General features: G+C 41.7%; 7 protein-coding genes and 2 long non-coding RNA genes across 25 annotated transcripts; 3 read left to right on the forward strand and 6 right to left on the reverse strand.

Annotated features, from left to right (window-relative positions):
- The first annotated feature begins 2,557 nt into the window (after nt 1-2,557).
- Nucleotides 2,558-64,337, forward strand: Reps1 (RALBP1 associated Eps domain containing 1). 10 transcript variants are annotated; one of them, XM_090338030.1, is made up of 20 exons: nt 2,558-3,069; nt 18,130-18,253; nt 21,266-21,462; nt 21,555-21,708; nt 22,957-23,081; nt 23,577-23,739; nt 24,028-24,091; nt 26,459-26,613; nt 40,490-40,611; nt 44,594-44,674; nt 49,126-49,213; nt 50,510-50,611; nt 53,523-53,595; nt 55,538-55,656; nt 57,164-57,228; nt 58,554-58,739; nt 59,611-59,706; nt 61,358-61,506; nt 62,213-62,318; nt 64,071-64,337. In XM_090338030.1, exons 1-20 carry the CDS (start codon nt 2,917-2,919, stop codon nt 64,137-64,139), a joined length of 2,391 nt encoding a protein of 796 aa, XP_090194156.1. In that variant the 5' UTR covers nt 2,558-2,916; the 3' UTR covers nt 64,140-64,337. The 10 variants fall into 10 exon arrangements, with proteins under 10 accessions (XP_090194156.1, XP_090194157.1, XP_090194158.1 ...); XM_090338031.1 differs by having other exon boundaries at nt 53,526-53,595; XM_090338032.1 differs by having other exon boundaries at nt 44,597-44,674.
- A 2,559-nt stretch (nt 64,338-66,896) lies between these two features.
- On the reverse strand, nt 66,897-108,935 carry Ect2l (epithelial cell transforming 2 like). The gene is made up of 21 exons (XM_090338041.1): nt 108,803-108,935; nt 107,142-107,254; nt 96,713-96,875; nt 91,990-92,242; nt 90,736-90,904; nt 89,773-89,911; nt 87,720-87,888; nt 86,723-86,851; nt 85,381-85,473; nt 84,071-84,253; nt 80,766-80,869; nt 78,737-78,859; nt 78,045-78,131; nt 76,992-77,206; nt 75,506-75,653; nt 74,139-74,212; nt 73,880-74,036; nt 73,191-73,256; nt 70,939-71,027; nt 69,746-69,918; nt 66,897-68,037 (listed from the first exon to the last, which is right to left on the reverse strand). The coding sequence occupies exons 1-21, from the start codon at nt 108,902-108,904 to the stop codon at nt 67,913-67,915; spliced, it is 2,874 nt and encodes a 957-aa protein (XP_090194167.1). The 5' UTR covers nt 108,905-108,935; the 3' UTR covers nt 66,897-67,912.
- A 10,519-nt stretch (nt 108,936-119,454) lies between these two features.
- On the reverse strand, nt 119,455-134,545 carry Ccdc28a (coiled-coil domain containing 28A). Of its 2 annotated transcripts, none has more exons than XM_090338042.1 (6): nt 134,273-134,545; nt 132,066-132,262; nt 126,486-126,649; nt 125,683-125,837; nt 123,380-123,402; nt 119,455-119,645 (listed from the first exon to the last, which is right to left on the reverse strand). In XM_090338042.1, the coding sequence occupies exons 2-6, from the start codon at nt 132,218-132,220 to the stop codon at nt 119,591-119,593; spliced, it is 552 nt and encodes a 183-aa protein (XP_090194168.1). In that variant the 5' UTR covers nt 132,221-132,262; nt 134,273-134,545; the 3' UTR covers nt 119,455-119,590. The 2 variants fall into 2 exon arrangements, with proteins under 2 accessions (XP_090194168.1, XP_090194169.1); XM_090338043.1 differs by lacking the exon at nt 134,273-134,545 and adding an exon at nt 134,111-134,260.
- Nucleotides 134,546-176,773: 42,228 nt separating this feature from the next.
- LOC150059601 (uncharacterized) lies at nt 176,774-178,385 on the reverse strand. The gene is made up of 3 exons (XR_016536464.1): nt 178,260-178,385; nt 176,897-176,944; nt 176,774-176,815 (listed from the first exon to the last, which is right to left on the reverse strand). It is a non-coding gene; the product is annotated as an uncharacterized LOC150059601 (long non-coding RNA).
- On the forward strand, nt 178,029-390,873 carry Nhsl1 (NHS like 1). Of its 7 annotated transcripts, none has more exons than XM_090338044.1 (8): nt 178,029-178,401; nt 337,976-338,128; nt 358,037-358,161; nt 371,281-371,473; nt 377,668-377,799; nt 382,296-385,580; nt 385,963-386,236; nt 389,391-390,873. In XM_090338044.1, the coding sequence occupies exons 1-8, from the start codon at nt 178,116-178,118 to the stop codon at nt 390,022-390,024; spliced, it is 5,082 nt and encodes a 1,693-aa protein (XP_090194170.1). In that variant the 5' UTR covers nt 178,029-178,115; the 3' UTR covers nt 390,025-390,873. The 7 variants fall into 7 exon arrangements, with proteins under 7 accessions (XP_090194170.1, XP_090194172.1, XP_090194175.1 ...); XM_090338046.1 differs by having other exon boundaries at nt 386,107-386,236; XM_090338045.1 differs by lacking the exon at nt 178,029-178,401 and adding an exon at nt 268,034-268,883.
- Nucleotides 390,874-395,155: 4,282 nt separating this feature from the next.
- Nucleotides 395,156-399,800, reverse strand: Hebp2 (heme binding protein 2). Its single transcript, XM_090338052.1, has 4 exons — nt 399,614-399,800; nt 399,089-399,224; nt 397,965-398,145; nt 395,156-395,773 (listed from the first exon to the last, which is right to left on the reverse strand). Exons 1-4 carry the CDS (start codon nt 399,713-399,715, stop codon nt 395,575-395,577), a joined length of 618 nt encoding a protein of 205 aa, XP_090194178.1. The 5' UTR covers nt 399,716-399,800; the 3' UTR covers nt 395,156-395,574.
- Nucleotides 399,801-406,962: 7,162 nt separating this feature from the next.
- Nucleotides 406,963-411,223, reverse strand: Smim28 (small integral membrane protein 28). The gene is made up of 2 exons (XM_090337635.1): nt 410,958-411,223; nt 406,963-407,611 (listed from the first exon to the last, which is right to left on the reverse strand). Exons 1-2 carry the CDS (start codon nt 411,093-411,095, stop codon nt 407,240-407,242), a joined length of 510 nt encoding a protein of 169 aa, XP_090193761.1. The 5' UTR covers nt 411,096-411,223; the 3' UTR covers nt 406,963-407,239.
- Nucleotides 411,224-412,178: 955 nt separating this feature from the next.
- LOC150059605 (uncharacterized) lies at nt 412,179-415,920 on the forward strand. Its single transcript, XR_016536390.1, has 3 exons — nt 412,179-412,288; nt 413,916-414,023; nt 415,802-415,920. It is a non-coding gene; the product is annotated as an uncharacterized LOC150059605 (long non-coding RNA).
- Nucleotides 415,921-444,092: 28,172 nt separating this feature from the next.
- Arfgef3 (ARFGEF family member 3) lies at nt 444,093-553,872 on the reverse strand. The gene is made up of 34 exons (XM_090338053.1): nt 553,777-553,872; nt 545,574-545,625; nt 526,601-526,682; nt 525,432-525,563; nt 513,189-513,257; nt 505,502-505,624; nt 501,484-501,526; nt 498,370-498,448; nt 492,897-493,001; nt 491,745-492,078; nt 485,712-485,824; nt 483,904-484,802; nt 480,964-481,130; nt 480,136-480,301; nt 478,184-478,291; nt 477,764-477,979; nt 477,558-477,668; nt 475,313-475,463; nt 472,916-473,236; nt 471,278-471,411; nt 468,846-468,991; nt 467,289-467,468; nt 466,735-466,879; nt 465,286-465,408; nt 462,344-462,447; nt 461,067-461,211; nt 458,349-458,477; nt 455,616-455,792; nt 453,444-453,558; nt 452,080-452,182; nt 451,753-451,884; nt 450,415-450,536; nt 447,693-448,935; nt 444,093-445,420 (listed from the first exon to the last, which is right to left on the reverse strand). Exons 1-34 carry the CDS (start codon nt 553,859-553,861, stop codon nt 445,229-445,231), a joined length of 6,546 nt encoding a protein of 2,181 aa, XP_090194179.1. The 5' UTR covers nt 553,862-553,872; the 3' UTR covers nt 444,093-445,228.
- Nucleotides 553,873-569,864: the final 15,992 nt, after the last annotated feature.

The raw sequence follows: 569,864 nt of genomic DNA on the forward strand, positions 1-569,864 counted from the left end.
TTAATGACATCATTTCTGAGATATTAACTCATATTTACTTCAATTCCCCACAATGTGAAAAACAGTAATAGTAGTACCTATGGTTGGTATGAATGTTCCAATTACTATAAAGTTTTAGAATAATACTTGGTATATAGTAACTACTTGATAATTATTAGCTATTTAAGATATAAAGATACCTATCTTAGTGCTAGAGAGATTGCTCTAAAGAGTAGGGTTAAGCAGGGTGCCAGTGGCTCCTGCATGTAATTCTAGCTATGCAGGAGGCTGAGATCTGAGGATTGAGGTTCAATGCCAGTCCAGGCAGGGAAATCGGTGAGACTCATATCCACTTAACTACCAGAAAACTGGAAGTCTGGAAGTAGAACTGTTGCTCAAAGTTAGAGAGTGCTAGCCTTGAGGAGAAAAGCTGAGGGACAGGACCCAGACCCTAAATTCAAGCATTGTGACAGACAAAAAAAAAAAGTAAAACATAGTGGATCTATTTACTAATTTAGATCAGGGTCCAAAGAAGAAAGTCCTCTCTCTAAGTGGGTGAAATCTGTACAAGGACCTGATCTATGTGAGAGAAAAAAACCATGTGGAGAAGTCTGTGCAAAGAGTAGGTAAAGGGGGCTTGGAGTTGGGCCTAGTGGTAGAGTGCTTGTGTGAGGCCTAAATTAATTTTGAAGTTTGATGAACTTCAGTAAAGAGTTATTTCTAAGCAGTCTCCATTTTGTGAAGTTCTGAGAAATCTCCTAACTGCCTCTTGTCAGGAGAACTGTGAGATGCTCCCTCAGATGTTTACTCAGACAGCTAGCAAGGACTTTCAAAGGTAAGCTCTAGGACTGCAGCTGTGTCCCACAGCTAGCAAGGACATAAGACTAAAACGTCTGTGGGAAACCATAACATAAGAAATTGTAAAATGTCTCTATGTAAAAGTTAACCAAAACATGAGGCTGTGAGAATGAAAACTAAAACTTGTTTATTCTGTACTATAAAAGCTGTGCTAATTCTGTACTCCAGGCGTCACTGGTTTCTAAGGTGTGGAGGACCAAGCTCGAGCTTGCTAATAAACTGCTTTTTGTTGCTTGCATTGGTTGTAGACTCTGTTGGTCTTTCGGGGGATTGTGAACTTTGGGCACAACACTTGCCTAGCAACCATGAAGACCTTGGTTCCATCCCTTGGTACCACGTACATAGAAAAAGGGGAAAGTGGAAAGTGGTACTGTAGCTCAAGTGGTAGGGTTCTAGTCTTGAGAAAGCCCAAGGACAGTGCTCAGGCTCTGAGTTCAAGCCAAGACTGGCCAAAAAGAAAAAAAAGAGGTAAGGTAGCAAGAACAAAGGTCCTAGGGCAGAACAGAACAGAGCTGCACGGTCTGCAAGAAAGACAGAGCAAAAGATTAATCAAGCTGCTTCTTATTGGGCCTATGTTTTAAAAGCAAGAAGATAGTATCTACAACTGTAAATATATTAGCACTATATAGAAAGTCAATTAAAAAAATGAAAAGGACATTGAGTGGCATCCATAAAGATGATAAATATAGGTTTAGACAAGTTTGGTCAGGATATTGTGTCCAAACCCGGCACAGTAAATTTGCAGTTATAGTTTGCTGTTTGGGGCCATGGGTTTTCAGTGCTCTTTGAACGTTCGAATGAACAAATACAATGATTGTGAACCTGTAATAATGACCTTTTATAGGACATGTGTAGCATCAGCTCTTGGGGGAACAATACATAGTAAAACAAAATAGAAGGTCTGGGTCTGTTCAAGGCCTAGGCAGGTTTATAGAGAAGAAGATACAAATATGTAGGCTTCAGTTCCCAGTGACCAGATGACCTTGGAGAAAAGGAAACTGTTGTTCTCCTCCTCCCTCTTCCTCTCCCTTTCCTTCCCCCCTTCTCTCCCCCCCTCCCTTCAGCAAATTTTGTCTTTTCAGGTAAACACAGCTTGGAGCAAGGGTTCATTCTCCCCGTCCGTGCCTACAGGAAGAACGTTTCCAGGGCCTTTATTGTCCTGTAGAGCAGATACAATTTATTCTCAGCAACGTCTGGCAAGGGAAGGAATAAAAAAACCCACAAAAACAGCAAAGCTAGCATTGTAACCCGTGCAGAACTGCACTTGCAGAACCCGTGCAGAACTTGCTAATGCACTGGCATTAGCTCCAGAGGCCGCACGCAGTCCCCTTCGAGTGCGGCGGCTCTCCGCGCGGGGACCCCAGGTCCCCCCTTTTCCGGGGGGCGGGGAGGGAGCCCCGGGCTCCGGCCGCCAGGGGGCGCTGCGGCCCCGTCTCCCGGGAGCGGCCGAGCCGCCCGGTGGGTGTTTCTCTCTCCCTCTCGCGCTCTCTCTTCTCCCGGCCCCACATCCGGGTCTGGAGCGCGGCCGCCGCTGTCAGTGTCGGTGCGGGCGCGTCCGGGCCGGGCCCCGGGCTGCAGTAAATGGCGGCGGCAGGAGGCGGAGCGGCGGCCACGTTCTCCCGCGAGCCCCCGAAACTTTGCTAAGACTCGCCACCCGGACAACTTTCCGGGAAGTGCTGCCGCTTCGGGGTGGTGGTGTGGTGGCGGGGGGGCGTGGACGGAAGGGGAAGCCGAGGCGGGAAGCTCGGGGGCGGGAGGGCGGCGAGCGGCGGCGGCGCGCCGGGGCTCCCTCGAACCCGCGGCGGGGGCGGAGTCCGCCGGTGCCTCGCGGCCGCCGCGGCCCGCGTTCTCCTTCCCCGCGCGCCGCGCCACGCCGGGGCCGAGCGGGGCCCTGTCGGAGCCGGGGCCTTGCGGCGCTCGTGAGGCCGGGGCTCCGGGCAGTCGCGGGGGCAGCAGCGGCGGGGGGAGCGCGGACGGAGGAGGCCGGGTCGCACGGCCGGCCACGCGTCGTCCCCGCCGGGCCCCCCAGGCCGCGGGCCCCGGGTGTCGCGTGCGGGGCGGGGCGGCGCGGCGGCGAAGATGGAAGGCTTAACGCTGAGCGACGCGGAGCAGAAATACTACTCGGACCTCTTCTCCTACTGCGACATCGAGAGCACCAAGAAGGTGGTGGTCAACGGGCGGGTGCTCGAGCTGTTCCGGGCCGCGCAGCTGCCCAACGACGTGGTCCTGCAGGTAACTCCCGGGGTCGGCGGCGCGGGAGCGGCCGCGGGGATCCCGCCGGGGCCCGCAGGTGCCGGGGCGCCCGCCGGGGGGCGCACGGCCAGGGGAGGGGGGATTCGGCGAGGGCCGGGGTCGGGCCCCCTGCGGCGGTGGAGCGAGCCGGGGGGTGGGGGTCAGGGGTGGGGAGCGCTCAGGAACCGCAGCCCGAACCTCGATTCCCCACCCCCCTTCTGTATTTTTATTTTTATATTTTATTTTTTCAGCACTGGAAGAACAACTTCCCAGGAAGGGATCTTGGGTTCGTGTGTGTGTGTGTGTGTGTGTGTTTGAATTCAGATAGTGTATAAACTGTACCTAGCTCTTAGGTTCTTGTGTGTGTGTGTGTGTTTGAATCCAGATCGTATATATACTGTACCTAGCTCTTAGGGCTTCTGGGTGGGTAGTAAAGTTTAACTGATCTAGGATTATTTTTAATCCCTCAGTGAAGCAAGGAGACTCCATGAAGTGAGTTTTATAGATTTAGGATTCAAAGAAACAGGTTATGTTTATTTCTTTAAACTGTATTGTTATTTTAATGGAAGTTAAATTCTTAGGGAGATTAAGGAATTTGAGCTCCTGGCTCATTCCAGGTAGATAAGGACATAATTTGTAAGTAACTCAGCATGGGACAGCCTTTGAATGGACATCCAGTAAACTTGTGGAACTCGTGGATTAGGGTTGAGAGCAGGTGGTGATGAAATGTGCACTGTAGCTTCCATCTGGAGCCTTGGAAGGGCTAGCAGAGTAACTTCTGGCCTTCTTTATCATATCTTCTTACAGAGGCTTCCAAGCAGTTCATATCTGTTGTATGTGGTGAGCATTATTGTTACTGTAATGATTCAAAGCTACTATGAAACGCCTGTCTAAACTGCCTGTTGGGAGCACATTTAAACTTAGATCCTTATACTGATCCAAGCCAGGTATCTACGTTTCTCCAGAACATCATGCTCGTGCAAAGCATGATGGAAGCATTTTGGCACTTGGGTCTTTGACTCCAGTCTACTGTTGACTAGTGTCAGCAGGGACTGACTAGTCACTGATTAGCAGCATGACTTCTTCATTCATGAGTTCTGCATAGTCATCTGTAGATTCAAAGTCGGGGTCAGTGGCCCAGGAGGCTGAGATCTAAGGAACTGAGGAGTAGAAAGCACTTGAGACTCTCTTAAGTTACTGCCAAAATGCCAGAAGTGGTAGAATATTTAGTCTTGAGCACAAAAGCTTAGGGACAGCACTCAGACCCTGAGTTCAAGCTATAGGAGGAGCATCAAAGAAAAAGAAAGAAAGGAAGAAAGGAAAGAGTCAGTGTCTTTCGAACAGATGTTTTGTCAAGTAGAAAATTTCCATACACATTTCTGATGTAGTTACTTCACTTCAAGTATGACTAAACTGAGTAACAGCTATCTTGTATAGCTTTGTTTATTTTCTGTTGAACTCAGGGCATAGCACTCTTACTTGGCTTTTTCCACTCAAGGTGATGTTGTTACTTGAGCCCCGCCTACACCTTTTTGGGGGGGAAGAGTTAATTGGAGCTAAGAATCTTGCAAACTTTTCTGCCAGGCTGGCTTTTAACCTTAGTCCTCAGACTTCAGTCTCCTGAGTAGCTAGGATAACAGGTGTGAGCCACCACTGCATGGCTTTACACTGCATTTTTCAAATCATGGGAGGAAACCGTGAGTGTCTTAGGTACCAGTAAAGGACAAGTAGGAGGCCCAAATTTATGATGCCAAAAAAGGGACAAATAATATATGTTTTAGGCTTTTGGTCACATATAATCTCTGTTGTATATTTGTTGTTTTTATGACCCTTTAAAAATAGGAAATCCAACAACCTGGCCCCAGCTGGTGGTTCATGCCTGTAACCTTACTGTAGAGCTTGAGATAGTTTGAAGCCAGTCGGGGCAGGAAAGTCCATGAGACTTAGTTCCTCTTAAACCAACCAACAACAAAAAGGCAGAAGTAGAGATGTGGTTCTAATGGTTGAACACCAGCCTTGAGCAAAAAAAGGTTCTGAGTTCAAGCCCCTAGTACTGGAATGGGGCGGGGAGGAGGAAAACCATTTTTAGCTCTCCTAGGATCATATAAAACATTATAATTTTTTAATTTGCAGACTTTGTTAAATATGAAATGGTGGAACTGTGGTTACCACCTTCATGATGTTGAAATACAACTTAAAAATATGTTTGGGAATGATTCTGCTTTTTTTTTTTGTGGGAATGACAAAATATACCTTTAGGTCAGCAAGGCAGGAAGAGTTGAAATTAACTTGTTTTTAATGGTACAGGAAGACTTTAGTATATTACATATTACTAATGAAGACATTAGCATTCGTTACTCTTTACTTGAAATATGTTTATTCAAATTGAAGTTTTTATGTTTTGCTTGGTTTTTTTTAACATTCAAAATAAATATTGTGTGTGTATATGAAGAGCTGCAAGTTAGAAACTGTAGGAAGTCCCTGAAGCAGGATGCAGAATGTGAATGACAGAGGAAGTGCTGAGTATTGTGTGGGAGACCAACAGAGGGATGAGCAGGGAAGGCTTTGTCACTGAGTTCTGGTAGACTTTAAGTTGGAGTGGAGATAAGAGAGGGCAGGGGAGGGATGAAAAAGGCTTCTAGGCTAGACGAAGGAGAAATAACATGGCCAAAGAGTAGTAGATAATAGGTTTAACCGGGGCTAAAAAGTGTTGTTTGGGAAAGAGCAGAACATAACTCTGGAGGGAGGTCATGTTACAGGAGACTAAACAACAGGAAGATTTCCTGTGTCTTTCAAAAGGCAGTAGAGACTCATGGAAAATTTTTGATTTTGGGTAGAGGAGAGAGTAGAGCCAAGGAAAGAAGGCTCTTACACAGGTCTGGAATGGGTGCACGTGATTGGCACCTAAACCAGTGGTGGCAGTAGAATAGAAAAGGACTAGAGAGGTATATTTGAAGGACTGCTGTGTAGCCACTTCATGAAGTGCCTTTCTGGATAATGTTTAATTGGGGCCAATTCTCAAGGCTCGGTGGGAGCTTTGATCTGATTGTGAAGGGAACTTAAGAGAAATGACTCACAAAGGCAGAGGAGGCCTATGTGAGGGCCACAGCAGTGAAGGAGAATGTAACTGGAGGCTAATTAAAGATGGGGATGTTTTTTTTTCCGAAGGTGTGAGAAAGTGGGTCAGTGACACACACAAAAAAACAGGAGGTGAGAAGGACAATAGACAACATGATTTTTGTACCCCTAGGGACATTTGACAGAATCTAAGACACTTTTGGTGTAGAATGCTGTTGAGAAGTGATAGAATTAATAGGTACTGCTGAGCATTCTGTAGAATACAGGACAGCTCCTCATGATTAACAATTATCTAACCTGAATGTTAATATTGACAGGATTGAGAAACCCCCTCCAGGATTCTGGTGGTGGCAGTGGCAATAAACAAGTCTAGAGCTACAAGAATAATGTGAGAGTAAACTTGCGGGGTTTGGATTACTTGGCAGTGTCTTAAGAGTTGGGTAAAGACTACTTACTATTAGTTCCACTCACAACTGGAAAAGAAGACCTGAATTTTCTTTTTCTTTTTTTTAAAAAAAAGGCTATGATAAGTTTGATTTCAGGCATTTTGGGTGGCAGTGCACATTCTAGGAGACGATTGCACACATAATGGAATTGTGTCCCATGAAGGTTCAGCAAAGTTTAGTTATTGGAGTCTCTTCCTATGAGTTTCTCACCTAATATTGGAGGCAGGGCCAGATGGCATCTCACACAGTGTGACATGAGTGATCTAAGTTTTCAGCATTTGTGAACAAAACTCAGGAGACAGTTGAATCATTTGGAGAAACAAGACTCAGAGATGTAGGAGGAAGGAGCTCGCTGGCATTTACTGAGCACCTAGTATGTTTCTTTTTACCAAGGAAATAATTTTCATGCAAGACTGCATTTGATCCCTGCAACAGCCCTGTGAAGTGGGCATTATTCTTATTAAGCAGAAACTTGATAGAGAAGTTAAATAACTTGTTTATGAGCAGTGAATAACCCTTCCTTGCCACTTCCTTGCTCTTTCTTCACTCCACTGTTTACATCAGTCATTTATTTATATTTCCTTTGTAGAGTAGGGATTTTCGGTTGATTTTGAGCTATATATGGATTTTCTTTTTTGCAATATTAGAGTTCTTTTCCTAATGACATCTTGAAAGATAGCCAGTTCAGACTGAGGTAGATTCTTATACTGGTTTCAGACACAAACACTTTTAAATTACTAGAATTATCAGGCTTTGTTTTTTTGGTTTTTTTGGTATTCAGGTGTGAACTCACCGAGTCAGTCACTGGGCATTTGAGTCCTTTTTGGTTATTTTTTGAGATAAGGTCTCACCTTTTGCTGTGGTTGGGATGACAGTGGGGGTCATCTTGCCCATTCTTTTCTACTGAGATGTCTCACAAACTTGCTTTTTTTTCTTGGGGGGGCGGAGGGTGTCGGGTGCAGGTAGAGAGGTGGGTCAGTCTGACCTGAAATCACAATCCTGATTGCTGCCTTTTGAGTAGCTAGAATTGCAGGCATGTCTGGCTTAGACATCATAAAATACATTCATTATGTATTTCTTATTTTCGGGGGGAGGGGAGACAGGGTCTAACTAGCCGAGGTTTGAAATTTATGTGAATTACACTTGTTTGGAATAACAGAGTAAAACCTATCTTGAGTTTGCGTGTTTTTAAAAACAGCATGAGTACACAAAATGCTTGTCCAGTCCACATAGGACTGGACTAAGGGAGAAAAATCTGGCTCATGGAATTTAATCGTGCTAAAGTTTACTGTTAATGGCTGAGCAAGAAAATATTGTAGGTTACAAATCAACTTTTTCAGAAGTAATTTTAAAGGTGTGGAAGGTGTATTATTTGCCATATTAGCTAGTATGGCAGCTTTCACTCCCCCTCAAACCTCCCCCTAATCAGTTCTGGGGCTTGAATTCCGGGCCTGGGTGTTGTCCCTGAGCTCTTTAGCTCAAGGAGAGTGCTCTACCACTTGAGCCACAGTGCCACTTCTGGTTTTCTAATGGTTAATCAGAATCTCACAGACTTGAGTGCCCGGGCTAGCTTTGAGCCTTGATCCTCAGATCTCAACCTCCTGAGTAGCTGGGATTGCAGGCATGAGCCTTCAGCACTGGCTAGCTTTCACTTTTTAAAAGACCTCTATTTTAAGAAATGCCTTACAACTTACAGACTTTGAATGTGTCACGGCTGGATGAAAGGTCCTAGTACTACCTGTTCTTTCAGTGAAGTTCACAAGCAATGTACCCTGTTAATGAGGCTGGAAATCTTTAGGTCATTGTGTTGAGCAGTATCTTGGTAAAATATTTGAGATACAAACATAAATTTAATGGGGGAGAAGTAACAGCAATAAAATAGAAACCATTTTGTATTTCTCTGGAAATTTGTTCAAGTCAATTACAAGATTTGTTTACCAGTGATAACTTTGTTGTTGTTATTGTTAGACTTGAACTCTGGATCTGATCCCTAAGTTCAACTTTTTAGCAAATGGCCAAAGACTTTTTCCAAAATGGTATGCTATGTAAAGTGTGTAAGGATTTCAGTTTTTCTACAATACAAAGACCAGGTATCATCAGTCTTTTTCATTGTAGCCATTGCAGCGCATGTGTGGCAGTTTAATTTGTGTTACTATGGTTTAATTTGTATTTCCCTCATGACTAATGATATGAAACTTCTTTTCCTGTTCTTATTAGTCATTCATATTGTCATCTTTGATGAAAAAATTGACTTTGCCCATTTTGTTTTGTTCCTTTAAAATTAGAGTAAAATTTATTTATATCGTCTACATTAACCAACTTTATTAGGTTTATAAAAGGTAAAATCTCTGCGTCCCTTTTACTTTTTCAATTCACTAAGCAAAGGAGTTATACTAGTCCATGTAAAAGCAGACCCCAAATGGTCACATCACACACGCTGTGAGGTTTTTAAATTTCTGACAAGGGATAGGGGGAAATTCTACTCTCTGCAAGGAAATCCTCTTAAGCTTCAGTGAACCACCAGCATGTAAAACCCATAAAACTTCAGCCAACCATCTCTAGCCAGTCTGGTCTCCCTCCAGAAGAGTTCTTTGCTGGTTTACCCTGTAGTTGATTTATGTCTTCATATTCTAGATGCCTGACTATAGCAACAACAGTGCAGAGAAATTTCTGCTTAAACACCTTTACTACTTTCTTTTTATCATAATCATTAGCAATCCCTTGGATAGTAGTGGAAAGGATTTCCTTGCCATTCCTCTGTTGCTTTCTTATATAAATACAATATTTAGTGCCAGCAGAAAGCAGTTCACCATCCTTACTTGCATCAGCAAAGTGGCTGAAGAATGGAGGTTTTCCAAACTGGACATACTATATGATTTCTTTCATAGAATTTCTTATATAGAAGGGGTAAATAGGTGCTGGTGACTCACATCTGTAATTTTAGCTACTCAGTGAGATCTGAGAATCATAGTGTAAAGCCAGCCCCTTCTATGAGATACTCTAACTACCTGAAAGCCAGAAGTAGAGCTGTGGCTCTACTTGAGTACAAAAGCCCCAGGACGGTCACACACTCACGCACACAAAAATAAAAAGAAAAGAGGAAAGCTGGGCGTCGTGGCTGATGCCTGTAATCCTAGCTACTCAGGAAGCTGAGATCTGAGGATCAAGGTTCAAAGCTAGCCAGAACACAAAAGGACCTGAGACTCTTATCTCTAATCTCTAGAAAACAGGAAGTGGAGTTTGGCTCCAGGGTAGGGCGGTAGCCTTGAGCTAAAGAGCTCAGTGACTGCACCCCGGTGGAGTTCAAGCCACATGACCCACAGTAAATAAATAAATAAGGAAGAACTGAATGAAGCCGCATCTACTACATAAAAGAAAATGAAACCCCTTGGTTATCTCATATTGTTACACTATCTCACTTTGTTACCTGATATATCAGATATATTTGTATTTGGTTATCTGAAATTGGATAGGGAATGGGGAAAACAAGATGAGGGGTGGGGGAGGGGGGAAGGGAAATGGGGACCATGACATGTGAAAGGGTATCAATGTGTGGAAATTAAGACACCATTTATCTGGCAAATATCATGTAACCCTTCTATGAATTACAATAAAAAATATATATATAAAAATTCACAAATAAAAAAAGAAAATGAAACCTATATGAAAGGAAACATCAGAAGCACCAAAGTTCATCACCTACTTTTAATTCTCACTGGCCATATGTCTTAAAGAACTAACTTGATCATTTTCCTCTTGTGCTAGTTATTATAGCATTATGGGCTTAGATTTTTCTCTTTAAATCCCTCAAAGAATATAAAGAAACCAACTCACATGTAAAAATAGTAAGCCACTAATCACATGTTGTGGGCTACTTTCTTAGGGGAGCTGCCACCCTACACAAGAACACCCATTTAAGTAAAAAATCCTAACAATTCGATCCGATAACTACTTGTGCTAAAGTGATCTGTTTAAGGCCACAAAACAACCTAAAGTCAGGACATACATTTGGTTTTCCTCATACCAACCTCTTTTTTTCCCCCTAGCCTTGTCAAAATATTTAGTAAAAATTCTCCAAATACTAAAACTAATTTTGAAATAACCTTGTAAGGGAGAAAGGGAATAAAAAGGAACCATAGGAAGAAGGACTCCAATTATCGTGACATAAATTTTGAAGAAAAACAAAATTTAACAGAACATGACATTACCTGAAGCATTAACTAAGCCTTCTATCATGAACATACAGATTTCAACCATCTACAAGGAAATGTCTGATTAAGACGTGTTTATTTATTTATTGGGGGAGGATGGGAGCATGGCCTAGTGGTACAGTGCTTGCCTAGCATGTCTGAAGACCCAGGTTAGATTCCTCAGTACCACATACACAGAAAAAGCCAGAAGTGGTGTTGTGCTCAAGTGGTAGTGATAGATGTTCTGTCTTTGAGAAAGCCCAAGAATAGGGCTCAGGCCCTGAGTTCAAGCCCAAGGACTAGCAAAAAATAAAAATAAAAAGATTTTTTTTGTAGCTTCTTACAATCCAAGAAATTAAAATAATACACCTATTATATTAAACCTAACATTTTTATCAAGTTTATAACTGTTGGTGCATAAACGAGGTTTTGTTCTTCTACTTAAAAGTCATCACTGGTAGGTACTGGTGGCTCATGCCACCCTAATCCTAGCTACTCAGGAGTCTGAGATCTGAGGATTGCAGTTCAAAACCAGCCAGGGCACTAAAGCTCTAAAGAGTGTGAGACCCTTATCTCTAGTTAACCACCAGAAAACCGGAAGTGATGCTGTGGCTCAAGGACTAGGACAGTAGCCTTGAGCTGAAGAGCTCAGGGACAGGGCCCAGGCCCAGAGTCCAAACCCCATGACCAACGGAAAAAAAAATGTTGAACCTAAATTACTTAGAAAGCAGCAGAGCCACTCTTTGAAATCTACCCAAAAGAAATGAAAAAACATGTAATGAAGGGTTGTTTTTTTTTTTTTTTTTGTAAATATGTGTACTAGCATTATATTCACAATAGTAAGAATTGGAAAATAGTCCATGCAACCAGCAAGAATAAATAAAACATGGTTCACCCATCGATTAGAATATTTGCAACAAAAAGGGACAAATTGCTACAGACAGGGATGAATGTCTCTGGTGCCTGTTATAGTGCATTCATAGGAAGTGTTTGGCAAAGGCAATTGTGTAGAGAGAGTAGATTCAGTAGGCATAACTGAGGCTAAGGCAAAGGCAGGAGAAAGCATCTAGAAGAAAATATCTAAGGACCTTCCTGCCTTGGCTGACTTGGAATCACTATTCTTAGATCTCAGCCTCCTGAGTAGCTGAGACTATGGGCATGTATAAGTTTCTCTGTAGACAGGTAATATAGTTAAGGAAACAGTCTGTAGCGTTTCCCATAATTTAGTTAACTTGCAAAGGAAAAACATAGTGTTTTCATTAAATGAGAAGCGGAACTTTTCAACTCTTGAGTAATCATGCCTGTCCAGCCTTATAAGCTCCTGCCAACTCACCCCCACATCTCAGTCTTGGTTCTGATTTTTCTCCTAACATGGACTTTGTATTCCAACCCAGAAAATCTGTGTTGTTTGTTGCATACAGCTTACTTGTTCTTCATTAGTTCTTTTTCATCCTGTTGCTTTACTCATCTATTTATTCCACCCTACTTTTTTTGTGTGTTATGTGCATGTGCTGGGGCTGGGGCTTGAATTTTGTACCTGAGCTCTTCTCAAGCTTTTTCACTCAAGGCTAATGGTCTACCATTGGAGCCACTGCTCCACTTCCAGCCTTTTGATGATTAATTGGAGATAAAAGTCCCATAGACTTGGAAGTAGCCCTATGGCTTAAGTGATCCAGCACTAGCCTTAAGCTGAAGAAGAGCTCAGGGATAGAGCCTAGGTCCAGAGTTCAAGTCCCAGCAATGGGGGAAAAAATTAGTCCTATAGACTTTCCTACCTAGTCAGGCTTCAAACCTCAGTCCTCAGATCTGAGCCTCTTGAGTAACTGACTGGAGTTACAACTACTGTGAGCTACTGGCACCCAACTCCTCCCAACTTTTAAAGAAGTTTGAACTTTTGTAGGCTTTGGCAATATGCCCTATAGAACTCTGTTCTCACTCTGAAACTTGGTTTGGTCTCTTACTCAGTCTTACTTTGTATATATATGCTTTGTGTATATATGCTTAAACTCCTAAAGCCTAGCTGCTACCACAGAATTTTTTTGTTTTTCTTTTCTCGAGGCTAGAGCTCTACTACTTGAGCCAGAGCTCTGCTTCTGGCTTTTTGGTAGTTATCTGGGGTTGAGAGTTTCATGGATTTGTCTGCACAGACTAGGTTCAAGCTGTCACCTTCAGATCTCCACCTGCTGAGTAGCTAGGATTGATAGGTGTGACACTCCAGTGTCTAGCTCTACTCATTTTTTTCTCCATTTATACTGATATATGCTGCTGCTTATGCCATTGCTCAGCTGCTTCTCCCCCATATTTACATCCCAGCAATATGGGAAACACGATGAATAAAAATTCAGATTATTTCATTTTGTTAGGCAGGAACACATTTGTAGTCTAGGAACTCATTCTTTGGACTAAACTGCCTTGAACTCACCATCCTCCTGCCTCAGCTTCCCTATTGGGAAATTCCAGGCTCTAAAAATCAGATATCTTACATGACCTCAGGAAGCAAAAGTGCAAAGTAGGTGTTTAAGAAACAATTTTGGAAAAGCCAGTTGCTTAGTCTGACAATTGCTGTTTATCCACAGACATGACTGGGGTGACTGACGAGTTTAGGCAATTCTGGGCTCCTTACCGAGAAATGGAAATGGGGATGTGTTGAACTTTGCAGCCTTAGATGTCCTACAACCCAGCAGCACCGTGTGCTCTTCCCCCACCCCAATCAACATTCTAAGCATGAGGAGAGAAAGAGGCAGTAGGAACAAGAACAAATAGCACTGCATTCTCTCAACTTGCTGACACACATTGCCAGTTTTTTCTTGACTCTTTCATAATTTTTTTTTTAAATAGCAGAATGACCTTAAGAAGTTTTAAAGAAAGCAAAACTACGAATTGTGACAATTAAAAAAAAAAATGAACTGTGGGTGAATCTGGTTATCTATCTCAGTAGCACAAACTTTGATTTGTAAAATATAATGAAGTACACACCTGTTGTAGAGTTCAGAATACACTTGGAAGTGAGAGTGCAGTCACATGGTTGGTATGGCACAGCTCAGGGAGTTGTGGACCACCACAATCTGAGACTTAACTATTTGTCCTGTTTCACAGGAAGCCTCACATGAATAGCAGAAATTTCAGTTGTTCAAGCTTTGAAATTTGAGATCCATTGTGCATTCTGCTTGCTTTCAGAAAGCTAATGGTATAATGGCTGGAGGAAGGGGCTTTATGGTTAGATTTTCTCTTTACTAACTAGTTTTGATAAGAGATAGACTTCTTTTGCCCCCAGTCATATAACACTTGATTCTGGAATGAATCTAGACCTAGTGTTTCTCACCTAACAAATGACAAAAATAGAATTGTCATAGTTACTAATTGTATTGTGTCCTGGTTATTTTCAACAGTGTTCCTTTTTGTTTTCAGTGTTACTCATTTGACCCTGCACTTCCATCTGCCTTCTTATTTCTCTGTTTCTAGTTTACTGCTGAATAACAAATGACACATATTTCTTCTGGCCTACCCTGAACCTTGCAACCCTGCAGAAGCATTAGGCACGAGTAATTTAACTTTTGTATACTGTTCTCTACCTCCCCCCCAACCCCTTTTATTCTTAAAAATTCACATTTATCCTGTTATCAAAATCTGAGAAATGTTTTTCCTAGGTCCCACTCTGTTTCACCACTTGCCTTCAAGTAAAGACTAGAAAACATTTGAGTGGATGTTATCTTTCCTTTGTGTTCATCCTGGTGGTAAAGAAATATATTTACTAAGTTAATATAGTGTTCATAAACTGCTTTGTTAACTGACAACTCCTTTGTAAACTACTTGAAGATAATTTAAAAAATAAATTAGATACAAAAAACAGTAAAAAAAAATTTAGCGTTCAAATTGTCTTTGTGCTCTGTTGTTCTGGGTCAGTTTTGATTCCTATTTTTCTTTTCTTTTTTTTTTTTTGCCAGTCCTGGGCTTGAGCTCAGGGCCTGAGCACTGTCCTTGGACTTTCTCAAGGCTAGAGCTCTACCACTTGAGCCTCAGCACCACTTCCGGCTTTTTTCTATGTATGTGGTACCGAGGAATCGAACCCGGGTCTTCGTGCATGCTAGGCAAGCACTTTAACCACTAGGCCAAACTCCCGGCCAGATTCCTATTTTTCTTGATCCAGCCTACAGAGTTTTTGAGATTCTTCTTAGGAAAGTCTCAGCTGATCATTCTTCTCTTATTGTTCCCCGTTTGATCAATTTTTTGCCAAACTGCTGTAGCAGACTCCTAAATCTTAGTGGCTTCTGTTATTACTGAAGAATAGATAAGTGGTTTAAAATTATGTGACACTAGAAATGTTCAGCTAACATATGATTGGCATTCAGAGCTCTCACTAGCTAGCTCCAGTTTACTTCCTAGTAAGCAAGTACTAAGTACTTGGGGCCTTAACTTTTTTAGAAGATTATACTTCTTGGGATTGAAGACCATCTTAATTTTTTTAATGGGTCATGGGGCTTGAATTTGGTCTGGGTGCTGTCCCTGAACTCTTCAGCTCAAGGCTACCACCCTACCCTTGAGCCAAGCCCCACTTCCCATTTTTTGGAGGTTAATTGGAGATGAGTGCTTTTTGCTGGGCTGGCATAGAGAAGCTCAGGGACAGAGCTTAGGCCCAGAGTTCAAGGCCCAGGATTGACAAAGATAAAAAATTTTAAAATCCCTTACGCTGGGGCCGGGAGTTTGGCCTAGTGGTAAAGTGCTTGCCTATCATGCACGAAGATCTGGGTTCGATTCCTGGGTACCACATACGTAGAAAAAAGCCAGAAGTGGTGCTGAGGCTCAAGTGGTAGAGCTCTAGCCTTGAGAAAATCCAAGGACAGTGCTCAGGCCCTGAGCTCAAGCCCAGGACTGGCACCACCACCCCCCCCCCAAAAAAAAAAATCTTCAGTTTGTTATCATGTAGCATATCTATACTCCTAGCTCTTAGAAAGTAGAGGCAGGATGGCTGTAATGTTAAGGCACTGTCAGCCTGGACTGCATAGCAGGCCCTGTGTCAATGGAATTGATAATTCACAAACTTAATTTAAAAAGGAATGAGAAAGGTCTTAAGATGGGTCAGATGGAAAGATGTAACTTTAATAGTCAAATATAGATTAGACTGATGTTGTAAGAGAAGAATGCAAAAAAAAAAAAACCCAAACAAAAACAAAAACACTGTGGAGGTAGGGCCTAGTCGTAGAGTGCTTGACTAGCATTCATGAAGACCAGGGTTCGATTCCTTGGTATCATGTACATAAAAAGCCAGAAGTAAGGGCTAGGAGTTTGGCCTAGTAATAGAGTGCTTGCCTAGCATGTACAAAGACCTGGGTTCGATTCCTTGGTACCACATACTTAGAAAAAAGCCAGAAGTGTTACTGTGCTAAAGTGCTAAAGAGGTAGAGCGCAAACCCAGGAATAGCCAAAAAAAAAAAAAAAAAAAAAAGCCAGAAGTGGTGCTGTGGCTCAAGTAGTAGAGCTCCAGCCTTGAGAATGCCCAAGGATAGTGCTCAGGCCCTGAGTTCAAGGCCCAAGACTGGCCAAAAAAAAAAAAAAAAAAAGCCTGCATAGCCTGCAAGGCATTCATGCCTTTGTCAACTACTTTCTCTTTCTATAATTCTCTTAATGACTGAACTGGCCACTTTAAATTCCTTTGCTCTTTTTAGAAGTACAGGCCCTTTAGTGGAAGAATCAGGAATTTTTTCCACCAGTGCTGATCAGTCAACAAACATGGTTTTTGTTGGGGTTATATTGTTTATTTGAGAGGTGCTTTTTTTTTTTTTTTAAATAGCAGTTCTGTAAATACTTTTCTTGAGGCTTACTACCACATATTAAATGTACCTTACCTTTTTTGAATGTTAGAAATAATAAACAGGCTGGGCGCTGTGGTTCACGCCTATAATCACACTTGATCAAACCTCGATCACGCCTGGATCAAGGTTCAAAACTAGCCCTGGTACAAAAGGAAGGACCTGAGACTCTTATCTCCAATAACCTCTAGAAAATGGGAAGTGAGGCTTGGCTCAAGAGTAGGCTGGTAGCCTTGAGGCTAAATTGCTCAGAGACAATGCCCAGGCCCTCGGATAGGGCAGTAGCCTTGATCTAAACAGCTAATGGACAGTGACCAGGCCGAGTTCAAGCCCCATTACTGAAAGAAAGAGAGAGAGAGAGAGAATTTTGCATTATTGGAAAAGAAGTGACAAAGATAGAGAGTGTATAATATGGAAATGGTTTAATATGGAAATGGTTTAATGGTTTAATATGGAATGGTTTAATATGGAAATGGTATAATATAGAAATGGGTGCCAATGCTCATGACTATAACACTAGCTTTCGTCACAGCCCACCCTGGCAGGAAAGTCCATGAGGCTTACCTTCAATTAACCACCAGAAAACACAGAAGTGACACTGTGGTTCAAAGTGGTAGAGCACTAGCCTGGAGCAAAAGAACTCAGGGATAGTGCCCAGGCCCTGAGTTCAAACCCCACAACTGACCCTCCTCCTCAAAAAAAGAGATGAATATGAAATGACTGTATGGTATAAATCTGTTCACATTTTAAAGTTATTATTTAATCTCATCTGAAGTCCTCTTTTTTGAAAGTAGCCAGTATATTGGTACTTAGAGAATTAGAAGGATTGTTGCATACTGTTGAAAGTATACATGCCTAAAACAAAAAATTTTGATGTTTTAAAGAAAAATAGTACAGGCATATTAAATGCAATTAGGAAAATGCTCTATAACAAAACAGCAAGGTAGAATTTTGAAAGTGCCCAACTTTGAGTTTTTATGCTTAAGATTATATATCCACTTACTGTATCTTCATCATTTTCTCATATTGTATCATTTAACTACTATTGATTTATAGAGTAAGATGGCACAGCTATATACATAAAGATTATGAAAAAGAATATGGTTTATTCCTAAGGAAAAAGTTTTTTTAAATGAAATTAGTTGGTACAGCATGGCATTGGTGGCTCCCTTGTGTCATCCTAGCTAACCAGTAGGTTGAGACTCACTGATCACAATTTGAAGACTCCTGTCTCCAGCTAACCATTTCAAAGCTAGAAGTGAGCTGTGGCTTAAGTGGTAGAATGCTGGCCTTGAGCAAGAACAGCTCAGGGATAGTTTCTAGGCCCAGGATTGTGTGCATTTTTATAGAGAATGATAATCTTATGAAATCAATGCCTTTTCATTTTCAAACATACGAACATGAAGCTTGAAGAATTGGTTGAGAGTGTTATATTTTAGGTATGCATTAGTTGCAGTTAAAAACAATCCAATAACAGCTTATCTTTTAACAGAAAGTTTTTGTCATAAATCTTAACATTAACATTGTGTTCTTCTGTAGATAATGGAGCTTTGTGGTGCAACAAGACTTGGTTATTTTGGAAGAAGTCAGTTCTATATTGCTTTGAAACTTGTAGCTGTTGCCCAATCTGGTTTCCCATTAAGAGTGGAAAGTATAAATACAGGTAAATATATAATAGATTAGTAGTAAATAAAAATAGTACTCTTATTACACATAAAGACAATCAAACTTTGTAGTCTGATACTGTAATGGCATATGTAATATTGAAATGTCATGACTTTATTCTTATTTGTGTTTCACATTTGAGATTAGAAAATTGTGTATTTTATGCCTCTTATGGCATAGAATATATACATCATACCTATTTGATGATACAATATATGGCAGTTTTTAAGAATTCAATAAAAATTGTCTAAAGGGAATTGAGAAGAATGATTTATCAAGGTAAGTAGTAAATTATAGTAACCACCATCATGTATAGCTTTCTTGTTTTCTTTTCTAATGGGATAACTTTTTTTTTTTTTTTTTTTTTGCCAGTCCTGGGCTTGGGCTCAGGGCTTGAGCACTGTCCTTGGACTTTCTCAAGGCTAGCACTTGAGCCTCAGCACCACTTCCAGCTTTTAGCTATGTATGTGGGGTACCAAGGAATCGAACCCGGGTCTTCGTGCATGCTAGGCAAGTACTCTACCACTAGGCCAAACTCCCGGCCCCTCTAATAGGATAACTTTATACTTTGCAATCTTCTGTTTAGGAAAATATGAAGGCTCTGTTTTATATTAGAAAGTAGTAGCAAAAACCTTCTGGCTTTTAACCTCAGTCCTCAGATCTCAGCCTCCTGAGTAGCTAGGATTACAGGCATGAGGCACCATGCCCAGCTTTAGCAAACACTTTCTTATTGATAAGGATGATATTAAAATAATGGGAGATATAGAAACAAAAGCCATATAATGAGTGATTGTTGTCCTTAATGTACTATGTTATCTCTCATCTCTTTTACTGTCCCTTGGTTATCTCATATTGTTACAGTATTTCACCTTGTTATTTGATATATTGTATATGTGCTTGATGGGTTATTTGAAATTGGATAGGGAAAGGGGGGGAAACAATATGAGCGGCGGGGGGGTGGGGGTAGGGAGGGAAATGGGGACCATGACATGAGAAAGGGTATCAATGTATATGAAGTAATGTAATGCACCTTCTATCTGGTGAATATAATGTAACCCTTCTATTAATTACAATAAAAATATATGAAAAAAATAAAATATTGGGAGATTGAGATATAGGAGCTGATGCCTCACACCTGAAAGAGGCTGAGAGATCTGAGGATTACTGTTCACAGTGCCCAGGCAGTGAAGTCCAGGAGACTTGTATTTCCAATTAACTAGCAAAAGTAATAGAGTCCCAGCCTTGATCAAAAAAGCCAAGCAAGCCAGATGCTGGTAGATGACTATAATCCTAGATATTCAGGAGGCAGAGATCTGAGGATCATGGTTCAAAGCCAGCCCAGGCAGGAACGTCTGTGAGACTTATCTCCAATAACCTACTCAGAAAAAGTCTGAAGTGGTGCAGTGGCTCGAGTGGAAACATACTAGCCTTGAACAAAATAAGCCCAGAGATTATACCTAGGCCCAAAGTTGAAGCCCCAGGACTGGCACCAAAAAAAGTGTTAAGTGAGAATGTAAGACCTTGAGTTCAAGCCCCAGTACCAGCATGATTGATAGATAGATAGATAGATAGGAAAATATTGGGAGATTGAAACCTAGCTACAGATATCTGATCACTTTACAAGTGTCACCTCAGATAATTTTCAGTTATTGGAAGGTTTGATATGAAAGAAGGCAAATACTTAAAGGCTTAAATTTCTAGTATTCAACTGCTTTCACAGAGAAAAGGAGAAAGAGAAAGCCTAGGTTTTCTGTAGTACCAGAATGTTTATATTGTTAAATCTTGCTCACTTTTTTTTCTGTATCAGCTAGGTTTAAATTAGGTACCCCTGGATTATTATTATTGTTTTAGTACTAAGAGTTTGCATTCTTTTTAAATAATTGTCTACTAAGGTTGTCCTTCTGTACCATTATGTATTTATTTATATAGAAGTTCATTATGTAATCATGTGGTGGATGAAAGTGCACGTCCTCTGAAAATAATTGTCAGCTTTATTCTAGTCTAAAAATATGAGCTGTGTTGGGGCCGGGAGTATGGCCTAATGGTAGTCTAGCATGCACAAAGCCCTGGGTTCGATTCCTAGGTCCCACATATACAGAAAAAAAGCTAGAAGTAGTGCGATGGTTCAAGTGGTAGAGTGCTAGCCTTGAGGAAAGCCCAAGAACAGTGCTTAGGCCCTGAGTTCAAGCCCCGGACTGGCAAAAAATGTGTGTGTGTGTGTGTGTGTGTGTGTGTGTGTGTGTGTGTGTGTGTATGTAACCCAGCTCAAACCCAGGACTGGCAAAAACAAAAACAAAAAAACCTACATTAAGGTAGTCTCAAACTTCGTGATATAATCTGTTATGGCATCATTTCATGCCTATTAATTTGAAATAGGTAACATGGTGCTGTACGTGAATGAGAGTATAGACAAGTTTATTGATTCTATTGGAAAAAACAACTGCTTTAATAAAATTGTACGTGGATTTTGACCGAGAATGATAACCTAATGATAAAGTCAATGCCATTTTTTTCAAATGTATAGAAACATGAAACTTGAGAAAGAAACTGGTTATCATTTGAGTGTGTCATACATTAAATAGGCAGAAGTTTACAAACTAACAGCTTTTTTTTCTTAGCAGAAAATTCTTGCCATAAACCTTAGTGTTAACACTGTGTTCTATACCTAGAAATACAGAATCAAAATCTAGCCTTTAGGCACGTGATACTAGTAGCAGTCTGGGCTGTGGTGTCTGATCCGTCTGGGCTTAGGTCCGGTTGCTGCCAGTGTGACCTTGGCAGTCGGTCCCAGGCTCAGTTTATCCATCTATAAGTAAGATTTTTGCAGGACTAATGTGATTATGAGATGAATATGAAGCAATAGGTAATAGGGCCTAATAGTTTAGTTCTTAACAGTTAAAAAAAAAATTGAACATCTTCAACTCAAAAATCTGACAAACTCTTAAGATCCAAACAAGTTTCCATGTATTTTGAATAAGAAATACTCAACCTGTAATTATCTTTGTAATAGTAAAGGATCTTCCTCTGCCAAGATTTGTTGCTTCGAAAAATGAACAAGAATCTCGCCATGCCACTTCACATTCTTCAGATTCTGAAAATCCAGGGTCTTATTCTGGTGTGATTCCCCCTCCACCTGGCAGGGGGCAGGTGAAAAAGGGGTCCACAAGCCATGATACGGTTCAGCCTCGCACAGCTGCAGATCAGCAGGTAATCACGTCCCTATGAACGCTACCTGCTGATGTCAAACACTTACTGGACTTAATGATTAAGATGTCTCTTTGAAATAATATTCTTTCTAGGAGCCTGTGTCTCCAGTGGTGTCCCCACAGGAGTCCCCACCCACTTCTCCACACACATGGAGGAAGCACAGCCGCCATCCAAGTGGAGGGAACAGCGAGAGGCCTTTTACAGCACCTGGGCCATTTTGGTCTCCTTTTGCTGAAGCACAGTCAGGTGTGTAGAGATCCTGTAGAAGTACCAGTTCTTTAAGTTTGTGAATTGAAGAAAAGTTGACAGCCCTTTACATTGCTTCTAAGACAGTTCAGATGCCAGTTTTGAACTTTTTTAAGATTCATTACTTTGACAAGTAATAATGCATCTTGTGTTTTTATGACATTTGGACAAAGGTTTACAGATACCATATTGCCTGATGGTAGAACAAATAATTTCTCCCTAGAACATTGAACATATATATGTTTTAGTATTAGCAAAAAAAAGTGTAAAATATACCTAAAAAGAGTTAAATGAAGTATAGTTTTGTTTTTCGTTTGTTGTTGGGGGTTTTTTTTTTTTTTTGAGAGTCTTGAGACTCTCAATGCTAGTGCTCTACAACTTGAGCCACAGCACCACTTCTGGCCTTTTCTGTGCATGTGATACCAAGGAATTGAACCCAGGGCTTGTGCGTGCAAGGCAAGCACTGTACCACTAGGCTACACTCCTGGCCCTGAAGTATAGTTTTAGCTGAACAGAAAAGACTCCATTTTGGAGATAGCTTGCTTCCTTTTCTTTTCTTTCCTTCCCCTCCCCTCCCCTCCCCTCCCCTCCCCTCCCCTCCCCTCCCTCCCTCCCTCCCTCCCTCCCTTCCTCCCTTCCTTCCTTCCTTCGATTCATCAGTCGGTGGGACTTGGAACTCTGGGCCTGGACGTTGGCCCTGAGCTCTTCAGCTCAAGGCTGCCACCCTGCCCCTTGAGCCACACCACCACTTCTGGTTTTCAGTCTTTAGTGCTTGGGCTCGTTTTGAACTGAGATCCTTAGATTTCAGCCTCCTGAGTAGCTAGGATTACAGGCATGAGCCACCATGCCCAGCTGATGACTATTTCTTGAGAGTTCAAATTTGGGGAAAACTCCAGAAGTATTTCAAAATATGTGTTTGATAATTTATTGCATTCTTAAATAAAAACTGTTAACTAGACTAGGCGTGAGATCTCAGGAGGCTGAGATCTGAGGATCAAGGTTCAAAACCCGCCTGAGCACTAAAGACTTTGAGACTCTTATCCCCAATTAACTACCAGAAAACTGGAAGAGACCCTGTGGATCCAGGGGTAAGGCAATAGCCTTGAGCTGAGAGCCCAGGGATGGTACCCAGACCCAGAGTTAAGCCCCATGACCAGAAAAAAAAAAACAAACCACCACCAACAACAAAAAATTGGTAACCTTATTTTTCTCCTAAAATTTGGGTGTGCTCATTCATTCTTTTTGTAGGGTCTTCTACTGGTGATACGGTATGGTCCGGGCATTCTCCACCTCCACCTCAAGAAAACTGGGTCAGTTTTGCAGATACTCCACCAACCAGTGCTCTTTTAACCATGCATCCTGCTTCTGTCCAGGTGTGACATTTTATTGGTATTGCATTTTTATTTGCTTCATTCAGTGTATTGCTGCAGTCATTGTTTCTATATTTTGCTGTTGCATATTTTAGTTCATTATTTAAAAAAAAAATCCAGAACCTCTGCTCTATTTTATTTTCAAGACTTTTATCACTAAAATGCTTTATTGCATTTTTTAGCTGATTTTATTTCTTTCTAATCCCCTAGTGAAGTTTGAAAGGTTTCTGCATCAGGGAATGTATTTGCTTGGCTTTCTTAGCACACTTTTTCATAACTTTCTGTTGCTTACATAATTGCTATCATTCTACATGTTTATATAATCATTGTGCAAAAACATATTCAATAGCCTGACTGGAACAAATATGTGGTTTGTTAATGACTTCTTACATTTTAAATGTCCACACAAAAGTAAATTTTACTTGCAAGGAAAAATATAGCAATCGTGGTCCTTATAATCATATAGATAGATACTGAGGAAAAAATGTTTCATTGCAGGACCAGACAACAGTTCGAACTGTAGCCTCAGCTACAACTGCCAATGAAATACGTAGGCAATCCAGTAGTTATGATGATCCCTGGAAAATAACAGATGAACAAAGACAGTATTATGTAAATCAGTTTAAAACCATTCAGCCTGATCTAAACGGATTTATTCCAGGTGAGTTGTTGAAAACAGAAATTCTTCTAGCTGGGACAGGACTAAGTCTCAACTTCATAATATCAAAGACATTGATTGTTTTATTGGTCCTAAATTTTAACTGTAAAAGGTTATAAATTCTTAAATTATTTGTCCAAAAAAAGTTGAAAATCACTGGGGAACAAAACTGATGATATGATAAGGTTACTCTTCACAGTGAAAAAAAGAAAGCAAGCCTCTTATCTTGTAATCTGTTCTTGGATCTGTGTTTTCAGAGTAATATTAAACAATACTGTTTTAATATTTCAGGATCTGCAGCTAAGGAATTTTTTACAAAATCAAAACTTCCTATTCTTGAACTTTCTCATATTTGGTAAGTGTGGTATAAATCATTAGTTGGTTAATATGCATTGCTTCAAGGCATTTCCAACATGTATATTTTAAATCCTTAAAGAATAAACTACAGGTGAACAAATGTAGCAGTGGTACTCACTAGACACTATGTTGAAAATGCATCATACAACTTGTAGGGAAAATCATACAACGAGGGAAAAACTGAAAGGGAGTGAGGAGTCCAAAATAAATATACTTCATGTGGGCCTGGTAGCTCACACCTATAATCCTAGCTACTCAGGAGGCTGAGATGTGAGGATCTCAGTTCAAAGCCAGCTGGTACACTAAAGAACCTGGTACTCATCTCCAGTCAATCACTAGAAAACACAGTAGTGCTGTGACTCAAATGGTAGGGTGGTAGCCTTGAGCTGTAGACCTCAGGGACAGCGCCCATGCCCCAGAGTTCAATCCCCATGACCCACAAAATAAATTCTCAAAATACCTTATAGCCTTTTTTTTTTTGGCGGGGGTGGGGTGAGGGGGTGGGTTGGGGGGAGCCTGAGGACTGTCCCTTTTGCTCAGTGTTAGTACTCTTACCATTTTGAGCCATAGCACCACTTTTAGTTCTCTAGTAGAGTCTCATACACTTCTCTACCCAGGCTGGCTTTGAACTGCAGTTCTTAGATCTCAGCCTCTTGAGCAGCTAAGATGGCAGGCACATGCTATTAACACCAGCAGCTTAGCCTTTAAACTACTAATACACTTTGTAGAGAAGTACTCTGTAAACTAAAATTCAGCAAAAACAGCTGATGTAGCTGTTTCTGTTTGCTAGTATATTGCAAACATTTTTTGTTTATTTCTTGGTCTTTATCAAGTTTAGTAAGTTCTATAAGTAGCCATACATGTAAGAACAATAATTACCATCTCTGTTAGTTATAGACTAAGACTCTCAAGGTAGTTGGCACACTGTTGAAATAGACTGTTGGAACACAAATAATGGTCTCAAACTACTTTGTGTTTATGTGTATGCAGAAACGTGTGCATGTGTATGTGTTTATGTGCACACATACACCAGTACTGAGGTTTGACCTCTGGTCTGGCTACTATTCGTGAGCTCTTTTGGTCAAGGCCAGCATTGATCCACAGCTGCGCTTTTTTTTTTTTTTTTTTTCTTTCCATTCACAGGCTGGCTTTAAACCACCATCCTCCAGTCTGAGCCTCCTGAATAGCTAGAATCATAGGCATAAATCATCAGTATCCAGCACAAACTACTTTTAAAGAGAAATTATATAAACATTTCGACTTTATATCAATATACTTCTCTATATTCTAAGTTATTTTGCGAATAGGTTTTTAGAACCATAGAGTACTATAACAGGAGGTAGGTAGATAATGTGGAAAAATGAAGGGCTAGCAATAAAGTGGCATGTGTTAAACTTTGATAATAATGAAGGCAAAATTTTAACTAATTTTTATGATTATATTACAAAGCTTAGATCAAAACTAAACTGAAATACATAGAGACTATAGGTCATATATATGATGAGTTTAGTTTGAGGGGCAGTTATTCAGTATTTTGTTGTGAGAATTTCAGTTTATCAGTGTTGAAATGTGCCATGAACCATACAGGTACTCATTATCTAGATTGTATTGTTAACGTTTTGACGTGTGTGTGTGTGTGTGTGTGTGTGTGTGTGTGTGTGTGTGTGTATTTTTTTATTTTTTATTTTTTGCTAGTCCCAGGGCTTGAACTCAATGCTAGAGCACTGTCCTTGGGCTTTCTCCAGGCTAGCACCCTACCATTTAAGCCACAAGACTATTTCTGGCTTTTTCTATGTATGTGGAACCAAGGAATCAAACCCGGGTCTTCATATATGTAGGCAAGCGCTCTGTGTCAGGGCCCCCGGCCCTGACATGTTTTTTTTTGTTGTTGTTGTTGATGTTGTTGGTTGGTGGTGGTGGTGGTGGTTTTTTGGGTTTTTTTGGGGGGGGGGGTGGTCAAGGGACTTGAGCTCTGGCCTAGGCTCTATCCCTGAGCTCTTCAGCTCAAGGCTACCACCCTACCCCTGGGCCTGGGTGTTGTCCTTGAGCTCTTCAGCTCTAGGCTACACCGAGACTCCACTTCCCATTTTCTAGAGGTTAGTTGGAGATTAGAATCTCAGGTCCTTTTGTGCCTGGGCTGGCTTTGAATCTTGATCCTCAGATCTCAGCCTCCTGAGTAGATAGAATTACAGGTATGAGCAACTGCACCTGGCAGCATGTATGTTTTATTACACCTCTTTCCATCTGTGGAATTAAAAAAAATACTTTATATTTTCTTGGGAAAAGCATTTCTTTATTCTCTTTTTGAAAAGTAAAGGAATCTAATGCAGAATGAAGTTATATTTATAATGAGTTTATCTTCTAGGGAACTCTCAGACTTTGATAAAGATGGTGCATTGACACTGGATGAGTTCTGTGCTGCTTTCCATCTGGTGGTTGCTAGGAAGAATGGCTATGACTTACCAGAAAAGCTTCCTGAAAGCTTAATGCCTAAACTGATTGATTTGGAAGATTCAGCAGGTAAGATTCAGAGCCAAAAGGAACTGATTGCATATGTTGATAAACTTAATTCTTGATTCTGAAAAAGAAAATCAAGATAGACATTAAAACAGCCTAAAACTGTGGTCTGATGTTTCATGCCTATAATACATCTCCAGAAAAATCTACATCTACCAAAAAATTCCAGAAGTGGAGTATGGGTCAAGTGATAGAGCAATACTCTAGATAGAAAAAGCTCATGGATAGTAGCCAGGCCTGGAGTTAAAGCCCTGCTTCCCCTCCCCCCCCCAAAAAATATTGGTTTAATAGCTTAGACATTTCATCAAGAACACGTAGATTTGCTTTTAGAAAGGTAAGTGGAAAGAGTCTGAGCTAATAGTATGCTTTTAAAAAGAGATAAAGAGGCCCGCAGACTAACCTAGTTAGTTACTCAGGAGGCTGAGATTTGAGGTCACAGTTCAGATCCAGCCCAGACAGGAAAGTCTGTGAGACTCTTACCTCCAATTAACCCCCAAAAGGCCAAAACTGGATTGTGGCGCAAGTAGTTGAGGGCTTGAGCAAAAAAGGCCCAGGACAGTACTCAGGCTCTGATTTCAAGCCTTAGGACCAATAGAAAAGGGATAGGATAAAGGATATATATTTTTTGTTTTACTCTTGTGACATGCTAATATTTGAGCATTCCACAGGGTATTTTTCTGCCTTATCGACTGAAATAATGTAACTATTAAAACATCTTTCTGTGTAATACATTATAGTTGGTTGGAAGACATCTGATTAATCACTAGACCTGTGTAATCACAGTTTAATTTTAGCTAATATTAGTTGGTTAACGTAGATGTTTGTAGCTTTCTTTAAAAGGCAAAAAACTTACCACAATAAAAAAAATACATAGCAGGGGGCCCGGGAGTTTGGCCTAGCGGTTAAAGTTCTTGCCTAGCATGCACAAAGACCCGGGTTCGATTCCTCGGTATCCCACATACACAACCAAGCCGGAAGTGGCAGAGACGAGACACAACCAAAACCGGAAAAGTGGCAGAGACAAGACTGTGACGGCGACAGAGAGCGAAAGAAGCGAGCTGAGCTGAAGTGAACAGAGCCCAACCGAGTGGTGGCCGGAGCGAGCGGGGCCGGAGCCAGCGAGGCCGGAGCGAGCGGGGCCAGAGCGAGAAGGGGCCGCAGCGAGCAGAGCCAGGAGCAAGCGAGAGCTGGCCGGGCCGGAGCGAGTGGGGCCAGAGCAAGCCAGGGCCGGAGCGACCCGGGCCGGAGCGAGCGGGGCCAGGAGCAGGGCCGGAGCGAGCGGGGCCAGAGCGAGCGGGCCGGAGCGAGCGGGGCCGGAGCGAGCAGTGCCGGAGCGAGCGGGGCTGGAGCGAGCAGTGCCGGAGCGAGTGGGGCCAGAGCAAGCCAGGGCCGGAGCGAGTGGGGCCAGAGCAAGCCAGGGCCGGAGCGAGTGGGGCCAGGAGCGTGCGGGAGCGACCCGGGCCGGAGCGAGCGGGGCCGGAGCGAGCGGGCCGGAGCGAGCGGGGCCGGAGCGAGCGGGGCTGGAGCGAGCGGGGCCTGAGCTAGAAAGAGGGCCTAGCCGGGCCGGAGCGAGCGGGGCCGGAGCGAGCGGGGCCAGAAAGAGAAAGGGGCCAAAAAAAAAAAAAAATACATAGCATATCTTTCTTAATTTGGAGGTCAGTAAGGGTAGACAAAATGTTATATCCTTGCTAAGCCTAATTAAAGCCTTTTATTTTTGGCCAGTCCTGGGCTTAAACTCAGGGCCTGAGCGTATTCCTTGACTTTCTCAAGGCTAGAACTCTACCACTTGAGCCCACTGCACCATTTCTGACTTTTTTCTATGTATGTGGTACCAAGGAATCAAACCTGGGTCTTCATGCATGCTAGGCAAGCACTCTACCACTAGGCCAAACTCCCGGCCCCCAAATTTTTATATTCAGTGTTTCTATCTGAATTCTCTTTTGTATAATAATGGGAGAAATTTTATATCTGTAGTCAGTCCTGGGACTTGAACCTGGGCATTGTCCCTGAGCTTCTTTTGCTCAAGGCTAGCAACTCTACCACTAGAGCCACAGCACCACTTCTGGCTTTTTCTGTTCATATGGTACTGAGGAATCAAACCCAGGGATTCATACATGGTAAGCAAGCACTCTACCACTACGTTACTCTCCCAGTCCAGATTTTATATTTTTTAAAGGAAATTGACACAAAATTTGGCTCTTACATAGTCATTTTATCTGTAAGGTAGTATTTTTTAGCCCAGAAAACATATATGATCTGATTTCATTATCTAAGCTATACAGAGGTAATTGTATGCCTGCAATTACTGTCATGAGGATGACTGTCTAGTTTAAGAGTTTCGCTTCTAGTTTGCTAATCCATCGACCTATAACTTGGGAAAGTTCTGTTACTCTATTTGTCCCTTTTATTTATCCATCTGAGATACAGAATTGATGTCATTCATATTTCAGGCCCTCAGTTTTGACCAGATGGGTTGATTAAAAAGTTTATTGTTCATTTTAGATTTTTATTGTTTGTTATTTTGGTTTTGGGAGATAGTGTTGGGTTGTGGGGTATTTTGTTTTCTTTTTTGATCCTGAGGTTTATACTCAGGTCCTCAAGCGTTGCCAGATTTGCTTATTGAGCTGCACTCTATTATTTGATCCATATACTTCTAGCCCTGCTTTACACACCTTCTTTTGGAGGTGGAGTCTTAGCAGACTTCCACGTGGGCTGGCTTCAAACTTCCCTTCTCCAGATCTCAGTCTCTTGAGTAGATAGGATTAAATATGTGAGCCACTGGTACCTGGCTTCATTTTTCTGTATCAATCCTAGGATTTTCCTGATCATTTTAACCTCTAGCTTTAGCTAAATACTGTAGCTACTATATCCCTACTAGGTAGTTTTGTTTCAGAGTACTTTTATGTCATTTTTTAAGAAATCACACACAAGTAGTGAAGTGCCTAATGCAAGTTTTTGAGTTTATACACTGCAAAGTACAAACAAACATCTTCTTCATTTAGATTAACTGGTATTAGCCAAGAGAAGAAACTGTGTAGTTTAAAACTTTTCGTATCTGGCTTAGAACTGGACTTTGGAAGTGGACATTTTAGGCTGGACACAAAAAGAGTCCTTAAGAAAAGAAAAAAGAAAAAGCACAAAAGTGGGCCTTGTATCTGTTCTTTTTTTATTTTTTGCCAGCCATGGGCTTGAGCTCAGGGACTGGGCACTGTCCTTGAGCTTGCTCAAGGCTAGAGCTCTACCACTTGAGCCACAGCACCATTTTGGCTTTTTCTGTGTATGTGATACTGAGGAATCGAACAACAGGGCTTCATGCATGCTAGGCGAGCACTCTATCACTAGGCCATACCCCCAGCCCAACTCTGATTTTTTTTATTTTTTGGCCTGAACTGTTGATTTAACTAATTTTAAAGACACCCTAAATTCAGGTAATTGTGGTTTTTTGATTAGTTTCATGCTCTGTAATTCAGATCAGGAAGCTGAGATTTGAAAATCACAATTCAAAGCCAGTCCAGGCAGAAAGTCCATGGGACTCTTATGTCCAATTTACCATCAGAAAAGCCAGAAGTGGAGCTGTGGCCCAAGTGTTAGAGTGCTCACTTTGAGCAAAAAAGCCGAGATAGCACCCTAGGCCCTGTGATCAAGCTCCAGGACTGGCACACGGGAAAAAACAAAAAAGAACTATTTTGGTAACATGAAAGTAAATTCAAGCCGGGTGCCAGTGGCTTAATGCTTGTAATCCTAGCTACTCAGGTGGCTGAGATCTGAGAATCAAGGTTCAAAGCCAGCACAAACATGAAAGTCTGTGAGACTCTTATGTCTAATTAACCATCAGAAAACCGGATGTGGTGCTGTGGCTCAAAGTGGTAGAATACCAGTGTTGAGCTGAAATACTCAGGGATAGCGCCCAGGCCAAGCTCGAGCCCCATGACCAATCAATCAATAAAAAAGTAAATTCTGTTTTTTTCTATTTATACATGATGAACTTTGGGAATTCTGTTAGTTTGTGGGTGTGGGAGATAAGTATAGATAACCTTTTTCTTCCATGTACCATAAACCTGATATTCATATGACAAAGTTCTTTGATTAATAGAAATTTTTCTGTGATACTGTGGGTCTGTCAATTATCTCTAAAAATCATCTTATAGAGCTTAGTTTTTAGAAGTTCCCAATTAAGGGATACATTCCCAAATATTTTATTTTGACTGCTATTAGAATTTTTTACCATGAGTAAATCTCCTTGTTGGATCTTCCCAACTATAGACAAAGGTAATGTGTATCTTTGATGCCATACTACTTTCGGTGCAGTACACATATTGAGTCCTATTGCTCTGGATTTTTTTCACTCTTTGTACCACTCTGAGCTCCTTGGGGGGGAAAAATAGTGAAATCTCTCTCTCTCCCCCTCTTTCTCTCCCTCTCTCTTCAGTCCTGGGGCTAGAACTCAGGGCCTGGGCACTGTCCTTGGGCTTTGTCAAGGGTGTAACTCTGCCACTTCACTCACAGCACCACTTTTGACTTTTCTGTGTATGTGGTACCAAGAAATTGAAACCAGGGCTTTGTACATGCTAGTCAAGCACTCTACCACTAAGCCACGCTCCTGGCCCAGAAACTTGTTTTTTTTTTCATAAAAGAAAGCATGTAAAGATTCAGCTACAGAAAGTTTCTTAAGCTGAATTCAAGAAATTATTTATCTTTTAAGAACATTTGTCTTCTTAAGAAAGTCTTAAACTACCAGTTCTGTACAACTTAATCTCTTCAATGAGGCTTCTCCTTTGTAGCAGTTACAATTTTACATATACTTTATTATTATGTAACACCTCTTCTTCCCTCCCTGGCTCCTTGACTCAGGCTTTCTCTATATATTATTCATCCATCCATTCATCCACCTATCTGTACTAGGCACTCCTGGAACACAGTGAGTAGATAAGTTTTGTTATATGTCAGTGCCTAGCAGAGCACAAATAGAATGCATAAGTAGATATTGACATTTTTTAAATGATTGGTAAAATGGGTTTTGGGCCAGAAGTTTGGCATAGTGGTAGAGTGCTTGCCTTGCATGCATGAAGACCTGAGTTTGATTCCTTGGTACTACATACATAGAAGCAAAGCTGGAAATGGTGCTATGGCTCAAGTGGTAGAGCTTTACCCTTGAGAAAAAGCCCACGGACAGTGCTCAGGTCCTGAGTTTAAGGCCCAGGACTGGGAAAAAAAGAAAATGGGTTTTAACTGCTTTCTGTTTCCACACCATACTACTCATTTGAGCAACTCAGCATGTGAGTATTTGAGACGTCAGAAAAGGGAAAGGATACATTCCTGGCCTTTGTTTCCTTCTCTACAATCGCTGTTAATAATGATCACAGTAAATGTGTGTGAGTGTTTAGGGAATGTACTGTAGAGGATCTAAATTCTAAGCAATACTTCTAACTTTTGTGTGTTTGCCAGTTCTGCAGCTTGAATTCAGGGCCTGGTACTGTCTCTGAGCTTTTTCACTCAAGACTGGCACTTTGCTATTTGAGTCACAGCCTGCTGCTGGCTTTTTGGTAGTTGATTGGAGGTAAGAGTCTCACAGACTTTTCCTGCCCAAGCTGTTTTTGAGCTGTGATACTCAAATTTCAGACTCTTGAGTATCTATAGGATTAAAAGGATGAACCACAGTAGCATCCAGCTCAGCTTGGAAAGTCAAGAAAGAGAAAGTACATAAAACTTTGTCAAATAGTTGACTAGAAATTCATGATATGATATAGGTTTAAGGTAATTACTGTTAACAACTAATCATATTCATCTAAATTTTTGACATAATAGCCTGCATTATAAGTATATATACTTATATATATACATTATTACTATACTTATATGTAGATACTTATATTATTGCACTTGTGTGATACAAATTTAACAGGTAGCCCAGCGCAGTGGCATGTGCCTGTAATCCTAGCTACTCAGGAGGCTGAGATCTGAAGATCACGGTTCAGAGCTAGCCTAGGCACTAAAAAATATGATTCTTATCTCCAATTAATCATTAGGAAAGGGGAGTTAGGGCTGTGGCTCCAGGGTGGTAGCCTTGAGTGACAATGCCCAGGCCCAGAGTTCAAGCCCCATGACCATCCATCCATAAATAAATAAATAAATTAATTAATTCAACAGGCATTTCTGCACTTTATTGCATACTAGCTGTCACATCTACATTCTATTTCATTTATATTATGCATGTAACTCATTTTAACCAGCTCCTTACTAATGATTTGAGGGTTTTTTTTGGTGGGTCAGGGGGGTGGAGTTCATGGGGCTTGAAGTCTGGGCCTGGGCACTGTCCCTTAGCTCTTCAGCTCAAGGCTACCACCCTATCCCTGGAGCCACAGTCTCAATTCCCCCTTTTCTAGTGATTAATTAGAGATAAGAATCTCACAGTCTTTAGTGCCCAGGCTGTCTTTGAACCGCTATCCTTCGATCTCAGCCTCCTGAGTAGCCTGAGCCACCGGGCCTGGCTTCATTTTATTTTTAAAACAGTATTGTAGTGAACATACTTAGACATGAATATTTGTTTTATACAAATGACCTGCTAGAATGTTTATTTTGGAAAATTTATTATCCAAGTCAGCTTAGTTGCAGAGAAAAGCATAATGAAAATATGAATTCGTGTCATTAATAGTCCATGCAAGGATTTTTTTCTCAAACCACCTCTCATCCTACACACGCATATACATACTATTAACAAATGTTTGATTTCTTTGTAGATAAGAATTCTGACAGTTCAATTACAGATATTGATAGTGTTGTAATGGTTGGTTTGAGTAATTAGAATTCCTCATCCTGGCAAAGATGTTAACCAAAAGAATATATAGTGAATCTATGAGGATGATGACAGTTGGGCTTTAAAAGATTCTGGTTCATGCATTAGAAAGGGGAAATCAAAATAATTACTGATATTCTTCATTATTTTTTGCAAAAATGACTTTTTTTAAGCTGTGAAAGTTAAAAGTGAATGATTTCTGTCTTCTCTGCTGGGAAGAGAGCTCCATAAGAATAAAATACTTGTCTTCTAACACAAGTATTTCAAGAGCCTAAAACCTTATGGGCTTTCATTAAATGGTTGCACCCCTTCTTAATTTTGCCCCCAAATTACTGTCGTAATTAACATTTTCCATTCTTTGTTTTTATATTCATTCTCACAGTTTTCTGGGTTTTAAGGCAAATCTCTAAATTACTTCTTTTTTAAAGTTGTCTACCATAATATGTTTAATTGTGTATTTGAAAATGGGAAGATAAGGGAAAAATGAGATGAGTGGGATGGGGTCAGGGGGAGGAAAAATGGGAGAAAAACATGGGAAAGAGTAACAATGTTCAAGAAGTAATGTACCCACTATAGTTAAATTACTTTTTATCCCTATAAAATTCTACTCTTTATTTTAAATGGTTTAATTAGATGGACTTTTTATGTTTAGTTATCTTTGAATAAAGGTAACATCTATTTCTATATGTAATAGTCTTTGACGTATGATAGCTGAGTCAAATAGAAGTGCTATCAAATGTTGCTCAATATTAAGAAAAAAGTCAACAGGCACAGTTTAGTTGGATTTTTGAGTGTTAATATCTTTTTTTAAGAGAACATTGTGAAATGTATTTTACTTCCATTTTTAAATCTTTGATTTTCAGTTAAAATAGACTTCTATATAGGCTTTAAGATCTACTTTCTGATAAATTTCCAAAAGTAGAGTTCATCTTTGAAAGAGCTTAATTTTTTATGCTGATATCATTCAAGAAAAAAAATGGTAAATTCAGTGTTCATGTCCCCCTATATGCATTGTTTACCTTTGTCTTTTAATTGAGTGAAAAAGACACTATTGGATACTTTCCCTTAAAAACTTAAAAATAGTCTCAATTTACTTTTTTTTTTTTTTTTTGAATGGGTCATAGGGCTTGAAAACTTGGCCTTGGTGCTGCCCTGAGCTCTTCAGCTTAAGACTATCACCTTACTTGGGGGCATGGGCATTGTCTCTGAGATCTTCAGCTCAAGGCTACACCTACCCTTGAGCCACGCCCCCCATTTCCCGTTTTCTAGAGGTTAATTGGAGTTAAGAGTCTCAGGTCCTTTGTGCTGGGCTGGCTTTGAACCTTAATCCTCAGATCTCAGCCTCCTGAGTAGCTAGGATTACAGGCATAAACCACCATGCCTGGCTTTCTTTTTTTCGTTTTTTTCTTTTTTGGCCAGTCCTGGGGCTTGAAATCAGAGCCTGGCACTGTCCTTGGACTTTCTCAAGGCTAGCGCTCTACCACTTAACCCACTTCTGCTTTTTTCTGTGCATGTGATACCAAGGAATCGAACCCAGGGCTTCATGCATGCTTAATGAGTACTCTGCAACTAGGCCAAACTCAATTTTAATAAATAGTTGATATGGTTAATTATGCCTTGACAAAGCTAATAAATTTGGCCTTGAAGCTTTATAACTAAAAGACTTTGCAGATTTGTTTTCTCATTGAAAGTAAGGTAAATCCCATAAGGTTAATAGTAACCGGTAATAATCTTTGAGATAGGTTTTTAGTGAATTAAGCATAACAAAAAATAGGGGCCTGGAGTTTGGCCTAGTGGTAGAGTGCTTGCCTAGCATGCATGAAGACCTGGGTTCAACTCCTCGGTAACACATACATAGAAAAAAACTCGAAGTGGTGCTGAGGCTCAAGTGGTAGAGCTCTAGCCTTGAGAAAGTCCAAGGACAGTGCTCAGGCCCTGAGCTCAAGCCCAGGACTGGCAAAAAAAAAAAAGGGAATTTATAACCGGGCGGTGGTTCATACCTGTTATCGTAGCTACTCAGGAGGCTGAGATGTGAGGATCGCAGTTCAAAGCCAAGCCCGGGCACTAAAGTCGGATAGACTCTTATCGCCAGTTAACCACCAGAAAACCAGAAGGAGTTGAGCAGTAGCCTGGAGCTGAAGAACTCAGGGGCAACACACCCCAGCCCAGAATTCTCAAGCCCCATGACTGAGAAAAAAAAAATAGGAATTTATATAGAATGTATTAGTTACAAACGGAAACATCTGAAATTGTTTGAGAAAGAGACTGTTCAGCTGGTTCATTTATTATACTAAATTGAACCCATGAACTTTCCATACTTTTTGAAGGATAGAAGGATGTAATCATTCATACAATCCTAGGATACCATCATCCTTAAGTGTGATCATAATAGGTTTTCTTTTCTGGACACACTTTTATACATGGAAAGATTTTTTGCATAATAGCCCTTTGAGGGTTAACTTTAACCAATAATTCAGGCTCATACTCTTCTTTTTCAGCCCTGATGCTCTGATGATGTCAGGGGCAGAGCAGAACCCTCAGAGGGAGGCAGGGTTGACACAGTGTTCCAGCAGGAGGCTAGGTTGGAACACTGCTCAGGTAAGAGTAAAACTACATCCCTGCCTCCAGAAGGATATAGTTCTGAAGCCTGATATTTTGTGGGTGGGCAGAAGGCTCTTTATTGAAGTATTTACAGGGACAGAGTTGAAGGAAGTGGTCTTATTTCCAGATCTAGTGCTGCTCTTCCTCATACTCCTAATTGTTGGTTTCTAGAACACAGAAAATTAGCTTTGTTCCTACTACCATTTTTGTTCGGTGTATGAAATAGAAAAGAAGTAATGTACAGTCTTGCTAATTTATCCCAGAAATCATTGGATTTTCTTAAACTGTGATTTAAGGAAATAACTATTCTCTAAAATAAAACAGCCATGAAAAACTGGCATTGTTTTACATCTGTCTATAGACTCATAAACTTGTTCTATATTCACTCTATTGGATATATTATATTTGACATAAACAAGAGGTTCTAAAACTAAAGCCATATTCAGTTTGCTTCCTGTTTTCTTAATATTTCACGAACTAAAAGTTTTTAGTCACTAAAAAATATTAAAGGCTCGGGCCGGGAGTTTGGCCTAGTGGTTAAAGTGCTTGCCTACCATGCACGAAGACCCGGGTTCGATTCCTCGGTACCACATACATAGAAAAAAGCCGGAAGTGGTGCTGAGGCTCAAGTGGTAGAGCTCTAGCCTTGAGAAAGTCCAAGGACAGTGCTCAGGCCCTGAGCTCAAGCCCAGGACTGGAAAAAAAAAAAAAATTAAAGGCTGAAGGTATAGCTCAAATGGTACAAGCAAGCTAAGCAACTGTGAAGCCCTGAGTTCAAATTCCTGTACTAGCAAGGAAAGAAATGGGGGGATAGAAGGGAAGGAAGAGGAGGAAGGAAGGAAACTAACTTTCTAGTTAAAACAGTTGGTCATGCACCAGTGGCTCATGCCTGTTATCCTAACTATTCAAGAGGCTGAAATCTGGAAAATTATGATTCAAAGCCAGCCTGGGCAGAAAAGTCCTAGAGACTCTGTATAACTAATCAGCCAAAAAAAAAAAAAAAAAAAAAAGAGCCAGTTGAGCAATCAGGCCAAATAAGTACAAGGCCTTTGGATATTGGCAGAAGAGAGGGGAAGGAAAGAAAATCAAAAGAAGGATATTTTATTAGGCACAATAAATGTTATAAAATTCGCATTTTGGTTCCCATAAATAAAACTTCATAACTAGAGGAGTGGCTTAAATGGCTCAGCCAAGAGCAAGAAGCAGCAGCTAAACCATAGCCATGTTCTTCATTATCTGGCTGCCTTTATACTGTTGTGGCGTAGGTGAATAATAGAAACAATATAGCCTACAAAGCCAAAATACTTTGTCCTTTTTAAAATAAAACAAATGAAGGTTGCCTACTAATAAAGTACCTAAAGAAAAAGTAGCCTAATGTAGAAGAAAAGATTAATTTGTACCTTTTTCAGATATTATGGCTTCATCACTACTCTTAAAAATACAGTAGTGTTTAAAAATATTCTTTATGGGTAATTTCTTAGAGGTTAGTTACAGTGTGTTATAACTATAACTAATGAACTTATTGTACTGTTAAAATTGTTCATCTGTCTTGTACTTTGAATAAATCCTTTGCCATATATGGTTTTGTATCATAATGTATTGAATGTTTGTAGAATACCAGTTCATTGAGTTAGTCAATTTTTTTAGCTGCTGGAATATATCCTTATGGAATATTAACAGAATGTACTTATCAGTGTCACGAACTCTTTTTAGAGAAGTCTTCAGATACTTGAAGATTTTGGACTTATGGACATGTACACACATCTTTCAAAATCGTAACTTTTCTTTGAAAGTTCAAACTTTGTCATTAGTAACAAAGATTAAAAACAATTGCTTTCATTAAAGTGGCAGGCTCCATGTTCTAAGTCTGAATAGTAGTTTATTAACTATTTGAAGAAAAAATAATGTTCCGTGAAAAAGACATCTATTAATTCACAACTGAATCACATGCCTTTTTTTTGAGACCACTGTTGTATTTAGATGTGCCAAGGAGAAATACGTAGTTCCCTTTTTGTTATTAAAATACTAAAAAGATGTGAGACAGATTTTTTCCATATTTTCCTACTTCATTGTGAGTATTTTTTCAGTAAGATCAATATGTGTTTATTCTTAGTTAATAGTGTGATAAGGTAAAAAAAAATTAACGTGAAGTAAGTAGTACACTGACTATTAGTGTGTTTTCTGGTCACTGCCTTGATTCTTTCTGATGAGCTAGCGCTACTTTTCTCCTAGTTATCAGTGTCAATGCAAGGAGAAATCATTAATGTAATCACATTTCCCAGGTCTTGAAAACTCCCAAGAAGGAGTTCATGGTCCGCAGTTTGAAACAGCTATGGTAGAAAAATTATTAATGAATTAATTATAATGTGTAATTATTTGAATAAAAGACATTTCAGTTTTCACCTTTAAGAGGCTACACGGTAACTGCACCAGGGAAATGAGAGGCTCTCTCAAAATCTGTCTCAAATTATAATTGCCCTTAAGTAAGGGTGAGGTGCAGTGTGTCTCTAAACTTGTCAAGAGTTATCATAAGTACTGAGGTCATGAAAACCAAATTAAAGCTCTTAGGTTGTCCTAGGGTGATGTTCAAGACTGAAATAATTCTGCTTTGAATTGGCTTTTTTGAAAATTAAGTTTTTATTTACTCCTAGTAAGTCCATTTAGTGTAATACTCACTGCTTTGGGGAAATCACTTCAAAAACACTTTTCGATGCCTTTATCTTCTGGTAGTCTTTCACATTTGGAAAACTGTCCCGTCTATAATTTCTTCCTCTTCTAGTCATGGTCTTAAGATGTTTGCTCCCACAGAAATCCCAAACTGCCCAATGAGGAATTTTCTGCTACTGTTTATATAGACAGAATTTCCATTAGGAAATTCAAGTCAGGTGTGAGATTTTCATACGGTAGTACCTGAAGTCTTCCTACAGTTCATAGTTCTGCACTGCCTCGGCACTGTTACTACACATACATAGAACTATAAAAGAGAAACAGCTCCTGATCTTAGCAATAGCAAGTCCAAATGTGATGCTGAACTATAAACAAGTATCAGCAAGTGTGGTATGATTTTAAAGATGTAACATCAGGATAAATGATGGAAATAGTACAAGAAAGTCCTAACAGAATAAGCAACAGGAAAGTCTTGAAAAAATTTATCAGTACAGAAGAATACAAATAACTTGTTATGAATATCAGAATGCTAGAATGTTTTTATGAATGCACCAAAAGGTTAAGGAGGTATGCATTGCTAGGCTATGGTAAGTAAATATCTGTTTAGAATTCATAAGTACACCCTGGTAGCTCACACTCATAATCCGAGCCATGCAGGATCTGAGGATGAAGATTCAAAGCCACCCTAGACAGGGAAGTCTGTGACAGACTCTGTCTTCTGTTAATCACTCAAAAGCTGGAAATGGCGCTGCAGCTCAAGCATTGAGCACAGAAGTTTAGAGACTGCACTCCAGCCTAGAGTTCAAGCCCCAGGGACTGGCGCACACACTCAAGCAAGAGAGAGAGAAAAAAAAATGGAGGGGAAGATCCTAAATACAAGGCTAACATTTAATGTCAAATGTCCTTGTTTCTGATAGAGAAATTCAAATGCAGTCTTTATCCAAGTTGCTTGTGGCCAAATAGAGAAAAGTAAAATGAAAAGTCATTTACCATTGAAATGCTTTGGTTTTAAGTACAATTTTAAAACTATTAATTAAGGCATATATAATATTTTAAACACCATTCTGAAATAGCATGAATCTGTAGTTTATAAATGTCAGCAATAGTGATAATGATAAAAGGTTAAGCTTCAAGGCTAGACTGCAACTTAGACCATTCAGTGCTTTTAGCAGATCTAAAGCTCTGCAGTCAGTCCCATCACTCAAAACAAAAGTTTATGTTTTATGTGAAGTCATTGACTTGGTTTTTCCCTATTAATAACATTTTGGCAGCAAGGAAGATTTTTAGGAAAATATGAATGAATTAGCCAAACTATCAGTAATTCTTAAACTGTGTCTCAAGGGAACATGGAGGGAAAAATTGATTTAAGTTTATTTACTCTGGGATATCACAAGGTTTGATATACAAATGCATAAGAGGATGCTTCCAGCAGGAAATTATAATATCCCCATGCTTATCTAAGAAGAAAACCAACTTTTCAAAGTCACCTTACTAATGAGTATTCCATGGAATATACATCAGAAAGCCACTACAAATCCAGCTGTAGTAGCAGAAAATGATTCATAGCACGTATCCTCTTGTACTGTTGTTATCTATATAACATACTATTTCTTACTAATCCTTTCTTGTGGTGAAAATTTAGGAAGTTACAATTTCATTCAGGTGGACCATTAGCAGTATCAGCAAGTATTGCTTGATTGTTTAATAGTGTTTTATTTTAGGCATACAAGGAAAAGAAATTTAGGTTGTAAATAGTACATATGACATACTCCAAACTAAAATACTTTAATAGAGACTTTCTCTTTTTTTAAATTGTAGATGTCGGGGAGCAGCCAAGTGAGGTAGGTTATTCTGGATCTCCTGCTGAAGCACCCCCAAGCAAGTCGCCCTCAATGCCGTCTTTAAACCAGACGTGGCCTGAACTGAATCAGAGCAGTGAGGTTAGCAAATCTTTCCTTTTCTTTGCTTAAAAATTAACTTTTTTAAGGTAAGAAGTTCCAAACAGGAACATTTCTATATAGAGCTCTTTCAACTCACATGCACCGTTAATCACTAATAATACTGTGAAAGATAACTCTGTGTTTATGTGATTTCTTGAGACTTGCAAAGTACATAAGTTGTCACTGGTTTTCATACTTCATCCCCACTGAAATTTCACCTTTGGGAATTACTTAGATGGAACAGATGAGCAAAGTTAAAACATCAGAAAGTCAGTGATGTGGCTGAGATCCCATGTCTAGGGAGGCTGGAGAGATTAGGTGTGGATACCTAAGATAAGTCCAGTGATACCCAGTTAGCTGCCGTACTCAATACAGAATGGAGTAGATTTACTATATAAATATAACTAGACACAATATGCAAAACAGCTTAGAACATATGTACTGATCCCCAGTTTCTTTGGAATTTTTGTATACAAATCAATAGAAGGGACACTCTTGATCAAAACACAGCAAAAGGGCCTCTCTTTAAGTAATGTTCATATTACCTGCACTGCTCTAGCCTGTTGAGCAGTTTTCTGTTTGAGGGTTGTTTGTTATTGTTTGGTCTTGCCGCTTGAACTCTGGGCCTGGGTGCTGTCCCTGAGCTCCGCAGTTCAAGGCTACCACCCGACCTCTTGAGCACCACTTCCGGTTTTCTGGTGGTTAATTGGAGAAAAGAGTCTCACAGTCTTTAGTGCCTGGGCTGGTTTTGAACCGTGATCATCAGATCTCAGCCTCTTAAGTAGCTAGGATTACAGGCGTGAGCCACTGTGCCTGGCTCTCACATGTTTTTTAAAGCCAGAAATGTACTGAATTCAAGAGGCTAGTGGGGAATGGGAGAAGTTGGAATCATGCATTATTTGTACCTACTTTAACCTAATAGTCATGATACTGACATATGAAACAGTACAACATTGAACCATCCATCCAACCACGTATACTACTAGTTTAGTACACATGTTGTTCCTAGACAAAGGAATTAAGCTTTGGAAGAATTGGGTAGGACAGGGGCTTATGGAAAGAATGGTCAGTGTTCTTTTTACTTTTTTGTTTGTTTTTTTGTCCTGAGTGGCCCAGGGCCTGTCCATTATCCTGAGCCTCTTTGCTCAAGGCTAGCACTCTATCACTTGAGCCATAATACCACTTCTGGCTTTATTTTGAGTAGTTTATTGGAGATAAGAGTTTCATAGGGACTTTTCTGCTTTTCTGCCTGGGCTGGCTTTGAATCACAATTTCACAGACTGCTGAGTAGCTAGGATTACCGGCATAAGCCACCGGTGCCAAGCTTGTTTTTACACTTATTTTTTATTGTCAGGGTAATGTATAGAGGGGTTACAGGTATATTTGTCAAGTAGTAGGTGCATTACTTCTCATACATTGATACCCCTTCTCATGTTTTTGCTTTTACATTTTTTAAAAGTGGTGTTAGAATAAAAATGTTTGTTAGTCTGTTATCAGTTTAAAAGTAAAAGCACTCAAAGCATCTCACTTCTAAAGCCCACGTTCATCCTATATGAAAGAGCATGTCCTCATTGAAGACTAGGTATAGATGCCTCGATTCTCACTCCAGAGGTTGTGTTCTCTCTAATACATAGTTCTACAAGGTTTTACTTGATAGTATTTGGTAATATAGTCATAAATGACACCATTTTTTGTATATGAAAGATCAAAATGCTAATTAAATGTTGATTTTATATTTTGGTGCTATCAAATATGTACTTAGGAAATAGAATTTAGATTACATTTTTTTGTCTTTCACAAGCACTGATATTCTTTCAGTGTATGCTTTTTTTTTTTTTTTCCAGCTGTGGGGCTTGAACTCAGGGCCTGAGCACTGTCCTTGGACTTTTCTCAAGGCTAGGGCTCTACCACTTAAGCCACAGCACCACTTTCAGCTCTTTTCTATGTATGTGGTACTGAGGAATCGAACCCGGGCCTTTGTGCATGCTAGGCAAACACTACCACTAAGCCAAATTCCCAGCCCCTCAGTGTATGCTTCTTTAGCACCTGTGGAATGGATGAGGCAGTTATTGTAACACACTTATAAAGTTTAGTAGTAGGAAATTCATGTTACAGTTAGTAAAACCAAAGCACCAGTTATATAACTAACCCTAGTTTATAATACCCAACTTGGGTATTAGTAGTCTTATTCCAGAGCCTATTGCTCCTAACATTACAAAATCATGAAGATTGAGGCTGACCTCTACATAGTTTGTATATAGTACTTTTTTTGAGGGGTGGGGGTGGAGGTATAAGGCTTGAACTCTGCCAGGGCTCTGTCCCTGAGCTCTACAGCTCAAGGCTACCACCCTACCCTTGAGCCAAGCCCCACTTCCCATTTTCTAGAGGTAAATTGGAGATGAGTCTCAGGTCCTTTTGTGTCCTGGCTGGCTTTGAATCTTGATCCTTAGATCTCAGCTTCCTGAGTAGCTAGGATTGTAGGTGTGAACCAGCGGGTCTGGCTTATATACAGGCATTTTAAACTGAGACAAGCTTCATGCATTCGAAGTACATAGGTGAATGCCTTCTTTTTGGCAGTCTCCTACTCTATACTTTTTTCTTTAGAGAACTTTGCACTTGTTAGTCAGGTCTCTACCATTTGAGCCATACTTCCAGCCCAATAGTTAGAATTTCAAAAATTCCTTTGTGTTCTTATAATAATAACTACTGAAGAATGAACTATATTACTAAATATTGGTGAATCACTCCATGAAATATCCCCTAATAATGAATTCTTATGGGCCTTTATTTACAGAACACTAAGTGCATGTGTGTGTCTCCCTATATTTTATATTAAACTAAACTGTAGGAAAAGTTGTTGAGTGATTGCAGTGACCATTTTTTGTAGATAATTACTAATACCTAAATTTCTGCATCCTCTCAAATTGACTATATCACTATTTTAAATAGTAAGCTGAACTTGGAAGCATAAAATATATACCTTCTTAAATGAATTGTAAAAAGGATTTTGATTGAGTAATATGTCTGTGTGTAATCATTTGTATGTATATATATGTATATGTGTAGATGTTTTCCTCTTAAAGGAACAGCTTATTTTTAAGAATCAATTTAAATCACAATTTTGATACAAGTTGTTGTAAAAATTCTCTATTACCTTGTTACTGAAATCTCTAATAAATGAAAGTCACTCTCCTTATTTTAAGAGGTATATTCCCTCATGTGCCTATTTTAGAAAAATAATATTTCATACGCATCTTCTACACATAACACATACCCAAATGCTTGGTTTGCTCTCATGTGGCCGTGTTCTGTTTTTTTAGCATGGGGAGGTGGGTGTGCCTGATTGGCAGTTCTGTCCTATGGTCTGGCATGGCCGTTAGTAGTGCTGATTGGAGGGTTTGACTTGCTACAGATTGACATAAGCTCAAATATATTCCAGAATTTCTTGCATCTTTTTTTCAATTATATTATCAGTTATCTATGCATATGTATAAATGTGCACGTCCATAATAAAATCGTCTTTCAGGGGTCGCACTGGCAAGTCACACTGACTTACCTTGTTTTGATCAAAACTTCAATTCATTGGCATCACATATGCTATAAATTTTGTGTTTTTAAAGAACATTTGAAGTTATTCTTCAATTTGAGACAAATCTCTTTATTGTTTTACTTGGTGGCACTTGGCCATTTATTTAACTTACCCTGTGTTTCTGTGTAGTGTTTTCAATTTTCTGTAAAGCCTAGAATATCTTCCATAGAGACTGCAATAAATTTGCATTGCTTGTGAAGCTATGCCCCTTACATTACAAGTTAAGACCCTAGATAAGTGTAAAGTAGTTGTGAAACTTAGAAATTACAGAATTTTGTTAGACCTGTGCAATACTACTTGCAGTGCAACCTCTGAATGACTTTGCTAAATCTTCTCCAGTGATCTTCTACTCCATCTTTCTCATCATGCTGACTTGTCTCTCTGTCTGTTCAGCAGTGGGAGACATTTAGTGAACGCTCTTCAAGCTCACAAACTCTGACCCAATTTGATTCTAACATTGCACCAGCTGATCCTGTAAGTCAATCACTTAGCTTGCTTGTTTGAAATTAATTTTATTAACCCAATTTCCATTCATTGTGGTTTTTAGCTGTTATGCATGTTCAGTAGTGTAGTGCTTACAGGGTCCTGTTGGCAGGCTTTTCAATTTTTTATTTATTTATTTATTTATTTATTTATTTATTTATTTATTTATTTATTTATTGGCCAGTCCTGGGCTTTTAGCTCAGGGCCTGAGCCCTGTCCTTGGACTTTCTCAAAGCTAGAGCTCTACCATTTGAGCCTCAGCACCACTTCCAGCTTTTTTCTATGCATGTGGTACCAAGGAATCGAACCTGGGTCTTCGTGCATGCTAGGCAAGCACTCTACCACTAGGCCAAACTCCCGGCCCCAGGATTTTCAATTTTTGTGTTTAATGATGGAAAGAAAATTTTTTTGCTATTCCTCATATTTTCAAGTTATTTTGGTGACAGAAAATTATCTGAAGTCTGATATATCTAAAGATGCATTTTGTGACAATTGATTTGCTTAGTAACTGTGTTATCATTTGCTAATTAAATGTGTGTTTTATTGAAATATACTGCTTATTTCAATGTAGTGACATGTAAATATTTATTTGTATGTTTACTCGTGTAATTTTGTAATATGTACTCTGATATTTAGGCAGTGCCGTCTTTAAAAAAATATTCTATGACAATAAGCCGCTAGTATGTTGAATTTTGTTAGCAAAGATGAAACTTAGCAACACAGCATAGCTGTTGGTTAGCCTCTCCGACATGGGAGTCTGCTTGTCTTCCTGTGACTTGTATTGCTTTGAAAACGCTACAAAGTTCATATCCCGATTTAAAAAATAAATTCTTGCTCCAAAGAGTTAGTTTCATATGCTGTACAACCTGTCCCTCTAGTTATTAGAAAGCTTCAAGACCTCAGCTATACATTATTCTTCTCACTGTTCACTTCTCTGCTGTCTGAGCACCCCTTTTTCTGTTGATGCAGTGACATGCCCAAAGCACTTTCCATAAACCAAAGTGGAAATAAGAGGAAGGGAGGGACCGGGAGTTTGGCCTAGTGGTAGAATGCTTGCCTAGCATGCACGATGACCTGGGTTCGATTCCTCAGTACCACATACTTAGAAAAAGCCAGAAGTGGTGCTGAGGCTCAAGTGGTTGAGTTCTAGCCTTGAGAAAAATCCAAGGACAGTGCTCAGGCCCTGAGCTTAAGCCTAGGACTGGCAAAAAAAAAAAAGGAAGGGAGGGACATTATAGGGTGTTTTAAAATATAATGCATGGGCATTTTTAAATGCCCATAATAAACTACAAACCTGTACTTTATTAAGTATTTATGGGCCAGAAAATGTATAGATTGTCTGTGCCTTTGCTTTTTTCTTACTGCAATTAAGACATTTATCTTAATCTCAAAAAAATGAAAATAATTAAAAAGCAAACATATAAAACCTGCTTATTAAAAGCTCTGTTTAAGATTAAGATCTATTGGGAGTGGTAAGTTCTATAATCTAAAAGTTTATATTTTAAGTTTTCTTAAACTTTCATTTCTGTTTCTATTTCATTCTCCTAGTTATTATACAGTTCAGTTAATTTTACTTTTTATGGTTGGAAAGGTTTGAGTTAACAATACATGATTTTAATTTTTCTAACCCTTACAAAACAAAGAAAATAATTATTCATAGTAATATGAGTATCTAAATAAGCCAAGAGCACTGTGTATCAAAATCTTGCCTTTGTGCTGGGCATGGTGGCTCACACCTGTAATCCTAGCTACTCTGGAGGCTTAGATCAGAGGATCACAGTTCAAAGCCAGCCCAGGCACAAAAGACCAAGAGACTCTTATCTCTAGTTAGTCACTAGAAAATGGGAAGTGGGGTTGTGGCTCCAGGGATAAGGCAGTAGCCTTGAGCTGAAGAGCTCAGGGACAGTGCCAGGCCCAAGAGTTCAAGCCCCATGACCCCCAAAAAAATTAACCTTGGTGTTAGTGGCTCATATCTATAATCCTAGCTCTTCTGGAGCCTAAGATTTGAGATTTGAAGTCCACACAGGCAGATAAATCCAAGAGAGTCTTACCTCCAACTAACCAGCAAAAAGCTGAGCTGGAAGTGTGGCTCAGGTGGTAGAACACTGTCCATACATAAAGTCAAGAGACTCAAAAGACCAAATTTCAAGCCCTATTACCCGCACGCCCCCCCCCAAAAAAAAAATTCATTAAGACTTACCGAGGCAAAATAAATGGAGTCATGAGGAAATATAGATATAAATATTTAGCTTAATAATGATGATGTTCTCACTTCTTAGGGAAAAAAAATCACAGATTTACTAGTATCAGTTCTAGTGTTTAAACTTATATGATCAGTCTTACTTCTGTGGCAAACGCTCTAGGAAAATAAAGAATAATTAATTTAGGGGCTGGGAGTTTGGACTAGTGGTAGAGTGCTTGCCTAGCATGCACGAATCCTCGGTACCACATACATAAAAAAAGCCGGAAGTGGTACAGTGGCTCAGGTGGTAAAGTTCTAGCTTTGAGAAAGCCCAAGGACAGTGCTCAGGCCCTGAGTTCAAGCCAGGACTGTCCGGAAAAAAAAAGAATAGTTAATTGTTATTTTGATATTTTAAGCTTGAATTTAGACTTTAGAATTTGATAGTCATCAGCAGAAAATACAACTGAATGAGAAATCACTAATTCCTACCTGATTAACAAAAATTGTTTGTATATAAACATTATAAATCAAGAAAATAGAACTCAAACATAAAAACATGTTTCTATAACCATAAATATACTTGTGTGTCTTACATGTATTTTTACAAATAAGTGCTTGTGAATCACTCGTTATTTTATGAGAAATCTAAACTTTTTTCTACATGTACTGATCTTTGTGATTATAGTTTTAGTGTTATAGGAGAAATGTTTACTGATTAAACAAACCTTTGCCAGGCACCCATGGCTCATGCTTCCCAGGAGGCTAAGACTTGAGGATTGTGGTTCAAATCCAACTCAGACAGCAAAGTTCATAAGACTTTCTCTCCAATTAATCAGCAAATAGCTGAAAGTAGAGCTGTGGCTCAAGTAGTAGAGTACCAGCCTTGAGTAGAAAAAGCTAAGGAGGACCCTGGAGTTTAAGCCCTAGTACAGGTAAATACTTAAACTAAGAATGAACTTTGTTCAGATTCTCATGGGTTATGGCAAGAGGTTGCTGTGAATGATTTTATCAAGAGAGTAACTGTAAAGAATTTACAAGAGGGCTATGAATGTGGCTTAATGGCCGAGTGCTTGCCTACTATGCACAAAGCCCTAAGTTGGATTCCTAGTACCACATAAGCAGAAAAAGCCAGAAGTGGCGCTGTGACTCAAGTGGTAGAGTACTAGCCTTGAGCAAAAAGAAGCTCAGGAAGAGTGCCCAGGCCCTGAGTTCAAGCTCCAGGACTGGCCAAGAATTACTATAAGTATGACACACATACATACAATATGTATATATACATATTAATAAATTGTTTGAATGTAGGGATGATGAAGTAAGCCAAGGTGATCTGTTAAATAAGAGGCCATGTGCAGAAATATAATTCTCCCTGTCAGGAGGCTGACTTTAGTTAATTCAGAGTTATTACCAAAACAATGTCCAGTGAAAAATGAAAGTCAGTATCTTCCACACTACATTATAATATAAACTCAGCTGATTACCGTGTACTTGACATTAAAGGATCTCAAGTTCAGTTTTTAACTACAGAGCATAAAAAGTGTAGAATGAGAGCAGGGTGCCAGTGGCTCATGCCTATAATCCTAGCTATTCAGGAGGCTGAGATCTGAGGATCAAGGTTCAAAGCCAACCTGACACGAGAATCCATGAGGTACTTTTTTTTTTTTTGGTCCGTCGTGGGCTTGAACTCTGGGCCTAGGTGCTGTCCCTAAGCATTTCGGATCAAGGCTAGCGCTCTACCACTTGAGCCACAATGCCACCTCTGTTTTCTGGTGGTTAATTAGAGATAAGCGTCTCAAGGACTTGTGTGCCCCGGCCGGCTTTGAACCTTGAACCTCAGTCCTCAGAGTCTCATGTTCTTTAGTTTCTGAGCTGTGGTCCTCAGATCTCAGCTTCCTGAGTAGGAAAGATTACAGCTATAAGCCACTGTGCCTGGCTTCCATGAGACTCTTACCTCCAGTTAACCACCAGAGAACTGGAAGTGACGCTGTGGCTCAAATGGTAGAGAGTACTAGTCTTGAGCTAAAGAGCTCAGAGACAGCACCCAGGCTGACTTCAAGCTCTATGACCATTCCCCCACCACCACCCAAAATAATCGGATTATTTAGCATATGTAGTGACTTGATTTTACAATAAAATTCTAGAACTTTTAATTTAAAATTTTTTTCTCATTAATGATGTCTCCACTACCTTTCAGTTTTTGTTAGTCTGATGGTTTCATGGTGTTAGCTTGGCATTTTAATACAATTTGTGCATTTGTCTCTAGGATACTGCTATTGTTCATCCAGTTCCCATTCGAATGACTCCGAGCAAAATCCACATGCAGGAAATGGAACTTAAAAGAACTGGCAGTGGTAAGGAGGTTATCATTAAGTTGTATTTCAGTTTCGTCTCTAACTAAAATAGCTAATTGTTCTGTGAAGTTCACATTTTTTCTTCATATTTGCTTTTTTTTTTTGCCAGTCCCAAGGCTTGAACTTTGGACTTTCTAGCACTCTACTTGAGCCACAGCACCACTTCCAGCTTTTTCTGTGTATGTGATACCAAGGAATCGAACTTGGGTCTTTGTGCATGCTCAGCAAGCACTCTACCACTAGGCCAAACTCTTAGCCCCTGCCTTTAAAAAAAAAACTCAAAAAACTCAATAGTAATGTAGTTGTATGAGTGTACATATTTGTTTATATTATAGTTTTAAAATCACTAACTAGTAACTTTAAATGATAAGACTTTAACATGAGATTACTTGAAATTTACCATTGTAATTTTATATTTAATATATGTCAGTTTTTAAGATATATATATTAAAATAAATTTGGCTTCTGAATAAATTTTTGTAAATTGTATGCTTTGTTTGTACTTTTGGAATTTCTTCTCATTTTAGAATAAGTGTTGAAGTGTTGTAGGGCCAGGAGTTGACCTAGTGGTAGAGTGCTTGCCTAGCATGCACGCAGACCGGGGTTCGATTCCTTGGTACCACATACACAGAAAAAGCCAGAAGTGGTGCTGTGACTCAGGTGGTAGAGAAAGCCCAAGAATAGGGCTCAGTCCCTGAGTTCAAGCCCCAGGACTGGCAAAATAAATGAATGAATGAAATATATATATATATGAAATATATATATATATATAAAATAAGTGTTGTATAGTTAAGGTTTCTCTAAGGTAAATATGTTTTCTTTTCCATATAAAGCAGCATAAATTATTTTTATGGTCTGTGTAGGTAATTAAAGGGATGAGAGGATGAAAACTAATTTTTCCACTACAAGATATTTTCTTTATGGCAGATAACAGATTGGCTTAATTTGTTTATTAAAAAATGTTATGCAACCAGGCACCGATGGCTCTTGCCTATAATCCTAGCTACTCAAGAGACTGAGATCTGAGGATCACAATTTGAAAAGTCCCCATGAGACTCTTATCTCCAGTTAACCACTCAAAAATCTGACTCTGTGGTTCAAGCAGTAGAGTACTAGCCTTTAGCACAAAGCGGCTCAGGGACATCATCTAAGCCCTGAGTTCAAGCCCCACAACTGACCAAAAAAAAAAAATTTATGTTGCCTGATATCTCATAAAGTCTTGTGTGCAGAGCTTTTATGACTTGTTGATTCAAATGCCTAAATTTTGTATATTTTTACCTGTTAACTCTCTACTAGATCATACCAATCCCACTAGTCCCTTACTTGTGAAACCATCTGATCTTTCAGAAGAAAACAAAGTCAATTCATCCGTGAAATTTGCTTCTGGAAATACTGTAGGTAAGTTAAAGATGTGTCACATCTCCCATTTGATTTTTGTAAAGTCTGGATTTAGATTTTGAATAAGTGTTATAGCCATTTAGTACTAACTTCATTGAGTAAAGTGGATTAAAGTCAAGTCTATGAAACACACTACCAAATTTTTATTAAATGGCCATCCATCATTGTCACCTGCTTTAGGCAGGCTATCTGTGTGTCCTCTTCCTCAGTTTAGTCTCATGGCTCTTTCCTGTGAGTTCTTTTCTATCTTTTCTCATAAAACATTGGGAATGTTCATACATTGAGCCAGTATTAAAGCTGTGGGCCAGGTTCTGCTTGATGGAGGAAACAAAACAAAAACATCTTTGGGGCTAGAAGTGTGGCCTATCGGTAGAGTGTTCGCCTAGCATGCATGAAGCCCTGCGTTTGATTCCTTGGTACTACACATACAGAAAAAGCCAGAAGTGCTGCTATGGCTCTAGTGGCAGAGCATTAGCCTTGAACAAAAAGTGTCCATGGGCAGTGCCCAGGCCCTGAGTTCAAGCCCCAGGACTGGCAAAAAAAAAAAAAAAAAAATCTTTGCCCAAATAGAGTTTGAGTTCTATAAGGAATACAAAAGACTGGAAGGAAAAGTAACTTGTTAATCAGCAGGTAATTAATTCTACAGATAAAACTAAATCTGGTTGGGCATGGTAGCTCACACCTATAATCCTAGCTACTCCGGAGGCTGAGGATCTGAGAATCATGGTTCAAAGCCAGCCTATGCAGGAAAGTCCATGAGACTTTTATCTCAAATAAACTATTCAGGAAAAGCTGGAAGTGGTGTTGTGGCTTAAGTAGTCAAGCACTAGCCTTGAACACAAAGAGGCTCAAGGACAGTGCTAAGGTCAAGCCCCATGACCCACCAAAAAAAAAAAGATGAGTTTCAAAAATTAAAACTTGAAGGAACTAAGGGATTTAGATGAGTGAATTTTAAGTAAAGAAGACTAAACTCTAGGAACAATAAATATAAAGCCTTGAGGTATGACATTTGCTTCTACTGGGATAGCAAGTAGATCCTGGAATAATAGGATTAGTTAGCAAATTTGATAGCAGAAATACTGGGTGACAGAATAGTAGCGAGAAGGTAGGTACAGTGACTTGCTCCGAGTAAGATGAAAAGCAGAAGTTTCAAAGGGAGGAATGGTAGCATCTGACCTTCCTTTTTCAGGTACCTGTCCTAGTAATCTGACCAAAAGCAAATACTGAACCCAGGAGAGACAGCTCAGGCGATAGTCTAGGAAAAGAGGAAAGGTGGTTCACTTGTAATGGAAACTGTAGAAAGGCTGTAGAAAGGGTTTGCTTACTTGTGCGGTGTCAGATATAAGAGAGGAGTCTCAGATATAAGAGAGGAGTTGGGGGTGACAACAGAGAACTGAATCTCTGTAACTCAGAGATGAGAAAAGGCTGTGATAACCCAGATTTGTAGGAAAGGATAGAGTTCTGCCTTCGTCATATACAATTTGAGATCCTGTTAGTACATCCAAGAGATTGGATGTGATTTTACATAAAATGAGAAAAGGCTAAAATTTTACTTGGAGGAGAATTGGGAGCCTCTGATTTCATAAGTTCTATTTTTGTTCAAGAAATTTTATTCTTTGTCAGTTTGTGGGAGGGTGTTTTTGTTTGTTTGTTTGTTTTATTTTGTGTCAGTTATAGTGATTGAACTCAGGGCTTGGGAGCTGTCCCTGAACCTCTTTGTGCTCAAGACTAGCACTCTACTACTTGAGCCACAGTGCCACTTCTAGTTTTTGAGTGACTATAAGAATCTCATGAGGGGCCAGGAGTTTGGCCTAGTGGTAAGAGTGCTTGCCTAGCATGCATGAAGGCCCGGGTTTGATTCCTCGGTACCACCTACATAGAAAAAAAGCCGGAAGTACTGCTGAGGCTCAAGTGGTAGAGCTCTAGCCTTGAGAAAGTCCAAGGACAGTGCTCAGGCCCTCAGCTCAAGCCCAGGACTGGCCAAAAAAAAAAAAAAATCTCATGGATACTTTTCTACCCAGATTGGCTTTGAACCATGATCTTCAGATCTCAGCATCTTGGGTATCTTAGGATTGCAGACAGGAGCCACCAGTATCTGATGACAACCTCTTCCTCCTTTTCTTCCCTTCCTCCCCCCTCCTCCTCTTTTTCTCTTCCTCCTCATTGATTTTTTTTTCCGTGAAGTGACTTTTCCCATTATAAAATAATTCACATTTATAAAGAAAATAATTACTCATATTCTCAGTGTTTCACAAATGTAATTTGCCACATGGTTATTGTCAGTTTTTTATCCTTGTTCTATACACTTAATAATATAAAGTTGAACAATTCTAATCTGAAAATACAAAATGTGACATGCTGATTTCACAGGACAGATAAGAATACAGACATTGTAAAAATACTGAGTGAAATTACTTTCAAACTGTGAAATTATTTTCAGAAAGTGTATTTGAAGCACAAGGACGTGGGCGGCCCTCCCCGGTGCGTGGGGACTGTGTGCGGGGAGCGTTCTCCCCGAGCTGCTGGGGCTGGCCATACTCCTGTCTCTGCTTCCCAAGTTCAAGCATTCTAAAACGGGAAAGAACCTGAAACCTGGTGGCCCCAAGAATTCCTCATAAGAGATACTCAGCCTATTACTACATTTTTCTATAGCAAAGCATTATACCACATGTATTATTTTGTGATTTCTTTCTAATATTTCTATAGTTACACTTTCAAGAGCCTAATTTTATTTTCTGCTGTATGAATATGCATGATTTATTTGGTTACTATTTTTATAGTTAGTAACTGTTAGCCTGTTAGTGATCTTTGGATATCTGTGAGTTAAAGCAATATCACGTATTTGTTGGGGGTAGATAGAACAAAAAGTAAAGAATGATTATTATTAAATAGGACATATCCCATTTGTCAGCAGATGGTTACAGTAGTTCAGACTCTTTTACCTCTGACCCAGAACAGATCGGGAGCAATGTAACTCGTCAAAGGTCAGTATTTCTGCCAATAAAAAGTATAAAATATTGATGCATTTTAACTTTCAAGTTATTTAGAACAAGAAACAAATTATTTTGTTTTCTGGAAGTTTTTAGCTTACTTACCTCTTGATTTATATATAAGATGAGTAATTTTGTTCATTCCAAACTAGAATACAAAAAGGGATCCTTGTTTTTTTCTCATGTGCTTTATAGAAGATCTAAAAAGAGTAAATCCTCCTGTCTGTAACAGTATACTGGAATATGAACTCAGGACCTTGTATTCTTGGAAATTTTTAGTTTTTTCTGCTCAAGGCTGATGCTCTACCACTTGAGCCACACTCCCACTGCCTAAAAAGAGTAACTTGTTATCAATAGATGATTAACAGATTAACAGTGTCTTTTTTCTTAGCTAAACAGTAAGAGCATTGAGAGTCTGTTTAAGTGATAAATATGTAGTCAAAGGAATTGTCTGTATTACAGTGTCCAGAAGCCCAGCCCAGTGCTGGCCTACCTCTGAAGATCTGTATTATACCAAACCTTATAGGCACAAACAAATGAGTGTGATCCAGAAAAGGGTGACAAGAGATTTGTCTCCAGGCCTTAAACACCCACTAAAAGCTATGAGCAGGACAGAAGCCTCTTTCTTCCTCACTTTGGCATGTGGCAAATATCTTTTTGCCACAGTGCCTGGGGGTAAGAATGTAGAGAGACTGTAATATACACTTTCTATAAAGAACTCAGAATCTGAAAAGTTGTGTGCTTCCTGTCATATTTTCCGTGTAGTTCTTAGGTTTCTCGAGTTCTCAAATGTTTGGATTTCGATCTTTTTATCCCTAAATGTGAAGATCAGACTGCTAGAGTCAATGAAGACCCTTTTCAGAGTTACAAGAAGTGAGCCTCAGGCCAGGAGCTATAATGTAGTCACCTCTGCAGTGAAATGGCCCGCCGTGCATGCCTCAGTGGCATCCTCAGATAGGTTAGCTAAGCCGCATTCCACCACAACCACCATTTCTGAATTTTCATGACTTGAAAAGTAACCCTATAAATATTTTCTCTTCAGACATCAGGAAGCTGAGATCTGAGGATCAAGGTTCAAAGCCAGCCCAGGCACTAAAGTCCCAGAGACTCTTATCTCCAATTAACCACCAGAAAACCAAAAGTGGTACTGTAGCTCAAGGGGTAGAGAGGTAGCTTTGAACTGAAGCTCTCAAGTATAGCACCCAGGCCCAAAGTTCAAGTTCTACAACTGACCTCTCCCCCTCCCCCCAAAAAAAATATTATCTTCAGAACTTTGGAATTTTTGTATATAACATTACAAGAACAAATTTTGGCCACACTAACCATTTGTTTCAGACACAGAATAAATAGCACTGCCTTTATTTATTTATTTGTTTGTTTTATCTACTTATTTTTGTCCGTTGTGGGTCTTGAATTCTGGGGCCTGGGCTCTGTCCCTGAACTCTTCAGTCTCAAGGCTATCACCCTGTTCCTTGAGCCACAACACCGCGTCCTGTTTTCTAGTGGTTAATTGGAGATAAGAGTCTCACGGTCTTTAGGGCCTGGGCTGGCTTTGAACTTTGATCCTCGGATATCAGCCTCCTGAGAGGCATGAGCCACTGGCTGCACCCCTTTTATTTAATACTTATACTAATTTAAAACAATCATTCTAATAAGTTCCTTTGCTGCTAAGCAGAATGTGAATGCCTAAATTATCCAAGAGGCAGAGAGAGATCTTAGGATCGCAGTTCAAAGCCATCCATAAGACTCTTATCTCCAATTAACCACTCAAAAGCCAGAAGTGAAGCTGTGGCTTGCAGTGGTAAAGTGCTAGCATTGAGCAAAAGAGCTCGGGGACTGTGCCCACGCCCAGAGTTCAAGCTCTATAACTGGGGGGTGTGGGGGGAGCTCCAGATGTGGCACCCCCAGATGTGACAAGGTGAATTTTGCAATGCAGGTCTCATTCAGGAACGTCACCTGATAACACTGCACCACCACCTCCCCCTCCACGGCCTCAGCCCTCCCACTCCAGATCGTCATCCCTAGATATGAATCGGACCTTTGCAGTCACCACAGGTAAGAGATGTTGTATGTTTGTTTGATTTTTGGCATCTGATCTAGGGCTCAATCTCGGGGCCTAATTGCTTATGCTCATATATTTTTGGAAAGAGAGTCTCAATATATAGGATCATTCATGATCCTTCAGTCTGAGTGTCAAGAACTGAGATAACAAGCTAATGTGGTGGCTCACACCCGTAATCCTAGCAACTCAGAAGGCTGAGATCTGAGGATCGAGTTCAAAGTATGCCAGGGCCCTAAGGACTGTGAGATTCTTATCTCCAATTAACCACTAAAAAACTGGAAGTGGTGTTGTGGCTCTAGGGACAAGGTGGTAGCCTTGAGACTGAAGAGTTCAGGGACAGAGCCAGCCCAGGCACAAAAGGACCTAAGACTTTTATCTCCTATTAACCCCTAGAAAAGGGGAAGTAGGGCTTGGCTCAAGGGTAGGACGGTAGCCTTCAGCTGAAGAGCTCAGGGACAGCCTCGCCCAGGCCTAGTTCAAGCCCCATGACCCACCAAAAACAAAACTGAAATAACAGGTGTTATGATTGAATTTGAAAGTTTATCCAAGTTCCATCATTTTCTTTATGTCTTAATTTCTTTGGATTCTTAATTTCTGTGTGTTTGAATACAAATAAAAAAGATAATCTGAAAGATGACACAGGAATTTTCTTTTTCTTTTTGGGTTGGTCATAGGGCTGAAACTTGGCCTGGGCTGTCCCTGAGCTCTTCAGCTCAATGCTCCCTCTACCCTTGAGCCAAGCCTCACTTCCCGTTTTTTTTCTAGAGGTTAATAGGAGGTAAGAGTCTCAGGTCCTTTTGTGCCCGAGCTGGCTTTGAACCGTGATTCTCAGATCTCAGCCTCCTGAGTAACCAGGATTATAGACATGAGCCACCGCGCCAGCAACACAGGAAATGTTTTTAAAGCCTGTGTGGTAATGTTGGGCCAGGCCAGGCCTTAAGTTTGCTAATGGACAGGGAAGAATCATGACTGAAAGATTTCAGTGTTGATACAACTGACAGCATTGTTTCAGTCTTGACCAAAACAGAAACATTAGAGCAAGAGGGTGATGCAGTCGGTTTGGGATGGTGAGGATCTACAGGCTACAGGCAGGCCACCAGACATTTGAGCTAAGGTTGATGTACTGCTACTTGAGCTTTTTCCCTAGATAGGAATGGTGAAATGCTAGGTAAAAGGAAAAACTTGACCGTGTTGTAGCTGATTCCTAAGAAGCAAGCGAAAACATAGAAGGCGAAAATGCAAGAATATATACTAGCGTGGAAACAGGCAAGACAAGCCAAGAGACTCATGTAGTAGAAGTGACAGGAAATGAAGTTGAGTAAGATATGTGTGATGTGGCCACTTATGTCACATGTAGACCATTTGACAAGATGGTATCTGCTGTCTAGTATTACCAAGTAGTCTCAGAAGTGTTTCCATGAAGTCACATTTATTTGCCTATTTTTCTGTTGGCAAAGAGATTGTATAGTTGTTTTTTAAAAATCTTACATATTCACACAGGACAACAACAGGCTGGAGTTGTTACCCACCCTCCTGCAGTACCTCCCAGACCTCAGCCCTCACAGGTAATTCTCCAAGGTACTCATTATAAATTGGTCAGCTATCACAGTTATTGGAGAGGTTAGAGATTACCTAGCCCTTTTTAAGCACTAAGTTTTTTTGAGGCTAAATATTATTATTTTGAGAGATGAAAATTTCAGTAATTACCTGGGATTTTTTTTTAAGCCTTAAAAATGGAGCAGACGACTAACACCTTGATAAAAGAGGGTTTTGGGGAAAAAACATTGGTGTAGGACATGGGAGGTGTCTAGTGGTGTCCTGGATTAAGCAGTAGTGCTTCACAGTGACCCACTTTGCCTCTAAGTTTTGTTGTTTTTGTTTGTTTGTTTTGTGGGTCATGGGGCTTGAACTTGGCCTAGGCACTGCCCTCGAGCTCTTCAGCTCAGGGATACCACCCTATTCCTGGGCCTGGGTGGTGTCCCCTGTGCTCTTCAGCTCAAGACTACCACCCTACCCTTGAGCCCGGCCCACTTCTCATTTTCTAGAGGTTTATTGGAGACAAGAGTCTCAGGTCTGGGCCGGGAGTTTGGCCTAGTGGTTAAAGTGCTTGCCTAGCATGCATGAAGACCCGGGTTCGATTCCTTGGTACCATATACATAGAAAAAAGCCGGAAGTGGTGCTGAGGCTCAAGTGGTAGAGCTCTAGCCTTGAGAAAGTCCAAGGACAGTGCTCAGGCCCTGAGCTCAAGCCCACAACTGGCAAAAAAAAAAAAAGAGTCTCAGGTCCTTTTGTGCCTGGGCTGGTTTAGAGGCACTTAGCGCCTCTAAGTTATTATACATCCGTGAAATAAGCATTAAGTAGCCCCTGGTCTGCATCCCTTTAGGTCAGATATATTTGTAGAATAAGTAAGATGTAGGAAGGAAAACTTCAGTACCAACTGGTACTTAATGGAGTGAGGACATTTTAAACAGAGGGGCGGGGGTGTATGTGGTGGGTAGGTATGTGTTCCTCTCCAGTCCTGGGGCTTGAACTCTGGGCCTGAACGCTATCCCTGAGCTCTTCAGTTCAAGGATAGTATTCTACCACTTTGAGCCATTTCCAGTTTTCTGATGGTTAATTGGGCATTAAGTCTCATGGACTTTTGAGCCGGGCTGGCTTTGAACTGTGATCCTCAGATCTCAGCCTCCTGAGTAGCTAAGATGATAGGTGTGAGCCACTGGTGTCCAGCTACGAATGTCATTTTTATATATTTTCAAAGACAAGGCTCTTAGGCCAGCGCTGGTGGCTTGGGTTCAAGTTCCACAACTGACAAACAAACAAAGACAAGGCTCCTTTGCAGTACAGCTAATGCATTATGACGTCTGTGGCTCTGTTGTACACGATTGTCCAGGCACCTGGTCCCGTTGTGCATCGCCCAGTGGATGCCGACAGCCTCATCACTCACACTAGTACCTCACCTCAGCAGATACCAGAACAACCAAATTTTGCAGATTTCAGCCAGTTTGAAGTGTTTGCTGCATCAAATGTAACTGAAGAAGAAGATGATGATGCTGAGAAACATCCAGAGGCTTTGCCGGTCAGTTCTCAAGGGCTTAGCTAGTTTGTGGCAGGTCCTTCCCATATCACACTTGTAAGGCCTGGCTCTAAATAGGACTCCTCAAAAGATAGATTGAATTGAACAGGACTTAACTGCTACTGCCTCTTTTGAAGATTTTATATTCCCAAGGCCAGGGAATATAACTTCCTTACGGGTCTTCAACACTTGTCTGCCATTTTATGCTTACTAAGAAACTAAATCCACCCCAGATAGGTAAGATGTGAAGGACATGTACAACTACATGGCCCAGCTGAAACATTGCTCTGAAGACTGTGCTAAGCATCTAAACAGTGACTTTAAGAGACTGTGATTGCTATAAATACACTCTGTTTGTATAAGTCATCTTAGTTTAGCAAGATTTTCACAATGCCAAAATTTAATTTTTGTAGTCAGCATTCCAGGAGACTAGCAACAAGGAATGTCTCTAAGAATATAAATCACCAAACATTAATATATGGAGTCAGAGAGACCAGAGAATGAACTTTACTTGACCCTTCAGGAAATGAACTAATGCACCTGGGAAGGGAGGGATGAGCCAGAGGGCAAGTACGGCTGTGTCCAAGACTAGCACTTATACCCCAGGACTGTTCTCCCTTCTCAACACCCAAAGAGGCTGTGGTGATGCATCCTCACTCTGCTGTTGCTCATAGCTGTTATCTCACGCCTTCTCTTCCTTTTCCTAGTTGAGAAAGTCATTTACCTAGAATTTTAAAAGTTCCTTTTTATCCCCAGATTTCATGTGAGAACATGAAATTGATATTTTACTCTGATCTGTTATTCTGTATATTCTATATTTATATATAATTATAGGTTATACACAGTTAATGATATGATGATTTTTCATCTTTAGGTTGAAAAGGCCTCCGATCCTGCAAGTTCTCTTCGAGTTGCCAAAACAGATAGTAAAATTGAAGAAAAGACAGCTGCTAGTACCCCCGCCAACATGGTATGCAGAAGAAGGTCTTAAGATACAGATAGTGTCCATGCATACAAACTTAAGTAAGATCATTTTCAGAAACAAAGTCGGCTAAGTGACACATTAGCAGCACATACCTGTGATTCTACCACTCTTGGCAGGTTGAGGCAAAAGACTGAAGAGTTCAAAGGGCAGTCTGGATTACACAGTGAATGCAAGACCAAATCTGCTCTATTGAGGGACCCTGTATCAGAAAAACAAAACAGAAACAGGTGCCAATGACTCGCTGCTGTAATCCTAGAGCCTGGCCTGCTGGCTCACACCTATAATCCTAGGTACTCCAGAGGCTAAGATCTAAAGTTACGATGGCTGAAAAGTCTGTGAGACTGTTATCTCCAAGTAATCACCGTAGCTAGGATTGCAGGCGTGAGCCACCACACCCAAGCTTTTTTTTTTTTTTTTTTTTTTAATTTATATTTGTGATGTTGTTTTTTGGTGGAACTAGAAATTGAACTCAGGGCCGTATTCTTGCTAAGCAGGTACTCTGAATCTGATACTCACCTCCAGGCCCTTTGTTGTTTTCAGGACTGATCTAGATAGCAGGCTTCAGTCATTGAACCCACAGCCATTCACTGAGATGGAGTCTCATATACTTTTATACCTAGGCTAGCCTCAAGCCATAATCCCCTAATCTCTGCCTCCGGAGTGGTTAGGGTAATAGGCTTGAGCCTTGCTGGGCTGTGATCTTAATTTTAACTATTTTAAAGGGAAAGCATTTCCCCCAACATTTTTTTATGAAAAAAATTTAAATATATAGAAAAGTTGAGCTAATTTTAAAGCATATACCAGCTATCCCACTGCCAGTATTATTTTTTTTTTAATATTCTTTTTATTAGATTGTTGTATCTTGCCAGTCCTGGGCTTGAGCTCAGGGCCTGAGCACTGTCCTTGGACTTTCTCAAGGCTAGAGCTCTACCACTTGAGCCTCAGCACCACTTCCGGCTTTTTGCTATGTATGTGGTACCCAGGAATTGAACCCGGGTCTTCATGCATGCTAGGCAAGCACTTTAACCACTAGGCCAAACTCCCGGCCCCTGCCAGTATTATTTTACTGTACTTACTTTGCCAAAGTTTTTTCCTTCCCTTCTGCCAATTCTTACCCCTTTTATGAATTTTACATATGTCCATTATGGAACAGGTTTGATAGCCTTTTTTTTCTATGATCTTCCACATATAGCTAATACAGCAACGTGTGTTTCTGGAATGGCCTAAGTCATGCTTTCTTTCCAGAAACTTGTTCTCACTGTGCTAGTACAGACTTTGGTTTGAAGGGGGGATTGTTGGTGTAGAAATTCCTTAGATAATAATGAATGTGTATGGCTGGAGACTTGTTACTTTAAGGAATCTTGATTCATGTTTATGTTGAAACTGACTCTTGTAGTCCAGAATTAGATTTGTACCTCAAGGAGCTTAGGCATATGTTTTTGATCGGGGTGTCAGCTGGAATCATCTTTCCTATCGTACTGTTGTTTCCTCATGGTAACAAATGAAAGAATTATTTTAAAGTAAATGCGTTTTTTTCAGAGTAAGTGGCTTAAAGAGAACAAATGGTGTTGTAGAGTGCTAACCAACCATGCATATCTTCACAACTGATCATTTTTAATGGTATCCTGTCTTCTAGAGCAAAGGCACAACACCTCTTGCTCCACCACCCAAACCTGTTCGGAGAAGATTAAAATCAGAAGATGAATTAAGGCCAGATGTCGATGAACATACACAAAAGACAGGTGTCTTACCCGCTGTTCTTGCACCACAGCCTTCTATTCCCAGGTAATGTGATTGAGTCGTGCTAATAAGTAAAAAGCTAATTCTCTCCCTTCATGCTTAGAAATAAGTCAGAAAGTACTGGGGCTGTAGCTCAGTGGGTGAGTTCTGGCCTAGCATGTGCAAACCTTGAGTTTGATCCCCAGCATCACAAGAAAGAAGCAAAACTAAAAAGAAAAAGGGAAGGCATAGTGGCACACACTAGTAATCTCAGCTTCCCAGGAGGCAGAGATGGAGGGTTGAGGCCAACCCTAAGCAAAAAGAATTTAGCAAGACCCCATTTGAAGCAATAAACTATGCTACCTCAGAGGCAAAAGTATGAAGATTGTACAGAGATTCAATAGGTCTGAAGGCATGGCTCAAATGGACAAACACTTGAGGCTCTGAATTCAAACTTTGTGCTGCCCAAAAGAAAGCAAGAAAGTGACTTCTGGGAGGTTATTATTTTAAAGAAATGAAGATATGGAGCCGGGAGTTTGGCCTAGTGGTAGAGTGCCTGCCTAGCATGCACGAAGACCCAGGTTCAATTCCTCGGTACCACATACATAGAAAAAGCCAGAAGTGGTGCAGTGGCTCAGGGTAGAACACTAGCCTTGAGGAAAGTCCAAGGACAGTGCTCAGGCCCTAAACTCAAGCCCAGGACTGGCAAAAAAAAAAGAAAAAAGAAAGAAAGAAATGAAGATTGTGACTTTTGCTCCCTTTATCTCCACAGATCTGTTGGGAAAGATAAAAAGGCTATCCAGGCATCCATTAGACGCAATAAGGAAACCAACACAGTTTTGGCCAGATTGAATAGTGAATTGCAGCAACAATTAAAGGTAATAGGATTTCTGAATCTATTTGGGAAGTTTCATGGGATCACGACTCAATTTCAGGGGAAGTTGAAAAGTGATCCAACGGTACTTATGCTTATTTTGAAATTATTCAAACAAGCCAGAGCTGGACACTGGTAGCTCACATTTGTAAGCCTAGCTACTCAGGAGGCTGAGATCTGAGGATCGAGGTTTAAAGCCATCTTGGACAGGAAGTATAACTGTGGCTCAAGAGGTAGAGCACTAGCCTTGAGCAGATAAAGCTCAAGAACAGTACCCAAGCCCTGAATTCAAGCCCAAGGACTGGCACCAGAAAAGAAAATGTACAAGCCATTTGAGTCTTAGGAATTTTTAACTCAATTTTATTAAATATTGCCTTATTCTGCGTATATATAAGGTATTACTATTTTAAAAAGGAAAACTTGCCAGGTGGAGTGGCTCATGTCTGTAATCCTAGCTACTCAAGTGGCTGAGATCTGAGGATCAAGGTTCAAAGCCTGCAGGGGCTCAAAAGGAATGAGAAGTGGGGTTGAGGCTCATGGGTAGGGTGGTAGCTCAGGGACAAGCCTTGAGCTAAAGAGCTCTCACCAGAAACTGGAAGTGGTGCTGTGGCTCAAAGTGGTAGAGCACTAGCTTGGAGCAAAAGAGCACAGTTCTGAAGACAGCAACAACCAAAAAACTTTTTTTTTGTGGGTCATGGGGCTTGAACTCGGCCGGGGCATTCTCCCTGAGCCCTTCAGCTCAAGGCTACCACCTTACCCTTGAGCCAAGCCCCACTTCCCAGTTTTCTAGAGGTTAATTGGAGGTAAGAGTCTCAGGTCCTTTTGTGCCTGGGCTGGCTTTGAAACTTGATCCTCAGATCTCAGCCTCCTGAGTAGCTAGGATTACAGGTGTGAGCCACTATGCCTGGCAACAACCGAAAACTTAAGAGAAGAAATGAGTTTTTTGTTTTCTTCTTTGGAACTAAAACAATTAGATTCAGAAATAGCTGTAATTAGATGTCATCACTGGTTAAAAGTCTGTGTTAACAAATCTACTATTAAATTAGGGGACAAGCTTTATGCAAAATTCATGCATTAATACCAATCTGTTACCAATTAGTTTTTATGATAATGGCTGTTTTATTACATAATTACTAGGAACATATTTTATTTTATTTATTTTTGGTCAGTCATCGGCTTGAACTCGGCCTGGGCATGTCCCTGAGCCCTTCGACTCAAGGCTACCATTCTACCTCTTTGGCCATAGCACCACTTCCAGTTTTCTAGTGCTTCATTGAAGATAAAAGTCTCACTGGACTTTTGTGCCCAGGCTGGCTTTGAACCACCATCTTCAAATCTCAGCCTTCTGAATAGCTGGGATTATAGGCAAAAGCCACTGGTGCCCGGCAGGATCATATTTTAATATCACAAATGTACAAAGAAACTGACTTTGTACAGTGACATACACTTGAAAATAGGAATCAGTAGCTGGGTACTAGTGTTCCTGCTAGTTCCAATTAGTTCCCTGTGGCTCATGAGGCTGAGATATGATGATTGAGGTTCCAGTCTAGCCTTCACAAATAAATCTGTGAGACTCTTAAATTCCAACTAACCAGCAAAAATCTGGAACTGGAGAATACTATTCAGACCTTGTACCAACATCCCTCCGCAAAAAACAACTCTACTATGAAATCTCAGTCCCTTAGTCTTCTTGACGCAGAGTCCAGACGTGCTCATTTTTATGTACTTTGCAATGTAACCTTGCATGTTTTTACAGGATGTTCTTGAGGAGAGAATTTCCCTGGAAGTTCAACTGGAACAGCTTCGACCGTTCTCTCACTTATAAACCAATCGCCGTTAACTGTGAACATCCCCATTTTGAAGTGGTTTGGGGCTCGAAGCCACCTCGGAGACCCAACCATTCAGTTTAGCTCATTGCTTAATTCAACATTGAATTTTATGATTCTGTTTTGCCCTATATGTTCACCATTGTATTTAAGTATCTTTTATTTTTTAATTTCAACAATAAAAAGGGTTAGGATGACTTTTCTGGAGGGTGTGGTGTGTTTGCTGGCATCCCGCTTCCATTTCTATTCCATCCCAGCAGGAATGTGGTATATTATTCGTTATATATGACCAGAACACAGTCCTTAAATTTCAGAGTGGGCTTCTAATTTGTATCTCAAGCACAGACTTATTTTTGCACAAGAAAAACAAAAACTGTCATCTTGTTGCACCCATATTTTCTAAACAACATTATGAGGTGTTTTGTTTGTGGCTGTACTAGGGGTTGAACTCAGGGCCTGCTGCTTGCTAGGTACTGTCACTTGAGCCTCACCTCCAGCCCTACAATACTTTAGATTTACCTTAAAGAACTGGAATGGAATGAATAACACAGATTCCACTAGTCGCTAATTTATTAGAAAAATTTTCCTGTCTTTGTTAGCGAGCGTTCTTCAGAAGTCACCATACCTCTTTTGCACATAAGCTTGGGGTCAAGTTGTACATTTTCCTTGTCAGAATTTGATCAGAGCTGGGAATATGGCCTAGTGGTAGACTGCTTGCCTAGTGCGCATGAAGCCCTGGGTTCGATTCCTCAGTACTACATGTACAGAAAAAGGTAAAGGTGATTCTGTGGCTCAAGTAGTAGAGTGCTAGCTTTGAGCAAAAGAAGCTCAAGGACAGTGCCCAGGTCCTGTGAACTGGCTCCAGGACTGACAAAAAAGAAAAAGAAGAATCTGATCATTTATATTACCAGTGACTTAGAAAAGTTTTTGTGTGAGGTTTTAATTTAGCAACAGTCATGTAAACTTATGAACAAATTTATGAAGATGGGTATATAATTATCCTCACAGGTGAGGGAAAGTGTGCAATGCTTATATAAGCTTTGTCTTCTTGGAGACATCACCAGTTATGATTAGTGTGCTTAGCAACTGTGAGAGGGTTCTACAGAGAGTATTTTCAAGTAAGATCTTTTGAAACTCCTGAGTTTATCAAGTACTCATAGAAGAAAGCAGTGAAAATTCTTTATGATTGAAATTTGCCTTCATCATGTTGTCTTTGTTTTCTATGTAAGGAGATTCCCCTATTAACACTTTCTGGAATGTGTTCTGTGTAGAATAATATGCTGTCTGAGAATTTGTTTTCTATTATGTCATAGGTACATTTGGACCATTATGTAAGCTTGCGTTCATCACTGACTATAGAAGATAGTGCCTTAAAGTAAAGTCTGTCGGTGCTGACATAACAATCAGAAATCCAGAATTTAATTTTATTTATTCATTTATTTTTGCCAGTCCTGGGGACTGAACTCAGGGCCTATAGCACTGTCCTTGGGCTTTCTCAAGGCTAGAACCTACCACTTGAGCCACATTACCACTTCCGGCTTTTTCTATATATGTGGTGCCAGGGAATGGAACGTGGGTCTTCCTTTATGCTAGGCAAGCACTCTACCACTAGGCCAAACTCCCAGCCCCAGAATTAATTAATTAACTTATTTTTACCAGTTCTGGGGCTTGAACTCAGGGCTTGAGCACTGTCTGTGGACACTTTTGCTCAAGGCTAGTGTTACGCCACTTGAGCCACAGTGCCATTTCCGGCTTTTTCGGAGAATGTGGAATCGAACCTAGGACTCTGTGCGTGCTAGGTGAGCACTGTACCACTAGGCTACACTTCGGGCATAGAGAGCATGTATAAACTTTCATTATTAAAAGGTATATTCCCCCATGGCTCACAGTCCTAGACTATAGTGGTAGTTTGAATGGATTACAAAGCAAAATGTCTGTTGACAACCAAAAACTTTCAAGATTAATGCATGAAACTTCATCCATCAGTGAGGAATTGAAGTATTACTGCTTTGTACATCAGCTGAAAGTTTTCAAGTAACTAACAAGTTGTAGCTACAGTTAAAAACACAAACAATGGGGCTAGGCTTGTGGCTTAGTTAGTGGTAGAGTGCTTGCCTCGTAGGCATGAAGCCGTGGGTTCCATCCCTCAGTACCACATACACAGAAAGAGGTGGGAATGGTGCTATGGCTCAAGTGGTAGAGCACTAGCCTTGAGAAAGCTCAAGGACAGTACCCGGGGCTTTAAAGCCCCTAGCTAACTACTGTCTTTCTGTTTGTTTTAAATGTAACTGTCTAAGCTAGGCACTGAGAGCTCACAATTTATAATCCTCGCTACTCATATGGCTGACATCTTTAGGATCATGATTTGAACCTAGCCCTGACAGGAAGATCCATGAAACTCCTGTTTCCACTAAACCACGAAAAACTGAAAGTGGAGCTGTAGCACAAGTCATAGAGTGCAGGTCTTGCGCACAAATGCTCAAGGATAGCATTCAGGTCCTGGGTTTTAAAGTAACAAACAAATAAATATAACAATTTTATTTCATTACAAGCAAGTGTTCCTAGATTTCTATTTATTTGTATTTTTCGAAGATTGTACTTTTTCCAGTAGTCTCCTAATTTATTATTGTCAAAATAATGGTAAAGCTTACTGAGAAGGTCTAAGGAGTTTAGTTTTACGCAAAACAATACTTAAGAAAAATTCAAAAAAAAAACAAAACCTTTTTATCACTTTCTACTGGTATCTCAAGAATTCATTTTCGAGCCAAGCGCACTGGCTCACACTTGTAATCCTAGCTACTCAGGAGGCTGAGATATGAGGATCTCAGTTCAAAGCCAGCATGGGCACTAAAGGCCATGAGACATCTTGCACTAACCACTAGAAAACCGGAAGTGGTGCTGTGGTGTGACTCCAGGGGTAGGTCGGTAGCCATGAGCTGAAACAGGGACACTGTCCAGGCCCAGAGTTCAAGTCCCATGACCAACAAAAATAAATACATTTTCGTAAAAGGCATGTTTTTGGCAAGTACTTGAAAAAACTATATGTCTTAGAAATATTTTAATATTAGCCTTTGTTGCATAAAATTTTTAAAATGATAGTTACCAACAAATTAAAATATTTTTCTAGAATGATCTTTTGTAAAACACTTTTTTTTTTTTAACTTTTTTTTTTCCAGTCCTGGAGCATGAACTCAGGGCCTGAGCAGTGTCTGAGCCACACTTTTGGCTTTTTCTGTAGTGGTACCAAGGAACTGAACCCAGGTCTTTGTGCATGCTAGGCAAGCACTCTACCACTAGGCCATGTTCTCTGCTCTGATTTTATTTTATTTATTTATTTTGCCAGTCCTGGGCTTGGGCTCAGGGCCTGAACACTGGATTTTCTCAAGGCTAGGGCTCTACCACTTGAGCCACAGCACCACTCTGGCTTTTTTCTATGTATGTGGCACCGAGGAATCAAACCTGGGTCTTCGTGCATGCTAGGCAAGCACTCTACCACTGGGCCAAACTCCCAGCCCCTCTGATTTTTTTTTTAATTAAGCTTTATTTTTTTTTTTAATCACACAATAGGCTCGCTCTCTTAGAATTCTTCATAGCAAGCATCAGATTGCAATTTGCTGTGGAAACATTCCACATGACTATTACAGGTGATACAGTGCAATTGGAAGGAACTTCCTGGGTCCTCTGGGTTCTTCTGCTCATCGCCCCTGACACATGTGGTCATCCTCCTTCCTGTCCTTGCCAGGGCGCCTCGATGTGTTCTTCCAGTCACGTCTCACTTCATGCCTCTCCTGATGGCGTCCTGCAGTGCTGAGAGCCACAGGAACTTCTCTGCTTCTCCCTCAGTAACACAAATCCATTCATGTGTTGGACCTTGAAGAATAAATGCATTCTTGACATCTGTAAAAATCATTTAAGTATACTAATTATTAATCTTTGCAGGTAAAAAGAAAAAATTTAATTCAAAACATCTTTTTGAAACCTAAAAACAATTTTTAAAGGTCCAGTTTAGAATGTCATGCCCTAATATGACTAAAAATTAGAATAATCTAATATAGTCAGATTGAGTGTATCATAACCTAATAATATTCCAGTATGGTCTATATTAGCATTTATTTTGAAATCAGATGATGTGCCATTTAATTTCTTGTCACAGTCCAGAGGAACTAAAAATCAGTGAACATCTTTTTTCTTTATTTTTTGGTCAGTCAGTCCTGGGGCTTGAACTCAGGATTTGAGTACTACCCTTGGGCTTTCCTCAAGACTTGAGCTCTACCACTTGAGCCACAGCACCACTTCTGGCTTTTTCTATATATGTGGTACCAAGGAATCGAACCCAGGTCTTCATGCATGCTATACAAGCACTCTACTACTAGGCCAAACTCCTGGCCCTTGGTGAACATCTTTATGTTAAGTGTCAGTGGTTATATATGCTACGAGCTAGACACAGTCTTCCTTGATAGAAGAGCTAGTGACGAAGCACTACTAGTTTAGATGTGAACATTATGGGCATTGGACAAGTTAAGTGATTATCGTAGTGGGAAAAGGACTAAATACGTTTCATACAATAGACACGATTATTGCTGACTTACTCATTTTACTTAAATTGCCCTTGGACAAAATACATATCCTCACAGTTGGCACTCATGTTTTCTCAAGCTCAGATTGGGAAAGGAGCTCAGGCAATTGAGAAGTCATCCTTTTATTTAGGTTCCTTCATCAGTGATTTTGGTTCCCACGCTAACCTAAGTACTATCTGTGCTGGGAAAAATGTCGTAGGTGGCACACTTGGATTTGGCCCAACAAGTACAGGAAAGCTTGAGAGATGGAACACAGGATAAAATTAAAATAGACACAATAAGGGAGTCTTTCTGTAATGGTATCTCTAGTTATTTCATAAATAAAATGGTTTAGGTTACAAAGCAATTTTGTAAATCCATTGATTCTTTAATCCCAACCTTAATGCCAATATAAGGAAGAAAGGTACAACAATTTGTAATAGCCACTTGGTCCTAGAAGCATGGAAGAGCAATGGATAATTAAATACTACAGCTGAACACCAGTGGCTTACTCCTAGCTACTGGGGAAGCTAGAGATCTGTCCAGCAGGAAGCCAGCTCAGGTAGAAAAGTTCTATACGGTTCTTAGTGCCAGTTAGCTGCTAAAACAGGAAGTGGTGCTGCAGCTGAGGGGGAGCTCAAGAAGGGCACTCGCCCTGGTTTCAAGCCCCAGAACTGGCCTACACACACAAAACCCTAGTGCTTCAGGCCTAGAACCTGTTCAAACAGCATAGCTGGTGAAGGGCTCCAGTTGTCAGGTGTCAGAGAGTTCATGAAGACGCAGGTGCCGTTTTATTTGTCTTTGCAGTTTTGAAAGCAGCTATCCTAATGTCTGGGATGGGTATCTACCTGATCATGCTAATGTACCACTTTCATTTGCTATTCAGAAGTAGATGAAAGTTGAATGAAATCCCAATTGGATAATTATTTGCAAACTAAGGGAAAAAATGCAATTCTAATCTACATTTAAGTGTTACTAGTTCATGAGTATGGTGGACTATGGAGAGCTTTTGAAGCTATTTGTGTCTTAAAGGAAAACCCAGCACATACACTTGGAGTCTGGAATGTCTTCCACTAGTAGCCTGTGAAGGGCAACTGATGCAAGGAAGTGGTAGGTGGTTTTTGGAGTCCGCTCAAATGGCCTATGAGATGTGGCCCGACGAGAAACAAGCAGCAGATCACTGAAGAGAAAGAGGCTGAGATCGTGGATTTGTTCGTAGAGCCTGTGTTGGAGTGAAAAAACAGGCATTTGTATGTGTGACTCAAACTAGCATAAAGCCTTGGGTTCAATACCTGATACCACTAAGAGAAGCAAAGTTGGTACCAGCCAGTCAGCACACTTGTAATCCTAGCTACTCGGGAGGCTGAGATCTGAGGATTATTGGCAACAAATCAAAGTTCAGGAAGGTCAGAGAACAGAAGCACAGCAAAAACATCTAAACCTAGGCAATTCCAAAAATCAAAGAGCATTTTGTTGAATCCATAGAACAATGACTTCATCTGTGGAGAGATAAAGCTTACAACTACACTGGGTTCTCTGCAGAACCATTCCAGCAAGGAAAGCATAGAGACAAGCAAAGAATGGCAAGGAAAAAAAAAATCCAGCACTTGTATTTGGTTACTATGTGTTTAATCTTTACCTTACCCTTAATATTGAAAACAACTTGGCAACTTTCTAAAGCAGCCATCAGCAGGCGAGGACCTGTATTAGAAATACAGCCAGCATTGTGCATTTATGTTTGTTTTATTGCAAGTAGAGGATTATTTGCTAAAGAAATAATATGATCAGTAAATCCCAAATATTAACTCAGAACCTTTATAGAAAAGTGTGTCCATCGTTATTCTAAAAGGAAGATGAGAGCTCTTCATTTATGGACACACTTTACACTTCTCTGAGCATTTGCAAACAGGACGCATTGGGGTTAGCAAACTGGTCTCGTTCTTATGACTGATCTCACTGGGATGATTCCACACCACTACCAGGAAAGAAGTTCACCCTTTATAGAGTTTGTCGTCTTGGAAAAGATAAAATTTTTCCTTCCAGGAGCTTCCTGGAATGAAGATGATAAAGTACCTGGCAAAAATCTCCAAGTGTTGTGTTTGTGTGACTTCTTGTTCAGTGTAAAGGTTTTCCTTCAACCTGCAAGGTGTCAGGGGCAGTACGAAAAGCCAGGGATACAAGATGAGTAAGACAGCCACTTTTTCAGGAATTCCCAACCCCGAGACAGTTGACCACTACTTACCTTAAAGAAAAGCTGACTCCCTTGTCACAGCAGTGGACCTGTGCTACGTCTTGGACTCTAATCAGATATCTGTTTACATCTGACAGAACCTATAAAAGGTTTTAAAAAGAAAATACATAAAAATTTTAAATACGGGGCCGGGAGTTTGGCCTAGTGGTTAAAGTGCTTGCCTAGCATGCATGAAGACCCGGGTTCGATTCCTCGGTACCACATATAGAAAAAAAAGCCAGAAGTGGTGCTGAGGCTCAAGTGGTAGAGCTCTAGCCTTGAGAAAGTCCAAGGACAGTGCTCAGGCCCTGAGCTCAAGCCCAGGACTGGTAAAAAAAAAAAAAAAAATTTTAAATACTACTGCTGAGATATTTTACATACTATAGTATGCAAATACTGACAAGAACTTTGGTTATTTAGAATGTATTTTCACTATAAAACATAATTTCTTAGCTGGGCATGGTGGCTCATACCTGTAATCCTAGCTACTCAGGAGGCTGAGATCTGAGGATCAAGGTTCAAAGCCAGCCTGGGCGCAAAAGGATCTGAGACTCTTATGTCCAATTAACCTCTAGAAAACTGGGAAGTGGGGCTTGGCTCAAGGGTAGGGTGGTAGCCTTGAGCTGAAGAGCTCAGGGACAGTGCACAGACCTAGTTCAAGCCCCATGACCCACAAAATAATAATAAAAAAAAACATAATTGCTTTACAAAGACCATAGCATTGACCATAAAGGGCTTTTTTGAGGATATTCAATTTTCAGCTACTGGAATTAATGTTTTGTTAGTAAATGCTTTCCTACCATTGAAAACCTAAGTGAAGAAGGATCAAAAGGGAGGTAGCCAAGAAAAAAAGCATACAAGGCCAGGAATGTAGCCTAGTGGTAAGAGTGCTTGCGGAGCATGCATGAAGCCCTGGGTTCGATTCCTTGGTAACACACAGAAAAAGCCACAAGTGGTGGTGTGGCTCAAGAGGTAGAACGCTAGCCTTGAGAATGCACGAAGATGGTAGGACTTCCCAGGACTGGCAAAAAATTCTGACCACAAGCTCAGACTGTGATCCTCCTAACTCTTCCCCTTAAAACTGGGACCACAGGGCGGGGAATACTTAGTGGTGGAGTGTTTCTAGCATGCACAAAGCCCTGGGTTCAATTCCTCAGTACCACATAAACAAAAGGCTGGAAGTGGCGCCATGGCTAAAATGGTAGAGTGCTAGCTTTGAGCAAAAGCAGCTCAGGGATAGTGCCCATTCCTGAGTAAGCCCCAAGACTGTCAAACAACAACAAAAACCCTGGGATCACAGACATGTACTACCATACCCAGTGTGAGGGTCTTTTGTTTTGGTTTTAGTTAAGCCTCACTAACTAGTTCAGGCTGGCTTCAGACTCTTGATCCTCCTACATTCAACTCTTAAATAACAGAATTACAGATGTGAGCCACTATACCCTATTTTTCAAGGATGAACAGTATTTTTCTAGCTAAGTAAGAAAGGAAAGCAGTTTCAGACAAGGACATGTATATGTAAAAAGCATATAGAGCTGGGCACTGGTGTTTCATGCCTGTAATCCTAGGAGCTCAGGAGGCTGAGATCTGAGGATCATGGTTCTAAGCCAGACCTGGTAGAAAAGGACCAGAGACTCTTACTTCCAGTTAGCCAGCAGAAAATTGGAAGCGGATCTTAGGATCAAGTGATAGAGCAGCAGCCTGGAGTGCAAAAGTTAAGGGACAGTGCCCAAGCCCTTAGTTCAAGTCCCATTACCTGCACCAAAAAATCATGTAAAAATCATTATTAGAGAATGGAGAGGAGATCCATGCAGCACGATCTTTGGATGGTAGGGGAAGCTGTCAAGCAGAGAAGAGGGCAGGCAGATGGTATTCTAGAGGCAAACTCTGGTTAGCAGAGGACTCCTGAGTAGTTTTTAGGCACCGCCCCCCACATGTTGAATCTTGCACATGAATGTGTGCAGGGTGATTGGAAACAAGTGGGACTCAGAGCTGCTTGTCCCAGCGGGGTCAGGTCAGAATCACAGGACCTCTGAGCAAGGAGCCAAGACCACAGAAGAGCACCAGGACAGGTCAAAGGCCAAGTGTGCCTCCTTCAGGGCACCCCCTTGCAGACAAGGATGATGGGAAATGCAAGCTCGCTTACAGCACCTGACAGTGGCAGGCTTGTCACTGGAGTTACTACCTGAGATCCTCATGTCTCTTTTTGCCAGTTATCTGAGGTGACACGCAAAACATAAGGCACAAAACTTCAGAATACGTACCGGACAGCCCCAGATGATTTTCTGTAAATCTGACAGCTGATCTTTTGTTTTAATATTTTCTTTCATCTAGGAAACAGAAGTAAAGGAAAATCATGGCACTTTTTTAATTCACAGAAGTGAAAATACTTTATGGGACTTGGTATGCAACTTAATACTTCCACAGTAAATTCTCAGTTATCTGAATCCAATAGGTTTCTTTTTTGTTTGTTGTTGTTGTTGTCATTTTAAAGACAAGATAACTCTGCAAAAAGGCATCTTGCAGGCCTGACAACAGCTTTTCTTCCACCCAGATGCCTGCATGGCATGCATAATGCTGTGTGGCATTTCAGAATGAATGCAAGGATGCCAGGAGCTTGGGACTGCTGTGCTTACGAAGTCAGGAAAGCTATGGCTGCATTTGAATGTGCTTTCAGAATCAAAGGGATTTACCTTTTGGTTTTGTCTTTTTGTTAGCTGCAAAGATCAATCCAATATTGAAAACCTTTACCTTCTTGCAATGAGATATGGAACAGAAAGCATCGTCCAGCTTAGAATAGATGCTATTACTGTTCAAACATCCCTGCACCTCATTGCTATAGCACTGAAAGGATGAAAGATGGAAGTGAAGAGCAACAGGAGAGAGCATGCCTCATGGTAGCACAAAAGCACCAGAACATTTCTAAAGGGCACAGGTGTTGTGGACAGCCCACCTGATCTAGGAAACCTTGATAGTTGTTGAGTTGGTTAATTGCAGCGGTCAGGTCCTCCCGGTCAATGTGACCTGCAGGTGTATGGAGCCGTAGAGCGTAGAGAAGATTAATATATTCCTCAAATCTCCGGGATGGGCATAAAAGTAGCTCTGGCAGGCTGGCAGAGGCAGAGAGAAGGGGCACATCTCCATCTGAAGGTCTGGAGTCCCTGTTCCTGGGGGCCGTTGTGATCCCCCCCCCACTCCCGCCAGGAACACACCTCAGCATTTTGGTGGCAATGCTCTTATCTCGTCTCTTCAAGAAAGCTCGGAAGGCTGGGAGCATGTCCCTGCACTTGAAGACGAGAATTAGATTGTCAAAACTTTGCTCTAGCTTGTTTCAGCCTATAATCCTAGCTACTTAGAAGGCAGAGATCAGAAGACTGCAGTTTGAAGTCAGCCTGAAGAGAAAGTTCTAAGAGACCTCATCTCCAATTAGCCAGTAAAAAGCCAGACTGACAATGTGCTTTGAATGGTATAGCACCAGCTGTAAACAAGCTGAAAATATCCTTAGTTCAAAACCCCAGTGCCTGGCACAAGAACAGGCCTGAGGACCCACGGAATAGAATTGAAGGCCCAGAAATGAACCCACATAGCTACACCCACCAAATCTTTGATAAGGGAGCCAAAAAACAAACAAACAGGATGGAAGAAAGACACCCTCTTCAACAAATGGTATTGGCAAAAGTGGCTATATATGTGAAGACAACTGAATGATCCTATACCACCCTGTACCAGAATCAATCTGAAATGTATCAAATACCTCAAAGTAAAAGCTGATACCCTAAAAATAGGGGAAACATGAAGGCTCCTTGACACAGATCAAAATTTTCTTAATAAAGACCCAGAAACACAACAAACCATGAATCACCTCTTTCTGCTCTGTTAGGACAGGTAAAAGACGTCAGTAACACTGATTTCTAAAAATCAGTCACTCACTGCAAACATATCAATAGCTAATGTGCCAAATACATATGCACATTATGCTAGTGAACTAACCATCATAGTATCATTCTTAATCATAGATATAAACATTTTGCCACCCATTTGTTTCTTTTTTTTCTTTGCCAGTCGTAGGGCTTGAACTCAAGGCCTGGACATTGCCCTTGGGCTTTCTCAAGGCTAGAGCTCTACCACTTGAGCCACAGCTTTTTCTGTGTATGTGAAACTAAGGAATCAAACCCAGGGCTTCCTGCATGCTAGGCAAGCATTCTACCACTAGGCCACACTCCCAGCCCCACCCATTTTTTTCTGATAACGTCTCTTTGCCCCAGTCCTTGTCCTCTAGGTCAGTTCTGTGAAACTGCCTTATTCATGCAACTTGTGCACAATCAAGTTGTTCATAGATTTGAACTTGTCAACAGTCTATATAAGAATTAGTCCAAGACACCAGCCAGTAGGTCTTGGGCATCACTTTGTGAAGCACTGCACTGGCCCCTATGTCAGAGTCCTTTCCTCCCAGAGCTCATGGTACGCAAGAAGAAACCTGGAAGCACAGAGCCCAGAAGCAGCCTTTCTGGCCATGTGGACTTGTACACAGCATAAGCTCAGGAGATCTAATACAATGTCCAAGGGTGATTCCACCTACCTTCTCAATGGTCTTCAAGACAACAGGGTAGTTGTTGAAGAAATTGGTGTGTATGTTCAGCTGGCTCCCAAACCTTGTGAATATTTCTCCCACACAGTGAGCTGGGCCCCAGTCTTGTACTCTGTCTCTCAGATTATCTAGAAACTGCCTGCAACACCAGGAGACCACAGTGTGACATGACAGCCTGTGAAGGTCCACACGTGTAAGCGAATTAGTGTGTCACGAATGGCAGCTTCAGTCCAGTCCTTCAGGGGAGAACTTAATTTCTTGTTTGCTTTACACAGAGCAGGGCAGACTCGACAGAACCAGATTGCTGGGCTGCAAGGATGTGACAGGCGGTGGTGAACCCTAGCTTCCCTTCACTTCTTGTGTGGGACCCAGGCAGCCACTCCTGCCCGGCCCACCATGGACTGGCCAGCAAGGAACAGAACTTCTCCTCAGAGGAGAGGGACAGCTCCAACAACTGCCACACCCAGTGTCACCACGGCCTGAGTCCCCATGGCCTCAGTGACCCCTCCAGTTATGGAAGCTCTTGAAAACTTCCAAGAGGCCTTGTCAACCTTTCCCTGAATAAGGAACGGATCCGAAATTGCCTAGAGTCCTTATCAGAGTCGCACATGCTCAGGGTACTTCCTTTTACTGTGGGTAGAAACAACCACGCTGACTCCTCTCGCACACACGAACCACGTGCCGTTTGTTTCTCATGGGAAGCCAACCGTAGGCTCTAGGCATTGCATGCTAGTGGATCCCATGGATCCTTCTGCCCCTTCCCATGGCTGGTTAAGAACAGTTCCAAGACCAGGTATCCTATATCCCTGTAACCCCACCTCATGGCATGTAGCCGTGGACAGATCATAACCTGAAGTATTCTGTGGGAATCCCGCAACCCAGAGGAGCGCCTTCCTGCCACTTGTGACTTCAAAGCCCAGCCCGACACAATCGGGTCAGCTGAGGGGATGGGTAGCTTTGGGAGAGATGGCAGGCAGGGGGGAAGAAATGATGGAAGGGGTGAGGTAACTCAAGATGCCCTGTTCTTAGAAACTGGCTTGTTCAAGTGAGACCTCTGCAGACAACTACTTAAGACAGCTCTTTTCTTTTTTCTTTTTTTAGAAAAAGTAAGAATTAAGATCCCTTCTTAAAACTACTTAAGATATATTGTTTTAAAGATTTCATGACTCCATACAGCTCTCCATTTTTTTCTGCATGAACAGCTCACAGACTATAGAAGGCCCAGAGGCTGAACTCCAAGGCTGGGCTTGTGGCTGCAGTCTGGGGAGGGGGGGGGTTGGGGAAGAAGAGGAGGAGGAAGTGAAGAAGGAGGAGGAGGAGGAGGAGGAGGAGGAGGAGGAGGAGGAGGAGGAGGAGGTGGCCGCTGCCCCTGGATGACTGCCAATTGCAACGGATCGTCGAAAAGCGCAGGCCACTGTCAGCCTGAGGTGAGGGTGGGTTTGGGGACTATGTATAAAAATACAGATTGGGCTTTGACCTGTGGACCCTTAAAACCCGCAGGATGTCGGTGAAGATGATGCGGACGTTGGCGGCGCTCAGAATGGCCCTGTTGGCCGCCAGCGCGGCTCTCAGGGGCCTCGCGTAGACCTCGCTCACCGCCTCCAGCGTGTGCACGTAGTGCCTCTCGCTCCGCAGCAGTTCCAGGACAACTGGAGCTCTGGGGTCCCCGGATCCCCACTGAAGCTTCCTCTCCTGCAGAGAAGCACGCAGAGCCCACTCCCAGGAAGGCACCAAGGCCCACAGCCCAAAGCCCCCAGGGTCACATTGACAGAAGTGGTGGTGGTGGGAGCGATGAGGGGGGATGGACCACAGAAGCCCTCGGTGAACTCAGGGCGCCTCGCTGGGCGCAGGGCCCGTCCTGTCCCTGGAGGCTGAGGGGACAGTTGGTGGTCTTGAAGGGCCCCTGGCTGGGTCATGATAACAAATGGAGGGGGAAGGTGGAGGCCAGCAAACCACTGGGCTCTCCCTGATTGAATGAAACACAGCACTAAAATTTCACATTTCTTTGGTTCTACTGGGCAATTTCCAGTGAACAATGTGGTTCTTTTTGTATTACTGTAAAAATAAAGACAACCATAGTATTTTTTTTTTCTTTTTGCCAGTCCTGGGGCTTGAATTCAGGGCCTGAACGCTGTCCTTGGGCTTTCTCAAGGCTAGAGCTCTGCCAATTGAGCCACAGAACGATTTCTGCTTTTTCTATGTATGTGGTACGGAGGAATCGAACCCTACATAGCCCTCATATGTAGGGAAATGGGTACATATATCAGAAACACAAAAAAAGTCACTCTAAAAACTAGTCTTAGCCAGGACGTAGAGGTATATGCTTCTAATCCCTGCACGGAATAGCAGAGGCTTAAATAAACTTGTTTAAAGTGAAAACAACTATGGAAACACAAAACTTCATCAATGTAATCTTTGCAAAATAAGTCAATTATGAAAAATTCTCAGAGAAAACAAAGGATGAAAATGAAGCTTCATGATCAGCAGAGAAACAAATGAGCAATGGTAAATTATGCAACAAATGGCTTACCAGCTTAGCCAGCACTTCCACATTTAGACTGCTTTTGCTGAGGCTTGATTGTGGATCCTGAGCACTGTCTTCTGTGATATTTTTTCCCTGAAAGTCAAATTGGACTCAATTACCTGGAAGTGGTCTTGGTTTTTAAGAATAGTTTAGCCAGGCGCCAGTGCTTCATACTTGTAATCAGAAAAGGCCAGAAGCAGTGCTATGGCACAAGTGGTAGAGCAGTAGCCTTGAGCAAAAGAAGCTCAGGACAGAGCTCAGGCTCAAGCACCAGGACAGGCAAGAAGAAGGAGGAAGAAGAGGAGGAGGAGGAGGAGGAGGAGGAGGAGGAGGAGGAGGAGGAGAGAACAGTTCCTCACTGCTTTAATGACATTCTACCATAACCCTTTAGTTATTCTCTTCTGCAGGGTGACCCAAAGAACCTATGGTTGTCTTCCCAGATTTTTTCAACTGTTCCTTTTGTTCTCTCCAAATGTGGTGTCCCATGCTAGTCTGGTATGCATTCGTATTTGGAGCTGGAAAAAAAAGATCTACCTTGAGGGGCCTTTTCAAATAATAGTCATGGAAATGAAAATGTTAAGAGAAATGACAAGTTTCAAGGTTCCCAGGAGAAGAGTCACACATAAACTTTGCCACACAAGGCATAACCAGTGAAGCCATGGCCTAAACACATGATGGATGGATAATGGTCCCTTTACCTTCACCAGTGAATCAAAGGTCCCTTCAGGGTCACATTCCATCAGCGTCACATTTCCTTCAGAGCTGCTGCTCCTCTTACATTTCTTCAGCAGAAAATGTGACAAAAATTCCAAAGGTTTGTCCTGAAAAGTTATTACCCCCCCCCCAAAAAAAAGGTAAGCCTGAAATACAGGGCATCAAAAGTATAACAGCAAAGAGAACATTATGAGCAGTTTTCAGCTTAGTTCTAATGAACTGCCTAATTCTTGATCACGTAAGTACACACAGAGTCAGCTGATGGGACTTCCCACCCATACCCTGGTTACCATACTTAAGCTTGGTTTTTTTTTTGCTTTGTTTTGTTTTGTTTTGCCAGTCCTGGGCTTGGGCTGAGGGCCTGAGAACTGTCCTTGGGTTTTCTCAAGGCTAACACTCTACCACTTGAGCCATAGCACCACTTCTGGCTTTTTTCTATGTCTGTGGTTCTGAAGAATTGAACCCGGATCTTTGTGCATGCTAGGCAAGCACTCTACCACTAGAAGCTTGTTTTTTGTTTGTTTTTTTCTTGTTGTAGTCTTGTGGAAGGGTATCAAGGCCTGAAAGAAAAGCCTCAGTAGCAGAACAGCTAGCAAACCAGCCCCTCTCTCTCCCACCAGAGCTTCCTCTCCCAGACTACACATCAAAATTACATCACTGAGTGTCCTTCCTACACCAAGCAAGGTTAGCCATTCTGTGGGGTTTGGGAAAAAGGTCAAGATCTCTCTAGGCCTCAGGGTGCTCTCTGAATGTCCCACCGTGCAGCTCAGCAGGGTTTTTCTTGCTCATCGGGCTTCCTGGACATTGCTGCAGGGACACTGAGTCAAGACAAACCACAGCTGACTGCAACTCCATACGGGAAACCAGAGCCAGGGGGAGGCAGTGTGCTTGAGGAACATTAATTCACTCACCACGGAAGCTTCACTGCAGTGGAAGACAAGAACTAGAGAATCTTTCTTGGAAAAACTTGAGGCTTTGTCCAGCATTGAGAGTACAACATCAGCACTGTTTTTATCGTTTCCAAGTTTCCCCAAAGAACATGCAGCAGTTTTATTTTCTATCCCCAGTCTGTCATTCTATGGTTTCCTGGAATGTGACTGACTTTTCCTCGAGTATCTCTCTAATTTGTGGCTAAGGAATGTTTCTTTAAGTCCCTCCCCTCCTGACTGCAACCAAATGGCTAGCTTTTTTTTTTCTGTCCTGTTTTTTCTCTTGTCTAGTTTCCCTTTCCTTCATCATTTTAGATGGGGTTCGTATATTTTTACTTCTTTCTTATACTAATAACTATTCTCATTGAATAATACATATGGGAACTGTAAAGCCATGGATATGTGTTTGTGGAGCAGTCAATTCTGACTGAAATTAAATATAAGACACAAAACAGCACACACAATGTTAAAAACTTCAATACAGGCCGGGAGTTTGGCCTAGTGGTTAAAGTGCTTGCCTAGCATGCATGAAGACCTGGGTTCGATTCCTCAGTACCACATACATAGAAAAAAGCCGGAAGTGGTGCTGAGGCTCAAGTGGTAGAGCTCTAGCCTTGAGAAAGTCCAGGGACAGTGCTCAGGCCCTGAGCTCAAGCCCAGGACTGGCAAAAAAAGAACAAAAACAAAAACAAAAAACTTGAATACAGAAGAGTTTTCTGCTTGTCTGGTTTATGCATTTAATACCATCTTGAATACAGAAGCTCTCTTATAAAGTCATGTAATTTCTCTGAACACTTGTGCCTCCAATAAAGTGAACTGCTACAATAAGAAAAGATAGAAGGCGGGGCCGGGAGTTTGGCCTAGCACGCACGAAGACCTGGGTTCGATTCCTCGTACCACATACATAGAAAAAAAGCCAGAAGTGGTGCTGAGGCTCAAGTGGTAGAGAAATCCCAAGGACAGAGCTCAGTCCCTGAGCTCAAGCCCAGGACTGGCAAAAAAGAAAAAAAGAAAACATAAAGATAAAAGGCAAACTAAGGACTAACATGCTAGCTAACAACTTCTCTAGCAATGAAACACTTACAGAATCTTCTTTTGACAGCTCCACCAATCCATCTGCCAGAGCTTGTGCAGTTTCTTGGTTACTCAAAATGTTGGCTAAATTCATAGCATCAAACAGAAATTGTCCTATAAAATATAAGGTCACATGACCTATAATTAATTTATGGAAGAAATGTGATTTTTTAAAAAAGAAAGCAACTTGACTGTTACATCTGCTCTTCTGTAGACAAAAATTTCAATGAATAAGAGTAAACATTTTAGGGGCTGGGAGTTTGGCCTAGTGGTAGAGTGCTTGCCTAGCATGCATGAAGACCGGGGTTCGATTCCTCAGTACCATATACATACAAAAAAAGCCGGAGTGGTGTTGAGGCTCAAGTGGTAGAGCTCTAGCCTTGAGAAAGTCCAAGGACAGTGCTCAGGCCCTCAGCTCAAGCCCAGGACTGGCAAAAAAAAAAAAAAAAGAGTAAACATTTTATTAGTCCACAAAGAGTTCTATATGATAAAATAGAAAATGGCAACAATGATTTAAATGTGTAACATTATAATAGTATCCACCTGGATACACAGACTGAAAGCTATAAGCAGAACAAAATGAGCACATGAAAAGAAACCCCAGGGGCCAGGAGTTTGGCCTAGGGGTAGTGCTTGCCTATCATACAGAAAGACCTGGGTCTGATTCCTCAGTATCACATACATAGAAAAGTCAAAAATGGTTCTTTGGCTCAAGTGGTAGAGTGCTATCCTTGAGGAAAGCCCAACGGCAGTGCTCAGGCTCTAGTTCAAGCTCCAGAACTGGCAAAAAAAAGAAAGAAAGAAAGAAAGAAAGAAAGAAAGAAAGAAAGAAAGAAAGAAAGAAAGAAAGAAAGAAAGAAAAGAAAACCTATAAACTCAAAATGTTAGATTCTCAGTCCCACCAAAACCCAAAACTCCTCCCCACTCCCTTTATCTTTGTGCTCAAGATAGAAATACTTTTACGACTACAGGAATAGTATACAAATAGACATTTTTATTAAAGAATTTATTAACATTGATTTTTACATCATATTTTAAATGTCATGTTTAACAAACAAGTGTTCAAGAAGAGAATCTCTATATACAATCACTGGCACATAGATTTTAGAACATAATTAAAATCAAGCTGAGGGTTTATATGTCATAGATACATATTAATTTATGTTATAAAACATTATGTCAGCTAGGCATGGTGGCTCACCCCTGTAATCTCAGCTACTCAGGAGGCTGAGATCTGAAGATCAAGGTTCGAAGCCAGCCCGTGCACAAAAGGGCCTGAGACTCTTATCTCCAATTAATCTCTAGAAAATGGGAAGTGGAGAAGTGGGGTTTGGCTCCAGGGTAAGGCGGTAGCCTTGAGCTGAAGAACTCAGGGACAGCGCCCAGGCCAAGTTCAAGCCCTATGACCCACAAAATAAATAAATAAAATAAATAAAAATAACAACAAAAACATTATGTTTATAGAGTATAAAGCCCATCATGGATTTTTATGTCTATGTAGTTATGTTTAGATCTTCAAGACCATGTCTATAACCTTGGGTACCCAAATACAAATAGATATTTTTAAGTGTGTGAAGGTTTTTTTATTTTTGTTTTTGGCAGTCATGGGGCTTGAACTCTGGGCCTGGGTACTGTCTCTGAGCATTATAGCTCAAGGCTATCACCTTACCTATGGGCCTGGGTGTTATCTCTGAGCTCTTCAGCTCAAGGCTACCACTCTACCCCTTGAGCCTCAGCACCATTTCTGGTTTTCTAGTGGTTAATTGGAGATAAGTCTCATGGACTTTAGTGCCTGGGCTGGCTTTGAACCCTGATCCTCAGATCTCAGATCTACCACTTTGCCTGGTTGTTTTCTTTCTTTCTTATTTATTTATTATTATTTGTTGCCAGTCCTGGGGCTTGAACTCATGGCCTAAGTACTTTCCTTGGGCTTTTTTTCAAGACTGGTGCTCTACCACTTGAGCCCATAGTATCACTTCCAGCTTTTTCTGTGTGGGTAGTATTGAATCAAACCCAGGGCTTTGTGTATGCTAGGCAAGCACTCTTACCACTAGGCAGCACTCCCAGCTAAATGATAATAAAAGTCTCATGGTCTTTAGTGCCCAGGCTGGCTTTGAACTGGGATCCTCAGACTTTAGCCTCTTGAATAGCTAGAATTACAAGAGTGAGCCACCTTAAATTTCTAATGACTCCAGGGATATGGTCATATTGTTGGACTTAAAGTATTAGGAGAAAAGCAGAATAGATAGTTCTAACTGGAGGAGGGAGGGATGGAACCTAATTACCAAGATGATTAAAAAAATTATTTTTGAAGAACAGATGAACTTAGTTGAAGATTTGGAGCTGAGATATTAAGTTGTTCCCAGCGACCATGGTGATGATTGAATCATGAGATTGTGTGAGGAGGTGAAATTTGTGCAATGATGGTCAAGTAGGCTCCACGAAGGAACAAAGGCCAGTCAACAATGTATTGTGGAGAATTTAAGCAAGGAGAATTTAAACTGTAGAGCTATGGTGTTACAGGTGCCAAGGAGAAGACGTGGATAATTGAGGTGTTGAGGCTTAACTTTTAGAATAAATAGGAATGAGAAAAGAACAGAGAGAGATCCCTCCTTACTAGGCAAATAGCAAATTTTGTCTAAGCCACACTGACTGACATAGAAGTTAATGATTATAATTTGAAACAGAAATTTAGCTTCAGGATTTGTTTTTTCCAGTACTAGGGCTTGAACTCAGGGCATTCTGCTCTCACATGACTTTTTCACTCAAAACTAGTACTCTACTACTTGAGACACACTTCCATTTCTGGCTTTCTGCTGATTCACTGAAGAAAAGAGTCTCAGATTTGTGTGCCTGATCTGGCTTTGAACCTTGAACTTCAGGTCACAGCCTCCTGAGTAGCTAAGATTAGAAGCATGCCTCACCCATAAGAACAAACATAAGTTTGTTCTTCATTTGTTTCAGGTTAAAGAAAATAATAGCAGGCATGTGGCTCGTGCCTATAAACTTAGCTACTCAGGAGCCTGAGACTTGAGGATCATGGTTCAAAGCCTGCCAGGGCAATAAAGTCTGTGAGATTCTTATCTCCAATTAATCAGGGTGGTAGCCTTGAGCTGAAAAGCTCAGGGACAACATCTAGGCCCAGAGTTCAAGTCCCATGACCAATCAAAAAAAAAAAAAAAGAAAGAAAATATGAAAAACCAAGGCGATAAAGCTTCCTAAAGTTTTGTAAGTTGCATTGTTTTTGCACACTCCTAACCTTGATTAGCTATAGATACAAAACCAACCTGCAGCAGCAGTATCCAGAACTCTTACCTATCATCTTGCCACTGATGCTCTTCTGCAGGTCCTTGAAGAGAGGATCGAACTCTTTCCTCACGGATGTCAAGATGTCTTCCAGGGAGTCCGTGAGGCTGGACCACACGTGAAGCTTGGATTCATTGAAGTAGATGGTGGGAGGGGCTTGGATCTGTGGCAGTCCCAGCCAGTCACTGAAAACTGACACAGTTTTGCACTGTGATTTCTGGAGACCTGAGCTCAGATGGAAAAGCTCTATTTCTTGTTTATAGTATGACAGACTCAGTGGTCTTTAGGCCAGGTGGTTTTTTTTTTTTTAAATCATCTGAAGAATAAGATGAACCAGGTATTTGTGGCTTATACTTGTAATTCTCCTGACTCAAGAAGGCTGAGATCTAAGGGTCACAGTTCAAAGCCAGCCTGGGCAGGAAGGTCCATGAGCCTCATTTCCAATTAACTAGCATAAAGTCAAGCTGTGGTATGAGTGGTAAAATGTTAACCTTGAGGGACACACACACACACACGCCAAAATTGAATAGCCACAGTCTGCTTTCAAGAAAAAATAAACTCTAAAAAGACACAATAAATATTTTTTTTCTTTTCTTTTTTTTTTTCCCCTTTTTTTGTGAGTCATGGGGCTTGAACTCAGCCTGGGAGTTGTCCCTGAGCTTATCTGCTCAAGGCTATGGCCCTACCCTTGAGCCAAGCCCCACTTCCTGTTTTCTAGAGGTTAATTGGAGTAAGAGTCTCAGGTCCTTTTGTGCCAGGGCTGGCTTTGAACCTTGATCCTCAGATCTCAGCCTTTTTTTTTTGGCCAGTCCTGGGCCTTGAACTCAGGGCCTGAGCACTGTCCTTGGGCTTTCTCAAGGCTAAAGTTCTACCACTTGAACCACAGCACCACTTCTGGCTTGTTCTATGTATATGTGGTAACAAGGAATCAAACCCCGGTCTTCTTGCATGCTAGGCAAGCACTCTACCACTAGGTCCAATGCCTGGACTCTCATTTTCATTTTATATTACCAAGGAAAACTATATTTCATAGTTGCTACCGTATTTTTCTAGATCAACCACAGCATATCTTGACTTAACTATTAAAGATGGTGTTTTCAACAAGGTTTTGGCAAATGATGCTTTACAGGGAAATATGTCAAATAAATAATCTTCTAAGAAAAATGAGTCAATGATGTGAAGTTGCTGCATTCAGAGAAGAGTCCTTGCTATTGCTCTCATTAGCTTTACGAACTGCATCCACCCTGTAATGATGCTGGGTTTGGTGTGTTATTGGGCTCAGAGGGCCATGTTTCCCCATTCCCAACCCATATACTTACTGTGTTGGTAAGAGCCTGTTGCGATTCCAGTGGGGGCAGTAAAGAATGTGCCAGTTAGTTGAGACACCTGGGAAAGCACTTCTATGCCTTCTTCTATGCAAAAAAAAAATATTTGCATTAGTTTACTATTGGTCTTCAGAGGAACAGTTAACTATTAGTTGCAAGCATTAAAGAACCTACAGGAAAAAAAAAATCCAGTAGCAGTTTTCAGCTTCCATTCAATTTTTCCATCAATCCATAGATAGCTTACAATTGAAAGCACTGCTAAAAGCTTCATGCTGGTGGCTCACACCTGTAATCCTAGCTACATGGGAGGTTCAGATCTGAGGATCTCCATTCAAAGCCAGCATAGGTAGGAAAGTCCATGAGACAGTTATCGCCAATTAACCACCAGAAAACCAGAAGTGACACTTTGGCTCCAAAGGGCAGAGTGCTAGCCCTGAAAGAAAAAGCTCAGGGGCCAGGTATGGTAGCTCACACCTATAATCCTAGCTACTCAGGAGGCTGAGATCTGAGGATCACAGTTCAAATCAAGCCCAGGCACTAAAAAGTCCATGAGACTCTTAACTCCAATTAACCACCAGAAAATGGGAAGTGGCACTGTGGCTCAAGGGGTAGGGCAGTAGCCATGAGCTGAAGAGCTCAGGGACAGTGCCCAGGCCCAGAGTTCAACCAAAAAGAAAAAAAAAAAAAAGCTCAGGGAGAGTGCCCAAACCTTCAGTTCAAGCCCTGTGACTGATAAAAACAAACAAACAAAAACCCCAATAAATCCAGAAGCTGACAAATTCTATTTAGGACAACTAAACAATAGGATGAGAAAAGATGACACAGAGTTAGAACTAGTGTTTTGTTTTTCAAATGTGGAATATTATTTAGCCCAAAGACAATTGTGTCTATTTTCTAAAATAGTTGGACCCGAAAGGAGAATTCTCCTTGTCAGGGGACAGAATTACAATGGCTAAACACAGGATGGGTTCCAATGGCTGAAATGCAGTATGACATCAATTTCGCCATCTCTTTGATGACATAAAACATAAAATTCAATGTGCCGATTGAATTACTTGGGCTAAAACTAGTGTAGTGTGTAATGTAGTAAGTAATGTGTTTTCATGTCAGTGAGTCTCACCACTAGTGACTCGATTACTGCAGAAATCATTTCCTTTGGTCACTATCCCTGTTCCCCACTTCCCTCAGAAACTGGAAACAGGCTACACGAGGCGCAAATAGACAATGGAAGAACAAGGAAACTGTGAGAAATCTTTGACCCAAATGCATTCACATGATCACCAAGCATCACTGTCAAATGAGCATGCCCCATCCCTTTCTGTGCCCTGGGACTGACCAGATGCGCCAAGTGGCACAAAGATGTCCACGTGTCCCCCTTCTTCTTCAGTGGCTACGTAGCTTCCTAATTTCTCCCAGAAGTCTCTCACTTCAGGCCTCAGTACATTTTTAATAGCAATTTTATAACCTGAGGGGAGGCAAGAAATAGAAACATCACAGTCATTTTTTAAAAAACTCTTAGTTTGTAAAAATACAACTACAAATTCTAACATCAACCATCTTTCCATAAGACTAAGAGCTGCACACACCTATGCGCCAGGCTGGAGGTGCAAAGATGATACGGTCACTGTGTCCCCACACTCTGGGTTGCTGGCGCACAGTGTTCCTGTGTATAGAATACAGCAATTCCACCTTCACCATACAGCGGAGAACTCACTGGAGATTCACCTTCCGAGGTTTAATAATGCTTTATAGCAACTCTCCAGCATTGTTTCATCTGCTTAAGACTTTTATCTCTTTTATCTTGCATAATACTACTGAATCTTACACTTAATAATGGTTGAGCTGGGTGTCCATGGCTCACACCTGTAATCCCAGCTACTCAGGAGGCTAAGACCTGAGGACTGAGGTTTAAAGCCAGCCTGAGCAGGAAAGTCTGTGAGACTCTTATCTCCAATTAACCACCACAAAACCAGAAGTGGCACTGTGGCTCGAAGTGGTAGAGCATTAGCCTTGAGACAAAAAGCTCAGGAACAGCACCTGGGCCCTGAATTCAACCAAAACAAAAACAAAAACAAAACAAAACAAAAAAACCCAGAGTAACTTTTTAATCATAGCTTCACATTTTTTATCATAAAATTATTCCATATACAGATTTCCTTCTTGAATACTTGTTTGTTAAACATGTCAAGTGAAATATGATGTAAAAATCAGTTAATAAATTCTTTAAAAAAATTATTCCATTGCTTTCCTAGAGCCAAAGTGAACACTCTTTTACAAAGTCAACACCAGATAAACAAGAGTCCTTCAGTGTTCTTTGCCAATGGCCAGCCTACCTTTGAGTAAGTTGATTTCTCTGCTGTTTCCATCACTAAATATCCCCACACTGAGTGCCTTCTGGCCGTGCAGAGCTCTGTCTACGAGACAAAGCAGGCTCTCCAAGGTCATGCCGCTGTGTTCGTACACCACAGCAGTGACCCCTGCCCTGGTCGTGTCCACCACCATCTGGAAAATAAAGCCCAACTGTGGGAATCAATACCCACTATTTGAACATCTTTATTAATGAAAGAAACACAGGAGATACAGAATATGCTGTTATTTCTAGAGAAGATGACCTTTCTCTTCATTGGTTTCTTCTTAATTTACTTTTTCCCTAGTTGTAAAAAGAAGCCGGGCAAAGTGGCTCATGCCTGAAATCCTAGCTCCTCAGGAGGTTGAGATCTGAGTATTGAGGTTCAAAGCCAGCCTGGGCACTAAAGTTTGTGAGACTTAAACCACCAGAAAACCAGAAGTGGCACTGTGGCTCAACTGATAGAGTGATAGCCTTGAGTCAGGGACAGTGCCCAGGCCTAGAGTTCAAGTCCCAGAACTGAAGAGAGAGAGAAAGAAAGAGAGAGAGAGAGAGAGAGAGAGAGAGAGAGAGAGAGAGAGAGAGAGAGAGTTTTTAACTTCATCACTCACAGATAAATACTGTTAATGATTTGGATTATTTTCTTCTAGGAATCTTATCTTTGTATATACCATATGTAGATACATATACCAAATTTTAAAAAATAATATACTTGAGATGATACAATTCTACCATAGATTTTTACATTGATTTAAGGTCTGTACATAATTAATAATATTAAAATATACAACCTCATCATATAGTGAACATATCTTATTATAATACTTCTTCCTTAAATAGATCATAAAATGGGACTACTAACATTCTTCAGAGCTGGTAGTTACATAATATTAAACACTTTGGGAACTCCAAAAAATTGGAATATAGTTTTTGTTTGAGAAAAGACCTTATAGCCCAGTCTAGCTTTGAACTAAAAAATCTGTCAGTCGAAGCCTCAGAAGTACTGGGATTAGTGGCCAGGAGTTTGGCCTAGTGGTAGAGTGCTTGCCTAGCATGTAGGAAGACTGGGGTTCGATTCCTCAGTACCAAATACATAGGAAAAGCAGGAAGTGATGCTGTGGCTCAAGTGTAAAACTCTACCCTTGAGGAAGTCCAAGGATAGTGCTCAGGCCCTGAACAAAAACCTAGGACTGGCAAAAAAAAAGAAAAGAAAAGAAAAGAAAAAAATTTAAAAAAAGGACTGGATTACAGATGTACATTGTCATACGATTTCCTGCTCCTCCTCCTCTTCTGTTTTGTTTTCCTTTTAGGCATTATCTTATAAAATAATTTTCAATAGATGTACTTTCACACTAGGTATATAATTTGTGCCTCTAATCTTTTTTCAAAATACATCTGTCTATAGTTGTCTTTATTGCTTCTATTTTTTTTTTTTTTTGTCAGTCATGGGGTTTGGACTCTGGGCCTGGGCGTTGTTTCTGAGCTCTTCAGCTCAAGGCTACCACCCTACCCCTTGAGCTACAGCACCACTTCCTGTTTTCTAGTGGTTAATTGGGGATAAGAGTCTCACATTCTTTAGTGCCTGGGCTAGCTTTGGACCTCGATCCTCAGATCTCAGCCTCTTGAGTAGCTAGGATTACAGGTGTGAACCAGCACACCTGGTTCTGCTTCTCTTTTTTTTAAGGAGATGGATTATTTTCTCTTTTTCTTTTCATTTTTTCTTTTTATTGGTCCAGGGGCTTGAACCCAAGGCCTGGGCTCTGCTCTGTTTCTGAGCCTCACTGTGCTCAAGGCTAGCACTATACCACTTGAGCCACAGTGCCAATGCCAGCTTTTTCTGATTATTTTATTGGAGATCAGAGTCTCACTGGGACATTACTGCCCAGGCTGGCTTTGACTCTAGATCCTCAGATCTCAGCCTCCTGAATAGCTAGGATTACAAGCATGAACCACTAGCATGAGGCTTTGAGACAGACATATATCTTCTAGTGTAGATGGAAAACCCACCCAGGAAGGGCCAGCCTGTAACCAGTGTGTACCTCATATGCAGGAATACGAGATGATATTAGTATGACATGCCGCTGAGAAGTATGTGAAGAGTTAGTCTCATTTTCATAAACTCCATGATGAGTTTTCTTGGATAATAAAGGATAGGAATGACTTCCAGAAACATTGCTCCTATAGGGACCAAAGGGGAATCAGTGAGATTCTCATTTCCTGCTAATTTTTACAAGTAAGCACCCATATCCTCCAGATGTCAGCCATACTGAGCAAGGCCTTGGGGTCTTAGACTCTCCCTGCAATTTGGGGAAATGGAGCCACATCTTCCCTGGAGATTCCCCTTTCCATATAAAGAGAAGGATCTCCTGGAACTTTCTTAGCTCAAAACTAATGTTATGATATACAGAGTAAATCTTGTTCACCAATGAAGCCAAAATTTCTCTGACTTAGAGAATTATATTTGGATGTACATATAAATGAGGACTTTATTTGGATCTGTTTGGATACTGCTTGAATCTAAAGCGATCCTGAAAGTCTTATATACAGTCTTGGTCCTCAGCCTGGCAATGTTGGTAGATGGTGGAAGGTAACTGTGCAACTGGGTGTTTAGTGCTTCCACCAGGATGTACTGCCCTGCCACAGGCCCAAAGCACTAAACATGACCATGGAATGAGGCCTCTGCAATCACGGGCAAAGCAAGCTTTGTTTTTTCTAAACTGGCCTGCCATAGGATGGCTTCTGGAAAATATTACCTTTGTTCCCATAACGTCAAACAGAAAATATACTTCCCAGGACAGTCTGTTGGCAAGTCCAAGAATATACCAGATGGAGGTTTGAATGTCCCTTGTTTTCCTCTTCAGAAAGTATTTTAAAGAGTGCTGTTCTTGAAAATTAATTATTTCATAGACTTGAAATCACACTACTACACAAGCCCTTACTACTGGCTAAACTCTTCTAGAATGGAGATACTTCAGAGCTCCAAAAGGTGGAGGTTTGCTTACCGCTTGGGCAAAGCATCTAAAGATGCCAAAACCAGCTGTTTCTCCAGAGCTTCACAAAGTCCTGCTCGCTCCTGCCCCACCTGGGGGAGCTGTGGCTGGTGAATGGAGCTCGCCAGTCTGGGGCAGCATGTCCCACTCCCCCAGGGGGGACGAGCTTTGAATAACTGCTCTGAAAAACAAACATGAGCAAGCTTACTGCTTCTCCCAGCCATGCCAACACAGATAAAAGCATCAGAAATAAAGCGGTACCAGGGCAATGTTCCAATGACAATAATTCGAGCCACTTGTACCCTCCGTGTTAGTGTGTCTTCCCTCAGACCACTGGGGCAGGGAGATAACAGTCATTGCAGGCCAAGAAGCAAAGCCCAGAGAACCAGCAACTCTTCTTCTGGCCCAGGCCATTGGTATCTACACTTCTTATCCATTTCTGCCCTTCTTGGCTCCAGGTAATCTCTCATTGGAATATTCTCCCTGGAGGGAGAACTCAAATCTGCTTCTTGCTTACTCTTATACACTGTGCAAACTAAAAGGCTTGGTGGGCAGCACTCCTTGTCCTCATGTTCTTCATCTTTTTAAAAAATGCTATCACTCCATCTATTCCTCTTTTCATAATTAATTCTGTTCCCACCACTCTCAGGCTGTCTATTCTGTATCTCTGACATACCTTTTCCTTGAACTTCTCTTTTGATAACACTGGGATTTGAACTCAGAATCTCACATTTGCTAGGCAAGTGCTCTACCACATGAGCTACACCTCAGTCCTTATTTAGACTTTCCTCCTCCCTGCTTTGGTCTTACAAACCCAGGAGGAACTTGGACTGATACTTGATCTCGTACATCTCATCTGAAATCTTTTTATTTATTACAAATAAAATAATAGAATAAAATAGAACAGGGGCCGGGAGTATGGGCTAGTGGTTAAAGTGCTTGGCTACATGCATGAAGACCCGGGTTCGATTCCTTGGTACCACATACATAGAAAAAAGCTGGAAGTGGTGCTGAGGCTCAAGTGGTAGAGCCTTGAGAAAGTCCAAGGACAGTGCTCAGGCCCTGAGTTCAAGCCCAGGACTGGCAAAAAAAAAAAAAAAAAAGAATAAAATAGAACAATAAAGAAAAACAAGTGGCCATGAAGAGGTATCAAAGTAAGGCCCATAGTGACAACAGCACCCTCCACAATGAAAATGTGTGCAGAAATTCATTTGTTATTTTTACAAAATACTTGACAAAAATATAAAGTCTTTAAATGCTACTCACTCTTACGTAGTGCAATTTTCTCCCAGATTTTTTTCCTTAGATACTTTTCTCTTTGCCTCTCCTGAAGCTCCTCATCCTCCGTTTTGGGTTCATTTAGTGTCCCATACACAGCAGCAGCTTCCCTGGGGGTTAGCCAGTCCAAGTTGGACACACAAGCAATATAATGGTGCTTCCAAGCACCATACTCATGATCTGTTGGAGTATAGGGTAGAAACCATCCAAACCGAACACATTTGGGCATCCATAAGCAGTCCTTCAGGAAACAAACAATGAGGAGGAGAGTTGACAATGGATAATTTTCTAGCAATAATCTCTTCAGGTGCATATTTGTTACATTAAGATTTTTAGGGTAGCCAGGCACCGTAGCTCACTCCTGTAATACTGGCTACTCGGGAGACTGAGATCTGAGGATCTCAATTCAAAGCCAGCCCAGGCACTAATGTCCATGACTCTCCAATTAACCACCAGAAAACAGGAAGTGGCACTATGGCTCAAGAGGTAGCCTTGAGCTGAAGAGCTCAGGGACAGAGCCCAGGCCCAGAGTTCAAGTCCTACAATCAACAACAACAAAAAAATGTTTAGGATAAGCTGGGGAGCTGGTGGTTCACTCCTGTAATCCTAGCTCCTCAGAAGGCTGAGATTTGAGGATTGAGGTTCATAAGCCAGCCCAGGAAGGAAAGTCCATGAGACCCTTATCTCCAATTAACCACCACAAAACCAGAAGTGGTGCTGTGGCTCCATGTAGTAGAGTGCTAGACTTGGAGCAAAATAGCTCAGGGACAGTGCCTAGGCCTTGAGTTCAAGCCCCATACCGGCCCCCCCCCAAAAAAAAGGAAGTGCAGCTATGGCTCAAGTTGTGGAGTGATAGCCTTGAGCTGAAGAGCTCAGGGACAGCACCCAGACCCAGAGTTCAAGTCCCACAACCCACAAAAAAAAAAAAAAGGGAAAAGAAAGAAAAAAAGATTTTCTGGATTAATTTACATCTAAACTTGAGAAATATGAATTCTATCTTATTTTATTTCTTATTACACACACACACTAGTCATCTTTATGACACTTATCCATGTACTCTTAGCATTTGGTTACTTTAACCCTGTATTATGAGAATTAGCTTTTAACAATGGTATGATAGTTTGTTTCAGAACAAGAATTTTTACTGAGCCTATTTTATCATTTTTTTCTTATTGGCCCTGGGGCTTGAACTCTGGGCCTGGGCACTGTCCTGGAGCTTCAGCTCAACGCTATCACCCTACCCCTGGAGCCACGGCTCCACTTCTGGTTTTCTAACGGTTAACTGGAGATACGACTCTCACAGACTTTAGTGTCCAGGCTAGCTTTGAACCATGATCCTCATATCTCAGCCCTGTAAGTAGGATTACAGGGGTGAGCCAACATGCCTAGCTATAATACTTTTTAAGGCAATTATTTAAGCAAAGATGGTGGCATATGTTCATAGTCTTAGCTGCTCAGCAGGCTGAGTTAGGTATATTGTTCAAGCCCCGAAATGTAAAACTAGCCTGGAAAACATAGAAAAATCTTATTTTTAAAAGAAAATATTGAAAGCACTAGAGAAGTGCACACACAGTGAAGGAATCGTGCCTCAGAAAAGGGAAAACTGGAGATAGGAAGCCTGATCATACTTTTGCCTCAGAGTATTTACCGATTGCAAAATAGAGCTTAGTAGAATGTGGAGCTAAGCAGAAGGTTAGAGCTGTTAGACTTGGACGCTACAAAGAATTGCAGGAATTCTCATATATGATTGAAGGATCACAAACTGACATTCAGCACCTAGTAAAGGAAAGAGTTCTAGTAATCACATCAGGCTTTCATTTGAGATCTTTTCCAGGACCCAAGGACTGAAGCCAGCTTTGAAATAGCTCCTTCTGATTCAATTTATGTCCTCTGTTCCTAGCTGAACCAAATGCCAGAGGCTAAGTTCTCTTTAGAGGCAGATGGCATAAGCAAAATACTCAAATGGTCAAATCAATGTTTTATACGCATATTTGGTTGTCAACCAAACCCAAGAATAACACACAATTAAGAATTTTTTTTCCGGGCTGGGAGTGTTTCCTAGTGGTAGAATGCTTGCCTAGCATGCACAAAGCTCTGGGTTCGATTCCTAGGTAACACATACACAGATAAAGCTGGAAGTGGTGTTATGGCTCAAGTGGCAGAGTGCTAGCCTTGAGCAAAAAGTGTCCAAGGATAGTGCTCAGGCCTTGAGTTCAAGCCTGAGGACTGGCAAAAAAAATAAAACCAGAAAAAAAGGGGAAAAATAATTGTTTTTTTCTTCTTTGGTTTTTTAGTAACCATGTAGAGACTCTTAAGAAACAGATAAATGCAATTTTGAGACATAAACTTAAATATGTATGTATATGCACACATATATAATTTATTTGCCTAAAAATATAAATGGCCAAAAGGGAAATTGCAAAAGAAGCCATCAACATTCTAGAACTGAAAATTAAAAAAAAAAAACAGACAAACACCGAAAGCCAAAAGAATGGGGAAAAAATGCTCATAAGAGCACATGGAATATAATGACACACAATGAAATCAGTCTAACACATAACTACTGGAATACCAGGAGATAAGAGATGGCGTAGAAGTAATATGTGAACAGATAACATCTCAAATTTTCCCAAGGTGATGAAAGACATTAAATTCTAGATTTAAAAAACACTACAGTTTGGGGGCAGGGAGTTTGGCCTAGTGGTTAAAGTGCTTGCCTAGCATGCATGAAGACCTGGGTTCGATTCCTCGGTACCACATATATAGAAAAAAGCCGGAAGTGGTGCTGAGGCTCAAGTGGTAGAGCTCTAGCCTTGAGAAAGTCCAAGAACAGTGCTCAGGCCCTGAGCTCAAGCCTAGGACTGGCAAAAAAAAAAAAAAATAAAGTGCTTGCCTAGCATGCATGAAGACCCGGGTTCGATTCCTTGGTACCACATACATAGAAAAAAGCCGGAAGTGGTGCTGAGGCTCAAGTGGTAGAGCTCTAGCCTTGAGAAAGTCCAAGGACAGTGCTCAGGCCCTGAGCTCAAGCCCAGGACTGGCAAAAAAAAAAAACCAAAAAAAAAAAAACAAAAAACACTACAGTTTGGGTGTGATGGTGCATGCCCACAATCCTAGTACTCGGGAGGCTGAAAGCAAGAAGATCATAAACTTGAGGCCAGCCTGAGTTGCAGCAGTGAGGCCTTCATCTCAAAACGAATAGCAAACTACAAAATAGGATAAATACACACATATAAGTATACCTATATTTCTAAGTAGATAATGATAAAAATTGCTGAAAACAAAAGAAGTCTGAAAAAGCAGTTAGAGATAAGAAATTTTGCCTTTAAAGACATATGACTTACCAAGAAAAATTTATGGAAGACAGTAGACAATGGAATATTTTCAAAGTTGTTTAACTTCAAACCTACAATTCAAATTCCCAGTGAAAATTCTTCAAATTCAGGGATAAAGGTATTTTCAGCTGACTCATAGTAAAAGAAATATTAAGAATAATTCTGAGGAAAAAATGATCTCCAAGGGAAACTCAGAGATGCAGGGAGGTATAAAGAAAAACTAAATAGCTGTGTACCAATGGCTCATGCATGTAATTCTAACTACTCAGAAGGCTGAGATCTAAGGATCATGGTTTGAAGTCAGAAAAGTTCATGAGACTCTAATCTCCTATTGACTAACAAACCAACCAACCAATCAACAACAAAAACCTCAGAAGTGCTGGGCTCACACCTATAATCCTAGCTACTCAGGAGACTGAGATCTGAGAAATGTAGTTCAGAGCCAGCCAAGGCACCAAGGTCTGTGAGACTCTTATCTCCAATTAACTACCAGAAAATCAAAAGTGGTGCTGTGGCTTCAGTGGTAGAGTACTAGCCTTGAGCTAGAGAGCTCAGTACAGCGCCCAGACCCAGAATTCGAGCCCTATGACCAACCAAAAAAAAAAAGTCTGCATTTTTGTAATAGTATATATCTCCTATGTACAATATAAATGATTACATTTTACTTGTCTCCTCCCTTCTATTCTTTTTTTTAATGTATAGAGGGGTTACAGTTATATTTGCCAGATAGAACGTACATTACTTCTCACACATTGATACCCCTTCTCATGTTTTTGTCCCCATTTCCCTTCTCCCACCCCCTTCCCTCATCTTTTTTCCCCTCCTATTTCAAATAAACAAATAAATGTATATGTAATATATGAGGTAACAAAGTCAGATACTGTAACAATATGAGATTAACCAAAGGGCAATATAAGGAAAGAGAAAAAAACATAGTACATTAATAACAACAGTCACTCATAATTAAGCTTTGTTTCCATGTTCTGGTGGTCCATTAATTTGGCCTCATCCTATATGGCCTTATTTGAGCTATTGTAATCTTCTGCTAGGAGAGTCCTAGGTTTATACTAATTATTACAAATGAGGGAAACCATTGAGCCTATGTTCCTTTGGGTCTGACTTACTTCACTTAATATGATTTTTTCCAAGTCTTTCCATTTCCTTAAAAATGGGTGATATTGTTCTTTCTGATGGCAACACAGAATTTCATTGTGTATAAATACCACACCTTTGTGATCCAGTCATCTATTGATCCTCCCTTCTATTTTTAAGGGTATGTACGTTGACTACAGTTTGGGCACCCTCAGCATTGTCTTCCAAGAAGATAGATCACAATTGTACTGTGTACTATCATTAGGAAGAGACAAACAGCAAACCTGTTCTGTCAGGAACTTCCAGGGCCAGCTGACTTGAGCAGCTGCACACAAGTCTTTCGGATTCAGAAAGGAAAAGATGTGCAGAGCAAGGCAGCGCGGAAGTACTGTACAGAAGTCCACTCTCGCCACCTGCTTCCTTTCTGAAAACCAGTCTTGGACAAACCTAAGGGGAAAGAGAGAACGTTAGTTCAAAACGCTAGCCTATCACACCTCTACTTCACCAAACTGCGGGCTGAAACTGCAGCCTCACCTTCAAGGCTCAAATCCTGGAAACAGAGGAATTCACCAGTGAAACACTCCACATTCACAGGGACATTTTAATCCAGCAAAATGGCAAAAACAAAAGCAGAATCGAGAGAGAGAGAGAGAGAGAGAGAGAGAGAGAGAGAGAGAGAGAGAGAGAGAGAGAGAGAGAGAGAGAGAGCGCGTGTGTATGCGCGCATGAGTATGCCTGTCCTGGGACTTAAACTCTAGGCTTGGGTGTTGTTCCTGAGCTTTTGTGTTCAAGATTAGCACTCTATTTGCTTGTGGCTCATGCCTGTTCAGGAGACTAAGATCTGAGGATTGCAGTTCAAAGCCAGATCAGGCAAGAAAGTCTGTGAGACTCTTATCTCCAATAAACTACTCAAAAAAGCCAGAAGTGGCACTGTGGCTCAAGTGAAAGAGTGCTAGCCTTGAGCAAAAGAAGCTCAAGGACAATACCCAGGCTCAGAGTTCAAGTCCCAGGACGGTAGGGGTGGAAGGCTGGGGGAAAGTAGAAGGGATGGAAGCGTTTCCTCCCTGGGCTGGCTTTAACTGCACTCCTCATAACTCAGCCTCCGAAGTTGTTAGGATTATAGGTGTAAGCCACTAATGCCTAGCTCAATAAGCTACTTTTTTTTTCCTCTTTCTTTCTTTTTTTTTTTTTTTTGCCAGTCCTGGGGCTTGAACTCAGAGCCTGAGCACTGTCCTTGGGCTTCGTATCACTTGAGCCACAGTACCACTTCCAGCTTTTTCTATGTAGGTGATATTGAGGAATCAAATCCTGGTCTTCATGCATGCTAGGCAAGCACTAGGCCAAACTCCTGACCCCTGAGCTACTTTTGTTTTAAAGAATTTATTAACGTTGATTTTTACAGCATATTTTAAATGACAAGTTTAACAAACAAGTCTGAGCTACTTTTTAAAGTAAACCTAAATATAAACATGTTTTATACTTGTTTCTTGTCTGTACTGCTAGCCAGACACATTTCAATTATAATGAATTTAAGCAGGAAGAATAAAAAACATCTCAGTTACAACTGAAAAGAGTGCATGAGCAGCAGAGCCAGGTGGTTTATAGCAAGCACACTGTGGCTCATTGCACTGTACTTAATGTTGCAAAGTAAGAAACCCATGAAAAGAAACAGCATGGAAGAAGCAAATGAACAAAATGTGCTTTGCTCATTTCTTGTGACAAGGATCGTTTCATGCAAATAACTCATGGCAATGCTTTGTGGTGTACTACTGAATGTACAATGTGTACCTTCAAAAGTAACAAAGCTCAGTAATAAGGGACTTGAGTCTACTTCCCTGTTCTTCAATTTCTGATAAGAAGTAAAAGACCTGCCAACACTGGAAGCAAGAGGCTGGGTGAACAGCTTGGAGAGCTGGTCTGGGAGGGGGGCAGTGGACTTGGCACAGGTCCCTCACTGTTCCCTAATTGGATGGGTAGCACCTCTTCATCGCCTCCTGGGGCTTCTTTCTGGACAGGATCAGGTCTAAAGCGCAGCTTGTGTCCCAGTTTCAGTCCCTGGTGTATGTTTCGAGGTCACTTCAAGGAGATGATACCGGAGCTAGCACTGTGAACCAGCAAATCCAGAGTCATGTAACTCCAGGCGGCATGGAACAGTGAGACACAACTAATGCTCATGTGCGTTTGGAACTAATAATCATCCTCTAAAACAATAAGAATACATCTGGGGCCAGGAGTTTGGCCTAGTGGTAGTGCTTGCCTAGCATGCACGAAGACCTGGGTTCGATTCCTTGGTACCACATACATAGAAAAAAGCCAGAAGTGGTACTGTGATTCAAGTTGTAGAGCTCTAGTTTTGATGAAAGCCCAAGGACAGTGCTCAAGCCCTGAGTAAAAACCCCAGGACTGGCAAAAATAAATAAATAAGAAGATATCTAGCCAGAAGACAGTGGCTCATACTTGTAATCCTAGCTACTCAAGAAGCTGAGATCTAAGGATTACAGTTCGAAGCCAGTCTGGGCAGGAAAGTCCATGAGACTCTTGTCTCTAATTAAAAACCAAAACTGGAAGTGGAGCTGTGGCTCAAAGTGATAGAGCACTAGCTTTGAGCACAAAATCTCAGGGACAGTACCTAGGCCCTGAGTTCAAGCCTCATGACTGAAAAAAAAAAGAGCTGGGCTCTGGTGGCTCATGTCTGTAATCCTAGCTAATCAGGAGGCTGAGATCTGAGGATCTCGATTGAAAGCCAGCTCAGGCTGGAAAGTCTGTGAGATTCTTATCTCTACTTAACCACCAGAAAACTGGAAGTGTGTGTAGCCTTGAGTTGAAGAGCTCAGGGACATCACCCAGGCCTAGAGTTCAAGCCCACAACCTAAGGAGAAATAAAGACTATTTTTAAGGCCAGTCAGGATCCCATGCTTTATACCTATAATCCTTACCAGTCAGGTTGATGACACTCAGAGGACTGCAGTTTGAAACCAGCCAGGGAAGGAAAGCTGTTTGTTTTATGAGATTTCATCTCCAATTAATCAGCAGAACTCCAGGCTAGAGGGGTGGTTCAAGTGGGAGAGTACCAGCTGAGCACCACTTAGTAAATACAAACCCCTGAGTTCAAATCCTGGTACTGTCAAACTTTTTAAAAGTGTGCCAAATGGGGCTTACTGCATTGTGTATATGGCTTTTATTAAGCTTGAAATTTTCTAAAATAAAGTTAAACAAAAAAACTAACAGATAATTTTCACTGCTAGGAGCTTAATCCACTAACTGTCAGTGATGAGTGTCCACAGGAGAGAGATAAAGACATTGAGTTGACCAAGAGTAGGGTTTGGAGATGAAATCTTGAGGAGGGATTGAGAGAACTAGAATGTGAACTGTGAGTGGGCAGCCATAGCCTCTAAGTGGGGCTGTCAGCAAGTATTGGGGAAATCCAATTGAATGGGAAAAAAAATAAAACAGAGGAGACAAATGAACTGGATGAGCACTGGGTCAGACAGTGGCACTAGTGGGGAGTGCTGAGCAGGTAGCTAGAATATGAGCCTCAGGAATCATGTCCTCTGTTAACTATTGAACCCAGGCCACATTTATTTCATAGTGGATATTCCTCTAAAATTTGTTGCATTCTAAATGAAGAAACTTTAATTGCTCTTTGTTTTGCTGGAACAAGGGTTTGAACTCAGGGCCTCCAAAACTCTACCATGTCAGCCATACTGCCAATTCTTTTCACTTTCCGTTATTTTTCAGATAAGTTCTCACATTTTTGCCTGGGGCTAGCCTTGGACCAGAATCCCCTCACCTTTGCCTTCTTCATGGCTGAAATTATACACATGCATACCTAATTTCTTCTCTGTGATAGTCTTGCTTTTTGTCTAGGCTGCTATTACACATGATTCTTTTATGTCCACCACCCAAGTAGCAGATATTACAGGCATGAGCCACCACACTCAGCCCAGGAGAAACTGTAATTCTGACTACCCCTCACTTACATCCCTTTGCTTTAGATGAAGTTACCCTCTGTGTCTATGCGGTGATCCAGGTGTTTCCCTAGCTTGGAAAAGCACAGGATCACAGATAAGAAAATGGCCACAGCAATTTGCCAGAAGTTGGAACACGCCTAAACTAGTCCAATCTGAATGAGGCCTAAAGAAGCTTTCTTCTGAACACACACACACACACACACACACACACACACACACACACACGCACAAATGAAAAATATGGCTGGGCACTGGTGGCTCATGCCTGTAATCTTAGCTACTCAGGAGGCTGAGACCTGAGGAGCATGGTTTGAAGCCAGCCTGGGCAGGAAAGCCTGTGAGACTCATTTCTTGAATTAGCCATCAGAAAACTGGAAGTGGTATTGTGACTCAAAGCGGTAGATTGCTAACCTTGAACAAAAAGCATTCAGGGATAGTGACTAGGCCCAAAGTTCAAAGCCCACAATTGATTATAAAGAAAAAGAAAGCATGATTGCCAAAGAGAGCAAGAGAGAGCACTTTGTGCCTGGGGTCACTCATTCATGTCCTGCCTTTGGCTTCACACTGACTCATCAGAAAAATAGAATGTGGTAACAATGCTTTCCTCAGCCCCATTCCAGAAATCCCAAGCCAGATCTATGACTGAGACACACACTGCAGGTGACTCTGACCAGCCCTGCTTTGTTGGTCTGTGTGAACTTTACTTCCTGTTGGCAGAAGGAAGAGGCAACCATGTGGATAAGTTTGAAGCAGGGGAACACATGCATGGTCTGATTGGAGTAGTTAATACCTGTTTAACTCACTTAGAGAGGCCTCAAGTTAGCAACTTAGACTAAGCCTGAGAGTAGGAAGGGAGATCTTACATGTTTGATAGATGAACACTTTACCATTTTTCTTCCTTGTTCACAGGGGGATCCTAGACCTGAAATGACCAGAGAAGTCACTTCTAGAATGAGACCACTTTAGTCCATCTTAAACCTACTTATCATAAAAACAATATGGTAGGTTGGCATGGGGTGATTGAAGACTGTAATCCTAGCTACTCAGGCAGCTGAGATCTGAAAATCTTGGTTGGAAGCCTAGGTAGGAAGCCTATAAGACTCTAATCTCCAAAAAGACAGAAATGGAGTTGTGGCTTAAGTGCTAGAGCACCAGCCTTGAGTAATTAAAAAAAAAAAAAGAAAGCTAAGAAACAACAGTTTATAGGCTCTGAATCCAAATCCCTAGTACCATCATAAAAATAACAATGACAAAAAATTTTTAAATTTTTTTAGGGGCCAGGAATTTGGCCTAGTGCCCAGAAAAAGCCAGAAGTGTTGCTGTGGTTCAAGTGGCAGGGCACTAGACTTGAGTAAAAAATGTCCAAGGGCAGTGCCCAGGCCCTGAGTTCAAGCCCCAGGGCTGGGGCTTGAATAAAAATAAGGAGGGCCAGGAGTTTGGCTTGGTGGTAGAGTGCTTGCCTAGCATGCACAAAACCCTGGGTTTGATTTCTTGATACCACATACATTCAAAAAGCCGGAAGTATTGCTGTGGCTCAAGTGGTAGAGCTCTAGTCTTGAGAAAGCCCAAGGACAGTGCTCAGGCCCTGAGTTCAAGCTCCAGGACTGGAAAAAAAAAAGAATAAAAATAAGGAAAAACAGGGTAGCCTCAGGATTGATGAACCAGAGACTCGGGAATATCAACAAAATGCTAAGGATTTCTTTGGCTTTTCACTTCACCATTTTCAGGCTTTGTCTGACCCCCACCTTGGACTCCAATGTCTGACTCAGTCCTCACACAGCCTCAGCCTCACCTCAGGGGGAAGAGGATGGGCTCCTCCTTCAACTGCCTTTTAAAGGTCTGTAAGACTGGAGAAATCCCTGCAGCTCTCTAGCACCCTCCTCCCTGTGTGGTCTGGGCCAGAATGCATATCTAGTTCTCCAACTCCAGATGCCATTCAGTCCACAGCCTCCCGGTGGTGATTTGCTACCAGAGGCATATCATGTCTGGGAGAGCAGCAAGGTTATCAGCAAGAGAAGAATGTGGATGGGCTGGGGTAGGCAGCTCATCAGTGTTTGCTACTGGGCAAGAACTGAGGAGACAGGAGAGGAAAGTGCTCTCCCTCAGCTTTCCTCCATTCCCTTTTATTTTATTTTTTGCCAACCCTGAGGCTTAAGCTCAGGGCTGGGACATTATCCTTCAGCTTCTTTTTTGCTTAAGGCTAGCACTCTACCACTTAAGTCACAATGCCACTTCCGGCTTTTTCTGTTTATGTGGTATTGAAATGGAACCCAGGGCTTCATGCATGCTAGGCAAGCACTCTACCACTAAGCCACATTCTTAGGCCTCCATTTCCTTTCTGAAAGGTACAAAATAATTTCATATCTGATTGTAAAACTCGTAGTCTTTTTTTCTTGTATTTAACTTTTTCTACTCTTTTTTCCATATTAGATTTAGGAATTTATTTTTATTTATTTATGTATTCTTTTTTTTTTTTTTGGTTGTGGAGCTTGAATTCTGGACCTGGATGCTGTCCCTGAGCTCTTCAGTTCAAGGCTATTGTCCTACCCCTTGAGCCACAGTGCCACTTCCAGTTTTCTAGTGGTTAATTGGAGATGAATCTCACAGACTTTAGTGTCTGGGCTAGCTTTGAGCCTCGATCCTCAGATCTCAGCCTTCTGAGTAGCTAGGATTACAGGCGTGAGCCACTGTGCCCCGCTAATGTATTCATTTATTATGTACAGATCCTGGGGCTTGATCTCAGTCCAGGCTGACTGAACCATGATCCTCACATTTCAGCCTTCAGCATAGCTAAGATTACAGGGGTGAGTCACCAGCCTCAATTGCACTTATCTTTTTTAGTTTTAAGTAATATAACACAGGGAAACATGAACTAGAAAGGGATAATCCTGGTCTCCTGGTAACATTATTTAAATCTAAGGGCCCTGTCCAGCCTGAAGCTAGACAAAGTATAAACCAGTGAAGTCCTTCTTTCATCTTCCTCTTCTCTTTTTCCTCCCTCCTCCTCCATCATGCTGGGGGTCTACTGAAGAGCATCAAATTCTAGGCAAGTGCTCTACCACTGAGTTACTCTCCCCACCCCCATCCCATGCCCATTTCCTCTTGAGCTGTTTGAGTTCCATTTCTATAATTGATGCTTGCAAGCATTCTGACCATAACACCAGAGAATATAGACTAGGTAGAGACTGGGCATAGGGAAGGTAGCCAGCTCTGCTGACAGCTCACCCTCTGCTACACATGTGACTGCTGTTTCTATGACTTGCTGAGTCCAGCTGAGCTCCTGGGTGCCACTTCCTCTATTATCCTGCAGTTACTCCTCTGAGCATTTCCAAAAGAGATTCTTGACAAGTAATAGCCTGTTAAAATTACCTCAAGTTGGATTCCAGTGACTCAAAGCTGTAATCCTAGCTACTCTGGAGCCTGAGATCTGAGACTTCATTATGTCCGATGATCCACCAAAAAGCCAGAAGTGAAGCTATGGCCCCACTTCTAGAGCACAGAGCTCTCATCTTGAGCTGGGGAACAGCACCCAGGCCTTGAGTTCAAACCCTAGGACGGACGGACACACACACACTGCCTATCTCGTCAATTTCCCAGATTCTCTGGGACTCTGACATGCATGCATCTGGAGGCTAGCACAATAAGCTATGTGAAAGGCTGAGGGCATTTTCAAGAATCGTGTAATGAAACTTGTACAGTGATCAACTCCAGCTGACCCTCCTGGGCTGAGTGTGTTAAGACACAGTTCAGGATTTGTGTCCCATAACACTTTTGTGTATCAGCACTATTCATACTTCCTAGTGGAATGGCTTTGTCATTAAGGAAATAATGGAAACTATTGAATGAATCAAATGGCTTCATGCACACTAGGACAGAATTCTACCACTAGGGCACATTCACGGCCTTTCTCTTTATCATTCCTTGTGTCTGTCTGTCTCGTTCTCTGTGTCCACACCTATCTCTCTGTTTTTGTCTTTTTGTGTCTTTGTGTCTGTATCTCTGTTTTTCTGTCAGGCTTTGACTCAGGCTATCTCCGCCCCTCCCTCCCTTTCTCTCTCCTTCCCCACCTGTCTCCCTCCTCCCTTTGCCTTAAGGTTGCCCCACCCACCCAGAAGTGCTGCAAGTTCAAACAGCTTGTGCCTGGAATGGGAACTCTGTAGAAGGAAGGCTGTGCTGGCAGCTGAGCAGAAGCAGTTTAAAACCGGTCCCACCAGTGTGGCCAGGAGAGCAACAAAAACTGCCCAGATCTTTCCACGTCTGACACAAACAACCCAGTTTCCTTTAAGGAGTAAAGGAAAGGTCAATGAAATCTGGAGGCAGAGGGAAGACAGCAATGGGAGCAGCTGCCCCTGTGGACACAATGCAAGCAAATGCCAGGATGAAGATGTAAAATTACAGGTGGTGTCAGTAAATAATAGAGGTTCAATTCCTCGTTGAGAAGGTCTCACAAGTGGTGGTGGGGAAACGGTGACATATTAAAACAAAAGGTCAGTGTGTAGGCTGAGATTGCATGATGATTATGCAACTTCGTGAATTACTAAAACCACCAAATCTAGCCTTAAATTGGCAAATTTTATTGTATGTGAATTGGGTCTCAATAAAGATGGGACAGGAATTTGGCCTAGTGGAAAAGTGCTTGCTTAACATACACAAAGGCATTCCTTGGTACCACATACATAGAAAAATCCAGAAGTGGCTCTGTGGCTCAAGTGGTAGAACTCTAGCCTTGAGAAAGTCCAAGGACAGTGCTCAGGCCCTGTGTACAAGCCCCAGGACTGGCAAAAAAAAAAAAAAAAAAAGATGTTTAAAGGAAAGGTGGTGGCTGTATTAACTTATTTTTTCATTTATTTGTTTGTCTGTGCCAGTCCTGGGGCTTAAACTCAGGGCCCACGTACTGTTCCTGAACTCCTTTTGCTAAAGGTTAGCACTCTACCACTTGAGCCACAATGCCACTTCTGAGGAATTGAACCCAGGGCTTCTCACATGCTAGGCAAGCACTCTACCACTGAGCCGTATACTCAGCCCACACTACAGGCTTTTTGTTGGTTAATAAGAGATAAGAATCTCCTTGGCTTTCCTATCTGTGCTGACTTTGAACCACCATGTTTAGATCTCAGCCTACTGCATAGCAAGGTGTGAGCCACCAAAGCCTGGCTCTCTATTAACTTGAGGTTGTTGTTAAATGCATTGGGCTTTGAGGTTTAACTACAACGGAGCCCAGCTCTAACTACAGCAGATCACTAACACTTTGTACTATTGAAAACTGCCAACAGATGTGTGAAATTTTGCCTTCCTGGGAATGGAGGAAGAAGTGTAAGGAAAGACCTAACCAAACTGTGGAAAATGAACTGATTGATACTGAACAACAAAAACCATTAAAGATGCATTCAGGATGCCAAACCATAGAAGCCATAAGTTCATACACAACTTTCTCATGAATCAGCAGTGACACAAAACTAGGAGACGCATATGGCTCTCTTCAGAAACAGCTGATAGCAAACAAAACAAAGAAATTCCCCTTTGTGAGTTAGTGTCCTCTTCTGATAGGGAACAGAGGATAAAGTTTCCAGTATCAGACCTGCTGCCTCACAATATACCACACAATCTCTACTGACCTCTAGTGATCACCATTAAAATTACATGGTTTATCTCTTTAAAATCCTTGAGATTAAGAGATTATGACCTGAGGTTTGATCTTTTATTTTTTCTATTCTGAAAGCTGTAAAATTGGAGTTCATTCATTTGAGACAGAGCTATATTTTAGAAAATTCTATTATGGTCAGTTGGGCGCAGTGGCTCATGCCTACAATCCTAGCTACTCAGAAGGCTGAGATCTGAGGATCAAGGTTCAAAGCCAGTCTGGGCACAAAAGGACTTGAGACTCTTATCTCTAAGTAACCCCTAGAAAATGAGAAGTAGGGCTTGGCTCAAAAGCAGGGTGGTAGCCTTGAGCTGAAGAGCTCAGGGACAGTGCCCAGGACAACTTCAAGCCCCATGACCCATCCCCCCCCACAGGCCACCAGAAATCCCCCAGACTAACCCTCCAAAAGCCATTATTTTGGGAAACCAGCCTTATAGTATCTGCTAATGACCTAATGGGGTTCTTTAGTCTGGTCTAGGGCACACTGAAGAATTCTCTACAATATTCCAAGCATCTTGAAGCCCCTGACAGGATTTTTGTTTGTTTGTAAAAAAAAGAGGGGCGTTATGCATATTTATCCCAAATAAATTGACTAAAGGATGATATACTTAGGAGAAGAATCCAATGGTTTATCTCCTCTGAATAACTAATAACTGTTTAACAAAAGGAATACCAGGAAGCGGAAACATGTTGGTGGGGGGGGGCAATGAGAGAAAGGTCACACAAATGGAGGAAGGAAGAACAAATGCAGTCCTTACGTTCAGTGTACATTATATAAAAATAGACCATGTAACTTGAGGATAGGGAAGGGAGGGAAAGAATGGGGGAGAATAATAAAATAGATAACACTGATTGAGATACATTGCATTCAAAACCTGATTTATGGAACTGAAATCCCTTGTATAACTACATAATAATAATAACAGCCTCTCAATGGTAAGAAAATGATCAGATTCCATTCCCTCTCTCTTGGGCTCCAATTCAGCCTCAAGAAGACTTAAAAAAAACTAGGAAAAAGAAAAACTTTTAAAGGTTATATAAACATTTAACTATATTTTGTTTTAAGAACCAAGGATAATTACATTACTAGGCTATACTTACTGTAACTGTGATTTAGTGCATTGTGAAAGCATTGTGAACAAGAATTCCTGACGTTGTTTGTTGGTCCACAGGTCAAACCAATGACTTATCAAAGTGACTCTTTCCTGGAAGAGCTGGAAGAGAGGAGACAGATGTCTGTTACTCTGCCTGTTCCATACGTTTTTAGTTGCTAAGCAATCTTTAGACAACCTGCTAACAACCTCCAGCTAATATTTGTACAGCATATTACAGTTCACAAAGTGCTCTAACATATGTCAGAGGGTGGCTGTGCCTTCATTTCACACTGCTCCCATCCAAGGACTGGGCAAGCCAGGGCTTGTGAGGTGGGCCAGTGTCAGTGACTGGCAGAGATGTAATTACAGCAAGGAAAACAAAGAGGTTATTACTCTCTGCTCTCCTTTTAACTTTGGCTAATGTGGCCTAGGGAAAAAGATTCCATCTTGAAAACACATAAAAGCTCACTCTTTTAGCTAATCACCAGTGGCTCATGCCTGGAATCCTAGCTACTCAAAGGTTGACAGCTGAGGATCAGGGTTCAAAGCCAATAAGGGCAATATTGTTCATAAGATCTCTTCCTTTCCTTTTTTTTCTTCTGGTCTCGAGGCTTAACGATGGGCCTGGGTGCTGTTCCTGAGCTCTTCAGATTAAGGCTATCACTCTACCCCAGTGCCACTTCTGGTTTTCTGGTGATTAACTGGAGATAAGAGTCTCTTGGACTTGGACTTTCATGCCTGGGCTGATTTTGAAATTGGATTCTCAGATCTCATCCTCCTGAGTGGCTAGGATTACAGGTGTGAGCCACCAGTGCCCAGCCATAGGATTCTTATCTCCAGTGAAGCATCCAAAATCTGGAAGTGGAGCTGTGGCTCCAGTGGTAGAGTGCTAACCTTGAGCAAAATAGCTGAAGGATCATGCCCAGAACCTGAGTCCAAGCCCCAGAGTTGGCACAAAAACAAAGCAAAAACATGAGATTCAACATCTAATAGCCACATGCAGGGAACTCAGACCTGCAATCCTTGCTGTTCAGGTGGAGGTTCAGAGTTTGAAGCCAGACTCTAGGCACCAAAGTCTGTGAGACTCTTATTTCCAATCAATCCTCAAAAAATTAGAGTAAAGATGTGGTTCAAGTGGTTGAACACAAGCCTTGACCAAAAAAGCTCAGAGTAAGTACCCTAGCCCTGAGTTCTTCAAGCCCCTAAACACACATATAAAAAGTATCATAGGGCCGGGAGTTTGGCCTAGTGGTAGAGTGCTTGCCTGGCATGCACGAAGACCTGGGTTCAATTCCTCCGTACCACATGCATAGAAAAAAGCCAGAAATGGTGCTGAGGCTAAAGTAGTAGAGTTCTACCTTGAGAAAGTCCAAGGACAGTGCTCAGGCCCTGAGCTCAATTGGAAAAAAAAAAAAAGTATCATAGGGGACCCAGAGTTTGTCATAGAGTGCTTGCCTAGCATTCACAAAGACCCAGGTTTGATTCCTTGGTACCACATATATAGAGGAGCTGGAAGTGGTGCTGTAGCTTAAGTGGTAGAGCACTAGTCTTGAGGAAGAAAGCCCAAGGACAGTGCTCAGGCCCTGACTTCAAGCCCCAGGACTGGCCAAAAAAAGTGTCTGGTAATATTAACTTTACAAATTAAACTTAATAGAGTACATAACTTACCTGTCTATTTAAAGACTTGTTGCGAAAAGGTGTCCAAGCACTGAACCTGGTGTGGAAGCTCTCCATTTCCAGAATTTTCTGGGATGTCTCCCCAATTGACATCACAGCAATTTATTTCCTTACACTTCTAAGAATTACAGATTCCTAGATCACCTAGAAACATCTAATATATTAACATTGTGCCTACAGGCATTATAAAATTACAGTAATTCAGATAGATATATAGATAGATACAATATATATATATATACTATAATTAGAATTATGGCCCATGTATGAGTCTATATTCACAGGTATGTACAAATATATTGAACCATGTTAATATATACAAATCCATCCATGCCAAATCATTGCAATTATTCTATCCTCACATACTTGTATCCAAATTGGAATGTAAACACAAGTTATTTTAATTTTTTTATTTTTAAATAGAAGGCAACTAAGGAAAATATTTCAGGACGATTTACTAAGCATTCAGAAATGGGCATGTATGCTGCATACCAGATCACTCCAAAATTCATCAGGTCAAAACAACAAACATTTATTGTCTCAATAGTTTATGAAGGTCAAAAATCCAGACACAAAGCTGGGCACCAGTGGCTCACACTTGTAATGCTAGCTACCTCGGAGGCTGAGATCTGAGGATTACAGTGCAAAGAAAGTCCATGTGACTCTATGGCCAATTAACCATTAAAAAGCTAAAAGCAGAGCTGTGGCTCAAGTGGTAAAGTGCTAGCCTTGAGTGGAAAAAGTTGAGAGCTAGCCCAAGCCTTCAGTTCCAAACCCAGTTGCCAGCACTAAGATAGACAGATGTGTGTGTATTACTTCCTAATGTTGAACATATGAATATACTTACCCCAACAAGAAAAAGAACTACCCATTTGGAATAAAATATTTCTACCAAGATATTCACTGCCGCTCTTGATTTGAAACAACCAAAGCATCAGCAACAGTTGAATGGATAAATATGTTGTCATATATTTATGTAATGTAGTACAATTCACCAGTGACACGAAAGATCTGAACTATACACCCATTATGGATCAATGGCACACATATCACATTATCAAAAAAGCTAAGAAAATAGCCTAGTTTATATGGTTTCTGTCACTCCAGTGTTAAAAGTCTATAGCAGTTCCCTTTGCAGAACACAGGGAGATCTATATTTAGGAGAGGACAGGAGAGGAGCTAGATGGAATGCAGGTCATTATGGTCACTTTCTAATTCATCCACCTCTATACTCATTATTTGCCTATTTTCTAGCTATCCTATTTTGATGAAGAAATTTGTAAAATATGTCATTCACAAAAGCACCAGACACTATTATGTTCCTAAAAGTGGATACAAATTTTATGAAGAAAATGATGAAAAGACCTAAGGAAGTAGATTAGAGGAGTCAGTGGAGTGAGATTTAATTCTATCAAGTTGATCTACAGACTCAATGTAATCTCAGTAATAAAAAAAAAATCTCAGTAAGTATGTGGGGTGGGAGAGGAGAGGGAGGGACATAGAGCACAGGTGTAACTTCACAAGCTGTTCCTAACATTTATGGAACTTTATACAGCCAAGAACAGTCAAGACATGCTGGAAAATGGAATTGAAAGACATATTTCTAGATATCAAAATTCACTATAAAGCCATTGGATCAGATGCATTAGACTCATAATGTGACATGTGGGATTGAAATCCCTCTGTACAGATGCTATAAAGATAAACACTTTTTAAAAAGCTTTTAAAATAAATATTTTAAAACTACTTTTCTTAGGGCCTGAAGTTTTGCCTAGTGGTAGAGGGCTTGCCTAGCATGCATAAAGACCTGGGTTTGATTCCTTGGCATCACATACGTAGAAAAAGCCAGAAGTGGTGTTGTGGCTCAAGTGGTAGAGTTCTACCCCTGAGAAAGCCCAAGGATTGAGCTCAGGCACTGAGTTCAAATGCCAGGACTGGCAATAAAATATATTTTTTTCTTAGAATCTGGAAAAATGATCTGTGCATCTTGTAGGCAGAGATGGAAAGGTGAAACTGGGGAAGAGCAAAGGAAGGGGTGACATTGTCCAGAAAGAAATGTATCTATTACTTGACTTATAAAATGATAACCTGTCTGTACAACACCTTAATAACAACAATAAAAAATTTAAAAAGCCATTAAAGTCCCAGCACTTGTGGCTCATACTTATAATTCTAGCTACTCAGGAGGCTGAGAACTGAGGATTGTGGTTCAAAGCCAGCTGAGGAGGTAAGGTCTATGAGACTCATATCAAATTAACCAGCAAAAAGTCAGAAGTGGAGCTATGGCTCAAGTGTTAGAATGCCTGTCTTGGGCACAAACAAAGCTAAGGGACAGTATGTAAATCTCATTTTCCTCATGTGTAAGTCAAAGTGCTGATATATTTTTAGCAAACCACGTTATGGTAATGTGTTGTTCATAAACAAAAATTTTATGGTAATGTGGGAAACTCTAGGCCTCCTGAATCAACATTAAGTCACAGAAAATCCTTAGTTTCCTAAGATATGCAGCTATTGTTTTATGAAATTCCTCCAAAAGCCAGCATAAGGGATTTTTTTTGTTTTTTGTTTTTGGTTTTATTTGCCAGTCCTGGGCTTGGGCTCAGGGCCTGAGCACTGTCTTTGGACTTTCTCAAGGCTAGAACACTACCACTTGAGCCTCAGCACCACTTCTGGCTTTTTTCTATGTATGTGGTACCTAGGAATCGAACTCGGATCTTCATGCATGGTAGGCAAGCACTTTACTACTAGGCCAAACTCCCGGCCCCAGCATAAAGGATTTTTAAAATTATTTTTATCTTTGCCAGTCCTGGGCCTTGAACTCTGGGCCTGTGCTCTGTCCCTGAGCTTCTCTATGCTCAAGGCTAGAGCTCTTATCACTTGGATCACAGTGTCACTTCTGACTTTTTCTGTTGATGTATACTGAGGATTGAACCAGGACTTCATGCATGCTAGGCAAGCATACTACCACTAAGCCACATTCCCAGCCCACAAGATACTCAAAATGGCTACGATTGTCTGTGTTAAGGGTTACTTAGTGTACTGATCATGACAAAAAGAGCATGCTGGGGGGGAACATTCCCAGCTCTATTAATAGGAAATGAGAGTTAAAGATCCACACTACTGGGCTAAGAATTTGACCTAGTGGTAGACTGCTTGCCTAGCATGCGTGAAGACCTGGGTTCAATTCTTTGGGGAGATACATAGAAAAAGCCAGAAATGGTGCTGTGACTTAAGTGGTAGAGCTCTAGCCTTGAGAAAGTCCAAGGACAGAGCTCAGGCCCTGAGTTCAAGCCCTGGGACTGGTTAAAAAAAATCCTTATTACTTTTCTAGTATGATTTTTTTTCTCATTTCAGCATTTGATTTTCCTTTAAAAGGTAGTTCCAGGAGATATTAACCAGAATCTGTGACTCAGTATGATTGGGAAAGGATTGAACAAAGTTAAACATGTTAGCCAGGGCTTGGCAATTCATGCCTGTAATCCTAGCTCTTCAGGAGACTGAGATCTGAAGATCATGGTTGGAAGCCAGCCCAGGCAGAAAAGTCCTAGAGAGACTCTTGCCTCCAATAAGTTACTCAAAAAAGCCAGAAGTGGGGCTATGGTTCAAGTAGTAGAGCATTAGCCTTGAGCATAAAGAGGCCCAGGGACACGGCCCAGGATCTGAGTTCAAACCCCAGGATCAGAAAAATAAATAAGTAAACAAGTTCCTTTTTCATAGGAAGTTTTAATATGCTAATAATATTCGCAGTGACTCTATAAACAGAGGAAATAAAGTAGTTAGTATTTTCTCTCCCACACTAGTACCTAAAACCTGCCATGGTGTGTATTAATAACCTACTGCCATTATCATAGTATTTATTGAAAGCTGTGTAACAAATTGTACCCTAACTCAGTGGCTTAAAAGAACAAACACTCGGGCCGGGAGTTTGGCCTAGTGGTTAAAGTGCTTGCCTAGCATGCATGAAGACCCGGGTTCGATTCCTCGGTACCACATACATAGCAAAAAGCCGGAAGTGGTGCTGAGGCTCAAGTGGTAGAGCTCTAGCCTTGAGAAAGTCCAAGGACAGTGCTCAGGCCCTGAGCTCAAGCCCAGGACTGGCAAAAAAAAAAAAAAAAAAAAAAAAAAGAACAAACACTGGGGGGCGGGAAAGGGGGACAAAAACATGAGAAGGGTAACAAGTTTTGAGAAGTAATGCACCCATTATCTGACAAATGCAACTGTAACCCCTCTATACATTATCCCAACAAAATACAAAAAATAAAGAGAGAACACTGTCTCACAGTTTCATGAGTCAAGGATCTAGACACAGCTTAGAGTACCTTCCTCCTCAGTGGGGCTCCTGGTCCAAATGTCACATGGAACTATAGTCACTCCAAAATTGGTCTGGGGAAGATTCCCTTCCAAGCTCATTCAAATGTCTGCTGGCAGGATCCAGTCCTCCTAAAAGCCTGGAACAAGGGCCTAAAGCTGGAATGAGGGGCGCTGTTTTTTACTGGCTATTGGCCAGAGCCTCCCTTTCTGTAGCCTGGCTCAGCTCTGGAGATGGCTCAGACCACAAAATGGCAGCTTAGTTCCTCAAGTGAGCCATGGAAAGAGCACCAGCCAGCAGGCAAGTGAATTGCTATCAGTTTTTGATAAGTCAAAATAAAGGTTAGTAAAAGTTGGACTGTCTCAGGTCCACTTCCTGACTTGTAAATAAAGTATAATTGGAATATAGCTAATTCCATGTATTTAAGCATTGTCTACGGTTGCTTTTATGCTATAGCAACAAAAATGAGTAATGAGAAGATGGCTCACAAAGCCCAAAGTATTTATTGTCTGGATCTTTCCAGTATAAGCTGCCAACCCTGTGATAAAAATAAAGTCCAGCTGGTCACTGGTGGCTCACACCTGTAATACTAGTTACTCAGGAGGCAGAGATCTAAGGATCAGAGTTTAAAGTCAGCCCCAGCAGTAACATCTGTGGAGACTCATTTCCAATGAACTACCAGAAAACTGGCTCAAAAGTGGTAGAGTAATTGCCTTGAGCAAAAAGAACTCAGGCACAGTGCCTAATAATAATAATAAACAAATAAAGAACCTGGGCACTATTCTTTTTTTTTTTCTTTTGCTCAAGGCTAATCCTCTCTCACTTGACTTGCAGCTCTATTTCCTGAGTGCTGCTGGTTAATTGGCAATAAGAGTCTCACACACTTTCCTGTCTAGGCTGGATTTGAACTGTAATCCTTAGATGTCAGCCTTGTGAGTAGCTAGGATTTCAAACGTGGGTCATCTGTATTGGATTAGGTCCATGTGTTTTAACAGGATTGAACCTTAGAATGGCACTATTGGTGGTGCTTAGAAGTTGTGACACCTGGGCCAGGCACAATGGCTCATGACTGTAATCCCAGCTACTCAGGAGGCTGAGATCTGAGGATCAAGATTCAAAGCCAGCCCGGGTACAAAGGGACCTCTAGAAAATGGGAAGTGGTTTGAGGGTAGGGTGGTAGTCTTGAGCTGAAGAGCTTAGGGACAGTGCCCCGCTGAGTTTAAGCCCCATGACAGACAGACAGACAGACAGACAGACAGACACACACACACACACACACACACACACGCAGGCACGCACACACGCACGCACGCACACACAAAAAGAAGTTGTGACACCTTTAGAGATGGGACCTAATGGAAGGTCTTAAAGTCACTGGGGGCTACAAAAGGAGCTGTTTTGTGCTATCATGTACTGGTGCCATGATAAGCTCCCTTGCTACAGACCCTAACCATTTATGGACTACTGTAACATATGAACCTTGTCTCTTGGGGTATCTCATGTCAGAAAGCCAAGCGGAGGGCATCAAGCTGTGGGATCTGCTCATTCCAGACAGCGTCAGAATTGAATTAAACAGTAAAGACTCCACTTGGGGAGAGGCAACTGCTATTCACAGAGGGAGTTATATCATCACTGGGATAAATCAGAGAAGCCAGGCTCTCAGTTAACTAGTGTTCTACAGATGATTTGTTACACAGCTGGAGAAATTGTTAAGTAAGGCTGATCCTCCTCTGCCACTGTAGACAAAGGGGCTTAGAAAAGGAAATCATAATTCTGGTCCTTGGCAGAGAGGTACTTGAGCATCGATTCATTTATTTTCTAAAATTAAATTCCTTAAAATTATACCTAAGAGATTCTCTGGCTCTCAATATTGCAGAACTGGGGTACATGAAAACTGAATGGAATCAGAGATAAAATAAGCAAGGAAAGACAACTTCAGTCACACTAAATGTCCTATAAGCAGCGTATGTGAGATATGACCTTTTTTTAGCTAGGTACAGGTTTCTCATGCCTGTAATCCTAGCTACTCAGGAGGCTGAGATCTGAGCCTCAATATTTGAAGCCAGCCTGGGCAAGAAAGCCCATTGCCTTCTGAGCTCCAATTAGCCACCTAAGAATTGAAATGCAGCTATGGCTCAAAGTGGTAGGGAACTAGCCTTTACCTAAAAAGCTCAGGGACATTGCCCAAGCCCTGCGTTCAAGCCCCATAATGAGAAAAAATTAAGGGAGGGGTAGAGGTAGAAGCAAAAGCATCCAAGGCCCTAAGTTCAAGCCACAGGACTGGCAACAATAAAAATAAAGAATTTATCCAGGAAACAAAACAGTATTGTTACACTAAAACTTTCTGCTCCACAGCCCCTACTCTCAAATTATTTTTTTTTTGCCAGTCCTGTGCTTGAGTTTGGGGTCTGAGCACTGTCCTTGGACTTTCCTCAAGGCTAGTGTTCTACCCTGTGCCACCGCACCACTTCTGGCTTTTTCTATGTATGTGGTACAGAGGAATTGAACCTGGGTCTTCGTGCATGCTAGGCAAGCACTCTACCACTAGGCCAAACTCCCGGCCCTCTCAAATTCTTTTATTAGCATAGATGAACTGTACAAGAGGTTGCATGGTGACATTTTAGCATATGATTTTTTTTGTTGTTGTTTGTTCAAATTTACCCACTATGACTCTTTGTTTCCTTTCTTTTTTTGTGGGTCATGGGGCTTGAACTCTGGCCCTGGACACTGCCCCTGAGCTCTTCAGCTCAAGGCTACCACCCTACCCTTGAGCCAAGCCCCACTTCCCTTTTTCAGTTGGAGTCTCAGATCCTTTTGTGCCCTGCTGGCTTTGAATCTTGATCCTTAGATCTCAGCCTTCTGAGTAGCTAGGATTACAGGCATGAGCCACTGCGCAGGCTTGCTATGACTCTTATTCAAATTACTGTATTTGGGGTGGGGGCAGTCCTGGGGCTTGAATTCAGGGCTTGAGCCCTGTCCTTGGGCTTTTTCAAGGGTAGCACTCTACACTTGAGCCACAGCACCACTTCTGGCCTTTTCTGTGTATGTGGTACCAAAGAATCAAACCCAGGGCTTCCTGCATGCTAGGCAAGCACTCTACCACGAGCCTCACTCCCAGCCCCAAAACACAACTTCTGAGGTTGCTTAGAAACAGAAAATGGCAAGATTCTGAGAAGGGGCTGGATGGACTGGGAATCCAGCTGCATGGTCATCACTGAACTTCAGTACAGCAAATGTCAGCAAAGTCCATTCTGAGTGACGCTTACTAACAAGCACTCAAGATAAATGTTTGTCCTATCCATTAAATATTACATTTTTAACTCTTAAAGATAGTTATTATAAAAACAAAACTCCATTGATATCTCCTTCACTATCCCTAATTCCCAGTTCTACATTGTTGTATCCCATGGTAAGAAAGATGGAGAGACTGAGCAGGGGGGGCGGGGGGAGCAAGTGTGAGCCAATCTGGAAACTCATGGGTGAAAGTGTGTTCCAGAGTTCAGAAATTTCACTCCATTCCCATTCTGGAGAAACAGCCTGCAGGAGCTGACTTCAACTGTCACCACCCAATTCCCAGAGCCTGCGAGCTAGGGAGGAGGCCCAGGTCCTGTGCTGCTCAGCAGCTTCCCAGGCTGCACAGGGGAACCCTGAGTGCCCCAGTCCCTGGGGTGGTGGGGAGGCAAAGAAGCCAAGGGCTTTACCTCGGGGAAGTGGCCCAGAAGCCGGCAAGACGGTTTCTGTCTCCTCTTGGGACTTGGCTGACAGCACCTAAGCTCTGGGAACTATGACAGCTCATTTCCATGGGGACCAGAACATACAACCCGCCCCTCGAGGCTCCCTACCCCGCCCTGCACCCTGTAATGTGCCCTGCACTGCATGCTCAGACCACGACAGCCTTAAGCTTACTGACAACCTCTTCTTTCTCCATAGAGGCCCACATGCTGTTGGTGGGCCCTTTCTTGGGGCTTGGATGCAAGCAAAGTTTACCCGCTCTCCAAGCCAGCTTTATAATTGAGGGGAAGAATGGATTTTCTTACTTTTCTGTCATGTCAGCAAATCTTCAGGAAAATTTAATACTTGTTATTGCCAGTTTAGCATTACATAGAGGAAACAGAAACCCTTTCTAACTAGTTACTAATGGTCCTTCCTAGTTGCTAATGGACCCTTCCTAACTAGTTACTAGTGCCTTTGTGTGTATATAACACTGGTCTCCATGGAGCAATGTTTACAATACACTGACTACAAAAAGCAGATTAGATGGGGTGGGGAGTTTGGCCTAGTAGTAGAGTGCTTGCCTAGCATGTATGACCACCCAGGTTCAGTTCCTTAGTACCACAACCATAGAAAAAGCCAGAAGGGGTGCTGTGTCTCAAGTGGTAGAGTTAAGGACAGTGCTCAGACCTTGAGTTCAAGCCCCAGGATTGGCAAAAAAAACCCCAAAAAACCCAATAGCAGGAAATTGTGGCATCACACCTATAGTCCCAGCACTTGAGATGCTGAGGCAAGGGGATCACTAATTCTAAGTTAGCTCGGCTTTGGAGAATATTAAAGGAAAACTGTAGACCGTTTTTCATCCCAGTTTCAACTTGGTTCTGTCATTTTCATTTCCCCAACAAATTTTTATTGTGGAAAAACAAAACAAAATAAAACCACCAACAACAACAAAAAAACAAAGTCAGCTTGGGCTACATGGCAAGTCCTTATCTTAAAAATAAATACAAAATAGTGGAGATGTGAGGAGGGACTGCAAGAGAATGAGGGAACAGAAGACACTTAAGTAAATGCAATCGCTCTGTAAATCACGTCTATAGTAACAATAATCATTCAGTAAGACCTGGGGATGCAGCTCAGTTACAGAGCACTTCCTTTGCATGCATGTGGCTCTAAGTTTGAAGGCCAGCACTGGGAAATAAAGTGTGTAAAATGTAAGGAAATTATGTATTGACCTTTACTGGTATCAGCTACTAATTTGACATATCAGCCACACATAATTTACGCACTTCTGCCATTACTCATACAACCCCATCAGCCTTATTTCTAGATTTAAGCCACAAATCCGTATGCATATAATCCTAGCTACTCAGAAGGCTGAGATCTGAGGATCTTGCTTTAAATCCTACTTGAAGTCCATGGGACTCCTACTTTCAAATTAGCCAGTAGAAAGCTGGAAGTGGAGGTGTGAACCAAGTAGTAGAGCACCAGAGTTGAACAAAAAAGAGGCCCTGACAACAGGGCACTGGAGACTCATACATAATCCTAATTACTCTGGAGGCTGAGACCTGAGGATAATGGTTCAAAGCCACCCAGCTCATGAAACTCTTTTTTCTTTTCTTTTCTGCCAGTCCTGGGCTTGAGCTGAGGGCCTGAGCACTGACCTTAGACTTTCTCAAGGCTAGAGTTCTACCACTTGAGCCTTAGCACCACTTCTGGCTTTTTTCTATGTATGTGGTACCGAGGAATCTAACCTGGGTTTTCATGCATGCTACGCAAGCACTCTACCACTAGGCCAAACTCCCAGCCCCAAGTTAATGAAACATCTCCAATTAACCAAGAAAAATCAGAAATGGTGCTATGGCTCAAAATGGTAGAGTGCTAGCCTTGAGTAAAAAAGCACAGAGATAGCACCCAGGCCTGGAGTTCAAGTCCTGGAACCGAAAAAAAAACAAAAACAAAAACAGAGGTCCTGACAACATGTATGCGTGTGTGTGTGTGTATGCACACGCGTGTGTGTGTGTGTGTACACATATATGAATTCATCTCATCTGGGTTAACATACATGTACAGGAAAGTCAAGGGCCAGAGATCCAAAAGCACATCCAAATAACCTCCACAAGTACTCATCCATTACTCAGCATTTACCTTTGCAAAAGGCACAGAAACTGCAGGGAACTTCCAAAACCTCAATTCTGACCACACATTCCCATTGGAGGATTAAACCCAGGTTGAAGATAATACAGTCTTCCAGACAGACAACACAGACTAATTTAAAACAATCATTTTATTAAAAATAGCAAATCTCACAATATTTACTTAACATCTGTCATCACTGGCCATTGGCAAACACACATGTGTGTGTACAGATTGTCGTAAACTGAAGTATCGGGCTAGGCACCACCTACCTCTGCTCCCCAGGGGTGGGGGTGGTGCTCTCAGTGGGTCCTCAAGCCCCATCAAGAACATTTAGCACAATGCATTTCAAGTATAATCCTGTAAGGCAACAGTATAAATCCCAGCAGCACGAACTCTCAGACCTGCCCACATCCCAATCAAGCCTTCCCCAAGGCCTTGACCTCCAGTTACACTGAATTACAACAAGCAGGTGTACTAAAAGCAGTAGGGGGAGGGGACAATCAGTGCACTTTAATGATTTTAATTCCTGGTGTAGAAGATGATTCTGTAACTGGATTTAGCTGGGAAAGTAATGAATGCTGCTTCTCTGAAAGTCCCAAGAAAGCAAATTGCATTTCACTTTAGCTAGTAGAAGTATTTGGAACATCTTGTGCATCTGCCAAGTGTAGTTTTTGTCTGAATTCATCAGTTAAGGAGATTTCATTCTGTAATGAGTACTTCTTTTAAATTTCTGGAAATTACACTCAGGAGAAGTTAAATAAAAGGGAGCAGAGAGGGCAAGTAAAAAGAGAGGGAAAAGAGAAAGAAGAGAAGGGAAGATGCTTAGAGGGAAAGCTGCTCTGTTGCTATGGAGACACAGATGAAGTCAACTATATTATACTTTGCTTTGTCTATACTACACTATATCTAAAGCTTAATGCTTTATAAATAATTTTTTTAAACTGGGCTGAGAGTTTGGCCTAGTGGTAGAGTGCTTGCCTAGCATGCACAAAGACCCAGGTTCACTGGGGTGGTAGCTCACACCTGTAATCCTCATTACTCAGGAGGCTGAGATCTGAGGATCAAGGTTCAAAGACAGCTCAGCACTACTAAAGAACTTGAGACTCTTATCTCCAATTAATCACTAGAAAAGGAAAGTGGGGCTGTGGCTCAAGGGTAGGGAGAAAGCCTTGAGCTGAAGAGTTCAGGGATAGCACCTGGGCCCAGAGTTTAAGCCCCATGACCCACATCAAAAAAAAAAAAAAGGTTAGCCCCTCTCTTTGTCTTTCTTGACAATATCTTAAGGCAAGCTCTTCTCACAAAACCTTATTATCCTCATCTACAAAATGCAAAGTAAGGCCAGGCGCCAGCTAGCGTGGTGGCTCATGCCTATAATCCTAGCTACTCAAGAGGCTAACATCAGAGGATCTTGTTCAAAGCCAGACCAGGCACTACAAAGTACAAAGCCATGAGACTCTTATCTCCAATTAATCACTAGAAAATAGGAGGTGAGGCTGTGGCTCAATGGGTAGCCTTGAGCTGAAGAGCTCAAGGATAATGTGCCGGCCCAAAGTTCAAGCCCCATGACCCCCCTCTCCCAAATGCAAAATATTATAATACCTATTCATATAGTATTTATTATTATTGTTTTGCTAGTCCTGGACCTTGGACTCAGGGCCTGAGCACTGTTCTTGGGCTTTCTTCCTCAAAAGGCTAGGGCTTTACCACTTGAGCCACAGCACCACTTCCAGCTTTTTTTTTTAAATGTATGTGGGACTGAAGAATCTAACCTGGGTCTTCATGCATGCTAGGCAAGCACTCTACCATTAGGCCAAACTCCTGGCCTCATATAAGACTGGCTATATATAGTTTGGAAATTTTCATATACCTATCATTGAATGTAGCAATTACCTAATTACCCTCTAAGATAGTTAACAATTTGTTCAAAATTATATTATCAGAGTGTAGAACCCCCCCAAAATTTTTTTGCCAGTCCTAGGACTTGAACTCAAGGCTTGGGCACTGTCCCTGAGTGTCTTTTGCTCAAGATTAGCACTCAACCACTTGAGCCACAGTGCATTTCTGGCTTTTTCTGTTTATGTGGTACTGAGCAATCAAACCCATGATTTTGTGCATGCTAGGCAAGCACTCTATCCTCTACCACTAAGCCACATTGTCAACCTGGTCCTGGGGCTTGAACTCAGCACCTATGCACTGTCCCTGATCTCTGTGCTCAAGGCTAGCACTCTGCCACTTGAGCCACAGAGCCACTACCAACTTTTCCTGTTTATGTAGTACTGAGGAATTGAACCCACGGCTTCATGCAAGCTAGGCCACACTCTACCACTAAGACACATTCCCAACCCTTACACCCCAATTTTGTTTTGTTTTGTTTTAGAATTTTTAAAATTGTAATTAAGAGAGGGGTTACAGTTATATTTGCCAGATAGAAGGTGCATTACGTCATACACATTGATACTCCTTCTCTTAGACTCAAATTTTTAAAGACATCTTTTTATATAACAAGAACAATAGAGAGGGTTATTTGGGTCAAAATACTACATATACATGTGAAACACCTAGGTGAAACACTTGGAATAATGAATACACTTTAAAAATGACAGGAAGGTAAAACTGGCTCTGTTGAGGACTGGGCATTAGCAGAAATGGGGAGGGCTAATAGAAAGAGTAAATGAGGATGATTCATTACATGTATGAAAATGAAACCTGTTCATTTTTCTAAGATGTGTGGAAGGGAGAGAAAGGGAGAGTGATAAAGGGCTGTAAGTGCATGTATGGAAAGATCATACTAACCCCTCCCAGGGCTGGGCATGTCACTTATTGGTAGTGTGTTCAGCATGTCTAGCATGCATGGAGCCTTGGGTTCAATTCCTTAGTACTCCATGCACAGAAAAAGCCAGAAGTGGTCTAGCATGCATGGAACCTTGGGTTCAATTCCTTAGTACTCCATGCACATAAAAAGCCAGAAGTGGTGCGGTGGCTTAAGTGGTAGAGAGTCTGCCTTGAGCAAAAGAAGTTTAGGGGCAGTGCCCAGACCCCGAGTTTAAGCCCCAGGACTGGAAAGAAGAAATAAATCCTCCCACAGGCAACTAGTGTATGGCGAATAAAAATAAAATTAAAGAGTATCCAGACTCTAGCGGGTGTGGGGGCTCACGCCTATAATCCTAGCTACTCAGGAGGCTGAGATCTGAGGATAACTATTCAAAGCCAGCCTGGGCACAGCATGGACACAGCATGAAAAGTTCCTGAGACTCTTATCTCAAACCAGAAGTGGTGCTGTAGCTCAAAAGGTAGGACAGTAGCCTTGAGCTGAAGAGCTCAGACACAGTGAGTACCCAGGCCCAGAGTTCAAGCCCCAAGACCAAAAAAGAAAAAAATGTATCTAGACTCTAAAACACAATTATTTTCCAGCTCATTATTTGGTTTCATGGGGATATTTTCCTTTTAAAACAAATTACTTTATACAGGAGTCATTGTTTTTAGGTTCCTAGCAATCCTATCATTATATTCAAAAACACATTTTGGGAAGTAGTTTTATGGCTCAAATGGTAGAGCACTAGTCTTGGCTGAAGAACTCAAGGACAGCACCTAGGCCCACATATCAAGCCCCAAAGATGAATAAAAAAATACCACACACACATTTTTACGTTTCTGAAATCAATGTTTTGCCTCGAAACATCAACACCTGACTGTTCTACCATGGCTTGGTGCTTTCTTGTATGCTAGTCTTGTTTCTTTTCTTTTCTTTTTTTGCCAGTCGTGGAGATTGAACTCAGGGTCTGGGCACGGTCCTTGGACACATTTTGCTCAAGGCTCGTGCTCGGCCACTTGAGCCTTAGCACCACTTCAAGCTTTTCCTATGTACGTGTTATCAAGGAATTGAACTCAGGGCTTTGTGCATACGAGGCAAGCACTCTACTACGAGGCTATGCTCCCAGCCCCTTGTATACTAGTCTTTTAAAACTCTCAGAACACTTAATTATGTCATTTCAGAAATCAATTATTTATAACTTTCATTTTCATGCACTTATAATATCCCATATAATGGTATTAAATTTAGTGTATTTTCTCTGAATATCCATGTCAGTTAGGATCAAAATCTAAGCCTAATCTATAATTCATATGATTTTAAAAGTAAAACGTAATAATTAAAGTGGAGAGGGTGCTGTGGCTCAAGTGGTAGAGCTCTAGCCTTGAGAAAGCCCAAGGACAGTGCTCAGGCCCTGAGTTCAATCCCTGGAACTGGCAAAAAAAAAAGTAATATAAAAAATATAAAACAAAGAGTAAACAAGAAACAAAGTTTCAAAGAAACAAGAAAATTCTATAGGGAAACTAAAGAAGTGAAAGGGCCCTAGTTAGCAAAATATGGTAGGGATCACTCATCACTGTTGATAGGAGACAAAGGATACATAGAAGAATTCAGTTCTTCTAACTGAAACACAAAGAAACAAAGTTAACTTTTATGTTTATTAGAAAACAAGTATGTCTATGTTACTATATATTTTAAACTAATTTCTCTTTTTTTTTTTTTTTTTTTTTTTGCCAGTCCTGGGCTTGGGCTCAGGGCTTGAGCACTGTCCTTGGACTTTCTCAAGGCTAGCACTCTTCCACTTGAGCCTCAGCACCACTTCAGGCTTTTTGCTATGTATGTGGTACCGAGGAATTGAACCCGGGTCTTCGTGCATGCTAGGCAAGCACTCTACCACTAGGCCAAACTCCCGGCCCCAAACTAATTTCTCTTTTAAGAGCTCTTTAAAGAAGTAGAAAAGTCAAAGTTAGTGCCAGTGACTCACACCTATAATCCTAGCTACTCAAGAGGCTGAGATCTGAGGATCATGGTTCAAAGCCAGCCCGGGTACAAAAGAAGCAAAAGACAGTGAGAATCTTTCTGGACCTGGTAATTCATACCAATAATCCTAGCTACTCAAGAAGCTGAGATCTGAGGATCAAGGTTCAAAGCCAGCCTGGGCACAAAAGGACTTGAGACTCTTATCTCCAATTAACCTGTAGAAAACTGGAAGTGGGGCTTGGCTCAAGGGAGGGCCGTAGACTTGAGCTGAATTGCTCAGGGACAGCACCTAGGCTGAGTTCAAGCCCCAAGATCCACCCACAAAAAAACAAAGAATGTAAGAATCTTATCTCCAATTAACCACCAGAAAACCAGAAGTGGCACTGTGGCTCAAGTGGTACAGCAAGCACTGCCTGAGCTTGTTAACATCTTCCATGTCAGGGAAGGATCTTTTGATCAGTGTCTTCTATAACTTCTGTGCACATATATACTTGCCTATAATATCTATATACATAATATCTGTACATATAAAATATGTACAGAAACACATATTTCCTTCTCAATTTGACAGAGTGTTTTTGGTATTACTGAGGGTCTCACATTTGCTAGGCAGGCACTCTACCACTTAAGCCATGTTCTTGTCCTTTTTCCTTTTTTTATTTTTCAGACAATGTGTCAGGTTTTGCCCAGGGTGGACCTCAGACTACAATTCTCCTGCCTACAGCCTCCTTCATAGCTGTGATTATAGACACATTTTGTCATGCCTGATTTACTGGTTGAGATTAGGGTCTAACTAGTTTTCACCCGGGCTGACCTCAAATCAAGAACTTTCTGGTCTCTCTCTGTTGAGTAGCTCCAAATATAAGCTGAGATATTTTACCTTGCCTTAGATTTACCAGTATTTTGAGAATACATGCTTGGATGTAAGTAGGATAATTTCTTCAGAATATATATCTTTAAAAAAAAAGTACAACAGGGAAGAAACCTAAAATACTACCCTAAGAAAATGAATTCACTTAGGGCATATACAGCAGAAATCCATGTACATAAGTATGCACAACAGGCAAATCCATAAAGGGAGAAGGTAGATTAGGGGTAGAGAGGTAGAAGAGGAAACTAACCAAGAAATGTTCAGGAATTAAAGATTATATGATGTCGGGCCAGGAATGTGGTCTAGTAGTACAGTGCTTGCCTAGCTTGCACAAAGCCCTGGGTTATTCTTTGGTACCACATATACAGAAAAAGCTGGAAATGGTGCTGTGGCTCAAGTGGTAGAATGCTAGCCTTGAGCAAAAAAAAGTTCAAGGACAGTGCTCAGGCCCTGAGTTTAAGCCCCAGGACAGAGGAAAAAAAAAAAAGACTACATGATGTCCATAAAGCATTGTGACTATATTAAAAACTACTGCATCATATGATCAAAATGAACCTTTGCTATGTGGGGTTTGTTGTCATGAACATGTTTTTTAAAGAACAGACTAGGGACTGGGAGTTTGGTGGAGTGGTAGAGTGCTCGCCTAGCATGCATAAAAACCCGGCTATAATTCCTTGGTACCACATACACAGAAAAAGCTGGAAATGCTTCTATGGCTCAAGTAGTAGAGCCTTGAGAAAGCTCAAGAACAGTGTTCAGGCCCTGAGTTCAAGCTCCAGGACTGACAAAAAAAAAAAAAAAAAGAAAAAAGACAGTCTGCCGGGCATGGTGGCTCACACCTGAGGATTGAGGTTCAAAGCCAGCTCAGGCACAAAAGGACCTGAGACACTTATCTCCAATTAACCTCCAGAAAATGGGAAGTGGGGCTTGGCTCAAGGGTAGGGTGGTAGCCTTGAGCTGAAGAGCTCAGGCTGAGTTCAAGCCCCATGAACCATCCCCCCCCCCGCCCCCCCCAGCAAAAAAAAAAAACTGAGTAAAACAACTCTACTCACATCAGACAGCAGCCTGTCCAGATTGGCGTCACTGGCTGCTTTCCTCTTGTCCTCAGGAAGTTCCTCTAACTCTCCATAGAGATCCAAATTCAAGCGAGCCAATTTCTCCTGCATTCCTCGAACATGCTCCATTTGTTCTATGGAACACTCATTTCCTGGGGAACGTTCATCACAGTAATAAAACTTACTCATCATTAGCTTTTAAACTCTATGTACTTTGAAAGAAAAGCATTTTCTTTCTTATGTAAATTGGATTGTTAATGACTATATTTTTCTGGAGATAGATACGAATCAATTTTTTTTTTTTTGGTGGGTCATGGGGCTTGAACTTGGCCTGGGCTTGAACTTGGCCTTAGCTCTTCAGATCAAGGCTGCTGCGAGAAGTAATGCACCTACTGCATGTTGAATGTAAGTGTAACTCCTTTATACGTTATCCCAACAATTAAAAAAAAAAAGGAAGAGGAGGAAAAGAAGGGGAGGAGGAAGAGGAAGAGGAGGAAGCTGGTGACTCACACCTATAATCCTCCCTACTCTGAAATTTGAGGATTATGGTTCAAAGCCAGTCCGGGCAGGAAAATCCATGAGACTCATCTCCAATTAACCACTGAAAAGCCAGAAGTAGAGCTGTGGCTCAGGTAGTAGAGCATTAGTCTCGAGCAAAAGTATCTCAGAACAGCACCCAGGCCCTGAGTTCAAACCCCAGAACTGGCAAAAAGAAAAAAAATCACACAAGAAAATAGGACACCGTTAAAAATAAAACAAAACAAAAAGCAAAACAGTAAAGAGAAACACTTCTTGCTTACCAAATGCTTGCAGTTTACCAGAGTGGAAATCATTGAGGAGACTGAGAAGTCCTCGCTCCATCTCCTGCACATCTGAGACATCAGTAAGGAAGGAGTGCTGGATCGGGGTAGCCTGGGCACCCTTTCCTTCTCCACCCTGAGGTTTGCTCTTCTCTTTCAGAACTCTGCAAAGATGATGCAATTGGCTTTATTTACATCTTTCCAGAAGGTTCCAGGTGATACTTCTGCTTATTCCCTATGTGAATTAATGAACTTGCTCTTAAAAACAAAACAAAACAAAACAAAACAAAACAAAAAAACCCACCAAGATACCAGCTAGGCACTGATGGCTCACACCTATAATCCTAGCTATTCAGGAGGCTGAGATCTGAGGATCATGATTCAAATCCAGCCTGGGCACCAAAATCTGTGAGACTCCTATCTTCAATTAACCACCAGAAAACTAGAAAAGGTGCTGTGGCTCAAGTGGTAAGCACTAGCCTTGAGCTGAAGAGCTCAGGGACAGTGCCAGGCCTAGAGTTCAAGCACCATAACTGACAAAAACAAATAAGCAAGAATAAAGTCAAAACTGAATAAAAACTGTTTTTTTTGGCATTGTTCGTTCTTTATTTCTGACCTGAGGTCAGAAATAAAGAACGAACAATGCCAAAAAAAATCTATGATTTCACATCATACATTTGTAGCCACTGTATTCACTAGGACATGGGGAGGTCATTAGCATATTTATAAATATGGTAATTTTCTAGACTTCAAAAAATTGAAATGGAAATTGTTAAGTCTTTTTACTAGTCTATGTTCCATATTTTATTTCACATTAAAACATCTTACAACCTTTTCCTTTTAAATGTTACCCTGCACTAGCAGTAATTCACTGTAATGATGGGGTTTCTGCTCTAAGCAGACATTATGCAAGGAGTATCTGTTTAAAGAATTTTTAATTCATAATCACCATATGACAGGGTACAGAAAATCTCTGATCATCCCTGACTCCTCCATCTTCTTCAGGCCCCCACATGTAATCATGAAGTTCTAATTATTCATAAATTACCCATCTCTCTAGTTCTTGTCTGTCACTGCCACCACCCTAGCGACCTAGACTCCAACACTTACCTTCCCAAACGGCCTTCCTGCCTCTATGTATTATCCCCCTTTCCTGTTCACAAGGCAGCCAACCTCATTTCTAAAAAGTAAAATCAGATCATATAATTTATATGACTTAAACCTTTCAGTAGCCTGCTGGATAAAGTCCAATATACTTAAGAAGCCCTGTCTTCTCCTCTGAATCTTTAGTCATTCTTCCCTGCTTCCTAGAGATCTATTCTCCACCTTACATGTTGATCCTATGCTTGCATCTGAATCCTCACACTCCTCCTCCATATCCATTAAGTTTTGGCTTAAATGCTATTGCACAAGGAAGGACTTTTTTCCCCAACACATTTTTTTGGCCAGTTGTGGGGCTTGAACTCGGGGCTTGAGCACTGTCCTTGGACTTTTCTCAAGGCTAGAGCTCTACCCTTGAGCCACAGCACCACTTACAGCTTTTTTCTATGTATGTGGTACAGAGGAATAGAACCAAGGTCTTCGTGCATGCTAGGCAAGCATTCTACCACTAGGCCAAATTCCTGGCCCACCAGGAAGGACTTTTTAGAACACTTTTATGACCATTTGGTTGGTTGTTTTTGCCAGTTTTCAGGGCCTAGGCTGTCCCCGAGTCTCCTTGTTCTCAAGGCTAGCACTCTACCACTTGTGCCACTGTACCATTTGAGTTTATTGGAGATAAGTGGCTCATACCTGTAATTCTAGATTCTTGCCAACCTGGGCAGGAAAGTCTAAGACACTTATATCCAATTAATCACCAGAAAACTAGAAGTGGTGCTGTGGCTCAAAGTGGCAGAGAACTAGCCTTGAGTTGAAGAGTTCAGGGACTGAACCCAGGCCCTGAGGTGGGCCCTGAGGTGAAGCCCCACCACTGACAAAAAAAAAAGTCTCATTGAGTTCCCTGCCTAGGCTAATTTCAAATCACAATTCTCAGTTCTCAGCCTCCTGAGAAGCTAGGATTACAGACATGAGCCACTGGCACCCAGATTCAAATTCATTTTTGTTAACCATGTCTGGCATATACTAAGCTTTAAAAAACTTAGTGATGGCACTACAACCAGAGAGAGGTTTATGAAGCCCAAGCCCAACAAGGCTTGCTGTAGGTGTTAAGTGAAGGGTTAACACCTAATGTTTAAAAAGCAAGAGTAGTTGTGTTTCATATTTATAATCTGCATAGTACAGATCTTGAGTTGATTAATTGGGAGTCTCACGGTCTTTTGTGCCTGGGCTGGCTTTGATCCTTGAGCCTCAGATCTCAGCCTCCTGAGTAGCTAGGATTATAGGCATGAGGCACCATGCCAAGCTCCCTTGGTACAATTTTAATACACAGTAAAAGATGACAGCAGAGTTAAACAGGCTGTTTTGTGGAGGTGCAAACCAGTGAGAGGGCTGGACTAAAGGGTTGATGAATAAGGATGGATTATGATCCAACTTATTGGTGTGAAAATAAACCTGGTGAAATTGTTTCCAGAAGTAGTTAAGGGTCTGGAGCCACTCATGCCTGCAATCTTAGCTGCTTACAAGCCTGAGCAGGAAAGTCTGGGAGACTCTTATCTCCAATTAAGAACCAAAAAGCTAGAAATGGAGTTGTGGCTCAAATGGTAGGATACCAGCATTATCAAAATGCTAAAGGACAGATTCTAGGCCTTGAGTTTGAGCCTCAGTATTGGCACATAGGTGCTATCAAATCTACACTCACACACGCACACCCACAAATTGAGTAAGGTAGTGAGACTGGGATAAGATAGGATGAGACTGATTGGAATATGTTTATAGATATGTGAAATGTCACAATGAGTTCCCCTACCCTCGTACAACTAACATATATAATAAAAAAGACAGAAATTTAGAACAGGCTATTGAACAGTTCTTCACAAAGTATGGTCTATACCTTGCTATACAAGGTGTATCTGAGACCTGTATAGCAAGTTCACTAGTGGTCTCTTTAGAAATGTTCCTCTAGGGGCCAGGAACTTGGCCTAGCGGTAGAGTGCTTGCTTAGCATGCATGAAGACCTGGATTCAATTCCTTGGTACTACATACATAGAAAAGTTGGAAATGGTGCAGTGACTCAAGCGGTAGAGTACTAGGCCTTGAGAAAGCCCAAGGACAGTGCTCAGACTCTGAGGTCAAGCCCCAGCACTGGCAAAAAAAAAAAAAAGAAAGAAATGTTCCTCTTAAGCCCTGTCCCAGACTGACTGAATCTGCATTCTAGAAAGATCCTGCTCTATTAAAACTTGAGATTTTATAGATTGTAAAGTTTCAGTATAGCAAACTTATTTTTCTTTTCAAATAGAAAGTTTTACCCAAGTACAGATTTTATATTAGTTCAGCACTTAACATCTCTCTCAAAAAAAGGAAACAAATTCAAAAGATAAAACCAAGTCCTGTTTATTCTTACTTTCATGTTTATTATGTCCCATTGTCTCACTTCACATCAAAGTAAGTCAGTAACAATATTAAAAAGTATAGAAATCACAATGTGTGCAAACTTCATTTTAAATGCTGTCAACCACAGAGTCGTAATCAACATAAATCCAGCACTCAGGACGCCTACATTCACAACAAGTATGGTGCTATACCACACTATAATCTCAGCTCTTGGGAGGCAAAGGCAGAAGGATAGTAAAAGACTCTCTCTTAAAATTCAAAGGCATTCATAATCCAAGAAAAAAATAACTATTTAAAATTTTTAAAATCTCTGGGCTTTGTGGGCTGGGAGTTTGGCCTTGTGGTAGAGTGCTCATCTAGCATGCACGAAGACCCAGATTCGATTCCTTGGTACCAAACATAGAAAAAAGTTGGAAGTGGTGCTGAGGCTCAAGTGGTAGAGTTCTGACCTTGAGAAAGTCCAAGGACAGTGCTCATGCCCTGAGTTCAAGCCCAGGACTTGCAATAAAAATAAATAAATAAATAAATAAATGTAAATAAAATAAATAAAAAGTAAAAAATAATACATAAAAAATAAAATAAAATAAACATCTCTTGGTTTTGGAGGGGCAGGGTACAAAGGGTTGTGGGCTTGAACTCAGGGCCTGGGCACTATCCTCGAGTTTTTTTGCTCAAGGCTAGCACTCTACCACTTTGCGACACAGTTCCAAATCCAGTTTTTAAGTAGTTAATTGGATATGAGAGTCTAAAAGGGACTTTTCTGCCTAGGCTGGCTGTGAGCCACTGGAGACTGGCTGGCTTTTTTTTTTTGCCAGTCCTGGGCTTGAGCTCAGGGCCTGAGCACTGTCCTCGGACTTTCTCAAGGCTAGAGCTCTACCACTTGAGCCTCAGCACCACTTCCGGCTTTTTTCTATATGTGGTACCGAGAAATCGAACCCGGGTCTTCATGCATGCTAGGCAAGCACTTTAATCACTAGGCCAAACTCCCGGCCCTGGCTGGCTTTTTTTAAAAAAATATTTAGACAGGGCTTTGAATTCTCAATTCTTCTCTGTTAGTCTCCCAAGCAGATGGGGTAACAGGTATGCACCATCATTCCCTCTTGGATTTTTTTCCTACCAACAATAACCTGATTCAAAATCTGATTCTATAGTAAACTCTTCCAGAAAAATCCCTCTCTAATAATTTACTCAAAGGAAACCCATGCATATATTGCTTTAAAAGTCAAGCTAGGGCCGGGAGTTTGGCCTAGTGGTAGAGTGCTTGCCTAGCATGCACAAAGACCGGGGTTCGATTCCTCGGTACCACATACGTAGCAAAAAGCCAGAAGTGGTGCTATGGCTCAAGTGGTAGAGCCCTAGTCTTGAGAAAAAAAATCCAGGGACAGTGGTCAGGCCCTGAGCCCAAGCCCAGGACTGGCAAAAAAAAAAAAAGTCAAGCTAGCTGGCCAATGGCTCTTGCCTATAATCCTAGCTACTCAGGAGGCTGAGATCTGAGGATCAAGGTTCAAAGCCAGCCCGGACACAAAAGGACCAGAGGCTCTTATCTCCAATTAGTCTCTAAAAAATGGGAAGTGGCTCAAAGGTAGGGCAGTAAACTTGAGATGAAGAGCTCAGGGACAGTACCTAGGCCAACTTCAAGCCCCACGACCCACAAAAAAAAAAGAAAGTTAAGCTAAGGGAGGAGTTTGGCCTAGTGTTAGAGTGCTTTCCTAGCATGCACTAAGACCCAAGCTCAGATCCTGCGTTCAAGCTCTGGGACTGGCAAAAAAAAAAAAAAGGTAAGAGCTGAGCACTGGTGGCTCCTGCCTGTAATCTTAGCTGCTCAGGAAGCTGCCATCTGAGGATTGTAGTTCAAAGCGAGCCCAGGCAGAAAAGTCCATGAGATTCTTATCTCCAATAACTATCAAAAAAGCAGGAGGCTCAAGTAGTAAGAGACATAGCCCTAAGCAAAATTTGAAGAAAAAAAACCTTAGGGACAGCACTCAGGCTCTGAGTTCAAGTCCCAGAATTGGCAGTCTTCCTTAAAAAAAAAAAAAAGAGAGGATTATTAGAAGATGGTTTGTCAATAAATGCATTTTATTGCGAATTCACCTTTTTAACTTTGGTCGCTGGGAAGTTGACTGTGAGGCGGGATTTGAAAACCCTGTGCTTTTGCTCACTGGAATGGCATTTTTTTTGGCATTAACCTGGGTAGAATGGGCACTAAAAGACTTAGGACTCCTCCTCTTCACCTTCCGTTCTTCCATTATTTCAAGTTCCTTGCTGAACCAAGGCCAGTTTCTTAACACCTAAATAAGGAAATACAGTTATTACATGTGTATACTATAATACACAACAATGTAATTGACCTGCAAACCCATTTCACAGAGTCAAAGAGAATTCAGAATTTCAGAGACTACTATGGGAGGTGGCACATACCTCTAATCCAAATATCTGGGAGACAGAGGAAAGAGGATTCAAAATTTAAAGACAACCTAAGACACAATGAGACCCTGTCTCAAAAAAAGGGAGAGGAGAAAACAGAAAAGAAAAAAAATAGCACTATGAAGTTACAAATAGCCAGTCCACTGAGATACTATTTATCATAGTATCTTCTCTTATTTCATGTATTTACCATGGCTGTTAATATCTTTTTTCCATTTCTTATCAGTTTCTCATTGGGTTAAATCCTTTGTGTCACGGTATCTGGCTCTTCCCCATTCCCCCTTTTTTTGTTTGTTGTTGTGGAACTTCAACTTAGGACCTGGACACTGTCCCTGAACCTCTCTGTGCTCAAGCTCTATCACTTGAGCCACAGAGATACTTTGTTTTTGAATGATACCAGTCTTTTTTTTTTTTTAACCAGTCCTGAGGCTTGAACTCAGGGCCTGAGCACTGTCCTTGGGCTTTCTTCAGGGTTAGCACTTTACCACTTGAGACAAAGCACCCTTCGGGCTTTTTCTGTGTATGTAGTGCTGAGGAACCGAATCCAGGACTTTATGCATGCTAGGCAAGCATTCTATCACTAGGCTACACTCCCAGCCTGGAGATAAAGAGTCTTATAGAGACTGCCTGGGCTGGGTTCCTGAGATCCTTAGATCTCAGTCTCCTGTGTGACTTGCAGCTACTTATTTTTCTCTTGACAGCATGACTCAAGTATCAAAAGATGGGAAATTTACATGGTCATTCAACTCATTGGATTGTAAATTGCCTTAGGAACATAATAAGTTCCTCTAAAAAATACCGTGCATTTAATCATACCACTTTTCAAAAAGATCCAAACCATTGCTATCACTCTGAAATATTTAAGGGCTGTAATGCAAATACATTTTTTTTCTCTCTGGACTTGGCACATAAGCAAGAAAATTTAAGCCACGGGGCTCAGATTGGCTCAGTCACAGCCAAACTCATGATACCTGCAAAAAATAAAAAAGGCTTTCTGGGAAAGAATCCAATGCCCAGTCTCCAATTCCAGATACCAATCATCTTAAGCTAACAATATTTCCTTTAAGAAGCATTTTTTTAAACAAATCATTTGTGGCTTTTCCAACACGCAATAGAAATCAAATGGAATTTTAAAAGGCAAAGGGGTGCTGGAGGCATGACTCAAGTGGTAGAGGACCTGTACTGAAAGTTTAAGACCCTAAGTTCTCATTCCAGTGTCATCATCGCAAAATAATAATAACAATAATAATACAGTGTGAATTCATGATGCATCTGGCCTGCCAATTTATTTATTTTTATTTTTACTTTTTGCCAGTCCTGGGCTTGAGCTCAGGGCCTGAGCACTGTCCTTGGACTTTCTCAAGGCTAGAGCTCTACCACTTGAGCCTCTGCACCATTCCGGCTTTTTTCTATGTATATGGTACCGAGGAATCGAACCCGGGCCTTTGTGCATGCTAGGCAAGCACTTTACCATTAGGCCAAACTTCCGGCCCCTGACCTGCCAATTTAAAGATGGTAACACACATCTGGTGATATAAGGGGGGGGGGGGAAATGTCTAAGCAAAGCAATGCAAAAAAAAAACCAAAAACAAAAACAAGAAAACCCAAAGAGCCACAGCCTCGTTTTGGAAAGGTATCGCCGAAATCGTTCCTGTATACCAAGGGCCCAGGACCGCTCGAGAAAAGGTAAGACCCGGCCCGCGGCTACTTACTCATTCCCGGACTCTGAAGCAGGTCGGTCCCCGGAGCAGGGCAGGGCCTCGGCCTCCTCTCCGCAGCCGGCTCGCCGCCGAAGCCACGACCCCACACCACCCGGCTCCCCGCAGTGGCTGGTGGACGGGCTAAAGGGCTAAAGATCCACTTTCACTACATACCCGAAGAAGAAGGGGGTTCGTGGCCCTCTCCTCGACCTGCAAATTTCCCTCAGTCTCGGAAGCCACGGCCGCGGCTGAAACTTGACTCCCGCTCACGTTCCTGGACTAGCGCCTCCACAGCGCCCTTTGTTTACGGAAGTGATGAGGTAGGAGGCGCCTCTATGACGTAAATATCCCCGCCCCTTCCGGCTCCTGGAACGTCGCTCCCACCTCCCGCCTTCGGCTCTGCATTGCGTCACCTGTGCTGCCTTCAGCTCTCGCTGCTGAAGTGGAAGTGGAAAGGAAGACTCGTGTCTGAGGGTTTTCTCTTTAGGCTTTATGACGCAGAAGACGGGCATCATAAAGGGAGGCCGCGGCAATAAGGACTCTATGTATGATCCTCTTTCCGGAAGCGACCCCGCCCCCTTGCTGTCGTCAGCCAACCTACTACAATCCCCAGCATGCCGTTCGAACAAACTGGGAGGCGGAGCGAAAGTGTCGCCTAGCAACAGTTCCTTGTTGGTTTCTGATTGGTTGTTTTCACTTCGCGAAACCAACGGGTTAGAAGAGAGCGAGAAAAGCGCGAGTCTCTTCGCGGTGGTGGAGGCTGGAGTCCCGCTATGAGATTCTCTTATCCTTATTCTTAATTAACACCTCGTCTGTCAGACACCCGTTATCTGTCAACCTCACTACACCTCTGTGAGGTAGGTGTCACCACCCTCGTTTTGGAAATAGGGACACCGAGACTCAGAAAAGTGGATCCATTCCAGGTATCTCTGTAGCCAGACAATGGTACTACACTTCTCAGGAGAAGAAATTGTGAGGATCTATCCTGAATGGGGAGGGGGGAGTGGGAGAGCGAGGAGAGAGAGAACATGCTTCATTCCGATTAACTTGAAATTTTAAGATTCGGGATTTAAACAAAGGCTCAGAGCATACACTCCTGTACCCATTGTCCAAATTAATTTTGTTATTAAAAAAAATTTTTTTTTGCCAGTCCTGGGCTTGAGCTCAGGGCCTGAGCACTGTCCTTGGACTTTCCCAAGGCTAGAGCTCTACCACTTGAGCCTCAGCACCGATTCCAGCGCTTTCCTATGTATGTATGCGGTACCGAAGAATCAAACCCAAGCCTTCCTGCATGCTAGGCAAGCACTCTACCACCAGGCCAAACTCCCGGCCCATTTGAAAAATTTTAAGCAAAAAATAGACCATTACCAAAAAGACAACTGCACTAGTGGCACGGTGGCTCAAATGGTGGAGCACTAGGCTTGAGCAAAAGGAGCTCGGGGACAGTTGTCAGGCCCAGAGTTCAAGCCCCACGACTGGAAGAAAAAAAAAAGGAAGGAAGAAAGAAAAGAAAAGAAAAAGACAGCAGCCTCACATTCTAGTCACACACTCCTATGCCCCAAGACATAACTGAGTTCATGAATTGGTATCTTGCTAAATTATTACTGTTATAAATATATAGAAAGGCTTTAGACTTGTAATTCATGTTGATGCTATCTTGTAAATTGATCTGCAATTTGATTCTTTTCACTCAAATCTTTGTTTATACTATAGGCTCATATTGGTAAACAGAAGGGCTGGGGCACAGCCTTGAGTTTAATTCCTAGTATCACATTGTTTTTCTTATGGAAATTGGCAAACACATATCAAAGAAGATAAAAGATAGCTTATTCCTCAGTGCAACCTTATATATTTTAAAAGGTCATTCCATAAAGAATGAAAATAGGGCCAGGAGTTTGACCTAGTAGTACAGTGTTTGCCTAGCATGCATGAAGACCCAGGTTCAATTCCTCAGTAACACATACAGAGACAAAGCCAGAAGTGGTGCTGTGGCTTAAGAGGTAGAGCTCTAGCCTTGAGAAAGCCCAAGGACAGTGCTCCGGCTCTGAGTTCAAGCCTGAGACTGGCAAAAAAAAGGATGAAAATAGGGAAGCCAGAGCCATGAGCTGAAGACACATACCTGTAATCCTAGCTACTCAGGAGACTGAGATCTTACAAAGCCAATCAAGGCAGGAGGGTCTGTGATATTCTTATCTCATTTTAACCACCAAAAATCCAGAAGGTGGAGCTGTGGCTCTAGTGGTAGAGTTCTAGCCTGTAATTGTTCAGGTTGCTGAAACATATACACATTAAACAACATAAGCGTGCATACCCCACCACATCTATCCTCCATGCACCCAGACATCAAGATAAATCCCATACAAACTCAAATCATTCCATGAATCAATCATAACAGAAGTCAAGCGAGATTTGGTGGAGAACAAGGGTCACATGTATCGATAAAGTAGTCTGCATACTTAACTATGTGCTGTGAAGAAGGAGCTTAGCTTCCAAAATGAATGGAAAATTACACCTTCTCCCCTAAATCATAGGAAGGAGACATGTGTTTTCTACTTTATAATGGTAAGCTTAAATTGCATTTTAATTGTGTGCCCGTGCGTGTGCTTGTGTGTGTGAATACTGGGGATTGAGCTCAAAGCCTGGATACAGCCTCTTCACTCTAGGCTGATGCTCTACCACTTGAACCACACCTCCACTAACACACTTCTGGCTTTTTGGTGGTTATTTGGAGATAAGTCTCATGGACTTTCCTACCCAGGCTGGCTTCAAACTGATTGTCTAGGTCTCAGTCGCCTGAGTAGCTAGGATTACAGGTATGAGGGTCATGGGGCTTGAGCCTCCTGAGTAGCTAGGATTACAGGTGTGAGCCAAGGTGCCCAGCTTTGGCCCATTTTTTAAAAATCTTAATCTGAGAAGATATATGCTAATCTACTTGTCTTTTCCACTGATCTGTTTCCTATTGAAGGAAGAAACTGCACATGTTTATATTTTCAGAGTCTGCTACTTACTTGTTGTCAAGCGACAGAGTGACATAATTAAATCTAGTGTCAAGGTAACTTGGATTTCTTAGTCTAGAATTCAGAATTAGCTAGCCTGTGGTCATACCTGCCTCTTATCTCCAGGTGGCAGTATATTCTCATGTTAAGTGTTTTCTTTTTATTGACACTAAGTTTCATTAAATTTTCAAAAACCTTGAAGTAGATACAAATTAGTGTATGTACTATTTTTGTTTCAAAATACTTGCATTCCTTCAAAGTACGAAACTGTACATGGAGATAAAGGGGTAAGCATGAGGGAGAGAAGTCAGTAATGTGATCAGAAAGAATTTTTCTCCCATCAGAAAGAATGATCCGATTAAATACAGAGTGGCCAGCTAAATTTGAATTTCATATAAATACCATTTTTCCCCAAATATTGAATGGGACATTCTTAAAGGGTTCCTATTAACTTGAAATTCAAATTCACTGGGGAAACCTGTATTTTCTTTGCTAAATCTGTGAACCTAACGAACAAATGCTTTGTAATTGTTTTTAATTCCAAAATAAACAAGTATACAAGGCAAAAAATGGTGCTTTCTTATTTGGAAAATTAAGAAGGAAATGCTAATAGGGCTTCCTAATCTATGAAGCCTGACTTTAGTGCTGTGTGTGGTCTCCCCATACAGATTTGCCCTCTCAGTTAGTGACTTATCTGCAGGAAATTAAGTCCTCTGGCAAGTGCAAAAGGTAAATCCTGAAGTAGGCATTTTACATCAACACAGTTTTTATTTTTTATTTTTATTTTATTGCCAGTCCTGGACTTGAGCTCAGGGCCTGAGCACTGTCCTTGGACTTTCTCAAGGCTAGAGCTCTACCTCTTGAGCCTCAGCACCACCTCTGGCTCTTTTCTGTGTATGTGGTAACAAGGAATTGAACCCGGGTCTTTGTGCATGCTAGGCAAGCACTCTACTACTAGGCCAGATTTCCGGCCCCTATTTTAATTTTTTTGTTGATGGCGTTTTTTAGTTTCTGAAAGAGTCTCCCTATGTAGGCCTAATTTGCCATTGTTCTGGGTCAGCGTTCCTGAGTACTGGAATTATAGGTATGTCCCACTATACTCAAAAAACACACTTTTCTTTTTTTTTGCCCATCCTGGGCTTAGGCTCAAGGCCTGAGCATTGTCTGTGGGCTTTTCCTCAAGGCTAACCCTCTACCACTAGATCCACAGCACCACTTCTGGCTTTTTTCTATGTGTGTGGTACCGAGGAATCCAACCTGGGTCTTTGTGCATGCTAGGCAAGCACTCTACCACTAGGCTGGCCAAACTCCTGGCCCCAACAAACACACTTAGTTGTTGTTTTATTGGTTTTGGGGCTTGAACTCTGGGCCTTGGGCTTGAACTCTGGGCCTGGGCACTGTCCTTGGACACTTTTTTGCTCAAGGCCCACCACTTAAGCCACAGTATAACTTCTGGCTTTTTCTGTGTATGTGGTACCAAGAAATCAAACCCAGGGCTTTTTGTGCATGCTAGCTAGGTGAGCACTCTACCATTAGGCCAAACTCTTGGTCCTCAGTGGTTATTCTTGAGTATGTATTTATTTTTATTGTTACTATAAAATTGATGTACAGGTGGGTTATAGGTACATAAATCAGGTAAAGAGTACATTTCTTTTTAAATAATATCATTCATCCCTTCTATCCCACTCGAGTCCACTGTAGTCATGTGATTAAAACAGTGTTTTGTTTGGGGAAATATCAATCATTCATCTTTATTTTGCCCTTGTCCTATCTCAAATGACATTTCAATTGCTTGACATGAAGTAACCCGTTTAGTCCTTATGGTACCTCTAGAGATAGCTTCCATTATGATCCCCCTTTTCAGATGAGAAAACTAACAGTGGTTACAAAGCTGCTCCAAGTCACACAGCTACTCAGAAATGGCACTGGGACTTAAAATAACTGAGGGCTCCTAACTACACAGTGAACTATGTGAGGAGATCCTAAAGGGGACATCCGATCACCTACAATAGAACTTTTCAGAGTGAATGAGTGGCCTTTAATTTCAGTGTTTTGTGAATGCTACTTTACAACTTTCCCTGGGGTAACTGGAGAATAGGTAGAAGGGGATTAAAGATCATGTGTGGGAGGTTTGAGGAATTTCTGGGGTGGAAATAATGGGGTGAGGCATGAAAAGAAAAATAGAAAAGAGAATTTTTGCATAATTATCTACATGGGAAGGAAAGAGGAAGTGGGAGGGACCTGGCCTCAAACCATTGTTAAGTCTATCTTGTCTAGGTTTGTGATAAACGAGGTTGCTTTCCACAATCTTGACCTCAGTGGGCTTTCCAAAGATCCTTCTATGTACATTGAGGGGAGTCATACTTCCACTGCGAATTAGTTATCTTTGGACACTCCTTCTCCCCCTGGAATTAAAGATGACTAGGAAGGGGATTGGATTTACTGTTGGGGACAGAGCTCTGACCCTGCCAACTAATGATCCCTCTGGCCATTGGGAGTTACTGTCTCTGGCTATGAGAATAGCCACTGGCTCATTCCTCTAACCCTGACTACTCTGAGCACAAGGGTTCAAAGCCAGCCTGGACAAGAAATTTCATGAAACTCTTATATTCAATTAATGTAATATTATGTATTTTTCTACTACAATTGACAAAAGTGTAATATAAATAAGGTGTCTTATCCTGACACAGGTGGCTTATGCCTGTAATCCTAACTATTCAGGAGACTGAGAACTAAAGATTGTGGGTCAAAGAAGGGGAGGAAGGGAGGAAGGGAAAATGAAAGGAATCAGGCACCATGGCTCACACCCTTAATCCTAGCTCTCAGGAAGCTGAGATCTGTGGATCAGGATTTGAAGCCAGCCTGGATAAGAAAGTCCATGAGACTATTCTCCAGGTAGTCAATAAAAGGCCAGAAGTGGAGCTTCTAGAAAAATTACATTTTATCTAGTTGTTTCCATACCAGACAGTACTCTCCTTAAGGAAAACAACTATTATAGTTTCCATATACTCAAAGTCAACATTAATGATAGGAAAACAAGCAAACAACAACAACAAATGAACACTCAGCAGAAGGGCAGAGGGAGAGAAGTGGGGCTTGATGTGACGGGTGCATCCATCTAAAGTATGATTCAGCTCCTGAGAACTTTAGACCATCTAGAACAGAAATCAACAATGGATCGAGTGTAAACAGGATCATGCCATTTTTCTCAAATAACAAGAACAATTACTGGGATTTACTTTTACCAACTGAAACAAAAAATGATCACCTTATATCTCTCATAAAGTGAAATGCCATTTATATTTTTCCACATTTCATAACAATTAAGTATATTTGTGACTTCTACATCTTTTTCCACTAGCCAATACTATCACGTATTTGGGCGTTGATTATATTGGTCAATCATAGTAGCCAAAATGCTATTCTTTTTCCTGCATACTTTTCCAATATTTTTTTTTGCCGGTCTTGGCTTGAACTCAGGGCCTGAGCACTGTCCTTGGGCTTTCTCAAGGCTAGAGCTCTACCACTTGAGCCACAGAATCACTTCCAGTTTTTTTCTATGTATGTGGTACTGAGGAATCAAACCTGGGTCTTCATGCATGCTTGGCAAGCACTCTTCCACTAGGCCAAACTCCCACCCCACTTTTCCAATATTTTATTTTAATGTCTTTTTTTCAGGAAATGCATACTATTTATTTATTTTATTGTCATCAGATAGTAGGTGCATTACTTCTCCCATATTGATACCCCTTCTCATGTTTTTGTCCCTGTTTCTCTCTCCCCACCCCTTCCCAATCATCTTGTTTTCCCCTCTTCCCTTTCCTATTTCAAATAAACAAATAAATGTATATACAGTATACCAGGCAACAAAGTCAGATACAGTAACAACATGAGATCAACCAAAAGGGCAAAAAAAAAAGATATAACATAGTACATTAAGAACAACAATCACTCAAGATAAACCTCTTATTTCCATATCCTAGAGTTCATTTCATTTAGTCTCATTTTCTTTTCTTTTTTTTTTTGCCAATTCTGGGACTTGATCTAAGGGCCTGTCTTTGGGCTTTCTCAGGCTAGTGCTCTACCACTTGAGTAATAATACCACTTCCAGCTTTTTCTGTGTATGTAGTATAGAGGACTCAAACCCAGGGCTTTATGCATGCTAGGCAAGCACTCTACCACTAAGCCATGCTCCCAGCCCAGAAACCTGTTTTTTGTTTTTTGTTTTTTTTTTTTAATTAAAGAAATCATGGCTTTTCCTTCTCCATACCATACTTGTCTATTTCCAAGTCTTTATACCATGTTAGAAAGTATTATAGAATCATAGTAATAAATATTACTGTTCTAATCTACCACCAGAAGAGGTCAGTACAGAAAATGAATGTGCATTCTTTTACTTCCTTTTAAAAGTTTTGTTTTCCAATTTTGCAAGGGTGACCTGTTGAGTAGGGTCTGGAAAAGGAGGGAAAAATGTTCTTGGAGTGTTGAGGGCAATTTAGTAGACGTTTATATTTGTTAAATTTTTCAATTTTCAGTGGGACATGTTCTGGAGGTGATATTATTTAGAACATACCTCTGAATAAGGCTTTCCATATGTGCTTCATGGAGACCCCTCATCCTTGCCAGCTGTGGCTTACCTCTCTGGTGGGGGGGACTGCCCTAACTCTCCTGCCAACCTCGCCTGACAAAGATCAGGCCCCAAGCTGTAAGGAAGGGTTTGAGTCCTGCCAAGTAAAACAACATTTCCCATGAGTTTAGCAGTGTAATAAAAAAGAAAGAGATTGTAACATAAACTAGGACATGATAAAAGAAAAATTCAAAGAGCCAGACATGTTTCTGGAGTTATAAGTGCTGCAGTGTTAAAGATTCATTTTATAATGTGAATTTTTAATGATCTGCAACCAATCTCCTTTTTGAAATAGTAAATATTAGTTTTGTTAGTTAGCACATGTTTTACAAAGTAAGATGTTCATTGTATTTCCATACATGTATACTCTGATCATATTCCTACCCTCTCTGTTAGTCTTTTATCACCCTTTTCAAGAGTTCTTAAATGGGTTTAATGATTACATTTCTTAAAAAAAAATTTTAAACTTCATATTTTTAAAAAAAAATTAGCGTTCAGACTCTGTACTATATCTTTTTTTTTTTTTTTTTTTTTTTGCCAGTCCTGGGCTTGAGCTCAGGGCCTGAGCACTGTCCTTGGACTTTCTCAAGGCTAGAGCTCTACCACTTGAGCCTCAGCACCACTTCCGGCTTTTTTGTATGTATGTGGTACCAAGGAATCGAACCCGGGTCTTTGTGCATGCTAGGCAAGCACTTTAACCACTAGGCCAAACTCCCAGCCCCATCTGTACTATATCTTCAACACTTTTTTTTTTTATGCCAGTCCTAGGCTTGAACTCAGGGATTGAGCACTGTCCTTGGACCTTCTCAAGGCTAGAGCTCTACCACTTGAGCCTCAGCACCATTTCCAGCTTTTTTTTTTTTTTTCTATGTATATGGTAATGAAGAATCAAACCTGGGTATTTGCGCATGTTATGCAAACACTCTACCACTAGGCCAAACTTCCGGCCTACATTTTCATTATAATGAATCTCTTCATAGCAGAAGGAAATATTGATGCTATTTCTATTACCTAAAAGAAGTTTACAGAATAGTGATAAAATAGCAAAGCAAGTGTTTAATAAAGTGAAACAAACAATATCTGCTGATAGTTTATCAGTCAGTTTATCAGAGAATTAGTTTTCCTGTATTAGTTTTTCATATGAGCTGAATATTTTAAAGTAAAATTTCAGTTTTTATTTATGCTTTTAGTCATTTGTTTTATTAGTTCAATTCCGTGGGACTATTTAATAATCCCAATTTGAAGCCAGCTCTGGCAGAAAAGTCAAAAGATTCCATCTTTAACCAGAAAAAAAGCCTGTCTGGAGGAATAGCTCAAGTAGTAGTGTGCCAGCTTACGAGTAAGCCAGCCAATGAGAAGCACTGGCCGGGCACCATGGCTCACGCCTGTAATCCTAGCTACTCAGGAGGCTGAGATCTGAGGATTGAGATTCAAAGCCAGCTTGGACACTAAAGTCTGTGACTTTTATCTCTAATTAACTACCAGAAAACCGAAAGTGGTGCTGTGGCTCAAAGGGTAGGGCTGAAGAGCTCAGGGATGACAATGTCCAGGCCGAGTTCAAGTCCCATGACTGACCTAAAAAAGAGGAAAAATAGTCAAGTGAAAAGGAATCTGAAATGGGTACTGGTAACTCACTGCCTGTACTCCTAGCTACTTAAGGAGGCTGAGTTGAGATCTAAAGATCATGATTTGAAACCAGCCCTGGTAGGATAGTCCTTGAGACTCAAGTTCACCATCAGAAAGCTGGTAGTAGAGCTGTAGCTCAAGTAGTTTAGCACCAGTCTTGAGCAATGAGGCCCTGAGTTCAAGCCCTCATACTGGCACCAAATAAAAGAATTTGTTAAGGGCCGGGAGTTTGACCTAGTGGTAGAGTGCTTGCCTAGCATGCATGAAGACCCGGGTTCGATTCCTTGATATCACATACATAGAAAAAAGCTGAAAGTGGTGCTAAGGCTCAAGTGGTAGAGCTCTAGCCTTGAGAAAGTCCAAGGACAGTGCTCAGGCCCTGAGCTCAAGCCCAGGACTGGCAAAAAAAAAAAGTTAAATACCTATGTAAACTCAACAATTTGAAATATAAATGCCTATGTGAAACAAGTGATTAAAAGTATTCTCTGAAAGTGGAACTATGACTCCCATGGTATAGCACTAGCTTTGAGGAAAAAAAAAAAACTTCAGGATGGGCATAGCCCCAGCATACAAAAAAAAGGAATTCTATGATACTATATGCTGTTTCCATTATGTTTCTACCTATCTCAAAAGCCTCCTATTTTTCTGTTCTTTCCTATTTCTAAAAGAAGTGTTGATCCAAATATGTTCATATGACACTAATATCCTATAAGAAAGCTTGTAATCATCCTTAATAATTAACGTGAAATGATTTGCTTTTAAGAAATGAAGGGCTGGGTATGTGGCTCAGTGTTAGAGTACTTGCATGCATGAAGCCCTGGGTTTAATTCCTCAATACCACATAAACAGAAAAAGCTGGAAGTGGTATGCTGTGATTCAAAGTGGTAGAATGCTAGCCTTGAGCAAAAAAAAAAAGCTTAGGCACAGTGCCCAGGCCCTGAGTTCAAGTCCTAAGACTTGCGAAAAAGAGCATGGGAAGGGGGGAGAGCGGGAGGAAGGAAGGAAGGAGAAAGAAAAGAAAGGTGGAAAGAAAGTATAGCGTGGTATTTGGTACCTTAACACCTGTAATCATAGTTATTCAGAAATCTGAGATCTGGTGGTTTGAGGCCAGCCCAGACAGACAGGTCCAAGAGACTCTTATCTCCCATTAGAATTAGCTACTAGGGCGCTATCTTTTGCTTGGTTCCCAGGCTATACCACAGGTCACCTACTGGTGTAGTCCACTATTGTCACCTTGAATTTGGGTCCTGCCTCTGGAATGTGGGGAGAGATGCAATGAGAATGTTCCTCTTGTCCCTGGCTGCGCATCCTTCTGTTGCTGCAACAGTAGAAGAGCAGGCAGTACAGGTCTGCAGACATCCTTGCTGAGCTGGTGGGAGGATTGCACAAGGGTATTTTGCAAACAGGACTTTATCTTCAAAGGAGAAGGGGAATGAAGATGTGGGCCTTACACCACAAGGGTCCCTCCTGGCTTCTCCTTCCCTGGGAGGAGGAGAACATTCCTGTCATGGGGGAAAGAGGAGGAACTTGCCTCAGCTTCCACACAAGTCGCTGGCTGTTGAAATCACTTGTGAAAAGAATTTCAAAGAATTTCTGATCTACAGGAGTATCTCGTATGGTCCAAACTGTAGCCAAGTAGGGAGAAATGATGGAGAAAGAGAAATATTTCATGTTCCTAAAGCAGGAATGGAATAAAGGATACAAGATTGTAGCTCTAACCTGTGGCCTGGGTTCTTGCTCAGTTATGAGAATCCACCCTAATCCAGAGGCAATGAGTAGAATGGGGTGAGATGGGTGCTGTTTGCTCTTCCAAACCTGGAGAAGCCACCTGGGCCTACCCAGAATACAGGCTAATTGGTGATTTTAGGGTTTCTTTTAGCCAGTGTTTTCCTGTTTCCTGCTTTTTTAACATTTCAAAGGAGAAGGCCTAGGTAGAGTTCCTTTATGACTCCTACTTTAGAACCAGGTGGGGTACAGGGGGAGCTAGTTTGAGTCTTACTAGTTTTACTTCCTAGTTTTAATGTCTGACTGATAATATTTTTTAATTTCCCTGTCTATTTTTTTTGCCAGTCCTCGGCCTTGAACTCAGGGCCTGGGCACTGTCCTTGAGTTTTCTCAAGGCTAGAGCTCTACCCTTTGAGCCACAGCACCACTTCCAGCTTTTTTCTATGTATATGGTACCGAGGAATTGAACCCTGGTCTTTGTGCATGCTAGGCAAATACTCTATTGCTTGGCCAAACTCCCGGCCTCCCTGTCTAATTTATCCTGTTTCTTTAAAAAAATATATTTTAAATTAATTATTTAAAAATTTTAAATTCTATTATAGAGGTGATGTACAGAACAGTTACCATTACAGATGTCAGATAATGAGCACATTTTTTTGTATTGTCAGAGTTTTTCCTTTCCAGTCCTGACTCACAAGTATAATTCATTTTCAACATTGTGTCTAATGAGTACTACTGCTGCACTTGTTTACCCTTTGTACCTTCATTTCTGTGCTTCCATTACCTTCCCAAAGACAGGTAAATAAGACAAAAAAATAGCAAAGAAAAAGACTTGTTTGTATTTCCTGGAGTCTGTCCTGCTTTTTTAGGATCTCTCTTCAGTGGTTTCAATTGTGGGCCTTGAACTTTCTTTTATACCCATGCTCTACCACTTGGGTCACACCCTTGCATATTTAGGTATTTTTCAGTTAGGATCTCACTTTGTGTGTGTGTGTGTGTGTGTGTGTGTGTGTGTGTGTATGGGGAGGGAGTGTGGGGAGGTTAGTCCTCAGGCTTGAACTCCGAGCTTGGGTAACGACCCAAGCTCAAGGCTACCAGTCTACTTTTCTGAGCCACAGTTCTATTTTTGGCCTTTTGGTGGTTAACCAAAGATAAGACTGTTGTGGACTTTCCTGCCTGGGTTTACTTTGAACTGCTGTTCTAAGATCACAACCTCCTGAGTAGTTAAGGATTACATGCCAGAGCTACCTGTCTCCCTCCCTCCTTCCTTCCCTCCCTCCCTCCCTCCTCTCTCTCCTTCCCTCTCTCCTCCCCTCCCCTCCCCTTCCCTTCTTCCCTCCCTCCTTTCCTCTCTCTCTCTCTCTCTGCCAGTACTGGGGCATGGTCTCAGGACCTGGGCACTGTTCTTGAGCTTTCTCAAGGTTACTGCTCTACCACCTGAGCCAAGGTACCATTTCCAGCTTGTTCTGTGTATGTGGTACTGAGGAGTTGTGGTATTCAGGGCTTCATGTATGCTCCACTCCTGCTCTCCCCTTACTCCCCCCCCCTTTTTTTAACCCCAGGATCCTGTTTATGTTTCCCAAGTAGCTGAGATTACAGCTATGAGCCATTTTACTTGGGTGATTAAATGTTTGTAATCCACTCCTTTTCTTCTGATTTGATGATGTGTTTTTCCTCTTTTTTGGCCACATTTTTGATATTTGTGTTACTAACTACACCCATTCTTTATGATTTAAAGGAGAATTTTTTTTAGTTATCTTGGATTTGTCCCACTGTACCTGTGTACTTCAAAGGGAGTTTGGACAATGGCACCAACAGTTTTGAAAACAAATAGGGTACAGTGACAAAAACAAGGAGTGTTTGAGTATAACCAGAGTCTCCAGCTAGATACCTAATACCTAAAGCAGTCATCTCTAAGTAATGAGCCAAGGGGTTCTGGCTCCAGCAGGAGGAAGAAAAACTTGCTTTGTACTTTGACCTTTGGTCCAGTGAAGACATTTCTCTGTCTCTCTCCCTCCCTCTGTCTCTCCCCCCCCCCCCTCTCGGGGCTTGGACTTGGGCTGGGCACTGTCTCTGAAAAGTTTAGGGACACTGCACGCTGCTGCAGCTGCTGCTTCTCCTTCTCCTTATTCTTCTGGAGTTTGAATTCAGCTTTGGTAGGTAGGCACTCTGCCTCTCAAACCTACTTTGAATACTGTAAAATAGACACTACTCTATACTACAGTATACCTCATGGTAGAGGGAGTTTTGTGAAGTGGTGGTGGTGGTTTTAATTTTAGGCAGAGTCTTCCTGCCTGTCCTTGAATTCATGATCCTCCTGGCTTAGCATCCTGAGTACTGCAATTACTGGTAGTGTGGAATGGAAATCTCAGCCTCCGGTAGGATTACATGGGTGACACCAGAAAACCAGAAGTGGTACTATGGCTCGAAGTAGGAGAGCACTAGCCGTGAGCAGAAAAAGCTCAGGGACAGCGACCAGGCCCCAGATTCAAGTCTCATGACCACTATCAACAATGACAAAAAATAACAACATGGACTGATTTTTTTATGTCCCATTTACACAGATGAGCTGTCTTTAGCAGAGCAGTCGTTGTCAGCTTAAATAGTTCGGATAGAGACTATGAAGTGGTGCACTAGTTCAACGTTTTCTGAATGCATTGAAAGGGAGGAATGGATGTGAGCTTCACCTGGAGCCCCTGTGAAGGGCTTCAGGTTGCTGTGGGCCAGTGTGGTGCTGATGTTCACGAAGGAATATAACTCATGTTTGCAGCCTGCCTATTGAGGGTCAGGTTCTATCATTTTATCTTACAACCTAAAAGATGGGTCTTGTTGGGGCCAGGAGTTGGGCCTCATGGTAGAGTACTTGCCTAGTTATGCATGAAGACCCGGGTTTGATTCCTATGGTACCACATACATAGAAAAAAGTTGGAAGTGGTGCTGTGGCTCAAGTGGTAGAGCTCTAGCCTTGAGAAAAGTCCAAGGACAGTGCTCAGGCCTTGAGTTCAAGCCCCACAAAAACAAACAAACAAAAGATGGGTCTTGTTATTGTCCCTGTTCTGGGAAATGGGAAGAAGTTGCCTGTGAGACTTGCTATGAAAGATAGATTTGCCTCCAGGCTCATCTCCAGACCCAGGCTGTAGATCCAATCTTGGTGTTTTATCAGAAATCCCTTCATGCTGCCGGCCTTTGGTGTTTAAGTAAAAGCTCAACAAATATTAAGTTTAGAAGCTCTTGCTCCATTTTCCAGCCTCTTTCTACTCAGATTTGTTTCCTGGCCAGATTTTTAGAAAATGTACACAGCTTGTCTCTCTATGGTTTTCTTGGTAATTTCCTTCTTAAAAAAATAATAATAAGCTTCACCCAGGTGCTGTGGCTCACACCTGTAATTCTAGGTACTCAGGCTGAGATCTGAGGATTGAGGTTCAAAGCCAGCCTGGGTACTAAAGACCCTGACATTGTTATCTCCAATTAACCACTAGAAAATGGGAAGTGGGGCTGAGGCTCAAGTGTAGGGTGGTAGCCTTGGGCTGAAGAGCTCAAGGATGGTGCCCAGGCCCAGAGTTCAAGCTCTATGACCTAAATAAATAAATAAGCTCCAAAACCGGACGCGGTGGCTCACACCTGCAATCCTAGCTACTCAGGAGGCTGAGATCTGAGGATTGAGGCTCAAAGCCAGCCTGGGTACTAAAGACTCTGACATTGTTAGCTCCAATTAATCTCCAGAAATCAGAAAGTGGCACTGTGGCTCAAGGGGTAGGGCGTCAGCCCTGAGCTGACGAGCTCAGGGACAAGGCCCAGGTCCAGAGTTCAAGTCTCACAACAACAGTAACAGCAACAAATTTAGCTCTGAGCTGGGAATGTGGCTTAATGGTAGAGTGCTTGCCTAGCATGATGAGGCCTGTGTTTGATTCCTGAGAACCACATAAGCAGAAAAAGCCAGAAGTGGTGCTGTGGCTCAAGTGGTAGACTGCTAGACCTGAGCACAATGAAGCTCAGGTCCTTGAATTCAAGCTCCAGGACTGGCCAAAAAAAAGAAAAGAAAAGAAATGTACTTATTACCTGTCTTATGTAATTGTAGCCCTCCTTTTTTTTGGTGGAGGGGCATGTGGCTGGGTGCTCTCCCTGAGTTCTACAGTTCAAGGCTACCACCCTACCCCTGGGCCTGGGCATTGTCCTTGAGCTCTTCAGTTCAAGGCTATCACACTACCCTTGAGCCAATTCCTACTTCCCATTTTCTAGAGGTTAATTGGAGATAGGAATCTCAGGTTCTTTTGGGCCCTGGCTGGCATTGAACCTTGATCCTCAGATCTCAGCCTCCTGAGTACCTAGGATTACAGGCTTGAGCCACGGTACCCGGCTATGGTAGCCCCTTTGTACAACATGTATTAAGGTGTTGTATTATTAACAATAAAATTATCTTTAAAAAATTGACATTTATGGGGCTGGGAGTTCGGTCTAGCAGTAGAGTGCTTGCCTAGCATGCACTAAGAACCTGGTTTGATTCCTTGGTACCGAATACATAAAAAAGCTGGAAATGGTGCTGTGGCTCAAGTGGTAGAGCGCTAGCCTTGAGGAAAGCCCAAGGACAGTGCTCAGGCCCTGAGATAAAGCCCAGGACTGGCAAAAAAATATTTATGGTATATGTGCAATGTAATTCTACTCTTCCATCAAAAAGACTGATATTACACCATTTGTAAAGAAATGGAAAGACTTGGAAAAAATTATATTAACCAAAGAAACACAGGTTGTATGGTTTCCCTCATTTGTGGTACCTAGAATGTGCCTATAAAGCTACTATAAGTAAACACATTAAATGGTAAAATATAAAGTTACACTGGGACATGATAAATTATACAAGTGTCTAGACATTCACACAGGGTATGCTTAGGAGAGGATCCCAAAAGCTCAATAGCTATGTGCATATGATTGTATAAATATTTATTGAAATTAACTCCAAAAAATGGAAACAAAAGTTTTTTTTTTTCCTTTGTTGTTGTTTTTGTCTTCTTTACCTTTTGTTGGTCTTTGGGAAGTTAAGAAAGGATGGATCAAAGGGTAAACAAATGCAGCAGGAATGGGAAGGAAAAACTGGGAAAGAAAGATTTTCAGAAAGCATTTAGCATGCATTCTGCTTTTACATCTTTCCTTTCTTCTTTTTTTTTTCCTTTCTTTATTTGTGCTTGTCCTGTGGTTTGAACTCAGAGCCTGGGCTCTGCCCTGAGCTTTTTTGTTCAAGGCTAGTGTTTTACCACTTGAGCCAAATCTCCTGTTTGGGGCTAGCTTTGAACTGCAATCCTTGGATCTCAGCCTCCTAAGAAGCTAGAATTATAGGCAGAAGCCACCAGTGGTGATTGTTGTAGATTTTTATAGGCCAAGGCATTCTGGTTGCCATTCTGACTTTGTAGTTTGCCATAGAAATTGCACGTCATTCTTCTGTCAGGATAGTGATTCTCTGACATGAGAATTGTATTGTTGCCTCTCATGCTAGAAGGCTTATCTTCAACCTGTAGAGGAAATGTGTCATGAGTTTGCTCAAATGCAACACTAGGTATGCTTCTTTTAACCAAACAAATGTCTCCTAGGGCTTACAACTCAGTAAGTTGTCTTATCATATGGAATACAGGTAATATATGTATTATAATGTTTTTAGCTTCCAGAGGCTTAATACTTCTTCCTCCATATTTTCCATACTTTCTATACTCTGGTCTCTTTGCATGAATTAGATCAGTATTGCTGGGCCTGGGAGTTTGGTCTACTGGTAGAGTGCTCGCCTAGCATGCACACAGACCCTGGTTCAATTCCTCGGTACCACATATAGAAAAAGCCAGAAATGGTGCTGTGGCTCAAGTTGTAGAGCTCTAGCCTTGAGAAAGCCCAAGGACAGTGCTCACAACCTGTCTGGGACTGGCAAACAAAAAGGAAGGAGAAGAAGGAGGAGGAGGAGGAAGAGAAGAAGGAGGAGGAGGAGGAGGAGGAGGAGGAGAAGGAGAAGGAGAAGGAGGAGAAGGAGAAGGAGGAGAAGGAGAAGGAGAAGAAGAAGAAGAAGAAGAAGAAGAAGAAGAAGAAGAAGAAGAAGAAGAGGAGGAGGAGGAGGAGGAGGAGGAGGAGGAGGAGGAGGAGGAGGAGGAGGAGGAGATCAATATGGCAAGAAGGAGAAGGAGAAGGAGAAGAAGAAGAAGAAAAGATCAGTATGGCCAAGCTTTCAGAGTCCATCTCAGCACCATGGTAGAATGACTCCAGATTTGCTTTCCTAAGAAAACTCATGTTCTAGAATACTGTTCCAGTATCTATGGTCTCCACCATACATCCATGTGATTTGTCCCTCACCAAGCTTGCTTCCATACCTGAGACTATCACTCTTACAAATTCTCCCTTTCTTGTCAGTGTTTCACATTCCTCTCCTGTAGGATACGTCCTCCCAGAGCAGGAAATGTGTATTTCCTTCATACCTTTGTTATTCTGTGGCAATGAGGATGTAGAATCAGATGTTGGACATAAAAAAAGCATTGTCTTACAAGACACCTGGTCAGGTGAGTGTGTCCTCCCCCCCCCTTCGAAGTTTCAAACTGTTGTGGGCATTTCTTCTTTAGCAAGGGAGAAAGGACTGCTCCCTCTTAGGACAAAACTCGGGAGAATCTGAGAATTTAAAAAGCATAGACCTTATTTAAAAACTAACCTTAAAAAAAAAACTAACCTAAAGCACAAAGGACTCAAGGCATGGTTCCAGTGGTACAATTAGGAGAGTAATGATTTTTCTTTCCCATCAAAGAAAGTATACATTGGAATTTGTGTCACTCATAATAGATTACTAACCAGGGAAAAGCTTCTTAAATCTTCAAACTTACTACAACTATAAAGGAAAAAAAGATTTAAAATTAGAATCTAGGGCTGATAGTGTGGCTGTGTTGTAGAATGCTTGCCCAAACATGCATGAGGCCCTGTTTTCTATTCCTCAGTACTACATAAGCAAAAAAATTAAATTTTAAGAAAACTTAAAGAAGAATGTGCTGGGTGAGGTGACTTATACCTGTATTCCTAGCTACTCAGGAGGCTGAGATCTGAGGATCATGATTTAAAGCCAGCCCAGGCACTAAACAGGAAAGAGCTCAGGGACAGTGCTCAGCCTGAGACCATGCCCCACAATCAACAGAGAGAGAGAGGGCAGGGGGAGAGGGAGAAATGTTTTCATTGGACCAAAAAAAAAATAGAATGTAGTATACCTACACTATGAGGAAAGTTGAAGTCAGTAATGATACAGGTAATTTTTTAAATTTTCACCAGAGCTGTTTATTCTGTTGATAGGGAGAGCACAGGTGAATCGAATGGGGTAAACATGCTGTGGGTTGTTTGGAGTTAGGCACGTACAAGGTATGTGATGTGTAATGGATTTCTTCATTTCTTGCGTTTGAACAATTGCACAATCTTCATTCACAGAACTCGTGGTGACAACATTCAGCCTTCTCCTGCTGTATTCTTTGCTTCTATATATACTTTCCTGAGGAGCTAAAATAAAGCAAATCACTACCTTTTATAATTCCAAATCAGACAGACATTGATATCAAATTAAAGTCTCACTTTATTAAAATGTGTTAAGCCATAGTCCTTGACCCATGAAAACATGTTTTGATTGTGAATGTTAAAAGAAGCTTTTGTTTGTTTTTTGTTGTTCATGAGATTTGAACTCTAGGCCTGGGCATTGTCCCTGCACTCTTCAACTCAAGGCTAAGGCTCTACCACTTGAGCCACCATTCCACTTTAAGTTTTCTGGTGGTTTATTAGAGATAAGAGTCTTGGGCTGGGAGTTTGGCCTAGTGGTAAGAGTGCTTGCCTAGCTCCGGGTATGATTCCTTGGTACCACATTCATAGAAAAACTCAGAAGTGGTGCTGTGGCTCAAGTGGTGGAGCTCTAGCCTTGAGAAAGCCCAAGGACAGTGCTCAGGCCCTGAGTTCAAGCCCTAGGACTGGCAAAAAAGAGTCTCATGGACTTTCATGCTTGGGACTTGCTTTGAATTGTGATCCTCAGATCTTAGTCTCCTGAGTAGCTAGGATTACAGGTGTGAGGTACCAGCACCTGGATAGCTTAGTGCTTTTAACAGAAAAATTCCAGTGTGATGATATCACTTTGCCATTGGGACATGGGAGTATATGCAATATTTAGTATAAGTATGGGATGTATATATAGTATGCCTGGTTTTTCAAGCCCCAATTTTAGTGGTTGAAATCCAGAGCTTCTCTGCCCCCCACCCCCCGCCCGGCTCTTTAATACTTAACCTATGTCTCCAGTTCTGGCTTTTTATTGGCTATTTGGATACAAGAAACTCACCTATTTGTCTGCTGGGCTGGTTCTAATCACAATCATCACATCTTAACCTCCAAAGATAGGTTGAACCACTAATGCCTGGCCACCAGAACTGTTTTGTTCATTTGTAGCCTTTCTTTGTACTTTCTTCTGAGTTCTACCTTTGTCACATAATTCTTTATATTGGTATGGTTCATTATTATACTAGAATTTTAAATGATTGCACAATTTGTTAGTCTGTCTACAGTTGCAAAAAGTCATACTATTTCGGTGCTGGCTGCTGGTATATCATAAGCTGTGGCTGCCAATGTGAACAAACATGTGCTGTTTATTTTATCCATGATGTGTTAGTCACCTATCGACCCACCCCAAATCTGCATGGAGATTCTTTAAAAATACTTGCGACATGAAGCATTCCCCCAAGCTCCCCACCCCACAGGTCTGTGGTCAGCTGAAACAACTTTTTCCCAGTCTAGAAGTCATCTTGATGTAGATCTAGCCTTCAGGTCAAATGTAAGACTGTCCCTATGTCTCACTCTGAGGTCCAGACTGAAGGGAGAGCTGCGACCTCAGAGTGAGACATAGGGACAGTCTTACATTTGACCTGCAAGGCTGATCCTACATCAAGATGACCTTCTAGACCTTGGGCAAACACAGCTCCTGCCTTTCCAGTGACCACAGCACCTGTGGGGTGAGGGAGTACTCCACACCCAGCCTACTGTGTTGTAGGTTTTCATGGCTGCAGGACGGAGAGAACAGTTGTGGGCAAGAATCATCTGGTACATATGACTTCACTTGTGTGAACTGTCTTTGCTCCTCCAAGCCTTTGATCTCATGTTCTATTGCTAATAGAGCTCTTTGTGGGAGCTAGAGAGCTTCCCATAACTCCTTTGAACTTTAAAGGAAGAGATAGCATCCATCTAGATTAATGCCCTTAAATCTAGAAACTGTTGGAGTTGATTTTCCATTTCAGTATAACCTCAGGTTCATTTCTGTATTTTTATTTTTTTGTTGGTCATGGGACTTGAACCTGGGTTTGGGCACTGTCCCTGAGCTATTCATCTCAAAGCTACTGCCCTATCTCTTAAGCCACAGCACCACTTACGGTTTTCTGTTGGTTTATTGGACTTTAGTGTCCACACTAGGTTTGAACCTTGATCCTCAAATCTCAGCCTCCTGAGAAGCTAGGATGAGGCATGAGCCACTGCACTTGCCTTCTTTATTAATTTTTAAGATAAATCTAATGTTTTAAGATGTTTTATTAAGTTTTTTTCTCCCTTTCAGTGCTGAGAATTGAACCCAAGGCCTTATCACATAATGGGCAAGTACTCTACCACTAAACTATAGTCCAAAACCTAAATATAAAGCTTACATTTGTGTATTTGGTTATATATTTATTTATTTGTAGGTAAAGGAGCTTGAAACCTGGGCTGGGCCAGGCCATCAGTGCCTGGCTGGTTAATTTTTTAAATAGTATGTATGTATTTTTATGGTGCTGGTGATCAAACCCAAGGTTTTATTTTTTATTTTTTTGCCAGTCCTGGGCTTGAGCTCAGGGCCTGAGCACTATCCTTGGACTTTCTCAAGGCTAGAGCTCTACCACTTGAGCCTCAGCACCACTTCCAGCTTTTTTCTATATGTGGTACCGAGGAATCGAACCCGGGTCTTCATGCATGCTAGCCAAGCACTTTAACCACTAGGCCAAACTCCCGGCCCTAAACCCAAGGTTTTATGCATGCTAGGCAAATGCTTTACTCTATTGAGCAATAACATCCTGGCCCAAATTTTGTGGGCATTTTGCTTTGCTTGCAGTGCTGAGGATTAAACGCTGGGGTCCTGTTTGTTAGGCAAGCCTCTACCCTGGAGTTTTGGGTTTTTTGTTTTTGTTTTTGTTTTTGTTTTTGCCAGCCCTAGGGCTTGAACTCAGGGCCTGAGCACTGTCCTTGGGCTTTTTCCTCAAGGCTAGCACTCTGCCACTTGAGCCACAGCACCATTTCTGGCTTTTTCTATATATATGGTACCGAGGAATTGAACCCTGGTCTTTGTGCATGCTAGGCAAGCACTCTACCACTAGGCCAAACACCAGGCCCCTACCCTGGAGTTTTATCAGTCATAGACTATGTTTTGCTGCAATGTATAGATAATCCTGTTATTGGAAATATGTGTAAATGTATAGTATATATAGTAGAGATAAGGAGTTCTATCTAAGGACAGATTTATAGGGCCAAGCATAGTACTGGGCCTATATGCTCATGAAGTTTTTGTTGTTGTTGTTGGTCATGGGGCTTAAACTCAGGGCCTGGGTGCTGTCCCTGAGCTCTTTTGTTCAAAGCTAGTACTCTACCACTTTTAGCCACAGCACCACTTGCATTTTTCTGGTATTTAATTGGGGATAGGAGTCTCATGGACTTTTTCTGCCTGGGCTAGCTTTGAACTGGGATCCTCAAATGTCAGCCTCCTGAGTAGTTAGGATTATAGGTATGAGCCACCAGTGCCTAGCAAGAAGTATTTGTTAAGCCACTGGCATACAGCAAGAAGTATTTGTACACAGCTGAATAAACTTCTTAAAAGATACAATGAAGTATATAGAATGAATATTTTATGACTTCACTAATATCTATTACCCATACCAGAAAGATATTTATGATGTCATATATAGAAAAAATGCGACATTTGTCTTTGCTCTTTTCAAGACTAATAAAAATAGTTGGCTATCTCTTATCTCTCTTCTCTTCTCTTTCTTTCTTTCTTTCTTTCTTTCTTTCTTTCTTTCTTTCTTTCTTTCTGTCTTTCTTTCTGTGATGAGATGTAACTAAAGTAATGTTGGCTGCTTAGACCTCTCTAGAACTCAGTCTTAGGTGATATCCTGATTTCCATGTCTTTTTTTTTTCCTCCAGTCCTGGGGCTGAAACTCAGGGCCTGGGCACTGTCCCTGAGCTTCTTTTTGCTCAAAGTTAGCAATCTACCACTTGAGCCACAGGGCCACTTCTGTTTTTTATCTCTTTATATGGTACTGAGGAATTAAACCCAGGGCTTCATGCATACCAGACAAATGCCATATCACTACCCACATTCCCAGACCAATCTTCTAATGTTCAAGATGTTCAATGTCAGCCAGTGAAAATATTATTTCATTTCATTGTTTTATTTATTTATCTATTTTTCTAGTCCTGAGACTTGAAATCAGGGCCTGAGCACCGTCCTTGGGCTTTTTGAAGGCTAGAGATCTACTACTTGAGCAATAGCACCACATCCAGCTTTTTCTATATATGTGGTACCGAGGAATTGAACCCTGGTCTTTGTGCATGCTAGGCAAGCACTCAACCACTAGACTATACTCCTAGCCCAACTATTTCATTTGAAATTGCATTTAAAATTAAAATTATCATTTGATGTAACTATAAAAGAGATAACAATCTATGGATAATAAAGAGTCCCTCTTGAAAGATGAATGAAGTGACTGAATTCCTAGAGTTGATTCCATGAACACATATAAAACAAGAAGATTTTAGTTGGGATGCAGTTTACTTGCTATTTTAAGTCATCTCCTGTTTAGGAGAAGGGCAAGACTAAGTACTACATATCTTTCTGGGCTTTCCCCACTAATTCTGGAGTTCAGGCTACTTCCTTTGCTCCCCTAACAGGAAACATTTATTATAGCTTAAACACGTACTAATGTCTCAAGTGATAATCATCCTACCAGATATACTTAGGATGTTAAAAAAAAAAAGGAAGGAAACTAATACTCATGAAGTGTGTACTATGTGCCTGGCAAGGCACTAAAAACAAAGCTTTGTTAACATGAGAGAGAGTCTCATTCCAGAAAAAGAGAAAACGAGGCTCACAAAATGTAGACAACGGAGGATTAAAAAAATGTTTTTCAGCATGAGCCAAAACCCAAGAAAACTGTCTATAGAGTAGAGTTGTAGGCTGATATGAACTCTTTTTGGAAGTTCAATAATTACAGCCTATTAAAAAACCAAGCTTTATTTGGAGATAAATAAGCAACGAGGGATGTAAGTTTTGCAACAGATAAATCATTATGGTCTAAAGTCTTACAGTGGGCATCCCCCCATGCCACATGAGAGGCCCCAAAGACCCAACCGATCAAGTTGCCATGAACCCACTAAGCACTCGTAGGCATGAGTGGTGTTGATATGTAAGACTCCTCCTGTCTGGAACTGGTTGGTCATTTTTCCTGCATGGTCAGCCACAGTTACCAACTCCTGGCATTCTAAACCACTCCCTGCTGTATGGATGGATGTCTTTTCTCTGGCTTCTAGACCCACTTCCTAATCTAGAAAAACCTCTAGCCTTTTTGTTTGTTTATAAGAAGGCTGAGTGCACAAATACAAATATTTAGCAAATGGTTCTTATCTTTTACTGAGTGCTTTTAATCTGCCCATTTTGTCCTCAAGGAGTTTATAATCTACCTGAGAAGAAAAGCTGTGGCCATAAAATTAGGAGAGCTGTGGATAAGAATAGTGAAGTGTTAGAGGGAAAGATAAGCATAGGCTCACAGGATTCTTAGAGGGATGCAGTGGAGTTGAGCACTTGTGTCAGCCAGCATTAGGGAAGTTAAAGGACACCTTAGGCAGTGAGGGGCATGCAGTGGCTGTCATTTTGGAGGAATAAAGTTATCAGTGTGCTCTCCTCTGCTGTATGCTTGTCCTTTCTTTGCAGATTTTAAGGGGGTTTGTTTTCCTGGACTGTGTTTTAACTCTGTACAATCCTGTGTTTATGAGAAAAGGCACCCTGACCTTGCTAGGAGTCTAACAGGGAGACTTGTTGTTGTTCCAGGGCTTGAGCTCAGGGCTGGGCACTGTACTTGAGCTTTCTCAAGGCTAGAGCTCTACCACTTGAGCCACAGCTCCACTTCTGGCTTTTTCTGTGTATGTGGTACCAAGCAATCAAATCCAAGGCAAGAACTCTACCACTAGGCCACATTCTCAGCCCCCAGGGAGACATCCTTGTGGTTTCTACATGGCATATCCTAGGGTAGGAAATAAATGTCAGATAGAAACTCTGGCCAGAGGAATAACACATACATTTTACTGGGACAGGCTCTGTGTCTTAACTCTCTAGAGACCTTTATATTCTGTCAAGGTAGAATGGCAAGGGGAAATAGCTAAGGATTGTTTTGTAAAAATAAGCAGATCTGTTAAGTCTTCCTAAGATAGTTGCTCTAACAGTGACACAGAGTCAGGAGAGCTGCAGAAGGCTTAGCACAGTGAATAGCAGAAGTTGAGGATATATCAGATTACTCCATTGCTGTAGGTATCATTGCTCAGGATATCTGGAGTCCGAGGCTTTCTGTGCTGCCAGGTGCCTCATCTGTGATCTCAAGAATAACTGCTCAGGGAAACAGGAACTTACTTCTTACAGGACAGCTGCCCACATTTATGAAGCTGTTGAAGGACTGAGTCAAGATTTGTTGGGATATGAATAGAAGCTCATGGATCGTAGTAACTTTTATTTCATTCACTGGAAGAATGCACAGCTGGAGAGTCAAATTGGTCCAGACTGTTCTACTGCTGTAATATATTAATGACCATGCAAATTTCAATGTGTATTGAGATGTTCATAAATTAATATGTTAACCACTATTCCAGTTAACTAGAAGTGTTTGCATTTATGACTGGCACTGGGAGACTTCATAATGTAGCTACCATTTAAATAATTTCATTTTTCTTTTTTCTTTTTTTGTCAGTCATGAGGCTTGACCTCTGGGCCTGGGCATTGTCCCTGAGCTCTTCAGTTCAAGGCTATCACCCTACTCCTGGAACCACAGTGCCACTTCTGGTTTTCTAGTGGTTAATTGGAGATAAGTGTCTCACAGACTTTGGTGCCTGGGCTGGCTTTAAACAGTGATCTTCAGACCTCAGCTTCCTGAGTAGCTAGGATTATAGGCGTGAGCCACCACACCCAGCCTTAAATAATTTCTTTAAAATAGTGTAAACTTGCAAATATAATCTTCAGTGCCTCTTAGCTGTAACTTAAGTGATGATGTGGGATGGGGCTGGAGGAGGTGATGGTCATTTCTTAATTTCTGTTTTTTTCTACAGAGTTAGCTCCTGAGTGACTCCAGAGAAAATCTTTGCCCTAAATGATACATGATTAACTTCCAAGAAGATTAGAACCTTGGCATATCTACAGAAGAATTAAAGTACTCACTGCCTTGCTGGGTGCTGAGCCCTTTCATGATTGGTGGGCTTTGCTGGTACCTCTCTGGAGGAAATCAACTTCATTTAGATAACAAGGATTTTAAGATTCAATTAAGTCACTTTGATTATTAAAATTAGGGATAACAAGAGCTCTCTCCAATATGAATGTGTCAGGGGCCAAGGAAAGGGAAAAGGGAGTGGCTGAGCATGGAAAACTTCTATATTTGGTTCTATATTAGGCTCCCATTTACTTCATCTACTCCACCTCACCCTACCACACCCTTGAAATGAAAAGCATTATGTAATCATGCTGTGTGCTGTTTTAACTAATTAATGAAGACTACTTTGAAGTTGGAAAAAGAACTGAAAAAATTTAATTATATATTTATATTACTGTTTCATTGAGAATTTTCAGACGATATTACTAAAACTCAAGACAATAACATTGATAGCCAGGTGTGGTGGCTCATGCCTGTAATCCTAGTTACTCTGGAGGCTGAGATGTGAGGATCAAGGTTCAAAGCCAGCCTGGGCACAAAAGGACCTGAGACTCTTATCTCCAACCAATCTCTAGAAAATGGGAAGTGGGGCTTGGCTCAAGGGTAGGGTGATAGCCTTGAGCTGAAGGGCTCAGGGACAGCGCCCAGGCCGTGTTCAAGCCCCATGCCCCCCCCCCCAAAAAGAAAATAACATTTATTTTATTAGAGTTGATAATAAGCATAGGAAAGAACAATTCATCTTGCATCTCAAGCAAATCAAATTTCTCTGGTATTTAGTGTGTAATTTGATAAACAAAAATACCTTAAGTGTTTTAGAGTTGTAGAAAAACGAATTACTAGAAATTACAAAAAAACAAAAACAAACAAACAAAAAAACCCAAGGGGCCGGGAGTTTGGCCTAGCGGTTAAAGTGCTTGCCTAGCATGCACAAAGACCTGGGTTCGATTCCTCGGTACCACATACATACAAAAAAAAAAAAAAGCCGGAAGTGGTGCGGAGGCTCAAGTGGTAGAGCTCTAGCCTTGAGAAAGTCCAAGGACAGTGCTCAGGCCCTGAGCTCAAGCCCGGGACTGGCAAAAAAAAAAAAAAAAAAAGAAAAAAGAAAAACAAAAAACAAGAAAAATCAGTTCCTATTGTCAGAGCCATCTATTTTTCCTTCTGATTTCAGTTGCTTAAAAGCAACTAAATAGCTGGGTGTGGTGGTTCACACAGGGACAACACCCAGGCCCAGAGTTCAAGTCTCACGACCAACCAAAAAAAAAAGGCAACTAAATATCCAAGAAAGACAGGCTTTATATAAAGAAGGGTTTATTTGCCTCAAGCCACATATTATTTGGAGAAAGCTTCCAGCACTGAGATGGTGGCTCAACTTTGTTTCAGATGGCACACGTTCTCTCTCTTTTTTTTAATTTTGTAGGTCCTGGGGCTTGAACTCTGGGCCTGGGAACTGTCCCTGAGCTCTTCAGCTCAAGGCTACTGCCCTGGGCCTTGAGCTCAGGACCTGAGCACTGTCCTTGGGCTTTCTCAAAACTAGAGCTCTACCACTTGAGCCACAGCCCCACTTCTGGCTTTTTTCTGTTTGTGGTACTGAGGAATCAAACCCTGGACTTTATGCATGCAGGGCAGGCACTCTACCACTAGGTCAACCTCTTCACCCAATCCTTGAGTTCTTCAGCTTAAGGATACTCCCTTAGCCCTTAAGCTACAGAGCCACTTCCAATTTTCTAGTGGTTAATTGGAGATAAAGAGTTTCACAGTCTTTAATGCCTGGGCTGGCTTTGAACCCAGATTCTCAGATCTCAGTCTTCTGAAGTAACTAGGATTACAGGCATGAGCCACTGTGCCTGGTTCAATTTTTTTTCTTTTTTCTTTTCTGCCTGTCCTGGGGCTTGAATTTAGGGTCTGCGCACTGTCCTTGGACACATTTACTCAAGGCTAGCACTCTGAGTACCACTTGAGCTACAGCAATACTTCCAGCTTTTGCTGTGTATGTGGTACCAAGGAATTGAGCCAGGGCTTCATGCATGCTGGGTGAGAACTCTACCACTAGGCTATGCTCTTGGCCCTCATTTTTTTTTTTTGGACAGTCCTGGGCCTGGGCACAGAACCTGTCCCTGAGCTTCTTTTTGCTCAAGGCTGGCACTCTACACTTGAGCCACATCTCTACTTACGGCTTTTTCTGTTTATGTGATATTGAGGAATAAAACCTGAGGTCTCATACATGCTAGGCAAGCACTCTACCGCCAAGCACAATCCCCAGGCTTATGGCTGTCATTTTTGAGGCTGAAGATAGCTTTACTTTAGGAGCTATGTTAGTATTCCCTGTAGGAAGAAACAAGGAAATATCAAGTAGAATGAAAGTGGCAAGTCCAGTCTTTCAAAATCATTCCTGGTAGCCTCAGTTTGACATTTCTGTTCATGCTTCATTGGACAGAACCAGGTCAGATGGCTATCCTCCTTCCAATGCACTGAGTCCAGAAAAGCAAACAACTTACATCTCAACCTATGTATGAATATAGGGTTGTGGCTATAAAAGGTTGTAAGGGCTGGGAGTGTGGCCTAGTGGTATAGTGCTTGCCTAGCATGCATAAAGTCCTGGGTTTGATTCCTCAGTACCATACATAAACAGAAAAGCCATAAGTGGAGGTATAGCTCAAGCAGTAGAGTGCTAGTCTTGAACAAAAGAAGTACAGAGACAGTGCCCCAGGCCGATATAAAGATATAAACCCCAAGACTGGCATGTACACACACACACACACACATGAGTGGGGGTAGTAAAATGCTCACAGAGGGAGCCAGCTTTTAGTATCTGCCACCACAGATGTGGCACTTTCTTACTGAGTCCTTATCATGTGGAATGACTTTAAACAAACAAAATGTTTTCAGTTTAGAAGTTCTACTTCAAGAATGCAATGTCCTCAAATGCTTATTTCCTCTTTGAAATGATAGATTTGGGTTGTCTTGTCTGTAAATAGCTACTTATTGTAGCTTGTGTTTGGAGAACAGCATATCTGAGATCAAATGACAAAGTGAAGGGAAACATCTTGTGACCTCTTTGGTTTGGTCATTTGGGATGGATTTCATGCCAGGACAGACAGCAGAGTATTTTGAAATATTTTGGTTGTTTATTTGTTCAATACTAACATAGAACCATCATGAATAATGAACATGTGAAAATGTGAGCAATAAGATATATAGTTTTGAAATTCAGTTGAGTCTATTGCCCTAAGGCAGTTTCAATTTAAGAACTATATTTGAAGGTAAAATTTTAGTTAATTAACATGGGAAAATTTTCACATTATTTATAAACTATAACAAAGACATTTAAACATTTTAGATCATGAAAATACCTAATTTAAGTACAAGATCCTACCTTAACTCTATTCATCAGGTTTTTCTAACTCAGAGCTTTAAAAAATATTTCTAGCCGGGGGCAAGAAATGTGGTAACAGAGGAATCAAACTCAGGGCTTTGAGCATGCTATGCATTCACTCTACCACTAGGCCATACTTTCAGCCCCACAAATTATTTATCTTTCGAATTATAATATACAGCCAGGAGCTAGTGGCTCACACCTGTATCCTCGCTACTCAGGAGGCTGAGATTTGAGGATCATGGTTCAAAGCTGGCCTGGGCATGAAAGTCCTTAAGACTCTTTTTTTTTTTTTTTTTGCCAGTCCTGGGGCTTAAACTCAGGGTCTGAACACTGTCTTTGGACACTTCTTGCCCAAGACTAGTGCTCTGTCACTTGAGCCACAAAGACATTTCCAGCCTTTTCTGAGTATGTGGTACTGTGGAATCGAATCCAGGGCTTTGTGCATGCTAGGCGAGCACTCTACCACTATGCTACGCTCTTGGCCATGAGACTCTTATCTCCAGTTAACCACTAGAAAATTGGAAGTGGCTCTGTAGCTTAAGGGGTAAGGGAATTGGCTCTGGCTCAAGTGGCAGAGCGCTAGCCATGAGCTGGGACAGGGTCCAGGCCCAGAGTTCAAGTCCCATGACCTACTAAAAAATAATAAATTGTAATCGCATATATTATCAATGAACAATTATAAATATATGTGTATATATATGTGTGTGTATATATATATATATTTTTTTTTTGGTCGGTCTTGGGCCTTGAACTCTGGGCCTGGGCATTGTCTCTGGGTTCTTCAGCTCAAGGCTAGGGCTCTATCACTTACCCACAGTGCCACTTCTGGTTTTCTGGTGGTCAATTGGAGATAAGAGTCTCAAGGACTTTAGTGCCCAGGCTGGCTTTGAACCATGATCCTCAGATCTCAGCCTCCTGGGTAGCAAGGATTACAGGCGTGCGCCACCAGTAACCAGCTTGCCTACAACTTATTTTTTTATGTTGATTTCATCAGTTTTCTCTGTTATTTTCATTTCTTTTCCCTTTTGGTAGTACTAGGGTTTGAACTCAGGGCCTCAAATTTTCTAGACAAGAGCTCTAGTCGAATCATACCTCCAGTTGTTTTTGCTTTTTGGGTTGTTTTTCCGATAGGGTCTAAGGCTTTTTGTCTGGACCATCCTTTCATCCCAATCCTACTCATGCTTTCCACTAGGCTAAGATTACCAGCATGAACTATTGCACCTGACCAGTTATTCTTCTTTTCCCTAATTAAAGTAGAAGCTGGGTCACAAAGATCTCTTTTTTTCCTTCTATATATCTAGTATTACAAACTTTCTCATATATTACATTTAATTTTCTTTCTGTTCCCAACTTCCGTTCTTATTTATTCTTTGACCCATGCATACTTAAAAGTGTGCTATTTTGTTTCTAAATATTTGAGGATTTTCCAGGGATCATTGTTAACAAATTCTAATTTAATTGTGTTGTGGTCTGATGTATGATTTGAATTTATTAAGGCTTTTGCTGTGGCCAAGAATCAATGTTCCATGTGTAATCAAAAAAGTATGTATTGTGCTGTGGGATGTATTCTCTGTAAATGTCAGGCCAAGGTGATAGTGGTGTTCAAATATTCTACTTCCTTTTTGAATTTCTATTTGTTGTAGTAGAATTGAAGAAGGGAGTTGGGCATTGGTGGCTCACACCTGTCATACCACTCAGGAGGCTGAGATCTAAGAATCATGGTTCAAAGCCACCCTGGGTAGAAATGTCCCCACGAGACTTTTATCTCCAATTAACCAATCAAAAACTCTTAAGTGGTGCTGCGGCTCAGAGGTAGAGTGCTATCCTTCAGCAAAATTGCTTAGAACAGTGGTCAGACCCTGAGTTCAAGTTCCACAATCAAAACTACAGCAACAACAACAAAATAATTGAAGAAGGGATATGGTTATTAGAAACCACTGTCATGTCCATTTCACCATGTAGTTCTGTCATTTTTGTTCACTGTGTGTGTGTGTGTGTGTGTGTGTGTGTGTGTGTGTGTGTACTGGTTCTAGGGTTTGAACCCAGTGCCTGTGCTTTTGTGCTCATGACGCTGGATTTATGATGGTTAACTAGATATGAGTCTCACAGACTTTCCTGCCTAGGGTGGGTTTGAACCATGATTCTCAGAGCTCAGTCTGAGTAGCTAAGGAATACAGGCTTGAGCCACCAGTGCCCAGCTGGCTTAGGTCATCTTGAACTGACCTTTTCTTTTTTTCTTTTTTGTTTTGTTTTTGTTTGTTTTGAGTCCTGGGGCTTAACCTCTGGGCCTAGGGACAGTCCTTGAGCTCTTCAGCTCAAGGCTACCAACCTACTCTTGAGCCACAGCTCCACTTCCCGTTTTCTAGTGGTTAATTGGAGATAAGAGTCTCACAGCTTTGTGGTGCCCGGGCTGGCTTTGAACTGTGATTCTCAGATCTCAGCCTCCTGAGTAGCTAAGATTACAGGCGTGAGCCACTGCACCTGGCTTTTCTTCCTTCCTTCCTTCCTTTCCTTCCCTTTCCCTTTCCTTCCCTTCCTTCCCCCCCTCCTCCCTCTCTCTCTCTTTTTCTTTCTGCCAGTCCTGGAGCTTGAACCTGTCCTTGGGCTTCCTCAAGGCTAGCACTCTACCACTTGCGCTACAACACCATTTCTGGCTTTTTTTTTTTTTCTGTGTATGTAGTGCCGAGGAATCGAACCTGGGTCTTTATGCATGCTAGGTAAGCACTTTACCACTAGGCCAAACTCCTGGCCCCTTCTTTTTGTTCTTAACCATTATGAAGTGACTTTTTTTCCCCTTTAATATTTAAAGTATGGGCTGATCAGTTCTGCCTGGTATTTGAGATGTTTGGCTCATTTACATTTATATAGTTAGTGACCTTATTAGGTTTAAGTATATCTTCATGCTTTTGTTTTGAAATTTGTTTGTTTCTTGTTTCCTTTTCCTCTTTTCCTGCCATCTTTTGGTTTTAAGTATTAGCTTTATGAATTCATTTTATTCCTGTTGTTTTGTTGCAACAAATTCATTATATTAGTGGTTGCTTTGGGGTTTTAATATATAACAATGGTTGGGGAGAGCATCAAAAGGCCTGAAAATTGCTATCTGCCAAAGGTTCATTTGGTAACAGCAGATCTGCAATAATAAACCCGTTCCCTTAGCTGGGAATGTGGCTTTTGGTAGACTGCTTGCTTAGCATGCATGAAGCCCTGGGTTCACCACTACATGAACAGAAAAATATGTGAGTGGTGCAATGGCTCAAGAGGTAGAGTGCTAGCCTTGAACAAAGGAAGTTCAGGGACAATGCCCAGGCCCTGAGTTCAAATCCCAGAACTGGAAAATAAATAAATTCATGAACCCTAGGAGTGACTCAGGCCACCTTTCTGTGTCTCTTTTTTTTTTTTCCTTTTTGTTGGTTGTGGGGCTTGAACTCTGGGCCTGGGCACTCTCCCTGAGCTCTTCAGGTCAAGGCTACCACCCTCCCTCTGGAGGCACAGCCCCACTTCCCCTCTGCGAGTGGTTAATTGGAGATAAGAGTCTCAAGGTCTTTAGTGACTGGGCTGGCTTTGAACTGTGATCCTCAGGTCTCAGCCTCCTGGGTAGCTAGGATTACAGGCAGGCATGAGCCACTGTACCCAACAACCTTTCTATTTTTTTTTTTTTTTTGCCAGTCCTGGGCTTGAGCTCAGGGCCTGAGCACTGTCCTTGGACTTTCTCAAGGCTAGAGCTCTACCACTTGAGCCTCAGCACCACTTCCGGCTTTTTTCTATGTATGTGGTACGGAGGAATCGAACCCGGGTCTTCATGCATGCTAGGCAAGCACTTTAACCACTAGGCCAAACTCCCGGTCCCCTTTCTATTTTTCTTGTTGAGACAAGAGGTCATTCTCACATGGCGAACACAAGCCTGGAGGAGAGCAAGCCCCAAACCATGTTTGAAGGAAACCATTTCGGGGCCGGGAGTTTGGCCTAGTGGTTAAAGTGCTTGCCTAGCATGCATGAAGACCCGGGTTCGATTCCTCAGTACACATATATGTAGAAAAAAGCCAGAAGTAGTGCTGAGGCTCAAGTGGTAGACCTCTAGCCTTGAGAAAAAAAAAAGAAACCATTTCTTTCCATCTCCCTCCGTCACCCCTCATGATTCACCTACTTTCTGAGCACCTGCAGTTCACTAATACAATGCATGTGTGTGTTTATGTGCATGCATATGTGTGCGCATAAACACTGTTCCTGGGGCTTAAACTCATGATGTAGGTGCTGTCCCTAAGCTTTTTGTGCTCAAGGCTAGTGCTCTACCACTTGAGCTACAGTTCCAGTTCTGGCTTATTTTGGTAATTACTTGGAGATAATGGTTTCGCAGACATTTCTGTCTGGGCTGGTTTTCAACTATGATCCTCAGATCTCAGCCTCATGAGTAGCTAATATAGTTCTGTATTGGCTCATTAATACCATTTTTTTTTTTGGTGGGTCATGGGGCTTGAATTTGGCCTGGGCACTGTCCCTGTGCTCTTCAGCTCAAGGCTACTGCCCTACCCCTGGGCCTAGGCGCAGTCTCTGAGCTCTTCAGCTCAAGGCTACCACACTACCCTTGAGCCAATTCCCACTTCCCATTTTCTAGAGGTTAACTGGAGATAGGAGTATCAGGCCCTTTTGTGCCCGGGCTAGCATTGAACCTCGATCCTCAGATCTCAGCCCCTGGAGTAGCTAGGATTACAGGCATGAGCCACCATGTGCGGTTTGAATACCATTTTAGCAGGCATCATCCACCATATTCCAAAACTTATCACGGTGTTCTCTCAAATTGCCTAGTAAGCAGTTCTGCTCTAGGACAAATATTAAAGTTCCACCAGGCTTCCTCTGTCATTGTAGCTTGATGAAAGTCATGAACTCATTTATTAGTTTCCTGTTGCTGCTGTAACAGATTAGAAGTTGGTGGTTTAGAAGAACACAAATATATTCTCTTACATTTCTGAGGTCAGAAATCCAGTCAGCTTGGATGGACTGAAATTAAGGTGGTGATTAGGCTATGTTTCTTCAGAAAGCTCTCAGGAGACTCTAGTCTCTCATCTTTTGGCTATTGGCCGACTACGTTCCTTCATTTGTGTCTGTGTCACTCTGACTTATGTTTGAGTTGTCATTTTTTTTTCCTGACTCTTAATTTTCTTCCCTCTCCTTGTAAGTATCCTTATGATAACCTTGGGTCTCCTTGGATAACCTAGGACAGTCTCCCTTACTTGAACCCAGATGAGTAGGTATAGTGGTTCGTATGTGTAGTCACAGGCCACTCAGGAGATGAGGCAGGAAGATCACTTGAGCACAGGAGTTTGAGGCCACCCTTAGAAACATAGTGAGACCATTTCCAACAAAACAAAACACACAAAAGATGAAATGATTACAGGCTTTAATCATTCAAAATATCTTCATGAAAACAGAGATTATTATTATCATAAAGCTGGTCCTGGGGCTGGGAGCGTGGCCTAGTGGTAGAGTGTCATCTAGCAAGCACGAAGACTTGTGTTTGATTCCTCAGCACCACATACATAGAAAAAGCCAGAAATGGTACTGTGGCTCAAGTTGTAGAGCTCTAGCCTTGAGAAAGCCCACAGACAGTGCTCAGGCCCTGAGTTCAATCCCAGGACTGGCAAAAAAAAAATTAATAAAATAATTGTTCAATTCATACTCCATACCACTGCTTGCCAAATGCTGGTCCCTGTATGACCTCATAGATAGGTTTTGATGATTCACTACCAAACTGTGCATCAATCCTCCCTGGGAGGAAATGACTTTCTTGGACTGGGAACACACACACACACACACACACACACACACACACACACACTGAATAAAAAGTAGGTGATTTCCTCATGCATAAGGCTGAATCTGTGTTCTAAATACTGTTAGATAACAGAGCTTCTGCTTCAAACTTTGGGAAAGTTGGACTGGTGCTTCCACATCCACTCTTAAGTTTTCCAGATTGAGTCGATGAGACCCCGTATGTCTTCTGCACAGATTAGCTGTTTACTCTTATACCTTTCCTTAGAGTCCAGTTTCTTTTTTTTTTATTGTAATTAGTAAAAGGGTTACATGATATTTGCCAGATAGAAGGTGCATTAATTCTTCACATACATTGATACCCTTTCACATGTCTTGGTACCCATTTCCCTCCCCCAGAGTCCGGTTTCTTTACCTGTAAACTAACAGTAAAAATAAAGCCTCCCTTACAGGCCAGTCTGTAGATAATAAGTGAGATAGGGTATTACAATCATTGGTATCATACCCAGTGTACAGTCTTGAAAAATACCAATCTGGTTTTTTTTTTTTTGTAATACAAGTCAGTCATAATTCCAGCATCAAGATACTCTCTGGCATTGTCAACTTTGTATTGTTTTGGTGCTGGCCCCGGGGCTTGGCCACTGTCCCTGAGCTTTTGTGTTCAAGGCTAGTGCCCTATCACTTGAGCCACAACTCTACTTGTGGCTTTTTGGTAGCCTCCTGGAGAAAAAAGTCTCATAGATTTTCCTTCCTGGGCTGGCTTTGAACTGCAACCCTCAGATCTCAGCCTCCTGAGTAACTAGGATTATAGCACCTAGCAATATTATTCTTTATTTTTGTTGTAACAGTTTTTTCTCTTCCTTTCTTTCTTCCTTCCTTTCTTTCTTTCTTTCTTTTTCTTTCTTTCTTTCTTTCTTTCTTTCTTTCTTTCTTTCTTTCTTTCTTTCTTTCTTTCTTTGTCAATCATGGGTGTTGAACTTAGGGGCTTGATGCTGTCCCTGAGCTTTTCTTTTTTTTTTTTTTGGCAGTCCTGGGCCTTGAACTCAGGGCCTGAGCACTGTCCTTGGGCTTTCTCAAGGCTAGAGCTCTACCACTTGAGTCACAGCACTATTTCTGGCTTTTTCTATGTATATGTGGTACTGAGGAATTGAAGCCAGGTTTTCGTGTATGCTAGGCAAGCAGTCTACCACAGAGCAAAACTCCCGGCCCCTCCCTGAACTTTTTTACTCAGGGCTAGCACTCTACTACTATGAGCCACAGCACCACTTCTGGTTTTAGGGTGGTTAATTGGAAATAAAAGTATCATGGATTTTTTTTTCTCAGGCTGGTTTTGAACTGAGACCCTCAGATCTCCGACTCTCGAGTAGCTAGGATTACAGGCATGAGCCACTGGTGACCATCTATATTATAGTTGTAGATTCCTACCCACAGTGAAGCCATTTTGAAATCAGACTCCATTTTACTAAAAGACCTGTTTACCAGAAATATAAGTTCCTGGAAAAACCATGGAGTGTCTTAATAATGTTTTTCCTGAAACTGCCTCATCAGCAACTAATCACCAGGCGACAAACACCAGAGCCCCGACGTAAGAGAGCATTGTAAATCTTTTCTATTTTTCACTCCTTTATTGTTTAAACTTGCGCCCTTAGTCAATAATATCGTGATTTGATGAGCTTAACTGTTAACCAATCATGTAGTAACTCAGCTGGAAAACCCCCAAGACCTGACTTCGTATAAAAACCCTGCTAACTGGAGGGTTGGGGCTCTCAACTCAGACGTGCTGTGCGGGTGTCAGTTATGAATCCAGGCTCGAGTTTGCAATAAAGACTCTTGTGCTCTTACATCGGATTCAGCTCCTTGGTGTCTTTGGGGACCCCGAATTTTGGGCACAACATAGGATTTTAAACTCAGGGCCTCTGCTGTCTATTTCTCTCCCTAGCCTTAAGTTTGAGAATAGTCTTTCTTTTTTGGTACAGGACATTGCACTTACTCAGCGAGAGCTTTGCCACTGAGCTACATCCCAGCCCAGTGAACAATGATTTTTTGTTTTGTTTTTGGCTGGTCCTACGGCTGGAACTCAGGCTGTTTTGGCTGTCCCTGAGCTTCAGAGCCACAGTGCCATTTCTGACACTTGACTTTAGTCTCTTCACTTTCAAGAAGCAGAAACATTTCACTTTTTTTTTTTTTGGTGGGTCATGTTTCTTGAACTAGGCCTAGATGCTGTCCCTGAGCTCTTTAGCTCAAGGCTACTGTCCTACCCTTGAGCCAAGCCCTACTTCCCATTTTTTTTCCTAGAGGTTAATTGGAGATAAGAGTCTCAGGTCCTTTTGTGCCCGGGCTAGCCTTGAACCTTGATCCTCAGATCTCAGCCTCTGGAGTAGCTAGTATTATAGTCATGAGCCATCATCTGGCACATCTCACTTTTATTTCAGCTCTGGAATGAATCTAATTCAAGTCAAAGCAACTTAGTAGAAGAGGCATAGAAGCTGATCCAGATGGGATTGTGGGTAAGGTCATCCAGGAGTTCAGGTTTGTACTGTTGCCATATCTGAGTATTCAGGGGTGGGTAGGACTCTGGGAGCACTGTGCTAGATGGTCCCCATGTGTCTGTGACACACTCAAAGGGGTCAGTCAGCAGCTGTGACTGTGTCAACTAAAGCCACTTTACAGTGGAGAGGCACAAACTACAAGGAATAAAATTACAGCTTGCTCAGAATTTTACACTACATTTCCTTTTGGCTTCCCAGTTGTTTTACAGTCTAGTTTGAAGTATTGACTATGGACCACAAAAATGTAGGTGGTTGGGCCAGGATTGTGGCATTTAGTCAGAATCTAAGATTCTCTTAGATTATCTGGCTGTGTTGGCTTTTGTGATCCTTAGTAGATATACTAAGTCTGCATGGGAAAAAATGCTTTGAAAAATGGCTCAAGTGGTAGCAGGCCAGCAGTGAGCAAAAAAGCCAAGCAAGAGTGGAAGACCCTGAATTCAAGCCCCAGTATCATCCTATAAAAAGATCTCCCTCTCTATCGCAGAACAGGCTCCTATTCGTAGTCTCAGGCTTCAGCCTCCTGAATGCTGGGACTAGAGATGTGAACCACACACAGGAGCTCCTTTTGCCACTGTCTGTCCTGGGCAGATTACCAAGGGATCTGGTTGTTGCCACTAAGATGATGGAAAATTTGTCCTTAGGACTCAGATCTTGTAGGAGTGAAGGTTTGGTTCATAGCAACAAGCGCTGATGGAGGATAAAAAGAATAGGGAGTCAGTGGTAGAAGTTAGGATGATTGACCTTGACACCGTGACTAATGGTAAAGCTGGTTGTTATAGTAACTCATGTCAATTTTTTTTTTGGTGGGTCATGGGGCTTGAACTTGGCCTGGGTGCTGTCCCTAAGCTACCCCTGGAGCCACAGTACCACTTCCAGTTTTCTAGAGGTTAACTGGAGATAAGAGTCTCAGGTTCTTTTGTGCCTGGGCTGGCTTTGAACCTTGATCCTCAGATCTCAGCCTCCTGAGTAGCTAGGATTACAGGAGTGAGCCACAGCGCCCGGCATGCCAATGGATTTTTTTGTAATTTTTTTAAAACATATATTGACTATATAAGGTGTTTTTTATTTTATTTTATTTTTGCCAGTCCTGGGCTTGAGCTCAGGGCCTGAGCACTGTCCTTGGACTTTCTCAAGGCTAGAGCTCTACCACTTGAGCCTCAGCACCACTTCCAGCTTTTTTCTATGTATGTGGTACAGAGAAATCGAACCTGGGTCTTCATGCATGCTAGGCAAGCTCTCTACCACTAGGCCAAACTCCCTGCCCCAAGGGGTGTTTTCTTTTTTATGACAATTCCACACACATATACAATATCTCCCAATCAATCTCCCCTTTCTCACCACTGACTTATTTATCTATTTTTCTGATACTTTGTATAAAGTGCTACAGGTAGTTAACAACACACTTTAGGTCCTGCTCACAATATGAATTGACTTCACTGTACCTAATAACTAAGATTGCAACTGGGAATGTGGCTTAGTGGTAGAGTGCTTGTATAGCATGCACGAAGCCCTGGGTTCAATTACTCAGTAGCACATAAACAGAAAAAGTTGGAAGTGGTGTTGTGGCCCAAGTGGTAGGCCATTTAGCCTTGAGTACAGAGAGGCTCAGGGACGGTTCCCAGGCCATGAGTTCAAGCCCCAGGACTGGCAAAAAAAAACCCCAAAAAACCCCCAACAAAACAAGGTGTATCTGCTCTATTCTACTCCAGAATGCTTTCCCTTTCAATGCCATGGTCAAGTGGCTTCTACTAATGTAAAACAGTCCCCTAAACCATAGCAGGAGATGGGAAGGCAGAAGAGAGGCTGGTTTATTCCTCTCATACACTCCCCCCCCCCATCTGTGTTTCTTTCTTTTTGGTGTTAGGCCTGGGGCTTGAACTCTGTGCCTGGGTGTTGTCCCTTAGCTCTAGGCTATCATTATAATTCTGGAGCCACAGCTCTACTTTGTATGTTTGTTTTTTTGGTGCATAACAGGAGATAAGGAGGACTGGAGATTCTTATCTCCAGTTAAGAAGGACTTTTTCCTGTCTGGGCTGGCTTTAAACCCTGGATCTTCAATCTCAGCCTCCTGAATAGATAGGTTCATAGGTGAGAGCCACAGGTACCTAGCTCAAAGTGCTCATCTTAACTGGGCTCAGGTGACACTTTCTTCCCCTTTGGTTTTCTCTAGATAATTCTGCAGGGTGCAGTTTTTGGGAATCCTAAGTAATCTACCAACGGAAATAGGTTTGTGGGGAGGGAAGCTAGGGAGGGCAGGAAGGGGGTCTTAGGAGGAGTATGTAGGGAAGCAGAACGGGGAAGAATGGGCCAGATGGCCTTGTGGGTAGTCAGGACTTGGAGAAAGTGGGAGTAGGGTCCTCCTGCTTTCTGTTCTGTAGCAGTCTTTGCATGTAGTTGCACTCCCCCCCTTCCCCCAGGGGAAGCATGCCTTCTCTGGGTTCCTTCAGTGGAGGGCTGGTTTTGACCTACTGTCTCCAGTACTACTAACTCCCAGCAGATGGAGTTTGTAGACCAAGGTGGGTGGGGTTGGAGGGGGTGGAATCTAGGTGGTACTCTGTTCAAATGCAGGGGTTGTAGAGCTGGCTATTCTAGTCACTGATATCTGGCATCTATCATCTCTTCCTTAAATTCTCATAACTGTAGATATTAAAGAAAATTCATGGGCCAAGAGTTTGGCCTTGTAGTAGAGTGCTTGCCTAGCATGCACGAAGACTGAGATTTGATTCCTCGGTACCACATACTTTGAAAAAGCTCAAAATGGTGCGGTGGCTTAAGAGGTAGAGCTCTAGCCTTGAGAAGGCCCAAGAACAGTGCTCAGGCCCCGATTCAAGCCCTGGGACTGGCAAAAAAAAAAAAAAGCACACAAACATATAAATTCAAAGTCTCCCATGTTCAGAACCTCAGTATTCTGTGATGGGGAGACCTGATCCAGACTGGGAGGGGAAGGCAAGTTTTGTCAAGGGAGTAATAGTGGAGCTCAGATCTGAAGAGCCAACTGATCCAAGGAGGGTGAGAGAAAGAATGATGTTCCACGTAAAGTAAACATGGTGTCTACAGGGCCTAAGTCACAAGGTGGCAGAGGAAGAGGAAGAGAGGAGAGAGAAGGCTGGGGAGGTGCTGGGACTACCCTCCTCTACTCTTTGTGACCATCATTAGGGATTATCCTAAAGGTAATTACAAAAAAATAGCATAAGGTTTAAAAGCTCTAGAGGCTTTGAACTGGGGCGACACACAAGCAGATTTCCATTTTGAGATCTCTCTGGCTAACCAAAGATGAGTGTTAGTTTTAATCTCCAGGAAAATTACCACTTGTCCATCAGTGTCTGTTAATACTAGGAAAGCATATGATGTCTGGTGGCATCTCCACATGGACAGAGGATTTTTTCATATATTTTTATTGTAATTAATAGAAGTGTTACATTATATTCACCAGATAGAAGGTACATTACTTCACAAATATTGATACCCTTTCTCATGTCATGATCCCCATTTCCCTCCCCCATCTTATCTTGATTTCCCCTCTGAACAGAGGATTTTATTCCTTAGCTAACTCAATACAAGGTCAGTATTTCATGGACAGCAAGATGTCCTATCACAATGCCTGATGCAGCTTTTTTATACCAGGATAATTTCTCATAGAAGGTAAGAAGATAACACTAAAAATGCATCAACTGGTAGACTACTAAAATACTATTTTTGTACTTAATGTCAAAGATGTACAATCTATTTGTACTTTACTTTGTATTTGCTTTTGGAATAAAAATATATATATATATTCCCTAAGTATGTATTTATGCTTCTTCAGTGTTGGTCTTAGGGACTTCAGGGCTCCTTCCTTGCTTTCTCAGTTCCTGATGAGTATTGGGGCTGAGATGATCATTGTCAGAGAACACAGCCCAGACACTGAACTTGGTGGCATTATATTCTACTTGGGATAAACTGGTATATGGTTTTTGTTCTGTTATATATATATATATTACTTAATAGACGGTAAGTGGGAGATGGTTACTCATGCATAAGAAGACAAATAATTGATGCCAAATCAATTATAATGACTAGATGCAGAAATTGAGGGTCAGAATACAAATATGCCATGACTAAAGATGGAGGAGGTTTTCTTGTTTTGGGTGATGCTGGGATTTCAGAGCCTCCACATTACTAAACAAGTACTCCACCACTGAGCTACACCCCTGCTAGAATGGAAATTGTTGTTCTGAGACAGTATCTTGTGTGTGTGTGTGGGGGGGGTGGTCAAGGGGCTGGAACTCGGCCTGGGCTCTGCCCCTGAGCTCTTCAGTCTTTCTAGAGGTTAACTGGAGATAAGAGTGTCAGGTCCTTTTGTGCCGGGCTGGCTTTGAACCTTGATCCTCAGATCTCAGCCTCCTGAGTAGCGGATTACAGGTGTGAGCCACTGTGCCCGGCTTTTGAGACAATATTTTATAATGTATCCCCAAGCTGCTTTTGCCTCTGGAGTGCTGAGATCATCAAACTTGGTTCCATACCCTGCTTTGAAACAGAAGTTTTGTGGGGTTTTTTGTGGGTCACGGGGCTTGAACTCTGGGCTTGGGCACTGTCCCCGAGCTTCTTCAGCTCAAGGCTACCACCCTACCCTCAGCCCCACTTCCCTTTTTCTAGTGATTAATTGGAGATAAGAGCTTGAGCCTCCATGACCTACTGAAACAGAAGATTTGATAAAATGATTTCACTGCTCCAGAAATTGATTATAGGTTCCATACACAACTAGAATATGTAATAAAGAGAACTCGTGGTATGCATGTAAAAAGCAACCTAATTTATCTACTAGTATTTAAGAATTTGAGGGCTGGAGTATAACTCAGTGGTAGAACAATTGAGTTTGATTTGATCTCTAGTGCTACCAAAACAAATTCTGTTCATTGTGCCCCAATATTACAAATTTATAAAATATCATTGCCAGACTTTAATAATATCATGCCTGTAATCCGAGCTACTTAGGATGATGAGATCTGAGGATTTCTGTTGGAAGTCAGCCCCAGGCAGACAAATCAGAGATTCTTTCCTCCATTTAACCAGCAAGAAAAAAGAGAAATAGAGGACTGGCTCAAGTGGTAGAGCACTAGCCTTCAGTAAAAATGCTAAGGGAGAGCGCCAGGCCCTGAGTTTAAAGACCCAGAACCAGTCTTCATATGCATACATACACACTGGCACAAAACAACTAGTATGTAGGAATCCAATGTCCATCAACTGAGTGCATCAAACAAAATTTGTCATCTCCACACACGTGTGTGTGTGTGTGTGTGTGTGTGTGTGTGTGTGGTGTGTGATGTGATAAAATGCTCTAGAATAGTTTGTAGTAATCTAACAGTGAACAAGTACTGAATTATACACTTCAAACAGGCAACCTATGTTGCCTGGAACTTTGAAATATGCATGTTGTATTTCGGATGGCAGGGAGGAGGCCATGCTGGTTAGTAGCATCACACATAACCTTTCTCTAGCCGGTGTTTAAGATCCACAAACATTTCTCATCCACAAGAAACAAACTCGTTGACAAGTTTATTTCTAGGCATTTTGTTTGGACATCAGCAGTTCATTTTGCCTCCCAGGTAGTCTGAGTAGGAGAGATGAGATTAGTGGCACATACTGTAGTAAGTGAAGAACACCGAAAGGACGGAAAAAGTTGGTTCAGTACCTTAAATGCAGAGCTTCTGTGTTCGTGCTGGTTTCCTTGGCTTTGTTCCTATTGGGCAGAGAAGGAAGACAGGAAGACACGAGTATATCAAGCTCTGCTCTGGAAGACTGGTTCCAAGGACCTGGGTCTCCCTCTCCCCCGCCCTCCCCCGCCCCTCCGCAGCAATGAGGGTCAAGACACCAAAGATTTGTGAGCAAATAGGCCAGTGTGATTTCTGGCTTGGGGATATTGGAATCAATCTCCTTCCCTGAAGGTTCGAGTTAGTGGGTGTCCCCAGACCGTGATCTCCCGGGCCTTTGGCTCAGAGGTCAGGGTTCAAGGCTTCTGGTCCCGGGCTGGCTGTCACCGGCCGCTGGCACGGCTCGGGTGGAGAGGGTGGGACGCGCGGGTGTGACGACTCTCCAAGCCTTTTCTGATGGGGGGGGCCCACCGGACCGAATGATGGCATCCTCAAGGTCCGCTCCAGGGACCCAGAAGTTGTGACAGCCTTGGCGAGGTCGGGGCGGGGTGGGGGACCCCGCAGGGATTCCGAGGCGTTCCCGAGGGGCGGGGCCGCTGACTCACCGCGAGCCGGGGCGCAGGTGAGCGCGGGCCGAGCGCGCTCCGCCGCGGCCGTCCCGGCGTCTCCGCCCCCGCGGCGCTCGCCCCGCGCCCCGCCCGGGCCGGGGGCGTGGAGGGGGGGCGGAGGCGGCCCGGCGGGGCCGCGGGGCTGTGCGGCCGCGCTCGCCCCGGCAGGGTGCGCTGAGGCGCGGGGCGCGGCGGGCGCGGAGCCGCAGGTGGCTCCCGGGCCGGCCCTTTTCTCCTCCCCCTTTCCTTTCTCCCGCCGGCCTCCCTCCCTCCCTCCCTCGCCAGTGGCGGCCGCACTTCCCCCGCTTCCTCCTCCTCTCCAGTCCGGAGGGAGGGAAGGGGCCGCCGGCTCTTTCCTGCCTGCTGCAAAGTTCGGCGGGACTCGCGAGCGCCCGCCGCCCGGCCCGCCCGGAGCCGCTCCGCGTCCCGCAGCCCGGGAACCCCGCGAGTGGAAGCCGCCGCCGCCGCTGCGCGCCCGCCTCGCCCGCTCGCCCGTCGGGCGGTCCGTCCAGCCGGCCCGGCCTCTCCCGCTCGGCGCCCCGCCGCCGCCGGGACTTCTCTTTGTGTTGGATGCGGCCGACTCGCGCCCCGCGCCGACGGGGGGCGGATTGAGGGCCGCTCCCGCCCCGGGCCCCGCGCCCCCCTCCTCGCCATGCCGTTCCACCAGAGGACCGTGGAGCCCGCGCGGCTGCGGCGGCCCGAGGCGGCGGCCGGGGCTGCGGACGCGCCGCTCTTCCGCTCGCTGGAGCAGGTCAGCTCGCACACCCTGGTCTGCCTGCTGGCGCAGCTGGCCGACCTGTCGCGCTGTGCCGGGGACATCTTCGGCGAGCTCGAGGGCCAGGCGGCCGCTCTGGGACAGCGCACCGCCCGGCTGCACCGGCGCCTCGACGCCCTGCACGCCGCCGCCGCGCGCCTGGACCACCGCCGAGTGAAAATCCGTGAGTGGCCGGCGGGTCGGGGGAGGGGAGGACGGCGGGGAGGGTCGGGGCGACGACGGCTCCCTCCCGCCCCCTGGCGGCCGCCGAGGGACTCCTAGAGTCCCGCGAGTGGTCGGGCCTCGGGTGGGGGGCCGACCTGGCCGGAGGGAGGCCGCGCAAGGTGCTGCGCCCTGGGCGCCTTCCACACGGGGCGTCCGCGAGCGCTCCCGGGGACGGGCGCGTCCCGCGGTACCTGTCTAGTCATGCCATGTCTTGTCTGTTGGTCTGTCTGTCGGTCTGTCTGGCACCCGGAGGGGGTCCCGTGGATGCTACAGACAGGAGCAGCCATGGCCGTGGGAAGATTACCTGTTTGAGAAGACATGGGTGTGGGATGGTTACGGTGCTTTAGGCTTCAGCCAGATGGGTTTGGACAAGTCCCTGGGGATCTCGGGGAGTGTTGTCGTCGCTTTGCCCCTGCGCCGAGTCTTCACCTGCCTTCTCCTCTACAAAGTATGCTGACCTTTGGTTCAAGGTTCCCCCACCCCTTGGGGCGCTGGGTTTTGTTTGCTCCCCCAGGCCCCTCAGCTGGGTATTGTTCAGAGGACCTCGACCTTGAGCCGGGGTCTCAGAATCCATTCTTCCCTTGGCTTCCACCAGCCCTGAAAATCAAGTCTGTGTCTTGACATTAGTAATAATCTCTCTCCAAGCACTCGTTTCATTTCAGCAGCTTAACTGGCTTTGGCGATTGAAGCAACTGGAATTTCCTGCTGGCCCCAAAGCAGGGAGACTTCTAGTGTGATGTACTTAAGTACACGGACATGCTGATCATACGTGTAAAGAGTGAACCAGGACGATTGATGGGTTGTAGGGTGGGAGGGGAGATATAGGTGTGACACTGGCCTAGCTTTCAATAGTTGTGAATGAAACCTGCCTCATTTAAAATCACATCACAGACAACCTCCAATTTCGTATTTTCCAGATTGCTAGACAAAAAATCTAGTTAGATTTTTAACTATCATCCAACCCAAGAGTTCAGATTTTCCACAGTTTAATCCTACTATTTCTGTGTTAGTTGAATGCATCTTTCTTCAAGTTGTACAATTGTGATGTGATGGTTTTACATTTTCACAGTTAATGTCAGATTGTTCTGTCAACACACCCTTATGAGCTGTGGACAGCTCTTAACCTGGGAGAGAGGGATGGGATCAGAGGGGTGGAAAGTCAAAGGGATCTCATAAAATTGTCGGGACACAATATATCTACTTAATATGAGTAATGACTTCTAATGACCTCCTCCATAAGTGAATATTGTCTTAGGGGACTCAGCATGAGGATTACTAGTTGCTTCTGTGTGTGTGTGTGTGTGTGTGTGTGTGTGTGTGATGTCTACATGGGTGACTGAGAGTTTCACTCTTGACAGTGTGATGAGATAGATCTGACTTCTGGGTGAATAATCTGTTGTGGGAACTTAAAAAAATAAAAAAGAGGAAACACATTCTGTTGTATGGAATGAAGTGTTGCCAGATTGTAGAATCACAAAGAAGAGCGAAGTTAGAATCTTGAAACTAAAATAGAAAAATAAGAGGGCAGCACAGGATTGTGACCTAGTGGGTAGAGTGCTTGCCTAGCATGCACAAAGTCCTGAGTTCAATCCCTTGGTACTACATATACAGAAAAAGTATATATGTCCAAGTAGGCTACATTATGTATAAAGAGATCCCTCAAATTCTGTTAGCTAAAGTTGTTAATACTTGGGTGATTGAAATAATTCCTTTCTCATGAGTTTGTCTGATTCTTAGATAACTTTGATTTAATACCAGAAATCATGGCTAATCATTTTTTTATGATCACAAAAGAAGGCATTCTATTCAGTATAATTACACCTGAGAACACAGTTATGCCTCCAGAGATGAAAGCTGAAGTATAAAGACATGATTAGTTTTTGTGTTTCTACCCTTTCAAACAGGCAACTTATATTTTATATGCAACTTATATTTTATATGTTAAAAGTAATGAATTGTTTTCTTTCTATTCATCATACGTTAAGGTCTTTTAAAAAACACCTTAAGCCTTGTTCCTGTCCAGATGCTACATTGGTGTTTTGTCCTGTTTCAGGTCTTCAGAGGAATGTCTTTCATTAGGGTGTGTAGAGTCCTAGATTTGTAGACTTTGAATTGACCTTAAAGGCCATCTATTTCATTAACTTATAACCAGAGGGCCAACGAGATGAAGTGATTCACTCTTGCCAGGTCCCCATCCCCCACCAAGAGGGGGTTAATAGCATTCCATGGGAACTCACACCTTCCAGTTGGCTTGCATACTTTCTCAGGAAGTATGTAGCCTTCCCTTTGGAGTATGTCAAATGGAGAACAGTTTAGATACTTCCCATACGAATCCTATGATAGTTAACTTAATCCTGTGTGTGTGTGTGTGTGTGTGTGTGTGTGTGTGTGTGTGTGTGTCAGTGTGTCAGTGTGCGCCAGTTCTGAGGCTTGAACTCAGGGCCTAGGTACTGTCTGTGAGTGTTATTTGGTCAAGGCTAGTGCTCTATCACTTGAGCCAGCTCCTCTGCTGGTGGTTAATTGGAGGTAAGAGTCTCATGAACTTTGCTGTCTGGGCTAGCTCTCAGTTGGGATCCTTAGATCTCAGCCTTCTAAATAGCTAGAATTATTCTTACCAGGTGGATCTGTTAACCACTTTTCCAAGAAGCACAGGAAGTGACAACACCATCATTGGCTGATAGGTCTTTACCACACTAGGTCAGTGAACAGTTTTTTTTTTTTGCCAGTCCTTGGCTTGGGCTCAGGGCCTGAGCTTTGTCCTTGAGTTTTCTCAAGGCTACAGCTCTACCACTTGAGCCACAGAACCACTTCTGGCATTTTTTTCTTTGTATGTGGTACCGAGGAATCGAACCCAGGTCTTTGTGCGTGCTAGGCAAGCACTCTACCACTAGGCCAAACTCCCGGCCTGACAGTTTGACTAGTTTGACCTTTGTCTGACTGGTCTTTGCAAAACAACCAGCGTTTTAATTCTGTAAACCAGACCTGCTGACAGGTATATTGTCAGGCTTGCTGTTCTTCATGTGTCTTGTGAAGAAAATCTCTCTCTTTTGTCATAAGCTGAGGATGCACACATTCCTGTATTCCTTGAAACCTTGTCTGATGATTGCACTGGGATAAAAATGTTCCCATGTATCCATTATAGGATCAGGGTGTACTGGCATTTACTAGGACCGAAGTTGTGTGTTACATCTGTGCTTTCCTCAGTTAACTCCTTAAGATCAAAGATGGCCACATTTTCTTTTTCTAGACCGTAGAGTGGTACCTAGATTGTGATAACTCAGTAGATACTTGAAATGAACAAATACTTATTTCTTGTGGTGTTTTTTGGACAGGAAGAATAACTGAAAATATTAAGGAATGGCCTAGGACTATGGCTTAGTGGTAGAATGCTTGCCTAACATGCATGAAACCCTGGGTTTACTTCCTCAGTACCACAGAAACAGAAATGGTGCTGTGGCTCAAGTGGTAGAGAGCTAGGCTGGAACAAAAGAAGCGCAGGGACAGCACCCAGGCTCTGAGTTCAAGCTCTAGGACTTGCACAAAAACAAAACAAAACCAAAAAATAAAAACAAGACAAAAAACAAAAACATTAAGGAAGAAGTACAATATTGTCTGTTACAAATCTAAGTGAGTAAGACACTTAAACAATGTAAACTTATGGGCCAGGAGTTTAGCCTAGTGATAGAGTGCTTGCCTAGCATGAATGAAGACTTAGGATCAATTCCTTGGTACCACATACCACATAGAAAAAGCCAGAAATGATGCTGTGGCTCAAGTGGTAGAGCTCTAGCCTTGAGAAAGCCCAAGAACAGTGCCCAGGCCCTGAGTTCAAGGCCCAAGACTAGCCCCCCCCAAATGTAAACTTACTACTGTTTTAAGCACTTATGCTTCACTATATCTAGTCCTTTTTGTAAAGTTTAATTCTCATTAATTTTGCTGACCCAAAAAATAAGGCATCATTGAAAATAATGTCAACAGTCTGAAATAGGAATTACATATAACTGGCACTCTAAAAATTTTACTGTGTGGAAATCAATAGATATGCAACCTAATAGTCTTGTCTTATTTTTAAGCCCTGTGTGATTTTATTCTAAAAGAAGAGCTGTATTGAGACAAAAATTCTCACTGTATACTTTACCTATAAACAGCTTTATTGAGATAAATTTTCTCCCTCTACAACTCATTTAAAGTACACAGTTCAGTGGTTTTTAGTATAATTGGAGTTAGCAACATCATTACAACGAATTTTAGACCATTTCCAGATCTCCAAAGAAATCTCCCTATTCATTAACAGTTTTTCTCTGTTTCCTTTTTAATAAACTTCCCATTTTGGGCAACCAGTTCTCTGTTTTCCGTCTCTACAGATTTGACTGTTCTAAATGTTACTTACAAGCAGAATCATACAATATGTGGTTATTTTACTGGCTTTCTTTACTTAGATACTTTCTATAAGATTCCTATTACCTCTTTTCAGAGTTCATGCTTTATTTATTTATTTTTTTGCTAATTAATCGTAACTTCTACACATATATTACTTCTGTGTGAAAAATGTTTCTTTCATCCTGGTGCCAGAAGCTCATGTCTGTAATCTCAGCTACTCAGGGGTCTGAGAAAAAGCCAGAAGTGGCACCGTAGCTCAAGTGGTAGAGCTAGCTTTGAGCAAATAAAAGCTCAGGACAGCACCCAGGCCCTGAGTTAGTTCAAGTCCCAGGACCAGTATACACATGAAAACGAGCGAGAGTCCCAGACTCTTCTGAAACCCTTCAGACCAGTTTCCAGCATGTCTAAGAAGTGCTTCTCTGAGCAGACAGTTTGGGTGTATGGCATGGCGGGAGAGCACCTTGAGCTGGGAATTGAGAGACTGAACTGGCTTCATCATCTGTGCCATGGTCTAGTGCAGAGGAATGTATACATGTCTGCAGGCCTGGTTTTCCTTAACTGTAAAATAGACATGTTGACTAAGTAATCCTTGTCTGTCTTTATACTTTCAGCATTTTGTGACTTGTTTGTTTATTGTTTGCTTGCTTGGATTCCAGATTGTCCAGAAACTCTTCATCTTCCTGTCTGAGTCTGTGGAGTGGTGGGATTACAAGCATGTACCTGCCTTATTTTACTGGTACTGAGGGTTGAACTCAGGGCCTGGGCACTGTCCCTTAGCTTTTCTGCCTAGGGATGACACTCTACCTTTGAACCATAGGTTCACTTCCAGCTTTATGCTAGTTAAAGATAAGTCTCATGGGCTTTCTTGCCTGGGCTAGCTTTGAACTGCAATCCTCAGATCTTAGCTTCCTGATGACAGACATGAGCCACCAGAGCCTGGCTTATTCTGCCTTTTTAAACAGAAGTTTTGAATCCTTTGATGAACATCTCCCTAATGCTTACCTTTTGTAGCTCCTGGTAACTTGGCTTCTGTGAGTTAGACTTTTCCTATTGGATAATTCTAACTTTTACTATTTGAAAAGATGAGATGTGGATCTAACCTTGATCAATAATTCCTTTGATATTTTTTTTCTCCCAAAGGGAAAAGGTCTGAGCTTGATAGATAGGCGTTTACCACTTGAGTCACTCTTGTAGCCCTTTTTAGTTTTAATTTCAATTTTTTAAATTTAAATTTAAAATCTTTTTTATTTTCTCAGTCCTGGAACTTGAACTCAGGGCTTGAGCACTGTCTTAGGCTGTCTAAGCCAAGTTCTCTACCACTTGAGCCATGACAGCACTTCTGGCTTTTTCTATGTATTTGGTACCAAGGAATCAAACCAAGGGCTTCCTTCGTTCATGCTAGGCAAGCATTCTACCTCTAGGCCCATTATTGTCTTTGTTTCTACTAGGGTCTTATTTTTGCTTCCTTTTGAATAGGGTCATCCTGTTGCATTGCTAGGATGACAGATAGGCACCATTATTATGCCTATTTTTCCATTGAGATGAGACCTTGCAAACCTTTTGCTTGAGCAGACTTCAAACTGCAGTTCTCCTGATCTCAGCTTCTCAGCTAGGATTAGGTTTGAGGTTCTTTGCCTGGCTTATTCTGATTCTTATTTGAAGCTTTTAAATAAAATCTTTGTGTCTGAAATGAACTTTTAATGACCACAGGGACTCTTTCAAGTAATATTTTATTCACGAGATAGCGTGTGGATTAAAGGGTTAGTCATTTTCCAAAACAGATCAGGCAGGTACTTGTTTTAGATTTGTGTGTTCTTCCCATAGTACAATCATACCTTCCTTCACAGCTTTAAAAATGCTAATGTCCTTGCAGAACAAATATTGTGTTTAAATGTATTTCAGTTACGTACGGATTGCTGAAAAAGCTTATTTTTTGAATTATGATTGTATGCATTTTTAAGTCAAAACATCAGTTTGTTCATGGACTCTTGGGTATCCAATATTAAAAAAAACTACCAACATTTGTAGTAATTTGTTTTCCTCTACTGTAGAGAAAAATCCCATATTAAAATGCCAACTGTATATGTTGTTTCAGAATTGAGACTAGCAAATTAAAACATTGAAGGAACAAAATGGAATTATTTGAGTTCCTTAGCATTTTGAACAAAAATTTGAAAGCAGAAAAATAGTGCAACATTTTCACATTTTCTTCTTATAGTAAGTTTGTTTGTTTGTTTGTTTGTTTCTTTTTTTTGGTTAGCTGTGGAGTTTGAACTCTGGGCCTGAGTACTGTCCCTGAGCTCTTCAGCTGAAGGCTAGTGCTCTACTATTTGAGCCACTCCTTCTAGTTTTCTTGGAAATAAGAGTCTGACAGACTTTTGTGTCTGGGCTGGCTTTGAACTGTGATCCTGAGATCTCAGCCTCATGAGTAGCTAGGATTACAGGTGTCAGCCACTGGTGCCTGGCTTCCCATTGTAAGTTTTATTTTATTTATTTATTTATTTTTGCCAGTCCTGGGCTTGAGCTCAGGGCCTGAGCACTATCCTTGGACTTTCTCAAGGTTAGAGCTCCACCACTTGATCCTCAGCACCACTTCTGACTTTTTTCCTTGTATGTGGTAATGAGGAATCGAACCCAGGTCTTTGTGCATGCTAGGCAAGCACTCTACCACTAGGCCAACCTCCCAGCCCCTCATTGTAAGTTTTAAAAGTGTAAAATAAAATGACTTATACCTAACTTAAGCAACTAGTAACCTATTTAATTATGCTTTCCCTCAAATTGGTTTATATGTTGGAACGAATGAATCTTGGGGAAAGTAAAGTTCAAGCTGGACACTGGTGATTCATTTCTGTCATTTGAGCTACTCAGGAGATCTGCCCTTGGCAGTTGAAAGCTAGCCTGGGCAAGAAAGTGCCTGAGACTCTTCTCTCCAAAAACTAGCCAAAAGCCAGAAGGAGAACATAATCCTTGAGTGGTAAAAGCTAAGTTACAGCACCCAGGTCCTGAGTTCAAGCTCTAGTACTGATACACAAGCACCACCTCCCTCCCACCCACCCCACTCTGTACCAAGAATGTAATGCTACCAGATTCAATCTGTGTTTCTGATTATGAGGACCTCTCCAGACAGGTGGCTGGCTCTTTGCCACCACAGATGCAGGGTTTAGGGAAACTGAATCATAGAAACTAGAAGATAAAGGCAGACAAAGCAAGAGGAGTTAGTATACCAGATAAACAGAAGAGCATTTGGATTGGAAATCCCAGATGTTCTGCATGGTACTCTTCAAGCTCTGGGGCTTGAACTCAGGGCCTGGGCACTGTCCCTGAGCTGCTTCTGCTCAAGGCTAGCACTCTACTACTCTAGCCACAGCACTACTTTCCTTCTTTTGTTTATATGGTACTGAAGAATCAAACCCAGGTGTTCATGCATGCTAGGCATGCTAAGCACTCTACCACCAAGCCACATTCTGTGCCCCTGCATGGGACTCTTAAGCATCTCTGGCTCCAGAGAGGAATGTGTGCCTTGCCTGGATTTTCTCAGCCTCCTAGGGACTCAGCATGGGGTTTAGGCACACTGCCTTCCCCTGGGGAAGATAGATGTTCTCTATCTCTCTCCTCACCCTTTCACCCCTCATTTCTTCCCTTTGTGGGAACTGGAGAGCAGCTCCCACTTAGCTTCCTCACATGGAAGAGCTGTCTGAAATGCTTCTGAAACATGTCCCACAGGATAACCTGAGGCTCCACCCAAGCTTGATCTCACTGGCTCATGCAGCATTTGATGGGTTCAACTTAAACCTAGTCTTTTGGAACTGTGGGCAGGGTTTCATTCATCTCCCTGTTTCCCACACTTTCTGAGTCATCACATTCCCAGAACCTCCCTTGGAAATTCTGAATCAGTGGCTGGTATAAGGCCAGGAATGGGCCTCCCTTGCTAACAAGTATCCCCAGGTAATTTGATAAACCAAGTCTTGGAAGTTGCCAGACTCTGTTGTATGCTGTGAATCTGCCCTTTCGGGCTGTAGGGAATGCAGATACTCATACCCTAGTGCATTTTGCCTTATTCTGCTAGTGCCTGAGGGTGAGATCACAAACCCAGATCTTGTCCTTCAGCACTGACCTACCTACCTTCCTTCCTTCCTTCCTTCCTTCCTTCCTTCCTTCCTTCCTTCCTTCCTTCCTTCCTTCCTTCCTTCCTTATTTATTTATTTATTTTTGTGCCAGTCCTGGGGCTTGAACTCAGGGCCCTGAACACTGTGCCTGAGTTTCTTTTGCCTAAGGCTAACACTCTTATCACTTGAGCCACATTGCTACTTGTGGCGTTTTCTGTTTATGTGGTGCTGAGTAATTGAACCTAGGGCTTCATGCATGCTAGGCAAGCACTCTACAACTAAGTTATATTCCCAGCCCTCATTTTATTTTTTTCGTGTTGTTTGTGAGACAGAGTTTCTCTGTGGTCCAGGCTGGCTTTGCACTTGTGATCTTCCAGCCTCAGTTTTCTGAATACTTGAACCATTCTTTATCACATTTCTAGGAGGAAAAAAAATGTGTTTTGAACCTAAATTGTCAATTTTTATGACATCTAACTTAAAGGACTTATCTGTACTTTTGTGGGATGGTGGCACAGCATAAAATAGTGATTTTAAATGCTGATAGCATATTTTGTTCTAAAAAACAAATAAAAACTTCTGTAAGGAGAGGTTCCCCCCCCACCTATGGGATGATGACAATTTTGTGTTAGTGCTTCTTTATCTTCACTTACTTCTTTGATTTCTTTCACAGCAAAAATCAGCTCAGATTATTCCTATAGGGAAATCTTTTATTATGCTTTTCTCCCAATGCCTCTTTGATTAAAAATTGGTACAGGCCTTAACAGACTTCAGAGGATAGTGTATAGTAACTAATGGATTCACATTGCAGGATCACAAGGTGAAATTTCAGGGCTTCCTATCTGACCATATTTGGCAACTGATAAAATGTTTGAAGGGACCATAATATGTAGTAAAGGAAATTAAATAAAACAGAGCTGGGCTGCATAATCATATTATGTGTGATTATGCTGGCATCTGAGCTACTGTTGAGTTGAACTACAGTTTCCCAGCTGATGATGTGTTGCTTGGATCACTATGGAGACAGGCAAGCTAGTCTCTAATTTGTAAGATATCCCATTTGTATTAATTAACTAGCTGGTAGACCCGACAGAGAGTTCCAGGCAGCCTGTGTTCTTTACATCTATATGAGTGCTTTGGTTAGTGGACAATCATTCTGTAGCTCAAGTAATCTCAGCATGAATTTTCATTTACCTTATTGAATAGGTAACACATTTACATTATTTTAGATACAGGTATAAAAATATATACATACACACATATTCAAAGATTATGGCTCCTTTTCTGCCAGTCACTGCCCGAACTCTACCAGAAACCCCTTTTATCAGTTCCTTCTTATTCTTCTAGGACTTTATTATACAAACAATTGTTATTTTCCCACACATGAAATTTCTGTATATCTTATGGGTCCTCATCATTCATATACGTAATCACAGTATTACTATATTCGTTATTGCAACAGGTATCATTTAGCTAGTATCTGAAAGGGAACCGTATTTGTGAAATCTCAGTTACTTCTATTGCTATTTTTTTTTTTTTGCCAGTCCATGGCTGGAACTCAGGACCTGAGCACTGTCCTTGTGCTTTCTCAAAGCTAGAGCTCTAACAGTTGAGCCATAGCACCACTTCTGGCTTTTTCTATATGTGATATCGAGGAATAAACCTGGATCTTTGTGCATGCTAGGCATGCACTCCACCACTAGGCCAAACTCCCTGCCCCAAGTGCATACATTTTTAAGGTATATTTTCTATATGAGTTTCCTAAGAGATTAAGCTTTTCCTATATTAAAAAAGGGAAAGAGAGAAAGGACTTCTATTAAATGTGTTTGTAACAACAGATTGAGTTTATTTGAAAGTAGAGGTTTTCTGCCTTTTATCTGGGTACATGAATGTTGAATGTGAATTACTTTCTGGCTTGAGATGGAAATAATAATGATCCTAGGATTGCATTGTTTTGGTATAGAGTGTTTGGTTTTGAGATACTGGCATAGAGTTGCCTAATAAATCCAGCACTAAATTGTACTGGATTGGCCTATTTGGTTTTGCTGGGTTTGTTACAATTCTGACTGCAGTACTAGGTAGTGCTATGGTGTGCAGAATAACAGTGTAGAATGATAGTCATTCTACAACATAGTCATTGGAATAATGTTTTTCTCTGGTTGTTAACTGAGATCCAACAGAAGAGCAAAGGTTGTGCTAAATTAAATACAGAAATAACAAATTAAAGCATTATTAATGAGCATAGACTTGTATACAGCCATTGTTTTATTCAATCTAATAAGTTTTCTGTAAACATTGTGTAAGCCATTACAGGTATGTTGTCATATATCTCTAAGGCAAGGGGATCATGAGTTTGGAGTTATCTTGGGCTACATAGTGATATTTTGATTGAAAAACTCAAGAGTTTTCACTCTTATATGCCATAAAGTGTTTCTGATTGTAAAATTAATATGCATTTATTTTAAATTCCAAACTTTTTTTTTTTTTTTTTTTTTTTGCTAGTCCTGGGCTTGGGCTCAGAATCTGAGCACTGTCCTTGGGATTTTCTCAAGGCCAGAGCTCTACCACTTGAGCCTCAGCACCACTTCCATTTTTTTCTATGTATGTGGTACCGAGGAATTGAACCTGGGTCTTTGTGCATGCTAGGCAAGCACTCTACCATTATACCATTAGGCCAAACTCCTGGCCCCTAAACATTTTTTTTTAAATCAGTCTGGGGCTTGAACTCAGGGCCTGAGCACTGTCCTTGCACTTTTTCAAGGCTGGAGCACTGCCACTCGAGCCATAGCACCACTTATGGCTTTTTCTATATGTGATATCGAGGAATGAACCGGGGTCTTTGTGCATGTTAGGGAAGCACTCTACCACTAGGCCAAACTCCCGGCCCTAAATTCCTGTCCTTGAGAGTGTAGAAAACATTTAAAGTACAGAAAATATAAAGAAGGGGGGAAAAAAAAGACTACTAGAGGGTATATCACTCCAATTCTGTGTGTATGTGTGTGTGTGTACACATGTGTGCACATGTGCCGGAGTCTTGAACTCAGGGCCTGCATATTGTTCCTCAGCTTTTTTGTTCAAGTTTAGGATTCTCCTGTTGATCCACAACACCACTTTTGGCTTTTTTGGTGATTCTTTGGAGATAAGAGTCTCATGGATTTTCCTGCCTGGGATGGCTTTAAGCAGTGATTCTTAGATATCAGACTCCTGAGTAGCTCGGATTACAGAAGTGAGTCATCTGCTTCTGGTTTGCCCATAGCTTTTTGCTCATGCCTGTTGCTCTACCACTTGAGCTACAGCTCTACTTTTGGCTTCTTTGGTGGTCAGTTAGAGATAAGAGTCTTGGTTTTCCTATCTGGGCTGGCTTTGAAGCTTGATCCTCCCATCTCAGCCTCCCTAGTAGCTAGGATTACAGCGTGTGCCATTGGTACCTGTCTTACTCTGTTCTCTTACTCAGTGGTGGTACTGGATAATAGAATTGTGATCCTTAGCCATTACCTTAAAGTAGCTGTCCTCCTAGAGTGGACAGCTTCTGGTAGGAACTTGTTAGCAGTGTAAGATTGTGGCTGGTACCTCAAATTACTAAATCAGAATCCTGGGGGCTGGGTCCATCAGCTTCTGCATAACTGAGTTCCAGGTGGTTTTAAACACCTTGGAGTTGGAGAACAAATGTCTCTATGTCCAGGCCCTGCTGGCCCGAGACCAGAGGAGTGAATCTGCTCAGAGATGTTAGCCTATGCCCTGTTTGGTGTGCAGTGATGACATCTGCCGAAATTGCTGGCATATTCTCTAAAAGCTTCTTTCTGCTGCTGGTCAGAATTGTAGAGGCTTAAGAGTGAATGCTTGTAGGGCTGGAGTGGTAGAGCACTTGCCTAGGGATGGCCCTGGGTTCCAGCCCCAGCTCCATCAAACTACCTCAACACTTCAAATAAGAGTGCTTTTTACAGCTGTCTTGCTTCAGAGGCCCTCTTGATAGAAGCCTTCACTCTTTGGACATTCATAATCTGGCTGCTGGGCTTGTTCTTCATTCCAGAGGTCAAGGGCCACCTCTCTGATTTCCCTTTTCCCAGGAACTTTCAACAGCAGCATCCAGAGGGTAGGGAGGTGACTCAACATGATCACAGGGTAGGAAGGACATCCTTTCTAACCAGAACCTGATCGGAGATGATTATTCTAAATACTGATCAACTTAAAGCTCCTATCTCAGTATTTTAGTGAGGATGCATTCTCAAAGATGTTACTAGGAAAACTTGAGGCAGTCATTTGAAATTTTACTTGTAGATGAAACAAGAATTTAAATACACACACACATGCATACATACACAAACCCAACAAACCTAATTGGTGTTTTCTTGCTTGTAGTGGATTTGTTTTACTTCATCCCAGTATAATTTCATTTGTTCAATTTGTGACTTCCTATTTATGTAATTTACTCTTAACTTAGCTGTTAGTGTGCTATAACTCATTATAGTCTTGGGAGGCAGAAGAAAATTGAAACTGATTAAAAGCAGTAGAGCATAGTGGTTAAGAAAAGAGGGTTGCTAGATGGTAGCAAATAAACACCCAACTTCTCTATGCTTAAGTTTTCTCTTCTGTGAAATGGGCATTGCACTAATACCTTAAATGGTTGCTGCTGGCCGGGAGTTTAGCCTAGTGGTAGAGTGCTTGCCTAGCATGCATGAAGACCCGGGTTCGATTCCTCGGTACCACATACATAGAAAAAAGCGGGAAGTGGTGCTGAGGCTCAAGTGGTAGAGTGCTAGCCTTGAGAAAGTCCAAGGACAGTGCTCAGGCCATGAGCCCAAGCCCAGGACTGGCCAAAAAAAAAAAAAAGAAAAAAAATGGTTGCTGCTAGGATAGAATCAGATAGTGGAAACCAATAAATAAATGATATACAGGTCTCCTTCTGCCCTTTTGGACTGTGTTGGGATGGTAGTAGTGAGGGAGTGGAAGCTTTATGACAGCAGGACATGTTGGATTAGGCTAGTTCCTGAGATGTTTGGGCTTCGGGGGCTGCATCTTGATGGTGGATTCCTGCAGTATTTCTGGTCAGGGGAGGTAAGGTGAGGCACCACAGCTGTGGCGTTACTGTGCAGTGATTGGCAGCTCTATGTAGAACATTTAGATCCAATTGTTTGTTAGCTGGGGCTGCTGGTAGTGCCTTTTTTTTTTTTTCTTTTCATTTCCTAGGGAACTTTAAATGGATGAGGGCCAGCAGTTTTAATAGTCATTTGAGCCAGATACAGCAGTACCCTGATGCAGTTTAGCTTTGGGGAAGCCGGGACAGGATTACAAATTTGAGTAGATATATGAAAAAGAGCCTACCTAAAATAGATTTGTTTTCTTCATTTCTTTTGTTAGAAACACTTTTCATGTGCATCTAGTTTTATCCTTATCTTGAAGACATACCTCATAATTTATAGCTAATATCTATAAATCTCTTGTATCCACTCAGACTACAAGATTATTCACTCATTTTGTATGGGCCTATATTTATATTTTATTTCTGTTCAAAGATTGGGTTGTGTCTGTGTGCATGTTCACAAACAACATGCAAAACATGAAAAATCTTTTCCACTTCCACTGTGAATTTTTTGTAAAAGGATGAGAGTTGTTTATAGACTCCAACAAGCTTTTGGGGAAGTACTTGTTTTTAAATCATGTTGAGCTTGTTGAAAAATATTCCTGTCAAGTCCCATGTAGTTTCACGTGTCAAACATGACTTGAAAATGTTTTCCCCAAGTGGCCATGTCTTGACAATTTATGTGCTTGAGGGAGTTTCTGGGAAGGAATTAAATTCTGGGAGGTCACAGGATTCTTTCAAGTTTGATTTCCAATGTGAAAATGAACTTATGCTTTTTTTGACTTGAACTTGAAAAAAATTCAATGAAGAGCTTTTTGAACTGTACAGTGATTGTATTAAAGGGGACTGGGTTTCCCCAGCTTGGTAGCTAGAAATGAAACCTGACAGTTAAAAATGAAGAGAGAAAGGAAAAAGAAGCAAAAATGCTGAGTCTGGGAAACTGTTCTAGGCACTCAAGTCATCACTATATCAATGTCTCTTTATGTTAATGGGGCAGGACAAAATAAGAAGATTTTTTTTTTCTGTAGTTAAATATTCCCCCTCTCGGAGTATCACTTTGCAGGTTTCTCAGACTTCCTCACTGAAAACATAAGAATAACAAAATTAGAATAATTAGGAAAATCACGGGTTTTACAGTGACATTACAACCAAGTTGTTGGACTCCAAATGTAAATTTCGAATTTCCCTCCCCCTCCCTCCTTCACCCCTATACCTTTGTTTTCTTTCTATTTTCTTTTTTGGCAGTCCTGGGGCTTAAATTCAGAGCTTGACCACTGTCCTTGGGTGTTCTCAAGGCTAGAGCTCTACCATTTGAGCTACAGCACCACTGCCAGCTTTTTCTGTTCATGTGGTACTGAGGATTCCAACCCAGGGCTTCATGCATGCTAGGCAAGAACTCTACCACTAAACCACATTTTTCTTTTCTTTCATTCCTTGAGGCTAGGACTCAAACTTTGTTTCTGAAGATTTCATGCTTTTACTCATTGGTTAATGTTCTATCCACTGAGTTATGTCTGCAACTTCCTATATGAAGTTATTATGAAAGTATATCTCAATAATTGAGAAATGTTTTGAATTATCTGTAAAGTCTCTTTTACTTGGACATTTTTTCTTTTTTTTTTTTTTTTTTTTTTGGCCAGTCCTGGGCTTGAGCTCAGGGCCTGAGCAATGTCCTTGGACTTTCTCAAGGCTAGAGCTCTACCACTTGAGCCTCAGCACCACTTCTGGCTTTTTTCTATGTATGTGGTACCAAGGAATCGAACCTGGGTCTATCATGCATGCTAGGCAAGCACTTTAACCACTAGGACAAACTCCCAGCCCCTGGACATTTTTTCTTTTACATATTAGAACTAGGCCTTCAGGTGGCTCTTCTTTTTGTGTGTGCACGCGTGGGTGTGTGAATATATTAGTTTTTCACCAATCTGGTAGAATGCATCAGAAAAACATATTAATGAAGGAAAGATTAATTTTGGCTCTGGATTTCAGTCCATATTCACTTGATTCTTTTGTGATGGAACTAATGCAAGGCTGAAATGTCATGATGGAATGGTGTGGTGGAATAAAAGCTATTCAATTCTGAGCGATTGGGATTCCAGGAAATGGAGAGGAATGAAGGAGCAGTCAACAAAATATCATATTCAAAGTCATGCCCCAGTGGCTGATTTTCTTCAATCAGGCTCCACCTGCCAGTTTTCACCACTTCCTAATGGTTAATTTAAGTATGGAATCATCAATGGAGATTAATTAATCCATGGATAAGGTAAGATTCCTTCATGATCCAGTTATCTAAAAACCCCAATTCTAAACATTACTCTGGGGACCTAATCTTCAACACAAAGTCCTTCCTCTCCCCTTCCCCCCCTCTTTCTCTCTCTCTTTCTTCTTTGTGATACTGAGGAATTGAATACAGTGTTTTGGGCATGCTAGGCAAGCACTCTACCACTAAGCCACATTCCCAGCCCTAAAACAAACCACAACAGTGGAACTCTCTGGAAGATTCCTATGAAAGATTAGACCAAATATTATTATGACTGGGTGATGGTGACTCATGCCTGAAGTATTTGCTACTGAGATGGCTGAGATCTGAGGATCCTGGTTTGAGGCCAGACAGGATAGAAAAGTCTAGTGGTTTGTTGTTTTTTTTTTTGCCAGTGCTGGGTTTGAACTTAGGGCCTGGGCACTGTCCTTGAACTTTCTCAAAGCTAGCACTCTACCATTGGAGCCACAGCACCACTTCTGCTTTTTTCTGTTTATGTGGTACCAAGGAGTCCAACCTAGGGTTCCCTGCATGCTAGGCAAGCACTCTCCCACTAGGCTACACTGCTGGTCCCAGGAAAGTCTAATCTTTGCTTAACTTTCAAAAAACTGGAAAAGGAGCTGTGGCTCAAATGGTAGAGCACTAACTTTGAATGGAGAAGCTCAGGGACGGCACTTAGATACTTTCAAGCCCAGGGCTAGCACAAAACAGCAGGAACAACAGCAGCAAAATATGTGCTGAAAGTCTTAAAGAGGTACTTTTTTATTTGTAAGGATACTTGTCTCTTTCCATTTTTCTATAGCATGAACTCTTCCTTCCCTAGTTTCATGGCCAATGATCGTTTGCCACTGTTTTCTAAATACATACTTGCTCATTTTTATTCCCACATCCTTTAATCCCAGTTTTAGAGTTGTTAAGCAACAAGTGATTGGTTGTTCAGGATTGACACCTGTACTGATTGGTCAAGGCTCCATTCTGAGTGCTTAATGTGTGTGCCAAGCATATTGTTGGATGTGTTGTAGCATTCCTAGCTGTATTCTGTCCTAGCGTGATTGCCTTTTCCTTTCTGTGCATCTAAAATGGTACCCATATTTCTGGGCTCAGTTTAAAACTAATTTCCAGATGTCTTTCTGGATGGCTGAAGCCCACAGTACTTAACTGCTCATTTTCTATTTGAATAGAAGTAAAAATCAGAAAATGTTTTGCTCTCATGATATATGTATCTTTTAAAGTTCAGATAAATGTCAGTTTCTTAAGGACCAGAAGTTTCTGTGCTTCTTAAAATTCTATAGATGGGCTAGGGGTGGGTGAGGGATGGGGGAGTAAACTATTTGTTTAGCATTCATGAAGCCTTCTGGCATGCAGGAGGCCTTGGGTTCCATTTATAGAAGCAAGGCTGTTTTTCTTTAAGTAATGGTATTTGAACTCAGGGTCTAATGCTTATTCTGTTGTTCAGCAGGAGATAGTATCTTAGGATGCCTTGGTTGGCTTTGAACTTTAGTCCTCTGGATTTTAGCCACTTGAGTAGTTAGAACTATAGAGTATGAGCCATGGGTGCCTGGCTAAGAATTTTTATTTTTATTATTATTATTATTATTTGCCAATTATTGAGCTTGAACTCTGTGCTTGGAACTCTGTTCCTGAGCTCCTTAGCTCAAGGCTAGTGCTCTACCTTTTAAGCTACAGTACCACTTCTGGTTTTCTGTTGGTTAATTGTAAATAAGAGTCTCACAAGACCTCCATGCCCAGGCTGGCTTTGATCCATGATCCTCAGATCTCATCCTCCTGAGTAACTAGGATTGCAGGTATGAGCCACCAGCACCCGGCAAGACTTGTATTTTCTATATCCTAAATGATACTTGTAATGTACATATTCACATATGCTTATACCTAGAGAACTACATGTAGTGTCAGTGTTGAGTGTTTCAAAAGTTGATTGTTAGGATTTTGAAGGTTTTGGTAGTATGGTACTTGGATGGGATATGTTACCTTACTAGCCATTGGTTTGCTCATTCTACACGTAGGTGAGTTAGATTATATTATCTCTAGAATCCAACGTAAAAATTTCAAAGTTAAAGAAAATATTCAAGATGAGGGTAGTGTAATGGCTTATGCTATCAGTACTAGAGAGGCTAAGATGGGGAGGATGGCGAGTCAAGGACAACCTGGAGAAAAATAAGAAGAGCATGAAGAAAGAGCTGGGACCATGGCTGTCGTGGTTAAGAGTGCCTGCCTAAACATAACCCCCTGAATTCTAATGCCATTACTACTAAAAAAAAAAAAAATCTGAAGCAGGTACACAGATTGTGATAATATAAGCAACAGAAAGAATGATGTGAGAATTGAGTTCAGAAACTTTTAGTCCTAAAGGACTTCGGTCATGGGACACAGCAGGAATCTTTCCACTTAGTGATGAAGTTCCTGGAGTTGGCCTCCTAAGTTATGACTGCCCATGCCGCTGTAACATTTAGCATAGATGTCCATTTTGAGTTACATGTGTCCATTGAAAATAAGTTCTTTCTGCCTGGGCTTAAGTTTATCATATACTCTGAAACTAAAATAGTAGATTTCTTTTTCTGATTTCAAATGAAGAGTCAAATATTAATTTAAAATCATAGAACTTCATAAGACAAATAATGAACTTTTGTCACAGTTCAAAACCATATAGTTACTGTTAGTGATGAAATAGGCATTTTAAAGTCAAGGAAGTTTCCTAAGTTTCAGTACTTTATACTTTCCTTTATAAATTCATGTTAGTGAGTATACAAAGAGTAAGAAAGGAGAGGAGTTAATGAACAAAACAAAGGTAGGTTCTTTGAACAGGCAATTAAAGGGTCTGAAATCCTTTCTTTTGGCTGGTCTACATTTTGACTTGCTTGGAATTTGGTGAGTGAATGAAATCCTAGAAGAGAACTGAAAACATTGCGGTTGAACCAACATTGACATTTTATCCTCCCTTTCTTTCCCTCTTCAGAATAATGTCTCAAGTCTATCTACTTCCCTGCAGTCCTCTCTAAAAGAAATTATATTGTGCTGAGTGATGGTCATGCTATCTTCCTCTGTTTCTAATATACAGCTGAACAAGTTTCATTCTGTAGCATTTTTGCATTGCTTAGATTGGTGACATGAAAATCCAAAATTTTTGTGTAGACTAGAAAGCATTTATTGTTTTCTGTTATTTCAAGTTTTTAACAATACTAGAATTTCTCCAGTAAAAAAAAATAGATGGGCACTGTTGGTTTATACCTGTAATCTCAGCTACTTAGGAGGCTGATCTCTGAGGATTCTGGTTCAAAGCTAGCCCAGGCAGGAAAGGGTGTTATCTCCAATTAACCACCAAAACAACAACAACAAAAACAGAAATAGAACGATGACTCAAGTGTTAGAGCACACTAATCTTGATCAAAATGACTTAGGGACAGCACTCAAGCCCTGACTTCAAGTATCAGAATTGGCGCAGGAATAATAACTATAATAATCCTCCTGGCTAATGGTAAGGCCCTAGAAGAAGATTCCTTATTTGGTCCTAGAAAAAAGACCTGTAGTTTGAGAGTTTATGTAAATGGTTCTTGGACTTTGAACGTTGCTTAGTTATTTAAAAATTCTAATTGTTGTTGTTATGCTTATGCTATTAGTGAAATTTGAAAGTGGGGTTCCTCTTGCTTTTCCCCTTATTTAGAGCTCCAGTTGGGGTTATAGTCCTAGCTTTTTGCCTTTGCTATGGAATTACTGTGTTAAAGGGGATGCTTGTAGCAGTGTATTGAGCATCCTAGGTTATTTCATGGAATACAGGTCTATTGAATGCTACTTAGGCATTAAAAAACCCAGAAGGAAGTATTATTCTGTACTTTCCAGTTAAAATGTTCTTAGACATCACACGGACAGCAGAGTATGTATTTATTCTCTTGATGGTGTTGCTAAGAACATGGTTAAATTTTTTTTTAAAGAAATTGAATCTGGAATCTGTTAGTTTGCATGTAAGCTGTACTTTTAGTTTGTACTCTTTTTAATTGTATGATTCAATTCCCATTGGGGAGATTCCAGTGTTTAGAATTTTATTCCACACTTAGAATTGAGGTTCCCACAGTTAATCACCAGCACATTATGGTGTCCATCTTCAGTTCTGTGGATCATCTCCTGTATCTCAACACACATTTCTCTCTACAAAATGATGGGGACTATATGACATGTGAACTGCAACTTGCTTTCCCCTCTGTTTAAATTTACTAGATTGTCTTTCCATTGTGTGAGTAGCAGTTTGTTTCATTACCACCCTCCTTGTAAACATTTGGGTTGTTTTTTTAATTTTGACTAATTCAAATCATGTCACAGAAAACATACTTAAATACACCTCATTATGTAGGACACTCTATAAAATTTACCATTACTGTAAAACTGTTCTTTGAAGTGGTTGGATTTATAACTTGGAGCAGCCAAAAGTTATATGGTAACAAATCCAGTGGCAGGTATTGTAATTTTGGCACATAGAGTGAGAGTTCCTAGATTTATTACTATACCAAATAGTAAAAGATTCTTAATTTGAAGGGTGGGATTTATCCTCATATATTGGTTTGTGGTATGTGTGAATGTTTTGATTTTCATTCATTTTCCCCTAAGTAATAATTGCTGTTTTTTTTAACTTAAAAAAAAAAAACAACAGATTGTCCTTTTTTCAGTTGTCCTCCACTGTACCGTGTTTTCCTCAAGGAAGTGAAATGTGAGCTGTGTTGTGAAGTAGTCTCACATTCCTTGGTTCCAAATTATTCTCTTGTACCTCCTCAGGGCACCTTGTGCACTAGTACTAGAGTGTCTGAGTGGTATGTTGTGGTTTTTAGTTTACTGTGTGTCTTTGCAATTTAGGTGTCTGGATAGCTGGCATTATCTAGGGCTCATTTCTTTCTTTGTCAGACCCAATGTGTGTCAAACATAAGACTGACTGCAGTAATAGGGGTAACAGGAATAGAATTCTGGGGTTGCACTTGTGGGAGGAGCTTGATGTTCACTTCAATGTGGTGGGGGCTGAAGGTATAGCTCAGTAGTAGAATACTTGCCTAGCATGCACAAAAACCATAGATTTCATCATCAGCACTGTACAAAGCAAATGGAACAAACCCAACCACACACACACGCGCGCGCGCAAATGGAGCCAGGCAACGGTGGCTCACACTTGTAACCCTAGCTACTCAGGAGGCTGAGATCTGAGGATCAAGGTTCAAAGTTAGCCTGGGCACTAAAATCACTTGAAGGTCTAAGCGGAATACAAAGAAACTTGTTAACTTAAATCTTTAAGTTATAGATCACTGACACATTAGCTTTTATAAGGTAGCAGCATAATTAAAAGACAGGGGAAGTATAACCCAAATGAATCAATGAATTAGAAACTCTGCTGTAAATGTGCTACTATAGAAAAGAAAGTGGGTAGGGCTACCTTCTACTGGTAGTTGGAGTAAAAAGTTCTAGTCTCTTGGGTCTTCAGTTGTACAAAACTTTTGTACATATATGCAATGTTGGGTTCCCCAAAGGAATAAGAAAGTGAGGTGATACCTGAGGAATAAGTAATTCTACAAGATGCATATTTTAGCAAGGGTGTGGTGGGGAAAGTAATTCTTCTTAATTGCCTTATTATGTTCGTTTTCTGACTTACTATTATGTACAATTATTGTAATAGGTAAAAATGTCATAAAGCATTTTATCACTGTGCCAAGTTACCAGTTGTTAGATGTTATGTCTACCATTACCTTGGCTTTTCTTTAGTTGTTTAAAAATGTTCTTCTTTATGGCTGGGAGTTTGGCCTAGTGGTAGACTGCTTGCCTAGCATGCCTGAAGACCTGGGTTTGATTCCTTGGTACCACATACACAGAAAAAAGCCGAAAATGGTGCTGAAGCTCAAGTGGTAGAGTTCTAGCCTTGAGAAAGTCCAAAGACAGTGCTCAGGCTCAAGCCCAGGGGGGGAAAAAGTTCTTCTTTATGGCTACCACTCAGAATTGCCTCCTTTTATTTCTACTTTCATTGGTAACCAAGAGAAATATGAGGGTGATATTATGCATTTATTTAATTTTATTTGTTTATGTGGTACTGAGGAATTGAACCCAGGGCCTCACGCATACTTGGCAAGCACCCTTACCACTAAGACACACATTCCTAGCCCATGAGGGTGATATTATAAAGTTAAGAATCATAGTCAAAGCCAGGCATTGGTGCCTCACATCTGTAGTTCTAACCACTCAAGAGGCTGAGATCTGACGATTTCTATTTCAAGTCAGCCTGCACAGGAAAGTCTGTGAGACTTTTTTTTCCTCCACCAGTCCTGGCCCTTGAACTCAGGGACTGAGCACTGTTCTTGGGCCTTCTCAGGCTAGCGCTCTATCACTTGAGCCACGGCACCACTTTCGGCTTTTTTCGATGTAGGTGGTACTGAGGAATTGAACACGGGTCTTGGTGCATGCTAGGCCACCACTCTTGCCACTAGGCCAAATTCCCAGCCCTGTGAGACTTTTATCTCCAGTTAACCAGCAAAAGGTCAGAAGTGAAGTTGTGGTTCAAAGAGTAAGAACTCCAGCCTTTGGGAAGAAAGTTTGTTGGGAAGAAAATCCCAACAAACTAACAGCACCTAAGCCCTGAGTTCAAACCCCAGTACAGACATAAATAAGGAAGCAAACAGTTATAGCTAATATCACACACACGTTATGTATATGCCTCTTCTTGTTCTATCAGTCTTTACTAGTGTGCATCCATGCCAAGTAGGTGTCCCAACCCTGTTTTGTAGGAGGTTAGGTTACCAGGTTGTAGACACAGTAAATATGAGAACAAGGGGACAGCTTTAAAAGAAAAACAATGTCAGAATCCTCTTACTTCCTGCTAGCTCCAAGAAATTCTAGCATGTATTTTGTCAAATTAATCTCAAATTAGAACGAATTGACAGACTTACTTGTGAACCCAGCATTCCACTTTTTGGATGTATCTCCAAAGGAGAAGCTGCTTGTGTTTAGGGAGACATGTTTTTGGGCCAGGAGCGAGACCTAGTGGTAGCGTGCTCACCTAGCATACAAAGCCCTGGTTCAAATCCATAATCAGAAAAAGCTGGAAGTGATGCTATGGCTTAAGTGGCAGGGTACTAATCTTGAGAAAAAGGTGTCTGAAGGTGACGGGAGTTTGGCCTAGTGGTAGAGCGCTTGCCTAGCATGCACGAAGACCCAGGGTTTGAGTCCTTGGTACCACATACACAGAAAGAAAAAACCAACAACTGCCGGAAATGGTGCTGAGGCTCAAGAGGTAGCTTTCTAGCCTTGAGAAAGTCCAAGGACAGTGCTCAGGCCTTGGGTTCAAGCCCCAGGACTGACCCCCCCCCCCAAAAAAAAGTAAAGGATATATTTCACACAAAAGGAAATGTCACCCAGCCTTTAGAGGAAGGAAATCATGCTAGTTATAGTATGAATGAACCCAGGTATGACATGGCCAGTGAAATCCACTAGATATAGAAAGTCAACTGAGTTATATCACTTATACATGGAATTTGGTGATAAACTGGCACAGAGGATGCGGGAAATAAGGTAATTTTGGTCTAAGAATGAGTACATAGTTTTGAGTAAGTTATGGAGATCTCCTGTTCTCATGGTGACAATAAATAGGGAATTTGCTAAGAGGGTAAGATCTTAGATATTTTCCTCACATACTCCTAGAGAGGACAGTCCTAGATGACCACGTGAGGTGCTTTATTGTTCACTGTCTGCTAGATGGTCTAAAATGCTTGAACGTTGATTCTTCTAGAGTTTGGTGATTTTCTAACCTTTTCTCTGTCTGTCTTTGGAAGAGTCTCGCTGTAGCTCAAACTTTCAGTCCTCTCACGCTTAGCCTTGTTAGTGTTGGGATGAAAGCCTGAGCTACCATGCTCTGCTTGGAATGACTTCACTTCCTGTTTTTATTTTTTGTTGTTGTGGTTTGTTTGTTTTTTTAATGGTAAATCTTTGGCCCTTAGTTTCTACTCCTCATCCTAGATGGATCTTTGATACTTTGTTTATAAAACTTTTCAGAGTATATATTGCTTTTTAAAATTTGGAAGGCTAAGAAAAATCAATAATCCCAATTCCATCGAAGTTTTTTTCAGCAGCAACTTTCTGTTGATTTTTTTCTGTGAGTATGTGAAACACCAAAGTGCAAATACTTTTCTGTCAGAGGTATTTGTTGGCTGTCTGTCATGTAGACTTTTCAGAGGGGTGCATTTATGAGCTTGGTCAGGGCAGAAATCTAGTTTATTCTGGGTGCAGTGGCTCACGCCTGTAATCCTACCTACTCGGGAGGCTGTGATCTAAGGATCGCGGTTCAAAGCCAGTCTGGGCACTAAAGAATGTGAGACTCTTATCTCCAGTTAATCACTAGAAAAAGGGAAGTTGAGGCTGTGGCAGCCCTGAGCTAAAGAGCTCAGGGACAGCACCCAGGCCTAGAGTTCAAGCCCCATGATCTACAAAGAAAAATCCAGTTCAAACAGAAGATTGTCATCTGCAAGTTGCCTCTGTGTGTGTGTGTGTGTGTGTGTGTGTGTGTGTGTGTGTGTTACAGTCAGAAAACAGTAAAGACAATTCAAGAATGTCAGTTAGTGCTGGGCATGGTGGCTCATGCCTGTAATTGTAGCTATTCAGGAGGCAGACATCTGAAGATCTCCGTTTAAAGCCAGCCTGGACACTGAAGTCTGGGAGACTCCTATTTCCAATTAGCCATCAGTAAACCAGAAGTGGTGCTGTGGCTTGGGGTAGGGCGGTAGCCTTGAGCTGAAGAGCTCAGGGACAGTGCCCAGGCCCAGAGTTTAAGCGCCATGACCAACCAAAAGAAAAAAAAAAAAAAAAAAGAAAATCAGAAGGTTAGTTTCTTAATCTTGTAAAAGTGACAGTTGTTGATTATATCTGATAATTGTAAAAATGGGGTTATTAAAGCATGGTATGTAAGGAATGGTAAGTTTTATATTTTCCACCCATAACTGTCCTGTTAGGATAATTTATGGCATTAAGACCTTACCTGATCTGGAGTTTAGCCTAGTGGTAGAGTGCTTGCCTAGCATGCACAAGGACCCGGGTTCAATTCCTTGGTACCACATATACAGAAAAAAGCCAGAAGTGGTGCTGTGGCTCAAGTGGTAGAGCTCTAGCCTTGAGAAAGTCCAAGGACAGTGCTCAGGCCCTGAGTTCATGGCCCAGGACTGGCAAAAAAAAAAAAAAAGACCTTACCTGAGGTTTCTTAATAATGTTTTCTTAGCTGGGTAATTAGGATGTGCTACTGATGTGATTAAAAAGTGTTCAGCTTCAAAAGAAGTTTCAGAAGAAAGGGAGCTTAGTATTCAAGCCTGGAGATGAAGAAACAGCCAGTTTTTATTTCAGGGTGAAATAAACCTGTGTATTTTTCACATTGTGTACAAACAGCTTGTATGTCTTCCTTCTTGTTCATGTGTACCTGTGGGTTTTTGGACCAGACCTTCAATCTCCTACGTTATATTCTAGGTCCTTCCTTCCCCCACCACTCCCCCTTGTACCTTTTGTATTCTTCTGTAACATTTTATATTCTCAGCCACAGACTGAGTGCTGCATGTGGTTCTCATTTTGCCTCTATCAGTACTGTACACTGAGGATGCTAAATTGAGCTGCCACAGAAAGCCCCTGCTTTGGGGAAGACAGGGCTTTTTCTCACGATACAGAAGATTATCAGGTATCAAGGCACAGGGCCCTAACTAACTTCAGACCAGGTTCTTAGATTGCATGCAGGGGCATCCTTGTCAATGTGTCCCTGCTTAAAATGCTGCATCCTTAGGATGCATTTCTGCAGAAAATTAGGAAAGAGAGGGGGGCTTTCTCCTAATAAGGTGTTTTTTTTTTTCAGAGGGAGTGATACCAGGGCTTGAATTCAGAGCCTCAAACTTGCATACCCTGCAGTCTTCCAGTTGAGCCACACCTCCATCTCTGTTTTTTGCTCATTATGTTGGAGATGGAGTCTTGAGGATTTTCCTGCTCAGGTTGGCTTTGGATTGCAATTCTCATGTTTATTTCAGTTTATTTTATTTTTTTCAGAGGAGGTAAGCTCCTTTGGTGACTTATTCTGCCCTTGTCATAAGGGCCTGAACTGTGTAAGTCCACTACAAGTCTCAAGGGGATATTGTGTTTCAGTCTGGGCACATAATTGCCATCCTGGGACAGCTTTTTAGAGTGCAGTAGCTTTTCTCCCTTGAATGTAAAGTGATCAGTACATAAACACAAGAAAAAGTATTATTCCTGGCCTCACAGAGCTTCTGATCTACTAGAGCCAGCAAGTAGACCAAGTGGTCACTGGCAGAGAAGGAAACTTGGAATATGAGCTAGATAGGAAGCTCAGAGGTTCTTCAAGTGTTTTGGGAAGAGGGTAGCAGTAGAGTCTTCAGAGGTAGTAGTATGACCTTAATATTCATATCATTGTCATGTATTGTAATGATTCTATGATGTTTAGTTTGTGATCTTTTATAACTTAAATGAGGAAGAAGGACTTGATCACTGAAGAAGATCTTTGGAAATATATTTTTCCTTTATCTCTTTCCTTCATGCCTTCACTTGTTTATACTGAGGCTTGAAACCAGAGCTGAAACATTCACAGTATGCATTCACTTACCACTGAGCTATATTCCCAAACTACTCTTCATTTAATTGCTCTGTCATAAGCTCCACAAAAGTCTCAGTTTTTGAAATAGCCATTTAGGATTTATATCTATATTAGGGATTAGGATTTCCCTAAAATGAATACTTTAAACTCATTATTATAACTGTTAATATTATTTTGATCCTTACTAGAGTTTAAACGCTGGCCTGGCTTGCTTGATGGATACTCTACCAATTGAACAATTGAACTGTTTTTTCAGCCTTTTTTTTTTTTTCCTGGTTGTTTGGAGAGGGGAGTTTGTTTTCTGTCTGGCCTCAAATTGTGATTCTCCAGAAATCAGTCTAATGGGATAACCTGAGCCATTCATGCTGGGAAGAAAGAAATTCAAGGCCTGAGCACCTTTCTTAGGCTTTTTCAAGGCTCTACCGTTTGAGCTACAGTACCACTTCCAGCTTTTTCTATGTATGTGGTACTGAGGACTTGAACTCCGGTCTTCTTGCATGCTAGGCAAGCACTCTACCAATAGGCCAAATTCCAGGCCCAAGAAAGAAATTTTTAAAAGTCAAATAGGCTGGGATTATAGCTAAGTCATGGAGTCAGTAGAAGAAAAGCATTCCTAAGGTTTTGGCTTCAATGCCTAGCACCAATAGACATAGACAGACAGACAGACAGACAGACAGACAGACAGACAGACACACACACACACACACACACACACACACACACACACAGTCTCTAAACTCTGGCTGTTACCTAATCAGTGGGTTGATGAAATCAAATTAGGAATCATACAACATAATAAAGAAATTGAGCCAGGCAGTGGTGGCTCAAGTTTGTAATCTTAGCTACTCTGGAAGTGGAGATGGAAGATTGGGATTTCAGAGCATTTTGGGCCCAAAGCTTAGGAGACCTTATCTCAGTAAAAGTTGGGTGTGGTACTTGTCATCTCACCCTCCAGCAGGAAGCATAAATAGGAGGATCAGTGACCAGGCTGGTCCAGGCAAGACCCTACCTAAAATTAACCCATCTGAAAGGGAGAGTAAACAGGACTGGAGGCGTGTCTCAAGCAGTAGAACACTTGCCTAGCAAACATAAAACCATAAGTTCAAACCCCAGTGCTGCCAAGAGAAAAAAGAGGAATAGAAAACATTACAGGATATTATGCATGTTTCAAGAAGCTTATGTTTTTGTGTTTGTGTGTTTTGAGTATATGTGTTTATAGATATGGATGTGTGCATATGTTATGCTCAAGTGGATAATCCACAGTAAACACATCTGTAGGTTAAGGAATGTTGACACAAATGTTGCTTTAAAAGTTTACAGAAAGCATACTTTCTTCCTCTCTCTCTCTTTTCGTATTTCACTTTAATTTTGCGCTTACTGAAATGGCAGTTTGATATTTGTGTTATTTTAAAGTAATATTGACAGCATCAATACTTAGCAACAGGCTTAGGGATAAAGTTTTAATTACAGATGTTACCTAGTTGGACTTGGACATATGAGAGGTGAGGAAAGCCGAATTGTCTTGAGTGCAGAATGAAGAAATGAAGATCACACCCTACTAAATGTGATTTCAGTGAGCAGTGGAAGTTTTCTGTGCGTAGTTACAGTTGCTAAAGCTGACTATGGCTGCTCTATTGCTGTGTAGGCAAATGATTGCCAGGAGAGCCCTGGCATTTCAAATGTGTCTTCCTATGAACCACACAAGGGCAATTGAGCATCTGGGAGAAGATGTTTAGGTTAAGTTTAGAATATTTAGTTCATTGCAGTTCTAATGCTGACCCTATACTGGCTTAGAAAATTACCAGTTGGTGATTATAATAAATGATAGTAATTAACTTTTTTTCTTTTTAAAGTGATGGAACATTTTACATGTGGGTGTGTTTAATTACCTGGCAGCTGCTGGTGTTTCTGGAGTGTGAAACTTAGAGGTAAACAATGGCCTTTTTGTTAGAAATTCTGCCTGCACTTTTGTTCCTCTCTTCTCTTACAGGTAGGTATTTTCCATCACTTGTAGAGCAATAGTGATGATCTGATTAGTTTGTATGTCCTCCATGTTTCTATATTTTGTTCGTTTTTTTCAGCAATCTAGCTTTCTTACCTGGATTAATTTTGTTCAATAATTATATCTTCACCCCCCAAAAAAGTCTTAGGGAAAAGTTCTATTTTCTAGTCAATTATGTTAGAAAAATTTTTCTCCCCTCATTCAAAGACAGCATCTCACTGATATAGTCCAGGAGGTGTAGAAGTTAAGATCTACTCTAAGCCTTCCAAGTGCCTGAATTAGAAGCATGCAGTACAATGCTTGTCACTTTTTGTTTTTAAGGTTATAAGGCATTTCTCTTTCTTTCTTTTGTTCATTCGGTCGGTCGGTCGGTCGGTCGGTCGGTCTGTCTGTCTGTCTGTCTTTGTCATTCATGGGGTTTGAACCTGGGCCCAGGGCTTTGTCCCTGAGCTCTTCAGCTCAAGGCTACTGCCCTACCTACCACTTGAGCCACAGCGCCACTTCCACTTTTCTAGTGGTTAGTTGGAGAGAAGAGTCTCAAAATTTTTAGTGCTCAGGCTGGCTTTGATCCAAGATCTTCAGATCTCAGCTTCCCGAGTAGCTAGGGTTACAGGCGTGCTGACAGCATTTCATTTCTTTTAATTTAATTTAAATTTTTTCTTTTTTGCCAGTCCTGGGGCTTGAACTCAGGGCCTGGGCACTATCCTTGGACAATTTTTGCTCAAAGCTAGAGCTCTACCACTTGAGCCACAGCACCACTTCCAGCTTTTTCTATGTACATGATACTGAGGAATCGAACCCAGGTCTTTGTGCATGCTAGGCAAGCACTCTACCACTAGGCCAAACTCCTGACTCGTCATAACTGGAATTTTTGTCAGGTAGTACCTGAAACTTTTTATTATGCCTTCCTGATAGACTATAGATGGTATACATCCTTGTTATAATCCCTCTCCCTCCTCCTCACTTTTCCTTTCAGCCAAGAAGCTAAGCTGCTGGGTCTGGAAAGATTTAGGTAATTTCTGAGTGTTGAAGTTGCATTGTTTTTCCATCAACTGCTCCATTTTGTTAGCTTGTGTCATAGCTTAAAATGTTGCAAGTGCTAATTAAGAACAATTGACTTGATGAAAGAAGCTTGCATATGTCAAAAGATAGTTTTATTATATATTTAGAAACAGAAAAGAAAGCCAATGTCATAATACAATTCATGCTCTAAAATTATTTTGAGTTTTTTTTCAACAGAATTTTTTGTATTCAACTTAATATTGCATTAAGCTGGCTGGCACTTATGGTAGCATATAAGTTTTATGTCATGTTACATATAGGAATTCAAAACAGTTTGGTTGCAAATAGCTACAATTGCTGTAATTGAGGAAGACCTACCCTAAACCTGTCAGAAATAGAATGTTCATAGTTCTTTCCAATGGCATATAGACAGACTATATACAATTATACAGACATATCCAGTTTATTGGAGCTTCATAAAATATCAAGTTTCAGAATGGCTTCATTGACTTGAAGTAATTCTGCTTTCTGAAGGATGAGTGAAATGTATTTTCTGACCTTTTCCTTGGAATACTAGAAATTTCTAGAATCCCTATCTTCCTCTGCTACCAGTGCGCATTAACTAGCTCTCTGCTTGCTAGTGTCCTTATGTTAATTTTGTCTGTTAGCCTGACAGTCACCTTAGAGCTTGATGAAATATGACAGATAGATATCAGTCCTATAATAAGCTGCTATATCATTCCTGCTTTTCTACTCCTTGAAGACTATGTGATAATAAATGAATAAGTCTCCATTCAACTAGTTCTTAATTTTACCAGTACACAAATTACATTTTCAAATGACCAGTATACTAAGATCTGTATTGCACACCAGCTCTGTTTTGTGGTAAGGCCTCTCCCTCTCCCATTCCCTCTTTACTATCACTATTACCTCCCTTTGAAATACTTTGCCTGATATTTTGTGCTGGTGTTGGGGCTTAACCTCTGGGCCTGGATGCCATGCCATCCCTGAGCAACTTTTTTTTTTTTTTTTTTTTTTGTCAGTCCTGGGCTTGGGCTCAGGGCCTGAACACTGTCCTTGGATTTCCTCAAGGCTAGGGCCACAGCACCACTTCTGGCTTTTTTCTATGTATGTGGTACTGAGGAATCGAACCCGGGTCTTCATTCATGCTAGGCAAGCACTCTACCACTAGGCCAAACTTCCAGCCCCTGAGCAACTTTTGTTGAAGGCTAGCACTCTACCACTGGAGCTACTGCTTCTGGCTTTTTCTGAGTAGTTTTTTAGAGACAAGAGTCATGGACTTTCCTGCCTGGGCCAGCTTTGAACTGCAGTTCTCAGATCTCAGCCTCCTGAGTAGGTAGAATTGCAGGTGTGAGCCACTGGAACCCAGATGATTTTTGTTTGTTTTTGGTTGGTTGTGGGGCTTGAACTCTGGGCAGGGGCATTGTCAGTGCTTTTCAGCTCAAGGCTATTGCCTTACCTTAAGCCACAGTACCACTTCCAATTTTCTGGCAGTTAATTGGAGATAAGAATCTCACAGACTTTAGTGCTAGGACTGGCTTTGAACCCTGATCCTCAGATCTCAGCCTCCTCAGTAGCTAGGATTGCAGGCATGAGTCATTGTGCCCAGTTGGCAATTTATATTCTATTTTAAGAATATACAGTATATTACTTAGGGTTTGTTTGAAGGTAGAGGCAAAAACAAAACAAAACAAAAAAACAGCTGGGCATGGTGGCTCACCCCTGTAATCCTAGCTACTCCGGAGGCTGAGATATGAGGATCGCAGTTCAAAGCCAGCCCAGGCACTAAAGACCAAGAGACACTTGTCTCCAATTAATCACTAAAAAATGGAAAGTGGGGCTATGGCTCAAGAGGTAGGATGGTAGCCTTGAGCTGAAGAGCTCAGGGACAGGTAGCTCCCAGGCCCAGAGTTGAAGCCCCACGACCCACCAAAAGAAAAAAAAAAAGAAAAACCAAAAACAATATAAATTGCCTTATGGTTTGTCATATTAGGTACTTCAGTGAGTTACAGTTCTCAGTGTCTATTGTGCAGACTATTTCTGAATATGGGTTGGATTGGACACTTTAACTGATTAAACCAGTAGAATTGATATTTGAGAAGCAAATAGAGGGGTCACAAAGGATCAAGAGAGAGACCTTCAGACCACTGAGGTGCGGGGGAGAGACCTGGCCACCCACCTGTCTATCCTTGCTGGCCCCTGACCGGTGAAGGCAGCTTGTGGTAATGACTGGGATTATAGGCAGAAAAGAGCTGCCCATTTGAGCCTGACCTGGATTGCAGAAGTTTGTACTAACAATTGTTTTCTTGAGCCATTAGGCTAGGGTGGTTTGTTATGTAGTGATAGATAAATGAAGACACTAGGGCATTGCTGATCATTTTAACACTTAGCAATGTTTGTGTTTACATGCTAAAACTGTAAAACATATAATTACTAGTCACTTATTAAACTAAATTTGTCAATGTGTTTATGTGTATATTATACAGTAATTATAGCCGGAAGGAAGGAAACAAATGAAATAGTTATTGAAAGAGGATGTTATAATGAGATACAAGCTTTCCCACCATAACACTACGAAGTAATGATGGCTTACAAATAGTACTTGAGGTTCTAACATAAAGGTGATGACTCTGGAAACAATTTAAACCATAAAATTAGAAGAGGTATATGTTAAAAAATATAAAAATATTGTGTTTTGTACTGGAGTCGAGGCTCAAGTATAGCACAACAGCTTGGAATGAAAAAGCAGAGAGGCCACAAGACCCTGAGTTCAAGTCCAGGGACTCACATTGCCTCCTTCCAGCCTTCCCCCCAATAAAAAAAGCTGTGAGTAAATCAATACTATTCTTTAATTGGATGAGTTTTCAAGTTCTTTCCTCCTCAAATCATCTTAAATTGATATTTTTGAAGCAAAATGCCTATTTAGGTTGACAGATTACAAATGCTTTCACTCAAACACATCAGCTTCCAGATTTGTGTGTAAGCTCTTAAAAAATGTGAATAAGCATGGGAAAAATTATTCTTCAAAGTACACACAACTCCCGAGCAAGCTTTTGTTCTGGAGACAGATCTGATTCATCAAGAAGCATCAAGATAATTGTCACGATTTAAAAATTTAAAAAGAAACCCAGGAGTCCTTGGCTTAAGCATAAAACTTTCTGTTGTGTTTTTGGCATGATGCCAACTTGATTATTTTGTGCTGTACATTGCTCCATTTTTTTTTTTTTTTTTGGTTTGTTTTCTGTTTTTTGCCCCTGGGACAGGAAACTCCAACACAGAATATATTCCTCTTGGGAACCAGTGCTGGTCCTGTGGTGACTCACAAAGGCTTTGGAAACAGGGAATCACCATTTTGATATCAGAACAATCTTCACATCAAATACACCGCTGTTGGGTAATTTAAATCTTGGGTGATGCAGTAGTATGCTCCATTTTAATTCAAATACTTGAAGGGCTCAGGCAATTTGTATCTAAACACAGTAGTGTTTTCACCATCAGGAATAATCTGTGATTGTGAAAACATAATTTTGTAGAGGTATCTTTTCTTAGATTGTAAGTCCAGGAGGGAGGAATCCTGTTTTACTTGCTCATGACTGTAAGCCCAGGGCAGGGGAGATTAGAGCACATGGAAGTCTGCTAAATAAAATTATAAGGTAAACTGTGAAGTTTAACGTTGGAATCAGGCTCTCCTGTAGGGATTGGTTTATACAGAATGTCAGCAATTTTATATTAGTAAGGAGGTTTTTTTACCTTTTTTTTTTTTTGCCAGTGTCGAGGCTTGAATTGGGACCTGGGCATTGTCCTTGGACACTTTTTGCTGAGGGCTTAGCGCACTGCCAGTTGAGCCACAGCACCACTTCCATCTTTTTCTTTTTCTGACTATGTGGTACTAAGAACCCAGGGCTTCATGCACGCTAGGTGAGTACTCTACCACTAGGTTATGCTCCAGGGCCCAAGTATTTTACTTTTTATTTTTTGGTGCTGATAGTGGGGCTTGATCTTTGGGCCTGGGTACTGTACCTTACCTTTTTTCCTCAGTTTTGTTGTTTATAACACTTGTGTCAAAGCTTCACTTTTGGCTCTTTGCTGGTTAATTGGAGACAAGAGTCTTAAGGACTTTTCTACCTGGGCGGGCTTCAAGCTGTGTTCTTTAGATCTCAGCCTCCTGAGTAGCTAGGATTACAGGCAGGTGTCAGCCACTAGAACCCATCAGAGGGACTCATTCTTCTTCCTCTTTCATGGAATCTCCAGTTGTTAATCGCCAGTTTTTCAATAGAGGCTTTTTTTTTTTTTTTAATGTATTACTTGATCCTTTGGGAGTAGTTGCTTCTTAGTGACTATTAGAACTTGAAAATAATTTTTTTTTTCTCTGCCAGTCGTGGGGCTTGAACTCAGGGCATGAGCACTGTCCTTGGATTTTCTCAAGGCTAGTGCTCTACCACTTGAGCCATAGCACCACTTCCAGCTTTTTTCTTAGTGTGGTACCAAGGAATCGAACCCGGGTCTTCGTGCATACTAGACAAGCACTCAACCACTAGGCCAAACTCCCAGCCGAAAATAATTGTTTTTGAGACAATTTTTGTAGCTTTCTTCTTCTGTAGTTTTCTTTTCTTTCTTTCTTTCTTTCTTTCTTTCTTTCTTTCTTTCTTTCTTTCTTTCTTTCTTTCTTTCTTTCTTTCTTTCTTTTTTTTGTTCAGTTGTGGAGCTTTGAACTCTGGGCCTGGGCAGTGCCCCTGAGCTCTTCAGCTCAAGGCTAGTGCTCTACTCCTTGAGCCGCAGCACTCCTTCCAGTTTTCTGGTGGTTAATTGGAGATAAGAGTCTCACGGACTTGCCTTTGAACGGCAATCCTCAGATCTCAGCCTCTTAAGTAGCTAGGATTACAGGCATGAGCCACAGTGCTGGGCTTGTTGTTTCCTTTTTTAAGGTGATCAATAATTGGCTCTCATTGAAAGTAAATCTTTGATTCTGTTAAAATAGTACCTGATTGGGCCGTAATTTCTGAGACATATTTATTTAGGAGATGTTCTCTAAAAGTGGTAGTTCCCTTACTCAGATTAATTCCTTCACTCTGAAAAGACTTGGTTTTCCTGTTCAGAAAAAAAAAAAAATTGTAGCTACACACCACTTTATATTTATCTAAACCACAACATGCCCAACACTGAGAGTGAACCCTAGTGTAATTCTGGGTGGTGAGGCTGCGTCACTGTAGGTCACCCAGTGGACAAATGTACTCCTCTGCTGAGGGAGGCTGGGGGAGAGCATAGGGCATGTGTGGGAAATCTCTGTACCTTCCTCTCAACTTTGCTATGAATCTAAAATTGCTCTAAAATACGGTTCTAATATAGCTGGGCACTGGTGGCTCTTGCCTCTTCCTAGCTACCCAGGAAGATCTGGGAAACTCATATCCCCAACTGAACACCAAAAAGCTGGAAGTGGAGCTGTGGCTCAGAGTGATAAAGCACAGTAATATTGAGCACAGTGCCAAGAACCCGAGTTCAAGCCCCAGGACTGGCACACACAAAAAGACTTAGAAGCACTTATAAATACTAATGGTACTTTTATCTTGTACAGAATTGTGAGGGGTAAAGATGATGCTGGCACAGGGCCTAGCCTAATGCTGGACACATAGTAATAGACCTTCAACAAGTGGTACTGGCTGTTTACAAAGTTATCTTATATATCTGCTGCTGTTTGGGCTGGGTTTTCTTTGTCTTTGAAATCCCTTCTTTGTGATATTTTAAGCTTACCCAGCTCTGTGCTGCTCTTCACCCTTTTAGAAATAACTGCTTTTGTACTTGATGAGTAGTACATTTATGAAGCAGATTTAATATTTAAAGGAATCTTAGAGTCAAACACTTTGGGAGTGATTACCCTTTAATTATAGTATCTTCCTTTGAACTCTTGGATTTCCTTTTTCTATTTCCTTCAGCAGCCCACAGTCCTTATCTTTTTGCACCTGGATAGCTGCCTAAGCCTCCCTCTGAGTCTCCTAATTACCACCTCTTTTCCCACCTCCCTCCACACTGCATTTCACTCTCCACTGTTGCCAGCCTACGTCTCCTAAAACACTCTTTAAAAATACCCTTTTATGTCCCCAGATCTAATGTTTGTGCATTGTTACCAAGTCTGAATTCTTTTGACTAAACTTGGTAGTTCACTACACTCTGGCTCCTTAGTATTTGTTAGTCTCAGACTGCAAAAAAAACAAGCAAAACCCCCATTGTTTATGATATAGACAAAACTGGCATATCTTTTCTTTTCTTTTTTATTTTGAGACTGGTCTCTCTATGTAGCCCATGTTGGCCTTTTAATATCATCAGACTCCTTTGTCAACTTCACAAGTGCTTAGAGAATTTAGTATACTAATGTATCTGCCAGTATGCTTTGGTGTGCTGAAGATTAGAGGTGGCTTCAGTTCATCAACCAATAAATGATTTTTGAAATGCCTTCCATGCTTGTAGGCATGTTGCTACTAAGAGATGCTAAGAGATACAGAGTAAGTCTGTTTGCTTTTGTGTACTGACTGTGCCACTTGTAAAGGCAAGGGATTGTCAAGCCTCAGGATTTCCACACCTTCCGTGGAGGGGGCAGACAAGATGAGTACCAGAGTGCTGAGACTGAGAAAAAGGAATGGATGCTTAGTGTAGACATGAGGCCTGTTTTAGAAAGGAGGAAACTTCAACACTGCACCATACTTCATCCAAACATAAAAGCAAAAGAAAATGATAGGCTGCTTTCATTTTCCCAAGAGATTATAGTATGGGCAACCTATAGATGCTAAATAGTTATGAGGTCTTTTAAGTGCTCCCACAATTGTACCAGGTATTATTATTTATGAAATATAGCATTTCAGACAAAAAGCTGAGTTTTAAAAAACAAAAAACTAGCTTGTTTGTTTATAGCAAGTTTTTTATTAGCATATGCTATATTAGTTATACAAGGGGACTTTTCGTGGTGATTTTTCCTCATCTAATCTCCTGTCACCCCCCCCCCCCCCCAGTACTAGTCCTGGGGCTTGAATTCAGGATCTAGGGGCACTGTCTCTTAGCTCTTTTGCTCAAGACTAGTGCTCTACTACTTAAAGCATGGACTTTGCTGCCTGTGCTGTCTTCAAACTAAGATCGTCACACCTGGGTAGCGAGCGTTACAGGTGTAAGCTACCAGCAACTAGCCCATTCGCTCTTTAATTTTTTTATTTTTTGGTATTCCTGGGCCTTGAACTCAGGGCCCGAGCACTGTCCTTGGGCTTTCTCAAGGCTAGAGCTCTACCACTTGAGCCACAGCACCACTTCCATCTTTTTCTATGTATGTAGTACCAAGGAATGGAACCCAGGTCTTCACGCATGCTGCCAAACTCCTGGCCTCCTAGCTGAGCTTCTTGTATTTACTTTTAGGTTTCAATCAGTATTCAAAGTTCATTTGTTTGTTTTGCTATCTCTGAGCTCTTCAGCTCAAGGCTATTGCCCTACTCTTGAGTCAAGCCCCAGTTTCTGTTTTCTGGAGGTTAATTGGAGATAAGAGTCTCAGGTCCTTTTGTGCCTGGGCTGGCTTTGAACTTTGATCCTCAGATCTCAGCCTCCAGAGTAGCTAGGATTACAGGTGTGAGCCACCGTACCTGGCCAAAGTTTTTATTTCAAATTAAAAAAAAATTTTTTGCCAGTCCTGGGGCTTTTGAACTCAGGGCCTTGACCTTGGGTTTTGTCAAGGCTACAACTCTACCATTTGTACCACAGCACCACTCGTGGCTTTTTCTATGTTTGTGGTACCAAGGAATTGAACCTAGGTCTTTATGCATGCTAGGCAAGCACTCCACCAGAAGTCCAAACTCCTGGCCCAGTAATCAGAGTTTTTATATGAGTATTGAACATTTTTATGGTGAATGAAGTATAGTTTATGCCAGATTCTCAGGTGTTTTAGTGTTTTTTAAAAAAATATATGTATATATTATTAGATAATTTATTAATATTGATTTTTACATCATATTTCAAATGTCATGTTTAACAAACAAGTATTCAAGAGGGACTCTCTATATACAATCATAGATAGTGTGTTTTATCTTTAAGATATTTCCAAGGAGTATCTCAATTACTCCCACTAGAAGATGGGGAAAAGAAGCGATTTGACAGTTTCCAGATGTATGAAAGAAAAAAATAAAATACATTTCCTTCAAGTTCTTGATTGCTAACACTGAATTTTGTTGTACCCCCAGACAAATCAAGTAATGCTGGTACAAGTATGAATGCACTTTAACCCAGATTTAACTTTTTGAAAACAGATGGCACAAAAGAAGAAGAGAAGCCTTTTACCAGCCCTATGGGCAAAGCTCAGACTTATTTATCCTCATCCAAAGGCAGTTTCTTTCTGTTTTGGCTTGACTTCTGGGAGCCCAGAACTTTTTTAAAAGATGTTTTCTTGAAAATAGTGAGCTCTTTTCTTGTCTGTCCTTGTATTCTTGGCTGAATTTCTTGTGTTCCGGTTGCTTTTACTCATTACTATTCAGCTTGGTCCACTGTAGCTGACAAGGCAGCATTGGTGGAGGTTAGATCAGTGCAAGCAAGCTTCTGAGTGAAGAAGCTGCTTCCTGGGATAGTGGAACCAAATCTCCCCCACCCCCTCTCTTTTCAAGTAGATTCAGTTAGGGTTTAACTTTCCCACCTCCTTGACTATAGGCCTGCGTTTCTCATTTAAAATAAAATGATTAATCAAGTTAAGATAAGATTTCACATTTCTTAGCTGGAAAGTATTTACCAGATGGACAAATGCTAAGTTGTTTTAAGAACTGTTGTCAGCAGTGTGTGTGGCTGGAGTAAAATTAATTATGAAAATAAAAACTGTTATAACTTCAGAAATTGTTTCCTTTTTTAGCGTTTTGCAGTGTTGAAAAAAACATTTAGGTAGTCATTTAAGTATGTAATTATTTCTGTGAAAGATGACTTTGAAAGAATCAACAGGTAATTTACAAGGTTTCACAGTATCAAATCTTTTAAGAGAAACTTTTGTTTTCTTTGGCAGTAAGGGATGGTGTGTGTGTGTTCTACTGAAGAAAATCTGGAAAAAAGCATAATGAGATGTCATATTCATTCTTTCTCCCTGCCATGCTATTTATGAAACCTAGGTTCATGCAGATCATTTTCTTATTACTGTCTACTTGCCTGTTAGGGCTTGGGGTTTTATAGACTGTCATTCAGAAGTCTTTGTACCACAAATGTTATTGGACAGTTGCTGTGCCAACTAAATTTGTGTATAAAAATGCTTCTTAATATTTTTTTTCTTTTTGGTTGTGGGGTTTGAACTCAGGGTCTAGGTCCTATTCCTTAGCGTTTGTGCTCATGACTAGTGCTTTACTACTCTGAGCCCCAACTTCACTTCTGGTTTTCTGGTGGTTAATTAGAAATAAGAGACGTACAGAGTCAGGCACTTGTTGCCTCATGTCTATAATCACAGCTACTCAGATGGCTGAGATCAGAAGATTGCATTTTAAAGCCAGTGAGGCAGGAAAGGCACCGAGCTCAAGCCCTAGGACTGACAAAACAAAATAATCAGAAAGAGTCTCACAGACTTTTCTGCCTGGGCTGGCTTTGAACTGTGATCCTCAGATCTCACCCTCCTGAGTAGCAAGGATTACAGGAGTGAGCCACCACACCCAGCTCGCCCCTCCCTCCCTCCCTCCCTCCCTCCCTCCCTCCCTCCCTCCCTTCCTTCCTTCCTTCCTTCCTTCCTTCCTTCCTTCACAGTCTTGGGGCTTGAACTCAGAGCCTGGGTGCTGTCCTTGGGTTTTCTCAAGGCTAGTTAGTGTTCTACCACTTGAGCCACACCACCACTCTGTCGTCTTCTATGTATGTGGTACAGAGGAATTGAACCCGAGTTTTTTGTGCATGCTAGACAAGCATTTTACCACCAGGCCAAACTTCTAGCTTCCTTTTAATTTTAAGTAATGCTGATATAAAAATTTGGTGACACAGGAAGTTTGGAACTTTCAGGTCATGACAGGTCTAGAGGTGAAGCTTTCTTGCTACTTCATTTATGATCAGTTAAAACACAGCAGTGGTTTGCTGTGAAGGGCTGATGAAGGCAGGTGGGATTTTTTTTTCTTTTTTGGGGGGGTCGGTCATGGGAACTCTAGGGCTGGGCACTGTCCCTGGCTTTTCACCTCAAGGCTACCAACCCTACCCCTTGAGCCACAGTGCCACTTCCAGTTTTCTGGTGGTTAATTGGAGATAAGAGTCTCTGGATTTTACTGCCTCGAACCTCACTCAGATCTCAGCCTCCTGAGTAGCTAGGATTATAGGCCTGAGCCACCGCACCCAGCAGGTGGGAGTTGTTGACAGCCACCTTTACGCAATCATGTTGTAAAGAGAATATCCTAGGTGTACAAACTGTCAGTGGAGGTTCTTAAGATTTTTGTTATTAAGTGATTGTACAAAGAGGTTTATAATCCCATAATTCAGGTTATGAGTACAATGCTTCTTGGTCAGTCACCCCTCCCCTTGTTCTCCTGCATTTTGTTGAACATTTCTTTCGGTAATTCCCAAATTATTCCTATGGAACACAACTGTGCTTAGTCAGGAATTCTGTCCTTGCCTCTCACAGGGACATTGCTATGAAAGTAGTTGAGCTCTATGATCACTTGTCTAATGCTTTCTTCTCCATCCTCTTGGTGTTTTGATAAAAAATGTTGAGTTTATTCAGCATTCATTTACCCTACAAATAAAAATGTGTATCAGGCCCCAAAACTTGTGGAGTTAGCTAGTCTTTTCAGTACATGTTTCTGCTAACAACTAGTTTAGACTTTTGTCTTGGTCATGTGCTACCATGAAAGAAAGAACATCAAACAATTAAAAATCAGTATTAGCCATATATTTGAATAATACCCAGGATTATTCCGGAGAAATTAGAATATTGGAACTGAGACTGTCTTATTGAAGTAAGAAACAGTGTTATAAAGCCTGAGGATAAAGCTGTGACAGTCACTGTGTTGTAATGTGGCTTCGTAGTAGAGTGCTTGCCTAGCTAGCATTCATGAAGCCCTGGGTTTGATTCCTCGTTGCCATATAAGCAGAAAAGCCAGAAGTGGCACTATGGCTGAAATAGTAGAGTGTTGGCCTTGAGCAAAAGAAGCTCAGGGACAGTGCCCAGGCACTGAGTTCCAGCCACAGGAGTGGTAAAAACAACAACAACAACAGCAACACACACACACACACACACACACACACACACACACACACACAATGTTGAAGGGTTACAGGGTAAATACATGAAATGTACATCACTTATTTTCTAATTAATGGAGTGGCTCCAAGCCACTGACCCACATCTGGACTTTTTCATGTTTAATTTGGAGCTAAGAGTCTCATGGACTTTCCTTCTCTGGCTGGCATTGAACTGTAGTCCTCAGACCTCAGTCTCCTGATTAGCTAGGATTGCAGTTGTGAGCCACCAGCACCCAGCAGCTTTATTTGTTTATCTTTAGCACTTAGTTAAAGCTTTGCCTTCATGAAGAAAACTCAGGTGTGGTTGGTAACTTGGCAAAATCACTGGTTTATATAATCAACTGGTCTACTGGCAAGTGAGAAAATGCTCTCTTAAAAGGGGAGAGATCCTTGCATTGACTGAATTTGTTCCCAAAATTTGAGTAAGAGATTCAAAATTAAGCTGACCATCAGGCAGGACTGGTTGGCGGGTCCCAGTTGTTTTCCTTCCCACATCGGCATTGATTTGTTGGCTGAGAAGTCAGATGGAATGATGTGGACACTTCTGTGCCAGGGATCACTTGATCAATCCAAACTAGAGAAGACAGCCTTCTGCTGTCTGCAGCTCTCAGTGCAGTGTTGTAGCCACTGGTGCTGCTTGCACAGGTGCCACAATCTGGGCTGATGCTGAAGATAGGAGCAAAACACCTTTGACACTGCTTTTCCATCAGACACCCCATTCCTTCAGCAATACTGTGAGCCACTATCAAATTCATGGCACAGAATCTTACTCTCTTCGTTTACTGTCTAGAAAGGCGACTGAATAGGTACAATGTAAGATGTGTGTAAGATTGTGTGCATGCACACGCACACATGCATAGTGCTCTTCCCCCATTGATTCTGGACTCGAAGTGGGGGAAAAGATAGGAATTTTGGAAGTGAACTGCCCTCCCAAACCTGGACATACAGATGTTAACAGTTCATTCTTCTAGCCATGTTCTAACATGTTTAACTGACAGAACTCCAGCAAAGCCTGTGAACAAAGTAGAGGCATGGACACCTATTTTGGGAATTTGGTTTAGAAGATGAATCCTCCCAAGGACCTCTAAAGGTTTTACAAACACTGTCTCTGCTACAAATTAGAGCCCTAGAAACATCACTTTCTTCAGAAGAGATGAATTTAGTGCAGGTGGGAGAAAGACGGGAAGAGGAGGAAGAGGAGGAAAAAGGAGGTGGAGGAGGAAGGCGAAGGGGGAGGAGACCCTTTCTGCATGACCTCTTGGAAAAACAGGAGACCATTTGGTCTGCCTTGCTGTTACTTGATTTCCTTAGGCCATCTAATTTCATCAGTCTAGTTCTGTCCGAATGAATTACTCTCAATTTAGTAGCACCTGGCAGAGCACTGGACTCATTATTCAGCTTCTGCAACCTCCAGCTGACCTGGGTCATTTAGTCACCTCTCACCCTTTATCATCTTGTTTTCCCTTTTCTGATTCCTAGTGCATTTCTGACTCTGCTTCTTCAGTGAGACAACATTGTTATCTGTGCTTCCAGAAATGTTGAGATATGGCCTGACCCCAGGTCTAAAGCTTCAGAATCTTCATTTAAAATTTTTTTGTTGGGCTGGGAGTTTGGCCTAGTGGTAGAGTGCTTGCCTAGCATGTACGATTCCTTGGTACCACATACATAGAAAAAAGCTGGAAGTGGTGCTGAGGCTCAAGTGGTAGAGCTGTAGCCTTGAGAAAGTCCAAGGACAGTGTTCAGGCCCTGAGCTCAAGCGCAGGACTGGCAAAAAAATAAAATAAAATAAAAATTTGTTGGCTGTAGGGCTTGAACTCAGGACTTAGACCTTGGTCCCAGAGGTTTTTCACTCAAGGCTAGTGTTCTGCTGCTTTGAGCCACATACCACTTCCAGTTTTCTGGTGGTTAAGAGTCTCAGTGACTTTCCTGTTTAGACTAGCTTTGAACTCCGATCCTCAGATTTTTAGCTTCCTGAGTAGCTAGGATTATAGGTGTGAGCCCTAGGTGCCCAGCTTAGAATCTTCATTTGAACAAGGCTTTATTTTCTAGGCAAATCTTTGCATGTTCAAATTGGGATGGTTGGTCTTAGACTCCACCGTCTCTTGTACTTCCTCATGTTCAAGCTGAAATGTATTCCTTGTTTTATTTCCTTGTCCCTCTGTGCTGTGAGGTCATTTTAAGCTACTTTCTTTATCTGTTTGTGCTGGCATTGTCCCCCACACATTTTCAAACCCTGTTACTTTTACTGTTCAGTCTCTTATATATCATCTCACCCTACCAGCATTTGGGTACACTGCTACAAGCTTTTTTCCTTTTGTATTTACTTATTTGTTCAAGAGTAGAAGCATTTTAAATGAATTTGCTTTCAAACACTTTGAAGTTCTTTGAGTCCACAGTCCAGGGTGTTTTCTGAACACACACCTTCACTCCAGTAGTCCATGGTCACTTTTACCTTCACGTGCTTTATTTCACTGGATCTTAACTGGTTCATGGCAGGTTAGATGGTATGTTCTCACCAGCAGAAGAAGGTGAACCAACTCAGAGGCTGGACCTGGACTCCTAAGCCACATAGCATGCAGCAGAAGGATGCAGACCTGGAGCTGACTCTGAAGGGTGGCCTCACTGTGACAACAATGACATTATATATAGTTGCTCCATTCTAGGGTATCCTATGCTCAGTTTGGGGTGTCCTCTTACTTTCTAGAGTCTGTGTGTATTTTTTTGTGATAGATAATCATATACACCTTGAATAATTACATGGTACATTTATTTATGTAATTTTCTGATGCTGGTATTGATCTCATTACCTTACCCATGCTACTTTAAAAGTTGTATTTACGGGCTGGGAGTTTGGCCTAGTGGTAGAGTGCTTGCCTGGCATGCACAAAGACCCGGGTTCGATTTCTTGGTACCACATACATAGAAAAAAGCTGGAAATGGTGCTGAGGCTGGAGTGGTAGAGCTCTAGCCTTGAGAAAGCCCAAGGACAGGGCCCAGGCCCTGAGCTCAAGCCCAGGACTGGCAAAAAAAAAAAAAAAAAAAAAAGAAAGAAAGAAAAAAAAAGTTGTATTTACATTTTCTTTTATGTTTAAGATACTTTGCAATATATACTGTTAGATATAATTTATGTTATTTCCTTCTATTAGTTCAGCATTTGCATTTTTCTTGTTTCTTTTGCCTTTATAGGATAGAGTTGAAGCTTTTACCTCTCCCTACCCCCACCCCTTAGTACCAGAGCTTAAACTGAGGGCTTGCCCAAACTTGTCTGGCTTATTCATAGCTAATACTGTACCACTTGAACCACACTTCCAATCTAGCATTTTGCTGGTTAATAGGAGAGAAAATTTGGTTCCCTTTTCTTCTCTAGCTCATTTCAAATCTCAGTCTTTCAGCTCTTAGCCTCCTGAATAGTTAAGATTATTGACATGAGCCATTGGTACCTGGTTTGATATATATATATATATATTATTTTTTTTAACCAGTCCTGGGATTTGGACTCAAAGCCTGAGCATTGCCCTTGGGCATTCCTCAAAGCTAGTGCTCTACCACTTAAGCAACAGCGTCACTTCTTTCTGGCTTTTTTTTTCCTGTGTATATGGTACCTAGGATTTGAACTCAGGTCTTCATGCATGCTAGGCAAGCACTCTACCACTAGGCCATGCTCCTGGTCCTGATTTTTTTTTTAAATGGAACTGAATTAGAATAAATGACATTTGTTGCTTCTTTACAAGGTATCAGTATGTATAAAAAAGTCTGACCTTGAATTTACACCTTGTGTTACCAGCAAACCCTACAGATAGATGCTTAAAAAAAAAAAGAAAAAGCTATTTTGAATGTTTTTACAGTACTTGCTTACATGCCATTTTGTAGGCATTGTCACAACAGTCTTGAGATGTGGATGTAGCATCAGTGACTATGAGGGAGGCTGGCAGAGAGACAGAAGTCATTCACAGAGGTACCTATCTTTCCCTTATGTTGTTCCTCTCAGCATTGTCTACACGCTCAACCTGTCTCTCCTCCTCACTTGTGGCTTGCTTGTAGCTTGCTTTGGGCACTAGGGGTGTGTGTGTGTGTGTTTCCTCAGCTCCTTCCTCTACTCCAGCATGGTATTTGAAGACTGGAGGCTGGCTCAGAGGATGATGGAGGGGCAGTGAGAGGAGAGTTCCAGCTACTGTGATTCAGGATTCTCTTTCCTGCCCAGAGAGCAGTGTCCTACTGTGTGTTTCTAGCGCTAAAGAGCTGTGCTTCTTGAAGCAACCAGAAATATTACTCTGTTTTTTTTCAGGTTTTTTTTGTTGTTGTTGTTGTTGTTTTTGGTCCTGGGGCTTGAACTCTAGACCTGAGCTCTGTCCCTGAGCTTTTCAGCTCAAGGGTAGTGTTCTCCCTCTTGAGCCACAGTGCCACTTCTGGTGGTTAACTGGAGATAACGTGGACGTTTTGTGCCCAGGCTGGCTTTGAACCGTGATACTCAGATCTCAACCTCCTGAGTAGCTAGGATTGGAGGTGTGAGCCCCAGGGCCTGGCTGTTTTTTCAGTTTTATAGCCCTCTTTCGGTCGAATCCTGATGTTAGATGTTTGCTTGTCAACCTGATTTGGGAACAGCATCCATCATATGCTGTTAAAGAAAATACTTACGTCTTCATAAGTATTACCATTAATATTTGTGTTAGCACTGTTTTATTCTTGTCATTTAGGATTAGCAGCCATCAAGTTGATTACTTTTTGATTGCTTTCCTTAAACTGATGTAAGAGTATTGCTTTTTGAATTAGTCTTAATTCCATTCTTGCAGTAATGGAGTCCTTTGTGAAGTTCTTACTGCCCTTGGCTCTTTCTTAAACAATTGACTGATGTTATGAATAATGATTCCAACTTGCTGGGATTAAGTTCTGGGGGGAGGGTATGAGTCTTTAATAAACATTTTTTTTTTTTTTTTGTCAGTCCTGGGCTTGGGCTCAGGGCCTGAGCACTGTCCCTGGATTTTCTCAAGGCTAGGGCTCTATCACTTGAGCCACAGCACCACTTCTGGCTTTTTGCTACGTATGTGGTACCGAGGAATTGAACCTGGGTCTTCGTGCATGCTAGGCAAACACTCTACCACTAGGCCAAACTCCCGGCCCTCTAATAAACATTTTAATGCTATTGCTTTTGATGTGGCCTTCTCATATATCAGTCATGTTGCTTTGTTTCAGATCACTAAGATCATGAATTCCTTTTTTCTAGCTGCTCAAACACTTGGGTTTTGCCTCAGTCCTTCTTGTGATAATTTACTTTGTGCTGATTTTCTTTTAAACTTTTTTTCTCTTTACCTCAGTTTTGAAGATTCTCTCCCACCCTCCCTCTCTTCCTTCCTCCCTCCCTCTGTCTCTCCCTATGTCTCTCTCTGTCCCCCCACCCTCCCCTCCTGCCTTTGTCATGGGGCTTGAACTCAGGGCCTGGGTGCTGTCCCTGAGCTTTAGGTTTTTCACTGAAGGCTAGTGCTCTACCACAGTGTCACTTCCTGAAAGATTCTTTGCTTATATCTTAACTGTTAATCTTTTATTTCTTGGTAAGTATTGAGAAGCTTGCCTTTCCCTTGGGTTAAAAACTCAACCAAGGGCTGGGAATATGGCTTAGTGGTAGAGTGCTTGCTTAGTATGCATGAAGTCCTGGGTTCCATTCCTCATTACCATATACGCAGAAAAAGCCCGAAGTGGCACTGTGGCTCATGTGGTAGAGTGCTGGTTTGAGCAACAGAAACTCAGGGACAGTGTCCTGCCCTGAGTTGAAGCCAAACAACAAGACCAAAACAAAAATGGTAACAAAAACATAACCATTAGGTTATGGTTGTTCTATCATAATTAGTTTTAGTGTTTTAATTTGGAAATAAATTCTTAATTTCTGTGCTCTTCCTCTTTGACTCTTAGAAATTAAAGTATTTCTGAGGTTTTGGTTGATAGTATACAGTTTCTCAGACCTTTTTTGGTATCCATGATTTAAACGAACCCACGAGGTCCTTGTGTAGTGGTAGCATTCATGTGTACACTGTACTTGTTTGTCTTCAGATGGGTGCTTTGTAGTTTGTTTGGTTTTATCACCTCATTCCTATGTTCGATTCTTAAACATTTTAGGTCATAGACTCCTTTGTGGGTTTGAACCCAAGCACAGATTAGCTGTTTGGCCAGCTCTAGGGCTTGAACTCAGGGCCTGGGCACTGCCCTTGAACCTTGCTTCCTGCCTTTCCTGTATATGTGGTACCAATGAATGAAACCCAGGGCTTCATGCATGGTAGGCAAGCACTCTACCACTAGGCTATACTCCTGGCCCCAGATGAGCATTTTATAGAAGAACTTTGGAAAACATGGCATTTTGAACTTCATTAATCCCATATTTCATTATGGCTCTCCTTCCTTTAGAAAAAAATCAAGCCCAAAAGCAGCAAAAACTTGGGGAGAAAATACTTTCCCTCCCTTGTTCCAACTTGCTTTTTATTCTAGATGTCTTTGGTAAGTCCTCAGTAGGGAATGGTGGGTTTGAAGAGTATTAGTCAGCCCAGCTCTCTCCTAACTGCTAGAGTTAATCTTTTTACTCTGCTTCTGAATTAACTGGATCATAACAAACATTAAGCATTGCGAACTCCCTTTGTAAGTAGCTACTAGTCCCAGAGAATCTTGGTGGGTCAACTTGTAGTTAGACAGTTTTTCATTTTATTATTTCCCATTGTCTGTGTCTTCTTTCCTACTCTCGTAGGCATGGTTTTTGTAGCTGTTGATGTGGCTCAGTGGTGGAGTGCTTGCCTAGCATGTACCATGTCCTGGGTTCATGCTCCAGTACTATAATAAACAAAAGCAAAGTGGGCCCTGCAGAGGAAGTGGAGGTACAATGGCAGCCGTGCCCAAGGTAAAGGCAAACGACTTAGGAATGAGATGGTTATGATGTGTGGACCTTGGCATCTTAGGTCCCAATTTGCATTGGTTTTTCATGCCAAACATGTCAGGTGAATGTAGCAAAGCATGATTGCTCAACCTGGAGCCAGCTTCTTGTGCCTCTTGCACCTGCCTGTGCTTGAAATTGTGCTGCTCTCTGGCAGAGCACACTGTGCAGGAAATTTTTTCATACAAAATCAGGACATATTGTATTCATAAACTGCCTTGTTAAATAACAACTTCTCCATACAACTACTTAAAGACAATGAAAAATTTTAGAAGTTAATGTTTGTTAATTCATTTCTCATTCCATCAACTTTTGAATATTATTGCTAAAGGTGTTATTATTCTTTTTTGTTGTTGTTATTGTTGATTCTTAGCCAGGCACTGGTGGCTATGTCTGTAATCATAGCTACTTAGAAGACTGAGATCTGAGATCATGGTTTAAAGCCACCTGGTGCAGGAAAGTCTTATCTCCAGTTAGCTACTAAAAAGCCAGAAGTGGAATTGTGGCTCAAGTGGTAGTGTTAACGTTGAGCAAGAAAGCTTAGGGACAGCACCAAGGCCCTGAGTTCAAGCTCCAGGACTGGCCAATTAAAAAAAAAAAAAAAGAAAGCTGCTGAAATAGCACATACATGTATAGCATATATGGTAAATAAACATTTTGGATATTATGAGTGGGTTTTTTTTTTTTTTTTTTTTGGTGGGTCATGCGCTTGAACTCAGCCTGGGCGCTGTCCCTGAGCTCTTTAGCTCAAGGCTACTGCCCTACCCTTGAGCCCCACTTCCCATTTTTTTTTTTTCTAGAGGTTAATTGGAGATAAGAGTCTCAGGTCCTTTTGTGCCCGGGCTGGCTTTGAACCTTGATTCTCAGATCTCAGCTTCCTGAGTAGCTAGGATTACTGGCGTGAGCCACCGTACCCGGCCTTCTTCCCTTCTTTCTCTACCTTTCCTTGGTCCTTGCTTCCCTTCCTTCCTGGGGCTTGAACTCAGGGCCTGGGCACTGTTCCTGAGTTCTTTTCTAGCTCTCTACCACTTGAGCCATAGTGCCACTTCTGGCCTTTCCTGTTTATGTGGAACTGAGGAATGGAGCTCAGGGCTTCAAGCATGCTAGCAAGCACTACCATTAAGCCACATTCCTAGCCCTTTTGGCAGTGTCTTTTTGTGTAGTGGGGTTGTTCTCAAACTATTGATTCTCTTGTCTCTTAGTCATTTGAGAGCTGAGATTAGCATATGCATTACCATGGATTACCATAAATTACCAGCCACAAAAAAAGCCAAGAAAAAAAGATTTCAATCTACTGACAGCTCTCAGCTTATTCTTCTTTTCAATTAGACCACCTTTAGGACTTGTATGACTTACTGAGGAGTATAGATTTACCTGTTGTAAATCATTCAAAACAGGGTTTTAAGCCAGATGTTTATGACGTGAGAACCGGTTGCTGGAGCCTTTATTATTTCTGCATGTCAGAGCGTCACTCATGCCTCACTGAGTCAGAATCCCCAGGGTTTAGGGCCAGGTGAGTAGTCTTAGCAAATCTGCCTACTGATCAGGAAATATCAGGCGCTCTTCCACTAGCATTCTGTAATACAAGAGTGCAGTCAGGAGGCTTCCCTCTGTCTCTAAGTTAGTGCTTACAAAACCATATCCATATGAGAACTAATCTGCTAATTGTCTTTTTCTTTTCCTTCCTTACCCTTTTCTCCCATCCCCCCCCCCCCCCGCCCCTAATTCTGCCCCTCTCCCTGGTCTGTGTCTTTGTTGTGTTTTTTTTTTTTTTTTTCAGTTGTGGAACTTGAACTCTGGGCCTGTGCTGGCTTTGAATTGAGATCCTCAGATCTCACTCAGCTTCTGAATAGCTAGGATCACAGGCATGAGCCACTGACTCTGGTTAGCGACCACACCCGGATTTTTTTTTTTTTTTTTTGCTGGTTCTGGGGCTTGAACGCAGGGCCTGAGCACTATCCTTGGGCTTTCTCAAGGATAGAACTCTTATCTACCACTTGAGCCAGGGCACCACTTCCAACCTTTTCTATGTGTGTGGTACTGAGGAATTGAACCCCAGTCTTCTTTGTGAATGCTAGGCAAGCTCTATACCACTAGGCCAAACTCCCCGCCCCACTGTTATTTTATTTTTGAAATAGGGGCTTACTGTATAGCCTAGGCTATTCTCAAACTTGAAATCTACCCACAAACCTTCTAAGACAAATTCTGCCAAATGACAGAACTGTAGGTTTGTACCACCATATCCTCCCTCTACCCTCTTACGTTCCCTCTTCCCCTCCTCCTCCCTTTCTCCTTCCTCCTCCCTCTCCCCCTTCTCCTCTTTCCCCTCCCTCTTCCTCCCCCCACCAGTTCTGGAGCTTGTAATACATACATAGAAAAAGCCAGAGTGGTGCTGTGGCTCAAGTGGTAGAGTTCTGTTCTTGAGAAAGCCCTCGGACAGTGCTCAGGCCCCAAGTTCAAACCAGGACTGGCAAAAAAAAAAAAAAAAAAGAATCTCTCAGGCTTTCCGGAAAGCCCAGGTTGGCTTCAAGTTGTGATCCTCTGATCTCAGCATTCTGAGCAGCTATGATTACAAGTGTGAGTCACCAGTGTCTTGCACATATGCATATTTTATGTCTGTCTCTCTTTCTTTTGTTGGTCCTGGGGCTTGAACTCTGGGCCTGTGCACTATCCCTGGGTTCCTTTTGCTTAAGGCTAGTGCTTTACCATTTGAGCCACAGTGCCAGTTCCAATTTTTTCTGTAGTTAATTGGAGATAAAAGTTTCACCAACTTTCCTAAACTGACTGGCTTCAAACCACCATCTTCAGATCTCAATTTCCTGAATAGAAAGGATTACAGTAGTGAGCACCTGTGCCCAGCGCCCTCTCTCTGTCTCTGCTGGTCCTGGGATTTGAACTCAGGGCCTGGGCACTGTCCTTGAACTTTTTCAAGACTAGTCCTCTACTACTTGAGCCACAGCATCACTTCTGGCTTTTTCTGTGTATGTGGTACCAAGGAATCAACCAAGGGCTTCATGCATGCTAGGGCAAACACTCTACAGCTAGGCCACACTCCCCGGCCACTATGTCTCTATGTTGCCCATAACTCCTGGAGTGGAGACACACACACACACACACACACACACACACACACACACACACACACACACACACACATCTCCTATGTAGTGACTTATCTTTTCTGTGCATCTTTCTAGCTCCACTCTCTTTTTATCATAGTTTTAGTTAAAGCTTTAGAGTGGGCATACTGAGAGTAGAAATTAGTGGGCACACCAAAAATTAGACTCTGGTGGTCAAAGTGAAAACCTGGGCCACAAGGCCAGCTGCAGACAAGAGTGATGCAGTCATCACCATGCCCTGAAAGGGCACAGGTCAGTTCAGATGTTGTTGAGAGCAGATGGGGAGGACCAGGCTCTCTAGGCCACTCCTGTGTCCTGTAGGAGCCATGGAAAGCTGGCCCCACAGTGATGTGGAATCCTCACAGGCCACTGGCTCTGTCTGCTGGCTTACTCTGTGTGCTGCTTTTACGATCTGTTTTAAAATACACATGCCCTCCCTTCCTTGTTTGCCACATGGATGACTTGTGTTCTAGAAAACAGTGTTTGCTCTGTAAACAAATACTGGATGGAGGGAAAGTGGGCTTGAAGCCATTGAAGGGAGGAGGAGGTGATGGTGGGGTATGGGAAGAGGAGGGGAGAGCCAAGAGAGTCTTTCCAGGAGTGTGGGAAGGAAGTGGATAGGTGAGTGGATAGATGGAGACTGCAGTCTGCATTGTTCCTGTGTGGTCCTCTCAGGCAAACAAGAGCACTGGTTTGACTTTATGTGCGGCTTTCCAGACCCACAGGCCTGCCTTCTTTTCTCCTCCTCTTGACCCCAGGCTCTCCCCTTCCCCAGCCTCCGGACTCCTCCCTGTACTATATAGGGAATGGCTTACCCCACCCACTTTCTAGTTCATTCTGTAGTTGCTTATGATTTTGCTTAGTGCTTTATATGGACGAGGTACTTTATCTTCCCAAAGGCCGCTGTTCTTTAAGCAACAGTGGTGCCTAAGACAGTCATGGTGCCCCGAGAGGGGTTACCAGGTGCTGCCCTGGGAAGCAGCTCTGCCTTGCAGCTGTGGCTTCCTTCTGGATTAGCAGGCCCACAGATTAACCTCTGCCCCCAGCCCACTGACCCAGCCACCTTCCAAATGGGGGCCGGCTTACTGTTTCTTCACTTGGTCCTAGCTGATTAGTCTGTTTTCCTAGAGAGTTTGCGAATAGTCTTGGTTGGGAAGAATGGGGAGATGGGGGTCACTTAGACTGGTTTCAAAATTCCAGAGATCTAGCAAGACCTGTTTGGGCCTCTCCCCTCAGATTCTGATGTTGTTGAGTAGACCACAAATCTGGTTTCTCCAGACTTTCAGGAGTGCCTCACTGCTAAACATTGACCCAAATACTTGGGGTGGGAAGGGATACTAGGTGAACCTTTTCCTCCTAACCCGTCTCCGTGTTCATTTGTGTAATACCACAAATGAACATTCATTGCCCTATTGTGACTGTCCTTCATTGACTAGTATGTTGGGGCTGAAGAATTATGATATTGTAGGTCTAGTGTGTAACATTTACTAAGGCTCACTTGGGGAGATTTTTAACCTTAGGCAGCTATGTATGCTACGATGTAATGCCTGTCTATGCACAAGTTTATTTGCTGTTATTAGCAAACAAGAATTTAGATGGATTATTTCTAAGTGTCTGATAAATTTTACTTGAGCAGTCACCGTAATCTCTCTACACAGTACCCCACAATAAAATACAATTAACAATTTTTTTTTTCACTTGAGCAGATAGCTTTAAAATAGACTTCAAATCTTGTAGTCAGTAACGCCATAACCAGGAGATTAGGGAGTGGGCGGGCAAGGAGGAGGCCCCTGGGAACCTGGGCCAGTGTCTCACTCTCCTTTTGCTGATTTTTCCTTCTCCTCATGGCTTTCCCACATTACATTGCTGCTGGCTTGGAAAAGGACCTTTGCCTGGCTTTGTTAGCAGGGGAAAACTTGGCTCCCTTACTGGATTCTGTGCCCATCTGGGTGGCTATCGCTCATCACTAGTGACGTGCTCACAGGGCCCAGCAGTCCATTGTGTGAATGTGGGAAGGGCAGGAGGCCAGATGACCTCACCTGAAGCTCCGCCTCAGCCAGAAGTATTAGGAAAACTGTCTTAGGATGGGGCCAGGTACCTCAGATGCAGGCCGGGCTGTGTTCTAAGCTGTCCACAGACTGGTTGGTCTGGCTATACTATGCACATAGCTTTCACTGCACTGATACAGCTTCCCATGCCTGTGTACCAGTCTCCTCCCTTCCAGGGTAGCAGATGACTATGAGGCAAGGGCTGGGGACTTTGGAGAATTTGCCGCAAGTCTCCATTGCCTCTTAGTGTAGAATACCTGCAAGTTTGGCCAAGGCCACCTTAATAAGAAGGTGTAAATTCTGCCATCTGGGTAAGACTCAGTAGTATCTCTGGACCTTCCTACAAAATAGGGGCTCTTTTCCCCACTCGGGGAGCTTGTAAATGCAGTTTTTGTAGGTCAGCAAGGGTGGTTGTTTTAAAATTACTGTCTAATTTATTTATGGATGACAGTCTCAACTGCCCACATTCTCCTATTCTTTATTCTTCTCCCTCTCTCCATTCTTCTCCCTTTCTCCCTCCTCTCTCTCCCTTGTCTTCTATTTTCTTCTCTCTTTTTTCCCTTTGGACAGGGTCTTGGTTAGTCCAGCCTGGCTTCTAAGTCCTCCTTCCTCGGCTTCCTGAGTGTTGAGATTGCATCACTTTCCGACACTTTTTATTGCTTTAAGTTCACAAATAGCAAAGTGTCAGGCTGAAGGGATAGTGGTTAAGGGGCATTAGTAGGATCTGTGGATGCAGAAGGGCTCATCTCTGAGTGCAGGTTGAAGCAAGTGGAGGAGATGAGAAGGAAAAGTTGGTTTTCTATAAACCCTCGGGTAAGGGAGAATAGAGAGGCTTGGTGGTGCCCAGGCCTGGGACACACTGGGCAGCTGAGTCTATCTTCTCCTGGCCAGAACATTCTGCTTTATGGAGCTGAAGAACTTTTGTGTCATGGCTATTGGTGGTAAGATTTAATGTCATGGATTGTTTTCTTGTTAAAAATTGACTTCCCTTAGCTCTTAAATTATCCAGTAAGAATAACATGTCATTCAAAGGAATTTGTTTTGATTTTCTGATGGACAGATGTATTAGTGCCTTTTAAACAAACTAAAGCCCCCACATAATAAGCTTTCTTCTTTCATGAACTAAAGTATGTGTTAGACAAAGCACTTTCTCCAGGCCGTTCTTTTGTTGTGGCTCAGTGTGATGGAACAGTGTATCTGCCTGCTGGGCAGAGTGAGGAGGCAGGACAGGGTAGAGAACAGCCACTTACAGCTCAGTGGCCATCAGCCTTCCCTATAGACTGCTTGGAAGCCACCTCGTCTTGTGTCATTTATTGCTAGAACCTAGATTGTATGACTAGATTTTCTTTTGTAGGAGGCATGAATTTAAAGGCATTCCAAAGCACCCACGTGACCTCCATACCTCTTCCTTTTGAGATCCTGTCCTGAATCAGACTTTGGAGGTTCACTTTAAATCCTAAACAGGGCAGCAAGGGGCCCATGGTGAGCACGTGGACAGCTCTCTTATGCTGGAGGCGATCCCTGCCAAATCGACCTTGCTTTCCCCCTCGCTTTTGGTTCATGCCAACCGACTTGTTTGGATCCAGTTCCTCAAGCTTTGGTGAACTGCCCCGCCCCCCTCAAAATCAGAATGTAAAAAGTTTGCTTCTGATATGTCTAATTCATTTCCAACTCCAGAAATGGAAGTTGGAAAATATGAAGGTTTAGTGCCTATTGAAAACTGTTGTATTATAAGACTCTTGGTACAGGAGTGAGCTGCAGGTGCCTGGCTTTCTTTCTTACTAATTTATTTATTTATTGTTTTCTTTTTTCAAGACTAGTAGTGTTCTACCACTTGAGCCACAATGCCACTTCCAGCCTTTTTTCTGTGTATGTGGTACCTAGAAATTGAACCCAGGGCTTTGTGTATTCGAGGCAAGCACTCTGCCACTAGGCCATGCTCCTGGCCCCAACATCAGAAACTTATAAGGAGATTGTAGCTTATTCACCTTTGGATTCAGTGTTACTGGTGTGGTTCAGGGAGTGGATGAATGTATTAAAAGGAATGCCAGGCCTTGTATTGATTTTTGAAGGTAAACTTGAATGAGACAGGACAGAGAGGTAAAGAAGATAAAACAGGTTAACGATTCCTAAACAGCTTAGTGCTGTCAGTGTAAATGCCCAGGTAATAATATCAGCCTGGGTGCTTGATGTGTATGGAAGTCTTCTCTTGGCTGAGCCAGTTTGGTGGTGCTTACCTAAAACCCGAGATACCCAGGAGGCCGAGATCTGAGAATCAGATATGAAGCCAGCCCCAGTCCTTGAGATCTCACCTCCAGTTAACCAGCAAAAAGACAGAACTATGGGGCCGGGAGTTTGGCCTAGTGGTTAAAGTGCTTGCCTAGCATGCATGAAGACCCAGGTTCGATTCTTCGGTACCACATACATAGAAAAAATCCGGAAGTGGTGCTGAGGCTCAAGCGGAAGAGCTCTAGCCTTGAGAAAGTCCAAGGACAGTGCTCAGGCCCTGAGTTTCAAGCCCAGGACTGGCAAAAAAAAAAAAAAAAAAAAAAAAAAGACAGAACTGGAAATATGGCAGAGAGTCTGCTAAAAGCCATACAAGAGCACAAGGCCTCGAGGTTGAACACCAGGATTGGGGCATGTGTGAATGCATGTGTGTGTGTGTGTGTGTGTGTGTGTGTGTGCGCACGCAGACACAGACACAGACACAGGAAGGAGATGGAAGATGAAGCACAAGTAGGTAAAAGTGGGTCAAGGACTCTGTCATGACAAAAAGCATAGGTACAATAAGTAGTAGCATGATGTGGAGGAGTTGGGGCAATTTGAGGTGACTACTGTGGAGACTAAGTGTTCAGTGTTCTTACAGAAGCATCTTGTAAAGACCCAGCTTGGAGAATTGGCCTAGAATGAGCAGGCCAGCACATTGGTATAGTTGATGCTTCTACAGGCTTGGTAAACAAGTAAACATTTGGAGGAAATACATCTATCCTAAGGGATGTTGTTTTGAAATTTTATTGGACTAGTTGATGAAATTAATTAATCATAGTCTGTAGCAGATGGAAATGAAACAGGGTAACCATTCCTTTGTGCAGGGATAAAGTGTTTTCTTTGTTAAGAGGAGGAAGAAAGTCCAGGCTGCTTCCTTCCCAGACTTCCAGGATGGAGCTGTGTGTGGGCTGTGTTGTGTGGGAAGCTTGCTGGGCTGTGGGTGGTAGGCTCAGCTAGGCTCGGAGAACACAGTGAAGACTGGAAAACTTAGTAATCTCTACTGTCTTGTAAAGCTTTCTTATCCATGTTCTGTATTTTGAGCTCATAAAAAACCTTATTATAAATGCAGTCTAAAGCTGGGAGCCAGTGGCTCAAGCCTTACAATCTTAGTTCTTAGGAGGATGCAGTCTGAGGATTGTTTGAATCCAGCCTGGGCAGGAAAGTCCGGGAGACTCTTCTCTCCAAATAATCACCAAAAAGTTAGAAGTTGAGCTGTGGCTCAAGTGGTAGAGTGCTAGTAAGCTCACGATAATGCTCAGGTCCTGAGTTCAAGCCCTAAGACCATCATACACACAGGCAGTAAAAGTTGTGTGGTGGTGGTGGTTGTGTGTGTGTATGTATTCCTAGCTCTTTCTGAGGCAGAAATGGCAAGACTGGTTTTAGCCCAGCTGAGGCAAAAAATATCAGAGAAAACCCCATCTCAACAGGCATGGAATAGACACTTCTAATCTCATATATGTGAAAGGCATGGTAGGAGGATTGAAGTTCAATGATGGCCTGGTCGAAAGACCAAGTCCCTATCTGAAAAATAAAGGAAAGAGTGCTGGGAGTATAACTCACGTGATAGAGCACTTGTCTAGCACAAGGTGAAGTTCAGTCCTCAGTACTGTCACAAAAACAATTCAACAAAAGCAGCAGCATAGCAAGTCTCTGCAGTCATTACAGTTGAAGCTGAGATGGGATGTTGAAAATTATACAATTATAAAAGGAATGATATGAGAAAATTATTGAATTTGTGACTTCAAAGCCACGTACCTTCCATCTCTGTCATTTTACCGTGCTTGATGGCATTCATCCAGAGACCTGGCCCTTTTCCAGCTCTGCAGGTAGCTTCCTTCAGCAGAGACTGTGTGCATGAGTGGTCTTACATAGAGGAACTTACCTTTGGGCAGATGAACAGTGTTGGGCTGATTCTCTGGAAGCAAAGTTATTTGGGGCATATGAGAACTCATTTTTGATGCCTTTGACCTTTTCTGGCTGTGTCTTAGAAATACCTTTGAATACCTTTAAAAATCAAATAACCAGCCGGGAATTTGGCCTAGTGGTAGAGTGCTTGCCTAGCATATATGAAGATCTGGGTTCGATTCCTTGGTACCACATACTTAGAAAAAGCTGGAAGTGGTGCTGAGGCTCAAGTGGTAGAGCTCTAGCCTTGAGAAAAATCCAAGGACAGTGCTCAGGCCCTGAGCTTAAGCCCAGGACTGGCAAAAAATAAAAAAAAAAATACAAAAAATCACACAAGAAGACCCTTTCTTAAACCAAGAAAAGAATGAAGGAAGGAAGAGAGGGAGGGAGAGAGAGAGGAAAGAAAGGAAGAGGGAGGGAGAGGGAAGGGAAGGAGGAAGGAAGAAAAAGGGGAGAGAGAATCATGGTACAGATATACTATTTGAAATCCATTCACTTAGCAACTATTGAGCGAATTCCTGTGCCATGCCTCAGGCTACTTGTGGGCCAGTGGGGATGACCCTTCCTGTGTGAGTGAGCCAGGAAGAGCCTTGTCTCCTTCCTCTCCTTCCTGCAGAACTGTGTCCTCAGTCCTAGGTCACAGGTTTCAGGGCTGACATTTGTGTGTCAGGTGCTTTCTGCTGGAAGGGTCCCGAGTGTTCAGCAGATTTTTCAAAGGTGACAATGGCTTCTCTTGTGTGGATTTAGAAACAACATTTCAGAGTATTGGGAAGTCTCTGTCATCTTCAATGCTTTAGTTTCGTGACTGATACCTTTGGGAAACTGCCATCTACGTGTGGGTCCTGTCAAACTCCACTTTAGTTTGGGTTCACTGATGGGAATGCTATTACATACTTAGAAAAGATTGACTTCCTTGAGGAAAGCATTTGCAGTTATTTTGAATAAATGATTATGATTTTGGGGGTGGTTGACTTTCCCATAGTGTACATTAGTAGAGGATTTTGTTTCCAGAGGACTCCTCTCTTCCCCTTCCCACCATTGCATTGGTCTTTTGAGACAGGATCTTGTGAGTAGTAGCCGGGGCTGGCTTCCAGCTTACAGCTTTCCTGCCTCAGCCTCTTGAGTGCTATGATTATACCTGTGCAGTACCATAGCCAGCTCTGAAGGAACTATATAATAGTTCAAACACATAGCATCACAATAGCACCGAAAGCATTTATTTATTTATGTATTATTTCTCACTCCATTCCAGGTGACCATCTTGCCTAATACATAATCCACTTTTAGTGGCTAATGCTTAAGACTCTTTCCTCTCTCTCTCTAATACATGTTTGGTATATGTTTTGTCTTTCAAAGAAAGAAAATAAAATTAATTTGGAACTTGCATCTCATTTTCCTACACGTATGGGTATGGCTTTTGGTCACACAGCGTCTTTGACGGTTCCAGTTTAAAAGGGTGAGATGGGTACTCTTGGAATAAGACATTTAAAGCTAGAGAAGGCATTTTGTCATTAGCGGGGGGGGGGGGGCTCCTTGAGTACTGGGTAGAGCTTGCTCATACTCACTGTCAGTACCCACGGTGGGTACTGGCACCCGCAGGAGTTTAGGAATCGATTGTTAAAAGACCATTTCATGCCCCACAGAACCTCTTATCTCCAATAAACTACTCAGAAAAGGCTGGAAGCTCAAGTGGCAGAGCACTGCCTTGAGCACAAAAAGACTCTAGGACAGCACCCAGGCCTTGAGTTCAAACAACACCAACACCATAAAGATAAAAAACCTTTAATCTGTCAGGGAAAATCATGTTTTAAACCCTGGCCACCAATAGTTCAAATGTTCTTCTGAAAATCTGCTCCACAACAAAATGGCCAAATCTTTCTGCCAGGTGATGTACTTGTGTGTATCACTAACTACTTGGAAAGGGCTGCTTCAGTTTCTAAGTTACCTATAAATTATTTGAAAGGATTTTCTCATAATGAATACAAGAGCATCAAATTCCAACAGAAGACCAAGAGTTACAATCTGTTACATACTTTATTTTCCTTTTTAAGGGACTAGCTGTATAGAACACAACTTGGATTAACTAGTAAGGAATATAAATCCAAATATTTATAAATCTGAAATATAAATCTGAATTACCTATCCCGGGACTTTTGTCTAAAGTGAAACTTACCAGGATTCTTGGGAACCTTCCTAAGAATGGAGCCCAGGGCTTCTCCCAGCCATGGCCAGTCGTCTACCAGCAAGCTGCAGCCCAGCCTCGTGAGGCATCTTATGATTGCACTTCTTGGCCTGACTTAAGTAAGCCTTTGATGGTAACACAGCAACCACATCCGTTGTTATTTTTTAAAATCTGTTCAGTTATGATCCCAAGTTTTACATACTACATGCTCTAGTTAAGCCATCCTAGATTGATTCAGGATATGGAAGACATTCTTTGCAATCCACTGTTAGCCCTTTAACCTCGTTACACATTCAGCTCAGACACTGGCTCACTGCACCTGTCATGCAGAAAAACCTTGGTGACAGAACCTTGGTTTTAAAAATTCAACTATAGGCAAATCTAAAATGACTTCTTCTTAAATAAGGCAATTGTATCACAAAAACACAAGAATTCATTGAATAACAAAGAAAAAAAAGGAGGGGAAAAAGGGCTTTTCATGTTACAAATCTCTACAGCACAAATCCATCAGTTCTTAGGATTACACCAAGATTGCACCATAGAGGTGTTGGAAAATGAAAATAAAGAATTAGGTTGGAATTAAACAAGAAATGAAGAAGTATCAAATTTTTAAAGGTATTATTTTACAATCGTTGCTGACTTAAAAGAAAACACAAAGAAATACTCTGAGAAGTTCTATGAAGCCTTCATCCAGTCTCTCCCAAGGTCAGCATCTTACATAACTATAGTACAAAAAATGTTTTTTGGGGGAGGCTGGGAATTTGGCCTAGTGGTAGAGTGCTTACCTAGCATGAAGACCCAGGTTCAATTCCTTAGTACCACATACATAGAAAAAAGGCTGGAAATGATGCTGTGGTTCAAGTGGTAAAGCTCTAGCCTTGAGAAATCCCAAGGACAGTGCTCAGGCCCTGAATTCAAGGTCCAGGACTGGCCAAAAAATGTTTTTGGGAGGATTGGGGGAGGGAAAGTGGGAAAAAAACATGAGAAGGGGTAACAATGTTCAAGAAGTAATGTACTCACTATCTGATGAAAGTAACTGTATATTACCCCAACAATAAAATACTTAAAAAAGATGCTTTTAGGGGCCAGGAATGTGGCCTAATGGTATTGTGCTTGCCTAGCATGCAAAAAGCCCCGGGTTCGATTCCACTGTACCACATACAGCCATAAGTGGTTCTGTGGCTCAAGTGGTAGAGCACTAACCTTGAGAAAGCTCAAAGTCAGTGCCCAGGCCCTGAGTTCAAGCCCCAGAACTTTCAGAAATTTAAAAAATAAAAAGGTTTTTAATATATAAAAATATGTATAACAAACCAGGAAAATGACAATATATAGCCCCTACATCTCATTAGATTTTTATCAGTTATAAATGATAGAGAAAGAGAAAATTAAATTCAACAATTCCATGTCACTTGGTAGAATTCCCACCACAACCGACAGCAACTCACCACAATTCTTCTTCCTACTACTCTTTAAAGTCACACCCATCCCATCCATATCTCCTAACAACCACTAACCGCATCCCTATCTCTATAATTATGTTATACCAAGTATGTTACATAAACAGAATTATGCACTGTATTCCTTTTGGAGATTAGTTTCTTCTTTCACTTAGCATATTTTTCTTGGGGTTCTTCCAAGTTGTTTTGTGCATCCTTTTTTTTTTTTTGCCAGTTGTGGGGCTTGAACTCAGGACCTGAGCACTGTCCTTGGACTTTTCTCAAGGCTAGAGCTCTGCCACTTGAGCCACAGCACCACTTCCAACTTTTTTCTATGTATGTGGCACTGAGGAATCGAACCCCATGTCTTCATACATGCTAGGCAAGCACTCTGCCACTAGGCCAAACTCTCGGGCCCCCAATAGTTTGTTCTTTTTTAATGTAGAGTATTATTCTAAATTATAAATATACTCCATTGTATGTGCACATGTGTATGTACTGTTTAGCCATGTTTAGTTTTAGGTAGAAGTGCTGAATTATTTTGCAGTGTGCCAACAATAAAGAAATAATCTAGTTCTCTTGGGGCTGGGAGTTTGGCCTAGTGGTAGAGTGCTTGCCTAGCATGCACGACGCTCTGGGTTGGATTCCTCAGTACTGCATATGCTGAAAAAAGCCGGAAGTGGTGCTGTAGCTCAAGTGGTAGAATGTTGGCCTTAAGGAAAGCCTTAGGACAGTGCTCAGGTCCCAGGACTGGCAAAAGAAAAGAACAAAGAAAAGAAAAGAAAAAAATAATCTAGTTCTCAATATCCTCAATTAGCATTTAGTGTTACCATTACTTTAATTCTAAACCATTCTGAGACATGCATAGTTGTACCACATGATTTCCCTAATGGCAAAATCATGTTAAGACCTTCATTCATGGCTTGTCTGACATCTACCAACCTCTCTAGTGAATGTTTGTGCATGGCTTGTATCTATTATCTAATTGGACTGTGTGTTTATTATTTGTTTATCATCTGAGTAATAAAACCCAGAGCCTTGTACATATTACAAAAATGCACTCTACCACTGAACTACATGTCCAATTTGGATTGTGTTATGATATACCTACCGTTAGGTTCTAAAGATTTCTTCCGGCTTGTTCCCCATAAGCTTTAATAGAGTTACATTTAACACACATTCTCTCTCTCTCTCTCTCCCCCTCTCCCTCTCCCATCCAGAGGCTTGAACTCAGAGCCTTGGCACTATCCCTAAGCCTCCTTGTACTCAAGGCTAGCACTCTACCACTTTAATCACCGCATGACTTCCAGTTTTTTTGAATAAGCCTACAGGAGCTGGCCTTGAATATCAAGCCTCAGGTCTCAGCCTCCTTATCAGATTACAGCTAGATTAATTACAGTGTGGGCCCCTGGTGCCCAGCTAAGATTCACTTTTTTAACTTATGGATTTACAATTACATTGGCATCATTTGTTGGAACAGCTATACTCCCAAGTTACTTTACATTGTTCTTGCTCCTATTAAAAACTGAGCATATACGGGGCCAGGAGTTTGGCCTAGTGGTTCAAGTGCTTGCCTCGCATGCATGAAGACCTGGGTTCGGTTCCTCGGTACCACATACATAGAAAAAAGCCAGAAGTGGTGCTGAGGCTCAAGTGGTAGAGCTCTAGCCTTGAGAAAATCCAAGGACAGTGCTCAGGCCCTGAGCTCAAGCCCAGGACTGGCAAAAAAAAAAAAACAAAAAAAAAAACTGAGCATATTTGGCTGGACATAGTGGTGCACATGTATTATCCTAGCACTCAGGAGGTTGAGTCGGAATGATAGTGAGTTTGAAGCCATATTTGACTGCATACTGAATCTATGCAGGAGGAAGAGAAGGAAGTGAGGAAGGCATATTTAAGTAGATCTGTTCTGTTACACTAATCTCTATCTGTTCCCCACCATCACATCTAGTATACTGTAGCTATGTGGGTGACTTTAATATTTAGAAACTAATTCTTCAATTTCCCTTTTCTTTTTGCAAGTTGTTTAGGTGGCACAAGTTATATTAATTATGTAGATACACTAGAAGACAACTGAAGTATTTATTATGTAAGTCTTCTCATCCATGAACATAGTATTTTCTCCACCTACTTAAATCTTGATTCTCTTTTTCTTTCTATGCATGTGTGTGTGCACGCATGCACAGATTTAGGCATGCCAGGTGTGCCAGTCCTAAGGCTTGAACTCAAGGTTCAGATGCTGTCCCTGCGATGTTATGCTCTAAACTTGTACCCTACAATTTGAGCCACAGCTTCACTTCTGGCTTTTCTTTTGGGGGGTGGGGAGGTAGAGGAGGAGGGTTAGGTAGAGATAAAAACCTAGTGAACTTTCCTGTGTGGTTTCCCTTCAAACCTCAGTCCTCAGATCTTAGCCTCCTGAGTAGCTCGTATTATAGATGAGAGCCACTGCTTTTCAAACATTTCTTTCATCAGCATTTCCTAAAATTAGGAAATAGGTAAAATTAGGTATATTAGATACCTAGGCATGTTATTTGGGGAGGGGAATAAACAAGAACATTGGATTTTATTTCAATTTCCATAAAAATATAAGTAGTTTTTATTTACATGTTGGTAGGATTATGTTTAATGTTTATTTCACCTAATTCAACATTTTTATTTTTAAATTCTTATTGTCAGGGTTACAGTTACATTCATTAGGTAATGGGTACATTACTTCTTGAACATTGATACCCCTTCTCATGTTTTTCTCCCACTTTCCCTCCCCCCTCCCTAACAGCATTTTTATATCAAAAGTTTGGGGCATTTATCACATTCAATAGACAATGCAATGAAGAGAAGCCACATGGAACTGAGTAGGGCATACTTTCTAGGTTTGTTTTCTCTCTATGAAGAATATGCATAAAGGTTTACAATTATGCTGTCATTATCAGAATACATGCATTCAAATGAATGCTGTGAAAAATTAAGACAATTCCTTACAGCACATCTATCTAAAATGGAGTGAACATTTTCACAGTTGTGCATGCACCCACAGAGACCATTCTGCAGACAAACCAACAGAAAATGAGCCAAAATTAACTCTGCTCGCTATTGTTTGCTGGACTCAGTTTCCTTTTATGGAAAGAAGAAAGACATCTTCCACATCCAAAATTAGACTCTTAAGCAACAAGCCAAGATGTAACTACTAGCTTTAAATTTTTTTAATGAAAGAGTTGAGGGTAGGCGTATAGCTCAGTGGCAGAGTACTCGCCTCACACTCAGAAAGCACTTTAAAAAAAAAATAGGTTTTAAAGGAAAAAAAGAGTACACTGATGGAGAAATAATGTTTTATACTTATCTGAGTCAAACTTTTAAAAAATTTTAGCATTTCCAAAACTAAAGTAACCCTTAGTGCTGTAGCCACCAGGTTGTTTGACTGACGTGAAGATTTTTTTTCTCACACTCCCTGGGCTGGCTTTGAATCATGTTCCTCAGATCTCAGCCTCCTGAGTAGCTAGGATTACAGGCATGCCCAGCAAGCATATTAAGTTCTCACAAGAAGATTAAGGTCTAAGCATCTTCCATCTCTGTTTACTAATATCAAACATCAAGACAAGAAAAATTAAAGTAAAATTCTTGTTTTTTTTAAGCACCCAAACTATTTTTCCACATACATTTAAAGTGATTTAAACTCATTTAAATGGTATAAACTCAGTGAATTTTTCCATCTGTCCTGAGTTCTCTCAGCTCCAGTCAACAGGAAAGAGGGGCAGGTAGACTGGAAAGCTAATTTTTAGTCCCTTCCACAGGTACTCACCCAACCTAACCCCATACATGCCATGCCTTGAGATCAGATTGGACCCAGCTGAACACCTGTCATTTGATCATCTCAAGGTATCTCAAGCACTCAACGATAAACACTAGAGGTTTCTCAAGTATCTAGGTTACACCCTTGAATAGATGAACCAATTCTAATTTCTGCATCTATTAGACAAAATAGGAAGACAGAAAAGATTTTTTAAAAACTTCAGATCTTTTTCATATAGAATAGGCTACCCCAGAAAAACAACAAGAAAAACAAAACAAAAACCCTCTAGTATATTGAGCTTGATTTGGAAAAAAAAAAAAAACTATCATGTAACTCATTCAGTTAAGTCACTGAGATGCTTTCTTAAATTTTACTGTCTGGTGTGGAGCCGAGAAGCACAGTGAATGAGGAGGTGATTGGTTGATGATCCAAGGGGAATCTGGGAGAAAAGAAGGCTGAATGCTCACTCCAGTCTTCTTTTCATGTCTGATTGAAAGCATGGAATGACTTCGGTGAAAAAGAAATGGCACTGAAATTCCATCTTCACCACATTGCTTAGAGTATGAGAATGCTGTGGCCAAGGCGAGGTTCAGCCACCTACAATAAAGAAACAAGAGAACATCATTTGAGTCTGGTAGACAGACCCACCTCTGTGAGCATGGTGGAGACGGGTCAGTGTTCTGGAATCTGCGTAGGACTTGCTGTCACAGACTTTCTAGGAAGGTGGAGACAGCCTCACTTGGCTGCTTTTGGAATTCTTCAATCCGGACATGCTGGCTGCCCACCCAGAGGCGGGGGCTCTTTTTCTGCAAAGGGTCATTTGGATATTTATCAGATATAAAATATAACATACAAAACAATCAGTATAGGCAAGCTGCCTCTGGCAGCTGGTAAAAGAAGCATAAGGGAAGCGTACATGTCTGTCCTCATTTACCGATGATTTTTGAGGACTTTAGTTGGCCTTGGGGCTCCTAAGTTCTTTACCTAGTATCGGCCTTTAGTTGCCAGTGAGTAGCGTCAATATGGGTGACATCTTTGGGTGCATTTAAAGATTTTAGGTGGTTGCCATTCCAAGTGCTGGTAGCCTCTCCTGCTGCCTACCTGTCTATCAGCTCCACTGCATGTGTCTTCTCTTTCCTGTATCCTTAGCATTTCCCCCTTTACTGGTACCCAGGGGCCCAGAGTTTTCCATCTTCTTCTTCTTCTACTCCTTCTTCTTCTTTTTTTTTTTTTTTTTGTGTGTGTGTGTGTCCATGTAATGCAGAAAAAGAAGAGCTTAAGGTTAGAGGGTATATGTGCTCGGCCAACAATTTACTTAATAAATAGCTTCATAAAATAGCTGTTCTGAGCTAGGTGGCTGGTGGCTTATGCCTGTAATCCTAGCTACTCAGGAGGCTGAGATATGAGGATCGAGGTTCAGGTTCAAAGCGAGCCTGCGCAGGAAAGTCTGGGAGACTCTTATCTCCAATAAATTACTCAGCAAAAGCTAGAAGTGGCACATAGTTCAAGTTGATAGAGTGCTAGCCTTGAGCAAAAGAAGCTCAAGGACAGTGCCTGGGTCCTGAGTTCAAGCCCCAGGACCCGCCTCTCTCCCCACAAATCTATTCTGTTGTTAAAAATAGCTCTTCTCTTGTTTCTATATCAGGATTTGAAATTAAGAAACAGAGAACTTTGCTGTGTGTGGTGGCTCATGCCTGTAATCCTAGATACTCAGTAGGCTGAGATCGCATGATCAAGATTCAAAGCCAGCCCAGACACTAAAGTCCCTTATCTCCAATTAATCACTAGAAAACAGGGAAGTGGGACTGTGGCTCAAGGGGTAGGGCAGTAGTAGCCCTAAGCTGAAAAGATCAGGGACAATGCCCAGGACCAGGGGGAGGGCAGGAGCCTTGAGCTGAAGAACTCAGGGTCAGTGCCCAGGCCCAGACTTCAAGTCCCATGACCCATCCACCCCCCAAAAAAGGAGAAAAGAAATAGAGACCTTAAATTTACATTGGATTTTTTGCATTCTTCGAAATGATATCTCCTGATCCTTCTAATGAGCCCCACTTAAATGTCTTAATGTGTTGATTGGAAGGTGGGAGTCCTTCGGCACTGGACATTTTCTTTGAGAGTGTTTTCTTTTGGAACTCATGTAAGGTAGGAATGACTTGTTCCTGCTACCTGTAGCTACTGTTTTGAAAGGAGAGCCTCCCCACCCCTAAATCCAGAAGTGATTGTGGCTGGGAACAGAATTTAAGAATTCAGAACATGCAGCCTCTTAGGAACAGCCAACTCTTTGAGATACCTTCTTTCCGGAGCCTAGGGAGGGATCTTGGCAGATGGATCACTGAGTGTTAATCTTCACCCAACTGTAACGACACTCTGGCAACCCACTTTAACCTGTCAAAATCATATTTTGACTGTTCAAATGATCCTTTTAGTCTACATTTAGATTTATTCATAAAATCGATGGAAAAGCTTTCACTTTGGAAACTGTTTCGACATGACCCACGGGGTCGGTCTCTGGTTGTGAAGCACTGTTCAGTGCTGCCCGGTAGAGATGCTGCTGCTGCTGCTGGACCAAGAAGCCTAGATGCAGAGCTGGAGCAGCCTTCACGGAGTTCATTTAATCCCATCTCAGGTAGTCATCAGCCCAAGAGCAGCTTGCCATTGGTCAGCAGGAGTGACTCTGACTCCCAGGATTTCACCAGATCGATTCCCCATACACGGTGACCGGAAGGCATTTAGGTTAGTACCAAACAAGTGGCTTTCAGGATGAGCTGCATAGGACCTGCCAAGGAAAACAGACTTTGTTTTCAGGGTTCCAAGAGAAGCTTATGACGTTGTTTTTTCTCCTTGAGTTAGTGAAGAGGGCAGTTTTAAAGGGAGAGAGACCAGAAAGACTAGGTATCCATCAAGAAGATAAAGAGAAGCCTGTAATCCTAGCTACTGAGATCAAAGCCAGCCTTGGCATTAAAGTCCAGTGAGACTCTTTATTTCCAATTAATCACTAGAAAACAGGAGCGAAGTGGGGTTGTGGTGGCTCAAGGGGTAGGGGAGTAATCTTGTGCTGAAGAGCTCAGGGACAGCACCGAGGCGAGTTCAAGCCCTGTGACCCACCAAAAAAAAAAAAAAAAAAAAAAAAAAAGAAAAGGAAAAAGAAAAAGAAAAAGATAAAGACAGCCCACATAGGAGTTCCTACTACCTGTCAGCGATAGTGCAGTTTTACTTTGCATAGGTTTGGTTACCTGAAGTCACCTGCAGCCTAGAAGTAAAATAAATGGTGCAGCCTAGAAGTAAAATAAAGGAAGGGAGAGAGGGAAGGGGAGGGAAAGGGGCTCAGGGGGAGAGGGAATTTTACTGTGTTGGTGATTAAACCCGAGCTTTATGTATAATAGGCTCCTGTATTTTGAGACATAAGGTCTTGCCACGTGAATCAAGCTGGCCTCAAACTTTCAAACTTGTGATCTTTCTGCCTCACCTCAAGTGCTGGGATTACAGACAGGTGTGTCTAAAATAAGCTTGTTAAAACAAAAGTGTTGGGGATCAGACACAGGGCCTCCCACATGCTAGGTAAGCTGAGCTCCATCTCCAGCACCAGCCTAGAAATTTTGATCACAAATTTCAGAACTGTTTCATTCATTTCATAGTATGAGGTAACCCTACACAACCCTACTCTGTCTTACACAGATCACAGACCATCCCTTCATGCATCATATCCATGCTACCTATTATATACTGTCTGCCCATTCATCACTTGGGCATCTGGTTATCAGACATTGAACCATCATGTTATTGTAGCGCTTGTATTCAGGCTACCCTTCATTTACATAGTGGCCCCAGTGGGCATGCGCAGTGATGCTGGACTTGCTCCAGGGCTGAAAAGAGCTTCCTAAGTGAGTGGTGAGAAAGTGCAAGAAGGTATTTCACATAGCCTGCTATAATTATTCTATTTCATTATTACTCATGCCTCTCTGTGACTGGGTATAATTTATAAATAAGGTATGCATGCATGCATGGGAAAAAGTGGCAGTCCAGTACCGCCCAAGGTCAGGGAGCACATGCCTGTGGATGAGGAATGGCACATCCTGAAGCATGCAGTTTCTGCAACACACATGCATAGGCCTTGCCACAGCCAGCTCTGCCCCCTTCCACTTTTTCTCAGTCTTTCCAGGACTTGGAATTGTATTTCCCGACAATCTGAACTTTGTCTTTGCCTTTATTCTCAACTCTTCCCCCGTTTGTGTAGATATCCTCTGTGAGGATATGCCTTTTGTAACCCGTTTGGTGACACTATTCTACTGGAGAATAAATAGAAGAGTTGGGCCATTAGAATTATTTTTTTTTCAATGTTAACTCTCTCCCTCCTTCTCATGCTTGTCCCTTTTTCTAACATCTGCTGCTTAGAAATTTTGCATAAATGGCCCAAGTAATTGTGACTTAGCAAGAAAACTAGTTTTCAAAAGTCACTATCCTTCTCAGGTGATTGCTCATATCCCCCAGGATCTCCTGCAAAGCTCTTGTAGCTCTGGCCCTGTGATCATTTCAAGTTCTGACTTTCCAAGTTCTCCTTCTGAAGTCCATGAAGTCTCCTGAAATGCACACAGCAACCGGGATATGGTGCAGATGTTAGCTGGCAGCCACCTGCCCGGTGGTGCTGTCTGCACCTGCCCAGGATTTGTGGCTTGATCCCCACAGTGAGAACTGTCCTCTGAATATTCTCTCCGTCAAGGAGGCTCAGGAGGGGAAAAGGCCATCCGTGAGTGGTGTGTGGCTTTGTCAGTCAACTGAACCCCATTCTCCAGCCTTCCTTGTTTGTGCTAGTTGCTCAGGTGATCACACACAGGGTCAGTTACTTCTGGATTGTTTTCATCTTCCTGGAAGTGGAGGTGGTGTTCACGCCCAGCGTGATTGTGATGCACAGAGCCAGTCCAGCATGCAGATCTTGAGTTCCCCAGAAATAAGTTGATGGATGGTTTCTCACTGGGAGACAATGGGAAATTGACAGTCCTGTTGGCAACAAGAAACGAAGCTCTCAAGGACTTAGATTTAGTTAGGATTTTTCTCCCAGATGTCCTAATAGACTCCCACCTAGTCTGAAAACCTTCAAAAGCCAAGGCTAATTGCTCTCACTGGTGGTTTGGGAGATGTTTTCTCCTTTCTCCTTTCAGGGTGGCACTTATTTCTCTTGTCTTTCCGCATCCTATGAATTCATGTGATTAAGTAGTTCTCACACTCCCAACTCTGGGATGTTTACAGCACATTTAGGAATCCTAAGAGGCCCTGTGGTTAAAGAGATAAAGCAGGGGCAGGGAGTTTGGCCTAGTGGTTAAAGTGCTTGCCTAGCATGCATGAGGACCCGGGTTCAATTCCTTGGTACCACATACATAGAAAAAAGCCGGAAGTGGTGCTGAGGCTCAAGTGGTAGAGCTGTAGCCTTGAGAAAGTCCAAGGACAGTGCTCAGGCCCTGAGCTCAAGCCCAGGACTGGCAAAAAAAAAAAAAAAAAGAAAAAAAAAAGAGATAAAGCAAACACAACCTAGATGCATAGGAAGAGACTTTTTGTTACCATACCTCCAATGGAACTTGTTTCGGGGGAAACCGGCCAAATTACTTTTTGATTCAGTAATTTTCTGAAGGTTAACTTCCGACAGCTGAACCTTTCTTCAAAAATCCCCTTTGAAGTTGAACTGAATTAACAAAATGGGAAGGCTTGGCAAAGGCGGTTTACTAATTCATAACTGTGTTCCTCTGCTCTCTTTGTGTGGCTAAGTATTGTAATCTTTGACCTGAAAGGAAGAATAGTCATAACAAATAAATATTTAAAAGGCCTCGTGAAGTATAATGTCCTTGAGTTTTTGCCTGCGGAGTCTGATCCTAGGATAAAAGAAAATCATGAGTCATATTTTTGTCTGCTAATGAAAGTGAGGTGTTGTTTTACAGTAGGCTGGGAGGAAATACTGTGTGAAGGGTCTTAGTTCTTTTTATTTTTAGATTTACTTAGCCATCGCCTTCACTTATCTGAGGCTTGCATGGTAAGTCACAATTCCTCAGTGTCTAAGTATTCTGGACGAGTGAGCTAGCATTATTGTGAATGAATGAACTTTGAGCTACCAAGACTACTTGAAACAGTGAGAGGAAGCGGAAATGTGACTCATGGATGTACTTGAAGAGTATCAAGGGGCCTTACTTCTCAGCGACTGTAGGCAGAGCCCAGATTGAGGCTAGTGCAGGGACAGTGGCTAGAGCACTTTTATGAGCCTCAGGCAGGGGTGAATTATTCCTCACTCTACCTTCTTCTTCTTTTTTGTTGGTCGGGGCTTGCTTGAACTCTGGGCCTGGCCACTGTCCCTGAGCTCTTCAATTCAATTATTGTCCACAGGCCAACTCTTTCATCCAGAAGAGGAAAACTTGGTAGAATTTCTACTCAAAGGCAAAAATAGCTCCTAACTACCTTTTTTCATATGCATTACCAAGTTTAGAAATGTTGAGATGGGCTAACTAAAGCACATGTGTGTATATATATATATTTTTTGTGTATATATATATATATATATAATTTTTTCCCTTAAGAATAGCTACAGCATACCTGCTACTGTGTTTCAAGTTTTAGCTGTTGCTACATAGCTTTTACAAGTCAGTGTTCTGTAGGAGGAAATGCATGCTTTAGTATTTTCATTCATTATTTCCTTCTGTTATGTATTTTTTTAAGTGGTAATCTGATTTTTTTAGTTTTTTTGGACTTAGGTTTTCTAGCAGGATCATGCAATTTTCTTGAGGGTCACAGTTAAATTTGCTTTAATTTCTGTGTGTGGGTGTGTATGTGTGTTGCGTTGTGGGGCTTGTATTCAGGGCCTGGCACTATCCTTATTGTGCTCAAGCTAGGGCTCTACCACCTGAGCTGCAGCACCACTTCTGGTTTTTAGTGGTTAACTAGAGATAAGAGTCTCATAGGGACTTTTGTGCTCACCCTGGCTTCCAGCCACCATCATCAGATCTCAGACTCCTGAGTAGCTAGGATTACAGAAGTGAGCCACCAGTGCCTGGCACTTTAATTTTCTTAAGATTGTGTTACATTAATTGTCAGGGAATGATGGTGGAGAAACTTTAAAATGTATTTCCAAATGGTAACCTCAGAGTTAGTGTTTATGTTTTATACCACTACTGGAACTTGAATCCAGAGCCTTGAACTGTCACCCTTTTCTGCTCATGGCTCATGTGCTACCACTTAGCCACATATTGAGTTCCAAAGGTAAGTAGTATATGAAAGCTTCTGTTATTTTATTCCTTTTCCCCTACAGTTTAAGTCACAGTATATTTGTGTTTTTTTTTTCTGCTCATTGAATAAATAGTACCAACAATCCTTTACCTCTTCCCTTTGTTGATTCCTCTTCCCTTTGTTGATTATATTCAGCAAGTTCTCAGTTCACTGTCCTACAGGCAGTTCCAGTGTTTTCTCTATGTGGTGCTTCCATGAGGCCATGTCGTTTACTCAGAATACCACTAGGTGGTAGTACTGATCGTTTTTTCCCTCTTAGGGAAAAAGAAAAGAAAAGAAAAAAAACAACAAAAAAACTTCAAAAAACAAAAACCCAAAAAACAGCTCAGTAAATCTGGTCCAAGATAAAATTATCAATAAATGTAAACATTGAAGCCAAGGTCCAATTCAAACACTGCCTAATTCAAATACTTTGTTCTCTGCCACTGTATTTTATATCAACATGTTTTTGAAAGGGGAGTGGTGAACTTTGATAATTCTTTTCTTTACACTGGCCCATAAAGTTTTACTTACATTATCCCATAAATTTTTGACCATTGTTGCTGCAAAGGAGAAGCATCAAGTAGGTGGCCAGACATTGATAACCTAAGGCTGACAAAAGAATTCCTGCATGGCTAGCTTCGTGGCGCCATATGCAATGTTAAGATGGAGAACAAGTAAAAAGATTATTTATTGCTGGTATCCAGTAAGCACACAGAAAAGTACTGGGAGATCTCTGTTGTGGGGCCTCAGCTGCAGACACTGGAGCTTGGTATGGTCAGCTATGAGACTCAGAGCAGGACCTGACAATTCCAGATCTGAGGTTTGAGATTGCTGGGATAGGACATAAAGGCCAAAGAGTGGATCTGTGGTGGCTGGAGTGTTTCTGGGGGGAAGAAGAGAAAAGCTAGGTAGAGTCACATTGGTTTTGTTACAGTAAGGCTTTGGTTATCTTGGGGTTTGGGGCATGGAAGGGAGAACCCTAAAGGTTTCCTAAAGGAGTGAAAGGTAAAAGTGGAAATATCATATGAAAATGAGAGGTGAGGCTGGCCACAAGCTGGAGTCCAGCTCATCAGCACACTCCCCCTGTTTCCTCTTCTGAGGTGTTTGGGCATTGAAGCAAGGATTTGGGGAACCTTCACTACAAGAATGAGGCAGGAGAGTGGAGAATGTGGAGGCCGGGACTCTTCCTACTTCAGGCAGAATTTGCCCTGATGGACTGGTGGGCAGAGCAGCTGAGGGAGACAATTTGTCCTTTGAAGTTAGGGGATTCCTTTGTTGGCCAATCACAAAGAATGTATCCTCTGGACAAAGAGATTGAAAATGCAAAGAAAGGAGTAAACTCCTGGAGCCTGAAAGGACAGGGAGAGAGAGGGAGAGGGACAAGTCCTCTGTCTGAGCCCAAGGCCCTTGGGTGGACTCCTGCCCCCACCCCCAGCACTACCTGCTGGTCACTCATCCTGTAGTTCTTGTCTAGAGCCCCCTTTAGATTGTGTTGTTCCTTGCCCTCCAGGCAGAGCACCAGCCATGCCCCTACCGCCCCCAGTGTATCTGGTAAGGGTAATTTGTCAGAGGCTTTGCATCTGCAGAGGAATGAGGGGGTCTGGGGCCAGCCTATGTGAGAGGTGCTGATGCGGGAGCTTGGACCACTGTGTGTGTTGTGCATTCCTTCTTTTCCCTCCCCACCATACTGTGCAGCCCTGGACAGCAAACACTTCCACCTGATTATAGAGGTGAATTCAAGGACATTTGACTGACTGGTTTTCTTTTTGGCCAGTCCTGGGGCATGGAGTCTAGGCCTTGGCGCTATCCATCATCTCCTTTAGCTCAAGGCTAGTGAGCTCACTACCAGGCTGAGCACAGGGACACTTCTCCTTTTCTGCTGGTTAATTGGAGATAAGGGGTTTTTCTGGGCCGAGCTTCAGGCCATGGTCCTCAGATCTCAGCCTCCTGAGTAGCTAGGATTACAGCCATGAGCCACCCACTGGTGTTGGCCTTGACTTTTTAATTTTACTAGAGACCTCTGGGTCTAGGGTTTGGATAGAATGCACCTTCTCTGGTCTTTCCTGCCATGGCTTCACTGAGGGTACATGGTTCTGTTCTGCCTCCTGCTGGCCATTACAGTCACACCTTCAGCCTGGTCTTACAATGTGAGAATCAGGATGGCTCCCAATAATGTTAAGATAGAACTTTACACAGGATTTTTTCAGTGAAGTATTAAAGAGAGAAAAAGTCTTTCCTAACAGAGCCATCTGCTCCACATTAAATCTTTACACTCAATGCTGTGTGTGTGCCAGAGTTCATTTCCTCTAATCTGGAGTGTTGCCCTAGCTTATGTATTCCAGTTTAATAGCAACAACAGAGATCAGTTCATCTCACAAAGAATGTCTCTTGGATGCCTGTCATGGGGACAGAAGTCTCTAGTGACCCAAGGCAGTTCCCTGGATAAGTGGGATTCCAACTGCATGGATAAGGTAGGATTCAAACTCCACACAAGCCGAGAATCGTGGTCCTGGAAAACTGTTTTCTTCTCTTATGCCCCATTAGTGTTTGATGTAGTTGTATTCAAGTTATTTTTCTTTTTTAAGGGGCCTGGCTGTGGGTCTCACTTTTGCCAGAATCCTGGAGTACCTGCTGGGTCACACACCTGCTTCCATGTGGCTCAAAGCATCCAGGTAGGGCTCCACCTGTCTCTGCAGGTACTCCTTCCTGCCCAGAAGGAGCAAATGCAGGAACTCTCTCTGAGCTCCTCATAGTCCCTTCAGCAGATGCTATGAAGTGCATGGCTTAATGTTCTTGGTGACAGTGTGAGGCAGGGTCTGTCCTGAGCCGTTCCTGGCCTTTGACTGGGCTGGTTGGCCACCGGGATGTGCAGGAAACTTCAGAGGAAGCACATTTCCTGCTTTGCATTTGAGGCACGTTTACATGTCAGGATTAGAAACATGGCAGGCATTTTCTTTTTATTTTCTCTTTTGACTATTACTATTAGAAACACAGAACTAGCACTGAGCTTGGCAACTCTATATATAAACAACCAGGAACCTTTCTCAAACCTGACTGTTTGTAAAGTGGGGAGGAGAGGTGTGCTTTGCACAGACAGTGGAGCTTATAAAAACACAAGTGCCAAATGATTACCCAACTCATGACCTTTTATTCATTTCATAAAAGATGATTCTAATGTCCAGTTATGGTTATAATGAAGGTATAAGCTAAGTATGGCATATTCTGGGTCTTTAGCCTCCTGTACACATGGGAATTTATGGTGCTTTGAGCAGGTGTGAGGTTACAGGTCCCACACATATCCACAAATATGTATTGATCATCCTTTCTGCCTGCATCCCCTCCCCCTCTTTTATTAGGTTGCTGACAAAATATTGGATTAGACCTTGGATTTCCCCTGTATGAGGCTATACCCTAGTTAAGTAAATCAGATTTTCATCCTTCTCAGAGTTCCTTGCAATCTAATTTTGTGGGGATGTCTCATCTGGCAGTGGCTAAGTACTGAATACATATATACATACATATATCATCATCATCATTATTTTTAATATTAATATTTGTTTATGTATGTGTGTGCATTCACACATGCGCACACATGTGCATGCGCACGTGTGTGCCAGTCCTGGGGCTTGAACTCAGGGACTAAGTACTGTCTGAGCTTTTTTTTTTTTAAACTCAGAGCTAGCATTTTACCACTTGTCTACAGCTCCATGTCTGGCTTTTTGATATTTAATCTGACATAACAGTCTCTGTCTCTTTCCTGGTCTGGCTTTGAGCCATAATCCTCAGATCTAAACATACTGAGTAATTAGGATTGTAGGTGTGAGCTACTGGCTCCTGGCTACATATTATTATTGTTATTATTATTATTATTATTATTATTATTTTTGTGGGTCATGGGGCTTGAACTCAGGCCTGGGTGCTGTCTCTGAGCTCTTCAGCTCAAGGCTACCATCCTACCCCTGGGCCTGGGCATTGTCCTTGAGCTCTTCTGCTGAAGGCTACACCCTACCCTTGGGCCTAGGCCCACTTCCTGTTTTCTAGTGATTAATTGGAGATAGGAGTCTCAGGTCCTTTTGTACCTAGGCGGCTTTGAACCTCGATCCTCAGATCTCAACCTCCTGGGTAGCTAGGATTACAGGCATGAGCCACTGGCTACTACTACATATTAATTCTTAAGTGACAGTTGATTCTTAAATAATAACACTTTTTTTTTTTTGGCTAGTCCTGGGCTTGAGTTCAAGGCCTGAGTACTGTCCTTGGGATTTCTCAAGATTAGAGCTCTACCACTTGAGCCTCAGTACCACTTCAAGTTTTTTTCTATGTTTGTGGTACCAAGGAATTGAACCTGGATCTTCGTGCATGCAAGGCAAGCGCTCTACCACTAGGCCAAACTCCCAGCCCCAACTATGGCACTTTCTTAAGTAACATTTGACCTGTTCAATACAGACTCTATCTGGCTATAACTTCCTGTGTGCTGAATAAGCAGTATTATACTATTGTAAATTAAAGGGTTTCTAACACCACTAACTGTTTCTTTAATTTGAACTGTATTCTACTTTTGATTAAACTTATTCTTATCAACTATTACCAATAGTGATATGTATTCTGTAGAGCCATGTGGTGGCTGGTACTTTTCTTATGTGCTTATTTTAAAAATTATCAGCAAAGTAAATTGTGTGTGTGTGTGTGTGTGTGTGTGTTGGAGGTACTACTTGTATGGTTTAATTCACTTTAGAGTTTTGCATTTCTTTTCTTAGCCATTTCAAATAATTGGCATTAGTTAAAAGGTACCAACACTTGTGTTGTTTTTGTGGAAGTTCACCCCCCCACACCATGGGGCTTAGGCTTGGGCTTGGGCTTGAGCTTGGGCTCTGGGCCTGGGCACTGTCCCTGAGCTCTTCAGCTCATGGTTACCGCCCTACCCCTTGAGCCACAGCTCCACTTCCAGTTTTCTATTGGTTAATTGGAGATAAGAGTCCCTTGGTCTTTAGTGCTCGAGCTGGCTTTGAACCTTGATTCTCAGATCTCAGCCTCCTGAGTAGCTAGGATTACAGGTGTTAGCCACTGCACTTGGCTGTGGCAGTTCTTTTACTTGTTCACACTTTTTGTCAGCTTATTCAGTGACATATTATTTTGAGAAGAAAAATGTGCTCCATTACTAGGTAAAGTGACATAAATATAATTGCCTTAGCATCTGTGTTGTAGATGAAACTTGAACACTTTCCCCGAATGAGCGAAGCATCTTGCTGTGTATTCTAGGTTAGCTCCCCATTCCCTAACCATGCCAGTGAGATTGCTCTTGGCCTTGGTCACCTTCTCTGTGTCTGACAGTCCCACCAGCCACTTCTCCAAGATGAGAGGTTGCCCACTACCACCTTGCCTCTGCTTCTCTGGAAATAATCTACTGGCAGTGTAGTGCTGGGGACTGGACATACCTTCATGACAGCCTGGAGAAGTAAGTCCTGGAGTGTGTAGGCATGGGTTTGAGGATTATGGATCTCTTTGGTTCCCTACTCACTTAGCTATTTTCATGGACAATGTCATAGTTCTACATATGCTTCAGAGTGGTGTCAGCATGGCTGGGGGCAGGTAAGGAGGGAAGTTAGAAAGAAAAGTCTGTTGTGCTAAATACCTTCCATCAAGAGCACTGGAGCCCACTGATGGAAAGGACCTGGCATTTACTTGGTGGAAGTATTTCATTCTTTTTGGAATTTTCTTTTTGATCATGTGTGTTCTTTTTTCTTTTATAGCATATCTTGGAATCACATAGTATAATAACCCAGGGAAAAGTATATTTCAGCCCCCAAATTGAGTGTCCTAAGTGTTCTTTAGGCTCTATCTTCTTAGTTTTTCCTGGTGAAATAAGTAGAATTACTTGAAGTAATTCTTCTGCCAAGTATGATTGCACCAGGACAACTAAAAGGTCTTTATCCAAGCCCTTTTTTTTTGTTTTTTTGCCAGTCCTGGGCTTGAGCTCAGGGCCTGAGCACTGTCCTTGGACTTTCTCAAGGCTAGAGCTCTACCACTTGAGCCTCAGCACCACTTCTGGCTTTTTTTCTATGTATGTGGTACCGAGGAATCAAACCCCGGTCTTCGTGCATGTTAGGCAAGCATTCTACCACTAGGCCAAACTCTAGGACTCCTCTCAAGCCGTTTAACTTGGAAATGTCAAAGCCATCGGACAGTGGGCAGTATAGTCGAAGGGGAAAGATTATATAGAAATATTGTCTTTATCTTCTCCATGTACATGTTTTTATAAAGGAGGAAAATGGCTTCTCCTGCCTGCCTAGGTATTTCAAACTACAAATACTTGAAATAATTTCAGAATATAATTGCAGAAAATAATTGCATGAAACCCAAATTAAAACCTGAGATTCCAGAAGAATCAGATGGGTGAAGCTTGGGACAGTTTCTGAGCTGTAGAAAGGAATAAGGCTTGGGTGGGGGTATGGGTTGTTTGTTAAAAGATTAACAGGCGTTCCTCTTGTTCCACAGTCACTCACACAGTAAAACCCTGTGAAATAGCCTTTGTCCTGGTGAACACACATGCTAAAATGCCCGTGCAGATTTTTTTTTTTTTACAGGTAATGATGTCTCTTAAGAAGGACAGATTTTTTTTTTTGAGTTAGTCTTGTATTGGTAGTTGCTCAGAAAAACTGGCTCAGAATTTACCAAAAGAAGTATATTTTGGTGATTGTGCATTCTTGTCTCTGAAAGTTATATTCAGAGATATTACATTCTGTACTCCTTTATTTCCATGAGCACTAGATAGCTAAACTTGGCAAAGTTGTAAAGAAAACGGTGTTATGGACGGAGTGGTTCTGATAGACTCGGGGTGCTCGAGAGACACACAGTCACCTTGCTTCAGAGGTACTTGCTATGTAGTAGTTCCTTTCGTTTCCCAGGCCACACCATGGCTATTTCAGGGCCAACTTGAATGGGAAGTATCAGATATCATTACATAGAACTACTTTTTTTTATTAAAGAATTTATTAACGTTGATTTTTACATCATATTTTAAATGACAAATTTAACAAACAAGTGTTCAAGGAGGGAATCTCTATTTACAATCACTGGGACTTAGTATTTAGAACTTAATCAAAATTAGGCTAAGGGTTTGTATGTCATAGAAACATACTAATTTATGAAATAAGACATTATATCTATAGAGTCATAGGTTTTTATGTCTATATAGTTATGTTTATATTTCTATTACCATGTCCATAGCTTTGGGTATGCAGTTATTGAGTCCTCGCTCTTGTACTCTTTGGATTTAATAGCCACATATTAAGGATACCATGCGCCTTTTGATCCTTAGGTCTTGACTTGTCTCACTCAACATGATTCACTCTAGATTCATCCACTTCCCTGCGAATGCCATTATTTTATCTTGTCTGTTGGCTATGTAGAATTCCATTGTGTATAGATGCCACATTTTCTGTATCCATTCATCTGCAGTAGGGCATCTGGCTTGTTTCCATCGCCTGGCTATTGTGAATAGTGCAGAGATGAACATAGCTGAGCAGGTGTCCCTATAATATCTTGGGTCATGATGTTCAGGATAGATGCCCAGAAGTGGTATGGTGGGATCATAGGGAAGGTCTATTTTTAGTTCTTTAAGAAACCTCCACACTGCTTTCCAGCAGTGTAGTAGGGTTCCTTTTTCTCTACCACCCCGCCAGCAACTGTCATTGTCTGAGTTCAAAATCTTGGCCATTCTTGTTGGGGTAAGGTGGTATCTTAGGGTTGTTTTTATTTGCATTTCCTTTATGACCCTAGATGATGAACATTTTCTCATATGCTTTTCTGCCATTTTAATCTCTTCTTCTTGTAAGTCTCTCTTTAGTTCCCTTGCCCATTTAGTGAATGGTTTATTGGGTTTGGGGGGGGATTGGTTTCTTGAGTTCCCTGTAGATACTGGATATTAAGCATTCGTCAGATGTATTGTTGGTGAATTTCTTTTCCCAGTTGGTTGGCTGTCTCTCTACTTTTGCGACTATGTTTTTATCTGTACAGAAACTTTTTTTTTTAGGTAGTCCCATTTATCGAGTCTCTCTCCAATCTGTTGTGATCCTGGGATTCTGCATAGAACTACCTTTGAGAATAATTTGAGCCGTATAATCCTATTTATATAATAAGTGTAAACACAAAACCAGCTCCATGATTGGGCAGTTGATATGCAGCCATATAGAAAAAGTGTGAGAAAATGTGTCTGGTAGTGGTTCCACAGCAGATTTAGAAAACGTTGCTCACAGGGGGACTGGTGAAAGGATGAACATTTTCCTCTTACAAAAACCTGAAACAAATACAGAAGCCTACTGAGGATGAAGTCTATGCTGATTTCTTTTAGAGTTTAAAATAATCCTGAATGAGGGGCCGGGAGTTTGGCGTAGTGGTAAAGTGCCTGCCTAGCATGCACGAAGACCCGGGTTCAATTCCTTGGTACCACACACATAGGAAAAAGCCGGAAGTGGTGCTGAGGCTCAAAGTGGTAGAGCTCTAGCCTTGAGAAATCCCAAGGATAGAGCTCAGTCCCTGAGCTCAAGCCCAACACTGGCAAAATAAATAAATAAATAAAAAATAATTCTGAGTGAAAATGAAAAGTTTAATGGTTAGAAAACATATGCTGTATGCTTAGACGCAAAGTGTAAAAAAACTGTAAAAGCTACCTAGTGTCATTTATCTGCCTTTAGTATTTCCCAATACGTGTTGAGATATGTTATAGCCTATTCATTTGCTCAGTGCTGTGCCTACACTTGGGATGTGATGTTTTGTGGACTTTCAGTAAAATTGTATGTGGAAACATCAAGTCTGCAATATGTACATTGTAGTGTAGCAATGTAAAACTAGTGGTTTTTGGACATTGGTACACCAGAGCTGTTTATGAGCTCTTGCTAGAAGTGAGTCCTGTGTTCTTCTGCAGAGGATTCTGGTTGTGGATTTTTTTTTTTTTGGTGGGTCATGGGGTTTGAACTTGGCCTGGGTGCTGTCCCTGAGCTCTTCATCTCAAGGCTACTGCCCTACCCTTGAGCCAAGCCCCACTTCCCATTTTCTAGAGTTTGATTTGAGATGAAGAGTCTCAGGTCCTTTTGTGCCTGGGCTGGCGTTGAGCCTTAATCCTCAGATCTCAACCTCCTGAGGATTACAGGCTTCTGTGTAAGGATTTTAAGCATCTTTCTGGCTGTGTGGATGCTGCTGCTTCAAGTAAGACATCCTATTAAATGTAGGTGGAAAATATGTGTAGATCTTGGCATGTGGCACTCATGGAAGAAGGGAAGGTAGGAAGGAGGGATGTTCATTGTGGTGTCACAGTGTTTTAATAAGCTTTATTAATAAACAGACAAGTAGCTCAGAATTACGAAGAGCCCGTCTACCTGGTTGCTTCTGTTGTGCTTCTATATTCAGGAGGGTGAGATTTGATTCTTTTTTTCTTTCTTTCTTTCTTTCCCCTGGTCAGTTGTAGGACTTGAACTTAAGGCCTGGGTGTTGTACTTGAGCCACAGTTCTGCTTCTGGTTGTCTTGTGGTTGATTGACAATAAGAGTCTCATGAACTTTTCTGCTGGGGCTGACTTCAAGTTGTAATCCTCACAGCTCAGCCTCCTGAGTACCTAGGATGACAGGTGTAAGCCATGGGTGCCCTGGCCAGACTTGATTCTTTTTTATCATAGTGGTTCTGAGCTTGAGGTGACCCTGGGCCAGCTAGAACACTGGTGATCTTTTTCATTCTGACTCCTGCTTGCTTAACCGGTTGGCAAGGACCTGCCCAGATAGCATGACAGGAAGGACTTAGTCATTGTCATCATGTATTACTGCTGTCAGAGTTTTCTAAGTTTCCTTGGCCCTATTCATCTTAATTAAAAAAGAAAAAAGAAAAACAACCACTTATTTTTCCTAGGGGGAAAAAAGTTAATGGGTCTGAGGAAGTGTAATAATCTGAAGTAATCAGTGATAATATGTGGTATTTCATCTATGTATTTTTCAGTAATTTAAAATTTCTAGAAGAGTATCAGTTTTTATTATGCAATGACTCAACGTCACATAAAATCAGATACATTTTCCATCAACGAAAGTAGGCATTATTGGCTTTAAAATTGAAATTGTGGTAAAACCTTTGCAGAAAAATCTCAAAGGCTGAGTGTGGCAACACACATCTGTATCCCAGCTACCCAGGGCCAGAAATTGGAAAGATTGTGGTTTTAGGCCAGCCAGGGCAAAAAGTACAATTCTATCTTAGCTAATTTAAAGTTGGACATGGTGGTGTGTGTTTGTAGTATCAGCCACAGAAGATGTGTAGATAAGAGGAAGGCTCACAAGCCCTGGGTACAAGTGAGAATCCATCCAAAACACAAAGCAAAAAATGGCTAGGGCATGGTGTAAGAGCTAGAGTGCCTGCCTAGCGTGTATGAGGCTTTGAGTTCAAATGTAGTATTGACAAAATAAAATAAAATAAGTAGTAAAAAAAACCCCACAAAACTAAGCTTTTAAAGATGTTCTCTTCTCTCTCTTTCTCACCCTATTTTCCCCCTCCTCTTCATTAACTCATGTCTTCATGAATGCTACTTATAGGTCTCTGCACTGTGGCCACGTGTGCGTGTGTGTGCGTGTGTGCTTAAACCGTGAACTTGGGTAATGTTCCTGAGCTGCTTCTGCTCAAGGTGAGTATTCTACCACTTGAGCCACAGCACCCTTCTGGCTCCCCTGCCCCCTTCTGTGATTAATTGGAGATAAGAGTTTCATGGGCTTTTCTCACCAGGCTGGTTTTTAACTGTGATCCTCAGATCTCAGCTTCCAGAGTAGCTAGAGTTATAGGTGTGAGCTGCTGGCACCTAGTCTTTTGTTGTTGTTTTTCCAGTCCTGGGCCTTGAATTCAGGGCCTGGACACTGACCTTGGGCTTTCTCAAGGCTAGAGTTCTACCACTTGAGCCACAGCACCACTTCCAGCTTTTTTCTATGTATGTGGTACTGAGGAAAGGAAGTTGGGTCTTCGTGTATGCTAGGCAAGCACTCTACCACTACGCTAAACTCCCGGCCCTGTATTTTTTGTTTTCGATGTAGTGTTTTGATACCTTTGCTCAGACTGGTCTCAAACTTCAGCTCCTTCTCCCTTAACCCCCATAGCAGTTGGGACTGCTGGTGTGTGCCACCATGTTGAGCTGTAATTTTTAAAACTTTTTATTGTTTTTATTTTGAGCCAAGTATAAGCCAGTTTACATAAGTAACAGATCTTAGACCTCAGCTTCCTGAATAGCTAGGATTGCAGATGTGAGCCTCCATCGTTGGGCTGATTATAGAATTTTAAGTACTTTATCACTGATTCTGTTAATGTCCACTTAGAAGTAAAATGGGTCTGGTTTACTGGAGCCCTAACAGAGTAATCAAGTTTGTGTTTCTGACATGTGATGGAAATACCAGAAAGGCTGGTTATATTAATAAAATGTCTCCTATCCAAGCACATTATCCAGTGTGTTCAATAGTGCAATGGTAAAAGTAGTTTGAAATAGAGTCAACTCTTTTTTTTTTCCTTGCCAGCCCTGATGCTTGAACTCAGGGCCTGGACACTGTCCCTGAGCTTCTTTTGCTACTACTTGAGCCACAGTGACACTTTCGGCCTTTTCTGTTTATGTGATACTGAGGAATCGAACCCAGGGCTTCATGCATACAAGGTTAAGAACTCTACCACTAAGTCACATTCCCTATCCTAGAGTTAACTCTTTGAGAGGTCATTTAAGGTTGATCGAAAACGTCTTTATCTTAAACACCTACCAGGAAATATGAATTAAAAAACTTTCCACTATTCCTAGCATGTCTGTGTGGAATACAGTATGGGCTTTTCCAATCTTCACCCTCCACACCAGATTCTGGGTTAGACTGTTGCAATCTGGACTTTCAGGGTGTGGAAACATGTCTAATATCCCAACAAATTAAAGCATCGAGCCTGTTGGTTATCATACTTTTTTTTTTGGCCAGTCCTGGGCTTAAGCTCAGGGCCTGAACACTTTCCTTGGACTTTCTCAAGGCTAGAGCTCTACCACTTGAGCCTCAGCACCATTTTCGGCTTTTTTTCTATGTATGTGGTACTGAGGATTGGAACCCGGGTCTTCGTGCATGTTAGGCAAGCACTCTACCACTAGGCCAAACTCCCAGCCATCTTTTTCCCTTCTCATCATGAAGCACTGTGACTGTATGAATAATGGAATTTCATTATTAACCTCTTAATTCAAACTATTTTTATTGTCAACTCGATTCTTTTTGGAATTTAGTGATAGATGACAACCTTCATTGGAGTGATACTGGGAAAATGGAAGTCAACATATTATAAGAGTAATTGGTAATTTAGTTTTAAGCTCAGTGTGTATGTTTTGCCCTTTATCTTCTTTTTCTGTGGTACTGAGGTTTAAAGTCGGGGCCTCACACTGGCTGGTAGGAGAAGAATCTGAGGAAGGGCTCAGTGTGCCAGTCTGGGTCTCTTGGCTGGTGATGTCTTCTCAGTCAACCCTGGCACTAAGATTGTTCTCTGCATTGTTACTGTTCACAGACCCTGGACAGTCAGGTTCCTTAGCAGTGCTGACAGTATGTTCTTCCCCAGGGCACCCAGGGCAGTGATGTGCCACCATAGTGCATTTGCACCGAGTGATCCCATGCGCCCTACAGTGAAGGCTTCAGGGGTCAGATCTGCAGGGAACCCTATTTGCATGCACAGACATTGAAGAAAGAGCACAGGCTTGTGACTAGCCAGCCAACCAACCAGCCAACCATACATACATACTAGTGTCTTATCTCCATCTGAAAAGAAAAAAAAAATGTAACTAGTTCATGGAAATGTACCCTGTACATTCAGGCCTTTTATCCCTGGGTGGCTTTGAATTTGAGGTCCTCCTGCCTGTCCCCTTCCAGTTGTGAGACTACAGGCATGTATCACTGTGCCTGCCATTTTTCTTCCTTTTAGTGTTTACCACAGTGGTTGGTGAATCAACCTAAAAATAAAACCAGTTGTGAGGAGGAAAGTCACTGTGTTTTATGTTCTATGACCTCTTCCTTGAGTGCAATCAATCATTTAATTTGGGGGGGAGCTGTGTCTTCTAACCCACCAGGAGAATTTAGAGTGCTGTGGGAGTTGTGGTCCTGTGAATTTTTTTTTAGGCTCACATATCTGCCTTAAGTTATTTACTTTTAGATGTTGAGATAAGCTTTTATTATCATGTGTACAAATCACCTCATAGATTTCCACTTGAAGCTGGTCTTAAATTATTCACAGGGAGTGACAGTTGGAAAACCCAAGGCACCCTGTCCTGGAAGTTAGAGGTCCCTGTGGGTTGTCTGGGAGATTCTGGTGGTAATTTGTAAGAGCCGTCTGTTGCTCCCAGGGCACTGGGCTTAGCACATGACACAGTGCTGTATTTGGGTCTGATCACAAGTCTTGCTCCTCTTCACTTTGCCTTCATGTTCTTTGCCTGACTGACAGCCACACCAGTCCATCCCATTAACTCCAGTACTTTGGCACTATATGCCATTGGTTTCTGCAGTCAGGGAAGGTTCTGCCTCTCCTAGGTTCCAGGGAGTAGACAAAGGTACACAGTGAAATTGAAAGCCACCATGTTCATTTGAAGGCTTTGAGGCCAAAAATCTCCCCCTCCCCAATACACACCATAAAAACAACAAAAACTGATGGCACTTAAAATGAATTCCTACTCTTGGCTGGCATTTTACACAGATGGCAAGTAGTAAAGCAATTACATGCCTGATCGGTGGAGGGGTTTGTCTAATCCCATGTCCTGCTATGTTCAGCAGTGTTTACTACATCAAAAACTTGCAGTAGAGAGCTAAACTCCCTTTTAAGGATGCTGGTATAGGTTGAAACATGACGCATTTCATCTTCTGGCAAAGATCTTCCAAATTTTTCAATCCACTTACTCTTGGTAGACATAAATCAATCTCTCCAAATTAATGGGCACTGACTCAGGAAGATGATTGTAGAACTTTCTCTGATAATTTGTTTTAGTGCTCTCTAGTTTTTATAGGGAAAGTTCTTCAATTTTATATGTAAGAATTCTTTAAATCATTACTAGAATATACTTAAACTATTTACTTAAATCATATCTGGAATATATTTTCTTATACTCTTGGCAGTAGAGATGTATAAAGGACTCTCCAGGGGGTAAGCATTTAACATAAAAAGGGCCATCAATTATCTGCCATGTATAGATCCACCTAGGGTCATTATCCAGCCATTTCAACCCTTGGGGTAAAGAACAAGGTGCTGGGTTATGGGCAAGTGGGACATAGCTGGTCAGTTACCACCACTCTGATTTCATTCTATGAGGCTTCTCAGACTCCCACTACACATGTCATGTAAGTAGGCTGGTGTCTGTGCAGAGTGGTGAGGGGCGCAGTTGTTGGCACATGTGATGACAGCAGAAGTTTCAGTTTGACAGCTTGACGGGGAGAGGGGAGAAAGAAGAGCGCACAGCACAGTGAGTAAAATCTGTTCTGCACGGCTGTCTATTTAAAAGATTAGGACCGGGTCTATTTTTTATTGTAGATCTTCATAGAAAAAAAAATGGTTCCTTTGAGATGCCCTGTTATTTTGAAGACTGGCTAATGTTAGGTAAGAAGACCAATGATTCTCTAAAAGTCAAGTCACCAATGATTCTCTAAAAGTCAAGTCATCCCATAGCAAGGTTACTATGAAGGCCAATGATACTTATATGTGAATGCTTGGCACACATACCTGAGGTCCTGCTACCCGAGCCATGGCTGTGTATGCCTCCCAGGTTGATAATCAGATGATTAAAATGTGTGGGTCACTGGATTGATAAAAACACACAGTTTGAATGAAGCACCTCACTTAGGGTTTTCTAAATTAACTGGGGAACATAATAATAATATGCATGTTTAAATCAAAATATTTTCTGTGGTTGTTATACAAATCAAAGGTCAATATGCCAGAAACATGGACTAAGCTCATGCCTGTAATCCTAGCTACTCAGGAGGCTGAAATCTGAGGATCATGGTTTAAAACCAGCCTGGGCACTAAAGTTTGTGAGACTCTTATCTCCAATTAACCACCAGGAAACCAGAAGTGCCTCAAATGGTAGAGCCTTAGCCTTGAGCTGAACTCAGGGATAGCATCCAGGCCCAGAGTTCAAGGCCATGACTGAAAAACAACAGCAACAGCAAAAACAAGAAGGAACAGGAAGTGGCCAGTATGCCTTGCTTGCTAGGTCTTGAGATTGATGAGAGCAAGATTCCCACAAATGCAGAGTTTATCAGTTTGTTTACTATTTTTTCCCCCTCAGTCCTGGGCTTAGACTCAGGGATTGAGCACTGTCCTTAGGTTTTCTCAAGGCTAGTGCTCTACCACTTGAGCCACAGCACCACTTCTGGCTTTTTTCTGTGTATGTGGTACTGAGGAATTGAGCCTGGGTCTTCGTGCATGCTAGGCAAGCACTCTTCCCATTAGGCCAAACTGCAGGCCCCAGTTTGTTTACTTTTGAGATATAATTTTTCCCCCAAATAATTTCAGTTAAGTCTTTAGTCAGTCCATGTAATTTACTTTAAGGGAGAATCTTGTACTTTTTTTTCCCTGTTGGTCATGGGGCTTAAACTCAAGGTCTGGGTAGTGCTTGCCCAAGGCTAGCACTCTACCACTTTGAGCCATAGCATCACTCTGGTTTCTGGTGGTTAGCTGTGGATAAGTATCTCATGGACTTTCCTGCCCTGACTGGTTTCAAACCACCATGCTCCAATCTCAGCCCTCCAGCCCTGTTAGTAGCTAAAATTGTACCTGGCTCTTGAGTATTGTTTCTGAATGGGCCATTTAGTGTTCATGGTTGCTTGGTAGTGAATTTTACTTCCTTGATCTCCTCCTCCACTCCCATTTGTTCCTTCCTAAGTGTGTGCAGGGGTGGAGTAGGGGCTGGAAGTATGCACTGTTCTCTAATACTTGAGTGTACCTGTGCAGTTGGCTGTATGTGCACACGATAAGAAGGATAATTGAGAAAAGCATCCAGCTGCATGCTTGGTGTACTGGAAAGAACACAGGATTTTAATTAATTTTACCAAGCTCAGTGCTCTCTAAATGAAGAGTATGTTTTCCAGGAGAGTGGGTTACTTTGGGATCTGTAGACTCTTAGGGCAGAGACGGGCCTTGCGGGGAGGTCCCATGTAAAGTGGTAGACAGTGTTGAAGTGTTTATATATTTTCTGCTGAATATGTGCATGTTTGAAGGGCTTCCTTGAATTTGAGATACTCTTGCCTCAGCTTCTTGAGTGCTGGGATTATATTTGTGACCACTATGATGCCTGGCTTATTTAGATCTCTCTCTCTCTCTCTCTCTCTCTCTCTCTCTCTCTCTCTCTCTCTCTCTCTCTCTCTCTCTCTCTCTCTCTCTCTCTCTCTCTGTCTCTCTCTCTCTGTCTCTGTCTGTCTCTCTCTCTCTGTCTCTGTCTCTCTGTCTCTCTGTCTCTGTCTCTCTGTCTCTGTCTCTGTCTCTGTCTCTCTCTCTCTCTCTCTCTCTCTCTCTCTCTCTCTCTCTCTCTCTCTCACGTGTGCACACACACACACTCCCTCTATCTCTTGAGCCACAACTTCACAGACTTTCTTGCTTGGTCTGCCTTTAAACTTTGATCCTCAAATCTCAGCCAAGTAGCTGGGGATTGCAGGTGAGAGCCAGTGGCACCTGACATTATTTTAGATTCTTGAAAGTGTCCTTCCGTCAGAAGAGTATCCTTAGATGTTTGAACTTTGAGGTCGGCCACTGGCATAATCATATCATTTCCCCTCCTGTATAATAGTGACCAAAGTGGATCTATTATTTTAGTGTAGCGCCAAAGCAGGCCCAGATTAGGTGGTGATGGTAAAGCTCTGCCCCAGCAAAATGTGGCATCACAGAGTCCCTGTCTATGCCACAGGGTATGCACTCTTTCCCCGGGGCTGAGAGGTTGCCTATCTGTAACTCGAATGGTTTAAACTACATGGTCCCTTGAGATTTCTTTTGGCTTTTCATGGAGTCAACATTGGTGCTACCTGTCTCTTACCTGTTTTCTAGTTTACTTGAGATACTTGTCCCAGGAACATTTTGTTCTTCCTTTACAAATGTCCCAATCATTGTAACCATGTAGAATCATTTTCTTACAATCTCATTGTGCATTGTAGTAGATACCAAGTCCTAGCTTTTAATCAGTTTATTTTCAAGCAGATTTGTTAGTCAATAAATGAGCTGAATGCTGAGTAAAGCAGGCACAGAGAATCTGGTCTCTACTTGTTACTTGTGCACCTTATGCAGAGTTTTATCTTGGGAAGGGAATGGTGACACTGGTATCTGTGGTGGAATATACTCTTATAAACCCAGGACCAAGCCATTATGCTAGCACTGGGGAAGGGCTGTACCCAAATGCATAGCAAGATCTGGCTGTAGATGATTTGCATAAGAGGCCAAGGGCTGGGCCGGCAACTAGTTGCTCTAGCACAACTCTCAGTCTCAGGTAGGATTCAGGATGATCTTTCAAAACTGGAGAGGGATAAACCCAGAGACCAGCCAGAGGTATTTGTCTTTGGCTCTGGTGCTGTTGTTGACAGGCAGGAGAAGTAACAGGTACAAGTGTAGATACATTTCACCTTTGCTGAAAGCTAGAAGGGAAGTAAGTGGTGTCATTTTAACCTCTTGGAAGTTTATTTCTCTAAACTACAGCAGTTCCTACCTAATGCTGTGTGTGTGTGTGTACAACTCATTAAGATTCCTTCACAAAATTGCACTTTCACAAGTGGAGTCTGAGAACTCATGAATCAGGTTTTTAGATCCCAGGACTGTCTGCCTTCTGCCACAGTTGTACCAGAGTTGAGAAGTTTGCCAGGCCTGGGAAGTGTGGCCGGCGGAGGGGCGGGGCCCTGGCTGGCCAATGAGGAGCCTCCCGTGCTGGCAAGCCTATCATCTTCCCCTGGAGCGCCCACTCTGTAATCCAAGCGCTAGCCACGCAGCCTGGTTTATTGTTTGTGGAGTCCCGTGGCTCGCCGGCGCTTCCCAGGCAGGAACCAGGGCTAGTGGGCGGTTTATGATTCTGCGGTGTGCCGGGTCAAGTGGGCCAAGCCCTTTGATTTCTCCCAAGAAACCTGCATGGGGGAACTACAAACTAAGGGCGCTCCTGATGCTGGATCTTTTCTCCGGGGCGGGGAGTTCCTCTCCCACACCCCAAGGCAGGCTGGCCGGAGAGGAACGATGCCTGGGAGAGGCGTAGGATTACAGTCCAGGATGCTAGGGATACCCCAGGAACCACACCTTGGCCCTGTTCTTCATCAGGTCTTTGACAAGTGAACCTGAAAGAGCCACCCTGCCGCGTTTTTGAACTTGTAATGATTTTGTTTATTTATTTATTTTTAATCTGTGGCTATTCTCACCCCCAGAAACTATCACGATGTGAGGGGCGTGCAACATTTATTTTATTTCATCTATTTTTTTTTTTTGACGTCCTAATCTTTCCTTTCCCTTTGCCTGTGAATTGCGGACACAGAAGCAGTCCTGCACGGTGCCAAGCCTGACTTCAAACATTGTCTGAGTGAGAAAGAGGAAGAAAAGCTCTCCTCCCTTCACAGACCCTGCTGGCCAATTTAAAAAACCTGAGCTTTTTGTCTGGGTGCTGCCTTTTGTTTCTAGTGGATGTTGCTGTGAGGGAAGATGAAAAAGGAGGGCTCCTCCGGGCCTTTCAGACTCCAGCCACATCCAGGCTCTCTCTCCCGTGCTGTGAGCTGGATAAATTTCTCCTCCTTGTCCAGGCAGACAAAGAGGCTGTTCCGCAGCGATGGGGAGCTGTCGGTTTGTGGGCAGCAGGTGGAAACTGATGACGACAACTGGATATACAGAACTCAGCCCAAAAAAGGTGACTTGACTTTTCTTTGTCATTTAATGATTTAAAAAAGCTTCTTATATACCATTCTTGGTTTCTATCAACTGATTTTCCTGTCATGATTTTTGCCCTTTTAAGAGTTTCATTTTTGTCATTGTTACTATGGGAATTCAGCATCATTCATTAGCTTACATGCCCCTCAAATTAGATTGAATGTGAGGTTATGTTCCTTCTAAGAGAGAATAAGTAGCTGTTACTTGCCCTCAGCAAACACTCTTCCTCTCTCCCAAACTCATTCTCCCCCCACTTCCCTCCCTTTCACCTTTCTTCCCTTCCTTCCAATTCCTGGGAGTTGGATAAAGTTCAACCAAGAAGGGTCTCTGCTGATGGGACAAGGAGCTTTTTCTGAAACTATATTGAGAAACTTTGAGACTAAGTCCTTCTGCATGTTTCTTCTAAGAAAGTTAATAAGTTGGATGACTGAATTAGACAGGTGTAAGTATGGAGCTTTGAGGAAAATAGTCATATAAGAAAGGGCTTACCTTTGATATTTTGGCCAAAAAATGTTTTTGGATTCCTACCAGGGTCCAGCACTGTTCTCAGGATTGGCATATTTTGTGTCCTTCAAAGGAAAGGAAAAATACCAGCTGTTCTGGGAGAGAGGAAAACTTCAGTATTTCTGTTTTAGCTGCAGAATTTCTTAGTTCGTCTTCTTAGAATGTTTTCTGCAGGGACTGAATTGTTTAACAGCTCTAATATGGTTTCTCCCCTGCCTAGTAGGGAAGCACTGTTTTAAGAATTACAAAGGAACCTAGTGCAGCAATTGTTCTCCTTTCTTATCGCATTCCTCTAGGCCTGGAGAAACCTTGTGAATCTCTGTGACCTACTCTTTTTCCTCTTTTGGGAATCAAGACTGCTGAAATGAAAGAGAATCAGCTAAACTGACTATGTGCTTCTGGGGACCATAATTGTTCTGTGTAGATTGAGAATTCAATGTAGCCCTTCTTCAGGGCCATCGTGTGTGTGTGTGTGTGTGTGTGTGTGTGTGTGTGTGTGTGTGTGTGTGTGTGTTAAGCTATTTGTGCATTTGTGCTTGCCTATTAAACTGTAGTATAGGAGTGCTCTGTGAAGATGCAGGTTTATTAGGTCAAGAGGTAGTGGTGATATAGTGCTTAAAATGCCTCCTTTTAGTTCAGACACTTTGTGGTTGCCAAGCTTTAGAAATGGCATTTGTGCTTTCTGGCCAGTACTTTGTAGTTTACTAAGTCATGAACTTTACTTTTCTAAAATGAGCTGTGGTTTTGGTGAATGGTTGGGTTGCAGTGTTAGAAGCAAAAATGTTTGTAGGGTAGATACAGTAGTGCTGTGGTTGTACAAGGGTGGAGTTTTGATTCCTTTGGCCCTAGCCAAAGGTGGTTTCTTAAGGCTTGCTTTGCTTTAAGTTAACAACTGTCAAGTTCCTGTTGAAGACTTGTGTGCATGGGAGTATGTGTCTTTTCACCTTCCATTGTAGATGGCTCATCTAAATTAACATTAAGTGGAAAGGTACTGTGAATTTGCATGTCTTGGTTATAGCTGGGAAATGAAGCAAGTACAGTACACATGAGTTGTGGAAAATAAAGAAGTCCTTGTAAAGAACTGGGGAAACTTGTAAAGGGAGGGAGGGCTTGTTTATGCAAGAATACAAAAGATAGTACCCTTTATCCCTTCATGCAATAGGGTTGCAGTAGTCCAATGAGGGTAAATGGAGGGGTAATACAGTGTATAAAATTATGTACTTTGACATAGAGTAGGGGATGATTCTTCACAGCTTGCCTATATAACAGAACCCATGGTATTAGATTTGGCTTTCACACTTGACTTATAAAAGAGGACTGGCTCCCATCTTGGACATACTCTGTCTCTGGGATGTGTTGGGTCAGTCAGTCTTTATTCCATGTAATTATTTTCTCAGGAGAAAGGTGGAAGTGACCTACATATCAGAAAGATATGTAGGTGTTTTCTTAAGATACCCAAAGGAGGTTAAATTCTAGCCAGGATTATAGGCAACATTCTGATACCACTGTTCGTGTGTGTGTGTGTGTGTGTGTGTGTGTGTGTGTGTGTGTGTGTGTATGTATGTATGTGTATGTATTTAAAATGTTTCCAAAAGAGTAGTGCCTCACACCTACAATCCATATATTCAGGAGGCTCAGATTGGGAAGATGGTGGTTCAGTGCCAGCCTGGGCAAAAAGTTAGCAAAAACCTTCCATGTATCTCAACAAATAAACCAGGTATGTGGTCCACCTCTGCAGTCCCAGCTATGAGGGAGATGGTGGATAGGAGGGTCACAGTCCAAGACCAGACAGTAAGACACTATCTGAAGAATAATAAAATCCACAAGGGATGATGTCCAGAATGTAAACAGTACTGCCCCTGAAAGGAAAAATAAAAGTTACCAGAAGATAGTGATTGCTATCTCCAAAGCAATCGCCTGTAAGTTCTTAGATTTTGTTACAGCACAGCCTAAGTCTCAAAACACTCTTATATTGACATTTGCACGCAGGAAGGTAAGAATGAATTCAGTCAGGGCAAAGAGTCTTAAAAGAGTATAAAAACTTCTATTAAGGGTGAAGTTATGAGCCAGGAATGTAGCCTCGTGGTAGAGTGCTCGCTTAGCATGCATGAAGTCCTGGGTTCAATTCCTTGGTACCACATGCACAGGAAGAAGCCAGAAGTGATGATGTGGCTCAAGTGGCAGAGTGCTGGCCTCAAAAGAAAAAAGTGTCCAAGGACAGTGCCCAGGTCTTGAGTTCAAGCCTCAGGACTTGAGGGGAGGGGAGAATATAGTTATTATGGGGCATGGTGATATGTGAAGGCCTTGGTGTGGGACACTGGAAGATTTTGGATTTGAGGACAGCCTAGGCTTCCTAACAAGACCTTGTCTCAAAAACAGAAACAAACCTTGCCCACACACAAATGAGCAGTCATCCTTTCTTACATTCTCAGTGTGATGTCATCCATATTGGAACCTAATCATAAATTCAAGGGTATAAAGCTGTGTTTTCTTAAGTAGGAGATTCAATGACTCCTGAGTGATTGCCTTCATTAGATGTCTGTGTAGTTAAAAAGAGGGAGGGGGGATTGTAGATGAGACTGCGTATCTTCCTTTCTAGAGCTGGGGAACAGGAAGTCTTCCTAAGTACTATGTGCAGAATATAAAGACACACATGACTGAATTCTAGCTTTTATGCTTATAATGGAGAAGTAGGAATTGGCGTTGTGGCTCAAGTGGTAGAGTGCTAGCTGAAGAGTTCAGGACAGCATCCAGACCCAGAGTTCAAGCCCCATGACTGACATCCTCCCCCCCCAAAAAATGGAGAAGTAGATGAGCCGTGAAAGGTGGAAAACAAAGGTAAGTGTGAAAAGTGTAACATATGTGGCTGGAACATCTTCATGTGTTCTGTGGTCATCTGGCTGCGAGCACTGACTTGAACATTATGTAATGAGCCTTTCTTTCTTCCCTCCCTCCCTCCCTCCCTCCCTCCCTCCCTCCCTCCCTCCCTCCCTCCCTCCCTGTCTTCTCTCTTTCTCTCCTTTCTTTCTCTCTTTATATATCTCCTTCCTTCCCACCGCGCCCCCCCCCCCCAACCAGGTAAGCTTTTTTGTTCCAGGCTAGTACTCTACCACTTTGAGATCTATGAGTCTCATGGACTTTCTTCTCAAGGCTGGCTTTGGACCATGATTCTCAGATCTCAGCCTCCTGAGTAGCTAGGATTATAGGCCTCAGCCACCGGTACCCAGCTGAGCAAATACTTCCTTACCAGCTCTCTAGAAGGTTCTGGGGGGAACAAATACTGGCTAACAGTATTTGTTCTGTGCTTCCCTTTTTGTTTGCTCAAGTAAACCCCTAAGGAGGTAGGCTAGTAAGTAGTGGGGTGCACTTTCATTGAGCAGAACATGTTTGCTGTATTCCTCCCTGCTGTCATTTGCTAGGGCAGAGGTGTGCTTGATGATGCTGGCATAGGCAAGTCACAGACCAACAGTGACAGACATGCAAAATTTGCTTCTAGTCACATTATCAAATTTGACTCATTTGGATTTCAGTACCTACTGACTTCCCTAGTCACGTCAAAAGTGGCCCAAGATAGAGCTGAGGCTGGAACTACCAAGGCAGAGCACATGCTCAGTATGCTTTAGTGTGCAGCAGGCCCTGGGCCACCCCACACCCTCCTCCTCTCTCCCCCAAACGAGAGCCAGAGGATGGCCTTAGTAGGTATAAAAGATAAAGAAAATTTCATGTAGTAGTTTATCAGTTCTTCAGTGTTGGAATTGAGTATATGTAATTTCAGTCCTTGCAAGAAAACAGGATACTTGTTCACAGTGAAATTAGATTAATAATTACTTCAGGTATTGTAATGGAGAGAAAAAGCCTAGAAGTTCACAAATGGCAAATTGAGGCTCCCATTTCCATGTAAATAACAGTGCTTTATTATTTGCATCTTATTGGTAAAATCTTTAAGATTATGGGACTGAAGTACAGTTTGTGATCCTTATAGAAACCAAAAGAGCTTTGGCAAATATTGTTGAAGTAGCATTCCAAGTTTGTAACTGTACTGAATAAGTAAGTTTTGTTTATTGTGAGGCTCATGTTATGTTGGAAAAAAAAATAACAAACAGGGTCCAGGAGTTTAGCCTAGTGGTAGAGTGCTTGCCTTAGCTTCCATGAAGACCCGGATTCAGTTCCTCGATACCACATACATAGAAAAAAAGCCAGAAATGGTGCTGTGGCTCAAGTAGTAGAACTCTAGCCTTGAGAAAGCCCAAGGACAGTGCCCAAGCCCTGAGTTCAAGGCCCAGGACTGGCAAAAAAAAAACAAAACAATATATATATATATATATATATATATATATATATATATCAAACTGGATTTCACCCTAGCAGAAGATATAAAATGAATAATGTTGTATAGCCAATATGATATTTGTTCCCTTCTCTGCTTCCTGCAGAAACTGACATCTGTGGAAGGGATAAACAGCGAGTGCCACTTACTATTTGATCTGCTCCATTGAGATTGCCCTTTGTTGACCCGGGATTGTTTCATTTTTCTGGAGTCAGCAGTCTCACTGCCTTGTGTATCACTCAGAAAGGCCCTTTTTGGTAATTAAGTTGTAGAGATTTACTGAAAACATGTCTTGTTTAATACCATTTCTTTATTTTAAAAGGTTGTGGGCTTGTTCGGAGAGTTAGATGTCTAGTCAAATGACTAGAAACAACCTGAAAGAAAGACATTTGAAGAAGTAATGTTGCAAGGCTCCCGTGACTTACTTCTTGGGAGGTAAAAGTCTGGAGAATGAAGATCAAAAACCATGCTAAAAAAAAAATCCACGAGACTCATCTCCAAAATAACCAGCAAAATACCTTGCTGAAGATGTGGCTTAAGTGGTAGGGAACACACCAACTGAACAAGCAACAAGAGCAAATGTTGTAAGACCTTGAGAAAAGCAAGTAACTTCTTGCCATGGCATATGCTTGGAAGTGAGCAACCTGTGTCCTTTTCCACCTGAAATGCCTTTATGTAGTTAAGCTTCTTTTTTTTTTTTTTTTGCCGGTCCTGGGCTTGAGCTCAGGGCCTGAGCACTGTCGTTGGACTTTCTCAAGGCTAGAGCTCTACCACTTGAGCCTCAGCACCACTTCCGGCTTTTTTCTATGTATGTGGTATCGAGGAATCGAACCCGGGTCTTCATGCATGCTAGGCAGGCACTTTAACCACTAGGCCAAACTCCCGGCCTAGTAGTACTTAAGCTTCTTTACAAGTAGTTATACCTAAAAATAATCTTCAAAGACCCAGCATATTTTTAGGGCTCACTATCATGTCCTTTGTAGTTACTATGGAATGCATTATATTTGTATGTGATTTCAGGGGGTTTAGGTTTAACTATAATATTTTAAGAATCAGATTAGTGTTGTCTGGATTTTTTGTTTTTTGTTTTTGTTTTTTGGTTGGTCATGGGGCTTGAACTCTGTGCGTGGGCACTGCCTCTGAGCTCTTCAGCTCAAGGCTGTCACTGTACCATTTGAGCCACAGTGCCACTTCCATTTTTCTGTAGGTTAATTGGAGATAAGAGTCTCATGGTCTTCCATGCCTGGGCTGGCTTTGAACCGAGTTCCTCAGATCTCAGCGTCCTGAGTAGCTAGGATTATAGGCATGAGCCACTGTGCCCACTTTTTTTTTTTTTAAAGCACTGTTTTCTATTGAATACTCCAGTTCACTCTAGTCTTCTAGTATTATCTCTTAGTGGCCTGCTATGTTTGCACCTACCTATGTGTTAGCACAGTTTATGCAGTTAGCAGCTCTTTCCTGGCCTTCTAAGGAGCCCTATACATTTTTACTTCCTCCTTCCCTGCCCCCCATACCTCCCAACCCTCTCTTTCTTTCTCCCTCTCTCTCCCTCGCACTCCCCCCCCCTCTCTCTCTCTCTCTCCCTCCCTCCCTCCCTCCCTCCCTCCCTCCTCTTCTCTTTTCTTTTAGTTGTAGGGCTTGAACTCTGGGCCTGGGCATTGTCCCTGAGCTCTTCAGCTTAAGACTAGTGTTCTACCATGTTAAGCCACAGTGCCACTTCCAGTTTTTCTGGTGGTTATTTGGAAATAAGAGTCTCACAGACTTTCATGCCTGAGCTAGCTTTGAACTGCAGTCCTCAGTTCTCATCCTCCTTTAGTAGCTTGGATTACAGGTGTGAACCACCAGTGCTCAGCTCTCTTTCTCTTTCTCTTCTGCTTGCTCGCTTGCTTGTACTTAAGGCCTAGTGTTCTTGTTTAGCTTATTTTGCTCAAGGGTTGTACTGTCCCGCTTGCACTATACCTTCATTTTTCACTTTTTGCTGGTTATTTGGAAATAAAAGTCTCTTGGGTCTTCCTGCCTGCATTGGTTTGAACCACAATTCTCAGATCTCAGCCTCATAAACAGGAGGATTATTTACATGTGTGAGCCACCATTGCCTGGCTGTTCCTCTCTTACGTTTCCAGTCTACTTCTACTTTAATCCATCCTTCAGTGTCTTTACAAGAGTGATCTTTCTAAGATGCAAATACAATTGAGTTACCTACCTCTTGGAGCTCTTCCAGTCCATGCTCTAATCCTTTTAACTGCAGGATTATACATAGCATGTAAACTATGAGTCTTCCACAGTCTCAGGAACTTGTATTGCCCTTTTCTTCCCTGTGCCAGGATACGCCAGCCCCCTTATTTGCCTGGAAACTTGCTACTTAACCTTCCAAACTCACTTTCAATCTTTGGGATGTCTCCTTTAATCCCCTCAGAGCAGAGCAGATTCTTTCCGTCTCTGTTGTTCCTCTACTTTCTTCAACCCTCTGTAATTGCATTTGTCATACACTGGATTATATATATTTGCTTATGTGTCTATATGGTGAATGAGACTGTGAACTCTTTAGGACAGAGACCCAGTCACACTTAGATTTTGTGAGTCCAAATGCTGATGAAACGGTTGCTGAAGAGACCGTAAAGATCCTAACTCATCAGGCTCTGCTAATGGTACCCTTTGCTCAGGTTGATGTGCTAACTTCTATCTGAATTTGGCTGTAAAAATTGTGGCCTGCATATAGCACTGTGTGCTTAGTATCTGAACTTTTTTACCCCCACTGGAGCAAAAGAGAGGATTCGCTTTCAGGAGCACAGTTTTGATGTCAGCCTGCTGTTTACTGTTGGGGCACCCAAGCCCTGTGTGCATCAGACACTTTTTACTTTTTTTTTTTTTTTTTTAATGCCAGTCCTGGGGCTTGAACCCAGGGCCTGAGCACTGTCCCTGGGCTTTCTCAAGGCTAGCATTCTACCACTTGAGCCTCAGCACCACTTCCAGCTCTTCTATGTATGTGGTACCGAGGAATTGAACCCAGGTCTTTGTGCATGCTAGGCAAGCACTCTACCACTAGGCCAAACTCCCATCCCCATCAGACACTTTTTAGAAACATTCTGTCATGATTTTGACCAATGAATAAAGTTGACTTTAGTGAGCAGAGATTAGATATAGGATGGGTGCTAAAGAGTTGTTGCTTCATTTTCTCCCTTCTCTCCCTCCCCTCCCTGGTTGTTTAGAACTGTAATACTCCTAATCTCAGCCCCTGAGTAGCTAGACTTATCCAAGCTGGGTCTTCGTGCATGCTAGGCAAGCATTCTACCACTAGGGCACACTCCTGGCCTCCTGAGTAGCTATACGTACAAGGGGAGGTGGGGAATCCTGGCACCTTTCTTAGCTCTTTTCCCTGCTCTTGTTTTTGTCCCCTTCCTGCCACCAGACTAATGACAGGAGTTCTTCAGTGGTTTTCCTTCCTAGACAGTGTTCTCTGAAACCTGTCTCTCTGCATGTTACCCAGCCCTCCCTGTCTTCTGGAGAGGTGCCTAGGCATCTTTTTGCTCTCTCATTAGGCTATGTCTCTTGAGCCATCCTTCTCTAGAAATCATCTCTGCCCACCTTCCTCTCTTCACTTCCTCAGATCTTTGTTCATCAGGTACTCTAGTGATCATACTTAGCAGTACATTTCAACCTTAGTTTGTTTTATATTCTCCAGCTCTTCTTTTTTCCATCTAATATACTCTATATTCAAAGTTAAGCTGTATCCTACAAATAGAATTTAACCTAGAAGACAGGAGGGATTTGCATTTTGATTATTGGTGTTTCTCCAAGCCTGGGTGAATGAATGAATGATGATGCAAAGAGCTGGTCAAGACCTCTGGATGTTTTGTTTCTGTCACTTACTAATTGTGTGAACTGAATAAGTTGTACAATCTCTTTAGGCTCTGTTTTCATTTCTGTAAAATGAGATAATGCCTATTTACCAAATGGATTGGTAGCAGACACAATTTGTTGAATGAGCATTGTATGTGTTTATGATGCTAGCTTATGAACTAGATGTTATATTTAATGCTACATGCCACTGACTACCACTAGTCAATTAAATTGGAGAACATACCTTCTTATTAGCATGGCGTATATTATTCCGTAGATTTCCAGTATGAAAGTAAGTGTTTTAAGCCAGGTGCTGGTGGCTCATATCTGTAATCTTAGCTACTCAAGAGGCTGAGATCTAGAATTGTGGTTCAAAGCCAGCCTGAGCAGAAAAATCCATGAGATTTCTATCTCCAGTTAACCACCTAAAAACCAGAAGTGAGGCAGTGGCTCAATGTGGTACAGGGCTAACCTTGAGCAAAAGAGCTCAAGGACAGCTCCCAATCCCTGAGTTCAAGCCCCAGGAATGGCTTCCCCCCCAAAAAAACAAAAACAAAAACAAACATAGTAAGTGTTCTGGGAGTGATTGTATATAGCCCAAGCAACTCAAGAAGAAGCTATTTCTTTTTTTTTTTCTTTTTTTTTGGGGGGAGGGTGGTCATGGAACTTGAACTCTGGGCCTGGGCGTTGTTTCTGAGCTCTTCAGCTCAAGGCTAGTGCTCTACCATTGAGCCTCAGTGCCACTTTCTGTTTTGTAGTGATTAATTGGAGATAAGACTCTTATGAACTTTAGTGCCCAGGCTTGCTTAGAACTGATGTCCTCAGAATTTAGTCTCCTGAGTAGTTAAGATTACAGGTGTGAGCCACCACGTACAGCCCATCACTTCTTTACCTAATTCTCCAAGTATTTTATATACAGTGTTTATGTTAAATCCTGAAAAGAACAAAATGCTAAATTGAAAGTTGTCTGAATCATCCCATTCAGCAATAGCTAGTGTCTAGCAAGCTAGACACTAGAGGAATTGTCTAGTTATTGTAAGTGTTCAATGAAGCTAATAATTTGTTTGATAAACAAGAAAGGGTCAGAGCAGGGCTAGGAGTTTGGCCTAGTGGTAGAGTGCTTGCCTAGATGCACAAAGACCTGGGTTAAATTCCTCAGGACCAAATATATAGAAAAAAAGCCAGAAGTGGTACTGTGACTCAAGTGGTAGAGCTCTATCCTTTTTTTTTTCTTTTTCTTTTTTTTTTAATCTTTTTTTTTATTGTAATTAGTAAAAGGGTTACATGATATTTGTCAGATAGAAGGTGCATTAATTCACATACATTGATACCCTTTCGCATGTCTTGGTACCCATTTCCCTCCCCCCCCCGACCCCTAGAGCTCTATCCTTGAGAAAGCCCAAGGACAGTTCTCAGGCCCTGAGCCCAAGCCCAAGACTGGCAGAGAAAGAAAGAAAGAGAGAGAGAGGGAGGGAAGGAGGGAGGGAGCTGAAAGCTAGGTAGGAAAAATTCTCAGTGTCTAGATAGAGAACCAAGCTTACTTTTTTAGACAAAGAAATGACATTGACATTGGGGTCAAACACTCCATAACCTTGGTTTTCAGGGAAATACTCTGCACTGGTATGTATTTCCTACTTCTAGATGTTCAGCTCTTTTAGGGCTATGTTTCCCATGAGGGGCTTTTAAAAAAAAAATAAGTTCTTGGGTTTTGCTTACTGAATTTGGCATAAAACAACACTTTGAGAAGGCCACGTAGAGGCAAGAGCCTCTCCAGATGCTGTGTGAAATGACTTGAATGTGGGGTTACCTGGAGTGGCCTGACCCAGTGACTTTTCCCAGAGAAGGCACTCATTAGGGTGGAGGAACTCTACCCTGCCATTTCCATGCCCTCTTATTTTTGAAAAAGACCATGTTGGGAACAGTAATGGGTAGAAGATAAAGGAGGAAGGTGTTAATAAACTGGAGGGAAGAAGAGGAGTAAGCTATACAGAGGGACGAGATAATGAGGGCCACTACTTCTGGATGCTGGAGGCTTTGACCCCATTTCTCTCCCTTCTCCCCAAAAACAAGGAAGTAATAGTTGTCTCTGGGAATTGGCCATATTTCTGATGTAATACTAATTGTACACTTGAAGTATGTTACAGTACATGTTTTTAAGACAGTTTCATGAAATTTCTCTACTTGTTTGGACAGAAAAACAAGAATAAAGGTTCATCTAGTCACTGGTTAAAATAATTCTAGACCAAGTGAAGTGGCAAGTTTGGGTTCCATATGTCTTTATCTTCCTCTGAGGAAAACTTGAAAGCCACAGAAGTTTGAGATTTCAAGAAATTGTGTTGCTTGAATTTTTTTTTTTTTTGCCAGTCCTGGGCTTGAGCTCAGGGCCTGAGCACTGTCCTTAGACTTACTCAAGGCTAGAGCTCTACCACTTGAGCCTCAGCACCACTTCCGGCTTTTTTCTATGTATGTGGTACCGAGGAATCGAACCCGGGTCTTCATGCATGCTAGGCAAGCACTTTAACCACTAGGCCAAACTCCCAGTCCCTATTGCTTGAAGTTTATTTAGTATTTTTTTATCTCCTTGAAAAAGAGAATAAACATTGTTCCCTTTGTTCTCTGGGTTTCTTTTTGTATCTAGAAACACTCCCACTAAAGGAGAAACTGGGTCTGTGGTGTTTCTGGATTGTATTCAGAAATAAACCAGAATTCTACCTGGACGCGGGTGTACATTGCTTTCATCTTGATTGGTGGAGCATTCTTTTGCAAAGCATTCCGGAAATTGTTGGTAATTTACCCTAGTGGGTGATTGTATTTTGTACTTGATTCTGTTGATACGATCATCTTGTCTGATGCTTTTTACTTACTTTTTTTTAACCAATAGAAAGAATATTTAGTGCTTTGACTTCTTAAAAAAGAAACTAGGATTTCTACTTTCAAATAATTTTATTCCTGAGTATCAGAACACTGTATTCCTACTATAAAAGGTTTTTCCTGATTAGCTTTCCAAACCCATTTGCTTGTCCTTTAGAATACAAATCTGTGTGTTATTCTGCCCCAGTGATCCTGGTTTGGTTGGATTTACAAGAAAATTTTGAGGTGACCCGTCTTAGTTTTTTGCTATTCTTGCTTTGAAAACTGTTGGGGGCGGGGCTCTTATTCACATTCCGTTGGCTCATCAGATCTTGGCTGTATCCCAGACCTTGGGATATGGGCTGGTTTATTCTGCTTTTATGTCATTGTAACCTGGAAAGGTTATGTGTCTCTCTTGGGAAATCTGGGCAGTTATGTTCCAACTCTTAACTAATAAAGGTTTAAACAAAAACCTAATTAGTGCATTTTCCCTCTGGTTTCTAAGAAAGTTGAGACAGCTTTCTCTGTAATAATTGCTGCTTCAAATGGAGAGGACCTTTTTATTATTATTAATTTTTAAAAATTAAGTAGCTGGACAAAATTCTAGAAGTCAGGTTATGAACATAATGTATCTTGTTTAATGTCACTCTCTCCATTATTCTCCCTCATCTTTCTCTAGGAGGGAGATCTTCTGTAATGGAATTATGGTGTGACTATTTCCCCTTTAAGTTAGCATAACTTCCAAAAGTTTTGCTTGTGTTTGGAGTAATATAAATACTATTAGCATTGGTTCCTGGTCCACACATTGGTATGTGTATATGCACAAAAAAACTTTGAGAACTAGCTTTCTTTCCTTGTATGCCCTTATCCTCTCATTTTAATTAAACCAATATTGTCAGTCTGACATAATTATTACTTTTTGCCTTTTTTGGGGGGCTTGGGGAGAGTGAGAGGCTTGGGATGTGAACTCAGGTCCTGGGCACTGTCCATGAGCTTTTTGATTCAAGGCTACTAGGGCTCTACCACTTTGCAGTACATTGTCATTTCTGGCTTTTTGGGTAGTTAATTGGAGGTAAGCAGCTCAAGGACTTTCTTGTGTGGGGAGCTTTGAATTACAATCCTCAGATCTCAGACTCCTAAGTAGGATTACAGATGTGAGCCACTGGTCCCCAACCCTTATTAGTTTTATGACTGAAAGTCGCAGCCTTTGATTAGAGCTTCCAGTGAGCTTCTTGAAGTGGAGTTTCATTATGCAGTATACTCGGTACACTGTCCTGCTGTGCAGAATCACATCATTCTATGTGATGGAGTTGTATAGAGAATCCCTGTGTGCATGCGTTTCTGTACACTCCAGTTACTTTTGAGATAAGGTATGAGTTAAAGTTGCAACTTAGAAAACCCTCTGATCTGAGGGTCAGGAGTTTGGCCTAGTGGTCGAGTGCTTGCCTAGCAAGCATGAAGACTGAGGTTCGATTCCTTGATACCACATACATAGAAAAAAAGCCAGAAGTGGTGCTGTGACTGTACTGATTGAGCTCTAGCCTTGAGAAAGTCCAAGGACAGTGGTCAGGCCCTGAACTCAAGCCCCAGGACTGACCAAAAAAAACCCCAACAAACCCTCTGGTCTGAAAACGGTGTTAGTGAGCACCTAAGCTTTTATCCACTTGTGTTTTCCTTGGTGCCCCTGACCTAGGACCACATGGTGTGTAAGAAGCCTTGAAAATTGCAGTGGGATTGAGCCATGTCCAGGTGAGCCTGGCTGTTTGTCACAGTGCAATGTGGAAGAGCCTGCTTATTTATTCTCAGGGGGATTCCTTTGTACCTGCTGGCCTACCACAGGGAAAGCCCATGAATAGAAAAACACCTGTCTGCCAATTTCTGCCTTATTTAGATTTTTTTCTCATTGCCCTTTCTACCCTACTAATGTCTTTATCTCCATAGGGGAAAATTAACCAAGTTGTTTATAGTTCATGTTACTTTACTTTTTTTGTGGGTGGTAGGGCTTGAATTCGGCCTGGGCGTTGTCCCTGAGCTCTTCAGCTCCAGGCTACTGCCATACCCTTGAGCCAAGCCCCACTTCCCATTTTCTAGAGATTAATTGGAGATAAGAGTTTCAGGTCCTTTTGTGCCTGTGCTGGCTTTGAACCTTGATCCTCAGATCTCAGCCTCTGGAGTAGCTAGGATTACAGGAGTGAACTACTGCACCCAGCTTACTTTACTTTTGAATAGTTAAGACTCCTTCCTCTGTGAACTGGATGGGGATCCTGTGTCTTAATTAAAAGAAAAGAATTTTCATTGAGACATAAAGCTACTGTTGGATCAAACTGATGATTAGTTGGAGGTACTTTTCTAAATCATGGTCCTGTGGGCTTGTATCCTTGTGTGTGTAAGATAGGAGAGAAGCATGTTGGCATTTCCGTATCTCTTAAGCTTTCCTTGATTACTTTTCAGAAAACTCAATTCAAAATACATTGTTCCTAACGTCTTGTGTCATGCATGGTCCCTGTGGAGTGTGTGGGCCGGTCATGGCTTCCACCGTAATCACTCACAGCAGCATTGTGGTTTCAGTCCTGCAAGGTGGATGGGATAGGTGGCAGGACCCACTTTTGTGGTGGGAAGGGAGGCCCTGGAAGATGATTTGCTGAAGCGATGCAGGAGATAAATGGTATAGACTGGGGATGAGTCCACTTCTGACAACTCACTCCCTTACCCTTCCCATGGCACTGCAGCATATATGGTCAAATACAATTCAATTCTCTTGAGGTATGTGATGTCACTTTATAATAATGTTATATAATATATATAATATGTGATGAACTTTGTAATAATCTGGTGGTGCCCTGCTGGGAGTATTGGTTTGTCAGAATCTTTCCGGTGGCCTAAAATGGGTCTGTCTCCACTGCTGCCCTGTATCTCATCATGACCACTTGCATTCCACTCTCTGTGTGGTTGTTGCATCTGTCTTTTGCAGTCCCTACTGCCGTCTGTGGTACTTAGCTGTTTCTGACTTGTGATGTTAGGTGGAATGTCTGGGCAGTCCAGATTGTTGCAATAGTGTTGACTTGAAGACTCGTTGAGATCCTGAGTTCTCATGGATCCAGAGTCTGTGTATGAGATCCTGACAGGTGTGCCCTCAATCAGAAGCCTCTGAGACTGCTTGCTTCTTGATCTTATTTTGAGTGGTTGACATTTGTTAGAGAAGTGATCTTGATAAGTGGATGTTACTCCAATATGTGAATTTTTTATATCATCTATCTGCTGTAGCTTTTTAGGATCATTGAATAAGTACAAGTTGTAAATAATGCATGGACCCATGAGTGTATTTTGAAAAATCTCCTAATTTCATTTCTTTTTATAAGCCTGAAATTGTTACTAGTTCTCTACAGTAGGATTACTGTCCACTTTATTGTTTTATTTAGTGAGCAAGCTTAGCTTTACAAGGTTTGGTATAATCATTTATTACTTCTAGTAACATTAAACTTTTTCTTCCCTCACATCTCCTCTTCTGTCTTTTCTTGTCCACATCTGATATCAAATATAGTTACTTTTTGTTGGTTGTGGGGCTTGAACTCTGGGCCTGGGCTTGTCCCTGAGCTCTTCAGCTCAGTACTCTACCACTAGTACTAGTACTCTAGTATACCACTAGTATCTAGTACTCTACCACTTGAGCCATAGCACCACTTCAGTTACTTGTTTTTCATATGGCTAAATGTCTTTCCTCCTTCTCTTCTTCTTTCCAGAGTTTTGTTAGGTAGTTAAGCCTTGAAGGCCTGTTCATCTTCTTATGTCTTTTTCTTGAATGCTTATGTTATAGGTATGTGCTAGCACATTTATATTTTATATCTTTTATTTGATGGTTCTGGGGTTTGTACTCAGGGCCTAGTGTTTGCTAGGTAAGTGTTCTACCTCTAGAGCTATACCTCCAACACCTTTGTTTTAGTTTTTCAGATAAGATGTTGTGCTTTTGGCTTGGGTTTCCTACCAGTGCTCCTGCTTCCACCCAATTTTCCTACCTCCTGCCTCCCATGTAGCTGAGATTATAGGCATGCACCATCTGGCTTACTTTTCTTTGAGGAGGAAGGATTTGTACTAGAGTTTGAACTCAGGGTTCCTGTGTGTGCTAGACAGATATTCTACTGCTAAGCCATGCTTTCAGTCCTTTTTGCAATGGCTATTTTTAGGGTAAGGTATGGATATCTGCCTGGTCGCACATCTAGTCCATGATTGGCTTATTTTAGGCTTCCCACTGTAACAGAGATCACAGGTATATTATCACCATGCATAGTTTGTTTCCATTGAGGCAGAGTCTTGTGAATTTTCTGTCCATGCTGGCTGGGAACTTCTACTTCCCACTTTCAGCCTCCTGTGCAGCTGGGATGATAGGCACATTCCATCATGCCCGGGTCTGTGTTGAGAAAGGACCTTGAACTCAGGCTCACAATGTCTGTTTTCCCAAATACCTAGAAGGACTGGGATATTGATTTAGACAAGGTCTTGACAACTTTTTTCCCCAGGCTGGTCTTAAACCAATATCCCCAAGTCATTTGCCTCTGGAATATCTGTGGCACATGTGGCACCATACCTGACCCTCACATCTTTCCTCACATCATCTGCTTAAAGGGTTAAAATATGGTGATATTATATATATAGGGGGGGTAGATATTGTGCGCCTGGGTGCTGTCCCTGAGCTTTTCAGTTTAAGACTACTGCCCTCTCCCGCTGGGCCTGGGCCTAGGTATTCTCCCTGAGCTCTCCAGCTCAAGGCTACCACCTTACCCCTGGAACCACAATACCACTTCTAGGTTTCTAGTGATTAATTAGAGATAAGAATCTCACAGACTTTAGTGTCTGGGCTGGCTTTGAACCGTGATCCTCAGATCGCAGCCCCCCTGAATAACTAGGATTATAGGCATGAGCTACTACACCCAGCTAATATATATATATATTACATATATACATATATACATATTACATATATACATATATACATGTATATTATTATTTAAAACCAGTTCTACTTCCATAAATATTTTTGGCCCTTAACTTCAAGTAACACTTGGCCTTCATTCATATAAATAACAATTATATAAAACATGATATCCCAATGAGCAAAATTCACATGAACTATTTAATATTCTGTGGAAATGATGTCAGTCTGCAACATAGGCCCACAGTAGGTGATCAGTGATTACTCTGACATGCTTAGAAGTTGCAGAACTGGGGTTGAAGGTGTTGTGTGGTTCAGCTGAGGGAACACTAGCCAATAAGCAGAATCACCAAGTATTGAGTTCTTGTCCTGTTCTCAGACTGAAAAAGAAAGAAAAAATTGGAAGAATTGTTTGAATGCAGTTGACATTAATTTAAAAAATAAAATAAAATTTTTGTCACTCAAGCAGTGAGCGTACATGCCAGGCAAGCACTCTACCACTAGGCCACAAACTCCTGGCTGGCAGTGACAGTTTTCTTTTCTTTTCTTTCTTTTTTTTCTTTCTCTCTCTCTCCCCCCCCCCTCTCTCTCTTCCTCCCTCCCTTCCTCCCTCCCTTGTTAGTCCTGCCTGGGCTTGAGCTCAGGGCCTGAGCACTGTCCTTGGACTTTCTCAAGGCTAGATCTCTACCACTTAAGCCTTGGCACCACTTCTGGCTTTTTTTTTTATAGATGTGGTACCAAGGACTCGAAACTGGGTCTTCGTGCATGCTAGGCTAGCACTCTACCATTAGGCCAAACTCCCAGCCCTGGCAGTGACAGTTTTAAAGATCTGTTTGTTTCCTGATGAAATAAAAGTTTGGATAATTCTGACTGGACTTTGTTTACCTAAGGAGAGAAGACAATGTAAATAATTACTTAGATCTATAATTGAAGCAATAACCATCTGTTTTCTAAGTATTTGTGTGTGGTCTATAAATTTGGGATATGAAGGGATGCAGGTAGAGTTACCGTAAGAGCAAGATGAGGATGTTGGGGCTAGATGGAGCTTCACTGTTAGCCTAGTCTGAGGGACAGAAAGAGAGAATCCAGAGGGGTAAGTTGGCTTGCAGGGGTCCAAATGTCTGTAGTTTGCTTTATCTTGTCTTAAAAGGTTTGTCACTTTAATTTTGGCATTCCTGACTGCCCTGGGAAGGTCAAGTGCCAGATTCCTTTGCTGACCTTGCAGTGCAGGCTTTAGAAGCCCTTTGTTTACTCTGGATCCTGGGGAAGGTTTCCTAAGCAGCTGTGCTGGGAGACCAGCAACTTAGTCTTCTAAGGAAGGCAAAAGGCGGGAAATACCAGCCTTGAACACCAGCCCTCGGTGTCAGTTTTATTCTACTCAGAAATCTGTTTTCAAAGAATGAAAGGGAGGGGAGGGGAACACACTCCTGTCTCCATACTGCTGCTCTTGTTTAGTATGCATGAAAGCCCATGTGCTAGATGAATAGCTTAATAGAGCTGCTACAAACTTACCTGCCTCCAGTGAGAAACAAATGCACTTTTTACATATTACACTTCGTATTCAGTTTTTGGCATTTCGCTTTAGGATTTTGGAAAAAAGTAGGAGTTAACAGCCATATTTGCAGAGCTGCACTGAATAAAAATAGAAACAGGTAAATCCCAGCCAGTACCATGAAGAGAGTTGTAAGTTACTTCCACTGGAATTCAGCTTTGCTGACATTATGCCTGAAAGATGATAGAGAAGTAAAACAGAAATGAAAAAGGGAAAGGCCTAGATCATGTTGGATATGATCAAAGAGGCAGCTGGCAGGAGCTGAGTTTGTGGGAGGCCCTGTCCTGGTGGACCTGGTCACCCCTGGTTACTGGTTACTTTGCACTGCAGTACTCTCCACCCCTGAAATTGGCCTGCCAACTAGAAGAAACTGTTTTCTTGCTTATTTTTAAATTCCTGAGGACAGAAGAAATCCTGAAACAGGGCCTAAATGCTGTGGTTTTGTCAAACCATTATCCTTGCAGATCTTCTGGGTCCTGAAGTAATGTCACTATTCCTGAATGTCTGCCTGTCTCCTTAGGAGACTTGAGGCTGAAAGGAAAGTGATCGGTTTCTTCCTTGGTGACATGTCACTATGTTAAATTGGGTCAAAATTTGGCAAGTGATTATTTCAGAAAAGAGCTTTTAATAGAAATTCTAGAGTTCTTTACAGAATTCCAGGGTTTCCAATTGTATAGTTGACTTCAAAAGAAAATATTCTAAATTTATGAAATCTTTGAGGGAAAAAAAAAGACCTGGACTGTTAGAGTAATTCGTTTAGTTAGCTATGTAGAAATCATCAAGAATCTAGACACTTTCATTTTTATAGTATTTTGTACTATTAACAGTGTTATCCTTTCTATCTTTGTTTATGATTAAGAGTAGTCTAGCTACCCTCTAGGATAAGCTTTTGTTTTATTAACATGTAAATTTGGAGTGGATTGACTGATACTGGGACTTAATAAATAATTCTGACTTGTAGACTGACTTAAGAATGATTTAGGATGGAGATATTGTCTGGAAAAAACTACATCTGTTTCTATTGTTGGAGGTTGATTATTTTAACTTTCTCAGATCACTCAGATGCTTAGGAGAAAAATTATACAAATAACTCTTATTTTAGCTTAGTTTTCTTTGGGGGGAAGCAAAGGGTTTTGGTGAATCAGTCATCCATGAACACAATGGTGAAATACAGAGCATGAAAGTACAGAATCTTTTATGTTCTTTAACCTAGTCCCTTTAATATCACATATATTTTGGGCACAGTAACAATTCTTCATTGTAACTTAGCTAAGAAAGGGAATTTGGGATATTATTACTATGACATCTTTGGGTATCCTCCCTCCAGCTGGACATAAGCAACATCAATAGTCTTGTAGCACATAATTCCAGAAATTTTTGTTTGTTTCTATCCCACTTCCCTCATCCTTCAAGTATTTAACTTGGATAGAATGAGAGTGGGAAAAGTTATTTTCTGAGCTTGCTCTGGGGAACTTACCTAAGAGGAAATGATATCTGTTTGCTTTTCTGAAAACAAGACCAAAGTAAACTTGAATTATCATCGATCAGCGACTTACTCTACAAAAGCAATTTTTATTTTTCAATTGTAGAAGTTTATGAGTGCACATAGGTGTGATACACCTATATAGTGTTAGGGGCTTTTTAAATTTATTTTTTTGTCAGTTGTGGGGCTTGAACTCTGGGCCTGGGCACTGTCCTGAGCTCCTCAGCTCAAGGCTACTGCCCCACCTCTTGAACCACAGCATCACTTCTGGTTTTTTGGTGGTTAATTGGTATGAATCTCATGGACATTTTAGTGCCTGGGCTGGCTTTGAACTGTGACCCTCAGATCTCAGCCTCCTGGGTAGGTAGGACTATACCGTGCCCGGCTGGGACTTTTTTTTTTTTTTTTTTTTTGCCAGTCTTCAGTCTTCAACTCAGGGTCTGAGCACTGTCTTTGGGCTTTCTCAAGGCTAGGGGTCAACCACTTGAGCCACAGCACCATTTCTGACTTTTTTCCCCCTATGTATGTGGTACTGAGGATTGAACCTGAGTCTTTGTTCATTCTAGGGAAGCACTCTACCACTAGGCCAAAATCCCGGCGCCTGTTAAGAACTTTTAAACTCTGGCTTTAAATGCAGTAAAAATGTAAGGAAAGAGTATGAATTCATTTAATTTTAAGGGATGTATGAAATATAATGGCTTTTCACATAAACTTAAAAAGTTGTTAGACATCTATGTCTGACTTGGGTTTTATATACTGTCCATCCGTGAGACTTTTGCTTTTTAGCTAGTGAGGTACGAATCTGAGTTTCTGTGCTCTAGGTATACTGCAAGCATCAGAAGTTAGGTGTGACAGAGCAAGTCTCAGTTAAGGATCCTGTGCTCTATGTGGGTGGTGGTGACACTGAGAGCAGATGAATCAAGTGTGTGGGTGTAGTGCAGGTTGGACTGAAGCTACTGGGAAGTGATGTACTGGCAGTCAACAACTGGGTGGGGGTTGGGTTGCCTTCCAGACAAAGGAAACCATTACCTGGTGGGGCTAGGAAATCGTATGGACTATATGGCACAATTCTTACCAAAGGGACCACTTCAGGGGTGTGTCCTGACTACACTGGAAAAAGAATTGAGTCCAAGTCCAAAAGAGTCTTTATTACTAGATGAGGAGTTTGAGATTTATAATTCTCTTGTTTTTTACTTAAGTGAAAACATACCACCCCTACCCTCAATGAAAGAGAGATTGGAGCCACTAGAGTTCTTTTAGAAAAGTGTCCTAGGTGGGACTGAGTAGGAAAACAATCAAACAAAATGATAGATATCAGGGAACATACTGCCTTGAAGAAGTATTTCAGGCAGAGGCACCAGTTGTTGTTTTTTGTTCGTTTGTTTTCATTTGAAGAGGAAAAGTTTTATGTTGGCTTATGACTTTGGGGATTTCAGACCATGATCAGACAGGTCCATTGCTTTTAGGCCTGTGACAAGGCAGAAGCATCCTGGAGGGGGCTTTGCTCATTTTACAATAGCCTACTACTAGATGGTACTGAGGTGGGAACTACATGTTGAAGCCAGGGGCTGGCTGAATGGCTCAGGCTGTTGTGACTGCTTCTGAGTAGCAATGTGCCTCCAAGGAAATGGACAGAGTTAGAGCCATGGAGCCCAACAGATAGCAGCAGGAGTCAAGGCAGTCCACTACTGCTGAGAGCAGTGAGAGAGACTGTAACATTACCCAAACTAAGAAAACAGGTCAGCCTGCAAGCACATTGTTATGTTCTCTCAAAAGACAGAATCAGAAGACCCCAAGGATTATTTTTAAAAATAAATTAAAAAAAAAAACCAGGATGCCATGAATGAAATTAGACACAAATTTTAGGGAAAGGAGCCAAACGAAAGTTACTTTCTTGATGGTAATATTAAGGAGTCTAGATTTGGCTGTGAAGAGTAAAGGAGTTGCTAGGAGAATGATGAAGCTTGCCTTTGGGTCTAGGTAGGTAGGTCTGACTCCAGAGTGCAGATAAATGAAATAGGTTATGGGCTCAAATCATGTTAAGAGGAAAAAAGCATCCAGAACAAAGAATTGTGTTCCAGCCAGACACCAGTGACTCACACCTAGAATCCTAGCTACTCAGGAGACGAAGCTCTGATGATTGTAGTTCAGGCCAGCCCATGCAGAAAAGTTCATCCATAAGACTCCAAATAACAGGGAGAGGGAGGGAGAGAGGGGGAGAGAGGGAGGGGAGGGAGGGAGGGAGACAGAGAGAGAGACAGAGAGAGACAGAGGAGAGGGAGGGAGGGAGGGGGGAGGGAGGGAGGACAAGACACCCAGGTTCTCTTAGATCTCTCTCTCTCTCTCTCTCTCTCACACACACACACACACACACACACACACACACACACACACACGTGCTATGTTCCAGATTTTCCTTCCTACACAGCTGGCCAAATTGGGGGGGATCTAGCTCTGTGGATTAATTTTGCTAACTAGGGAGGGGCTAGGGTATAGTTTACTGGTAAAGAGCAAGTTTTGTATGCACAGAGATGTAGAATCCATCCTTTGCATCAATAAACTGATTAATTGCTTAATTAACCAAAAAATACTAAATTAACCAAGCTAAAGTTGTAACACTTCAATCCTTGTTCTCTTTCTTCTTGGTGCCTGTGGCACAGAACATCTTAGACCAAATTGCTTTTCAGAAAGAATACAAATAGTCTAGAAGTATTCTTGAATAGTAGAACAGTAGAAGGGCTAAACTTTACCTAAGTAAGTTAGGTAAGTTTATTAAGGTAAACTGAGGTAAGTTTAGCTGTGTTAATTAAATTTCTATTTTGAAGGCCACCAGAGTGGATTCTTCCCAAGAAACTGGACTAAATTCCAGCCCACCTATCCAAATTTTGAAGGTAATAATCTCTTACAGTATAAGGAAAGAAGGCAAAATCACTGGTGAGTAGACAGATACCTCTGGACAGTGGTGACTTCAAAAGCCTGACTTGGACTAACTAGTATACTTTCTAGCTGCTGTCAACAAACTCTGGAATGGGTGTGGAGAGAAAGACTTTCCCATCTTTGCCTGGCTTTTTTTTTTTTTTATTGTAATTAGTAAAAGGGTTACTAATAGAAGTAAAAGGGTTACTAATACAGATAGAAGGTGCATTAATTCACATACATTGATCCCCTTTCACATGTCTGGGTACCCATTTCCCTCCCCCCCCACACCCCCCACCCATCTTGGTTGCCTGGCTTTTTCGATAAGAGGAAGAGTTAAGATGCTTAAGAGAATATATGCCATTTTTCTTATACACGTTTTTGTTTTGTTTTGTGTTTTGTTGAGGCTGAAGTAGAGTTTTGATTCAGTCTAAACTCAATAGTTCTCTGTGTTAGGCAAATTAATTTCTAATTTTTTAAAATTGTAATGTATAGATGGGTTACAGTAATATTCGTTAAGTAGTTGGGGCATTACTTCTCATACTTTGATACCTACCCCTTGTCATGTTTTTGTCCCCATTTCCCTCCTCCCACCCAATTTCTAATTTCTTATCTCCACCATTTTATTGAAATGAAAATAAAGCAATTTTAGCACACAAATGAAATAGCCCTCACATACTTTGGAGGATATTATTTTCTGAAAACATTTGGCTGTGCACGTGGGAACCACTCCCTCTTTTAGAGATGATAATAGTGTTAAAGTTTAACATGATGTTGGATGCTGTAATTCTACAAGGGAGAAAAGTGGTTGCCGCCCTAGCAAAGACCTTTGTCCTGTCCAGAGGGCTATAAATGGTGAGTTGGTGCATCTCAACACTGTTCCCTGATGTAGGCCTCCTGTATATTTGTTTTGTAGGTCCTGTATTATTGGGCAGCATTATTAGTAACAGAAAGTCTAGTTTTAGTGGATTATTCTTTGAGTTTTTTCAGATTTTGAACAGTGTAACTGTTTATGTTTTACTTGCAGCTGTCTGATAGTTTAAAAAAAAAGTGTGAGGGGGAATTTATTTTTCTGGATTTGGTAGCTTCTACCTGTATTCTCAGCTTCTTAGAAGGCTAGGATTGTAGTTTGAGGCCGGTCAGAGCAAAAAGTTTGTGGAACTCCCTTGTTAACCCATAAGCTGGTGTACATGCCCTAGATAGAATGTTTTCAGTCCAAGGCAAAAATGTGAGACCCTATCTGGAAAAGACGAAAAGCCAAAAGAGGTTGATTATAGTTCAAGTAGTAGAACACCTTGTCTAGCATTAACAAGATTCTCTGAGTTCAAATATCTCTGAAACTTCTAAACAAAGGAACAACCCCCCCCCCAAAGATTCCTTAACATGCTAGTCTTTTACTTGACATTAATAAAAACTGTTGCACTTCCACTGCTTGAGATGAATGCTGAAGACTTTATAGTTAGTTTTGCTACTTTAATAGAAGGTAGCTGTATTGTCTGGGAGTGTTATGTCACAGGAAGATTTCTTCTCTTTTTTTTTTTCCCATGTAAAACTTTATCCCTGGGAAATATAGGATGATGATCTTAAACTCTTGTAAACATAGGTTATAGTAAATTTTAAAAGGGGTGGGGAGAAGCTCTGTTTCCCATATTCTTGTCTTGTGTCTTGTGGCTGCTAGTCCAAGTCCTCTGGATGTGGTGGCCTGAGGCAGAGAAGATAGTTGTCCCTTTCTTTAGGAGTCCATGGTCTGGAAGCAGGACACCTCAGGATCACATTCTGTCTGAAGGTGTTGGGGAGAATGTTCTTCCAGCCTAGAGTGGCATTGGGAGCTCTTTGCCATTGTAGCATCACTGCACTCACTACATCCCATCTCCAGCAGATCATCTCAGGGTCCCTTTTTCTTCTACTAATCCATGATAAGCCAGTACAACTCCCATCTTTACCTTAATTGCTTCTGCAAAGACTCGTTCCAAACGAGGTTGATTTCTGAGGGTAAACATGAATTTGGGGTAGGCATGAATCATCTCCCACCATTAAACTATAAATGTTTTGGGCTGGGGTGTGGCTCAAGTGGTAGAGCACCTGCAGAGCAAGTGCAGCGCTCTGAGTTCAAAGCTCACAAAACAAAATTATAGATGGTTTTAAGTGGGTTAAGCAGGAGTAGCTTAATTACATGGTATTAAGAAAGAAGTTATCGAGGGGCCGGGAGTTTGGCCTAGTGGTTAAAGTGCTTGTCTAGCATGCACGCAGACCTGGGTTCGATTCCTCGGTACCACATACATAGAAAAGTCAGAACTGGCTCAAGTGGTAGAGCACTAACCTTGAGGAAAGCCCAAGGATGGTGCTCAGGCCCTGAGTTCAGTCCCCAAGACTGGCAAAAAAAAAAAAAAATAGAAGCTATTGATCATTATTGTTTGTGTTTTCTGCTGATGTCATTTATCAATATTGAATTACAGTTAATCCATTTCTCCTCTTATCTCTGCCCACTACTACCTCTTGTGTAATGATGACCTAATGCATGCTAGTCAGTATTCTACCACTGAGCCGTATCACTTCATTCATCTCATGTATTCCATGACAGTAGAGCAGACTCACCCTTTTCTATACAATTTCCTGACATACTACACCTAATCGTGTGTGTGTGTGTGTGTGTGTGTTGAAATAATGAATAGTGTAGGATTGTGTTTAGTCTGTTTCTATTTAATCTTCACATTTACAGGTAATGAATGAACTGTGGTGGAGAAGTTAGAGATGTGACTGGAATTAGGTTCTCTTCACTTTCCCACTTACTGTCTTTCCCTGGGATAAAGCCACTTCTATTTAAAAAAAAAGTTTAAATTGAGTTACTTGTAAAACGATATAAAATATGCGCAATCACATGACCCTGTGTACAAGCCTGTATTCAAAAGTCTTAATTCTCCAACGTGGGATTTGCTCTCTTTATGTGCAGTTTTAAAAGCTGAGTCTAACTCTACAGAATCACCTTAGAAACCCCTTTGCAATCCATACATATAAAATGGAAAACTGAGATAGGAAAGACAGAGCATGACTCTTTTGACCCTACACTATGGAAAGGTAAGAATTGGTCCCATTGAGAAGGTCATAGATGGGTGACCAGGTCACCTCTTGGCTACTAAATGAGATGAGCAGTTCTGTTCTGAAGGTTGCTATCATAGTCTAGCAATCATTCTAGTATCTAGTTCCTTTTCCCCCTAACTTGCTTTTGCCTATGGATCTCATGAGATCATAGCTATGAGTACTCTGACTTCCTCTAGGTAGGTAATTTATTAACCAGCTGCTATTGGTGGTACTGAATGACAGGGAGCAGAAAACTCAACTAGGATACTGAAAACCGTCCATACTGTGTATCATGAACTGCTGTAGACACTCCAGCACACAGATGGATGGATTGGTTTGTGAGTCAGTTTCCTGCATCCTGTGGAGTCTAAAGGAAGACCTGCAAGTGGCTGGGGGCTGGGTCCTGGGACACAATGGCCACTTCCTGCAACCAGGAGACCTTCGCTGAATCAGTGTGGGGACGGACCCAGGGCCACTCCAGGCTCAAATGGCACTAGGTGCTCCTAAGAAAATGTCTATGGCAGATGTTCTCTTCTTTTGCTTCCTATGTTCGAGTGTTTACAGAAAGGACCCCTAAACCTGACATATGAGTTTAACTCTGGGAGAGAAGGGAAGAAACTGCATGACCTGATCATGGAGACAGTTATTCGAAATTTACATACTCTAATGTTAACTTTGTTTCCCCATCTGAAAATTTAAAAAGGCAAGGCTGCATAAGTGAACACGCCAAAATTTTTATCCTAACATTCATTTACCAATAGTAGTAGCAATGACAATAATAATAGTCAACAATTACCTAGTGCTTGCCATTTGGCATTTTATGAGCACTTCACATATAGTTGCTCATTTATGTAGACTCAGCTGTGTGCCAAGTATCATATTGTGTTAATTGTGTACAGAGCATTGCACAGAAAAGCAACAGGGAAGTCAAAGAGCCATAAGTCCTAATTAATGGCACACAGTGAAACTGAATCTAGTGATTTCTTCTTTGTACTGCTGATCACATGAGGAGCCACATCTGCTGTGGTGATGGAAAATGGAAAATGCTGAGAGATGAGCTCAAACAAATGGACTTGCCCTTGGGCTGGGCTGTCCTGGTCTGGGTCCATGATGACTGCTGAGGCCTGGCTCTCCTCCCCTTTTTCAAGAGTATCCTGGACTGGTCATGGTGTGAAATAACGGAGGAGAGATAGGGAGGTGTCCGCAGCCCTGCCCAGAAAGCTGGGATTGGGCAGTGGTTTCCTGAGTAAAGCTGGCTGGCTGACTGCCCCGCGCTGGGCTGTGGCGGTGGCTGTTGCGGAGGTGGGTGGGACACAGCTGTGCCTAGCACTGCAGCCTACATCGGCTCACAGAGCACCAGCCCTTCCATGGAACTTCTGCAGAATGTTCTGCCTGAAAGGTGAGGGGGCTGTGGGTCTGTTTGGGAAAGCTGTCATTTAGCAGCCCAGTAAATCACAGTGCAGGTTCCAGCTTAATCCAAGTTTGAGAGAGTTTTGAAAGTAAAAAAGTCATTGTTCTTTTTGTTGTTGTTGCAAACAGGAAGAAAGACCTCCTGCTGGGGAGATGGAATTCTCTCCTAGACTGAAAGGATATTCCCCGCCCCCCCCCATATGTTTGTATGTGTTCTGTCCTAGGCAAAAGTTGAAGAGAAATGGAGAGTTTTTAATAAGCTCACTAAGTGTAGGAGTACTTTACAGTTAGACTGAGTCCTGTTAAGTTTTCATGTCATCTATTGTTCCTTGATCATAGTAAGTTGGAATGAGTAGAAAGGGGGAAAAGGATTCCATTGCTTTAATTGTAACGTGTAAATTCAGGCATGAAGTCAGTTCCGCTGCACACAGGACTGAGTAATTCTTAAGTACTGTGAAGATGTTGAATACATGTGTATGTACATTGATTTCTCAATTCATCCAGCATTTTATACTTTAAGAATTATTTCTTTTCCCTTCTGCCTTCCAACTCTTGTCATAATATAATCGTTTTAGACATGTGAAAATGTGTTTTCCTATGAGAATAAGGGAGCTGGGCTGAACTTCCTTGGAACTGAAGTACACTATTTTTCTCATATCTTTCAGTGTATGTCATCTTATGGATGGGAAATTCTTGACAGCCTTTCAGTTTGGGGAAATAAACTGGCTGTAGTGTGTTTCTTTGTGGATGACCCTTTGTTCTCAACGTTTGCTAATGAGATATGGGCATTGATTTTATGTTCTCAGCCTGGGTAAAAAGTATCCACCAGAGTCTTTAATATTATACTTTGAGTTGAAGATACTTGTTTACAGAGCATGTGGTAAATATGATCAAACTGAGGGGCTAAAACCAAAAACAATCAGTTCTTACTGTAGAGTATCTAGTTGTTTTAGGCTGAATGAATTTGACTATTTTTGAAGCTGTCTGTCTGTCTGTCTGTATCTATCGTTCTGATTCTGTTGCTTGAACTCAGGGCCTTGTATTCTTGCTCAGCTTTTTCACATATGTCTGGTGTTAACTATTTGAGTCCAGCATTTTGCTAGTTAGTTAGAGATAGACTTTTGGACTTTTCTTCTAGTTTCTAACTTTTATTCTTAGATCTTAGCCTCCTGAGTAGCTAAGATTACAAGTATGAGCTACCAGAGCCTGACTTGCAAAGTACTTTTAGATGAAAGGTATTATTAATTATCATGGAATTAAGAGAAAACAATTAACTATAAAGATCAACAGTAGTCTTGGCTAAAGGAACATGCTAATATAGTGTGATTTCCATGGTGCAGTTGACATCATTATGATCTAATGCTAGCTCAAGATTTAGGCTTTTTAATTGAATGCAGGTGTAGAATTATTATCAGGTATTGCGTAGTCTCAGCTTGTTTGTCTCCACCCATTCTTATAAAAACAATAAATGTTACTTTATTAAAGGATCTATGAATTTCATGGACTCGTAGTTTCTGTGATAACTTGGGGAAATTTTTACAAGTCATGTGTATGACATGTGGTGACAGCCTTGTATTCCTATGGTGAAGGATGTGTGTTTCTAACTCAGAGTCCATAGTAGTTTAAAGCCTGTTCTCTGAACAAATCCTTGACATTTTACTCTTTCTGTGGCGAACAATCTCTTGATTTATAGTAATGATTTTTGGATCATCCTTTGTGCTAAACATGAGGCAAAGTTATGACAAAGTAACAGAAAGGAAAGCAGAAACTACTTGTTGAAGGTTGGTGTTCCCACTTTGGAAAAGAGACTTTCCATGATAGCCTATTTCAATTATTAGCTCAGATCCTAGGGGTTCTTGTGCATGTAGTTTCTATTAGAATTGACCTTAAAGAAAAAATGGTTGTCCTTTCTTTGATTTATATTTTTATGTTCTTGTATATTTCTTGTAATTACTGAAAGATTACATTTAAATCAGATAGATTCCCATGTTGGCAAAGTTTTCCTTTTCCTGGTTGAGACTGTTCTCTGAAGTCACATCTACTTGGATGCTAGGAAGGTTCCTTTATTCAAAGGGGATTTCACTTTTGCCCTAACTTCTGTTATAACGTAGCTGTGGCTCTTTGCTGTTGCCTTTCAAGTGTCTCAGATACCTCCCCACCCAAATGCAGTTTTTCTTTAGCAGCATCTAGAGCTTGCAGCCCCTGAGGTGTTCTCTAAAGTTCTGTCAAGGTCCCTGTGGTTAACAAAGGCACGGTGTGCTGACCTTCACTGGTCAAGCATCTATCAGGGTCTGAGCTGGGAGCTTCTGGTTAGCCAAAAAGTATAACAACCGTTATGTAGATTCAGTAAAAGATTTGGTTTTGGGTTTTTAAAAATGAATTTATTAAAGAATTCTCAGGAAGACAACCACTTTTCATTTGTCACTAAAAAAGGGTCAAGTTTCTTCATGCTGTATAGTAAAGGTAATGTATGAGAACAGAGTTATAAGCTTCATTCCGTGGGTATTCTCCGATATCAGTAAAAGATTTTTAAATAGGGGCTAGGAGTTTGGCCTAGTGGTAGAGTGCTTGCCTAGCATGCACAAAGACCCGGGTTCGATTCCTCAGTACCACATACATAGAAAAAAGCCAGAAGTGGTGCTGTGGCTCAAGTGGTAGACCTCTAGCCTTGAGAAAAACCAAGGACAGTGCTCAGGCCCTGAGCTCAAGCCCAGGACTGGCAAAAAAAAAAAAAATTAATTTTTTTTTTTAAATCACAAAATTACCTGGAGAGAATATAAGCTTCTTACTCATAGTAAGTCAGTTTCATCTTTATAAATATCCTTGTAGTGCTACTATAGCATTATCTAACTGTGGTAAGGACGTGTGTGTGTGTGTGTGTGTGTGTGTGTGTGTGTGTGTGTGTGTGTGTGTGTGTGCGCGCGCACACGTGTGACAGAGAGAGAGACAGAGACAGACAGACAGAGATAGAGATTGTGTGCTGGTCCATGAGCTTTAACTCAGGACCTATGTGCTGTCCCTGAGCTTTTGTTCAAGGCTGGCATTCTACCACTTGAGCCACATCTTTGCTTCCCACTTTCTAATGATCAATTGGATCATTAGGTGATCCTCAGATTTCATCCTCTGAGTAACTAGGATCACAGGCATGAGCTATTAGTACCCAGCGGGTAAGGACTTTTTAAAGGCTTTCCAGTATCAAAGACTGATATTTCATAAAACATAAAATTCTATAATACCACTGTAAAGTCATACAGCTAAGAAGGACCTTAAATGTTACTCATTTTCTGTCTTGTTTTGAACTTCTATGTTAGAACATCAGGGAGTAGATAAGCCTACATGAATTTCCTATCATCACTATGTGAGGGGCATACCACAGAACTTTCCTCTCTCGTAGTTCTCCAGGTCTTACTTCTGAAATCAAGGTCTTCAATAAAGAATCTTTCCTTAGATTCTTTCCTGGTTTTCATGTCCCCAGCTAACCCATGGCTATGGGAGCGTTGTGGCAATCTCTGCCTGTCTTCATTTGGCCCTTTCTGTATATTAGTCTGTGTCTTTGTATATGATTACTTTGTTGCAGGGATACTGGTTATTCCAGGATGTTTAACCTTTTATTGCCCGATTATATTTACAAAGACTATTTGGAAATAAGGTCTTACTATGAAGTTTTGAGTGGGCTTAAATTCTTAGGGCCATGCAACCAGAATAGTTGAGCATGCATAAAGTCACGTAAGTTATGGGTTATCTGGTAGGAGATATGCTTAGGAGAGTTGCCAAAATGACTGCCCGTCATAGCTGCCTTTATGCTGCATTTCAAACTATGGCAGTGCAACTTTAAGACAAGTTTGTATGTAGTCAAGTTGAAAGATCTACCCATTATGACCAGTCATACTTCCTTTACACAATCCAGCTTCCTCCTCATGAACTCTTACCCTGCCAGAGGGGGAAAACAAAAAATAAAATTGAACTTAGTCCACTGCAGTCAACTCAGTGTGAACCAGAACTTTGAACAATTGCATTAGATCATTCAGGTCATGGGATAACATAGTTTCTGGGATTTTTCCTGCTTATTCTCCTGAGTTTTAAAAAGAAAGTACAGCCAGGTGTGGTGGCTCACAACTGTAATCCTAGCTACTCAGGAGGCTGAGATCTGAGGATCGCCGTTCAAAGCCAGCCTGGGCACTAAGGGGCACTGAAGACTGTGAGACTTACCTCCAATTAATCACTAGAAAATAGGAAGTGAGGCTGTGGCTAAGGGTTAGGGCAGTATCCTTGAGCTGAAGAGCTCAGGGATAGGACCCAAGCCCCATGACCCACCCAAAAAGAAAAAAGGAAGTATAAAGGTAAAATTGGTGAGCATGATGATGGATACCTATGATTCCAGTTACTTTCGGGGCAAAGTAGGAGGATCATGAGTTTCGGGGCCTATTTCTTTTCCTCCCTTTCCTTTCCTTTCCTTTTTTTTTTTTTTTGCTAGTCCTGAGGCTTAAACTCAGGGCCTGGGCACTGTCCTTGGACACTTTTTACCCAAGGCTAGTGCTCTGCCACTTGAGCTACTTCCAGCCTCTTTTGTGTATGTGGTACTAAGGAATCGAAGCCAGGGCTTTGTGCATGATAGGCAAGTACTCTATCACAAGGTAAACTCCTAGCCCCTAGTCCCTATTTCAGAAACAAAGGAACTGGAGGGTATGGCTCTTCTTTGTCTACTGAGTGGGAAGTATTGTTCCCCCAAATAAGTAATATGTGTTTTTATGCCCTAAAGAATCCAGTGATTGTGTGTGTGTATGTGTGCGTGTATGTGCAAGTGTGTGCATGTGTGCACATGTGCTGGTCATAGGGCTTGAAATCCGGGCTCTAGGCACTTTACCACTCAAGCCACAGCTCCATATACTTTTTTTTTTTTTTTTTTTTGTCTTTTGTTGGTTGTGGGACTTGAACTTTAGGCCTGGACATTGTCCCTGAGCTCTTCAGCTCAAGCACTCTACCTCTTGAGCAAAGTGGTTTTCTGGTCGTTAACTGGACTTTTGTGCCTGGGCTGACTCTGACCCAAGATCCTCACATCTCAACCTCCTGGGTAGCTTGGATTTACAGGCATGAGTCATTGGTGCCCACCTCCATTTACAGTAATTTGGTGCTTAATTAGAAATAGGAGTTTCACAGAGCTTTCTGCCTGGGCTGACTTTGAACTATGTTCTTCAGATAATAGCCTCCTATAGCTAAGGATTACAGGGGTGAGCCACCAGCGCCCAGCTAGAATCCAGTGTTTCATGAGCATCATGGACTTTAAGTTGCCAAATTACATAGTTGGTTCTCTTTGGTTCTGCATTTTCTTTGAGAAGTTCAAGGCAAGGCGGCAGCTTAGCTTCTGTGTATCTTCAAAGATCTATAAATCTTGTTTCATAAAGCAGAAAAGTTAAGAATTCTGTGCAGCTGAATGTGCTGCAGCTGCCTGCACACTCCCCATGCTAGAGCCCTTTCTATATTCTTTACTTCACAAGTTACAGATTCAGGAGCCTTTGCACCATCTAATAATAGCTAAGAGTTCTGTTGAAGATTACAGTGATGAACAATCTCAGGCATGTGTTTCTGCTCTCACAAGGGCAGTACATATTAGAACGCAGGTTCTCCCCCCTCCCCCCCCCCCCCTGCAGCCTGGAACAGCACACAGGCCTCTCTCCAGTTGTTTAGTGTATGTTGTGTATGTAAAAGAATTCCTTAGATTCTTTTCTTGGCAGCATTTGGGAAGTAATGTCAGGAATCAGAAACAGATTTGTTATTTTGGTGCTGAAACAAGTGCATTTTTCAAGTGAACCAGTAAGTAACCATTTGTTCCAGTAGGTCCCTCTCCCCGTCTTAAATCCAGTAATAAGCTTGTCAAGCAGTCATTGAATGAGTGGTATGCTATTTTAATACTTGATTCTGAGCATCATTTTAACAAGAGTTTAAAAAGGCAAAATGTAAAGCAACCCTGGAGATTATCACATCCCTGTAACTCCAAATACTCCACTCTCATACGTTAAGAATTTGAGTTATATATAATTTAGCAGCATTTTTTAGAACCAGCTTTCTGTGAGTGCTCCCCTCCACTCACTTAAAAAATTCATATGATTGTTACTAATCTGTTTTCATCTACCAAGGAAGATTTTCATTTGCTTAATCTAAGATTTAAAGTAGATTTTTTTTTTTTTGATACAGGTAATAGGGCTTGAACTTGGGGCCTGGGTACTTTTTTGGTTAATACCGGTGCTGTATCACTTGAACTGCACCCCCACTTCTGTGTTTTGGCTGATTAATTAGAGATAGGAGCCTTACAGATTTCTCTCTCTCTGTCTCTCTCTCTCTGTCTCTCTCTCTGTCTCTCTCTCTGTCTCTCTCTCTCTCTGTCTCTCTGTCTCTCTCTCTCTCTCTGTCTCTCTCTGTCTCTCTCTCTCTCTCTGTCTCTCTGTCTCTCTCTCTGTCTCTCTGTCTCTCTCTCTCTCTCTCTCTGTCTGCCTGCCTGCCTGTCTGTCTGTCTGTCTGTCTGTCTGTCTGTCTGTCTGTCTGTCTCCCTTTCTCTCTCTCTCTCTGCCAGTCCTGGGGCTTGAACTCAGGGCATGAGCACAGTACTTGGGACTTTCTTAAGGCTAGAGTTGTACCACTTGAGCCACAGCACCACTTCTAGCTTTTTCTGTGTATGTAGTACTAAGGAATCGAATGCAAGTCTTCGTGCATGCTAGGCAGGCACTCTACCACTAGGCCAAACTCCCAGCCACCTCAAAGATTTTCTTGTCTAGGCTTGTTTTGAACCACAACCCTCAGATTTCTTACCTCTTGAGTTAGCTAGGAATACAAGCATGAGTTATCAGTGCCTTGCTTAAAGTACTACTTTGAATTAATACACTGGTGATAACATGAAGTTCTCAAGCTGGGGAGAAAGGCCCTTGAAATTTAATAAATGAAATAAACCTAGCCCCCTTTTTTTTCTTTTGACCTCCCCCTGAAATCTTTGCCTTGCTTTCTTCTTTCACAAATAGTGCAAGTCTGTTTTCTCAATTCATATGTCACGGTAGAAACCACATCACCATGTGAATAGATTGTGTAATAAAATCAAGTAGGAGATGTTTTCCCACAGTGCTTTTGACAGAGTTTTGCTCCACAACAGGCTCAAAGCTTGAGATTTGCTATTTCTGGAAACTGCTCTGTGCATGGAGAAAGTGATAAATAATTTGCTGGAGTTGAATCCAATGTCTTGAATTACTGAAAACACTGGCAAAGATTTTTTGTTAAAATCTCCACTTTTAATATCTCCAGCCCATTTTTTAAATCTATTCTTGCTCTCTTTATTGGTTGATTCTCTTCCTCCCCCTTCTCTGATAATGTCACCATCCCCACCCCAGCTGTTCTCCCTGAAAGCTGTATATACCTACACCATATTGAACTCAATGAAGACTTGTCATTAGTAAAGGTGATAGTTAATAGACAGAGGCAGATGGGTCAGTGTGCTAAAGGGAATTCATCAGTCAGACCATCAACAGGCACAAAGGTACTAAGGTCTGTGTAGTTTAAAAATTTTTAAGCAGCAGAAGGTACTGCTGTAAACAACCTGAGGCTATTTAATAAGTTTTTGAAGATTAAACGCATTGGCAAGATAGGGTATTGGGAGTACAGGATGGAAGGGGGACATTCTTAAGTTGAAAAGTATAAATTATTTTATAAATCATACACAGCAGTGCAATTAAGTGTGATATTAAGAGATCTTAATTTGAGAGACAATCTATAACAATGAACTATTGGTATAATGAAAACTGGCTTACAGTAGTATTTGCATAGCTTTCTGTCATCCTGTCATTCTCATACTAAAAGGAAAGAGCCTCAGAAACTGTCTTGCTTGTGGCTCCATGAAAAAGCAGTGCAGAAGAGAATGAAAGTTTCTGAGTACCCAGAAAAACTTGTCTCTGTCTCTCCTTCGAAAGCTATTATCTATGCGATCTGCATTTTTGCTTTGTCTGGAGCCTTTCCTAATTTTAGCAGGTCAAAGGAAGCTCTGGTTTCTCTCTCTCTCTCTCTCTCTCTCTCTCTCTCTCTCTCTCTCTCTCTCTCTCTCTCTCTCTCTCTCTCTCTCTCTCTCCCTCCCTCCCTCCCTCCCTCCCTCCCTCCCTCTCCCCTCTCCCCTCTCCCCTCTCCCCTCTCCCCTCTCTTCTCTCCCCTCTCCTCTCTCCTCTCTCTCTGAATAAGCATTGCTGTAGCAGAATACCCAGGGTTAATATAAAAAAAGAAAAGTTTGGGGGCACTAGTGGTAGCTCATGCTTGTAATCCTAGATACTTAGGAGGCTGAGATCAGAGGATTGCAGTTCAAAGCCAGCCCAGGTAGGAAAGTCATTAAGACTTTTACCTCCAATTAAGCGCCAAAAAGCCGGTAATGGAGTTGTGGCTACCACAACTCTACCAAGTGGTAGAGTACTTTCCTTGAACAAAAGAAACTCACCCAGGCTCTGAATTCAAGCCCCACGACTGGAACTAAAAGGAAAAACAAAAAACAAACAAAAATAACAACCAAAAAACCCCCAAACAAACCCACCTACCCAAGGTAGCCAACTTATATCGAAATGTATCCAGAATATGTTGATATTTTGAAATACTTCTGAAATTCATCAAATCTACCCAAAATGTTCTTATATAGAAAGAAGTTAGAGTGTGTTTACCCTTGTCACCTTATGGTCACTGGCCATGGGCCTAGGTACCTCCCTGTGTCCAGCAAAGCCTCCCATCACATGTCTGATGCTCTGAATGCCTCTTCTAGCCTGGGTCTCTTTGGTCTACAAGCCTTCTGGCCACTTTCCTGTTCACTGTAATGGTAGTACTGCTTATGCCAGCGTTGGGGAAATTCTGCTTACCCCAAGATTGTCTTTGAGAACATTTGCTGGGAGAGTGGTCTAATGGTAGAGTGCTCACCTAGCATGCACAAAGCCCTAGGCTCGATTCCTTGGTACCCACATACACAGAAAAAGCTGCAAGTGGTGGTGTGGTGCAAGGGTAGAGCTCTAACCTTGAGAAAGCCCAAGGACAGTGCTCAGACCTTGAGTTCAAGCCCCAGAACTAGCAATAAACAAAGACTTTAAAAGAGCTTCCCCGCTAATTATGACCTAAATATCAAGAATGTAGAATAATTAACATCTGTGAATGAAGAAGACTTAGATCTCAGCTCTGTCCATTATTAATCGTGAAAACACTTCTTAAATAGAGATCTACTTAGCTCTAAGAGTAGAATCCAACTAATAAATCATTGGAGTTTTTATACTAGTCGATATAATCCCGAGTACTTTTTCATAAGAATATGATATACTTATTTAAATTTGACATACATCTTTAAAAAGTTGCTGATGAAGCTTCACTTGGACTTGGGGAATAGAGAGTGATTTGTACCATAATTTACAAATGTGCTGTTTTTGCACATGCAGATGTATTACTTGGTTTGCAGCATAGCATGTCGACATCCACCTTTAAAATGTTTTCTGGACTCAGTTGTATAAATATCTCTAGGTGAACAAAAAGTATTACAAGTCACATGCTCTGGCCAGTGAGTGTTGTAGCAATATAAATATTTTGAAAGCCATGTAAGCTAAGAGCGTGCTGATACAGTTCTAACCACTTCAACAGAAACCTTCCCTGCCACAAGCACTTGAAACAAACCTTTCCTTTTTGGAAATATTTCCTGGCAGAACAAATACTTAGTAAAGATGTAAAGCAAGCTTTGGATTGCTCAGATGGTACGTTTTAAAAATGTTGAATTTTTTTTTTTTAAATAAAACCTTCCACAAGCTGTGTCTCATGTTGCGAGCCTTGAACAAAGGGACAAGGCCTGGGCTCTGAGTTCACAACCCAGGACTGGTGTGTGCATGTGCACGTACACACACACACGCACACACAGAGTCTCTCCATATCTTAATAAGAAGAATCTATGGGGGGTTGTTTTGTTTTTACATAGATGGAAATGTTCTTGTTTTAGGTTGAGTGTTCTGCTGGTAAGTTCACCTCATTTTGTGGTTCTTTTCCATCTTACTATATTTCTCCCATTGGTGACTAGAAACCAAAAATAAAGGCCAGGGTAGGACAGGAGTAATAATCTAACTAAGAATTGTTAGTAAGTTTTGGGCCAGGAGTTTGGCCTAGTGGTTAAAGTGCTTGCCTAGCATGCATGAAGACCCGGGTTCGATTCCTCGATACCACATACATAGATAAAAGCCAGAAGTGGTGCTGAGGCTCAAGTGGTAGAGCTCTAGCCTTGAGAAAGTCCAAGGACAGTGCTCAGGCCCTAAGCTCAAGCCCGGGACTGGCAAAAAAAAAAAAAAAAAAAAAAAAGAATTGTTAGTAAGTTTAAAGCAACAGGTTGAGTATTTCTAATTTGAAAATCCAATATTTGATAGCCTCCTACATCTAAAACTTTTATAGAAAAAAAATTTGTTTTTCTTGAACTCAGCCTGGGTGCTGTCCCTGAGCTCTTTAGCTTTAGGCTACCACCCTACCCCTGAGCCTAGGCATTGTCCCTGAGCTCTTCAGCTCAAGGATACTGCCCTACCCTTGAGCCAAGCCCCACTTCCCATTTTCTAGAGGTTAATTGGAGATGAATCTCAGGTCCTTTTGTGCTGGTCTGGCTTTGAACCTTGATCCTCAGATCTCAGCCTCCTAAGTAGCTAGGACTACAGGCATGAGCCACCGTGCCCAACCAGATGGCATTCTTTGGGCACCTGAACACTGTGAAGCCAACTGAACAAGTGCCCTTTTCGACTGGGTTTGAGGAGCTTTCTTTTAATTTTCCTCTCTTTTCAACTTTCATAAGTGCCCATCAGCTCTGTGCTTGGAGAACAGTAGTGTTTAATCTCATGGACAACACAACTCTTGATCTTTGTGCCTGCACCCCTAAACACATCACATCCCCCCAGCCTTCCTCGTTTTGGTGGCCCATCTGTCTTTTCTGTTGCTTAGGCCCAATATGTTGACATTACATATAGCTTCACATCATTGAATTTGCCTCATTCAACTTGTCAGGAAATCCTGTTGATCTTAAAAAAAAAATTTTTTTTTTGGTAATTTAACCAGTTACATTGCTAGCTTCTGGCCTAAGTTCAATGGTTGGAGGAAGTCTTAATTATTTCATTCTTTTGCCTAAAACCTCAGTTCATATTGGCAATTTCTCTTTTGGGGGGAGTGTCAGTTATAGGCCCAAACGAAACCATAAAAGGACAAAGGTACTTTTCTAAGCTACAGAACTTGCAGCTCCATCTGACATTTTAGTCTGGCAGGAAAGGAAAAGGTTTCCCTGGAGAACTGCAGACCCAGGCCTGATCTTGTTTGATGTTTGATGCTCAGGGAAGGTTATGTGATGCATGTGACCCTATGTTTTCCCGCAGGCAGATGAAAATGGTCCTACCCCACCTCATTTTATCATTAAAATTAGCCATCTGTGTACTACATGAGCTACAGAGCTTTACCTTTGGGCTTTATTAAATAAATTGGATAGAATTTTGAAAATTTTGACTCCTTTGGCTTTATTGACAGCAATTAAGTTAAAGCCCCAGGGAAGCCATACAAACCAAAAAGCTAACTGGAATGTTTAATAACGAACAGTTCAGTTGTTATGAATATGCATGTATATGTTGTGCTAAGCTTAATGGGTACTAAGGCATAAATTTCCTCTGGTAAGTATAGGATATTTTGATCTGTCTAAGTATACAACTTTAAACAACAATAACAATAACAAAAACCCCCAGCATTATTCAAATGGAGATCAAGCTGTACCAAAGCCATTGAGTGACATGTGTGTGTCTTTTCATAAAAGAACAGTTTCTGGTTGAATGGAAGGAATGTGCTAAGACCCTTGGCTTTATTGTAAACCCTTTGAGGGCTTAACTTGACCAAGAAAGATCCTATTAAATACTTGTCAATTAAAGGAATGATTTTTTTGTGCTTTAGAAGGAAAAGACTTTAAATATCACTTACTTTCAAAATAAGAACTTTCAAAGGGTAGCTTAAAATATAGGAGTAGATTTTACTACTTTCCATGGGACTGAAAATATGAAGGCAGTAAACCCAGCAAGAAACATTTTAGCTTTCTAAGTCTTACTTTCTAGAGCAGACCAACAAAAAATCTAAAGAACCAGCTTCAATCACTTATAAGAAGGGGAATTGGCTATGAGGAAGAAACTAGTTAATACGTTTATAGAAATTTAAACACTCAGAACAAACAAGTCTATGGCCTGTGGTAATGGGGATGGGGTGATACTGACCCAAGTACCTTCTTAGTCTTTGTAATGGCTGGTCACCATTTGGAAATGACGTATTCCTTGTGGTTTCCGTCAGGTACCTCAATGAAGTCGTCCACTTCTCTTGACCAAAGGATTGAGGATTTATTCATCTAGGAGAGAAACATACTGTCTAAATACTTCTCTTACTCTTTGAGTTTTCAGTCAAAAAAAAAAAAATCACTCCAGGGCATAGTCTCTATCTCAGAGAGTAATTGATCATGGAAAACACAGCCTTAGGCGTTTTTTGTTGTTGTTGTTTTTTGTGTTTTTTTTTTGGTTTTTGTGGGCCATGAGGCTTGAACTCTGGCCTGGGCACTGCCCCTGAGCTCTTCAGCTCAAGGCCACCACCTTACTCCTGGGCCTGAGCACTGTCCCTGTGCTCTTCATCTCAAGGCTACTGCCTTACCCTTGAGCCAAGCCCCACTTCCTGTTTTCTACAGGTTAATTGGAGGTTAGTCTCAGGTCCTTTTTTGCCTGGGCTGGCTTTGAACCTTGATCCTCAGATCTCAGCCTCCTGAGTAGCTAGGATTACAGGCATGAGCCACTGTACCTGACACATCTGGCTTTTAAAAAAATTGCTAGTTTGCTGGAGATAAGAGTCTCATGAACTTTCCTGCTTGTGCTGGCTTTGAACCACAATTCTCAGATCTCAGCCTCCTGAATAGCTAGGATTACAGGCATGAACTGCTAGAGCTTGGATGTGTCTTTTTTCATATAATTTTATTTGAAAATTCATTGAAGTTTAATTTCATTTGATCTTCCTATCCCTTATTCTAAATTCTCAGATCCTGTGGATTAATTGGTAGGGTTCCACCACATTCATTTCATTCTATTTTTTTCATTGCATTTGTTCTCCATTTTTTTCTATAAATATGTTTACAGTCTGGTCACTGTGTATTTCTGTTTGTATTATATATTCTGTGAGCAAGCTGCTGTTACTTGGAGTGCTTTTAGAGGTATTCTATTAATATCCATTGAGTAATAAAGTTTTCAGCCACATCAGGGACTTTATTCTTTCCCTTTTCTCTGTGAATGCTTGTGGCTATTACAAGTTATAGGCACTTTCAATCCCTAATAGGTTCTCTCTTCATCTTCAGTCTTATAAACTAGATCGATCATTTTATTGCCCCGTTGAGATCTTATTAAATTGCATATTGAAAAATAGCCTGAAAGCTTCTGTTTTTAACCACGAGCAAAAAGCAAAACTTCATATCAAGTAGAAGACCGTAATGTGTTTCTTCTCTGGTTAAAAATTCTTCATTTTCTAACCAATATTGTCCCACAGCCTTTGGGATAAAGAAGAAATCTGACTTGTAACCTCTTTGTACAAGTTTTAATAAAAAAATAGATAAAAAAATAATCTCTTCTGCATGACATGTGGGATCTCTTCATGAGAGAATGCCTCCTGTTCTTCTCTTCAGTCTTGTTCTCACTCACCTCTATTCCCATCCTTAATCCACACTTTTCTTTACTTGTCATTACCTGCTCTAGCACCCTTTGCCTAGAAAGAATATCTATTTCTCTTGACATTTAAGCCACACTTAGCATATAAAGCTCTCTATAGCATTCCAGAGCTAATTGCCAAAAATCTCTTTTTTGTTCTTTCACTTTTACTGTCACACACTGCCTGTGTTCTTTTTCTTTGTATTGTATTTTATTGTTGGGGTAATGTATAGAGGTGTTACAGTTACATTCGTCAGGTAGTGGGTGCATTACTTCTTAATACCCCTTCTCATGTCTTTGTCCTGTTTTCCCCCTCCTGACCCCCTCTCAATCATCTTGTTTTTCCCTTTTCCTTCCCTATTTCAAGTAAACAAGTAAACGGATATACAATATACCAGGTAACAAAGTCAGATACATTAACCACATGAGAATACCACAAGGGGAAATAAAGAAAAGAAATAACTGCACATAGTACATTAAGAACAACAATCACAAAGATAAACCTCTTGTATCCATGTCCTAGGGTTCATTTTGTTCAGTCTCATCCTATATGATCTTATAGCTTTTGAGCTATTATAATCCTCTGCTCGGAGACTCCTAGATGTGTACTAATTATTACAAATGAGAGAAACCATGGAGCCTGCCTGTGTTCTTGTTCCAGGTAAGAAGAATCTAGAAGACAGGAAATCTACATTATACATTATTCTTAGGGCCAAGATGCACACAAGTAGTGGCTGAATTAATGCATTAACCATTGGAAAAAAATTTAAATAGAGAATTCTGATGCTTATCTGGCTTAGTATTCAAAGCAACGTTGAAAGCATTATCTTATCCTATTATAGAAAATTACACACTCTTCACACCAGGAGGACCATTACTCACTCTAGCTATAGTCTCTAGTGAATAGTTACTGTGGAGCTGAAATGTACCAAGAATTTAAAGTCAACTTATTTATTTGTGAAAGAGAAATATCTATGTAAAAGAAATCTGAAGGTAAAATTTTACCTGGACTATTCGGATTCGGATGCAGTATCACAATAGTCTACAGAGTAAGTGAAAATAGATTTTGTCAACCAAGGCCAGGCATTCAAGACTAAGTGTATATTATTTATTCCTAAAACGGTGGTGAAGACTAAAAATATGAAAAGTGCAAACAAAGTACAGATAAATAATTTAATGAGAGATACATAATTTAGTGTAATCGGCTATGATGAAATACCATGAGCAGAGTGGTTTATGAACAAGAGAAATGGATCTCACAGTTTGGGAGGTGGAAATCTGAAATCAAGGTGTTGATGAGGGTACAGATGAAGGTTTCCTTTAGGGGAAAGCTGGCATTTTCTCTTTTCATGAGGCAAAGGAGAGTGAAAAGGCCTGCTGGGGTTACATTTATTTATAAAATTTTTAATTTTATTTTTTGCCATTCCTTGGGCTTGAACTCTGGTCCTGAACGCTGTCCCTGAGCCTCTTTGTGCTCAAGCCTAGTGCTGTACCACTTGAGTCAGAGTGCAGCTTCTGGCTTCTTCTGTTTATGTGGTACTGAGAAATCAAACCCAGGGCTTCAGGCTTGCTAGGCAAGCACTCTACCACTAAGCCACGTTCCCAGCCCATGGAGTACCATTTCTAAGGACCCTGACCCCATTCATGAAAGCTCCACCCTCATGACTATTCACCTCCAAAAGTCTTGTAAGGTTAAAATTTTAATATGTGAATTTTGAGGAGACAAACTGTTCAGCCCATTGTACTCCATAATTGATTATTAAAGTAAAAACAATCTGAGTTTTCTGGAGTTGAGGAATCCAAATAATGGGAAATCTCTTTCCCATTATTGTCTAGTACAGTAGACAAAAAAAATCCTGGCTACCAAGATTTTCATCCCTTGATATCTGCTGTACAATCTGGTTAAAAAAACAAAAACAAAAACAAAAGGAACACTTCCCAGGTGTGATTATGATTGCTAATCAGGCACCTTCCACAAGGGTGACCTGAATCATCCAGGCGGGTCTGATGTGATCATGGGAACATTCAAAAAACATAGCCGTCCCAAAGGAAGGTCTGAATGTCTGGTAAGTTAGATCTCGAGTCACCAGAAAACTGAGTAGCAGCAACTGAATTCTGCCGACAACTGAATGATCCTGAGAGCAGATTCCTCCCCATAGACACTAGATCAAGGCTAGGGCAACACATAGCTGATTGAAACCTGTGAGATCTTATGCTGGGTCCTGGGTAAACCCATTGGACTATTAACTATGGAGTAATGTTGTTATGAATGGTGATTAAATTATGAATGGCAAATTCATAACTTTGTGGCCAGTTGGTACAGTGGTTATGTGGCATGGCTTATAGAAAGGCATTATTTATTCATTGAGAGTGAGGTTTTAGACATGGGCCTAGCACACCCACATAATAATAACTGGGGATAGGGGATGGGACTCTATCTGCTTTAGGAAGATTTGATTTCTGGCAAACACTAAGTTGAATGGCTTTTGTGACACATTAATGAAATCTTAGATCTGGCCAATCTAAGATCTACTTGTGAACTCCAGGATGTCATAGTCAACTCAGACTTCTAATGCTTTCAGTGGAAAGTCAACCAAAGGATTTCACTATTATATGCTGACTTTGAGCAGGAAAAGTTAACAATAATAAATCAAAGAAATGAAGATTGTTTTGATAGTAAGATATCAAAGGCTTATTCTCAAATTTTCCAAGTGTTTTGTAAAAGCAGGACATTTGAGATGTTTACTTCTTCTTAGTGCTGTTTCTCTAATGTTGCTGGTTGAGAGGCAGGCTCTTTGTCAAGGGAGTCCTCAAATCTCAAGTATTTAGCATACTAATCTTTTGATAATCAAAAGAGAGGACATGATTTTGGCTTTGTTACTGATGAAATTACATTTCAAAGCAATTCATTTTTGTTGTTATCTACAGGACAGGAGAAGTCTGGCTTTGCCAGTGTGATGAATTTGACCTGTGAAATACTGAAACAGTTGAATCCATATCCAAGTAGAGAATATTTATGGCTGTATAGGCTGATAATAGCAAAGTTAGAAATTAACAGCTGATAATCCTACTTAATCACTTGCCTGTATAGAAATGGAAAGAATGCTGCTTACATTTGCTTAGAAAACAAATTATAGCCAGGCACAGTGGCTCATTCCTGAGTAGCTACTCAGGAGGCTGATATCTGAGGATCGAGATTCAGGAGGTTCAAAGCCAGGTGGGCACTAAAGTCCAAGAGATTCCTACCTCCTATTAACCACTAGAAAAATGGAAGTGGGTGCTTTAGCTCAAGGGGTAAGGTGGTAGCCTTGAGCTGAAGAGCTCAGGGTCAGCACCCAGGACAAGAGTTCAAGCCCCACAATTAACAACAACAAAAGAAAACAAATTATACATTATGCCTCTCAAAGTACCTTATTAACAGAATTACACATAGACTTTAAGACAGGCTATTGAGTTGATGGGTGACCACTTCAACAAGGTAATGTAATCTAAGAGAAAGAAAAAGAGAGTGTGAGATTGTGTGTGTTTGACTTGTGCCAGTTATTTTATATGTGTAATGAATCTGGGAGTTAGTCCTGGCTTTGGAGTTTTTTGATGCTGAGTTTTTTGATCTGAGGCTTTGCATATGCTAAATATGCTCTATCACTTGGCTACACCTTCAGGCCTTCAATGCAGGGTTTTAGTTGACCTGTTACATATCTTTTTCATCATTGAAATATAGTTCATATTTTTTATTTGTTTTGCCTTTCTGTGCCACAGTGGTCTCTTTTTCTTAGCAGGTTAATTTTTTTCTAAAGGAAATATTTAATTAGTATATGAACACACCTTCTGCACAGTGATATTTGATGGCCAGATTGGCAGGTAAATTATCATTCTCCATCTTCTTTCTTCCTCAGCCCCAAAATTGGGCATTGTTTACAGATTAACTTTTATTTCTGTCTTCTCCCTCCCCCCTTCCTGTTCCTGGTCCTGTTCCCTTTTTAACTCTCCTTTCTCCCCTCTGCCCCCCAACTTATAAAGCTTGAACTTAGGGTTTTGTAAAGCTCACTAGGATGGTACTGTCACTTCAGCCATACCTCCACCCTTGCTTTTTGCTAGTTATTTTGGAGATGGAGTATAGCAAATTTTTTTCTGTTCAAGGATAGCCTCAAATCTAGATCTCAGGTACCAGTAAGTCAGCCCCTTAAGAGCCTTATGAATCTTAGATGAGGTAATGCATACAAAGCTTGCCTGGAATTCAGTTCAACCCAACAACTGTTAACTCCTGCTTTTCTCTAATGTTGTGTGTATCAAAATGCTATATGGCCAGTATTTTTCTCTTAGAAAGCTCTGAAGCTTTCTAAGTATGGTGGTTAGGACTGATTTCTACTGTTCACACACAAATGCTTCTTACCACTTCTGGATACTGGTAATTTGGATGTTCTCTTTTTCTTCAGCTCTTCATAGATGTAAAATAAGGGAAATTAGTTTTCATGGAGGTACCAGCAGCTACTCCTCTTTTGTCATGTTGAATTTGAAAAGGAAAGGAATTTCTTTTTCTTTTTAAATTTTGCCTTCCCTGTCAAGATTCCCAGACTGAAGTTCAAATATCTTCTAGATGGCTCATGAATTTTGTTGCTTAATAGTGTTCTTTTCTGCTGTACTTAATGTTGATTTCCAAGATATGTAACTATGACAGAAAACGTAATGTATATAAAATCCAATGTGGACTGCAGCCATGACCCTGACCTCCTGTGTCAACAGGTTGAGAGGAGGAGGCTTACAGCCAGGCTGGGGCTTTGTGTGCTGCTTACACAGCTGGCTTCATTTGCTTTCTTGTTTAAACTCGAAAGAGACAAAGAAGCTAATGTTAGACACATGACAGGGTGTACTACTTTTTGAAACATATCTTCAAATGCAGAGAAGAAAGAGAGATAGCTGGTGGAATTTCAAAAGCTACCAAGAATAACAAACACTTTGAGAGGGATAGATAAGGGGGGGCGGGTCCTCTGGGCTTGAACTCTGGGCCTGGGTGATGTCTCTGAGCTCTTTAGCTGAAGGCTAGCACTCTACCACTTTGAGCTACTGGGCCACTTCCAGTTTTCTGATGCTTAATTGGAGATAAGAGTCTCATGGGCTGGCTTTGAACTGCAAACCTCAGATCTCAGCCTCTTGAGTAGCTAGGATTACACGCATGAGCCACCAGTGCCTGGCTAGCAAACGTTTTTGTTAGAATCAAGGTGAGTTTTGATTGGCATAGGACTGCAGAGCAATTTGCAATTCAGAAAATGAGACCCTCCAAGGGCAAAAGCTGATGAATGGAAACAGAAAGTTTGCTTACATTCAAATCCCAACTGCATGTATAGAATAGTTGACTTATAGAGTTTTATCTTCAAACAAGCAAATAAAAAATAAAAATTAAAACTTCAAACTGAGTGCTAGTGGCTCATGTTTCTAATCTAGCTACTCAGAAGGCTAAGACCTGAGGATCACAGTAAAAAGGCCCACTCAGTGGAGAAGTCCTTGAGACTTATCTCCAATTAACCAGCAAAAAGCTGGAAGTCAAGCTATGCTTCAAGTAGTAGAGTGCCAACATTGAGCAAAAAACCCAAGCACAAGAGCAAGAGGCCCTGAGTTCAAAACAGAACAAGAAAAATAAAAATTAAGCCCTCAACCTGATGAAAAGTACAAAGAAATGTACTTATTGGAAAAATGGCAGCTTTCTTGAGACTTGTTTCACATATTTGTAGGCATTCTGGAGGGAAGAAGTAGAGAAGTTATAAAAATAAAAAGGCCGAAAACTAGGGTTTGATAATTGAATAACTTGATGTTTTACCATTATGTGAGAATTAAAGAGCATATTTAAAATTTTATTCTTAACTATAATCATTTTGGTCAAATTTTTCCAAATCATTCTCCCTATAAAACCTTTCTTATTAGATCCCAAAGCATTCCTCAGACACTTAAAGTTGGTGTTAATGCTTCCTTGCACAACTTCGTGTATCATGCCAAGCTAATCTTTCGTTTCTCTTCTATTTTTTTTAATTTTGCAGAAATGTACACCTCTGATTTTGTAATGCTATCTTCGAGTGTGTTATACACTGAGCATGTAAGGCTGTAATTTTTTTTAAAGAATTTATTAATGTTGATTTTTACATCATATTTTAAATGACAAGTTTAACAAACAAGTGTTCAAGGAGGGAATCTCTATTTACAATCTCTGGGACTTAGTATTTAGAACTTAATCAAAATTAGGCTAAGGTTTGTATGTCATAGAAACATTTATCAAATAAAACATTATGTCTATAGAGTCATAGGTTTTTATGTCTATATAGTTATGTTTATATTTCCATTACCATGTCCATAGCTTTGGGTATGCAGTTATTGAGTCCTTGCTCTTGTACTCTTTGGATTTAATAGCCACATATTAAGGATACCATGCGCCTTTTGATCCTTAGGTCTTGACTTGTCTCACTCAACATGATTTGCTCTAGATTCATCCATTTCCCTGTGAATGCCATTATTTTATCTAGTCTGTTGGCTATGTAGAATTCCATTGTGTATAGATACCACATTTTCTGTATCCATTCATCTGCAGTAGGGCATCTGGCTTGTTTCCATCACCTGGCTATTGTGAATAGTGCAGAGATGAACATAGCTGAGCAGGTGTCCTTATAATATCTTGGTGTAATTTTTTTTTAAGGTCTCTAGATGGAGAATGCTTCATGGTTGTTAGGTAAACTGTCCACCACTTAAGCTCAGCTCTTTTTTTCTTTTTTCCTTTTTTTCTTTGCCAGTCCTGGGGCTTGAACTCGGAACCTGGGCACTGTCCTTGAGCTTTCTCAAAGCTAGTGCTCTTATCACTTGAGCCACAGCACCACTTCTGGCTTTTTCTGTGTATGTGGTACCAAGGGATTGAACCCAGGGCTTCATGCATTCTAGGCAAGCACTCTACCAGGCCACCACCCACCACATCCCAGTCCTCTTTTTTTTTTTTTCCTTAAATTGTTCTCTTGTTTTTGCCTCAGAAAATAATTTCATAGTTTTTATTGAAGTATTGTACAGAGGGGTTACCATTTCATGAGTCAGGTACTGAGTACATTAAAAAAAAAATTTTTTTTTGACAATGTCATTCCTTCCTTTGCTTTCTCCCCTCCCTGCCCACAAGTTGGCATGGCTCATTTTCTACATAGTATATACCAAATAACATGATTGCATTTGTTCACCTTTCCTTTCCCTTTCTGTGTTCCCCTCCCACCCCCCAAAGAAAGAGAAAATAAAGAGCCAAAGACCTCTTAAGTTGTTCTTTAACTAGGATCTTGTGTTGTTGCTTGGCTGGCTTAAATCAGGATCCATATAACATACCTCCTGCCTCACCTAGGTGACTAGCCCTGCTGATTTGTTGCAATAGTGTCTTGCTAATTTTTGGTCTAGAACTACAATCCTGATCTCTGCCTCGTTAGTAATTATGATTACAAGCATGAGCCACCATGCTTGGCAAGGTTTCTCTAAATGTCTCAGCTTGTGAATAAGGACATTTCAACTGTAAACAACTATATTTCTGTGTTTTAATGATAAGTTGTGGCAAGAAACTAAAGTTCCAATTGCTTTTTGTGGGGTGTATTAATAATTATTGAAGTACTTGGCCTACAGCAAGTTTCATTATTGGGTCATTTAACTTCCTTCTGGCATGACTCTCCCATTCAAGTTAACCTGTCTCTTCCCAGATTTTCATGTTCCTAGAGTACAGTGTGTTACCTAAGTTCTCATAACAGCCTCACTTGGATTTGGATGCCCACCTGAGGAGTGTGAGGCAGTTGCTGAAGAGGTGGTTTGACTCTTCTGGTAAGCCCGTTGGGCCTGATCTACTCTGGGAATGGCTTTAAGAAGCCTCTGGACTCAGGACATGTGCATGATCACTAAAGACCAGCAGATGGCAGCAGGGCCAGTGTTTCATTGAAACATACTGCCTGAGTAAAAGATAAACGTATCTGGACAGAATTCCTAACAGCTTTTAACACACTTTTCTTGCTTCATATAGAGTGGATTCAGTTACCTGCTTTTAAGTGCTTTCTAATTGCCTTTCAATTCATGTTTAAAAAGCTTTATCTGTCTTGGTTTGATGACCAGATGTTCTTCAGATGCTGGAGCCTGGGAACAGGAGACAGTGGAAATGCTATGCATTCTACAAGGCAGCATATCATGAGGCATCATCTTGCTATTAAGAATATTGTTAAGATGGGGCCGGGAGTTTGGCCTAGTGGTAGAGTGCTTGCCTAGCATGCACGAAGACCCGGGTTCAATTCCTCGATACCACATACATAGAAAAAAACCAGAAGTGGTGCTGAGGCTCAAGTGGTAGAGCTCTAGCCTTGAGAAAGTCCAAGGGCAGTGCTCAGGCCCTGAGCCCAAGCCCAGGACTGGCAAAAAAAAAAAAAAAAAAAAAAAAGAAAAAAAAAGAATATTGTTAGGAATATATTAATATTGGGAATACTTCAGAATTTGCTACACAAAAGGGGCTTGATTTCTTTTTTTTTTCCTGCCCTTACTCCTGCTCTCTTTTGTCTCCTTAGAAAATGTTTCACATCCTTCTCTCCATAGCCTGATCCTTATTGGACAAACTCACACGTCACCTATTACACCAAGTTTTCTTTGATGGTATTTCCCTCAGTTATTCATTAGAAGTGAACATTCTCTAAATTAAAATGGGCTATGAGGGACTGGGAGTTTGGCCTAGTGGTAGAGTGTTTGCCTAGCATGCATGAAGACCTGGGTTCACTTCCTTGATACCACATACAAGAAAAAGCTGGAAGTGGTGCTGTGGCTCAAGTGGTAGAGCTGTAGCCTTAAGAAAGCCCATGAACAGTGCGTGGGCCCTGAGTTCAAGCCCTAGGACTGGGGGAGAAAAAAGTGCCATAATAGTATTTTATTATATCTGTCTTCTATCCAATGGAATGTCTCACAGACAAGGAATAGCTTGCTTAAGCATCCATTTTGTCATTTCACCAACCATCTACCAGCATTTCCAAAGCCAGTGTGAGTCCACTTTGGGTTCCCTTAGGAGCCCAGGTTCTCTTGGGGGAGGAGCTGGCATCACCCTCATTATAATGAGGTGGAGTAGCCACTCTACTAGGACAAGGTCCAGAAGGTAGAGAGAGGAATCCTGAGACAGTGTCTTCATCTTGGTATCTGTAGCCTTAGAGCATTGCTTGGAGGGTTGGGGCAAGGCTGCAAATGACTGTAAAGATTTCATTGAAATGACTTTGTTTACAGCTGAAAGGCTCCCTACCAGGCCAGGAGCCTGCAGATGCTTCCACATTTGTTTCAGTGCTACAATAAGAATATTTGGTCCTCTAGACCTGACTATTTTAACTTTTTCTTTTCTCACTGTAGTTCATACATTTTATGAAGTAACATTAGTTGAGTGCCCTGTGTCATGATTTGGGTGATGTGTAGTTGAGATATTTAGTCACCTGACAGATCATGACACAAAAACAGGTAGTAGTGCCATGAAAGAGAAGAACAGTTTTAAGTGAGTGTGAAAGACAGGTGATGAATAGAGTCAGGGGGCCGGGAGAGGTTCATGATGAAATGGCAGATGGATCCTAAAGTTGATGGAAAGAGCATGGGTGAATGTCCATCCCATTTCTTCTGCCTCCAGTTTCACTTAGCAACCAAAAGGCCTTTTTCTCCTATTAACTCTTCCTTTTCCCTTTGTCCACCACCTCTGCAATCAATCATTCAATTGCCAGTGCCAGCACACAGGGGCGCTATTGAAAAAGTTTCCTGCATTCATGAATATACATTAGGTGAACATAGCCATACTGTGTGTGAAAGTTTTTGTTTAGTTATTCACAAGCTGTGGCTTCAGGGAAATTTTCATAGAGGTTAAAGAAACACACACACACACACACACACACACACACACACACACACACATTCTTGGCACTGTGAAACAATTACATCTAACTTCTCCAGATTCTTTTCTGACCTCACCCATTTCTGTGAATGTCCCATGCTGTTGTATTGTCTATTTTACCCTGCACCTGGGTTGGCATTGCACAGTGTGAATGGTGAGGATCCCAGGACCTTCCAGAAGCACCCGAAAAGGATATACATATGAAATAAAATCCCTTAAACATGTTTCAGTGTGGAAACTGTGGATGCTAGAGCTTGAATAGGTGCAGGTCAAGCATATCTTAGGAAAGCATTGCTCTGGAGAATGGAAGAGAGCCCATATCTAGATTGGGCAGTGGAGACAAGTTCTAGAAATGTCCTTTGATCCCTGTGGGAATTTTGTGAATCCCATCCCTCCCCCCACTTCCATTTGCATAGACCTGAGAAGAATTTGCAGGCGACCACTGAAAGCGCCCTGTGATGTTTTTAGGACACTACGCATTGGAGTTCTCTCTGAATGAAGCATTCACGTTGCCATTCAACACATCTCATTTGGGGTGCATTCTAAGTCAGATTATACAAAAAGCTATTTGTGGCATCCAGCAGCTGCAAAAAGAAGAGGCTGGGTTTTTTTTTTTTTTGGTTTTTTTTTGGCGGGGTTTGGGGGGGGGGGGCATGGAATGGACAGTGTAAGACAGTTCCAGTAAAACCAGAGTTCAGAATGTAGGGAGAGTTATCCTGTTGAAGAAGAGATGCAGTTGCGTTGACTAACAGAGAGAAAGACAAGTTCTCAAGAAGTGAATTTTATCCCATTTCAACATGGGGCATCTTGCTGGTGTACACCGAGTGTGGCTATTCTGGGATCGCTTTTGACCATGAATGTAATATATTGTCTGCAGTCTGTGGCTGATTCCTCTCTTCAGTGGGGTACTGTGGGTAAGTATGTCTGTTTCTTCAGAAAACAGCTCTAACAATTACATTCCAGTAAAATTAAAGACCACTGTGCATAAATGGGAAGGCCACATTTGAAGCCACTTTTGATAGCCTAAATGGGCATTTAATTAAGCTTGGTTTGCAAATAAAAGTTGACTGTGGCAGCTTTATTTAAACTTTTTTCCCCCCCCATTGCTGGGATTTATGGACAAGTGTTCTGCCTCTGAGCTTGTCCCAGGTACACCACAAAATATTGCTTCATTTGCTAAAATATGAATAAAATCCATTATTTTCTGTTATTTATCAACTAATAGTTTAGATACCTTGCTGAATGCAAACAGATAGATGCTTCAGATAAGCTGATAAAACTGAATCAGTGTGACTCTTCTGAGAGCTGTTACAGAATACCACAGAAAATTGGGGGAATATTCTGTCATCCTGAGATCTTTTTGTTTTTTTTCTCCCCAAATATCTTACTTCCTTTTTATTCTGGTTCAAGGATTGATTGCTGTGTGTGCACTGTTGATCAGATTCTTAGTGGTTTTTGTGGTTGTTGTTTGCTCTTCATCTTTTTTCACCAGTGAATAGCTAGATACAAAAGCGCAACTCTATATCCCAGTACTCTGGAGACTCAGGCAGGAGATTCTCAAGGCCATACAAAGGCAAGAAAAGCAGGAGCCTGAATGATAAATTATACACCTCTATCTTTATCATTCCATGCTTCATGTTTTTGGGTTTAGGTTCATAATATTGTTCATACACAAGGAGGCTTCAAACTTTCCTTTTTTTTTTTTTTAAGATAAAGTGTGAACAAAATTCCACTTAATCTATTTTTTTCTGTATTTTGTTTTCTTCCTCCACAATACAGATGGGTCAACCATCTCATTTGCAAATTCAGTGGCTATTAACCAGTATTAAAATTATTGTTTTGATTACCATCACAGGTTCTGGGCAGGCCTAATTAGGTGGGCTCTGTAATCAATATGTTATAACCTTCCCCCCTCCCTTCCATCTGTGCCTGATTGCTCTCTTACTGGGAATGCCAGCCAGCATGGAGTATGGTGTTGGTATGAGGTCAGAGATCTTCATTGTGAAATCCTTGCTGTAGAATTAGATTGCTAGAGTTTAAAGATATCAAACAGTAGCTCTCCATTCAATAATTAATGTTTTTACCATTGCTACATAATCTCATTTGTTATTTACTTACTGAAAATACTGTGATCATTCTGAAGTATGAAGTAAAATTAAGGAAAGAGTATGAAAAAATCCAGTTTATAGGAAGGTTTTATTGACCTAAATAGCCCTTGACTGGCTGGATTTAATGAACAAAGGTCTAATGGTCTGGATAAATTCCAAATATCCCTTCATGCCGGGGTGACCTTTGCCCTCCTGTGTCAACACTAGAGTAACTATACTCATCTTAATACAGAGCCATAGCTTCTCTCATCCACAAATGCTGCCGCCTCTGTTTAGTACTTTAGGAAAATATAAGTTAAAAGCATAACAAAATCAAATATAAACCAGATTAACAATTCTCCTATCCTAGGTTAATCTTTACCATGACTAGAAAACCCAGTACAGTTGGAGATTTAAATCCAGTCATTGCTGTCAGTTCCTCAGCCCATGAAAATGGCCGTGTTAATTTGTCTCATCATCGTTTCACATGTGAACCAGCTGTTCCCTGAAGCAGCTGATTGCAACAGTTTATGAATTGTAGCATGCATCTTAACCAGATATGAAATAAAACAAGAAGTAACATGAAATGGAGAAGATAAAACCTTATCATAGTTATTATTCAAATAATCAGAACATAGCTCCACCTCGATTACTAACTATATAGTTAGCTATAGAAGGTAGAGAGGACTCTTAGTATGCTTGAGGCTCTGGATTTGATAACCAGCACCACAAAAAGAAAACTAGGCATTTCCCCTTTCTGTAAGTATTTGTGCTTATGGGTTATTAGCTGGGAAGTTTAGGCAATAATGAAGCTGATTTTCCTTCTACTTTTGAAAGCATGATTTCACAATCATCTTCTCAAATGAAAACTACATTATATATCTCTTGGTTTTATATTTATGTGGTAGATCTCCTTTTCTTTAGCCCTTATTATTCTATCAAATGCAGATGCTTGCCTACTGATTGAGAAATATTTGGTTATAGCTCAGGAGAACTTCCTTAACCCCAGCTTCCTTGCAGATGCTAAGATAGTTTATGGATATTCACAAAATTTTATGGAGATACAGTAACACCAAAAACTCATGGCATGGGTTCTTTTTCTGGTGGAAGAAGACAAGTATATTCTTAAAGACTATGTTAAGTAGGGGGCTTTCCAAGATTTGTGACAGCAGCATTTCTTTTACCTGAGCCACAGTGTTTGTCCCCTGTAGGTGGCGACCTTCTACTTTATTTTGTCTTCTGATCTCCACCCCGTCCTCCATTTTTTTTCCCCTACATAGAAAACTTTTCTACAGATCCCTTATAGTTCGGAAATCTAGTCAGCCAAATGGGTCTTTAATGTTACCCAATTTAAAATTTTCAAGAGTGCTCAGAGCATTTTAGCTAATTGTATGACTCTAAATTGGAACTCAAGAATCATTACTTATACATTGCCTTTTTATTCTACAGTGAGTTTTTCCCCCTAAAAATTTTTAAAAGAAGAGTTTTACCCATTTTTCTTATACATTTAATATTCATTTCCTTTCAGTTATTTTTGTTATAAGCATATAACTATATTAAAATTAAATAGCACAGAAAGTGTATTTTAGTTTTCAAGTGATTGGAAATTATTCTCTTCTCCAAGATATAACCCTATATAATGTCCATTCTGAGAGTAAATTGAGCTGGTTTTACAGTTGAGCTCACTGATATATAGCTCTATTCACATACATTATTTCTGTCCTGAAATAAGCCCTTGTACACCTAATATAGGATTTGTAGGATAAATTACATGAATCAGTACTAATTAGGTGGATGGATCAGAGCTATACAGTGTCATGAAGAATAATTGATTCAAGCATGCAAGGCTTAGAGTTAATGAAAATTTTCACTCTCCTTGTGCAAGATAGGCAGTTCACTCTTGAGGAAGTTATCCTCGGAATAAAATGATTTTTTTTTTTAAATTAAGAGTTCTTAAGCTATCTCAAGGAATGCTTCTTAAAGAAGATTAATATTTGAATTACAACTTGAAAATGAATAGAGCCAGGCCACGTCAGAGATCAAGCATCGGCGGGGATTAAGACAGAGGCAGACATGAGTGTGGCTTTTCTACTCCATTGCCCCTTCCCAACGTAGGCAGCAGGATGCCTGATGCATTCGGAAATGGAGCCCAAGCTGGGCATCTCAGGCTGAAACAAGAAGAGCTCACATTTTTTTTATTAAAGAAATTATTAACATTGATTTTTACATCATATTTCAAATGCCATGTAAACAAACAAGTGTTCAAGAAGGGAATCTCTATATACAATCACTGGCAGTTTTTAGAACATAATCAAAATTAGGCTAAAGGTTTGTATATCATAGATACATATTTATGAAATAAAACATTATAGAGTCTATGTAGTGGTTTGTTTGTTTGTTTGTTTGTTTTGCCAATCCTGGGCTAGGCTCAGGGCCTGAGCACTGTCCCTGGATTTTCTCAAGACTAGGGCTCTACCACTTGAGCCACAGCACCACTTCTGGCTTTTTGCTATGTATGTGGTACCGAGGAATCGAACCCAGGTCTTCATGCACGCTAGGCAAGCACTCTACCACTAGGCCAAACTCCCGGCCCCGAGTCTATGTAGTTTTTATGTCTCTGTAGATGTGTTTATATTTCTAATACCATGTCCATGGCATTGGGTATGCAAATATTGAGTCCTCACTCTTGTACTGTTTGGATCTAATAGCCACATATTAAGGGAACCATGCGACTTCTGTTCCTTTGTTCTTGACTTGTCTCACTCAACATGATTTGCTCTAGAGGAGCTCACATTTTATGTTAACCTGGCAAATAAATCAAGACTTTGTCTAAAAAACAAAACAAAAAACAAACAAAAAACAAAAAAACAAAGCCCGAGTGAGCGGAGGAGACCACTCAGTCAATAAAACCAAGCCAAACCACTCAGTCAATCAAACCAAGCCAAACCTGTAGTGTAAGTTGGAGAATTAGCTCAGATGATGTGAACTAACGTTGTTATCTTCTGTAGGTTATTTGTGAAGTGACAGAGTGGACTTTTCCTTAGGATTCTCTTTACTCTTTTTTTTGTGTGTGTGACATTGAAAGCTCCCTTTTTAAAATTTTCTATGCTATATCTGTATTCGCCCACCATCATCTTTCTTTTGTCAGCCTTAGTCCTATTCTCCTTAGAGGACAGTTCCATCATCCCACCTCTGCTCGAGAGGCTTTGTATCCTTCCTTCCCTACAGGTACTGCTGAACTCTCAATGCTGGTGCAGCCCGGTTTCTTTTGTGTTTTGAACTTTGGATGCAGATTTCTATTTTTCATAGCATGTTTTCTGTCTGCCTTGCTTTTCATTTGTTCCACAATTGTCACATGAATGTTGGGGCTTGACTCAACAGCCACAGTGATAGCAGACGTTTTGAAATGGGCTGAGCAGATGGTAGCTGTGGTATTGGATTAAATTATTAACTAGGATCCACAGAATAAGCCTTTAGCTTCAGCACATGGAGACTGAAAGGTATTTTATCGCATCAAAATGAACTGGCAGAGTGGGCACCAGATCAAGTTCCTTCTAAAGAACTGACACGCTATCGTCTCTGAAGGCTTCCCTTTGTGCCTCCAGCCAGCCTTTCCCCATTATTATAGAGATTTCCATTTGTCTTGCTCAATATGGCATGCAACTTGTCATTAAAAATTAATTCAGAAGCAGAAGGAAGATCAAATCATTATACCAATGAAGTTCTAGAATGTTGGTGATTTTTTAATGTACCTTAATGAAATAACATGATTAGTAGGAGAGCTAAAATAATTCCTCATCAGGCACATGATTTTATGTTGTCAAGTGTCTCTGCAATATCTAAACATTAGCGATAAGTAAATGATGTTAACTTTTAGCATTTTCTATAATCTCTTACTATTAAGCATGCACCTTTTAATTTATTTTATTGGTCCAGAATGTTGGTGGATGTTCCTGAAGCTTCCATCAAGCCTGAAAAGCATAAGTGTGCCTAAAAGATTTAAAGTATTTTAGCCATACATAAAGATGAGTAGATCTGAATTAGTTATGTATAGTCTTCTATTTTAGATGTTAAACTTGATTGTTAAAAATAACCTAAAACAGATTAACAAGCAGTAATGGTACCACTTATAGATAAGTAGGCTGAGGAGTATTTTTGTAAGGAGCTCAAATTCTAAGAAATATTTGATCAGATCTTTAATATGTCTGATTTCTGTCTCTTTCTTTCCTGACTTCAACAACCACAGTGATCTTGATTATTTATTTCATTTTCAGCTGATATAGGATTCACAGTGGGTATGTGCATAATATGACACATGCCTCAGATTTTCATGTAACTCTTGTTGGTACAATAGTTGATGATTCTTCTTTTTAAGTCAGTGTTGGTTGCTTAACAGTGTTTACATTTTGGGATTCAAAATAAAGACTCAATGCTCCACTGGTTTACATTTCCAAGTTGCTTGTAGCCATGTGAAAATGCAGATGGGTAGGAGGGGAGGTAGTGGGTTGGGGGCTACTGGCAGAAGTTCTACAGTTTTCATAGCTCTGCTCTTAACATCCTTTTAGACTTCAGAAGATAATCTGAAATCTGTTGCCACAAAGCTTGTGACACTTTTACTCAATTGTTAAAAAAAATCGTTTATTTCCTTTTTAGAAGTACTTAGAATTGAATCCAGACAGCACTCTGGCCTACCCTTGGCCTATATATTTTTTTTCACTTTATACCTCAAATACAAATGATTCTTCAAGCATATTAAAAGGTTTAAGATTTTTCATTTTAAATTTTTTTGAAATACCTGTGCATACACACACACACACACACACACAGTGGGACCCAGTTCTGAACACAAATTCATTTATACTTCATACATACAATATTCATATAGATTGAAAGTAACTTGACAAAGTATCTTTTTTTTTTTTTTTTTCTTTTTTTGCCAGTCCCGGGCTTGAGCTCAGGGCCTGAGCACTGTCCTTGGACTTTCTCAAGGCTAGAGCTCTATCACTTGAGCCTCAGCACCACTTCCGGCTTTTTTCTATATATGTGGTACTGAGGAATCGAACCCGGGTCTTCATGCATGCTAGGCAAGCACTTTAACCACTAGGCCAAACTCCCGGCCCCTTGACAAAGTATCTTTTGTGCACCTGTCTTTTGACCTTAACCCACTTCACAAGGTCAGGTGTAGAATTTCCTATTTGTGACATTCTACGAGATGCTCAAAAACTTCAGATTTTGATTTTGGGTATTAGTTCAGCCTGGATTGTTGCACCCTTGATGACAAAGTTCTACAGGTTTGCCAAGTCCCAGCCACTTTCCAGGGGCTCCATACCGTGTGTGCAGATCTACACGTCCCATGGCTATATCCTCCTGGTTGGCATCCTTCCTTTCCAAGAGACTTCACACCTCTGTTCAGTAGTACCTGTTCTTTTCTTAAAATTTCTCCAGGAATCTCATGGTTTTCTTGGACTCATTGCACTATCATTTTAATTTTTTGGGGGGTGGGCGGGAAGGTTTCCTCAGTGACTGTGGACTTGCTAAGGTCATTGAGCTGAGCCCAGGGTCTTGTACATGCTAAACAAGTGTTGTTCACAGAACCTCATTCCTGGCCCTGGGTTTTTCAGACCGATATTACTATGTAGCCTGGGACTTAACTATATAATCTAGAGTGGCCTGGAACTCTGTCTAACTGCCTCAGCCTTCCAAGTGTTAGATAAATAGCTGTACATCACTATGCCTATCTCAGTAGGCTATGTTTAAGTCATTTTTAACCTGGATACCTAACATAAACAGTTAATAAGTTCTCTTTTCAAAATTGCTCAATGACTGAACGTGAATATACATTTGTAGCTAAAAGTGTCAGCTTATGTATTACTTTGCAAAAGAATCCTATTTTCCATGCTGGTAGACTGTTTTTCTACTTATAGGGAATGATTAAATGGTCCTAGAGGTAATCAGATAATACCAGGAGCAATTTCATTGTTGAGACAGAGTCTGTGTTACCCAGGCTGGCTTTGAACTTGAATCTTGGGTACAAGTGATGCTCTGAGTAGCAGAAACAAGAGACATTTACCACTATAATTGTACTAAGAGAAAATATTTTAGTGTAATGATGATTATTAATATGAAAGAGTATGCAAAAAGCTGGAGCTTTATCAATAAATATGGATACAAATATTATAGAACAGGGCCGGGAGTGTAGCCTAGTAAAAGAATGCTTGCCTAGTGTGCATTAAGTCCTGGGTTCCATTCCTCGGTACAACATACATAGAGAAAGCCAGAAGTGGTGCTGTGGCTCAAGTGGAGGTAAGAGTGTTAGCCTTGAGGAAAGCACCAGGACTGGCTAAATAAATAAGTAAAGCAAGCAAGCCAGGTGTGGTGGCTCATGCCTGTAATCCTATATGTTTTCTTATTTATTTCTATTTTCTATTTAATTTATTTTTTTGCTAGTCCTGGGCTTGAGCTCAGGGTCTGAGCACTGTCCTTGGGCTTTCTTCAAGGCTAGTGCTCTACCACTTGAGCCACAGCACCCCTAACAGCTTTTTCTATATATGTGGTACCAAGGAACCGAACCTGGGTCTTCGTGCATGCTAGGCAAACACTCTACCACTAGGCCAAACTCCCAGCCCTTCTTATTTATTTTTAATAGAGATTAATTTTCCTTGTGTTGTTAAAAACAAATAAAAAGTAGACTCTGATAGATTGATAGAAATAAGAAAGTTCCTGATAAACAGTTTGAGGGAAAAGTAAGTTAATATAGATGAGGTTGAACCAGGCGCTGGTGGCTTACAACTATCATCCTAGCTACTCAGGGCTGATATCTGAGGATCACGGTTCAAAGCCAGCCTGGGCAAGAAAGTCCATGAGATTCTTACTTCTAGTTAGCCACCAGAGAACTGGAAGTGGCGCTGTGGCTGAAAATGGTAGAGTACTAGCCTTGAGATGAGGAGTTCAGCGACACACCCAGGCCTGGAGTTCAGGTCTCTTGACTCCCCCCACCCCCAAATATAGATAGATAGAAGATAGGTAGGTAGGTAGGTAGATAGATAGATGTTGAACTTGAGGTAGGATGCAGTTTGTATACAGGAGGAACTGAAGGAATGAAGTTTGTATGTGATTTTTGAAGAACAGTTGCATGTTAGTGTTGTGTTACAACTTCGCCACAGAAATTTGAATTTCATATAATTTCCATGTTATGAAATATTACCTTTTTATTTTTCTCTCACCCATTTAAAAGTAGACTCTGTGGATTTGGCCCAAGAGCTATCATTATTTGCCAACTTTTGCCTTATAGTCACAAAATCATTTAAGTTTCATGGAGCAATAAATAAAATGTAATTTAAAGACTAGATTTTAAAAAGGTGGCTCATGCCTATAATCCTAGCTACTCAGGAGGCTGAGACCTGAGGATCAAGGTTCAAAGCCAGCCCAGGCACAAAAGGACCTGAGACTCTTATCTCCAGTTAACCTCTAGAAAATGGGAAGTGGGGCTAGGCTCATGGGTAGGGCAGTAGCTTTGAGCTGAAGAGCTCAGGGACAGTGCCTAGGCCAAATTCAAGCCCCATGACCACAAAATAAATAAATAAATAAATAAATAGATAGATAGATAGATAGATAGATAGATAGTCTCTTATTTATTTATTTATTTGTACTAAGGCTTGAACTCAGGGCCTAGACCCTGCCCTTGTGCTTTCTCAAGGCTAATGTTCTACTACTTGAGCCTTAACACCACTGCTGGCTTTTTGTGTGTATGCAATACCAAGGAATTGAACCCAAGGCTTTGTGCATGTTAGGCAAGCACTCTACCACTAGGCCACACTCCTGAACCCTGTCTCTTTTATTTATGGTGTTGAATCAGATAAGGCCTATAAATGATAGTCAGGTGCTCTACCACTGAGTCCAGCCCTAAAGACTAGATATAGCTCGGTCAGAGATTGCTAGAATCTGAAGAAAAGCAATCAGAAGTGAGGAAAAGAATAATCATAATATGGGATCCTTGAAGAAGAGCTTTAGATTTGGGTTTATTAGAAGAATGATTGAAAAGATAAAAAGATGAGGAGAGAGAAAAAGACCATTGGTGTTGCTTAGCACTTCTCTGGTGCCCTTCGAGCTTATTGGATTTTAAGAGCTGGGAAAGATAATGTGTGTGTAGAGACCCAAGGCAGTGCACTGAGAAGTCAGTCTTTGGGTTGGTAACTTTATTGGAGAGCAGTGGAGAGATGGCTGACAGTGTCAGCTGATTTCTTTCCATGAAAGCATGGCTGGTTATGAATCTTAAGGTTGATCAGTAAAGTTTTAGGCTTTCTTTCATGCATTTATTAAACACACATGCTTACTATAGAGCATGTTGTTCAAAGACTTCATGAATAGTAAGTAATGCTTCAAGTTGTCTCAGTAACCTTGTGGTAGAGATACTGTTATCACCTCCACTTTCCAGCTGAACCTGTTGACCAGTGGCCTGGGCTGGGGCATGGCTTCAGAGTGGAGATCTTCGCTATTTATTATATGCAGTCAAGTTTCCCAGGTCAGGGGTATTAGGATATTTCTTCTCTTCTATTATTGTTATGTTGCTGACAAAAATTGAAAAAGGAAGTAGTATGCAATCACATATGTCCGGTTGAAAGCAGGAAAACTACTACTTAAAAATACAGGATTCTTCCTTAAGTAAACCATGCCAGGAAGGCATACAAGTTACATGATAAACACACTCCCTTGTTCTTATGCTAATACAAAGGATAGAAAGTAAGAAATGGCAACATATTGGTTGAAACTTTGCAACAGTAAGCTTTCAAAACACAACTGAAAATGTAGCATAGTTAATAAGTATGATAATGTATATGGTTTATTACTGCATCCTTAGACTTTACATAGAGGACGAAATGCCTAGACGCAGGACTGGACACATACTTCCTGTCCCTAGATGTACCAAACCTGGAGTGCAAACAGACGGTAGCATTGTCTACCACTCTGTTGACTACTTAACCATCACACTCAGTCTTAAGTGGAAAAAGAAATTGTTCTATGAATGACTCTTACAATTGCTCATTTTCTAATGGGGAAAAGAGCATGTTTCTAAACATGAATGAGAAAATGAGAGCCAGTGAGATTTATTATGCAGTTTTATTTTATTGCCATACTTCCTTCCTGTGTTTGCTCATATCTGCCTATTTCGATAATGACTACTCAGACTTATATTTAACACAGTAAGACCTAACCAGCACTAGCCTATTCTGCTCGTGTGTGTGTGTGTGTGTGTGTGTGTATGTATGTATAAATGTAATATATGTGATGTGGCCTTTAGTATGGCCTGGTTTGTGGTCAGTTGGATAAATGCCCAGGAGTGGAATTGCTGAGCCATAGGGAAGCTCTGTGTCTAGACTTTCTAGGAACTTCCATACTGCTTCCAGAATGGTTGAACCAAGTTTACATTCCCACCAACTGTGTAAATACCTTTCTAACTGGGATGAGATGGAATCTCAAGGTTGTTTTGGTTTGCATTTGTTTTGTGGCCAGAAGGCTGAGCATTTCTTCGTATGTCTCTTTAAGTATTTGTGTGTGTGTATGTGTGTGTGTGTGTGTGTGTGTGTGCGCACGCACCCATAGGTATGTGTGCTAGTTTTATGGCTTGAACTCAGGGCCTTGACACTGTCCTTGGATCCTTTTTGCTCAAGGCTAGCACTCTGCCACTTGAGTCACAGCACCACTTCTGGCTTTTTCTGTGTATGCCATACCAATCAAACCACTAGGTGATTGCATTCTACCACTAGACCTTGCTCCTGGCCCTGTAAGTCTTTATTTAGCCCATTGATTAATTGGGTTGTGTCTTTGAGGATTTGTTTTTGGAGGATTTAATTTTTTGAGGTCTAAACATATTTTAGATATGAGACAGTTGTCTGATGCATAGCTAGTAAAGGTCTCGAATTCTGTGGGTTTTCTATTTGTCTTCCTAGCTATGTCCTTTGCCATGCAGAAACTCTTTAGCTTGGTGCAGTCCATTTATCTTGCCTTTTTCTTTGCTCTGTTGTGATTCTGAATCTTTACTTAGGAAGTTTTGAACTGTGCCATAGAGTCCTAGTGTTTCCCCTATTCCTTCCTGTAATATTTTCGTGGTGTTTGGTCTTACATTAAGGTCTTTGATCCACATAGAATTGAGTTTAATACAGGATGATATGTAAAGATCTAACTTATTCTGCCAGCACCATTTGTTGAAGAGGCTATTTTCTTCCATCCTATGTTTTTGGCTCCCTTATCAAATATTAGGTGGCTATAAGTTTGTGGGTTCATTCTAGTCTTCTATTCCACTAGTCCTTGGGCCCATTCTTGTACCAAGTACCAAGCTGTTTTTATTACTGTGATTTTGTGTTTGAAGTTTTGTATTGCTATTCCTCCATCCAGCACTGTTCTTCCTGCTAAGGACTGTTTTTGCTATTCAGGGTCGTCTACTGTTCCATATGAATTTTTGGATTGCGTCCTCTGTATTACTGAAGATATTGGGTATTGATAGGTATCGTATTGAATTTATAAATAGCTTTGGACAGTATTGCCATTTTCACAATGTTATTTGCCCATTTCACTCACACTATCTAATATCCCATAAACTTACAATTTATTGCCAAATAATGTAAGCTCCCTAGGTCATGATCTTACCTGTTTTGGCTCAGTAATGTGTTCCTACTGAATGAAAGAGTAGCATTTAGTAGGTGTTCAACATTTACCTCTTTTTTTTTTTTTTGGTCCAGTCCTGGGCCTTGAACTCAGGGCCTGAGTGCTGTCCTTGGGCTTTCTCAAGGCGAGCTCTACCACTTGAACCACAGCACCACTTCTGGCTTTTATCTATGTATGTGGTATACCGAGGAACCAAACCTGGGTCTTCATGCATACTAGGTAGGCACTCTACCACTAGGCCCAATTCCCAGCTGTGCATTTACCTTTTTAATAAACACATTCTTACTGCCTACTATTGTTGTGTAAGTTAAAAAGCTGTTTGCTGTGCTAAAGAGCATATTCAGGGTTTGTTTTTTTCAACAGAGCAGTTTGTTTTCAGTTGGAAATGTGTGCATGGCAGCACTTAACTTGAAGCTGGTGGATTGTGAATAGGATATTGCTGCCCAGAACTCTACCTGTCTCTAACTCAGTGAGCTGAGTGAGGTCACTCTTGCTGATAAATTTGTTTTCCCAAGAGGAACTTTGCTCATGGTTTAAGGCAGCTATATAATCTGATTTATAGTCTTATTTGTTACTGATTTGCTATCTAACAATGTAATTACTTTGAAGTAATATGATGGAAAGGATGAAAGAGTCCAAGTCGGAAATTCATGATCATATGTATACTAATATGTGTGCATATTCTTTTTCATATGTTCATTTGCTTTTGTTTTAAAAAAAAATAGGGTTAAGGTACTAAAAAACGATTTGAGAAGTCATCCTCCCAAAGCTGTCCCTAGAGGGAGCCCCTTATATAAATTCTATTCTTTGACTAAAAGCCTTTGTTATAAACTAAATGTTTTGAATTAGTGGATTATTACATTTTTCCATACAGTTACAAGTCTGGCCCAAAGCTATGAAATAAGAGGGCCTCTAAATTGTTTCAGAAAGTGCTTTGCCATGAAGTGAAGCTGGATTGAGATGTGAGAGCTTTTCCTTTGTCTTCTTTCAAATTTTCTGACTTGTATTCTTTGTGATTTTTTTTTTTTTTGCTCCTGTTCCTTTCCTCCTGGAATTTATTTTTCCAGTGCTTACTTATACACCATTTCTGATTTGTCCATCAGTATTTGTCTTTCCCTAGTTCTCTGTGGGCAATGGGATTAAGGCAAAGGATCCAGATCTCAGAAGAATATATTTAAGTTTTGAAGATTACCTAAGTAATGTTTATTAGAGACTGCCACATGGAAGAGCTGTTGTGAAATTGTTAAAACGAGGTGCTTAGGGTGGTAATTACATTCAAAGTAAAAGTTGAAGTGATTAGGGCTACTTTACTTAATATTTTATTTTGAGTGGGGCAGTAGTATTCTTTGTGTTTCCTTTGGTTTTCTTTAAATAGAGTTGTGGCAGCTTGATGCAAGTGGACTTCACTTTGGTTGGCACAGGGCTGATTTCTAATCTCTGGCAAAGAGTAAGGGGACTGGAGCCTTCATTTGCATAAAAATACAACCAAGTCATCACTTTCAACTCAGAGTTTCTGAAGTTTTACTACTTAGAAACATTCCTTTGGTGTGGAGGCAGAGCCTGGGGGTGTGGTCAGGAAACAATGGTCTGGTTCTTTTTGTTTCCCCCCACCCTGTACGGGTTCTCACATCCTATATATCCAGAATTAACAAGAGTCCAAGAAGCAACATGGAATTCCTGTCCGACTAGTTGGCTCCTGTAAAAAGGTCTGAATGTTCACAGTGCCCTGCTTAGAATGGGGAACACATTTTTTTCATCTTGACTTCTGTAGAGGAAACTGCAGTATTTTCGTGCACTCCAGAGAGGAGAAGCTTGTGATTTGTGAAGAGAAAAATGGAATGAATGAGCACTGAGGCTGAAAGCCTAATGTGGCACTCATGCAAATGAGGGCGGTGATTGGCTTTCTCTTTCCCAGCCTGTTGCCACTGGCTGCTCTAAGCCTTAAAGATTAGGTTTCAGTGGGAGTTTTTCAGGTTCAAGGATTGTTAATGGTTCGCAATCGCCTGACAATAAACTCCACCTTAGAGTTACTGTATAGCTCCAGCCAGTGTCCACGGATACAAGACCAAAAGGAAGTTAAGAGAAAGAGTGCACCTTGCCACCTGCCACCTGGATGGAGCTTTTAATGTGACATAAATTTCTAAATCCTTATGTAGCTGTGCTAGAAATGGTGGTGTTCATTAATGCAAAGATTAAGTCCTTCATTAAACTTTTTAAGAAGAAAAGTAAGTAGCTCCTTTTCTTCCCCACCCCTTTGTGTGTGTGTGTAAATATGTGTGTGTATTCCTTCTGTTTCCCTTTATTGTACCATTTAGAGTGACCGGCTTAGTGTGTAGAACAGTGTAATTAGCTTGAATAAAACTTCCTGGTCTGCCTACTCTGTTGTAGAAATACTTCAAACTTGTAACTCTAGAAAAGTATTTATTATGTGTTGTTAGCATGTCTTCTTTATTTATGGTTGGGATTTAAAGTGACTTCACTTTTGTATTTCTCCAAAGCAGTCCTTAAAGGAAAGGGGGTAAAAGTCCATTTTGTGCTGATTTTGTTTGCTTTGATATATATATAGTGTGTAGTTTCTTATTCTCTGTACAGTGTGTCATTTCTTATTCTGCAGCCATGGTATAGCAATGTGCCACTTACTTTTGGTGGAAAGGACACCCCAGAGCTTCTCTGGGGAACTCTCTGTTATATGGATTTAAGAGCCAGAGGACAGACTGTCTGGATTAATGAGTGATTGTTGTGAAATACTGAGCTTTTTTGTATAGCTTGGTTGTATTCTTTCTTTGGGTTTAAATTTTGTTAATCTAGGCACTCTTTCATTCCATTAAGGATATAATTTTTTTTTTTTTTTTTGCCAGTCCTGGGGTCTGAATTCAAGGCCTGAGTGCTGCCCTTGGGCTTTCTCAAGGCTAGAGCTCTACTGCTTGAGCCACAGCACCCCTTCTGGCTTTCTTTTTCTTTTTCTTTTTTTTTAAATATATGTGATACTGAGGAACCCAACCTGGGTCTTTGTGCATGCTCGGCAAGCATTCTACCACTAGTCCATACTCCCAGCCCTAGGATATAATTTTTAACAGTGACATGGCTTTGTTTTTATGTGCTTATTGGTTTAGTTTATCTTAGTTCAGTTTTTGGATCAGTGACTTAACCTTGGCTAAATGTGTGCAGGAGTAGGCTCTCTGACAAATGGAGCATTGGAGAGGGCAACAAAGAACAGCACTCTGAACTCACTTTCTGTGTCTCTTTAGCTCCAAGGCTGTCTTTAGAAGGACTGATAAGAATCTGCCCTGGCAAGAGTGAGTTCCACTCGGGAAGAGACAACTTCTCTTTCAGAGGAACCATTTGGTGACTGCGTAGGGCTGATGGTGTGATTACCCGGGCTCAGATGCCATTACTTGGATTTGATTTGTACTTGTCAAAGAAGGGACATTATTCCTAAAACATTATAATGAACTCTAGTTGTGCTTGGGGGAGGGGGCCCAGAAGTACCCAGGAGTATTTCGGCAGTATGCTACACTCTTTGATCCATACCTGAAAATTCAGTTAGGTCATCTGAATTTTTGTATATTAAAGTTGATGTCAGTAAGCACCATGGAAAACACTTGTTCAGCAGGAAAGTATGTGGAATAGTAGCTGCTGAGTTTCTTTGTTGTTTTTACAAATATTACAATTAGGACACAGGGCATTTCTGTTTTGGTTACTTGTATTGTTTTAAATGCAGTCCTGGGACTTGAACTCAGGGCTGGGGCACTGTCCCAGAGCTTCTTTTGCTCAAGGCTAGCATCCAACCACTTGAGCACAGTGCCACATCCACCCTTTTCTGTTTATATGATACTAAGAAATGGAAACCGGGGTCTCTTGCATGCTAGGCATATACTCTACTTCTAGTCCACATTCCCAACCCCAGCATTTGTTTTCAACTTACTGTCTATTTCTCTATCTTTTTGTTCCTTTTTAGCAATTTATGGAGGTTGAATCCTTTCAGAAATCTTTTCAGAGTCATAGGAGTTTAACAGGTAGAAGTGAAAGGAAGCATGGTTTATGAGGCAGGTGATAGGAATGGAGCAAGAGAGGACTAACAAAGGCACTGGTCCTTTCTTATATTAGTCCTAGGAACTGAGCTATGGGATATGTGTAGTTCATTTTAAACATGCTTAAATAGATGGAACAGTTCATGCATTCCTTTTCATTTTACTTTGAGAACACATCATAAAACCGAGTTCCCAGATACATGTTCTGTGAGGAAAAGGGCATTTGCAGTGAAGACTGAAGACTTGCCTCTGACTCGCACTTTTAATACCTGCTGCAATTTCAGGAGCTGTGACTGTCCCCTTAAAGAAAGGCCTAGAGCCTAGGTTGTATATTGTGTTTCCCTTGCCTGAGTTATGTGGCAGATATATAGAAAGTATTAACAAGTTGCTGATGAATTTGGATGTGCTGTGCTTTATTTTAGGCCCTACTTAAACTACAGCTTAGGTGTGTTTTCAAGAAAAATGAAATAAAGAGATCCCAAGTTAGGGGAAGATTAAAGGATTGTTTTAGATTTGTTCCTTTGTCTCAGGATTATGGGTTATTTTCTTCTCTGATGCTTTGGACTCCTGTGTGTGTGTGTGTGTGTGTGTGTGTGTGTGTGTGTGTGTGTGTGTGTGTGTGTGTGTTTGTCGTGGGACTTGAACTCTGTGCCTAGGCATTGGTCCCTGAGCTCTTCAACCCAAGGCTACCGCCCTACCCCTTGAGCCACAGTGCTACTTCTGGTTTTCTAGTGGTTAATTGAAGATAAGAGTCTCATAGACTTTAGTGCCCTGACTGGCTTTGAACCATGATCCTCAGATCTCAGCCTCCTGAGTGGCTAGGATTACAGGCATGAGCCACAGTGCTTAACTGCTTTGGACTTTTTCATGTTAGGAAAATTGCATTCAATTGGATTGTGTTGGAAAACCTTAATTGCATTACAATCATTTATTTATTGTTTGTTTTTGTGCTGGTACTTGGGCTTGAAATCAGGCCCTCAGGATTTATCTTATTACTTTTCCCTTCTCTTCCCCCCCCCCCCCAAAAAAAAAGACAGGCACTCCAATACTTGGGTCACATTTCCACTTCTAACTTTTTGCTGGTTAATTGGAGATAAGACTTTTCCTGTCTGGCTTGGCTTCAAACTGTCCTCTAGCCTTCTGAGTAGCTAAGAATGCAAGTGTCAGCCACCAGCACCAGCTTGTGATTTTTTAAGAGCATTTTTAATATAAAAGTATCTCATGAAAGCAAGAAAGGGGAGAAAATTTTAAGTTACAAATAGATCTTCTAAAGGTGCCATTTAAATATCTTAACTGAATTTTAAGTTTTTTCATTGGCTTTATTATAACAGTGGTGCTTTTAAATAATGCTATAGAAGGGAGCTGTTTGACCTTAACCTTTTGAAAGGAAATTTGTTTCTAGCTGGACAAAAAACATTGGATGATGCAATGGCATTTATAAACTTGAAATATATTATTTGCTGTGATGGAGTCATATTGGAATGGAAGGTGTCTGTCAGTTTTGTTGATCATTGTTCTGTTGTGGTAATAGGAGGAGAATGAAAAATACTAGGCAGTCATCCCCATACTGTTTCTATAAAACAGTATGGTGGGTATGGATCTTTTTCTTTACAGGTTCAGACCCCTGGAGTCTTAAGACTAAATCTCATTACAGTTTTGTCTCATATGCCCTGTTCAGACTGAACGGTGGTTGCCTTAGACAGCAAGACCTGCCTTACCTAGATATAGCACGTTTGGAGTGAAGCCTAGTCTGGTACCTGACTTTGCTCTGTCTTTCCTTCTGCAGCCGTTTCCAACCTAGATGAGGAGAGTCGGTGGGCAGTGCACTACACTGCTCCATGGCACCAGCAGGAGAACGTGTTCCTTCCCACCACGAGACCCCCCTGTGTGGAAGACCTGCATCGCCAAGCCAAGCTCAACCTCAAATCAGTGTTGAGGGGTAAGATAGCATTCCCTCTGACTTTCTTGTTCTCACAGTATTGTTAAAATTGGAGGCATCTTTTCAATCACCTTCTGTGAAAGATCTGTTGACTTTGAATGTTTTCATAAATATGATCTAGTACATGCCCAAAACGTTCAGATACCTGGAGGAACCTGCCTGTTTATAGATATGCAAATCTATCTTCTACCTCTTCCTCCTTCTTCCTCCCTCTTCCTCCTGCTCCTCCTCCTCCTCCTTCTAAAAATGTGCTACTGGTTAGAAACCTTTCAGCAAGTTTAAACTATTAGTAATAGTCCAATCCAAATCAACCCCACCTGACATAGAATGTTTAGCCCGGGGCCTTAAAAAAACTGTAACTATGGAAAGCAAATTTGTTAAAGGCAATAGTTTTTAGTGGCTTGTTCACTTTAATTCAACTTAGTTAAAAGGGGATCTGTGCTACGCAAGGTGGCTCATGCCTGTAATCCCAGCTACTCAGGAGGCTGAGATCTGAGGATTGCAGTTCAAAGCTAGCCCAGGCACTAAAGTCAGTGAAACTCTTATCTCCAATTAACCACCAGAAAACTAGAAGTGGCGCTGTGGCTCAAGGGGTAGGGCAGTAGCCATGAGCTGAAGAGCTCAGAGACAACACCTAGGACCAGAGTTCAAGCCCCATAACTGAAATTAAAGAGAGAGGAAGAGAGAAAGAGAGGGGGGGAGAGGGAGGGAGAGAGGGAGGGAGACATGTGTATAAATTGATTTGGTTTATAGAAACTTGGGTAGTATTCAGTTGAGTACTTCCTTGAGTACAGGTTGTTAGTAGATGGTCAGGAGGTCAGGATACACAGTAGTTAGGGGAAAATAAAGGAGTAGATTCCTGTAGTTAGTGCAAAACCCTCATATGCACTTCAACTTACTGTTGATATTGGATTGGAATGTGCAAAAGGAAAACTTCCATCCCAAAGGCAAGAGGTGTAGGGGTCAAAGTGGGGGTAGGAATAAGGTGGAGGATCTAAAATAGAATAAGCTACTTAGAAAATACAGATTTGCCCATAAGACAGCAAATCAAAGCTCTTTTTTTTTTTTTTCTTTTGCCAGTTCCAGGGCTTGAACTCAGGGCCTGGGCACTGTCTTTGCACTTCCTCAGGGCTAGAGCTCTACCACTTTAGTCACAGCACCACTTCTGGCTTTTTCAATGAATGTGGTACCAAGGAATCGAACCTGGGTCTTCATGTATATTAGGTCAAACTCCTGGTCCCAGCAAATCAAGTTTTTGCCCTGACAGATCCTGCTTCTATCAGATTTCTCTTATTATATAATATTTGGAATATAAGTATATAATAAGTTTGGTCATCTGAAATTTAATTAAACTGAGTGTCCTGTATCCAGTTGTCTTAAGACTTAAATCTGGGAGCAATTGCCATTGAATCAAGGAAAACACACCATAAAGACTTGTAATTTTAATGGGAATTTTTACTTGCATTGGTCATTTATTAAGCGATCATTTTTTAATGTCTTACAGCAGTTATTACTAACTCACATTTATTAAACACCTATGGTACTAGGTGTAGTCTAGGCTTATTACATACATTGTCTCATGTAGTTTCCACTATAATGTGACTACAAGCTTTAATTCTACCTTGCTGGAAAAATAGAGACATACAGATTCAAAAGTTGTGGACAACCTCAAGGTTAACAGTAGGACCAAGACTTAAATTTATACAGACTATGCCTTTAGAGCTCACAGTCTTTTCTCTGGCACTAAATCGTCTTTAACAAGTGTTGATCGGAAGTTTATTTTTCTTATGGAAGTTCAGAATACTGAACCTGGGTCCATTTGTCAAGGAACTTACTTTTCTTTACTGGGGCTTGATCTCTGGGCTTAGACACTGTCCCTGGGCTCCTTTTGCTCAAGGCTAGCACTTGAGCCATAGTGTCACTTCTGGCTTTTTCTGTGATTAATTAAAGATAAGAATCTCATAGACTTCCCTGCCCCACTGGCTTCACACTGCAATCTTAAGATCTCCATTTCCTAAGTAGCTAGGATTATGGTCCAGAGCCACTGGTGCCTAGCTAAGGATTTTAAACCTTGTAACTGTAGTGCAAATCAGGATGTGAAAAATACTCGGGAGATGTATCAGAAATTGTCATATGGGAATTTTAAAAAGTAGATAATTTTGGCTTGAAGAAAGGCAGAAAAGCTAACAATAGATCCACCATAGTGTCTTCTTCATAAAAGCACATTGTAAGTCAGGGCTCCGTTTTTTTTTTTTTTCTTTTTAATTTTTATAATGCATAGATTATGTTTTGTATATTGTTTTCTCTTGTACCTTATCACATTTTTAACTTTAGTCTCTCCAGAAGCAAGGGCATTATTGGATTATGCTTTTTATTTAGTCTGAGCAACGTATATGTTCAATGACTCCCAGCTTTAGTACTTGTTTAGCTCACTTGTTTGGCCTTGGACTTGGACTTGGAACTTCATTTCCTTCGTGATATTAGTTGCTCAGTGTAGCTACATCAGACCCATTTTCTTCAGAACCCTTCAGCTCCCATCCCTTTATCTGTAGTGAACTTCAGTGAGGATGTGTCTACTTATAGCTCACCTTCCTCCCCCACATAATGAATACCAGGGCAGAATGGCTGTGTTCTGAGGACAAATCCCTGAGGCAGCTGTTCTGCAGTAGCAGAGCCCTGGCTTGTAGGAAGCACACTCACGAAGATATGCATGAGGTTGAATATTCAAGCCCAGCTCTGTTTTGATCCCTCTCCAGGAAATTGTGCTTCACTACCTCCTTCATGTGTTTTCAAGTTCCACACCAGGGCTTTTATGACTGTAGAAGATTGAACATTTGCCTGTAGACTTTTCTGCTTTTGTTTTCTTCTTGATTAGTGAGTACCTCATGCAAAATATCAGACACTGGCTTTATCTTAACTTGAATTTTATTTTTGAAAACGTATTTGCTTTTATAATTGGTAGAATTACACAGCATTAACAACATGAACAACTTTAGAAAATTCTTGGAGTTCAACTTCTAAACTCTAGGTTTTAAGACTACTTTTGATGTTTCAGATAAATAATAATATGGGAAAGAGAAGTAAGAAAGAGCACCTGTGTTCTTTTGTTACTCATTGTTTGCTTTCAATCACTTTCCATCAGAACAGAACTTCACGTCCCACTTCCCCTGCATCATCTTAGCAACCAGAGGTAAACTCAACAGGAGGGCAGAGTATCAATTGCCTGATTTCCCGTGCACATTAAAAATGAGTAAACAAGCCAGGTGGTAGCTCAAGCTTTTATTTTCTTAGCTTCTCAGGAGGCTGAGATCTGAGGATCAATTTTCAAAGCCAGTCCAGATAGGAGGGTCTTTTATCCCAATTAACTAGCAAAAAACTAAAAGTAGAGCTAGCCTTGAGCAAAAAAGCTCAGGGACAATGTCTAGGGTCTGAGCCCTAGGACTGGCACATAAACAGATAAACAAAGCATTCAGTCTGAAAGATAAACACTACTGAGACATATTGTTACGTGAAGTGTCAGTTTAACACAGCCTCGGTGTTCTTTACTTGAACATGTAGAGAAGTAACTGATCATAGAGTAAATGACCTATTTTGTTCATATTTACTCTTTTACAGGAATTCATACTGTAACTCTGACCAAAATTTCAAGAAAGGAATTATTTTTATCCTAAACAGATGCTTTCTTATGATCATTAAATATGAATTACTCTCTGAATTACTCTGTAAATTTCTGTCGTTTCCCCACCCCCCCCCACACACACACACACTAGAGTTTGAATTTAGGGCCTTACAGTTGTGAAGCACGAGTTTACTACTTGAGCCATGACCTTAGTCAGTCTATCAGTCTTTATGGGAAAGTCCTTACTTTAAAGAATCACAGGATGTGAAGGGAAATGATACAGTGAGCGCTAATGAACTAATTACTAAATGTTGTAAACATATACTTCTTAAAGTAATGTGGAAATATTTAGTGGTCAGTCAAGTGACTGAGGAAGACACCCGCATGTTGGGGATTGTTTTATGAAATGCTGTATTTAAGTTTGTACCTAAAAGCAGATAGTAGCCATAATTTAATCAAGATCTGAACACTGACTCTGTACTTCAAACTGATTTTTCTATTAATTGATTGATTGATTGATTGTAGTGCTGGGGATCACACACAGGGCCTTGCACATTCTAGATAAGTATTCCACCACTGAACTACGTTCTCAGCTCTTGGTATTTTAGAGTTAGGGTGTCGCTAGAGAGCCCAAGCTGATCTTCAACTCGAGATCTTTCTGCCTCAGCTTCCTGAGTGTCAGGATCATAAGAATGCACTGCCATGCTTGCTTTGATGCCAGTAGGCTTGTGAACTGCTGAAAGCTTGTGGGGAACTTTAAAGGGCTGAGCTCTGTCTTGCGGTCAGTGTTTGATGGAAGTGTGGAATAACTATGGTGGACAATAGGAAGGACTTGAAAATCCATGAGAAGCACCATGCTCCTTCACCTTCCCATTTGCCCATTCCCAGGTTGCAGGTGACAGTCTTTCCTGCTGTCTACCCTATCAGGTTGTGCACTTGGAACAGGTGAAGTTTTTGCAGTTTCATTCACTCCTAATATAGCCAGACATCTTTTCAGTTATCCAAAAAAGAAATTTACTCAGCATCTTACTGGATTTCCAGAATTCTACCCTTTTATCCCTATAATTGTTTGAACCCTTTATAAACTTCATTGGAGATAGCCATGATGAGATGTAACCAAGATTTTATCCACTTAGCTTTTGGCTTTACTGAGTCTCAAGTGGAAAAGGAGAATTGAGAACTAGGAATAGGCTCAGTGAGAGGTTCATTTTGTTCCTTTACAGCTTAGAGACCTCAGTTGCCAATAATGAACATATTAAAAGCTGACATAAGACATCATTTTCAAGTTTCCATCCCCCAAAAGCCCAACTTAAGAGAGATAAACATGAGTTTTCACAGTCTGTTTAACAGACAATTTAGTCACTGTATCTGTGTACACTTCTGCCTGAATTAGTTCACAGAGCATCTGTTGTTGACATCAGAAATGTTCTGTAGTCACAGCTCTTTCCTGAAGAAATACATTTTAGCAGGTCAGCTTGCTCTGGTGCTCTAGAATTAGAAGTGTGAGCACAGGAAAGAGTATTGAATTTGGCTTATGTTCATTTAAAGTTAGAGGTTTATGTTTATTATATCTGGAAGGATAGGAGTTGAGGATTTACCATGTGGAAAAATGACTGCTTATACCAAATGGTTAAATGCAGTTTAACCATACACATGCCATCCTATTCAACATTTAAGAATATGATACCTTTCTGTATCGACTAAGTAGGATTTCTATGTAGTTTCATCCAGGTTTCTCTAACAGTTCCTGATACCAGACTTGATCTGAAATTGACTTTCTCTACCTTTCATTGCCATGAAACCTTCTACTGCTCTTTAGCTAAACGAGAAAGTTTATCTGAGTAGAGGCTATGGACTTCTCTGGAATCCCAGCGGAGCTTTGTCTGTCACATCTTCCTTGGATGCATGGGGCCCTGAGATGTCACAGATAGCCTTTGCATCTTGGACTGTGGCTTGTCTTCCTAGAGGTCCTGTGGCCAATACTTTTACAGATGTGACATTGTAACACTGACTGCTTGTTCTCCTAAATAATGTTATTAACATTACCCTCCTATTTTTAAAAAGTAATGGGAACCAGTTGTGGTGGCTAATGCCTATCAGGAGGCTGAGATCTGAGGATCCCAGATCAAAGCCAGCCCAGGCACTAAAAAGTCCGTGAGACTCTTATCTCCAATTAATCACCAGAAAACTGGAAGTGTGGCTGTGGTTCAAGGGATAGTAGAGGGATAGCCTTGAGTTGAGCTCAGGGACAACGCCCAGGCCCAGAGTTCAAGTCCCATGACCAAAAAAAAAAGTGATGGGTAAATAGACCAGTACATAAAACATCTGCAGCTTAAATTAACTATATCTACTTAGTCATTACGTAGATCAAGAGGTATAACATGACCTAAATCCAGAAGCTTCCTATTCTTATTTTCTAACAGGGAAGGTCCTGAGATTAATGAAAACTTTGGGTCACTATCTCATTTTAGGCCTAACTTTGTGTTTGTTGATTCAACAGTTTGAACTTTTTTCATCTGTAAAGATGATCATAGTACCTATTTTCATGGAAGTAAAATGAACATCTTTATTTCAGATATCTCAAAGGACCTGCCCCACATGTGGAAACTGTGTATTTGTTGAAGAAAAGCTATATTTTAATTAAAAGTATGATGAAACACCTGTATTAACTATGTGGTTCTCAGCTCTCTTTCCCAAATAGCTACCAGAACTTTGTTAGTGCTTTCCATGTATGCTCTAGTACTGTCATGCACTTGGGGGAGCAGGGAGAGCAAGAAGCAATGCCAGATGACAGTGGCAGCCTTTTTATCTGCTCACCAGCAGTCTTGGAAAAGCACCTAGAACCCCAAACTGGATGGAGCCTACCAGTCCTCTCTCTGGTCATCTCCCCCTTTTGCCTCCTACAACCTGAGGATTCCTGATGAGTGCCATGTTGGCCTATTCTGATCTCAGATCCCAGGGCCATGAAAGACACTTGTTCCTTTGGTTTTCTTCAGCCTTCCTCCCATTTCCCTAGGGGCAAAGCTCACCCTGTGAATTTAATGGTCCAAGTCAAATTTGGTTTCTTTAGCTAGTTAATTTAGGAAATTGAGATTAGGCCATTGTTGCCTAAAGGCTGGTAGATTCACACTTGCTCCAGAAATTCTCTTTACTCATCCTTGATTGCATTAGCATTCAAATTAATGTAAAAGAAATAAGAAAGCATTACTCAGTGGCATGTGTGATTGTATAATCTTAATGCCATTTGCTGCTTAGTTTTAGGGTTCTAATAGGTCATTAGTACCTCAGCAGCCTTTAAGAAAATAAAAGAGTTACAGGTTATAAAGGAAGAAGGTTTGGAAATAATTAGCTAAACATTTTGCATTTTTTACATATTTCACGCCTAGCCTAATTTGGTGCTTCCTGAAGGATCCTTTAGTGAAACTAGTATAAAGGAGAAAAAGGATATTGTTAGCTAAAGAAAAAATATGTTAAGTTTTTTTATACACATGTGTAACTGATTTAAATTATTCTCAAGTTTAAACAAAAATAAGACTAGATTTGGGGCAGTTAGGAAGTAGGAACCACTGAAGATAGGAAATAAATCTTCTCATTTTCTTAAACCACAGCGGCATGAACACCTTTGGTTGTCACTGCTTCTGGGAAAAGCATATGGGAGGCCATTGTTCTGTTTCCACCAGTGTTGTTTGTACACAGCTGTAGGATGTCAGGAGTCAGATCTCATCTTTGTACTTGGCTTCTTTCTCTGGAACACAATTTATGATCTTGTCAGTTCCTTCTAAACTATAAAATTCAGATTGGCCTTTCAGTACTTAACTTAAGGGTCATATGTGTGAAGTTTATTAACATAAAGATAAAACTGACTGGTAACATAAGCCCCGGAAAAACTAGATTGTCTGAAATTAGCTTTGTGTTGAAACCAACATTTTCTAAGCATGTATTGTAAGTGAGTCATTGGACTGGATATTGAAGTCAAAGATGAGTAGCTTTGGGGCTTTCTTACAGCAGCTTAAAGCAAGCCGGAGAGATAAGATAAGACATGAATAACTCAGGTACAGGGTTGAGGAAGCTGATGTTATTGAGATTCATCCCACTCCTGGGTGTTGTCTTAAAGATGTAAAGCCAATCGTGCCTGTTCTTAATTTAAAATTCTCAGCTTCTGTTAACCAACAGAAAAAAAACTATAAGCTCTTTAGTGGCCAAGAACCTTCACAAACAAATTCTTGCTTGTCTAGCCTTGTCAGCCAGCTTCCTAGGTCTCTCCCATGAATCTCTTAACCCCTTTTCTTAATAAGTTCTCCCGTTGTGCCTTCACATGGAGGGGAAAAAAATGCTCAAACTAACATGTTCCCTAGCCTTGTTCATCTCTTCTCTCCACTGTCAAGTTCTTCCCACCTGTGCCTTCTCCCTCCCACTTGGATAACTACTGTCCCATTGAGAGTTGTTCTGTGGGTGCACAAGTCCCCATAGGCTCTTCTGCATGTCACAGGGCAATTTGGGACCTCCCTTCTCTTTGCCCTACATTCCCATAGAGCTGTGTTTCAGTTAAACAGTTGATGATCTTCTATATAACCCAGTTATATTTCCCTCCCCACCTGATGGCAAGATCCTTGGAAGCCAGTACTTGGTCTTTTGTGTCCCCAGCACACAGTCCCATGCAGAGACTAAATACTGTTGTGTTTATGGAGGCCCTAATGACATTTGGAAAGGTCAACTGGAACTCAGGACAGGGCACAACTGGCATGACTATGGGCATCACTAGAGTGGAGATGGGTAGAGCAGAGGGCAAAGGATTGTGAGGGTTGTATCCCACAAAGTTCATTTTAGGGGCCCTCTGGGAAGAAGAAGACAAGTGAGCAGTTGGGGAAGAAGAAAGCTAGTGGTGGAGATCACACAGTTATCCTACATTGGTGGATGGATGGGAAAGATCAAAGGAATTGATCAGCAGGTGGCCATTGTTGACCTGTGATCAGGAAGTTGAGCGGCAGTAAACCTGAGGCCTAAGAGGAGGATCAGAGGTTGTGACCTCTGACTTAGGAAGCTGAAGAAGCATGTTTTAAGGTGGAGCCAAATCATGTTCACTAGTTGTTATTAGAGGTTGGTGGAAATGTGGCTCCACTGTCTTGTTAGTTCTCTGATGGGGAGGATGACTTCATTTGCTACTCTGGGCAGTGCTTGTCAACCTAATTAGGCTGACTTTTCAAAGGCAAATGATAATGTAATTGAAGGCTTATTCTTTTGAGTGTGTTTGGTATTCATTAGAGGGAGAATTTTTGTCCTTAGGAAAGTTGCCTGACCTGATGGAACAGGTATTAAATCCCCTATTGACAAAAGAGAACAGAGACAAAAATGTGAGACTAACAGAATGGAAATTATAAACAAAGGGGGCTATTTAACGTCTCTTGGTTTATGAAAGCTATTCCAAATATGGTCATCTTGAAAGAACTGCTTCCTAAGAGGAGTTAATCAGGGAGAGGGAAGTCAGATAGAGAAGCAAAGGGAAAATGAAGAAGAACCATTGCTTTTTCTGATAGTAAAAAGGCTTTCTGTCCCCCTCCCGCCCCCCCGCCCTTTTTTAATGATAGCACCACACAAAAGATAGACTGGCAAAGACAGTCATTCAGATGATCCAGGTCTTGACAAAGCACTATGGATTGTTTAAACAAAAGCTTTTTGTGTTGTTTTTGTGTCCACAGCCAGTCTGCTGTCTCAGCAATTCTATTTTCACTTCTGATAAAGTAACTTGAGTGGCCTCGCTGGGTGCAGTATAAAAATGCCACATTGAAGGGCCTGTGGATAAGAATTGTTATCATTCCCCACACAGCTAAAGTCTCTGGTGCTGGCAGAGGATCTCTGCAGGCTATTTGATACTGAGTAACCTTGGTGATGCTCCTCACTGCCAGCCATAGAGCTTTGTAATCGTAACGTGAAATGAGATCACCTCCAACTTGGCTATGCTCTGGTGGTGCTCAGCTAGAATTTGAACTCTTTTTACACACTCACATTAATCACAGGGCACTAAAAGGCTCTGCCTTCCTTTAAATCAGATTTAGTTCTTCAAGTCTTCTTAAATGAATTTAGGTATGTGAAAAGGAGACATCTTTTAAAAGTTGGTGTTTAGTAATGGAAAATAGCATTCTTTTCATGGGTTGCTGGGAAAAGCAAAGCTGACCATTTATCCAATAAATTAAGGATTAATATTTAACTCCTAAGGTATTTTTGGATGTGTTTGTGCCACTATAATAGGAATTAATCAGGAGTAGCTTTTTTTCTTTTTAAGTTGGCGTAGCTTTTTAAAAAAATCTTTTTACATAACTGAGTTTGTATAAAGTGAGTGAGAGATTGGTTCAGTGACAACTTTTCAGTGTGTGCTGCTACATTAGCACATTCATCTCCATTTTCATGGTTGTGTTGATGACCACAGTTAATATCATATTCCTCTCTATGGCCCTCTACCTCCCTACCCTAACCTCTCTTCATTTCTCTGAATTGAATTGGAGAAGTGAAGTAGATAGTGAACAAACTCATCTGCCACTTCCTCACTCATTACCTTCCTCCTCAGAACTCATCGGAATATGTGCTTCTGAAAGTATGGCTTTTCTATGACATTGATTCTGCCTGTCCAGAATCATAGTCTGCAGCTTTTGAGAGTTGATCGTGATGCATTTAGCCTTCTAATTCTGGACTTAGTGTGTTCGGATTCTGTTGCTATGACAAAATGCCTGAGACAGATAAGGGAGGAAAAATCTCCCCTGGCTCACTGTTTTAGGATTTCAGTCCATGCCTGGCTGACTCCTTTGTTTCTGACCTGTGGTGAGGTAGTACATTGTGGTAGAAGAGCATGGCAGAGCAAAGCTGCACACGCATCTCATGGGAAGAAACAGAGATAGGAAAAGAGACTGCGGACCAGATGTAGCTTTCAAAGGCACACCCCTAGTGACCTAATTCCTCCAATCAGGCCCCTTCCGCAGTTTCTTCCACTTCCCAGTGGCTCCTGCAATTATCCACCAATGAATTACTCTGCTAATTACGTCAGAACCCCCATAGCCCAGTCACTTCCTCCAAAGCTCTGCCAGTAAACATTGCATGAATTAAACTCGTGGCATTTCGTATCCAAACCATAAGTCAGCTTCCTGAAAGTCTACCAAGACAAAATTTGCTGTGGTAGACAACCCTGATTGAGCACTATGTATTATCTTCAGTTTCTCCTCCTGTCCTACCAACTCTTTCTTCATCCTCTTATTGCTTAATTAAAAATTACATGAATTGTGTATAGGGCGGTCCATGTAATGGGAAGGCATTGTATTCTATACAATACTCACCCCCAGAGTATACTTACACATAAAGGTACAGACTACCAGCACGGTGGGAATACCATATGCCCTTAGTAAATTTAGGTGGAAAATGTGGCCAAGGATAAATGCAGTGAGTGAACGATGGGGCCAACACTTCTGTCATCCATCACAGACTCTATTAAACACATGGACTCACCCCTAACTTCACACTGAGTCAGGTCATATAGAGCTTAGAAACCAGTAGGAGGACTTTTACTTTTACTTTCAGGACATGAAAAGCCATTTGGAAAGATTGGAGCTCAAGTCCTATAAACTGACTCATCATCATCATTAAGTGGATAAGCGTGGCCCCGTGTTAAAAGTTCAGAGTTAAAAAGCTGGGTGTGGTGGGCCATGCTTACAGTCCCGTCTCCTCAGGAGTTGGAGGTAGGTAGCTTAAGGTGCAAATCCTGACAGGGTTAAAGCTTGATGCTGAATCTGAAAAACAAACTAAAGGAAAGAGTTGAGGATGTAGCTCAAGTGACAGAGTGTTTGTATAGCCTGGTTAGGCCTTGAGTTTAGTCCCTAGAATGGCCCCCTACACTCAAAAAAAAAAAAAAATCAGAAGTCAGAGCCTAGGCAGACATCATTGGATAAAAGATGACAGCAGTCCTAATCATGACGCTTCTTGTGTATCTGGAGCTGATGTAGATGTTAAAGGTAAAAGCCCTTCAAACATTTAAGGAAATACAGACGCATGAAATACTTCCACAAATAGTAAAATGAAAGTTTTTTCCTAAATGGGGAAAAAATAGGAACTAGAAGTAGATGCTAGATAACAGCATTCTGCTCTCTTCCTTTGATCTAGATCACTGCAGATAAATTATTTTTCCTCTCTTTCTGTTTAGGTGTAAGCTTGTCAAGCAGTTCCTATTAGAGACACAATAAAAGTAATAGGCTAACTCATTTCCCCTTTAGACCTGTTACTATTCTTCATGTTGAATATGTAGGAGTTTCCTTTCACCTTTTTTGAGAATTCCCTACCCTCTCCCGATGGAGAAGACCTCTCTCTCACCTCTACCCCAGTAGTATCTTGTTGACCACTTTCTAGCTTTGTAGGCTTAGACTTAAGTTATTAAACCACAAATTTGACTCAAACCTTGATACTTTGTGTTGCTTTGGATGCTAAGTGCCATTGAAGTGAAAGCAGTAAAGAGCTGGGCTTATGGGCACATTTACTGTTAGGTAGATTTGAGTTTAGTACTCAGTGTATAGTAACATGCTTTTATGTCACTGTAAGCATCCTTGTATATATATGTGTGTGTGTATATTATAGATAGATAGGTAGATAGGTAGATAGATAGGTAGATAGATAGATAGATAGATAGATAGATAGATAGATAGATAGATAGATAGATAGATTTTTTTTTTTGGCCAGTCCTGGCTTGAATTCAGGGCTTGAGCAGTGTCCATGGGCTTTCTCAAGGCTAGAGCTCTACCACTTGAGCCACAGCACCACTTTTGGCTTTTTCTATGTGTGTGGAACTGCGGAATCAAACCCGGGTCTTCCTGAATGCTAGGGAAGCCCTCTTACCATTAGGCCAAACTCCTGGCCCCTTGTATAATTTTATAATATATCTTACTCTAAAAGTGGGGAAGGGAGGAAGAATCAATCAATCCTCTAAGGAGATCTTAAAATTGTCACATTATCTAGGAAAACATTCGACTTATCAATTCCAAACAATTGAGTAACGTAAAATGTTTGTACATCTGCAGTCTCCTAATTATATTTGAGTTGGTTGACACTTGGAGACGGTTTAAATGAACTGAATGAAATTCATTGAACATAAATGACAAGGCCAAATCTTAATGACAGTAAGAAATCTCTTATCCAGTATTGCCAGACCCAATAAATTAATGAAGTGAAAGGTCAATCCCTTCTATTTTTAAATGTTGATTGGTCTAAACTTCATTAAGAAAATAATACATGTGGCTGGGAACAAGGCATAGTGATAGGGTGCATGCCTAGCGTACACAAAGTCCTGGGTTCAATTCCTTGGTACCACATACACAGAAAAAGCCAATGTGGAGCTGTGACTCAAGTGGTAGAGCACTGGTATTGAGAAAGCCCAAGGATAGTGCCTAGTCTCTGAGTTCAAGTGTCAGGACTGGCAAAAAAAAAAAAGGGAAAAAAAGAAAATACATTTTTATTAAGAAAATAAGTATATACAAAGCATAATTTTTAAGTGCTGTCAGTTTTACCTGTGTGTTTACTTGAAAGCTCAAACTTTATCTGTATCCCTGGTTTAGCAGTTGGACTGGAACTGACTTCTTCCTAATCACAAATGTTTATAGTCTGATGTATTCCTAGTGCTGGACTGAAACAAAAATGTACACAAGAATTGTCTCGTACTCTGCTGTTCATAATCTGATGGAAAATAACTGGAAAAGTAGTTTAGAAATCATGATCTCCTAGAAACTTTATACCTACATTCCATAATCCATGAAAGAAGATAAAATTCTTTCCGTTCTTGCAGTTAAATACAAATCACATAATGAAGTTGAAAGAGCTTTCATTTAAGAAAATGTCAATAATATTGGCTTTAACAAAAATTGACGATCTAGGACCCAGGAATGTGACCTGTGGTAGAGTGCTTGCCTAGCATGCACGAAACCAGAAGTGGTGCTGTGGCTCAAGTGGTAGAATGCTAGCCTTGAGAAAGCTTAAGAACAGAGTCTAGGACCTGAGTTCAATCCCTATGACTTCCCCTTCCCCCACCCCCCAAAAATGCCATTCTAGCAGAAGGCTGGTGGCGCACACCTGTAATCCTAGCTACTCAGGAGGCTGAAATCTGAGAATCATGGTACAAAACTAGCTTGGGCACAAAAGCCCATGAGATTCTTATCTCCAATTAACCACCAGAAAACTGGAAATGGCGCTGTGGCTCAAGTGGTAGAACACTACTAGCCTTGAGCTGAAGCGCTCAGGGACAACGCCAAGGCCCAGAGTTCAAAGCCTATGATGGACAAACAAAATTAAATAAAAAAAATAAAACATATCGGCATTGATGGCATATGATGGACAAACAAAATTAAATCAAAAAAATAAAAAATATCGGCATTGTGCCTTTTTTTTTTTTTTTTTTTTTGCCAGTTCTGAGCACTGTCCTTGGACCTTGTCAAGGCTAGAGCTCTAACACTTGCAACACAGCACCTCTTCTGGACTTTTTTCTTTCTTTCGTTCGCTTCTTCTTCTTTCTTCTTCTTCTTTCTTCTTCTTTCTTCTTCTTCTTCTTCTTCTTCTTCTTCTTCTTCTTCTTCTTCTTCCTCCTCCTCCTCCTCCTCCTTCTCTTCCTCCTCCTCCTCCTCCTCCTCCTCCTCTTCTTCTTCTTCTTTCTTCTTTCTTCTTTCTTCTTTCTTCTTTCTTCTTTCTTCTTCTTCTTCTTCATGTATGTGGTACTGTGGAATTGAATCCGGGTCTTTATGTATTCTAGGCAAGCACTCTACCACTAGGCCAAACTTCCAGCCTCAGCCAGCATTGTGCTTTTGACTTGAGTTTTCAAACTAGCCTAGGAATTCAGCGTGCGCGAGCACACACACACACACACACACACACACACAGAGGCACACACCCACAGAGGCACACACCCACAGAGCTATTGCCATGGTCTGAAAAATAACAAGCCAGCCTACTACCTTGTCCTTCTGGCTTTAATGCAGCAGTTTTAGGAACCCAGTCCTATGTAGTCATGGCAGAGTGGTTAAGACGATGGACTGGAAATCCAGTCCTTAAAGTTAGAATGTCATTGTAATACAGAATAATTCAGGATAACATAGAAGATTTGAGCACAAAGAGAACGCTTGGTGGAAGAGAGGCTTTAAGATTAACCACCTCCTCCCTCCCACACACATCCACACAGTGGAGTGGCATTTTGCTGAAGCTCTCTTGAAGAAATACATTGAGTTGGGTTGCTCATAAGTTTGATTAGTAGAGGGCAGTAATGCCCTCATCCATTAGAAAGTTTGGAAAGATGAAATGGTAATATATGTTCTATGCTAATGCACATAATTAATGTAAATTTAAGAATTTATAAAATGATTTCCAGAACAAAGAATCAAATGGCTTTTTTTCTACCATAAAATAGTAGATCTAGTTATAATAATTTCATTACCCCTGAAATTTTTTTTTTTGCTGAGAATTGACTCTAGGTCCTAAGTATATACTTTACCAATGAGCAATATCCTCATCCATCCAATATTCTTTAAGAATATTTAAAATTGGGGCAAGGAGTTTGGCCTAGTTGTAGAGTGCTTGCCCTAGCATGCACAACGCTCTGGGTTCGATTCATCAGTACCGCATACACTGAAAAAAAAAAAATCCAGAAGTGGTGCTGTGGCTCAAGTGGTAGAGTGTTGACCTTGAGGAAAGCCCAAGGATGGTTGGTGCTCAGGCCCTGAGTTCAAGCCCCAGGCCTGGCAAAAAAAAAAAAGAAAGAAAAAATATATTTAAAATTATGTATTATATACTGTTTTTTGCTATCACAGAAAATGTAGGTGTAGAAAAATATAATAAAACTATCCTATAATCTTTGTAGCGGGCTGGGAGTTTGGCCTAGTGGCAGAGTGCTTGCCTAGCATGCATGAAGACCCGGGTTTGATTCCTCAGTATACATATGTAGAAAAAAGCTGGAAGTGGTATTATGGATCAAGTGGTAGAGCTCTAGCCTTAAGAAGGTCATGGACAGTGCTCAAGCCCTGAGTTCAAGCCAGGACTGGCCAAAAAAAAAAAATCTTTGTAGAAAAGAGGAGGCCAGAGGAGGCCAGGATCATGGCCTAGTAGTAAATTGCTTGCTTAGTATGCGTGAAGTTCTGGGTTGGATTCCTTCGTACCACATATTCAGAAAGAGCCAGAAGTGGTGCTGTGGCTCAAGTGGTAGAGCACTAGTCTTGAGAAAGCTCAAGGACAGTGCTCAAGCCCTAAGTTCAAGCCCCATGACTAGCCAAAAAAAAAGAAAGAAAAGAAAATCTTGATAGAAAAGAATATCAGAACACTAAAATAAAATACTGGAAGTGGATTTATTGGTTGACTAGATGAAGGCCAGTGTTATTTCCTATATGGTTAAGTATGGTTGTCTTGTCTGTTTTGTGCTGACATAACAGAACTTGGTGGTTTGGGCAATTTATAGTGAATAGAAATCTGTTCGCTCTTGATTCTGGAGACTGGGAAATCCAAGATGAAGGGACCAGCTTCGCACAAAGGCCTGCTTGCTGTGTCATAATGTGATAGAAGGGCAAAGATAGCCGTGCCAATAGTGTGCCTGCTCCTGTGATAATGGGCCAGTGTGGTTATGAGAGTGAAACCTCATGACCTTACCATTTAAAAAAAATCCCCTCTTACCATTATTGTCACAATGGCAGTGAATTTTCAACACCAACTTGCCCCCCACCCAAGAGATAAGATCAAACAATAGCAACTCTATAGAGAGAAATGGAGGAAGGCTGTTTTTCCATAATAACCAATGTAATTATCTTCATGTTGTTACTTTCAGAAGAACTAGGGGCCAAAGCCTTTTCATTCTAATGTTCTACTATTTAGAGTAATTAATCAGTTCCTTCTTCCCCTCCCTTCTTCCCTCCTCTCTTCCTCCCTTCTTTTCTTTCTGCTTGAACTCAAGTCTTCTTCCCCTCGTGTTTGCAAGGCTAATGCAGCAATACTGAGGGCAAGGCGGAACATACATCTGTCTTTTTTTTTTTTTTTTTTAAGGTGAGCAAAGTCCCTGCTCATTCTGGCTATGAGTAAATGTGGAACAAACAATCTATTTTCTTCTATGGAGATTTCAGAATGACTTGTGATAGATATATGTTCTAGCTCATTGTGACTGATTTAGTATAATAGAGGACCAATTCCACAAAAAGGAAATTCAGTAAGCATTTCCTAGAGAGAAAACTCTTTTGGAAATTACTCATGAAAGCTTCTTGTAGGAGATGCTTTCAGCATTTCTAAATTAAATTCATGAGGTTGGTTAGATGACCATCTTGTTCTACAGTCTTAGTTTTTTTCTTTTTATATTTCAAACTCTGGTTTACCAAGAAATGTTTCCCTTTATTCACTGGTACCTTCCTGTTCTAGAGGAAGGAGAGGAAAATTTGTGGTTAGGAAACCATGCCTCAGCAGACAGTGAGATCTTTTTCCAGGTGGTACTGAAGAACAATAACACGGTTTTACTCAAAATTTCTATTGTAAGAAGAGTATATATTAAACACATATCTTCTGTTACACTTAGGATCTTATTTCTAGCCTAAAGTTATTGGCATAACATGACTTTAAATTGGGCTTTTCATTATAGTTCCTTCCTGTGCAGTGTTTGAAGAGTCTTTGTTTATTCAGGATGGCTTGTTCCCACTCATGTCTCATTCTATAGATAATAAACTGGTTTTTAATGAATAAAGCCACAGTTTTAGAAACTGAGATCTGTTGCAACTTGACGAGGGAATTTTCCTAGATTGAATAAGTGACAATGGAATATGATGAGTTTACTAGGTTTTAGAAACTTGAAAGGAATAAAACAATTGGCCATGTGCCATAAATTTATGCTATGTACTCTAATCTTATCCCAGCACCATATTTTTTCATTTGTTACACTACTCTGTTATACTGCAGTTTAAACATTTTCATGTAAGATTTAACTTATGGTAATTCACTTAAACTGTTTTTAATATTCTTGGCTCTTTCTGCCAAGACTGTGAGAACTACAATTACCCTTAGAAATGGTGATGGAGACTGTAGTCTGTTTCTTGAAAGAGGAAATCTCTTTCATACATGGTCTTACATGTTACTTAATTCATATAACACATTTATAAAAATAATATTTGAAGAATATTGTTTTATAATTTCAGATTTTTTAATATATGTAACTCATGAGGCAAAAGTGTTTTGAATAATGAGAGGACTTAGTTTAAGCTGGCACTGGTGGCTCAGGCCTATAATCTGAGTTACTAGAAAGGCTGTGATCTGCTGAAGCCAGCCTAGACAGAAAAGTCTGTGAGACTCTTATCACCACTTAACCAGCAAAAAGCTAGAAGTAAAGCCATGGCTCAACTGGTAGAACGCCAAACTTGAGTTTAAAAAAAAAAAAAAAAAAAAGCTAAGGAAAGTGAGAGAACCCTGAAATCACATTTCAACACAATGGAGATCAAGTTGTTAACTTTCCTGGAAGTTCTAGAAGTGTGCTAGTTCAGGCAAGTCTACAAAACTGAAATCTCTGAAGGACTGAGTAAACCTCACACAATGAACCGATGTAAGCTACTTGCCATGTATAACGCAGGGTTTTCAAATATCTGAAAATAAAGCAAAATAGAGATAAAAGCACCTTCTATCTGGCAAATATCATGTAACCCTTTTACTAATTACAATAAAAAAAAGATGAAAAAAATAGTATGTGTATGTATGTGTGTCTGTATGTCTCTTTCTATATGTCTGTCTGTCCTGAGGCTTGAACTCATAGCCTGGGTGCTGTCCCAGACCTTTTGTGCTCAGGTGTAATAGTCTATCACTTGAACCACAGCTCCACTTCCAGCTTTTTTGGTGATTAATTGGAGATGAGTCTCAGGGACTTTCCCCTCCAGGTCTGCTTTGAAGAGTGATCTGTAGATCTCCAGGGTAGCTAGGATTATAGGCATGAGATACTGGCACCTGGCTGCCAGAAATTTGTTATAATTTTTATTTTTTAAACAATAGTACAAGTAGTTGCTGGCCAAGATCACCAATTCCTTAGCCTCTAAGTAACTGAATTAATGTTTTTTCGACACATACACTTTTCAGTTAGCATGACACTTTCATAAACCCTCATGACTATTTTCATGGGAATTAAAAAGAAACTGATTTGTTACTCTGAAGTAGAAACTTTTTCTATCCACTCCCACTGTGAGAAAGCAAAAGAGAACGGTAAGTTTTTATGCCGTTTTAAAAACGGGTTTGATATTTTTATATCTCTGAAGTGACTGCTCGTCTCCTCTGAGGCAGACAACCAGGCTCTCAGACAGGCACTCTGAAGAGGCCTGTTAGGAATGTGGTTTTGTACAACTAGGAAACGGAAAAGCTTCCAAAACCAAGCCCATTTTGTGTGACTTTAGAAAGCTAGATCTTTCAGGAACCCTGTGGCACATCCTTTTGTCAAGCAAGTGCCTTCATTGTGGCTAGGAAATAAGTAAACTCCTGGTGCTGTAAAAAGCTGTTAAAATTCTTCTAACCCCTCCTTTCCTCAGTGTGGTGGTTTCCCCCGACCACATAGCCCCGGCCAGGCCCCCCTGCTGTGTCCCCATTACCTTCCACCCCCGTGCCACATATCTCCTGTGGACAGTCATCTCCTCTGAGGCTGGCACTGGCTTCACATGAAATTCCACACGGTGCTCATAGGCTGTTTTGGTAACTAAATTAAATTGAGGTCCTGGCATGTAGCCCAGAGAAATTGCAGCACCTGGTCAGCATCTCCAACACCCCCCCCCCCCACACACGCATATTGATAACTAAATAAAATGAGAACATTGTGATCCGTGATCTCTCATGAGATCTGCCAGTGGATGAGTCTAGGAGACAGCACCACATGGCAATTGTTTGTTGTTTTACTTTAAATGTGAAATCACAATGGTTACATGTCAAAAATTACAGTGCAATAGTACTTTAGGCACTGAGTTAAAAATCCTCAGCATACTGATTAGTTTGCATACGATTACATCACAGACGGTTTAATTACCCTAACTTTCAGTTTCTTGATGAGTAAAGTTAATGATGGTATCTATCTACTAAAGGGTTGTGAGCTCTGAAAATAGTCCATTTAAAGTGCATTACTGTTGGTATCTAGGTGCTTTGATCATCTTTAGTTGTTTTTAAGCATTATTTTTATATCGATTGTGAAATTCTATTTTGCTTAGCAAACTGTAATTGGAAAGCTTAGAGACAACAGATTCTGAGTTCTCATGCCCTTTCCCGCTCCTCCCTCCCTCCTCTCTCTGCAGAATGTGATAAGCTGAGGCGGGATGGCTGCCGCAGTTCTCAGTACTACTCTCAGGGACCCACCTTTGCAGCCAGTGCCAATGTGGGCGATGAGTATCAGGACGAGGATGCAGAAAATGAGCAGAAGGTAAGGCTATGAAACTCAGCCTGGGTCTTGATGCCATCAGAATGAAGCCTGCATTTTAGTTACTATGAAGAACAAGCATACCTCAAAACTGGAGGTTTGAGAGAGAGGCCTGGCAGGATACAACTGAGCTTGTATAGCTGTGCTCCCCTGAGAACTGCCTAGGGCTCCCACAAGAGATTCCCAGATGAGGGAATGACCTCCAATGATGTACAGCTTCTCATAGTACCACACTGAGGACTAAGCCTCCAACACATGGACTTCTGGAGGACAAACCCATTCAAACCATAATAAACTCTTTATGTGTAGCAGCAAAAGCCATTTTCTACAAGTGGTCAGGATTTTTAATGTATATCTGTTCTCAGCCGTGCGTTTACTTAGTATTACTGTACTAGGCAGCTCACTTACTGATGTTAAGGTGCACTAGGGTTGGTTACCTTTTCACCTTTAATGATATGCAAACTGCATAGGTGTATTTTTTCAGTTTTACCTGCATTTAAGAGAATAAACATGTATGGAGGTTTTTATTTATGTAGCATTATTGTCATTTTATTAAGTAATGTGGACTGACACTAGAATTAAAATAAAATTTAAGAAACAGGCTTTGATTTAGAAACTTTTCAATTAATCAAAAATTTTAGTGCCGTTAGATTAGTACATGAATGCTTTATTGGTTGGAAAACGTTAAGAAACAGTTAAGATAATAGTTGTTCTTCAGGTGAATATTGGATCCAGACTTTTTTAGGTGTAATTTTTTTTTTTTTTTTTTTTTTTTTTTGCCAGTCCTGGGCTTGAGCTCAGGGCCTGAGCACTGTCCTTGGACTTTCTCAAGGCTAGAGTTCTACCACTTGAGCCTCAGCACCACTTCTGGCTTTTTTCTATGTATGTGGTAGCGAGGAATCGAACCCGGGTCTTCATGCATGCTAGGCAAGCACTTTAACCACTAGGCCAAACTCCCGGCCCAGGTGTAAATTTTTAAAAAAAAAAAAAAATTAATTAATTAATTATTTAATTTGCCAGTCCTGGGGCATGAACTCAGGGCCTGAGTACTGTCCTTGGGCTTTCCTGAGGTTGAGCTTGTGTATCATAAATAAGGCCCTGCAATATATTTGTAGCACCATACATGAAGCAAAACAGAAAGAGAGAAAAAGAAAGGAAAGAAAAGACATACAAGGAAAATTATTCACTATGGTCACTGTCTTCAAACTCAAAACTTACTCTTATTCTCTATCTGAAGCTCTGCACTCTGATCAGCAATTCCCCATTCTCTTCTTTATAACCTAAATTTTTACCACAGAACTCTTTTTCGATATTTAAAAATATTTTTTTTAGAGATCTGAAGATTGTGGGTCAAATCCAGCTGGACCAAAAAAAAAAAAAAAAAAAAGGCAAGGAAAGTCTAGAGGCTGTTGTTTCCAGTTAACTACCAAAAAAAGCTGGAAGTAGAAATGAGGCTCAAGTCATAAAGCACTAGCTTTCAGCAGTAAAGCTCCAAGGCCCTGAGTTCAAGCCCCAGTACTGGCACACAGATACGCAGATATTTCATTTAAATTGTTGTCAATTCTGTTGATAAAATGTATGAAGATAGTTCTATACTTGAGATAAGGCAAGTGACCATTTTCAAATCTGATCTTAACTTAAAAAGCCTTCTTGGGCCAGGAGTTGGACCTAGTGGTAGAGTGCTTGCCTAGCATGCACGATTACCCAGGTTCGATTTCCCAATATCACATACACAGAAAAAGCCAGAAGTGGTGCTGTGGCTCAAGTGGTAGCGGTTAAGAAAGCCCAAAGACAGTGCTCAGGCCCTGCGTTCAAGCCCCAGGACTGGCAAAACAAAACTAAAAAGCTTTCTTTTTCTCTCTTGGCATGGGTGAGGAAAATGGAAAGACAAACTGTATAGTGAGATTTTGGTTTATCTAGATAGACTTCAGGCCTACCATGTAGTTCAGAGGAGGAAGAAAAACTTAAGAGAGTGCCTAGAGACCGGGGATAGTGTGTAGGTACAGCATTCTTGTACAAATGTGTTACTATCTGAGCTTGTAGAGTTCCCTGGTGGCAAATTGGCATTTTGTGACGATTCCTAAGACCTTTTGAAAACAAATGGAAGCGTAATTTTTAAATTCTCACTTAGCTACTTTCTCCTCCCTTCATCCGTAAAAAGTGAGGTCCCTGAAATGATTAGGGACAGTGTGCAGGCCTAGAGTTCAAGCCCTATAACCCTCACCCCACCCAAAAAAAAAATCAGGTTACTATTTACTGTTGGGTGAAAGCATTTTGAAATCCTTGGAATATACTGTTAATGATATTTAAAGAGGATTTTCCCCCCCTGTTCTCATAAATATATGGAACCAAAGTGAATGAACTATATGTTCAGAAATTTTTAAATCCCTAGGATTGTTATCTCAGGACAGTTTGTTAAGAAATTTGCTTCAGAATTAAGTTAATATCTGCTTACTTTGTAATACAAATATAAAAAATTTAATGGATATTATTCGTTATTAACTAAATATTAACTGATATTATGTCTTCATATTAAACTTCCTGTCTCTCTCCCGCCTTTCTCATCCATTCTTCCTTTTTCTTTTCCCCATCCCTTCCTCCTCCCTCCCTTTCCTGATTGCATCTTAACTGTCATTGTATAAACATACTGTTTATCTTCATCTTTTGGCCTTTGATCCCCCTCGGATTTCTACCACATTTTCAGTTCCTCTTTACAATAAAATATCTCCAAAGGACTGTCTAGACTTGCTGGCTTCTGTCTTTCCTCACAAACTCTTTTGAAGCCCCTCCAAATCATTATTTCCTGTTCGTTACTGAAACTACTTTTGTTAAGTCCACCAGTCACTTCTATGTTGCCCGATCTAATAGTTCTTTGGATTCTTCTTAACCTGTAGACAGTACGTGACATCATTTGCTACTTTTTTTTCCTAAGGATATTTTACTTCATTTTTATGATACCAGAGCAAATCCTGCTTTTCTTCATATCTAGCCATGACCTCCCAGGCATGTGTTGGGATTATCCTTTTACAAATATATACTGCTAGTGTAACTTTGGGACTTGAGTCTCACTCTCTGCTTCTTTGTAATAGACTCATGCCTGGCATCATTTCCCTGAAGTTTCTTAAATTTAAATGTCTGGCCTAGACTCATGCATTTATCAGCTTTTGGTCTATCCCCACTTAACAGTGATACAGATAACATGTCCAAATTCAAATACACAATCTTCACATACTTCTTCTAAAAAACACATAACTAGTCATCAGAGTTTTCTCCTCAGTAAACCGCAGCACCATTCCACCAGTTATTTAAGTCAGACATATTGGGTATATTCTTTTCTCTTTGCCTTACCTCTCTGTCTCTCTCTCTCTGTCTCTGTCTGTCTGTCTGTCTGTCTGTCTCTGTTTCTCTCTCTCTCCATATATATATATATATATGTATTCATGTACAAATTATATTGTGTATATATATTATGTATTGTATATAACATCATCTAGTCTCTTGTTAGATTGGAATGATATAATTAATCTTGACACTGATTTTACAATTTATGTAGTATATCAACTCTGGTCTTACAGGTGACAAAATCTTGCTAAAGTGACCCCACAGTGGGAGTTGGGGTAGGGAGTCCTATCAAAGTAGCTAAAAACCAACACTTGAAACTGTTTCAATGTAAAGAAAAAAGGGAAAGGTGCAGTTTGTTATAAATGAACTAGTTTCACACTGAGGCTGAAGCCTGCAGAGATTTACAAAGCAAAAAAATAACTAGCAAATCTCACTCATGAATATTGGCTTAATAAATCATAAATCACTAAAAGATATAACCTAGCAGCTTATTAAAAGACAAGTATTCTTGAATCTACTTGAGTTTATTTTAATAGTGAAGTAAATATGCTCAATATTAGATATATTGCCTAATCGTTTAATCATCACTCATATTAATATTAAATCTGAGTAGTATGGTAGCCTTGAGCTGAAGAGCTCGGGGATAGCGCCCAGGCCCAGAGTTCAAGCCTCACAACCAACCAATGGTGCTGTGGCTCAAGTGGTAGAGATATAGTTGAGAAAACTGAAGGACAGGGCTCAGGCCCTGAGCTCAAGCCCAGGACTGGAAAAAAAAATAAGATAAATAATGATAATAAATAAATCTAAGAAGGAAAATCAGATAATTAAAACTATAGATATTACTGTTGTATTTAGTACAGTTTGACAGCCACTCTTGATTAAAAGCAACAGCATGTTGGTATAGAAACAGATTGTCATATGGTTACTCCCATAACTTAAAGTTTACCTGCCTTGTCTGACATAATTTTAGTGGACCATGCTTATTAGAATAAGGTATAAGACAAGGGTGGACCCTCTCATTATTACTGTATTGTTAGAGTTCCTCCTTCTGGGAAGAACTAGTTAGCACAGATGGAAAAGCTGTATCATATGCAAAAAGTACAAAACCAGGAAATATTGGTGTTATATTTCTATTCTTTCTATATTGAATTCTTGTATACTTGATTTCAGGGAAATCAAAATGTAAAATAAAACTATTACAAATAAAAGAACCCAATGATCTAATATAATAAAATTAATGTATAGAAATCATTTACTTTCATATTTTTAAAACCAAGATAGAGATATACTTTTCAAGTCCAGTTTAAAATTTGACATCAGGCAAAATAAGAATGATGAAAGTACAAGATCCATATTTTTAAAACTTGAAGTTATATTAAAATGACATCATGAGGGCCGGGAGTTTAGCCTAGTGGTACGGTGCTTGTTTAGCATGCACAAAGACCAAGGTTCGATTTCTCGGTACCACATACATAGAAAAAAGCCAGGAGTGGTGTTGTGGCTCAAGCAATAGAGCTCTAACCTTGAGAAAGTCCAAGAACAGTGCTCAGGACCTGTGCCCAAGCCCAGGACTGCCCCCCCCCCAAAAAAAAAGACACAGATGAGACTTACATCAATATATATACCATCTTTCTGGATTTGAGGACTCAATGTACAAATGCTATCACTTCTTCCCATATTAATTTATAAAGTTAGCACATTAATAGCCAAAAACAAATGGGCAGATTTGTTCTGTTTTATTTTTGTTTGGAACTATTGGGAGAAGGGGTGAGAAGAGGTGGGAGAGGGCCCGAGAGGCTGAGTATAAAGTTATAGCTGGAAAAGCTGGAAAACAGGGCTCATGAGGAAGGACAGGCAGGTGCTCAGCCAGGTGTGAGAGGGACAGAGATCTAGGAATTCCTCCAGTGTGGCACCTGGAATACAGGCAAACAGGACAGAGTACTAAAAATGGAATGCAAAATTTAGAAATAGACCTTGATATTCATTGGATTTAGAAAAACATCACACTGGCACTTGAAATCAGGTAGGAGTCAGGGAATACAAAAAAAAATCTCCCAACTAGCACTTTATCACACTACCATGTTGAGGCCAAGACCCCAAACAATACTTTTGTTCTTAAAGCGCAGAGAAAACGTACTTACTTACTTACTTACTTACTTTATTTATTTATTTATTTTGTCAGTGGAGGAACTTGAACTCTGGACCTGGGCAATGTCCCTGAGCTCTTCTGCTCAAGACTGTCTCTCTACCCCTTGAGCCACAGTGTCACTTCTGGTTTTCTAGCCAATTAGAGATAAGAGTCTCATACACTTTCATGTCTGGGCCAGCTTTGAACCATGATCCTCAGAAAATAGCTAGGGGTAAAGGCATGGTGAAAACAGTAGCCTATGTAAGACTTAACAAATGCTTAGGCTACAAACAATCTGACAACACAAAAGTTTTTTATAAATAATAAAAACCATCTAATTTGCATCTCACTCATATTAAGCATCCTGATGTACTTAGGATACAAGCTCTCTCATAAAATGAAGGTTGTTAATATGGCAAAGGTTAAGGACACATGCATTAGTAAAGAGAAGCTAGAAACATCTGTTTTGGCTATTTATGCTAGCTAATTGTCCTGGAATAATTATTCTAATTATTCTAATGGGAAATACTTAACAAAGTAGGACACTAGTCTATGGCATGAAGAAAGTTATTTTGGTAATGATAGCCACACATATCTTTGGTATTAAAGGTGGTTATTAAGTTGTTTCTAGTTGTTTAATATCCTTTATATAGTACTATGCTCTGTGACAAAATGGTGCTGGCAAAGGGCTTATTGAAATCCCAGGAAACACCCTTGTATCTGCACAACTGTAAAAATCAGAGTAAGTCACTGCTTTTGTACTAGTTTTTTTTTTTTCTTTTAGTTTTCAGTGTATCACAGATGTCAAATGGTTTATTCAGGTGTTACGAGGAAGTTTAGTTATAGGGGCCAAATTCTTCCTGTGAGTTGATAGGGATTTCTCCAACTGCCATGAAGGGGTGTGTTTAGTGATGTGCTTACATATTCTGAGAAATGTTCACAGAAGTCCATTGTCTTAAGGAAAGTATGTCAGCTGTGAATTACCCAATCTCCTGTGTAAACCTCACCACTGAAGACATGAATTAGGGCTGAATTTTTGGCAATACATGGTTGACTTTAACGGTAGTGATAGAACTTAAAATTTTCTGCTTCCTGTTATTTGAACTGTCACTTCAGGAGTCTGTTTTAGACTTTGTAGGAGGAAATATTTAAACTAAAAGAGAACTGTGAGGAAAAGAACTGGGGCTTTGCCATGTAATTGTACCCATGGGGCTCGGTGAGCATAATACTTAAGCCCAGGTGTGGAGCAGCTTCCCACCTGTTGAAGTTGGGGGGCTTTACTCCCCTCCACAAGCTTAGGTTTCCTCAACTACAGAGACAGAAACCACACGTGGCTGACTCTGTGAGCCCTGGTATGCAGCTGTGGAATTATTAATAGCATCCACTCTCAAAGGTGTTCCAGTTTTGATAATAAATAACACGGCTAGCCTATCTACCTGAGAGGGGTATTGTGAGGATGAAGTAAGTTAGTGTTTGTAAAGCTTTTAGCACCATGCCTGGGCATGGTACATGCTCAGATGATGAGGAGGAGTTTTTATTAAAAATGCTTTGGTTTTCCAGCCAGACATCAAAGAAAATGGCACAATAGACAATGTCTGTTTTTATGAAAACTTGGCCACTCTCCCAATCTCCCCACACAGAATTTCCTGCCCAAAGCAATGGATTTCAGAAGTTTCAGCAACTACTAAAATTTGCCTGATTGTCATGGCTTTCCAGGTCATCTCTGCATAAAGTGTCTATCAGTGTTCATACCATTGTTTGCTAAATTTTCAATAGCCAAACACTTTACCTTCAGAACTTTTCCACAAATCACCCCTCACTTTCCACCAGAATCCTCCATGAAATAGATATTATATTAGTGGGTATTACTATTACAGTGATCTCGAAATGGAGGCCCAGGAATATGAACTTTCTCAGAACCACAGAGCTAGACAAGCACAAGGAAGGAAGGAATGCAGGGCTCCTTGGGTTTCCTTTTACTTTCTCTGTTTTTCACATATCAGGTTGGTTAAAAAAAAGAAGTGGAGAAGGTAGCGGGTGCAGTGGCTCACGCCTGTAATCCTAGCTACTCAGGAGGCTGAGATCTGAGGATCAAGGTTCAAAGCCAGCCCAGACACAAAAGGACCTGAGACTCTTATCACCAGTTATCTCTAGAAAATGGGAAGTGGGGCTTAGTTCAAGGGCAGGGCAGTAGCCCTGAGCTTAAGAGGTCAGGGACAGAGCCCAGGCCTAGAGGTAGGGCTGTAGCCTTGAGCTGAAGAGCTCAGGGGACAGTGCCCAGGCCGACTTCAAGCCCCATGACCCACCAAAAAAAAAAAAAAGGACTAGTAGGTAGCCAAATTCTCTAAATTCCTTCACCATTGTCCATGGCCTTTGTTGTCTCTCATTCCATCTTTGGTTTGTCTGACATTTATTCATTCTTGGGTGCTACTTTAATCCCAGTATATTGATTCAGTCCCTGTCCAGGCTGGCTTATAGTCTAAGAATGATGCCAGTGAATGTAATCATGTGTTAGTGGGCCTGTTCATGTGTAAAATTCCAGGACATGGTGGAAGTATAAAAAGGTCAGTGTTGGCTTTGTGTGAGCACTAAGCTGTAATTTGTGGCACCTTGTTACACTGGTCTCATTGCAGGCCAGGATGAGAAAATGGAGGTCTCTCGTGCGCAGGCCATTGTTCATGTGAAGCAAGGGGAATGAATGTCTCTGCAGTGACTTGCTATCAGTGTCTCCCATACACATCTATTACACAGTAAACAGGCTCTGTTCACCTCTGCCTTCTCTACTGGATAGAGGAAAGTGTCCTTGTCCTCTGTATTTCTTGCCTGAAACTAACTACCTGGTGCAGGTAAAGTCTGAGAGACTATGTTGAGCACCTTGCTTAGCCTGAATTATGCCCATAACATGGATAAGGAAACTCTTTAGAGAGATTCAGTTATTTGTCACATAGCTTTTATTTTATTTTGGCAGTATTGGGGTTTGAACTCATTGAAATGGAGCTACTAAACAAACATTTGGGAAATGACAGCTGATAAGTTAGACACTGCTGACTTTTTATCCATTTATCTCACTACTCTTCTGCTTGTCATTTTTTAGGTCTTGTTCTTACTTAGAGATACAAAAGGAGATTGTATTTCTAGGCCAGAAGACCTGGTCATTTATTATAAGTATTGTGAAGTAGTTTCCCTACCCTGCCTTGCTGCAAAGGTTAGATTTAGGTTCTAATCTTAGCTTCCTATTTACACTTCCTCTTCTAAGCCTCCAGTTTCTTCTTTATCAAACAAAGGTAACACTGTGAGGTTTATATCAGTTCTTTCCTATGAAGCCTATAATCCAGGACAAAGCATAGAGTGTTCATTTACTAGAGCTGAAATTCTTTTTTTTATAATATTTTTATTGTAATTAATAAAAGGGTTACATGATATTTGCCAGATAGAAGGTGCATTAATTCACATACTAGAGCTGAAATTCTGAAACAGCTTTCTGTGCAATTCTTAAAGCCTCATGAAACTTACAGTCTCTTGAGAAAGACAAACCAGGTAAAGAAAATGCACACATGCAAACAGTACTTACTGAAGAGAAAAACAAGAAGGAGAGCAGAGCATAAAATATGGAGGAGAAGCTGAATTGAATAGGGTAAACACATAAGACCCCTAACAAAAAGAACTCGTGACTAAACTCCTAAAGAACTCTCTTCCTTTAGATGTCTGGGTGGCTATCATGAGGAAGAATTTTTTTTTAGTGTGCGTGAGTAGGGACTAGCATGTACAAATGCTCTAAGGCACCATGAAGAGTGATTTAGGAGGAATACTAGTGGACCTGTCCATAGCACATTATAATGGAGCCAGTCATGGGCTGTGCTCTCTAAACCTGTGTCATCTGCACCCATGCTACTTTCACAAACAGCAGAGGTCGTGGGAATTGTATGGTTCTGAGTCATCTGTCCTGACATTCTCATTGGTAGATTGTGGTATTGTATACAGCTTGCCTGGGAAATGTTCTTTCAAGAGGAGAGCGCATGGTATAAAATGGATCCTCTTGGTCAGTGGCGATCACCTCTTGGTAGCCAAACTGCAGGTAGGTGCTGCTTTCCTGTGAGTCTTGTCCACTCCAGACATCAGCCAACTGAAAGCCAAGTAGGTCACTGGGGCTGCTGAGCCCCATCGAGATGCCAACTAGCAACAAAGCCATGTGTCACATCACCCCTTGGTTGGTGTCATGTGGATGAAGAGCCCTTGCTGGAGGAGGCAGTTGTTTGGCCCTCTGTCTGTTCATCTTATCAGTCTGGAGTTTTTATTAAAAATGCTTCCTATATCTTCCTACTTCTAAGCCTATTGGTTAGGATTTATCATTGCCTTCAAAATGTTTTACAGTTAATAAGAAAATTACTTCTCTGTATAGATTAGAAAAGTAGAGTAATGTCCTAGTAAGGTTGAGAGTCAACCTTAGACACGTGACTTTTGTACGTATTTCCATGACATTCTCAGATACAATTTGTTTTTAATTGTGTGTGCATGTGTTTGTATACACCTTATGGATAGAGAGTGCATATTGTAAGTTGTACTTAACAAGAGTGCCATATGGTGCAAATGGTCAGTTTGCATCAGCATGGCTGAGTCCCTGCTGCCTCAAATGTACCTTGGCTGTCACAGAAAGATGTACACCATTGTTTGTTTGTTTTTTTTAAATACTGAACCAGATCAGAATGAATGGATGACGTGCAAATTGGCATCATGAGACATTGAGTTAATAAGTTGAGTGAATTCCAAACATTTCACATTTCCCACCATGATCATTTCATATGTTTTATGAATTGTGATTACAAAAATAAACTTTAAAAATCTATATTGTTTACATTTTTATTTCCATAATCTCTTATTTTTTTTTTTTTTGCCAGTCCTGGGCTTGAGCTCAGGGCCTGAGCCCTGTTCTTGGACTTTCTCAAGGCTAGAGCTCTACCACTTGAGCCTCAGCACCACTTCCAGCTTTTTTCTACGTATGTGGTACTGAGGAATCGAACCCGGGTCTTCATGCATGCTAGGCAAGCACTTTAACCACTAGGCCAAACTCCCGGCCCTCCATAATCTCTTATTGTTCCGTGTGTGCAGTGTGAGTGTCTGTGTGTGTGTGGTATATCCACACGCACACCTGTCCTGGGGTTTGAACTCAGGGCCTGACTGCTATCTCTGATCTGCTTTTTGCTCTTTCACTTGATCCACAGTTCCATTTCTGGATTTTATATGGTTACTTGGAGATAAAGAGTCTCAAGGACTTTCCTGCCCCAACTAGTTTTGATCATTGATTCTCAGATCTCAGCCTCCTCAGTAGCTAGGATTATAGGTGTGAACTACTGGTGCCCAACTGTTGTTAATTTTTTAGGAAAAGGAAAAGTAGTAATTGGCAGTTTCAAGGGATTTTGGTTTCTTGAAGTCAAGTTTATGTTAACACTACTTTCATAGCCATGTTTGGTTTTTGTTGTTGTTGTTGTTTGTTTTGTTTTCTCAGTCTTGTGGCTTGGACTCTGGGCATTGTCCCTGAGCTCTTCAGCTCAATGCTACCACCCTACCCCTTGAGCCATAGAGCCACTTCTGGTATTCTAGTGGTTAATTGAAGATAAGAGTCTCACTGTCTTTGGTACCCTTGCTGGCTTTGAACCCTGATCCTCAGATCTCAGCCTCCTGAATAGCTAGAATTACAGGTGTGAGCCATCACACCCAGCATAGCTGTGGTATTTTAACAGTTCTGTAACTACCATCTCACAGAGTCCTGCAAGAACCTCTGCAGATACAGAAGGTGGACAGGGAACCTCACTTTATAACAAGGGAAAGTTCAGACATTTCGCAATCTGTTTATATCTATGGGTTCTTGGTTCGGGGCCTGTTCCTTGTAGTCTTTTCATATTTATAAAGCCTCTTGTATTATAACAAATACAGACACTTTGTAGCAAGGTAAATACTGTAGCAATACACAGTGATACCAGTATTCTTCTGCTTGAGATTTCTCACAGGATTTTTATAGATTTCTTCGTTGTATCCCTTCAGAAATTTGCATTGAGTCCAAAAAGGTATCATCCAAATATACCTTTTTTAAAGATAGATATGGCTGGGTGTCTGTGGCTCACATTTGTAATTCTAGCCATTCAGGAGGCTAAGACCAGACAGTCATGGCTTGAAGCCAACCCAAACAGATGAATCCAAGACACTTGGCTCTTAAATAGCAAAAATGCCAGACTGAAGATGTGGCTCAAATGATAGAGTACCAGCCATGCATGATAAAGTGCCAAGTCCCTGAGTTTACATCTCAGTACCACCACTGAAAGAAAATATAAATGATAGATAGATGGATAAGTAGGTAGGTAGATCTTACAACCATAAATAAGTCACAGAAGAGGACAGTGTGATTCCTTCTGTGGGAAGTTCACATACAGATAGAACAAAGCTATCATGTGGAGTCTGTAAAGCAGTTATGCTTGCTGCTTGGAGGGCACTGGTAGGAGTTAAATTGACCTCCATGTTTATTACAGTGTATTCTGTGGGAGGTTTGATGACCTGAGATTAATTTAAAGTAAAATTCACAAATGAATTGCTTTGGACTTGAAGTAGAAGTTTGTATACATTTATTATATGTAATCATATTATTCCTTCCAAAAGCTGATAGCCATTTTTTGTGCCAGTCCTGGGCCTTGAACTCAGGGCCTGGACACTGTCCTTGGGCTTTCTCAAGGCTAGAGCTCTACCACTTTAGCCACAGCACCAATTTCAGCTTTAAAATTTTTTTCTTTATTAAAGAAGTTATTAACATTGATTTTTACATCATAATTCAAATGTCATGTTTAACACACAAGTCAATTTCGGCTTTTTAAAATGTATGTGGTACCGAGGAATTGAACCCCGGTCTTTGTGCATGCTAGGCATGCACCACTAGGCTAAACTCCCAGCCCCCAATAGCCATTTTTTTTCTTAATGTTCCTCTGCATACTGCATTTATTTTGAGGTCTTGGAACTTCCTCAACACAGAACCAGCTACCATGGAGCTGTGGTCAAGTCTGTCATAAAATGCTTGCTAACACTTTCCTGCTGACACTGCTTAAGGTGTTGTGGGAAGACAGATCCTAGAGGAAGGCTCTTCAGCTAGAAATGTTTTCATGGAATTCTGATAAGACTCAGAACACAGCCTCAATTTCACACTGATTTTTTTTTGTTCCATATAGATGGTTTCAGAAAAGCTCAAGTAGTTGAATAATATCTCTACCACTTTGAAATGTTTTTTGGGGTCAGAGGTTACAGCAAAACTTCATTTTAATAAAAATAGAAACTGTTAGCTGCAGCTATGATGTTGTCTCTGGGCTTCTAATGTTAAACAAAATCTATAACCTTTCTGACCAGGGTAAAGATAGGAAAGATGAGAAGAACTGAAAAGATTTTGTGGGTCAGCAAAACCATTGGCCATCCTCAGTTTGCAGCCCCTGGCCAGGGTAAATCATATATTATGAGTCATGTGTGAAAGGATACACAATGTACCTCTGTCAGTCATTCCTTCTGTCCTGAAAGCCGTTATTTGGCTTCCTTTACAATGGGTCTAATTTTTTTAAGCCAAAACACATTTTTAGCTGTCCCTGCCAACTCTTTATACAGTGTGACTTCTTTCTCCGCAGTGTTCTCTCTCTTCATCCGAAGAGGAAAGACTTATTGGCATCAGGAGACCAAAAACACCAACCTCAGGTGACTTTGCTGACCTTCATACTCAGACGAACTGGACCAAGTCACTGCCACTGCCAACCCCAGAGGAAAAGATGCGACAGCAAGCCCAAACGGTCCAGGCTGATGTGGTTCCTATCAACATAACTGGTATGCTTTGCTGGGCACATTCAGGGTGGCCTTGAAGAGTGGCTTGTTTATTATACACACTTAGCATTTTATTTACACAGCAGAGTGAATGGCTGAGGTTTGGCTTCCTTATCTTTATTACAGGGAATACTGTTATTATAGATGTGTGTGTGTGTGTGTGTGTGTGTGTGTGTGTGTGTGTACATACATAAAATATCTATTGCTTGTTAAGTGAATAGTATGTCACCATAGTGTGCCATGGGAAAAGGGTATCTTTTTAAGTTGAATGGCTTTTTCATAAAATTTTTTTTCAATAGGAGCATCTTATAAATGTGGTCCTACGTAAAAAACAAGTTGTGTATTTCCTTCCACAGAGTAACTTTAATTTTATTTTCTAGGGTTGAAGAAGGAATTATTTTGTAGTGATTTCTGGTATTTCTTTTTAGCCTTTCAAATAGATTAAAAGGGGGAAATTAACTGGGATGAAATCACTAAGTAAATTAACAACTACAGGAATGTATTTTAAGGATTAGAGACCTGGCTCAAGTGGTAGAGCACCTGCCTTACAAATTTGAATCCCTGAGTTTGAAGCCCAGGCTACTCCTCTACTACATATAGATACATACATATATGTACATATATATGTACATACATGTGTAGGCTGATAAAATTGTATTTTTATTTCTGTAGTTTCAAATACAGTCTTCAAATAAAAATCTATTCCTGCCGAATAAGCAATTTTTAGAATTACATGAAGTTGGAAATCTGGAATATTCTACTTAGCCTTAATCATTTGTGGAAATTAAGGAAACAAATAAGAATGCACATAAATCTCGAATACTACGTTTCACAAACTTAGAAGAGCTGTTAAAAAATTAATCAAGCTGGCCGCCAGTGGCTGGCTCCTTAGGATATTGAGATCTGAGGATCACGGTTTGAAGCAAGCCTAGCCAGGGCAGGAAATTCCCTGAGACTCTTATCTCCAGTTAACCACTAAAAGCTAGAAATGGAAGATACTGTGGAGTGCCAGTAACCCTGAGCAAAAAGGAACTGAGGGCCAATGCCCAGAACCCGAGTTCAAGCCCCAGAGCGGAGAGGGGGTTTTAATTAAAACTTCTCCCTGGAGCATGCAAGAATTGGCCAGTAATTCAGGAAGTGTACAAAATGCAAAATAAGAATGTTAAAAGTTCCTAGGGGCTAAAGCTTGCCTACTGTGTACATAGCCCTTGATTCAATTCTTATATCCATTCCCTTCTTCCTCAAAGAGCTCGTCATTTTGGCCTTTTGATTGTCTTATACACCAATATCACCAACTATGTGATTATAGGCACTAGTGATCCGTGCCATCGTTAATAATCAGACCATGCAGCATAAGAGTTGAAAGGCTGAAAAATGAAAGCTCTTAATTTGAATTCTATGCAATTGTAGTCAATGTATGAATTATTTTCAGTTCTGTGTACCTTTTTTAACATATATTTTACAGAACCCAAAAGAAACAAATGGCATTTTTCATTCATATTCTTTGTAAATAGTGTTGTTTGTCTCTATGAGTGTGTTTCTCCTTTAGCTAGGTTCTTAAAGGTTTTTAAGAAGCTCTGTTTCAAGCAAAGTGTAGTGTTTACTGCTTGATTAAATACATGGGCACATCTTTTTCTATAAGAAATTGGATTATTAGCCTTGAGCTGAACAGCTCAGGGACAGGGCTTAGGCCCAACCAAAAAAAAAAAAAAGAAAGAAAGAGAATTGAATTACATTATTTGGTTGATTAAATGCAGTAGAAATATATTTATACTTGATTTAAAAAGCTTCAAAATAATGTTACAAGATAAGGAGATTATGATATGCTGTATGACAACCTGTTATGGAATTAGGGGTGAAGCACATTGTTTTGAGATTAGATTAGAAACAGAGAAAGTAGTTTTAGGAATAAAACCACAGTGAAATGCATTGTTACAAGGAGGTCAGTGTCATGTCTCTAAGCTTTAATGTGCTCCCATTTGACGACTAAATGGATATGAATTACAGGGTGTTTAAAGGAGGCCTTTAAATGCCACCGGGGAAGACAAATGACAATAATGAAATGAACAACATGAGCTGAGTCAGAAATGCCATTTATTTTTAATTGAGTCATTAACATGTTTTCAGGAATGCAAAATTAAATATAATTATGTACTTACTGATGGGTTTTTTTGGATCTACAGAGATGTAGATCGATATATGCATATATATTCCTATTTCATGGCTTTTCTTAATCTGGCTGAAGATCAAGAAATCAAAAACATTTACTTATTTATTATTATTCTCTTTTTTTTTTTTTTTGCCAGTCCTGAGGCTTGAACTCAGGGCCTGAGCATGATCCTTGGGCTTTCTCAAAGCTAGAGTTCTACTACTTGCACCATAGCACCATTTCTGGCTTTTTCTATATGTGTGGCACCGAGGAATTGAACCATGTCTTCGCGCATGCTAGGCAAGCACTCTACCACTAAGCCAAACTCCTGGTCCAAAAACATTTATTTTTGATAAATGGATTGATACAGGATGTATACTATCCTGCTTTTTAAATGATATATTTCTAAACTCCTAGAAGATTTTTGAGATAAAAATAGGGAAGTGTAATATCTATAATTCCAGATGCTTGGGAGGTAGAGATCTGGAGGGGAAGAAATTAGCAAGTTCCTGCCTGGACCTGTAGCCATTCTTGGTGGCACAGATATGGCTATGTCATATGAAGGAAGCATAAATAGGAAAATTGTGGTCTGGCCCAGCCTAGGGAAAAATGTGTGTAGATGTGTGTGTGTGTGTGTGTGTGTGTGTGTGTGTGTGTGTGTGTGTATACACACACACATAATAGGTTTGAAGATTTTCATAGACTCTTAGAAAAATATATTTTAAATCCCATGGAACTTTAATAAATGAGTACATTCATTATTGTCAATTCAATTAACTTTTTTCTACTTTCATTTTACTTAAGTGTGAAAGAAACAGATGGTGTTTAAATTTTTTAACTTAATTATCTTTAAGTACTTGTACCAAAGGTGCTATCATTCTGCCTGAGTTTTAAGTACAGTGCATCTTGATCATCCCTTTGGTCATTCTCCCCCTTCCCTCCCAACACAACTCCTCCCCTCAGTTTTCCTTGCTTCATAGCACATGCATTGAATATATGACCGCAACGTTTTAGCTCATTTTCTTTGTAAGTAGCACTGTCTGTCTCCATGAGTGCCCTTCTTCTTTAACCAGCCCAGATTGTGTAACTTCAAATTCAAACTGAATCCCACCAGTCCTAGAGCTAGAGAACTTCAGTATAATGAACTACTGGCCTGAAAATTGATGTTAGTTACAGTCCTGTGGAGATTTGGTATGTTCTAACTATTGAGGGGAGAAAAAAAAAACTATTTAAAGGGAACATATAAATATGTTTCATAATCTGCTGATATGGGATGATCCTGGAGGGGGTAACACCTCCTTCACCTGGAAGCTGCATGCACATATTAAACTGAACATACTTGAACAGTTCTGCAAGCTGGCTTTGTCCTAATGTTTGAGCTGCCTATGTTTAGCTGAATAGTACCCATGGCTAGCTAGTGCCATGGTGACTAATACCAGTGAATTAGAGTGATGGAATTTAACAGATACTGACTTTGTGCCATGCCTTAGGGGAGTACAAGATGAGGAAGCCAGCCAGGCGCTGATGGCTCATGCCTGTAATCCTAGCTACTCAGGAGGCTGAGATCTGAGGATCAAGGTTCAAAGCCAGCCCGGCACAAAAGGACCTGAGGCTCTTATCTCCAGCTAACCTCTAGAAAACGGAGAAGTGGGGCTTGACTCAAGGGTAGGGCGGTAGCCTTAAGCTGAAGAGCTCAGTGACAGTGCCCAGGCCAGTTCAAGTCCCATGACCCCCAAAAAAAGAAAAGAAAAAGATGGCGAAGCCACAGTACACAAATGATGTTCTCTACTCCAGGAAATGTAGCTGTCAGCAGTGATGATGCATGATGGAGAGTTCCTTCAGTGGGGGGCCATAGACATTCATCCTCTTTTTGTTTATTTCCTCATCTTGGAACTTTTTGGTGGCTTTGGTTTTTATCTTGGCAGCAAAATTGAGGATGTGTTAACCTTTCTACTAACATTCAGTCTGTTCTTAGTTTCCTTATACAGAAATGTCCTTTCTTCTGCTGTAGGAAGTGAATGGACCACTGGTCATGCCTGTGGCTTCCCTCGCACCATTTATGTTATTGCACTTGAGTGACCTGTGCACCCCAGCAGGAACAGCTGGAAGAGGACGCCAGGTGCAGTGGCTCACGCCTGTTATCCTAGCTACTCAGGAGGATCAAAGTTCAAAGCTAGCCCGGCACTACAAAGCCAAGCCTGAGACTCTTATCTCCAATTAATCTGTAGAAAACAGGAAGTGGGGCTGTGGCTCAAGGGTAGGGTTGGGTAGCTTTGAGCTGAAGAGCTCAGGGACAGCACTCTGGCCCAGAGTTCAAGTCCCATGATTCTTCCACCCTGCCTCTCCCCCGCCCCCCCAAAAAAAAACCTACATTGTCTACAACTTACCTACTTTAAATTTGTATCAGTATTGCTAAACAAGAGCAAATATTTGTATACTTTTTGTATACTCAGGAGTGACAGGAAGAATGTGATATATACGCGCGTGTGTGTGTGTGTGTGTGTGTGTGTGTGTATTATCTCTTTTTGAGTAGAATAACCATAGGAAGTAATTAATGATGTAAAAGTTCTTTTAGTCAAAGTGACAAATAGTTTAAAGCAGCCCAAATGAGAACTAATACTCCTATGAACTTTTGTTGTTGTTGTTGTTGTTGTTGTTGTTGTTTTTTCCTGCGGCTTCAACTCAGGGCGTGGATGTGTCCCTGAACTTTTGTGCTCAACCCTAGCACTCTAGCACTTGATCCACAGATCCATTTCCAGCTTATGGTTAATTGGAGATAAAAAATCTCTTGGGTTTTTCCTGCTCTGTTTTGCTTTAAACTAAAAGTCACTCAAATCTCAGCTTCCTGAATAGATAGGATTACAGGCATGAGCCACTGGCAACCAGCTTCAAACTGTATTCTTTTATGGTTTCCCTTGTATGTTTGGTGCTGGGCCTGGGGCTCAAACTCAGGACCTGGGTGCCGTCACTGATTTTTTCCCCCTTTTCAACTCACACTTGAGCCACAGCTCCACTTACGACATTTTTAGTAGTTAACTGAGAATAATAGTTTCACGCTTTCCTGCCGAGGCTGGCTTAAAGTCACAATCAGTCCTTAGCTGTCCATTTCTTGAGTAGCTAGAATTATAGGTATAAGCCACTGCCAGTACCTGCACCTGCCATGGCCTAAGAGAAAGAAAGAAAAAGAGGGAGGGAGGGAGGGAGGGAGGGAGGGAGGGAGAGAGAGAGAGAGAGAGAGAGAGAGAGAGAGAGAGAGAGAGAGAGAGAGAGAGAGAGAGAGAAAGAAAAGAAAGTTTCCAGTTCAACTGCAACATTGTGACCAGGAGGCTCTGGGTTCTAGTCCTAGTCCCTCCTCCCCCTCAAATAGATGATTAACAGAGAGGGTACACTTCAGCTGTGACAGCAGTGCTATTGGGTCTTACCATAGGGAAAGTACTTTATCATTATAAGGCTCTATGTATCTCATTACAGCCGCATCTCATACCATAAACTTTCCAATCCATCCAGATCATCAGCCTTCTTCATTGAAGAAGAAGAAGAAAATAAAATAGCTCCAACTCTTTGTTTCATTACACATGCCATTGTATTTTATTCATCTATGTTTGGCCAGATGAATAGAATCTGTTTATTACCACCACATCATGTTGTAAAGAGTGGTTTTTAGTGACCAGAGGACCTAAGTGAAACATTTTTATTAGTACACATTAATTGTATAGAGTAAAAGGTTTCACTGTGACATTTCCATACTTCATTTTTTAAATGAGATGGAATCACTCTTCTAGTGCACTCTTAGCACATTTGCGGCTCATTTGAAAATGAGATCAAGTTGCGTCCTTCGGAAGGACACACACTCAGAAATTGGAAATCAGCCTTCTGGTGATAATGTACTCACTTTCCTTTCTGCCCTTCAGCGTTCATCATCATATGACTGGCTAACATCATTATTAATATCTCCTTTTCATTTTACAACGAGCTCCTGAAAAAAGCGCATGGTGTCAGCTTGCTTGAAAATAACATTGCTTTGCTTGTTCTACTTACTCTACATCAGGGGAGACTTTCGACCGCCAGGCCAGCCTCCGGCGGTCTCTCATTTACACAGACACTCTGGTAAGACGACCGAAGAAAGTCAAAAGGAGAAAGACTATTACAGGAGTCCCTGACAGCATACGGAAGGAGCTAGGTACGGCTCATCAGAATTGTGTTCTGTTGCCCTCTCTGCCGCGCAGCTGCTAGCTAACCCCTGTGTTGTGCTTGGAAGTTCATACATTCTGATGGGCAGCCTCTTTCCTGATGAAGCTTTAGGTCAGATCCTGTTCCTACACAGATGATTCTCCTGTGTTTCTGGGAGGAGGAGGAAGCAGGAAGTCCTGTGAAAGCTGCAAATGGACCGATAGCAGTGAAGGGTTCCATCAGTGTTCCCATACCTTCAACATTGGGCATCTCCACATTTCATTTTTTACTTAGACCTTCAGTTTTCATGAACTGAAACCTTAACCTAGCTGTCCAGGATTACTTAATAGCAAATGTTCATACAATAGAAAATGGTCATGTTTGTTGCATAATGCCTTCTTCAAACTCTGAAACAAGTTCATAGCTTTTTTTTTTTAATTGAGTATTTTTAAACTTATGATCAAAACAAAAACAGCACTTTTTTTTTTTTTCATAGAAATCGGGACGGAGAGTGGTGTGGCTCATGGTTCGGTCACCCATTGTTTTTGTGTTCCTCCCCTTCCTCCCCTCCTCCTCCTCCTCCTCCTCCTCCTCCTCCTCCTCCCCCTCCTCCTCCTCTTCATGTAATCACTCCTTCTCCTCATGTTTTAATGAGGCTTAGAAGAAGCATCCACAAAGACAATTTAGCTAGACAACTGACGCCTCTAATGCTAGACTGTGTGGGTTTGAACCCTGACTCTGCCACTAATTCCCTGGGTGGCCTTTGGGCAGGTTATTTTAGCTCTCTGCATCCACTTCCTCATCCCACAAATGGGATGGTGAACTTAATAGAACTTTGTAGTCTTGAGAACAAAATGAATTTATACCTGTGAGGCCACTGCTGTGATGCGATGATACCCATTTTAAAATTCGCCTCTTTCACTAGCCTGTAGACTTTTTTTCTTACCTGCTTCTTTCAGCTGAGGTTTTAATTTATTTGTTTACTATTGAAGGATGTTTGCTGGGAATCCAGTCATTATTTCTGAGCTTGCTACTGGTCTGTGAATCATGCTGACCTTACCCTAGTGTAGCCATGCCTCTGGAACAGCTCCTCAAGGGAACGGTTCAGCTGTCAGAGCTGACAGTCATTGAGTATGTCTAGTCTTTTTGTACCCAACACCCCCTGCTAAATGCCATGTATTTTAAGAAGCAGAGAGGTTATCAGGAACAGAGGCAGGACTGCAGTTGCACCTGATTTGTTAAGTCTTAGTGTCTGCCCTGGTGGCTGCCTGAGCCCCTCAAGCACCTTCTCTAAACTTGTGTATTTTCTCCTCCTTGAAGCTTGGCTATGCCTCTTTCTTTCAGATTCTTCTCCCCCCCCCCTTTTTTTTTTCCCTTTCTTAAGGAGACTGTCAACCCATTTGAAAAAATTAATCTCTACTCATATGATCTGTAATTGATGAGCTAATTTTATAAGTACTCAGAGCATTCATAATGGAGCTGGTCTTTTTAAGATGATGTACCTTAACCTAAAAAGTGTAGCTTTAAGGAGAGGCAATTGGGCCCTTCAGAAGGTTGATACTTCGATGTAAGCTATCTTAGTGGGGTTTTTTCCACCCAAAAGAAGTCAATTCTGGTTGCCTTTGTGCAGAAGGCATAACTCAGATGAAGATGTACAATGTAATGTACACAATTAACGAATATGAATTAACCTGAAAGTTAAGAACTTTTCATTCCTTTCTTCATTGAATCAACAAGCTGAGCCACCAGCTCAGTTGCTTCTTTGATCCTCCAGCTAGTGAAGCCATTATCTTTTGGAATTTTAATGTTGTAACATCAACAACTGAGACCCTGGAACTACTGTTAATTCCTCTTCTGCATGTGACCTGGAACCCTCACTAATACTAGAGGAAGGAAAATAGCTTTCACATCATCTGTATTGCCAGACATGAGACAGTCTGTCATTGTGCTCAATGGCATCACCTTGGCAACTGCACTAAAGGGTCACTGAGGAAATTGTGTCTAAGTTAGAGGATAGGTGGACAGAATGAGAGAAGTAACATTTCAGTAGAGCTCTACTGAATCAAAACATTGGATTACGTATTTACCCTATCCTTTCAATATTTTTGGGATATCTTTGCCATTTCTCCCAATATTTTAAACTCAAAGGGACTCTGGTTTGGAAGTCTGTACTACCTAGAAATTATTTTAAAAATAGATATTTGATATTCTTCATCTTCCCCAAAATTAGTCTTTCTCTAGATATAAAACATCAAGAAGTATGGCTGAACCACATAAACTAGACTGATAAAAACGGACCCTGCCCACTAGATCCTACTCAATGATAGGATAGTTCCCACCAAATGGTCCCTAACCCCTAGACATGGCCCGCATAACAGGAGTTTGGATGTTTAAAGAGTTTAACAGAGGACCAGGAGCATGGCCTAGTAGTAGAGTGCTTGCCTAGCATGCATGAAGCTCTGGGTTCGATTCCTCCATACCAAATACACAGAAAATGCCAGAGGTGGTGCTATGACCTAAGTAGCGGAGCACTAACCTTGAGCAAAGTGTCCAAGGGCAGTGCTTGGGCCCTGAGTTCAAGCCCCAGGACTGGTTAAGTAGTGGCAGTTTAAAGCTAACTCTGTGCAAAAAGCATTGCAGTTTTGTGGTGTGTGTGTGGAGTGCTTAGGGCTCAGAGCCTTACACGTGCCAGGCAAGTGCCCTTAACACTGAGTTATACCCATAGTCTACCCCAACAATTTTGGAAGGAAAAAAAAGAAAAGAAAAAAGAGAGAGAGATTAACTTGGTTGTTAGATAGATGAGATTTTCCTTGAAGGTTTGACATTGATTGAGCAGATACAACCAACATCAGCCCACCTCCCTTCTTCCAGATTACACAGTGGCAGAAATTTATACCTTCTAATTTCTTTCCCAGTCTGATCCTGTCCTTTATATACTTTTCCTCTTCTGAGAGCCGTGTGTGTGTGTGTGTGTGTGTGTGTGTGTGTGTGTGTGTGTGTGTGTGTTCCGTCTTTCTGTTCAATAAGAACATGGTAGAGGAAATAGATCATCTTTGCTATGAAAACCATCACAATGAAGTCTTTGTGCTAGGGGCCTTCTTCCCAGGATACTATCTTCGAGCTTGATACAAACCCAATGCTACCATTTTAGTAATACCCCTTTGCTGACTTTGAGAAGGGGGTTGAATGTATCCAGTCAAGGCTATGTGCCATAGGTGGTTAACCTTGTGGGGTAGAAGGAATTTTTGGCACTGTTTTTGTGCAAGTGTACAACAATGCAGATGGATGCCCAGCCAGCATGGCTTGGCAAAACCTAAGCCAGACACCCTTTCTTCAGTATTTACCTCCAATGCATGTCTGATGATTTACATTTTGTTGCCGTGGCATTTAAATGAGGATGACAGAATTCTAAATTTATTTTCCAACTACATAGAAATGAATCGGAATATCCTACCATGATGTTTCAACTTTAAGAATCAGATAGGATTATTTTGTTGATAAATAATTATGTTTGGATACTATCCTCATACAAATTTTTGACTTGAGCAAAAAAAACAGAGAACCATGGTTTTGGCACTATTGTAAAATCTATCCTAAGGACTAGTTTTATTTTCACAGTACACTATGAGTGAATTCTTGGCTTCATGATTTTTTTATGTTTTTAAGCTCTGTTCTTTTCTGGCTAGCTGGCTTGATATCTGTTTATCTATACTTGTAGTTTTTATCATCCACTTGCCTCTCTTTTTACCCCTCAGTGGGTTTCTTTTCTTCTTTCTCTCTGTTTGGTTGTAAAATGCCAAGAAATGAATAACCCTAATTTGAGGAATGTTTCCTGGATCGGTTCCTGCCACCCCACCCCCACCCCATCCCACCAGAACACAACAGATTGCTGTTGAATTTTGAATGTCACCAACAGACAGATGATAATAGCTTAAGATGGATAATGAAATGTTTAGAACACAGATGGGTCTCTAAATCAATTTTCCTTCTCTTAGGATTTCCTTCTGACTTAAAGAATCAATGCAATCAACACCATTTTATACCAATATCATTTAAATAGTATTTCTGTGGCCCTATTGTTCTATTACTCCATTCATGCACTTTGGGGGAAAGTAGGTAGTAACCGCCTTGATAGATCCTCTGGGCCATTGCCTGGTGGGGAAAAGTTATTTTGAACTTTTTGCTGAATTGATTATTTGCAAAGTAAACCCTCTACAGCGCATAGGTGTAGTGGCCCCCATCTTTAAGGGAGAACCTGAGAATTCCATAGCAACACTCAAGCTGTAGAAGGCCCTGAAGAACACATTTAAAAGAGAAGTACATACAATTGACAATAAGGGGTTTTATTTTAGGAAGTGTCAGCTCGGTATGGGAGAAATGAAACTAAATCACATAGGAAGGTTTTATTTCTAAGAGTCACAACCGTGGAAGAAGGGGCTGAGGGGCTGGTGATGCCCTGTGCTTCTGTAATTTCAGGTAACAAGTCTCTTTCTGCTTTATCTCCAGCATCTGGCACTAGCCAAGAGGATGTTGGGGGTCACTCACTGTACACCCCAGACCACTACTCTACATTAGGAAGGCTTGATAGCTATTGGTCCTCCGGGCAGCGCTTGGAAACCAGGGATACCAGCTGTCAGACTGAGGAGGTGAAAGTGGTTCCTCCTTCCATGAGAAGAATCAGGGCACACAAAGGACTGGGCATCGCCGCCCACATGAGCCACTTCTCGGGCTCCTCTGGCAACATGTCCGTGCTGAGCGACTCGGCAGGGATTGTGTGCCCCTCTCGCTTCAGCAGTGACACGGGCTTCCATAGCCTTCCACGCTCTGGAGGCAGGGCGAGCACCCGCTCCCTAGAGGCAAGGTTGGGTGCCATAGGCCCTGAGGAAGACATGGATGGTCCTTTTCTCTACCAGAGGGGGAACTCACAAGGAGATGAAAACTTTGGACATGTAGGAGATGGCTTGAGGACAGGACCGCTTTTGAGGCACAAATCCCAGGAGCTGAGGCACTTGGAGATTGATGCGGTAACAAGCCCGGCCTGTGTGGTTTCTCCTCATGCTACGTACTCCACCAGCATCATCCCCAATGCCACCCTCTCGTCATCCTCAGAGGTTATCATTATTCACCCTGCTCAGAGCACAGGGCAGCTGGACAGTAGGATGGCCCTCTCCTCCCCCTACTCCAAGACGAAGTCCAGAGATCACCTCCTGTCCAGACGTGCTATGAAAGATGACCACCAGCCTTCCAGCCAGCGCTGGAATGAGAGTCACTCCGCCCCCTCCCAGGCCTCACACTCCCCTTCCCACCGTGCCAGGCTGCTGTCCCTCTGTGCTTCCGACGTCTCTCTGAATGCTCAGGAAAATGGGTCCCATGCCATGCCCTACACCTGTGGAAACCACCTGAGCTTCCCAGCGCACCCCCAGGACGAGGATGGCAAGAGCGAGTGTGGTTGCTCAGGGGAGCGGGGGCCTGATGGCTCGGAGCCCTGGGAGTACCCGGCCTCCAGCAACGGGCGGGCCTCCCCACTGAAGACACAGCCGGCCACTCCAGGCCACTCCACTCCCACAAGTAACATGAGCAGCTGCAGCCTGGACCAGGCGTCCATCAAGGAGGATGCTGGCTCCCTGTACGCCGAGGACCACAATGGCTGCTGCGGGGCTCTGCCGAGCGAGTCCGGACACAGGTCTGGACACCTGTGCAGCAGCAGCAGCAGTGAGGGCTTCGGAAACCCCAGGCACAGCGTGGTCAATGTTTTTGACGGAAGAGCTCAGAAGAGCCAAGGGGACCGGTCACCTTATCTCGATAAATCCCTTTCCAGAAACATCTCTTTGAAGAAGGCGAAGAAGCCTCCCCTGCCACCTTCCCGGACAGACTCCCTCCGCAGAACCCCCAAGAAGAACGGCCAGTGTAATGGGCAGGTGCTCAACGAGAGCCTGATTGCCACGCTCCAGCACTCGCTGCAGCTGAGCCTCCCGGGCGCGGGCAGCGGCTCGCCCTCCCACAGTCCCTACAGTGACTTGGAGGAGCCCTGGCTGCCTCGTTCTCGGAGCCAGAGCACAGTCAGCGCCAGCAGCAGCATGACCTCAGCCACCACCCCCAACGTGTACCCCCTGTGTGGAGTCACCCCGTCCCAGAGCGACACCAGCAGCGTCAAGTCAGAGTACACGGACCCGTGGGGTTACTATATCGACTACACGGGCCTGCAGGAAGACCTGGGGCTCCCAGCTCGAGGATGCTCCACCAGCAGCGGGGCGCCAACTGGAAACGGGCCTGTGCGCCCTGTCCAAGAGGGACCCAGGACCACCATGCCTCAAGTGCCTGGTGATGGCTCTGTCAAACCAAAGATCACATCACCCGAGAAGTCCCAGAGAGTCACCTCTCCATCCAGCGGATACTCCAGCCAGTCCAACACCCCCACCGCGCTCACCCCCGTGCCTGTGTTCCTGAAGTCGATGTCACCAGCCAATGGGAAGGGGAAAGCCAAGCCCAAGGTACCAGAAAGGAAGTCCTCTCTGGTCTCCTCAGTGTCCATGTCCTCTTCCTCCACTTCTCTCTCCTCTAACACTTCTACCGAAGGAAGTGGCACCGTGAAGAAGCAGGATGCAGCCATGGCTTCCCCCCTTGCTCCTCCTCTCCCCCTTCCTCCTCTGCCATCTCCTTATCCTGCCCACAAGTCTCCTTCTCTTCCTCCTCCTCCTCCTCCGGCAGAATTCTTCGAGGGCTCTACTCTGCCTCTCTCTCCCCTGTTCCCCCCTCCGCCCCCAGAAGCCCTGGCTCCCTTCTGCACCCCCACTGACTCTCCTCACCCCTCAGCTCAGAGCCCCCTTCTAGTCTCCTCAGCCCCCTTGCCTGCACCTCCACCTTTCTTGCCCCCTTCAGAGCCACCGCCACCCCCTCCACTGCTGGACCCCAAATTCATGAAAGACACCAGGCCTTCTTACAAAGCCTCTGGCCAGCTCGAACCCTCCCGTGGGGCCTCCAGGCCACCTGTGAGCAAGGAGGAGCCAGGCAGGCCCCCTATCCCCCTGATCACCACAGAGGTGCTGCAGGCAGTGCAGCTGAGGCCCGTGAGAAAGAACTCAGGCACTGAGGCAGCACTGCTGCCTGAACCAATTGCTCAGGAACAAGGAACCCCGACTGTTCCACAGTATCACTTAAAGCCATCTGCCTTCCTGAAATCCCGAAATAGCATAAATGAAATGGAGAGCGAAAGCCAGCCTGCCTCCGTGACGAACCTGCTTCCGACGCCTGCCAAGAGCCCGAGTCAGGGTGACCATGACAGTGCAGCCAAGCGTGGCGGCCCTCCCAGCTGCAGCTATGGGGCTCCAGGCCCTGGGCCTGGCACTGGGGAGGCAGAGGCTCCACCAGACCCCACCACCGCCCCACTCCCAGACTCTTCACCCAGCAGAAAGCCACCTCCCATCTCCAAGAAGCCCAAACTGTTCCTGGTGGTGCCACCTCCGCAGAGAAATCTCACAGCGGAGCCTGCAGAGAACGGGAGGGAAGCCTTCCTCCGGGCACCCAGCCCCACCAGGGCAGGGGAGGGCTCTGTGCCAAGCAAAGAGGGGAAGGAGAGCCCTGCATGCCGGGCTGCCTCTCATGCAACTGACCCTGGAGGCTCGGTGTTGGAGGGAGACGCTGCAGGAGCCGTGTCCCCTGGCAGAGTGGAAGCCAATGCTCCCATGGTACAGCCTGATGCCTCACCAGCCCCTGCACAGGAGGAGCCCCCTGAAAGCGGCAAGGACGGCAGGGGTGATGCAGGGAGCTATCTGCCTCAACAGGACAGAGAAGGTAAGTTTGGCTTCGTTCCTCTGTGCACTTCTGATCATTTGCTGCTCACACGTGGAGGCAGGTAGATGAGAGGACTCTGTGTAGAAGTCGGTGCCAGGAGGGCTTCTTAAAGGTTCCTATCAACTTTACATCTTAAGATTAAAAAAAAAAAAAAATATATATATATATATATATATCTAAGGGAAGAGCATGATCAAAAAAAAAAAAAGGACGGTGGGGGTGGTATACGGCAGTCTGGCTATAAAACAGCAGTGAGTAATCTCCCTTTAGAAGAGCTGCAAAGAAACGTGCGAACAAAATTTAAGAGCAGTTCAGTGCAAGTTGTATAAGAGAAAAGGCAGGGCCCCAGCTCTGAGGCTGGTGGTATTCCCCACCTTTTCAGATCTCCCTGGAGACCCTTCCCCACTCCACCCCTGGGACCCATACAATGCCAGCCATGGCAGGGAGACAGCGCCTTTCCCAGCTTGGCAAAGAATGGAAGTCCTGGTCACTGCATCTTGTGTTCCTGCTTGCTTGCCTCCTGCAGCGGGGGTGCTGGAAAGCATCTCTACTGGTGCCTCTTCAGAAGCCTGCGACAGTAAGGAAGATGGGAGTGATGAGGTGACGACACCCACTAGACCCAGGACCACTGAAGACCTTTTTGCAGCAATTCACAGGTACCCTATGCTGCTTCTTCAGACTTCAGTGTGTTTTGTATAATCTTCCGAAACAGCTTCTCTATGTTACTTTCTTGAGGTTTCTTCTGTTTTACAGTCTTGATTCATTAACTCCAACTCTGTTTTTATTACTGTGAATCTTATCCTTTTATTTCCTCTCATTCCAGTTTTTCTGTTTCATGTTTTATCACTGACTTTTGTGAGGACATTGTGGACAGAAGCTCAGTGTGATACCTTCAGCTAGACACCTGACTTGCTGGCCAGGAGCACATACGACAGAGTGCTTAGGAGAGTTGAATTAGAGCAGCCAGGGCTCAAGTCCAGGTTGAGGAATGCTGGGTTCTGTAGACTTAGGATGTACAGGCTGATTCTACAGAACTCCCTTCTTGTTTAGTTTATTATTACAATAATGATGGTTTTTACTGAACAGAAATCTGTAATTGTGTAGTACAATTTCTTTGGCTTCTTGGTTTTTCAAAGAGAAGAGAATTAATATATCACTTTATGCAGGAGCCAAAGGGCTGGAGTTTGCTTGTTACTGAATACACTGGTGCCATCTACTGGCAATAGAAATAGTTGGTTTAAGAAGAATTGTAGGGTCAGGGTTTTTTTTGTTTGTTTGTTTTGTTTTATTTTCCAGAATAAACTAAAGTTAGTTTTATATATGTGGGCACCTTTAAGAATGTATATGATGCTGGGAGCTGGTGGCTCACACTTGTAATCCCAGCTATTCAGGAGGCTGAGATCTGAGGATCACGGTACTAAAGACAGTGAGACTCTTATCTTCAGTTAACCACCAGAAAACCAGAAGTGGGGCTGTGGCTTAAGTGATAGAGCAATAGCCTTGAGCTGAAGAGTTCAGGGACAGTGCCCAGGCTTAGAGCTCAAGCTCCCACAACTGACGGGGGGGAAAATATGTAGATGATTTAGCACTAAAATATTGTTTATTACATCAGTTGTTTGGCTGTAAACAGCCAAGCATTCCTATAACAATCACCATAAAAATTGATAATATTATACTTTTGCTTCCTGCTAGACATCTTACTGCAGTGTTTTCAGGTAACTTTCATGAATGCTTGCCTGCTGCCAAGACCATACTTTTATCAAACTTATAGTCTTTTTTCCCCCCCGGAACAAAGCATCTTACAAAGTCATTGGATTCTCTGTATAAGTAGCCAATGCCCCCAGTTCCTGGGATTTAATTGAAAGGACTGTTGCATGAAATGGAAAGGCCCTATCTGGAACTCTGTATTCGACATCTGAGCATCTAATTGTGAGAAACACAAGCTGGCAAGCTGAGATATCCATCACGAAATTGCCCAGTGCTCAATGCCTTTCAGTCCCAGTATTAGTACTGTAGACTAAGGGTGTTTTAGTAGTTTCTTTGATCTCATTAGAAATAAAAAGGTAGCCATTCCCAAAATAGGGGAAAAAAATAGAGCACATCTTTTGCAACAATATTTAGTGCCATTTCTAGAGCTTTATGTGGAAGTTGCCATTTTAAGCATGCTAGATGCATAATAATCACTTGATAAATATTCTCTGAATTAAATCAGTTAGAGATTAACTGTCAGGAAATTCTTTTGAGATCCAGAGTCTTTCATTTAGTATGAAATGCATCAAATTGCTAAGTGTATATATAATATATTGTGTCTATAATGCACATCCAATATAAATTACTGATATAATAATAGCAAGCCATAGCCAGACTTGTGTTGCCTGGTTACTCTGTACTAAATACACTTGATCTTCAGGAAGCCCAGTTGTTATGGGGCCAAATTACTGTTTACTTTTTCTAAAATTATGCCAAAGGTTTCTTCCACACTATTTTTTGGCAGCTTTCAGGAGGCACTAAAACATTTGTGGTTTCACCTACATGGCAGTTACGTGGACTGAAGATGTGGAAATCATCCAGTGTGTAATACTTTCTGCATGCAATAGAGAAGTGAAATCAGGTAGCCTCGAAATGACTTGCAAAGACTGATTAAGGATAAAGGCTAGCTTGTCTTGTAGCACAAATTCAATACTGTATTAGCAGTTATAATCAAAAGCCTTCTAAAATCCATGATAGTTACATGTCTTTTAGCCTCTAAATTCATAATTTATAATAAAGACTACTTAAAACTGAGGCACAGCTTTCAAGTTTTTTTCATGCAAATTAATTCATTTCAGAATTAAAGCCAGATGGAAAGTGTAGAATGCCAGTTGAGGTGTGAAGATTTTGTGTTTACTGAACTAATTCGTTTTTAAGCCAACATTAACTATTTAAGTACCTTTATAGCCATCTTTAGGAATACAGAGAACATTCATTTGTTTAAATTTAAGTCAATATTATTAACAATGCATGTAATCCTAGCTATTCAGGAGGCTGAAACCTGTGGATCGCCCCAGGCAGGAATCCTGTGAGATTATCTCCAATAAACCACCAAAAAGTAGAACTGTGGATCAAATAGTAGAACAATAGTCTTGAATGAAAAAGTTCAGGGACAGCGTGCAGACACTGAATTTAAGCCCTGGTATTGGCACAAAATAATGACGACTACGATGATGATGGTATTTGAAGGGCAGCTGCTCTTAAGAAACAACAATACTTTGTATAAAATCCTATCGTGTATGTTAGTTTAAATCTACAACCAAGGGCTAATTAAGTATTGTTAGCTGGGGGGAGGGAGTTTAGCAAGACCCATCTCAACAAGCAAACTAGGTATCTGAAGTAGGAAGGTCCTGAACCCTCTTCTGCCTCCCCAACTTGGAGAGATGCTTATTTCTGCTGGTTGGCTAGGGGTTGTCGACTGAGAGCTGATTAAAATGTGACAATGGCCGAAAACTTAGGGAAGGGACCTAACAGAACACAGTGAGGGGTTTTGTTTTTTTTTTTTTTAATCACGTGGACCGGGTGGGGTGTGGATTAAGAGGTAGAGTGCCTGCCTAGGTAAAAACCATCTAGAGAATGGAGCAAGGCCCAAGTCAGTGATGAGCGCACATAGCTGGGGACTCAGTGATCAATATAAAGGTATCCCCTACTCACAATTAGATATTATTATTTTTTGACAAGTCTTAAGTTCCAGGTGATTGAAAACGCGCCAAGGGCAGCAGGGAGGTGAAACCAAGCCAAACCATGTGTGACCTTTATCTCCCCGATCTTAAATCACAGATCCAAAAGGAAGGTGCTGGGCCGGAAAGACTCAGAGGACGACCACACCCGAAACCATTCTCCCTCCCCGCCCGTGACGCCCACGGGCGCCGCGCCCAGCCTGGCCTCTCCGAAGCAGGTGGGCTCCATCCAGAGGAGCATACGCAAGAGCAGCACCAGCAGCGACAACTTCAAGGCGCTGCTGCTCAAGAAGGGCAGCCGCGCGGACACCAGCGCCCGCATGTCGGCGGCCGAGATGCTCAAGAGCACCGACCCTCGATTCCAGCGATCGCGGTCGGAGCCCGCGCCAGACACCCCAGAGAGCCCGTCCAGCAAGACCAGGAGGGCCCAGGAGGAGTGGGCCAAGAACGAAGGCCTGATGCCCCGGAGCCTGTCCTTCTCGGGCCCCAGGTACGGCCGCAGCCGCACGCCGCCCTCGGCGGCCAGCAGCCGGTACAGCATGCGGAACCGCATCCAGAGCAGCCCCATGACCGTCATCTCCGAGGGCGACGGGGAAGCCGGGGAGCCCGCGGACCTCAGGGCTCGCCACGCACTGGACGTGGCCACGGCATGCGCACCGGATGGACTGGCACGGGCGCAGGGAGACGAGCACTCCCCAGAGCAGTGCCAGGATGCCGGCAGAGAGGGGAGCTAGGGCCTGGAGGCGCGGTCCCCCGCGAGGCAGGGGTGACCATGCGCCCCTCCGCCCCTCGGGAAGCCGTGCCACGGCACCCCGGGACACCTCGCACCCACTTGCCACGTGGCGTCCAAGCAAGTAGAAGCTTACACTTCTGAAAGTGCTTCCTGGGGAAGAGTATTATTTTTTAATTAAAACCTCGAGGCGCGTGTGTGAGTTTGGAACACTTTAACAACTACGCACACTAACAGTATGTACAGAGCTAGGAGAGAGCCAGGCGGCCACGCCGGGTGGAGGATGGAGTCCCCTGGACCAGGCGGTGGCTGCTTTCGAAGCAGTTTATGGAATGAGCCCCGGAAAAAAGGAAGGAAGGAAGGGAAGAAGGAAGGAAGGAAGAAGGCCATTGTAACTCGTGAGGTAGAGGCTGGAGGTCAGCCATGCACAGGACACTCGGAAGGGCGCGCAGAGGGAGGCGCGGAGAAGCTGGGGAGCGCTGGGCGGCCAGTGGGTTCAGGTACTGTTTTTGGTTCTGTTTTTGTTTTTCTGGGGAGGGGGGAAGGCTTTGCTTCTTTTTCAGCTCAAATAAAAATCACAGAAGCGGAAGGAGGCTGGCATTGGTGCCTGCTGCCACAGCTTGGCCCGATGGCAGAAGTGTGGCTGAGTGGTGGGGAATGACCTCCTCGAGCGGCCCGCGGAGCCAAGTGCACTTGTGCACCGGGGCTGGGGAGGAGCAAGTGCTACACTGCTGGGATTTGTTTCCTGCTTATTAAATAAAACTTTTTCACGATTAAAGTTGAAAACTTGCACTACAGAACTGTGGGCGAAGGCTTTCCTTTTTACGAGTTTGTTTTTTCGTGTTTTTGTGTGTGTGTGTGTGTGCGCTCTCTCTCTCTCTCTCTTTCTCTCTCTCTCTCTCTCTTTCTCTTTCTCCTTAACCAGAGTTTAAACTTCCACTTGGTAATTCCTTATCACTTGAAATGTCAACATTTGCTAACTTTTGGATATCCTTTTGGTTACACCAAAGAAAAAAATAGGGCATTTTCCCCCCTTAAACTGCCTACAGCATCATATCCTAATTTAGAAAGGTTTACCAAAATCTATGATATATTATCTCACTTTGAAGAAAATGCTGGCTAGCTCTTGTTAGTCAAATAAAGTGATAAAAAAAAAAATGGTAGGACTTGGCAATTCATTAGCCCTGAGAAGTGAATTTTTTAGATTAAAAATGTTTTTGCATCATTTGGTTTGTGTGTTTCTATGTTTGTATGTAAATAAGTTCCTAACTACCTGCTGCTCTCCTCCAATCAGTATTCCAACATGGGGAAAAAAGTATGTGACATACGTAGGTTAACATATTCTTCTTGTGGGCTTCACCCTCCCAATTTTGGCATACTTGGAATCAGCTAGTTGTATTCTTCATCAGAACAGAAATCTCAAGATCCTTGGTCTCAATTGAGGGTGGCAATCAGTTGCCATTGGCAATAGCATGAACATGTGATCTGAAGTCAGACCACATGGGTCAAATCCTCATAAACTTACTAAATAAACCCACTTTCCTTCTCTGCAGAAAACAAAGCCTCTCTTCACACAGCCCAAAAAGAGTGGTCATGGATTCAAGGACTTTTTATTCTTTGGGACAGTTGTCTCCTACAGTGGGCACAGGGATCATTTTTTGTAAACAGAAAAGTAATGTTGGCTTTTGAATTTGCAGTCTTCCCATACCTTCCAGCAAATGACTAGAATTACGTGGCTATCAGAAATCTTGAACTTAATATGTACAGCATTTGTTTAAAGGTACAATAAGTAACATCTAAACTACTTATACAATGATTAAACATCCTCATTTTAAAAGATATTTATTAGATTTTAAATTTACTTTAAATAAAACAATTGTACAGTCTTTTGGTTTGTCCATGTGTTTGGGGTTTTTTTGGATAATGATACAGATTTTCTTATACCCAATTACTGAGTGCTTTGCTGGGTATGAACAGAACAGCAGTGAAGACCAGAAGGTGCCTGTGGGAGGTGGGGACCCCACAGAGACGTGACAGCACATCACAGACACTGGGTATTGCCTGTAAAAGGTCATTTGGAAAAACACCTCCAAATACCATTGCAAGGGCTTTTGGATGACATGGGAATAATGGATGGCTCATGTCAGATGACATCATGTGTGAAAGGCTATGAGAACCTTTTCACAGGCATGGAAGATATACAGTGAAAGGGCAGACATCCCTTAGGCATGCTGTACCTTCAGCGATAATGGTCCACTCTCTCTCTCCCCCCGGCCGTGGACTGCTTCTGTCCCTGGACTGTATCATACTCAAAATTCTGTGTGGCCCTGGATGGCAGATAGGCACAGAAGCCCTCAGGCTGAATTACTTACTTCCAGCTTAATTTATCTAAGAGTTAGAGAGAATTGAGTGAGCATTTGGTGTGTCAGTTGGAGTCTGACTTTGGTGTGTTGTCTTCCCTCTACCTGTTTCTGAAGAATCTTGATTGAAATTCATGACTTCCCATGGGGATAAGACATCCAGTTGGCCTCCATATTCCCGAAGTCCTAGAGCTATAGTTTCAATGCACTAGACACCAAAAATACCTGAAAAGGTGCTGAAGATGTAGCTCAGTGTTAGAGCTCTTGCCTATTTAATCCGACACTACAAAGATTTTAAATAATCTGAAAAAACATGCATGTGCACTGAACATGTAGACATTTCTTCTTGGTATTATTCCCTGGGCAATACTGCATATGAAGTATTCATATTGCATTCCACTGAATTAGATATTCTAGTCCAGAGATGACTTAAGGTCACATGTAAATAGCAGGCCATGTTGTGGTCTATTCATTTGAGAATTACAATGACTAGGGGGGAAAAAGCCTTTCTGTCTTTCCATCTTACTTTTTCCAAAAGTGACACACCTATTCTACGGCTGGTGTTCTAAGGATAGGTGAAGCATTTGATACATTCCATTGGTTCTAGTACACTTGCAGTTTACATGTGACTAATGAATCCTACTGATGAGATTCTATCATGAACTAGTACAACGAGATGATTTAGAAAACGGTAGGATATTGGGGAGAAATGAGAGTCTTTCAAAGTACAAAGATATGCAGAAAAATTATGCCTTTGTGTGGACCAGGAAACCGGGACTGAGCAGAAAAGTACCTAATTGCAGTGCTGATCTGGCAAAGCCTCGTCAAACCCACCATCAAGCTCTAAAACAAAGACTCAGAGGAGTCTCAAGTTGTTAGCAATGGCTAAGTCTTACACTACCATCTTGCTCAGCCATTGGCCGGAAGTTGGCAAAAGACAGTATGCTAGTCATCTATTGTCAATCACCGCCACAGCCCATGAAGTGTTTGCCAGCTCATACCTTCCTCATCTGTGCAGCTAGTACTTTCCTCAAGGCAAGTCTTGAACGCTGTGCCCCTTGTCTGTCCCCAATCCCCTGCCATGTGATCTGCTCCAACTTCCAATCAGAAAAGAAACAGCCATTCATAGTCCACAATAACACATTAGTGCCAGAAACAAGCAAATGATGACTTTGTATCAGTGACACAACTTCTCAACCAGGCTTCAAAATTACACTACTCAGCAGCTATTCCCTCTGTCACAACTAAAGCTCCATCAATCCCTGAACACTGGTAAGTCTGTTAATCTCAGGATGTTTTGCAAAAGCAAAACAAATAAATGCCATGTATGGTCAGCGGTTTGCTTCATGGACGATGCCCGCACAAGCCCACTTCTCCCCTGCAACAAGCTGAATGCAGCGTGGTTTGACACTGTCACGCTGCTCTGGTAGGTTCCCCTGCCATTATGGAGTGCAAGGAACTATCTTTGGAAAATGACGAAAAGGAATTCTAACACATCCACAGTATTTCAAAAAGCAAAAATCAAGTGGATCATAATTGACAACCTCAAGTGGTAAAGCATCTATGCCAAGATCCTGAGCGTCCTGAGGATTTGAGTTCAAATCCTCTTGTTGCCTGAAGGAAAAATAGAACAACTGGTCTCAAAGGTCATGTTCATAGTTATTTCTATGTGGGAAGAACATCACTGGATTGTGTCTGTGGAGTGTGATAAGTCAACAGTGTGGCCTTAGAAGTCTTCCTCAGCCTCTGCCCTAACAGTGTCATCTGGGGCAAGTTTCTCAACCTTTCCTTCTCTGTAAAGGAAGATGGTTAAATGTTTATTCAGAGAGTTGAGTATGGCGATTTGGGTGCACCTAAGAAGGCACTCCATCTATGTCAGCAACAAAAATGAATAACCAATAGTTCACTGCACACAGGTTATGGAGATTCATCCTAAGACATATCAGACCATGTTAGAAGGGACTACATGCCTCTTCTACCCCAACAGATCCATCAGACACTCAAACCTCCAGTGTAGGCAATCGTCTTCAGAGAAGTGACTAGCCAGGCTGCTCATGGCCAGCTTTAATTGTTGGGAAGTAACAGAACTCGGTTGGTTTTCTTCTGCTACTCCTAAGGTTATCAACTCCAGAATCCACAGTAGAGCCACCACCTCTCAATAAAGGCTGAATGGGACTTTATCTTCCCCAGAATAATATTTTACAGCACAGTGAGGCTTGGAGTCCTAACCTCCTTGATTTTGCAACAACCTACACTATGAATATAGATTTTCATACAACCTCTAGAAATACTACATGAACTGCTTTTACAAGTTTTAGCATCATTCTTAAAAATACACGCACACAACAAGCCAGGCAGGTGGCTCATGCCTCTAATCATGCCTAGCTACTCAGGAGGCTGACATCTGAGGATCAAGGTTCAAAGCCAGCCCAGGCACTAAAGGCCTTGAGACTCTTATCTCCAATAAACCCCTAGAAAACAGGGAAGTGAGGCTTGGCTCAAGGGTAGGGCGGTAGCCTTAAGCTGAAGAGCTCAGGGACAACGCCAGGCTGAGTTCAGGCCCCATGACCCACAGAAAAATAAAAATAAAAAATTACATGCGCACACACATGCCAGTAAAGAGTAGGAAGGACAAGGAGGACAGAAAGTATCACAATTTAGGAAAATTGTGACACCTTTATTGATCACAAGACTTGATGAACACTTAGGTAAGTACCTTCTTGTGCAGAAGTTACTGGGCAGATGGGGACAAGAGTTCAACAAAGAATGTGAGAGTGCAGCCACAAAAAAAGAGATTTATTTCTGCTTCCAATGGAAGTTCACCACTCCAGCCTTGTAGGTCAGATAAGTCTTTCCTGTTTTTACTGATACTATCTAGATAACATGCAGTGGACACAAATTCCTGCCGGAATAGGATAACATGATTGTGACTCGAGGCAGAGGAGGTAGCATGACAATTCTTTGGATTCTCTCAGAAGGAAAGGCCACCAGAATTATAACTGATATCTATGTTCAGAGTCTTGCCCCCTATTATCTGTATATCTAAATAAAGCTTTAAGCATTAAAAGGCACACTGGAAATGAGGATGGTTTCATATTAGTCCTCTCAAATAGAAGATTTAAGACTTAGAGGTTGAATTGATGCCTACATTCAACAGAAAGGTGACCGCTAGCAGTGCATTTCCTTTCATCTTCTCATTCATTTTCTTTGGAAGCTTCATTTTTCTGAACTAACCACACTTCATTATTTTTGTCGAGCAGTTTGAAAGGGCTGTTGTAGCCTGCGGTGTAGAAAACCTTTTCATCAAAAACTTTCCCTTCTTCCCTCAAAATGCTTGCTAATGTCAAAAGTTGTTCTTGGTTCTTTTGGCCACTAGAGAACCCATCGAATGAACTGCAAAAGAGAAAGTAAATGAGTGACTTCATTAGATTTCATTTATTGACTGATTTATTTACTGGGCTAGTACTGGGGTTTGAACTTGGGGCCTCTCACTTTCACGGGACTTTTTCTACTCAAGGCTGAGTGGCAGTCTACCAGCTGAGCTTTCGTGCTCAAAGCTAGCAGTCTATCACTTGAGCACAGCTCTACTTCTGGCTTTTAGATGGCTAATTGGAAATAAGAATTTTGGGGGCATTTCTACCTGGGCTGGCTTCAAACCAGGATCCTTGGATCTCAGCCTCATGGGTAGCTAGGATTTTACAGGTATGAGCCTCCAGCACCAAGAAAGTGAGTAATTTTAATGCTGATGACAATGACAGGCTGAGAAGAGCAGGTGCTGGGACCCCAAAGGCTGAAGTATATTTTCCAAGCAGCCTTCTCTCTGGGTTCTCCTGTCTCAGGTGACTTTAGGCCCTCTGAGGACACGCAGGTGGCACCCAAGTCTCATCTGTTGTCACATCTAGAACTTACACCATCTCTTGTGCTATAATCACTAATCCTATGCTGCTCAAATTTTAATGTACACACATCATCCTGGGATGTCATTAAAATGCACATTTAAGAGGTTCTGGGCCCATCAAGGAAGTCTATCAAGATCTCAGTACCCAATGATACTGTTGGTAGAAGAATGGATCACTGTTTGGGCTCCTAGATTTACTACTTTTTCCTCTAATGAACAGACAACACTATGTTCTGCCTATAGAGAATTGGTTTTCAGATCCCACTTTTTCCATAAAAACAAATCTTGAATCCTCTAATTAGAAGACACTTTCTGTTTTCTGGATCCATGTTGCTCTACAGTGATCTATTTCCGGTTTTATGTGGTCCACAAACATACATTGTGTCTCCTGTCCCACAAGCTAGCCTCGCTAGGAGCTGGGTAGGTGTGTGGACATGGTGACAAGCTGTCATATTCATGAGGAAGACAGTCTGTACCTGAGAGTGACAATAATACAAGGTCACTGAGGGCAGAGTGGCTGGCTGAAGACTCTGAGGAAGGATCACAGAGAACAGCACTGGAGATCGTAGTGAGTGATGGATATGTTCTAAATGTCTTATTTAAAAATACTCTCCACCCTATGAAATCAGTTAAGTGCTGCCAAAGGTAGGATGCAGCGAGTCATTTTTCCCACAGGGGGCAGTGTTGACATCCTCATCAAGGTGGGGCCTTGGGGAAGATGTCTTGAGGATGGGCCCTGGTGAAAGAGGACTAAGGATTCTCGAGTAGTCACCAACACTCCTAGTGTCTTGAACTTCACCTCTCAACTTCCAAAAATGTGAAAACTACTTTTTTTTGTCTATAAGCTGCACAGCATCTGGGTATTTTGTTAGAGCCACCGGTGGCTAATGCCTGTCATCCTACTTATTCAGGAAGCTGAGATATGAGGATCAAGGTTCAAAACCAGCCTGGGCATGAAAGTCCATGAGACTCTTATCTCCAATTAACTACCAGAAAACCAGTGGCATTATGGCTCAAGTGGTAGAGCGCTAGCCTTGAGCTGAAGAGCTCAGGGACAGCATCTAGGGCCCAGAGTTCAAGCCTCATGACTAACCCTCCCCCGCAAAAAAAAAAAATAGGTATGATATGTTCTCATACTCCTTTGTTCAGCCTTATCTAGATTTCAATTAAGGGTAGATTTCTATTTTAGGAGGATATAATTTGGACTGTGTTTTATACATGGGGGACTTAAAATAGAATTTTTATTAAATCAATTGATCTTATATTACAATAGTCCTTAGTAATATTGATCAAGTCAGGAGCTGTCTCTGATACCCTGTGCTTCTAACCCTACCTATCCAGGAGGTTAAGATCCAAGGAACAAGGTTCAAAACCAGTCCACACAAAACAGTCCATTAGACTCTTATCTCCAATTAAACAGCAAAAAGCTGAAAGTGGAGGTTTAGCTCAAATGGTAGAATGAAAAAGCTCAGCAAAAGCATGAGGACCTGAGTTCAAGCCCTTGTGCTAGCTAGCACCTTCCCCTCTCCCCAAACACATGCACACACACAAAATTAAAAAAAATGCCAATAGGAAAACATGAAAGGCACCAGGGTGAAAAATGTATTAAAATTGCCTACAAGCACACAGGTAAAACCAGCAGTGAGCAGGCCTAGGAAACAGAGGTGTAGGTTATCTACCACTCACCGTACAAACACAGTCATTCCAGCTCTGTCTTCAATGAAGACACCTGACTCCGAGGGCCTGGGCGGATCAGGTTGCTGCTCAGAGGGGATGTACAGGGAGATGGTAATAGTAGACTCACTAAAAGGACCTGAGCCTGGCTCCACATAGCTCATCACTGGAGCTGTCATCTTTATTTTCATCTCTGGGCCAGAGAAATGAAAGCAACTTCAGTGTATTTGTGACCACATTTTAAATTTTAACCTATTCTTTTTTTGATATATATATATATTTCTTGATTTACTTTACAATAGAGATACAAATATTTACCATTAAGATAATTTTCATTTTAGGGCTAGGAGTGTAGCCTAGTGGTAGAGTGCTCACCCAGCATGCACGAAGCCCTTGGTACCACATACTCAGAGAAAAAGAAGTGGTGCTGTGGCTCAAGTGGCAGAGCACCAGCCTTGAGCAAAAAGTGTCCAAGGACAGTGTTCAAGCCCTGAGTTCAAGCCCCAGGACTGGCCTATATCTATATCCATACAGATATATGTAAGTATATATACATTTACATTTCAATTTTAAAAAGTAAGGTCAAAGTGACTCAATTATACACATATTAAACATTTTCAATGTATTTTTGTCTATATTCTTGGCATGAACACATCCTGGGTTTTAGAGATAAAAGGCAAATCTCTTTCTTTATAATTGATAAAATGGGACCCTAGAGGCTAAGATCCGGCAGACACATACACACATACACACACATGAGACAAAAGTTCTATGGCTTGAACTCGTGATTCCTAGTTTTGTCTGCCCAGGAAGACTTTCCCCAGCACTAAACTATCCATTGGCCGTGTGGCACTCTACTTCTCCAGGAGGCAGAAACAGGGAAGGTGGTAAGTTTAAAAGTGCCACGCGTGTCCCCTCCTCCCGCCAAGCTAAAGTTCCTCAGGAAAGACTGTCTGGAAACATTCCTCCTTGAATGATCTTGTCCTCTCTCTGTGTGTCTGTGTGTCTGTGTGTCTGTCTGTCTCTGTGTCTCTGTCTGTCTGTCTCTTTTTCTCTCGGATATTTTTCTTCGTACGCTAAAATTCTGTGCTTAGTCTCCCACCCCTGCCTCGCCCCTCCGGGAAAGCCGCCGTTACCTCTCTCGTTGTTGCCGGTCACGTAGCCGGTCAGTCTGGCGAAGCCGGTTTGGATGGCGGAATCCCAGTCCGTGGACTCCACGCGCGTGCTGACCCACTTGGCCGGCCCATAGTGCCGGATCTCATAACTTCCGGCCTACGGGGAGCAGAGAAAACTTCCAGACCCGCGCGCGTCCAGACAGCGCAGACCCCTGGCCCCCTGGCTCTGCCTGGAGCAGGTCCCACGTCCCTCCGGCCCGGGGGCCTGACTCTAGGGGGCCTGCGGAAGCCCTCGCAGGGTCAGGGACTGGGCCTGTCCTCGCTCCACGAGCATCCATGACCCGACCATCACCCCCCGGAGGGGCCAGCTCTGCAGCCCCGCGATGGAGGTGTGACCCTCGCCTGACGTTTTCGGGAGGTGGGCACCATCAAACGACCCCATTTTCGCGTTTGCGCCAGACGGAGGATTGGAGCTGCGACCACCCTAAACTGAGGATCCAAAGGGGCCCGAAGGCGGAGCCGGGTCCCCGGCCGGGGGGCGCCTACCTGCGGACCCGCGTCCTCCGGGGCCTCCCAGCCCGGCGTCTCCACCGCTGGCCCCGCCGCGCCCTCGGCTGCCCCGAGGTCTGGTTCGGACGCCTCGGCCATGGGCAGTGCGGACGCTGGGCGTGCAGAACCGGATGGGCCGCGCCGCGAAGGACTCGCGCCGGGGGCCACAGTGCCCGGGCTCTCCGGCGGCCCGGCTGCGCGCCGCGCCCCGCCCCGCCCCGCCGAGGTCCCGGAGTCCCCGCCCCACCGGCGCCCGGCCCTCCGCAGTGCGCGGCACCCCGACGGGGCTGCGCAGCAGGGCCTGCCACGCGAGGGGGCGCCCCGATCACGAGGGAGCCCCACTGCAGCCCTGCCCAGTCCCCCGGGACACCGGGACCCCCGCCCCGAGCCCCTCCGCCCTGCTGACCCCGCCCTAGCGCTGCTTTGCGCAGACTCGCAGAAGGGTGCGCTGGGGAGCCGGGGGTGGAGGGCCCCGCAGCAGTGCCCGGGTTTCGGTGTAACCGGTCCGGGCACCTGTGCCAGGCGCCGCCCGCGCGGCCAGCGCCTCTGCGGACCGGTTCCACCCCGGGCTGCCCCGGAGCTGCCACTGGGCCTTCTCAGAAGCCCGGGCCTGGGCCCTGAGCAAAAACCATCACTAGTTTCAACATCCTATCCATAACTGCAAAAAACAACTAAACAAAACCAAACTTCTATCTAAGCGGTCGCTGTGTGTGTGTGTGTGTGTGTGTGTGTGTGTGTGTGTGTGTGTGTGTGTGTGTGTGTGTGTGTGTGTGTGTGTGTGTGTGTGTGTGTAGTTCAGTTTCTTTATTCCTATTCACTGGAAAAGATCCCATTGCCTGACCTAGTGTTTTTCAAGCGATTGATACCCTCTTTCCTCTGCTTTTCCCTGCCCAAACCATTGTTCAAGGGCCTGAGGGCACAGGGTATTTCTAGTGGTTCTATCAAATCTTTTAGTATGCAGAACCAAGCTTGAATTATTTAGTGAAGCCTAAAGAATGAATTTTGACTTACGCTTTTTAAAATAGCCTGTTTATTCTAGCTAACAGATGTGATCCACTGCTTCAGTGACCTTGCAAAGTTGAGAAGAATATAATTACACTTTTACCCAGGTTCTTTCAGGAAAAATAAAAAGGAAAAGTATGTAATTTACATTGTTGGTTAAGTCTCCCCAGCCCCCTTCTCCTTCTCCGTTTGGAGATAACTGGGGTTTAAATTCAGGCCCTGTATTTACTAGGCAGACATGATAACACCAGAGCCACATTTCAAGTCTTTTTTTTTTTTTTGGCCAGTTGGGGGGCTTGAACTCAGGGCCTGAGCACTGTCCTTGGACTTTTCTCAAGACCAGAACTCTACCACTTGAACAACAGCATCACTTCTAGCTTTTTTCTACGTATGTGATACCAAGGAATTGAACCCAGGTCTATGTGTATGCTCAGCCAGCACTCTATCGCTAGGCCAAACTCCTAACCTCCTCCCCCCCCCAACCCTCCTGCCCTTTTTTGTCAGTCATGGGACTTGAACTAGGCCTGGGTGTTGCCCTGAGCTCTTCAGCTGAAAGCTACCACCCTACCCTTTGAGCCACATCACTACTTCCAGTTTTCTGGTGGTTAATTGGAGATAAGAGTCTCATGGACTTTTCTCACCAATTTTAGTGCCTGGACTGGCTTTAAACCATGATCCTCAGATCTCAGCCTCCTGAGTAGCTAGGATTACAGGCGTGAGCCACCATGCCTGGCTTCCAGTCATTTTTTTTTTGCTTTAGTTTTTTGTTTTGTTTTGTTTTGTTTTTTAGATAGGTTCTCCTGCTTTTTGTTGTGGGCTGGCCCCAGTTCAGAATTGTCCCACCTGCAAAGCTGTTTATATATCAACCATGCCTGGATTATTGATTGAAATGAATCTCCTTAAGTTTTTTCTGTGGGCTAGTATGAAACCTTTTTCCTCCCAGTCTCTGCCTGCAAAGTAGCTGAGTTTACACTGTGAGCTACCATGCCTGGCTTTGTTTCTCTTTCAAAATATAGACTATCTTTTAATGTAAACAATAAAGCCATTTTCCCCCTTAGGGGAGAGCATTTTATTCATAGGAAAGCAAGCTAAATTTGGAGACATTCTTGTAGGTGTAGAGTATAGAATTAATGAAGGAGGCACAGGTGGCTAGGCTGAATTATCTGTACTTAAAGGTGGTAATTAGTCATAGACAAGGATAGAAGGAAGGAAAGAAAAGGGTTTCTTTTAAATTAATGGGTTTTTGTTAGAAAAAGCTTAATAAAAGTCTGAAGGCTCAACTTTTATACTCATATTTCAAAATAATCATGTTAAGCTTCATTGTGATGAATTAGGGCTAAATTGTTCTATTAATTCATGCTTAACTACTGTTTATGTGACAGTGTGAAGCAGTTATTTTAGCCAAGCTTTGCAAAAAATGAAGGCGCAGCTCAAGACATTTATATTAAGAGCCACAAGATTCCTCTAGTAGGGAAGGGAAGAGGACTGCAGAAGTCGAGCATGATACAACAGAAACGCTGAATTAGTGAATCCCAAATTGTAGCTCCTAGAAGAAATACAGAGGAAGCCTTGGATCACAATATTCTTGGCACTCAGTCAACACATAACTTGGTTTATGTGTGTTGCTCTATAAAGATACCAAACAATATTGATTTATTAATACCGAATTCCTGGCCAGCTACATTATAACCCACACATGAAGCTTTACTAACACACACACTTGCTTCTCCAGGATGACAATAACCTTCTAGAACTGCACAGCATTTCCACATTGTGCCTGAGGACCAGTGAGATAACCAGCAAAGGCGCCAGGAATAAAGTAACCTAGAACTAAGTGAACTATGGAAAGGAACTATGGAAATAACATAGAACTAAGTGAACTAAGAAAAGTACTCTGACTACTGATTGAGGGGGTCACCAATATGTTTAGCAAGTAGGTGAACATGTCAATTCAGAAGCTATTAGGAATGAGGCTAGCTGTCGATGCTTCCTGCAGTAAATTACATTAGCTGCTTCCATGTGCGTGTCACTGCTTGTCTAGCCTGAAGGAGATGCCAAAGGATGACCACCTGTGTTCTCAAAAGCAAAGGCTTAGCCACTGTCACTCATTTCATCATGTGGCAGTTACTTCCCACAGATGATTGCAATGCTATTTCCATCCGACACGCAGCTCTTACAACTGGATTTTGACATCCTCCCGCTGGGAGGTGGATGTCTTCGTTTCCATTCCTTGAAACGTTGGCTTGTGATAACTGTAGAAACAACCCTGAGTGACTCTGAAGCTAGACCATTAAAGACTTCATCAAGTTTTCTTTGGAACACTTACTTGCTCTTAGGATCCAGCCTCCATGTTGAAAGAAGCCCAGTTAGCTCTGTCGTAAGCCATATCTGGGTTCCCAGCTTAAGTTTGGTGGACGCCTGGTGTCAAGCATCAGTCCTGTGAGGGATGAAGTGTTCCTAGGGCTTCAGCTCCCAGCTAGCAGTTCTGTTCCAGACATTCTCAAGTTTAAGATGAAGCCCTAGAAGTCAGGGAACGTGTACAAACGGTAGCAGCCACAGAATCTTCAAGGATAAGAAAAGGCTATCTGGACATGGTGGCGCATATAATAATCCCAACTACTCAGAAGGTAGAGAAGGCTGGATTATGAGTTTGAGACCAGTACAAGCAAGTTATCAGAAGACCTCATCTCCAAAACAATACAGGGTTGGTTAAATGTTTCCAGTGGTAGCGCACTTGCTTAGCAAGCACAAGGCCTCTAATATAGAAATAAAAACCTAACATTAATTGGCTATTTTTTATGACACTTAGTTTGGGATTCTTTGTTGTTTAGAAATAATAAGTTGGAGGGTATTTGCTCTGGATAGGACTGTGGTAGGTGTTGGTGGAGGTTAGCCATAAGTAAACTTTGATTCTGGGCCATCTTTAACTCTGGGGTGGTTTATTCCACCGTTCCTCGGTTGAATATTTATTTAATCTTTTAATGGCTTCCACTTTCTCAGCTGTGGTAACCATGAAATGGGTAGCATGGAATTCTAACAAGAAAGGCAGGTATTTTAGGGAGGTGGTAGGGTTGGCTGCATCATTAGTTTTGATGAGAATTCTAATACCCATCCATTATTTAGTCCTCCACCAACCCCACAGAGCCCTGTTTCCACTGAGCACTTTGCTTACTGATTGATGGATAGAAATTGCTTAATAAATGTTGAATGAATGCCAGTCATAAAATTTATTAGAGGTACAGACAGTGATTGAATAGTTTTAGGAGCACCTGTGAACAAACTTCCTTTCCCATGTGCCACAGAAAAGAAAGGAACATTTCCTACACTGTGGGGTGGAGGATACCCAAAGTTGGAAATGCCTTTAAAAAGTAAAACACGGGCTGGGAACATGGCCTAGTGGTGGAGTGCTTGCCTAGCATGGACAAAGCCCTGAGTTTGATTCCCCAGAACCACATACACAAAAAAAGCTGTGGAAGTTTTGATCATGAATGGTGTTCCATTCTGTCAAATGCTTTTTCAGCTTCTAGCATGATCTTAGGATTAATGTATTTCATTAAGGAATGTATTAATGTTGAAGTAGTTTTGCATACTTGGGATTAAAAGCAGTTGCTTGTGGCATCTGATAAATACTTTAAATTCAGTTTTGAATTTGACTTGCTTATATTTTGTTGAAATGTTTGGACCCAAGTTCATAAGAGAAATTGTTCTTTTGCTTTTTTTTTTTTGGTTTTGCTAAAGGTATCTAGTCTCAGAGAATAAGAGAGTATCACCTGTGTTTCTGTACTTTGGAAGAAATTGCAGAGAACTGATACTATTTCTTTCTTAAATGTTTAATATGATTCACTTAAAAAAACACCTGGGCATTAAGATTTCTGTTTTGAAAGAATTTTAACTACTGACTCAATTTCTTTTGTAGTTTTTTTTTGGGGGGGGGTGGGAGTTGGTTGTGGGGACTTGAACTCTGGGTCTGGGTGTTGTCCCTGAGCTCTTCAGCTCAAGGCTACCACCATACCCCCTGAGCCACAGCACCACTTCCAGTTTTTTCTAGTGGTTAGTTAGAGATAAGAGTCTCACAGTCTTTAGTGCCTGGGCTGGATTTGAACCCCGATCCTCAGACGTCAGCCTCCTGAGTAGCTAGGATTACAGGTGTGAGTCATGGGTGCCTGACTCCATGCATTTATTTTTAATAGTAAGGCAAACATTTCTAGAAAAAAGTCCCTTCTCCTTGGTAGATCTCCTAAGACCAAATCAGTCCTTGGTGCAAGGGACTGAAATCACAGTGATAATCTAGCATAATATACTCCTTGGTGTTTGGAAGTGCCTAACCGGCCTTTAGCAGATGGTTTCTGGAAGCAAAGATGGAGGTTGCAGGGCCCTCCCTTACACAGAGCTGGGCTCTTAGGGTTAAAAACAATGTGAAGAGCTTGGCACCTGTGGTTCACACCAGCGATCCTAACTTCTCGGGAAGGAATGTGAGGACTGTGATTCAAGGCTAGCCCACACAGGAAAGCCCGTGAGACTCTCACCTCCAATCAACTACCAAAAGAGCTGGAAATGGAGCTATGGCTCAAATAAGAGAAAGCTAGCATTGAGCAAAAAATGCTCAGGGAAAGCACCGAGAACCTGAGTTCAAGACCCAGCAACCCCCTTTCTTCCCCAAAATAGAACATGAGGAAGACTTGGCACTGAACTTTTCATTTTCATTTATTTATTTCCCTTAAAACACATTAGAGAATTTTCACTGAAACAAACTTTATTGATTTTTTTTACCCAGAGAGTTATTTTGCTTTAGTCCTCAAAGATAGATTTTTTTCCTATCAAATTACATTTAAAAAGAAATGTATCCAATTTTTGCTTACTTTGTTTTCCTAAAAGTTTACAACAATGACTGTCTAGCATATGTTCATGTCCAAAAGTTAAAAAACGAGGGTCATCTAGTTTTGTTTTTTTGTACTGTATATTTAATGTGTAGTTTTATTGTTATTATTAGATGTGATACAGAGGGATTACCATTTTATGTCAGGTAATGAGGACATTTCTTTTTTTGGACAATGTCATTCCTTCTTCTCTTTCCCCCAGTTTTTCCCTCCTGTGCCTCCCTACACATAAAAAGATGTTTTTTAAATTATAGAATTGAGTCCAATATCAGTGGTTCATACCTGTAATCCTAGCTACTCAGGAGGCTGAGATCTGAGGATTGTAACAAGAAAGTCTGTGAGATCCTTATCTCCAATAAGGGTCTATTCAGAAAAAGCTGAAAGCGGCACTGTAGCTCAAGCCATACAACACTAAGCTTGAGCACTAGTTCAGTCCCTGAGGTCAAACCCCGGAACCAACAAATAAAATCATAATTAAAACATTGAGAGGATATGAATTTTGAATGTCACCCCCTGTACCCTTCATCGTCCCTCCCTGGCATGACTGTGGGTATCCTGATATACCTCACATGTGGTAAACACCTACCAAGGGTGAGATTTCTAGCTATACCAAATTTACCTCCTCTTACTCTGATGAGGACCCCACCCCCACCCCATTTCAACAAAGGCTGGACTGAACTTGTATGAGGCTCTTGAGCATTACAGCAGCTGCTGTGCTCAGGACAGAGAGCCAGGCTTCTGGTTTAATCCAGTGTATGGCATATTGGGCAACTGGCTTTATCTTTCTAGTTTCAACGCTTGTGGAACCAGAGCTGGAATTGTGTGGGTTATAAGGTTAGAGCTAATCTGTTTCCATTTTATAGTGCGGTCTAGTGTTAACCTTTATTTTCCAATATTAAACTAATTTCTACCTGTGACTGCTGCTAGGTAAACACAAATTGAATGACACCAGTTTTGTGTGTGATGGTAATGGCAGCTGGTGATATATAGTATGGAATCAGAAGATAACATGGTATAGTAGCAACAATCTCTTCTGCCACATTGTCAAATGGCACACAATATTCCAGTGTAGGACATGTCTCTGTACCTAAGTCAATTCTCTCTTCTGCTCCGGAAAGAAGATCAGAAGACAAATAGCAAGAGCAATACCACAAGAGATCATTTTGAAAGGTTTATTATAGTTTAACTAAAATATTTATAAATATCTGTGCTTTCATTGTTAATATCAAAATGCATTTCATCACTATTTACAGCACAATTGACCACTGCTGCTCTAGAGATAATTTTTATTCCTTCTAGGCCTCTCTTGTGTTTTGAGGCATTCCCACAGAAGTGGAGCCATGAAATCCTGAAAAACTAGTGTAGAAAGTAAAGGTTTCTTGGTAGCAAAAGCAGAAGCCTTTAGCTAATCCTGTATTTTTCTTTTTTCTTGACTCTCAGAGCTGGGCCTACACTTACTGGTAATCATTTATTTATTTATTTTTCTCAACACAACACAGAACTTCCTCCACAGTCTCAGGAATGTCATCCATTTTCGGAGTCCTCAGTCATCTTTAGGAGAACCAGGGGGCATTTGTTCCTCAGAACCTGGTCATTCAGATTAGCTAATGGACAATGAAGCTTAAGCTCCAGCCCAAGGGAAGCTGCCATTTTGACATGGTGTGGATGGCTTCCCTGTCTTGCCACAGTAGGCAAGAACTAGGTTTCCAATTGTTTCCAGATCAGTTGATCTTGGCTCACCCGATCAAAGTGCTCCTTCTTGATACCGAGGGGCTGCTTCAGAGGCCTCTTCCCCAGGGCGGGCCCTGGTGGCCTCTTCATAGGACGGTGGCAGGCCTGCAGAGTGGAAGTGCAGGGCCCGGTGGGCAGGTAGTGGGGAGTAGGGGACGCTCTGCTCGCTGCCCCATGGGAGGCCAGGCAGGAAGTCGGTCACCTCCCCTGGGGCCAGGTGCTCTGAGAGGTCCATGCTGAGTCCTTGGGCCTGGGAGCGCGGGGCCTGGCAGCGGCGGTACAGGAAGAGCAGCAGGAAGGCCAGGAAGAGCAGGACAGTGGCTGGGAGAAGGATGCACAGGAAGGGCTCCGCGTCTGCTTGGGAGGAGCTCATTCCCTGGGTACCCTGGAATGAGGGGATGAAACTGAGTACAGGGTCAGGAAAGATGGTCCTGAATGTTTGAGGCCACGAGTCCCATTTCTCTATTCTTCTTACTATCTTAAACAACTGTCACATTCACTGTGACAAAGAGCTAGGGCCTACGTGAAATAAGATGAATTTATACCATGAAGAGTGAATTCAGAAGGTCCAGAAGTATCCACTGATGATATCCAACAGCTTTTTCATTGAAATAAAATAGTACAGTGAATTCTAGTTGATAAGTCTACTACTATTCAGGAACTACTATGAACACGCAACATTTATGCACTTTGGGGGGTGTATGTTTGTGTGTGTGTGCACACGCTTGCACGCGCTAGTAATGAGGCTTGAACTCAGGGTCTCTTCTCTTGCTTGGCTTTTTCACTCAAGGCTAGAGCTGTACCACTTGAGCCATATTGCCATTTCTTTATTTGTTTGTTTGCATTTTGCTGGTGATTGGAGATAAGAGTCAAGAGTCTCATAGATTTATCTGTCCAGGCTGGGTTTGAACTGTGATTCTCAGACCTCTGGTCTCCTGAGTATCTAGGATTATAGGCATAAGCTTCAGGGGTCTAGCCATTTATATCCTTTAAAACATTTTAGAATTCAATAAATTTGGATTGCCACAAAATTAAAAATTTAGGTTTTAGGACAAAATCACTTGATTTTGTGTTCATATCACATTTAATATTTGAATTCTGATTTAACAATTGGCAGGAATGAGATTTTTATATTTTTAAATTTGATTTTCATAATATTTAGGGATTCATTATAGAAAACTTTGAAATTGTAAGGAAATAGAATTACAGATCAATGCATAGGCAACCTTAAAAGTGTTAATTTTGTAGTAGTGACACACAACGAATTTCTTATAAAGAATATGCGAGCTATGAATTGATGATTCAGGAAAATAACATGAGAGCACACTGTTCTGCAAGCATATCACTTTAAATACTGCCACAGGAAGGTAGTATTCAGAGCTTTCTCAGTTAAAGTCAGCCTATGGTGAAATGTAAATGTAAATGAAATAAAACATGACAGCAACACTGAGATCTGGAGTTGTTGAGTGTCCTGGTGGAAGAATCATTACTTCTCTACTTTTGCAGACACTTCTCTACTTCTTACAGGCTTTACAAGGATATATGAATTTTTTGGGTGGACTTGAAACTAAACGGTTTCATATTTATGCTGTCAGGATTTTTTTCCCCTTGGGAAAGTGAGCGTTAAAATGAATAAAAAGTTTCCTTAGGAACCAAGCACTTGTGATCTTTGGGGTCTGCCAGGTTTGCATCTGGATTCCAGTATGATCTTCTATCCTCACCTCTGTGCCCTGAAGCCACTGGCTCTCTAGGAGCCTGGGTTTTCTTCTATAGGAAATAGACAAATTTTTTTCTGTGAGGGCTAGCATCAGAATTAAAGAATTAATTTGTATAAAAGGCTAGGTAAGTAATAGGCATTGATAGGATCAAGCACTCAAGGGATCAGAGGTACTAGAAATAAAATAGTAAAGGGAATGCATAGAAATCTAGCTATTTGTTGATATAAGGGTGGAAAAGATTGAAAATTAATTCTCTTATTACAAAATTTAGATTTTAGTCAATATATATATTCACAACAATACCAGTAGTATGTATGTTTTCTGTATAATGGAGTTGTATTTCTAGACTAGGAATGTCATCTGTTTTTTCACACATAATCAAGTCCATAATCAGAATAATTTACTCAAAATCTGTTATGATATAATGATAAGACATACTAAGAACAGATGAAGTTGAGCATGAGATAATAGGTTGAGTCAAAGAGAAATTTAATTATAATTTTTCTTCCTAAATAAATGAATAGATCATTAAATTTATTATTTAAAACAACGACTCTTCACTCCCAATAAACATGGACCCCTTTCAATCAATTTTTTTCTTTTAGCCCACATCAATAATAGATGATAATAGTTCCTGCGGAGTTGTGGGCATCAAATTTTACATATTCTGTTATGACTTATAAGTTCAATATGTGCTGAATATAAACCACTTAATGTTCTATTGCACAGGTTATATAGCAGACAATATTGTTATAATTATGCCACTGTGATATCAGCTAAACTCTAAGAAGTGGGAAAAAAACCACAGTCCCTCTGCAAAAAAATAAAACAAAAAAAACAACTATTTTCATTGGCTGGGTGGTGGTAGATTTCTATCTAACATAGCACATGAGGACAATTTGAGACAAAAAGAAAACTCTTTGAAAAGTGTACCCAAGATTTCTTTTCCAGGAAAATATTCTAATTAGTTCACTGGCTTCACAATTATGTCTTAACTTTTAATAATTTATTGATATTTATATTTTTGGAGTGTTTTTTAAACTTAAAAGTGTTATTACAATGGTGATGTACAGAGGGGTTACAGTTATATAAGCCACATAAAGAGTACATTTGTTTTTGGAAAATGTCACCCAGAAATATCCAATTGAATTTGTAACTGTAGAAGGAGCTATCTATTCATGTGTGTTTTTTTTTCTGCAAAGGGATATTCAGGAGAATTCACATACCAATCTCACCAGCTGATTCTAGAAAAAAATAGACTTCTTTTTGTCTTTCTTGAGTGCTTAGCAGTCCCTCATTTCTCCTGATTTTAAGATTCTTTGTTTATTAAATGACTACCAGTAGTTTCTTTCGTGCTGCCTCAGATTGAGACTGCTTTGGTGGCTTTCCAGACAAAGTCAAGCTATGTTTCTTACTGAGACACAAGGATTCCATACCCCTGCTATCCTGCTTGACTTGTGCCTCTTTCTCCCAGTGGCTACACACAGCCAGCAACAACAGGCACTCTCTTAGCTTTGCACAGAGATGTTGTTGCATGGGCAATGATGAGAATAATGTGTATGGAGATATGCAAGGAGAAAATGAAGAGAACAAAAGAAGAGTGGCATTGTCCAAAAAGAAATGTACCCCTTACCCAACTTATAAAAGAGTAACCCCTCTGTATATCACCTTTAGAATAACAATAAAAACTGAAGATAAACAAAGAAAAACTATAGACACCTAGGTTTGGATTGTTCTTGGATATTTTTTCCAACCCCAAGTCTTCCCAGAATGTATTTTTGACAAGTTTTATTTGAATAAATCATTGTCAAAAAATCATTTCAAGTAATTTTCTTTAGGCCACACCCATCAGTGACCTCATGCTTTTTTTTGGTGTGCGTGGGGCGGGGAGGTCATATCCATAAAGTGAAACATTGTCCCTCAATTTTGAGATCTGAAAAATATTGGCATTGTTGGTTTAAAAATCTAACCGAGATACTTTGGAGGAGAAAGGCAGAGTGGGTAAGTACAGACCTGCAGCTGGGTCTCCAGGAGAGGCGAGCTTGCTTCGCTGGGTAGCCACTCGTATGTCCCCCTGCCAGCGTGGCCAAACTTCCTCCAGCTGCTACCCAGCAGTTCCTGCATGTTTTCATCCAGCTGTGCCCGCAGCATCTTCCACCTGCTGCCTGGGTTTCTGCAGTGCTGCCTCCTCTTGGCCTGCAGCCTGGGTGGGGCGGGGGCTGGGGGTATGTTGGACCAATGGCTATTGGTTACTTGCCTCCGGATGAGTGGAAAAGAAACCAAGCCAAGAGGCCTTGCAGGACTGACTGCATTTAAATTCAGTCTCAGCTGTTTCTCTGGCCCTTGTGCCCTGGCTATCAGGTATGGAGTAGTCTCTAGCATTAAGATGTAAAGCTAAGACCCCCTTCCTTCCCTGCCTGTATGTCTCCGGGGACTTGCTTGTCAGGAGCACCACCCACGCGGAAGCCTCTTTCAGCCCTTCAGGAATCTGTGGTACACAGTGAAAGGGTATTTGGTAGAGAAGCAAAGAGTCATTAATAATATTTTACTGAATTATTTAGATGTAGGATGCTTAATGATAAAGTTGTACAGAAGCCAGACAGACAATGGCTTAGATTGTTTGAATAAAATGTTTGCTGACTTCTATTTAAAACAAGTCAAATTACCTATCCCTAAATCATCTTTCTTCTGATTATCTTCTGGACTTTATATAATTTACTGATATCAAGTTTAAAGTAATCAACTTTCAACTTGAATGTTTACTACATTAAACTAGGGATACACACATACATCCAATATATCTGAGATATATATATATATATATATATTCTGCTATATATAACAGAACATCAGAGACTGGATAATTTTTCAAAAGTAGAAATCTATCTCTTGAATGTTTCTAGAGGCTGAAAGTCTGTGACCAAGGCATTAGCTTTTCTATGTGGTGCTTGCCTTTCTGTTAGCCCATGGTGGGAGACAGAAGGGCAAAATGGCCCAAAGCAGAGTGAAGATTCCTTTAAGAGACCCTCAATTCCATTGATAAGGGAGAAGCGCTTCCTGGAAGGGCCCACCTCTTAATGCTGTCACCTTAGTGATCCTACATTTTGAAGGAGATACCTTCACACCCTAGCAAATGTGGTGATTGAATCCTCTCCTTCCAGTAAGCTGAAGCATCATAATATAACTCAGAATGTTAGAATTCTGGGTGGCGTCTGCCTTGGTCATCTTCATCCAAACATGATTTCTGTCCAAATGATCAACTGAACTGGTATTTCTCAACTGGGATTCTTTGTTGCCTTTTAATCTTAACAAGAATTCTCATCTCTTGGCCTGTGGTGATCCATGTAAGTCTCAGGAACTGCTAGACTCTACACTTAGTGTACAGTGCACTTGCTTTACTCATGGTTTTTATTACCTCAATCAGAATCATAGTGATCAACTCTCTTAGTAATTACTGGATTTTTTGGTGACAAATTTGCCTTGTTCATTGATGTGTTCCTATTTTAAAGAAGCCTTGTAAGATGCTTTAACACATCTTAAGTATCCATAAAATAACAGACAATTGTAAATGTTCAGAATGTCCATAGAAATGGGAGAACTGGTTAATAAGATAATGAGTTAATAAACACATCAAGAGACATTATTAACTGAAGATTAAATAGCAGAAAGATTTAACATGTTCACAGCATTTATGAAGAACTTGTCAGAAAAATTTCAAGTTTCTCATAAATTTTCATTTCTTTATACAGGAATATATGTGAACCAAGGGGGTAGCTCTGTAATAGGAAATGTACTTGGCATTCTTAAAGCCTAGAGTTCAATCCTCAGCACCAAAAAGCTAAGAAAAATGAAAAAAGGAAAGAGTCGATGTTAACAATGGGATATTTTTTCTAAGTGGTAAGGTTGTTTGATGAATCAGATGATTCTTTGTGCCACTGATCTACATTTTGCATTTTTTCTGAGAATATGCAATATATGTATATATATATATATATATATATATATATGAGACATACGAATTCCAAGATTTGTTTCATTTTAGGCTCCATATAAAACCACCGAGAGGAAAATCTATACCTTCTTGCCTTCTGCCCAAATTAGAATAGGATGATGTTTCCTCGGAATTCCCACAGCAGGCCGCTTAATCTAATATTATGACATTTATCCAAGCCAGCTTTGTATAATTTCACAAATGAATGGTAAGATTGTGAGCTGATCTGCAGTAGGCCTTCGTGAGGAGGGCATGGAGCTGACACCACTGTCGTGAGCTGTGATTCTCCTACAGAGCCCATCCCAAACTGTGTGGTGAGCTTCACAGAAATGCCAAAGGGCTGCTGCTCTAAAACCCGCCTGCATTGATGTTTAACTGTCATAACTCTCAAAAACATATTGATTTATTTGTTTTTGTGCTAGTCGTGGGCCTTTGACTCAGGGCCTCACCCGCCTCTTGGCTTTTTCATTCAAGGATGGTGTTTTACCACTGGAGCCACCACTTTTTGCTGGTTAATTGGACCCTTCTGCCTGGTCTGGTTTTGAACTCTGATACTCATATCTCAGCCTCCTGAGTAGCGAGGATTGCAGGTATAGGCCACTAGACTCTTGGCTGTTGTTTATGTAAATCTTCATAACATATACTTATTATTTTGTTATTATTCTTTCCTTTTTTCAGATTACTTTTCCCTACTTATTATTATTTTTATTGTTATTATAAAGGTGATAGATGGGGTGGTTTCAGTTATATAAGTCAGGTAAAGAGTTCCTTCCCTCCTTTCTTTCTTTCTTTCTTTCTTTCTTTCTTTCTTTCTTTCTTTCTTTCTTTCTTTCTTTCTTTCTTTCTTTCTTTCTCTTTCTTTGCCTGTCCTGGGGCTTGAACTCTGAGGCTCAGTATTATCCCTGAGCTCTTTTTTGCTCAAGAATAGCACTCGACCGCTTGAGCCACAGCACCATTTCTGACTTTCTGTGCTTAATTAGAGATCAAAGTCTCCCAGGCTTTCCTGCCAAGACTGCCTTCCAAACATCACCCTCAGATCTCAGCCTCCAGAGTAGCTAGGATTACAGGTGTGAGCCACCAGTGTTCAGGTAAGAGGGCATTTCTCTTTGGACAATGTGACATTTTCCCTTACTCTCTCCCAGTCTTTCCCTTCCATCCTTACCCACGAGTTGTGTGATTAATTTTTGGCATAGTGTCTAGTGAGTACCACTTTTGCAATGGATCCCTTTTATTGTCTTTAAGTAGTTGTACAAAGGAGTTACCATTTATTATCTTTTTGTAACAAGAAATATAGTATTTATTTTTATTTTTATGAAATATTTAACTCTTAAATTCTCATCAGGACTTTTAGACCTTGATGTTAATGATAAATACTATGATTAGCCATAAAATTACTCCAGCTCCCTGTAGAACTTCTCCAGGTATGTCCACATCAAGAATAGAATAGCCTATGTGTTTTCTCTTTTTTAGTTTTTTGAAATTAGTTGAGTTCTTCCTTTGACGTTTCTCTTTCTGCCTGGTCCCCTGCATAATTCCTTTGAACCTATATAATTGCTTTGCTATTAGAGTTTCAAGAACTACTAAGATATCCAGAATTTCTGGTTTTACCAGTAACTGGCCAAAGGGTAGTTTGTTCTATTACATTTTAAATTTTTTTCTGAACTAATAATGGAGGAGAAATAAATTCTAGGAAGCTATTTGTTAGAGAAGGCTCAAATAAATAAAGGCTGGCTATAAAATGATACAATTATCTCCCATATTCAATTTCTAGTAAATATATCTAAATTGGCCAGTACATTGTCTCGAGATGTTATTATACAAGTTAAATAGGAGTATATTTGATTAGGGTGACAGGAAAGCTAATCAGTAGACTGTGACAGATAACCCTGGCTAAGTTCTGAGTCAGTTTCTCTGAGATCAGGAGTTCAGGCAAGGGTCACAGATCTGGTCTTTGTTTTTGTTGAATGTTGGCACTGAATCTGTAAGGAAGATGATAGGGTGACAAAACCCCATAGTTGATGCCCAGGGTGGTTTGTTTTTAGCCAACAAATAATGATGATATAAAAAGAAAAACTGTTGGTATGAAAGTTTCTTTGGAAAAGTGAGCTTGGAGGTTTCAACAGCAAATTAAAAATTATAGGGACGAAAAATAGAGACAAACGTGAAGGCAGTCCCACTACAGAGTGTGTGGTCAAAGGAAATAAAATAAGTGTGTCAAAGAGACACGTATACTTTTGTGTTTCTTTTAGTGCTATTTACAACAGCCAAGTTATAGACTCAAATGGAATGACTACATGAAGCAGGTATGCCCGGTAGAATACTATTCAGCCTTATAAAAAGCAAGCCCTTTTTGTTTGCAACTACGTGTGTGAACAGAGGGCAATATATTAAGTGAAATAAATGATCCACACAGAAATAGCACATGGTCTCACATGTGGCATCTAAGAATGATTTCATAGAAGTAGAGAAGAGGAGGCGATTCAACTAGAGAAATAAATTCATGTTCAGGAGCTCAGTAGCACAAACCATGATCCTAATTTATAGCTTGAGAAGGAAGTCTTGCGTTGAACAGTCTTGGGGAGAAATTTTTCAAGACAGTCTAAGATTACACAATTCCAGGAACTGGGTCAGAATGTAATGCTACCTTTCTACCCAGCCCCTTAGGTGACAAGCCTGTCTCTTGTCCATTGAATATAGAAGCCTTACTTTTTGGTACAAAGATCCAGAGCTGGCTGATGTCATATACTTATGAATATGAAATCTCATAGGAAAAACTAGATGTCCAGAACTTCTGTAATTTGTTTACTAGTTAGTACAGAGTCACTTATTTTGGGACCCCTTCCTGATCTGCCTTCCTTACCACCAGCCTTGGACACAGTTAGCTGCACCTCCTTGGATTGCCTCTCTGACATGCAATGCTTCCAGTGCTCCTCCACATGGTACAACACACCAAGACTGTCTGAAAGCTCCCCTTCCGCTTCATGATACAAGGTGAGGCATTATATTCTGCTGAAGCCCAGTCAGCACCTAAGTATGGTAGGCATTCAAATGCCTTTGGGAGAATTAAATGGTAGAGTGTCATTGAAGGTGTGATCTGCATTTAAGAATTTTTTATTACTATATTAATTGAACATATGAATAAAGTTCTGTATGCTATATACATATATACAGCATGCAAGAATCAAATCCTCAACCCCCTTTCCACCTTTTCTCCATGCCCTTCTCAATTTCTAGAAGTCACAGTTCTACTCTCAGGCTAATGATTGTTTCAGACTCCACAGGAGAGAGAGCGCATGAGCTGCTCCTCTTTCCATGTGTGAGTTCACCAAACACAGTGTTCTCTAATTCCATCCACTTTGCCACAAGTGGTAGTATTTCCCTCTTGTCTATGGATGGATAACACTTCTCTGTGTATATGTGCCATGTTTGCTTTATCTGTCCACCTGTTGATTGCCACTGAAGAGATTCTGTATCTTAACTGCTGTGAATCGTGCTGCCATGGGTGTAGAGGTCTCTCTCTGGTGTAGTGATTTCAGTTCCTTGGAGTAGCTCATCAGGAGTGGAATAGCTGGATCACAGGGTACATGTGTTTTTGTCTTCTGAGGAATTCCCATGCTGTTCCTTATCACTGCGGAATGACATCTATTCCTGTCGACAGTACGGAAGAGTTCTTTTACTCTATATTTAGGTCAAGAAGATTTATGTAGGTTGACTTATAGATACAGGTCATCATGCCAGGCTTATTTGCTGAAGTGGTGTCTCACTCAACTTTTGCCCAAGGTGGCTTCAAATATTGGCCTCCCATACTTGGGAATACCAGTATAATCCACTATGTCCAGTTTTCTCCATTCTACTCACACACACACACACACATACACACACACACACACACACACACACACACACACAATTTTTACTATCATTATGTAGTTGCACAAAGGAATTTCAGTTCAACATATTAGTTTATGAATACAATGCATCTTGGCCAGGCCGGGGATACTTCTTCTGTTGTTTTCCCCATCTCTCCCAATCCTGTCCACTCTGTCAATTTTCTCCTTTATTTCTGAAGGATAGCTTTGTTGGGTATAATTGGCAGGGTTGTTTTTGTTTTGTTGTTGCCTTTTGGTTTCAGGGCTTGAGTTATGTCATTCTATTCCCTTCTGGCCGCAGGGATTCTGCTGAGAAATCTGCTATCTATGGCAGAATATCCTTAAATGTATCTTCATGTCCTTCTTCTGAACTTTTAACAGTTTGATGATAATATGATGTGTCAAAGACATCTTCTGGGGTGATGTCTATTTAGGGACCTACCAGCTTCCTATCTGGGGATCTTCATGTCTTTTTGTCTCCTATGAAGTCATGGAAAAGGTTTTCTTTCTCCTTAATTTTAATCTCCTTACTTGAAAGAGGGCAGATGTCAGAGTATTCTCCCCCCCCCCCACTCTCTCTCTCTCTGTCGTGGGGCTTGAACTCTGGGCTTGGGAGCTGTCTCCAGCTCAAGGCTACCACCATACCCCTTGAGCCACAGTGCCACTTCCAGTTTTTCTGATAGTTAATTGGAGATAAGAATCTCATGGACTTGAACCTTGATCCTCAGATGGAAGCCTCCTGAGTAGCTGGGATTATAGGCATGAGCCACCAAGCCCAGCTCTTTCTTTCTCTTTTTAAAAACCATCTTGACAAAGTGTATATTTATTCATTTAATAGTGTCCTTAAGGCCTTAAATGCATTCATCCATTAATTCTTTTTCTTCTGATCAGGATATTTCTTTTCTTTTTTCTTTTTGCCAGTCCTGGGCTTGAACTCAGGGCCTGAGCACTGTTCTTGGGTTTCCTCAAGGCCAGAGCTCTACCACTTGAGCCACAGCACCACTTCCAGCTTTTTTTTTTAAATATATGTGGTACCCAGGAATTGAACCCATGTCTTTGTGCATGCTGGGCAAGCACTTTACCACTAGGCCAAAGTCCTGGCCCTGACCAGGATATTTCAAAAGACCTGTCTTCAAGTTCAGATATACTTTCTTCTGCTAGATTGTGGCTATTATTGAGGCTTTCAAATGTATATATTCTTGTTGGGAGACTTCATCTGCAAGATTTGTTTGGTCCTTTTGGAAAATCTCCATTTTTTGCCAACCCTCTCATGCCTATCCTGTATTGTCCTTCCAATTTCATTTAATGATTGGTATTCTCTTGAATCTCATTGAGCTTTTCTATCATCATTCTTTCAAATTCCTTATCGAGTATTGCATCAGTATCAATTTCTTTGGGTTTTGAGTTGCTTAAGAATGATTAGGTTGTCCTTTTGCAGTCCTTGAGCTACCTTGGTTTTTTTCTTTTTTACCTAAGTGTTTTTCATATTTCTCCTTCTGTGTTGGGGTGTGTACATCTGGATGAGCAAGTAGCCCTGAAATTTTCATGGCTGTCGTGAAGATGGGGTCTTGGATTGATTGGTTATACAATCACGGCTTTATTTCAAGATGGGCACCAGGGTTTCTCTGGGTACCTTCCTTGGCTGTGATGAATGACTTTGGGCACTGTGAATACCACGGAAGTAAAAGATTTCCTGTCCGCAGGTTGTGCAGGTTGGGTATGTTCTAGAAGTTCAGATAAGTGAGGTGCAGACAGCGGTACATGAGGGCCGCTTCTTCCTGTGAGGCTTCTCCTACAAGGGAAGAGGGTGCCCTGTGTGAAGATGGAGGCTCCCTCAAGCACTGTTGATGCTTGCTCTGCTGCTAACATATATGACACGTGCCATGTGTCTCACGATCAAACATGTTCGTAAGAACTGAGTATATGGGAGCAGATATATGATGTTTTTGTTATAAAAATACATAAAGAAGTCAATGAACGGATAAACAAATAAATATATAAATAAGATCTTATATCTGAGGAAACCAACAATGACAACACAGTGAGATGGATAGGAAAAATAAAAGGCTCAAGGACTGCTCTTGACTAGCGGTATTTGCTGTGTAGTTTTGCAATAGTTAGAGAGGTGATTTAGAAACATAGTAACATCCTCCAGAGTATTGATGTTGAAATAACCCAGAGGAGCATGGAATTAATGGTAAGTTCATAGCTCAATTTATCCAGATGAAAGCCTTTGAATTGAAATGTACATTATTTAACAGTTCTATTCTTTGACATGCAATTGGGATACAGGTGATTTGGTGACACTGGATTTTAAATGCCAGTGTTAATCTCCACATCTATTTTGAAGCCTTATCCTTTAAACAGAAGTTTTAATTTTTTTTTAATTCTGAACTTCATGTTTTAATGTCTCTAACTCCTAAGTAGTAAGAATTATAGGCTTGAACTATTGCACTGGCTGATAATAAAGCTTTGCACCAACATATTTACTTAAACAAGGAGGAAGGAATTGGGCAAATTAGATAAAGGAGGAGGCAAAGATTGTATTTATCTGAAACCAGGGATTCAGTCCTTTTAATTCATATATGTGTCCATTCCTGAATTTTGGCCAGTTCAGAATTCCATGAAAGACACATGCCAGGTTATTCTGATGGCTACCGCATCCTGTGTTTCGTGCACTTATTTGTAGTCACCTCTGACAAGGAGCAGGGGCAATGAGGAGTGTGCAAAGGTGTCCTTGGTGGTGGGGAGGAGATGCCAAGCGCAGACCAAACAGGGCATGAGATGGGATTGGTGTGTGGGAGATAATGCTTCCATCTGTGGGTCATGTTTCAATCTCCAAAGATTTATTGATGTTTTCCCTCTTAGGGATACGTGCTAGTTAAAGTGGCCAACTTGATCATCTAATATTTTTGTGCTAGTACTGGGTCTGGCACTCATGGTCTCCCTTTTTCACTAGGCTTTTGTGCCCATGGCTGGCACTTTATTGCATGATCCATACCTCTGGTCTGGCATTTTGCTGGTTAATTGGAGATGGACTTTTCTGGTAAGCTTTTCAACTTGGGCTGGCTTCAAACCATGATCTTCCGGCTTCCTAAGTACTTAGGATTAAAGGCATGAACCACTGGTGCCTGGCTGTAATTTAAATTTTGTCTATATTTTACTCTTCTGAATCTGTCCTGATCTGTAGCCGCCAGTGTCTTTGGTTGGTTGTCCTTGGAACCAAACATCAAGGATGCTCAGTGAATTTCCCTAATATCTCTCCTAAATGTGTTTGGTGTGAGAGATCTGTTTCCTTCTGTTTGAAAAGTCTGTTCTCGGTTTTTGAGGAATGTCATTTTTATAATCTGTTGTTTGATCATATAAGTCCATCATATATTTTCGGACTTGCTGACTGTGATAGAAACAGAGTAAAACTCACCATGGACTACTAAACTTTAAACTGTAATTCAGCCAATAGTATCTTTTCATTACAACAGATAAATTAATTTCCATCCCTTTTTTTTAAGGTGGAGTTCTATGTAGAATCTTTCATGTCACATTCTGTGGGAGATGGTGGCAGAATGTGCTTTCGGTCTTGTCCCAGTTGAGTAGTTCTGTACAGTAAGTCGTGTGCTGATTAAAAAAAAAAAAAAGACCAGGTGATAGATTGTCAGCCTTGGAGTGGAAACATTAAACTCAGTTCTAGTCCCTGTCCCAGAAAACAACAAATAAATGAAAATAAAACCCTTTAGCTGGGCACCAGAGGGGAATGCCTGTAATCCTAGCTACTCAGAAAATTAAAATCTGAGGATCTTGGTTCTATGCTAGCCTGGGCAGGAAAGTCTGTTAGACTCTTACCTCTATTAACCACCAAAAATTTGGAAGTAGATCTGTGGCTCAAGTGCTAGAGGGTCGGCCCTGAATAAAAAAAGCTTAAGGTACAGTGTCTACGCCCTGAGTTCAAATACCAGTACTGGAGTGTACACATTCATGTACATGTAGTCCAGGAAACCACACGGCAGTGAAGGAGGTTCATTATTTGAGTTCTCAGCTAAAAGCTGTTCTACATTTGATCCTTTTATGTCACTGTAGAAAATTTTAATTTCTAGTTCTTTAATGAAAACTGATCTAAAATCCTCTTATAAACTTTCTGGGATTTAACTAGGCCTTCATAATCTCAGAGTTGAAATGAGATCATTAAATTGGAGGGTTTGTTTCTCTGACAACAAAATATTTTCTGCAACCAGATCAAATATGCAAAGCCAGCTTGGGGCTCAAATGAGTTGATGTCGTAACCACACGTTATAAATAAAAACTAAAAGAAGACAAAAGATGAGAAAAGTGCACTTTCAAAGGCTGGAGATACCGGAATGTTGGTCAATAACCAAAAACCACAAGACCACATTAGGCTTCAATTAGATTTTCATTGTTTATTGAACCAATCTTAAAGCCAGATGGTAAAGTGAATTTTCCTAGGAGTGATGTGAAATATTTATCAAAGCCACATTGTAATACAAGTTTTTTGAACACAAGCCAACTAGTTGAAGCATATCAAGTCTCTTCTTTAAAGAAATACAGCTAAGCCGGGCATGGTGGCTCAGGAGGCTGAGATCTGAGGATCAAGGGTCAAAGCCAGCCCAGGCACAAAATTGGAGACTCTTATCTCCAAGTAATGGAAAGTGGGGCTTGGCTTAAGGGTAGGGCAGTAACTTTGAGCTGAAGAGCTTAGGGACAGTGCCCAGACTGAGTTCAAGCCCCATGACCCACAAAAACAAGAAAGAAAGAAAGAAAGAAAGAAAGAAAGAAAGACAGACAGACAGACAGCTAGGTTTGTGTTCGTGGTGCACTCACTGCTGGATATTAACACTGAAGAATTGGCCATTGATTTCTTAAATGTTTGATTGAAGAGGTTTCTCAGCTCCTCACCTCTTCTTCTCTGATGGGCAGAGCATGCTGAACTTTCTAGGTTGGAGCACAGTAAGGAGTATAAATGTCAAGGACACAACTTGCAAAACAGTGGAGCTAATTCCTAAATAGTTTAAAAAAAAAGTAGTGAACACAATAGTGTTTATCAGGGATTAATGTTTGCACATGTCTGCCATGTTGTTTTCATTTTACTGAAAAGCTACCCTTTGGAGTAAGGGGCAATGCCACACCCACTCCAGTGGAGTCTGTGCAGCATGGAGCAGAAAGAGCTTGAATGGCTGCCAGTCCTGAGGTTCGCACCAACGGTGATCAGGCCTCCTGGAGGTCCCTGGCAGAGACCGGGACATATGCATGGAATGCTCATAATGCTGGGTGCTGGGATTCTTTTATCACTCTTTTCATTTCTGATAGTTGATGGTATGGCAGTAATATTCTGTGCCAGCTACTGGCCTAAACAATTAATTGAGCGACTAGATGCTCCAGGAACTAAAAGTGCATGCCCGGCTACTCTGGTGCAAGACACACCCACAGCAGCCTTGATGACCTCAATGCATTCTATTAATAATAAGACAGAATTAGAAACTAAAACGGAAAACATGATCTTTGAATTAGTAATAAATGTTAGTTTGCCTGAATATGCCTTTAATGCATCTGCATTACTTGTGTAAATGTTGCAAGTACATAATGAATCATATGGGAAAGGATTAGAAGGGCTAGAGCACCGTGGTGTGCTCTAACTGAACAGCAACAATGGACTCTTAGGTTTAAGGTTTTACAATTCCTGGCACAGGGTAATAATTACTAACTTAGAAACAGAATCATAGGAAGAACTAGAAAACAGATGGTAAACAAAGCTAATAGTGATTAATGCCAAGGCGGATGACGCCTAACCATAATGTCTGACTTATTAACCATGGCTTCTTAGAATGAAGGGAGAAGTTTCTTTTCTACTCAGAAAAATGTACCCTGTAACCATTCTTAAACGTGATTGTAATCTTTTGACCTTATGCCAACTGAAAGAAACTACTCCTACTTTGACTGTATATAATCTCACACTCAACAAGTAAAACTTCGCAGCAGATTTCAAACCTCCCTTGCGTTTGTGTCTGTCTGTCATCGCCGAATCCATTCCTGACCTGTGAATCCAGACTTGGTCTCCCCGCATTCCCGCTGAGTCGGTCTGCGGCAAGTGGCGCCCGAACAGGGACCTGACTGGACAGGTAACACTTTATCCTTTCTTTTCTCTTTTTCCAAGGAGTGGATAGGCTCTCACCAAGGGAACTGCAGTCCCGCCAGTAAAACAAGGGAGACTGGTGAAGGGTGAGCAAGATTAATCATGGGGCGATCAGGAACTAAAGGACAGAAACTTTTTGTTTCAGTTCTCAAGCACATGTTAACAGAACGAGGTCTAAAAGTCTCGGGTGCTACAGGCAGAGAATTTTACGCACTCTGCCAAGACCTCATTCGTCCTTTAAGGAAACAGGTTCATTGCAAGACTATGTAAAAGCATGTGCTGACGCCTCACCCGCGGTAGTGCAAGGAATGGCCTACGCGGCAGCTAGGAAAGGTCAAACTTTTCAGTCATATGTCAAGCAGACATATGGGGGTGGAGGACCTAAGAAAGGGCCTCAACCTACTTGTTTTGAATGTGGAGAATCAGGACATATGAAAAAGGATTGCTCTAGCAAAAAACAGGGAGGAACATACAAAAAGAATCCTCCAGGAATATGTCCCCAATGCCAGAGAGGAAGGCATTGGAAAAATAAATGTAAATCAAAATTCTGCAAATACGGAAGTAAAATAGAAGAAGTCAAGGAATCAAAAAACTAGAGAAGGGGCAGCCTCTCAGCCCCGATACAAGAGAGGAAAAGGAGGGCAAGGCCAACAGTCAAGCCCTTAACCCAGAGGCTCCAGAATTCACAATACATAATTTGCCTAGAGCCAGTCCAGGAAGTGCAGGCTTAGATGTAGCGGTAGGCAAGGATGTAATCCTGTCTGTGGAAGATGGGGTTCAACTGGTGCCTACTTCGGTTCAAGGAACTCTACCCTCAGGAATTACAGGATTGTTACTGGGACGAAGTTCTAACTTTAAATTGGGGATTGAAGTGCTTCCTGGAGTGATTGATTCTGACTTTACTGGAGAAATTAAAATCATGGCTAAAAGTGTTAAAGGAACAGTAGTCCTAAGAAAAGGACAAAGAATAGCACAATTACTTTTGCTTCCTTATTTAAAATTACCTAATCCAGAGTTGTCAAAGGAAAGAGGTCAGGGCTCTTTCAGGTCAACTGATACAGTAGCTTGGGTTACGGAAATAGGAAAGGATAGGCCTTTTCTGTCTGTAAAAATCAATGGAAAAACTTTTAAGGGTATTTTAGATACAGGAGCAGATAAGACTTGTATTGCAGGAAAAGATTGGCCTCAAGCTTGGCCAGTAATAAAAACTTCCTCTTCATTACAGGGATTGGGAATGGCTTCTAATGTAGCAAAAAGTGCAGAACTCCTACGCTGGGAAGTGGATGGGAAAAAGGGAACCATCCATCCTTATGACATTCCCTCATTGCCCTTCTCCTTATGGGGAAGAGACATAATGACAGAAATGAACGTTAAGCTATTTACAGATTCAGACATTGATGAACAATATTTTTCATAGGGGCCATTGAGGCTACATTATTTGCAGATCAAATATCTTGGAAATCTGAAGAGCCTGTATGGCTTAATCAATGGCCCCTTACCATAGAAAAAATACAGGCCATAGAAACTATTGTTCAAAAACAGTTAAACTCAGGACATTTGGAAGAGACTACTAGTCCCTGAAATACTCCTATCTTTGCCATAAAAAAGAAATCTGGTAAATGGAGATTATTACAAGATTTAAGAGCAGTAAATGCAACCATGCATGACATGGGCGCATTGCAGCCAGGACTGCCAAATCCAGTAACAATTCCAAAAGATTGGAAAATTACAGTCATAGATTTACAAGACTGCTTCTTTACAATAAAATTACATCCTGAGGATTGTAAGAGATTTGCATTCAGTGTACCATCAGTAAATTTTATAAGACCCTACAAAAGATATCAATGCAAAGTGTTACCTCAAGGAATGAAAAATAGTCCTACATTATGTCAAAAATTTGTGGCCAATGCTATTGAACCAGTAAGACAATTTCCTAATGTTTATCTAATTCATTATATGGATGATATTTTACTTGCAGCAAAAATTTATGGGGAATTACAGGAGTCTTTAATTTTATTATTAGAATCATTGCAGAATAATGGGCTAGTTGTCACTCCTGACAAAATTCAATACCAGTTACCTATAAGATATCTAGGGCATGTTATTCATGAACAAAAAATAACATCACAGAAATTACAGATTCGCAGGGATTCTCTACTTACTCTAAATGACTTACAAAAGGTTTTAGGAAATATCAATTGGATAAGACCTCAGCTAAAATTATCTACTGGAGAATTAAAGCTACTCTTTGAATTGTTACAGGGTGATTCTGCCCCTAATTCTCCTCGAACCCTTAATAAAGCAGCTGCACTGTGGGCCTAAATCAGAGGCCTGGGTGGTCAAGGGACGCCTTGACCCCCCCTCCCCTTCTGAGTTTCTTGTCAATAACAAGGCATACTTGAGAGTCCCACCAGTAAGACATGTCTAAATCTAAAAATAACTGTTTGGTGAAAACATTCATTTGAGCTCATGTTTTTTGTGTTAAGTGTATCAGATTGAGTCCAATTTTCTTGTTATATGTCAATGTCTGATTATTTAAAAGTCTCCATTTCTCTGTCTTGTTCGTGTCACATGTTCTTCCTTGTCCAGTTTTGTCTTTAAAATTGGTACCATTTTTAAGTATGGATCCTTATGGTTTTTCTGTGCATACTCAAGCACACATCCTTGTTATTTATTTGAACATTTCTGGGCCTAGCATGGCCACTCCCCCATGTCTGCAGTTGTAACAAGCCCTGGAAAAATAAATTCCAGCTAAGTTGCCTTGCAAAAAGTTTTGTTTTGAACCTGGTTCTCACCTGTAAGAGTAAAATTGGCAAAACTGTCTTGACACAAACTTCCGGAAAATGAACGGCCGATATTATTTTTGCGCGCTTTATAATCTTTGAGTATGAATGTGTGTGAATGAGTGAGTGAACATGTTCAAGGTTAAATTGTCAGCATGCTGTATAAAACAATGGATAAATTTATACTTAAACACAAAGACAATTGGGTAAATCTAAACTTAAAACTTCAAGAAAAATATTAGGTTTGAATGTTTTACAATGTCTCAAAGGATTACTACATTGGTTTAAAGAGAAATTAGTAAAAAAGTACTTTTCTAAAGACCCAAAAAAAAAATATAATAAAAAATCTGGTTTTGTAATACTTAGAGCTGTTTACATTGTAAACATTGTATCCTGTTTAACCCAGAAGTATTAGGGAATTTGGGATTTATTACCTTTAAAATTTGGAGACATGTATTAGAGATTTAAATGTAAAATTGTTCATTAATGTCAGAAACTTTGCCTGTCTGTCTTTTCTTGCAGACTGACTGCAAGTCAGTCTGGAAGTCTGATGATAACTTTTGGTGCACTGATGTTTGTAATTCTTGCATTAGGGAAAAACTGTTATTTGAGTTTAAACTGTTGATGGAGTTCTAGGCAGTAATAATCTAAACTGCAGAATAAAACAAAAAGCCTCTTCTAAAGGCAAAGGGAGAGACCTGGGCCCTAGGGGGCCTGGAGGCAAAGGGAATTCCTTTAGCCTTAAAGGTTTTTCAAATGCAAATAAAGATCAAAGTGTTAAGAGTTTAAGTTACAAAGTGTAAAAGTTAAAGAAAAGTAGAAATGGTTTCTGAACAAAATTTAAAAGTAAAGTTGTCCTAAAGTTTTGTTTCTAAAAAAGAAACAAGGAAAATTAGGACTATCAAAATGGTTACTTAATTGCTATTTCAGCTTACTCTTGTAAATTACTTTATAGCAATCTCCAGCAGGCCCATGGAGAAGGTCAGAAACCCTTATTCAAATGTAATTTTGGCTCTTACCAGGTTCCAGGTAAGATCATACTTAGAGTATTTCTGAGTTGACCACCTTGTTGCTTTAATTGGAGTAACATGGCCTTTTGTAGGACTCATTAATCTAATAGCCGCAACTTTGAGCCTGCCCGGACAAAGCAAAGTCCCTGTTCAGGTGCCAGTTGCCGGAGCCAGCCGGCAACAAACCAGGGTTCGCAGATTGGGGTTCCTGAAATAGGGGGCAAGAACTAAGAAAAAATAGAAGAGAGACAGACACACCGGTCCGGGATGTCTGCAGCCCAGGTAAAGCCTGCCCGTTTATTGTCAACTCCAACTTATATCCCTTCTTGAAACCAGGGAACTTCCAGCTGTTACATTCATATGGTAAATCTCAAGTAATTTAAACAGAATAAGGCCATAAAACAATAAGACAATAAAGCCATGGTCTAATGCAAATCAAGGTACAATTTAATTCTACTCTGACTCCCAACAAAAAGGCATTGGCTATTACAGAGCAAAGACTGAGTACTTCCTTTGTTAAACAAATAGACTATAGCCAACCATGGGACTTAATTATAATAAGCACTGCTTACACCTCTACAGAATGTTTGTGGCAAAATGGAATTTTAGAGTGGATACATTTGCCCCATATACAAAATAAAGTAATTTCTGGATTTGATTATCTGTGTGCACAACTAATAATCAAAGGTAGGGTGAGGTCAAAAGAATTATTTGGACAAGAGTTTTGTAAATTAATTTTGCCTTACACTAAACAACAATTTGTCTTTATATTATAAGAAAGTAATAATATAGGAATAGCATTATTAAATTTTAGAGGAATCATTGGATTCCACATGCCACAGAGTCCCATTTTAAGGTTTGTTCAAGAAACTCCTGTGATTTCTCCTCATTTATGGTCTTCTGTTCCCTTATCAAATACTATCACAGTATTTACAGATGGTTCCTCTAATGGAAAATCTGTGGTAGTAGAACCTAGTCATCCTCCTTTAATTAAATATCAAAATAACCTTTCTGCACAAAAGGCAGAAATCGTTGCAGTCATCATGGCCTTTCAACATTATCACGAGCCTTTAAATATATATACAAATTCTAAATATGTATCTACTTGTTTTCCTACTTTAGAAACAACTGTAATTGCAGAAAAAAAACCTGACATTTACAATATGTTATTAGAATTGCAAAATCTTATTAGACAAAGAAATCATAAATATTATACTGGGCATATTAGAGGTCATTCTAACCTTCCAGGACCATTAGCTATGGGAAATGCTCTTGCAGATCATTACACAAAAATATTTCTAGCCCTAGAACAAGCACAAAAGAGTCATAATATACATCATCAGAATGCCACGGCTCTAAGACATATGTTTCAAATCACTAGAGAACAGGCCAGGGAAATAGTTAAACAATGTAGATCATGTCCTAATATTGGAAACGTCCCTCAAATGGGCATAAATCCCCAAGGATTAAAACCTTTAGCCGTCTGGCAAATGGATGTGACACATGTCCCAGAATTTGGTAAATTACAGTATGTGCATGTTGCAATAGATACCTATTCTCATATGGTATATGCCTCGGCCAGAACTGGAGAAGCTGTAAAAGATGTTGTTCAACACCTTACTACTAGCTTCGCATATATGGGAAAGCCATTTAAAATAAAAACTGATAATGCTCCAACTTATACTTCAAAATCTTTCTTGCAATTTATAAATAATTGGGGCATAGGTCATACCACCGGAATTCCTTACAACCCTCAAGGACAAACTATAGTTGAACGTACTCATCAAACACTAAAGGCACAAATATCTAAAATAAAAAATACTAATTCATATTATTCTCCTCATCATATTCTAAGTCATGTTTTATTTGTACTGAATTTCTTAAATCTTAATAATGATGGTCTTTCTACTGCACATAGACATTGGATGCAAGAAAAGGACCCAAAACACCCTCAGGTCGTTTGAAAAAATCTATTATCTGGACAGTGGAAAGGCCCAGATATTCTAATCACCTCTGGGCGAGGTTATACTTGTGTTTTTCCTCAGGATGCCGAGACTCCCATCTGGGTTCCAGACAGGCTCATCCGGCCCGCAGCGGCTAAAAATGTCACAAAGACAAAAACAAAAGCAGAAGCAACTCTTCCGCCGAACGCATGCAGCGATAGCCCGTCTCTCACTCCAACTGCAGCAGAGCACACCTCGCCCTCCAAAAAATCTTCATCATCTTCTACATGAAGCGGAAACATTACTAAAAACAACCCATCAGCCAAAGACTGCATTAACTCTCCTTTTAGCATTATTATCTCTCCTTGCTGTGAACTCCCCGGTGACCTCAGCACAAAGTTACTGGACTTATATTCCAAAGCCTCCGCCTTTACATCCAGTAGACTGGGGAAACTCAGAATATATTAAGGTTATGACTAATGTTTCTGACATCTTGGGGGAATCTCCAACTTTTCATTTTGGCCATAATACCTCCTCTTACGGCAATTATGAGGGGAGGTCTAATACTTTGCCTATTTGTTTTACTTTAAAAGGCATAGCTCCGTATGGGCGTCTCATTTATTAAGTGTCTGGAAAAATACAAATCTTACCTATAATATGGTTACCTTACAGCAGCAAATTACAGCCATGAGTCAACAGCACTTGGAGTCCTGGGACATTTCTACTCTCTCCACAACTTTATCTTCTACATTAAAAGACTTGAATCCCTTGGATTGGATTCAATATTTTATTTTTCTTGGTGTAGGTATTACTGTCCTAATCATCATTTTATTAATATTTCCTATTATCTTCAGAATTATTTTAACTTCCCTGCACACCATTGAACGTGACTTCTACGCATATCACTTAAAAAATAAAAAACGGGGAACTGCCACACCCACTCCAGTGGAGTCTGTGCAGCATGGAGCAGAAAGAGCTTGAATGGCTGCCAGTCCTGAGGTTCGCACCAACGGTGATCAGGCCTCCTGGAGGTCCCTGGCAGAGACCGGGACATATGCATGGAATGCTCATAATGCTGGGTGCTGGGATTCTTTTATCACTCTTTTCATTTCTGATAGTTGATGGTATGGCAGTAATATTCTGTGCCAGCTACTGGCCTAAACAATTAATTGAGCGACTAGATGCTCCAGGAACTAAAAGTGCATGCCCGGCTACTCTGGTGCAAGACACACCCACAGCAGCCTTGATGACCTCAATGCATTCTATTAATAATAAGACAGAATTAGAAACTAAAACGGAAAACATGATCTTTGAATTAGTAATAAATGTTAGTTTGCCTGAATATGCCTTTAATGCATCTGCATTACTTGTGTAAATGTTGCAAGTACATAATGAATCATATGGGAAAGGATTAGAAGGGCTAGAGCACCGTGGTGTGCTCTAACTGAACAGCAACAATGGACTCTTAGGTTTAAGGTTTTACAATTCCTGGCACAGGGTAATAATTACTAACTTAGAAACAGAATCATAGGAAGAACTAGAAAACAGATGGTAAACAAAGCTAATAGTGATTAATGCCAAGGCGGATGACGCCTAACCATAATGTCTGACTTATTAACCATGGCTTCTTAGAATGAAGGGAGAAGTTTCTTTTCTACTCAGAAAAATGTACCCTGTAACCATTCTTAAACGTGATTGTAATCTTTTGACCTTATGCCAACTGAAAGAAACTACTCCTACTTTGACTGTATATAATCTCACACTCAACAAGTAAAACTTCGCAGCAGATTTCAAACCTCCCTTGCGTTTGTGTCTGTCTGTCATCGCCGAATCCATTCCTGACCTGTGAATCCAGACTTGGTCTCCCCGCATTCCCGCTGAGTCGGTCTGCGGCAGGGCAACCCTTATATGGAGCAGTCAACTGTGCCTATCCAGGTAGTGACAGCTATCTAGGCATTCCTTTCCTGGAAAGGAGCCAACCTTGAGTTGTGAGCTCTGGTTTTCTGGCTGAGGCCCAAGGATTTCTCCTCTCTGCCATAGCAGAATCTTTCTATCCATGAACATAGTTGATCACTTCTGTTTATTATGTCTTTTTATTGTAATTAGTAAAAGGGTTACATGATATTTGCCAGATAGAAGGTGCATTAATTCACATACATTGATACCCTTTCACATGTCTTGGTACCCATTACCCTCCCCCCCACATCCCCCACCCATCTTGGTTTTCCCCCCTTCCCTATCAAATTTCAAATAACCAAATACAAATAAATTCAATATATCAGATAACAGAGTGAGGTACTGTAACAATATGAGATACCCAAGGGACAGCAAAGGAGATGAGAGACAACATAGTACATTAAGGACAACAATCATTCATTATATGGCTTTTGTTACAATATCCTGGAGGTCCTTTCAATTAGCTTCATACTATATGGCCTTATGTATCAAGATTTTGCTCTATTGCAGATCTCTGCTAGTAGAGCCCAAGGTTTCTACTGATTATGACGAATGAGGGAAACCATTGAGCCTAAGTTCCTTTGAGTCTGGCTTACTTCACTTAATATGATTTTTTCTAAGTCTTTCCATTTCCTAACAAATGGGGCGATGTCATTCTTTCTGACAGCAGCATAGAATTCCATTGTGTACAAATACCACAACTTGTTGATCCACTCATCAACTGAGGGACATCTAGGTTGGTTCCATATCTTTGCTATGGTGAATAGTGCTGCAATGAACATTGTTGTGCTAGTGGGTTTAGTATGCCCTTGTTTCTGGATGGTTGGGTAAATGCCAAGTAGTGGAATTGCTGGGTCCTAGGGGAGTTCTATGTTTAGCCTTTTGAGGAACTGCCATACTGCTTTCCATAGTGTTTGAACGAGTTTGCATTCCCACCAACAGTGTAGTAGTGATCCCTCCTGGCCACATTCCCTCTAGCATCTGTTATTATTCATTTTCCTGATCCTGGCCATTCTAACTGGAGTGAGGTGGAATCTTAGAGTTGTTTTGATTTGCATTTCTTTTATGATCAGAGATGTTGAGCATTTCTTCATGTGTCTATAGGCCATTTTTGTTTCTTCTTCAGAGAAGACTCTCTTTAAGTCTTTGGCCCATTTTTTAATGGGATGGTTGTTACTTTGGAGATTAGTTTTGGAGTGATTCAATTTTTTGAGTTGTTGATATATTTTAGATATGAGGCCTTTGTCCGTTGTTTGGTTGGTGAAGATCTTCTCCCACTCTGTAGGATTCCTAATTAATTTACTAGCTATGTCCTTTGCCATACAAAAGCTCTGCAGTTTAATGCAGTCCCACTTATCCAGCCTTTCTCTGATTTGTTGTGATTCTTGGTCCTTATTAAGAAAGTTTCTACCTGTGCCAAGGAGGCCTAGTGTATCTCCTATTCCTTCCTGTAAAGTTTTCAGTGTGTCAGCTTTTACCTCCAGGTCTTTGATCCATTTGGAGTTAATTCTAGTGCAAGGTGACAAAGGAGGATCCAACTTTAGTTTTCTGCAGGTGCTTAACCAGTTCTGCCAGCACCATTTGTTGAAGAGGCTGTCTTTCTTCCATTCTATTTTTTTTGGCTCCCTTGTCAAAGATTAGGTGGCCATAGGTTTGTGGTTTAGTATCTTGGTCCTCAGTTCTATTCCATTGGTCTTCAGACCTGTTCTTGTGCCAGTACCAAGCTGTTTTGAGAATTATAGCTCTGTAATAGAGTCTAAAGTTTGGAATTGAAATTCCTCCAGCGCTGTTCTTTCTGCTAAGAAGTGTTTTTGCTATACGGGGTCTTTTATTATTCCATATGAAATTTTGAATTGCCTCTTCTATTTCTTTAAAGAATGCCATTGGGATGTTGATGGGTATTGCACTGAATTTGTAGATAGCCCTTGGCAAGATTGTCATTTTCACAATGTTGATTCTTCTAATCTAGGAGCATGGGAGGTTTTTCCATTTCCTTAGTTCTGCTTTAATTTTCTTTTTTAGGGTTTTAAAGTTTTCGTCAAAAAGGTCCTTTACATTCTTAGTTAAGCTAATTCCTAGGTACTTTATTTTCTTTGAGGCTATTGTGAAAGGAGTTTCTTTCCTGATTATTGCCTCGTTCCTCTCACTGTTGGCGTAAAGGAAGGCAGTTGATTTTTGAGGGTTGATTTTATAGCCTGCTACCCTTCCAAAGTTTTGAATCAGCTCAAGGAGCTTGGGAGTAGAGTCTATAGGATTTTTTAAATACAGAATCATGTCATCTGCAAAGAGGGATAGTTTTATTTCCTCTTTCCCTAGTTGGATCCCCTTTATGCTTGCTTCTTGCCTTATTGCACTGGCTAGGAATTCTAGTACTATGTTAAAGAGTAGTGGAGAGAGTGGGCATCCTTGTCTCGTTCCTGATTTTAGAGGGAATGGCTTTAGATTTTCACCATTAAGTGTAATACTAGCAGTGGGTTTCTCATTCACAGCCTTTATTACATTGAGGAATGTTCCATGGATTCCTAGTTTCTCCAGAGCTTTTAACATAAAGGGGTGTTGGATCTTGTCAAATGCCTTTTCCGTGTCTATTGAGACAATCATGTGATTTTTGTCCTTGCTCCTGTTGATGTGTTGAATTATATTAATTGATTTGCGTATGTTGAACCAGCTTTGCCTCCCTGTGATGAATCCAGTTTGATCATAGTGTATAATTTTTTTGATGAGTTGTTGTAGACGGTTGGCCAGTATTTTGTTGAGAAGTTTTGCATCGATGTTCATCAAAGAAATAGGTCTATAGTTCTCTTTCTTTGATGAATTTCTGTCTGGTTTGGGGATGAGGGTTATACTGGCTTCATAGAATGAGTTTGGTAAGGAACCTTCATTTTCAATTTCGTTGAAGAGCTTGAGGAGTATTGGTGTGAGCTCTGCTTTGAAGACCTTATAGAATTCAGCTGTGAATCCATCTGGCCCTGGGCTTTTCTTAGGTGGAAGTTCTCTAATTGCCATTTCTATTTCAGAGCTTGAAATAGGCCTGTTGAGTTGGCTTAGTTCTTCTTGGTTCAGTGTGGGTATGTTAATATTGGCTAGGAATTCATCCATTTCATCTAGATTCTCAAATTTGTTGGCATAAAGGTTTGAGAAGTATTCCCTCATGATATTCTGGATCTTGGTAATTTCTGTCGTGATATTACCATTTTCATCTGCGATTTTGTTTATTTCTATATGCTCTCTTCTTTTTGTGGTAAGATTTGCTAAGGGCTTGTCAATTTTGTTAATTCTTTCAAAGAACCAACTCCTTGTTTTGTTGATTCTTTCTATAGTTTTTTTGGATTCCAAATCATTTAATTCTGCTTTGATTTTAATTATTTGCTTTCTTCTACTGGGATTAGGGTTGGTTTGTTGTTCTTTTCCCAGGAGCTTAAGTGAGGCATTAACTTGTTGGTTTGCGATTTTTCCAACTTGTTGTTGTAGGCACTCAGCACTATAAATTTTCCTCTGAGTACTGCCTTTGCTGTTTCCCAAAGGAGTTGGTACTTTGTGTGCTCCTTACTGTTAAATTTCATAAACTGTTGGATTTCTGTTCTGATCTCTTCGATGACCCATTGGTGATTCAACAATGTGTTGTTCAGTCTCCATGAGTTACAGGGTTTTCGTTGGTGGAGATGTGTGTTCAGTTCTAGTTTGATGCCTTTGTGGTCTGAGAGTGTGCATGGAATAATTTCAGTGTTTTTGAATATGACCAGGTTTGTTTTATGGCCTAAGATGTGATCTATTTTGGAAAATGTTCCATGTGCTGCTGAGAAAAACGTATATTGTGTTGTTGCTGGGTGGAATATTCTGCAGATGTCTGTTAGATCTAGTTGGTCTATATAGTTGTTCAGTTCTAAGGTTTCTCTGTTGAATTTTTGTGTTTATTATGTCTTATGCCAAGTGTATTAGTTTACACACACACACACACACACACACACACACACACACACACACACACAAGTGGCTGAGCCTGTTTTGTTTTGGAGTGGTGGTGAGGATTGAAGCATATCACTATGTCATCATGGGCATTCATGATATGACTAGAAGATGCAACAGAATGATGGAATCACCAATTTAGCTACTATGCATAGATCCCATTTCTGAAGCCTGCCTTCCTTCCTTCCTTCCTTTCTTCCTTCCTTCCTTCCTTCTCTCCTCCCTACCTTTTCCCTCTCTCCTTTCTTCCTTCTTTTCTGTTTTTCTTTTTTGGAGATACTGGGGTTTGAAAAATGTTATACCACTTTGGTGTTAGACCCTCCCCTCCAAACCCTAGTAGCATTTTGTCTGTGGTTAATTTTCATGATATAGGTGTGGTAATTCCTAGGCTTTTACTATTATAGAGAGTCATAAACCACAGTCTAGTAAGATCACAGAAAATGACTCTATTTCTGCATTCTTTTCAATGCTTCTTTAAAATAAAATTCCTAGTATTGAGAGATTTAGTTATTTATAAGCAAACAGAAGGCAAGACTTTATTTTTTTAAATAAATGAACTGGAATATCTACTGACATGAATTGGGTTCCTATTCCCTTGGAGTGGGAAGAAAAAAAGCTATTGGAAAAAATTATCTTTTAAAGAGAGAGTGTAGAGGGGAGGGAGAAAAGAGAGAAGAGGAGACAAGAAAAGAGAGAGAAATGATGGTATGTATTTCTGCAAAAAAAAAAGTTTTCTGGGCATATTGGTAAGTATGTCTGCTTTATAGGACTAGAAAGGGGGCCTTTCACATTCAAAGACAGAAAATGCCATGCACAGAAAGCTAGTGTGTTTGGTTGCATTCTGTAAATACAGGCTATTTGCATACATTGTTTACATATATTCATTAAGTAAATTGTTTCACGGATTAGATTTTTTAATGCATCAGAATCTTTATTCTACAACACAAGCAACATAAATACAGTATCTTTTAAAATATTTTCTCTTTAGAATTTTCATTTTTCACCTCAGATAAAATATACACAAAATACAAGCTGGCTTACAGAGACTTGGGAAACAAAGATCTGACAGATTACAGCAAAGCTAACAGATATATCAACAAAGAAAGGAGGGTGGTTTTCAGTTTGTTTGTTTTTTTATGTAAATGTAACCAGACTGATTAAGGAAAAAGGCAAAACCAAAATAATATAACAGGCATTTGGAGTAAAGAAAAATGCCTCTAGGCTCTGGTGAGAGCCAATGCAAGGGAGAATTGTGCATTTCACAGGTAAAACAAGGTACTCACTCAAATCATTATGGCCATACCAAGCTTCATTTATTAATGATTTGTAATGAAAACAAGTCGATTCTTTGGTATAATCAGGAAGGGCTCATATTACCCGTTGGCTTTGTCTTGAGTGGGAGTTGGGTTAACTGTTTATAATGTAATTGAAGACTACTCTTTTACAGAGCAGGAAAAACATTGGTAATAATAGCATTTGGGGGCATGATTAGGGCAATAACATTTTAGTTTCAGCTCTACCTCCCCCTCCAGAGCCCAACATAAAGGAAAGAAAAGGAACTTTTCCTTTAAGCATCTCTCTGCCCCATCATGCTCTACCTGGATGCATCTCCCTCCTGGGTTTCAACTGCAGTGAAGCCTCAGCTTCCAAAAGCATTCTTGTTTATCCAGTTTTGCTGTCTTAGTGGGAAGCCAATTTCATCAAAGAGAAGCTCTTCCACCAAGAAGGGCACTAGAAGTGGGAACTTGTGAGCTCCTGCCGCCGCAACTGAGAGGAACCTGCTCTTCCAGCAGGTTGGTTCAAAACATTGGCTTTCAGATTCTCCCCTTCCCTTCCTGGCACCAGTTGATAAAACAGTTCAAAACAAAATTATTCATAAAGATTTATTTTTAATTTAATTTTAAACCAGTTATGATGACAAGAGCTAAATGAAATAATTTTTAAAAAAATGATGGTGGGAAACAGAAAGGCTCTATAGGCAAGGACTTAAATCCTTGATACCATTTTCTGATCTCACTGATTCAGGTATCTAAAACCATTATTTCCTTGTCATACAAGAGTCTAAATTAATTTAAACAATGATGTTTACCAAACAAAAGTCTTCAGAGAAATTTCATTGGATCAATAAGAATTACGTATAGTTAATATACTGTATACAACCTCATTCTCTGGAGTAGTTGAAATTACATTAATGGATTTTCATTTTGTTTGGGAGTTAAATTTAAGAAAAGTTTACACTTTATATATTTTATATACTCTTTATTTTTAAATAGAAACTGAATTTTTAGAGTTAAAATAAAAATGAAAGCCCTATCTGCACTTGAGTAATTGCAATTTCACTGTATTCCCAAAACATAGGGATTCTCATTAGCCCAGCTAATGAGCTTGTTCTCCTTTGTGCAGACATGTCCACAAACAGAATGCAGTTACTGAAAAGTTTAAACAGGCATAATTATTACTCAAAAGGGAGTTGGTTCATTTTCTATTTCCATGAAGATATTTGGTAGATTCTTTACTGATATAAATACATATGTATATATACACAAACAATATACATACGTATATATATCTGCATAAGTATAATTAAAGCACAAATCCACACCAGAGATTTAAATGAATAATGACAGTAGGACATGTAGTGTTCCATTATCTTCAAACACTGATATTTCAATGATCAATGCAGAATATAAAACAACTGCAAGCAAGCAACTACTCAAAAGCCTCTGTCAGCCAGGAGGCAGGTTGTAATAGAGCTGACTTGGGGACATCTCATCAAAACTATACGGAGAGAAGTGCAAACACTATAGATTTAAATTTAAAATCACCTTCAGTACAAGTCAAAGGATCAACATGGTACAATCATTCATAGAATCAATGTTTCTAAATACAAAGACAAGAAGCTTAGACTTACATCACTATTCCATAAAACAAATACATTCATTGTCTTCTAGTGAGTAAAAACCAAATGTTGGAGTAATAAAATTGGAAACTGGGAAGATCAAACAGGAATATTTCAGGCAATCCAATACCAAGTTGTCTGCCCGAGCATAAGTTCAGTTTTTCTCTAGTGCTTGATAAGTCAAGCTGAGGAAATGTTGTCAAGGCAATGGTTCTTTCTGTTTGGTCCTCAGAGCAGCAGCATGGGCTCTTGTTAGAAATGCAGATTTCCAGATGAATTAGAAAGTCTGAATAGGGGCCAGCAAGTTGTGTTTTAGAACAAGCTCCACAAATGATTCTGATGTAAGCTAAAGAACAAGAACCATTGTTCTTAAGACAAAAGAAACTAGACACCTACCAGTGAAGCCATCAGGACAGGAACTAACTACAAACAACACTGAAGATGGCAAAGTCTGGAAAGACTGCCACCGGAAGGATCTACTAACACTCCGAGTGAACTTTTGTTACCCAGGGAGCCAGGGCTTCCTCCCTGGAACCTCTGCACATTATGCAAAGACACAAGGCAAAGATTTTGTAGGATGCCAGTGACTTTTCTTCAATTGTTAAGTAGTGTTATTGTTTACACGGAAGTTGAACATGGTTCTCCACTGAGTTTCTTCTAGACAATGTCAGGGAACTATTACTATTATTGTCTTCAAAAGTAATGTTGTGTCATAGAAACCTAAACGAAACTCTATTGCAAAATCTTAATGCAATTCTTAATTACTTCGACATCAAACACAAACACTACATACAATACAGCCAGAGAAAGGAATTTATCAAACGAATATTTTTTCTAGATTGCTCCACTAGAGAATAAAGGGAACTTTTTTGAGAAGGCATAATTATAAATTCAGTTTTTTTAGCAACTTTATAAATCTTTCCCAATATCAAGCTCCTGTTTTTTTTTTAAAGTGCTTACAAATGTTCTGCTTCTCTAAGGCCACACCGGAACTGCTGGGCTCATGCAAGCGGTACCCTAGCACATTTAAGTTTTGCCCTCAGCCTGCTGCAGGACTCCTGGCATTTCTGCTTCTCTCCTTGTCTATACAGCAGGTAGAGATATTGAGGTGTAATGGCATGTGGTTACTATCGATACTGTCCTGATGCCCTCAGTACCTGGGTTTTTCATCAATCTTATCTAGCCAGTTGCTTTCACATCAGAGAATTTCCATTTTGGAAAATGGTGATTAATTTGGCATGTCTTCAAACTCTGATAATGACCTGCAACTTTAGCATTTCTCAGAGAAACAAGTGAAGAGGCACTGCTGGCTACAGGGCACTTTGTTGATTAAATGGTATTTGTAAAGGTTTATGAATTATGCATGTAATCTTAGATTACTATGCTTTTCTACATTAATTGCTAGCCATAAGCAGTGATGTTCCATTATTTTTTCCCAACTGTGAGATTTTCATAGTCATAATCAATGCTTACCTGGAGGTTCAAGTTTAGATTTAGGTTTTCTTTATCTTTCAAATTCTGAAAATATGTTGTGTGCAATCTATTTATCAACACATTGTTTTCAAGTCTTATATTTAAATAAATCTTCATAACATCCCAGACAGATCTGGAATGTTCTAGCAAATAATTATTTTTCTGCTTTGCTCCCTGAGACTTTTCTTTCATACTAGAGAGCTTACTTCATGTACTTAGAGCCAGGTATGCAAAAAAAGAGTGTGTTCTCTGAGTCCAATGACACTTCTTTTTTATTTTTTGTTGGGCTGAATTCTGGTCCTGGGCACGTCAGCTCAAGGCTTGAACCACTGTGCCACTTCTGGTTTTCTGGTAGTTAATTGGAGATAAGAGTCTCACAGACATTAGTGCCTGGGCGGGCTTTGAACCGAGATCCTCAGATCTCAGCATACTGAGTAGCTGGGATTACAGATGTGAGCCACCATGCCAGGCTAGTGATACTTCTTTTACAACCAACTTTGCCTTTTATTTGTGATCTCAACCCCATGTGGTTCTGCAATCTATCTGAAAAATGAGAAAAATCCTGCATATTTTACAAGGTTATTGTAAGGAGGTCCATGTAACAGACACGCAACGTGTCGCCTTCCTGCTGTCACTCCTTATTGTTGTTATGATGTCAAGACAAAGATCTTCATTCTGTACAGGTTGATAGGCCTGGCACTATATAAGCAATACTGTGATATATCTGGGGGAGGTCAGGGATATCTATGTGTAACTGCATGGTCTTCCTAATAATCCTATTGGACTGTCTCCACAGCCAGTGTATAACCTTTTCCTGAAAGCAAAGCCTTTTCCTGAAGCCTAGTGACCATCAGACTAGGAATTCTCAAGTCAAAGTAACTTAAGATGTGGTGTGTGTGTGTGTGTGTGTGTGTGTGTGTGTGTGTGATATTCTTGAACTTTGGGCCATGCAATTCCTAGGCAGGCACTCCAGTGCTCAGCCATTCCTCCAGCCCGTTTTTATACTGATTATTTTAGAGCTGGTCTTGCTTCTTGCCCAAAGCTTGTGCCTAGACTATGATCTTCCCGTTGTTGTTTGTTTGTTTCATTTGTGAAAACTTTTCTGCGTAGGCTGGCCTGGAACAAGATCCTCTCAACCTTCACCTCCCATATAGTTGAGATGGCTGCACGTACCATGTGGCCTTCTCAATGAGGAGTATGTTGTGCGAGTGGTCTTACCTGTATTCCTGAGCTGGCCTTCAACCCAAATCCTCATGATTTCAGTCTCCAAAGTAGCAAGGACTGCAAATGTGAGCCACCCGCATCCAGCTAATTTAAGGTATTTTAATATGAGCTGAGTTATATACATTGGCGTTTTCCTGGGGCCTTACTGGTCAGTCATTAAATGTTCTAAATTGGCAAAATGTTACAGTCTGTATCTATAGAAAAAGCTGGAATACAAGGAGAGGGAGGCAATATGAGGGTGTGAGGAGGTGGCCAAGCTTAACAGCTTAAGTGGAGATACAGGATGTAGGCAGGCTCTATGAGCTTCCCATGGTCAAAACCCATGCTCTTCAGAGCATGGGAAAGAGAAAAGGACTTGGAATCTTTCAGAACTTGTTTCATGCAGTAAAACGTTACTAAAATGTAATGAGAGAAAAGCCTCAACGTCCACTAATATGTTGTTGGTAAAAAATACAGAAAAGGACAAGCAGTGTGCAAAATCTTATTCTGCTTACATTTGTGTGTATGTACTACTAAGAACTATTTTTAACTTCATAAGGCAGCTTTGATTTAGACCCTACTGCTACCTGAAAAGTAACAGGAAGGAGAAAAATACCTTTTTTTTTCTTTATAGGTCATGGGGCTTGAACTCAGGGCCTGAGTGCTGTCCTTGAGCTTTTTTGCTCAAGGAGAGCGCTCTACCACTTTGAACCACAGCTCCACTTCTAGTTTTCTGGTTGTTAATTGGAGATAAGAGTCTTGCCGACTTTCCTGTCCAGGTTGGCTTCAAACTGAAATCCTCAGAGCTCAGCCTCCTGAATAGCTAGGATTACAGGTGTGAGCCGTCAGCACTTGGCAATACCTAGTGTTTTTTTTTTTTAATTCTTTTTTCTTTTTCTTTTTCCTTCCTTCCTTCCTTCCTTTCTTTTTTTGCCAGTCCTGGGGCTTGGACTCAGGACCTGAACACTGTTCTTGAGCTTTCTCAAGGTTAGAGCTCTACCACTTGAGCCACAGCACTACTTTCCGGCTTTTTCTATGTATGTAGTACTGAGGAATTGATTCCAGGCCTTTGTGCATGCTAGGCAAGCACTCTACCACTAGGCCAAACTCCCAGTCCAACACCTAGCATTTTTAAAAGATTTTGGGACTAAAGGAAGGAAAGGAGGGGGAGAGCATTCACTGTGACACTGGATACTGGCCAGATATCAGAATAGTGAGTTGGCACTGCCAGGAAGTCTGGGGGTCCCTTCTATCAAGTGTTGATAATCACCCCCTTTCTTCCTCACTGGCAGAAGTAGCCCACTGAAGTCCCACTCCCTAGAGACTACTTTGTATCAAGAGGATTTCTTTCAGTTACTTTTCTGGTTGAAATAAGCAGTGGACATGACAGTAGTTATGAGTGCACAGAACATCAGGTCTGGCCATTGGCTTACAGGCAATGTGGGACTTGGGATGGCTAGAGACAAGATCTGTAGAGGGTGGCCAGGACAGCGCATAAAACTGCAGGTTGGGGACTGGACCACTGTCGAATCTTGTTCTTATTATTTATACCAGTCCTGGGGCTTGAAGTCAGGGTCTGGACACTGTCCTTGAGCTTTCTTCTTATTTTTTTAAAATTTTATTTTAATCTTATTTTTGTCTGGCAAGGGGCTTGAATTGTGCCTGGCACTGTCCCTGAGCTCTTCAGCTCAAGGCTACCTCGGTATCTGTAAGCCATAGCCCCACGTCCTGTTTTCCAGTGGTTAATTGAAGATAAGAGTCTCATGTTCTTTAGTACCCGTGGGTTTGAACTGTGATCCTCAGATCTCAGCCTCCTGAGTAGCTTGGATTACAGGCATGAGCCACCGTGCCCGGCTTTCTTCTTATTTTTTAAATTCATTTTTTTTCTTGTTGTATTGAGAATTGATGTGGAGCCTCACACATATTAGCCAGGTGCTCTACCACTTTATCAATGCCTTCAGACCTTTCTTTTTTCTTTCTTTCTTTTTAAAACTGTAAAGGTGATATATAGAGGGGTTGTAGTTACATAAATCAGGCAATGAATACATGTCTTTTTAAAGTGTCACCTTTCCCCCCCCTTTTTTTCCCCTCTTGTCTGTGTGTCTAAGATAGGTTTATGTACCCTTGCTCTGGCTGACCTGGAGTTCAGGGACCTTCGGCCTCCATTTCCTAAGTAGCTGGGACTATAGGAATGAACCACCACTGTTTGGATTATGTCTCCTTCTTTCTTTCTTTCTTTCTTTCTTTCTTTCTTTCCTTCCTTCCTTCCTTCCTTCCTTCCTTCCTTCCTTCCTTCCTTCCTTCCTTCCTTCCTTTTGTTAAGTGTGTTTGACAGTAGGGTTTGAACTCAGGGTCTCATGATTTTAATAGACAGGTCCTCTACCAGTTGACCCATGCCACGTCCACATTTACTGTGGGGCCCCACATCAGAAGAAGGACTGGACATACTATGAAGAAAACATGAGCTAGCCTTGGATCTCACAATCGAGAATCTAGAAACCAGAATTCATTCTCTCCTAGCCATCAGTATACTTCTGTGGCACTCTAATGAAAAATTGCTACCTGCAAACAGTTTTATAAATACTTGAATTCTATCTATTGTTTTGCTCTATTTTTTACTCCCAGTAAATTGTAAAGCTCACCAAAGCGTGAACCTCGGAGAAAACATTAAAAGAAATAAGATAAACAACGTGCACAGCTTTTGTAGAGACCTAATCCCATTTACAAAGTTCAAACCTTGTAGACAGAATGAGCTCATTGTTATTATCTCCCAAGAATAAGAACTTGTGGGCTGGAGATAGAGTTCAGTGGTAGAACACTTGCCTATATAAAAAGCAAAACAAATGGCTGATCTGTTTCTCCAGTGGAATTACTGCTGAATGAATGAAAGCTGAAGGCAAAGAGAATATTTTATAAAATTGGAAAAAGTGTCCTTTAGATTCTGTAGCGATCTCTTAGATGGATTCCTTCTTGATCATGTAGAGATGTTAGAGGACCTTGCCTTACTCTTAAATTTGTAGACAGTTTGCGGATTGTTCTAAAGGAGGGCAAAGTTTGCAATCACTGGATGAAGGTCGATCTATCTTTAATCCTTACTTCAAGCTAAAGAATTGATGTTTTATGTTTAGATGATGATATAGGAATACATTTCTTTAGGCACTGGAAAGTTACCGAATATGCTTTAGGAATAAATTCTAGAAAGTATGTAATGGGCTTGACTAAGAAGGTTCAACCATTATTACTGCATAAGAAATAGAAAATACATTATTGTACATGCTGAGGAAATAAATTAGTGGTAGAGCATATATTTAAACATGTGTGATGTCCTGGTTCAATCCTCAATACTACTTTTATATATATATGTGTGTACATATGTATGTATGTACACACACACATATCTAGCCCATTTACTCCCATATATATGTGTGCATGTATATATATCTATGCATATCTATACACACATTTATGCATATATATATACACATGCATCCATCCACACATATATGGCAATATGTGTTGCAAACTTATTTCTATAATTTCTTTTCTTAAGGGAGAGAAATAGCTACTTAACATTTTGGTTTGAGAAACTCTTTTTTTTTTTTTTTGCCAGTCCTGGGCTTGAGCTCAGGGCCTGAGCACTGTCCTTGGACTTTCTCAAGGCTAGAGCTCTACCACTTGAGCCTCAGCACCACTTCCGGCTTTTTCTATGTATGTGGTACCAAGGAATCGAACCCTGGTCTTCGTGCATGCTAGGCAAGCACTTTAACCACTAGGCCAAATTCCCGCCCAACATTTTGGTTTGAATAAAAAGACTTAAAATATAGAGTAAATTTGCTTGCTAGAGAGAAGTATTGTTAAATAGAAAAAAATTAGTGTTTTTTTTAAAGTCCATTATGTTCCCTCCCTTTTACTTTTAGTTTCTTCTGAGTCTAGAGCTTATATAACTGACACCATAATTTCACAATTGTTGTGTTAGATTTTAAGATTTGCAATGATTTCATCTTAATCCCTAATCCCACCCCTTCCAGCCATCTTCCCGGAACTTCCTGCCCTCTTCCCTGAGAATCCGTTCACTGGATGTGTTTCTTTCCTTCAAGGACAGTGATATAAAATAAATTGCATCTGAATATTTTATCCTCTTAAAAGCCAAGTATTTTATCTTAAAATCAGGATAACTGTGGGACATAAATGTTGTGCAATGAAAGACTAAGGCACCGTTTTTCTTTCCTTTCCTTGTCTGCCCTGTTAGCAGAAGCAGTCTAGTGAGACACACAGGGTAAATGGGCAGTCTTGTGTCTTTTCACAGTAACTATGTCAGCCAATACCACTTAATGCCTGTGTTTAAGGCTTGACAAGCCACAGACCTAATACCCCATAGGAAAGAATTTTCTTCCTTTAGAAATAGAGAAATAAAGGCACACTTGTACCTTACATGTGGGGAAGTTGGTAAATAGTAACCTGAAAATCGTAACAACTTAGAATAACATTGAAGTGGTCTGGACTGTTTTATGATGGAAGTCATTTCTTGATTATGACACTAATAATGTACAATAGAGCTATTTTCTTCCCAGCCAAACCCAGAACCACCTATAAATATTCTCCCAATTAATAACATCTGACATTAGCTGTTTGAGTGTTTATGTATCAGCCTGACCTACTGGCAGATATTTTCTTAGGGCTTGCATTTCTTTTTAAACGATGGATCAGTGTAGTGTTCTCAGAGGCACAATTCTCCAGAATGACCCATTTGGGACAACACTATTAGCAAAAGCACTTGGAACTTAATTTCAAGATCTAGAAATGTATGGAGGAATGGTGACTCTTCTATAGGAATGTGCAAAATCAGAAGCCCATGTGGTAGACTGTATCACCTCTATAGCCAGAACAGACTAAGGCTGATTAGACAGAGGGGCTGGAAGGGCTTTGTTTGTACCACGAGGTTTCAGAAAATGAAGTTCTCTGAGATGGAGTTTCAAGGGGGCTGGCGGTGGAGCAAATGCGATCAGTTGGGTTACTCTCCTATTTTCTTGAGAACGGACTCCAGGTCTTCTACACAATGATGTCATAGACACGGCCTACCCGACCCAGCCATTCCCTCACAGCCTGGCGAACTCTGATGTCGGTCACGTGGCAAGTGAGCTGGCTGATGCATGGGAACACTGCTGGCTGGAGAGCAGTGAAGGTCTGGTCTGGAAGGATCTGAATCTGATTGAGAACCGTAAGCACCATGTTGGTCCATGCCTAAGAGGAAGGAGTGAAGAGAATTGCTGGTGGGCTCATGGCTGCACTCAGCATTGCGGTTAGGTCCTGCCCGCCTGCGGCTGGATTCCCTCAGGACTTAGCTATCATCAGTCGGTCTTTAATAATTTCATGTATCTCAGTTAACGGTGGTTTTTACTTCAAAAGGCTGGTGGTGGTAAGAGACTCATACCACATTCAAGTCTGGGATTTAAGAAAAACTCTGTTGCTTTCTCTCTATTTTTTTTATTTTATTTTTTTTGCTTTCTCTCTATTTTATGGGACATATATTCATACAGGACGTATTTCCCTATATGTTAGAGGATACTTTTAATCCACCATTTTATCATATGTAGATGACTTGGAATAATGTCGCCTTAATTTAGGATTTATTATTTTATTTAAACACAATCCTAATATATGGAAAAAGCAATTAAGTATATGATTTGCCAGGAATCTCATCTGCTACAGAATGACAGCCATGCTAACACATGCCTAGACACCTTGTACTCATAACCTGACATGGAATTCTAACCTCTTTGAATCAACTACTTCACAATACCATTAAAAGATGCAAAAGACAATCTAGTTTTGTTGGAAGTTTTGAGGATTCTGCATTCGGAAGTCTAGTTCTGTGCTGAAGATATTTCAGAGGAAAATAAGGCCTCTCATAAGATCCATGCTAATTCCAAAGTTGTGCTCATACTCAGACTACATTCTTGTAGAGATTCATGAATTCAGGAATCCAGACCTTCTTATTTATTATTATTATCAGCACCAGAGTTGGAACTCAGGGCCTCATGCTCGCAAAGGCAGCTCGTTCTACTGAGTGAATCATGGCCTTTTTGCTTTAGTTATTTTTCAGAAAAACTGAAAACACAGGTTTTTGCCTAGGGGCAGCCTCATACTACAACCCTCTATCAAAGGCTACCTTGTAGTTGGTATTACAGATGAACCCACCACGCCCAGTTTATTGGTTGAGGTGAGGTGGTCTCACTAACTTTTACCCAGACTGGCTTCAAACCATGACCTTTCTGATTCCTGCCTCCTGAGTAGCTGGGATGGCAGCTGTGAGCCGTTGTGTCGGGCCCAGATCTAAGTTCTTGACAGGCATCTCTAATTTAAAATAGGCATTTGGATTATTTACAAAAGAATTTCTCTAGATGCTTCTGTTTCTATTTTCCTATGTCATCTATTCTCAAACGGAACAAACCACATTGTTTTCTTCTCCTATTCCCTTTTGGGGGGGGGTCACAGGATTACAAATATCAGATACACGAAGGGACTGGCACGTGCAAAACCTCTCGAAGGGGGAGCATGTTCACATGCTCAGGCTGGGTTAGAAAGACTGGAGGAGAGAACGACTCACTGCATTAACTATCCAGTAAGTTCAATCTGCACTATTCCTTAACTAATGCTTCAGTACTATGGACTGTCTTTAGTGTGGACTAATTTATATCTTTATTTATTTACTTATTGCTGGTACTGGGGCTTGAAGTTAGGGCTTAGGCACTTGTCTCTGAGCTTTTTTGCTTATAGCTAGCATTCTGTTACTTGGAGATACAACTTCACTTCCTTTTGCTACTTAGAGAGAAACTATACTGCCTTGGTTAGCTTTCCTGCCCTGGTTGGCTTTGACCCTTGATCCTCAGATCTCTGCCTTCTGAGCTGCTAGAATTACAGGCAGGCTGTGAGCCTCCAGTGACTGGCTAAATAAAGAACATCCATTTTACAAGCTTTAGTTTCTAATTGTCCAGGTGGGCTTCGGCTTTCTCAGTAGTGCCTTCTCCACCCTAGAAACTTGGCTTCTGAAATTCCGGGAGAATGAAATTCACTTCCCACTGTTGTATTGGTCCAGACAAATGCTACAGCTTAGGCTCGGGTCATCCTCTGGTGTTGGAGGTCAAGGTCTGTCCTCGCCCTTCTCCCACCACCTCCCATCTGATTTCTATCAGATCTTCTAATGCATACACCAGCTCTGCAAGGGATACCCATCAGGAACTTGTCACTGGGGTCCCGCCTGCACCCCGGGGTTCCGCCTGCACCCCGGGGTCCCGCCTGCACCTCGGATTCCCGCCTGCACCCCGGGGTCCCGCCTGCACCCCGGATTCCAGCCTGCATCCCGGGGGTTCCGCCTGCACCCCGGGGTTCCGCCTGCACCCCGGATTCCCGCCTGCACCCCGGGGCCCGCCTGCACCCCGGGGTCCCGCCTGCACCCCGGATTCTCGCCTGCACCCCGGGGTCCCCCCTGCACCCCAGGCCTGCAGGGACCTACCTGGATCTGGGTCTCCGCATCTCGCACAGAGACGCTCAGCGAACTCCCGGTGGATCCGGAGCGCGGCCGCTTCTCCTGCCGCAGCAGCTCGGGGCCGGCGCTGAAGGAATGGCGCATCTGCCCTTGGTCCACGAGCTGCTGCGGCCTCTGGAGCAGCGGGGAGGCGGGGGCGCGGGGTCCCGGCGGCTCTCCCTTCTTCTCGGCCTGGCCGTCCTTGGGGAAGGCGGGCGGGTGCGGCGGCTGCCTCCTCCTCTTGTATTCCGTCATCAGCTTGGAGATGGTCCTGTCGGCCGCCATGGTGTAAATCTTATTGCCGGCGCTCTCCCACCACTCCTTCTTGCGCCCAGGCCCCTTCTTGTCCACCGTGGGGCTGAGCGGAGGCGGCAGCAGCTCCCCGCTTCCGAACCGGAGCCCCGCCGGAGGCTCGCCGGGCTCCCGCTCCCTGGGCGGGGCGGCGCGGTCGTCCTCGGGCGGCGGCGGCGGCGGCGGCGTGTCTTTGCCGGCGGGGCCGGTGGACGGGGTGGAGGACTCGGACTGGAAGGAGGGGAGGATGAAGAAGGGGTCGCCCTTGGCGCCGGGCGGCTCCTCCAGGCTGCCCTCCAGGTCCAGGTGCATCTGGATGTAGTGGTTGCACAGCTCCATGCACAGCTTGTGCAGCCGCTTCACCAGCCACACCCAGTCTGCGTTGCTGGCCGGCTGCGCGCTGAGCGAGGGCAGCCGCGCGCGCCAGCGCCGCTGCTCCCTGCCCCGCGGGGGGCTCACCTGGGCCGTCTCCTCGAAGATGTCCTCGTCCTCCGAGGAGCACGGCTGGGAGGAGTCCGAGCTCCTCTCCTCGTCCTCGGACAGCACCTTTCTCACCTGCTCCGCCGTGATGGTCTCCTGGTGGGTGAGCAGGGCGCACACCAGCGCGTGGAAGTAAAGGTTGAAGCTCATGGCAGACTGTCGGTAGAGGTTGGCGGCGCCCCCGATGCCCGACACCTTCTTCAGCAGGCACTTGAGGCCCGGGCTGGTGTCGAATTCCCGGGCGGTCCTGTACGAGTCGAGCAGCAGGTCGAAGATGACGGCCAGGTTCTGCATGGAGATGTACCGCAGGAAGCCGGCCAGCTTGGCGTCCGGGCCCTGGAGGGATCTTTCCTCCCCAGGGGAAGGGCCTTTGACAAACTCTTCCAACAGGATGTCGTACAGGTTCTGCAGCAGCACCTGATGCGACAGCAAGCTCACCACGATCTCCCGGAAAGAAACGCTAAGAACGCCAAGACAGGGGGGCTCTTTAAACACAGCACAGGCACTAGCAAAAACATGTAAATAAATAACATCCGGAGCCTAGAATTGAGTTGACGTCATCGAGCCTTAGCAAACACAAAATGTGTTACAAAAATGTAAAAAAAAAAAAAACTATACGTAAGGGACACAAAACATTTTATTTTCTTTCACAGGAGTTAATAAGCTATCAAATTTCAACCGTGAGAAAGAAATTCTATCCATTTTAAGTAACTTTTCCCCTACCCTCTACCCTTTTCTCTTAAACCCAAAGCATTTTGCAACCAGTTGAAATTTGGCTCTGCTACCAAACCAATTTCTCCAAGACTAAGTGTTCATGTGTTAGGTGCATTTTTTTTTTTTTTTTTTTGCCAGTCCTGGGGCTTGAACTCAGGGTCTGGGAACTGTCCTTGGACTTTCTCAAGGCCACTGTTCTATCACTTGAGCCACATCACCACTCTGGCTTTTTCTGTATATGTGCTACTGAGGATTTGAACCCTGGGCTTCATGCATGCTAGGCAAGCACTCTACCACTAGGCCAAAACTTCTGGCCCTTAGATGCACATTTATCCATCTTCAATTTTCCCAGAATGTGCAATAGAGGAGCATCAAACACTGAAGAGTTGTCAGCATGGACAAGTCAGGAAATAAGTTGACAAGATAATTAACATATCTTTCTAAAACAAATCTAGGTGAGAAAACAGCATTGACTCATGATGGGCCTGGGCTCCTTCCCCAGTGGTAAGAAGGTCATTTGGATTTGCCAAAATGGCCCCAGGGCTACTGGTTTCTAATCAGGGTATGGCCTGGGGAAGGGAGGGTTAGATATAAATGTTCAAGTGCTAAGTGATTTGACCCCTTGGTTTTGTGGATCATTTTTTTCTTTTTTTCTCCCTCAGCCACTTGGGCTTGAACTCGTGCCTGGTTGCTATTGTTTAGATTTTTTTCCACTCAAGGCTGGAACTTGATCCACAATAAGATAAAGAGTCTCACAGACTTTCCTGCTTGGGACAGCTTCAAACCTTCATCTTTAACTCTCAGACTCTGAGTAGGCAAGATTGCAGTTGTGCACTGCCAATACCCGGTGGTCAATAAGATTTTTAAAGGACTGTATCATATATACTTTTAAGAGCTGCATTCTATCCTCTTCAAAGTTAAGTCATCCTCTTCCTGGGAACTCAGTGTATGACTGCATTTAGAAAAGGGGTCTCCCCAAATCAGTAAAGATTAGTCAATAAGGTCTGTCAGGCAACTACAACTGGTGTCTTTAAAAGAAGAGGAAATCTAGCAGGGCACTGGTGGCTCACACTTGTAATCCTAGCTACTTAGGCTGAGATCTGAGGATCACAGTTCTGTGATCTTGACCAAGCTGTGGTGTTGACCACAGCTTGGATGAACATAAGCAAGAACTGAGAATGGCTGACTTTTTTCTTACCCCTGCCCTTTATGTTTATCTGCATACCTTTTCTTGGTGTGTCCATTTGGCTTCTCGTCTGGAGGTAGCTCAATGATGAGCTGGCAGGACTGGGCGTGATCAAAGTTGTTTGGAGTCTTTGGTGAGCACTGAGTGTCTAGCATAAACACCTGCAAGAGTGTGCCAAGAACCAGATCAGAAACGCACCTCTTCTACCTGACTCTCCTGGAGGTTAGCTGGATAGCCCTGGATTAAGTGGTTTACTCTCCACTCATTTCCTTATCTATAAAAGGAAGATGATACTGGTTTTTCACCTGGCGCATTTGTTTAATCAAATAAGTAGATATATGGGTACTACCTACACAGAATCATTAGAACAGGGTACAAAATGTAGACTGTTGACACTAATGCTAACAATCCCACAACTTCCCTGCCCAGGTTGGCTTCAGAGTGTGATTCTCAGATCTTAGCCTTCTGAACAGCTAGAATCCCAGGAATGAGCCACCAGTGAGCAGCTAGTTAGGTTGTCTTGTGGTTCTAATATATTTCATTGTCCTGAAATATTTAGGTCATTCGTGATTGCTAGCTTCTAGGCCAGCCTTGCAGCTGCAAGTGGCTGCGCTTTGTAAGCTTATGGTATTTCCTCTGCCTCAGCTTCTGTGGACTGGCCATGGCTGTGTCTGGGAACAGACAGAGGGGATGAGAAACTCATGACAGCAGGTCTTGGTCTTCTACCTGAGCATAGCTAGGGAAAGCCCTTGAGAAGTCAAACCTTGCCAGGAAACTTCCCAGCCTCCCATGTGAGAGGAGCTGAGGCCCTAACCTTATGTGTGTGAAGGGGGACATTTTATTAAGGCTTCAAGCAAATCTGGAGAAAAGGGGCCTTTTGTATGGAACTTTCAAGTCACTTTATGCTTTCAAATTGAATCCAATATTGACAGTTTATATCAATTTGTCCTTTTTTAAAATTCTTGGTAGTAGTTAGGATTACAGGAGTGAGCTACAAGCACCTAGCCATTTGGATGGAAAATAAACATCCACAAAAAAAGTCAAATTCATCTTGTCATCCTTAGGCAAAGCATTGTTTAGCAGTAAACACTTGGTAGCCTAGACAAGTTAGAAATGTAGTCTTGGGTAACCAAAGGACTTTAATGTGGGTGGCTGGAGTTGGCCATGGCTGACCACAGGCTGTCCCTAGCAAGGAGAGAGGCTTTGCTGCTAATTGGGATAAAGTTATTGCTGGGAAAGCACAGTGCAAGTAAGATATCAGAGTGTGGAGGCATACATCCCTGCCTCAGGGAAGGAAAGGCAGTTTGGTGTTGCAGGACCTCCACGAGGACTCCCAGCATGCATCTGGGCCCTCAACACCTAAGGAGCAGCCCTTACCTGCTGCGCCATGGCTCGGATGCGCCAGTACTCAGCCTCAGCGCTGGGGGAAGAGGACGGGGCTGCCACACGCACCTGGCAGCCCTCCCCACTGAAGCTCTCGGTGCCACTGTGGAAGCAGCCCAGCAGGTCCTAGGGGAAACAGCAGGTGGTCACTGATGCATGCTGGCTCACAGTGCCAGGTCTGGGATCAGGTACAGAGGTGTGGACCCGCCAAATTCTTCACAATTACAACAAGGAGGCAGGGAAAAGCCGGGAAAACCCTAGACCAGGCATCACCGGGCCGAGGAAGCAGAGAACCAGTGGGGTTTTCTCCTCCCAGTTTACCTTCACTGGCTTGAGGGTGGCAGAGAAGGCGTCCTGCAGGGCACAGCAGGCCAGCCGCCACATCTCCTCCGTGAACACAGGGCCTGCGGTCACCAGCACGTATCTGCCAGACACAGACAGACATTTGTTTTGTTCATACAGAATTTGGGGCCTGTGGACACTTGCACACATTTATTCTGTAGTTGCCTGGTGAGACTTTCTGTCTTACCAAGCTTGCCTTCCTTCTGCTGGTGCTACATGGTCAAGACACTGTTCACTATTCCTTCTTGCCCTCCCTCCCTCCCTCCATCCCTTCTTTCTTTCTTTCTTTCTTTCTTTCTTTCTTTCTTTCTTTCTTTCTTTCTTTCTTTCTTTCTTTCTCCCTTTCTCCCTTTCTTCCTATCTCTCTTTCTTGTCCTGGGGTCTGAACTCAGCATCTTATACTCGCTAGGCAGGCAGTCTACCAACTGAGCTATACCTTCAACCATTTAAAATTTGTTTTCAGATAGGATTTTTTTTCTGCACTGCGGCTGCTCTTAGACTACGACTCTCCTATTTCTATCTACAGAGCAGGTGCAGCACCACACCCGGCTCAAGATTCTATTCTCTAAACCATTTTAACAGATAGAACCATTGATCCCCATTGCAAATATACCGATATTCAAATTTAGGCTTATGCAACAGTACATAGTCTGTACTAATTCTTCCATTCCAACTCCATTAAAAAATCACTTCTCTACAAACAATAAATAAAATGAGCCTGCTTATTGTCCGTTCTCACTCTTATCTCTGCATTTATTCATTTCCAACTTGGAAAGTCCCTATGGAAAGTATGCTCTCTGACTTTTAGAATGAGGCTCTTGTAGACCCCACCTCCTCCTCCTCCTCCTCCTCCTCCTCCTCCTCCTCCTCCTCCTCCTTCTCCTCCTCCTCCTCCTCCTCCTTCTCTGCCTCCCGTTGTTGCTTTTTGCCATTCTCTCACTGCTTTCATTCTTCATGTGGCCCTCCCTCGGTTTTCTGTTAATGACCATTTCATTTTTGACACATTCTCGTGAACTGGCGAAGCTGTTCTCCCTCCCTCCGCCTCCTGAGTGCTGGGGTTAGCACCATGCACCACCACGTTGCCTCTCCTGCTATTCTGAACGGTCCATAAACATCCAGAATAGAGATGTTCATTTACATCGTTTTCCACATTCCAAATCTTTCTTGCCCAAGGAGTATTTGCTGAAATGAGTCATCACTACCTAGTCATTTTTTACTTCCAAATGTCATTTTTACTTGTTAAATAAAATCCAGAAAGTTGCTACAACTAAAGGTAATTTCATTTCCCTGGATGTCCTAATAAAATTCTCAGGCCCTGGAGTGCCAGGGAACCTCTTTCTCACCGAATGCAGGAGCAGCCCACCCGGGAGATGGTTTCTGTGGGTTTGGCCACACAGGCCACCAGCAGCTCGAACAGGTCCTTCAGCATGGTGTTGATCATGCCCTCGTACCTGATGTCTGTGGGAAGAAGAGAGGTGGGAATCGTAGAGCGCCAGGGGAAAGGGGCAGATGGAAACGAACAGCTAGAGCAGAAGATGAAAGCCGAGCCATGAAAAATGCATCAATACCCGACGCACAGTACCACCACCACCACCAGCACCACCACGAGGGTGACAGCACCGAAGCTCTGAAAGCAACACTTTTCTTGGTTTTTTTATCAAAGTTTCATCCACAAGACAAGACAAAAATATGTGACTGGCTTCTATGTCATGTATAAACATGTAATTAATGTACTTAAACAGAAGAAAATAGGTAATTTAGCCAGGATAGTAGCTGAGACAAAATTTAAATTCTCTTTTTTTTTCTAGTAAGGAAATATTAAGCATCCTTTCCTTATTTCTGATAACTGAATTAAATGGAATTAGATGGTTATGGAGCAGCCAGGAGTGTGGCCGACTGGTAGAGTGCTTGCCTAGCATGCACGAAGACCAAGGTTTGATTCCTTGGTACCACATATATAGAAAAAGGTGGAACTTGTGCTGTGTTTCAAGTGTTAGAGCGCTAGCCTTGAAAAAGTCCAAGGACAGTGCTCAGGCCCTGAGTTTAAGTCTGAGGACTGGCAAAAAAAATTAAATGGTTGTGGAGAAAACTTTTTGGAGTTGGTCAATTTGGCATCTGTTTGTCCTCTAATCCCAGACTACAGGAAAGTAGACTTCTCACAAGCCACATTCAGCTTTCCCAGTTCAAGGATTGGGGCTGCATGCTTTCATTCAAGGCCCAGGCCCACAGAGGCAATTTTCAGATGAGTCCCTGAGGGTTCTAAGCTGAGCAGCAGTCCCCTGCTCAAGTCCACCCCCTCCTGGGGGCATGGTCCCCATGTCGCATGTGAAAAGATCCCGTTTTCTCTGTCATCAGTGATCTTATTTTGCAAGGCACACTGTGCTTATCAAACTTAGTAGGGATACAGCTTTTTATCTGCTTCATGATTGTCTTTCCAGCTCAGCATTCTTCTTAGTTTCCTATCTGCTTGGCCTTATACTTTCATCCACCCTGCCCTTCTATTTTAGAATCTCTGGGGTGAGCAGCCACATTTCCCCTGCTCCCAAACCTCCGATCTTCCCGTGGCAGATCATGAGGTAGAATCTGCATTTTATGAAGTTGACTTCAGCACAGAGCTGATACAGCGCCCCTTATGAAGTTGACTTCAGCACAGAGCTGAAACAGTGCACCTGCTGGCCCCGTCCCATACTCCCTCTGCAATGTGTCCCCATTGGGGGCCCACATCTTCTTCAGAGTGCCACAGACATTAAGAAACTTGTCTTCATCTTGGGTGCTAAATAACTTCTTGGCCAGAATGAGGCCTTTCTGAAAATATCACCTCCTCCATTAAGCCTCCCTGAATAAAAGATAGTAGACTACATACTCTCCCCTAGCCAGAGGGACACTTAGTCTTTATTAGTATTCTTTATTTCATTTTATTTTTGCTGGTCCTAGGACTTGAACTCTAGGCCTGTGTGCTGTCCCTGAGCTTCTTTTGCTCAAGGCAAGTGCTCTACCATGTGAGCCACAGCACCTGGTCTGTTTTTTTTTTTTTGAGTACTTTATTGGAGATAAGAGTCATGTAGAGTTCTCTAGCTTTGAGCTATGATCCTCAAATCTCAGCCTTCTGAGTAGCTAGGATTACAGGTGTGAGCCATTGGTACTTGGCATTAGTATCCTTTTAAAAAAACAAAAACACAGGGGCCAGGAGTTTGGCCTAGTGGTAGAGTGCTTGCTTAGCATGTACAAAGGCCTGGATTTGATTCCTTAGTACTACATACATAGAAAAAAAAGCCAGAAATGGTGCTGAGGCTCAAGTGGTAGAGCCTAGTCTTGAGAAAGTCCAAGCCCAGGACTGGCAAAAACAAAACAAAAAACCCCAGAATACTTACTCATATATTTAGAGTATTATGTTTAATGATTTCATAGGAGATGCAAGGGCATCAATTTCCCTACCTGATGTCTGGCACTGACCATGTGATTATCTTCTAGTAATTCCCTAGGAGAGGGGTGTTTACCAAATGCTTAAGAGCTACCTGAGTGTAGGAAGCTTTGGATGTGTTCCACCACCAGCTCGCAGGACAGACCAATGGCGTGCTTGAAATTAGCAGAGGCCACATCCCAATAGGAGTGGTCTTTATGGCTACGACGGAGCCAAAGAGTCATCACAGGAAGGAGAAGGTGAACCACAGCATAGATTCCAAACCCTGGTCCTGAAAAAGGAAAGTCAGGGTCAGAGTCGTGATTTCAAGGGCTCAGCATCATGTCTCTTTCCAAAGACCTCCACATTTTCTGAGAGGGTATAACAGAAAGAATTTATTACAGAGTGGGGTATATCTTTACTAAGTAGGAATTCAGTTATGCAAGTAAGATATTAGCCTATTCATAAATATTCAAATAGCAATAAATCTAAAGTATTACTCAATCAACTCCTCGTCCTCAAATGAAAACACATGGACACGTCTGCTGATAAGAAACACATTCAACATCAAAGTACTTAGGCTTACATGGAACACATATTTACTTATTCACACTGTGTCTTTTTTTTTTTTTTTGCCATTTGTGGGGCTTGAACTCAGGGCCTGAGCACTGTCCTTGGGTTTTCTCAAGGCTAGAGCTCTACCACTTGAACCACAGCACCACAGCACCACTTCTGGCTTTTTCTAGGTGGTGCTGAGGAATCCAACCCAGGTCTTTGAGCATACCCAGGCAAGCACTCTACCACTAGGCTGTGCTCCCAGCCCCTCACACAGTGTCTTGCTTTGTTGCCCAGGCTGGTCATGAAATCCCCAGCACAGGTAAATCCTCCTTCCTAATAGAGACTCATAAGTATTTGTGACTACAAGCATATGCCACATTGGCTGGAAGTTTAAAGCCACTTTTACATAAATAATATAAGCCTCAAGCTGCATATTGGTCAACAAATTTTATTGCTGTATGCTATTTTTATTATACTTACAGGACATAGTTTACAAATCTATTCCCTTACTGATGGACAGCTTAGATGGCTCAAATTGTTGGCTCCATAGGCAAAAATCCTTGTGTTTCCTTACTGAAATATTAATATTAACCAATGTTAAACCTTCTGATTTAGAAGATATCCTTTTATAATGAACATGAAAATTACATGAATGTACAAAAAGGGATAAATACTTAACCTATAGGTGTGATTGCATTTCAAAATAGTTCCTTCTAGTAGTAGAGAGAGAGAGCGCACATGTGTGCATGCACACAAGCCTGTGCTGATACTAGGGCTTGGACTCAGAGTCTTATGCTGTGTTTTCTTTCTTATAGCTCTTGCTCTATCACTTGAGCCTTTCCTACATCCCTGCTTATTATTATTATTATTATTATTATTATTATTATTATTATTATTATTTGTCAGTCCTGGGCTTAAGCTCAGGGCCTGAGTTTGGATTTTTCTCAAGGCTAGAGCTCTACCACTTGAGCCTCAGCACCACTTCCAGCTTTTTCTAAGTATGTGGTACCAAGGAATCGAACCCGGGTCTTCGTGCATGCTAGGCAAGCACTCTACCACTAGGCCAAACTCCTGGCCCCCTGATTATTATTATTATTGTTATTATTATTACTGGTTAATCAAAGATGGAATCAACTGAACTTATGCAAACCATAATATTCCAGGTCTTAGCCTCCTGAGTAGCTAGGATTACAGGTGTCAGCTACTTGCATCTGGCTAGTATGATTTTTCAAACAAGTCTTCATCATAAGGAATTTGGATATTCTCTTCTCACTATGAAGAATCACTTGCAGCTCTATTTTAGGCTCTGATTCTGTTAGTGCAAACTAAAGTTTCTATGAGAACTTTCTTTGACCTTGGGAAAGCTGGGATAATGAAATGCGTATGCTAAACTTTATTAATTCCAAATAAGAAATGACTTTGCAGGACTGGAGTTTGGCCTACTGATATAGTGCTTGCCTAACATGCAAAAGACTGGGTTCAACTCCTCAGTACCATATACATAGAAAAAGAAGTGGTACTGTGACTCAAGTGGTAGAGCTCTAGCTTTTAGAAAGCCCAAGGACAGTGCTCAGGTGTTGAGTTCAAGCCCCAGGACAGAAGAAAGAAAGAAAAAAAGAAAAGAAAGAAAGAAAGAAAGAAAGAAAGAGAAAGAGAGAGAGAGAGAAAGAAAGAAAGGAAAGAAACACAGACAGAAAGGAAGGAAGGAAGGAAGGAAGGAAAGAAGGAAAAGAAGGAAAGAAGGCAGGACTTTCCAAAGAGCTCTTCTTTTTCTGTACACCTAGGGGAATGTGCTGGGAAAATACCAAATGTCTTTGGGCTCTCACGACTGTGACCTGCATACAAACAATACTGCCTACCCTGTGAGTGGTTGGCTTATGCCTGTTCAGTCTCAGTGAGCCTGACTGACAGCCTTGAGACTGAGAGCAGGCACTCTAGGTCAGCTGTAATCACCAAACATGGTAAAGCCCATTGGCTTATGGAGATATTGAGAACCACAGTTTGATTGGCATGGGGCTCCAACACACACAACAAACTGCCTGCCACGTGACCTTCCTAAAGGGATCAGCAGAAGACACCTAGGGCAATACAGGGAGATGCCTTAGACATCATTATGTCATAGCTCTTCAGCCCAGAGAATCTAGTGAGCATGTGCATCTCTCTATGTTCAGATTTGCATTAAGTTCAGAAAAGAGTAAAAATAGGTAGACATCCACTGAAATACCTTCCAGAAAAAAAATAAGTTTTATGTATGATAACTCCCTTTCAAAACAAACAGAGATGCATTTACCAGGTGTTTTGGTGACATCTCTTAACAGCTCAAAAAGTAGATCCAGAGTTGGTGGTTGATGCTGACGTGGACAGTTGGACACAGCTGCTGTTAGCTGCTCCAAGAGGATGATCCAAACTTCTATAAGACCTGGAGACCAAAAACAGACCTCCATGAAGTCCAGAGAAAATATGCCAACGTTGGCATATTCATAACTGGCCATATGGCCTCTTCCCACACAGAGCAAGCCTCAGAGGTCTTTTGGGAGGGATTTTTCTATGTACCAAGGCTGAAAAACAGGTTTTAGCATGAAAAACTGGGAATTAGAGCTATAATAAACCTGACTAAAGAAACTCACAGAAGGAATCCTTCTCTTTCTTCAGTGTGTTCCTGTTACTTCATAGATCTTAGAAACATCTCCATAATTGTTAGTCCAAAGATCTATTTCCTTTATTATTTCACCATTTATCACCAATTTATTGTGTACTGTCTAGAAAGTATAAACCTATTGAGCTTTGTTTATTTCTTCAGATTTTACTCTCTTGTGAAGATCCCCATATATGCATAAATTTAGTAAAACAATTATGCTTTCCTTTATCAGCTTTTCTATGAAGCAAGTTCCTAGATCCATTCAAAAAGCCCACATGAGAATAAGTGGGAAGTGGAAAGGATTTTTTTTCCCTTTATGAACTTTTTTTTTTTTTGGTCCTAGACCAGGACTCAAACTTGGTATCTGATAATTTAGCTCATAGGCTGATATTCTACCACCTGAGCCACACCCCAGCAAATCCCTACTTCTTCTTCATGACCTTTAAAGAACACTCATAAAAGAAACGCTGTATTTCCAGTTCTACCTTAAAACAATATGGGAAAGAGAGAAAAGGAAAATATACTCAAGAAGAGCTATGATTTTGTAATAGTTGAAAGTGGGCGATGTCATTGTATCTAGCTTTGTATATTCTATGTATGTATATGCTTTGTGTAGTCTCTCTAGTTATGCACATTTAAATTTTCCATTGGAAAGGGAATTAATTCTGTACTTTGAGAAGCCAAACTATAATCTCGAGATGTGTCAATGTTGAGAATTGTTTAAGGCCAGCCTGGTCACTGACCCTGAGTTCTGTGTGTGAGAGTTTTTTGTTGTTGTTTTGTTTTGTTTTGTTTTTGCCTAAGGCTAGTGATTTACCACTTAAGCCAGGACTCCACTTCTAGCTTTTTGCTAATTAATTGGAGATAAGAATCTCATGGGATTTCTTGCCTGGATTCACTTCAACTGTGATCCTTAGATCTCAGCCTTCTAGATAGCAGGGATTCTAGGCACGAGGCAGCAGTACCTGGTTAGTTTTTAGTAATATGTCTTTCTTGTATCTACTGTTTCATACTTGATTATCACTCTAAAGTCCTTGATGAATTGATAATGTGAGAAATGTTAGATAGGTGCCTGGTAGAATATGTGTGCATATGTGGGGGGTGGAGTTACTGAGGTTTGAACATAGGACTTTAGATTTGCTAGACAGGTGCTCTAGCACTTGATCCATACTTCTGGCCCCTCATAGGGAAAGAGAGATAGATGATTTGTGTAGATGGGCAGGGGAGTGCTTGCTGTAATACATGAATATTCATAACTGTCTTTAAAGAATATACTATCAATGAAACTAGCTCTGTAAGTATATAGTTTGAAGGTTTTGAATGCTAAGTAAAAATCATATTTATCTAATCATTAAAATGAAAGCTCCATTCAACAACATCTGGCCAGTTTCCCCAACTTTAATTGCTCTCTAGATTTGATTGTATTTGTTCCTTCCTCTCATCTGAATTAGTGAAATTTTACTGCCTTTGCTGTTCATGATTTCTACCAAAAACTGACTCTTCCAGCCACTCTCATAAATGAATTTGTGACAGAAATACAAAGGCAAAATTAGAAACATAACCAAATTGTTTCTGCCTTTTGTAAACAAGCTTTGGGACAGTCTTGGTCCAGAGAGTTGGCCTATTTAAGCATCATTTCCATTTCTAGAGGTAGAACAGAACAGGGTCTTCTGAGACAGTAGACAGCAGGTGTGAGCATGCGCTGAAAATTACCCAGAGTTACTACAACAAACTCGGTGACTCATAAGAGATTACACGGGACCTAATTCGAAACAAAGTCTTTAAAATTATTCTTTCCTGAACCTCTGGCTTCACCAGTCATAAATAGATTCTCTCTCCAGTAATGGCTTAATTTCCCTAGTCTTTAACCAAATAGTCCTGCAGGAAGTAATTATATAAAGACTGTGTTTCCTGAAAGCCATTAAAGACAATTACCAGTCAATTTAAGTACCAGTGCAGCTTTGTCCCAATTGACTAAACTCAAGAGAAATCAAAGTCCGAAATAGCATTTACAGGAACCTGCAGAAGTAAGCTGCTGTTTCTGGTAGTCTTCATTCTAAAAGGATTGGTAATGATTGCAAAGTATTAGTTTTACTTTAAATAAACTTGTTCTGGTAAGAATATTTTAAATAGAAATAGATGATCATATTTGTGATCCATAACCTAACATTTCTTTATAATCTATACTCTAACTTTTCCTCCTCCTCTCCTTCCTACTTCTTCACCATACTGGGGCTTGAATGTAGGGCTTCATGCTTGTGTTGGCTTTTCCACTCAAGGTTGGTACTCTACCAGTTGAGCCACAGCTTAAGCTTCTGAAACTCTGAACATATAGCAAATAATCCTGCCCAGTCCAATCCATCAACTTACCTGTCTCATCATCACACTCAGACAGGACTGATTCGATGCCATCCTCACTGCTTGCTGATTGCTCCTGAAGTCTTCGTGGCAAGCTAGCAAGTCGTCCGCTCAGGAAGATTGGCTTTAAGGGCATTTTGTAGATTTTGGCCAACAGCTGAGTAAGAAAAACATCCCAAAGACTATAATAATACACTAGAAATAGCTGCAATTTTAGGGTTAACAATAACATTCACATTAGCGTTAAAAGGGACATGGGAAACTGGGGAGACTTCCAATGTACAAAAACTTTTAAGTTATTTGTGACTTGGATTTATTAGGTAGTTTACAAGAGGCATTGATCCCATGAATCAGATGAAACAGTTTTCAATGGCCATGAAAAAGTAGATAAATTTTCAGTTCATTAAACACACAGAAGGTTTTGTTTTTGTTTATTTTGGCCACACTGGGGATTTGAACTGAGGACTTTAGTGTTTCCTATGCAAATACTCTGTTGCTTGAGCTATGCTTTTAGCCCTTTCTGCTCTGGTTATTTTTTAAAATTATTATTACTGTATTATTATTATCACTATTATTGTCAGTTGTGGGGCTTGAACTCTGGGCCTGGACAGAGCTCTTCAGCTCAAGGCTAGTGCTCTCTACCACTTTGAGCCACAGCACCACTTCTGGTTTTCTGGTAGTTAACTGGAGATAAGAGTTTCATGGACTTGTGCCCCGGCTGGCTTTGAACTGCGATCCTCAGATCTCATCCTCTTGAGGAGCTAGGATTACAGGTACGAGCCACTGGTGCACAGCTGCTCTGGTTATTTCTGAGGTAGGTTCCTGCTTGTTACTTGATTGCAGTACTATTTATGCTCCCGATAGTAGCTGAGATGACAGATATGTGTTACCACATCCCTTTTTCTTTTCTTTCTTTTGGTCTTTTTTCCTGGCTGGTCTGGAATTGCAACCCTCCTCAGCTCAGCCTCCCACATAACTGGAATTACAGGTGGGAGCTATCAGGGCCTGTTTAATACACAAGAGTTGTACAGATTTTTATAAATCTACCAAGGGATCTGTGAGCAAGTCAGTGATTTTCATCAATGGGAGATGTCTATAGGATATGGGATATGAGACTCTGGCTTGCTTTTTCTTCACTCAGCCTACCACAAAAGAGAGAGTACCCAGGGGAAATGGAAGAATCTATGGGCAAGGTGTGAGAGAGGAAGGTCTCTCCTTGCCTTTGGTATTCACTCATATTTTACAAAATTGTCTGTGACAGATGTAAGGCTGAGTGAGCCTTCCCTTACCTGAGAACAGCGCCTGAGGTAGTCCAGGGCAGGGAGGCACAGATCTGTGGATGTGGCTCCTGGCCCAGGGACACAGTCTCCGATTTCTTTACAGTCTACCTCCCCTGGGTAGCATGGGGGAGACAGAGGCAAACAAAATGACCCATATATTTTCCTTAAAACAGAAGATCTGCTCACTCACCTCAGTTTATCAAAACAAAGAAAAATTACACCAAATTGCACAACCTTGAAACAAAAGGCTTTCCAGTCATTTATTTCCCCTATGAAGAATATTTCTTCTATATGCTACCTCAGGACTCTTGGTGGCCAGTAGTTGTTCAGTGTGTGAACACACTGTGATTCCTATCACGGGGCCCTGCTACTGGATAGCGTGACTTCAGAGCTTCCAGTGACAGGACAAACCCTGTGCTGGGAGGATGGAGCCTTCAGCCTCTCTGGGAAACCACTGTATTTGCTGTCAGCATGTGGTCCTGGGCGATGATGATAAATGAGGATTCTGGGAAGACTCTAAACATCTGGGGTTTACAGACAGAGACTGAGTTTTCATGAATTTATTTTTATACATCTGTAGAAATTTAATGTGGCTGTAGAAAGGCAGCTGGATTTTCTTATAGGTAAATAATAGAGAATTATAATATTTCATCTCATGTAATTGTTTCTATACTTCTAATAAAATCATTTCCATACACTGCAATTATTTCTAATTATCTGCAATTGTAGCAACAATTACCCTCCCCAGTGAGTAAATAAACATAATTACTAGGTGTTAGTTAAAATTCAGAATCAATGAGGCATGTTTCTCCTTAAACACAACAAAAACAGCAAAAAAATGTATCATGTTTTAGATCAGGGCTGGAAAACCCTTTTCATAAAGGGCCAGAGACTTTACTAATAAAATACTTGAGATATTGTAGTTCATAACACCTATACCATCACTTCTTAACGCTCTTGTTGTGACAGGAAGTCATCCCTAGACAAATGAGCATGGCTGACAATAAAACTTTATTTATAAAAACTGTCAACAGGTCAGAGTTGTTTGGCTGGTGGCTGGCCTAGTTTGCCAGCCTATGGTTTACATGAATATACCTGATAATGTAAAAGCTGATTTGACATCAAATGAATGTGCAGACATACAGGTGAGAATTAAAAATGAACTCGTTTCCTAGCCTCTTGATTATAGAGGGAGGTCCAAGTTTATTTTTGTGTTATGCATGCAAGTCTGTGTGAATGGTACTGGCTGGTGCTGGGTCTATAAACTGCATGACTGAGCCCATAGTCCAACCCCAATAATTCCATCGTAAAATTCATAGAAGAAAACAGAACCTGTCTTTTTACAAATAGGTTCTGCATACACACCGATAATGTGGTATCTCTATTTCAAAATTTTAACATGCTACTATCTCTACCTGAATACTTTGCAGAAACTCAAATGCTTAATTGTCCAAAGGATAAGCCATTATTTTTCTCTCTCTGCTAATAGTCAATATTTGTGTCTCCATGGCATAAAAATGTCAACTGGAAAATGTCAGAGATAAACAGTGCATACATTTTTAAGGAATGCACATGTTAGGCAGTGTGCTGAAATCTCACAGGGTCCTGCTCCATTCCTCCTAGATGTTGAGACATCCTTTGCCAATGTATCTAGGCTGCTCTGCTGTCTGCCTATTGTCACTACCCATCTGGGTTGCCAGACCAACTGTCATGGTAACAACTATAACTTTACCATTGATATATATATATATATATATATATATATACGCATGGGAAAATATACTATCCATAGTCACAAACATCCCTATGGGGTCCTAGAGGGAGCCAACTGCATATCATGACAACACAGGGGGAATCCACACAGAACCAGATTTTGCTACAGATCAGATGGATGGCAGGAAGTACTGAAATCTACATTTTTGTTCCTACCCAAAAACAAGAGGAACATGAGTTGCACAACTTCTTTGTCCCAATTGTCTTTCACCAAAATAGATAGCATTTAGCAAGAGCATAAAAGAATAATATCAACTGCATATTTTCCTCAGGTCCAAAGTTCCTGAGCCCTAAGTCAAAGAGCACTCTGCAGCAAAATCCTCCCAGCTCAAGTGTCTTCTAAACTTGTGTAGCTAACAGCCTATTCATTCCATTTCACCCCAGATAAATCAGCTTCCACAATCAGCTTCCAGGGCTCATGCTCTAGAATCAAGATTTCACATTGTCGAATTAATGCACCTTCTATCTGGCAAATATCATGTAACCCTTTTACTAATTACAATAAAATAAAAAAAAAAGATTTCACATTGTCAAATGTTCCTAAATTAAGCATAAAAGCAACTCAATAGTTCTTGAAATATATTAGATCTCAAAGAAGGAGGTTGCTTTCATATCCAAAATGTACCTTACAGTTAGTTAATAGGCCTGGGGGAGGCATTCTTAACTTTTCTTAGGAGCTATCACCAGCTGAGGGCTAGCGACTTGACACTGATGAAAACAGTTTTAAGGGCAATTACTGATACGATATGAATATTCTAAGAATGAAAAAAGTCCACATAAAATAACGGCTATTTATGAACCTATCTCTATGTGATATAGATAATTCATATCTATGTCATAGAGATTTATTTGCAATTATATGCATAATTATATGTGTAATTATTGTCTCACAATACATTCCATGGGTATAATAAGAAATATTAACCCTAGGGCCGGGAGTTTGGCCTAGTGGTTAAAGTGCTTGCCTAGCATGCATGAAGACCCGGGTTCGATTCCTCGGTACCACATATAGAAAAAAGCCGGAAGTGGTGCTGAGGCTCAAGTGGTAGAGCTCTAGCCTTGAGAAAGCCCAAGGACAGTGCTCAGGCCCTGAGCTCAAGCCCAGGACTGGCCAAAAAAAAAAAAAGAAATATTAACCCTAGACAAACCCAAGCCATCCAGAAGCAGATTCCACTTACCCAGTCCTTTGACAAACTTCATAAGGCACATGATGTAGCTAGTGGCTGCATTTGCAAACACCTGGATGTTGTCGGTATTGAGAAAAGCTTCAAACACATCAAACACAGGGGCTTGGCCTTTTCCTGAGGGAGAGAGGTCATAGAACTTTGAGGCCGCCCATACTCCCAGCATCTCCCACGGAAAATATCAACAAGGGGAATTCTGGCCTTTCCACCAGACAGCTGGCTTGGCAGTGATAGTGTCCTGCTTAGCTCCACCTGGAGGTGGCAGAGCGGGGCTACAGGAAAGCTGTGATGGAAGTTGAGTGCAGAGCCCAGTGGAATTCTAGAGCAAAGTGGGGCTGAGCTAGGTATGTATAAAATGGTTCACTGAAAGTAATCTACATACTCAGTGCCATCTCCATCAAAATTCCAGTGACATTCTTCATGGAGGTAGGAAAATCAATCCGAAAGTTCAAATAGATGCACTCAAGACCTTGGATAGCCAAAGCAATCCTGAGCAAAATAGAGCAACACTGGAGGTATGACAATACCAGACTTCAAACTCTACTGTGGAGCCATCATCACCAGAACCAGTATGGTACTGGCACAGAAAGAGACACATGCTAATGGGAATAGAAAACATAGAAATAAGTCTGCACAGCTATATCCAGCTAATTTTTGATAAAGGTGCTGGAAGCATACATGAGAGAAAGTACAGCCTCTTCACAAGTATTTGATACCCACATGTAGAAGAATGAAGTTAGATCCTTATCTCTTACCATGAACTTATATCAATTCAAAGAAGATCAAAGACCTTAATGTAAGACCTGAATTGGCTACAGGAAACACTGGAAGATATAAGCATAGCAATAACTTCCTGAATACATCTCTAACAGCTCAGTAAATAAGAACAAAGATTGACAAATGCAATTGCAACAAACTGAAGACTTTCTGCAGAGCAAACAGTCACCAAGCTAGAGAGACAGCCTATAGAATGAAAGAATTTATTGCATTTATTCATGAAGATGGTATAAAGTAAGTCACAAAGACAGGGGAGATAGCAGGGACAGGGAAAGAGAGCAACAGAGGAGATGACTAGAATATCCTGTCTCCAAGTGTGAAATACCATAAAAGAAACTCTTTTGTACAATTAATATACACTTAAAATGAGCAACAGGAGTGCCAAACAGGTTCTGCTGGACTAGGCAACAGTAGGAAGGGGCAGGAGAGTGGAGAGTGGGAAGGAGAGTAAGTAGGGTCAAAAAATTGCATATACATGTTTGAAATGAAAATGTGAAAACGCTTTTTTATTTTTCTAAGAGGGGGGAGGAAAGACGAGGGGGTGGAGTTGATCAAGGTGCTTTGTAGGCATGTGTGGAAATATTACAGTGAACCCTCCTTGTGCTAATCATCTGCAAACAAAAATGAATGAAGCTTCCATAGCACGACTCACCCCACCCTTCTTACCCATGGAGTAGTCACCAACCAGGTATTCCTTCATCTCAGCCTTGTCCCCACTGTGTACCGTCTCCAAGGCACTGAACAGAGTTCGCCACCCAGACTGGATCTGCGTGGAACACACTTCAACCAGCTCCCCGATGGATGTGACCACCTGGCCAGGCAGAAGAAGGGACACTTAACAGAAGTGAGAGAATTTCCCAGGCAGACTCCTCTGCGTAAAGGAGGAAAACTAGAATCCAGACCTAGCTAGATCATCTTCTAAAGAACTGACTAGCCATCACACATTGGTATTCCATTAATAACTACTGCTGCTGAACCAAACTTCACATACTTATTCATTTGTAACTAGTTTGCTGGGCTTTCTTCTCTTTATTGTCTTTAGCTTATTGAGACGTTGAGAGGTTAGTTTTCGATTATTCTTTGTCTACATCCCAGATCCACCAAACTGTTAGGTCATGATCTCTATGTCAGACAACTGGGAAGGTGAAAGATCCAAAGCTCGGAGGACATTGCTGTTGCTGCCCGCACAAGATGCCTGCTGGGCCCTGTGCCACACTGACCTGGTCTTGAACATCTTCGTCACACAGCTCCAGCTGCATAATATGCTCAAAAGGTCGGAAGAGGGCTTCGTTAAAGTGGAAGTGGGGTGGCTCATTCCAGTCGGTAAGGACCTCCGTCAGGATGTCGTGGATGAAGGACACAGCCTTCTGAGACACGTGTCTTTCCTTGTGGCAGGCGGCCTGCACCATACAAGAGACAAGGGAACACCACAGGACATGATGAGGCAAGAAGAATGCTCTTCGGAGGGATTTCCTAGCCTGGAGGAGGAGGCAGCAATTCCATTCTGGGCAGAAATTCTATGGAGTTACAGTGCCAGATGAGTAGTATTTAAAAATTGTATTAAAAGTAAACTTTGACCAACTGATCAGATACAATGCCAATTTTAATGCTTCTAGAAAAAATTGTTTCTAGTAAATCCCCTTTCAGTAACATGACCATTTTCCTGGCTGGTATAATATACACATTATAATAGAAACACCAGAATTGAAGTGTAGAAGACCTCCTAGTCTTATCCTTGGCTTTTCCTCAAACATTGGTTCCTCTCATTGGTTCCTACATTTACTCGTGGTCCCCTCCCGCACTGACTGTAACCTTGGAAACTTGCTTTGGCCAGTGGCCAGAGGCCTTCTTGCCTCTTTGGGAATCCTAAGGAAGCATGTGATTGAGTAGGGACTAGTCTGCTAGAGACAGTCTACAGGAGAGACTAGAGACAGAGAAATCAACAAGCCAGGGTTTCCCTGATTAGATCTACCCAGCTAGTCTTCCTGAGATTTCTGATCCACAGAATTATAGGTGAGGTATATGGTTGTTGTTGGACACTACTAGGTTTTGGGTTTATTCTGATATGATATATAACTAATACTCTTTCTCACTAGATTGGTATTTTCTATTCTTGGACCCCATTAGAATAGTCTTACATTACTAAATTAACTTCTGAAGACACTTGTCAATCTTTACCAGATAATTGCTCAAAAGGCTATTCTAAATAGTTATCACCTTAAAGCACAGTAATAATTTCCCCTGCAGAATTAAAGGAGGTATCACAATGCACTGAGATGCCCGGATGCAGAATTGTGACAGAATTTGTTCCAAAGTGCTGTGCTTTGGGAGAGTGAAAAGTCTAAGTGTGAATTTTGTTGGGAAAGATGGGACCTAGGGTTTTCTTTACTGAAAGGACACTGTCCTAAGTACTTTATTAGCAAAGAGACAGGGGTAGGAATGAGAGATATTGCTACATTCACACAGAAAAGGGACACTGTATATTTTAGTCAGGTTGATAGCAGATCATAAAGAACAAAGAACTAGCTGTGCCAGGTAAATCACAGCCATGTAACTGTGAAGAAAGAAGGTCCTAGGGACACCAGGTTAGCACTGGTGGTTCTTGAGATGCATAATCAGAGAACCATGATATTCTGAGAGACCAGGCTAAGGAGAGGATCTCATTGTCCTGTGGCCATGGTGTTCTGTCCATGCAGCACACTGACTGCAAGCTTGTGCCAGCTCTGCCCTCACATGTCCTGATTCGATCTCTTCCCTCCCCGTCCAGTCCAGCTCACCTCCACCAGATGCGGAGCCACGAGGCTCCAGCAGCGCATCACATGGAGCAGGGGCCGGGCTTTGCTCCGTACGATCCTCAGCATGGCCTGTCCCAGGCGGAACAGGTGGAGAGCGCTTTTTCGGTCCTGGGTGGACTTAACTTCTCCTGCAGAAAGACAAGACCATACGTGCCAGAACAGCAAAGGCGAAGAAAAGTCTGACCTATTCAAGCACAAGATTGAAGTTTTGTGCTTAGACTAGCTTGGTGTGGGCTAACTAATTGAAAGGGTAAAGAAAGACTCCACTAGGCAAGGGCAGTTTGAGGCTCTATCACTGTAGTCTCATGGCTCCTAGGATGTCACAGTGTGAACAGTTCTCAATGAAAAAGAAGGACCTGAGCAACAGTTAAGGATGGGCCAGAGCTTTCTCTTCCAATTCCAGTGGTCTCATCTGTAAAGCTGATGGTCAGACCTACTGCTAAAGTTTCTTTAAGAACTAAGTAGATGCAATAAATAGGACACATCAAGCCTTGAGCCTAGGGTCTGGGACATGCTTTCTGCTATTACAGTTACTGGGGCCATCATCCTTTTCTACTTTGCCAACCTTAATAGTGCTTCTGTCAAGCCCTTGACAAGCAAACCAGTGTTATTCAGGAGCTTGCTTGCTAACCTGGTCAGTCTTGTTCCAGTCCCTGCATCCCTGGGCTTCCTGCTACTTCTTCACGATAGCCACCTTTGTCTCCGACTTCTGCTCATTCCCTGTTGCCCCTTCTATATCTGTATGTTCTATAGTATGTCAAGAATCCTTTAGTAGTCATGCCATGTCAAATGTACTTCCCCAAAATGATAATATTGATCATAGACATTAATGAATGTTTGCTTTGTGTCTGCCATTGTATTGGTTCTTTATGTCTGCAATCATTTCCAGTTTTACTCCTCTACCCCAGTACTAGAGCTTGAATTTAGTGTCTTATGATTGTAAGGCTTGCTTATTCACAACGGATGCTCTACTGTGGAACCATGCCTCCAGCCTTGTTTTTTGCCTGTAGGTAGGACTACAGGCACGAGCTGAGTGACCAGTGAAGTACAAGCATGAGATCCCAGTGATCCAATCACTCCACTTCAATTAGTTTTTAAAGGAAGCTTAAGAAGTCATGTCATTATTGCCATTTTATAGGGTAGAATATTAAATGCCTGAAAAGGGAGAGTACTTGAATTAGAAAATATAGCTACTAAGTTTGGAAGGCCCCATTTTAACTTGTGTGTATGTGTATGCATGTGTGTGCGTGTGTGTATGTGTGTGTGTACTAGTACCAGAACATGAATGAAGGCCTGTCCTTTAGCTTTCTCTCTCAAGGCTGATATATGACGACTTTGAGCCACAGCACTGGGTCTTTGGTGGTTAATTGGAGATAAGAGTCTTACAGGCTTTCCTACCTGGGCTGGCTTCAAACCTAGATCCTCAGCGCTCAGCCTTGTAAGTAGCTAGGATTACAGGAATGAGCCACTGGTGCCTGGCTCGTGCCTGGCTCTTAATTCCTTTTAACTCCCAAGCCAGGGCCCTTCTTCTTGGGTTTACTCCTTGCCTCCTTCCTTCTCACTGTCTCTTTGTGCGTCTCTTAAGGCCTCTAATCTCTCCTAGGCGAATGTCCTTGAAGGTCACCCACAGGCTTGGAGATACTCTGGAAGCCTGATGTGTGGGAGGCTGGCATTCTACAGCCAATGTGTGAAAGTCTATTAAAAACTAATGGGGTGAAAACTGAGGTTTACAAACTGATCTATGGCAAGCATCAAATGGCCAAATATGGAGCCTCAGTTGCTGAGATGAAAGGGTGTCAAGTGTTGTACCTGTCACCTACCATGACACGTCCCCAGGCAAGGCACATGTGTGCCACCTGCCACCCACTGGAAGTCAGGGGTCAGTTGTTACAGCTCTACCTTCTCTCCACCTGTTGGCCCTTGAGAGAGAGCATCCCCTTCCCCTGGTCTCACCAACCAGGACAGTAAGACTGACCCACCGTTCATGTGATAAGCCCTGAGAGCTGATTGCTATGGGTAGGAAAGGCTTCTTAATCCTTCCATTGTTCTCTCTCAGAGTCCCTCCTCTAGAATCCAAGGTTTCTGAAATAAACTGGCTGGCCTGAAGCTACGGTGGGTTTGTGATAGGCAAAAGCATCGCAGCCCTTCATAAAAGACTTTAAACAGGAGCCACAGCTTCTGCTTCCTAAGCACAAAATCTCATCAGAATGGCCTTACCCTGCTCCAGTGGTTCCACCACTGCCCTGGCCAACACAGGCACCGTGCCTAAAATGGAAAGACCTTGCGCTTTGCCAGTGTGACTGTGTGAAGGAGGCGGGGTCCTCGATATTTGAGCATGTGGCGGACACTCAGAGACACAGGCTTTTTCTTGCTTACTTCCCTATCCAGTTTCTCCAAAGAGAAGAATCAATTACCTGGCATGGCCAGAGAGTAGTCAACTGTATCTGTAACAGAATGGAAAAGTTGGGACTGCGATGCTTTCTTCAGTTGATAAAGGAAATTTCCCAAGGCCATGAGATTCAACTTATCTGTAGCATCTTCAAAGAGCCTGGGAGCAAATAGACAAGATTCGTTATCTGTCAACTAGTTAACAAGGTCTTTACAGAATAATCATGGCAATTTCATTGATGTGATTAATGCAAATGCAGAGTAAACACTACAGACAAATGTAGGGCATTATACGGATTACTACTATGGGAAAGTCTGCACCAATGATGAGAGTTCAGTCCAAAGAATAGAAAGCATATTTTAAAGAAAAGCTTTGCATCCTCCTGGTTTGAACCATTTCCACTCAGGGATGGTAGGCATTCCTTAGGTGTTTGGTAAGAAGGTGGCAGATGGTCAGGTATGCAGTTTCTAAGTTATTGGAGCTAAATTCTCAGAACAACTGAGATTTCATAAGACACACACACACACACACACACACACACACACACAAATTAAGGCTGGGCATAGTGAGCTCGTGCTGAGAAGTGAGGGAGGTGGTGCCATGTGTGGTACAAAACCCTGAGTACCGAACAGCGTCACTGCCACTGGAACAGCTGCTGAGTTTCCTTGTTATTGGGTCTCAAGAAGTAATAGAGACCCTCAAGTGTGGGATTTGGTCAACAGTGACTGTCAAGTCGGAGTTACTTGTTAAAATGATACCATTTCACCGAGGAAACCAGGATCCTGGGGGCTGAAGATGCCCAGGGTGTGGTAGTACACAGCCTTGACTGCGGATGGTCTGCCTTTGTCCTGGAAGACTTCACCATCAGAAAATAGTGGGGATGTGAGGGAAGGGAAAGCTATGCCTAAAGAAGACCAGAAGAAAGGCAGCAGTGGTACTCACTAGACGCCATGTGGAACATGAGCTATACTACTTGTGGGTGGGGACGGGAGGGGGAAAGTGGGAGAGAGCAAAGGCAGGTGACACTGTCCAAAAAGGAGTGTACTCATTACCTGCCTTATGTAACTGTCATCCCCTCTGTATCATTTATAATAAAAACAACAAAAGTTGTGTGTGTGTGTGTGTGTGTGTAGGTTCTAGCGTTTGAACTCAGGGCCTTGGGCACTGAGCTCTTTCACTCAAGGTTAGCACTTTACCATTAGAACCACAGCTCCACTTCTGGTCCCCCCCCCTTTTTTTTTCCCCCAGGGCCTGAGCACTGCCCTTGGACTTTCTCAAGGCTAGAGCTCTACCACTTGAGCCTCAGCACCAATTCTGGCTTTTTTCTATGTATGTGGTACTGAGGAATCGAACCTGGGTCTTTGTGCATGCTAGGCAAGTACTCTACTGCTAGGCCAAACTCTCAGCCCCCCCTTAGCTGTTTCATTCAAGGCTAGCTCTCTACCATTTGAACCACAGCTCCACTTCTGACCACTTGCTGGTTAACTGGAGATGGATATTTCGCCGATTTACGATTACAGCCCTGAGCCTCTGGTGCCCAGCTAGAAGTCTTCACCGGCTAACACACCAGATGGCCCCGGAAGCTGATTCTGTGACCAGACGGATAGACATAGCAGCCAACAGCTGATGGGTGCACCTGGGGGCTGTGAGCTGGGACACTCACCTGTCTGCCTGGGTGGAGAGACTGAGCACCACCTTGGCAGCGCTGCTCCCAGTCATAAGACTGCCACTGCGGAAGTCTGAGGCCCGGCCCCGGCTGCCTTCCCGGATGAGCTCTTGAATGGAGAGGGGCTGGACCACAGGGGCTGGGCTCAGGGAGGGGTCCTGCTCCAGGCTCTGCTCCTGAGATGAGCCTTCACACTTGAAATCCCCAAGAAGTCCAGAGCCCCCCGCTGCCTTCTGGGGCTGGCCGATGGTGAGCGGGGGCTGTGAGGTGCTGTCACTGAAGTGGGTGTGCTCCAGTGTGCCCACATACTCACACACCCTAGAAAGAGTCACAGAGAAGTAGCTGTCAAGTGCCGAGGCTCGGCCTGGCTACTCCACATTGTTGTTTCCCCTTCACATGGGCTGCCCTCCTTCCTGCCATTTTTATCACTAGATCCGTTTGTATACAAGTCACTTCTTTTTCAGACTTGAGATGGCCAAGGAGTCTTCAGGACCTCTTAGCTATCACCATATGAAAATGACAGCAGTAGAACCCTGCTTGTCCTCTTTTATTCACTCCAGCTTACTACTGTGTTTGGACATTGGCTATTGGAGCTAGAACCTCAAAAGGAGTCTCTTTCCCTCTGTATGGAGCACTGGTCAATAAGGTTTTCCTTACTGTGGGACCACAGAAAAAACATGATCATGAGGGACATTCCCTTGGGACATGATAGGCTCCTGCCTGACCACATCCGGCTCAGTCCACATAGCTCCTGCTGGGTTGTGCTTGGGGGCTAGAAGAACTCCCCCAACATGGCAGACAGGCAGAAGGCACAGGCGTGGTGCAACTGCCAACTTCCAAGATGTTTGTTCCCAGTTGAACTTGGGGCTGGGATGCTTCATCACCACAATCCAGCTACAGACTAGCTGCATGCTGGGTCTTCCACTTTGGTGTTCTGTAGTCAGGAAACATTTTTTTCTTTGACAATACTGGGGCTTAAACTCAGGGTCTTGTTCTTGTTAGGCAGGCACTCTATGAGCCATGCCATCAGTCATTATTGTTCTTATTTTTCAGATAATGTCCTGGGTTTGCTCCAGGAATGGACACTGGGCACGGTGCTTCTTCTGCTCAAGGCTAGAGCTGTACATTTGAGCTACAGGGCAACTTCTAGACTTTTCTGTTTATGTGGTACTGAGGAATTGAACCCAGGACTTCATGCATGCTAGGCAAACACTGTACCACTAAGCCACCTTCCCATCCCTGCCTTGTGTTTTTTTATCCAAACTGGCTGTGGATTATAATTCTTTTGTCTATATCTTCCCTGAGGTTGGAGAAAGCCATCATATTTGGCCTATTTGTTCAGATGCAATTTCAATAATTCCCCCCTTCCTCTCCCCTCCAAATTGCCCTTGAAGCATGATTCTCCCAATCTCTGCCTCCTGAGTCCTGAGTAGCTAAAATTATAGGAACCAACTACCATGCCCAACCTCTTATAATATGAAAAATTTCTGATCATATATATATTATTTAGGTACCATCTAAGCCTTTTCTTTTTCTTTTTTTTCTTACAAAATTAATGAAGAACAGCCATTTACCAGCCTCCTATCATGAACCATTTACTCTAGGCTGATTTACCCTGGTCCTTTTCCCATGTTTCTCTCGAGTTGATTGGTTTCCACCCCTTGGACATCCATGGCTGTCTTTGCATTGGTGATATCACACTGAATGCAGACTTGGCTGGGGCTTGAGGCCCCCACTCTCTTTTCCGGGCTGATCTGCCTGAAATGTCTTGGTGTGAGACCTGGACTTGTGCTGCACAGCAGGGTGAAGCACAGACACATACCTGCACCCAGACTGTTCCTGAGCAAAGCTCCACCCCGTACAGCCACAGCCACACCAGCCTCCTGTCTAGTCTGCGGCTATGGCTGTCTTCTGCCTTCAGGTGTTGTGCTAGGCGGGTCATTGGGAGCTTCCTCTCCAGTTCCTCTGGCTGCTCTGTTGTACGCACATACTATTCTGTTGTTGTCGTTTCTTTGTTTAGTTAAAGTAGTCATTTTCAACTAGATACTTTACATAACCACGCATACCATCCCAAATCCTTCTTTAAATGATAGCAATGCAGAGTGGCTGACACATGGCCAGTTTTTAGACTTAACTTACACGGTCTTCCTCCATCACCAAAGAAATCAGCTTTTCTTCTTTGGATCTCTCAGGACCATGCATTCCACATGCACACGTTTCATAGGCCCCCATTTCCTTTCTCTTTAGATGCCTCACTTGGAATGTACTCACACAGTGAATGCTTACAATCTGTTCCACACTGGCTGCCAGCCCTCTCCACCACCTGGGGCTTCCCTGGCTTCCCCAGGCAGCTGGGTGGGTGCTACGGGGGGGGGGGGGTGTCACATCATGCACCTGAACACGTGTGGCCAGCAGTCCGGATTATGGCTTCCCATCTCCAGGCCTACGTTGAGGATGGCGTCCATGCAGAGGACGTGGGCCGTGTGCAGCCACACCCCTGGCACCTTCCCCATCTGCTCCAGTTTCTGCTCCACTTTTAGTTTCACTGTGTCAGGGAGACATTTATTAACATCACATCGACTGAGAGAGACAGAAAGGGAGAGAGGCAGGATGAAAAGGAAGGGATGTGCTGGCATGCAAGGGCAAAAGTGAGACAACAGATTTCATTAGCAGCAAGCGCCTCTTCAGCAAGGTCCCATGGTTCACCATGCAAACTATCCAGAAGACAGGCCACACACATCATGGTGACCCCAGTTCTGGGAGTCTGAAGTCCATAGATATGGATGGTCAGTTGCCCCTAGCCCATCACAGGCTTTGGGGCAGACATAGCAGTAAGGATAGTGCATCATGCACACACTCCAGCTCAGCCATCTGTGCCCTCCCCTGCATACTCAAATCGAGAACAGAGCAATTCCTGACAGTCTGCAAGTTTCCGCTGAGATTGTTTAATCTCAGATTGTTAATTGTAGTGTTTTGTGTTAGTTTGTTTTGGGGGCTGGGGCTGGGGCTTGAACTGAGGACTTGGGCACTATCCCTTAGCTTTCTCACTCCAGGTTGCTACTCTACCACGTTAGCCTCACTTCTACTTCCAGACTTTTTGATGGGTAACTGGAGATAAGAGTCTCATGGACTTTCCTGTCCACTATGGCTTTGAAGTGAGATCCTCAAATCTCAGCCTCCTATGTAGCTGGGATTATAGGTATGAGTCACCAGTGTTCAACTTAATGTTAGATTTTATGAGGACAACCACCTTGAAAACTGTGTGTACATTCTGAGCACCTGGGGACTTCTTTATAATGGAAAAGTACTGTATTTTTAACTCACTGTGTGTTTATACTTATATTTGTGAGCTGCAAATATATAATATATAACAATTACACCATCATCATAACTACATCATAATAGTACTATATAACTATATAACTACATCAAATAATAACTATATCATCATCATATGCATGCCTGGGAAAGAATATCAATTATGCAAAAATGCTAAGACAAAGCCAAATGACACAGGATTCCATTTGAATAAAGGTTTCCAATCACTGGACTTGGCAGGATAACTGAGCAATATCCTAGAACAGAAAAAAATACAACAAGCTAACTTCAAAGGGCTCCAAGCTGTATTTGCACGGTAAGAGCAGCCTTTGTTTTGTGAATGTATTTGTTTAAGCTTAGGAACACTTTGGGTTTTTTTGTAATTTTTTAAACAAGTGCAAATATAAGGATTTTTTTTTTTGGTGGGGGAGGAGGAAGAATAGAATCTCACTTATCGTAGGCTGACCTTGAACTCAAGATCTTCCTGCCTCCTCCTGAGTGCTGGGATGGCAGGTGTGCACGGCCCCATCTGGCTACATGGAAGGATTATCGTATAGTTGACGGCTGTATAATACTTTGGCAACACTGTGATTCTCTTTCTTTCACTTAGCCCTGTAAGAATGAGTCTGCTCATTTCCAATGGGTTTCTAAATATAATTCAAGTTTGAGAAACACTGACCTACATTGTTTTTCTCAGCTAGAATTTGACAACTCCTTCTGGGGCTGGACATTTTATATACCTGATGATCATACTACTAAATTCGGGCCAAATTTGCATTTTGTCTGCGTGCTGCTTGCCTTCTGTCCTCCCATGCTGTTGAGAAAAGTGCTCTCTTCCCTAATGACAAAATCAGGCCTCTGACTAATTCTCAGTTCACGAAGCTCAGATTGTTGTCTGACTAGAGCAAGCTCTTCCCGAGTTCCCTCTCCTGGGTTCTCTGTTTGGCTTCCCCTTCCAAACCCGGGGCAGTCAGCCTTCTCCACTCTAACCAGAGAGGCCTTTAAACATACGCCTGTGGGAAACCACAGAGCCAGGCGACGCCCCAGGTGTGAGCAGCTCAGCTAGGTGGGCCCCAGCTCGCTGGTTAGCAGCCATTTGGATTTTCCTTACCCCTGGGCATCACTCTTCCGGGGAAGAGCATCTGTCTCTGTAAGTTCTCCACTGAAAACAGACCTGAGCCTGCAGCCCCATGGGTCTCACGCCTAGTGGTGCATGTCAATGGTGTCACACACAGGGCGGGGACCAGTGTCAGCTGGCATATGGAGGTGTGCACCCATGCTGTGCAAAGCATCCGGTGCAGTCTGCCCCTTCCGCTGTTACCTTGGGTGATGGCATCGCTGGTTTCTTGCCCCTCCCGTTCTTCTTTCTCTTCCTGGACACAGGAGGCAGCTGCCATCTGGGCAAGGGCTGATGCACAGTTAGCAGCAACTCCTGTAGAAGACACAAATGGTTCTCCTTCACCATGTCAGCTCTCTAGCCATTATTTCCAATGACCATGGCAGGGACGAGCAGCATCAACGCCTTACCTAGTGCGCAGCTCAGCCTCGCTGCCTTCCGCAGCCCATCCAGGCTCATGCAGATGCTGTCTCGCTCCTTCTGGTTCTGCTCTTTGATGCCCTCGGCTCCCAGGATGAAGGCTAGCCCCTTGGAGCTCCCTGCCATGCGGCCGGTCAAAGGTGTGGACAGGGTATCGATCAGGTTCTTCCAGCAGCCAACCAGGATGTAGCGAGCAAATGCCACCCCTAGAACAAGAAGAGGGGGCTCATTTCCCAGAGACTCACACCATGAGGTGCATTCAATGGTGGAAAGTGCTAAGCATCTTTTTTTTTTTTTCCTACTGAGACAAAACACTGTCACTCATTCCTGCTACCATACAATAATTGGATTGCTTATAACACAGGCGATGTATGGACATTCATGAACTCAAGACTGAAGCAAGACCATACCTGCCACGGTGGAGTCCTCCATTCTCCTGCTCTGGGTAAAAGGAGACTCTGTGGAAGCTGAAGCCATCAGCTGGCCACCGATTGCACTGCTCTCTAAGCCATCGATATCTGTCCAGGAAAAAAGCAGAGTCTCCCTAAATAACGCATTCCAGTTGGTGGATGCCAGTGGATCCCACCTGTAATCCCAGATACCCCGGAGGCTGAGATCCAGAGCACTAAAACCAGCTGAGCAGAAATGGCTGAGGTGTCAACTCCCATTAACCAGAAAAGAGTCAAACTGGAGGCTGCAAGTGGTACAGTGCCAGATGTGAGCAAGAAAGCCGAGCAAAAGAGCACAAGTCTCTGAGTTCAAAAGTCTTGGTATAGGCACATACAACAAAACAAAATGCAATTACCTCTTTTCAAAACACGCAGTCAAACATTATATCAGGTATGAAGGACACTATAACTTTCAGTAGAATAGAATAAATTCTGTTTTATTTAGCTGGTCCATTTTTCTTCCATTCTCTAAACATTTTCCTGTTGTGGGATATGTTCTTATATTACATAAAAAAATAAAGCTAGAGCCAGGAGTGTGGCCTAGTGGTAGAGTGCTTGCCCAGATTCAATTCCTCAGTACCACATACATAGAAAAAGTTGGAAGTGGTGCCATGGCTCAAGTGGTAGAGCTCTAGCCTTGAGAAAGCCCAAGGATAGTGCCCAGGCCCTGAGTTCAAGCCCCAGGACTGGGTGATACTCATTTAGAATCCCAGCACTCAGGAAGCTAAGGTAGGAACATCATAAATTTAAGACCAGCCTGGGCATCAGGGCAAAAGCATGAATCAAAGAAAAGAAAAAGGAAAACCCAAGAGAACTTGATTTTACCAAATTAAAATAAAAAAGCTCAAAACTGTTCCACAATAACACTGCACATTGTGTTCCTGTAATCTCATGTGAAAATTCTCTTTTTTTCTTTTTCTTTTGGTGGAACTGGGGTTTCAAACTCAGAGTCTTGCTAGGTAAGCAATCTACCACTGAGTAATGCCTCCAGTATACTTTTATACTGGTAATTTCTTTCTTTTTTATTTTTTTGGCCAGTCCTGGGGCTTGAACTCTGGGCCTGGGCACTGTCCTTGGATACTTCTTGCTCAAGGGTAGTGCTCTGCCATGTACTGGTAATTTCTGACATAGACTTTTGGACACCTGGACTGTGATCAGCCTATTTTTCACTTCATGCCATAGCCAGAGGACAGGCATGTACTGCCATCTCCAGCTTCTTCCCAGGAAGATGAAGGGTCATGGGGGTCTCTGCTGGGGGTGGCATGGAACAGTGATACTCCCAGTCGCAATCTCCCATGTATCTAGGATGATAGGAATATGCTACCATGCCCAGCTATTATTTGAGAATGAGTCTTGTGAATTTTCATGTTTGCTTGAACTGGCTTTGTACCACAATGCTGATCTCACCTTTTCCAGTAGCTCAGATTGTAATTGTGAGCCACCAGTGCCTGGCTCATGTGCAACTTCTAAGAATTAAACAGGATATTAACAAGAATCTCTGAACTCTGCAGACAAGGATGGTGAGTGGGCAAGTATTTGGCATTATCTTAAATTCTAGGACTGCTGGGAAGGGAAGGGAGGAACTCTTCTATGAACAGGAAACGGGAATGAGGCCAAGCTTAAAATCAATTGGTTTCACAGGACTGGTAAACCCCAGGAGCCCTTGAACAATAGAGGGCCTCTATTAACGAGTGAGAGCTCCTTCCCAGGCCTGCACAGGCTCAGAGAGGCCCACAGTGAGCCTCCACAGATAAAGGTGCTGACAGGTGTGAAATCACTTCTGGTCATGGCTTCTCTGAATCGGACAGCAAATGCCACGGAAGCTTTGTGGTACTAAGTCCATGCATGTTCCGAATGCTGTGACTGCTCTGAAAGGGGGCTGTGAAGCTGCAGCCCTGGACGGCGACACTGACCAGTCAGCATGGTGACGAGGGGAAGGCTGTTGTCCTCAGGGCTGCTCCAGTAGCCAGCTTCGCCCAGCATGTTTCTGTCCAGCACCTGGTGGTAAAGCTCCTCCATCCACGCCTGCGAGAAGACCATGAGCACCCCGTGGCTCTGCATCTGCTTCATGAACTCTTTCTGGAGACAGAGGTGTGGAGGGTTGGGGGGAGAGGGCATCGCAGATACAGTGGAAGACTACATGCAAATGACAGGCCCCCAAACCCATTCTTCCCACCAAACCCCTCCTCCCTGAACAGGGGCTGGGAGGAGGAAGACGTCACCCATGACAATCTGTAGCAGGATTAAAGATGAAGCTTTTTATGCCCTTCTTCTTGGTGGGTGAGAAGCTTAGAAACATCACAGGGCATCACAGTGACCTTTGTAGGATGCCTCCTCCTCTGGCTCCCCCAACAGGAGTAGAAATGGAACGTGCTCCCCAAAGGACCCCAAAGTACCCCCAAGAAAGACTTGACTTACGATGTCATCACTCACCCTTGGGAATTCACAATGTATTAAGCAAACAAATGATTGTTGATTCCCTTCTGCAGATCCATGGACTCAGACTGACCACACAGACACCAGGAGACATCCGGGAAGGAAGGCTTGCTCAGCCAAGGAAGCAGCCATGGAATTACCAACATCACTCTCACCCCACCACTCAGAGGACCGTGCTGCCTATGTCTGTCCTCTTGAACTGGCCAGACAGGGTCACCGCAGAGGAGGGTGGCACAGAACACATGGTGATTGCCCTCTCAGGGAACCGACTCTTGCTCCCACAGCCAGAAGTAGCACACACTCACCATCATGCCGGGAGCCGGAGTGGGTCTCTTCCTGTAGTAGTCGCCATGCAGGAGCTTTAGGTTGAGGAGCAGGGCGCAGTGTGCCGCGGTGTAGAGGCTGTCCGCGTTCGTCAGCATCTGGAAGCTCACGCTGCTGGACCCATCAAAGCCAGGCGAGTGCATCATGCCTAAGGGAGGGAACCGAAAGGCCTGTGGGGCTGCAGACTGGTCTGGGCAGGCTGGCATTTGGAGAATCACCAACTGGAGATCAGTTGATCCTAGCAATAGAAACTACACTGTGTGGGCCATGTCTGCATAGCAAGCATGTGTGTGCTAACACAATCAGCTGCTCGCCAGAGCGAGTGGAGACGCCTGTGACCTCTGGAGTGGATCTGCTGTGTCTGAATCTTTATTCTAGGACCCTGGTACAAATAGGGAGAATTACTGACTTCGTTTATTTTTTTTTGGTCAAATTTTCCTATAGTTTCCCAAGAAATGCAATGCAATCCAACCTCATGCTTCTCTCTCACAGCCCTCATATTTGGGTACTATTTTTTTAAACCACATCCACATAGACTTACTCATGGTTTGTGTTTCTTCTTCTTCTTCATCATCATCATCATCATCATCATCATCATCATCATCATCACCATCATCATCATCATCATCATATTGCAGTACTAGGGATTGAACCTCAAGCATACTAGATACCTCAAGCATACTAGATAAGAATTCTACCATTTGACCTATGCCTCAGATTACCTTTCCTCCCTTCCTCCCTCCCTCTTTCCTTCCTTCCTTCCTTCCTTCCTTCCTTCCTTCCTTCCTTCCTCCCTTCCTCCCTTCTTTTCTACCTCCCATTTTCCTTTCTTCCTTTCTTCTTTCCTTCATCCATCCATCAATTTATCCATTGTTCCTTCACTGTGCTGGTACTGAGGTTTGAAATTAGGACCTCATACTCGGCTTTTTTGCTCAAAGCTGGTACTTTACCACTTGAGACATGCCTCCATCTTCAGCCTTTTGCTGGTTAATTGGTTTTTGGACTTATCTTCCTGGGCTGGCTTGGCACTGAGATTCTCAGATCTTAGCCTCTTGAGTAGCTAGGATTATAGCAACCAACCTATTCTACATCATTTCATTTGATCCTGCCTAAATTTTTTATGAGCAAGGGAAGGGCCATGAAAATGTTAAGTGATCTGCCAAAGATTACATAAGTTAGATATTGCAAAGGTCTTGGGCCCAAATTCCAAGCTTTCTGTACTACATCATGCGGTACTGGCTTCTAATAAAAAAAAAAAAGATTCCATTGTCCTATGACCCCTCTGACAGATATTTTATATGCATCCATCTGAATGGTTATCCAAAATAAAGGCACCATGGAGTTTCATGTATTTGTGTTTGCCAGACTCTTGTAGTACCAGACTTTGTCCTGTCCCTCCATAAATAAGATATCCTTTACTGTCAGGAACAAGAAGATGAATCACTGCTTGATGGGTACCCAGTGAAAGACTGCACACAATCAACATGAAAGCCCTCTGTTTCTTTTTAAATCAACATCAAATACTTGATTTAAATGATTTCACAATACTGGGGAGTATAAAGAGATAAGAACAACAGTCTTGCTTCTGCTAAGTCTCAATGCTACTCTTCCCAGCAGGATCCCTGCCCTATGGAAATAAGAGTTGTAAATAAGGATGACCATATCACAGGCACTACAGTACAACATTGTGTTTGCCAATACATCTAACACATTTCTTCACCGACACAGCAGCCTCATCCTTTCTTCTGACTGTGCACAGAACCCAGCATGGTACATTGCAAATCTATAGAATTATTGCATGCATATGTTACAATCTATAGAATTAATTCTCTGTCAGGGGTCATCTATGTTCTGATTTTGAAGAAACCTGAAATGATGAAATTACTTACATCAGTTCAAATGCAGTATATTTGTGGGATAAATTCCTAAAAGTAAAAGATGTATGCTAAAAGATGTATGCTAAGTTTTGTAGATATGGCCAAAATATTTCCAAAGAGCTGTGTGTGTGTGTGTGTGTGTGTGTGTGTGTGTGTGTGTGTGTGTGTGTGTGTGTGTGTGTATGTGTTTACCAGTCCTCAGGCCTAGAGTTTAAATTCAGGATCTGTACTTTTATGCTCAAGGCTATGCTTTGCCATGTTAACCACTTCAGCTCTTTTTGGTAGTTAATTGGAAATCAGAATCCTGCTGGGGATGGCTTTGAACCCTGATCCTCAGATATCAGCCTTCTGATTAGCTAGGATTATGTAATGAGCCACCAGTGACTGAATTTCAATGAATTATATTCCCTACCAACTGTGTGCAAGAAAACTCATATATCCTAACAACAGAGTGAGCAGAATCAACTTTATAAAATTATATGACATTAAGAGCTGAAGGTTCAAGTGGTAACGTGTCTGCTTAGTAAATGCAGGACCCTGAGTTCAAACTCCAGTGCCTCCCCATCCCCACCAACATGTGTGTACGTGAGCATATGTGATTATAAAACTTTGTTTGCTAACACATATTTTAAATCAATTTGACCCTCTAAACAGTGCAGGGCCCTTAGCAAGTGCCATATAGGTACACCATTACTGAAGATACACGTGAGCGAGCACAGCTAAAATACCTGTAGGAAAAGAAAACCGGTCATTTTTACTTTGCACTCTTTATTTCCATGAAGAGGTATGTATGCATGCACATACCGGCATGTATCTATATGTAAGCTTCCTTGAGTTGTGGCACAAGGGCCACCAGGTTGGTGAGAACACTCCAGGCTGCCCAGCCCCTTTCTTGTCAAGAATAAACCTCCACAATTACATCTTTGCTTAAGGAGATGCCATACGGATTCCTTGATATACTTGGAATACTTCGAACTACAAGGAGGGTGATAATTGTCCCTGAAGGCAAAATCATTTAAAGAGCACCAAGACTGCTTTACTAACCTGAGCAAAAAGTAGAGGCAAAGTTCTGAAGGGCCGAGTCTACCTCTTGCACGGTGGACAGAGCCAGGAGCCGGGGCAGGAGGCTCTCCAGAGCCTGCACGAACAGCCGGGCACTGTGCTGGTCAGATTCCTGGTTCTTTAGCAGCTTGAGAGACAGAGCAGCTGTTCTCAGGGACCGGTGACCCAAGCAGTCCCTGGGGGTCTGCTCTTCATCGGCCAGTGAACAGTTGTCAGAGCCAATGTCGGACACATCAGACCTCCCGGAGTCCTTCTCTGCCGCCATTGAGTACTGATCACAGGAATCAAATTCTGTCCTGGACAGATCTTGGTCATCGACACTGAAGTTGCTCTCGCTGTACCTAGAGCCATACGACCTGGTCCTGCAGTCCACGGACAGGAAGTTAGTGATGTCAGGGTAAGCCACCGTGTGGCTTCTCTGAACCACGTCAGGCTGGTCTATGGCCTCAGGCTCTGACACTTTGCTCAGTGTCTCCTTGCCTTCCTGGATGGCAGGTGACTTGAGGCCATTCTTGTGGTCCTCAGGTGTCGTCTGCCCCAACTCTCCCTCCAAGGTGGTCTGGCCCGTGTCTGTGGTGACGCTGATGCTGATGTCCGGGCTCCTCTCATTGCCTGCTTCCCATGGGGTGTGCTCGGAAGACAGCACTCGTCGCTGCCAGCGGAAGTCGGCCTCGTTGATCTCCATGGAGTCTCTGCTGGACTCAGCCCCGTCCCTCAGTTCTTCCAGGCGCAGAAGCAGCAGCTGTACCTGAGTGTCACTCAAGCCCTTGCCTTGGCTGAGCTCCTCCAGGGCCCCCAGCAACGTGCAGACGCAGGATACGGCGGCGTAGCAGGCTTCGAGGCCTCCCTTGATGCATGCTTCTGTCATGCCATCCATGATTCTAAGTAGTGTTCCACAGAGATGATGCCACCCAAGAGACAGGAGGGGAAAGAAAGGCAGCTCGGTGAACAAGGACTGTTATCTGGTGAGCTGCACAGTATCCAAAGCACACTGTCTAATTCTCATAAAATGTAATGGCCGGGGAATAAAGAAACATGCTCAGGGGAGGGGTAGGGGAGGCAAATAGGGACAAAAACATGAGAAAGGGTATCAATATGTGAGAAATAATGCACCTGCTACCTGACAAATATGACTGTAACCCCTCTATACATTAAAATAAAATTAAAATTAAGAAAAGAAACATGCTCAAGTTCCTCAACTCCCAACCAAGCTGGCCAGCTTATCTGGGTATTCCCCCCAAATTCCTGAAGGGAATTCATCATTTTCTCAACAACAGGCTACAAACAATCTGATTTTTATATTAGGCTCAGTTTTTTTTTTCAAATAGAAATGCGTTACCAAAGCTGAATGATAATGTAGACCTTTCTCTGTGACATGAATACTAACTAGAAATCAATGCCGTTATTTTGAAGACAAATAAACACACAATTATTATAATTATTATAAAATATATTATAAAATCATGACAATTTATGATTAATATTTAGTCTCCCAGCAAGGTGACATGTGAAAGAACCCTATAGTTATCACCTTGTAAATCAAAACAATTCTTTCCTAAAACAATTCTAATGAATAACTTCTGGGCATTCTGTTCTGTCTGTTTAGTTTTAAGTCAATAGGCAATGTAGGAAGGCTTGTGCTCATAGTAAATCGAGATGATTCATATGTCTTATGGATAAGTGACTAAGTACAAACATCTCGTTTTAGTGTAGGGTCATAAAAATTCAAGAATGCAGAAACAAGATTTAAAAGATACGCAGAGAACAGTCTAAAGGGGAATGTTTCATACAGTTTGAGAAGATCCAGGTGAGATTTTCTTTTGGAAATGGATCTTTTTCTGAGTTCTGGCTCCGTAAAGCTAGGTCCTGCAAGATCACATAGACGCTGTGGGCTCCCAAGTATCTTCAGGAAAAGAAAGGGGAAAATATACAGAAAAGTCAATGTAATAAGAAATAGAAGGTTTTAAAACTGTGAAGGCAAAAACCACATAATCTCTACTGAATGAGGGCAAAGAAGAAACAGCTCCAAACTGGGCTCCCCTGATTTGAAATATCTGAAACTAGAATGCTTCTGATTTGATTATTTTTCAAATGTTCATGTGTTTGCATTATAATATAAATAAAATGAAGCTGGGCACAGTGGTTCACGCCTGGAATCCTAGCTACTCAGGAGGCTGAGGTTCAAAGTCAGCCGGGCAGAAATGAACATGAGACTCTTCTCTCCAATTAATCGCTAGAAAATGGGACGTGGGGCAGGGGTAGGGCCAGAGCCTTGAGCTGAAGAGCTCAGGGCCAGTGCCTAGGCCCAGAGTTTAAGCCCCACAACTGACTACATAAATAAATGAATGAATAATTTTTAAAAAGAAATATTATTCAAAACAAAGATTTATAACAAAACTATTTAAAACATTGTATAAAATAACCTTCAGTTTTATATGCAAAAAAGTACATATGAGCCAAATATATACAGTGTTCAGCCTTGGATCCCAGCTCCAAAGTATCTCTCTCTCTCTCTCTCTCTCTCTCTCTCTCTCTCTCTCTCTCTCTCTCTCTCTCTCTCTCTCTCTCTCTCTCTTTTTTATTGCTCTCCCACTTAAGCCACAGTGCCACTTCCTGGACTTTCATCTTTCTTGCTCAGTTTCTCTTTAATTTACTGCATCTCAGGTGCATTCATGTTGTTGCACATGGTAGGATCTCTTTCTTAGGACTGCATGGTATTTCATCAATGCTCTTGTTGTTAGATGCAAATTATATCTAAATTATATCCTTTCTGAAACTAGTAACAGCATGCTTTTACAGTGGGTCCCTATAAAGTTGCAAGGGGACACTATAAATCAGCAACTTTAGCTTTTTAGACATTTATTTACAATACAGTTGATTCCCCTGCTCCACCTAAATGGGAAAAAACCATCCATTATTTCCTCCCTGTATTAGCAGGACAACCTGCAGTTTCTGACAGACTCACAACTTCAGGGTGCCAAGCCTCTGCATCTTTGCTTGGCATCATATCCTCCCCTGTTTTCTCCTTACTGGCCTCCTTTCTACTTCTCTGCATTTAGTATGCTTCTTGGTACAATGACCTAAGATAGAGAATTCGTATGTTACTTTTAGGGTTTTCTCCTTTCTCAATATAAGTAGCTAAGGCTGCAATTAGCTTTCTAGGCACTGCATTAGCTGTCTTCCCACAAGCTCATGGGTACCGCTTTCATAATTATATAGTTTCAACCTTATTTCCACAGGGGATAAGTCTTTCCTGAAAAGTGACATTCTGAGGCTGAAATGATGGAAGAAAAGAACAGCTAGTGGATTATATGGAGAAGACATCCTATTGCTACAACCACTCAGTTTTGAACTGATGTTCACTTCAGGCAAAGCAGGGAAGGGTGTATTCAGAATATTACGCAAGCCAGGAGGCAGTGGCTCAAGCCTGCAATCCTAGCCACTCAGGAGGTGGAGATGTAAGGACTGCAGTTCAAGCCAAGCCAAACCAAACTCCATGAGACTCTTAGCTCGAATCAACTACCAAAAAGTCAGAAGTAAATGTGGGGGTCAAGTGGTAGAACACCAGCCTTGAATAAAAAAGTTAGGGGCTGAGCACAGTGGCTCACTCCTGTAATCCTAGCTACTCAGAAGGCTGAGAGCTGAGGACTGTGGTTCAAAGCCAGCTGGGGCACTAAAAAGAAAAAAAAAAGGTAAGGGGACAGTACCAAGGTCCTGAGTTTAAGCCTCAGTACTGGTGAGGGTGCAAAAATATCAATATTTTAAGGGGCTCTTTTTTCTCTATATTTGTTCTTACTACAAGAAATAGACACTTCTGTTATCTGGGAAGCAAACAGAAGATGCTTCTGCTTTTTCCTCCCCATTTCATTTCTTTTTTCTTTCTTTCTTTTTTATTTTCTTTTTCTTTTTTTTTTTTTTTGGTTGTGAGACTTGAACTCTGGGCCTGGCATTGCCCTAAGCTCTTCAGCTCAAAGCTACCACCCTACCCCTTGAGGCACAGTGCCACTTTTAGATTTCTGGTGATTAACTGGAGATGAGTCTCACAGACATTTTAGTGTCTGGGCTGGCTTTGAACCACATCCCTGAGATTCTCAGATCTCAGCCTCCTGAGTAGCTAGGATTACAGGCATGAGCCCCATTTCATTTCTTTAATATCAAGTGTAAAAGATAGTTTTGAAGCTAACCAATCAGGTCTAAGTCTCTCTCTCTGTATCTCTGTCTCTCTGTTTCTGTCTCTGTCTCTGTTTCTCTCTTTTATTCTCTCTCCCCGCCTCTCTCTTTGCAGCTTAAATTGAGATTGTGCTCTACGACCAGGTTGCAGCTCTGGAACAGAGATAGGAATTCCAAACCCTTTTCTTTGGGGAATCCCACCACTTCTCTAACCCAAATTCTCCTGTAATAAATAAATTAAATAATATATCAATTTCTATATGAAATCTTGTGCCTGTCAATTGCTTCTGAATCTGGAGGAGCAGGGGACAGAATGACTAGGATTTTGAAGAACCCACATACACCACAAGAAAGTCAAGACCTTGCAGTTGTGGCTTCTCCTGGCTGACACGAGTGAGTGTGCCAGGCATGATGGATACTAGACACTCCTTCTAAAGCCCAGACATAGGAGAGACGAAAATAATCAACACGTACGTTCTCATAGCTTGCCTTTTTCTTTTGGGGTGGGAGGAGCAGAAACAGGAAAGAATGTAGTTTGGAAAATACGATGTCTTACATTTTTAATTATCAGGCACATGGTACATATGGCTGAGTGACACAAGAATGAGAACAGGGAAATAATAAATGAAGCTTTCAAACTTTAAAAGGTCAAACAAACATCCTGGTACTGAGTGCTTTCCTTTGTGTACACAAACCCTGGGTATTTTTGTGTCTAGGTAACCAACTTCTCTAGATGATTGGTTTTATCCTATAGAGAAGAGATACTGCTTTTCCAAGCAACCTGGCTGAATTCATCTGCTAGGTTCCATGAGGTAGCACTAGCCACATGTACTATTTGAGAAGAATGGCCTAATTCTAGGTTTACCTCCGCCAAGAAGAATTCACAAAATGTCAGATATACAACGCTGCATTTGAGAAGAAAAGAAGCTTGCTCTCTATCATCATGAAGGCAACCAGTTTGTTGAGATGCACCATTCATTACTAAAGGATGGGATGCAGTTTGAAGAACAGCAAGGTCTACCGAGCACAGATGGTTTTCGTCTGTACATCCTGGTTACTCAGAAGGCTGAGATCTGAGGATGGTAGCTGGAAGCCAGCCTCAAACAAGTCTGTAAGAGTCTTACCTCTAATGAGCCAGCAACAAGCTGGAAGTGGAAAGGTGGCTCAAGTACTAGCTTGAGTGAAAAAGCCAAGTAAACATTCAAGGCCTTGAGTTTAAGCCCAGTACCGGCATAAAAAAAATAGATAAATAAATAATAGAGGATGTGCAAGATCAGTGATCTGAGCATGCAGAGCCACAAAGGAGAATTTTGAAAGCCAATAAAAATAGACAACTTTGAGGTGCTTGACACTGCTTTGTAATAAATATTTTCTTTATCACATTGTGAACTTGTAAATATTGAGGTACTTTAAGGATGGGCAGATGTGAGAATTATAAACTCAGTGCTAACTGACTGAAGTCCTATCATCTAGCTGGTGGGTGGCAGAGCGAGGGGTTGAATCCCAGTTCTTTTACTCAAGCATGAGAATGAGTAATAAACCAGTTCTAGGAAGGGGTCTTGCTGAGATCACCCACACTGTTACATCAAATTGAGACACAAGTGAGAAATCTGGCTTTGTACCGTTCCTTTTCATTGACATCTCTGGCCAATCATTTGACCTTTAAAGCTTTATTTATTCAGTGAACCAGAAAATCCATTTTACCTGGCTTTACCCTTCCCCCCACCCTTTGGCATCTTATACAACTCGTTTGATCTTTAAAGCTTTAGTTTACTGGAGAGATAGGAAAAAAAAAATCCCTTTTCTCAGTCTTCTGTGGCTCATCCAGAGAGTAAAATGCTAGGTTCTCTTCTTCCCTCTCTCACTTCTCCCAGCAGAGGGGCAATCCTTCACCTAAATTTAGGAGAATTTGCAGAGCATATGTGGCCCTTCCTCTGCCCAACTCCTCCAAGCTGAACGGGAGCAACCAGGGACACAGGCAGAGAGATGTCCTTGGTGGAGGTCCTGCTATTTGGGTGATGGCTCACTTGACTTCAAAGCATGGCTGGCCTCACCAACCAACCTGGGGTGGAATTTTGATCAGTACTTGAAATAACAATAAAATTCCCACAGAAACTCACAACATTAAAAAATACACACACACACACACACACACACACACACACACACACACACACACGCGAAGTACCCACCATATGGTAGAGAAGAAAAAATAAAGAGGTTATTATGGTGTATAAAATAGATTTTCCTTAACCAGAAGCTAAGCCTTGGGTCTTTCGTGCACTTCTAGAAATGTTGAGTCAGAACTCTCCATTATTTATTACGGTCAAATCTCATTAATTCTACCAAGAAGAACAATTCCCACTGAACATTCTGCTGTTTGGGCTTGGCCGCTACAGCGTGATGACAAAGGATGCATTATTATCTCAGAAGGGATACAATCAGATGCACATGCATTGCGCTGACTCAGGGGCCTACTGTCTTCAGAAGCTGACCTGCCAGGCACGAGACACAGTGGAGGGTTAGGGCAGAGAGAGTGAATGTGACCAGAACTGGCTGAAGGGTCATCTAAACACTGTACATGGCAGTTCAGCATAATACACATTCCCTCAGGGGTTCCCCAAGGGACCATCACCTAAACTCAAGAAGGAAGTCCTAGCCCCCAGGTCAGCTGAATAATCTCAGTGCTTCATCACGCAATACCCATTCTAGTTTCTTTAAAAAAAAGTAACCCTTACAGAAATGTGCGGTCACTCTTGCTTAAACGAAATAAAACTTCAACCAGGGGATTTTCATTACAAGGGGACTTGGGAGGGATGTTAGGTACTCGAAGGAAATAGATCCTCTGTAAACAGGTTCCCTAAATACAAAAATGCTGGCTGAGCACTGGTGCCTCACGCCTGCAATTCGATCTATCTACTCAGGAAGCTGAGATCTGAGGACTCCAGTTCAAAGTCTAGGATAGATCTATGAGACTCTCCAATTGACCAGCAAAATGCCTGAAGTTGTGGTTCAAATAGGAAAGTACCAGCTTTGAGGGAAAAGCTAAGGACAACACCAAGACCTTGAGTTCAAGTCCCAGGGCCAACACACACACACACACACACACTGAATATTTTAGCAAAAAATTCTTTTTGAAATGCATACAAGATAACCTGAGTTTTTCCTCAAAACCACAGGAAGATTGTGGGAAGGGCGCTGCCACGGGACCCTCATGCTCATGCTACACTTATGAGATTTGGGAGAAATGTGTCATAAGAGGGAATGGGGAAAAGAGATCTTTAGCAAGAAGAGATTGGAGCTACTCTTTTTTAAGACAATGTACAATCTGAGCATCAGGTCACCAAGGTATGATTTTGGCAAAGGGAACTAAGCATACCCATTTGCACAAATGACACTTAAACTAGCAGAATAAAATCTCAGCCTGCATCCAGTAGGTGAACATGGCATGGCATTTGAACGAACACAGAGCTAATTATCTGACAGCGTTGTTATCTGTGGTCCCCTAAACCCAGGCACACACCCCAGCTTGAACTCTTTTTTTTTTCTTTACTGGGCTCACGGTGGTACTTATGAAGCTCCAACAAGGGACGATGACAACCATTTTGAGTGCTTACTGCATGCAAGACCCTGCGTTCCGCAGGCCTCCTTACCTCTTTCATGATTTTGATGGCCTCCACACGGTGCTGGGGTGGGGGATACAGCAGCACTCGGTGATAGAGGGACTGCAGCACAGGCTTCATAGAGTCCATTGACCCCACCAGCCGTACCAACTCAGCTGCCAGGTAATAAATGGTGCGAGCCACAGGCCCACTGAGGGCTGGGGCGGTGCACGAGCAGCCGGAGCCCCGGCCATGGTCAGACACGCCCAGAGAGGCAGCGTCTGACTCCATGCTTGTGCTGGCAGTACTGCTATGTGCGGAGGTGATGGTTTTGTCATGAATGGGGTTTCCCAGGATCACGATGAGAGCAGGGCACAGGCTTTTCCTGCAAAGACACAGGAGGAAGAGCAAGTGTCACCAGAAGCCAGGGGATGAAAATATAACTACCACCCACGGACAAATACCAGAATGCCACAGGAGTGCCAGCAAGAGCAGACCGCCTAACTGCTCCTTTTGGTTCTGTTCTGTCTCAGTTTTCCAAGTCTTTCCATTGACGTGGGGATATATCAATTGGAGACTTTCCCATTTCTTAAGCTACACTTGATTAAAATAGCCAGAGTAGCATCTTTTGTGCAGAAACAGGCTCAAGATGCTAGACATTTACTACAAATAACAGAATTTCAAATGACAAAAGTCTCATTTTACCACATGTGACAGAATTATTTCCCATTTATCATGCTGACATCTATCACTGCGCTTCCTCTCCGCCAGTCAGTAACTAGCTGGTTGCCTTCACAATCTGTCATGTCCTGTAATTTCTGAATGTGAAAAAGATTCTAGTGTTTGGCCAAGTTGGAGAACCAATCAGGGTGGAGCTAAGAGAACATACAGGCCCTCTGCTCTGGCAGCTGAATACATTTCTGAAGTGTTTCTATGCTATTAGAACTGAGAACCCAGAAAGTCTCTTAGCTCTGGTCTCTTTAGATTCAATGAAGCATATTTGTTATAATAATAATCCGTTTCTCTGTGGAGTTTGGTTTATGCATGTACACAAAGCAATAACTTATTTTCCTCTAAGACATTTATGCATGGATGAAACTACTGGCAGGTCACAGGTACTGTAATTGAAATGAGGCCAGAGGCAACAGCTACAGGAGGCTGCCTCCCCAGGTGGGGTGCAGAGTGTCAGGAATAGGGACTCACCAGATGAGATCTGTGAAGCCCCTATGCAGGTGCATAGAGGAGGAGGAGCTGCTGAGCACTGAGAGAATGCATTCCAGGTACAGAAGTTGTAGCTGCTGGCTCTCACTGTGGAAGAACAAAACCAACATACACAATGTTCAGGGACACACACACACACACACACACACACACACACAAATTAATTTATATAATAATATACTATATTACATATTTTTGTATTAATTTATATAGTGAGTTAGATTACTTAATCTAGGAATTTTTGAATTTAATTTTCACCCAGTGATTTCTTATGGAATAGAATATTCAGAAAGAAAAATCTGGAGCTTGAACTTAGTGCTTGGCACTTTGGCCTTCTACAAAGTAAACCACGCCTCCAACCACTAGTAACTTATATTCTAAAGCAACAACAAAAACCTCCTTTGTAAAATAAACAAACTGCACAATCAATAAAGTAGCGTGCTGAGGTGGATTTCTTTTGTTGGTTTTTTTGTTGTTGTTTGCTTGGTTTGGGTGCCAGTATTTGGCCTTGAACTCAGTCTGGATTCTATCCCTGAGCTTTTTTGCTCAAAGCTAGCACTCTACCACTTGAGCCACAGCTCTACTTCCAGATTTTTTGGTGCTTAACTGGAGATATGAGCTATGGCTTTGAATCTCCATCCTCAGATCTCAGTCTCCTGAATAGCTACAATGATAGATGTAAGCCAGCTAAGTTATTGTTTTCAAAAGAGTTGTTGCTTCCATTTGGACATGCCCTACCACATCCTCTGGGAATGGAAGAAAGAAGTACAAGGGCTAAGTTGTCACAAAAATTGCTACCATTTGCCAGGAGGAAGGGAATGGCTGAGAAAGGCAAGAAATAATTAGCCTCTTGGGGGCCAGATGAGAATTCCATATTTTTTTTGCCAGTCCTGGGGCTTGAACTCAGGGCCTGAGTGCTATCCTTGGGCATTCTCAATGCTAGAGCTCTACCACTTGAGCCATAGCACCACTTCCGGATTTTTTCTACGTATTTGGTACCAAAGAATTGAAACCCAGGCCTTCATGCATGCTAGGCAAGCAGTCTACCACTAGGCCAAATGCCTGGCCGAGGATTCTATATTTCTAGGTTTTCCCTCCCACAGGCTTGTCTATATGCTTGAATAAGACATAGTTCCACTTTTGTGGGACAAAATGGACACATGAGCCAGCAGATGGCCCTGGCATGGAGTGCTGGAAGTGAGTAGTTTAATACCAATTTGCATGCAACCATATATGAGGTGTCCTAACTTAGAAAGGTGCAGAAAGTAAAGATGGGAAGTTCCAATAGGAGTCTATCATGTGGTGGATCTGGGGAGAGGGTGATAGGTGCAGAAGAGGACAAGGAAATGGGGTAGGAGGGGTTTGCCTCCCAAGCACAGGCTGGGCAGAGGGTGTCAGCAGGAAGGATACTGAAGAAGTGGCAGAGCCCAGTGAGGAGGCCTAATCTCTACTAAGATAATGCAACCTTATTCTGGACTGAAGACACCTGTGCATGGGATACCCAGATTTGTGTTTCAGAATGTTCCATCTGGCTACTTTTGCATGAACAGATTGGAGCACAAAATTGGAGGACCACAATTCCAACTCTATGTTGATTTTTAAAATATTTATTTTTTTATTTTTGTTGATCATGGGGCTTGAACTCTGGGCCTGGGCACTGGACCTGAACTCTTCAGCTAAGGCTACTGCTCTGCCATAGTTAAGCCACTTCCGGTTTTCTGGTGGTTAACTGAATAAGAGTCTTATGGACTTTTGTGCCCCAGCTGGCTTTTAACTGTGATCCTCAGATCTTAGCTTCCTAAGTAGCTAGGATTACAGGTATGAGCCACTGGCATCCAGCTGATTTTTTTTTAAATCAGCTCTAATCAGTGGCTCATGCCTATAACCCTAACAACTCAGGAAGCTGAGATCTGAGGATCACAATTCGAATCCAGCCCAGGTAGAAAAATTGTGAGAATCTTAATCTCCAATAAACTAACCCAAATCCCCAAAACCTCAGCAGTAGATCTCTGGCTTAAGTGGTAGAATGCTAGCAAAAGAAGCTCAGATCCCAAGTTCAAGCCCCAGGAACAGCACAAAACAAAATAAAAATCAGCTCTGAAAGGACAGACTTCACTATGTCTCAGATTAATCTTTGTGGCCAATAACCTGACTCACCATTACGCATCATAGTTATCAGATGCTCTGATACAATTTTCACTTTCTCTCTCAACTGTCACTCTGGCATCACAAAACCAAAATAATTATAGAAAATAAAGGGTCTTAATTTTTAAAAGTACCAGAATACATCTAGAAGAAAAGCCATGAGACATCAAGGCTCCTGTGAATAGCGATAGCCATGGTGAATTACCATGGCCCTCTGGCATTAGCCTCCCTTTCAGGGAATGCATTGCCAAGGAAACTAGCCCAGGAGTCTCCTTGGAGACTGCATGTGGCAGCTTTTCTGTGGGCAGCAGTTGTCTGGAAAACACGTGTTCGTGGCCTTGCATGAGTCAGGCCACTAAACAGAGCAATTAAAAATGCAAGCATCCTCCACCCATGTCCCTCACTAGAGATAGGAACACCCTGGCACAGTACCCATGCCTTTTATTCACATATGCCTAGAGACAGAGAAATATGGGGAGGGGAGACTCACAGGCTAAGATGGAGCCAGCCAGCTCTTTCAAAACGCATGCAAGAAAAATCTGTCCAGTTAGGAGGCTGGAAGTCAGCCTTTCGCTGGAGCCTGACATGCTTGGTGGGATGAGTATCTGCTGGGCATTCTCTGCCTGTCACTGCTGCTCATGGGAGCGCATGGGTGAGCCACCAGAACTGAGCAGCCACTAGGACAATCAGCAGGATGCTACAGCTCTCAGAATTTCTGCTTCAAACCTTTTGGGTTCTTTTGCCCTTTCTTTTAGGGATAGGTCTGGATTCAATTTGCAAAGAGAGAAGGAGATGAATGCTGGTGACTCGTGCCTGTAATCCTAGCTACTCAGAAGGCTGAGATCTAAGGAACACAGTTTGAAGCCAGTCCATGTAAAAGAATCCAGTTAACCAATAAAAAGCTGAAAATGGAAGCCAAGTGCAGTGGCTCATGCCTGTAATCCTAGCTATGCAGGAGGCTGAGATCTGAGGACCATGGTTCAAAGCCAGCCTAGGCACTAAAGTCTGTGAGACTCTGATCTCCAATTAACTACTAGAAAACTAGAAGTGGTACTGTGGCCCAAGGGGTGGGGTGGTAGCCTTGAGCTGAAGAGCTCAGGGACAGTACCCAGGCCCAGAGTTCAAGTCCCACAACCAAAAAAAAAAAAGTGGACCTGTGACTCAAGTGGTAGAATGCCAGGCTTGAACAAAAAGCCAAGGGAATGGAAGGCCCTAAATTCAAGCCCAAGTTGAGGAGGAGAAGGTAGAGGGAGGGAGAGGGAGGGTAGGAGAGGGGGGGGGAATCTGTGTGCTGTGTAAGACATGGAGTTAGAATACATGATAAGCCCACTAAGGTTGGCATGGTTGATTCCCATCCTGCCTGAAGCATTGTGCTTGGAGGAGATAAAGTTAGGAGAGAGTGGCAGATGACAGACAGGGAGTGAACTCTGAATCCAATTATTCTACTAGAATTGCTTAAGCAGGATCATGTTACTCAACTTGCCTAAGATAGAACTTTATTAATATCCTATCTCCAAGGCTTTTGGGTGAGCTGTGCCATGTACCTGAATCTATTTTCTGAATTCTCCCAAGAAAACTGAACAGATCTTGAACACACATTCCTGTGGAGCTGAAGCCCCATGAGGGATGTGGCCTTTGGTTTGGGAAATGGTTGTTGAGAAGTTCTGGCCACTAGGGAATCTCAGAAGCAGAGCCTATTTATCAGGCAGAGGCGATATCAAGTTCAGCTAAGAGAAGTAAAGGAATTGAGGCATTCAGATCAGAAGAAAGCATACAGAAGTGAGCTCAGGAGACTGCAGCAAGCAACACTGCAAGCAGGACAGGCACAAACTGACCATGCAGACATGAAAGGTTTCAGGTCACAGCTGCACTGATCATGCTGTACCCCAACTTCTTTAGCAATGCACTCTCCACCTTAGGGTAATGCAACTGTGATAGGAAAGACAAAATATGCAAATGAAATCTAGAGGTAGAATTAACACTGGTGCTTTACACAAAAGAAATACAAGCAAGGGAGTGGCTCAAGTGGTAGAGTAATAGCCTTGAGCTGAAGAGCCCAGCGATAATGCCCAGGCCCAAGCCCCACGACCTGCAAAAAAAAAAGAAAAAAAACAGAAATACAAGCAAAATTATGAGAATTCTACCACAACTATTATACGCTGTAATAATATGCCTGAAGCTATCTTTGGCCTGAAATCCAATGAGAACTTCTTCAAAAAAATGAAAGTCACAATAGTTACTTTCCTTATTTAAAGCCTATCCTCAAGCCACAGTGTAAAGAAATGCTTTCAGTCACTGATAGCATGTAAGCTTGGCTCTAAATATGTGTGGGTACACTTGCAATGCATACCTTTGTCCAACAAACTTGTCAAAAGTGTTGTCATAAGAAACTCAATGTCCTTAACTACATTAGAAGCTACAATTAGCATTCACAATTCTGAAAGCACACAAACCAGTTTAAGACCATGATATATCAAGGGTGTATTATGTGAGGCACTATGCAAACTACTTCCTTGAAGATATTAAAACTGAATGCCTACAGGACCTACACAGCAGGCAAGGCCTTCAGCCATCTTGGGTAAGCTAGATTAAATTCTTCCTCTCCAGGTCTCTGTAGGTGACACTAGAGCCATCAGCTTTAAAGAACCATGAATCTGACATCATCTACTTACTTACCAGACCTACTTGGAAATTCTTTCCTGACCAGTGAACAAGGATACAATTTATGCCTCGGACTTATAGTTTGTTTTGACTTATCTTGTAATGGCTAGGTTTTAATTATTATTGTAATTACCCTAAGCCTCTTACACTTTGGAACTGACAGCAGATAAGGAAGGATGTAAGTCATAGTATTATGCCTCTTTCTCAGGCTGGCAGTATGAGCTCTCAGGCACAAGGTATGTTAGAAAAATCAGGAGATCCCCATGAGTCAGACCTCTCACGCTCAGAGGAAGGTGGGCACAGTCACAGGAGAGGGGCCAACTACAATCACACAGCAGGGCAGGCTCCAGTCACCACCAGCAGCATCTTGTCAACTCCCTCTTAGCTTCACGCTCTTCCCTACTCACAGCTCCATACTCAAGGGATTGGCTCTTTTTAGAAAGCCACTGTTTTCCCATTTTCACCTTAGAAAATTATACCATTCTGTCATGTATTCGGTAATTTTGGATTGCCTGAGGTCTCTGAATATATTTCTCAGGGAGTACAGGTGAACACAGATTACAATCTGTAATTTAAGTGACACTAGACACAGAAGTTATTTCAGAAATACACTGCTGTTGCCCAACAGCCACAGGGGAGAGACACTTACTTGATGGAGGCTTGCAGCTTCTCACATAGGACTGCGAGGACAGAGACCACGTCATCACAGAGGGCCTCCACCGTTAACCCTTCAAAACACGAGGCGACAGGCATTAACTGCAGGTGAGGGCCTGGGGCTCCCTCAGTCTCCCTCCCGCCCTGTGCTTTTCATGTTTTGGAGGACTAGTAGATGATTTTCAGATGTGAAGCCTCTCTTGGGTCACTAGAATAATCACAGAAATAAATTAGATAGAATCATTTCTTCCTAGAGTAAAACAGTCAAGAGAGATCAGGGGGAATGCAGTAAACTGATCTTGTCATAAATATAATTCATTTATGCTAAATGAAAAGAGCTATCATGGGGGGCCGGGAGTTTGGCCTAGTGGTAGAGTGCTTGCCTAGCATGCACGAAGACCCGGGTTCCTTTCCTCAGTACCACATACATATAAAAAAGCCGGAAGTGGTGCTGAGGCTCAAGTGGTAGAGCTCTAACCTTGAGAAAGTCCAAGGACAGTGCTCAAGCCCTGAGCTCAAGCCCAGGACTGGCAAAAAAAAAAAAAAAAAAAAAAAAAAAGAGCTATCATGGATGGGACATGTGACACAAGGGATGGTTATTTTCTCAGTGAAGGTTAGTCATGGATTCTTGATTCGGACCTCTGGAATTTCTGACCTCCTGGATTTCTGCATCTTCTAAGCTGCCAGAAGTTGTGTCTCAGGATAAAGCAAACAAAAAACATTCAATATAGTGGGTCTCTAATGATTCACACCTATAATTCTAACAAGACTGAGGTCTAAGGGTTGAGGTTTGAAGCTGGACAGGGAAGGAAAGTCTGCGAGTTTCTCATCTCCAATTAATGACTGAAAAGCTCAAAGTGGAACTGTGGCTCAGGTGGTAGAGTGCTAGCACTGAGCAAATAAAAAAGCTCATGGACAATATCTAGGCCCTGAGTTGAAGCTCCAGGACTAGCACAAACAAACAAACAAGTAATGGCAGCACAGAAAAAAAGATGAACTCTTAGAACTAATAATCAGATAATGGGAGCACCTACATAAACTTACTTAACTGTCTGTCCATCCTATACTGGGCACATTCCCTCTGCTGATAACAGAACCACAGCCAATGTCAGAAAAAAATACGTTTTCCCTTCAAAAATGTTATAATTTCCAAAACTGGAATAACAAGTCCCATAATCACACCCTGGGAGAAAGTGTGGCATGGGGACTCTGATCACATACAAGTCCACAATTTGTTGATTGCATGAGCTTTGGTAAGACTCATTTATTTTTCCTTATAGTAAATACTAAAGCAATGACAATTTTATGGAATTGCTGAGCCAAGTACATTCAGAAATGGAAGCATTTATTTGCTAAGATATAACATCTGTAAGGATATATTCAAAGGTGGCAAAATATCTGATGGATGTATAAATAAATGCATGACCAGGAATCAACAAAGATGATGAAAAGTAGCAAGAGTATCCAGGACAAAAATAAAAGTAAAATTGGAGGAGAACAAGAGCAAGAGAAAGAGCTGAATGACAGAACTTTATGATCTTAAGTACAAGAAGGACTTGGAGGAATTGTAAGTTATCATGATAAGTAGCATTTATAATAAAGAAAAGCCATAAGCAGTCCTCAAGTATAATTTGAGATAAACCTCAAAGGAGCCTCTCTATCCTTTTTCTTTGTTAAATATATATGCATGTGATAGCTTAATATCTAGATAGACAGGCAGGACAGACAGATTTGAGATAGGCTCTCGCTTTGTTATCTAGGCTGGCCCAGAACTTGCAAGCCTGTCTTAGTTTTCTAAGTATCTCACACTGGGATTTTAGGTATATGCCTATAAGATGTCTGGCTTACTAATACATGTTTGAGAGATGTATCCTGATCAAAAGGACTTTGAGTCTGTTTTCAGTTTAAAATCAATCTGTGTTAAAATGTGACTTTTATGAGAATCAAATAGGCAAAAAAGGGAGAAAAATCACTGACAACACCAAACACAACCAACCCTCAAGACTTCTTGATACAACCCAAGTATGTGGCAATGACCTAAGCAAGGCAGTACACCAATGTCTACAGTAAACTACTTGTGGCATTTCACTTTCTCATTTTCCCATTCCTCTTTTCCTCCTAATTTTGGTTCTTCTTCTCTCACTGGTCATCTCTCTTTGCTTCTGCTCCACTAGCCCCTTTATCATTAACTGGGAAAAAAAACTCATAAAAACATACTTTTCTTCCCTTAGTACTTTTAAATGATGGAATAAAGTCTGAAGCAAAGCCTATACTTCAATATTTTAAATAGATTATTTGAATTTTCATATTTCCTTTAGAAAATAATACCAACAAATCTGTTTGCCAAAATTAAGTTGCTTGTCAAGAATATATCAATTTTTCCACTTTTCCTGTGGAATAGAGTTTCTTAAGTTGATTTCATCTGCGAGCTGCCTTCCAGACACCCTGCAGGGTGATTCATCTGTCATGCCAAGAAATTGGCATTCAACAAAGTTCTAGTGCATAGTATAATATGTCAGTCAAGTTTTATAACTTCTGCTCAACTCTTGTATTATCAATTAAACCTGGCTTCATGGAGAACAAAGTAGAAACAAGACAATACAACCACAGTAAAACCAAGCTGGGTGCTGATGGCTCACGCCTAGAACCCTAGCTACTCAAGAAGCTGAGATCTGAGAATCATAGTTCCAAGCCAGCCCTAACAAACAGCTCTGAGAGACTCTGAGAGCCAGAAATGGAGATATGTCTCAAGTGTGAAACACTAACCTTGAGTGCCAAAGCTAAGCAAGAGCTGGAGGTCCTGAGTTCACACATTAGCAGCAGCACAACAAACAAAAACAAAACAAAACAAAGAAACAAAAGATCATCCAAATGAGAGGATTTAACTTCTCCCTCATTAGAACAGGAAGAGTAAGTGTAGTTGCCATAGGAGAGGAGAGGGACAGAAGGAAGATAGCAGCTGATAATCCCAGGCAAGGCAAAGCCACAGTCTCCCAGGTGAGTGGCAAATTAGCCCCAGAACTCCTGGCATTTCTACTTCCCCGACAGTGAGCATGGAGTAGGCATTTTATATCTGCTTTTAAAATGAGTAAAAAATCAAATCCCCTACCTTCGCTCCTGAATTCCTGTGGGACATCTGGGTTTTCAACAATCTAGTGAGGGAGACACAGACAATTAGGAGACGTAGGCCAGAAAATCATGAGCCTTAGACAATGGAAATCTGGCAGAAACAAGTGGCATTCTTAGTATTCCTAGCTCAGCTCCCTTAGCTGAGCACAGGCTCCAATCTCAATAGTATTTCACCTTTCAATGAGAGATTGTGATACATAGAACTGAGCTCATCGTCTCCTAAAATAACTCGTTGAGGAGGCCATTCAAGTTTTGGAAGCTGAAGCTCCATGTTACACTTTGTGGTTCCAGATAGCTGAGCTTAGACTTGGGGGGAGCCAACCTATAGAGGTGAGTTCATTTTTGCACAGACAATATTTTATCCTAAGACAGACTCCGCTGTGTTTGGTCCTCACAGACACAGACTTTAATCAGTGGAAAGATTGGGTTGGGGACTTCAAAATCCAAAGAGGACCACAGCTCTGCAGCAGCAACTTCCTGCTTAAATGAGACATATTAATTCATGATAAGCATCGGGAACAGCCACTGTTGACTGTTGCTAGGTAGATCCAGAGCTATTAGAGCGAAGACAATGCCTAGGAAGTAAGTAAGATGCTGTATGCATTGCAGTGACTACTGAGCCGAGGAGGAAGGGGAGGCGTCTCAGTCTCTGCACTCAGAGGCCTTTTCACGTCAGTTAACTACCAGACGTGTAAACCATCATGTCATGCTGATTTAAAAAACTTGTTAGAGATGCATATGTCTGCTATTTTCCATAATCTGCAAGCCCAGCTGCTTCCACAGTGACTTTTTTTGTGAAATGTTAAGTCACTGTCTACAGCTTAGCATACGGCTAAATACAAGGTTACAACAATATTTTCCAAGAAAACATATTGGGATTATATTTAATGGTAGGAGAATCTACTTCCCCAGGCCCAAATATTGATATGTGGCAACTTTACCTTCTGCAGTTAACAACTTAGCAATTCAACCATGGCGTGTTCACCTAAATAATTCAGTAAGAAGGTTGGACAATAACTGGTTCCTGAGGATTCAAAATCAAAAGCATAATTTTTCCTGGGGCTGGAGGAGGTTAACATTTGTTCATCAGATTGAAGATGCATTTGGTGTTAAGGTTTCTTTATTCTCCATTACATTTATTTATTTATTTGTTTGTTTGTTTGTTTTTGTGGGTCATGGGGCTTGAATTTGGCCTGGGCGCTGTCCCTGAGCTCTTCAGCTCAAGGCTACCTCCTTACCTCTGGGCCTGGGCATTGTCCCTGAGCTCTTCAGCTTAAGGCTACCAACCTACCCTCCAGCCACACCCAAGTTCCCATTTTCTAGAGGTTAATTGGAGATAAGAGTCTCAGGTCCTTTTGTCCCCAGGCTGGCTTTGAACCTTGATCCTCAGATCTCAGCTTCCTGAGTAGCTAGGATAACAGGTGTGAGCCACGGTGCCCAGCTGCCATTACTTATTTTTTTCCATCATATTTAGGTCTTAATTCTCTGGTGGCCAGTGATGCTTTCTTTGAGCAGATTATGCATGGCCTCTCAACATACTGTTCCAGGTGATGCTAAGGGTGCCACAAAGCCCCCCGGAGCACACTCACATCCCAGGGGACTCTCTCTTCAACAGCATTTGGAAAAAAGATAACTAGCTTAAGTATCAAAATCCACATCTCGCTCGACTGGATATCAGAAATGCTTCAGATAGAAACATCTTGAGAATGATATGAGAATGCTTCTACAGAATGTGAAATCACCAAACTGAGGAACAGCAGTGGTCGTAGAAAGGAAAGACCAGGGAATACTAATCTCTCACTGAATCTGGGACCTTGCCTCCCAATGGGGTGGGTCTACAAAGCCAGTCGTGAGCAGGATTAGAAGGCTGACTAAACAGACACACAAAATACGAAGCCTCTGTTGGGGTCCTATGGCTCACATCTGTTATTCTAGCTACTCAAATGGTAGAGATCTAAGGATCACAGTTTGAAGCTAGCCAGGGGAGAAGTCCCCATGATACTCCTATCTCCAATTAATCTCTCAAAAACTAGAAGTGGAGCTGTGGTTCAAAGTGGTAGAGGGCTAGTCTTGAGCAAAAGAGCTCAGGGACAGTGCCCAGGCCCTGAGTGACAGCCCCACTACTGACAAAAACAAACCCAAAAACACCACCCAGGATGACACACTATAATAGAGTCCAGACCTTTCTTATGAAAGAACACTAAGAGCTAAATGGCTGAAGCATTTCACTGACATCTAATTCAGTCACGTGTCACTTCACGATGGGGATACACTCTGAAGAATTCATTGTTAAGTGTTTTTTGTTGCTATGCAAACCTCATAGGCTGTACTTACCCAGCAAGTGGAGTCTATGATACTTCCAAGGCACAATGGTGGGTCCTGCTCTACATGTGACCTGTCACTAAAACTGTTACCTAGTATATGATTGCCCCCTTCTACAAATCTAAGACTAGACTAAATGAACTAAAAAAATTGAAAGCATTTTAAGACTGTAATATTTCATTCAAATGTCTTATTTTAAGGCATTAAGATATTGCGAACATTACAGTATTCAATCAGCACTCTTTATACAGGAATAGAAAATGACTGCATATGAGAATTCTCGGCATCTGATAAGTAATTCTAGAAAAACACATTTTTCTCCTAATGTGATTTCTATTTATATATTTAAAAAATCTATTCCGACACTCATACTCAAAAGCCTAATAAGAGATTAAATCAATTTTAACAAGAAGTAAACTAAAGTAATAAAAACAATTCATCAACAATTTTTAGTAGAAAGGCTGGGCAAACACCAAGCTGGGGGTGGGGGGAATCAATATTTGTTTTCTTTTTTTCCTGATTAGTATTGTTTTCCAACCCTGGCTGAAGAGTATTTATAAACCCCGAATGTGTACAGGGCCTTGTCAGGAGCCCAAGACTTTAGTTCTCCTGTTTCCCCAACAGGCTCTTATACTTCTGATTTCAATTTCATCTCTTGGGATTTTTCATTTGTAAAATAAGGAATAAAATAATTCAAGGTGACAATCTATAAGGTTCCTCTCAACTCCACAATTTTTTAAAGACCAGAAAATAAACGAAGTTAACATGGAATTCTAGTTTCTTTTCTTTTCTTTCCTTCCCTTTCTTCCTTCCCTCCTTCCCTTTATTCCCTCCCTCCCTTCCTTCCTTCCTCAATTTCTTTTGTCAGTTGGAGGGCTTGAACTTAGCACCTGGGCACTGTCTCTTAGCTTCTTTGTGCTAAAGGCTAGCGCTCTACCAACTTGAGCCACAGCATCATTTCCAGTTTTTTGGGTTTTTTTTTTTTTCCAGTTTTGGGGCTTGCACTCTGGGCCTGGGCACGTTGTCCTTAAGCTCTTCAGCTCAAGGCTACCGCCCTACTCCTTGAACCACAGCACCACTTCTGTTTTGTTTTTCTAGTAGTTAATTGGAGATAAGAGTCTCTCATACATTAGTGCCCTAGCTGGCTTTGAAACACAATCCTCAGATCTCAGCCTCCTGAGTAGCTAGGATTATAGGTGTAAACCACCGCGCCGGGGCTTCATTTCCAGTTTTTGAGTGGTTAATTGGGGATAAGAGCCTCACAGGGACTTTTCTGCCCAGGCTGATTTTGAACCACAATCCTCAGATCTCAACCTCCTGAGTAGCTAGGAATATAGGCGTGAACCATGTATACCTGGCAAAAAATCTTAATTTCTGCGAAATTATTTTTTTCTGAGATCTTTCCAACTCCAAATGAGATTTCCTATTTTTAAATTCACCATTGAGTTATTTTGTGAACATGTCAAACAATAGAAGTATTAGAAGTATTAAAAATGATTCTAAGCAGCTTACTCCATGCAGTTCAATACTTTTCCAGTATATGCAACCCCTCCCTGGTGTATCAGAGGGAAGCAGCCAGGATCGGAGGGGTCTGGAGTGTGGCACATTGCTGATAGTGATTCACAGGGACACTAGACAACCACGTGAAACATTGGGGTACCACTGGCATGGCTCACCGTGTTCTCTTGCCTCTGCCGCAGCTGTAAAGTCAGGTCACTCAGCATCTGACTGAGGGTAGCACGCACCGCAGTGTTGATGCTTCGCTGGTGACAGCTGCATGTGTAGGTCTCAATGCACACCTGGTGAGGAAGGAAGATAAAATGCAATGTTCTAGACAGCAGTGCATCACCAATGTTCTTCAGTGTTAACCACAGGGTGCCCTCAGGACATCAGCCTTGCTTCAGGCTAGTTATTCATGAAAGCAACTGAATATATTTAAAATTTCTAGAGATGGTTTTCAAGCATAAAAGTAATATCTTATTTAATAATCTTATTCTTCTGAGCTTCATAGAGGGATGTGAATTAGTGAGCATTATGTGAACCAAGTATTTATATCTAAGAACAAACTTGTGTGGCTGGGAAAAATTTCCTTCATGGTAAAACATGACAGTTTATCACCTCATGGGCCATAAAATGTAAGTAAAGGCTTATAAAAATCTTTTTTCTTTGCCCTAAAATGAATGGTAGCCATGTTCTTCTTAGGTATTGGGTCAAAGTAGAACAGTTTATGGGAAAAAGGACCAGGAGTGGTAGTTTACAACTGTAATGCTGGTGACTTAGGAGTCAGAAATAGGAGGATCAAGATCTGAGGCCAGCTTGGGCAAAAGCATAAAAAATAAATGAAAAGAGAGCGCATGACTTAAGTGCCTGCTAGGCAAGTGGGACACCATGGTTCAATCCCCAGTTAAAACAGTAACAGTCTCTTAGACTAGCTTATGATCATGAAACTGCATCTAAATGGAGTAAAAGAGTCACCTCTAAATCCCCGGTGGGATGCAACAGGTTTGGATTTCCCACGAAGAACTTTTATAACTAATCCAATTCCCAAGGGAACTCTGCAAGCTCTGATCAAAGAGTGCTCTCAGAAATATTGGCCTTAGTCAGACGCTGGTGGCTCACACCGGTAATCCTAGCTACTTAGAAGACTGATATCTGAGGATCATGGTTCAAAGCCAGCCCCGGCATAAAAAGTCTGTGCGACTCTTATCTCCAATTAACCACCAGAAAACTGGAAGTGGTGCTGTGGCTCAAGTGGTACAGTGCTAGCCTTGAGCTGAAGAGCTCAGGGACAATGCCAGGCCCAGAGTTCAAGTCTCACAACCAATCAAAACAAACAAACAAAAAGAATTATTGGCCTTAATTGGGCATAGGGTTCCAGAGTCAAAAGTGCAAAGGTGACATGTGACAGCCTGCTGTGTGGACTTGGGGAGAGCCCACCACTGTTCTGCTTCCACCTTCTATCCTGAATCTTCTGATGCAACGTCTAGATGTCTGTGAAACCTAAGAAGACTCCCTGGTGGATTTGAACAGAGAAATCCTGATTTTAAACAATCCCTTCTTTGATAATGATGACGCTAGATGTCAAGATGCTCAGGTTTAATGGCCTCTATTTCTCTTCAAGGGGCAGGGACAGGCACAATAATTAAGGCAAACTTTAAATGTATCCATATTTTTTCCCCTAATGTATTTTTTTCCTTTTGATTTCGCAAAGCAGTTACACAGGGGAAGAGAGAGAGAGAGAGAGAGAGAGAGAGAGAGAGAGAGAGAGAGAGAGAGAGAGAGAGAGAGAGAGAGAGAATGAGTTATTTAATGTACCACAGTTGTTTTTCTGGAAATAGCCCCAAGATCTTTCAGAGTGAAAATAGAGGTTCTCACCTAAGTGGGAAGTTTAATTTGAGATGAAAGAGATTAAATGTTAATTCTTGTCGCCACTATTCTGTGAATTGTGTGAGTTTCTTGACCAGCCTCACTATAAATGCTTTTATACAATTAACTAGTCAAAATAAATGTTTTAAATACTTTTTTCCTTTGTTTTTGTGTTGCAGGAGGTGGAACACAGGACTTTGTGCATGCCAGGCAAGTGTTTTACCTTGACCCATACTCTGAACTTCAAAGAATCAATATTTCTTCTAAAGTTTAATTCCCTTCCTATAGAGTGCTTAATATTTCAAGGGAGTATTCGAAGGTGAACTCTGTATTTGGAAGTTAGCTTAAATTAATTCATTTTATAGTTAACACATAGAGTGAGTTATAAATTTCTTATTTTTTATAAAATCATTTAAGACATGAATTTTAAGTTGATTTCCTCAATGATTTATGGATACTACTGGATTTGAAGAGATCATAATTTATACATGCTTTTAAAAAGGTGTTTTAATCCCCAAAGCTGCTGCTTTGGCATGTAATAAAATAATTAAAGACAGTTCTAAATGAATTAGCATTTCACTGTGCTGAAGCCAAATTCTCCATGGTCTAATTAGGCATGCAGTGCCATTTATACATCTTAATCTAGCAGTTTTCTTTATATCTTACATTTTCCCTTCCAATAAATTGTTCTAATTGTTGATCTTCATGATCCCCACACTTTCAAATGTATATTTAAGGAGGATGTTGAAGGAAGCTTTTAAAGACAAAAGAACAGTTATTCTGAAAGCTCAGCCACAAACTCCCCTGAACAATGAGCCACACACACCAGAGATTCCCTCAATCCCTTTGGACCCATGAAAGGCAGTCCATGGAAAAATCAGATCTATTTAACACAGAGTTAGACACAGACAAGAACCTTGCCAATTCCAACGGTATTTTCTGAGCTTGAATGTCCCCATTATTTTTAGTGGTTAGGCTTATAAGCTTACACTGGATATGGCTGACTACAAGACACATCTCACTAAGGGAAAAGGTGAACATGTTTATTCAGCTTAGGAACAGCATTAATCTAAGAAGTCTTGCCAGCCAAAGTTGAGAATATACATATTGAATATGACAAAGGGATTTCCTATTAAATAGAAACATTACCATCATGTGTGGCTCTCTTTAGGTTCTCCTCAAGAAATGCATTACCAGGATCTTGGCAGTCTTTAATACATAGTTTCTTAATCTTGTTGCAGTAATAATAAATTGGTAAAGTAGTAAAGGCTATATTGCACCAGTAGTGGGGTTGAACTCAGGGCCTTGCGCTCATGCTTAGCTTTCTTTTTTTTTTCTTGCTTAGCTTTCTTGTACATGACTGGCACTCTACCAATTAAAGCCACCATTCAGTCTGGCATTTTTCTGATTAAAGTCAGAATCTCACAAACCTTTCTGTAAGAGCCTAGAAACTGGATTTGGATCTAGCTAGGATTATGGATGTGAACCACTGGTACCTGGCTGGGGTTTCTGTCTTAATCCTGAACATTGTACACAAGCTTGGAGAGGTTTTTTTTTTTTTTTTTTTTTTTTTTTTTGCCAGTCCTGGGCTTGAGCTCAGGGCCTGAGCACTGTCCTTGGACTTTCTCAAGGCTAGAGCTCTACCGCTTGAGCCTCAGCATCACTTCCAGCTTTTTTTTCTATGTATGTGGTACCAGGGAATTGAACCTGGGTCATCGTGCATGCTAGGCAAGCACTCTACCACTAGGCCAAACTCCCAGCCTAGCCTGGAGAGTTTTTAACCACGTGAATGTTTATCATCTTCCACGGAGGACAGGACAATACTAAGATGGGCATGCTAGATAAGAGAAGCTAAGAGAAAGCCATATTCAAAGACAGGCTGTTTTGGAAAAATAGTCTTCTACTTCCCCATGGCCTCTGCTTTCCTTAAATAGAATTAATACTTGCAAAGCCTCAGGCCTGAGCCTCCACAGAGACACGAGGGCCAGGTGAAATACCTTGTGAAAAGCCATAGGCCCTTGCTGGCCTGGGGGCGCACGGAGACACAGTGCAGTGAGCAGGATCATAATGGACATTTTGACCATATCATGCATTTGTGGACATCCAGCTCTATGGCATGCTAAACACAACTGAGAGCAAAAACAGAACCAGTTAATGAAGCAAAACAAAACAAGCAAAACTCCATAAAAAAAGGAAAAAGAAGAAAATACAAGCATACATAAACATGCATGCACATACATAAACATATGCTTACATAAACAATAAAAGGTTTACGTCATTGAGCAAGTGGGCTGATAACGGCAGTAGGTTAAAACCACTCTCTTGAATATGAAGTAGCATTGTGGTGTAGACTCCACAGTCAATATAGATTGGCTAAAGTAAGCACCAATTTGAAAGGATCTGCCTCAAGAGAAATTTCCTTAACTTTGAAAAATGCATATGACTTACACACGCACCTTTTCTTTCCTATCTGAATAGGATTGATGGCATTGCTGGTGTTAAAAATATTACCTGTATGGAATCACAAATCCCATAAAGAGCTAGTATATTTCCAAATGGGAAAAAAGTTTATGGAGATGAAAAGTAATTTATGGTGATTAAAAAATAGGAAGGATTAGAGTTAGGTTACATAAAAACCAAATAAATGTCTTCTACATGGGACAGACTACAAATGTTTGTTGATTTCCTGAGAGCCAGAGGAAAAAAATCTTGTAAGTCTAAATTCTATGACAAATCATAGTAACTTGATTTTTGAGGTGGGGGAGAGGTGCTGATACTAGGGTTTGACCTCTAGGCAGGCATGCTGTCACTTGAGCTATCCCCCAGTGCTTTGTTGCTTTAGTTATTTTTCAGGTTAGAATCTCCTGCTTTTTTTTAATTTTGCTTGGGACCAGCCTGAGGCTGTGATCTTCCTATTGTACTTGCTGTGCCAAGTGTGAACCCCATGTCAGGCTTGTTGAGGTGGAGGTCTTGCTTTTTGCCTGTGTGGTTCTTGACCCTCCTAAGTCATATGAACTTGTAGGTGTGAGCTACCATGCCCCTGTGAACGTTCTGTAACACACTGACAGGAAGCAGAACAGCCTAGTGGGTAACAGCGTATGTGTGTAATGTAAACTGTCCAGGTTCGAGTGGCACCTCATTTTGCTTACAGGGTTTATTTAGCTAGATTGTGGTGATGGATGGAGAAGATATGAAATGCCGCTACTCTCTGTCATCCCTTAGAGAGTCAACAGCAAGAAGCTATGCTTATTCACTGCTACTTTCCAAGGGACAAATGGGTGAACAGAAGAGTTAAAAGAGTGGGAGGGGATTCTCAGGAATGTTAATGTTGGAGTTGGAAACTGATTTTGCCTGTGCCTGAAAACATGGTAAAGAATCAAAGACTAGGGCTGGGAGTTTGGCCTAGTGGTAGAGTGCTTGCTTCACATGCACAAAGATCCAGGTTTGATTCTTCAGTACCACACACATAGAAAAAGCCAGAAATAGTGCTGTGGCTCAAGTGGTAGAGCTCTAGCCTTGAGAAATCCCAAGGACAGTGCTCAGATCCTGAGTTCAAGCCCCAGGACTGGCAAAACAAAACAAAACAAAAAAAGAATCAAAGACTAGAGGAGTCAGTGAGGTCAAGTCACCGAATATACATTGGCAGACTCAGCTTTCTGAGAAATCTCACTGAAGAGGCTTAGAAAGTATGAGACGTGTTGCAAATCTGTCCCAACACAATGTCATTGAACACCTTCAGATTAGCTCCAGAGAATTTTGGGCTAGGACTTCACCTTTTCCTTTGTTCCAAGGCCTTGGCTATGACTATATCTTTACCTTATTCCTATACTAAAACAACTATCTTTGGGAAATGTAACCTAGCCGTTCATCTTTTTTAGAAGAAAATTTGGGCTAAGTGTTCAGGGAAAAGACTGTGTTAGCATGTTGAGGTAATGATTGTGCATGATGCGCTGACATGACTGAATTTGGATATTTATATAATTGCCCATGAACAAAATCTGATGATATTTCGAATTCCTCCTGTAACACAGAAGGTGCCTTTCTGAAAAACTTTCATAATTGCAGTTTAATCGAGATAAAGTTAGACACAAAATGGAAGTTGCTTTCTTATTTACATTTTGAGAGCTTAAAGATCCTTTCATGGTTTCAGCAGGCCTTGGGGAACTTGTTTCTTTTTTCATTCTTTAAGTACACATCACATTTCTTGACCAACCGGTTTCAAGGTAAACACATCCTGTGGACTCCAGAATAATGAAGAAGAGAATAGCTGGTTTTCTCCACACCATCTCAAGAGTAGTTTTAGAGGGTTTATTTTAGGACATTTTCATAAAATTCTCTATTTCAAAAAAAAAGACAATGGCAAAAAAATGAATGTTTACTATATGGCTGGACCTCCATTAGTAGTTTTTTAAATAGGGTTTGTAGTTTTCTGAACCCTCTGGGATGGTGGGAGAGCCCAGATTCATAGCACACGGGGGCAGGGGAGGGAGGAGGAGAAGAGTGGGGGGTCCAGAACCCACTCAATTTCTCACCAAGCCCAACTATCTTCATCTAGATATCAATCTTAGCCTAAGATTGATTTTTGATTGTGCTCTTCCTTCTCCAACCTTGTAGAAACCACTGTTTTGATGTGCTGGCATCTACAGGCCTGTTGGGTTCTCTCTGTGAATACCTATGTTCTCTTTCTCTCCTTTTTTTCCCCTGTTCATCTTCCTTTTCTCCAGGGCTATTCTCATGGGGATCCCTGGCGGTACTCTCCTAGCAAAGGCTCTATAATTTCCCACAGTCCCCCTTTAGGGCCTCATGTGTACGACAGTGGCCTGGCAATGACAATATAGCATTTTCTTCTGCAGATGGCAAAGGGCTAGCAAACCTCTCAAATGCTAAACCTGTTTCTTGCCACTGGTAAAAAGAACACTGTGTGGTGACAGCAAACAAATCAAAAGTATTCACAGAATGTCTTAAAATTCAGCTGGACATAATTTTTGATAACCATTCTATCTCCTTATTATATAGTGTAAAATGTATGAGTACACAAAGTGTTTGTGTCGATACACACATATTTGGAAAATGACATGGCATAGGGAGACTCAGCTGATTGGCTGCTGCTTCTGTTTTGATGGGCACATATGAACTTTCCATATGCTAAAATGTGATTTCTTATGCCTGGAAGTGTAGTTCAGTGGAAAAATGCTTTCCTAGCATGCACAGGGCCCTGGAATCAACTGTCAGAACTATAAAGAAAAAATTGCTCCAAATTTTACATAATAGCATAAAAGGCAATAAAAAGCCTGGCTATGATTGTTGGGATTTCTTTTTCTCCATAATTTGGTAATTCAGAAAGCCATTGCCTGCTTGTCATTTGAATGTCTACTCTTACCAGGACATACAAATCCTGAACATTTTATTTTCAAGAAATAGAAGAAGATTCTTCTAAGTGTGGTATAGTTCTGCTTTGAAATGAGAATGTCCAAAAGCTAAAGGTACAATCTATCCACTCAAGGAGTTGGATTTCCTGTTGGCTATGGTTTGGAACATGCTGGAAGGCACAAGTTCCCAGAGGCTGCAACTCACACTGACCGGCTGACCATCAATAGCTACCTAGAGGAGGCATTCATTAGGGTAGAGAGACAGTGATGGGACTGTAATCAATAAACATCCCTGTAAGTCTCACACTTGATTTCTTTAAAAGCCTTTATATAAATCAGGTGCTTTGCAAAGCATCTTAGAGAAGATGAACAGAGGAAACAACAGGCCTCGGTAGAGCTGAGCAGGGGCCTGATGCCCCAGGGAAAGCCTCATGTGATGCAAGCCTAAGCATGCAGGACTGAAGACACATAGCTGGAAGAGTAGCGATGGCAGGCCACAGAGCATGCTTCTCACAAAGCCCTACTACCATCATAGAACCGCCACATAGAGCAGAGCTGGGGCTAAGCCCCTCCCACCCCATGTCCATTCCATTGAAAGGAAGAGCAGCTGTAAGCAGACGGCTCTCACCTCCGCGATCTTCAGCACAGCACTCCCATTCAGGTCAAATGTTGGGGTGTAGGTGATGCACAGTAAAACCTGTATCCCGTAGGAAGTGAGGAAAGAAGAAAGATAGAGGTTAAGACAAAAAGATGTGTTCGTTTCACAGTCCAGTTGTGTAGCTCCCAATGTGTGATTTTTTTCATAAATATTTTTATTGTAATTAATAGAAGGATTATATTATATTCGCCAGATAGAAGGTGCATTACTTCACATACATTGATACCCTTTCTCATGTCTTGATCCCCATTTCCCTCCCCCCACCCCCACCCCTTACTTGTTTTCCCCCCTTCCCTATCCGATTTCAAATAACCAAATACCAATATATCAGATAACAAAGTGAGATGCTGTAACAATATGAGATAACCAAGGGACAGCAAAAGAGATGAGAGATAACATAGTACATTAAGGACAACAATCATTCATTATATGGCTTTTGTTTTTATATCCTAGAGGTCCTTTCATTTAGCGTCATACTCTATGGCCTTATGTATCTAGGTTTTGCGCTATTGCAAATCTCTGCTAGGAGAGCCCAAGTTTGTACTGATTATGACAAATGAGGGAAACCATTGAGCCTACGTTCCTTTGAGTCTGGCTTACTTCACTTAATATGATTTTTTTTGTCGGTCCTGGGCTTGAACTTTGGGACTGGGCATTGTCCCTGAGCTCTTCAGCTCAAGGCTACTGCCCTACCCCTTGAGCCACAGCGCCACTTCTGGTTTTCTAGTGTTTAATTGGAGATGAGAGCCTCATGGACTTTAGTGCCAGGGCTGGCTTTGAATCACGATCCTCAGATCTCAGCCTCCTGAGTAGCTAGGATTATGGGCATGAGACACCATGCCAGCACGATGTGTGACTCTTTTGTTTTATCAGTGTTTCTTTCAGTCCCATCCACCACTCACATTAGTGACCACTGATTAGTTAATGAAAAATACTACCCAGCTCTCCCACTGGGAAAGACCGCTGTAAGTGGTGCAGTGTGTTCTGCAACCATTTCAAGTCTGTCTAATAATAACAGCAATCAGAGAATGACAGGAATAAGTAGAAAAAAAATGACCAGACTGAGTGAGGAGAGTCCCAGGAATTATCTACATTGAGATGTTGAGTATTCTTTCTTATTCCTGTTTCACTGATGAGGACATGGAAACTCAGGATGGTTAAGTGATTGCCGCAGGTGACATGGGTCACTAAAATCTGAACTAAAAACTAACCTCAGGCTGTCCTTCTTCCCCCAAATTTATAGACAATAAGTCAATGACAAAAAAATCTTTAAAGGCCATGCAAAATTCTTCTTTCTCTTTATAGAGCCATTGGGGAAAAGCTATCAATAAAAGCCCATGATATTGAAGGATTGTTTCTTATTTCCTAGGCAAGAGACCAGACTCTTTCCATTTAGCTTCCAACTTCTCTTACTGGAAAAGCAGACAGACAGGGTTAGAGCCTGCTACTTGACCCCCAATCCTGCAGCCATGCTCTGTCTGCCTCAATTACTTATGTAGTATGAGATATGCACTTAACCAGCACATCCATGACATCCATGCATGAAATTGGCTGGGCACTGGTGGCTCATCCCTGTAATCCTAGCTATTCAAGGGGCTGAGAACTGAGGGTTCAAAGTCAGCCTCAGCAGAAAATTCCATGACTTTTATCTCCAATTAACCACCAAAAAACCAGATGTAGAAGTATGGCTCAAGTGATAAGAATGTCAGCTTTAAGAAAAAAAAAAAAGCTAAGGCAGAATATGAGGTCCTGAGTTCAAGCCTCAGGAATGTCATAAAACAAAACAGAACAAAACATATGCAATTGTCCGAGACAGAAATCTTTCTAGTCTAGTCTTAGTCTGTTGTTTTAGCTGCTACAGAGGAAAGAAATCTGTATATAGCTGGCATTTTGAGTCCAGGTTTGTTAAGTGGATTATGGTTCAGGTTTTCAGTGTTTGGATCTATAGGTTCCTTATATCCAACAATTACCTCTAGATAAAAATCAGCTCAGGGCTCTGGTGGCCAAGATAAAGGGATTGTGGGAGCAACTTCTCTTGGTCCCACAGGAAATGGAATCCTTTAGTTTCACGGCAGTTATTAGGAGCTGAGGTCTGATGAACAAGGAAGGTTGAAAGTTGAGGACAGAGAGGCTACCAGGACCTAACATGGACTTGCAAGGAGGCTTCATCTTTCTGCATGACTGGTACGCTGGGCTGGTGTCCTGCCTGGCACCCCCACCCTTGGCTCCACCTGTGCTGTTAAGGCCAGTTTGATGGGCTTCTTCCAGATCTTGCCTTTCAGGCTCCAACTCCTCCAAAGAAGCCTTCCCGATGCCCTCTACAAAGTGCTCTCTGGGTGATCCATTTACTTCAGAGCATGAGTCACTATTTTTTACATTTTCATATTCTTCTCTAACATTTGGGGCTCTGCTAGGCTCTTTCATGTTTTTTTAAACTTTATTTTTGTACTATTGCACAGCCATCTTTTCCTTTTTTTTAATGGCATGTTCCATGGCAAGAGGGAAGGAAGATTTGGTGAGAGTGACCGTGGTAACTTGTCAGGGAGAGCAGGTCCCTTCATCCATCTGAGTTCTTGGTGTATAGAGTGTTGGCAATAAAGACTGGCAACTGGGGCATTTTATAGTGAAAAGATTAAGGATGGTAAATATTTGTCTGAACTAGTTAATTATTAACATTACTTTGAGGACTGCCATTAGCTTTCTGCCTCTCGTCTTTCTTTGTATGAAGTATACAAAAGTAGGTTCAGAAAGAAGTTGCCACAGTTTTCTGTAAGGAGAGTTGCATTCCGGTAACAGTGGCTAGAAAGCAGACATGTAACCACTAGCACTGACTTGGCAGTATCCCAGGATCAAGAGTCTCAAGAGAGCACAGAAAGCTTGTCTCCCCTCCCATCCCCTCCCCATGCAGCAGAGAAGTCTAGTAAATCCAGAGGGAGGCCTCCAGCCATAGGGCACTGGAAGCTAGAGATGCCTTTCCCAGAATCCTCTGCAATAATGCTGGTGTAGCTCACAAGAGCCTTGAAGAAAGGCTTTTCTATTCTTTGTGTCTACCTATGTTATTCAAAATCTCACCCAAATTGCACGGCAAAACAGAAATGAATGAAGGAAAGAAGGATGTTAATGAAGCCAGCTCCTTAAGCTCATGCTATTTGTTGTGGAAAAAGCACATTGGGTTTTTATCATGAGCTATGATATCCATGGCCCCCTGCCCCAGGACTCATGAGATGTCCAGCCCAGCTGATATAACCAGGAACAATGACTTATCTAAGTGATAAATGGAGAAGCTTAATGCAACCAGTGCTTAAGCCAGTATTTATTTACTGGGTTAAAACATAGATGGGGTGTAGGAACGATAGGGCAACAACTAATTAATTTAATGTGTCTGATTTCTACCACATCATGAATGGGTAAAGAGTTTACATTAACATTCTGAGCATGCTGGCTCCTAGGACAACAGGAGCACCTATACATCAAGGGCAGTTTCAGTAGAAATATAGCCTTTCTAGGGCCATTAAAGTGTATTGACTAAATTACCATGAACAGCAGGAACCTGAGTGATAGAGACATCTTGAAAACTAGCTAGCTGGCACTGTGTCCAGAAATGAGCTAAAAGGAAAGGAGGGAAAATGGATAAAGCCTTCCAAGGAAAGGGAAATGAATATTACAGCTATTGAAAGATTAAAGTCATTTTAAAACAAATGCAATAATCGAATTGGCACTATGTATATGAAGCAGTCCCTCATCTGAAGATGTATCTAAAAATCCTAAGGCTTAAAAAAAATTAGAAGACTAGAAACTGAAGTTCAGCTAGGATCACAGGCGTGATCCTAGCTATTCAGGAAGCTGAGATCTGAGGATTAAGATTCAAAGCCAGCCTTGGCAGGAAAATCTGTGAGACTCTTATTTCTAATTAAATTTTTTCTAATTAATTTCTAATTAATTTTTCTAATAATTTCTAATTAATTTCTAATTAATTTTCTACCAGAAAACTGGAAGTGGTGCTGTTCTCAAAGTGGTAGAGTACTAGCCTTGAGTGAAAAAGCTCAGGGACAATGCCCAGGCCCTGAGTTCAAGCCACACAACTGACAGAAAAAAAATGAAGTTGATTTATTGTAAGAATTAGACAGAAATTGATTGACATGTTGAATTGAAACCCCTTTGCGTAACTACTTCTAGAGAATTAGAGACTCTAGAACACACGGTCACATTAGGAGTAAAAAGAGACAGATGTGGCTAGACAATGATGGGTTACAAGAGCCCAGATGTGACTTCTGAGCAGGCATGTTGGACGAATCCTCTCCTGAGGGCACGTCTCCTTCAGGATTGGAGTTCCTCCATAAGCCTTTCCTTGCTTGGTGACTGTGATCCTAGCAGAACAGAGGCTGTGACACAAAGCCACAACTGCTCAGGGATAGAGTTGCAGCAGGCAATTTGGTGGTTGTGACCTATGTCATCTAATATCATTTAATGTAGATCATCTAAATGACACATTGTAAATCATCTAATCTCATCTTAAAAATTCCCGTTGCACAACAAACACATTAAATGGATGTTTACAAAAACAGTACAAGGCCAAACATCAGTGATTTATGTAATCATAAGCAGAGCTACTCATGAGGCTGAGATATGAAGATCAAGGTTCAAAAATGGTGGGTTCTGGCTGCCAACTCCAACTCCTCCTCCTGCTCCTCCTCCTCTTCTTCCACTCCAGCCTCCTCTTCCTCTCCCCCACCCCTGTCCTCCTCCAATCCTGGCCCTGGGGCTTGAACTCAGGAATTGGGCACTGTCCCTGAGTTTCTTTTGCTCAAGGCTAGTACTCTATCACATAAGCCACAGCACACACTTTCAGCTTTTTCTGTTTTTGTAGTACTGAGTAATCGAACCCAGTGCTTCATGCATGCTAGACAAGCACTCTGCCACAAAGCCACATGCCCAGCCCATCTATTCCTGCTTCTTTAGCAGTGTCCACACAAGAGACCAAACTTGCAAAGTTTTGATGAGATTGTGCATCCTCATTTCCCCAGAGCACATGGACAACACAGAGAGATAATCCTAAGGATGATACACAAGAAAATTGTTCTCTAAATCTGAATGCCTGATGTAGATGATATTATCATTAGCTAAAGGTGAATTCTGTAACCATGGAAGACAGTAAAGTTGAGCATTCATAATTTTAAAATCTGAAATGCTTCCAAAATTTTAAAGCAAAAATTTTGGATTTGGAAGTATTTTAGATTTCAGATTTTCAAATTAGAAATGCTCAACTTGTAAAGTCTATATAAATACTACAAAATCTGAAGAACTTGGAAATCTAAAACATTTCTGGTCCCAAGAATTTTGGATAATACTGTAATTTTTAGATGAGCTATTCAGGGCAATTTAAACTTGACCAACTTCACTTTGAGGGCCCAGAAAACTGGCAGGACCTCATCTTAGACAAGGAGTTAGTTATCACTATTAATTACAAAGCTTCTCCATGAGACTTCTGGAACATTCCCCCATCTAATTTTCTAGTTATGCTCTGTCAAAACTTATCTTTTGTACTCATAGAATTTGCCTAAGATTTCTCAGCTGAAGAGCTCATATTTGTCAGGTTTCAAATGAATTCTCTGCAAGGCCATCTCCAAGGGTTCCAGAAAGGAAGACATGGTTCCTGAAGGTACTGGGCAGAAACTGCCTATCCACTTGACATATACCTGTGTTTCATGATTCAGACTTTCCTTCAATCATTTAACAAATACTGAGGACTTGCAAAGGGTCAGATCCAAGGCCAGGTGCTGTTCATACAATGCTGAACAAAAAGACACAATCCCTGATTATGCAGAGCTAATGTTTAGCATGAGGATGGCACACCACAACGTGATTAAAGTAAGTTGCATGACCATTTCGTTTGCACTGTGCTCTGACAGCGTATATCAGGTGTTTCACCAGATGCACAGAATGTAATGCGGTTTTCATCCATTCATAGGACTCCAATGTGATATGCTGTAACTCCTACCAAACAGGGAAGAAGGCAAGAGTACCATGAGAAAGGAAGCTGGGGGAATCAGTCTACTAGGATACGTGGGAAACATGGAGGATTTTGGAGATATCAAGGGCATATGTAACGGGGATTCTTTTTCCTTTTGTTTCAAAGCATTAAAACATTTATTTTCGAGGGCTTCTTGGAGGGACTGTGAATCCCTGTCCAGTCCTGGGAAATGAACTCAGGGCCTGAACACTGTCCTTGGGCTTTCCTCAAAGTTAGTGTTCTACCACTTGAGCCACAACACTAGTTCCAGCTTTTATATATGTGGTTCTGAGGAATCAAACTCAGGACTTCACGCATGCTAGGCAAGCACTCTACCGCTAGGCCAAATTCCCTGCTCTGTGAATCCATTTTTCAAACTACCAGATGTTATTTATCAATTCTACCAAATTAAATAAACCACTAAGGCTCAAGAAAGTAACTAGCAATGTGAGGTCTATTTTTCCTCATTTTCCTTTAGGAAATCCTAAAGCCAGGAACATTTCAGATCCCAGCTCTGGTTCTGGTTTAGAGTTTAGCCCTATTACTTAACACACATTGCCCTCTGGCCTCTTGAATGAACTGGCTTGAGGCTACATACCTTTTTTTAAAATCACTGAACAATTCCTTTCCTTTAGAAACACTCTAGTTCCTTTTTTTATGCATGACAATAGCACGGACTTAACATTCAGCAAGGAACACATAAACACTGAGACATCCCACACCTTCCTATTGGATATAGGAGAGCCTAACTTCTCCTCTTGCAGCCTCTGGAGTGTGATTTTTTTTTAAAGTGAACAGAAACAGACTCTTGCCCACATGGCTTGTGTGCGGACTCAACAAATCAGCCTCAGTCTTCTAAAGACAAAGTAGCAGAATGTTTATCTTGACAAGTCAACGAGGGAAGTCGTCTCAAAATAAGTGTACAGAATTTCAGAAGACCTTGCCTTAAATGTCAGTTAAAGATAAGTATTTTTTTTCTTTATGAGATCAAGGTTTCTCAACATTGGCACTAGTAATCATTTGGTCTGAGTAAGTCTGTTAGGAAAGGGACTATTTTATGCATTATAGGACATCTCTCTAGGTGCATCCTGGATTCTATTCAATAGTGGCACCGTCCTCTACCAGCTGTGACAAGCAAGATACAATCCCATAATCCCTGAACTGCACGTTCACATAGTTTCTCCTATGTCTAATAAACAGATCTGAGAATCCAGACAAGGATCTATGACTGCGTCAGATCTCACATGTCAAGTGTGGCAATGGCTGGAGGAGCTGCATCCTCAGTCTTCACTTTGACTTAAAGCAGATGGGTAATGCTCACTCATCTCAGGAATCATCTACCGCTTAAGCATGACTTCAACTGATTTGGCACCTTACAGTGAGGTGGCAGGCAATTAGACAAATCACTTTCTGGCTCTACTTGCTCCAATTCTGGTTAATGGGTATATTCTGAGAGATGGGATGTGTGTGAGTGATTGTGTGTTGTGTGTGTGCGTGTGTACATGTGTGACCTACCAAGGTGATTAGTTTAAAAGGTAAAGGAGAAAGAAAAAAAAAACTCAGGAGAATGTTATGTTATTGCATTTACTGAAGTAACATTTCCCTCCCATAAGGGAAATTGCAGATTCAATCAAGCATTGAATTTTTTTTAATGCTAGTGTGTGCTTCAAGTCTTTTGAGTATCTCAGTGGATTTAGGCTTAGAAATATTTTATTTTCTCCTTGGTACCAAAAGGCAAGACAAATTAGACATTTTACTATCAAACATGACTAATGATCATTCTTTCTATAACACTCTAGAAGATCAAAGTCCCAGGGTTAATAACACCAAACCACTGGATGGAGAACTATTTGATCATGTTTCCCCATGTAAAATTTGCTATTAAAGCATTACCAAGAGTAGATTTTAAAATGACCTTTTGGTCATTTTAAGGTAGAGCACTTGCCTATTGGGTTTGACCACTAGTACTTCAAATAAATGAAATTAAAAAATGGTCATTTCCCTCTTGTTTCCAGCCCAAATGCTGACTATAGTGCTGGTGGACAATTTACAAGCATCACTTTCTGCTTCCTCAAACCAGAGTCCATGCCAGAGGCCACATGGAGAATAAACCCCTGTCTAGGACTTTCTCACTCTGCTTTCTGGAGATGTCTGCTAGGCTTCCATTTTATAAAACACCTCAACTTTAGATGACATTTTTGTCCTCTCCCCCCACTTCTTTCAATACAACCAGGATCATTAGCTGATTTAATAGGAAGGAGACTTTATTAATTCTTTTTTCCATAGTTCACGGTAGCTCAGAGAATGTCATATCCTCAGAGGAGCCAGAGGACACAAAGTACTCTGAGCCACTCTTAGCTTTGCTCTTCATTAACTTGATGCTTAAATGTTGCTGGAGCACCTATACATTGGATACAGTAATGTCTACCACCCACAGATATTTCAATACAGACTCAGCAGACAAGACAACCCACTGCTGAAGGCTGAATTATGGTTCAACTATTGCCTCTGTTGTTTCACCAGCTATGTGACCTTGATGTGAATGGAAAATACTTGCTGAAGTGTTTCGGTATAATAAATGTCAAGTAATCACCTCCTGTCATTTCTCCTTTGAAAATTAGAAAGCACTCTACCAGTATTCACCTCCACTATCAAAAGATGTACATAAAATAAGACAGCCAATAATGGCGCACTCATCAAACGCTTTCCCGGGGCCCAGTATTACATCCTTCCTTATCAACTCCGCCAGGCTGCCTTTCCAGATAGGGTGCTCACATCTCTCAGGTGCTTACAGGGGCAGAAAGGCAGCTATAATTCTCTCCAGTCTTGGATGACTAAGCCAACTATATCAGTTAATAACCTCACTAAAGGTTATCCATTAGAAAAAAGGGAAGAAGGTTCTAATTACGCTAGTCAGAGTTACATGTGCGGCTTCTGCTAAGTGAGCCTGGCATTTATGGAAATGGCACGTGCCAGGGGAAATGTTACAAAGTAGACAGATATTCAACCTAAATATTAAAGAGCTCTCTACCACCTATGAATCCATTTCATGACTAATCTATCTTTATAGAAACCTTTTTTTTTTTTTCTGATTCGCTACAGTTCTGACACTTTATTTGCTCAAGCTATAAAATTTTTATTTGGATTTCATAGTCATTTCAATAAATCAAAGGTATCTTTTCTTCCCCTCCTATAATAGTGATTTAATGTCATTCCTACTTAATCCATCAGAAGCAAGCAGTATTGATTTTTTTGTCTAAGATATTCCTCTAAATGAAAACAGCACGACTATAATCTTGGGGTTCATTATTAGCTAGTTTTTCCTTAATCTTAAGGAATAGCTCTTAAAGAGGAAATCATACTGTTTTCTCTGCAGGAGTTTAATATAGTCACTATGTACTTTTCAGAATGTGATCTGGTTCAACTTCTCATGTTTACAAACATGAGCTGAAGGCAATATGAAAATTAAAGGTATAATACAAGCTTTCAAAAATAGTAACCCTATTCAGAAGGCTGAGATCTGAGGATTGCGGTTTGAAGTCAGCCCATGTAGAAAAGTCCATGAACTATGGCTCAAGTGGTAGAAGTCTAGCCTTGGGCACAAAATCTCAGGGACATTGCTGGGTGTGGTGGCTTATGTCTGTCATCCCAGAGGCTGAGATCTGAGGATGGTGGTTCAAAGTCAGCCCAGGCACTAAAGACCATGAGACTCTTATTTCCAACTAACCACTAGAAAACCAGAAGTGGCACTGTGGCTCAAGGGGTAGGGCGGTAGCCTTGAGCTGAAGAGCTCAGGGATAGGGCCCAGGCCCAGAGTCCCAGCCTCATGACCGCCAAAAAAAAAAAAAATAGCACAGGGACATTGTCCAGAACTTGAGTTGAAGCCCCAGGATCAATACAATAATAATAATTAAACACCTGAAATTTACTATTAAATATATAAGAGAAACATAAAATGCTATAGGACAAGGCTTTATCCCCCTTGAATAGTAGACACAGATCAACATTTGAAAATGCCTATCATCTTTTATTTTGAAAGATTTTTCTGTATCTACAAAGTATTTACACAAAATGACTGGAGAATTTTTACAGGAAATGCCTAGTTTGAATGATTTATCAGCAGAATGAGTTATGTAGAAAACACTAGAATAAATGGATATACCCTTCTTATATAATGGGAATTCAATCTTTCCTCTGAGATTCATCCAATTATCTCTCCCTTTTTGAATTTCAAATAAAAATTTGGAGAAAGTAGGCAATAAAAGCATTTTAATATAGCACTGGTGTTAGCACAATCAGGACTTTGATTTAAGAATTTGTATTTTGGTTACTACCTATATCACTGAATTATAAGATAAAAGAGTGTGGATTCTTGGAAATCACCAAAAGATGGTATATGGAACTCCTGTATAGGGAGGAAGGAGATACAGTTTGTCATTCTAATTGAGACCAATATTTATACTCAAATGAGGAATCTAAGTCTCACACAATGACAGAAGCTTCACCTAAAACCCAATACAGTCCGATAAGTTTCTCTAAAGTTTTAATTCATCTTTAATCATGTTACCAAATGTCTAATTATCTTGTCATTTATTTCCTAGCAACTTAGTTAAGTGTTTGCTCAAAATAAAAGTATACTACAAAACAATTAACATGCCTAGGTTTGCACTGATTGGAGTATTTTTCCTCAATTCTAATATCGGAGTGTTTAAAAAATAACACCATCTAGCAAAGCCCCTTATCTCTTTAAGAGTTTTGTACTCACCCATATATATTTGCACCCACCCATATATTTTCTTTGTTTTTAAGAAACTTCCTGACAATGTCTGCTTTTCCCCCAAAACATTAACTGAAAGTATGATGGCCTTTGTGCTGTCCAGAGCTTCTGCTAGAATTGACACATGTCAACTCTTGACCCAGAAAGCAAGCAAGGAAGCATGCTGGGCTGGAATTAGCAAGCGTGTACCAATTCTCAAAGCAGGCGCTCCATGGCAAAGCCAGCAAACATTCTGTTTCTCCAACCTGTGAGAAGAGTCTGTTGTACTTCTTTAGTTCTTTAAAAACATAAATGTTTAAAAAAAAAACATAAATGTTTGGTTTGTTGGGTTTGGTGGGGGATTAGTTTCTTGAGTTCCCTATAGATGCTGGATAGTAAGCAAACCAACTACATAGACATAAAAATCTATGATAAGCTATATAGTCTATACACACAATGTTTAATTACATATATTAATATGTATCTATGACATACAAACCCTCAGCTTAATTTTAATTATGCTCTAAAATCTATGTGCCAGTGATTGCATCTAGAGATTCCCTTCCTGAATACTTGTTTGTTAAACATGACATTTGATATATGATGTAAAAATCAATGTTAATAAAATCTAAAAAAAATGTGTATCTTGTACAGAAACTATTGTTGGAAGAAACTATTTCGTGGGGCATGCCTCTTGGTAGGACAAGAAAGACCACCCACCCTTCAGTACATGGCAACCCTAGAGAGGGGGAACGATTCAAAGACTAGACTTGGAAGTCACAGCGGTGACGGGCAAGGTGGCTGGCCTTAGCTCTTCTTCAAGAGTGTCTTAGGGCAGTGGAAAGCAAAACAAAACTAGGGAGATAATAGCCAGGTTCCTGCGAGTACATAGCAGACAGGAGCATGTCGAAAGATTAGGCCAAACAGTATATTCAAGTATAATCAAGGACTATGAGATTTTTAAAAACTTACTGCACTGAGGCTGCTACTCAAGACCTCACATTTGCTAAGCCAGTGCTCTACCACTTGATCTACATCTCCAGGCCTTTTTGCTTTCACAATCATTCACATAAAGGACTCTCGCTCTTGCCTAGAGCTGATCTAGGACCATGATGCTCTTATTTCTGTCTCCCATGTAGCTGGGGTAGCAGGTGTGAACCTCTATGCCTAGTTGAGATGCAGCCTAGTTAACTTTATAATCTTGTGAATATAAGCTGATGAATATAATTGCTAACCACATTGGCTAAACATTGTCAAGCTGAATGTCTCACTCATTTACTGAAATTGTACCTTTGTGCTGTGAAGGTAATTTTGGAGCACCATAAGCAGGTTTGCATTCTGAATAAAAGCTAACCAGGGCGATGGCATGAACCTCAAGATAACAAGCCCTGGGTCAGAGCTCCTTCCTGTCCCCAATGACGCATGCCGGTGGCCACGTCAAACCAACCTTCATCACTTCCACTTGCAGGTCTTCATTGAGCGAAGGCGTCACTTTCACGGCATTCAGGATCTGATTGAGCAGCTGCTTCTCATCAGAGTCTGTTTCCATGGAAACAAACCTCTCCTCTGACAGAAGCTTCTGCAAAGAGGTACGAGGCAGGAATTATTGACAGGCTCTCCCCTGTCGCTTCATTCTCTTGTATCTTAATATGGATCGATGATCCTGTTTCTAACTCGGGAGGCATCTCGCTGAAGACCATTAGGAAAGAATTCATGCTAGATGCCATTAAGAAGAGAAATGCATCCAACCTAGATCAATGGGTCTGGGGAAACGCTCTCTTCTAATATTAGCTAAATCCTTCTAAAATCAAACATCTCTTTTCCTTCTATTTTATTCTGGAAACCAAATTCACCTATTTACCATTCTGAGTAAAGAATCAAAAGCAAAGGAGTCTCTCCAGTTTGTTATCAATTTTCATTACATGCAATCCTAGATGTGGGATGTACAGAAGACTTGTATTGGGATGAATCTGGGGTCTCTTTGTCTTGAGATTCCTTTCTCCCCTAACAATTGGACTCCATCAAAACTATGACATGTCTATATGTCAACTAGTATTGACAAAGCCAGACTAACTAATTGCTGAGACCAAGAAATCCTAGTGAAAAGAAGACCTTTTTTTCTCTGTAGCTATTCCATACTTCAGACACCTGTCTCCCTGGACTTTTTAAAGGGAATTTTTTTTGTTGTTGCTGTTGATCCTGGGGCTTGAACTCAGGGACTGGGAGCTATCTTCGAGGATTTTTGCTCAAGGCTAGCTAGCACTGTACCACTTGAGCCATAGCTGCACTTCTGGCTTTTTTTAATGTTTAATTGGAGATAAGAGTCTCATGGACCTTCTTTGAACCAAGATCCTCAGATCTTTAGCATCCAGACTAACGAGGATTATAGACATGAGCCATTCGTGCCCTGAGTCTGTCTGAATCTGTAAGTAGCCAGCACTTCAAGTGTTAACCATGTGCCCTCTCCTCTCTCTGTCTCTGTCTGTCTGTCTGTCTGTCTGTCTGTCTGTCTGTCTGTCTGTCTCTCTCTCTCTCTCTCTCTCTCTCTCTCTCTTTCTCTTTCTCTCAGCAGTGGACATCTATCCTATCACTCACTGTATTCAGTCAAACCCATACCTGCATGCCTGCCAATGCATGTTGGGCCAGTTTCACATTCTTGGATTCCAGTGCCAGCTGGAGAGGCAGCAGGCATTTCTCCCTGGCAAAAACAAAAATAAGGACAACATGTGAGCTCAGCTGAGCTGCCAGGCAAACCATATCAGTCTGTGTATACCCACCCCACACTGCCATGCATAATCACAACTAGAACCAATAATGGGAGAGCACATGGCTTCAAAATCCTAGCAACAAACCTGGGCAGGAATGACAGCATTCTTGGTATGGTGACAGAAAGAGCAAATACAGTCATGGTCTGGTATATGGTGCACTAATTAATACACAGTGGGTCCATAAAGGCACTCTGCCCTTTATGCATGCAGATTATGCATGGCTCGTATCCAGGACAACATTTACATCCATTTCTATGGCCTTTCCATAGCCCTGCGCAGCTACGAAATACACTTTCTCCTCCCTTCACACACACACCCTGTCTCATCCATATAAATGAACAGTCCATTAATTTGTCAACTTTCCCACAACTCAGAGCATTATATAATCATCCCTAATTTCAAATTTTTCTCTGCAGACCTCATTGAGAGGTAGATCTGAATTCTATGACACAGTTCCACGATAGCACATACTATTGGATACCAGTAGCACTGGCCATTGTGATACAAACACAGAACCCTAAAATACTGAGAGCTACCTGCATAGTTTACATAAAACAAAAGAACAAAGCCAAAACAAAAGACCAACGACCCTCAAAACCTAGAGCTTTAACATATGTTGAGAACAACCAAAAGAGCTGCAAATACAAAAATATCTGTTAGAAGCACGGACTCTAAATAATTAAACAATAGACTAAGAATTTTAATCACCTGCTAGTCCCCCATGGAGCATAAAATATGCAAATTGCTGTGTTTTACTAGATCCCAACCACCCCCAATAAGCCAGAACAGCCTTTACTTTTCTCTGTTTATGTTTTCAGCAGATACTGGAAGCTGCATTGCCTTTTAAGTGTGAAAGCCACAGAATTCGTCTAGGGTTTCCTCTTTGGAAAGAAGGGTCACAGAACACAAAGAAGCGCAGAGCTAATTATAGCTTGGGCTCCTTCCTGTCCATGTTGAGGCTGCTTGTCATGGAAACTTCCACCCCAGCTCCCAGAAGATGAAGTAGAGCTCCCCCTAATTCTCCATGCTCCATGCAGCGGCAGCTGACACAACAGCCCACTCGGAAGAACATTGACTGCCGACTCCTCTCCCCCCGCCTCACCTTACAACGTCTACTTTTTAAAAATCTAAGACAACACATGGAAAGCACAGCTGTTTTCCATGCACTACATCCTCTAACAGATGGAAAAATGACCCAACTACGTTACTTCCTCCTGGGCAGCTCTAACTTAGTCACTATTATGATTGTCAGTTTGACACGGTGATGAAATAAACATGGCTGTGTGGTCAACTGGAACAGGAGGTTCTGGCATCTCTGCTTTTTTCTCTCATTGATCACACTGGTTTATAACTTGGAGAAATTAATTAGAAAGAAAGAGTAGTGGGAGATGGAGGGATAACGGGTAGCACAAGATTCCGCCTGTAAACTCACAATCAAACACAGTTGCATGTGGATGAATGTGAAAGAACATGTATCCGGCTCAGCACTGGTGGCTCACACCTGTCACCTAGCCACTTGGCAGGTGGAAGTCTGAAGATTGTGGTTTGAAGCCAGACTGGACCATGGGACTCTTTAATTCCAATGAATCACCAAAAAGCCAGAAGTGGAGGTATGGCTTAAGTGGTAGAACACCAGCTTTGAGAAAAAAATGTTAAGAGCATGGGGCTCTGAGTTCAAGTCTTAGTACTGGCACAAAAAACAAAAATAACTACTTTTCTTTTTGTCAGTCATGGGGCTTGAACTCTGGGCTTGGGTATTGTCCCTGAGCTCCGTGAGCCACAGCACCACCTCTGGTTTTCTAGAGGTTAACTAGAGATTAAGAGTCTCACAGATTTTTAGTGCCTGGGCTGGCTTTGAACTGCAATCCTCAGATCTCAGCCTCCTGAGTAGCTAGGATTATAGGTGTGAACCACCACATCCCGCTAATAAAAAGAACTTCTATTCAGTCTGGAGTTAGATCTATCAGTCGGAGCACAGTCCCAAGGGGCCAGTCTAGAAGTCAGAACTGTCCCAGCCTAACAGTGAGGAACAGGGAGAGCTATTAGATAGCCATGGACTGAAAAGACACACACGTCACATACTCTTCTCCAAGGGTTCTGAGGGAGAACGAATGCCATATTCATAGGCTGTGGGGGTGGCTCAGTGGTAAAACACTTGTCTGCCATGCATGGGGCTCTGAGTTCAGTCCCCAGCACTGGGAGAAATAAAAGGCCGCCACACTCAATAGAACAAGGATGAAGCATTTTAGAAACATGTAGCCTTTGAATAGCGTCTGAACACCCACACTTCCCTGCCATCTGAAGCCATGGTCTTCCGCTTACACTGTTCCACGTCTTGCTCTCACTAAACAAAGGCTCTTTTCTGTGGATGTGATACAGTAGCTGGAACTTAAGACTGTGTCTGCTAGGCAGATGCTCTACCGCTTGAGCTATGACCTCACCCATTTTGTTTGTATTTTGTTTTGGGGACGAGTCTCCCGATCTCTCCCAGACTAACCTTGAACTCATGATCCTTTTGCTTCTGCCTCTCAAGTAGCTAGGATTTCAGGCGTGTGCCATCTTTTATAACCTTATGACCAATTCTGAAAGATTGTAGTAAGGAGTAAATGGAATACAAATGAGGAGTTGGTAAGGTTTGTTTGCAAGAAAAAAAAGTCATTATAAATATTTTAGGCTGTGCAGTTTGCATGGTGTCTGTCCTAACTACTCAACTCTGCTGAGGCTGTGGCAGGCAATATGTAAATCAATGAACATGGCTCTAGTCCAATAAAACTTTATTAAAAATAGGCAAAAGGCCAGGGTTGACCTTGAGACTTACTGTCTGCCCAGTCCTGATGTAGACAGCCTAAGTGCCCGCCATGGACCTGATGGGCAGTGTAAGAGAAATCAATCTCATCTCTTTAGGTGTCCAGAAAGATTTTGCATAAGACATAGAGTTAACAGTTTCATTTTAGCAAAAGCAATTCTCAAAAAAAACACCCCAAAACAGTGATCTGTGGATGTAGCACTACAGCTAGAGATTCCATCTGTCCATAGAACCATCTACTGAGCCAACATTCAGTGAGCGTGTGTCGAACACTGGGGGCTTGGAAACCCAACAGGGAAGGTACTTGCTCTCACTTGCATTCGTGGTATAAAAGAGAGAATAGGAATTGTTAGTAGCACCTGTCTTTCTGTACCTAAGCTTACTAGACCCTAGAGACAGGCATTCCTATCTTGGCGTCATATTCAAAGAGAAGTGCAATTCAGAGTTGTAGAGCCTGCCAAAGGCCACACAGCTGACACGTATTAGCGACAATTCAAGTCTCAATTCATGTAAGGCCCCAAACCAACTTCCTCCCCTTTCTCTGGCCTCAAAACTTAACAGTAGAGCTAGTTCAGATACCTGTTAGCCTTCACAAGATCATAGGCACATAAATCTAATGAGAGACTGTCTTCTTAGAGGAGAGCACAAATCATTGTCTAGAGGATACCGGGGTTCCATAGAGAGTGCCTTCTCTTTGGACAAATAAAGCTGCCAACATGGCAGATACCTTTGTGTCTGTGCTGGGAGTGGGATTCCATGACTTTGCTGGGTTTGGGGTTCTGTTTGATGGCCTGCCACTATCCTGAGCCCAGGGCACAGTGATCACTTCCTGTGTCAGGATGACTGATTTTTCTCCCTCATACCCTCTCCCCCAACCCCAAACTGAATGTCCAAGGCCTCAGGTCCTCTCCCACCCTGCCCCATCCCCACTCTAACCCAGTGGACTCAGCCTCAGATCTGACTTGCTGGATAGGAATACTGGCACAACTCAACAACGGTGGGATAGGGTTGACTTCCTCTTCCATTCTGTGACATCACGAAAATCCTGTTTGGAGAACTTCGTTTTGAAGGTTCTAGGGTTTCAGCTACTCAAAGACCCTTCCTAAGAATAATTCTCCCATGTCAGGGACAGTCATCCTCTTGGTGAAGGAGGAAAAGGACACCTGTCCGGTCAGCCTCATCAACCCTATCCATGACTGACTACCCCTCTCACCTCCCTTCCCTTTTCAAAAGGCGATTTGAATGAGAGAGAATAACAAGCCTGGTAATTGGGACTTGGGATGAGATTTACGATGACGATGTGACATGGCATACATTCAGTCCCTTGTACTTCTTCAGGAATAAATCATCCTTGGATCTTTCTAAATGACGCTTTGGAAGAGCCACCCTTCAATTACATCTAGTGATGTTTGCTTTTTATGCACAGGCAGGGGTAGATGCATTGTTGCCTAATTGAATAAAGCCGGGGGCTCCAAGTTTCCTGGCCTGACATGACATTATTGCTTGCAGATGAATTAGTAGCACTGACTATGCATGTGGAGGGCATCGTGCTGGGACTCGCTTGTGTCAAGGAGTCCGGAAACTGTTTCCTTAACTGCTTTGTCACGGTTCACAGACTGCCTTTATTGATCTGGGATGTAACAAAGGACAAAGGGAAGTTAAAATAGGGGGACAGAGGAAGTAAAACTTTCCAGTAATTATCTACCAGGAACAGCAACATATACTTCAAGTGAAACCAAACACGTTTCTGAGTGTTGGGCTTGATCTTCTCTGATAGACTGGGCTGGGAGGAGCCATGAAACTATAACGATTTGTCAAATTCATTTGCATGCCCAAATTCTAGGATTCTGTGATCTGAGTCATTTATTTAGTCACCATCTGACAATTCAGGGGCTCTTGTGCAAACCAGTGGCCTGTTGGTACAATGTACTGTGCTACATGCATTTGTATTTACAATTTTACTTAACTACGTTTTGTTGTTGTTGTTGTTTTTCCTTCAGTACGAGAGTCTGAACTCTGGGTCTCATGCTTGGTAGGCAAGTGCTCTACTACTTGAGCCATGTTCCTAGTCCTTTGTGCTTTGGTTATTTTTGAGATAGGGTCTTATTTTTTGTCCACCTGCCTGGAACATGAGCCTTCTATTTATTGATGTTTTCTACCAACCCCGGGATGACAGGTCTGTGCCATTAAACCCGGTTTTATCTGTCGAGATAGGGGGAACTAACCTTAAATTATGATCTTTCTGGAGTAGCTAGGATTACAGTTGTGATCTACTATAACTAGCTGATTATAGCATATATAGACTTTACAGATCTGAACATGGTGTGTTCTCACCAAAGCTTCTGTTGAGGTCTGTTCCTCAAAGGAGCAGCGTTGGGAAGTGGGGCCCAATAGGGTCACAGGAGCCCTGAATAGATCAGTGCATCTTTCAGTGTTCTCCCTGTTTGGGGATTGGATTAATCACTGAGAGAAAGCAAGTCCAATTCTTGTTCTCCCTTCTCAGGTGAACATCAGTCTTTTGGGTCCCCACCTCACTGGAAGCAGCCTGGGGCCCTCGCTCTATGTTGATCATCCGTGTTAACCACCTCTGGGAAAATGACAAGCTGAGGGCATAAATATTTTTCAGAATGTTTCCATATTCAAAGGACAGAGAACTTAAAAACAAGACAAAACATGTTACTTTGCCAAACTGTGTCATTTCATGTCCTGTTCAGGCACCATTGGCCCGTTATAGCTCACAAGTTACACATGTACACATCTTCTGAAATATGTGCACTTCTTATGAAATAAGTGGAGCAAAACAGTTGGTTAAATGGTTCTAATCATTAGAATTTCTAGTAGGGAGGGGGCAACTCAGTGGGAGAGTGTATGCTTAGTATGCCCTGGGACCTGGGTTCAATTCCAGTATGTACGCACATATGCATACACATACATACAAAACAAACTTTCAAGTATCATATTGAAGTGCTTTACAAAATCCATCCATTCCCAGGTCAACACAACCATCCAAATGAAAAATCAGTATTCCTAAATGACTAACAGTCCATTTATGAGAAGATGTTTAATAATAAATAGATCAGCTCTTTTGTAAATATTTTAGTCTAGTAACTGTCCAGCGCAGGAAGTACTAGGCATATAAAGATGAGTGTGGCTCACAATTCCTGCACATATGGACCCTACTAACTCGAGAGGAAATAGCCAAGTGATACTATGCAAACATAAGGACTGGGTAAATGAGCATTTGCATCTTACAGTTGGCACACATAAAAGTGTATTATTAACAACTACTAGAGTATACTGAGAGAGGGGTCAGATCTTGAAAAATGGAAGTGTCTTCATAGACAAGGCGACATTCATGTGGCCTCGGCAGGGCAAGGTGAAGCAAGGGGACAAGACATTCCCAACTGAGGTTGTGTGTGCCAGGGACAGAGCGGGTTTGTTCAATAGTTAAAGCCGTGCTGTGACCAGATGGGGCTCATGGTGGGAAGACTGGTGAGCACTGTGTTTGATAAGGTGGATAGGAGCCAGAGGTTGAAGAGTCTCATATGGCCAAGATAGAGCCTTGGCTATGAGCCAGCTGAAAATGAGGAGCTAATGGAGGATTTTTAATCAAGAGAATAAGGTGGTTTCAGACGTTTTTTACAATAAGGTACCTGTCTATGATGTAGAGAGTGGAAGAAAGGAAGTAGAATCTTTTGGGAATGCTTTTTTTTGAATCAAGCAAATTTTGATCAAACTCAGGCTCTGTTTTGTATAACCTGTGCACTAAATATATGACCTCTTCAACCCTTATTTTCTTCATTGAAAATTATGGACTCGTGTTGCCTGCTTTAAGAAGTGTTGCAACAATGAGATAAATAGCTGTTAGTCAGATTCCTAACGGATTTCTCAGGGTCAACTTAACATTTGTTGCTCTTCTGAAGACCCCTGGCTGACTCTCTTCTTTCCTTACCTTTGGGTCTGTCCTGGATCTCGTGGACCCAGATACAGATTCTAACCTGCACCTGCCCAGCCCAGGTACCAAAGGATAGGACTGGGTCAGAGGCCTACTTGCAGGTCCTTGGAGAAGGCCCCACCTGGTGTGTGCAGGAAATTCTGAAGCCTCAGTACCAAGAACATGACTCTGGAGAGCAAGACTGTCTTTGGGTTGGGGACAGGTTGTTGGTCTCCTGGAAAGTGACAATGAGGCCTCGGCAATGTGAGCCCAGATGGGCCTCATGTCCCTTGGGTCTTAGGGCTACTTTTAGATACCTAGCAAATGGTTATCATGGGGTCTTTTCTCATTGTTGCAGTTACTTTACTTACTCAGCAGACAAGAACAAGGCCTTCGGTTTTACCAGTTATGGGGCAGCTCAGTGTTATCATCTGACTTGTAGGGAGGGGCTAAGACCTACCACAGAGCTCTAGTGTCAATCATTATGGGTGAGGCTTTCAAATTTTTCTCTAGTGAGCACATACTCGTTCACACCCTGACAGTATGTCATTTATGCATATGTTTTCTTAATTTCTAAATAATTCAAATAACCATTTTTAATTCAATTTATTTTAAATTTTTCAATTATGTTTTAATGAGATATAATAGTAATTTAATGACTTGATAAGTTAAACTTAAAAGTCAAAATTCACAACTTATTTAAATGAATGAATCAATATGTGCAGTGTGCTTTGTTTTGTTTTGTTTTGTGGGTCATGGGGCTTGAAGTAGGCCTGGGTGTTGTCCCTGAGCTCTTCAGCTCAAGGCTACCACCCTACCCTTGAGCCAAGCCCCACTTCCCATTTTCTAGAGGTTAATTGGAGATAAGAGTCTCAGGTCCTTTTGTGCCCAGGCTGGCTTTGAACCTTGACCCTCACATCTCAGCCTCCTGAGTAGCTAGGATAACACATGTGAGCCACTGCACCAGTTAAAGAATTTTTCTGTAGCCATTCACATGCAGTGAAACTAAAAGCAGAGACTCTGAGGGGAGGAACACAAAGGCATAATGCCTGTGTTCCTCTGATCATACAAAATGATAATTATCAAATGAATTCCAAGAAATGGAAACAAGAGTGTTTTTTCCTTTCCTTTTTATCTTGTGTGTTCATTTATCTGTCTTTGGGAGGGTCAGGGGGCAATGGGTACACAAATGCAACAGTGATACTCAGTAGATACTAGGTTGAAAATGGACTATAGAAATAGTGGGCAGGGATGGGAAGGAACGATTGGGAGACAGAGAAGGAAGGGGTGGCATTATCTGAAAAGAAATGTACTCATTACCCGACTTAGGAAACCCTCTGTAATCACTCTGCATGTCACTTTCATAATAATAACAAATTTAACTAAAAAGACGGTGCTTTTCCTATTATAGCCCAAACGGAAAGCTATTTTTGAAGGTATAGTTTCTGATGTCTGTTACAAACTGGACGCTTCTTTCTCCAAAGGCAAGGAAAATCCTTCTCAGCCTTCCATATATAGAGATGACTGCCTTTAAGTAATTCATGGTGGCAAGAAACACGAGAGGACAACGATGTAACATTTTATTTTCTCATAAACAGCACTTTCTCCCAGCAGGGGTTTCAATGACTGAACATCCCAACTGTGCCCAGCCAGCACTTGCTATAAATAGACATTGGCCATGAGCCAAAAAAGTACCTCATTAGGCCTTGCAAGCTCTCTGTACCTCTCCCTTCCAGCCATGTGCTCAGCTGAGTAACAGCCACACAGACCTGCCACAGGACTGGCTCTCAGGGTAAATGACAGGTTGGAAGGTTTGTACTTGGATACTGCTCTTCATCTTATGTGAAATAACCCCAAAGACATTATAGCTGCTTTATCCCAACTCATACTATAAATGCATGACCTGTGTACACAGATGAGACATGTGCTGGGAAAAAAACAAATATGTCTTGGGACTGGAGCTGTGGCTCAGGTGGTAGAGTGCGAGGTAAAAGTAAAAAAGCTGTGTGGGAACATGAAACTCTAACTTCAAGACCCAGGACAGGCACAAAGAAACTAGCAAAACAAAACCAAAGCAAATATATCATATATCATATACATACATACATATATATATATATATATATATGGAGAAAAATGCAGTAACACACTGTTAGTGAAATGATTTAAAACCAAAAAACCGGCCAGGAGTTTGGCCTAGTGGTATAGTGCTTGCCTAGCATGCATGAAGACCCGGGTTCGATTCCTCGGTACCACATACATAGCAAAAAGCCGGAAGTGGTGCTGAGGCTCAAGTGGTAGAGTGCTAGCCTTGAGAAAGTCCAAGGACAGTGCTCAGGCCCTGAGCTCAAGCCCAGGACTGGCAAAAAAAAAAAAACCCAGAAAAAAAAAACCCCAAAAGACCAACGGGTAGTAAAATGAAGATAAAGGAAACTCTCCAACACTGATCTCAGGCCAGGGCACAAAAATGGTACTGCAAAGGCTTGTGGGCTCTGACCCTGGGGCCTAAGAGACCCTCCTCATTGTGGGAGGGGTAAGAGTGAATGACCTTGTTTTTATACTTATCATTCAGAACAGTCAGAATACAAGCACACCATACAAACAAAGTTCAACCTAGCCCTGTGCCAAGAGCTCAGCTGTGAATATCCACTCACAGAAGAGTGCCCATGAAATCAGTGTACACAGCTAAGATCTTAAAGGTGGGTAAAGATGTTCACCTGGAGGAAAGGGGAGTTTGTCAAATTTCTGAGTGAGTAATGGTATGTGTGCATGCGTGTGTGATCAAAGAATATTATATGTATATAACAGAAATGTCAAAATGAAGTCCATTATTTTGTAGTCCATATACACTTGTAAACATTTATCAAACATCCAAGAATTTTAAAGCATGTAACTATTATTGTTCTACAATGATCACATGCTTGAAAAAATCCTGTTGCATTAGCCATCATGTAGATAAAGAAAAATGCCTCTCTTTCCACAATAATTTTGAAAAGCACCCACCCCACCCATTTCCTATAGAACTATCCATGGATGAGGTTCCTATGCTGAGGAAAACCTCTACCGAATCCCTCTGCTGGCTGCACGGATGCCTTGTTACAAGGCACCTGGAGCCAAGATTCCCAGTAAGGAAAGCTAAGCTGGTTCTAGGTGTTGGAAAGCACAGGCACTCCCCTTTCCAGCCTCAGGAGGTAAAGACATACCCACCAGGATTTGCATGACCCTAGGAACCAGGCCACTGAAAAACAGGGCCAAAATGGCCCTGGAGATAAAGTCTCATTCAATGACTGGATGGATATCCACTCTTTGCCTCTTCATAGCCACATCAGGTGGCATTTCTCCCTGGGGACACAGAGGGACCTAATGAATTTATTCAGGTTGGGCTATAGCCAGTAGTCTCTGGACGGCCAGATTCTCCCTTGTTGGATTGCCCAAGTGCAAGCTTGGTTTTTATGCAGGGACCCTCGTGTTCTGGTTTAAATCAGTTATCTCTAAGGAGCCCACAGCATCCTGAAAGGCAGTGGGGTCTGATAAAAGAACAACTCCACGAGATTCGTATACTTCTGGCCAAAGATGTTAATCCTGGATCTTTGTTTCTATACCAAAAAGGAGATAAGAAAGCAAATACCTTACAGACAGTGAGAGTGATAGGCAGAAAGAAGAGTTTATGGGAGCAGATCCTCCTCCTTGATCCGGCCTCAGACACCTGACTCCTGTTAAGACGCAGTCAGTCTTACTGGCAGAGTGGGACTACCTACCTTCAGCAGCTCTTCAAATTCTATCAGCTCTGCTTTCAAATGTGCTGCTAGTCGTTGCTAGCCAGTGACGACAGCCCAGTGGTGTTTTGCCCACAACAGTGTAGTCAGCCTCAAATGGTACATCAGGATTGGTTTGACACTTTCCAGCAATTCTACTTCCTACCTTTCTGGCCTTCTAGGCATCTATGGAAATGCTTTTACCTTCTAGAGTCAGAACTGTTTAGCTGACATTGCCCTTCTTGTTTTACATGGAGATGGACTACCTGGACCTGTGGCAGCCATTTTTTGTGTGGTTCAGGAATCAAACATCATGGAAAGCAAGAAAATCATGAGATACTCAGAGCCTATCTCCAGCCTCTTTCATGAGGAAAATGAGCCCCATCTTACTGATATTACAGCTAAATTGGACTTTCCATTAATTACAACTGAATGTATTCAGAACTGATGCTTTCCAGTGAGATCTTACTGCTAGAGAACAACTATAGTCAAGTAGTCACACATCTACTATCTGTCCCAAAATATTCCCCAAGAGTGAAAGACAATAATTTCTGTTCTAGTCGATTCCACAGCAGATATTTAACAAGTGTGCTTTGAAAACACAGAAGGTATTAGTTAAAAGAAGAGGGTTTTTTTTTTTTTTGGTCCATTGTGGAGCTTGAACTTTAAAAGAAGAATTTTCTAATCACACCTACATTTGAACCTCTGGGTATGATAGACTAGCTGTGAAGACCTCAAGGAAGTCATTTTACTATTCAGGACTCAATGTATTCATTAAAATACAGACATTAGCACGGTTGAACTGGCTGTAAAAATTTTATACCACAGCACATATAAAGTGGTTAGCACAAATTCTATCACAGAACAGTGCTATGTGATTGGCAGCCCTCAACACTGGAGCTAAGCATGTGAGAATGGAGACATGTGGAATTTACAGTCTAGCTGTGAGAGAACCCATAGAGATCAGCTATTCAAGGAGGGAGCACCAGGTGGGCCTATAGATCACCTGTATGGGAAGGCTCAGGCCTTCTGTCCTGTTTGACCAAAGATACCAAATGTTTAGCTTAGAATTTCAATGATTATCCTGTCAGAAGACAGCAGAGGATCCTAACAGATTTCAGGTGGATTGTGGCTGTCCATTCACATTCACTCGGGCTCTCTGCTTGACTTAATCCGGCAGATGTGTTAAGTAACTTTAGCTGCAAGTAACAGAAAAGCAAACTCCTTACTGGCTTGGAACAGGAAGAAGTTAGCTCCAAGTTTAGGTAATTGGGAGTTTGTATGACATTGTCAAGAACCCAGCCTTGTCTTTTGGTTGGGTCCTCTGATCGCTTGCTCTTTGTAATGTGACGCATTTCAGAGAGTGAACAAACTTCACCTTCATGGGACTGAAATAGTCTCAACCTTCTGTGCGCGGAAGCAGGGCAAGCATGTGAGAGAAACCCAATGGCAGGGTCTGTAGAGGGGCAGCCTTCTTCGAAAACACAAGGCCGACTGAATAAAGCAGATTCTATGCCCAGCGAAGTAGAAAGTAGGTGTCTGCAAGTGGGGGAGGCATGCATGGGAAAATGGTGGGAGACCTAGAAGACTTACATATCTTCTGATTATAATCAAGCCATTGTCTTTGGACAGGAATGTATTCAGTACTAGAGAAAATGCCCTGCGCTACCTCAACTCTATCAGGAACCCTCAGCACAGACTGCAGCTTGAGTCCTGAAGTTAAAATGGAAAAGGAACAAGCTGGTAGAACAGCATTGAATCTCAGATCCCTGACTATAGCCAGCCTCCAATATTTACTACAGATAACATTCAAGATGGCCATAGTTGACTGGGCACTAGAGGCTCATATCTGTTATCCTAGCTACTCAGGAAAATGAGACCTTAGGATGGAGGTTCAAAGCTAGCCCAGGTGAGAAAGTCCCTGAGACTCTTAACTACAACTAGCCAACAAAATACTGGAAATGAAGCCATGGATCAAGAACACCAGCATTTTTTGAACAACAACAACAAAAAGCTGAGGAGGAGTACCTAGGCCCTGGGTTCAAGCCCTAGTACTGGCACAAAAAAATGGCTATAGTCAAGCTTTCCAGGTCTTGCAGCTGAAGAATATGTGTTTGAAATGGCTAATTAGGCCACTGTGTACTCTTCAGAATAGGAATTAACAAACTGAAAGTCAGATTTTTATTAGCTCTTTGTCTCTGGTTATCCTTATTTTCCTTCTCACCAACTGGTGAATGGGAAAATTTCCAGACTACGATTAGCCTATGTTCTGGGTGATATTTTGTTTAGACATGTTGGGTGCTCTGCAGAGAACTGTCTTACTTGGTATCTTACATCATCTTCGTAAGGAATATGGTATTGTCAGGGATGTTAAGGGCAGTTTTCAAAGCTTGGAGATGACATATAGATAATAAAAGTAATCATTGTTTCACTAAAATCATTTGTACTAACGTATAAGAGGCTTACTGTTTTTCTAGTGAATAATTGTTAGGATTTCTTTTAAAAATTCATAATATGGTAAATAGACAATTCTTTTCTAAAAGCTCCTTGGGGTCAGAGGTTAGTGACTTCCACCTATAATTCTCGGTATTCAGGAGGATGAGATCTGGATCTGAAGAACACAGTTCAAAGCCAGCCTGAGAAGGCAAATACAAACCATTCATCACCAATTCACCAGCGAAAAAAAAAAGCCAGAAGTGGGGATGTAGCTCAAATGGTAGAAGAAACGCCAGCCTTGAGCGAGACATCAGTGTGAGATCCTGAATTCAAGCTCCACTACTGGCCAACAAACAAACAAAACTGTGGATCATCAGTAAATCTGAGGTGTAAAAGGTTTTGAACACAAAATGTCTGAGAAGCCTTCATCCATTTTCATCTATCCCCAATGGGGCCATGGAGACCTACAGAGTGAGCCCTAAGGTAGAAGTTGCTTACGTGCCCACTATTGTGGGAGACATACAGGATGGAAAGGCCACTAGGGGTCCTTCTTCTTGGAGAATCCAGCACCTATTCTGTGGCCTGCCAGAATGGCTACCATTAGACACTGACAGGCAAAACACTTGTTCCAGATCCTAGTGCTCTTGCGTGGAAGCCGGGCTTGCACTCAGGACTTGATCTGTTTGCTGCTCCCTCAGCTAGAATACTCCTTGTGGGCCTGATGTGTCCTGTTCATCACTGTGCTCCCCGCATACAGGTGACTGCTTGCTCAACTCTGTCACCAGCTCCAGGACATCTGTCCCACTATCTATCACAGTCGGTCCCACCAGAGCTCAGATGCACTCTCTCTGCTTTCTTCCGTCCCCAGACCCCCGAATAAAGATGTCAACAAAGAGAACTGCCAGGCAATCATGGTGAACAAACATTGACAAAAGCATCCTCTGTGCTGGATGCCTGGGCGCGCACACCTTGGGCTAACAAGCTTTTCTTTCTTAATCAAATATCCTGTTGACTTTCAATTACATCTATATTTTCACTATCTCTGAAACCCACATAGACGTCCCATTTTCAGCAAATGTCATGTTACTGGTTTTGTCTTTTCCACTCAGTTTTGCCCTGGGGCAAAAAAGAGAATATGGGTGGGGAGTGAACCTAGCAGCCCTCTTCCCCACACTCAGACCTGGAAGCCCGCTATGCTCATCTTCTTCCTCTTCCCATTCCATCCCTCCCGTTCACCTACAACCTATACAACTGTACCGTGGACTCGGTTGTGTGGCATTTTCTCTCCTTACCCACAGTCTTTGAGATCTGCATACAAACCCCCTTTTGTATTGGAATTGCTAAATATAGGGAAACAAAATGGGATTCACAACAGAAAACCAGCAACAGAGAAGTTCTTGTTTCAGTGAGAAAGATTATTTTAAATACAGCTGTTTTGTAGAACTTCATGAATTGAAAAACTGCTCCAGCTCAAAATACGATCTACGCTATATGTGCCCATTCAGCCTAAACATGAGCCATTTGGGGGTTCACTCATCTCAACTCTGCTGAAGAAACAGAATCATCACTGTTCAACCTTTTTCCTGGGTTAAGCCAGCAGAAGGAGAAGAAAGAGATAGGTAGTTAATTATATAATTACTCAGGCATTTCCTCCCTCTGCCCCCATCCCAAGGGTATCCACATCAATTCTAAACCAGAGTCTCTTTTATCTTAAGGTTTCCTCTGCTTACAAAGAGGAAAAGTCAATTTAGGTCATTTCCTGGGCAAAGCCACTGCCGCACACTAATCTCTACAGCTCTCCTAATTCACGGCTACTAGCTTGTCCATCTAAACACAAAGCACTTCCTCTCTTAAAAACTCTGGTTCCATATAAGATGATTCCAAGTGAGACAAACTCCAAGATATACAAACAGGAGGTCTTTCTTTATGGATGTTGTTTTTAATGTACCATGTGAGGTTGTTTCTTTTTTCTTTCATTCCCCCACCATGGTTTTTCTCTTGTTGTCACTGCATTTGATTTTGGTACCCAATGTATTGTATATGTTTATCTGAATTAAGGAAGGAAAGGGGAACAACAAAATGGTGAGACAAAGGACAAAGGGTGAATCAATGTAACAATGACACTCACAAGACAGTATGTTAGAAATGAACTTTACAATGTGGTAGGGTGAGGGTGGTTGGAAGGAAGGGAAAATGGGAGAACAATGTGGGAAGGGGTAACAATGTTCGACAAGAAATGTACTCACTGCTTCAGGTATGTAGCTGAACCCTTGTGTACTCAGCTTGACAATAAAAATAAATTTTTTGAAAAGTCTCTGGTTCCTTGGAAATTGAATTGGAATTTGTTTCCATATCAGGCGCTCTAATGCATATTCCTACATGACTCTGTTCTGCTTATGAGTACTGGCAAAATAAAGCAGATTTTCTAAGAGTTGTTTTTCTTCCCAGTGTCAGTGCTTTATCAAATAATTTACCATTACAAATGTAGCCACGGAAATCTCAGCTTTTCCCATAAATCTGAGTAAGAAAAAGAAGCCTGTGTGTAAGTCACAGGGGAGTGATTACACTATGATGGCTTAGTAAGGTCCTTTGTGGAGTCTAATTGCCCTGACTCTGCCCTGGGCTGGCTCAGGAGCCCTAGTGTATCCCCAGTCTCACGAACAGCTATCAGTGAAAGAGCAATTTAGTTAGCACCAAGGCCCTAGTACAGTATTTTGGCCTAGCAGGCCAAGACCAGATACAAAAAAAGACCTTATTTCAGAACATCTTGCCTCCGGGCAGACCTAATGCCTTCTAGTTTCAACCACCTTTCTGTGATTTGGGGGAGAAGGTTATCAGAAGGGACCCGATTAGGAATTAACAACCTATCAAAATGTTGGGAGACCCAACCAATAAAGTGTTGGCTTGGGACGCAACTAATTATGACAGGGACAAACCCATCAAAACATAGCCCAGGGTATTAGAGTCCCGAAACTCAGACACAGTCAGACAGAGATTGCCACCTGAAGAGAGACTGAACAATTGACAAAGAGAACACAAGAGGGACAGAAAAAACAGCAGGGGCAGTGACTTTCAGGTTGGATAATTCTCTTCTGAATAAAATCTTCATGTTCATCCTCCCCCGTCCTATAATTCATTAGTCCAGAGAGACAAGAACCCGAGGAGACTCAACAGTGGAAGCTCAGCAGTTCTGACAGTAGAGCTGCAACACTGGCTGCCATATGAAGAAGGAGTTGCCTGCTATAGTGGTCTGGTAGCTGTTGAGTCAGAAGGGCTGTGTAGGCTTTCTGCCCACCATGAACAACTACAGAAAATTCTGAATTCCCAAGACACAGAGTGACTGATATTAATAGCACCTAGGGATGGTTGCTGACACCAGAGTAAAAAAGTTTGAGAAATGTTAACTTGTATTCTTACATGCTGGAAAAATGTGAGACATGATACTGGCTATGTTACTGATAGTAAGAAGTATCGTATTAACTGAGTCCTTATATATTAAGTAAGTAGAAAAAAATCTCTGTCAAATGCATGGCCTTAACTTCAAAATACACCCAGAACATTATATAGTTATATAACTCTGCTGGTTTATATATAATAAAATGAAAGTACAAGAAAATCAAATAATTCATAAAGGTTTTCCAGAACATGAAACATGACTCTCATCTTTCCACCAGGACTTCTACAGAAGAAAATTCTAGAGGATGAGGAAGAGACACAAATAGAGCCCTAAATAATACCGAAGCAATAAGGAGAGCTAAGCCCATCAAGTCAGTGAGAAATTGTTGATATAAATGATTTCTCAGAGATATACTTTGGAATTAAAGCAAGACTTTAGGCCTCTCTTAACTATAGGAAGTATTTTAATAATGTAAACTGTACATATAATAACATACATTACAAAAATCTTATCCTTTTTATTTTCAAAAGGAATACATTTGTGATTGGGTTGTTATGCCTTTTCAAAATGGAGTTATGTTCCTTCAAAGACTTCCCTTGGAAGCTATGTATTATGAAGGTGTTAGCTTGTTGTCATATGGAGGGCTAAGTCACCACAGCTGGCTGAATTCGTACTTACACCCATCCTAAATTAGCTCTCCAGGTCAACAGCCCCTCCATTCTAGCTAAGGTGGTTCATAAATTTCTTCTCATGTGATGACCACATTACTTAAAAAAGCACACTCTAAGGTCAGATTATTAACAAGGAGAAGCTTATAATTGGGAGCTAATTGCAAGTCTTCCTTATCGAAGGCAATTGAATGCGAAAATGATTACGACTGGTTGACAGCCCAGAAGATATACAGAAAAAGATGCCTGTAAATTAGGAAACAGTGTAGTATCATGGTACTATGTACAAGGTGACAGGATACTCTCTGCTTTCCAAAGCAATAGGAAAAGGAAAGGAAGCAACCAGGTCTTCAGGACACCCTGATTTCTGAAACAGATTTTAGCACTCCCTCTACTAAAAGTCACCTCACGCATGGCTTGTCCCTTGAACGTGTGTCTTTCTGGCTAACAGTGAATAGGCATGCTCCTCTTCTGTTTAAGACACTAAAAGCAAAGAGGGAACTGAGTGCTAGTGGCTCCAGCCTGTAATCCTAGTTACTACTATAGGAATATTGCAGCATCTCTCTAATTGATACGTTTTGTGCACCTTTTCAAAGATATAGGTTGGACTCTGATGTTTAAGAAGGGGAAATGAAGAAAGGGAGAGAAGGTGCAAGCTCCTCATGAAGAAGATAACGACTCAATCCATAGACAAAAGTGGGATTAAGGCTAGGCAGGCAGAAAGGTTTTCCAAACGACTAGGAATCAACTGTCCACAGGAAAGTTTCCCTCATCCTTCTTCCATCTTGACACTGAATCTGAGAGGAAGCTCTGTGTGACTTCCTATGCAACATGGACAGAAACCTAATCCATGCTAATTCCTCTGCATGATTCCTATCCATGTTACTCACCCTGCTCACCACACCACAATAAGAGCAAGTACTGAGGCCAGGCGTGGTGGGACGCGCTTGTAATCCCAGCACTTGGAAGGCAGAGGCATTTATTGTCAGGCCAGCTTGGACTACATATGGAGATCCTATCTCAAAAATATAACACATTGGGGCTGGGACTTTGGCTTAGTGGTAGAGTGTTTGCCTAGCATGCACATGCACAAAGACCTGGGTTTGATTCCTCAGTACTACATACATAGAAAAAGCTGGAAGTGGTGCTTTGGCTCAAGTAGTAAAGCTCTAACCTTAAGAAAGCCCAAGGACAATGCTCAGGCCCTGACTTCAAGCCCATGACTGTCAGAAAAAAAATAACACTCCCCCCCAAAAAAACCCTCCAGTGGATATAGGCAGAATTACCAGTGTCTCCTGATCACTCCTTAATTCTACCTGAAATATTTTGCCCTGAGATTCTCCCCTAAATCACCTTATATATTCAACAGTCATCTAAGTCATGCAACTGAATTTGCACTTAGAGTTGTACAGAGTCTTCAGAGCAATAAATGGCAGAGGAAAAGAAAGAAAGATAATACTACTTAGGTCCCTCAAGGGTCCAGTATGCTTCTGATATATGGTAGCATTACTAATGTATGTAATTGATCAAAATGATAGTGATTATTTATCAAAATGGTCATATATTTAACACGAAAGTAATCAATCAAAAAGGAAAAACAACCCATAAAAATTTAGCAGAACCAAAGTATTGGGGAAAAATGTTTCCCTGTCACCCTTTCTAAAACAAACAGTTTGTTTTGGAAAATAATCTATCCCAATTGACTTACAAAGCAGAAATGAAAAGTAAATCTGAATGAGAAGTCAGGAGCATGAAGAGTCAGTCTCTCTCTCTCTCTCTCTCTCTCTCTCTCTCTCTCTCTCTCTCTCTCCTGTCTTTTTCTTACCTCAGTAAATGTGGAGGGATCTTGACAATGGTATCCAGGCCACCGAGGGTCTCTGCAAGAGGAAAATTACAAGATTATAAGTAAATACTTAAAAGACAACAAGGCTAGAGGCCAGGCTCATAGCCTAGTAGTAGAGTGCTTGCCTAGCATGCATGAAGCCCTGGGTATGATTCCTCACTATCAAATATACAGAAAAGCCTGGAAGTGGTGTTATGGCTCAAGTGGTAGAGTACTAGCCTTGAGAAAGCCCAAGGATAGTGCCCAGGCCATGAGTACAAGCACCAGGATTGGGAGGGGGGAAGCCTATATTGTATTAGAATTTCATTATTGGTCTCTATTTTCCTGCCAAATACAAATGAATCAATTCTCAACTATCTTCATGCAAGTTATTCTTATTTTTAAATCCCTTGGTCTTCCCAGAGGCATCCTTGAAGCTTGTCTAACTGTTAGGAAAAGCGAGATTAAAAATAAAGATACATTAAAAAAGAATTAATTCCTAGCCTGAACCAAACATCAATTTCCTCTATTTACAGCTGACCAAGAAGTTATTTTTCTCACAGTCACACACAACCAGTCACACACATCTGGGACGTGGTAAATTAAATCCTTTGTTTGATCACGCTGTAGTTGGAGACACTGTCTGGAAGGCTCATCCCTAAATTTCATTAATCCAACCTGGATGTTCCATGCTTTACCACGGCTTGTGAATTATTCATGCTACCCCTGCTTCCAACTGTAGATACAAAAAAAGCTCATTATTCTTGTCTCTATTTCTATGGCTCCAACTTGTCCCCAGTGATCAGCTCAGTTGTGCTGATCCTTCTCTTCAGTGCTGAGAGTCAACAAGCTCTGTGAACTTGAACTATTTCCCTGAAGGAAAGAAAAATCACCTCTTCCCACCTTGCTAAGTGATCCAAGGGAACGAGAGGCAAAAGGAGGCCTGGAATCCTAACCATTAGACCAGCCTGGGTAAAGGAGGGAGCACGCACACAAGAATTCAATGCATGAGCCACAGAATGGACAAATATAAAGAAAGTGGTGAATCTAGGGGGGTGAAGATGTTAAGTGAGGACAAGGCTGAAGATGTACTGCACACAGAAAATGCTAGGCTAAATACCAAAAATTCAACAGCCAACCTAAAATTAAGATAAGTAAGGAGGGAGGGGTGAGGGGTGATCAAGATTTAATGTATTCATAAACTTGCTTTGATGAATGGCAACTCCTCTCTGCAACTACTTAAAGATAACATATCAGAGAGAGAGAGAGAGAGGGAGAGAGAGAGAGAGAGAGAGAGACAGAGACAGAGACAGAGACAGAGACAGAGACAGAGAGAGAGTATAAAGACATCCCTAAGACTCAGAACTAACAGGCCAAAGTGTGACAGGATTTGATCTGTTAGAGCCAATGGGGCAAAATAGTAGATTTAAGAAACACAATTGCTGGGTGGGTCGCAGTGGCTCACACCTGTAATCCTAGCTACACAGGAGGCTGAGATCTAAGGATCAAGGTTCAAAGCCAGCCCGGGCACAAAAGGACCTGAGACTCATCTCCAGTTAACCTCTAGAAAACAGAAACTGGGGCTTGGCTCAAGGAGTAGAGCAGTAGCCTTGAGCTGAAATGCTCAGGGAAAGTACCCAGGCCCAATTCAAGTTCAATGACCCACAAAAAAAAAAAGAAAAAAAGAAAAAGAAAGACAATTATCAGCAAAACAGAAAGATGAGCTCAACAGGGTCAGTGGTGTCTCAGAGACGAGGCCAGAGGAAGGGACCGAGGCCAGCACTGGAGATGAGACAGGATAACAAGAAAAGAAATCTGTAATCCCAGCTACTCAAGAGGCTGAGATCTGAGGACTGCATGTCAAAGCCAACCTGGGCAGGAGAGTCCATGAGAGTCTTATCTCCAATTAACCACCAGAAAACCAGAAGTGGTGGTATGGCTCAAAGAGGTCTAGCACTAGCCTTACGCAGTGCCCAGGCCTCGAGTTCAAGCTCCATGACTGACAAAAAAAATAATAATTTTGTTCTAATGATACTTAAACATCCATAAATATAAAAACTGAGTTAAATTCTTCTGTTTTAGTTATGACATATATATATTATATATTCCAAATAAATATTCACATTAAATTCCCCAAAAAGGGGGATGGAGGGGGAACTGGAAGCAAAAAGTGACCAGTGGGCATGGAAGAAAGCTGTGCAACATGGCGGCCATCGCCGAGGGCAGGTGGTGAGGAGACAGTGGAAGCACCATCTGTGTAAGAAGGAGCACCAGACTCCATTTCCACATCTGTTTGTGGCACTGTGGAGTGTGGGCAGTGGGGAAGACTCTTTCTTCACGACTGCTTGGGGATTTCCTCAGTGCTGGCACCAATCCAGCCCTCGTGCACGCTAGGGAAGCACTCTACCACTGAATTGTACCTCCTAGCTCAGTTCCTCCTTTACCTCCTAGATCAGTTCTTTTACCTTCAAAGGGAGGTCAGTCACATCTACCCCTCAAGATTCCTGTAAAAAGTTGATGAAATCATGATTATAAAGAGCCTGATGCTATCCTGACACTGTCCTTAGAGGTTGATTCCTGTCTCCTTTCTTTCATTTACAATACTGACGAAAGATCTGGCTAGATACTGGGATAGGGGCCCAGTGATGGAGACAGACATGATTGAGAAACTCATCATACTCTAAAATTCAGTTTTAAACTGTGATACAAGCCCACAAAAGGACATACAGAGACTTGGGCGAAGGCAGGATGGGAGACTCTTCTGTGGATTGCGGCACTGGGGAAGAAACAGGACTGAAACAGACTGTGTGGATTAGGCAAGGAGATAATCCAAGTAGAAGAACAAATGAGTTCCCAAGACATCAAGACTTAACTGGTCAGAGTGACTCCTACCTGTAGTCCTAAGTGCTAAAGAGGCTGAGATAACACAATCCTCTGGACCCAGGAGTTTAATATGTGCCTGGGCAACTTAGCCAGACCCTGCCTCAAAAACAAAGGAACAATTCAAACCATTGAGACTTTCAATGAGAATCCCAACTGCTGTGACAAACTCCTTGGCCACTCTGGCCAACCCCCATCTTCTTTCACAGCCTCCCTACCTCAGGCCTTCCCAAACTTGAAACTTCAGTCTTTTTTCAACATAGCAGTCTGAGATAGTTAATGAATCGTGAAGCCAGGGTCTTCTCCTCCACTTCAGATAATGCGCTTTGCCTTGTATTCTCTTCCCCTGTCTTGGCTGGCTCCAGCCATCTGGCTTCCCTGCTCCTTGCTGAAGCCACCAGAAACTTCCCACTTCACAGACTCCCTTTCAGGAAGGCTTTCCCTAAACAGCCTATTTAACTCACAACTATGTAAGCTACAGCCAGCACCCAGTGTAGCACCTGACATACGGTAGATGCTCATTAAATACTTGATCAAGTAATGAAATAAGAGAAGGCATAGCACATGTGAGATCCAAAAAAATCAGTATGGTGGAAATCCAGAGTGCCAAGTGAAGGGTGGCATGGGATGAGGCTACAGGGAAGACAGCTTGCAACAAAGACTTCCATCTGTCCTAACCAGAAGCGATTCTGTGTTTTCACAAGACACAGTGGGACAGGGTCAGGATTTTGATGGCCATACAGCATTTGGACAGCTTGAACAGGACTAGAGTAGATGAGAACAGGTTAGGAGGCGGTAGCAGGCGTCTAGAGAAGGAAGGGAAGTAGCTTTGACTAGAGAGGGCTGGCAACAGAGGTAGAGAGAAGTGGGTAGGCTTGTGATATGGTTAGGAGGTCAAAATCAACAGAGTGAAGCCAGACGTGGTAGCACACTCTTGTAATCCTGGAGCTCAGGAGGCTGAAGCAAGAGGATGGTGAGTTCAGAGTGAGACTCTTGTCTCAATACACCCAAACAAATACAGCAAAGAGCTCAACTTGGGGGGTAAGTTACAAAAAAATACCATGAGTGCCCTGCCAGGCTTCAGGTTTATGCAGCTTGGTTAGCGGTGTCAAGCGATGCTCTGGAAAGCACACAGTGGCTGTTCCACTCAGCTCCAGTGAAGATGTAGAGAAGGTGGTGGCACTGGGTGTGGCTCTCAGAGCACGGGCGTGGACTACAGTGACAGTGAGCAGCCACAGATGCTCCAATGGAGACAGGGATCACTTGAGAGCCACAGCAACCACTAGAGGGTCATAGAGGCAGCAGAGGCAGAGCAGGTGCCAAGGTGCATTTGTTGTTGACAGAGGCGCACGAGATCAGATGAGGGCAGAGTGAGTGGAGAGAGATCACACAGACCAGGCACAAGTCTCTACCAACACTTGGGAAGGACCTGAGGCTAGACCAGAACCTGAGGCTGGAAGGGAAAGCAGATAGGGAGTTGGACAGACCTTCCTCCTTTTCCAAGCTGGAGTTCCTGTTTCCCTCTCACCTTTATTTTCTAGATTTATTTCATGTAAGCCCTTTGATAACATGCAAAATAATAGAAGTATTTCTAAAGTGAAGACACAGTCCCTTCCGGTTCCATCTGTCTGTGTGTTTCAATTGTTCCATTTCATCTACCCATCTTAACCTCCATATTTGCCAGTTTCTGAAGGAAGTCATTGAATTTTCTTTGTGGGTTATTTTTTGGTTTTGTATGTTTGTTTTTTTCAGGGAACTAGAGATTCGCTTGGAGTCTGGAGTTTCCATTAGAACCATGTCCCCAAATCCTCTTCCCCCACCCCGGAGAGTCTCGTCTTTTTGCAAGAGCCAAGTGGGACCACAATCTTCTTACCACTCCTTCCCCAAGTGGCTAGGCTCACAGGTGTGTGCTATCACATCCAGCAAACCCTGCTGTAGGCTCCTCGAGCTTACCTTCAGCCTACTCAGTCTCACTCTTCTCTATTTAGCAGTCAGAACATTTCTTCCCTGACAAAAAGAATCTGGAGAGCATTAAAAGAGGAGAAAATGCATATTTCTTGCATATTCCTTGCTATTCTGAAACCCTCAAGAACACTTGCTTTTACAGAAATGTTAGGACAAAGTAGAAGCAAATAGTAAAGTTACAAATGCATTAAAGATAGAAGAAGAAGGAGAAGGAGGGAGAAGAAAAGGAAGAGGAAGGAGAAGAAGAGGAGGAAGATGACTCCAAGAGCAAAAGCAAAGCAAATGGTCGTATGCCATGTGTGGTATGACCCCTCACCAAAGAGAAAGCTTTTACAGTACAGTATTACCTGACTACAGTGATTAAGAGTACAGGGAATGCAATATTATTCTAGTATTTTCCAATATTCTGAAATGAACATATATAACTTACAAATAAAAACAGTCAAATAATATTTGCAGCTCAAATGAATCATTAGTTTATTCATTTATTTACTGAACACTGCTGATATTATGGATACAGAAAACACTGGAGAAGCATAAGCAACAGTGCCTGTGCTCACAGAACTCACAGCACCTTGACATTTCTTTGGCTGACCAGCACTGGCTGTCCTGTATTTCTGAAGCAGAACTCACACATCTTGCCCTGAGGAAGTCATCTTTCCCTGACTCTGGATGTCAGTGGGACTTGCGGTCTAGGCCTAAGCCGAGTATCCACTGGGTTACTAGGCTGAAGGACAAGTTCAGGGGTAACTATAACTCATCAGGACAAAGAGAGAACAAGCAAAACCAAAGACCAGGTGAGCATGGTGGGAGGGGCCCCTCTGCCTGGAGATGGCTCAGATGTGGTCATGATCACTCTCTCACGATGCATGAATATTTCTTCCATAATGGGTCTAAGTGGGAGATGACCCTGTTTCCCATCATCATGGGAGTTCTCTGAGAGATGACCCCTCTCTCATGATGGCCAAAGAGGCTGATGGCCTCTCTCTCCCAAGAAAGTCTGCTGTGTCCCTTGCTCATAAGATGTCATCTTGCCCCAAACCATGGAAGATCTGTGCAGTACAATGGTCAATGCCCAAAGGGTAAGACAAGGTGCTTGAAACCCTGCATAATTTCCAAACCAAATAGAACCTATAGCTGTTTAACAAGATATATTTAATGGATGAGCTAATGAGCTGTGCTGTGACTAAGTCTGCTTGAATTAGTCTGTTATCTTATGCCCAACACATTTGTCAGTTATCTTTCAGCTGAGTAGCTGTGGATACTACAAGTGTATGCACGATCCCCCAAAATAAATGTACTGCTAAAAGACGATAGAGAGCAGGGCTCTGACCCAGGGAGCCCCTGGTTCTCTTGAGGAGCACGGGAAATGTACCCAGGGTGACCAGACCCTGGAGAGTCTGGAAAGGGAATTCCCAGCAGAAGGTCTGGTATCATGCTTCAGGTGAAATCTACTAAGAAAGGCCCTCCTTTTACATCATTCCCCCTCGCACCCCTAAACTCACATTCCACGCCTCATTCTCTCACCCATTGTCCTGGTGTGCTTATCTCGTATTTATGAACACCTGGCACTGCTATTTCACAACTTCATACACTTATTTTTCACTTGCTGATTAAGGAACTGCATTGGGAAAGGAGCCACATCTATTTTCATAGTCATGAAATTCTGGGCTTGACCCAAGAAAGCTACCTACTCTGGGCTCTCTGCTTCTCTGCTTGCCTTGAGGGCACAAATTCAACAACACTGTCACTTAGACTTAACATGCTGTGGAATATCAAATTTTCAAACTTCTTAAAATACTGGATGATTCCCCTCCCCCCTGCTTATCTCAATCTGCTCCATTTACAGAAAAATCCAAATGAATGCTAGGACTGTATGGTTAGAGCACAGTTGGGCCCTGCTTTATTAGGTTACCCAGCCATCTGTGACCCTTCATTTAGGGGCATTTGGGAATCCTAGCTGAATCACAATGGCAATGCAAAAACAGTACTGCGCCTTTAAGAGCCTTGCAATTCCCAGCTTGTAGTCCATTTTTATTTGACAGTAAGTTAAAATGGTCAATGCTAGCTTCTACCTACAAGAGAAGCTTCCCAGGCAATATTCTAGAAGATTCTGTGATGATATACACAGTTTAGGCAACAAAAATTCCCCAGAAAATATTACTATGATGGTCTGTATCCAGCATGCAGACTTAAGACCTTCTAAATACATTACGTTTAAATTACAGTGTTGATAGCTTTATGGCAGCAAGGCTACAAGGGAAGCGCAGAGCCCAGAGCAGGCAGAAGAGGTAAAAGCTTGAAAGGGTGAAATAGTGTGGGCATTCCTATGCCTATTGGGGTGAACACACCACAAACACTCTCCCAGCTCTGTGCTGGGTGCAAAGGCTGCTAATGGCAATTCTCTTTTCAGGCTGCCTCACACAGCACAGGGTCCTGACCAGTGAGGACTGGTTATTGTTGTTGTTGTTTTACAATTTCCAAGGGAAGAGAGGTCCCACACAGGCCCTGGCACCAGAAGGTGAGGGGCCCACATAGCTGCCTTGGCTCTTTCCTGGCCTTTCCTTTAAAAAAAAAAAAAAATCCTGTCTGGTCGAAGTCTGCTCCTGATCTTGTTGCATTACCATCCTATTTGGATCTCCCAGATTCTCGCGCAGTGGCTATGTCAGAGCGCTTGCTTTTCCCTTTTCTTCCTGCTGTTGCATTTCTACAACTTGAGTCTGAGGGAAACACAGATTGGCCACCTGGAACTTACCTCACAAGCAGCTTACCCATCTAAAACCCCACCTGTCTGAAGAAGGGCAGACTACAACAGAATTTACACAACTAGCAGGATCCTGCCTGTCTCCCGTTCTTTTTGTACAATCACCAGGAAAGCCACACTGATCTCAACCAGGAAAATCAAATTAAGTGGCACCCTTCCTTCCTGGTGTCACTGGCCAAGTGTGTATGCCCAGGGACGCACCCCGATCCCAACAGGCACCTTAAGAATCTGGGCCTGGATTTGCAGCAGCTTGAGGTTCTCACTGGCGACAGGAGATCTATCTATGGGGTTGGAGGCTGGGGGCGAACGCGGGAGGCCCCAGCAATAAGGACAGCTGCTCCCCATAAAGGTTTTATTTTTGGGGGGGTGGGGGGAAGATAGAGATCGGCGAGGAGGCATCCAGAGCCTGGATTCCCCGATCCCACATCAATTCACCAAGGCAACTCGCAAGCATCCATTCACGGGGCCGGGGGATCACCCGGGGAGCCGGGGGTGGTGGGGGGGGGGGCTGTGCTGGCCAGGCCTGCGAGCCCCTGGGGCAGCAGGCAAGTGCAGGGCACGGGTCCCCTCCGGGTCCCCTCCCGCTCGCGCGCTTACCCAGGGCCCAGGTGCAGCTCTCCTTGATGGCTTTGTACTTGCTCCCAGACGCCTCCTTCTGCAGCTTCCTCAGGATCTCTTCCATCTTGATCTTCCCGGAGCCGTGGATGAGGAGCCGGCGCAGGGCGGGCGGTGACGCGTCGCTGCCTTACCGAGGGAGCCCGGGGACGCCTCGGCGGCCGCTGCGATAGCCCCCCATGCGCCTTGCGCGGCGGCTGATGAATCACGGCCGCCCGGTGCCCAGGCCACGTCAGCCCCGCCGCCCCGCCCCGCCCCGCCCCGCCGCCCAGCCCGCCCGGGTCAGGTGCGCGGCGCGCCGCGGCACGCGTAGCCGGGAGGCCGGCAGCTCGGGTGGCGGAAAGGTGGAGGCGGATGTGCCCAGCTGGCGGGCCGCGACCCTGGGGAGATCAGCGATGGCCGGCAGGGAGTGGAAGGGCGGGGTCCAGCCGACGTCTACCTGCGCGGTGCGCTGCCTGGGGCGGAGCGGGGCTGGCGGGGCCTGGATCGATTCCGGGGTCCCCAGCGCCGGGGAGGCGCCGCGCTCGCGGCTTACCAATCGGTCCTCCGGAGCCCGCCCTGCGGGGCACAGCCCCGGCCAGCCTGCGGGCGATCTAGGGCTGACTGTGCCCACACCGGGCTCGCCCAGCCCGGCCTCCGACTCCCGAGGAGCCGGGGTGATTGTCGGGTGCCAAGTCCCCAGAACACAGACGGGGAAACCCGGCCCAGCAGAGCCTCCACGAGCGCCCTGTCCCCGGAGCGGTTTTAAAAGATGCCAGTGGTCGAGGCTCAGTTTGACCCGCCACTCGTCGTCGGAGGCGGGCAGCCAGGTCCTCTCGCCCTGGGCGCGATCCCGGGGGGCTCGGATGTGGCTCGGGGGGGCCCCCCACGGTCCTTCTGGGAAAGGGGTGCGTCCTATGGAGACGGTCAGGTGAATCAGTCCAGATCCACACATAAACAGAAGCACAGGTGCCTAGCCACAGAGAAGGACCGCCAGTCAGGCGGCGTGCCCAGCACGGCATACGGTATAATAAGCTACCCGACGAATGTGGCCGAGGAACGCAGGATAAAGATAGGAAAAGCAGCTTCAGGGCATCGCCAGGTGAGGTGCTGCATTTCTTCTGTGCACTGATGATCTTGAACGTTCCCGTTAGATGTAGATGAACATACATTGAAAATATAGACATATACATATATAATAGTGAAATATGCGTAAAATATTTCCCATGGAGACCTCTAGCATGGCAATAGGGTACGGTTCTGTTTCCTCCCCTTCCCCCCCACCCCCAGTAATTCATTTTGTATATTCTCTCCAGTTGTAAAGTGCCTGTCTGGCAAAAGCTGGGGCTGGGGCTTAGCCCCAGGACCTTAAAAAAAAAGAATTTTTTTTAAGAAGAAAAAGAAAACACATTGGAAGGAGAGCAATACACTTGTTTTTTCATCATAATAAGCGTGTGCCACATTTGTAATAGGAAGATACATTTTTTTCAATATGAAGAATATTTTTATATATGCTTTTCACCAAGTCTATGTTAGTATTTTGTGTCTTGATCTCATGAAACTTTGTAGAAGAAATTCTCCTTGCCCCCTGCATTGGACAATACATCAGCTCTGGCTTCCAGGAAAGCAACAGACACTCTGACAAGTCTTACTTGGTGTTTGTTTTTTTTAAAGATCTAGGTTCATATATATATATATATATATATATATATATATATATATATATGATTGCTAGAAAGCCTTTTATGGAAGAAAAAAAAACCAAGTGCTTTCTGTTGTCCACATCACTAATGCTTTCAATAATGCCTGGAGCATTGCAGGGACTTAAATATTCGATGAATTATGTGTCAAGATAATTACATGTGTCCCCTACAGATTGACTTGATAATTGAGTGAAACCTCATTCAGGTCCCTAAATTGTCTTCATTCATGGGGCTTCCATAACAATCCACACTCAGGTCTCCTGCTCATGTTCTGTAGTCATGGCAAGGGCTTGCTAGTGAAGCTAAGAGATCAGACAATACGTGGGCTCTTGAAGCTGCTTTAAAAAAAAAAAAACTTGGCATAATATTTTCCAAGTTTATGTTGCAGTATGTCTCAACACTTCATTACTTGTTATGGAAAATAACATTCTATTGTAAGGATATACTATATTCATCACTAGTTGATGGATATTTGGTTCATTTCCACTTTAGGGCTATTTTTGGAAAATGTTGCCACAAATATCAGTGCATAGGCTTTTATGCACACAGCCTTTCTCTTCTCATGGCTATTTACCTAGGCATGGAGTGGCTGAGTCAGTTAGGAACTTCACGCTTAAGTTGCTGAGGAACTGCAAAGCTGTTTTCCAAAGTGAGTGCACTATCTTACAACTTCATAAGCAATGTATAGGGGATTCAGTTTCTATCAGCTCCTGTGAATATCAGACTTCCTGGTTATTATGAAACAGGACCTCATTGTGTTTTTTATTTGCATTTCCCAAATGACTGAGGACATTAAGCATCTACTTCTTTGTAGGCTTTGGCTATTTGTGCATCTACTTTACAGAAATGTCTATTCAGAGCTTCTGTCGATTTTTATTTATTTTTTTTGCCAGTCCTGGGGTTTGAACTCAGGGCCTGAGCACTGTCCCTGGGCTTTCTCAAGGGTAGAGCTCTACCACTTGAGCCACAGAACCACTTCCAGCTTTTTTCAATGTATGTGGTACTGAGGAATCAAACCCAGGTCTTTGTGCATGCTAGGCAAGCACTCTACCACTAGGCCAAACTCCTGGCCCTTCTGTCAATTTTTAAATACTGACTTGTCTACTTATTGTCAAATTTTGTGAGATTTTTATGTAGCCTAGATAAGTTACTTATCATATGCAAATAGATAATATATGAATTGAAAATATTTTCTCTCATTCGGTAGTTCTCATTTCACTTTCTTGAATGTTACAACTGATTCAAATGATAATTAAAGGCATTTCATTTCTTTTTGCTATTATATTAGGTAGATTTTAAACTGGGTGTTACTTTTTTTTTTTTTTGATTGGTCTTGGGGCTTGAACTCTGGGCCTGGACACTGTCCCTTGAGCTCTTCAGCTCAAGGCTACCACCCTAACCCTGGAGCCACAGCACCACTTCTGGTTTTCTCGTGGTTAATTGGAGATAAGAGTCTCACAGACTTTGGTGCCCAGGCTGGCTTTGAACCTCAATCCTCAGATCTCAGCCTCCTGAGTAGCTAGGATTATAGGCAAGAGCCATTGCACCCAGCTTGGGTGTTTCTTTATTGGTCACAATTTTGAACGAGTTTTTTCATTAACATATTCATTCTTTCATTATGTGAACCTTACACTCATTAAAATGAGGCATATGATTTATTGAATAAAGTATATCAAGACAAGGGCTTTGTGGCATGTCACAATTTCCTTCAGATTGTGGACATATTTTTCCAGATTGGAGGGAGAAAGGTTATTGTCACATTCAAGTAGATCAAATAACCCCTTAGGGATCCCAATTTCCTAAATATGTTTTGAACAAATCTTAATATAACTTTACATATTCACATGTCCCGGATCCTCAGAATGGTATCAATTTATTTAGAAATAGGGTCTGTGTTGCAAAACTAGTCAAGATGAAGTTCCACTGATGAGGATTGGGTCTAAATTAAATATCAAAGAATAAAGAGATTTGGAGACATATAGTTGCAAACAGGTGAAGGTGAATGCAGAGATGAAAGTGATTCAGATATGAGCCCAGAAACATCACTGATGGTTAGAGGCAAGAAGCCAGACAGGATTTGTTCTCACAGCCCCCAGAGGGTCTGGTCCACATCTTCATTTTGGACTTTCAGCTGCCAGTGAATAGCTTTGTACCTTTTATGCCACCTAATTTGAAGTATTTTATTCTCATAGACCTGGGAAAGTAGCATACACTCAGAGGTACAGAGATGTTGGATGTGTGGCTTTGTGTAGGAATCATAGTCCATTTCTGTGAGAGTTTCTCCTATTTCTCATTTTTCTTTTCAGCATCTCTTCCATTTTGAAATCTCTATAAAGCCACCTTGCCTGGCTCCCTGACAACAAGTTTGAAAAATCACCTATGTTTTCCAACTGGATTTTCCAAGTCTTGGGGAATATTCTCAGTTCTAGGCACTGGGGAGTTTTGGCCAGTGGCTCTAGAAAGCCCTTCCTTACTAAATACAGATGGTTGCCTCCAGTAAATAATCTCTTTAGAAGTACTGGGGTCTTGGAGGGTACAAATAGACAAGTCCCCTCAAAGAGTTTTCATCATCTCAATACAGGAACCATGTGGAGTTCTTGGTACAGCTATACTTAGGGCTCCTGATAATAAACACACCTGACTTGTCCAGAAAACTTCCAGCTGTCACCACGTGCCATTGGAAGACGAATTTAATTTCTTCTTCCATAACAGAAACATCCTACAGGCATGGAGCTTAAAGAGTTACCATCTTAGGGACCGGGAGTTTAGCCTAATGGTAGTGTTTGCCTAGCATGCACGAAGACCTGGGTTCGATTCCTCAGAACCACAAACATAGAAAAGCGAGAAATGGTTCTGTGGCTCAAGTGGTAGAGCTCTAGCCTTGAGAAAGCCCAAAGACAGGGCCCAGGCCTTGAGTTCAAGGCCCAGGACTGGCCAAAAAAAAAGAGTTACCATCTTAAGAAGAACCCAAATGGTTCTTGTACTTAGCAGGGTAGAGTTAGTACAGCTTCCATCTTTATTGGACTTCTGGGACAGAGCAAGAATTTTTCCAAAAGCAGGGGACAGTCACTTACCTAAGCAGAAACAGCAGGGATATGTGAGACTGTGGCTTCAGTTCAGTTAGAGTTTATTTCTACACTGGAATTTACTCGATGATAACTAGATTTATTATTATTATCATTATTATTATTATTATAGTATGCATCTATACGATTTCTATATATCCTTCCATTCTTTTTCTTTGTAACGATTTCCTTCATTGCAAACAAGGATTGGAGCAAAATTGTTTATCACTGCACTGTGAAGTCTGCTATAACATTATTCCTTAAATAATTCCCTTTTGCTCAGTAGAAGGCTAGAGCTGCTACTGACATTTCAATGGAGTCTTAACATCAGGAAACAAATTGTTCTGCTTTGTATGACCAGTTCCCTTTATAATTTGTGCCTGGATCATGAATATTAATGTCTTCTTAGGAACATTTTTAAATGAAAGAAGCTTATACAAGAATGTTAAATCATTTTTATCTGTTGTATATTTGTAGCCATTGTCCTGTCACCTATAATTAGTGGCTATAGCAGATGGCACAGCTAAGCATTAGGTAATATAATCATAACACACCCCTACTGTCCCCCCAAGCAAAACTGATCTAAATTGGAGACATACCATTTATCAAATGATCTTTTTCACTCATTGGAATGCATTGTAAGAAATTATGAGATTAGATAAAAATATTTCCACATCAAGAAGTTCCAAAGATTAAGATGCTACCAAAATGTAAGTTTTAAAGGAACTCATGAATGTTTCGGGAAACATTATAGTAGAATTATTACTATAATTTGAGAATGGCAGGCTCTGCAATAAAGTGAGATTCATTATAATGCCAAAATTATTCTTCAAACTTCTGACATGTTTAGATAGAATTTTCCTGCCAAGTCAAATAATTATGAAATTTAAAAATTGCTTGAAGGAAAGCTTGGAATTTTATTCTAATAAGGATTTAACTTTAGAGGACTATTTTTCTCTATCAAAGCATTGTGTTTATAACTTTCTTCTATGGTATGTACCATGCTCAAATAACCTATAAGAAGCTGAGATAAGAGAAACATATTGCAAATGTTTATCTGAAATTCGATTTTCTCCTTCATTCCTTCCTTTGCTCATCAACAAGTATCTATTGTGTGTCCATCTGTGTCAATCCTGAGTGTGCCACCCAGGGTACCAATATGATCTCCTGCCTTCAGGGAGCCCTCTTTCAAAGGTCCACAAACCATGAATTAAATTATTATCTGCACAGTAAAGGGTTAACCAAGGAATCATGCTCAAATTGTTCAATTCCTGTGAAAGGTCTGACTTTAGGAGGACTGGCTTTTTGGCCAGTAAACTTGTGAGTCCTTGGAATCCTTTACCTGGTTGAGTAAATTTTCAATGCCCTGGGCTTTGGGGACTGCTATGTTCATTTGACCACCAGAGGGCACAAAAGACCAAGTAGCTAAAGTCTGTCTCCAGCAGGGCAAGTGCTAATAACTGTGAACCCTGGCTGGGTGAGCTTCACCTGTGGGCAGTAGATTCCTTGTGTTGTCCTACATTGCTGCTAGAAGAAGGAAGCCTGTTACCATGTGAGTGCATGGAGAACATACCTGTGTCTCCTAGGCTTAGTCTACCCAGCTTTCCTTGAGTCGATTTTGTTGTGTGGCTCTTTATTGGAGTCACCAAGACAGATGTTCTGAACTGGATCATAGAGATCTTGACAGACTGTCAGTAGGATGAGGTATTATTAGAGTGCTATAAGTTAGATTTTAAGTCCCTTCCTCCCAAAATCCCATGTGAAAATCTTCCTCCTAAATACTGAAAAATCTTCAATAACCTTCTTTGTTTATGTCTATACCAGTACTGGTGAACAGACTTTCAGGTGTTTGATATACTTTTACAGACCCATGACTATGCCCTGGGATAGCTCCCTCCTCACAGATGAAGCAGTCCTTAAAGCCAAAGAGACCTGCCTGACTGGCCTTCGTTGGTCCAGTGTAGGGACCCATGTCTCATAAATTCCCAACAAATCAGCCTCAGGCTGTGTCCAACCTCTAAAGGTCTAACTGCTCTGCTGTTTAGGGACCCGGAGGGTCATGTGGTGACAAAAGGTGACTCTGGGTAGAGTTTGGCTGTGTGGCTTGGGGTGTACACACTGCAGAACACAATACTAGTAGTATAGACAAAAATCAGTGGAGAAGAATAATGAGGCTGGCTGGGAATCCACTCATTTCAAACCTTGCCCCTGGCTAGTAGGAAGATATATTTTCATGCTAGCATAGATCATCCTTTATGGGTCTGTGGTGTTGATTTATTGCTTTTAGGTATTTAGACATAGGATACTTGGTCTCTATTCTGTGTCTAGGCCTGCTAGGTATCAAGTTAATGCTTCTTCATCAAAACCTATTTTTACACTATAAATCAGTTACATATATGCATGCATTCTAAAAAGGTAAATAGCTGCAGAAATTTATCATCAGTTTACTACAGTCCAAGTGTACACATCGATTTCCATATTATGTGTGAACGTGTGAATGACAGTCAAGTGAGCCACTCAGAGCTTTAGCTTCACTTACATCAGAGAGCTCATCCTTTGCATCTCATGAATGGAAATGACACCAGCCAGCAACACAATGATAGACAATGGCTCTGCCAAGTCCACCCCCAGCAAAATGACACTGGACACTTGTCAAAAAGGCACCGTGCGTCCACATGACTTTAAAGACAACCTAGCTCTCTACATTCTCTAATTGAATATTAACCCATTGACAAGCCCACTGACTCTGCCTGACAGTGTCAGGCACTCAGCCCCATGAGATAAGAACGGGTGTTGCTTCCCCTGGAACTTGACAACTGCTTGTTTTCCATAAGGGAGAGGTTGGGTGTTGCCTTTTAATTTAGGATTTGGGCTGTAGGGGAACAAAATTTAGGACTTAGGCTGTGGAGGAACAAAATGGAGACCCAGGGAGAGGCCAGAGATGAGATCAAGGAGGAGGTGAGGGATTGTGTGTGTTGATATGGTACAGTCCTATGAGGGGCTGCCTGCACCCAGAGGAGAACTCACCAACAGGGCCCATCTTGTTCCTAAGTTTCCAGTGCAACAGAATGCTGGCACCAGAAACAGTTTGCAAGGTATGAATTTTAAATATAGAATGCCCCCCTTCAATTTTTTCACACAGCAGGTTTGTGGATTTTAATATAACTCAGCTTTTTTTTAAGTTTTATTTTAAGGGCATGATTCTCACACATTTATGTCTTATCTGAATATTGATTGAAAATTTTTCAGGCCAAAGTAACCCTAGAGTATATAATCAGCATTTTTGTGATAGCCTTAGGAGCATAATAATAATCGTGTGCGTGCGTGTGTATGAGTGATAACTGGTTTGAAAAGTCCAATCCTAAAATATATACTATGTGCTCTCCGCATTTCAAATATACTCCAATAAATTTAAAATATATGCATACTAAAATTGGGAGTTAATTATGCAGATTCTGTATGAATCCGGGCTGGAGGCCCAGTTCTGCCACATACAATCTGTGTTATCTAGGAAAAGCTATTTAGCTTCCCTGTACCTCATTAGAGGCATTAATGTGTGATTTAAAGAGACTGGTACATGGTAAGTGCTAATCAGGTAATTTTACCTTTTTTATTGTTGGTGGTCATGGGGCTTGAACTCTATGTTTGGGTGCTGTCCAGCTCAAGGCCATCATTCTACCACTTGAGCTATAGCACCACTTCCAATTTTCTGGTAGTTAGGAGATAAGAGTCTCACGAACTTTTGTGTCTGGGCTGGCTTTGAAGCACGATCCTCCGATCTCAGCCTCCTGAGTGGTTAAGATTACAGGCGTGAGCCATTAGCTCCTGGCTCAATTTTGTTTTCTTTGGTTTCAGTTGCCCATAGTCGGTGTCTGAAGATTTAAAAGAGAAGATGGCGGAATGAATGATTCATAAGTTTTAAACTACACAGCATTCTGAGTAGTGTGATGAATTCCATTTGGTGCCTGCTGTATACGCTACCTGTTATTTAGCAGCCATTTTGGTTAGTAAGTCAATTGTCATGGTTATCTTAATGTTTCTGTTCAGATAACCTTTATATAATCGGTCAAAGTTGTATGACTAGAGTAGGAGTACTGGCAGTTATTATGTACACACACATAAACTTTTTGTATGTGTGCGGTACTGGTGATTGAACTCTTGGTCTTCTGTTTCCTAGGCAAGCACTCTACACTTTGAGTTATGCCTCCAGCCCCGCTTTGCATTGGTCACTTTTGAGGTAAGGCCTTCCCCAGGCTAGCCTGGGCTATACTTCTCCTACATGTGCTTTCTCTATGTTGCTGGGATAACAGGTACAGGCCACTGTACCCAGCCATTGGTTAGAAAGGAGTCTTGTCCAACTTTATGCCTAGATTGGCCTCCAACCACCAGGCCTCCATCTCTGCCTCCCAAGTAGCTAAGATTACGGACTTGAGAAAGAGTGCCTGCTCTGTGTGTGTGTGTGTGTGTGTGTGTGTGTGTGTGTGTGTGTGTATTCTCATAATCGTTCTCAGAATGAATCTATACATTGTTTATCATAGCTATGTGTATATAGAAAAAAAAGCATGGGACACATAGGGTGCAGAAGCATCCAGGATTTTGGATATTCCCTGGGGGTAGTAGAATGTAATTTCTTGGGATAAAGGAAACTACAGGGTAAGGGTTTATTGTTACAACCATTGTTATTATTCATTTCATATGGGTTAGTGCTGAGGTCTTAAAATTAAAAGTGGGTCTGGGCTCTAATCCCAACTCTTAACAATTTGCTGAGAGACCTTGAACAAAGCATTCCATGGCTATTATCCCCCTCTGGAAAGCAGATATTAGTGAAAGTACCTACCCCACAATAATGTTTTACTGCCACCTACTGTTCTAAATATTTTTAAATTTAAGTGCCAGTGTTTAAAAATATTAGTTCTCGTTTTTTTTCATATTTTAACATCTTTTAATTGTAGAGTGTTTTGTTTGTTTGTTTGCCAGTTTGGGCCTCTTGCTTGCTCAACTGGTGCTCTACCCCTAGTGCCATGCATCTAGCCTAGCTTTTTGCTGGTTATTTTCCTAATGGAGTCTCACAGACTTTTCTGCCCAGACTAGCTTCAACCTTAATATTCACTATCTCAGCTTCCTGAGTAGTTAGAATTATCCTTATTCTTCACTATCTCAGCTTCCTGAGTAGTTAGAATTAGAGGCATAAGTTAGTAATGTTAAGGTAGTTTCTTCTTCTCCTTCTCCTTCTCCTCCTTCCCCCTCCTCCTCCTCCTCCTCCTCCTTCTCCTCCTCCTCTTCCTCCTCCTTCTCCTCCTCCTCTTCCTCCTCCTTCTCTTCCTCCTCCCAGTCCAGGGGCTTGAACTCAGGGCCTGAGCAATTTCCTTGGGTTTTTCTTGAGGCTAGAGCTCTACCACTTGAGCCACAGTATCACTTTCAGCCTTTTCTATGTATGTGGCACTGAGGAATTGAACTCGGGTCTTGGTGCATGCTAGGCAAACACTCTACAACTAGGCCAAACTCCCAGCACCTCTTCTTCTGTTTTATAAAACTGTTTTTCCTGCCTCTCATCCTGGGACTTGGATTCAAGTCCACTAATACAGAATTAAAATTATGTTTTGGGGCTGGGATTTGACCTAGTGGTAGAGTGCGTGCCTAGCATGCAAAGACATCGGTATCACATACATAGAAAAAGCTGGAAATGGTGCTGTGGCTCAAGTGGTAGAGCGCTAGCCTTGAGAAAGCCCAGGGACAGTGTTCAGGCCCTGAGTTCAAGCCCCAGGACTGGCAAAAAAAAAAATTGAAACATTTTTAGTGCTAAGATTTTTTTCCTGCCCCCTCCTATGTTTGTTTACTCATCTGGTGAAATTTTTTTCCACTTTTATCATGTTTACTTTGATGTTCTTTTTCCGTGGGCAGATGTCTATGAGTGTCTGGTTTTTCCATGATAACTTGTTTTAGGTTTTCTTTATTGTAGAATGTTTTTATTTGCCTTTCTCGTATGGATGACAGAGTGTGTATAGAATGTTCTGGTTGGCAGTTGTTAATTTTCAGTGCTTGAAATATATCATTTTAAACTTTCCAGGCTCTTCAAAAGTTTATGCTGGGAAAGTTACTCTTATTTTGTTGTGTTTTCTCTCATGGGTGCCTGTTGTTTTTTTTTTTGTTGTTGTTGTTTTGCTTTGCTTTTGCTTTTTTCTCTTTCAATACTGTGTCTTCATTCTCTGTGCTTATTGTTTTAACTTTACCATGTCATGGAGAATTCTTTTTGGTCTTGTCTGTGGGTGTTGTTTATAAACGCCTCTTATACCTGGCTGGGCTTTTAATTTTCCCCCCACAAGATTTGGGGAGTTGTCTGCTATTACTTTGTTGAATGTGTTTCCTGTGCTTTTTGATATTGAATCTTATTGTACAGGGATCCCAGAGTCCTGATAGGGGCTGGGAGTTTGGCCTAGTGGTAGAGTGCATGCATAGCATGTACAAAGACCTGGGTTTGATTCCTCGGTACCATATACAAAAAAAAAGCCAGAAGTGGTGCTGTGGCTCAAGTGGTAAAGTTCTAGCCTTGAGAAAGCCCAAGGACAGTGCTCAGACCCTGAGCCCAAAGCCCAAGACTGGCAATAAAAAATGAATGAATCAAGGTCAGCTTTTACATATACACATTTACTCTGAAGTTTGTATTCTAGCCACTTGCAGAGATACTCTTTAGAAAAAGGCAATTATATAATTCAAAAAGACATATTCATTTGTAAAAATCATCCAGATGTGTCATAAAATTATGGTATTTTTATTGGGCACTTGTGATATTTTTGCAGGGACGTGATCAATGAAGTAACAGTGTTCATGAAAAAGATTCATGGATAACTGAGTATGAAATTGGTTTGCCAATATTTGTAATTATGTAAAAGCAATATCTTAGATTTGTGCATCTCAACCTCCAAGAATTAGGTTTATGATGATAAGCAGAGATTATTGAGCCAGGCCTGGTGGTTCATACCTGTAATCCCAGCTAGATAAGAGGTGGATATCAGGAGGATTGAGGTTTGATGCCATCCTGAACAAAAAGTTACTGAGAACTCATTCCAGCAAACAAGGCATGGAGTATGTGTCTGTAATTTTAGCTACTCAGGAGACAGAGATAGGAGAATCTCAGTTCAAGACTGTCTCTGATTAAAAAAAAAGAATCAAGACCCCGCATCTGAAAAATAATGCAAAGCGCTAGGCTCGTAGTAGAGTTGAAGCTTAACGGGTCAGGGACTGGAGTTTTAAACTCCAGTCTTGCCAAGAAAAGAGAAAAAACTAGAGCCAGCCTGGGAAGAAAAGTTCGTGAGACTCTTATCTACAATTACCTACAAGAAAGCTGAAGTGGAGCTGTGGCTCAAAGTAGTAGAATGTGTCAGGCACAGTAGCTCATGCCTGTAATCCTAGCTACTCAGGAGGCTGCAGTCTGAGGTTCAAAGCCAGCCAAGGCACAAAAGGACCCCAAGACTCTTATCTCCAATTAACCTCTAGAAAATAGGAAGTGGGGCTTGGCTCAAGGGTAGGGCAGTAGCCTGGAGCTGAAGAGCTCCGGGACAGTGCCCACGCCCTGAATTCAAGCCCTATGACCAAATATTTTTTTATTTTATTTATTTCCTTTTTCATATATTTTTATTGTAATTAATAGAAGGGTTACATGATATTTTCCGGATAGAGACCAAATATTTTTTAAACCTATATTACGACTGTCATTCTTATATCCATGTCTATACTCACGTCATCTACAAAGCACTCCTTTCTCCTCTGGTACAGCACTTCAGGACTAAAGTCCCACCTCTTCAGAGGAACCTTCTAGAAATTGTGCAGGGATTTACCTTAGGTTTGCAAATAGAGTGTTTCTAATGTTGGGTTCTGTTGACTGCTAGGCCACGAAGCTATATTCTAAACTCTCAGCCCTCCAGCTGGCTTTGAACTGAGATCCTTTTCTGTAGTTGGCTCCCAACTTACATGAGAAAAGTTTTGAAGAGGGAAGGGGATACGCAGGACCTTGGAGACAAATTGGAGGTGAGTGGGAAGGGTCAGGAGAGGCTGAGAGGTGGGGTTATGGGTAAAGGGCACGGAGGGAGCGGGTGAAGTGGGGGGGGCATCAGGTGACTACAGCATTTCCCACAGTTGCTGGGAACTTACACATGGCACACTGGATTTCTTGGACTTCAGCTGTCTATATGATTATTGCACACTGGAGGTGTTAGGCCCCAACATGACTAGCACAGACGAAAAAGAACTCCCTGTGTCTTTGTCAGAGGGTTGACACAAACTCTTGCACATTCAGAGAAGTTCAACTCTTCTGTACTCCATGAAGGGATGCTCTGTGGCCTCAAAGGAACTCTGCCAAAGGCCCTGTCTCCTCTAGCACCAGTCCAGATTTCAAAAAACGATTTCCTAGCCTAGGAGAGAGCGGAGAGAAGCTTGGATGTTTATGAAGGCAAAGATAAGGGAAGGAAGAGAACTTTGACTCTTTTAAGTGGGTACAGTGGTTAGTGGCTGGGTCTCTGATATTAAACTGCCTGACTTTGTCCTGTAGTGATTGTAGTCTTTCAAAGTTACTTTATTTCTCTGTATCTGGATTTTTCTTGTCTATGTGGAGATGATGACACACACTTCATAAGAAGAATGGAAAGCACAGGAACATAGTCAAGTCCCAGAAAAATGGTAGTTTATTATTATTATTATTATTATTATTATTATTAATTTCTATGTATGGAAGAGTAAAACAGCTACACAGCTTCTTCCTTAAGTGTGTATTTGTGCATTTTAACAGTATTGCTTCTATAATACAAATCAAAGTTATAAATGTAAAAATGTTTTCTTTTTAGTGATGGTTTAAGAAATGTGAGTATCTTGAAACTCAGCAGGATGAATCTATTAATTCTATATGCCTTCCTATATCTATTCTACTGTTAACACTGGTACTAATTACTTTTTTTCCTCCCCTGGTACTAGGGTTTGAATTCAGGGCATCACACTTATTGGGCTGTAGCTCTAGCTCTACCACTTAAACCACATCCCTAAACCCTTCTCTCTCTCTCTCTCTCTCTCTCTCTCTCTCTCTCTCTCTCTCTCTCTCTCTCTCTCTCTCTCTCTCTCTCTCCTTTCTTCCTTCTTTTTTCTTTCTTTTTTCTCTTTCTTTCTCCATTCTCTCTTTCCCTCCCTCTCTTCCTCCTTTTATCTTTTTTTGAAGAGCTCTACAATGCCTATAGAGGGCCCCAGAGGACTGCATATTCCACTGTAACCCATTAGTTCATGAACGTGGGCAGGCATTGTTTAAAGGCAATTAGTGACTCATGCTTCCTAATCTTATGTACAATTCACGCCTTACATACAAACATGACATTTCACCCCTCTTCAACATCACGAAATGGAAAACATAAAAATCACCAGTGTCAGCATCATTAACAACACTTCAATCATGCCTTGCTACCTCTGGGCATTTTGTATGTGTTAGTATTGTGTCCACCTTCTGCTTGTTTTTGTCACAGGGTCTTGCTATATAGCCCCAAACTTTCAATCTTCTTGCTCTGTCTCTAGAGAGTTGGGATAATAAGCATGCACCACCACTCCTGATCTTATATTTGATTCTTTAATACTCATTCCAAAACTACAGGACAAACACAATATACTTTGTGGATGAGGAAAAGTGAGGAAATAGCAGGTTAAGTGACTTATTAAATTGGGTAAGTAAGAGGAGGTCTCTGCATTGCTTCCACAGTCTAACTCATGTGGAAGTGGCCATTTAGTCATTGTTGGAGCCCAAGCAGGGTCCCTGTAGTCTGAGATATTCTCAAAGCAAGGGACCAGCAATGGCTTTTCCCAGATCCCCTGGGATCACTTCATTGGAGCAAGAGAAAGATTACTACAGCCTTCTAATACTATCCAGAGATCTCCAGACCCCAGGGAGACTCTCATTTCAACTAAAGCATTTTATGATGATCAGAAATCTATTTTATTTCTAAGAGTCAGATTGTTTTCTCCTCACAAATATTCACCATTAGTGAAAGAAATACTTTTAAACTTGAAAACCTTTGGAACATGAATATCACAATTTTTTTTTCACACAGTCTACAACGTGTGTAGTTTTCTTTTGGCAGGACACACTCTCCTGCTATTCTTTGAATCAAGGGAAAATAGTTGCCTCTAATGAAAATACACACACTTGGTTTATGCAAAATGAAGTCGAGGGCTTTACACAGAAAGCTCTCAGAACATTCCTTTGATTCATCTTCCTCCTCCCCCAGCGCCCCAAACTGCCAAAGAATTGCTTAAAACCAAATAGCATTTACAACCAATTGAAGTGCAGTACTACATTTTTTTTTGCCAGTCCTGGGCTTGAACTCAGGGCCTGAGCCCTGTCCTTGGTTCTACCACTTGAGCCTCAGCACCAGTTCAGGCTTTTTTCTATGTATATGGTACCAAAGAATTGAACCTGGGTCTTTGGGCATGCTAAGCGAGCACTCTACCACTAGGCCAAACTCCCGTCCCCAAGAGAGTGCCACTTGTGAAACACTGGAGAGATAGGGAGGGAGGATGAAAGGGGGGGGCGCATGCCTGTAATCCTAGCTACTCTGGAGGTTGAGGTGTGATTATCCCAGTTCAAAAGCAACTGCGGGGCGGGGGAGAGGGGAGAGAATTCTGTAAGACTCTAGTCATCAATGAACCACCAAAAAGCTACAAGCGAAGTTGTGGCTCAAGTGGCAGAGCACCCGCCTTGAGCAAAAAAGAAAAAAAAAGTAAGAAAGTGAGACCCCGAGTACAGAGGCTTGAGAAATGAAACCTTTCTCTTCTTTAGAAAACCAGTCGGCAGGAGGCGAAGCACACAGGTACTGGGGAGGTCTGCCGGGGCCCAGGAGCCCGGGCCCCCTCCAGTCCTCTCCGCAGCTCCGGAGCCACCCGTGGGCCGAAGGCTGTCTTTCAGAAGCTGGTCGTGCGCGGACCTTGGGTTTTCGCGTGGAGAGACAAACACAGCAGGTGAAGGATGGACACGGTGGGTTTTAAATAGCTCGTGTCAAGTGACGGGTGTCACCGAGGCCACGAAGCGTTAGTGGGGTGCAGGGCTTCCGATCCCGAGCGGAGGTTTGTCCCTCGGTGTCCATCCAACGTGCAGACCCACGCGGGGCGCCGGCCACGGGCCTGGCTGCGCCCTGAGCGCAGTCTGCTAACAGCCTGCGGAGCAAAGTCCAAGGGGCCGGGGCGGAGCCCAGCTGGACGTGACCGGCTTCCGGGCGCGGGGCGTCCCCGCTCCGGGCCGTGGAGGCCCCGGGGAGGGGCAGCCCGCTCTCTGGACGGCTGCAGCCCCCTCGCGGGG

This window comes from Megascapheus bottae, chromosome 8 (assembly GCF_031878675.1).
Source record: "Megascapheus bottae isolate mThoBot1 chromosome 8, mThoBot2.hap1, whole genome shotgun sequence".
Lineage (NCBI taxonomy): Eukaryota > Metazoa > Chordata > Mammalia > Rodentia > Geomyidae > Megascapheus > Megascapheus bottae.

Coding starts and splice junctions, on each gene's coding strand:
- Reps1 (XM_090338030.1), top strand. CDS start 2,917: ATGGAAGGCTTAACGCTGAGCGACGCGGAGCAGAAATACTACTCGGAC. Junction 44,675..49,125: donor ACATTGCACCAGCTGATCCT/GTAAGTCAATCA, acceptor ATTTGTCTCTAG/GATACTGCTATTGTTCATCC. Junction 61,507..62,212: donor CCACAGCCTTCTATTCCCAG/GTAATGTGATTG, acceptor TTATCTCCACAG/ATCTGTTGGGAAAGATAAAA.
- Ect2l (XM_090338041.1), bottom strand. CDS start 108,904: ATGTCAATTGGGGAGACATCCCAGAAAATTCTGGAAATGGAGAGCTTC. Junction 89,912..90,735: donor TTAGATGCTTTGCCCAAGCG/GTAAGCAAACCT, acceptor TGGTCCCTATAG/GAGCAATGTTTCTGGAAGTC. Junction 77,207..78,044: donor TGGAAGTGCTGGCTAAGCTG/GTAAGCCATTTG, acceptor GCTTCTCTGCAG/GAGAGGAAGCTTCAGTGGGG.
- Ccdc28a (XM_090338042.1), bottom strand. CDS start 132,220: ATGGAAGAACGGAAGGTGAAGAGGAGGAGTCCTAAGTCTTTTAGTGCC. Junction 126,650..132,065: donor CAGCGACCAAAGTTAAAAAG/GTGAATTCGCAA, acceptor TCATCTTTGCAG/AGTTCTGAAAGAGAAGAGCA. Junction 123,403..125,682: donor TGGACAGGCTGCTGTCTGAT/GTGAGTAGAGTT, acceptor TTTGTGTTTCAG/TTAGAAGAACTGAATTCTTC.
- Nhsl1 (XM_090338044.1), top strand. CDS start 178,116: ATGCCGTTCCACCAGAGGACCGTGGAGCCCGCGCGGCTGCGGCGGCCC. Junction 358,162..371,280: donor ATGCAGAAAATGAGCAGAAG/GTAAGGCTATGA, acceptor CTTTCTCCGCAG/TGTTCTCTCTCTTCATCCGA. Junction 371,474..377,667: donor GGTTCCTATCAACATAACTG/GTATGCTTTGCT, acceptor ACTCTACATCAG/GGGAGACTTTCGACCGCCAG.
- Hebp2 (XM_090338052.1), bottom strand. CDS start 399,715: ATGGCCGAGGCGTCCGAACCAGACCTCGGGGCAGCCGAGGGCGCGGCG. Junction 399,225..399,613: donor CGGAGGACGCGGGTCCGCAG/GTAGGCGCCCCC, acceptor TGCTCCCCGTAG/GCCGGAAGTTATGAGATCCG. Junction 395,774..397,964: donor GGAATGACTGTGTTTGTACG/GTGAGTGGTAGA, acceptor TCTCTTTTGCAG/TTCATTCGATGGGTTCTCTA.
- Smim28 (XM_090337635.1), bottom strand. CDS start 411,095: ATGCTGCGGGCACAGCTGGATGAAAACATGCAGGAACTGCTGGGTAGC. Junction 407,612..410,957: donor TCCTGGAGACCCAGCTGCAG/GTCTGTACTTAC, acceptor CCCTCATTCCAG/GGTACCCAGGGAATGAGCTC.
- Arfgef3 (XM_090338053.1), bottom strand. CDS start 553,861: ATGGAAGAGATCCTGAGGAAGCTGCAGAAGGAGGCGTCTGGGAGCAAG. Junction 525,564..526,600: donor ATGCATTGGCAGGCATGCAG/GTATGGGTTTGA, acceptor ACCTCTTTGCAG/AAGCTTCTGTCAGAGGAGAG. Junction 471,412..472,915: donor CTCTCCACCCAGGCAGACAG/GTGAGTGTCCCA, acceptor ATTTGCTCCCAG/GCTCTTTGAAGATGCTACAG.